This window comes from Hippocampus guttulatus, chromosome 4 (genome assembly GCF_054856545.1).
Source record: "Hippocampus guttulatus isolate MCC_2025c chromosome 4, RoL_Hgut_1.0, whole genome shotgun sequence".
NCBI lineage: Eukaryota > Metazoa > Chordata > Actinopteri > Syngnathiformes > Syngnathidae > Hippocampus > Hippocampus guttulatus.
In genome coordinates, this window is record NC_141264.1 from 19,721,882 (window position 1) to 20,221,945 (window position 500,064).

A 500,064-nucleotide genomic window follows, 5' to 3' on the forward strand; every position below is an offset into this window, starting at 1 on the left:
CTTATAGTTGGGAAAATACGGGAATAGCTTTGTGTTCAACTAAATAGCAAACGTGTCCTGTAAATTGAATTGAGATCGTTAATTCAGTGTATTGTGGATACATTTTGTGGCATTTTTGCTTTGTGGCGTGCTGTGATATTTTTCTAATGTTCTTTGACATTCCTATGCCCTAGTTGTTGCTACGCTCTCTTGCAGTTGACGTATCAACACGCAAAACTGGTCCAAAGAATCACTGCATTCATGCAGGCATGGGTCTGTGTAAACATAAGAACACACACCCTTGTCAAGTACCATAACACGGACTTGTACCAACACCTGCAATGTCACATGGTGAGTAACACGAGTCCTGCTGACATCTCAGCTGTGTGGCCTTTTTCACTCGCTGTATGACGGTAAGCTTTCCAGATGCTAGAGAGAAAAAGGGAACCTGTACAAGTAATTCACCAAGTGTTTTGGATATGACAACCTACTCTAAATTAAAAGGAAGTCATAAATTCACAATGCGTAGATACTGTTGTGATTTATTTGGAACAACACCGGTACTTATACATCACAAGCGATTATGTCATCACTATGTGGAACCTCAAAATTCAAACGCAGCCTGCATTTTACAAATACATGTATTTCAAAAGTCATATCGCCATCATGTGTGATGTCACAGGAGCAGTCATCATTTCCTGTCAGATGACTTTTTTTTTGTGACACAGCTTTAAAAAAAAAGGAGGGGGCAATCTTCAATATACACCGGAAGTGATGGGAGTAAGCAGACTGCCGTTGAAAGCATTTGGGCTCCAGTGGAGTGTGCAGCGTTACATAAGTATTTCACTGGCACTGCCACGCCAGCCGGAGATGATGCGCTTTTGAGCTATGGGGTTGAGTGAGCATTATGCAGATGAAGAGACTGTAGAGATCAGAGATATTGTCACAGGGTAGCTAGACAACTCGGGCAACTGTTGAGAGCCACAAGCTGAAGGGGGACTCTGAGAGACAGTTGACATTGGCCCATATCAGGGACAAAATAATGGCGCTGCTTTTAAAGCGCCCCCCCCCAACACCACGACCACCACCCCTAAATTGTGGCAGTGAACATTACACCCCCCCCCCCCCCCCTCCCAAAAAAAGAGGCAGTGTGCTTGCTGTAGGCTGTGTTAATACCATTATTAAATGAATCGGTACCTGTTGTGAGCACTGCCTTGTTAGAGAACACCAAGTTGTGGAAAAACTACTTGGCCAAACATGATATCAGCATTTCCATTCATGACATGCAGGTATGTCACATACACTCAATTAAAATAAGACTTGGATTCTCATATGCCCAAAAATGTTTTCTATAAGACACCTGCAATGGAACAAACTTTCAGCATTTGGACATTTATGAGAGTTATTCATGCTTTGAAAGCAGACAGAACCTTCCTAATTGGATGGTTGACAGCTCTGAACTCGACCTCTTGGCAGCTTGGTAAAACGAGCATCGTGCTGATTTGAAGGCGCACGCGAGGAACGTTTAATGGTTGAACTCAGCTTTCTTTCCTGAAGCAAAGACTTCGTGTCAAAGGGTGTCGAAACGTTAGGTGCAATATCACACTGTGGTTACGTGGTTGTGTATCAGTCGCTTGGCCCGAACACACGACTGGCAAACAAAAGAGTCATCATGTCGCCTCTTTGTTTACCCACATCTGAACACCGTGGCCAGAGGACTTGGGATCCTGTTGTCACGTCTGTTACACCTGGTACAATTTCATATGGAAGGCTATTTTAGGTAGGACGCTCAGTTTCAACAAAATCCTGAAGCTGTGCTAAGAGGTTTTTTTTTTGTAAGCATAGTCACTGTACTTCTAATCTGACAATGAGTCTAGATCAGGGGTGTCAAATTCCATTTTTTTCACTTTGTAGTTAGGGTTTCCTCTGGGGGGTTGTTTTAACTCTGAACCCCAAATTGCCTCATATTTTATAAACGGCAAATTGATGATGAACTAGTTTTGTAATCAGAGGCCATTACTGTTCAAGTTTGACCTTATTTTTAAAAGAGGGATTGGTAACAAAAATGCTTGCGATATCTGAATGCTTTTAAAAGCGAAGACTATTTGCACTTTTGGTATTTTAGCGAGAAACAAAATTGCTTTGGCGGGCCACATCGAATTATCTGGCCCCCGGGCCTTGAATTTGACACCTATGGCCTAGATCGTATTTAGTATCGGTCATTGAAATGGACGAGACAAGTCACACACATTTACATTTTTTAAAATTCAAACTAAAGGTAGGAAAATAAGTAGTTTTTATTTCATAAGTTGTTGTTCCTCAGAAATTTGGAAATATCTGCGACTTTGACCCAATACCTCACATATTCATTTTTAATTGCGTCGCAAGATCAAAAACCAGCTGACACCTGATTTTCGACCATACCAAATAACATGGTGACGTAGTTTAATCTGTTCTGCAACAACAGTTGCATGCAAGTTTTTTCCTCTCAGGAACAAGGAAAACTCCTTTCAGTGTTTCATGAAACACCACCTCAGTGGAAAGCTGTCTTATGTCACCCAAATATTTTTTTTTCACCAACTTCAATGTTTTCAAATATAAACAATTTGTATCCAAATGAGTACAACTGTAAATCAGATTAAACTACGTTTTGCATACGAGGAATGAAAAGAATAAAACGTTGTTTTATTTTTTATTTTTTGCTTGCAGGATGTACTAACAGCTGGTGTTGGATGGGATGTAGCACTAGCACTTGAATTACTCACACAAGAGCAGTCTGGATCAATGTATCAGTCAAATAAAAGCATCCCGCACATGAAAGGCAGGATCGCCATGGTTTCCCCCCCTGAAGCTGGGCCTTGTTGCCATGGGATTGGGATGAAGGGGAAACAGACAGACGGACTCCTGATGAGATATTATTAGCCTCCATGTTGACATGACGTAAAGGCTGATCGTGGGTACCTCGTGAACTGAGAAAAAACAACAAAAAAAAACAGATCAGGGTTGCAAGAGTTCAAGCGTCACAACTCTGTTTAACAAGCGTGATTAAATGAGAGGAGGTCCGGTTCCACCTGTGTGCGGTTGCTTTGTCGCAAACAGATCACACCTGGACTCATTTCATTGCAGCGCCTAAGGGGAATGAGTGGGTGGCGCTCTGCAAGGCAGGTGTACGAATAATAATATAATTGCCATCAATGTCCGAGAGATAAGAGGAAGTTCCAGTAAATGTTTACATTAAAATCCGTCACCTGACATGAAAATAGCGGTGTTGACAGTTCTGCAACGATGCACCGAGATCTCCATATTTCTATTGTTGAAAGTGGACGACACTAGCTTTTAGCAGACCTATGCCAAGAAGGTGATTCACCCCGGGGGTGTGGGGGCGGGGGGTCATTGATTCTTTCAAATTTCCCAAATGAGTCACTGATGCTGTAGTGGTTCATCTGCTTGACTTCCTTCCAGTCGCTGTGGGATCAGTTGCCAATTAGTGTCGGTTTGCGGATGCGAACGACAATGGTTGCCTGTCTCGACCTGCTGTTGACTAGAATCTAGTTCAGGGTCTCGTCTGGCTTTTGCTCAAAGTCAGCTGGGATAGGCTCCAGTTCCCAGCTGCCACGAATGCGATAAAAGTTGTCTGGAAAATAGATCCTTGAATTGAATTCCTCGGTCTGTTATTCAGCTTTGTTGTTGGTGGCATTTTTGTTTTGCTTTGTGGGGGAGACAGCGCGCCCTGGGGACTCCTGTTGACACTCACATTGAGTCGTCATCAAATTGTTTAGTCATACCTCAAACATTTATAAGATTAGGTTATATTATTAATTATCATTTTATGTTTGAGCATCATATTATTTCATTTTAAGATTACCTAATTTGCATTCTGTCGTTTAATAATTGCTTAGACGTGTTTTTATGTTGATAGCTTCTGATTGGCTGGTGAAGTAAGGGAAAGCAGGAAGTGATTTTAGTTGCCGAGAGTCTGTTCTCGATCGTACTGCGGTGCGGACGTTTGGAAATAAAGCTGCGTTCAAACGGAATCCATCTCACCTTTTGCCGTTTCGTAAAGTAGAGCCAGCCATCCATTCGAAAACAACGAACCCCTCAACTTAAACATTTATTTACTCCTTTAGCTCCAGAGAGAGTTTGAATCCTGTTCACAGTTTCACTGATACTGACATTCTAAGACAGATTGCTGATTTAAATGTCTCAGTCACGCATAGTTTCATCTCCAGAGACATGTCCTCAACCTGACTTGTGACGCACTCCTAATATTGTACCGTGTGCTTATTTACATTACTTGTACTAATCGCCAAAGCTGAGCATGTTTGCCAAATGGATGGGGGGAAGCCATAAAAAGTGATCTCATGGTCCTGAAACAACTCCGAGCAGACACCGGTGACATCATGGAATATTGTGTTGTCTCATAATTAGGTCAAAAGCGGAGCGCTTGACGGAGACGTTTCGATAAATTTGCTTCGGTGGTATTGATCAGGTATTGCACGTGCAGTGAATGTCACCAGGTAACAATGGTGTCCCAATGCATCCTGGTAATGGCAACTCATTGTTCTCAAGCCTTTATCAATACCCCCTCCCCTCTAATGTCAAACAGCTCGCCTTGAGAACAAAAGATTCAACTGATTTAATCGGTTCCCACGTGTTTACGCCGACGTTCGAAGTGACGTTTTCAGAAAACCTGGTAAAACACAAGCCCCCGATAAGAGAGCCGGTGTGAGCGCAGTGTTTGCATTGGAAAGTGGATTTGAGATCGTTCCAGAGGAGCCAAATTTGTTGATCTCAGCATGAAAACATTATCACACTGCTTTCGAGCAACCAGAGAGGTTTGGCGCAAGTCTGACATTTCAAAATACGTTTACAAAAATTTCAAAATGTAATTATTGTTTTTCTTTCCAGCTAATTGCTTTGTAAATATGCATTGGAGATGGCAAAGGCATCCGGGTAACTGAAGGTAACCAAGCAACTGTTTTCAGATACTCAAGATTAACCCAGTGCACTTCCCCTTTCGCGCATTTACATTTATGACGCACAGATGTTTCCTGCAGATAATAGATTATCACGTCTCATGATCTGCTTTAAGTGCCACACGTTGCCCTTTTGATGGACACTATTTAGACGAAGATGTTTATGTCTGAACATTGCATATATATATATATGCTGTATTTTTGTAAACACCGCCATGATTATCAATTTTACAATTTATTATTGGTTGTCTTTTATGATTTCACGACTTGAGTTTTGTTATATCTGCCCCAAGGAGTGGCAATAACGCCTTTGTAAATCACTGGGGTCACCATTTGATCAATTTCAGATTTTTTATTTCTTTCTTTTTTAACAAACCGATAGGTCAGTCCACACATCTGGGTGTTATTTTAACAAACTGTCGACCAATCGAAAGAATTGAAATTCACTTGCCCTCTTTGACGACGCAAGTTAATGGTGGAACAAACATACCGTTTTTTGGGGGGGAAGGGGGGGGGGGTCTCCTAAAAAGTGATGATGTTGGAGGTATGAAGATTCCTGTATGCCAGGACTCTGTTACAATTGTGTCTGGGGTTTTTTTTGTGGTCTAAAAAACAAAGTTGAGTCGAGTGTCTCCAAGTTGAAGCCATTCAAGTCTACTTACACACGGAATGCACTGCTAAAGTGCAAATGGCTGAATAAATCTGATATGGATCCTTTGATCGCTTGACACTTACTTGGTAAGAACTTTTTCAGTTGATAGCAAGCTGTGAGCTAGTGATTCCAAAGTAGCTGTGGCCGACGGGCTGAAACCAATGTGCCCAATTCTTTCGGAGTGTAAATCAGTCGAAATCCCACAGATGGTATAAGTGGTGGAGCAGCAAGGTGAATCGCAAGTAATTTACGTTTATTTACGAGTATTTCGGAGCTGAGTGTTGTCCTACAGCACAGGTGTCAAAGTCAAGGCCCGGGGCCCGCCACATCATTTTATGTGGCCCACGAAAGAAAATCATGCGTGTTAACTTGCATGATCCTTGCGAAAATCTGTACTGAAATGTGAAATGTGTAATAAATGACGTTGAGATTTTGCAATCATTTTGTTACCCTATTTATGACAAACAACAAACCAATAGCTGTTTTTAAGACACGTCACAAGGAAGCAGAGACAGCTCCGATGAAGGCTAAAGTGACAGCCGAAACTGTCAGCCAGGTAAGAGTTGAAGAGAAACTTCACCAAAAAAGACCGTTGTCTGGGAAAAAAAAAGGAACTTTAAACCTAATTTAACAAGCAAATAGTTGAGTGATTTCAAAACTAGTCATCCATCAATTGGTTGTGTACAAGTTATGCGAAGAGATGATATATTCGGTTTCACTGTCGTAACGGCCCACCGAGGGAAAACGTAACTCCAAAGTGGATCGGGACAAAAATGAGTTTGACACCCCTGTCCTTCAGGATCCGCCTCCACAGAGGACCCCGAAAACACATCCTGCGCAAAGAGCTCTTGACGACAAATTCACGCCGTCGGCTTGTATGGTCCGTATTTCCTTTTCCTTGTTAGTTACTTGCTTCTGCTCTCTATTGCAATAACACAAAAGGTGATTTATCGGGCCGTGCACCTCAGAAAGACAAGCCCTTAATTTCCATCATAATGGCTGAGGCCGGATTGTGGCTCTTTGCGGCTGCATGAATGAGCGGTTCAGACTAGAAAGTGGATCATGACGAGTTATGTCTGTCCTTTTCACAAGTGCATAATCCGAAGTATCAAATCCGCAATGAAGTATTTCAGAATCAGAATCATCTTTATTGGCCAAGTATGTAGAACACACAAGGAATTTGTCTCCGGTATAACACGCTGCATTAGTATCATCATCATTTGCATGACAAAGTGTCATATTGTTTTTTTTACGACAGATTAAGTAGCAACAGCTATTTACGTACAATAATCACATTATGCTGTTTCATTACCGTGAGGTGTCAGTTCTCTATCACAGCATTTCCGAGCCTTGCGGGGAAACCTATTAAACATTAACCAGCAGCTACGGTGGCAGCTTCCAAGCCTGCACTTTATTGCCGCAAGCTGCAGGATATGTTTGAAGAGTACGTTGGGCTCTGCGGCCCTGCTCAGTTGTTTAAACATCCAGTACCATGCGCACGTACACATTCAATTTCTCTGAACATAGCAATCTTGAATAAAATCAAAGTGGTTGTATTCCTTATAACATCAGGGACAATGTTTCTTAATAATAGCAATGACCATAGTTCGTCCAATCTAAGATAAAATACAGTTTGTATCTGTTCTATCTGTGTTGAGTCTAATTGAAGTGTCTGGCAACTTTTTGCAACTTCTCATATTTGGGCTACTCGGTTGTTTTCGCAGTAATTGGACATTAGAACAGACCCTTGTTTGTTTACTGTGTTCAAAACTAAATGCATAAGCAATAGGGGGAAAAAACATACAAAGGTTTCTGCTTTCTAGTGATATTTTCAATCAGAGGAAAAGGTCGGGTTGAAAACAACAGGCTTGGGGAGAAACATGAGACTATTGTTTTCTCACACCTGGTGCGGCAGCCATTTTAGCACTTCTAAACATGAAAGCGGGCATTCGGTTATGTTTTGAGCATTACTTTAAGGACATTTAGCGTTGCCTTTTTTTTATTATTAGTTCCTGATGTTTGACTTGTTGAATCAAAACTCTAACATCTATTATTTGCAGTGTTTACATAATCAATGACATGTTCAAGAAATGACACAGAATTGAATGTCAAGCAATTGAGGGTTCCCATAATTTATTCATTAGGGGAAAAAAATCATCTCAAGTTAACCCCCCCCCCCCAAAAAAATGCAGAGAAATAATTTAATACCTGAATAACAAATGTGAGTGACCTAATGGTTGAAGGTGACAAGGGTCCTAAGAGGCAAATCACAGCTACCCAGCGGATAGTCTCTTTTAAGGGTGGACATTTTATTGACCACTTTGAAGCGAAGAGAACGCACGCCGAGGTCTTCCTCTGAAATGCCATCGAAAAAGAAATCTTCGTTGAAGATGGGATTGCGGCTCTTTCGGATGACAGTGCTGCGTTGCTTCTGAACTTTCCCCGGAGCCAGTGAGATGCTGACACTGCAGTTAATGATCTTGGAGTCGACGGACAGAGGGTACAGGCCGTCGGCGCTGATTAGTCGTACCTTCAGTCTTTGGTTGTCTGGGCAGTGCTCCCCTGAGAGTCTCAGGCTGCCGTCCTTCCCTATCGGCACCGTTTTTTCTTTCATCACCCGCTCCCGATGCAGGGTCAAATCCATGGGGAAGATAGTCGGGGGTGCCAGACGACAGCAGCCGGGGAGGCCCTCACCTAAGCCTTCCGATGCCCTCCTCATCACGTTGGGACTGTTGTCAGTCGAGCTGCCTTCATCTGTGGACAGCGAATTATTCCTGGACACCATGGCCTTCCTTATGTTCCGCGATAGCAGCAGTTCATGGCTCAGTGCCTTGAAGAGGGACGACTTGGCGGGGCATCTGGTCAGAAGCGGCGAACTGAAGGGAGACGACTCGGTAGAGGACGTCGTGTCGCTGTCCGGAACTCCCTGCCAGTTGAGATTGTGTCCTCTCGGGGAGAGTCGGGAGGACAGACTGTTGAGGCTGAAGGAGGAAGGAGAGGATAAAGGGGGCGAGGTGACTTTGGAACAGGTGGCGGATCGGCTCCTGGGCAGCAGCAGAGGAGAGGAACCCGGATCGGAGTGGAAGAGGGACTCCTTCCTCCTGGTGTGTGGGCTCTCCAGCAAGGTGCAAAAGCCGTAGCAGGTCTGAGCTTTGGCCATATGGGGGAGGGACAAGGCAGCCTGGCTTTGAGGATCTGCGTTTGTTGTCTCCTCATCACTACAGCCATCGTAGGGGCCCTCATCCACGCTCTCCACCTGGATTATGTGCGGGTTAAGGGCCTCATGGTGCACCACCTCCACCTCAACCTTCTCACAGTGGCTTGCTTTGGCGACACGAACCGCTCGGCTGTGGTCCGTGTTTTTTAGCTCCTGCAGGGACGACGGGATGGTAGGCGGGATGCAGAACTCCGGTATGTTGTCAGGGGTGATGACATTAGGGAACAGGGACATTTTTTTGTGTTTGTCCGATTTGTCCCCAAACATGATGTCGCTGATCTTGAAGCTGAATTCAGTTGATGGCATAGGCTGGGCGGAGCTCTCCAGCGAAACGCGGATCTTCTCCACTACCCACATAGATTTGTTGTTTCTTCAAAGTCACCACAACTGAAAGAATACAATTGTTAGCATACGTCTAGAAAAATAAATATATCCAGCATAAAAAAAAAAAACTTGGCGGAAGTATTGCCTTACCTTGTATTATTACGATACAGATTTCCTTGGGCAAATTTGATCAAAAGCTCCAGATAAAAGGTCAGTGTGAAATCTGAGAGTCTCTTTCAGGCAGCAGACGGCGGGTTTGACCATCTGGGTCTGTTTGAGGGAGGCAGACAGGTTAAATCAAGCAAGAAACCAACGAATGTAAAACACACCCCCTGCTCTCTCACTGGATCCTCCCTCTGTCCTCGGCCCCCAGTTGCCCGGGAAACATCCGAAAGCTCAACAAAGCTCCAAAATGTTACGATCGGCCATTGTGGGTATAAGGCCATGACTTGATGAATACCTATGATTATTTCTAAAATATATTTGAAGTGATAAAACTCTGAGGAGTACAAACTGGCATTTGGATGACCTTCTGATTTGAAGAGTCAATATTAACTTTGGAAGCACCTAGTGGGGAGTTTTGTTCATCTTTCAATAGCACAAATTATATTCACACGCAAAACAATGACATGATATTCCACTAGATCATAGGTGTCAAACTCAGGTCCTGGAGGGCCGCTGTCCTGCATGTTTTCCAAGTCTCCCTGTTCCAACACACCTGATTCAAATGATCAGATCATCAGCAAGCTCTGCGCAAGCCTGATATTGAACATGTTAATTTGAATCAGGTGTGTTGCAACAGGGAGACTTGGAAAACATGCAGGGCAGCGGCCCTCCAGGACCTGAGTTTGCCACCTATGCACTAGATCATTGTATCCACTTTTTCGCTCAATTTTGTTTGGTAGTGTAAAATACTATTTTTTTTTCTCATGTAAAATATTCGACTTGGGTCACTAACGGTTGGGAAACACTGCTTATTCTGTACCAAAAAATCAGTTGCCAATGCTTGCCCTCTTGTGGTGGGACAGATAATGGTTGTCTCTAAAGATGAATCTGACAGTGGACTGTCGGTATTCCTAATACAGTGCTAATACTATACACCAGGCATGTCCAGCTCGGGTCCTGGAGGGCCACTGTCCTGCCTGTTTTCCATCTCTCTGCAACACACCTGATTCAGATGATCAGCTCATCAGCCAGCTCTGAAGCAGCATTAGAACGATCCTGATGATTTGAATCAGGTGTGTTGCTCCTGGGAAAGCTTGAAAACAGGCAGGACAGCGGCCCTTGAGGACCGACTTTGGGCACCGATGCTATACACACTCTCCAGAAAAAAAGCTTGAAACTGATTTAGAACTAACGAAATGATATTAGAAAAGTAAATATTGTCTATCTCAGGTGATAATTGGACCAACAACTGTTCTCGGCAAAGACCAATTTTCAAGCGGATGAAGTTGGTTGTTATACTAAATAATACCAAGAACGTGCACTGAAGGACAAATTACTACAAACGTTTTCCAAGTTACTGAATCATATATTGCAATAAAAATGTAAACTCTTAAAGGGGAAGTTAATGTTCTTCCCAATAATATGTTCTTGCCAGCCCCACGAGCCTAAATACGGCATTCTGATTATTATTATTTTGACCAATCACGGCCACCTGTTTTCTGAAGATGAGCCGTGATTGATTGATTGTTACCCGACCGCCGGGCAACTTGGTGTCGTTAAAATATCCACCTCCAGAGATGGATAGAAACGGGTGAATTTTGCTGTTTAACTCATATTCCACAAATGTAAGCTGTTATTTTAAACAACGTTTATGGGTTGAATTACTACTTAAAATATGATAAGAATCCAATTAAAATCAATTATTGCTATTTTTCTGTGCTCAAATGAAATGTTAATGATGCTGGGAAAAAAACGCTGTGACAGTTCAGACTAGACTCCGGCAGGGGGAAGTATGCAACCTTTTTAGTGTGACACTGTCCACCCACTGCGATGCTAAACTGAGAGGAAGGATGTTTTTTGACATCCACATACATCAAATATATTCGATTGGTTTCCCCGAATTAAATCTGTAAACCGCACGAGTATAGTATGTTTTTGAATTTTTCATTTGATTCAATTAAAAATATATATACTGTATGTGTTGGTATGACACCTTCTACTTCCTGCACGGAGTCACATCTTATCTGTGGATCGCCACAGTTTTGGCAGGTGCATTTTTCACATCGAGTCAATTGTGTCCGGGTATGCGCGTGCGTCACGTGACACAACTTGACTATATTTCCATCATAGAAATCTTGCCGTGTGCCCCATCACAGTGATGATCCGTCTTTTTAAAAACGACACGCAAATATACGCGCTCCTCTTCCCCATCTCTGCATGTGTAGATGGACGAGGAGGGGCTTGACGATGAGGAGCAGGCAGGCGTGTGTGTGTCCCTGTGTGAGTCTGTGTGAACGCGTGTGAGCGCGCACGCGTGTCTGCGTTGTGTGTGTGATGTGATGTGTGTGTGTGTCGCCTCGCCGTGAGCTCGCTTGCTTCCAACGAGACGCGGACCGACAGCAGGTAGGAACTCACCTTCACTCTTTTCCGTGGAAGGTTCGGGGGAGTCCGGTGCTTTTTGTCCGGTAACATTTGGACTGGAAACATGTCATCCTCCTCTTCGCCCGCGGACGACCTCTCCCCCGTGCTTAGCGGGATTTGAATGGCTCACTTCACCGCTTGTTTCTCGCTTTGGATCTAAGGTTAGAATCTCAAAGCCTCTCGAGTGGGTTTCTTCGCCGAATTGAAGGACTGGCCGCTTTTGACACCGACTGCTCAGTTGAATATATGAGTGACCTACTTGTTTTCTCGTCGCATTTGCAAGTGGAGTCAGTCCTCGCATTGGTAGAGGCAAAACGGTGCTTGCAGCCCCCTCAGCTCAGCATCCTCGCTGCCCTGCACAAGAAATGTGTCATGGTTTACTAACTTGGACTTGACCTGGATGTTGTGTGGATCGCAGCTGACATTTTGGGCAGTGTACGGCTGTGGTTGTAGTCGTGTGTACTGATATCACGAGTGATTCCAGGTTTCTTGGGTCAAGTTTGAAAGGTGGACAGAACGTTTGCTTCACAGTTCCTAGAAGGGGCGGGGGAGGGGGGGGGGGTCGCCAGCTTCCTTCCAACGTGCATGTTAGACTCATTAAGGACTATGCATCAGGAGTGTCAAACTTGTCTTTTGTCTCCGGCCACATTGTATATTATATATATTGTAATGGCTTCTCTCAGTGGGCTGTTATGACAGTGAAATCATATAATTGGCAGATACAAAACAAATTGGATTGGATAGTTTGGAACAACATGTTGAGCTAGTAGTTCGCACATCCACTTTACAGTGCTGAGGTTGGGGGTTCGGCTTTGCTGGGCGGAGCTTTGCATGTTCTCCCAATACTTTGAGGTCCCCCCCCCCCCCCCCGAGTAACCATACGCCAAAAACTGCCCATGGGCATTATTAGGTAAATAGAAGATTAAAAATTGTCCTCAGGTGTGATGTGAATGGTAAAGGTTGTTTGTCTATATTTGCCCTGTGACTGACTGGCGACCAGTCCAAGGGGTACTGTGTCTGCCACCTGAAATTCAGTTTAAATATACGCTCGAGCATGCCATCATCCCTAATGAGAATAAACCGCATCGAAAATGGCCTCGTTACAACATCCAAAGAATAATAGTTTGTACACCTGTTCGATTTATTTTGAAAGGGGGTTTCGTCGTTAAAAGAAAAAAAAGTTGTGCAGTATCTCAGTATCACTAAAACTGAAAACTATTTTCAATTTTGCAGCAGAGTTCATCAGGACCACGAAGTAGCCGCACATGGTTAACATTTGCGGGCCACTTAAACTGATATGGCAGGCCTAATTTGGCCCCCAGGCCTGAGTTTGACACATCTGCTCTGCAAAATCCACAAATGTGAATGCTCGTCTATACAATATGTGCCCTGCGATTGTCCATCAGTCCACCTAAAGTCAGCTGAGAAAGATGCATCTCAGCACCAATTCTAATGAGGCCTAGCCATGTGGAATAGACCTGTCACTGTTGAACATTTTTAAAATCAATTATTTGAATCATGTAATCCAAAAACAAATTTCCCCCAAGATAATTTCCGAATTATAATTACCGTATATTAGCATTTAAAAACACAAGACTCAATGCTTGAAGTTGACTGAAGGACAATGTTGCCCGGGGAGATGACTGCTTGTGCCTGGGAGGAGACTCTCTTCACATTAAAGCTTATTATATCTGACCTTGTCATCCCAATATTTCAACTTACTGTCAAGTATATCTGATAAAGAGAAACCAAAGTGTAGTTGTGGAGTTTAGTTTGGAGGCCTATGCTTTGGGGTGTTTGGATTTGAAGCTACGACTGCATTCTTGTTTTATGGAACTGATGCATAGGGCTGATTTGCGATGCCAACCTCCACTGGCCATGCATCTTCCTGTCATGACATTCATTTGGCTGCTGAAAAATGTTGCCCCCCCCCCCCCCCCACCCACTCTCTCTCTGCTGTGACATCATCTCCTGGATATCCAGGGTCAATTCAAGGATACTCGGACTGCGGGAGAGAGAAAAGTCAAATCTGGCACGTTTCCCCCCCTCAAGTGATGCAACCAAGGAAACTCAACGCTGTCTCAGCAGGATGCAGACAGCTGCGATTCGGATAGCTTTAAGGCTCCGGATCTCGGGTGGGAGGGCGATTTGCGAAAAGGCTCTGCCTCGGTGATACCGTATGTCTGCTGAATGGAAGCGACCACACCATGTAGGACTCGGACTAATGTGGGAGCTCCACAATAGCGTGGTTAAGAAATGTAGCAAAACATGCAGCCTCTATTTAGACCATTCGTTGCTAAAAAGCGTTTTAATTGTGCTGTAACTTGATGAAAGCGCTAATATGCCATCCATCTGTGATCATTATTTTGCTCGAACCTCTCCCTGGAGATGTAACATTCGGTATCATGGCACAATGTGTAATGCTCTAATATTTTGCCTCGTGTAGCCAACTACAGTAGGTAGCTGGCTATTCGAAACAGCCCCCGCTATGAAGTCATGCAGTTTCTTCACCCCCAAAACACTTCAAACTAAAACCACACCATCTTGTTATACTTTGTGTCCGTGTCAATCAAAACTAAGCATTGTCATCTTTGTAAGGGGCAGATTTGTTTTTTTATTAACATCTCTGGTAATGCATCCCGGATTGTGCAGCTGTATCAAATAAAGTGGCTGGTGAGGAGAGAGACACACTACCATCCCCACATATTTCCAACTGAAAAAGTAGAGAATCCAGTTACTGAAGATACACGTCCACGAGCTGCAACTCTACCTAGAGAGACCGACATTTGCATTTGTCTGTAATTTGCTGAATAGAAAATGCGACCCAAAAATATTACCGAGATTGAACTCTGCTGGAAAGCTTTTTCCGAAGCCTATTTACTATAATTGAAATGAGCGGCATTGTCAGCGGGATTAATGTATACCTGTCCCGACTATAAATAACAGATGTGCTTTGAGTGCACGCAACGTATGTTTGCTTTTATGCCAGAGCAAAGGCGTACTATCTGCACAACTAAATCAAATTTTATTGAAATCATAAAGCATGGAAAATCAGTGCTGCACCGAGCACGGGTCGGCATGCAATGTTCAGTCAGTGAGGAGGTTGAGGGTTGAAGCTCAGGACAAGGCAATTCATTTGCAATAATTATATAAGTAGTTGTTTGTGACTGTGGTCATCGCCAGTAACATTTTGTTGGGTGTTGATTAACTTCATGTGCAGCATGTTGTTAGAGTGAGCACAGGGGTGGGCAATTATTTTCCCGGGGGGGCCAAATGAGAAGCAGAAAATATTGTGGAGGGCCGGGCCGAAAGTTAGAAATAGAAATAGAAAATAAAGAAGATAGCACAATGTCTTTGTATGCCAGTAATAATGTAACATTCTCCTCCACCATCACACTCAGCACCGGTTCTCCTCAAGGATGTGTACTGAGCCCCCTGTTGTTCACCTCTACACATTTGACTGCTCTCCGACTCTTATTAGCGGTCCAGTTTGCGGAAAGTTTTTAACATGATAACAATCAAACCATTCTAGGAAATGTTCATTTACTCGAGCCACAAGCAATTCACTCTGAGCATGGAAATGGCCAGAATCGGACTGAGTAAGAATCGCTTCCTTGTTTTTCCAAGTCTCGTAGATTTGAGTCTTTCCGACTCCAGGCGTCTCCTGAATGTTTCGTACTTTGTTACCCGCTTCGTTTAATCAGATACATATCACTTTCCCTTCCATGGTCATTACTCTCTGCCTCTTTCTTCGTCTTCCCCTCCCTCCCTGTGCTCTGCAACTTGAAGTAACTGCACCACCTGGTGTTGAAATACCTGTCATTACAAGTCCAAACAAAATGAATGCAATCAAACCTTAATTGTGCACCAATCTTCGGCGAGCCGGATTAAAAAGACCAACGGGCCGGATCCGGCCCGCGGGCCGTAGTTTGCCCACCCCTGGGTTAGCGCGACTCTTTCACAGTTAACAGGTTCACTGTGTGAATCTCAGCTGAGGCACTCCTATGTGCAGTTTTTGTGTTCACATCGCGCTTGAGGGTTTCTTTTTTTTTTTTCTCGAGGTACTCAAGCTTCCTCCCAATTTCCCAAAATATACTGTACATGTTAGGTTTATTGAGGCCTATAAATCGCCCACAGGTGACTGGGAATGTTGACCATATTTTCCCTGTCAACTGGCTACAAGCCAAATTCAGCTCGTTCAATTTCAGTTCACCTGTGGACCAAATGAGAAGAAGTTGTCTCAAAAATGTCTGGATCTAGTTCATACTTGTTTTGCTCTCAACTTAATTCCATAGAATTTCATACGAAAAAGTAGTGCAATCGAGATAACTGTAATATAGTGCGGGCGGCACGGCGGCCGACTGCTTAGCACGTTTGCCTCACGGTGTAGTGTTCCATTTCGGCTCTGACCTTCCTGTGTGGAATTTGCATGTTCTTTCAATGCCTGCGTGGGTTTTTTCGGGGTATTCCGGTTTCCTCCCACATTCCAAAAACATTAATGACAGGTTGATTGGACACTCCATGTTGTCCCTAGGTGTGATTGTGAGCGTGAATGGTTGCGTGCGCTACGATTGGCTGGCGACCATTTCGGGGTGTAACCCGCCGACTGCCCGAAGACAGCTGGGATAAGCACGCCCGCGACCCTTGTGAGGATAAGCGGATTAGAAAATGGATGATTGGGTGGGTAATATAGAACATACAATTTTTGTATTGAATTGCTGTGAGAAAAGGCAAGGTGACGTTATTCTGCTCCAGTCATTAGGAAGTGAGATTCCTCTCAACTGTCGCTCTGTCATCATGAACACATTCCTGGTTGGAATTCCTCCTGATATTCAGCTGGAGGGTGGGAAGTGATTTTTTTTTTTTTTTAAGCAGTCACCGGAGAATGTGATTGTTGAACCATATTTAATGCATGAGTGTGTAGGAGGTGGCAACTCAAACACAGCCCGTGCTGCGGACGTGACCCCGCCTCTATGTTTACGGCTGAAATAGAGCTATCCTGTAGCGTTTTCTCACTGCTGCCTCTGTGATCACTTCAGGGCCTGGCCCTCTTCCAGAGCTTTCTCTACACAACACCGGTTAGATGTATAGACGCGGGCTTGCCACTCTCTCTTCCCCGTTGCTCCATCAATCGGAATTCATGATTTCCTGTGTATTTCCCAGCAGATGGATGTTGCAGCCAGTCAATGTGTGTGTGTGTGTGTGTGTGTGTGTGTGTGTGTGTGTGTGTGTGTGTGTGTGTGTGTGTGTGTGTGTGTGTGTGTGTGTGTGTGTGTGTGTGTGTGTGTTTGTGGCGGGGGCGGAGGGATTTATTGCACATGGGCCACTTTGTTTTTTTATTAGCAACCTCTCCCTACGTTCAGATTTAAAATGTGGTTGTAATTGAAAATGTTAGATTGTGCTAAAAATAAAGCATATTAGATTTTTATTTTATTATTATGTTTTTAATCAAATGTTGAAAAAAAAAGCAAAATAATCATTGCTGTCAATGTCGGGTTTTTTTCTTTTCTTCAAAGCACACTTCTCTACAGGCACAACAATCCACCATCCTTTCATATTCCAATCCATACACAAGGTCAACAATAAAATGTGAAAAGACAGACCCCCCCCAAAAAAATGTGTCAATGATATCTGATATTTACCGCACGTCGTTCTGAAAGGATGCTGCAGTGTTAGCATTGCATTAGCAAGAAGTAGGTCAGTAGATGCAAGCACGGTGCGGTTCAGGTCAGCGGCACTTGCCTAGCCTGTGGCGCTTCTCGTTAGCAGGTCAGATGGCACGCCAGTGTGAGTACCAGACGACAGGTTTTCTATTGCACCGTCCTGGACTGGGGCCGTGGGCCCAAAGTAGGTTAGCAGCCCGCACATGACTGAGGGTTCCCCCAGCGCCAGATGTCGGCTTAGATAAATAGCAATCTACTTTTTTTTTTTTTCACGCTAGGATGCTCTTAGCTATAAATCTTTGCATAAATATTTGTGCTCTTAACTAAGCGGGAGGATAACTTCATTAAGTTGATTGCATCGTCGACTATAATTTAGCAAAGGGAGTTGATACATGATGTGAGGTTGTGTACTTTTGAATATGAGCACATCCTGAAGGATGACGGTGACATGGGTGCGTAGCGATTTGTTCTGAAGAATGTGCTGAATTAAAAAAAAAATGGAGGAAGACGCTTTTAATGTATTAGATTTGTTGAACGAGATTCATGCGGAGGATGCATTTTGGAGGATGCGTTATACTGAAGACTGACGACACGAGTCTGCACCTTCACTTTGAAGCCAAGTGATTATCAGCATTACAGATCATGCGATGTCTTCCCGAAGATCATGTGATAGCCTGAGGAGGAGGGAGCCCGTGCAGGGTGGCGGAACCAAAACCTCTTTTGTCTCCGACATGTTTGCGTCCTCTACATGGAATGATTATGAATAAGGAGGATGTCAGCTGCGTCATTTACACTTGGGGATGTAATGTATGCCTTTCCGTTCAAGTCAATACTTTCTCATTGCGTTTTTCTCTTTCAGCTGAAACTGCCACTCCGGGTCTTGTTAGTCACACCATCCATTGAACATTTAATCACCTGGTGGTTTTTTTTTCTTTCCAATAAAATGTGAATAATGTCCGTAGTAATGCTCAAAAGCTTCCATTCTTCTTGGTTACTCTCTAAAGTAGACAGAGGGTAATGTCCAATTATTTCTGAATGAAGAAGAAGTGTAATTCCAGATAACAGTATTTCCAGAAAGTATGTTCTGGCAAAGGCTTCGATGGGGCTTGCCCCTTTCATTAGCATGTCAAATGCGCCGCAGGCTTCATGGCGTCTCTGAGGAATACCCCAAGTGTCACAGGTTGGTGACAAGGGCACCAGTGATCGATAGTGATTGATCCACATCCGCGATACGTCACTGCCAAATATAGGTAACCACGGGGGACGTGCTCGCACAGAAAACCACTTCAAACGAACTTTTTTTTTTCCTTCAAATATGAGCGATTTTTTTAATTGGGGGTTGGGCGGTGCTGTATGTCCCTTTTCAAACAAGCTAGAAAAATGTCTAACCATACAATGTTTGGTTGAAATGTGATATTTTCACAAGAAATACAAAGCACCTCCCGCTTGCCTCATTATGGTTTGTTCCAACCGTTCCCACCTCTCCAAGTGGAGGCTCAACATGTTATCTGCACGGAGCCATGCGCTGCCTTCCAGTGGTATAAAGTTATGGCCTAAGTACCTGGCTGGAACCAGGACATGTGGAAAAACGTCTGCCAGTAAATTCTGGCGCCCTCTTATCCTTCTCATTCCTCATTTTTGCTGCATGTTGTCACAATTTACATTTACATATGATGTTTGTTAGGAAGGCTTGAGCTGACATTTTCTTCAGCTCGGAAATGTTTGTTTTTTTCTTTGAAAGCGATACGTCTCGTCTTAATCGCCGCTGACAGTCAAGATATCGGGTGTTGTTTGACTTGCGGCTTACAGAAATGTTGCGAGCGTTCGTAGGTGACACACCTGATGTCATCAGCACTGTAATTATGTCTCGACACTTGTTTGTTACCAACAATCTAGCATGATGAAGGTCGGTTGGTTCATTGTGTGTTGGTGTTTTTAATGTTTCGGATTAACACTTCTTTACTCAGTGCGTGGACCTGGAATTTGTTCTAACCTCTTTTTGACAAATATTCCAAGAGCACCAGGGTCGACATCCCATTGGCTAAAAGGGACTGCTGCCATAAGTGTTTGTGTGGTGATAGATAAGTGTCTATGCAGCGTCCTCGTCATTCGCCCCTCGGGCCAAGAGGCGTTTCGATACTTTTACGTAAATGTGAATCATCCAGAAAAAGTGTTCACCAGTCGGGCGATCGCTCACAATGCTGATGTTTGCCTTGGACATTTTCGATGGATTGTAAAAACCCGACAACAGCAAACGTCCTTGGCTCAGTTCTTTGCAAAACGCCAGGCAAAAACTATTTCTGGCGGGCTTGGAACAAATTAGGGCATTTACATGGAAAACACGTCTCTACTTACAACATTTTCGACTTAAGAAATTTCTTCCAGAACCAATTAATTTCATAAGTAGAGGTGCCGCTGTATTCCATTGTACATTCCTCTAGAATTGCCATTAATGAGCTCAACAGGATGTTAAGTCACTACTACAGATTGCCAATGTAGATTTGAGGGTTAACATGCTGCTTTTTATCAAGACGCAAAGGTCAGTTGCGGTGTGACAGAGATGGAGGGCGGGGATGAAGGAAACCCAATGATATTGTCATTGAATGGCACAGTCCGCCACGTCTTGAGAAAAATGACAGGCTCATATTTTGACGTCAAAGTCAATCCAGGGTCTGTTTGGCTTTTCATGCGGCAGCCGGAAGGGAAGGTGGAGGTTTCATGAGCGTCACTGGAATCCCTGCTGTCTTCAACTGGGATGTCACGCAGGCTGAGTGCTGCTGACTGAGAGAGAGAACGCTCTGTAGTGTCGCCGCTGAGATGCTCGCGCGATAACTGTGGACGGCGCTGACACTTTCTCTCCCAAATGATTCTTTTTGTTTTTTGTCCCGCGGAATGCTCTAATGTATGGTGATTGTGTTACTTTATTTTAGCCTTGTATATGCAGCTCGTCAGCCATGCCTTGACCTTATTCAGGGTCAAGTGACAACTTTACCCTCAGTCGATCAGAATCTTGAGTTCCATTTATTACTGTGGTTCTGGAGATGGAAGTACCGGTAGTCGTGCCGGGTGGCTATATGTGTGGTGTTAGCGTGCAATCTACTCTTGACCACCGTGCCTTAGAGCACCTCTCACTGCAAAATTCTGGCCTGACCTCCATCAGAGTTGATTTGTGGTCTGAGTTGTTCCTGCTATTATTCACCCTCCCCGTCTGCGCAATTCTGCATCGATATCCTGATTATTTTCTGTATGAGTTAAAACCAGCACTGTAACTCTTCACTGTTAAGCTCAAGCTGTCCCTTATCGAATACCGCGATGCCTCCTGAGCAATGTCCACCGTGTTGGCGATGTAACTTTGTGATGGTCTGTTGAAGAGAATGTAGTCTCAGGAGCAATTTTTCCCTTTTAAGGTTTCCATTTTAGTATTCATAATACTAATCAATGAGTAGATTACAAAACTGGTGATGAGGATGACATGCTAGGTCACACCATTACCGGTGACTCAACCAGTCCGGATGCTGGTGGGCACGAGTATAAACGTATCCGTGGTGTCAGAAGTTGTTTCTAAAAGAAACGGTCATACTTTGCTACCCAAGAGACCAACTTGTTTAATTTAAGGGCATTACATTGGTGAGCCTCAGTGTCCCAATGTCAGGAGTTGGAAATGTGACAGCCGAAAATTATTCTTCCGCTCCGCCCTGTTTCGGGGAATCGCTTTCTCATTTCCATCTAATACTCAAATGCTGCTAGTTTTATTTCCTGTACCACAATCGCACTTACCGAAAAGCTGTCACGCCGTTTATGTATTTTGTACTATTCCCTTACCCCGTTGTGGTATTAACGTGATATGATCCGCCAGATCTTTCAACACTAACTACCGGGAAGGGCTACGGTGACCATATACGAGAGGATTTCTGCATTCCGCTACGGCTTGTTCACATACAAGCTACCATCTGTTCATCTTCCAACATGAATCTGACCTTGTAAATGAGGTGACCTTCTCTTCAGATATCATGTCGTGTCTCTTGGTTGAGCGCAGCATCCATTCTAAGCGCTTACCGGAGTAAAAAGGTCACCTGGTTTCATTGAACAAATGTAGACGTCTGGGGTTTTTTTTTTTGGACCAGGCGTGACTGAAATCACATCGTGGTGTTTTATCCTGTCACAATTGTTTTTACTCAGTAGCTGAACAAGAGCTAAGTAGGAATGTTTTTGTTCGATTATCTCGCGAGCATGTTAGACCCCAGAAGTCAAGCAGATGGTTGGACAACCTCGGCCCGTCGGCGGTACATCTTGCATGCATATCAGAATGCATTAGCTTAGCGTCTAAAGAGATGCCTCTGCCAAGGTTCATCTTTTTTTTCTTTTTTTTTTTAACGCATGTAATTCCACTCCACCAGTCAGCGCGCTTTCAGATGCATGTAACGCGTCGCGGAAAAGATGCGAAAGATTACAGCATATAGACCAAAAATAGACATCATTGTTCCCCCCCTTCCATTACGTGCTCTGATTTCTTCCCCTCGGCTATTCTTTGGCGATCGAGTTTGGCACTGCTGAGAAACGTGTGGAACAGTAAAGAGATTAAAAAAAAAAAAAAAGAAAGTATTTCAGCCAAGCAGTCGGGAAATGTACAGTATACAAGGTTGAAGTATTTCATCTTGATCTCTGGGATGTTTGCTGGCTGTCAGTGAGACATCAACACAAAGCGCCCGTTGTTCTTATGATACATCGCCTTTTCAATGCCGCGGAACAGGATTCTGTGGAAGATGATACATTATGCTGCAGGCGCCCTAAATGGATTGTCTATCGGCAGTACATGTGTGTGTACGCTACATGGACACAAGTATTGGGACACAAAGGCATTATTACTGCTGCCGGAAGGGAAAATAGACGAATGTGTGGTATTTCATTTCTGATTGGAAGCGTAGAAATGTTTATTTTATCAAGACGTGTGTCAAAAAACTAAAACAAACGCAGTGTCAGTTGGATTCATATGTGGTTTCGTAGCGGGAGGCTTTTCTGCATGGGACTGGAGCAACTGTGATTTTGTCCGTGGAATGGACACACCAAAGGTCACTCCCGGAGTTTTCCAAGGACTCTGTTGTATCTGGTATATTGTCAGATTCTCCGAGCACCTCGAGGCACATCCTCACACTTGCGGGGAGTAAGATGAAAATAGTCAGCTTGCATCACAGCAACTTAAGCTCTGCTCCCGCGTCCTCATGCGAGATATTGAAATAAACTTGACTTGTCATTGGTGGGCGGCCCTGTGATCCAGTGGTTAGCACGTCAACCTCACAGTGCAGAGGTACCGGGTTCAATTCCGGCTCCTGTATCCTTGTGTAGAGTTTGCACGTTCTCACCGGGCCTTCTTGGGTTTTCTCCTGGTACTCCGGTTTCCTCCCACATTCCAAAAACATGCATGGCAGGCTGATTGAACACTCTAAATTGTCCCGAAGTGTGAGTGTGAGCGCGGATGGTTGTTCGTCTCTGTGTGCCCTGCGATTGGCTGGCAGCTGGTTCAGGGTGTCACCCGCCTCCTGCCCGTTGACAGATGGGATAGGCACTGCTCCCCCCCCCCCCCCCCTGCGACCCTTGTGAAGATAAAGCGGATAGGAAAATGGATGTAGTTGGTGGAGGTGAGGAACGTGGTGTTATTTTTGTGGCCATATTGAATCTAGTTCTGTAATATTTGTGTGTCTGCTGTCAACGGGCATTCATCAAAGTAATCCTTTTTTTTTTTTCTGTCAATGCTAAGCTATTGAACGCTAGAGCTGTTGGATGCTATTTTGCAGCCTGGCCACTTGAGGCAGATAGCTGCCCCACCCCAAGTCTGGTTATGCTCAAGTTTGTCTTTTGTTTGCAAATGGGGAGTTTTTCTTCCCACTCCTGCCAAGCGCCTTCTCATGGGGAATTTGTTGTGTCTTTGAACCGCTGCTAAGCACTGTATTTGAAATCCATTATGCTATATATACATACAGATATATATTCCTGCCTGTCAAGGTTATTTCGTTTTCTTTTTTCTTCTGCTCAAAGTGATGCAGCTTCAGAATGTTGAACATAAAGTACTCTCTGCCGTTGCAGGGTCTGTCACATCCTGACAGCTGTTTGCTGCTCCCTGGCTTTGTCCGGGGTCAGATGTCTTTTAAAACAGCCCCTCGCTTTCAGTTTGAAGTGGCTGATTATACATTTCCACCGACGTGATGTGTTGTGTTTATTTCTGCCTGGTTCGTGATCCGGTATCAAATGCTGTGCTGTCACATTAGGGATTAATGACATTATTATTGGATGACTCGCATAATTTCTGGCATGTATGAGCTCAGATAAGAGCTGATATGGAGAAGCATGCACTATATTCATTACTGTTTATTTCTTGGTGCCGAGCCATTGTCATGAAAAATGGAGTGTATCTCAAGAGAGAGGGGCCACCGCGAAGGTAAGCTTGGGAAGTGAAACGGATGCCTCATCTGCTGCAAAATAAAACATTTTGATTGAGTGAATCAGATACCTTTGAGGGCAAAGTGCTGCAAAAGCAAAAAATAAATAAAAATAAAAATCAAGCACATTTATTTTCGTAGCACAATCCACTAGCATTCGGCTCCTCTCCCTTGATGGTACCTTGCATTGATGTGAGAGGCACACAAGCAGCCCACCAGGTGCATTTTTTGGGGCGGGGGGGGGGGGGTGGATGTGCTTTTCACAGTCATTTTTTATCATGTGTCACACTGCATATGAATGTGTTTTGATTCTTGGGACAACCAATCATGGTGGAAATATGAGTAACATAATGAAAAAGGCCATCATTTTATATAATAGACCGATTGTGGTGTACTGCACTCGTTGAAATTATTAATTTCAGACACTTTGCACAATTATATGATTCTGTTGCCGTTTGGAAAAGGCACGCATGGAGTTTGGTGTAGAAATAGGGCCAACCTTTCAACACTGGCTGGTTGTACTTTAAGAGCAATGAACAAAATATATGGTTCCAAAAAAATAAAAGGAACACTTGGAGTTAGATTGTGCTGTTCCCTGTATTTCTTTGAGCCGCTTAGTAAATCAAATTAGTCTTTTTAGGGTTCCTGTTACATGGCAGACAACAAGGCATGCTAAAGGCACTCTAAAGATACCATACCAACTGCCTTTTAAGTTGGACATAAAAAAAAAAACCCAACATATATAATATAGCATAAAAATCCTCTCGCCTTGCCCTGTGGCCTTTCTCTGTGTGACATGCAGAATAGAAATTATATTTTTTTGAGATGGAGGCATAGCTAGCTAGCCAACTGTACTTTGCAATTGCACCAGTTAACTTCTGGTATGAAAGGAGTTGTAATAATGACAGGGCGGTATGAACAAAGTCCATCCTGGTACAATTTTAGGGAATCCCCCAAAAATCAGGAATACCGAAGTGGTGAAAAACACTAGAATGCTGTATCACCATAAATGAGTATTACATAGCGTTCAGTCTTGGCACGTTCTCAGCAATTATCTTCAAACTTGTCTATTGTGTTAAGATACAATTCTCAGAAGTCACTTGACAGGGTCTTTACACTACATTCTACAGATATTCTCTCGGATACTCCCAGAAGAGTGAAAGCTGTTCTGGCCGCAAAGGGGAACAACATTTCATTTCTTCCATTTTCACTTCCTGTATGTTTAATGTCCAGATGTCCCCGTATAGAATACATTACATGCCAAGAATGCTCAAATATCACAAGCTGGTCTTCCCACGCTGTATAAGTAATGCACTTTACGCTGACACATTTGTGACTCATTTATGTTGTTTCAAATGTGACCAGAGACCATGAAAAGTTTAAACCAAAGATCGCAATGCGCTGTGACGAAAGACAAGAAAGTAGCATGGTTATCCAAAAAGGGATTTGCAGGGCCATATTTAGGTTCTGTTCATTTTGGCCTGCATTTATTGGGGGGTGCCTGCTCTGTGTTGCCTACCTGCAATCAAAGTTGACCAAAAAACCTCAAATGACACACATCTATCAATCCTGTGTAAAATATGCATTCCTCAAGGGAGGGGGGGAAAAACCGCTGAGGGTGGCCTGCAATGTTAAGGTGACCTGCATGACAATTTGCGGAGACAGCAATCTTCACACATTCGCTTTGAATTTGGCCTTCCTGCACACACTGCTCATGCGCCCACCGTTGCTGGCTTTTAAATTCCCCCAAATTGTCTTTTTGTGAACAAGTCTATCGCTAACTGAAACCAACAGCGCTAATGATTTATGCCAGCAACTAATGTGCCAATACAAGGCCTGCACAACCTGCATGTCTCAACGATATAGATATTGTCTGCTCTCTCTGGAGATGAACCACGTAGGACTAATAGAATTGCGCATCTGTCTCCCGTCCCCAGAGAGTGCAGAACTAATCGTTTAGAATCACGTTTTTTCGGCAAGCACAAGAGTATGTCGATGTGTCACTTGTATCCAACTTGCATTTGATCTAAAAAGGTATGTAACTCATTTCATTTATTCATGCGGGCATTTTGATACATTACCATAATGTGCCAGAATAAAGTCTGCATTTATGTCTGATGTCATGCATTTGTGATAAAGGGTCTCCGATAGGAAGGTGTTGCTTTATGATTCAGTTTCAAAATGAATGATGCTAAAAATCCTGCAAAGATTGTTTAATTTGTCTAATGAACAGGTGGGGGGGGGGCTTATTTTTCTGGTATTATATTGGAACACGTTACAGGCACATTATTTGGAATAATGGCCATTTACTTGACAACTACTGCTTAATGTCATTGCTCCCAGATGGCGCTCAGTCTGAAGAGGAGCATGGTGAAACCCTCAATTCATGAAATCAAACACGTTTTATGTAATTGTTCCGTCTCCTATACAAAATTCATCAACATATTCATTATGTATCACGAGACCGTGGAGGAGCATACTAATAGCACAAACCAATCAGCACAGTGAACGGCGAGTATAAATGAAAGCATCTCGGTTAGGATTGATTTTCTTTTCCTGACAATTTTGACTAGAGGCTATTTTGGGTTCTCATTCCCATCTTCCTGATCCATGCCATCCATATCATAGTGATCAGTTAAAAGCGTTCAAAGCTTCTGACGCTAATGCAACACATGTCAATCCACAGTAGATGACAGATCACAGCAGCAATATGAAACGTTTCACCGTCATCATCGGCCAATATGAACCACCTTTCTTTCTCTGTGCTACTTCCAGCGTTGGGCTTTCATAAATCCGCTTTACGGCGACGTCTGTTGTGCCCATGCCATGCTATGAAATAACACCTAGCGAGGACACACAACAATGATTTCATTTTCTGGCACTCGCTCTTGCGCTGTTCCCCGGGTGGGCGGATCTTGATTACATGATGATGCCATAAAAAGGAGAGATTAAAAGAAACTGCAGAGCCGCAGCTGTGTAGCCAGTCTCACCGTTAGATCGAAGTTTAAGCTGAGGGGGGCTGCGGGTCAATGCTGCTGTTTTTATTGCTTCTTGAAGATGTTTGGATGGTGTATCTTTTTGTCTTGTTAACGCGAACCGCATGTCGACACTGGCAGGTTGCTTGCTTGCTACAGGCAGTACTCCTGTCAGATGATCCCAGCCTTGTCAGAGACCTGCAGAGCTGCACTGATGTAATTGATGGCTTGTCCGGTTATTGTAGAACTCAGCAGAGTTGTTTTAATGATCATTTTTGGAGTGCATCCTCGCATGGGTGTGAGCACGTATTTACAGTGCTGTACTAAACCTTCAGTGTTTTTAATTTTTCTGCTAATTTCCCATTCGTTGCAAAATCAATGAGAAAATGACTTGCATGTTTTTTGTTTTTTAAATTTCGCTTAGCCGCACGACGCCACACACTTCCCTTCGAGGTACAGGAAGATGATTACCGTATTTTCCACCCTATAAGGCGCACCTAGAAGCATTCACTTTTCTCAAAACCCTACGGTGCGTCTTATAATCCGATGCGCCTTATACACTGATCAATATTCTGATTTCCTGGACGTAGTATTTTAAATGTTCTGTCAAGCGCTTTGTTAAAGCTGTTGCGGTTGTGACGGCTCTATATAAATAAAGCTGTATTGTATTCCCTTGAGCGTAGCTCCATCTAGTGGATGCATAAAGCAACTCCAGCCACCATTGTGGCTTCTTTTTTATGCACCTTATAATGTGGTGCGCCCTACATATGAAAACAATTTTAAAATAGCCCATTCATTGAAGGTGAGCCTTATGCTCCGAAGCGCCTTATGCTGTGAAAAATACGGTATGCTTAGGTACTGAGAACCGGGAAGCTTGTTGCACCTCATTCAACATGGCTTGTTTCACATCTCTGTGGCTTACTGCAGGCAGGCGAACAACACTGTAGTTGCGCTTCATTAATCCTGTCAAGCGTGAAACAGACAGATGCATTAAATGGGCCACTAAAAACAATTGGGTCGTTATAAAGGTCTTGTGTCTCATTTTACTGGGACAGTACTGGGTTAAATCATAGGAAAATGGTTGGAGGTCTTTATCGTTGCACATTGCCCGATGCTCCCATGTCATCGAGCTCCACGATCGATCCAACCTTTGAGCATGGTCCAAAGTAGTGGGTGCAAGTGAAAAAGCGGCGTCTCCCCCTCCCCCTTTACCGCAACAAGAGTGACCTTGAGTCGGCCCTCCTCGCTTGACTTCTTCATGTGGAGCTGTTTGAGAGTGAATCTCTCTAAGAGGTTTTTTGCTTGAATTATAATTGTCATCATCATAGTCAATGGTTTATCATTGCTACACGTTTGATTAAATTCCATTGCCTCGGGTAAAAATAATCGACACTGTCAGGTATCCATTTTCTGAAGGATTAAGGTTAGATTTCGTTTATATTGTTTTGGCAGCGATGAACCATAAAATGTGTGAAAAAATATATATATACAGTATATATATATATATATATATATATATATATATATATATATATATATATACACACCGGTATATAGTATAAAATTAATTCACTGAATATTTCCACTAAAATGCATTGGATTGTCCAGATTAATACAGATGCATTTTTTTAGACGTTAAGTGTAAAAGATGTCTGGAAAAAAATAAATAAACTTTGCGGTTTATATTCATTGATTTGTAATGCCAAAACAACAAAAAGGTCTTCATAAAAATATGATGGTGAGATGCGCTTTCAGCTGTGAGTGAGTGAGTGAATGCATAATATTTGTGTACTATGCGTCCACCACCAGTTGATAAGCTCATTACAGTAATCAGGTTCAAGAGAGTGGAACTGAGGATCATTTTGCCTATGGGCTTGTTTCCTCTTGACTTCCCCTTTGAGATGGAGAACCTCTCAACTGAGCGGCTAAGGCCCGGCTGTCCGATACGGCTGCACCTAATGATCAACTAACACCACCTTTTGTTTGTATGAAACCCACGATGGGGGGAGGGGGGGCTGTACCTGCAACCATGCTCTTGTTTTCCAGCTTGCAGCGTTAAAATCATTCGAAAATGTTTTTCATCTCCTCAGTTGTACTTTAGGGGTCAGTTTGCAATTTGAGAAAGAAAAAAATATATACTTTTGGTCATTTTTGTTTGAATTGTCAGTATAAGTTGATAGTAGTACATTCGTAAAATGATCTGTGGGGGGGGGGGGGGGGGGGAAATCAGCCATAGCTGGTCTCTTCTTGTACTTCTAAATACTTTTTACGGAAAATACACCCATGGAAAAACAACCAATCCATAAGAGAAGGCGTGACTGACAGGGTATCAATCATCCTTGTGTCATCGTGGGCACTCTGACAGCTGTCACACCTCTAACGTTGGATTTGAGGAGCTTTGCAGAAAGTATTCCGGAATATCCAAAATTTGTACAGATCCACGAGACAAAACAAGGGTGATCATCAGGGAAATAATTGTCATGAAATGACAACAATTGTACCCGACAGTTAAATTTATCATCTCGTTTTGTTTACTAATTGACCGTACACATCAAAAATAAAACTTCAAATTGATAGCATGTAGCGTAATAGTTAGGCTCCGTTATGAAGAAATCATGCTACCAGCGTAGCAGCTATAGCTACGTCATTTTGTTTACAGTGAATGTTACGTTTGTGGCAGATGTCGAACGCACGTCGGCAAGGGTTGTGGCTTTGGTCAGAGACTCAGACGGGGCGAGAGGTTAGTGGAGTGAAGCTGCGTTCAAATCTCACTCGCAGTTGGACCTGACAGTGACTCTTCATGTCGTAAGGCAACTCAGGATCTCATTCGATTGCGCAGGTGTACCTAATCCAGTGTCCAGTGGGCATATGTCACTACTGCTACTATCTTCCATCATCAATGAGAGAACCATGACGGAACTCCAGAACATCATCGATTAGCTGCTCTGTTTCCCTATATTCTTTGCGACAAAAGCCACCTGATGTGGGAATTATCCAAAACCCGAGTTGCTATGGCAACCCATTGACATGGAAAGGAACACAGTGCACGGGAGTTCTTCGCTAAACATGGCAGCATCCCTTAGATGCTTCCACTCTGTATGATATGGCTCATCCAGCCCGGCTGAATAATGCCTTCTCAAGCTTTGCTTGGTCGTCATGCATAATTTAACATAGACTGTCCGGCTCCTGTCAGTTGACCCCCGTTGAACTATACACACTATACTGTTTGCTGGATGCTGGTGGATGTGGGTGGATCTTTAGTTGAGCAGATGTTCATGAGCTAGACGAAAGCCAGAGTGTTTTTTTTCTTTCTTTTTTTTTTTTTTTGTGTGTGTAGCAATCAGGAAAACTTGGGCGGTGGGGAAATTAGTTTGGAGGGTGAGGAAAGAAGCAAAGAATGATGTCAGAAAATGTTGAGAAATGATCATCACTGTCACTTTTGTTCACAATTTTACAAGCTGCATTTTTGTTTTGTTCTTATGTTCGGCCATCTGCTGCACCATGTGCAGGGCATGTTCCATGACCTCATTGAATTAATAGCATTCAAAGGTCTAAATGCATAATGTTTGTTGGTTCCAAAATTGAGGCCCAAACAAATCTGAGTCTTTTTAACCGAGCACTTCTTGTGACTAACTTTTTTTGTCAGTGTACAGTCATTCTTTGAGGGCACGTTGTGAACCTCTGAGGTCAAACATAATCCATTCCAGGACGCTGCTTGATCAATTTCTTCACAGCTGGAGGCACATTTCCCCAAAGCCTTTTCCACTCATAGAAGTGTTAAAAAACACTGTGTAGTAAAACATGTGACGTACGTGTAGCATTGAGTGAAGTGGAGAGGGAAGCTTGCTGAAGGTTTGGTGAATTCATGCAGTCACACTTTCACTTTTTAGTGAAAATTTAATTGGATTGTACATTCATGTTAAATGAAAAATGATGAAATGAAACACGACGAAAAGCTTAAATCCAAATGTGCCTAAAAGTTAAATATAACTGAACTGTGCAAAAAAAAAAAAAAATGGCTGTGTAAATAATTTTTTTTCCATACAATTAAAAAAAGCGACCTGAATATAATAGACAGTGTGAACATTGATTATTTGCGTACGACTGGAGGATGTCCGCATACCACTAGTGGTCCTTGTACGACATTTTGAGACTCACTGGGACGTCATGCATAACATGCGCATCGAACTCATGCATGCCAAACATTTTGCATGACAAATTAGTCCATTATGAATTGTGACTTGAGGGGCATTTCATTTTTCCTCTGAGTTTCTTCTGTCTATTCTTTCTTTCTTCAGCCAGTGTGAACAACTTTAGTGTCTTTCGTTATCACTGGGAGATATGTACAAAGCTGCAAAGAGATACTCGTGATGCTGTAAGGCACCCTCAAGCTCATTGATGTGGTTTTACTTTGCACTGTGTGATTTTTTTTTTTTAAGTTTTTTTGCCTTATTTGGTTTGAAACATTATCATCATGAGAAGAAACCGGTTTTGGTCAAAGTCCATGAAAGTGCTGATGCTTATGTTCAGTCAATGTGTACACGTTAATGGAAAAAAAAAATCACAAAATGCTAATTAATTTTTTTCCGGCAGACCCTTCAAAAGCTGTCAAACCGAAGTGACGCTTTCACAGAAAGGTATTTTCATTTTTCCAACACGCACTATCAAAGTGGATCAAAATCAGCCCCCTCACATACTTTTCTCTGTTCGGCATATCTCTGTACTTTTGACAGGATGGCTGAGAGGCCCTCTGCATGAATTCAGGATTGCGCACAGCACACAGATAAAGAGAACCCGAACCACCGTCAAGGTCTCTCACTGACTCTTAAAAGCTGGCACTTGCTGAAATATATGAACAAGTGCTATGCGGAGAGCGTGCTCTCCATTCACGTGGTCCCGTGAAGCAGTCGGTGCTGCTGTCCTGCCTTATATGTCCAGGAAAAGGTGGGCACAGCGGCAGCCATAGCAACCGAGGGCCGAGCCACTGATCTGGAAACAATGGGCCGAAAACATGGCCTCTCATTGAACCTCCTAGCGTAGAGCTAAGTGGTTTCAATCACATAAGATGGCAGATTTGATCACATTTGTGTTTGTTTTTAATGCTCCACTCAGTTCACAGAGAATGTAAGTAAAGTACAACAATGATATTCATCACAAAAAAAGGCAAGACTGCAAGACAAACAAATGCTGGTACACCGAAACCAATGCACTTTTGCTGACTTTGCGACTTGGTTTGTGAAAACGTAAATTTAAAAAAAGCAAGTGCGTTTCACTTCAGCATACGGGCGGCTATAAATTGCTGATAGAGCCCCTCGGTGTATCGCAACCCTCCAGCCTGTGTCACTTTCCATTGCTCAGCGAGCAAGTGATTGTAGTTAAAGTGTAGTGAGGGGTAAAAGAAAGAACGTAAGGTGGGGGGGCTCATTGCCCGGGCGGTCCGACGAGAGATTGGAGTCACCTGATTTATAGGTCGCGACTCTTGAGGCAGAATGTTCCGTTTGTGGGAGCCTGAAATGCACATGAGAGCTCAGACATCTAATAACGATGGTTGGTCTCTTTTGAAGAGTAGGGTCAGCGAATTGGTTTGTGCTTGGAGACTGGTGATTGTGATACACCTCGTGAATGCACATATTCCTGCATTGATGTCTGTGGCGTTGTTTGCATGCGCACTTTTTTGCAAGCTTTTTTTTCCATTCAGATCTGTTCTTAAAATCAGTTGAGGCGAATAATTGTCCACACATTGTTTAGCTTTTTATGATTACCGTAAAATCCTCTGCACAATACCACTCAACCCAAAAATAAATAAACAATCCCAAATTAGACAAGGCTGCATACTTAACAGTAAGTTGTATGGCACAGGTGTCAAACTCAAGGCCCGGGGGCCAGATCTGGCCCCCCATGTCATTTTATGTGGCCCGCGAAAGCACATCAAAGATGTCAACATTCACGATGCTTCCTAAAATCGCTACCCAAATTTCAAATTCTCATTTGTAATAAATAAGAGTGATACTGTAAGCATTTTCTTGTTACCAACCCCCCCCCCCCCCCCATTACAGTCACTTAAACAATAGGTGAATAAACCGTTATTCTTGACTTCTTTATATGGTTTCAGTCAAAATGGCCCGCCAAGGGAAGCAAACTTAAATCTGTCCTGCGACAAAAATGAGTTTTACACCCCTGTTGTACGGCGAGTGATCCTTTAAAGCAAGAAAGACTGACAGAAAGAATCTGAAGAATCTATTTGGAAATCATATTTTAAGACTATGTAGAACAAATTTACACAGCCGCGCAAGAATATATTGTCACACGGCACAAGAAGGCACGCTCAGTAAACAGCACTTTTTTGATTTGATTGTTTCATCGTCAGGGCCTGGAAGTCTTTTCATAGAAAGATTTGTTGATACACCTTCCAAAAAGTTCCCATACGAACACTCTGCAAACATGGCAGGCACATTGCAACGCATTATTTTGCCACAAAAACACTCCATTTTTGCCCTGATGTAAAGCCGTAGCTGCTATGCAGACAACCTTTCCACATTTCCATTCCCGTAATTGGAGTTGATTCTTTTTTTTATTCATAAAATCCCTCTAAATTCTGTGAACAGGCTGAAAATTGTTACCGAGCAAGAGTGACTGGGTCACTGAATTCATTAGCATCATGTTTTAACAATCCTCTCTTGAAAGGCCTTAATCTTCCCATGCTCTGTCTCTTGCATTTTAATTATTGCAAATATGTATTGCTGGCATTTTTGCGCATCGCCCGGAAATTGCTTTTGTCTCACATCCAGCTTGAGTAACATGGCAGTAAAGTGTTTTTTTAATTAGATTTTACAGAGAAGCGTTTGGTTAATATACATTCCCTCTTACATATTTGCTTTGGGAAATCCGACATTATTGTGCTTGAAAGTGCATCTGGTATTTATTGAGCACATTATTATGCATATACAATTTTCTTTTGCATATACAGGTACATCTTTATTTAATGCTCACATCAACCTCTGAAAATATTCGAATGATCGCCCAAGTATTTGGGATTTTAGGGTGTTTTCTTCTTCATAGAGGCGATCACTACAAAACGTAAGTCACTTCACGAGAGAAATGCGTCACCCGTAAAATACAAAACACACGACACGTCTTGCCATATTACACGATGCCGCACACGAAAAAATGTGCAGGACTCTCGCATGCAAATATTGACATATTCAACGCGTATAAGCCTGTGTACCAAACCTTATTTTCAGTCACGCCGTGTCTCGTGCAGATAAGTCTGGACATCCAGCAAACAAAAATGACATCACTGTTTCTTTATATTTTTAATGTGTAAGTGATAAGCAACTATTCGTATTTGACAACACAAAAATAGCTACTATGATAAAATAATAATAATAATAATAATTATTATTATTATTATATATGAAAACACAGCCGACTTTCTTAACCGGCAGGACTGATTATTCATGAAGTGGGTGTCCGTAGGTAATTTATGTTCTCTGACTGTCCACTAGTTGGCAGTGTTTTTTATAAAAATACTGTTGAGATGGAAAAAGGATGTCCTGTTCATAGCCTGTTAAGATAATACAGTGTATGGCTACACTCTGGCCTTGTTATTTTTCCTCCGGACACCACATACTTAAGCCGGTTCAGGACGATTAAAGGAACGGACAAAAAACCCACTTCCGTCCTTGCTCAGTGCGTCCTTTTTAAAAAAAAAACGTCATCCTCAGTCCTCCGTCCCACAAATGGGGCGTCCAGCCGTCACATTCCGTCCCAGGGATGGAATACCCACCTCTGTTGATACTACTTGTATTCCCGTACTGATGGTAGAATTAATAACACGTAACAACACGAAAATGAACATGCTCATTCCCAGCATGTTTCTTCTCAAAATTGTACTGGATTTGGATGCAGAATCAGGAGCACTCCTCAAATAATTTGGGGCAGCCATCCTTGAGTTCCTACCTGCCCTCCCAATTTGTGTAGTTCAAGATTTGTAGTGTTGGGGAGTGGTTTTGGATCACCGCTGACAGCGTTCGAGAGGCGGAAGCGAGGCGGAGCGAGCGTTCATCCTCAAGGAGCAATCTCTATCTCCAGCAATTTGGAAGCACATTTGTCAAAATCACAGAATTAGAGCTGGTACATACAGAACCATTGCGTGTCTCGTAAAACAGCTGGACAGCTTTAATAATAGCAATCACTTTGTTGTGTGTGCCTTTTATTACCGGATTTGATATCTATCTTGCTCTAAGACATTAGGACTACAATCAATACAAATGATTTTATCGGCTGTTCCATATTAGTCATCGACACAAGAGAGAAACAGTCACATTCATTGTGCCGGTTGCGTTGTGAATCCTTTTGAGGGTGTGCTGCTTAGGGGATGCTCCACTTTATTGGATATTTTTAGTGTAAGACGAGCTGCACTCTCCTTCCCCATGACAAGGGCGACATTCATAATTTCTGACCGTGTCTTCACCCTTTAAATTGAATTACGGTCGAGTGTGGAGCCCAGGAGCAAAGCGGTATGCAGTCATAGCACCAACAACACTTTGTAAATGTTGTTGTTAAAAGATGTCCTTTTTTAATGTCGAATTATTTTCGGTGTACTGTCTGATTACACAACGGAAGATGAAACGCACCATTATGGGGCACTAGTTGTTCAGATTTTTAAAAACTTAATTTTTTCCATGGGAAATGATCCATTCCAGGATCACATTGTCCCCATTCTAAACTTTATATTTAGAAATATATATTCCTCACTGCCAAGTAACAATTTTAAGACAACAAAACGCTATTTTAGTAGACATAGCATCTCCACTGTGGCGCAAATGCCAGCAGATTCAGATTTTTTTTTTTTTTTTTTTTTTAAATGAGCCCAAGACCAATTTGGCAGACCAGTCTCCGCCAAGCATGGCGGACCAGCGCAGCTGTAGGAGTAGAGGATCGAAACCTTATGCTTGCTCAGATCACATCTCACACTCACGCAGTGTTCGACAGCTAGTCGAACGCAATGTATTTTATTCATGTGTGAACATTGTCCATCAAACCCTCCGAATCATTGTATTATATTTTTAAAATCATTCCACCGGGTGGCGCGTTTGGGTTCACACGAATGATCAAAGTTGGGGGGTAGTGCCTCCCTCACGGCGCGGATGTGCTTCCACCAAAAATCGAATGCATGACTAGTGCGCCACATTTAAAGTGAATGGAAGGAGATTGGCCATGATCGAAGTCAGCTGTGACCACTCCCACAGTGGCGCAGCCCTCCTCTTTCTCACAACTGCCGGCCTGCGTTCATCTGCGAACTTACAGTGTCTAACCCGCCCCTGCGTCGAGTTGACGCTGCGCAGGATTTACACCCTTCACAGAGCAAGATCCGTTTGTCTTAACATGAATTACTTAGGGCATACTGTTGTGTTGCAGGTGCATCATATCTGACTTAACCCTTTCGTGCACCCTGTAACCTGATAACATGGTAAACTGTCCACTGTATTAACCGCTGTCCCTGAAAGGGTTCATATCATTCGACGACTTGTCCAGGATCGCAGAGGGACGATGTTTCAAAACACAAAAAATGCTGGAGACCAAAGACGTGTATGTGTGTTTTCTACCCGACTGAATTGCATGTGTCGTCTGCACACATGACCCCTGAAAAGCTCAGCCTTGATGTACATAAACATAACGTAATTCATAATGCATAGTGAAGGATGTCTTCCTGGTGGTAGGATGGTATACTGTAGTCGGTCGGATGTAATGCGGTAATCACAAGACAATGTCATTGTCATCGTTATTCTCAAAGTCAAATAATAAATGTTGAGTAATAATCATTTATAGATATTATAAATGCCATACAGCTCGCAAAGATGACATTTTCTTCTGCTTGATGAACTGACATGATGCTCTTCGGGAAGCGGAGGTCTGACAGAGGTTCAAACACGGAAGTCAGGGGTGTTCAACGTTTGAGGTTCGGCTGTGTGTCTTAAAAAAAAAAAACCTTTATGAGCTTGTCGCTAATGCCAGTTTAAATTCTTATTCTTAGCGCCGTCCAGTCGTGACTTTTGCCTACTAGAGCGAGAGCTCAATCATTTGCATAATGGATGATTAGGGATGGAAACATCCTCTTAATATTGTTTAACTCCACAATAAAGGTTTCCAAAAAAAAAAAGCTTTTGATGGATTGCAGTGTTGGAGCTCATGATTTGCCCGTGTAATCAATAAGACCATTTTTAAAAGCACAACCTGGTCTAACCTCATGGCCAGATCTGTTTCCTATAGGAACCAAACACTCCAGATTCATTTCAATTCGAGGGGAAGAACACCGACACAATCTCCACAAAGATAAATCTGCAAGCACTTGCTGCACTGCGTTGATCGCAGCAAAAAAAAAAAAAAACAACAGTGATAATAATCCACTGTAATAATCGTATACGCTGCCGCATGCAAGTGTTTTCACTTTTTCATCAGTGTGCCACCATAAACTCCTCCCCCGACGTTATTAATGGGGTAAAGACAAGATGACAGAATAATGTCTCTGCGAGCTCATGTGCTATTTATATAGATTAAAGTTGGAGCTGTTAAATACGTGACCAATGATTTTCTATTTATTTGCCACAAATCAAGCATGCCTCATGCTCGTAATTAAGATATATTATTAACGGGAGCTGATTAAAACACAAAAGTGTTGCATACAATTATGGGACACTTTCTAAAGTGCTTTAAAAAAAAAACTCGTTAAGTCGGTCATGAAACTTCGGATCAAAATAACACACCTGACCTTGACAGAACAAACTATTCTCTGCGTCCACCAAAACCTGAACCGTACATATAGCAAGCAAACCTTTTCATGCAGCCGTGTGACTCACCACCTGAGTGCCTTTTCCTGTAAAGACATCTCGGCCTCGGGGGAGGCACAGTGGGCGTGCAGGAAGCTGGCCTTGCCTTCAATCGGAAAGGGGATAAAAGGCCGTTGTTGGACCTTCAGTCAGGGTGTTGAAAAGACTCGAAAGGAAGGCTTGGAGCAGTTTAACCTTATTGACATATTGGCAGTGTTCTAGATGCTATTCTATCATTCTGGACAAACTTTGAGGTTGGGATGGAATTCAGTCATTTGATGCCGGTGACATACAGCATAACACAACATAAAGGACGTAAAGCTGAAACTTACGAGCCTGTTGAATGATTATGAGCGGTTCGGAGAACGGACGGACGGATGGATGTTTTTGCACTTGTACCGCACTGCTTGTGAAAATTGCGCTTGAATCAATGTCAGTCATGCTTGTAAGCGATCCCACCAGGGCCGCTTTTATACTCTCTGTAATCACTGCTTGGAGTGCATCAGGAAAACATTTTATTCATTCATGCATCATGCACAAAGATGCTTGTTTACTATTCGATCAATACTGTGATCTCTGGGTAACCTTGAAAACCACGTAACACTGTGGGGGTGGGATAGCAGAAAAGAATTCATAGACGCGCAACATTTGGTGGATTTGCAACAAAATCGAACAGACATGCTCTTGCCCCCTCACACATTTAGAAATATTTTATTGTGTTGCAATGCTCATTGTCCAAAGTGCTAAATCACTATGTTCACTTAAACCACTGGTGTCAAAGTCAAGGCCCGGGGGCCAGATCTGGCCCGCCACATCATTTTATATGGCCCGCAAAAGCAAATCAAGCATGTCAAGTTCCATGATGCTCGCTGAAGTCTGAACCAAAATTTCAAATTGTCATATGTAATACACAAAAACAGTTATTATTCTTGACTTCTGATTTTAAAACTAGTTAGTCATCAATTTGTTGTGCGCTGCACATGTATTATGTGGAGGTGATTAAACATTTGTATGGTTTCCCATAATTCATAACGGCCCTCCAAGGCAAACCGTAACTACAATGTGGCCCGCGACAAAAATGAGTTTGACACCCCTGACTTAAACAGTAAATAATACAAATATGCTGTGTGTGTGTGTGTGTGTGTGTGTGTGTGTGTGTGTGCGTGTGTGTGTATTTCTTTTTTTTAAAGGACAACCGGATTTATGTGAATCCTTGCATCCTTGTCATTTGATCGGTGTTCACACAAATATTTCTGGCATGCACTCAAGATGTATGATTGCTCAAGTCTTCACACATCTAACGCCTCTGACATGCCAATCAAAACCTCCTATTATCTTTGATTTTCTTATGTAGCCGTTCCATCTCATTAAATGGTGTATAATTCATTGGCAAGCTCCTATCACAGCGGAGAGGTGCAGTATGTCTTCAAACTCGCAATAACCAGTAATAATCAAATCTAATGCTGAAGCATAACTTCTTGATGATTGTAATTAATTGTGCGGATGGATTGAAATTGGAGGGATAATCCCGCACTGTGCTTATTCTCTGTCCAGTGCACTCCTATTTATTTGGTTACAGCAATAATGTTCAAAGCTCACAAAGCAACGTCAATCAAAGGACACGCTTTTCGTACAATCTAAATAACTATGCAGGCTTTCTGTATCATACCATATGATGTAAGACAGCCATTGTCTCATGTTTGCCATCCAAATGCGCAGCTCGTGCTCTGATTTGTCGTCCGCTTCGAAGCGTTCGGATTCCCGATACAAAAATCTAACAAGCCCTGGATAGAGACCGAGTATGACCAAGACGAAGTGGTTTCAGTGTTCTGTCGAGCCACTTCCTTGTCTGTAGGGTGATTAACTGGTGGTGTAATCAGGCACCACACGACTACTGATAGTGCAGTCATTAGAGCTTTTCTCTCTCCAGATGGCTTCTGTGCTTCCTGGTCCTCAGCAAGGTGATCTCTGCTATTTTTGGAGACATTAACGCAACAGCATTTGGAAAACTGATTTGCAAAAAAAAAAATGGTTTCAACTTCTCCTGAAGCCACAAATATCTCCACTCATTTGTCTGTCCTTGCAGCCTGAAAATGGGTGTCATCATTGAGGTTTTGATGACACCATTATCGCGTCTGACTGAAGATGTCTTAAGTCTTTTCACTTACGCCGGCCTGTGTGAATAGATTTTGTCGGCCCTATGCGAGTCTGTACCTTTACGGATGAAATATTGTTGTCGTGTGAATGTTTGCAGACTTGCTTTGTTTAATTAACTGTTTAATTTTCATAAACCTTTTTTTTTTGCATGTTATTTAAAGGGTGGCCCGGTGGGACAGTGGTTAGCATGTTGACCTCACAGTGCAGAGGTTTCGACTCCAGCTCTGGCGTCCCTGTGTGGAGTTTGCATGTTCTCCCCGGGCCTGCGTGGGTTTTCTCCGGGTAATCCAGTTTCCTCCCACATTCCAAAAATATGCATGGCAGGCTGATTGAACACTCTAAATTGTCCCTAGGTGTGAGTGTGAGCGCGGATGGTTATTCGTCTCTGTTTGCCCAGCGATTGGCTGGCAATCGGTTCAGGGTGTCCCCCACCGACTGACAGCTGGGATAGGCTCCAGCACCCCCACACAACCCTTGTGAGGATAAAGCGATTCAGAAAATGGATGGATGGATTTTATGTAAAATCTTACTCAATAATTAAAATTTGACATTTCCTTCATCTTGCTCAAACCGGATTTTAGCCTGACGGGCAAAGAGTTTGCGCACTGCAATACAAAGATTGATTGTAATTGATCAATATAAGTGAACCAAAAGAATGTCACAGCGGCGATACACCAGCCACGGCGCCTCACAGACAAACTGAAACACCGTTGCAGCCTTTGAAGAGTGGAAAAAAAAAACATTCAGGGCTGACCGGCACAGTCACAAGGCTCCCAGTGACGGAATGCAGATGTAGATAGACAAATCATTTGATCTGCTGGGTAGAGAGCAATGGTATGCGAACGGCACGCAAGAAGAAAAGAGAGACTAATCCTCTGGTGGCACTGGCTCTTATACCTGACCTGGGTCACCAAAGGATCACTGATGACATTGTTGGTATGCGTATGCAAGAGTCATTGGCAGTCAGCAGGGAAGATGTAGAACTTTTTTGTTTCTTGACAAAGCAAGAACATGTCGATTTCATCAAATTGTTCCTGGTGACAGGGCCACCATCGGTGAACTTCCAGTAGCTTGACACTGAATCCTGTGTGAGGTTCATCAAAGCCTGCGGTCTGAATGTGAATGTGAATGGTTATTGCTCAATATGTGCCCTGCAGATTGGACCTAACCTCCTTCCCACAGTCAGACGGGATTGGATTCAGCCTACCCTGAAAACAATCAGCCAAAGAAAATTGATGGATGCAAATTGCCACCCAGGCTTGAACATGTACTTTGCTACATTACAGTGTTTACAGCAGGATGCTGGTGAAAAATGTTCTCCCACTTCTGTATGCTGAGGGATTCTAATTATCCACCAAGGTTGCATCGTGTGATTTGTGCCGTGCTCGCTCTTTTGAAGTGACGGATGATGCCGAGAGTATCATCTACAAATGCCCCATGGAGCCGTAAACTTAAACGGATACCATCACAAAATAACCTTGCTTATGAGTAGACAGGCCTCATAAACATTTGTCCATATGCAGTCTGTTTGGCCATAAAGAGAATTTGTGTGTTTTTGTGTGAGACTGAATGCAAGCCTGAGTGCTCGCCCATGTTGTGTTTTCATTCTGCTGCTTCTCTGGTGGAGTATCTGCGGAAGCACTGCGTGCGACAAAAACTCTGTGGGACTTCTGAGCAATCCTGTGCAAAGGAAATCTCATGCAGTGCTATTACCTCCTCTTTCTTTGTGGTTGGCTATCCCTACTTTGAAATCAGAAAAACTAATAAAAAAAAAAGTAGGGTTGTCGGAGAGGAACTATGACAGAGGCTCAGGCAGCCTCGTTCACAACTTCATCATGACGGAAAATGGACTTTCCAGATTTTCTACTCTGACTCAGCAAGGTTCCTTGATGATGTGTGTACAAAAAAGTGTCTGAGAACATGTCAGATTCATTTTTTTTCTCCTTCCACCTGAAGAATGAATCAACATTTAATATTTTTCACGAAACAAATACCCACACTATTTAGCTGTTGACTTCCCGTCAAACAACAGTAAAAAGAAAACGCACAGGAGCACAACCAAAAGTTAGTACCACAACTTCCCAAGTGATCCAAAAATAATAAATCCAGAATGAATCATCGTTTCACTTCAGTGGCAAAACAATCTTCCCTATAGTTTCCATATGGCTGCTAGGGAGTCATAGCTAAACTTCACAACAACTATATTCCGCTCCGTCATTTTATAAATTAAGGCTGTAAAGTGTTTGGGATCAGGATAAGTACCTGTATAGTAAAAATAACAAGTGTTATAGTGCATGAAAGTAGACGCTTGCGGTAAAGATGGGCAAGGAGAAAAAGCTCTTTCTGCTCCTTTTTTTGCCCATATAAGTCTCGGAAGCCCCTGAGCCGCTTGACCTGTGTTGCTGAATGTGACAAAACAACCCACTAATTTGTCTCACCGCGCAGACTTGCTCGTGGGGTAGTGAGCAGGCTGCAGCAGCAAATAATGATGTGGTGGTGGTGGAGGAGGAATGCCATTTTCATTGTTTTCGCTTCGCTTATTCTTGTATATATTATAGAGGTTTTATCTGTATGTTACTTACCTTGTTTGGGGGCGGAGGGGGAGTGCATCTAGGTACACAACAAATTCAATTTCCCAGCTAAAAATGACTACAGGGCCATAACTGAAATAATGAGATTCTTTGCCTTGTGGTATTTTGTATTGTGACTCTGTTTCATATGTTCAAATATGCATGCCATGTCATTCAGGGGCTCAAACGCCCATCAATTTCATCCGGGCGCACAAAACAAAACAAATACTGGTGTTTAGAGAGCATAATAAATTGATTAGCTAAGCCCCTCTCACTAGCTGATTTTACTATGTGTTTAGCTTGCATGGTTGGACCGTAATTCTTCTCTACGGGGAACGCACATCGACGGATAAGTAGGCCTGAAGGCTCTATTGTAAAAGTTAAGTGCGTTACGACATTAAGTTTTTCCCTTTGAGTTCCTCAACAAAAATTTCCAGCCCGTTAGCATAAATTCCGTGGCTAGCATCAAGCTAATGTTCTTCGTCAAATTCTCAATGACTTATTGTGACAATATGCGAGGTTGAAGTGGTTGCCGTATCATGCGGAATCGTTTTCCACTCTGTGTTTTAGGTGTGTAGGCGAGTGAGGCCATTTTACCCCCCAAGATGGTGGCCTTGTCACTAAAGATCTGCGTGCGCCAATGCAATGTGGTCAAGACGATGCAATTTGAGCCATCCACGCCTGTGTACGACGCCTGCAGGATCATCCGGGAACGTGTCCCAGAAGCTCAGTCCGGACAAGGTTCACGGACAATTGAGTTCATCCAAATTTAATGATGAATGTTTATTTTTATCATCATTTACATTCACGCTTCCCCTTTTGTGCTGTGCTCCAGCCTCCGATTATGGTCTTTTCCTGTCTGACGATGATCCCAGGAAAGGAATATGGCTGGAATCTGGAAGAACCCTGGATTACTACATGCTACGAAACGGAGTAAGATTAAGTAGTACAGCGTGAGGTGGAGAACTGTCAGTGTTCACGTATCTGTTAATGTGATTACATTGTTACAGCGCGGCATGCGCGGTATTCCTCTGCTGAGAACCATTTCCTCTTCTGCCTTGCAGGATATTTTGGAGTACAAGAAGAAACAAAGACCGCAGAAGATCAAAATGCTTGACGGCGCAGTGAAGACCATCATGGTGGACGACTCCAAAACGGTCGGGGAGCTTCTTGTTACCATATGCAGTCGAATAGGTGAGTGATCATCCTCTCCCACCGCAGCTGATAAGAATATTTTTTGCCCATCGTCCAAGACTTAAATTATTCATGATCTATTTTATTTTTAGTCCGATGCATAGCAGTTAGCACATACGGAGTGTTTTATCATGTGGTGTTCAGTCTATACTTGGACAGCAGCATTTGTTAAGTAATAAAAGTGTTGTCGCTACAATGGAAAAAGTTCTTATCGCCTCTTGTTTGGAAAATAGGTACCATTTATCACATGGAGAAGATGAAGCATTCCTCCAATGGCCCAGGCTCCTCTCAAAACTAATTTTCTTTCCCCTCTCTTGTCACTTTTAATTACAGTTCACAGAGGACCGTGAATCTGGCAAATAGCAACATTGGAAAGTGTCTGTTTTGAGTTCAGTGTCTTTGCATTAGCTTGTTGTGTACAAAACTATCGAGCCCTACACGACATGGGAAGAAAAACAATTGAATTGTGGCCATGATCGAGATGTAGCGAGTGCATATTCTCTTGTATGCAAGTCAGAAAATCTGTCGGTGTGCGCATTTTCCTAAGGACTTAAGCGGCTGTTGTGTTTTGCGCTCCCGAGGCTCCACTCAAGTCTAGCGCCACTCAAAGGCAAAACATCATATTGCGCGTTTTGCGTCATTTCCCAACTGCCGACAGCGAGCGATGACTGTCACCATCCGACTCGGCTGATTCGTGTTCACTTGCAGACGGGCTGGAGTCGAGAACGGCTGTCCCATATTTGCTCACCGACCGCCCAAAGGCTGTACATGAGCCACTACTCCATTTCAATCGCGGCCAAACATCAACATTATATCTTACTAATTGGTGAAAAAAAAAAAAAGGACATTTGACAACAAGTCGACTAGTCTGTACAATCCCTAGTATGCAATGTCCTTGAGATTGTACTGCTGGTAAAGCAACCTGGCTCGCAGTCTTGGCAATGCTGATTCCTTTCAGCACCACACCGCAATGTCTTTATAGCTCGTCCGCAGTCCAAAACAAATTTAAATCATATCATCCCTGTCTATCATGTAGCTGTAACCCTATCCCAGGGGTGGGCAAACCTTTTGGCTCGGGGGCCGTATTGACTTTTAAAATTTGACAGAAGGGCCAGGTCAGCACGAGCTATGGTACATTAAAAAAAAAAAGGCATTTGTTGACAGTCCATATCAAGCATCAACAGAACAAAAGCATGAAAGTACTGTATTAATATACTTTTTTAAATGACAACAGTGTTGTTGATTACCTATTTTAGCTTGTGCATTGCTGCAGATGGGTTGTGATCAGACCAGTAGAAGTAGAGCGATACAGAGGTCCTAGGTGGTCGAAAAGCCCCCCCCAACCCCTTGTGTTCTGCAACTTCAAGTCAATGCGCCACCTGGCGGTGAAATGCCTGTCAATACTAGTCCAATTGAAATGAATGCAATCATTCACATCGAACCTTAATTGTGGACCAACCTTCGGCGGGCCGGATTAAAAAGACCAATGGGCCGGATTCGGCCCGCGGGCCGTAGTTTGCCCACCTCTGCCCTAGCCTCTACCTTAACGTTGCTTGTAAAGCTGCACTCAATTTGTTTACCCACCTCTCCCATATTTAAAGAACACAACAACAACAAAAACCCCAGAGAAATTGGAAAAAGAACAAGATTGAGAATTTGTTCCATCCGCAACACAAGCTTCTGAAGGCATCTCCTCCCCTGAGAATCCTCCTGACTTGCTTCCTGCTTTCAGGAATCACCAACTATGAGGAGTACTCACTCATTCAGGAGGTGCCGGAGGACAAGAAGGAGGACGGGATGGGAACACTGAAAAAAGACAGAACGCTTTTACTGCGAGACGAGAGGAAGATGGAGAAGCTCAAAGCCAAACTGCATACAGATGATGACTGTAAGTTTTGGCCATCAATAGCATCCTATTCAATGCGATTATTGCACGACACCGGCCACTATGTTGTCATCATTATTGGAATTGTATGGGAGTCAATTTCTATCCCTCAAATTATTTTGAATACTTCCTGAGTGAAAAAAAAAATGAACTTTTGGGTTAAGGATCCAAAAATCTTCAACGGTACCACCACAGTGAAGACAATTCATTGTACACTTAATATTTGCCCCCCTCCCCGTACCTTATTTTCATTTCCCAAGACAACGGCAATTACAAAACATGCAACACACGACAAAATGAATAACAAGACACTTGTTTTTCATTCCCTCAGAAAGAAAACAACCCTGTTAGCACCCGGAAAAATATTTTGACGTTCTCACTATTAATCAAGAGGATGATCCTTCTAAGATAGCGTGTCTCCGCCTGGTTAATTTCACCCTCGGCATACTTCCCTAAGAGCACGTTGGTTAAGTGTGCAACTACTTATTTGAGTGTGTGGTCCGACACAATGTGTATCGATTGCTCAGTGAACTGGCTGGACCACAGCAGGACCTTCAGAGAGCAGGGGGTGGAGGAAAGCGAGACGCTGCTACTCAGGCGCAAGTTCTTCTATTCGGATCAGAATGTGGACTCGCGGGACCCCGTCCAGCTCAACCTGCTTTATGTCCAGGTAGGAGTGGAACATACCGAAGCACTTGTATTTATCACAACATGGTTCGAGCTCCGCAGATGTTTACAGACTGAACTTGATAGGCACCGCGCTGGGCATTAAGCCCCACCGCGTAACTCCAGTCAAAGAGAAACTATACCATTTATAGCCCATGTGGTTTAATAACAACATGCCATGAGAGAGGACAGTTTAACCCAGCAGCACATTAACGGTGAAATAGACAGTTAGGAGTACCACATGGGCAGATGAGAAAATAAAGTTGCCAGACAGTGTGATGGACTGTTTAATATATCTTGTGGGGAAGATGTACTGTTATTTGTGGATGCCTGAGAAGATAATCTTGGAGGATGAAGTTAAGCTTCCTAAGTTAGTCTACTCCTTTTTTGTATTTCTTTTTCTATTCTTCTAGAAGTGCGGGTCGACCTAACTGCTTATAAATAGCGGGCGCCCTGCAGTCACTGAAGGGTTCCCTGAGGGCTGTTAGCTACTCATCAGTGTTTGCGCTCTGCTCACATCACCACACTCCCATTAGCTTCTCCTCTCCGGGGAGAGTATCCCACTGACACAAAGCATCAGACACTCATGCATGGAACAAATAGTTGCAACGCACAATTTTAAAGGACTAGAAAAAAAGCTTCTGCTTGAAAGTAAAGTGAAAGTACAGCCTGTAGTTGTGAATAGCGTTGTTTTCCTGTCTTTTTTTATTTTTATTTTGTTGCTCCACAGCTTTCCTTGCTTTTGTGCAAATGTCATCAATACAACAGCAGTCAATGAAAGTTTACCAATAAAAGCAAAAGAAGCTAAGCCACTCAATCTATTGTATGAAACGTCTGAGGTTGAACACAATCTGACACGGCAAGCTGGCTGAAAAAGAAATTGCTCTCTGCGACTTTAATTTTGGCGGTTGGAAAATACTTTTGGTGCTTTGACACAGACAGCATTCTAGCAAAGGTCAGCCCTTTTAAACTAAAAATAAAATGTTTTACGTACTTAAAAGTGGAAGTTTCAAATCCAAACGGAATTCGTTCGCTGCCATAAACACGATAAGGGACCGGGGATTTTGGATGCTTGTCGAGCTCTGATTTTTCGAGTTGCACCTGAATATAAGTCGCAGGACAAGCCAAACTATGAAAAAGTGATTGATAGTCCGAAACATATGGCCATCCTTTGCTAATTTGAGATCGTCAAAACATGCTAACATTGACACGTTCCACTTTACAAATTTCACAAATAAATAAACACTGTCTTGACTTTTAGCTACAATGTAGCCTACGCAACATGCAATAATATAAGCACGTATGCTAGCGCTAACATAAGATGAGATGTGTACTGGCTCTTCACTGCTATTTTATGCTCCGGTAACAGGTAATCAAGTGATGTCATAGCAAAGACAGAGATGCAATTTACTACTTCCAAGTCTCTGTCATGACAATTATTGAGCCTTCACTTAAACTGGCTAAATGTCCACGTCAACATCATTAGCATGATTGTGAAACTAAAGGGAAGAAAACCAAAGGCATTACTTCATATATATTTATTCAGCTAGCTTGCCTGCTGTTCGCATCTCTCTTTCTCATGTTTTTGTCTCAATATTTTTCTTACCCTCCGCTTCCTTCCCTATCACTTCATGTGTCCACTCCCTCTCTATCTCCCACACATTCTGGCATAATCACACATATCCCCACTCTGGCACACACACACACACACACACACTACTGCGCTGTGTCGATCATGCTGCTAACGCAGAGTCATATTTCCTCTCACAACAACAACCCCGCCTCCTGCCCCTGCCTCATAGTTGCCCTTCTCCATTTATCTCTGCCTCATTGTCTACATCACACTCTGATTGTTACACACTCTGGCAGATTGCGTTGGCTCTTCACATCGGAGAGGCTGTAATTCCACGTAGTGTTAAAATGCCAGAAAGACCCAGAAGAGAGATCATTATCCAAGTGTAACTAACCAACCCCAGGCTTCCATGACTGTGATTCTTTTCTTTGCTGCACCTTTTTTTTTACACAATTTCCAAGCAATCACTCCCTCTGTTTTCTCCCCTTGACATCAAGATTCCAAATTTGGGTTGGTGTGGGTTTTTTTTATTTGTTTGTTTGTTTTTTTGCCTCGTCATTGTGATGACTCAATGATTAGGTAAGATGTTTTGTTCTGTCCCATGTCAGCACACATCGGACACATCGCCAGCGTAGGCCTCATCCCTCCTCCTACTCAACCACTCCCTCTCTGTCACGTGTTTGCGTTGAGAACAGAATAAGCCACCATGGGAATAACTTCACCCAATAGTACTACACTGCAGCTTCCACTCTATTGCCTAATTTTAGCCAATTCCCAAAGCAGACTGGTAGTGACAAGATCTTTTATTAGAAAAGCTGGGCCAGATGAGGAATTACTGCTGGAATTTGTCAGCTAACAATAACTTCTTTTTCCACAGTTCATCATTTAATGTTCCAAACGTGTGTTAAGGGCTACTTGTAGAAAAGAACATCTTTCTTTCGATGTTACTATTTGTTTTTCCTTTCACTGTGGCACCGGTACTGTTTTGTATCGTTATCATTGTCCTGTAATGCTTGAGGAGAGTTTAACAAGGAATGAAATAATAGCTAAACAAATCCTTTTTTTTTTCACTTGTATAGAAATATATAGGCATATTGATACAGTATATAGGCAGGGCAAGTTTATGTGGAGAGTAAAATTTGTACACAAGGTGCTTTACTGCTAGATAGAAAAACATAAAAAGGAATTTCAAACTATTGTATATGCACTTCAAAATCTAAATATTGAAGTCTTTTACATGCTTATTTCCTGCATTAGCAAGTATGCTTAGTGAGCACCGCTGTCAGTTGCTTCGGGTATCCCTGTTTAAGCATTTCTATATTTGTCCACCACCGTGCTGGGCCACAGAGGGCCGGGTGACCTCAGGCTGTTTTGCGTCACAGTTTGTGACGTCTCGTGCTACATACGCTTCTTTTTGTGAAGCTCGGGTCAAAAGCCATACAACCAGAGCTGTCTATCACTTTCCACATCTGCCAAGAGAGAATTCTGATCCGGTTTGGAATACAGTATCTTCATCAGTCACATAATTCAATTTAGTATTCAGTCTGCCACTGTTACCCCTTCAGATACAAGTGAAAACGAGCAGTGTCTAGTGACTGAATTCACCTGACAACAAAGTAACCGTTTGACATTGTGAACTCATCTTAAAAAAAGAAGCTTCAAGCAATTGAATGCTGTTCCCAGTTAATGTTTACTGTCAAACTAAACGCAATACAAAATAAATTACATGTTGTGTATTTACAATAACCACATAATGTTGCCATTAGCATGCTAGCTTAATGCTAGCATTTAAAGGGAAGCATCAGCAATGGGCGAATGAATAGTATCTATATGGTGCGTTGTAACGCTTCAAAGCAAATATTTGGAACACAAAAAATGCCATAACATGTTTGTTTTTTTGTTGAAATAGCACATCTACAAAGAGTTAAATGTTAACTTGGTATAATTTCTTCCCCTTCTAATGAAATCCAATACAATACTCTGTCATAGTGGATTACCACTGACATTTTCCTAAATAGTTGTAGCTGATTAAGGTGCTCAAAATAACACTTTTTGATATGATCAAATGTACTGTAGTTCTACACTTTAGTACGACAACCACAATTGATTTTGATTTTCCTGAGTGTTCGATTTTGCATAGTTGACGATGCAACACCTGAACAATGTGGAAAAAGAATCGAATTGCACTTTTCCCTCAATATTGCGATTGCGACTTATCATGTAATTATTTTTACCAAATATGATTTTTAGAATCGTTAACTTATTCAGCACTTTGACTTTTAACCATTCACGACCGCAACGTTGCGAAATTCAACCAAACAAATGTGGTGTCAAAATAAATCAGTAAATCATAAATCGGATTACAACAATAATGCAAACGAACTGGACTGCACCTCTTAAGCATTGCACTTATCTAGACACGATATTAAAAAAAACCCAATAAATTACACGTGTATATTTAAAAGAAAAGACTAAAGACCAACCGAATCGAGGCATAGGTTTTGTTTTTTGCCCAAATTGTAGCCTTTGCGATGTGTATTTGAATTTGATTAATTGTCCAGCCCTATTAATGCAAACATTAAACCGTGTCTTCCCCTTGTTTTCACTGTCACACACACACACACACACACACACACACACACACAACATTGCACTGGCGAGCACGTCGCAGATGATGGCATGCGTGAGGGCTAATTTTCGAACATCCCAGTCTACAAGAGCTTATGCGCTCCACTGTGCACCGCACTGGGGAAAGGACTCATGAGCACAAGTGCAGGAGATTGTTGTCCTCATTACAGTCGTGTAAGCCGCCAACTAATTGTTCACTTAAGTAATGAGACATAAGAACGAGTCAAGCCGGAGCTCTGTGCGCATACAGTCGGCTTGCCGATACTAAAAGCACTGATGGGGCCTCTTTCTCACTATCTGCAATGCTCTCATCTTCTGAAGCATTAATTTTGCAGCACTAAACTAGAAAGCAAGAGAGAAAGCTTGCTTGCCTCTGGAGAGAAAATCCAACATACACACTCACACAAAACCCTTTCAAGGATGTCAACAAAAGCTTCGCCCTTTCTAGCCGCCTTTATTGTCATGTTGACAGCCTGGCTAAACAGACACCGGAATTTTGAAATGCACCTTTTTGCCTAATGGAAAAACACAGCTGTAAAATGGATTCGGTTTCATTAATGGTCATTGCGCAATGCAGTGAAGGGAGGATGCTGTGAAAGCCTGATGTGTGTGTAATTTCGTGTCGACATGTTCAGTATGTAATGTGCCGTGATAAGCAGATGAAACCAAATCATCTGACTTTAGTGCCAGGAGGACATTCAAGACATACTGTTTGATCAAGTGCACATTGCGCATTTGGAATCCAATCTTTTGCCTTTGTGGCGGTATGCTCTTTACTACTTTTCCTTCCTTTTCCTCGTTTCTCCTCCAGGCCAGGGATGACATATTGAATGGATCCCACCCCGTCTCCTTTGACAAAGCCTGTGAGTTTGCAGGGATCCAGGCTCAGATCCAGTTTGGACCCCACGTGGAGCACAAACACAAGCCTGGATTTCTCGAGTAAGCGTTTGCACTCAGATGCATTAACTCCAATGATTACAATGGTTCTGTACGCTAGTACTACTTTTAAATATTCACTTTCCAGCTGTGCATGTAAGATGATGTTTTCCATCACGTATGTTATTTCCCCTCCTGGAAAACTCCAGGGGGGTGTCAGCTGTTACAACTGTTTTCGGCTCTCGAGGCAGTAGAGCAAGAATGACCTCATATGTTGAGCTATGCTCAGAGAGAGAGGAATGCCTGTCGGTCACCAACAGCAAACATGTGAAAATGTCATTTCTCTCCATAGCCTGAAGGAATTCTTGCCGAAAGAATACATCAAGCAAAGAGGGTCAGAGAAAAAAGTATTCCAAGTACGTATACGCTACATTGTTTAGTGGTCGTATCGTCAGTATTGGACAACGGTTAAAATAGAGTTGTTATATGTTGACAGTGTGTTTGAACCGCAAACAACAAATGCTAGTCAGCAGTACATTTTAATCAGAGATGACTTTTGATGTCCCTCAACGTATTTTTGTCGCTGATTTGAAAAATGCCTTTTTTTCTATCACATCAGGTTTTTGAGATATTTTCATTTTTGCTTTTTAAGTTTGACGTATAAAAGTTTGCAGTGCGGATTTGACAGTGTTTTAATTAAACTTAAAAAAAGGCCACCTGTTGCTGAACCTAACCCTCAAACCATAGATATTACTAAATATATTACTGTACCACATATTACTTGATTATTATTATTATTAGTTAGTTTTATTATTATTGTGGTTACTGCTGTTGTGGGGGGGGTTGTATTGTTTTGGGGGGGTTTTCTAATGAAAAACTGATGTGCTAGAGAAAAGCAAAGACAGATTCGGAGTCACCGAAAAAAAAAAAAAAAAGATCCACAAAAGTTTACTTGAATCTCTGATTTGAATTTTTTTTTTGAATTATTTGGATGCTGGAGAATGTTTTTTTAATCTTCTGTGCGCAGGATCATAAAAACTGTGGAGAGATGACAGAGATAGAAGCAAAAGTGAAATATGTAAAACTGGCCAGATCATTGCAAACATATGGAGTGTCCTTTTTCCTGGTGAAGGTAAGGACCAAATGCTGTACACTAAGCCCATAAAGCACACAGTGTAACATACGGATACTTTTTTGTTTGTTTGTTTGAATGTAGATTAAAAAGTCATGTACTGCAATTGCAATTGGTACATAAATGACCGAATGGTTTCACTTGGAAATATTGTCTTTCACGGGGTGTTTTGAGAGTCACTCTGCACTTGAATATTTATGAGATATTATTCAGTATTATTTAATGTACCTCCTGCAGTCTATACTGAAACAAGTCCGTTCATAAAAATTGAACGTTTTTCAAGATCTCACTGTCTGTAGGACCATGAAGGTGTCTTTGAGTTGGGATTGAATGAGCGAGTCACGGGGGGAGGGGCTAGTGCAAGCAGGAAAAGTCCCTGTAACAGGAGGCCATTTGGTGAAATTATTGACAGCTGAGGACTTACGACTTTTTATCAGATAGCTAGGGTAGACTAGCATAATAGTATTTTACATCTGACATATTAATGTCATTTTTAGTCAACTCTTTCCACAGGCTTGAGACACTGTCGCTAGTTTTCTGCGTAACCCCGCCACCCGTTCCCATCAGCAAAGCATCCATGTTGTTAATGCCAAAACCCGTGATTGCCCATTAATCATCTTGGAGCTCTAATCAATGCGGAATGGTAAAGTATTCGACTAGTCAGTTCAACCCCAAGAAGCCAGGCACCAAGATGTAATGTATGGCTCTTTGGTCACTCCACAAAGTAAGCCGGAATGGACACCAAATCACCCGTCAAGGACAAGCGTTCTATAAAGTGGATGAATGAAAGCAAAACTATCTTCCTTGCACTTTTGCCCTGAGCAAGATGTCACGAAGTGGTATTTATTATCGAAAATGTCATCAAGTGTATATTTCATGTGGGGAAAAAACTGTGTCGACCCTCATCCGAAACATTACAGGCTTATTAAAACTAATTACAAGCTTAATGAGCTGTGCATTAGTCCGTACTCTGATCGTCTGGTGACGGTAGCAGTTCTGTTATTTTGTGGTTTGTGGCAGTGTTGCGTGAGACCATAATCAAGTTGCACCCGCGGGTATCATAAAAACTCGCTGCCCTCGGCCTCTTTCATGAACTTTGAGGGAAGTAGCAATATTGGATTGCAGCTCGTCGTAATGGACGTTAAATTGCACTTTTGGCCCCGTAGTTGAAGCACATCACAAGGTTCAGATTTGCTTTGCCTATACGTAAGGGCGCGCGCGTCGAAATGCACAAGCGCTTTTCTGTGTTCGATGAGGAAACATAGTGATGGAGGATTCGAAGCGCTGCTAAATAATTCAGAGCAACTGCACTCTGCTGCTGTTGCGAACAGAGGCTCAAGCACACACCTGGGTTTGTTGACATGGCGGCTGAGAGTTTATTTAATCTTCCATTTATCTTCTGTCAGTCTTTAATCACCACAGGCTTTTGTTTGGCAGGTGCTCTTTGGCCGTAAACATCCCGGATGTGAAAATAGTGTGCACAAGCGGTGTGTGTGTTTGTGAGTGTCAGCGCAAAATGAAATCCCCCTATATTGGGATTTCCTGCACGCGCATGTTTGAAAACCTTGACCAAAGTTCCCCATTTTGTAATAACTGCCCACTTAAGGAAAGAAAGAAATCGGACTTCCTGCGTCAATAGAAAATTGACATCGAAACTCATGTAAATTGAATTAGGGATGTCATAATGAATTGAAAAGAATGTGGGAGGAAACTGGAGTACCCAGAGAAAACCCACGCAGGCCCGGGGAGAACATGCACACTCCATACAGGAAGGCCGGAGCTGGAATCGAACCCGGCACCTCTGCACTGTGAGGTCGACGCACTACAGTCAATTATGTCGTACATTTATTTATTTTCATGTTTAGTTCTGGTACTAACAAAACAAAAGCAACAAAACACAGATAAGATAAAAATGTAGTGAAGCAGTCACAATAATTATGATTATTTATTTTTTTGGTAAAGTTACAAAAATTTACTGTTTGTAACAAAGACAAAATGCAGGTGTTAAAATGAGTCATTTTGTTTATAAAAAAAAAATATTAAAAATCAATTGGAATCGAAATCAGGAACTGAAAATCGGAAAATCACATTGAATCAGGGCTTGAGTGAATGAAATGCTTTGAACAAACCTGTTTATGATAATATCATGGACACTGAGTTTCTGGGTTTTGTTGAGTCATTGACCTTGAGGTTTTCCCATGAAGTACCTTTTTGCTTTTCTCACAACTCTTTTTTTTTTTTTTTTTTTTTTTTTTAAAGAGTCCAATAAAAATTGATTACCCTGACCTTTCTCAAAACTGCCTCTATCACAGCACGCTAATTATCTCTGCCGAGCGCGATATTTGTCTTTAATGACTGGTTCTGCCGATTTCGTTCATTATCTTAGTTTTGTTGTTTGTTTTTTTGGAGGGGGGGGGGTGGGGGTTCTCGAATGAATGGCTGGTATTATGCCACATTGATCCCATTGATCTCTTTGGGGTGAATTCGGAAAGTAGATGCAATATGAATAAATAATCTTTCTTGCTAACAATTACCAAACAAAAAAAAAAACAACAACTCTATACCTGTCATGCATCCAATTTGACAGAATTGGCTGTGCGTATGCTGTGCCAGCAGCTGTATTGCCAAACCACGTTTCATTTGTGCCTGAGCCAGACTTAGCGATTGACAATGATTTTAATTAACACTCTTCGCACATGCTTAACGCCTTACGGTTTTATTTGACTCACTTGCAAATTCAGTGTGTTTGCAACAGTGTCATTTTACAAAGTGGACAGTTGTTGTCATTTAAAACAAAGGTAACAATTTCATTTGTGGTGCTCGTTTTGGTTAAAAGCTGAGTGTTAAGTCACATTGGAGGATTCCTACTAGGCTATATTGCCGACTACATTTTTTTTTTTAACCCTTCCAAGGACAATGGTTACTACAGTGGACAGTTTATCATATTATCAGGCTACAAAGTGCATGAAAGGGTTAATGGTGAATCTTTGCATTTTTGTTTTCTTGCAACTCCTGCAAAAAATAAAAAAATTAACGTCTGGATGAAACCTCCCTCTTTTGGCTGTTGAGATCCAAAATGAGAGCCATTTACTCAAACGTTAAAGCCTTGAAGGAGGTCTGCAGTGGATGTCTATTGCCCTCGCGAAGTAGGCTCCAATATAATGAATTTCCAGTGGGCAGGGGAGTCAGTGGAGCTGCTCAGGCAGAGTGCCGGCTGAAGCACAACGCTGCAGCGCTGACGGTGACTAAAGCCTGTGGAGACCCTGCTCGATAAAGCAGCAGTTAAATAAGACTGAAATCTGCTGGGTCAGTTCACAGCTGCCCTCCCGATCCGTCGAGGGGGGGGGCTCAGAACACTACCGGCGCAGCATGTGCATTAACATGGCGTCCACGTCTCAAATGAATCATCTTGTGGAGGTGTTTAGCACCGGCATGAATATGATGTGATGGGGTTTTTTTTCCCTATCCGACAGGAAAAAATGAAGGGTAAAAATAAATTGGTCCCACGCCTGCTGGGGATAACCAAAGAGTCTGTGATGCGAGTAGATGAGAAGACGAAAGATGTGGTGCAGGAGTGGCCGCTGACGACGGTCAAAAGATGGGCCGCCTCCCCTAAGAGCTTCACCCTGGTAATGTTGGACTCTCAACATCTCATCTGCGGCACAAACTCATGTTCCCGTTTTCTAATCCCGTGCGCCTAATCTACATTCCATGCTCAGATTTGCGTGAGATGTGAATGAATCTCAAATTCAACCTTTCCGATCATTTACAGCAGATTGAGCTTTCATTAAATTGTTCAGACAACATCTACTGGCTGGCTATTTCATCAAAAAGAACAATTGAAGCCTTGGGAGGATTGTGCAGACTTTCGATGTATTATTTATCCCCCCCCCAAAAAAAATTTTTTTTTCTTTTTGTTTTATCAGATAGCATATTTGAAAAAGTTGCTCCTTGAAAGAGATGTCGAGATGTGCCAACCATCGCACATCCAGAAGAGGGAGACTCGTATTATACCGTGTTTTTGCACTTTTTAGGCAGCAATTTTTAGATTCAGCGCTTCTTATTTTTAATCAACTCTACAGCGGAAACCCGCATATTTGACATTGACGGATTTGCATATTCCCAGATTTTTGTCAATTATTTTTTTCAGATTTTTTTGTTATTTTAAAGCTTGTTTTTTGTCTTCCTCCACATCTTCCCCCCTGTTTTTTTGTGCAAAATGCATGAAATGTGAATGAATCTGCATCTTTTTTGTTTTTCTAAGCTTTTTAGTGGGTGTGGATTACATCAGTATTTTTGCTACCCCCCCCCCCCCCCCCCAAGTCCTATATCACATACATCAAAGCCTGCTTGATTTTCCTTTGGTTTAGAGCTGGATTAATGAAGGCTTTTATGTATCTATTATTTATCTGCGAGCCTGCTTCAAGGGTGGCGTTATATGGAATGCGCAAGAAATATTTGGTCGACATTCAAATGTTCCGATTCAATCACCATTTGACTGGCCTGGAATCTCTGTTTTGCCTGAAAGGATTTTGGTGAGTACCAGGAGAGTTATTACTCTGTCCAGACTACAGAGGGAGAACAAATATCCCAACTCATTGCCGGATATATTGACATCATTCTGAAAAAGGCAAGCCCAAAATCGACTGGTGTTTTAATCCATAGGACCTGCTTTGACTTTACATTTTGCTCAACATCATTTTCCGCGTCCTCCTTCGCTCACAGAAGCAGAGTAAGGATCGCTTCGGCCTTGAGGGAGATGAGGAGGCCACCATGTTGGAGGAATCTGTTTCCCCTAAGAAGTAAGAGACATTTCTCTTTCACTGATTTTTGTTGTCTCTGTATGACTGGCATCTGTTTCCAGCATTGCTACACGATGTGGACAAAATTATTCGGATAGTCGATGAAAATGGAGTCACGAATAAATATGGAGTCGCGTCCCACATTATCCACCCTGTGAGATTTGTCAGTTCCTCCACAAAAATATTTTGAAGGTCTTCCCAAACTATTTCCACAAATTTAGAAGAGTATTTTATTCTGGAGGGCTTGAGTGTCTCAATACTTTTGTCTTGATCGAGTATGGCTGTAGTATTTCTTTGTTTTATTTCTTTGTAGTATTTGAGTGCTGTCGACGAAAATCCCAACATCCCCGCAAAGTAACTGCACGAGCCGCCGTTCTTATTTTTCATCACAAGAAAAACGTCACCGTTTGGAGCTTACGATATCACAAAGGTTAAGACATCATGTCTTGGAAATAGATTTATGCAGTCATTTTCATTTCCCAGCTGGTTGCTGCTTCTCCCAGTTTTCCCATGTGCCCTGCTGACTGATGGAAACTAATGCAATGCTTGTTTTGTGCTCGATCACACCCTTCATCAAAACACACACGCGCGCACACACACACACACACACACTCTGGAAATTTGTATTCACCAGGGTTCTCCGGTACAATTGGACATCGTGCCCCTGCTGCGTTCGGGCCAGTTGACTCGGATGTTCTCACTCCCAAACAAATTGCTGTTTCTCTCTCCCCCCCACCCCCCCAAAAAAAATTTATACAACAGTCATAGAACGTTGTTCTTTTTTTTTTTTTTGTGCTAAAATAATTTATCTGAATATGCTTACTCGCCATGGCAACAGTACATTTGTGTAAGCATTGTTTTAATTACAGATGAAGTGTTTACAAGAAGGGCTTTCAGCCCGCGTTTCAGTTGTTGCCCTCCGACAAGACGCCATTTATGTGACGGCTTGTTTGATGACATTACATTCCGCGTTTGCCAAAACAATGACTCCATCGAGCAAGCATGACTGAAAACTAACACCGGTTGGAGCGCAACAATTTGACACTCGCTTTATATGCAGTTATTGTCATTGTTGAATATATTCGCAGGGTATCGCAACCTTTCAAAAACTAAGGGTTACTTGGTGCTGCAAATTCCATTTTACCCCTTTCATGCACCCTGTAACCTGATAACACGATAATCGGTCCACTGTAGTTGCTGCTGTCCCTGAAAGGGTTAATGCCCAAAAACTGCTCAATTGATCAGAATGCCGAATGTTTATTCACTGCAGCCATGATGTAGTGTCTGTATTTATTATGTTCACCACTTACTGCCGCTCTCTCATCTCTCTCCTCTTGTCTCAAGGTCCACAATTTTACAGCAACAGTTCAACCGGGTGGGTCGGGTGGAGCATGGCTCAGTAGCCCTACCAGGTATAATTCGCTCAGGGTCCGCTAGCAACTCTGACACTTTCAATGTAGGCACCATGCCCTCTGCCCAACAACAAATCACCACTGGACAGATGCACAGAGGACATATGCCACCGCTGGTGAGTCCATAATTATTTACCATTAAGGTCATTAAGTGCCTCAGATAAATGCCGCTGGGCACATTAGTGTCATCGGGTGTGCCGCAGGAAATGATATATCCAGTACCACTAATTTGGTCCAAAGAAGACCCATTTCCTCCAAACAGTGTATCTTTTTCAATTATTAAGCCCGTCCAACAGTATGTGGCGATCAGCAGTATCAGAAGCAGCACAAGCAAGATCCCGTAATGAAAGAGCAGAATCTACTGACTTTGTAGTGCCACGCAAAACAATTCAATGCTTTTCCACTAGATGCCCGAAGCTAAATAATGAACCTGTGTATCCATTTTGTCACATTTTTGCCTGATGTTTTTTAATGTAATCACATGCCTTTGCCCAGTATAGGTTGGGAAAGTAGCGCGTTTTCTTATGTTATTTCTGATTCTGTGCTTTTTGTCAGTACAATTTTCATTCAAAGAAAAAAAAATCTGTGGAAAAAAACGGAGGATTCATCTTTGTTTTGTGCATTATAAACGAAAACAAAAATGTGAACCTTTTTTTTTTTTTGCTTCCATTCTCTTGCGATGAACTGGCAAACAACAAAATCAAAGACTTTTTCTATGGGAACAAAAGACCCATTTCTCTCACAGTGTTCGCCAATCTGTCTATACCACCGTTGTGAAATATCAAGATGCTGGTTGCATTACTGACAGCATGGTTATTGCACAGGTGTGCCTTAGGCTGCCCGCCATAAAAGGACACTTTAAGGTGCGCCACAGATTTTGACGCAGGTTTTGATGGGATGCGCAATCGGCGCGCGTGCTTGCTGCAGCAATGGCCACCATTGAGTGTTCATGTTTTCTTTCTTCAACTATGTGAGCAATATTTAAAAGACATACTGTACTGTCCACCTTTTGTGCACACAGAAAAAGTCGAAGGAAAATGGACGCCAAGTAAAAGTGTTCTTCATTGTTGATGTTACTGTCCTCATATTGAGCTTTCTTCACAAAACATCTCTTTTCCTGGTTGTCAGAATCTAGCCCAGCAGGCCCTGATGGGGACAATCAACAGCAGCATGAATGCCGTGCAGCAGGCCCAGGCTGACCTGGGACATGTCGATAATCTGCCTCCTCTTGGCCATGACCTGGTGTGTCCTCTCCTCATACTCAACATGCTCACGGGCCACAAAAGAAGGACCACCTGTGTATTGTGATGAGATGCCATAGAAGAGCTGTAGCAAAAAAATCTGCCTTTAGAAATAATAATAATGCCCGGGTTTTGTTTAAAAAAAAAAAAAGCTGAATTGTTGATACCACCCTTTTATGAGATGTATTACCAGTCGGGCGTAATGAAGGGTCCACTCAGTACATTTTCTATGAAAAATGCTTTGCCCCTGATTGCGCAATATCCCATCATGTCCTCAAACTCACTCTGTTTCACTTTTTTCCCCCCCCTCCTCTTAATGCATTCTGATATTAACCACAAATGTTCAGTCGCATGCCAGCATTTATACGGGATCAGGGTCTCCTAATGTGTCTAAAGCGCCCTTTCCTTTTGTTCCACTAAAAGGCATCCAGAGTGTGGGTTCAGAATAAAGTGGATGAATCCAAACATGAAATCCACTCTCAGGTTGACGCCATCACTGCTGGAACGGCATCTGTGGTCAATCTCACTGCAGGTAAAAAGTCCAGAAGAATATAGAAAATGCAAGAATGAGGTATCCATGCACACAAATTTACACACACTTATGGCGAGTTAAACTGAAAAAGTATTGTGTAGTTACTCGTACGGCATTTGATCATTGTGATAGTCGTCTTGTTTTTATGAATTGCAAATTATTGCGAAAAATTAAAACAAAAAAAAAAACATTTTATGCTGCATAATAAATAACTCATATGGGCCAGTGGATACACTGTCATCATTGTTGTTGTCCACTAATTGGTCCTGATGTGAATCATTGCTATCCTATTTGCAGCTGTAGTTGATGTAAAACTTCATAGCCCCGGAAGATGTGGATTTTGAAAGGGAGCTCTCCAGTCATCACGTTGTTTGTTAGGTTTTGGGAAATGATCTTGAAAGATATTAGCCTGCCTCCTCAAGTTGTGCAATCAGTCAGTTGTATTTGTGAGATAAAAATTGATTTGTTGTTTTTTATTTATTTTTAATAGAGCTAAATCTTGAAAAGAAAGGAGAGGGGGAAAAAACAAGATTTGGCCAAAAGGCATCTTTAGGATTTTTAAAACTGGCAAAGCAAAAAAAAAAAAACAGAGCCAACAATAATTCTATTGAAGTTTCAGTGACGACGGGCCCAAATTTTCCTCTAAACAAGGAAGCATTTCTGATTTCTCTTCATAGAAACAGTGAATTTTATTGCTCTAAAGATCAGGCAATGCGTCTCATTGCTCCTTGTGTTGCTTGGCACCATTCCAGCCTTTTTTTGCTGGGTCTTAATCTTACCTCACCATCTGTTTGGTGACACTTCCTCCACCATCCACATGGAAGATTTGCTCCTTCGCAGGCATTGTCTCCCTCAATTTACTGATCTCAATAGAAACGTCACCGACTGCTCCAATTGTAGCTCTAATAAGTGGCGCGATGGTACAACATATGACATATGCTCTGCACAATGTACCGGTCTGACATTGAACCACAGTGGTGGCGCGCTTCCCTCCACAGGTGAGCCCACGGAAACTGACTACACGGCGGTTGGTTGCGCCATCACTACTATCTCCTCCAACCTGACTGAAATGTCGAAGGGCGTCAAGCTGCTCGCCGCCTTAATGGACGATGAGATCGGCAGCGGACACAAGCTCATGGGTGCCGCCAGGATGCTGGCGGGAGCGGTGTCGGATCTGCTCAGAGCCGTTGAGCCTGCGGCCGCTGAGGTGTGCCGCCCTTTTGTTATTGTAGTGACTTGCACGGGCGGCGTTTAACTTGACCTTTTCTTGAGCGACTGTAAATTCGGTGATTTGTTTCGAATACAGGTTTGAAGGTAATTGCTAGCTGAGAAGTAAAGTATGCGGTACTCAATTGTAGACATGCAGCGTTAAACTGTTTTGTCACCATTTCAGTTTTGTTTGTTTTTTTGGAGCGTTGCACTTGAGGTCCACCATGAATCGCCCTGCACCCAGTCGATAAGAACTTCAGCTATTTAGTGCATATCAGCGTTAAATGGTGCTATTTCAGTGTGAAGTTAGCTCGCTAGCTATGCCGACATCCCGAAAATGCATCTTTGGATGGTCCGTTTGCATAGCCTCTTTAGAGTGCCTCGTGGTCGCAATGAGTGCACGCACATCCTGCAGAGAAAGGTGGAAAGGAGGAAAAAAAAATTAAAAAGACATGACAGCCAGTAAAGTGTTTGCAAGACATCGGCTTGATTTTTCATGATTTTAAAGTTTTGTTTGATTTACTATTTTCACGTGTTTTCACTTTACAGGGACTTTGACATTACTTCTGAAATTGACTTAATGATTTGAAACCTGAAAATTGTGCTCGATCACGTCTGGAAGCATTCGTGTGTGTAGGCCAAGTGGGCCGTACTGAATGTGGTGATGTCATCTCCCCCACAGTCCAGGCAGACTGTGCTGACTGCAGCAGGAAGTATCGGACAAGCCAGCGGGGACCTGCTCCGTCACATGGGGGAAGGGGAGACTGATGAGAAGTTCCAGGTTGGACCCCACCCTCTCCTTGTTCCTATGACAATGCTGGCCAAACATGAAGACCTCACCTCATTATGTCAATGCACGATTATATCATTGGTCCGCGCTTTATTCTTAGATGATTACTTCATGTAGTTTTGCGTCATGGAGAGTTTTCAGCAATAACCCAAACATTTCAACACATATTCAGTAAGATAAATAGGATCCAGTAGTGCCCTGAAAGGTTTTTTTTTTTTTTTTTTTAACACTGTCCTATATAAGGACATTGGTTGTTGCTTTGCAGGACACCCTGATGAATTTGGCCAAGGCAGTGGCCAATGCAGCTGCCATGTTGGTTCTGAAGGCCAAGAATGTGGCCCAGGTGGCCGAGGACACCATATTGCAGAACCGCGTGATTGCGGCCGCAACTCAGTGTGCCCTTTCCACCTCACAGCTGGTAGCCTGCACCAAGGTAATGATGTGAAAGTAGTTGGGTTGCGTAGCCAAGTCGGTAGAGGACATCCTTTTCAAATGAAAAAACCTTGTGAATGGTACACGCTCATGCATAAGAGAATGGCTTTACGCACAGAACTCCACCAAAGTCAAACAAGCCGATTTTGGATCGGAACTAACGTCATCGTCACCAGTCATCATTCCAAATTTTATTGGCGTCATTATATTCTTAGAAATTAACAGATGAAAATCTTAAAATATAATACTGGATGAGAAGCATTTTTTTTTGTTTGTTTTTTGTTTTGTTTTTTAATGGGTTCCCCTTTTCACATGCACAACCCAAAAAATGCACAACCTGAAAGTAATTTACGTTCTCACGAACAAAGTGATCCTATTAAACACACAAAAGAAAAAAAACAAAACGGCTGTGGTCTTAATTTGTAATTCCAGATTTTGAAAAAGATGTTATTGTCATATTACAATTCCATCTTTATTTATTTCGCACCAGCTGCAGCTGTAACAAAACCGCATTCTCAGATTCTTGTGACTTCTTGCAGGTGGTGAGTCCAACCATCAGCTCCCCCGTATGTCAGGAGCAGCTTGTGGAAGCCGGGAAGCTGGTGGACCGCTCCGTGGAGACGTGCGTCAAAGCTTGCCGCTCAGCCAGCGACGATGGCGACCTGCTGAAGCAGGTCGGCGCAGCGGCCGGCGTGGTGAGCCAGGCCCTCAGCGACCTTCTGCAGCACGTCCGCCACTACGCCAGCTGCGGCGAGCCCATCGGACGCTACGACCAGGCCACTGACACCATCATGAACGTCACCGAAAATATTTTTACTTCAATGGGCGATGCCGGTGAGTATCCAAAAGTGAGGCTACGGCAGGAGGCGGGGATTCATTTGTTGAAATTGGGATTCAACTGCAGCATAGGTGTCAACGCATAAAAAGGAATCATTTCCGAGACACCCAATTTTCTGGGGTTCAGTACCAAACTTTTCATTTAAAAAAAAAATAAAATAAATAAAACTACTGTGCACTCAACCTTCAAGAACAAAGCTTATATTTATTTATTTATTTAGCAAAGACATTTTGCCGGCAACAAATCAACAGTGATTTATACCCACCAAGCAATCTGTATTCTCCAAGGCTGTACATGTAGGCTGTAAAACATCCCGGCGTCTCGTCTCTCGAAGGAGTGACGGGTGAGTGATTTCCGACTGGACGTGGGTGTTTGGGAAACATAGCTTTTTATAGCACATGTGTGGGGAGACGCGTGCATGCTCACTCTGGCCACAACTCCAGTTTCATATGCGATTTAATGAGATCAGCATAAAGCTGTGCACTCGTTGTCAAATAAAGGTGCTCATTTCCATATACTGGAGTAGAATAAGCCTTATTATTGGTGGGGTGATCGGTGCTGGAAAATAATGCGGGATCATACTCGCAGGCGTTTGTTGGAGCAAATCGGTATCCATTAGTGTAAAAATGACAGCTTTATGTAAAAATGGAAGAAGAAAAAAAGATTCAGGAGAGAAATTGTGAAGTCGGAGGTCATTGACGTTGAGCGAGAGGATCCTTAACTTGAAGTCAGGGTTCTTCCACACAAATGTATCCAAGCATGCATTTATGGCACTTGCTTTGTGCCGTTGAGCACAGTCTTGCTGGAACAGACGAAGAAAATTGTCCAAAATCCCGTCATACGATAAAGAATGAATACCGATTTTATTTTGATTGACTTCCACTATTATCCTACAGTGACTTGGTACAAATGTGACTTTTTTCCTTTCTTGTGCTAATAGGTGAGATGGTGCGCCAGGCCCGAGTTCTAGCGCAAGCCACCTCTGACTTGGTCAATGCCATGCGATCTGACGCCGAGGCAGAAGTGGATGTTGACAACTCCAAGAAGCTATTAGCCGCAGCTAAACTGCTGGCTGACGCTACAGCTAGAATGGTGGAGGCAGCTAAGGTACAAATGTTTTTTTCTTTTTTTTTTTTCTTACTATTGGTTGATGATTCGATGTTCATCCCTTTTACATGTTTCGAATTTCATTTCCAAATATAACTACCGAATGAAAACACGGCTCACATTATCAGCTTAATCTAATGGAAAACAATACCCTTTTTCTCTCTAATGATGTTATGGCCCATAATGCCATATTGAATTCACTGTTAAATATGAGCTAAATGAAGTTGCTGTATTGCCTTCATTTGCATATTTTTGGCATAGCTGCGTATACACCGCCTGCCATTATATTTCCCCCATTTAAAAGGGTGCAGAATCCATGGCTCCCAAGTAAGCTCCCGGCCCTGTTGAGCAGGATATTATCATAGTGAGACACCCCGGCAGGAGAAATGCTGCTTATGGATCATTTTTAACGAGTGCATTAATTGCCACATCCCTGCTGTTATGATTGAGGATAGGAAATCATTGGCCTTCAATCAGAAAGCAACCTCGTACGGTAGCATCTTTTGTAACGCTGTGATAACCGTGTTTATTTTTATTGACAAGATCTGATTCAAGCTGTCATAGTGAGCCAAAATGTGTGTGTGTGTGTGTGTGTGTGTGTGTGTGTGTGTGTGTGTGTGTGTGTGTGTGTGTGTGTGTGTGTGTGTGTGTGTGTGTGTGTGTGTGTGCGCCCTCAGGGGGCGGCTGCTTACCCGGAGAATGAAGACCAGCAGCAGAGGCTCCGAGAAGCAGCTGAGGGTTTGCGTGTCGCCACTAATGCCGCCGCTCAAAATGCAATAAAGAAAAAGCTAGTCAGCAGGCTGGAGGTGAGTCAAACGAGTCAGCATGTTTGCATCTCCTTGTTTGCCTGTCTTCCCCACTACATGCTCCATCCTTGCAATAGAAACATTCCAGTCTCAAAAAGACGCAAGCTCAAAAATCTCAACCCAACATTTACAGCCAAGAATTTATTTTACGGTTGTCAAAACCCGCGTTGAGCCATCAGATCACCCCTAATGAGTTCTCCCACTTCTGCTCCAGCGATCAGGCGTCATACATCACAGTGCTAATGGTCACTTTGAGTCAGCATGAAGAAAGTGCCATGTATATGTTTCAGCTGTGTGTGTGTGTGTTTGTGTTTAAATGTTATACCGTGAATAAATTAAGCCTGCTTGCCTCCAAATCACCTCAGAGTGGGATGTCATATTCTGTCATCACTTCAAAGCTGGTGACAACTAATTAATGTCAACTAAGAAGCAGTTATAAGAACAGGGAAACTGCAGCATAAAAGCAGTGCTCATTATATTGTGAAACAAAACGCTTGACAGCACGCACTTATTTCAATTCCATTCGGTGTGTTTTTTTTTTTTTTTTAAGCCTGTTCTCGTGAGTATTCAGTAAGATTTCAGATGAAAATCTAACCACCCAGTATTTGTCGAAAATGGATCTCTGTCATGTCTGGGAGATTTCCTACTAAATTCTTGGGAGACTGCGTCGCTTCGTTAGATACGGCAGCTTCGGCTTACGTGACAGCACGGTGTGAAGCCCTTTACGGGGCACTTTTTCCTGTTAACATTCATTTTCTATTAACTCAAGTAATCTTTGTGTCACTTGTGCAGGTAGCTGCTAAGCAGGCGGCGGCGGCTGCTACTCAAACAATTGCAGCTGCGCAAAATGCCGCGGCTTCCAACAAAAATACGGTCTCACACCAACAGCTTGTACACAGCTGCAAGGTATGAACGTCACCCTTCTTTTTGTTCGGTAAAAATCTCATCGTCATTCTGATGCCTAAACCCAACCCATGTTTGTTTGTTTGTTTTTTAATTGCCGTAGAACACACAATATAGGCATGCTTTGGTTACTTCCGCCGTTTTACTTCTGATGCTGTGAATTTGTATAATTCCTGTTTTATTGTGTTTTTAATCTGGTAAAGTATTTTTAGATTTTGACTTCATTCCTGTAAATCGTGGGGTGTTGTTTTTTTCCCATAACATGACAACTTTGCCACAAATATTTTTCCCTCTCGAAATATTATGACTCCGTTTTTGTGTAATTTGAAGTTCGTCTCATGAAATATGGACTTGATTCTTGGAAAACGTCATCTTTTTCCGTGTAATGTTTCAACTTCAGGAATACAGTGTCTGTGTTGTAGGGTGACCCAAAAAGATGCGTACCCATGAAAATTTCAATTGTGAGTTTGATTAAAAAGCTATTTATTTCAAATTACAACCACACATTATTCAGTTTATGGAAGACCATTCACCAGAGTTTCAGCTATTTCTGTCAATTTTTAGTCAATTTATGGCTTTCCCAAGATGTGTTCCAAATGTCCACCATTCCGTTGCAAGCAAACCTGTACTCGTCTGACAAAGTTGTCAATCACTTTTACACACTCCTCTTTCGGGATGGCTCTTATTTTTGCTGTGATGGCAGTTTTCAGTTCCTCAATTGTTTGTGGATTTCCCTGGTATATACATTTATTATCGAAAAAAAAATATGGGTACGCATCTTTTTGGGTCACCCTTATATTTAGGCCTACTAAGTTGCTGTATTTCAATGTTGGTCATTATAGTGATACTTGGAGACCTAATTGTGTTTTGTTTTTGTTGTTGTTTTTTTTGGGGGGGGGGGGCTTGGTGTAAGAGAAATTTTAGCTTTGCTTTAGCTAACAATCATGCATCGTGTGCTCATGCAGGCAGTAGCAGATAGCATTCCTCAATTGGTGCAAGGCATGAGAAGCAGCCAAGCCCAACCCGAGGAGCTTGGAGCCCAGCTTGCCCTCATCATGGCTAGCCAGAGTTTCTTACAGGTCTGATTTTCCCCTTTGCATAATAACATCATGAAAAGTCACTCTTTAGATGCTTACAGTAATGATGTGTGATTGATGTGTCCTGCTCTGCTTCAGCCTGGAAGTAAAATGGTGGTGTCCGTGAAGTCGGCCGTTCCGACGGTGGCTGACCAAGCTGCGGCTATGCAACTGGGTCAGTGTGCAAAGAATCTGGCAACCTGCTTAGCAGAGCTCAGAACAGCCACCCAGAAGGTATCTATCCCCCGACACAGGTTTAAAAAGTCGCCTGACTGATGCAAGCATTACGTTGGCTTATTGTTCTCAAGCACCACTTCAATGTGCTCAGTTTGTTGACCTCATCCAGTGCTAATAGGCTCAACTTTTTCCTGCATGATGGCATCCTATCTGGTTGGGCTAACTAACAGCTAAATCTGGGTTGTTGTTTTTTAAAGGCCCATGAAGCGTGCGGTCCACTGGAGATCGACTCAGCCCTCAAAACGGTTCAGACACTCAAATGTGAGCTGCAGGATGCCAAGATGTCCGTTATTGACAGCCAACTCAAACCACTCCCCGGGGAATCGGTGAGCCCACTGAAGTCGTATTGTAAAGATACAAAGTGTTGAAACCACGCAGTGGGGTCATCCCAGTTTAATTGAGATGATTTTTGCGCGGCCTGCTGTTCTGTTCGCAAAGTTGGAGAAGTGTGCACAGGATTTGGGAAGCACATCGAAGGCTGTGGGCTCTTCCATGGCCCAACTGCTGACTTGTGCTGCTCAAGGCAATGAACATTATACAGGTAAGAGAGGTGTATTCGAGTCTCATTTAAAAATAATCACTCTGTCTAAATGTCAAAATGCCAAAAGAGAGGATTATACCGCTTTTCTTTTTTTCACTTAGCTCGAATGATGTGGCGACTGCTTTGCCTTTTTTTTCCAGGGCCAACGGGGCGCTCGGAGGAGGCATGAGGTCCTCATATGAATGTTTTTCCTATAACAATGAATGCTCACAGGCACCTCATCATGCTGTGGCCCGGGGTGCTTCTGGCTACTCATTAATCTTATTTTCACTAGACTTAACATTCAATCAGTAAATGGCTCCTCTTGGCTGGTTCAAGCAATTTGGTGCAATTTTCTGCTAATCTTTTAGTACGTATAAAACATTAGGAGCATCTCCCATGTGAGACCATGTTGATAATAACGGTTGATTTATTTGGACAAAGAGAGCATTTTATTATGTTCTGTTTGTGGCGTTGCAAACCCCCAATGTGCAGAATGCCGCGATTTGGGGAATTAATAGCAAAACACCAGCCTCCGTGTGTCTTGCTTAAAGCCTATCAACCATAAAAACTATTGCTCATCAAAAACAATGCATGTCATTATAAATGAAGGATGTATTTAAATCAAATATGCCTGATCTGAGTGAATAATGTATTCTAGTTTGGAGCGTAACAGAACAATCAATGCAAACAAAGATTATTAATTGAGCACCGGATTCGGAGTCACACTCAGAATTCAGTAGACAGACAGATCCGGATTCTGTGAGTTTCATAACGTGGATAAATGGTGTTTACGCCTGCCACATGCCTGTATGGATGACAAATGGTCTCCAGAGTGAGCTTCTGTATTTTATTTCTTTTAGCTACTGTGCCAGTAGCACATCCGTTTTGGCTAGTCAATGTGTCTTTTACTTCCAGGTGTCATTATCGCAAAATGTTCAAATGTCCTGCCGCAAATTCTTGAACAGACATTGCTGCGATTCCCTCACGCACCTGTTTTGTTTACAGGTGTGGCTGCCAGAGAAACGGCGCAGGCATTAAGGACGTTGGCACAAGCGGCCAGAGGTGTCGCAGCCAGCACTAAAGAGCCTCAGGCCGCAGCTGCAATGCTAGACTCCGCCCATTGCGTCATGGAGGGCTCATCCATGCTAATCCATGAGGCCCACCAGGCCCTGGTACATCCGGGAGATGCGGAAAGTCAGCAGCGACTTGCACAGGTACAAAACCGCGTAGGGTGATATGACATACTTGTCTCTCGGTTTCAACAAGTCATTGAATATAAAACCAATGCTAGGCAGAGGTTATCAAAAGTGCACTTTACATCCTAAGCAGCTTTCTGACCATATATATTTATGGTAACATGCATTCATGAGAATACAATGATATACAGCGGAAATAGAAAAATACCTCGGTTTGCATATGGATATCTGTAAATTTGTCCAAAAGTTGTCAATTTGTCGCTTTAATTTGATAATTCCAGGAAGCAATTGTATTCATCATTTCCTAGCCAAATAAATGTACAGTGCTACTTCTACTTATGAAATTAATTGGCACTGGAAGAAATTTCTTTCCTAGAAAATTTTGTATGTAGAGACTCGTTTTCCATCTAAATGGCCCCCAAAATTCAGACATAAATGTTTTCTAAAGCCTAAAAATGCTTCAAAATATGTAACAAATACATGTTACAATTAGATTGTAGCACAATAAATGAGAGTTGTGCATAATATAAAAAAAAAACTGAGTAAAAAACACAAATGATGGTCATTTATTTTTTTAACTGCATCCTCATTGTTTTTTTGCCCTCTTTAGTCCATGTTCTCTCTCAGAAGTGGTTTGCCTGGCGTTTTGTAAAGAACTGACGCAAGGACGTTTGCTTTTGTCGGCTTTTAACAATCCTTCGAAAGTGTCCAAGGCAAACATCAGCATAGTGAGCGAACACTTTTTCTGGGTGACTCACATTTACGTAAAACTATCGGAACACTTCATGACCCGAGGGGCGAATGACCAGGACGCTGCATAAACACATTCTATCAACACACATTGACTCATGTGGTAGAGGTTGCTCTCAGCCAATGGGGATGCCAGGATGATGCTCGGGAATAGCCTGTGGCAGAGCAACTATAAGTATGTTGCGTTCAGGAAACTCGAAGCTGCGAGGAGAAAGTGCATGTTCGAGAAGTAGACGATGGCACGGAAGGATTGAGAGTCAAATTGTCACAAGTGGCATTTTAATCTGTGGCTATGACAAAGCATGTCTGGGTGATAGACATTTATTGTTTTCTTGCGAAGGGCCGTTAACTCATTCAGTACCAGCCAGTTCTGGACCAAGTCTGAAAAGACGTTTAAAAACGTCTTTGGGAGTGAATGAGTTAATGTCCTCTTTCACTCAGTTTGAAACAGATGAAGTCTAAACTCTGACAGATTTTAGTTTTAGGGTCAATTTGGGTGTCATACGCATAACGTTAACTGCGGAGGATAGATCTTTACTGCAACGACGGTCCTGGAAGCGTATCTAAAGTGACTTGTATTCACTTAAGCACCAATTTCATACTTTTAATATTAAACATGCCTCAACGGTCTTCGATCCCAGTCTCAATCAAATTCAAATGTCATAGAACCATTCCAATAAGTCAGTCGCAATCTCCTCTCAACCGTGAGCATTTCTCCTTGCCACAGCAAATCATTCTAACGCCCATGTGTCGCTATTTTCATTCCGCGTCACCTGCCTCGTGTTTTTCAGGACCGCTAGAGTAAAACATTGCCCTGCGGCCCTCCAGGGAATAAACACCGCTGGTATTTGTCTGCGACGGCTGCATAGATTAATGACGCAGATTACTTTCGGCCGTGAGCCCAGTTTGCATCTGAGATGTTTCACAGCATTTCTCTGGGACACTGCATTATGTGGCGCATTGTTTAGAATGACTTACGATAGTCCGGTCACGGTTGATTGTTCCGTATTTTCAGGTGGCCAAAGCTGTGTCGCACTCGCTGAATAATTGCGTGAACTGCCTGCCGGGCCAGAAGGATGTTGACATGGCTCTCAGGAGCATCGGAGAAGCCAGCAAGAAGTTGCTGGTAGAAATTGTGAGGCCTGCTCCGATTTTCTTGAATTTCTGTTCATGTTTAAAGGGTCCGACCTCCTTATTGAACCGTGATCGCATTTAATTTACTATTTTATCCAATAATGGCATCTCCACGATGGCCTTTTCGATGTGTCTTTGAAGCTTCCCCCCTGCAGTAAGACGTTGCAGGAAGCTCAGACGGATCTGAACCATACAGCGGCTGAGCTCAACCACTCGGCAGGCGAGGTCGTTCACTCCTCCCGTGGAACGAGCAGCCAGCTGGCTGCCGCTTCCGGGAAGTTCAGCCAAGACTTTGATGAGTTCCTGGATGCTGGTGTCGAGATGGCAGGACACACCCAAGTAGGTTTCGTCATCGTACAACGCCACTGAACAGTCGAGTGAGGATGTTGTTGTCATCGCATTTTACACGCAAAGACTGCAAATCCCAGATGTCCAAAAATCCGAAATGTCAAAGCCGAATTTGTCCTATCTTGGTCACTTTATTACCTACTTTTTTTTCCCCCTCCATGATTCGATCAATCAAATTTACTTCAGCACGTTGCTTTGGCCAAGAGCCAACTATAATGAGATCTTGTGATGTTCATGTTCTGGTTATTTTGTTCATTAGTGTGGGAATATCTTCAGGGATCTGAGCTGATGTAGCGTGATACTCAAGCTTTAATAAGCCTTGGCTGGGAAACGGCTGGTGGGGGGGGGGGGGGGGGTCCAATATGTGTTTGTTGCTGTAGCTCACTAGTTGATACCATGTCTCAAATTTGACAAGACATACTGTATAATACAGTTTTGGACCAATCTCCAAAAATGACATCTCTCTTTTTGCTGGCTTTGCAGAGCAGGGATGATCAGATCCAAGTTATTGGTAATCTGAAGAACATCTCAATGGCATCCAGTAAGCTTCTGCTGGCCGCCAAGTCTCTGTCTGTCGATCCCAATGCAGCCAACGCAAAGAATCTTCTTGCAGTCGCAGCACGGTGAGCTATTTGCTGCATGTTTCATTTTATTGTGTACTATGCAATTGAATCTAACGGAATGACAGGGCGCAATTCTACTCCACTGCAAGTAGGAATGATGATAATAATGTTCGGGTATCCTTGTAAGAATCCTTGTATACATTTTCTGGTACAACTCTTGAATACGATCTTATAAAGGTTGTGCAGGTATATCCTACATCCCAAACGTCATTTAAACTTAAAGCTTTTCTTTTTTTTTTTTTTAAATATGACCTTGTCCATTCAGCGTTTCTTCAGGGAGTCGTCTTCCTCCTTGTGGAGAGAAGCCAGGCAGCTGCTCCCGATGGGCTTTGGGCCTGAGTGACTTTTCTCTGTCTAATTAGGAAGATGGAAGCCTTGGCTGGAAGCGGTCTGCGCTCAGCAAGGCTGAACCACAAACCCGAGACAATTCTGTCACTCCTGCACATGCCCGTGCGCCGTTGCGCAATGCGCTGTTGGCCTCTTGCAGTGAATAGCATGAATAACGCTGCCGAAGGCGCGTGTGAGTGACTGAAATGAAAAGGTGGCCTATGTGTTTCAGCGCGGTGACGGAGAGTATCAACCAGCTGATCACGCTCTGCACACAGCAGGCCGCAGGACAAAGGGAGTGCGACAACGCCTTGAGGGAATTGGAGGTAGCCGTCCTTCCATACCATTACGCCGTATGCCAACCTTGACTTTAAATGGATTGCTCGCATGACTTTCAGCACCAATTCTGTTACGTCACCAGAATCATTCGTTGCGGACGAACATTAAAGTCAGCATTACGCTCGTTTCAATTACACAAGTCAATGAGAACGATAATAAAGCGGCACATTAAAAAGTCTTCAATACCAAGAAGTCCTTTGTGGCAATAAGGTCCTTTTACAATGTTTTTGTGTGGGTGGCTGTGTGTATAGGCTGTGAGGGGACTCCTGGATAATCCCAGTGAGCCCATCAATGAACTGTCCTATTTTGACTGCATCGAGAGTGTCATGGAAAATTCAAAGGTAAAATCCCTTCAAAGTATATTTCTGTTACCGTACGAACCAGCCTGAGGGTAAGGTGACTGAGCAGACCGACAAAGACCCGATATTTTAAAAACCTCTGTGTTTCGACATGCCTTAGATCCTCGGAGAGTCGATGGCAGGCATCTCGCAGCATTGTAAGACATGTGACGTGGTGGCTTTTGGGGAGTGTGTCGGTGTGGCATCCAAGGCCCTCTGTGGGCTGACAGAGGCTGCAGGACAGGTGAGATGAAACACTTTACTCATCTTAAATTAATAACCAAGTTGGAAATGTCTATCCATGAAACACACATTAAAAAACGGAGGAGAAAGCCATTCCTAATTGTGAATGAAATGCTTTCTAGTGTACATTGGAAGGATCAGGGCAACATTTGAACCCATTCCAGCTGGACCTTAGTATCCTACCCTTCTTTGAGATACCCAAAAAGTACATTTATTTTGTTCTTCTGCTTAACTGCTCCGCGGAAATCTTGTATTCAACTTCTGTGTTATGTTTATAGGGTTTGTTTATTCTCAATAGAGCAGTACAGCAAACCCCTCGCTATTTACCAGGGCTAGAGATCAAACCCTGCCTTCAATAATTAACACCCCCATAAAAGGTGTTTGGAATCGCATATAGATTCCACAAACTGGCAACAAACATCTTAAAACTCATTCACTCCCAAAGACGTTTTTAAACGTCTTTTCAGACTTGGTCTAGAATTGGCTGGTACTGAATGGGTTAAAAAGGAGTGGATCATAAAGCATCAACAGCACACCTCTAGCATATACACAATCATAAACAACTGCCTTCAAAGGTTATTATTCAACTCGGACAAACCATCTTCACAAGAGGTTCCTCGACAGTATTAGCTAGCAAACTAGCTTAAATGACACGGTAGCACAAACCAACCTGAGATTAAACAAGTATGCTTCGGAGCATGCTGCACGAATGGCACAAAATCGTTCAACTCACCTCTGAGCATTGGCATACAATTGTAAATGCTCACTGTAACACAGAGTCGTCAACGTGGGCTATTAGTTACTGCATTGGTAGAGAAGTAATAACGCTTGGTTTGCTGTCTGATGCTTCACTGTGACAAAATGAGTGCAAAAGTCTTCTCGCGAGCGTATATTTTGCTCTAACTTGTCCATATTTCTGTTCTAGGCCTCTTATCTTGTAGGTGTGTCTGATCCCAATAGTCAGTCAGGCTATGAGGGCCTGGTAGACCCCATCCAGTTTGCACGCGCCCACCAAGCCATACAGATGGCTTGTCAGAGCTTAGTGGACCCAAATAGTAGTCCCTCACAGGTTGGAAATTCCAAACTTTAGACCAGGGTTGGGCAAATTCTTGTCGGCGGGATCCAGCCTGTCGAGCATTGCATGATAAACTGTCCGGTCCTCGTGGCCAAAGAGCACAAAAATTTGCCCAGCCCTGATTTTGACACTGATTCAAAAAAATGTGTTCCAATTGTAAATAACGCTGGCCGGTGTCCATTGGCTCGGCAGGTGTTGTCTGCGGCAACGATTGTAGCGAAGCACACGTCGGCTTTGTGCAATGCCTGCCGCCTCGCTTCGTCAAAGACCTCCAACCCCGTCGCTCGGCGACAGTTTGTGCAGTCAGCCAAAGAGGTGGCCAACACCACCGCCAACCTGGTCAAGACCATCAAGGTCAACTCCCCAACTGATCAAAACGTTGAGTGTCCCATTTGTTACCAAATCTCTTTCATCACGTGAGGAGTTCTTTGCATGGGAGTCAATCCATACAGCCATTACCTGTGGAATAACTGTCCCGGGTTCATATGGAATGTCTTGTTTTTAGGCTTTAGATGGCGATTTTTCCGAGGACAACAGAAACAAATGTCGAGTTGCCACCGCTCCACTCCTTGAAGCTGTCGAAAACCTGTCTACCTTTGCCAACAACCCTGACTTTGCGAGTATCCCAGCTCAAATCAGCAACGAGGTAACCGTTAATCGAAAAATGCCTGCAACTAAATGACATCGTGCCGAGGATGTCACAGCGAGTCGTGAAACAAGACAGAAAGATTTGTGCTGTAAATTTGCTGGGAATTTGAGTTGATTTTCTCCTTTCCTTTACTCCTGTGAAACCGATCACAAGGATACATTTTTATGTTTTCAATCAGAGCGGAAAAGTCCACGCAGCGTCCTCTAAAAGCTTTATGGCTGTAATCTGTTGGAGGGCCGTGTTTAACGGCACTCACGCCCTTACCGCTGCTCTAATCTTCACCTTGTTAATCTAATTGTCGGGGGAGGTTTTGCCCCGGATCATAAAGACTGAAGGTGTTTTTCCCTGTGTTTCCGTAAAGCTGTCCTTCTAATCTCATCCTTGAGTTCGATTGCTCACCTGATCTTCCCGCCGCCGTAGAAGGAATATTAACGTCGCTGTCGTTCCAATCGAGCTCGATTCTCGCCGTTAGCCTTGTACCGGAGTTTTTATTTCACCTGCTCCAATGTCGGCTTTTCCTCCAGGGTTCAGTCGCCCAGGAGCCGATTGTTCGTTCAGCCCGCTCCATGCTTGATAGCTCCACTTACCTCTTAGAAACGGCCCGCTCGTTGGTCCTCAACCCCAAGGATCCCCCCACTTGGTCGATCCTCGCTGGTCACTCGAGAACGGTTTCCGACTCGATCAAGAGCCTCATCACTTCCATCAGGTTGGTTTGCGCCCATTTTTTGGGGGGGATACAATGCATTTACGATTAAAAGGCAATTTGCACTGTTAGTTTAGAGCTGCGAGGAAATCAAAGCATTTAATCAATAGTGGAGTCCAGTTTAGTTTGATCAGTTTTCTATCCTTGGATTCTGCATGCACAGTATCTGAATGACTGGAGTCAATGCTTTGGGATTCTTTACGCTAATATTACAACAGTGTGGGGAATTTCACTTCAAATATAAATTAACTGCGTTGATTGACTGTGATGGTGCAGCCACGAACCAGTCATCTTATGAGAGCAGACGGCTGGGCTCCTCTGTTGCCAGGCAACCACGCCGATGACAGGACTCCGAAAAGGCAGTGCGAAGCGCCCTTCACTTTGTGGTCTTCACACTTCACTTGTCTCACGGTTTAAACAAAAAGAGTTTAAAATAACCACAGCGTGTGCTGCTTTGGATTTTTTTTTTAAATCACAGTCAACTAACCAGTTCCTTCTGTACATATAAAGTTCTTTTGAAAAAAGAGAAAGGGGGGAAAAAAAAGTCAAATGCCTTTAGATGCTATTTGCACTGAAATGAAACAAGAATGCCTGTTTTTTTTTTGTTTGTTTGTTTTCTAAACTTACAACCCCCCACTAGGGACAAGGCACCAGGACAGAAAGAGTGTGATTACTCTATAGATAGCATCAATAAATGTATCCGCGACATTGAGCAAGCATCCCTGGCTGCAGTCGGGCAGACCCTGCCCTGCAGAGATGATATCTCCATGGAGGTAAGCAGCCCATCAGCCCTTGTCTTGTCCGAGAGAAAGCGCTTAATGGGATCTGTAGGCTCTCTGTTGTGATTTATACGATAATTCGTTCTGTCTTTGTAACTCGCTAGGCACTGCAGGAACAGCTGACTTCAACCGTACAGGAGATTGGGCATCTGATTGATCCCGTCTCCACAGCCGCCCGGGGTGAAGCTGCCCAGCTGGGACACAAGGTGCCGGCTCTGATAATATATCCCTCTTTATCCCTTCTGGATTTAGATAAATAAGAGCTCCATCTTGTTCAACAATCCTTTTCCCGCATGACTCTCCTAACCTTATTTCACTTAGGTGACTCAGCTGGCTAGCTACTTTGATCCACTTATTGTGGCATCAGTCGGCCTGGCCTCCAAACTGCACGACCATCAGCAACAAATGACCATCCTGGACCAGACTAAGACCCTGTCAGAGTCTGCCCTGCAGATGCTTTACGCTGCCAAGGAAGGTGGCGGCAATCCAAAGGTACAACACGAATATCGAGCATTACAATATCAAGGTCAGCATCGATGTCATCCTTATTCGAATTGAACCACCAAGCACTACGAGTCAGATAATACCAGATTTCATGATGTCAGAGCTTTTAGAGCAGGAGGTGGTCTCAAAGTAGGCAGAGGTAGCCGCTTCCAAGTTTCATGTGAAGAAGTCCCCGATGCGTTTGCCGTGCTGCATCAAATGCCCTTGAGCAGTCTGCTCTGGGGATGAAGACAACGAAGATCCTCTTAATCCATGAATGTCCTTTCTGCCTAATGTGCAGCTGTAAGTCAGTTGCTGAGTTGTTTCAAAGTTTTCTCTCAAGGTAGGGCGGCTCTTACTCCCGGCTCTAATGATGCAGACAATATGCACTTAACAGTAATTGGACGAGTCTGTCTTTGGTGTGTGAAAGATCCTTTATGCAGGATCGAAGTAGTGAAAGCAGAGATGTGTCACTGTTATGTATCATTTTTATCATTACCTAATGGAGAACTTGAGTCTATTAGAGAAGCAGTGTATTCCCTTATATTGTTATTAGAGCAGCCCCAAAGGCCTTTTTGTTTTCCATCGGACTGGTTCCACCCTACATGGTCGCTTTTTCATTCCACTTTTTCAAGGCCATCAGGTGAAAAATGAACCCATTCCTCAGAACCTCCTCCGACCTGGTTCTAGAAAAGCAGGCCCACGTGACGCCACAATCATCAGATTGGCCGACAGATCGAGGCGTTTCTTGAAGGATACCACAAGGAACTCCACTGCGCACTTCCATTGCCTGGTTTTAAGCGAAAGAAAGACAATTGGCCGCCAAACAATCCAGTACAAAAATATGGCATATACAGTACACATATTGTGTTTACAACAACACTAAACCATATTTACCATTTTATATGTACCTGTGGATAAAATCAGTGAAGCTTGGTCAAAAATTTGTGCCCTGTCTGTCAAGATATCCACTTTCCTTTTTAGTGCTGCCACGCACTGCGCAATGTTAGTTAAGGAACACACAGTTTGCTACTGAAAGAGTACATGGTCTACAAAAATGGGGATATATTGAAAGGTGGGACTTGATTTGATCGAATTGAATAGACCATTGACGCAAGACCGTTAACCTGGCAACATGCAATGAAAATTTTTACCATAAGCTTCACTTATTTCATCCGCAGGTTCATATCAGATTGTAAATATGGTATTGTTGCAAATCACAAAAAAAGTGTACCGTATATAGTGTAATTTTATGTTTTGGTGGCGGGCGGCTGTGTCCTTCCAGCTTGAATCCGGAAACAGATTTTTTTTTTTCATCTGGGTGAAATGTGATGTGCATTTGATAGGCTGTTTTGGAACCTGTAATGGAAAGGTGCCGAAAAAGTGTCCTCTAGCTCATTAGAGCTAATGTTTGGTTTTAATCATCCCCAGGCGTCCCACACCCACGATGCAATCTCCGAAGCAGCCCAGCTGATGAAAGAGGCCGTGGATGACATCATGGTGACTTTGAATGAGGCGGCCAGCGAGGGGGGCATGGTTGGGGGCATGGTGGAGTCCATTGCCGAGGCCATGGGCAGGGTGAGAAGTGGATTTCGCCTGCGCCCTTATTCCCAAACTCATTTGTCCGAGTCATTTCACAGCCGGTGTTCTCCAAATGTGTCCTTGTGTTTGACTCTCATTGAATCGCTTTTGACACCGGCTCCTGAATATTTGCTCAGGATAATACTTAGGCTGCGAACACCCATGTTCTCTTATCACTCTGTATTCATCATAGTCTGCATTTTTTTTTTTTTTTTTGGGGTATGATACCGACATTACCCTGATATGAAAAGCTTGTCCAACAAACTTGTTGAAAACCTTTTAGAATAGACATTGTGTGATTTGCCTTCATGAAACTTATGACGTGCTTGATCTTTATAGCTGGATGAAGGAACACCCCCTGAACCCGAAGGCTCCTTTGTGGACTACCAGACAACGATGGTGAAGTTCTCCAAGGCCATTGCCATCACGGCACAGGAGATGGTGAGTGCTTTTTGATTGTGTAGCTTCACAGACGTTCATTAGCTAATGGGGCTGCCTTCATCCCGCTCTGACTAGATGACTAAATCAGTGACCTGCCCCGAAGAGCTCGGCGGCCTTGCCTCTCAGGCGACTGTGGACTATGGGCAGCTTGCACACCAAGGACGCCTCGCTGCAGCCACAGCAGAGCACGAAGAGGTCAGAGGGCATTGTACCTCTCCACAGAACGATACAGCGATCTTATAAGAGTTTGCTCCAAAATATCACTTTTGAGTCACGGCTGTTTGGACCCAAAATGCTTTCAGATACGCATGCCGATTAAGGCAGATGTTTGCTCTGTGATCGACTCTCCATCTTTGAGATCAAAGTCGAAGCTGCTCCTCCCACATCCGTCACTCAGAGCACCCCCACAATCGTTTCTTTAAAGTTTCCTCTGGTTTGCAGGAAAGCCATGTGTGGAAACATCACGCTAATAAGCTCACAGCTCTTATCAGTAACTTGTACATAACAGGCTGCTGCGAACCCTGCTGGTTACCATAGCGACACATTGCCTTGACAAGTCTAAAAGCCTATAGTGACGCTTACAAAAGAGCACCCACCCACCCATGTAGCTCAGCCTAGAAACGAAATGGTAGGGCCAGCTTTCTTGAAAGAGTGTTTGATTTCCTTTCCCATCTGCTGGGTAAAAGAAAGTTCAGCACCTGATTGAATGGGAGCCAATGACTGGTTCTACTTTCAGGTTGGTTTCCAGATCAGAACACGCGTCCAGGAGCTCGGTCACGGCTGTATCTACCTGGTCCAGAAAGCTGGAGCCTTGCAGCTCAGCCCCACAGACAGCTTCTCCAAAAGGGAACTCATCGAGTGTGCACGTGCAGTCACCGAGAAGGTACCACCACACGCTGGTCTAGTGGCTACGTTCGTCACATTGGTACTCTTTTACTGTTTGAGTTGATCGCACGATGAATAAAGGAGGTTTAAAAATGTTGTACCGCTCCTCCAGCTAAGATAGTGTGAAGCATGTCAGACTTTGAGAAGATTTGGAAAAGACCCTTGGAAAACTCACACCTTAATTAAAGACAAATTATAGAGCTCTAAGACACGGCCTAGTTTCCCACTCAGATTTTTTTAGGGTTGAATTTTTCAGGGTCACATTAACAAGACTACAACTAGATACTGGAAGCATTCCCGTATCTTTTTAGTCCCGGACTGTGAAAATCGGTAGCTGTAAACCCAGTTTAAGATTAATTGTAGACCACTGCAAATATCACTAATAGTCCATTGAAGGCATTTTTGACAAGGTCCCTCAAAACTGAAATTATTTTGAGTCTGATACATCTCTTTTATTGGTGGCCCTTTTTTTTCTCTGGTTTTTCTGGATCTGCCGAAAAAAGGAAAGCTTCCCCCCTCGGCTGATGTTATATGTCTCAGAATTTAATGAAAGTCAATCTGGTAGTTAATGCACATGATTTACTTTGTTATTGCGGTGATAGATGATGCTTCATGTGAAACTGTCTGCTCTTTATATCATCTGACAAGTAATAAAGTTGGCCTTAATCTTGGAAAAGGTTAGCAGAATATAAATGTGATATGTTATTTGGGGTGATAATAAAGGATTTTACCGCAGCGAAAATGCAGGTTATGAAAGCAAAGTTATTCTGAATCTGCTACGCACTGAATAGTAATTATATTGTGTCCCTGTTATGACCCTGGCAATGACAAGCTATGCCAGTCACACATTGCTAAGTCTATTCCACTGGAAGACTGTGATTTCATTCAACGCACTTACCCTACTTGATTAATTTGAGGTTTCACACTTGCTGATTTGAGTCTTGTGCCTCGTTCAAAGATTCCTCTCGAGGCTCTCGGGTCAGACCTACGCTAGTTGTGGTATCTGGCTCATCAACCTGCTTTGATTGTATTGGGCTCTGATTTCAAGCATGCTTAACCTTGCATCCAGTTCAACCCGGAACACTATTTATTCTTCAGCATTTGCTAAATTGTTCAAACCGATTAGAAGCTCGATCGGTCATCACATAAAGCTCAAACCACTTCTAATTGCAGACTTGGCGCGGTTCAAGGAGTACCTCATTGCAGATGTGGCGGCCCGCCAAGCAACTGTACGCTCATCAGTTGCAGTACACTTGCACAATAATGAGATTCAATAAACCAGCGAAAAGTTGTGTCTCTCCGCTTTGAGCTTTGACTGTTAGCGTCGGAGAGGTGTTCAATTAAAACCCATCCTCCCCCCAAAAAGTCATTTTATTGGGGGCATTAATATCAGTCTCTCATTACTGATATTACCGAATGGATGTTCCCCTTTGCCAGTTCTAAAATTTTCAAAGCTCACGTTGTTCACAAAATAAAACGTCTTACAGCATTTGTGTCAAACTCATTTTAGTCGCAGGACAATGTGCAGTTACGTCTTCCCTCGGAAGGCCGTTATGACAGTGAAACCACAAATGAATAGTTTACTAGTTCTGAAATCAGTCAAGTCGATTAAAATAGTTTGATCAATTATTGTTCAAGTAAACAGCCTAACGTAATTATTGCAAAATCTCAACCTTATTTGTTACACATGACAATTTAGTATTTCAGTACAGATTTTAGCAATTTGACACACATGATTTGCTTTCGCGGGCCACGTAAAATGACCTGGCGGGCCGGATCCGGCCCCCGGGCCTTGAGTTTGACACCTGTTATACAGAATAGATAACTATACTATAAATCAGGTTGAGCTTATTTTCAAGAGATGCATATGTCACACCTCGATTGATGGATTGGCCGATGGAGATAGCGTGACAGATGGATGGAGGCACATTTTCTTCTGCCGCAGCCTTAGCGTCGGACTGGACGAAACCGTGGAAGTGTAATAATGACTGTCGAATGAAATGTTCTCTTGATTGTTCTGCAGCTATGCGATGCTTTTTGTGTCGCAGGTGTCTTTGGTACTGTCAGCGCTGCAGGCGGGCAACAAAGGCACTCAGGCATGCATCACAGCAGCAAGTGCCGTTTCGGGCATCATCGCTGACCTAGACACGACCATCATGTTCGCCTCGGCGGGAACACTGAACCCTGAGAATGAGGAGTCCTTTGCTGACCACAGGTGTCTGTGACCTTAGCGCATATTCATCATAGCAATAAGGACACACAGTCCATTTAAAAAATAAAAAGTGGATTCAAACAACGAGATTGCATCCGCGGTTGTTTTCTCAGTAAATGCCGGTCTTCTATTTTGTGAGTGACTCACTCAGGAGAAGCGGAGCGCCCAAAGAAAAGAGACAACTGACCACAAATCTCACCTTTATTTCAAAGAGCCTATTCCTGAATGTAACGACTGTGCTGACAGAAACACAACGCACCTCTTCTCCCAGGGAAAGCATTTTGAAGACAGCCAAGGCCCTGGTGGAGGACACCAAGCTCCTGGTGGCCGGAGCCGCATCCAGCCAAGAGAAGTTGGCCCAGGCTGCCCAGTCCTCAGCTAAGACCATCACCCAGCTCACCGAGGTGGTCAAACTGGGAGCGACGAGCATGGGCTCTGAGGACCCCGAGACACAGGTAACCCGTAAAGCATGTAAATTTGCTTCATTTGATGTCATTGCACAAATATGTACTGTTCGGTTCTGCTCCCAAATGTAATGCTTTTGGCAAGGAGACACAGTAATCTAGCAAACCTGGTTTTAAAAAAAAAATGAGAGAGAGAGAGAGAAATACAGTCAGATTCACCCCAAGACAGATGAGCAATACAAGCGTAGGCAAAGAAAAAAAACCAGGCACACTCAACCAGAGACAGAGGAATGACCCAAGGGCAGACAAGCAAAGATGAGACATAAGTAAGGGACACAAGATCTGGCAGGGACGTAAGGGGTAGGCTCATGTAACGAGAAAAACTCATTCAAAGATCGACTAAAACACAAAGACACAGTTGGGAGACAAGGGCAGCAAAGGAGCTGATACCTGTGATAAGGAAAACAGATAACTGATATACCTTGTTCAAAGCACTAAATAGTCGCATAATTTTCTTTCCGAAAAATAAATAAGACAAACTGCAAGAGACAACGGATAATCCTGGTTTGAAGGAACTGATTGGGGTCACACTCATCAAGAAACCAAGACAGGGGTTGTTAACCCTTTCAGGGACAGCGGTTACTACAGTGGACATCTTACCATGTTATCAAGGTTACAAGGTGCATGAAAGGGTTAAGAAGCTGATTGACGGCAAACAGACAATGGACCAACCTGATTAAAATAACGAAATACGATCAGACAAACCAAGAAGAGGGGCAAAGCAAGAGTCTGCCAGGAGTCCCAATAGGCCATTAACGTACAACTTCATCTCCCCCCCACTCAGTTTAGGGGATGATAAATGCTACATGAGGAAATCCTGTCCCCAGGCTAGCGCTGATGAGCCTGAGCTCACCGCGTTGTGGTTTATTGATCCCAGCTTCATCTCCTCAGGTGGTTCTGATCAACGCGGTGCGCGACGTGGCCAAGGCACTGGCCGAACTCATCAGCGCCACCAAGTGTGCCGCGGGCAAGGCTGCCGACGACCCGTCCATGTATCAGCTGAAAGGCGCCGCCAAGGTAAAAAAAAAAGGTGCAGGCCCGTAGAGCGCGTGGCTGCCGTATCTGTTGTTCCTCTTCATGCAATTCAACAGTTAAAGTCGTCTTTCAGTACTCTCACAATTGCGATCAGTGCATTGAACAACCCAGGCAAGAAACTTCCTCAATGTAACTTTAACTGCTGCATATGGTTTCTCGTCCTTTTTTTTTTTTTTTTCATTTAAATGGAATGAGGGCCACCCAGGATTTTTGGTACCGTTGACAGATTCTTACAGCATATGGTGACCCCAAACACGGGACCCTCTGAAAGTCCTGCTGTGCATTTATTTGCTCGCATTACTATCCTTGTAAGGCTCCTGTTGCGGAATGCACCAAAAGCCTTGTGCAAAATGTGCCAGCATGAGGAAAAAAAAATGTCTTTCAAATTGGGTATCATTGAATTAATAGTATTATGAATGTTTACTGAATTATGTTGCCTTTTTTCTGTCTTTATCAGCTGTGCAATTACAGCATAACCAAATAAGCACCTTCAACTCGCAAAAAAACAAACCAAAAACCAATTTTAAAAAAACATAGACCAATTATTTTGCGAGCACTTGTTTTTATATGTGACTGCTGTTTTGTATTTAAGGAGAAAGAGCGCCACCTCCTGGTTTGACTGCCTCATCCGCTTGACTGGCTTTATTTGGCAGGTCATGGTCACCAACGTGACGTCTCTTCTGAAAACGGTGAAGGCAGTGGAGGATGAAGCCACTCGCGGGACGAGGGCACTGGAGGCCACCATTGAGTTCATCAAGCAGGAGCTGACAGTAAGACTGCCTGACAGGCCGGAACTCTTCTTTGATGGTGATGAAACCAAGCCTCGCACTCAAGCGGGTCAGGGATATTTGGTGTCTATTGCTCGGAACCAAACGACTCCACTCCTCTTCTTATCCGGCTCTGTTTCTCACAGCCATTGTGGGACTTTTACGAATCTTATGATGGGCTAAAGGTCCCATTGATGAGTATTTTATATCACCCCAAATTTTTATTGTACTGTCAACGGCCTCAGAGTGAGCTTATCACTTTCATGTCTATCCTCCGTGTGTGCGTTTTGGTTTTCTGGAGTTTCACACAAGATCATTTCTGATGTGTCTCCATCGCAGGTGTTCCTGTCGAAGGACGTCCCGGACAAGTCCACCACACCTGAGGAGTTTATACGCATGACAAAGGGCATCACCATGGCGACGGCCAAAGCCGTGGCAGCGGGCAACTCTGCTCAGCAAGAGGATGTGATCGCCATGGCCAACCTGAGCCGCAAATCTGTTTCTGATATGTTGACAGCCTGCAAGGTTGTAAACCAAATGAGACCTTTTATACACACACACACACACACACACACACTATTATCCATCCATCCATCCATTTTCCGAACCGCTTGATCCTCACTAGGGTCGCGGGGGGTGCTGGAGCCTATCCCAGCCATCTCCGGGCAGTAGGCGGGGGACACCCTGAATCAGTTGCCAGCCAATCGCAGGGCACACAGAGACGAACAACCATCCACGCCCACACTCACACCTAGGGACAATTTAGAGCGTCCAATCAGCCTGACATGCATGTTTTTGGAATGTGGGAGGAAACCGGAGCACCCGGAGAAAACCCACGCAGGCCCGGGGAGAATATGCAAACTCCACACAGGGAGGCCGGAGCTGGAATCGAACCCGGTACCTCTGCACTGTGAAGCCGACGTGCTAACCACTGGCATACCGGGCCACCCCACACACTATTACTAACAATGATATCCTAAAAAGTGCTGTAAAATATGACTGCTGATTTTTTAAAAATGTGTCCACATTTTCCACTTGATATTTTGAGCCGAGCGACATCCCACTGGGAGCCATTTATTTTGGTCTCCTTGAAATTCCCAGAATCCTTTATTCTCTCGCTCTCGCTCTCTCTCTCTCTCGACTCAGAAAGCGGCACACCACCCAGAAGTGAGCGAGGAGGTGAAAAGCAAGGCCCTGCAGTACGGCTCCGAATGCACCACTGGATATGTCCACCTTTTGGAACAAGTCCTACAGGTTGGAATGAGACTGTCACATTTGAAATTTGTATGTACTTGCTGCTTTAGATGACAGGTGGCCGTTGTGCTGCGTTCGGTGGCGCGCATTTCGCAGATCAGGCCAAACATGGCATTTGTGGAAATTGAGTTCGGCAGCAAAATCCACTCGTGTTGATCCATCTCGGGGGCGGACAATTGACCACGTGCTGTCGGTTGACATCACAGTTGCTAAGGGCTTAGGTAACGGCCAATTACGGCTCACCTGTTTTCTGCGTTGAGCCGGAATTGGTCGTCACCTGGCCCTGAGGCAATGTGAAGTTATTTTCAGTTGAGAGCAAGTGGCAAACGTGCCCCCTCCCCCCCACTCCCTCGACCTCCAATTTGGGGGGGTGGATTTTGCCAGCAATTTTGCCAGCATTTCTGCTTTTTTGTTCACCTCTTCAGCGAGCTCACATATTTTGCCGTTTACATGTACAATGGAAAAAAGTGCAACGTTTTGGCGTTGGAAAGCAGAAGTCTCAAAAGCACCTTGTGGTGTTATTGACTCGTGTGCTTCATGAATATATTTAAATGAATGTAGTAATAATGATAACCCGTTTTTAGATTGTTTGTGTTTCTGTTCTTGTGCACCGTGTGTTCAGGTGTTGCAGAGGCCCACATCGGAGCAAAAGCATCAACTGGCCGTCCATTCGAAGCAGGTGGCGGCATGTGTGACGGAGCTCATCCAGACAGCCGAGGCCATGAAAGGTGAGGCCACCTGCCGCATACGTGCTGTATGCTTGCACACTCCCACAATTGTGGCCTTTCATATTCCAGCTGTTTTGTCTCCACTCCCGAGATGTTGACTCCTGTATGACAGTGAGACATTATCAACACCGCGAGGCAAATCTGCTCAAAGATCCCCATTATGAATTCAATTTCATAAACAGGATTGCAGAGATGTAAGCGATTAAGTTGAAGGAGCGCTAAATCCTCCGCGCCTGAATAATATCGCTGAATGTCACAAAACGTGAGAGATGCACCGCAATCCGTCTGAGTTGGGTCACTACAATCACATTAGAATCTTGAGATTGGACCAAACATTGGTTGCGCTGCAAAATTTCCTCCAAATTAAGCTCATCTGTGGTTATGACACAAATATGTTGGCTGCGCCGCCGCGTCTTGACAGCAGTAATAGATTGTGTCTGAATGAGAATTAGATTTCCAGCCTGTACAGCGAGACGCGCTGGGGCTATCGACTTGTATCTTTCTAACATCCCATGTGCTCTCTTTCCCTCACCCCTCTTCTTCCCTCATGCCGCCTCAGATGGAGGTAAGTGCGCCATGGTGTGTTTTGTTTCCCCGGATCAGCTTTCATAGAGTCTGAAGGGGGTCGAGGAGTAGAGACGGCTGGAAAGGTGTGGGGGGGTGGGGGTGCGCAGGGCAGGGCAGCTTTCCCCTGAGCTCAACGTAATCTTGGAAAACATGTTCCCATCTGCCTTAGCAAGCTGTTCCCAAAGTGCTGTGTTTTATTGACCTCTGCAAAAAAAAAAAATGGCCCATCATAAAATGAATCTCTTACCGTATTTTCCGCACTATAGGGTGCACCAAAAAGTCTTCCATTTTCTTAAAAGCTCACCGAGCGCCTTCAAATCCGGTGCGTCTTGTGTATGGTCATTACGGTAATACATCGACTCCAAGATGGCTCCTTCCTAGAGAGATGCTTCCAATGTTATAATTTGCTGTTGGTTCGGTGAACTGTGTCGCTGCTTTATTAAATACGTTTTTGTTGCAGCTCCGAAAAAAGGAGCGCTGTGGTGTTAATTTTTTAAAACGCACACTTTATGTATGGTTTTCACAGTCTCAACGAACTCAGTTACATCTGTCAGTCTCCAGCCTTTTCTTCTTCCTTCGACTCGAGAGGCGTTTATGACCACCTCGGAAAAATGTAAATTAATGATTCCTTAAAAAAAAAAGGATTTATTTATTTTTTTACCTGTTTATGTTAATTGGACGCTACTTCGCGGATTTTTGTTTATCGCGGGTGGTTTTGGTCCCCATTAACCGCGATAAACGAGGGATTACTGTAATCGTTAATTTACGTTTTTTGGAGGCGGTCGTGAACGCTGCTCGAGTCAAATGAATGGTTGTGGCTCCCTCTAGTGGATGCATTGTAGATTGCGCCTTATAATGCGGTGCGTTTAATATATGAAAAAAATTACAAAATAGACAATTCATTGAAGGTGCGCCTCATAATCCAGTGCGTCTTTTCGTGCGGAAAATACGGTACTTTGGTTTCTCTTATTTTACTTTGAGGCACCGCGGCAAGCGCGCAAAGTCGAGCATCAGTTGTGGTGTGTGGCGAACCAAAAAAAGGGTTCTCAGCGGAAGCTGTACTTTTGCCAGTCAAAGAAAAACATGTGCCGGTGCCTTTCAGGATCAGAGTGTGTAGACCCCGAGGACCCCACTGTCATCGCAGAGAGCGAGCTCCTCGGAGCAGCGGCGTCCATTGAAGCCGCGGCCAAGAAACTCGAGCAGCTGAAGCCCAGAGCCAAGCCCAAGGTAGATGCGCCCTTCTCGGCCCTTTCCACCCACGCACCCTGGCGCGCACACACGGCTTTTTTTGCGAGTAATCGTCAGGGAGCCGCGTTGCCCCATCGTAGGAAAAGGTGACACACGTCTTCTCTTTTCCGTGCCGCTATCTGGCTATCGCTGCAGATGACTGTTTCTTTGTTCCGGCGCGCACAGCTGGTCCTCTGTAAACTTTCTTGGACTTTTGGGTATTTTGAGCTCCGTTGCCAGGAGACATAATTACCCCGCGGGGTCCTCGAGCTTAAGTTGAACTTGCTTTAAAAGGGTGCGATGGACTGTCGTGACCCTTTTTTTTTTTTTCTCGCTAAAGAGAGGGCCTCGGTCTGATGAAACGTATTTCTTTTTTCCTTTATTACAGTGTTTCTCATTTAAAATACTTAAACTGTGTGTTCTCCACTCCGATGCTGTGGTATTGCAGACTTTACTGGTTGGGGAAATAGATGGGAGGTGATTAAATCCTGTTGTTTGCTTGTGACGCTCAACATCATGATTGTGGATTTTGTTTTGGGGTGGGGGGTTGGGGGGGGGATAGTTTAATCCCTCTTACATCTCCCCTTTGTGTTTTCCTGCTTCCCTTTACCTCTTCCAGTGCACTCAGTAATTGTCAGATCAACCTCCCGTCTGTGTCATGCGAAGGATCGCATATTTAGGTCAGCGCACTTTTAATAAAAAACGTAATGCTCCGTCTCATACTCTAATGCCATGAGGGCATTTATTACCAGGTCTCTGCTTTTTGTGTGTGTGTGTGTATGTTTTTTTTTCTATAAAAAGCAGATTAGTGAGAAGGCTTTTCCCCTCTTGTAGATGTCAGTGCCTCCCTCTAGTGATCTCTTTTGATGCATGCAAAGAAAATTGAGCAAGGGAAATACCGCTAGTGGTTTCCCCCAATTTAATCCCCGACTACTGATTGTCCTTTCAAATCAAGATCATGTTTTAATTGAATTTGAATCCTTCTAATTGACGTGTGTGTTAGTTCTAACCCAATGCTTCTGTGCAGAGGCAGAACTAATCAACCGGCAACTCCTGTGTCATTTCAAGAGCAAACGACGCCATAAAATCGCGCCCCAATTTCATTGCAGTGTCGCTTTCATCAAACCTTTTTAATCCTCTTTACTCCCACTCCTCATCCATCGTCATATAGCGAGGATGGGGGTGGACGGGGGGAGGATTGGTTCTCCCACCCCGGCATGCATGTCTCCTTACCTCCCGAGCCCCTCTCAGAGCCTTTGTAAACCTGGAGGAATTCTCTGCAGGGCTCTGTCTGATATGTTTGATATATTAGGTTGTTATTCAGTCCAACTATGTATCAAACATATTCCTACAGTGTCCCGCCATGTCTCCTGCCACCTGTGCCTTTTGTGTTTCCGGAGCGTTCAAGGTGCACAATCATGTGACCTTTCCTTGACTGTTACTGAACTGCTCGTGGTTAGTTCAGGTCCTGTGCGGTCCTTCAAAGTCATATTCACTTTTGTGTTTTAAGGGAAAATATTTTCGATATGGCTTTCGATGCTAGTAAGGACAATGAGGTTCAGGCTTAGATGACATCTTTTTAGAATTTGGGGGCTTTTAAATAAAAGAATCAGTACAAAATAATGAATATGCAGCTGTACAACACATTGGTGTCCCCTCTGGGTCAATACACAAATATATTTTCAAATCGAGACTTAATGAGGCTTTGGATAGCTCTTTGGACTCCGTATTGGGGAGATAAAGCACGACATAAGTGCACTCCATTTACTATTTTGATCTCATTGCAATTTTCATTTGTTGCCCTGTGTGGTGTTTTTGGGAAGTAGTTGTACAATGAGGTATCTTTGTCTGAATTTATTCTCTTCTTTAACCTCCAGCAGGCTGACGAGACGCTGGATTTCGAGGAGCAGATTCTTGAAGCAGCCAAGTCCATTGCGGCAGCGACTAGCGCTCTTGTCAAGTCTGCATCAGCAGCCCAGAGAGAGCTGGTGGCACAGGGCAAGGTCAGTCAAACGTCACCCAAGAAGCTTCAAAGTCTCTGATGTTGATGTTGTGTGGGGGCACACTGGTGTATTGTTTACACCAGTGTTTCCAAAACTTTATAAAGCTAAAAGCCACAGATTGAGGCGGTCTAGAGCAGTGGTCTCCGACCCCCCGGGCCGGTCCGTGGGTCATTTGGTACCGCGCCGCACAGAATCGAGCACTTGCATTACTTCTGTTTTATTTATTTTGGAATCTCAAATATGATGAATTGTATTTTTCATGCACTTTGTATTTGCAGTGTATCTTATTTTGAAGGCACATTTAAACATTACCATAGTGACCAGAGAGCGTTGCGGTCAGATAGGACGTTCCTCGTGTCATGATTTGTGTTTATTATCATGTTACGAAAATATCACAGTTTTCATGCAGCTCATATCATATTATTTTGTTGTATTCATCCGTCACACCTTAAAGGCCGCTCCCTGAAAATATTGTCTGACATTAAACCGGTCCGTGGGGCAAAAAAGATTGGGGACCGCTGGTTTAAAGGACTAGCCGTTAATCAGTGTAATACTGTTTGTCGCTTGTTCGAGATGAAAAAAGATCTTATTTGTGATGAGCGCCGATGCGGATTTGGAACTGGGACTCGCGGCTTGGAGTTTGAAGCGGATTACGTGGGACAGGAGAAGTGAACTCATCTCTTTTCGTCAATGGACGCTACAGCTTCGTGTTTGCTTTCAAAACTTAGCTTGTAGCAGACGTGTGCAGAGTTTCAGCATGACGTCTCTGATCCACTGGTGAAAGGACACTTTGATCCTCTCCTCTTTCATCTAGAACTGCTTCAGACAACAAAGTGTATGCAGAAAGGTGGTGAAGATTGCACGACTGTCTGTGTCCTATGTGTTGTGTTGTGTTATTTTTGTTATTTTGACTTCAAAATGGCGCCGCGAGAGTGGCTGCCTTTCCAGCAGCTCCTATATTTTGTTGTTCTACTTCTTCCTTTCATGACTTTGCTGCTGTGAATTGGGAATTTCTCCATTGCGAGACTAATAAAGGTTTTCTTATTCTTATTCGTAAATTAGTCATTTTTGGACAAAATAAGTCAAATTGGATAATATTGCAGTGTTTGGGCATCACTGATTTACCCTCAATCTCAGGTTGGATCCATTTTAGCCAATGCAGTGGACGACGGCCAGTGGTCGCAAGGACTCATATCGGCTGTGAGTGCTGTTGTCTTACTGTCAGTCATACAGAACCGAACGCGGAACCTATCGTGTATGAGCTTTATGCATGTCACTTGCGTTAGGCCCGCATGGTTGCCGCGGCCACCAGTAACCTGTGCGAGGCGGCCAACGCGTCCGTGCAGGGCCACGCCAGCGAGGAGAAGCTCATCTGTTCAGCCAAGCAGGTGGCGGCCTCCACAGCTCAGCTGCTGGTGGCCTGCAAAGTGAAGGCGGACCAGGATTCCGAGGCCATGAAGAGACTACAGGTAGGACAATGCTGCGACAAAGATTGGAGCCACTGAAAGGGTGTGCATACTAATTCTGGCACGTGTTCTTTTCTTCTTCCTGAAGGCTGCTGGCAACGCAGTGAAGCGTGCCTCAGACAACCTGGTGAGGGCGGCCCAGAAAGCAGCCTTTGACAAAACAGAGGATGACAGCGTGGTAGTGAAGACCAAATTTGTTGGAGGCATTGCTCAGGTACTCCAATATATACAAATGCTTGTCAAGGTTATTGCAGTTAGTGGAAATTTAAAAAATGAGCAAAGCAATATTTGGAAAAACATTTTTGTCGACGAACTTAAATAAAAAGTGAAATAATTTCCCAAAAAAAAGAAAACTAATTGAAACTATATCTTATGTTTATAAAACTGACTTAAAATATGTGAAATTATGTATATATTTTGGTATATCTGTGCAGAAGGAAGGTCTGACAGTTGTTTGATAACTTTTAGTATATTTTAGTACACAATATTGAGTTACTCTTTTTATCTTGCACTCATCAAATGCTCCATATATTTAAAAATAATAATAATAATGCTAAAACTAATAAAAACGAAACTAAAAGGAAGCATTTCCAAAAAAAAAAAAAAAAGTAACAAACATCCTCCAAAAACTAATTAAAACTAACTGAATTTGAAAAACTGAAATCAAAACAAATAAGAACTAATTATGAAAACTCAGAAACACTGACGCTTATGTTGTGGTGCTTTTGACTTTGACCCAAGTGCAGCCTTTTCTTACAAGAATGCAGCGGTGCGAGACACAAGTTCCAGATTACTTCTTGTTTTATGAAAATAATGAGCATTTTGCCGCTTGAGATCTATCCTTCTCAATTCCATGAAATTTATAAACGGGTTTCTCATTTTACGACGGTACGAACAGATGAGGTTTGGAGGTTACGAACTGGGCAGAATAAACTCGGTTATTTTCTACAATGTTGAAGTACGTCGTCATGGGGCACAAGAGGGAACACTGAGTTCCCACTGTGTTTACTGCTTTTCATTTGTTTTATCAGGGTTCCCGCAAATCCACAAAAAAAGTCTTCAAAGAATACATTAATATCAAAGGAAGGCCTTAATTGGCATTAAAATGTCTCAAACTATCTTTCAAGAGTGTTAAAAAAAATGTTAGTATGATTGTATGAGCATTTTATGATTGTCCAAATTGTCACATCTCAAAATGAATTAACATTATTAAAAAAAAAAAAATTATCATCGGCTAAGATTGCGCGATCACTATCACCGGAAGCAACCGAACATGATGGCGTAGAAGGGGTTTGTCATGCCAATATTTGCCATATTTGTTAGGGTAGCATAGAGTGATAGAATAGAGCGCGGTTTGACAATATATTAAAGGGTTACGTCACCGTTATGAATGGAACTCTGTTCTTAGCACGTCATGCTAAATGTTAGCAAAATGTTGCGAAGCGCTCAGTTGGTGCATATGCGATTGGCTGGCAGCTAGTCCCAAGATGTCCACCGCCTACAACCCCAAAGTCAACTGGCAAATGTGAAATGGTCATGTCCATTTTGTCGACCTCTTGTTTGATCGGGATATTGTGAAATGTCGAAAATGGATCAATGGGAGCTAGCCGTCCACACCGCAGCAGTGTCAGTTGTTTGCCGTCGGTCTCAGATCATTGCGGCTCAGGAGGAGATGCTGAGGAAGGAGCGTGAGCTGGAAGAAGCCCGGAAGAAGCTGGCTCAGATCCGACAGCAGCAGTACAAGTTCTTGCCCACCGAGCTGAGGGAGGACCAGGGTTGATGTCATGCCTGGATTGGACGCTCTCACGCCGGCGCCGCTGGCTCTCCTCTCATGTAACCGAGGATTATACAGCACTTGAAACAGGCCCGTTTGGTAAGACGACCAAGTGCCTGTGCTTCGTCGTGTATTTTGTGTGTACGTGTGTGCGGGCGTGTGTCAGTGACAGTCGCTGGCGTTTCCATAATATAATGTTGACGTTTGAGACCGCACGATGAAGCCGTGTACGAAACCTTTTTTTTTTTCCCCCTGCGTCGTTCATGTTAAAATAATGACGTGAAGAAAGTTCTAAATCTTATCATTGTTACCAAATGTTTTATAGTCAGCGAGCAGATGATCGTGGCAGATTCCAGTTAAAGGTCCATCGCTACTTTTACTCTATTTCAAAGGATCAAAACAGAGGCAGGAAGGGGATGATGTCACCACCGGCTTGCATGCACCATCAAATCTCGACATATCAATGAAGCTACTAACCAATAGAGTAGTCGAGCACTTATTCCATGTGATCTAAAAATGAATTTTTTTTTCCAAAACGCGATAAATGCCACATTAAAAAAGAAAAAAAGGATTTTGCCGTGCCGTTCTGTTGTGTACAGGCTCTATTGTCATTTGTTCAGACTGAGCCAATGAATTGTTTCGACAGGATAAATTCATGATTGTAATTGTATTTTTGTTGTTGTTGTTGTTGTTTGTTTTTCCCAGCATAATCCAAATGGATTTATAGCGTTTTGGAAAGAAATCCTTTCAATTAGAGGCTTTGCGGCTGCCATCAAAAGTAAAAGAATAAAAAGTATATTTATTCTTGAATGATACTTTTTAAAAATATATAGTTTTTCTTACAGAGTGGACCAGAAAGTTGTGTCTTGTGACCAAAATGATCTGCCTGCTTCTCACCTCACTCCAGCTTTGAAAAACACAAACTCACAGAGCAGTGCAACAATCTTGCTGGCATTTTTTATCTTTTTTTTTTTTTTTCTCATATTTTTTGCACTGATAACGATACATTAAGTGTTGTGGTGGAACTCAGAATGTCAAATTTCGGTCAACTTTTTTCAGATTTAATGATGGACATAACTATGGTAAAAGCTTTTTTTCATAAAACGTATTTTGAAGTAAGATTATCATACAAGTGTAAAAATAAGTGAAACAACAACAAAGTGTAAATATGCCACTCAAGATAGGTGTTCCTCTCCATTTCGACTTCAGAAGTTCCATTGCACTTATTATAAAATACGTTCAAACTATCAGCAAGATTTGCAAGGCACAAGTCATTTTAAAGTATTGATTAGCAATATGTTCTCATGAGTAATTTATTAAGTAGGGATTATGATAATAAGATAATATTATACTGTATTGAAAATGGACTGTTTTCTAATGAGGAAAAAAAAAACAGAGCAATACGAGCATTACGTAAGACCAGTTGCATGCACAAACTCATGCGGCAACATGCTCCCCCAAAAAATGAAATGGCAAATCCCCGTATGCTGAAAGATGGGCAATTTGTTGCGCTTTGTCATGAAAACTCTATTTTGCCTTCTTCTAAGTCCATTTCACTTTCCCAACATTTCATTTGAGAAAACAAATCAGATTCAAATGAGCTGTAATTATGGCGGCTCTTGCTCAGTCCCGTGCAGTACTTTGTCTAAACCGTTTTGCAAGAACAAGCTTTTATTTCTGAGTCACTGGCATGTACACGCAACGAGCTTTTAAATACTTGAATGATGATGATATGTTGTGTTTCACTTGGGAAAATGTTATCTTTGGACGTACACCACTCACAAAAAGTTCAGGATAATTGTCTTTTGAATTTATTGCAACTGCCAAATTCTTGCTTGTTAAGTTTCATTGCTGTCCGGCATCGGCTATTCTGCGGTAGTTTCAGCAAAGCTGCCGAATGCCAAGGAAACAAGGAAGCACGAGGCTGTTTTGGCTACTGCAATTGAGTGACAGCTCGTCTGTCAGACCTTCTGTCTCTGATTGGTTGTTTTTCCTAGGGCGCCACAGTTTAAGAATCAAATTAGCGATAAAAGATGTTTTTTCTTTCCCTTCCTCAAATAATTTTTGAGATGTTCTACTATTCCTGGCAATTTTTACAAATATGACCAAAAGTGAAGATTCCTTGTTTTAATTTTTGCCGCGGGCCACATTTTCCTTGGAGGGCCGAAGTCGAGAATAATGGTTCATTCAACGATTGTTTAAGTTACTGTAATGAGGGATTTGGTAACAACAAAATGCTTCCAATATCTCTTATTTATTATATATGAGGAGTCGAGAGTTTAGCAATCATGGTAGAAGTTGACATGTCTGATTTGCTTTCGCGGGCCACACAAAATGATGTGGCGGCCCAGATCTGGCCCCCGGGTCTTGAGTTTGACACCCGTGTTTTAATTGCAACATTCCCCTTTATTTTGACATTCTCTAAATTGTTGTAATGCACATGTTCGATGTTTCAATACTTTTTGCACAACAGGTTTGATCCATGAATGGACCAGTAAATTTCCTGGTGCGGTTAGAATGAATATTGAAGCAGTCTTCTTAATTGTGCTGTTTACATTTTGACATCATGAGACCAAAAACAAAAAAAAATTGATCAGCAGTACCTCGCCATTGCACGTCTGTTGTCAAAGGGAAGTGGCCTCTGAGCTTCACCTGTCACAGCAGGTTGCAACAGACCTTCAGAGACTGGAAGAGTCACAGAAAAGCATAGAAGTGGACATCCTTGGAAATGTTCATGGTTCCAACACTAATTTTGCCATTCAGGTCATTCGAGAACAGCAAGTTGCGCAAAAAGAACAAAACATTGAACATCTGGACATTTGAAAATATAGATCCGATTCACTTAGGTTCCAACTTGTAAAGTACACATCAGGGTTATCCCGAAATTTCATCCCGCAACTTTTTGTGAGTGGTGTGCATCTTAATCATAGATTGTAGGCCTATTTGTCATGTCAAATATTTACATTTATAATAATTGCCGTCACAGTTTCATAAGGGCACATTGCATCAATATGTATCCTCAATGGTTCATGTACACCGGCGAGCTGATGATGAAGGTCTTGCACTGTTACGGGGACTGACAGCACGTTTACGTAGGATCGATTTAGCCTATCGGATGCACTGAAATGGCTTGAGAAAGCTTCCATTGTTGCGAATCTAAGACATTCCTTCACCCGCTGAAAAAGGTCAGAAACGAAAGCCGTGGTTCAGGAGCCCGGTTGGGTCAGTCTTGGATGTCGGGAATTTGCCAGCAGGTTACCTCCTGCGTTGTGTCTTAGTGCCTTACTCGAGTATGTGGTGCAAGCAGTTGAAGAGGCGTCCTGGTTGGAGCTTGAGCCTTGAGAACATTTTTTTTGCCAATCCCCATCAAGGCCTGAGCCGCAACATGAGGAGTCCTTTTGCCATACGATCCAATGCCTTGGCTGCCGGGCCTGTACCTGCCTATATTGCTATCGTGGATACCTTTCGGGGATTTAGAAACTTTGATGGAATACTAACGGCATTCCTTCAGCATGTTTGTGTTTGAAGTTATGAGAAGTTGTTTAAGAAAAAAAATGGGCTGTTCTTGTTCCCTTCTCTTGTCATCTAACTATGTTAAAATGTCTGTTTTTACCAGTTAAGAATTACCCTGCCATGCAGTGCTGAGCAAAGGTCCGAGGCCGACATTAGCTTTGTTGTTTTAATGACCGTTGTCATTGCATTCGTTTGGGTGCAGCAAAAAAAAGCAAAAACACCAGACTACATGATTGCTTTTTTGGGGGTGTTTTTTGTTTGTTTTTTTTTGCAGAAGGTAAGCATGGACCAATCACAAAGTTTGAGATGAAAACTTCTTTTTTTGTGCGTGTCTGGCTGTATTTTTGGGGGGGGGGGGGCATCTCCACTCTTAAAACTGCTGGGTTCAAAATAACCCAAATTGGGTGAAATAGCGAACCCAGCACTGGGTCCAAAAGGGACCGAGCCAATGCTGGGTTATTTCTACCCTGGGTTATTAAATTGAGGGTTTTCAAACTCAACACTGCAACCCACTGAGCCATCCAACCACGAATAATAACCCAAACGGGTAAAAGTAACACAACGCGCTCAAAATTCACAGCTACCCAGCAAGTGAGTTAGAAAAACATCCCAACATTTTTTGTTTTGGTTTTGTGTATATAAAAAAGGATAGTCTGCTCCAATAACAAATCTAATGACGGGCCAGTATTTTTGCCCAGCACTGTGTATTTATTGTCTGAATGATTTGTGCAAATATTCAAGCAAACGGGAGGGAAGTTGACTGTGTTACGAATAGGTGTTGTGCAAAACCGCGTGTAGTTTGATGACTTGATGCTCTATGTATGATATTTATCTGGTCACAAAGGTATTTTTTGTATTCATCACAAAATAAAAAAAAAGCAAGCAGATCTACTATTTTTTTTATTTTTGTTTTTGTTTTTTTGCCATTGGTCTCACTATTTTACATTCTTTCCAGCAGGTGTCAGCATTGTCCCGTAAAATTGCGCTTGGAGAAATCCTTCCAGTGGAAGGATTTCTGAATCAGACCAAATATAGCAATGGTGGAGTTCTGTTTTTCCCTCCCTCTTCTTTGTCTACAGCTCAGAATTTAAATCACGCATTCATTCTTATATTAATGATCAAAACAGTGAAGATCTCTCGATGTTACAACCACACCAATTAAAAGATGCTTCGATTAATAACATCAAGCATTTTTTGTTGACATTCCACCCACTGCTTGGTTTGCAACAATAAGTCACGTGGGAGGGAAGGCGACACGGCTTGTAAAGGATGTTAAGTGGTGTCCCATCGTGTATCGTGAAATCCCCGTCAACACCATATTTGGTTCTTTACACTCATCGAAGGCCAAGCAGCAAGAAAAGAGATGCGAGTGATGGCGCGTATGATTAGTACTCCCCTCTCTCGGTGGGGTCTTTTTCTGATTAGACTCTGGCTTTTTTTTTTTTTTTAGCTGCTGTCATAACGTTCAATTGAGCTATGGACTCATTTAAAATCAATTTTAAAAGATAACAACAAAAAGTTACAATGTTCCTGAAGTGGGAAATTTCAAAACCCAGCCCACATTTTGCCTTGAAAATGACAATTGCATTCCCACCGCCATCATGTATGACGTCACAAGACCTCAGCATAAACCAAAATAGAAGAATGGATCAAGTCAGGGGTATCCAAAGTTTTTCCTCAGATGGCTGCATACAGAAAATGTACAAAAAATCTTCAAGTTTAATTTATAAACAGGCTAAAAATCAATCAAACAGGCAATTATATCTTGTTTATATTATTTTGAAAAGCTGCTGTGACGCAGCTTTCTGCTGAAGATGATAAAGCAAGTGATTTGTTTTTCGTGGTTTTGGGGTGGCCGATGGCTTTGTGTCCCACTTGAGTTAGACCCTCCGCTGCACCAAGCGGCAGCTGAATCGAATCTCCACCTTGAGAATCAAAACAAGAGCCATCTGAAGTACACCGGCCATCTTTAAAGAATTTACTCGCGGCTCATTAATGTGATATGCTCACAAATCACACCTTGAGTGGAGGAAAACATTTTTGCTTCAAAAAACAAATTGTATTTATTCACCACTCTTTAAAAAAGAGAAATAATTGTGAATACTGGAGTTTAAGTGTACCATTGCATATCTTGAAAAAGTTCTAAAACCTATCAAATCTGTTTGTTTTTTTGTACTACCTTTTTTTTTTTGACACCCACTTCTCAGGCTGCCGCATTACGAGCCGTGTCAAATGTCATTTTTAGTGTATGTTGCAGATCGCTGAAAAATGGACGGCAGGCTGCAATTGCTCCCCGGGCGCTGTGAGTATCTAATCCAAAATTAAATCTGTGCATGTGTTTGGATTTTTCTTTGGCATTTTTGCAACTATTCAAAAAGAAGGACCACCCTCAAAAGCAGAAGAAGCTGAAAAAGCAATTATCCACCTGATGTACATGAAGTGCGGGTCATGCATGACTTGGTCATCACTCATGAGTTGGTGTTTTTTTTTTGTTGTTGTTTTGTTTTTTTAACGATCATGTGACAATTATTAAAATGTTAAAAAGTAGGATAGCAGCCTTCATGAAAGTGACCGCTACTTCCTGCGTACTGCTTCATGCCACTAGTTTTGAGCCACACTTCTGAAATAAGTTTGCTCCGATAGACAAACAACTATTCACATTCACGATTCGAAATTTCAAATGTTCAATCAACCTAACGTGTTTTTGGAACCGTAAGCCAGACGTGTAAACCGCTAGCCGCCGTGCTGCCTACTTTTCACTTTTAATCCTACAAAATTCTTGTGTGAAGATCCCTGTCCTGCGCGCAAGCCAAGGAATTTTCCCCGCTGACAAGTAGAACTGTTTGGCTTTCGGTCCATTTTGTTCAGGAAGTAGTTACCACCCCCCCCCCCCCCCCCCCGTCACCCCCTCCTCTCCCCTGAACATACTGCACACAGAAAAGCCACACAAACTGTTTGGAAACACTTACATGTCCCAGATAAGACCATTTTGTGCTTGCCAGTTCCAAGTAGATGAAGTATTTGTGTACACTACGGCAGGGGCACAATGTTTGGAATTGTAAATGAAGGAAGCTTGTTGTGACTTTCAGAGCGTGAGGTCATCGTGGCATTCGCCGAAGCAACACTCTCCAAGGTAAACCCAATATTCATCAGCTGACAAGAGCGTCTTATTGCTCGGGTCTGGAGCGCATGACTATTTTAGGTCATCGGCAATGCCTTGGTCACATACTGTGCCGTAGCTCCTCCGTTTTATCGAGTGGAGTAAAAGGCCGGCGGAAAAGGGGCTTTGATTTAGGATGTTGCTGGAATGTGACTTAAAGTGCTGCAGCCACTCCACCGTTCTCTATCAAGGATATCATTTGGAGGTTCATATCGCAGGAAGTCTTTGCAACATTCCTGGGCCAGCTTCGTGCCGAATTTGCCCAGGTTCTTCCAGAGACGGAGTGGGCGACACATCCGTGTGGAGGAATTGGTGGCGGTCCGTGTTCTGCTCCAGCATGTACGCAAGGGGCTTCCTTAGCCAACATGTAAGCAAGAATGCCACAGTATTTCTCCGTCAGCAAGGCTATATCGGGACAGAGCTGAGACTTAAACCTCCCCCAGCTAAATTTGGACAAGTAACAGCGGGAATATCTATTAAACGATATCATTTCGCACCCACTTATCCCATACGTTAGTTCTTAACGGGATTCCTTGTGATTTCTTTGATTTTCTTTCTATCCTGTTTCTCATGGATCTGTGCTGAAAGGCGCTTCGTGGACCAGAGGAACCGTTGTGCCGATTGCAAATGATCTGTAGCCTCCCCCCCCCCCCCCCTCCTGGGATTTAAATCACAGCACAGTGAAATGCAACACTCGGTCCAGCTGAAGCTTCTTAAGGCTTAATTTGGAAACTTTGCTTTAGGCTCATTAGATGACTGTCAGTCTGTGGCCTCCACGCCCCTTTTAGAGCTGAACAAATAGTCGGCCCATGCGCGAGTGCTGAGGAGGAAGGAGGTGCACGGTATCCTCAAGAGAGGACACTGTGTGGGCGTAGCGGTGTGTCTTCACTAAGCTGTTAGGTCCCCAGGAAATGGCCTTTCATCCCTCACGGAGGCAACATACACTCTTAACCGTGAGCAAAAATACTGCGGAATCACTGTATTAAAATTACAGCTCTAAAATGACCTTTTCTTGTTTTTTTTGTTTTGTTTTTTTGGGTAAATAATTCCCTATTAAACACAATGTATTTTATTTTTACACAAAATATAAAATGCAACTGCTTTTGGACCAGACCCGTGGCCAACTCATGTTGTCCTTGGGGCTAACTTGTACCCTCTGGCACCATGTTTTTTTTTTGTTTGTTTCTTTTTAGGACAATGCACATCAACAAATCAAAAAAAGTCAGTCATGTTTACGGCGTCTCTTTTCGTCTTGCTCCCTCACTTCTCCTTTGTGCGTATAATTCAATCCTCCATGCTCTGCTGGCAGAGAAGGAGAAAAAGTTCATTAGAAGCAATTAACTTCAAAGCCGAAGCTTTTTTTACTCAACCCTGCAAATAGCTAATCATATTGTGTCCTGCTTAGAAGTCCCCTCAAAAATGAAAAGAAGAGCTCATTACCGGTGACAGCCATTATTAGCGGTTATTGAAAACGTGACTTTTTAAAACCGCTGGAAACCAGCAGACTGGACAATGGCCCATGTCCTGTTAAAAGTAATCCAAATTGGTTGAAGCACTGTAGCTAACCCAGTACTAGGTCCACAAAGGACTGATTCTGTGTTCTTTGTACCCAGTACAGTGGGTTGAGGATTTGACCCAGCACATTGGGTCAAAGATTACCCACAGTGATGCGTTAATGCTGCACAGTGACAAAAACACCTTCAAATCAGAGTAAAATGGTTTCACGTCATCATTTCTCAACGTTCTTTTCAACCCTTTTGTTTCGTCTTCTACTCAAGGAACCCCACCCCTCTCCCTCTTCCATTTGCTGTTTTATTTCCTCTCTGACTAACAGCACATTGTCTGGCCCTGACTTTTGTTCTTTTTCTTTTGATCAAACGTGACTGCAGACAGGCTTCGCTGTAAGAATGCAGGTGGAGCGGAGACGTGGGCATTCCTCAGTGTGGCCAAACCACCGTGGCCCACTCGCTGTTGAAAAAAAAAAAAACCCACAGTGGAATGTCTCCATCGCCGCTGTTTCCCACACATGTTAAGGGTGTGCTTCACACCAAGTGATAGTCATTTTTGTGGTCACGTCTACTTCCTTTTAGAAGTTCAAGCAAAGCTCGCTGACTAAAAATGAACTTTGTGGATGTTTTTATGAGGATCTCTTATCACTCTTAAGTGGGTCGGAAACAAACAGATGTTTGACATCCAAACGGATTTTTCAAGCGTGAGAGCCTAGGAAGAAATATCTCCAAAACGGAGACAAGGAGAAGTGCAGCATCCTCCACAAGTGCACGTCAAGACATTTTACAGCCTTCTGGAATGGAAAGAGCATAGCTTGTCTTTTGAAGCGCACAAAGGGTCCTTACAAGTCTCCTCCCGACTCTGCTGCCTGGTCTGCTTTATTCACGGCGAGAGAAAGAAACGCAGCCCATATTTGGACACGTATACGAAAGAGTCTCCCTCGGCGCGCAAACACGGAAACGTCTCGGCCCGTGACACCAGAAGTAAATGATTGAAGGCAAATATTTAAGGGGAACTGTCAACAAGATGCTGCGCTCTTGTGAGATACAACACCAGTGTGCGCGTGCAGTAATAATAAGACTGGGGGAGGCGGTCGCTAAGTGAAAAAAAAACGAGTGTTTGGGACAGTAAGCAGCAGTCAGGGTTGACAAAGCCTAAATTGCAATATTTGTCAAGCCTGGAAACGTTTTGTTTGGGGGGGGGGGTTGTTTTTTGTTGGTTTGTTTTTGCGGAGGAGTTTCACGCACCAATGACTTCAGTTAAGGAGCAACTTTCTAATTTTGGTGATTTTTTATTTTTGCAGGGGGTTGTTTTTTTTTGGGGGGGTGGGGGGGTTGCAGTTACCTGAAGCAGTTTTATTAAACGATAAGAAATTGCCTGTATTACTGCTACAAGTCCATGAAGATGTTTAATTTATTTACCCAATCAGATTGCAGCATCTCTGTGTTGCCATGCCTACCTAATCTGCTTTCTGAATCAATAGTTTTGGATGATGTACAGTATTTGTACTACATTAGCAGAGGTATATACGTACAATATGTGAAATGTGTGAAAATTTTCCACCTCTCTCTCTCGACCATCGCTACATACAAAAAACAAAATAGATATTTTTCGAACCCCCTCTGTCAGGTCTACAGTTTAATTTTCTACTGGGATTCCTGAGTGCTGTATGAGTTCAAAATAATAATGAAAGTTCCCATTCAATAAGAGCCCCCCCCCCCCCACCTCCCCTGATTCCTCTTCGCCATCCAGTACTCTCGGTCAAAGCCGAGTGAGCAGCATCAGATATGGCCGACATTCCTGCTTCTCGGTGTGTCACATCTGTTGGGGAGGAACACAAACAAACAGTGTGGGCGGAGTCCCCCCTCTCGAGAGGCCACAAATATTTCACCATCATAACCTCTCGCCGCATTTGGTGTCTGCAGCACTGGCAACCTTCACTTTGGATCTTGTTACTGCCATGCTCAGCCTTTTTTTTTTTTTTTTTTTGGTCTTGTTTTGCTTTTCCTCTGTCCACTCTATCTTGTAATTAAAAAAAAAGCAGTGTAGTACTGCAACACATTTGACCACTATTCTCATTCAAATTATCACGTTCGCAGAGCAGAAAAAAAACAATGCTTTAAGGGAATCATGTCTTGCTAGTTGCCCTGGATTTGTATGGTTCCAGCTAAAGAATATTGAACTTTTTTTGGTAAGTTTTTTCTAATTGGATCTCAAATAATCACCTAATGCTCCACTTGAAAAATATGCACCACTCCCCAAATAAACACCTCCAAAACGTGCGGTTACTGCCACTACCTCGGATCACAGATGCTGCTGTTTGCTAACCAGAACAACGGCACAAAAGAATTAACACTACCTTGCTCAAAATCCACAAATACCCCGCAAGTGGGTTTGGAAAACAACTCTGTATTTTTTTTAGGGTGTATATAAATAAAATAAAACACGTGACTCTAACGAGGACAAGCGCTACAGAAAACTGATGAATAGATGGTTAATTATACAATTAAAAGGCCTTACCCCCAAATAAAAGTCTGATTTATACCACACACTTGGTCCCCTATGCAGTTGATTAACTAAAACACATTTTATTTTTTATATGTACCTTTTCGACCCCTGGAAAAAGTGTCAGTTACTTTGAGTCATTACCACAAAACGGTATTAGCATGAATTGTACCATAAGGTTCAGTCACGAACTCAGAAGGCGGCCATATGTCTTCCCCTTCGTGAGCCTTTAAAATGTCTTGGCAGGATCCTTCAAATCGAGCATGCCCATAAAATCAAAACTGGACCCCTTGTTCTGTATTCTTGGCACGCCAGAAAGTCCTCCGAACAATGTAAGGGATGACAGATCGTCTCATTTCACGGCATTTCACTTGTACCGTGCTAAAAAACTTGGCAGATGTTCACCGTCTTCAACGGAACACCTGCGGAGGAAGAATCTGACCTTCTGAGCAAAGGAATTTAACTCCTAAAATGCCCCAAACTGCAAACTTGAGCAAAAAGTTGAACTGAATTGAATGAGAGTAGCACCGTGCAAGAATAATGACATCAAAGACTGCCCCCCCCCCCAGAAAAAAAAAATCCTCCTACTGTATTTTTATCCGGCACTGACATTGAACTGTATTCTCTTTGAGTTACACCTTTAATGACAGATTCATTCTTCACTATGCGGTATTGTGTGTCATAGCCTTGTCGGAACACTCCAGCAGGTCGCAGTTTCCCTCACTTACAGCCAAGTACAGCTCCCAATCTATTTAAATGGATCATCACTTTGATTAAACCACACCGCAGCCCTGACCCAGCAAGGTTTGAATTACATCTTGCAACTATGACACACACTCTGATTATGCGCCGCCTAATGGTTATGACCCTGCATGGCGCTATCTAATTCCAGAGTATCTGTACATATATTTATATATCTGGAGCAGGTCTGCACAAATCATCAGATGGCATCGAAAGGCGAGATTGCCAAAAGACTTCAGTATTCCTTCAAAGCCCGGCCTCAGGTCCACTTCGTTGGATATTATCATGTTGATATTGTCATGCAACTTCTTCAGGAAGAACCGGATTCTTTCTGTGCAAGCGTGGTTTGAAGATATCTGGGCCACATAGCGTTCACTCACTGACTCAGTTGTATAAAAAAGTAAATAGATAAATAAATTGGGTCCTTTTGCTCAAAACAATCCAAAACATTGGGTTGTTTTTTTCAACCCAACCCAAAAAGTTGAGTCAAATCCATTTTCTGACCCAACTGTTTTTTGCGTATGATTGGGTGAGCGTGAGTGTGAATTGTTGTTTCTCTATCTATTCCCCCGAGCACAGATGTCGCAACTGGGCAAGTAACCCCAAAAAATTGGCCAGGCTGCTGACATTGTTGACAATGACAAAGCACTGCTTGAGACACTACGACCATCTGGAATCCCGCCCGCAAATGGCTAGTCCCGATTGCCAGCAACTTGTTGGCTAGTGGCGAGCCCAGATGAATAGCAGCTTTCAGTCGTTTTCGATCATGAGATCAGTGTTTGTTTGCCCGCCATGTTGGAGGTCAGGATTGGGAGGATAAGCAAGGTTTGAGAGAGAAAGACAAGTAGAGCCACGTGTTCGTTCATTTTTTAATCTCCTTAGATGTGCTAAGATGAGGGCCAAAAAAGTGGCTAGATGCAGTGGCAAAGACAAACAAGACACCATGACAAAATGGCCGTCATAAGCAACTGCGATTCCTACAAAATTCATCCACCTCTCATCGAGTAAGTGTACGCAAGGACAAACGCTAATAAAAACGAGACTTTTTCACTTCAGGGGGCTTACCATAGTAAAAAAAAAACGTATTGACTTCACCTCACCTTTTATGGTGTTAGTCAGCGGCCATTGTGGTTGTCAGAGAATCCTACATTTTACTCAATAAGTACTGAAACTAATCCATGTGTCGCGACTCCAATATGGTAGGTGCGGGCTTATCCAGAGAGATTTTCATTGATGTCACATACATCTATTGATCCATAATAATGGCACAACTGAAACCCGCTACTGCATTGACTCATTGGTATTCAGAAATGTCCCTTATTGGGTCCCCCATGAGCCAGTTTGATGAGATACATCTAGCGGTTAGTGGGAATCTGAATTTGTTACATGGGAAGAGTTGTGATGCAGTCTTGAGTCCCACAAAGCATCACAAAAGCTAACTGTGCATTATTAGCTAATACTAGCTAAACAACAGAGCAGCTAATAAACACAACTTCATTTGTAGGGGATAATATACCAATGAAATATTCTTTTTCAAGAACAAATTATACAAAGTAGGAACCTTTTAGCGGTGATTGACGTCCACCTGAACGAATGACGCAGCAACAGTCTCTTAAATCGCTGCTAATGACGGTACTGTCCAACCGAGTGGACTTGTACAGAGACAAGACAACATAATGTTTCAATGTGACTAAAACAAATATGTCTTCTCTCTCTTTTGTTTCCCATTGCAGACATATTTGACACGAAGTGTACACGCTGTCACTTTTACGGCCTTGTTTATGACCGTCGCCATTGCTTGAAATACGTGATCTAACATTGTGTGAAAGTGAAGACGAGGTGAATATGCACTGGGCTCGTTCACAAGCACCTGTCAAAACGCAGCTGTTGCCTCTCTTAAACAACTGATTCAAACTATGGAGACGATCTGGATACGGATCAGGGGCTTCCGCATGCCGGATGGGTCCAGAACATGCAACAGTTGTCTGGTGGTAAGTGGCTGTTGTTCACCGCCAGTGATATTGTAACAACGTGCTTGTTGCAAGGGAATCGAACATTACTACTAAAAGGATTTCATACTCGTAATGTTTTCTTTCCCACATTTTGACCATTTATTCAATATCAGCTTCAGGACGTTGTACTAGGATGCTCTTTTTCTTTACCTGCAACATGTCAACGATAGTGCACAGTTTTGCTTCAATCATAACATATTTGATCCTCTCTTGCGTCTTAGTCATTGTAGTGCACTGTAAAAAAAAAATAAAAATTGGGGCAAACTCAAAATATCAAGGCAAAAAAACGTCAATAACAATAAAATTGGCTTGACTGCATTTCAAAACAAAGAATCTGAATCAGAATCATCTTTATTGGCTAAGTATGTAGAACACACAAGGAATTTGTCTCCGGTATAAGAAATGAGTTTACAGAACGTTTTTCGGTTTTATTGAACACCGGCTTAAAGATATGAGCAAAAACAACTTGCTTGCTTTGTTGTGCTAACGTTGCTGCCAATATATACTGTATATATATATATATATATATATATATATTTTTTTTTTTTTTTACAGTGTGGTTCGCAGAAATGTCATACTGAAGTTGAAGGCAGTAGTGGGAAAAACGTTACTGGAAGGACAGTGGTTCTGCTAGTTCCCACAAGCGAGGAGAAAGAGAGTTTCAGTTTGTGAAACTTTACAGTGAAGACATGCTCGAAAGTCTTTCAATATCAATCTGTATCAAATCAGTCAGTACTATCACAATAGTAAGCACACTGTTGAGTTTATTTAAAAAAAGAATCCCAAAGTTTCATAAAGCTTTTGTAATTGATAGTGCAGGTCAACCTAATGAAGTGTCCCTTCCTGCGCTTTGTTTGAAACACGGTCGCATTTGACAAACAGAGAGATGTGGGACTTCTGTCATCAAAAACAAAGCCCGTTGAGCCTTGCCGCTATTTTTACTGTGTTAACATGTCAGTGGTTAAATAACATAATGGATCTTATTTGCATTCCCAAAATGCCACCAATAATCCGGCTCGCCGTGACAAAACCTTCCCCTGAGTGCGCCAAGTACCGTTTGAGATCATAACGATTACATGACAAATCCTGAGGGGAAGAGAGCTTTTAGGCATGTACTGTAATAGAGTATCCGCAGTACTGCATCACATAAAAGTTTTTTGTCTAATAGACACTGTCTAGACAAAAGTTTCCATACAGACAACGGTTACATAACGATGAAAATTCATTGAGTTGTTTTGGAAGTCTCATCTTTTTAACATCTAATTCCATTTCGTTACTGTGACATCATACTCATTTGTTTGAGGGTGGAGTAAGCAACATTACCTTAAGGTTATCCGATAGGTGCGCCTATAAAAGCCCTGATTGGTCGCGATCCAACATGAGAAGAAAAAGAGATCACGTTGACAAGCGCTGCCAATCACCATGAAAGAAATGCCTCACTCTTCGAACAAGATGGCGTGCAGATTATCAAGATGGCTTGCTATGATTGATGTCAGTCAACTAAAATTCTCACTGGCACAGATGAGCCTTGGAAGTCTTCCCATCATTTACTTCTTTCTGGATGCTTCTTTGAATTCTACAAGTCGTCATTTGCCAGGCGTGGCGACAATAATGTTTAAAACCCACCGAAGCCCCGAACAAGACGGGAATTATTTTAAGAGACATATCTAATCGCATTGGACCTTGGACATTCGGCACCCAGGCTTGGATGAATATTACAGACCAAGGCAGGTGCATGAAAGCGAAGGAGATCCTAAAAATATCCCAAGTATCTTTGTAAAGATTATGGAAGACGCTAGTGTGCCCTTGATCCACAGCCGTCTTGGACTGGGGGCTTGCTTTTTAATAAGCCACTTCATATTATAACGTGAGAGATACAATATTTGTAAACATTTATAATACATGAGCATCCATTCGAATGAGAACCCAAACAAGAGTTATCAGAAAAATTACACTTTTGAGATTATAATTCTCCGTTTTATTATGATTCTTAATCTACTTCTCAGAGGTTTGGTTTAGTTTATTAAATAAAATATAATCGTAATAGTTCATTAATTAAGTTAAAATTGAAATAAGAAAATCTAGTAACAAAACAAACATGAATTATTCAGACATCCCAATTACCGGTAATATGCCTGAAACGGACTATTCAAAAAAATGTTTGAACTTACTACACTGCATCTTATTGACAGGTCTTTCTAATCATTTGGTTACCTCATTAAATTTCATAACACAAGGTTCTTCCGAACCTTTTCATCTCAAACAATACATGTGACACAAACGTAAATACAAAATATATTTTGCATTGCCACAACATTGACATTTAAATTAATAATAAGAATGCAACTGAAGGGTATTGATTAAAACTAACAGAAAGTCAGTCAGCAATAAACCAATATTGGAACATTTCTTTTTTGACATTTTTGACACAGTACAAACTGATCCTAAACCCGGGGCAAAATATTGGAAAAGAGTCTTTGTGAGGACAGCCTGATGGATTGGATTTGAGTGATCTGAACATCTGAAGCTGATCCTCATTTTGCGTACTGAAGTTGAAGTAAATTTAACGTAACGTATTCTTAGAAAACATTGGTGGCAGCTGGAAGCCTTGGTCGCTACACTGTTGACTTTAAACTCAGGAATTCAATAGGGGGAGTGGGAGGGGGGCTCAAGTCCTGGTCTGGATGGACGGCAGACTCATGGAAAATGGGTAGGTTGCATCAGGAAGAGCATCTGGTGTAAGAAATGTGCCACGCATTTTATTATGCAAGTTCCTCGCTGTGGCACATCCTGACAGGTGAAAGTTGCTTCGACTTGGAAAATGCTGGTAATAAAATTAGGATCGTGTTTTCAGCACAGCTATGCTGAAAACCTGGTAACCCGCTTTTAGTTAGCTTTTGCTCATCAGTACTGTATTGGTAGTTTTTACCCATTGGTGGCTCTCCATCCATCCATCCATTTTCCGATCTGCCTATCCTCACAAGGGTCGCGGGGGGTGGTGGAGCATATCCCAGCCGTCTTCGAGCAGTAGGCGGGGGCCACCCTGAACCAGTTGCCAGCCAATCGCAGGGCACACAGAGACAAACAACCATCCACGCTCACACCTAGGGAACATTTAGAGTGTTCAATCAGCCTGCCATGCATGTTTTTGGAATGTGGGAGGAAACCGGAATACCCGGAGAAAACCCACGCAGGCCCGGGGAGAACATGCAAACTCCACACAGGCAGGCCGGAGCTGGAATTGAACCCGGTACCTCTGTACTGTGAGGTCGACGCGCTAACCACTGGCCCACCGGGTCGCCCGTCGTGAGGATAATGCATTAAAAATATTTTTGCCAACCACCAAAAGGAAGAAGTAGAAGTCGAAATAGTCAGGGCCATGAAAATGTGACGTAACAATAGTTTAGCATGTAGCATCTGCCACAATCCAATGCAGTTGGATGAATTTTCAAAATCGTTCAGCCATACGGTGGAATCAGAAACACAAAAGAACAAAAGGTCAGTTTTGGGTGAACCATCGAAAAAGAATCGCATGAATACAGCACATTTAGTTACCACTCAGGGTGGATAGAACCTTCATCTTTATCCTCCATGCACATAAAGTGGCTTCTTTTACATTATCATGAGGAAGCCTTGTTCCCCTCATGCCATATAAAGACGTATAAAAGTCAAATGTTTAGGAGAAGACGAATCAGCGAGTAGACCCTCACAAGACGTTTAGGCGACCTCACACGCCTCCTCCCACCCCCAAAAAAAGTATTGGATGTCTCAAGGAATCTGCAGTCCCCCCCACCCCACCCTCCCCACCCCTGCTACTTCTAAGTACATATTTGTGAGGGCACAGGGAGGCAGAGCCTGCACTCCAGCTCCACGTTCACTGAGGCACACACGGCCCCGGCTCCTGCTCTTGCCTCCTGCTAACTTTTCCACTTTTTCCTTTAACGGAGCCTTTCCCACTTGGCAATAAGCAGCCATGGACGCCATCAAGAAGAAGATGCAGATGCTCAAGCTCGACAAGGAGAATGCCTTGGACAGAGCTGAGCAGGCCGAGTCAGACAAGAAGGCAGCGGAGGACAGAAGCAAGCAGGTTGGCCCACGTTTAGTTCTTCATCACATCACAGATAGATAGATAGATAGATAGATGCATGATGTAGGCAGATGCTGTTGATAGATATGCATGAATATGTTGCTGTCCATGTTTAACTGGCTTGTCTTTGATACACATGTGTAGTTAGAGGATGAAATGAGAGAGTTGGAAAAGAAAATGCGTATTACTGAGGACGAGCGAGATAAAGTGTTTGAGGAGTTCCAAACCGCTGAGGAGAAGCTGCTGAGCGCCGAGGAGGTCGCCACCAAGGTATCCACTCCTCACCTGCGCTGACTTCCTTAACCTTGCTCTTTTCCTTTCTCCTGTCCTGTCCTCTCCTGTTTCTCTGTGCGTCTTTTGTAAATGTGTTTATGTGTGCCACTCCCTGGTCACCACTCCTCCCCGCCCACAACAAAAAAAACGGGCCTTAGCTTGACGATGACTTGCTAGGTCTGCAGAAGAAGCTGAAGGGAACTGAGGATGAGCTGGACAAGTACTCTGAGGCTCTTAAAGATGCCCAGGAGAAACTTGAGCTGGCCGACAAGAAAGCTACAGATGTAAGTAAAGACGAGGGATCCAACAGGGCACTGTCACACGTCCCCTTCACGTTTTCAACTTCCTCTTATCACTGCACCTTCATTGTCATTTTACTCTCCTGTTGGGATGTGAAATTCTTCTACAGCCCAAACGTGTACGTCTATGTTCATACACTCTCAAATGTCTTAAAAAATATTGAGTATGCACTAATGTACTGTAGATGAACGCCTTGTGTCGGACAGTATATATTCTCCATGCAGGTTTCCCATATTTCCTTTTTTCTTTCATAACGTAACTTCACAAGAGTAACTTTGAGTTAAAAGGAACCAAATTCCTATTTTGGACTTTCAGCTGAAAAAAACTTGAGAAGCCCTGCTCTATATTTTGCTACATGCTCATTCATTTGCAAGCCAGCCCAAAGAAAGTCACACCTCAGTGTATGCGACATCCACACCACATCTATTTTCAATATGGACACATGATAGCAGTCGTATTACATTTTGCACAGTAATCCTCGTCGTTTTGTATGTCACTGCCTGCTGAGGGATTTTTTTTTTCCGAAGTGAAAATCAAGTCAGTCTTCCCACGAGTGCAGGGAGCCAGTAGAGTGGATATATATAGCCAACTTCTTTATATGGTCAACATTGAGCTGCAGGCTGCTTGCTTCGCAAAGGAGGGGAAACACAGTTCCTCACGATGTGCCAGCAGCACAATTTGGCCAAATATAGCTGGAGGTTGAAAAGATGGAGATCTAAAGAAATCGCATCTTTGTGGATATTCAGTATACATTGTATGTGGTGATTGTTGTACAAACACCGCATTGCAGCCATGTACTTCGAGGCAGTTGATTTGAGTTTTTTGTACATACAAGGAGGAAAACCTGTTAATAATCATTTTGATACGGTGAGGGCAAGCGACTGGCCGGCCCGTAGTAGTGAAAATCCATATATATTTAATTTTAACCACGATAAACCACGAATAAAAATTTTCCACAAAAATGGAGGTTGGCTCCAAACAAAAAAAGTATTTTTTAAAATATTTTGAAAACAAAATCCACGAAAAGGGTGCCAAACCGCAAATATGTGGAGTCCGCTATACTCCCAAAAAATGATACAATGTCTTGTCATATTTACCAGTTCAGTACAATTGTATTTTTTTAGATCTGAATTTAATTTATTGTAATCTATAAATTCTGCCACACTGAGAAAAAAAACGCATTTTTATTATATTTGTCGATTTACTGAAAAAAGGTAGTGTTACTTTAATATCTGTTTTGTTTTATTTTGGGGTTTTTTTGTCCAGAGTGACAAGTTTTAGGTATTGTAATAAAAAGAGGAACATTAATAATAGGCTACTTCTCTTAGGTTTTCCTTATGATCTGTGTTTTTTTGGTCAATTATTTTGAGGCTCGTTCAGGACACCCATATGCCATCGTATTGTATTATTCACAGTTTACCAATAGAGGGCGGTAAAAGACTGTCGTCTTGAGTTTGATTTGTGTTCGTGAAGAGCGTGTACGTCATTAAAATCTCATTCTTGTCTTATCAATTTTAATTTCTCATTTGGTTGCTTTTATGGACCTTGTAACATTATGTTATCTAGCTGTTAATGTGTTTCAGAATTAGAACAATTTAGCACTTTTTGCAGGATAATCCGCACTGTCTCGTGGGATGCGTGTCGTCACTACAATGACGCAACGTCATCTGGTAAATTTGCGAGAGTGACAGATTTGTTATTGATTAGATACCAAGAACGATGATACTGGGCCAATATCGCCTTCATATATATATATATATATACATATATATATATATATATATATACACACGCGCGTGTGTGTGTGTGTGTGTGTGAGAGAGAGTTAGAGAGCAAGAGGCTGAGACTGAGACTCAAGTATCAACATCATGATACAGTTAATGGTCAGTATCGATTCTAACAACTATATCGGCATTTGGTTGATATCGATATTTGGATCGATCTACCGCCTCAATTGCTGCTGGGCAGTCAGCCAGCCAGTACTCGAGCTGGCGCTTTGCCTTGCCTTGAGAGAATCACGGAGAATGGCAGGATCGGTGGAGGCTGTCAAACGAAAGATTCGATCTTTGCAAGAGCAGGCGGGCTTCGCGGACGACAGAGCCGAAAGATTACATCGCGAATTGCACGAGCAGCGCCAAGCCAGGGAGGAAGTAAGACATTAACGTGCCTCCGTTCGTGAGCTTGTCGTCTATGTGGGCCGCTCGGCTCAGCTCCTCGGGGACTCTGCGCCATGCGGGATGCTGCGCGTCTATCACGCAACTTCACCTGCTACTTTTTGAATTAGCTGCCCAACTTGTGGCCGTGAATGCCGATGAGGAAACGTCGCGCTTTAACCACACGGCGTGCTTTCTGAATGTATGAATTGAGAATTTGCTGCAAGCAGGAAGCTCGTGGCATAAAACACACTACAGGTGACAGATGCCGTTTGACTTGCCCAAATATGGTCAACGCACAGCAACTGATTATTTTTTTTTCCCACCTTGAATTTCAAGGAGAGCAAATCCCTTGGGCGGTCAAGGGGCTTAAACAGTCTGAGGACAGGCCAGGCTCAGTCTAATATAGCTTTATCTCCTTTGTCAGTTGACTTGTTCCCAGCTTAGCTGCTTACTGTGTAGTAATGCGACTTCCTTGTTCTGCCAGCTACCAACTTGAGAATCCAACTCAAAGAAAGGAGGCCAAAGCCAAACTGCCACATCAGTTCATGTGGCCTGCTATACTAAATGTTTTCTTTGTGTGTGTCTGTTTGTGTGTGTGTCTGTGTCGAAAATATGGACTCAAAGTATTAGTTTCTGTAGTTGAACTACTCTCTTGAACCACGGGTTAACAAGTATTTACTTTCACCAAATCCCATTTTAACATAAAATGGACTATACTGTAGTTATAGACTTAAATAAACTATTTTCTAAACACTTTATCATGACCCCTAAATTCAAGATCAATTTGTTGTTGAGATATACTGTAGTAATGTTCTTTGTTTTGTGGAAAATGTTTAAAAATCTGTGAAATAGCATATTGTAAGGTGACCTTTGTAGTTATCCTCAAAAGAACTGCTCACCTACACTTGACTTTTACAGTGAGCCATTTCTTGGCCCTTGAGAATGTAGAAAAGTAAGTCTTATGTGCTGCGAGGGATGTACGGTATGCGTTGCGAAATGATGACTTCATTAGTCCAAAAATTTATGTTCCTTTCATACAGTGCAGTGATTTATCTTTGCACATCTGTCTATGCCAATAATATATAGTGACAACAATGTAATATTCCTGTACTAGATGGCAGAAGATTAACCTGTGTAGCCACCTACTGCCATTCATACAGCAGAATAGCAGCTTTGTGTTTAATTTAACAGGCCCAAATTTCATACCAATGAAGATAATCTTGTCTCATTATTTCAGGAGATACATCCATTAAAACTGCTGGGCTGAAAATAACCCAATATGGATTAATTTAGCAGTTTTAAGGTCGTATACTTTTTGTGACGTTTTCATTGCAAATGCTACCTTACAGATGGTGCAAAAAAAAAATGACACTGGAAATATGACGTTAAATAGGGTATATTGGTGTACATTGTGAGCTGGACATCTTGGATGAGTGCAAGCGGCATGTCAAAAAAGCAGAACAAGTAAGCTCTCGAAGGAAGCCTTCCCCCAACGGGTTGCACAAACAACTGGCCAGCTAGAAACTGCTTGAATAAGCAATCGTTCCAATAGTACTTTGAGCTGACGTGTAAATCTTGCGTGGAATGTAATGTTAAAAAAACAAAAACTGACTTATGTCTTCTGTTCTTAGGCTGAGAGCGATGTGGCCTCCCTCAACAGACGCATCCAGCTGGTTGAGGAGGAGTTGGACCGTGCTCAGGAGCGTCTGGCCACTGCTCTGACCAAGCTGGAGGATGCCGAGAAGGCCGCTGATGAGAGCGAGAGGTGCGTTCACGTCCAGGTTCCGCCGCCCGGCATCTTTCCTGCGTGCCGCTACGTCTCCTCACCCGCTCTATCCGTGTCCCTCACAGAGGCATGAAGGTCGTTGAGAACAGGGCCATGAAGGATGAGGAGAAGATGGAGATTCAGGAGATCCAGCTCAAGGAGGCCAAGCACATTGCTGAGGAGGCTGACCGCAAATACGAGGAGGCGAGTTTGTTTTTTCTTTTTTTTTTTCTTTCCAAACCTTTCCAAAAATGAATGCCAAATCACAATGCAATGATGAGAAGTGAACCGTCATTTTGAAGCCAGTTTCGTTTTAAAGCCTACTTGTAAATGTATATTTTGGACCGTGCGCGCTGCTGTTGCTTTTGTAACACTTTGCTGTGCTCGCACCTACAGGTGGCTCGTAAGCTGGTCATCATTGAGAGTGACCTGGAGCGTACAGAGGAGCGTGCCGAGCTCTCAGAAAGGTAACGTTCACAAAATTCAGAACATGTCACTCACCCTCACCGGGCACCGCCCTAGTAGCTGTTCACCTTATATGCGCAAAATAAAGTATAGTTGTGTAAATACACGCCCGGGCTGTTGGAACATGACGCCTTGTGTTCTTACTGTATGTGCCGATCATTTGCATTTGCTCCCTCCGTCTTGAATGGCTGCTGCTTGCAAACGATCGCCACTCACAGTCACCGGCGAAGGCTGGACGATGAGCTAAGAGTTGCGGAGCAAAGCATGAAATCACTAAACTCCTCAGTCAGACAGGTACTATGAGCCAAGACTAACACACGTGTACTTTTTTTATTTTTTATTTTTTGCATGACACTCCTGATGCAATCATTCAGCGAAGAGAACAAAGCCTCTGCTTTTGCTTGCTGTGCTCACGCTCCTCCTTTTCAAGCTCTTTGACATTTTTCATGGACAGTTCAACCCATTCTTTAAAGTGACCACATTTGAAGTGGAAGTGACGTGCGTATCTTCTCACAACGACAGAGTGGCAAAACAAGTTGTGTGATGAGTTTTTGTAGGGTTTTGTCACGTGAACTCAGAATCTGGTCACTTGAACCATTTCATGCTTAACTGGGGAATCTTTTTCATGATTCTGAAGCTGCGTTTTCCACCAAGCAGAGCAAGACTGTCTAATACCGTTTGTCACAAATTGAGAAGGAAGCTGAAGCAACAGGTGGCGCTGGACAAGTCATCAAATTCGAATTGAAATGTAATAGAATGCGATTTTCAAATTGCTAAGGACGAAAAAAAAACCCCACTTAATTTTGGTGAATTGGTAGGCTTCTTTATAATACACACACACACATATGGGGGGAGGGTGCAATTCGATTCTTTTTCAAAATGGTTCAGCTCTCCCTCTTGACACCTTCATCATGTGGTTTGCAAAGGAAGTGGGCGGAGTGAAACAAAGTGAAGTATGCCGAGTGATCGACCAAGAATTTTCCCCTCTTTGTGACAGTGCAAACAAAAAAAAAATCCAACACCAATACTTGCCCTGTGTCTGAACTGCTTGGTGAAAGTATTGCTTAACATTGCAGGGACTGCGCCAGAGAACAGTTACCATTGATGCTATGAAGCAACTGACCAAATCACCTCCACATTCCGTCTCTCTTTACTTGTCTCGGGGTTCCCTTCTGATTTAATCTGTGTTGATCTTGTTTCCTCTCTCTCCCCCGTTCTGCCCTTTTGTTTCTTTCCTTCCACCTCTTTCACGTCTGGTTCTCTCCGTCGTTGTCATCGCTTCCTCCCTTTCTGTCCCCTCTCTTTACACTTGTGTCAAACAAAACCAGCAAATGCTCTGAGCTGGAGGAAGAGTTGAAAACTGTGACCAACAACCTGAAGTCACTGGAGGCCCAGGCTGACAAGGTAGGCAGCCCGAACGGGCCGACTGCATGCTGACAAATCCCCTGCCGCACTCCTCGATGGGGAACCAGAAGAGCTTGGGAACCTGATGTTTGTCTCCTCTCAGTATGCTTTCTGTAGTCCTGTGCGACATTGGAAGACTTCATTAAAATAATTATCCTGATAAAAAAAAATTATTAAAATCATGAAATAAGAGATGCAAGTAAAATATCGAGATACATTTTTGAGCTGACAAGGGGGCGCCGACGTGCTGGAGCCTAGCCCAGCCATCTTCGGGCAGTAGGCGAGGTCCACCCTGAACTGGTTGCCAGCCAATCGCAGTGCACACATAGACAAACACCCATTCACACCTACAGACAATTTAGAATGTTCCATTAACCTGCCATGCATGTTTTTGGAAACTGGAGTACCCGGAGGAAACTCACGCAAGCACGCAGAGAATATGCAAACTCCACACATGAAGGCCAGAGTCGGAATCGAACCCTGCACCTCTGCACTGTGAGGCCGACGTGCTAAACAGTTGCCCATCGTGCCGCCCAATAATAATTATAATTTATTTTGGAATATATTTTAGGGAAGCACGAGTACCAATATCAGGTGTCGGTATCGGACTGATACAGGCCTTATTTGAAGGTATCAGTAACTCGTGGAGGCTGCTAATATCAGCCACTGATACTTAAGGCAAAGAAAATAAATAAATCTGACATCAAGTAAGTACTCCTCAGCACTAGGTGTGTCAGAAAGAAAGGTCTTTGTTCACAATTTCTTACTCATTGTGTTCAATCAAATTTCATATCTCAATAGGACTACAGGTATCGCACGATGTATCGGTAATTACTCAGATTCAATCAGTGTACTGGTTTTGCTCTGGAAAAAAAAAGTGGAATCAAAGATCCCTGATATTGTATATTTCGTAATATTTATGAATCAAGGATTCATGGTACTATCTGTATTGCGCACGCTTTTACAGGTCAAACTTAAAAATAAGAATATCTAAAAGAAAAAGAATAAACTGCTGTGTTAAGAATAAAATTCAAGACACTTTTAAAATCTGTGTCAAAAGTACGTGAAGGGACATATCAAGCCATCTCTGATGAAAATTTGGTGTTGACTAGCGTTATTGGAGAGCTTCACAGTTTGTGTGACTTCTCTTATTTGTGAATTGCAGTACTCGCAGAAGGAGGACAAATACGAGGAGGAGATCAAGGTCCTCACCGACAAGCTGAAGGAGGCGAGTTTCACAGCGCATCAAGAACACGCGGCGCCGTTGTCGTAGCGCGCTCACATCCACGTTTCTTTTTGCACAGGCCGAGACCCGCGCTGAGTTCGCTGAGAGATCAGTAGCCAAGCTTGAGAAGACCATTGATGACCTGGAGGGTATGTTTGAATTTAACATCTCCACATTTGATTCATTTGCAATCCAGTCGTGGGTTTTTTTTATTGTTTGTTTGTTTCTTTGTTCCGCTCCGGATATATTGTCTTGGGCCGCTATGTAAGTAGGGCCTGATTTCTGCTGGTTTCACAATGGAGACAACAGCATAGCTGCATTCACAAGAACGTTAGAGAGATTACATTTTGTTTTGTTGTAACCATCATTTGGCTAAATGTTTTTGATTGATGACAGGGAAATAATCATTCGTCATTTTTAGGGCTACAACGAACAATGAATCTGTCAAATATTTTGTCGGTGAATCGGATAAACAGAAAAGAATTGCCATCCCTTTATACAAGCGTAGGACATGATTTCAAATTGACAGTGCACAAATACAAATTGATTATTGATTCAGTGACAGGTTGGTAAGTAACATGTCAGAAAATGGGTAAAAATGTTGTTCATTGTTTTCCAAAGTTAATGCCGATGTTTGCAAATGCTTTATTTTGATTCGACACAAAGACAATTGGTCTACTTTCAGGAAGGATGACAGACAACTGATATTGACTGTTGAGAGGCTGAGTCCAAGCTTTTAAACGTCTCACAAACGAGTAATCGATTATCAAAATAATTTTGAATTCATTTGATAATCGAGTAATTGTTGCACCTCTAGTAATCTAAGGTATCTCTTTTACATCGCTACAAATGTCTTTTAGGTGAAAAAAAAAAAGAACAACAAACGCAGGAAAATAAAGTAGTCCAATGCAGCACTTAAGAAAACAAGAAAATGCGACCGAACATGCTCAGGGTGACAGTTGTTCCCACACCCAAACCCGCACCACAATACATTTATAGCACATCACATTGAAGTCCTCAGTGAGTCAAATTACAGAAACCAAGCAGGAAAAAGACGTCGGATTGACAAAAAGTCACAAGTCAACATTTTCTGTGTGCATACCGCAGAGGACTTTGCACTCACTTGTGCTGCCCTTTCATTCCTGTCATTCTTTGGTGTAACTTTTGTTTTCCTCTTTCCTCCCTGTCTCTGTTGCCGTTTCTCCACTTTGAATGGTCTTCGCCGCCTTTTCTTGTCACCTTTGCCCCCTACTCCCGTCACTGCACCTTACCCTGCGCCCATGGCCCACCAATAGATGAGTTGTATTCCCAGAAACTGAAGTACAAGGCCATCAGCGAGGAGCTGGACCACGCCCTCAATGACATGACTTCCATGTAAATGTTGCACCTGCCGTGCCTCTTGCATTTGTCGCTTATTACCAGCGGCTGTAGGGCGGGGCAATTAACCGAAAACGAAGCGTGATTTTGATGTGGGCTGCTGACAATCATAAAAACATTAGAACTGAAGAAAAACGATTCGCGTGCAGAATAGCCTGGCTTGTTTACAAGTTTCTGCGTTGTGAAAGCACCCGAATGCGCTGCGTGGCGAATGTTATTCTGCCCTCTTCGAGCCCAATTTAGGTTGTTTATTAACACCCGAGTTAGTGTTTTCTCTACAACTAAACACACAGGGAAAAAAATTACACACATTGTATATTTAACTACAAGACATACTTTGTTTTCAAAACATCGCCAGTGCTAATGTTTGCACTCAATGTAAAAATCCTATTGAAAGTCTCTAATAGAAAATTGGCATCGATTTCCGGGAGCAATATGCTCTAAAATAACTAATATTTACACGCTAACGCTATTGTGACACATACAGACAAGTAATATTACAATACTCATAAGCACACATTCTTTTTAATGTGTAAACAAAACAAGCAACTTTCTTCTACAACAGTATTTATATCCTAATGTGTGTATGCCATGTATGAAAGGGACCACACTGCCCCTTAGAGGCCAAAGCGCACATAGCAGGAACAGACAGTATTTATTTTTGTTTTTTATTAGTTATTTAATATATTTTACTTTGCTACCAATTTATTTTTTAGTTGTTCTTTCAACTTATATTTAAAGTTGAGTTTTTGTAGCTGAATGCATACCAAGTTTCGAAGTCGAAGAATATAATCTTTTTTTTTTCTAATCGTGATTTCACTATCAACTAAATAATCACGATTGTTATTTTTCTCCGTAATCGCCCTGCCCGATTTCCACACGTTGTAGGAGGTGTCATTATCATGCACATTGTTTTACTTGGCGGGGGTCTTACACAATGTCTTTCATGGGGGGGGGCATTCTCTTGCCACTCCCATTGCGCTCCTCTTTCACTGAGTTGCGTGATGGTTGTATTCGTAAGATTGGAGTGTGCAAAGAGGACTGGAGTAAGATAATGCATGTCACGTGAAGCAGCATGGACTGATTTTAATTCATTTCTACTTGTCGGGCCATTTTGGCATCCTGAGACATGCATGCAAATCAATGGAGGGATTCAATCACTGTAGCCATGAGCCTTTCCTCTTTTGATTGATCATCAACTAATATGTCCGGCTTTGCTCCCATTAAATCCCCCTGCCCCTTATTTGCTCTTTTTTTTTCTCCCATTTCGATGAGCTCTGTGGCATGACTCGTGTTGATGTGGTACGTCTGAGCCGAGTCCCCCCCCCCCCCCCCCCCGCCTTCATTCACTGTACTTCTTCTCTCCCCCCCTCACAGATAAATTGTTTACATCTCATCCAAGACGCCTCCTTCCGGCGGAGTGGCATCTATCTGGTCTCTCCAGCCTTCCCTCCATTTTCCTTTCTCTCTCCACATGTGCTATCCCCGTCCTCATGTTTGTTCTCTCCTCCTCATGTCAAAGTCCATCCCATCTCTTGTACAGAATCCTAAAATCGTTCTGCATTGTGTAAAAAGAATAAATCTCATCACTTCCATGTACACTGTATCTCTTTTCTCTGTCCCTTTTCCCTATTTATTTCCAGTCAAACTTAGGAGCCTCTGTCCTCTGTCTTTATTTTTCTTTCACCGCCTCGGATATCCTTTTCCTTGCTTTCATTGTTTTAGCCGTGCAGAAGGTGGCACCCGAGAACTTGAATAAAAGCTAAAGCCTATATAGCTTCTCCAGTAGCAGTCGAGACGTTTCGGCATCAAGTATTGTGACGAGGAACCTTGGGTGTTTTCAGGACATGAGGAGTGGGATTAGATTGTGATCAGGAAGACTCTGGTTAAGTTGCGAGATAATTGAGAACATCAAGTTGGATGAATCAGACTGAGAAGCTTTGTGCACATCTCTGTTGCAATATTATGACATGGGCATTGTACGTTGCGCAGCATTTCAATAAATGTACAGTCTAAGGGCTCTGAGTGTTTTGATGAATTGCCATAAATTACGGCAGGAAGTGGATGTGAGCGGTGCAACGGTAGAGCCTATAAAATCTCAAAATAAACAGATGACAGTTATTCTCCACTCGAACAATCTAATATTAAAAAGATCAAGTTATGGTTGCATGAGAAATAAGTTGAATTATTTCTACCAGTACATGGTGTTGAAAAAACACTGCAAATAGAAGAAAAGAGAACATTCATAGTCAACAAAACCCACATTCACTTTATAAAAGACCCAATTTGGAGTGAAAGTGAATCTTTATCTGTTGTCTGCCTTTGAGCTCAGAATGTGACAGAAACAACGCCAGAAAATTATATATATATATTTTTGGTTGTTTTTTTTGCACAACTTGAAGGGATTCTGGTATGGATGTATTGAAATGTATTTGAGGTTTCTTCTAGTTTTTTTGGGGGGGGGTCAAGTTTAAAAAATAAATACAAAAAATAATTTTTGGAATGTTTTATTGACACTTTCTTGTGTCCTTCCCGACTAAAAGAAAACCATCCGCAAAATACAAATTAACTCAAGATTCCATCATCTTGTTGATGATTCTGGGCATAAATGTAAATATATTTCAATGAATCCTGTTCATGCGCATCATGATCGAGGTGTTTTCATCATCCGGGCTACCTTTTCTTGCAAACGGTTTGGCTGCCAGCAGACTAAGCACTTGTAATGTTTTTCTCCTCCTTCGCCTGTTTTGACCTGATGTCTGACTAAAATGATCTATCAGAGTAGCTGCCATGTTACTAATAAACTAGCTGTGGCCTTGAGAAGGAAATATATTTGTATATGAATGAAAATTCTGCAATTTTTTTTTGCCAGTGTGCCTTTATCAGTCTGAATAACAATGTTGACACTGTGCATGGTTTTCCCCAAAACCCTCGTGAGTTTTTGTTGTTGTTGTTGTTGTTGTTTTTGAATGCTATGAAAAACGGGTTAAACGTGTTACAAGCTTGATTATTAACATAGTCCAACCGGCTGACAGTCATAATCACTTGTGTGTGACTAATACTTGCATTTTTAACTTTCCAATAGAAAAACTTGCCCATGCCAAAGAGGAGAATCTCGACATGCACCAGATGTTGGACCAGACTTTAATGGAACTGAATAATTTGTGAAAGCACAGTCTAACCCTGACATGCACTGCAGTTTGGCTTTTTTGTACTTGCACCTTTGCTACCCAATCAACCTGTACCTTGTCCATGGTGCAGCGCAACCAGCCAGATGCTATTTTTCTTGCACCAACCTGCCTTCAGTGGAACTCAACCAAGGAGCTAAGGGAAGTAAAACGTAACCATTCCTTCCGATAAATCTAAAGTCGGAAGCATATTTGTTTTTGCAAACCAGTTTTTATACTGTAACAATCCTTGGGTGGAATTACAGGTGACTGTGGTTACATAGATATTTTTATTTTTACATCTGTCGATAGTTACATTCTATTCCACCTTAGGTTTTGCACATACCAAAGGACAAAGTGGAGAAATTTAGCACTTCACCTCACAATAATGCCTTTTTCTTTTTTTGCATTCTTCACGAAAGACTGTCAACGCACTCCTCTTGTGAAACTTCAGTATATAAACTGGTGCTATTTTATTCATATTTAGGCTGTATTCGTTTGTAACAGCCACAGTCCTAAATTTGTTCATTTTGTCTGTGTGGTTTCAGACATCTGGTTGTGCATTGTTTTAGCATTTTTAAAGTTGATGTTTCAAATGTTTATCGTATTTGAAATGATTCAATTCTAAAATAAATTAAAGCACGTGTTCAAAGTTTTGTGATTATCTCATATTTATTTCAACACAACTACACCACTGTATTTTAATTTTTGGGAGGCGGTGGGTTCTCTCCCAGGCCAAAAGAAGGACTTGATCGATAAAGAGAGGGGCAGAGAAAATAATTACAAAATATATTTCATAATATAAAATAAAATGCTGTGGGGCTGAACCGGAGCTAATCCGATTTCTGATGGGTCCCTCGACCTGGTACAGCACTTCTTGGTCAATATTGTGGTACTTTGTCAGCTGAGTAATTTTGTGGTCGACTGCCCCTTACATACAGTACTTGCGTTTTGTTTATTATTTTGGTCGTAGTCTGGAGTGGTTTTGAATCATCTTTGCAAACCTGGATTGAATGTTTACTTATCTGGCTTTCATTTGAATCATGATTTGCACTCCAGTCAATTGTTACGCCTGTGATGAAATGTTTGAGGGTCGTGCAGTGGTGACCTACATTTGTATGGCCGAGTCGGTCGCTCGATGTTTTCAGAATCGGTATTCAATTCATCAGGTCTGTCTCGCCGTGACAAACCTAATGGGAGTTTTCCAACCTACGTCCCATCGAAGCCAAGTGTTTTGACCAAGAAAAAGACCCTTTATTCCTTTAAAATGTACCACTTGTTGGTGCCACGTAGTTTATGTGTCAATTCAATACTTTTGCCCACGCGTGTGTCCGCTCTGCGGATCGCACAAGCCGCTACGCGAGCTAGGCCGCGCAGCCTGCCAAATGTTTTTAACCAAAGACGATGCTACGTGAGCGGCGCCACCCCAACCTTGTCACAAAACTTTACAAGGTTTTCCTTGGTGTGGGTCAGCGGGATCGGTGTGGGTCTTGCCGTGGTCTTTGGACTGAAATATCACGCGAGGGAAAACAACGGTTTGTGTGACAATACCGCGACGGAATCACCGAATCGTCGATACGAGGCTGCAATCAAATCGAGCCGAATCTTGGTGGAGCGGATCCAGGTAGGCGCCCAGGTGTGCAGACAGGAATGTGGACGTGATCAGGTTCCACCAGTCTGGCTCTGCTGCAGCAGCTATGTCGATTTATCTGGGTCTTCTCTTGTCAGACTGAGTTCGGAGCTCCCGGCGTGGTGGTGGGGGTGTCGGTAGATGGAGTTACTGTCTGGTGTGAAGGTTCGTGCATGTCTCACGAAGGGGTCCGTTTAAAACGACTAATATACAAAAAAGGGAAACTTTCATTCTCTCAAAAGCCTCTATCGCTCACCAATAAGGGTCAGAACCTGAATAGGGTGGCCGATTGTCTCTCTGTTAATTCGTATTGTTGTAAACTGCAAGAGATAAAATAAAATAAAAAGTTGTTGTATCATTTTTTTTAAATTAATCATCCGATGAATCAGTTATCAGAATTTTATTCTGCCAAATATGAGAATCGGCCTCAAAAATCCATATCTGTCGGGCCTTCTGTTTTGTTCAACATTTTACTGTGTCTAAGATAGTTATTCATTGACACTTTCAAATGATCAATGGATTTCAGGGATCGGTTATGCCGATTTGGAGAATCGTGTTCCGTGTGGTCCGGAAACTGTGATGAGAATTGCCAGCATCAGTAAGTCCTTAACCTCTGCAGTTTCTGCGCGCCTCCGTGAGGAAGGGAAACTTGATCTCGATGCGCCCGTCCAGAAATATGTACCAGAGTTTCCACAAAAACAGTTTGATGGTCAGAATGTAAGTAACCTCAACTTAACGCAGATCCATTTTTCATCTTCTGCAATCCGACCCACAAGGACATGATCTTCTTTTTAATCTATTTTTAGGTCACGATAACACCTCGCATGATTCTCTCACACCTCAGTGGTATACGGCATTATGAGAAGGATGCTACTAAAGTGAGGGAGGACATGGAGAAAGCCAAGCGACGTTTGAAGTCAGTGATGGAGAAAATGGAGGATAAGAACTTGTGTGAAAATAAAGGTGAGCCCACTAAAGAGCAGAGCGCCCAATCCAAAGAGGCTTTGTGGGGAAAGCAGAAAAAAGATCTTGACCACGAAGAATACTATTTGACGGACAATTTTGAAAGTGTCACTCAGGCGTTGGATCTCTTTAAGGACGACCCGCTCATTTTTAAACCAGGTAAAACACATGCAGCGCTTGCTCAATTGCGTCATGAGGAAGCGGTTATAGGTTTGGTAATTTAATTAACACTTCACTCCACTTCCTCTTCCTGCAGGCACAACATTCTTGTACTCCACCCACGCCTACACCCTCCTCAGTGCTATCATCGAGCAGGCTGCTGGTCAGCGCTTCCTGGATGTCATGGCCAACCTCTTCCGGGAACTTGGAATGTTCAGTACTGTGCCAGATAAAAACGAACCCGTCATTTACCATCGCTCCAGGTAATCAAATTCCAGGGCGCACTTTATCAGGGTGGGTAGCTTAAAATGGTGGAGGGGGCCAAAAAATGTTCTGTCAGCCACAAGAGGGTGCCGGTGACTGGCGTCGTTGACCCGTATCGGCATCCATGGGGAGTACTCAGTACCTTGAAATAAGGCCCGAGTGGTATCATTACTCACTCATGCCTGCATTTAAACTTCTATTCATGTGTAACAAAACTCTCCCACTTGGTTCTTGAAAGTCTGTTTTGATTGCGCGTGCTGAAGAATGCTTTTCCTCCACAGATATTACCGTCTGAACAAGCGAGGTCAGGTGACCAACTGCCCGTACGTGGACAACTCGTACAAGTGGGCAGGCGGCGGCTTCCTTTCCACAGTGGGGGACCTGCTGCTGTTCGGTAATGTTTTGCTCTACAGCTACCAGATGGCCCACGTTAAGGACACGGAAGGGTTGCTGCCTGGCTTCCTCAAACCCCAAACCGCTGTGGAACTCTGGACGCCGACGGACAAAACGGAGGTCAACTGGGACAGAGACGTATGGTACGGCCAAGGCTGGCAGGTGGTGGAGAAAGAGCAGAAATGTGGGCAGTGCAGGAAGCGCAGGCACTACGTTTCGCACACAGGGAACGCTGTGGGGGCCAGCAGTGTCCTGTTGGTGTTGCCCAGTGAGGAGATCGGCCACAAGACCCTCCCGCAGGGAGTGGTGGTCAGCATTCTCACCAACATGCATTCTGTGAGACTCAACAGCACAGCCCTGAAAATTGCACACGAGTTTGACGAAGCCAAAAGCGCGTAAAATGTTTCCAGAAAATGTGACTGCTTTAAATATTTATATAGCTTTAAGAGTTTTCTGTTGTTTACCGATGTATATTTGTATGAAAATTTGAAAAACATTCCTTGCACTAGACTGTGATACCCCGCAGTTTTTAATACGATGATGTGACAAGCAGAAGTCAAAGTAATCATGATTTCAGGCCTCATAGAACAAATATTTCTGAATGTTCAATGAAAAGCAACCATTATCAAAATGGATTCGTTCCTGAATTATTTTTAATGAACTTGTTTTGGCCAAGGATTTTTTGAATAGCCTTTCCCTAATCAGTGCGAATGACCATTTCACATTTGATGAACTTTTATTATTCTGACTTATGATCAAAGAGCTCAAAGACACACCGCCAATAATGCAGTACAACCACAAAAATGGACCCCAACCAGTTTTTTTAATGCTCTTTAGAAAGTGATTGAACTGAAGCGGTTGTTGCCTTCTTCTATTTCAGCATATAATTATGCGCGTTGAGGTCGTCTTTTTGGTATTATGTGGCTTGGACCAATGGACAGTGTTTTATAATATTGTTTCAAGTGGAAAGTTTTGAGGAAACATGAAAAATGTTTCGAATTCTCTCCACGAGATGGTGATCACCTCTAAAAATGGCAGCATCGATGGAAGGGATGTATTCCGTTAATACCACAAAAAAAAGTGTTATGTAGAAGGGAAACTGTTAGTTGTGTTTTGCTTTTCTGGGGGGTTCTCTCCCAGGCCAAAAGAGGGTGTTGAGTGACGATGTATGCCACTGACACTATTGCTTAATGTTTGGTACTATTTTGTGTGGAAGGATACCATGTTATGGGGTGTATATAAATAAAGGGGGTGGAGCTTCCCTGCAGTTCGCTTCTGGCAGTGACGGTGCACTGAGGCACGTCGGGTGTTCAGCGACTCAGTGGTAGCGACCACACAGAAAAATAAGAAACGTCTCCGGTCTTGTGCCTCGAACCGAGTGTAGTCGCCAGCAATGATGCCTACACATGACCAGCGAGAGACTTCCGCAGCATTAGGTTCAACAGAGGGACTTGATCGATACAGAGAGGGGCAGAGAAAATAATTTAAAAATATATTTTATAATATAAAATGAAATGCTGTGCGACTTCCGCAGCAGTAGGTTCAACAGGTTATGGGCCCAGGTGGGTTCCAGGCACAGCGGCGCTCCATGGGAGAGGATTACCGTCGCGATTTGACGGAGATGAGGCCCGCTATCACTTCTGGGAGGCAAGGTTCCTACCATACTTGAAAACCATCGGGCTAAAATATGCTATCCTCGGGTGTGACGTAGCTGCGGGATCCAGCGAACAGGCCGCAACAGAAACCGAGTGGAAAAACGAACTGGCATATGCTGAACTGTGCGGCTGCTTGGATGATAAAACATTGACATTTATCCTGTATGAAGCACCAGAAGATGGTAAGAAAAGTCTGGAAATATTGAGACGCCATTTTGAGTCCGAAGAAAAGCCGCGAATTGTCGGGCTGTACACTGAGCTAACCAAGATGCTAATGGGTAACGGCGAGGAGCTAGCGGACTATCTAGCACGTGTCGAGAAGCTAGTGGCTGCGCTACAAAGAGCTAAGGAGAGCCTAAGCGATGCACTATTGGTGGCTATGGTGTTGAAAGGACTCACGGATGAATACAACCAATTTTCTGTGCATGCGACTCAAACGAGGGAAGTGTTAACCTTTGCTGAATTCAAGACTAGGCTGAGAAGTTTTGAATGCACCCTCCGCGACCGAAGCAGGCCCAGACCAGATGAAGTAATGACCGCCAAGTCATTCAAGCCGAAGCCCAAAGAAAAAGACAAGAAATACATCTTCAATGGAGAATGCCTTATTTGCGAGAAAGTGGGGCATAAAGCAAGAGACAGCATGAGTAAGGATAAGAAACCACACAAGCGAACGACAAATGCTGATAAGAACAATAAAGTGGCTGCAGTTATGGACGATGCGGAAAAAGTTTTCCGTGGCAGAGACCAAGCCAAATCTTCGAGGGAAGTAGAGGAAACATTATTGCTCCAGGTGAGTGAATGGCGACCCAAGGGAGCGCAGCAATATGGACTACTCGTGGACAATGGTGCTTCTGCCCACATAATCACCGACGAGACCGCATTCATCCGATTTGATGAGAGTTTCCGGCCTGAAGATCACATCATGCAGCTGGCTGATGGAAGACAGATCACCGGAAGTGCCGAGAAGAAGGGGGACGCGCAAATCAAGCTGGCCGACAGCAGTGGACAAGTAGTGAGTGTCAAGCTCACAAATGCTCTCCTCATCCCAGGATACCCGCAGAATATCCTTTCAGTGGAGGCAGCAACTTCGAAAGGAGTGAGGTTCAACTTTGAGAAAAATAACAACAAAATGATTCTTTCAGTTGGGACAATATGCAAGATGAATGTAAAGGACCGAATGTACTATCATGACATTGTCACAGAAAATTCTGCATGCAGTGAAGACTCCTGCAATGCATCTTTAGACATGAAAACATGGCATGAGATAATGGGCCATTGTAACTATGGTGATATTGCTAAGCTTGAAGAAAACATGCCATGAGATAATGGGCCATTGTAACTATGGTGATATTGCTAAGCTTGAAGCTGTAGTAGAAGGTATGAAAATCAGTGACAAAACTAGACCTAACCAGTGTGAAACCTGTATTCAAGGGAAATTCACCCAGAATAGAAACAGGAAAAGTGATGTGAGAGCTAAAGAGCCATTAGGGCTGGTACATACAGATCTAGGTGGGCCTATTGACCCAGAGTCATTCGACGGGTACAAATATGCCATCACTTTTACTGATGACTTTTCTGGAGCTGTTTTTGTATACTTTCTCAGGAACAAAAACATGGCAGTTGAAGCTACAAAGCCGTTCTTGGCGGACACAGCACCATATGGTAAAGTCAAGCGAATGAGATCGGATAATGGGACAGAGTTTGTTTCAAAAGAGTATCAATCTCTACTTCGAGATAATGTGCTAAAACATGAGAGATCAGCGCCCTACTCCCCACATCAAAATGGGACAGCAGAGAGGAACTGGCGCACATTGTTTTAGATGGTCAGGTGTATGCTGATAGAATCAGGCTTACCCAAAGAGCTATAGCCATATGCAGCCAGAACAGCAGCAGTTATACGGAACAGGTGTTACTGCGAAAGAACAGCGGAGACTCCTTATTTCCTTTTCACAGGAAAAAGGCCAGATTTGTCAAAAATGAAAAAGTTTGGTTCAGAATGCATGGTCTATGAGCAAAACAGGAAAAGGCTAGATCCAAAGGGCAAAGAGGGGATCTTTGTTGGTTTTGACCGTCATTCACCTGCTTATTTGATCTATTTTCCAGAGAAAACCAAGGTTCAGAAACACAGACGGGTCCACTTCATCACAAAGACCGTGACTGAGAGTGAGACGCAGACTGAGAAGACTCAACTGGAGGACCACTATGTAGAGTGGGTAACTATGCCGAAAGCAAGTCAGTCACAGACAGAATATGTAGGAAAAGACTGACACAGAACCAGAACTTAAACCTGACTGCGACACGGACCCAACCAATGGTACTGAGACTCCTCGTACTTCTGGTAGAGAAAGGAAGACACCAAAATATTTAGAGGATTATGAATGTGTAGTAAAAGGCAATGAGATCACAATTGATTACTGCTATAGAGCAACAGTGGGATTGCCACAAACATTCTACGAGGCAATGGCATCGCCAAAGTCAGAAAAGTGGAGAAAGGCTATGATAGATGAGATGACTTCTTTTAAAGAGAGCGACACTTTCACCCTTGTGCCATTACCGGAGGGTAGACAGACAGTGGGGGGAAGGTGGGTGTATGCTTTAAAGGAGGATGACAAAAGCAATGAAACATATAAAGCGAGATATGTAGCCAAAGGGTACAGTCAGAGAGAAGGACTTGACTTCTGAGACATTTTCGCCGACCGCTAATCTGACATCACTGCGACTACTGATGCAGCTTGCTGCACAGTAAGACTTGCTCTTAAACCAAATGGACGTGAAGGCAGCATACTTACATGCACCTATTGACTGCGAACTATATATGGATCAACCTGAAGGTATTTGTGTGAAACAAAAGGATGGTGTACAACTTGTGTGTAAGTTAAACAAATCCAAATATGGCCTCAAACAGTCTGGGAGAAATTGGAACATGATGCTTCATGAGTTTTTACTTGCGAACGAGTTTGTACAGAGTCAAGCAGACCACTGTATCTACACCAAAATGTCTGACAAAGAAAAAGTAATTTTGTTTGTGTGGGTCGATGATATCGTGGCTGCCAGCAATGAGAAGTGTTTATGCGAGATCAAAGAGAAACTCGGGAGTAAGTTTAGGATGAAAGACCTCGGATGCCACACTCATTTCATTGGGATTGATTTCAAGCAAAATGTGGTCTCAATCACATTAAACCAATCCAGATATATTGAGAAAATATTGAAAAAGTTTGGCATGTCTGAATGCAAAGCAAGAGCCACTCCAAGTGAAATTAAATGTGACCTGGCTCCAGAAGGGGACAAAACCGATCGGAGCCACTCCAAGTGAAATCAAATGTGACCTGGCTCCAGAAGGGGACAAAACCGATCAGAGGAAATACAGAGCAATGCTGGGTAGCCTCATATACATCATGACCTACACTAGGCGTGATATGAGCTGGATTGTGAGTAGACTATCTCAGTATATGTCTGATCCAAGAGAAAAGCACTTGACAGCATTAAAACATGTGTACAGGTACTTAAAAGGAACTAAGAACCAGGTACTATGTTACAAAAAGTGACACACAATTAGAGTTGGTAGGTTACTCCGATGCCGACTGGGCAAACGATAAAGAGGCCAGAAAGAGCACCACAGGCTATTGCTTTAGTCTGACACAAGGGGGTGCTGTTGTCTCATGGAAGACAAAGAAACAACAGACAGTTGCACTTTCAACTTGTGAGGGTGAATATGTTGCACTGGCGGCTACTATTCAGGAAGCACGATATCTTACACAAGTTTTGAAAGACTTCCATCCAGGATTTGAACAATCCACGGAGATATTCAAGGACAATTGGGGAACGATACGCCTTGCGAAGAACCCAGTGTATCGCCAAAGAAGCAAGCATGTGGACATTAAATACCATTTCATCAGGTCCAATGTTTTGCTGAAAAGAATTGTTTTGATGTATTGTCCAACAGATATGGTAGCAGATGTGTTTACTAAATCTGCTACAAGGGCAAAAATTGAAAAGTTTAGACCCTATATGTTTGGTAACTAATGCAGTGTTAGTGTATGTGGCACCATCGAGTGGGGGTGTTGAGTGACGATGTATGCCACTGGCACTGTTGCTTAATGTTTGGTACTATTTTGTGTGGAAGGATACCATGTTATGGGGTGTATATAAATAAATGGGGTGGAGCTTCCCTGCAGTTCGCTTCTGGCAGTGACGGTGCACTGGGGCACGTCGGGTCTTCAGCGACTCGGTGGTAGCGACCACACAGAAAAATAAGAAACGTCTCCAGTCTTGTGCCTCGAACAGAGTGTAGTCACCAGCAATGATGCCTACACATGACCAGCGAGAGACTTCCGCAGCATTAGGTTCAACAGAGGGACTTGATCGATACAGAGAGGGGCAGAGAAAATAATTTAAAAATATATTTTATAATATAAAATGAAATGCTGTGGGGCTGAACCGGACCTAATCAGATTTCTGATGGGTCCCCCGACCTGGTACAGCACTTCTTGGTCAATGTTGTGGTACTTTGTCAGCTGAGTCATTTTGTGGTGGACTGCCCCTTACATACAGTACTTGCGTTTTGTTTATTATTTTGGTCGTAGTCTGGAGTGGTTTTGAATCATCTTTGCAAACCTGGATTGAATGTTTACTTATCTGGCTTTCATTTGAATCATGATTTGCACTCCAGTCAATTGTTACGCCTGTGATGAAATGTTTGAGGGTCGTGCAGTGGTGACCTACATTTGTATGGCCGAGTCGGTCGCTCGATGTTTTCAGAATCGGTATTCAATTCATCAGGTCTGTCTCGCCGTGACAAACCTAATGGGAGTTTTCCAACCTACGCCTCATCGAAGCCAAGTGTCTTGACCACGAAAAATACGCTTTATTCCTTTAAAATGTACCACTTATTGGTGCCACGTAGTTTATGTTTCAATTCAATACTTTTGCCCACGAGTGTGTCCGCTCTGCGGATCGCACAAGCTGCTACACGAGCTCGGCGGTGCAGCCTGACAAATGTTTTTAACCAAAGGCGATGCTACGTGGGCGGCGCCACCCCAACCTTGTCACAAAACTTTACAAGGTTTTCCTTGGTGCGGGTCAACCGGATCGGTGTGGGTCTTGCCGTGGTCTTTGGACTGAAATATCACGTGAGGGAAAACAACGGTTTGTGTGACAATACCGCGACGGAATCACCGAATCGTCGATACGAGGCTGCAATCAAATCGAGCCGAATCCTGGTGGAGCGGATCCAGGTAGGCGCCCAGGTGTGCAGACAGGAATGTGGATGTGATCAGGTTCCACCAGTCTGGCTCTGCTGCGGCAGCTATGTCGATTTATGTGGGTCTTCTCTTGTCAGACTGAGTTCGGAGCTCCCGGCGTGGTGGTGGGTGTGTCGGTCGATGGAGCTACTGTCTGGTGTGAAGGTTCGTGCATGACTCACGAAGGAGTCCGTTTAAAACAACTAATATACAAAAAAGGAAACTTTCACTCTCAAAAGCCTCTATCGCTCACCACATAAGGGTCAGAACCTGAATAGGGTGGCCGATTGTCTCTCGAAATTGATTCTCTGTAATTCATATTGTTGTAAACTGCAAGAGATCAAATAAAATAATTTAAAATTTATTAAAATGTGTTATTTGTTGTTTTTTAAAATTAATCATCCGGTGAATCAGTTATCAGAATTTTATTCTGCCAAATATGAGAATCGGCCTCAAAAATCCATATCTGTCGGGCCTTCTGTTTTGTGCAACATTTTACTGTATCTAAAATAGTTATTCATTGACACTTTCAAATGATCAATGGATTTCAGGGATCGGTTATGCCGATTTGGAGAATCGTGTTCCGTGTGGCCCGGAAACTGTGATGAGAATTGCCAGCATCAGTAAGTCCTTAACGTCTGCAGTTTCTGCGCGCCTCCGTGAGGAAGGGAAACTTGATCTCGATGCGCCCGTCCAGAAATATGTACCAGAGTTTCCACAAAAACAGTTTGATGGTCAGAATGTAAGTAACCTCAACTTAACGCAGATCCATTTTTCATCTTCTGCAATCCGACCCACAAGGACATGATCTTCTTTTTAGGTCACGATAACACCTCGCATGATTCTCTCACACCTCAGTGGTATACGGCATTATGAGAAGGATGCTACTAAAGTGAGGGAGGACCTGGAGAAAGACAAGCGACGTTTGAAGTCAGTGACGGAGAAAATGGAGAATAAGAACTTGTGTGAAAATAAAGGTGAGCCCACTAAAGAGCACAGCGCCCAATCCAAAGAGGCTTCGTGGGGAAAGCAGAATAAAGATCTTGACCACGAAGAATACTATTTGACGGACAATTTTGAAAGTGTCACTCAGGCGTTGGATCTCTTTAAGGACGACCCGCTCATTTTTAAACCAGGTAAAACACATGCAGCGCTTGCTCAATTGCGTCATGAAGCGGTTATAGGTTTGGTAATCTAATTAACACTTCACTCCACTTCCTCTTCCTGCAGGCACAACATTGTCGTACTCCACCCACGCCTACACCCTCCTCAGTGCTATCATCGAGCAGGCTGCTGGTCAGCGCTTCCTGGATGTCATGGCCAACCTCTTCTGGGAACTTGGAATGTTCAGTACTGTGCCAGATAAAAACGAACCCGTCATTTACCATCGCTCCAGGTAATCAAATTCCAGGGTGCACTTTATCAGGGTGGGTAGCTTAAAATGGTGGAGGGGGCCAAAAAATGTTCTGTCAGCCACAAGAGGGTGCCGGTGACTGGCGTCGTTGACCCGTATCGGCATCCATGGGGAGTACTCAGTACCTTGAAATAAGGCCCGAGTGGTATCATTACTCACTCATGCCTGCATTTAAAACCCTCATAGTCGACCGTTTACGTTAAATGCAATATTTCTTTGAAGTGTCATAGCACAGTACTGCTTTTATTGTCCATAAAGGGCAAAAAATCCCAAGGAATTTATATAAACTATATATGTATGGGTAGCACAGATGACGCTGAACATTTTGAGTGATTGAAAATAAAAAAACACATGCTGGAATAATGCAACATACACAATTTTCAAAAATTGTAAAACGCGTAGGTTCGGTTTAGTTTTTTTCGAAGGGCATAAGGGTTTTAAACTTCTATTCATGTGTAACAAAACTCTCCCACTTGGTTCTTGAAAGTCTGTTTTGATTGCGCGTGCTGAAGAATGCTTTTCCTCCACAGATATTACCGTCTGAACAAGCGAGGTCAGGTGACCAACTGCCCGTACGTGGACAACTCGTACAAGTGGGCAGGCGGCGGCTTCCTTTCCACAGTGGGGGACCTGCTGCTGTTCGGTAATGTTTTGCTCTACAGCTACCAGATGGCCCACGTTAAGGACACGGAAGGGTTGCTGCCTGGCTTCCTCAAACCCCAAACCGCTGTGGAATTCTGGACGCCGACGGACAAAACGGAGGTCAACTGGGACAGAGACGTATGGTACGGCCAAGGCTGGCAGGTGGTGGAGAAAGAGCAAAAATGTGGGCAGTGCAGGAAGCGCAGGCACTACGTTTCGCACACAGGGAACGCTGTGGGGGCCAGCAGTGTCCTGTTGGTGTTGCCCAGTGAGGAGATCGGCCACAAGACCCTCCCGCAGGGAGTGGTGGTCAGCATTCTCACCAACATGCATTCTGTGAGACTCAACAGCACAGCCCTGAAAATTGCACACGAGTTTGACGAAGCCAAAAGTGCGTAAAATGTTTCCAGAAAATGTGACTGCTTTAAATTTTTATATATAGCTTTAAGAGTTGGCTGTTGTTTACCGATGTATATTTGTATGAAAATTTGAAAAAAAATTCCTTGCACTAGACTGTGATACCCCGCAGTTTTTAATACGAGGATGTGACAAGCAGAAGTCAAATAATCATGATTTCAGGCCTCATAGAACAAATATTTCAGATTCGTTCCTGAATTATTTTTAATGAACTTGTTTTGGCCAAAGATTTTTCGATTAGCCCTTCCCTAATGAGTGCGAATGACCTTTTCACATTTGATGAACTTTTATTATTTTGACTCATGATCAAAGAGCTCAAAGACACACTGCCAATAATGCAGTCCAACCACAAAAATGGAGCCCAACCAGTTTTTTAATGCTCTTTGGAAAGTGATTGAACTGAAGCAGTCGTTGCCTTCTTCTATTAAAGCATATAATTATGCATGTTGAGGTCATCTTTTTGGTATTATGTGGGTTGGACCAATGGAGTGTTTTATAATGTTTCAAGTGGAAAGTTTTGAGGAAACATGAAAAATGTTTTGAATTCTCTCCCCTAGATGGTGCTCACCTCTAAAAATGGCAGCATCGATGGAAAGGATGTATTCCGTTAATACCACAAAAAACTGTGTTACGTAGGAGGGAAACTGTTAGTTGTGTTTTGCTTTGGCGATTTTCAGCGTGTATTTAATTGCCGTTTTGACATTTTTATTGTATCAATTAACCTTCTGTCACAGTGGTGCAACTTTGAGTGTCACAAATGGAATTTGAAAGGTGTGCTTTGGTTTGGCTCACTCCCCCCTCCCCCCAAAAAAAATCACACCATAGTCATATTATTTCACATTGCTTGTATTTACAGAATCACAGCCATTTAACCATCAACTGAAACTAAATTTGTTGCCATTCAGCGTCACACATGCAGCACGTTGAAAATATACCGAGTATGTTTTCTACAGTGCTTTTTGTCAAAGCCCATAGATTGAAATGTGATATATTTGTAGTCCAGTGAAAACCCCAAAAATCGCTTTGACATTTCAAAACTCGACCATCATTTTTAGGAAAAAAATCTGCTTCCAAAGTCACACCAAAATCCATCCGTGGTCATGCGTGACGGCGTGTTAAGACGTAGTAGCATCTCATCCACGTGTGTTCTATTTATGCTTTTGTGTATTATTGTTTGGGTGGGTGGGAGGGGGGAGCTGTCACAGTGGGAAATAAAAATGTGGATGGGAAAGCAGTACATCCACCTCTAGCTACTCGAAACAATATGGCAAATTCAACAATAAAATAATAGAACGGAATCTGTTGTATATAAGAAAACTGCATTAGTCTTCATGAGAACACACTCGCCATCAAACACCATTGACAGCAGTTAACCACTTTTTACACAATTATGAGAGTTAATGCTGATTTAAGTATTTGAATTTGATGTATTTTTTTTTCTCACCATTTCTTGGGGACCACACGAGTGTCAATCTAAACCAATTGGAGCATCTCAGAACTGATCGAGTTTGTCTATAAAGGATCCACTATAGAGCCAACCCATTATATCGAGCGAGACAGCCACAGATTTGTTTGCATTATTGTTAACTTACTGACTTATGTTTACACCACACTTGTTTGGCAGACATTTGTGAAGTTGTTGCTGTGAATGCTTAAGAGACTGCAAGTCAGTGTTTAGTCAGTTAACAACTCTAACTGAAGTCGATAAAGCAACTGGCTTTGAAAATAATTCCTGGTTCATTTGCATTTATTTTATCTTATAAGCCTAACCTATGGGACCATAAATCTGATATTGTTTATTGTCATGCAAATGAGTTTGTAAAAGAATCTAATTTTTTTTTTTAATTGTCCAGCTCCAGTCTGCACAATAACTGGCATTCAAAAATATCTCACCTCTTTGGGTGTTGCGAGAACACATCAACGTTCACTCGTCATACTCTTGGTTTGACTTTCCAATACTCTATGTGACTCTGTTTCCTCTGTTGCTTGGCTTTCAGCATCCTGGGCACAAGTTACATCAAGAGTTTAGAACATGCTCTTTATAATGCTCTTTTGAAAAGCTTTCCTCCATTATTTGTGTACTTACTTATATGTAAAGTAGACAATCACAGCAAAGACCACTAAGATGAGGAGTGCGACAAGGACCAGTGCTACAATTAAACCCGCCTGCTCCTTTTCGGAGGCTCCAATGAGCAGTTGGAACTGCTCGCATCGACTTCCCTTGTAGTAGTCGTTGCACCTAAATGTAACATAGAATCTCTCAGTACGGCAGTCCAATCATGCTAATTCATTAACATTGCGCGTGAGTGCACGACTTACACGCAGGAAATTGTTTCCATCGAGGCAAGTTTGTAGCACGTGCCTCCGTTCATACAATAGGCAGCATCCTGCCCGTCACATGGCACTCCATGTTCTGTATGTACAAATCAAACATTGATCAAATGGTTGCTTGCTCAAAGGGGAATGTTTCAAAATCAAGTTTTATTTTTACCCGCCATCATCCGGAAGGTGGATCTTATTTTCTTTTTGCTTTTTTTTTCTGTTACCTAGATAGAGAGTTAAAAGTGCTGGTGAATTAAAGGTGAAAACGGATTAATAGGAGGCTGACAATTGATCTCTGTGGAACCCCTTCCGAAAAGCTTCAACTACTTAAGCTGCATCCGATGTGATAGTTGCCTTACAAAACAAAAACATCTCACTGTTTCTTTAATAAGGTTCAATTATTTGCTCGCACAAAGAAAGGGCAGCGCTTATATGACTTGGGAAAAAAAACAACAACAGTAGTTAAGGAATATCTAACAGTTGTCCTTACCTGCTTGTGAAATCCCAACTTTTGGTCGCTACCGTGACTTCCCAATGTGACACAGAGTACTGTGTTGCTTTCGCCTAGACCTTTAAGGACAAACGTCATGTGGGCGTGCTCCTGCCACCGAAAATATGTTGCAAATGCAGTTTGTCCACATTGCCTCTGAAAATGCGATACCAGCTCGCTATAGCCCATTTGTCAGTTTGTCTGTGAGGTCAGTAATGTAATCGCAGTAGCCTGTGGCCATCACTGTGATGGATGATGATGATGATGGTCCACGCGCGATCACATGTTCTCATACCACCTGAAAGGAGTCTCTCCGTCACAGGCCTTGGATGGGTGAGGCAACATTTGCGCTTGTCTGCGTGGTGAGATTCGAATGAATGGTTGGCATGTCGAGAAGGCATGAATGGAATCGCGGGAACTCGAGGCAAGGCGCTGCGGACTGCCTCCTTCAAAGACGCGATACGTGTCTCAGGACCGTTAGTTGACTCATCAGCTGGCAAGTTTTCTTCATTGTTTCGCAGATTTCTTAATGGCAAAGTGTCGTGCTGCAGGCTTGGCAGAGGGCCCCGTTCTGATAACATAGTTGTATGAAATGCAGCTCTGCGTCTTCTATAATTTAACAGTTATGTGCCAACTACAAATGGTGTCACTGGGTTGTGGTTTAGTTTCACTCGAAAAGCAGGGGCGGGAGAGATTTTCCATCATAGTATCGCATGAAATTCTTTTGATGACAGTGCAATCGTGTCCATTTTTATAACTTTCTATTTTTGTGTTCATGGATAACATTGGTTTATTTATTTTTAACCCTTTTAGGGGCAGCGGTTACTACAGTGGACAGCTTATCATGTTGTCAGGTTACAGGGTGCATGAATAAGGAATGGGGTTAAGGAATGTGTAGTTTTACAACAGTGTTTAAAATCTCAACTTGGGTCTAAATTGTACATCTTCTCAATTTTGAAAAAGCCATGCCACTTTTATTTTTTTATTCGAGTCACTGATGATGTAGTGATGCATTCTCCTGACTTATGTGCGGGGAGCGTGGGCTCGGTTCCCACTCAGTGACAATGTGGGTGTGAATGGTTGTTCGTCTCTCTGTATGTCCCCTGCGAATGACTGGCGACCATTTCAGGGTGTACTCTGCCTTCAACCCAAAGTCAGCTGGGATAGTGTCCAACAACTCCCTGCAACCCTGTTCAGGATAAGCAGTGTTGAAAATGGATGGATGGACTTTATTTTTCTATAAGTCATTAGGCCAGTGACCATCTTAACCTATTATTGAAAACCCGATCAATTTGTGGCTTGTGGTACATATACAGTATCATAAATAATGGATGCCCACTGGGATGCATTGTGGTTGCTTACAACCATACATTTCTAATTAGATACACAGATTCCTGACGTAAAAGGTATGTGACTTTTGGTAGTATCCAAGGTTTAAAACTGATGTAGTAAAACTGTTAAGTGAATTCAGAGATTTGTTTTGAAATACTGTACATTACACATGTTTGAAAACGTGCAAAGAGTGAGAACTGTGGAGCACACATTTGTGGACCTATAGCGTTAAACCTACACCAACCAACGTTAAGCCTACATCCTAAAAATCCATCTTCCCATTGGCTAGTCCACTGGTGTGGCCGCTTTAGAGCGCCTCATTGACAGCTGTGAGTGCATGTACATCACAGAAAAAAAAGTGTGAGTTTTTTTTTTGAGTTCTTGATAGCTTAGCGACTTGCGTGATCACTGGTGTTTTGCACTTTAGAAAGCAGCATAGACGTGGAAAAGCCCCAGCGACGACCCAATGGGATATACTGTATGCCAGCCACTGGCGGCTTTATATTCTTGCATTTCCAACAAGTAGTCATATGTAGGCATAAGAAAGATCCTAGACAAAGTAGCATCCTTTTTTTTCCAGGTCATAGAAGTGGTGCTTGATCGACAGTTGAGCGAGGTGTGGTTTTAGGGCCCTCATTGGATATGCTCACAGTGTTGAGAGCAGAGAGAAGTGCTTGATTTTTAAAAAAAAATCATTTAAAATTTTCTATATTTAATGATTTTTGATCATTTAAATTTGGCAGAGGGTGTGGTGTGTCAAATTTAGAATTTTATTTTGTCTTTATATGAAAATTAGTCATACTGTACCATCTATAGTACTTTCTTCATGTTCTGCATATTGCAGAAATGTATCAAAAGTATTACGTTTTACAGTATTATGAAGAAGGATGAGGCCACCAATAGATTTGGTGTTTTAGCAATGCTATCCTGATCATTACATATAACTATGCTACCAATGGAGCACAGACTTCCACCAAGGCTGAACTATTAACACAAGTGAAAACAATGCGTCGAGCTTTGTATTTTTGTATTTGGCTTTGTTTGTTTGTTTGTAGGCTACTTCCTGCTAAGCAGAGGATGAAAAAAGACAGGGTGCCATTATGATTTCGATAGACAGATACTCTGTTCATCCGGAGGGAAATTACACATTGGTCTGTTGTTTAAACAGTGGTTCTGTCCTATTTCCTTTTTTTTGGGGGGGGGGCATATTGTTGTGAAATATTGCAGACATCTCCCATGCTGAATATTCAACATTTTGGGATAATTAATCCGGATTGAGCTAAAGCAAAAAAAAAAAAAGGCACGAAGAAAATCAGATGTTTTTTTCCACCCTTTTTTTCGCCATTTTCCCGCTTTGGCGCGTGTGTTGTTATCGCGAGGAAGCTGAAGGAAGTGAAAAGAAGCAAGAGTGTTTTGGGTCCACCCCCCCCCCCCCCACCCCCCCTCGACGTCGACGCTTCATCAGAGCTGTAAGTAAAATGTCTACTGTGGCTTCTAAACGCGAACGCGGTTCATTCGTATGTTTTTCTAATTGATTTAATATATATATTATGACAATTATTGTGTTTGTTTGATTATTTATTTTACACTTGTGCTTCTTGTATTGTCCTCATCGACGTCGTCGCCCGCTGGACTTCAGCTTTTGGACAGCTCCCGGTTGTGAGCCTCTTCGTCCACATGGAGCCCCCGGTGTGATCGCGGGGAGGGGGGCGTGGAAGACCCCCCCCCCCCAAAAAAAACAAAAAAACCTTCGCGAGCCACCCTCCCACGATGGGACCGTGTCCCCGGACTCGGTGACGGCACCGCCTGCTCCCGAAGCATGGTGCCCTCGCGCCGAAGGAGGAGGTCTGTTTGTCGCGCTGTGTCCCCGGAACGGCGACGCTGGTTCTCGGCGGATTTGTCAGCCCACTCAATCAAGCCGAGATCCGAGCTCCTCTCATTGTGATCTTCATCATCGGCGAGGAGGGAGATGTGCCCGTCGTCACTGCGAGGGCAAATGAGTCACGACCATACTTTCCACTATGTAGAGCAAAGCAACGCAGGAGGTTAGTGTGCATTCGTTTGCTTCTTTTTTTCTACCTTTCTTGTGTTGGTTGAATCGGGAAGAAGAAGAAGAATCCCACCGAGGGGCCTCCGAGCACAATTTATGTCGGCCTCGCTTGACATGATTGCAAATGCATCTTGATGAGCTTGTGCAGAAATAGACCGAGGCTCGTTGGCTGGAAACGAGATGGTGAATACATTGCAGCCTTTTAGACAGCCATCACCATGATGGAGCACTTCGAGGAATGAATGGAAATCACAGATGAAAGTGGTGAAAGTTGTTGTGTGTTTTTAATCATATTCCCACCAAGGCCATAGTGAATCACCTTGAGGATGAATTGCAAGCACATACGTCTCAGAGTCAGAATAGAATGGAGCAGTGCAACAAAATTAGGCATTTCTCATCTCCAGGGTAGAATGACGTCAAAAATGCAACCCATCGATATAACTTAAATATAATGTTCAAATATAACTTAGCTGTGTTTAAAAATCTTCAAGCTATATCATGGCAACACGGCGTCAAGTGGTTCGCGCGTCTGCTCCAAAGTTTTGCGTTTTGGGGTTGGAACCTTAGCTCCAGCGCTTCCGATGTGGAGTTTACATGTTCTCACTGTGCTTGCATGGTTTTCCTTCCGGTACTTCCTCCCACATTTCAAAACATCCATCTTGGGTTTAATTGAGAGCTCTAAATTGTCCATCGGTAAAAATGGAAGTGTAAATATTTGTTTTTCAACTGTATAGCTAATTTGCTCCAAGTTAGCTGGGATAGGCGCCAAGAAGTCACTTTCAACACGTTTTGCATGCCTTTAAAAACTGCTGCGTTAAAAATAACCCCAGAAATTTTAAGCCTCGCTATTTCTCTATATTTCCTAGATTTTTTTTCTTTTTCTTTGGGGAAACAATGCTTCTTGATCATCATTCATACTTTCGGACAGCCTGTTTATTTCCCTCGGAAATAATGCCCCATTTGTAGGAAACATGCATTTGTGGGATGTGCAGTACAACTGATGTAAAAAATGTGCCAAATCTTGCTGAGCATCTTATTCTTGAGTTGCTGTTGACTCTTGTATGGTGAATTGTAGCCTGATTAGTAAGAAGGGAACGGGAGGGGAAAAAAAAGCCATTGGCAGTTTTACAAATTCTTTCAACAAACTGTTGCTGGCATATGGAAGCACCATAAAGCGACGGCAGCTTGGCACTTACAAATCATTGTAAGTTAACCGACACGGTCGTATTGGTTATTCGAGCACAAAACTTACACCCAAGTTAAGAAATGTTGAGTCAGGTTGCGGTCAGAACTGGTGGCGGGCAACTTCATTCTTTTCCCTCCCATATTCGGGAGGTAACATGAACATTTATTGCGTTCCAACACCGACATTATCAAGTAAACAAACATGACTGCTTTTGTACTGTCGTCTTAACACAAATGTACGAAGATAATTAGATCTATCCATTTACTCGAGATGTTATCGAAGCCTACGCCAGCTGACTTTTGGAAAGTTGTGTGCTACTATAACCAGAGAACTGGTTACCAGATAATTGCTGCACATACATTGAATAGACCAGGAGTCACCAACAAGTGACAGATGTGATTTAAAAATGAACAGTAACAAAACAATAGATGCGCCTCAATGGTGAATGGTGTCTTTTTTTTTTCTTTTTGTGAACATGGGAGTAAGTCATAGGACCTGGACAAAACCCACTCCGGCACGGCGCTATTTTAAAGCCAAACCTATTACAGGAGGATGCCCCGGTATAGCTATCATAATCCATGAAATGTAAAAAAGAAAAATCTGTGTAATTGGCAAGGTGCTCCATGTCAACACCACAGCAATGATGCATCGACCTCCTCCTCTGATCCAGTTTGCAACGTGCGCGATTTTCCAGACTCTTCCATTCAAAGCGGCTTGTCACTTAACTGACTTCAATGGCCTTCTGTCCCACAGCATAAGGAGCTAGCTAGCATCCTTTGGTACTTGCTATGCGAGAGATGCGGTGTTCCTCAGCCCCACAGATTCACAGAGCGGAGCGTATATTAAGGGAGATTTAAAATCCATTACAGTTTAGTGCTCCCTGGGAAAATAGTTAAACAGAGCAAAGGCAAGAGGTGAGAAGAAGCTGCCGCCACCAAGAAGCAAATGCAAAGTGTAAGATCCAAAACTTTGGCGACCAGGCGTCTGTGTGTAACTTTATTTTGGTCGTTTGACGTGGCTGTTTGCAAATACAGTAAATATTCCCATCCCCGGAATCTATGAAAAGGAATATCCTTCACCCGTAATAAAAACCTATGCATTCACATTTTGACTATGATATTACGTGTTACCGGAACATTGCGTAAGCGGAAATTCCACTACCCGTAACCCGGATGGCCGCGGGAGCTTAAATACACGCAATGCCCACCCGATGCGACGGAAAAGACACAACGCTGAGACAAGTTTTCAGTTCGCGTTTTTCGATCATCAGATTCTAAACGACGACATCTAAGTGAGTTTTTATTGCCGTGCGTTTTACTGTAATTGCGAACGATTTTAACTTCATTCACTTACGTTGTGTAGATCATGGCATCGAAACGTAGAAGAACTGTAATGACTGGAGCGGAGCGAGTGAAATGCATCCGTTTGAGCGAGGCTGGACACAAAGTTAAAAACATCCAGCAGACACTTGGAGGCGCAAAGACGCAAATCTACGAAACTTTAAAAAACAAGGCATCGATTCAACTCCTGATGACAAGCCACCATCCAGCAAGGAAGCAATGCAAATGGCAACAAAAATCCTTCAGTATGCACAAGAATTACCAGACATCGGTGATCAACGGGACAGTTCCTTGCAACTAGCAAGAAAACTGTATGACACGCAGGCAAACATTGTCATAAACCAAAGAATGCATCCAACAAAACAATCCAAAATACACCTTTTTTTCCCCAAGACAGAAAAAAAATAAACATTAAAATACTGTACGTATTTTACTGTTTTGATTTTTTTTTTGATACACCTGTATTGCAGTTTTTGTTATATAAACAGTTTTTGGACAGTATATTTTTGTATTTTATTGATTGTGTTGTTACACATTTTGTCAACATACTTGCAGGTTCATAAAGGACATGTACCATGCTCATTTCCCAAATGAGGAATTGATGTTATCAGGACAAATTGGACAGCGCAAACACGAGTCCGTACTCGAGAATATTTACTGTATAGTACGATATTTAGTGTTTCATATGCTATTCATCTTATACATAATGTTCATTGTTTTCTGTCTTTTCCAAAGGTGTGAATGGAGTCGAGCCGGGTTACTGTTGCTGTGGCTATCGTTTTACACCTGCCCTGATTTAGTGTGAACGTCCCTCGGAAACCTTTCAACATGAGCAACCACCAGTAAGTACCCCCTGACGCATCTCCTTTTCCGAGAGGCCGTGAAATCCCGAATCGCTATTGATGAACACGCCACCTCGTTGCAAAGGGCACCTCCATCTTGGTGGGTTACGATTAGCTCAATGGGACCCGCATATTCTCCCGCGAGGGTCCGTGAACAAGGGGGAGTTGGGCCTCATCTCCACTTGAACATATCCGTCATCTCCCGTCTGCTGGCGCTTCTTAGCATTCGTAAGGGACGCTCACTTGTCATCTTCTCTTATTAATAATTACTCCATGTGTGTGTGGTCCCGCAGACAAGCCCTGCATTCTGATGACAGCCGTGCTTAGAGAAGGTAGAAGGGAGGGGAAGGGAGGAAGAGGCGGTGAAGAGTGGAACGGAGTTGAGGGGTGGGGTGGGGGGGTGGGGGAGGGGGTTCAATCCAAAATGGGTTCAGTCAGCTGTGTTCTCCGGTTAAAGGCGCAGGGCGCTTCGAACGGTTGGCAGCGCAACGTCAGTACCGTGGCCAATCATCCTTAAGTAGATAATAGCGGGATGGTGATGACTGGTTATGAGTGCGATTCAGGCAAGCCCACGGCCAGTCAGTGAGGCGACAGATGGGAAACTCTTAATGCTGACAAAGGTTTTGAGGGAGTTTTGTTTTTTTATTAAACTCTGATTCCCTTTGACAGGATGCCCCTCGCACTGTAGCACCCCTGTTGTGGCAGGAAAGGTTTTATTTAGGTTTTTTTTTTTTTTTTTAATGGCAGTTAGGTCAAGAAATATTTGGATAATTTCAGGGTGTTTTCAGCCTTTTGTTTTCCTTTTATTCATCTAATGTCAATTGACATCACTCGTATGTCGAATTCACCTATCCCTTACTTATAACAATGTATTGTAAAATAAAGCATTTTTATAAGATGTGATTGGAGCACTGATTCAAGTGCTTTCACCAATAATGCAACGGTGGACCAGTTCCGCACGCACTTCTTGAAATAGAGAATGCGCTCGAATGACCATTAATTATGTCTGGAAACAGATAAAATATTAACAGGCAACTCTATATTTCTGCAAATCCATGTTTACATTTTCAAATGATCACTAACACAGCATTCCAAGGAAATCACAATGGTATTTTCACCACGGCCATGTTTCTATTCTTTTATGATCAACAAAATGTTAGAATTCAAACGCCTTGCGATACTAATACCTCTCGAACGGAGCCATTCAAAACTATGCATTTTTGTTATTAAGGGTTGCAAAGTCTGACATTGTGATACAACCCATACAGTGGCTCCCGTTATTCGTTTTGTCCAAGCAAAGTGATTTAAATATTGAAACCGATAATTAAAATGTACTTTACGCGTCCATGTCCAGATTAGTTATCCATCGTCGCACAGCTGCTGTTGACCCGTTTTCGGGGTAAAAGCAATTTTTAAATATATTTTTTAAATACACGACAATGCCATTCATTGTTCCTTGGTTAACAATAAATCATCCAGGGAGTACAGGTCAGGGCAACAATGCTGTGATTGTGGAAATAACGTAATTGGTGTCAGGAGCTTGCGTCTGAGGGAAGTGTGGCCTGTCGCCGTGTCATTGATTTGCCGCATTTGTCTTGGTTTGCTGATGATATCAAGACAGCGGATTGCTGCGCTTCAAGCAGCAGCCAAATGTCTGGATACAAACTTATTGGGCAAAGTGGCGGACTTCCAGACAGCTGGCTGGAAATCCGGCGACACTTAGCACTCAGTAACAATGACACTCACGCTTTATTCGAATCGAAAGTGAAAAGCAAAAGTTAGAACAAGAGCACTCGCAGGGCGCAGACGTCTGCCAAGGCGCAACCATTTGTCACGTGTTGAAATCAGAAAGCGGGCGACTTCAATAGAGGATCTTAATGGGCATTTTTTTTTAAAAAACTGAATTTTCCCTTTGTCTCGATAAGAACGAAAAACATGAAATGCCACATTAAACTTGTTTTGACAATAGAGCTTCGGAGGCTATACATGTAGATTATTGAAATTTTGTTTTTTTTATTTTAATTTTTATGATATGAACCAAGATTTCATTTTAACACCTATAGGAACACGGCAATGATTCCGAGGGTTTGATGCACAGTGATGTCATATTTCTAAATGAAATTTGATGACATCCACCACACATATCAGCAGAGCCCAAGAATCTGCCCGTCTGCGCCTGGATCAAATCCACCAAAATTGCATTACAACAGCTGCGCCACAACTTAGACCTGGTTTCACCTGGTCTAAAGTCTAATCTACGTTTTGTCACCGAATTATCAGGTGCGCCCGGAGCATATAATAGACAACGCCCTTGGTTGGCACTGTCCGCCAAATTCCCAAACATGCTAAACTAAACGTGCCCCGGAACATAAATGAAGATACGCCAGTTTTTACGCCGAGCGCATGTGCTGGGAGCTAATCACGGGCAGTACTATACAACTACACTCGAAAGACAAATGAAGTTTCACTTCTCTCTAAAACACGATGGGAAAACGAATAAAACGAACGTACACATACTAAATTGTTTATGCAGCTTTTTGGATTCTGTCCGTGTTGTGCTTACTGTTATCGCAGACAGTTTGCGGAATATCCTCGCCTGCGCCGTTAAAGAGAAGCCAAGTGTTGAGATGTGAAGTTGTGTCTCCCCATGCAGGATGGCAAGCAGCCACTCTGCTGGGCGCTGGTCATAATGGCTCCTGGCCCGCTCTCTGATTGGCCGGAAATGTGGTTTTGATGCACTAAACAGTTTGTCTGTCATGACTTATTAGTGTCCTGGTTGTCGTTGGCTTGTGGTGCCAAGTACATGCAAGATACCATTTGTGTTATTGAACTGTCCAGACTTTTTTTATAGCCGGGTTGCAACAACATGTGTTCCAAAGTCAAACCATTTGTGGGACTATGTAGCCCAAGTCAAAGTAACCTTTCAAAGGAGTCCATGAAAGCGCTTTTAATCAAGAATCAGGTCAAGCAAAGAGGAAAAAAGCAATTTTTCTTTCTAGGCCTGCTTACATTAACATTTAACAGGAGCTTGGTTCTGCTCATACAGCCTCAACTCAAAACAAAAAGTGTACAATCCGCCGAGGCCGCTGTCTTTGTCTTGTAATCAATGCCTTTGCCCTGCTGTTGATCACTGGTTATTCACATCTCCACATAGGATACACTGGGAAAACCGCCAAACCACGTGAGACCCCTGTCGTAGGGTAACTTCTCCTTGTTCCCCATTGGCTTGCCTTGTTCCATCGCAGCCCGCCCTCTTTATTTAAATTTCAAGACCTTTTTTGGCAGATAAAATGACAGCTGACCTTCCAAAGAACATGCGGCGTGCCATTGAATGTCATGTGAAGAAACAAGATCTATGAGCAAGAAAGCCTTATATTGCATCTTATGGCACAAAAGGACAATTATGTGTATGATATAGGTTGAAATCGGGTCGTAATTAGAAAATGATGCTATTTGGATGTTGTAGGGCATGTCACTTTTGACCTTTGTTTACAATCAGTGAACGGACGTACACTTCACGACAGTCTACTGGACAGAAAATGTAGACAAAACAAAAAGAAATTTCGCTTCAGTCAATCATCTTTAAAAAAAAAATCCAATTTTGGCGTTGTAATGATTGGAAGTCGATGAGTAGAAATATCTGAAGCATGTATAGCTTCAGTAAACAACAAACATGCCCTCCATCACGGGTTGCGGGTTCGCCGTCTCGCTATTTCACAGATTTTTTTTTTTGTCCGTTTATAACACAATTTTGTTCTACCCTTCTGTTTATTTTGGGGTGTAATTCCACTCTTAATCACTAAATGCTGTAAATTTGAAAGAAGATTGAAGTTTTGACTGAAGAATGTTAAATCCTCTGTAATCCTACTTTTTACACCGACGGCTGTAGATCCGCTTCATAATAATAATAATAATAATAATAATAATGCATTTTATTTTAAAGCGCCTTTCATGCCACCCAAGGACACTGTACAGACAATAAAAAAATACAATGTAAAAATTAGTAAACGAGATATATAAAAACAGGACATAAAATCATAAAAACATAGGAAATGGAAGAGCTATGTGTTGTAGGCAATCCTGAACAGGTGTGTTTTTAGACGGGACTTGAAAGTGGAAAGAGGTGTGCAGTTTTGGAGGTCCGGAGGTAGGTTGTTCCAAAGCTTTGGAGCAGCGTGACTGAAGGCTCTGGCTCCCATGGTGCTCAGTCGGGCAGGGGGCACTGACAGGCGGAGGGAGGACGAGGATCTGAGGGAGCGAGAGGGGATATGTACCTGGAGAAGGTCGGATAGGTAAGGAGGGGCCAGGTTGTGGATGGCCATATATGTATATAGAAGCAGTTTGTAATTGATGCGATGTTGAACAGGGAGCCAGTGGAGCTGTTGGAGAACGGGGGTGATGTGCTGCTGGGAAGATGTTTTTGTGATGATGCGAGCAGAGGCGTTTTGAACCAGCTGGATTTTATGGAGGGACTTTTGAGGTAGGCCGAAGAGGAGAGCGTTGCAGTAATCAAGGCGGGATGTGACAAGACTGTGGACAAGAATAGCAGTGGTGCGGGGGGTGAGGGAAGGGCGAAGTCTGGTAATATGTATATCTTTGGGCATGTTTATTGATGTATATTGTGAGATAGATTTGTTAGTTTGGAAAAAAGAATTGCTACACAGTAACACTGCACAATAAATTTGGTTTTATCCATTGCTCTTGCCCTCTTTCAATATACCAGTTTCTATTTGCAATCTGTTTATTTTAAAAGTGTGTGTAAAGAGGTAACAAATAAGTACTGTAAATGCTATGAATATTTAGATACTTCTATATCATGAATTTCACTTATTGCAGGGGTGTTCTGGATCGTTTCTGTATTTAATTTAAAAAAAAAAGATAAATATTGAGTAGCATATAAATAATAATGAAGGTTCAGTTTCCCAGCACACTGAAAGTAAGAAATGTCTCAGCATGTTTGGATTTTTCTTCATCAGAATCAGACATCATTTTAGCCAACGCATTCTACTTTGCCAACACCCAAATCTAGCGGTGTGGTTTTCGTCGTAAAACTAGGCTTCCTCCATTAATGAGAACCCGATGAGTGAAATCGCACGTAACTGTCCAGAACGTTCTACTAGCCACGCTTCTATACGACCCCCTTTACAGCTCCGTACTGACTTTGTGACAGGGAGTCTAACGTTGCTCTTGTTGTGTGTACTCAGCGCCCCTCCTCAAGCTGCATCCTCCGAGCTGGAGGTGATCTCCCAGCAGGTGGAGGAGGAAAACCAGTGTGTGGCCCCAGTTCAGCTGGTTAGCTTCAACTACAGAGACTTGCCTCTGGCCGCCCTGGATGTCTCTCTGGCTGGTTCTCAGCTCATCTCCAACCCGGACGAAGAGGACAACCGAGAGGGGTATGTGTCTGAAAGTATCTCTCACATGTTTTGATGCACTGCAGTCAGCAAATTTTTTGATTTCGTATGATCGAGCACTTTTTGTCATTGTTGTTGCTTTGCCGAACCTAACCGCCAAAAAATGGTTGCATTAAATAGACCTGCGCTGCAAATACACTCATTGTCTCTTACCGAAAGACATCGGAAAAATTGGGGGGGAAAAGCGGAAGCTATATTTACACCCCAGTGTAAATAGGTGCATTCAAAGGTCCAATCGTCTTCAACCATTGACAATTCTCGACTGGTTACAATTCAAAAAGCCTCCAAACAAAAAAATATGCGGGAAAGTCATAGCTCACAGCTCGATAGATGGTTCACACTTTGATTTGATTTGATTTTTTCCCACTGTCGGATCAGAGATCACACAGGAGCGGTAAATGAACAAGATTAATCATTATAATCAGATCCCGCTCTCACTAATTTGGACGCTCAAAAGCCCCGAATGTAATCACAAAATGACTGATGTTCCCACCCCAATTCTGAAAATTCTCGTCATATTATTGTCACATTTCACATTGGACTCCTATAAGTCCTGAATCTGCATGAATTGATGATTGCCATGATATCAGATATTCTTTTGCTTTTGCTTGCTGATTTGCTGGTTTCATTTCCGCACAGTATTTATTTATTTTTATTCTCAATGTCGATATGTGTCAGAAAACAGAGCGAGTTGTTAGTGCCACATATTAGCTGGGCCCTTTGGATCGACCTTTTCTGTCCTTGACATCAGGTTCGTGTTTTCCGATCACAATTATCTCCGTGCTGTTGGCTCGGTCCACGACACGCTTTTCCTGGGGCGTTCCCTTTGAGCAAGTGTCCATTGCGCTCCTGTCAGGAAGCGTGACTAACACGCTTTTGGCATCTTTGGTTTAAAAAGAAAAAAAAATCGCCATTTCACCACGGAAACCTTGTTGTGTGGGCAGAGAATGTCCATTTTGGTCTGGGATGGTCCAATCGGATGCTGGCAGCTCTTTGAGCTGGGACAGATGGATCTTGACCCGCTCCAACATATTTAATTCTTGCCCTGTAAAATGACTGAATCCTGCAAATAGTAACCACCCTACTGCGAAATCTGGTTGGCCTTTACAGGAGGAGAGATTTAGCTCTACAGAGTAGTAAACTGTCCACGGGTTGCATATAAGACACTTTATTGGCTTCTCTGTAACAATCATGTTGATTAAGATGTGAGCTGCACTATATTATGATTTGCCTGTTCAGATTTTTGCATTTGCTACGTGACGAGAAGACCGTGCAGATTTATTTATTTATTTTGCTGAAGAAGTGATTTATAAATTTATGACCAAGGTTTCAAAACGTTTTTGGCCATTAATTTGAACAGGGGGTGTAGACTTTTTATATCCACTGTATGCTGAGGTGCCAGTCAAAAAAAGACGCACAGTATATTTGCTGAGAGTTCAAGTGGATGACGCCTTGAGCAATTGTGCCACGGCATCAAGTTGAGGAAACTATTTTCACTGCACCTCCACTCACAATTTACGAATGAATGCAAATTTCTGTCCAACCTTTTCTGCCTTCTCTAACCTCCGTGGCACCCCCTGCATATGGTCAGTCAGTATTTTTAGTGTTCGAAACTCGGCGTGCCTCCCGGTTGTGCAGAGGAGAACCCTCGTCTTTGCTTAAGAATTTCCTGTGAGTGTTTTTAGATTGGCATTTCTGGTGACTAGGTCAATGTCAAACCTGTCCTTGCTGCGTTGCGCACCTTCACATGCACAGCGCGTGGAAAAAAGAAGAGGGTCACCGCTTGTGGCAGCCTTAGTGACGACTGCATTGCATCATAGGAATGACGCAGGCGCTTTCTTCACACAATGCGAGTATGCAATCATGCTTAGAGTTACAGGAGGTGCTCGGGTTTCCGTGACGAATTGGTTTCTGCTCTCATTTACATGCCAGACATGCTTTGGCACTTTGTAATATCAATTTTTTTTTTGGGGGGGGGGCATCTGATTGGCTCCTTTGGTTACAATTAATCCTCTGTGACGTTTAGAGGCAAATTCTTCGAAACGAAACCCCTCACATGTTGCCTACGTGTCTCACAATTTGGGGGCTTCGCTTGGATATTTGATGTTTGCGTTTGTATGCGGCTGCGCTCGCAAAGGAGCGGAGGAGCATACAGAAGCCCATTTAGTCTTGCGCGGCAGCTTCGCGAGCGCTCTTCATCAGGAGACGTGGGCGATGATGTGGGAGGTGGATGTTCTTGCGGACCACATGGGGCACAGGCAGTACTTGTAGATTCTGTGCGCCGGTGAGCTGGATGCGATTATTAATAGAATTTGGCTGCAGCGTCTCCTCTTCTCTTCAAGATGGGATTTCACACCGCACTCAAATCATTATTGTCTTGATTAATGTGAAGCGAGGCCGCATAATCTTCACACCCTGATAGTGACGACTTAGCGCTGCCTTAATAGGGGTTACAACCAATGTATTTTAAATTAGTTGCAGGTAGCACAGCATTTGGAAAGTGTACATATGCGCAGTGGTTATAAAGTTTACACACCCTTGTTCAGATGCCAGATTTTTGCAACGACGGCGTTGCGAGTGTTGGGGGGGAAAGTGGCCTTCTTTCCTCCGCGTGTTCGTTGAATTTCGGACGGTGAGGATGTTGGTTATCCAAATACAGGCTGGAGACGATGAACGGTACTTGCAAAGGTTTTACTTTTCTTTCCTGCAGTTTACGAATCGATTCGGGCTCCTGAGAGTTTCAGATTTCGTCAGGAAGCCCAGAAAAAATACAGTCATGAGAATATATACAGACAATATGATAATGAGAGGCGGGGAGTTACGCCTCAATGCAAATCCCGGAAACAAAGAAAGGTCGATGCAATTCGATCTTGGCATGGTGGGAAAGTCCAGACCTCTTCCGCTGTGCCTAAATCTTGAGATAAGAGTCCCTCCCCGGGGGAAGTTGACGGCCTTCAGGGACTCTCCCGAAATGGGGGTCAAGGGGCACCAAAGGTGATTGTAATCACAGTAAGAAGGAAATACCGCATTCTACATTCTTTGTTTCAAGTGTTTAAACAGAACCAACAAGAGAGAGGGGCTAAAAAAAATCACCGTAAGAAATAGATTCCTTAACGAGAGCAAGATAAATGATTTCAAAACTTTTTCCACCTTTATTGTTATCTATAACTCATATACTTCCGTGGGGGGGGGGTAATTTTTTTTTTTGGAGAAGGAAATGAAAAAAATGTGGTTGCATAAGTGTACACACCTTGTTATAACTGAGATTTGGCTGTGGTCAGAACGAACCAAACACATACAAACTCATATTTAAACGGTAGTCAGCACACACGAGTCACCATTTCAATTTGCTCTGACGGACGCCCATATCAGATGTTCCAGTAGGCTGTTTTTCCTTTCAAGCAGACGCATAAGGTTTTGCGCTAATACTGAGGAGTATTTGGAACAGTTCATAATTCGCTCCACCTTCACTGAGGTCCCAGTTCCAAGTGACGAAAAGCATCCCCAAAGTGTGATGCGGCCACCAACATGCTGAAGTGTACCTCTGTTTCGTTTGTTTGTTTGTTTGATTGTTTGTGGAGATGAGCAGTGTTGTGTTTGCACAAAGCATAGCTTTGCAAAGCAAATTTTCAACCTTGGTTTCTTCAGACTATGACAAAATCGGCCAAACACGTGAGCAAATGTGTTGTTACACAAAAAGATAATATCACAATTTTAAAAGTGGCTCGACTCAGCCATACTTCTTTGATTTGCCTCTCGAGGAAAAGATCAGCAGTCATTCTCCGGACTGGTTGTCGTGTCCTCCAGACTTGGTGGGGCTTCCGACTTCTGTCCATGTAAGGTCTATTTAAGCTTGTCCCTGTGCGGCTGTCCAGCCACAGCCGCTGCTTGTCCTGAGTCTTCGTCCACATCATAGCCGGCTGCCCACAGCAGCAGCAGCAGCAGCATATGCCGTTGATCTCCAGGGGTCACACTGAGAGGTGTGAGGCACACAGCAATGACAGATGGTTCATATGGGTCAAACTGCCACTTGGGCTGGAGGAGAGAGAGCGACGGTAGACGGGTAAAATGGAAGGATGTAGGATCGGAGCAAAAGAGCCTTCATCTGTTTTTTTTTGGTTGTTTTTTTAAATTCACATCGCTACCAGCAGCTCCATTTGATGAATGTTGGACACTGATATGGGATTAGGGGAAAAAAAAAACAGAAATAAAACGCTGGCAGCAATTGGGAGTCGCGGTTCACACGGCCGCCTCACTTATCTTGTCTCCGGCCTTCCAGCCGTAAGTTTACATGTTCTCCCAGTAGCTTTTCTCTTTAGGTACTGTAGCTTCCTCCTACATTCTAAAAAAACATGTTCTGTTCATTGAATTATCTAAATTGTCCATTGGTATGAATGTGAGTACGAGTGGTTGTCATCATGTGCTCTGCAATTTTTTTGGTGAGCATTTCACGGTTGCCCAAGGTTAGTCATTCGCCATAATTAAAATAATCCATTAATCCATTTTCCGATCCGCTTCCCCTCACAAGGGTCCCAGGGGGTGCTGGAGCCTATCCCAGCTGTCTTCGGGCAGTAGGCGGGGGACACCCTGAACCGGTTGCCAGCCAATCACAGGGCACACAGAGACGAACAACCACCCGCACTCACACTCACACCTCGGGAAAATTTTGAGTGTTCCATTGACCTACCATGCATGTTTTTGGAATGTGGGAGTACCCGGAGAAAACCCACGCAGGCCCGAGGAGATCATGCAAACGCCACACAGGGAGGTTGGAGCCGAAATCGAACTCACGACCTCTGCACTGTGATGTCGATGTTGTAATTAGGAGGGCTCGGTGGTTGAGTGGTTAGCGCACTCAACCACCGAGCCCTCCTAATTACAATAATAGTATATAATTTTTTTAAAAAGCATAAACTTGGCCAGTTAATGTTTTTTCCACACGAAATCCCTCTGAATTGTCATGAGATAATTTCAACATAACAAAGTACACTGACATTGATTTTGGCCACGGCCGAATAATTCAAAACACTCGTTTCATTCCAGTCCTGTAGGTGGCAGTATTACTCATTTGAAGTAATTAAATGGCAAGTCTTTTTCCTCCGCACGCTCTATTTGTATCAAATGGAATGTTTTTACTAGGTCCACACACTACCTTGCTACAAAATGTCCTCAACCAACAAACCACCATCGAAACATCCTCTCACTTTAAATTTCGTCAACGCTTTGCTAATGGTGATGTTCACGGAGATTGCGCAACAGTAGTGTTCAAACCAAACAGCAGTGTGAATCATGGCGGCCGTTTTTTTTTTTTTTTTTTTTGCCCCAAGCACAATGACATGCAGTACAGTAAATATTCCCATCCCCGGAATTCTATGAAAAGGAATATCCTTCACCCGTAATAAAAACCTACGCATTAACATTTTGACTACGATATTACGTGTTACTGGAACTTGCGTAACCGGAAATTCCACTACCCGTAACCCGGATGGAGGCATAATGCCGCGGGAGCTTAAATACACGCAACGTCCACCCGATGCGACGGAAAAGACAATGCTGAGACAAGTTTTAACTTCGCGTTTTTCGATCATCAGATTCTAATCGGCGACGTGTAAGTGAGTTTTTATTGCCGTGCGTTTTACTGTAATTGTGAATGATTTTAACTTTATTCACTTACGTCCTGTAGAACGCGGCACTAGCTTAAAAGCAGCACCCACTCGACACGACCGAAGAAATGTGTTCGCTTCGCCGTTTTCATTCATCAGATTCAAAACGAAGACGTGTAAGTGACTTTTTATTGGCGTGCGTTTTACTGTAATTGCGAAAGATTTTAACTTTATTCACTTACGTCGTGTAGATCATAGTGTAAGCTTCCTCAACTTACAATAGCATCGAAACGTAGAAGAACTAATGACTGGAGCGGAGCGAGTGAAATGCATCCGTTTGAGCGAGGTTGGACACAAAGTTAAAAACATCCAGCAGACACTTGCAGGCGCAAAGACGCAAATCTACGAAACTTTAAAAAACAAGGCATCGATTCAACTCCTGATGACAAGCCACCATCCAGCAAGGAAGCAATGCAAATGGCAACAAAAATCCTTCAGTATGCACAAGAATTACCAGACATCGGTGATCAACGGGACAGTTCCTTGCAACTAGCAAGAAAACTGTATGACACGCAGGCAAACATTGTCATAAACCAAAGAATGCATCCAACAAAACAATCCAAAATACACATTTTTTTCCCCAAGACAGAAAAAAATAAACAGTATACAGTATTTTACTGTATTCAAAAAAAAATCACAACAGTAAAATACGTACAGTAAAAAAGAACCACAACAGTAAAATACTGTACGTATTTTACTGTTGTGGTTCTTTTTTTGGATACACCTGTATTGCAGTTTTTGTTATATAAACAGTTTTTGGACAGTATATTTTTGTATTTTATTGATTGTGTTGTTACACGTGCATTTTGTCAACATACTTGCAGGTTCATAAAGGACATGCACCATGCTCATTTCCCAAATGAGGAATTGATGTTATCAGGACAAATTGGACAGCGCAAACACAAGTCCGTACTAGAGAATATTTACTGCACCTGCTGCAATGACTCCCACACCCCCGCCCTCGTCCCCGCCCCCCACCCCCAACCAGCAACTATCACAAACACTCAAGGGAACAGTCCTCTACATCAAGCTGTCCCTCCCGCTTGGCCCCATGTGCGGCACAATAGACGACATTTGAGAGTGCCGGGTTCGAGGGTTTGTTAATATTCACAGACATGCAAAGTGCGAGATTGCTTTTTAGGCTGAGAGCGAGGAACGATGGAGTGTCCCCGCGAAAACCTATTTATCAAGGACAGCTTGTCTGCTGCTGCTACACACATGGAGCCCCGATCCATCTTCATTTGCTCAGAATCTGCGGCCCATTTCTCTGGCAAAGATCACTGTTTTGTGTCCCCACTGCCATGTCGGTCCTCAGTGGAGGATGCACGATCCGATGGCATGAATAATTGAATTGCTGTTCCACCAACTACAACACATGGACAATCCAACAAGAGCCTTTTTTTTCTTTTTTGAAACAAAATTTTTTAATTGAAGATGCATGTAAACTTTCTAGATGATCTTGAATTCTGAATCTTCGCTGATTCAGAATATCGCCTCAATTCTTGTCTCTGGCACCTCAGGGTTTCATAATAATGATAACAATAATATAATAACAATAAAATATAACATATTTAGTAATATCTGTGAATGAAGGGTTAGGTTCAGCAACAGGTGCATTTTTTCTTTTATCATCATCATATCTTTAAAGTTACAACACATGGTAAAATCCAAGGGCGCTCCGGTGGTGAGCGCATCAACCTCACAGTGCAGAGGTTCAATTCCATTGTGTCAGCTTTTATTGGTCGAAAATATCTCCAAAATTTAATATGCTAGAAAAAGGGTTTTGAAAAGCAGCAACAAAAATACATGAAGGGACACATACACCTTCTCTGATTAAAATTTACTGTTGATCGGTTTATTCAGTGGGGAGTTCTGTGGCCCACCTTCTTCCAATTTCACCTACTGGGCCCAAATATTATTAACTACAAATAATGTATCTTTGTTTTTCTGTTCATGCCAGTGACGTATATTGACAAACAGAACAAGAGAATGCTCTTCTCCTAGATGGCAAAAGGCACTTTCCTCCAGAGGTCAACGACACGGTGCTCAAAAGGGCACCAGCTATCTCCCAAGGATCACATGAGTAGCCTGCGGGCTTGTACCAAATATAGCTAGCTAGCTAGTGAAGGGACATTGTGATTTCCCTGCAACTGCTGACTACGCTTTATAGTCCATGTTACAGCTAAGCCTTTCATGTGCATATTATACAGGAAGGTATACAAATTAATTTCCTCAAATGTCACTGTATTAGCATATCGAGGTCCCATGCCTGTGTTATGTCGATACAAAGCCTCTCAGAGAAAGAGGAAGGTGGATTTTGTCCTCTAACCTCTGCTGCTCTTGCCTGGAAGCTCACAGTTGGGGTCTATCCCCCAGCCCCCCCACCTCCTAAACCAGCTGAGTTCAGCAGATTGCTGAGTCAGGAGAAGCTCTCACCGCAGGGGGTGTGGGGCTCCACCGTTACAGTATAGAGGAACAAGTTATCAAATCATCAACAAAGTGCTCAAATGCTTATTTCAAACATGTAAGCAAAACAGAAAAACAGAGAGAGTAAGTTTAAAATAAAAAACAAAAGCAAAGCAGAGACAGTTTCACATGCTCCAAACGGGGTAGGAGGACATATTTTCGTTATGGCAACAAATCTAGCACAAAACGTCTAAAGTCTAATTGTGCATGGGTGCAGTTAAATTTTTTCTCTTGGTATTTTGCTCGACTGCACAGGTAGAATTGGGCGCAATGATGAGCTTATGACGTTGTGGATGGAAGTAGTTTTTTCCTGGACAATCCGAGCGGCATCCCTCATTTGCATGAAAATCGAATGGTTTGGCTTGTGAGTCCAAGTCCAAATCTTGACACGTTCACCCTTTTTAGGTCGCTAATTAGTGCAATAATCCATATGTTAACTGTACTTTGCACGTGCTCATGAATAAGTAACTAAGTGTTGGCCATGCAGAAAACTGTCGCTCGTTTGCTCGCCGCCTTTCGGTGATATTCATCACCGAATCCAGAAGAAGATAAAAAAAATGATGTGGGGAAAATCTAATTGTCTGTGCCCCAGCGTGCCGCGCTCTTTTGCTGACCTAAGTGGCTCTGTTGTAAATCTGCAATCAAGACATTAATCAAGAGTTCCGATCGATCATTTAGATTCCTGCCAGATCCGCGCAACTTTCACGGGCGCCCGATGTTTTTTATTTTTTTTTGAGGGGGGGGGCTTCTTTTCAAAGGAGGAGTTTTGTGTGTGTGTGTGTTAACAATCGATAGCTTCAGTGAGTTGATAGAGTGGTCCACACTTATTACCCTACAGAGCAAGCACACTTTAAGGTAATCTCACTGACCACATGCCCCCACCCCATTGTGATTGATTGAAAGAATGACGTGAGTGAAAGGTAGCCATCTCAAGCGCCACCCCATCACTCCACCTGATGTCTTTCTTCCATCTGGACATTCTCACACAGCCGACACGCCATCACGTCCATCTCAGCCCGCTATTGATCGCCTTCATGATCTAATCCCCTCGCTTTGCCCTCCTGTCAGCTCACCTTCCATTCCCCCCCCCCCATCCCCCTGCCCGTTAATGTCTTCATGAAGCAGCGGCAGCAACCTTTCCTCTTTCGCTTCAAGCAATATCCCCGCGCGCGTACGCGAGATGCACACGCGTCAGCGTTCCTTGGAGCTGCCGCACATTTGATCCGAACCTGACGTGACCCCGACAGCCATTGAAGAGATTCCCCCCCCCCCCCCACCCCCGCTCCCGCTTACTTTTACCACTGAAACGGCCTCACTTACTCTTAAATACTTCAGGTCCTCAGGTTTGAAGCGATTTCCCTAAAATTAAGTTTCGTGCTGGGAGTGATCGGTCATTGCCATGTTCTGTGCCTTCAGACGGGGTTCTTGAGAGCTTTATTAAATAAATACTTTTCTTGCCTGGCTTGAGTGAGAATGTTGGGATGAATTATTGTTCCTCTTCCAGGGAGTGTGAGTTACATCGCACACCATTTCATCTTGCTCCTTCCATCTCTTCACTAATGCTCCACAAATGTCTCTTGGAGACTTACATTTTGTTTTTAGCTGTGCTCCTCCACAGCATGCCAAAATTGTATACTGATCCTTGATTTAAAAAAAACCCAAACACATTCTGCTGGACTCAAATGTTGCTGGAACCCCCGCCACTACTTTTGGCTTTGTACCTAGAAGCAAGTGGTGGGCTGCTTTTTTTTAGGTTTTGTCCTACTATGTTAGATCACATCTTTCATCATTTTTTTTATCTTCTTCTGGATTGGGACACATGTCTCATATTTTCATTTGTTTCGCCAATTATTGACGATATGTTGTCATGACCGAAAGAACAAGATCCAGGATACAAGCGGTCGAAATGAATTTCCTCTGTAGGGCTCTCCCTTTGAAATACAAAGTGAGAAGCTCGGTAATCTGGTTGGCTGCTGGTCGGAGCCAGATGAGGTGTCGCGGGCATTAGGTTAGGATGCCTCACTGGTGAGGTGTTCCGGGCATGTCCCACCTGCAGAAGGCCCCAGGGACGAGTCAGGATGGAGAGACTCCGCCTCCCAGCTGGCTTGGGAACACTTTCGGAAGAGCTGGATGAAGTGGCTGGGGAGACAAAAGTCTGGGCTTCCCTTCCAAATCTGCTACCCCCCTGATTTGATAAGTGGAAGGCGGACAATATCGAAATATGTTCTTTCCAAGAATGTCTTATATGTAACACTACTCGTCAAAACACAGTAGTCTGATTAGTATCGTATTTGTGGAATAAGAATTAAGTTCATCCGTCCATTTTCAACCATCTCAGGGGGCCGCCATTTTGGCCAATACCTCGGGCTCGCATCACATGACAAAACCGAGACGGTGGCAATGCTATCCCGAGGGAACTTTGAAATCAGATCAGTTGACTGGCAGAAGGCGGTATGGATGGAAAAACCTGTTTAATTCTTTTATCCCCAAATGCAAATAAGTAATCAGAACACCGTACTGAAAGTAATTGAGGCATATATCATATTTTTTTGCGTTTAGTTGCCCTTTAAAAGCTTCACAGTGAAAGTTGTTTTGGGATCCACTTCTATTTCCATTGATTTTATGCCTCGGCGGAGCAGAGACTGCAGATTTTTACAAATTATATTTATCATGTACTATTGTCAAGCGTGAATGACAAATATGCTTATATCTTATATTTTATATTGCATTCTGTACTGTGTACAGTTCATTTTTAAATGTATTTTGTGCATGCAAATACTTCATGTTTTTCTACTTTCTTCCCTCCAAATTTTGCTGCTGAAAATTGCGAATTTCTCCATTGTGAGACAAATAAAGGTTTTCTTATCTTATCTGATATAATCAACTGCAAACTCACCCTTTAACCCCTCTCTGTAATATTTTAGACTTCAGCCACAGTCTAATATTACTGACTTTTAACCAAAAGAGAGCTTTTCAAGTGTAATAAAGGGAGGGTGCCCACAAGCTCGAAGGGATGACAATGACATGAGATGAGAAGGCCAAAATGGATGGCACATTTATGTCAGCATCATTTATTGCATTTTTAACACCAGCTGATAGAAAAACAAAGTCACGTACGCTGAATGATTTGTGTTTGTTGACCTTTCTCGTTTTATCGATGGGATCTCGCCTGTCAGAAAATAACATGGGGCCCATCACTTCCACATCTCATATTTCCCCTTTTCAGGTCCAATTGGCTGAAGCCGTGCTGCGGGGGCCGGGCGGCGCTGTGGCAAGTGTGCCTGGCATCGGCCGGCTTCAATTGCGTCCTGGTGGCCTGCGTGGTTCTGGTGGTGCTGCTGCTCACTCTGGAGCTGCTCGTCGACACAAAGCTGCTGCAGTGTGAGTAAACAGATGCGAATTTAGGAGTCCAGCTGTTCCTTTTAATTGACGAGCGTCAGCGCTTGTCTGCACCTGCAAACGCTGTGTAGCATGTCGCGGCTGTTGCGAATGTGCAATGAACAAGCTGCTGGCTTTTCTGCCAAGTCATCATTGTCATGATTTAAGTCAGTAATTACATCGTTTGTCATTTATGGAGTGGCCACGGAACTACAGCCGCAGCACCGAAGCATAAAAAACGTTTTTTTTTTTTTTCATCTCTGCAGTGGTGCCCTGAGATGATGCCTTCAATCGTTTTTTTCTATTTAAATAAATATAAATCCCATTCATACGCCTAAAATTAAATATATTGTAGCATGTTTTTAATGAGCAAAATAGCACTCCATACTATTAGTCTTCTTAAAACTGATTATAATTTACTTAAATTTAAAGAATAAATTTTTCGGATCATGATTAAATCACTGCGACTCCTGCTACTTGGCTACCAGGGAGCAGTATGTAATGCAGTCATGAAAACACAAACTAAGAAGACTTAAGGGTGTGATGTAGTGAACTGCTGTTCTAGGAGCTGTTCTTCACAGAGGATAAAGAATATATCCCTTCGAGTATTGTGTTATTGTCTCTCTTCATGTATTGCTTCACTGTTGGCGTTTAAGTATCCATTGCTTATAGAATTATTACATCGCAACTGTTCTTTTATGTTCATTTTGACAGTACATTTCAACTGGGGATGGCATCAAACAGGTTGAAGTCTCTTTTTTGAAAAATTGTGGACTAATTTCAAACTGCAGTTTTTCGTGAAGAACGCTGTGTTGAGTTCACTGCCACAATACAGCGCACGCACCGTAGCTCCGATTTTTGCTAGCAAGCCAAAGCAAAATGATTTCGTTATATTTTGATTTTTGTTGAACGTATGTTAAATAAAAATGAAATTTCGACATTAAAATCACTGAAATGTTTCGTCAAACTTAAAAATATAAATCGTCTCTCAAAATTTTCCAGAGCATGTTGACATGGAAATTTGAAAATGACCCAATTTTTTTTTTAAAGTAACTGTGAAGTACGTACGAAAGATAATATATGATTATTTCCTGGAAAACGTACAGAAAGACCAAAGAAAGTCATGTCTTATGTCTTATTCATTTATACATTTCTCCTATCTTTTAACTTTTAATGAGATGAGTGGTCCCAGAATGTTCAACATGATCCCAGGCGGGAAAGACTCCCTGTGATGTAATTCCGTGCAATCTACTTACAACACACACGTGTTGAAACAGCGGCAAACTGCTTTTATTTTGTTTGCCATATCTTAATAATTTATACCATACTTTTTTTTTTAATAAAATGTTAAAAGCACAATTCAGTATTTGATTCAAAATGGGCTCAATATTCAAGAGGTACTGTATATACAAACCCCTGCAGCGATGCACTGGAAATGCAGCATTCTCACAATTATCATAAAAGTCATTCAAAGACACTGAGTGGAAGGCTGCTCGGCTTTACATTTTTATATGCCATGTATTATTTATTTTTCTATTTATATGGAGTTTAGATGTGTTCTGTGCTTATGAAGGGTAGTCCACATGTTTACATATCATTGTACATATCAAGTACATTCTTTTTTTTTAATTGTTCAGTTTAGATACTCATTTCCTTTATGGAGTATCTCGCAATTTTCTTGATGATATTCACGTACTACCAAAGGGGAAAACAAGCCTCCAATTTGAATAAAAAGTGAAGCAAAATTCAAAGTGGCACCTTTTGGGGGGATTTTCTTTTTCTTCAAATGTATCAAAAATTGGGAGCCCGAACTTCAAAACTTACTGTCCACGAAATCACCATACTTCCCAAACAAAAACAAAATACCATTCACTTTTAGATTGGGTGAAACATTACCTCAGTGTGCATTTGTTTTAACATTAAGTCACACTAAATTCTCGTAAGGACGGTCTGACTATCTATTGCTTGTACACTAGTTTATCTTCTCTGTCTTCTGACCAGAGGCAACTGATCGATCATGGTCTTGGCAAGCTAACTGTCGCTTTAGCATTCCACTGTTGATACACTTTGCCAAGCGGTGTGACCCGCGGAAAGCCGATGTCACCTTCATCCACGTCATCTGTCCTGGTCAAGACATGCTCGTCCATCATGAGCGCAAGGTTACGGGGCATGTGACCAATGTGAATGTGTTTAATGCCAGCCGCTATACGTTTTATTAGCCCAATAAATACACAGGCGGATACACATGCGTGCGCTTTGCTCCTGCAGGAACGTTCGTTGGTGTCACATAAACGAGTCAACCGACCCAATCGTGTTTCTCTTTCCCTGCAGTTAACAACGCATCCCAGTTCGCTGGCGTCATCCACTGGGTCAGCCTGGCTATCCTGTCTGTGTTCTTCACCGAAGTGAGTCTCCATCAGAGCTACGGTCAGCTAAGCTCTTGCAGATGGAAAGGAGAAATTAGATTACTTTGTATTTAGCCTGAGAGCAATCAATAATAATTTAAAATGTGAGTGGGAGTCACAGAGTAACCACACAATGTTTTGCATTGCAAAAAATGTGGAAGATGCACAGTTTTCAAAATGTAACCATGTGTATATAAACATTTAATATTTTATATATAACATGAATGCATCAGTTATAAATTCATTAACATAATATTTTATGCATTGATGAACATTTACTGTGCAATACAAGAGAAAATTTGACATTATTATTAATAAAAACATAATATACACCAATAAAAAAAACATAGCACAGACCAATATTTCTATTTAAAAAACAATATCTGTACTGTGGCTATAAGGATTAACAAATCAGCCCATTTGAAAGGGGGTCATATCGACTTTTTTTTTGCAGATTTTTTTAAAATTCACATTACAAGATAAGGCAACGATAATGACATTCCAACAAAGATTTTTAAAAATCTGCCTTTTTTTTTTTTTTTGCACATTTTTCTCGTTGTTGTAAAATTAAACAAATACTAAAGGACCACATATTGTAAAACAGTCAAATGTTCTGCCTTTAATTAATGTCTTCGTTGTAAGCATTGAAGGGCCCAAAAAGAGATGCTATTTGATCATTCTGTATATTTTCTTAATTAATCAGTTATCGGATATTGAATATCAGAATCATCATCAGCCTAAAAACAAAAAAAAACAAAAACATATCAATCTCCACTTATGAATCTTATGAAATGGTATTCGGCCCACACTGGAAAGAAAAAAAATATATGGCAAAACGTTTTTTTTTAATATAAAAATGATCAAATTCAAGTCATATTATCTATTAAGATTGTGAACGTTTGGTTTTGTTTTGTTTTAAACGAGAAAAAAAAACCAGACACTTTTAATCAACACTCAAACTGAGAACCTCAGAACTGCAAGGCAGATCCTGTAACCGCCTGCCAACCATGCTGCCTAATGCCAGCATATGCAATACAAATGCATGCCGCATAATCAAGCGTAGTTGTTCTTGTGGCTCCAAATAAGCGCAGGTGTTCAAGTATTGATCACTGCTTCCTTTACAGCCTTAGTTGTTTTTCTTCCTCAGACTTGACGAGACCAGTGCTAACATTTCAATTCATTAGCAGGTTAGCCGCAAGGAATGAACCCGTGTGCACAGCAGCAGTAAATGCCACTACCTCTGTCTTTTATTGGGAGTTACGACCCAGAATGCGCTGCTTCCAGCATCCGCTGTACCGCATTGGTTTAGTTAGGCTCTCCTTATTTTCTCACATCTTTGCAACAGTGTCACCTTCTCTCCGTCTCCATCCTCAGACCGTTTTCAGGATTGTGGTGCTGGGGATATGGGATTACATTGAGAATAAAGTGGAGGTAAGCTCCCGTGGGTGCTATTAGTCCCGCCTCAGGGCCTCCCTTCACTGCAGTGTCATTGCCTCAATGTCACTGCTCAGCGAGTCTTTCTTTGTCGCCTCAGGTGTTCGACGGAGCTGTCATCGTCCTTTCGCTGGCCCCTATGGTGGCCTCCACCGTGGCCAACGGGCCCAGCAGCCCCTGGGACGCCATCGGCCTCATCATCACGCTGCGCATCTGGAGGGTAAAAAGGGTAATTGACGGTAAGGATGACGCTATGCGTGCAATGGTTTGTCGACTTGTCCTCTGTAGAAGAGTTGCAGGGTGGGGAGTAGAAAAAGATCCAAGGGGGGTCGAGCATTTGTGAGCCGGCATCCCAAAATGAGTCAGAAGTTGCACAGGTAAATTCCGAGATACGAAGTCGTCGATGGTTCAGTGAGTCAAACTTCTAACCTCTTTAATTGAAGAATTTTCATCAAATAGAAAAAAAAAACCTCAAGTTCATGACCCCAAAATACTGGCCTCTGATTGGTCTATTGCCATTCATTTGAGTAGCATAATGATCACTGAACATAAGATGCACCAATGCGCTGTCGCAGCCTGGCTAGCTAGCCCCTGTCATTGGAAAGCTGGAATCATTCTATTTTTGATTCTGCCAAAACTCTATTTCTGAAATATGGGTCTCTGTGACTCATTGTGCTCTACCAGGTGTGTGTGTGTGTGTGTGTCCCCTTTCGAGCTTGTTGCCTCAATTGTCTCATTCGTCGTTATTTTATTTATTTAACATGACTTATGGTATTACGCTGTCCTAATTAATGTGTTTTTGTTCCACTGAGGCTGTTGCTAAGGGCAAACTGTTAAACCAATTATGGAAAGCAGAACACACCATTTGTTGGAAGTCATTGTTGGTTTTAACAGCCTTGCTCCCCCTTGTGGTTTTTCCAATTAGCCGCACGATGTGCGGAGTCGACGTGGCAGGTGAGCGCCAGTCACCAAAAACGCTTTCAATTCGTTGAGCACTGGGGTGGCCAGACGTTGATGCTGAATGGCCAAATTTGATTTTCAAAATCGGTCAGATAGGCTAGGTCAATTTTATATGAGGTAATATTAATAAGAGTAAGGATACGTTGAAATGTGTTTAAAAAATGCAGTGTTTTAATTCATTTCCATTTTTCTATAATAATTTTGATTAAAACTCATTGAGCAATTGTTGACTTTATTAAAATAAATAAAAATGATAAATTTATGTGATCTCAGTTGTATTTATATTCAAAACAAAAATGATTTGTATGGATGCCATGTTTAATATAATTAATTACCAATAGGTTGTCCGGTTGGAATTTCACCATTAACCAAAGACAGCCTAGTACTCCCCCCCCCCCCCCCCCCAGTAAAATAATGACCGAAACCAATGAATGAGGTGTGTTTCTGATCCTTCCCGTCGCAGCCTACGTGCTGCAAGTGAAGGTGGAGATGGAGCTGGAGATCCAGCAGTACGAGAAGGCCAAGGCGGTGAGAGAGGAGCAGCTCGACCGCCTCACTCAGATCTGCCAGGAGCAGGCGGTAAGTGCAATCGGCGAGTGCAGTTGCACTTGTAATTACACTTTGTCACCAGCAGAGGGCAATAACGCACTATAAAAGAAACGTGGTGACCTAACCCCTATAAACTCCTCTCATAAAAAAAAATTGTCCCATTTTTTTCACCAATTCAAAGCATTAAAACTTTGATCTGTTCATCTTATTCGCATTATATTTTGTAATTCAAGATGAAACCAAATATCTTGACGTTTTCTCTCACATTGTCCAACCGATTCAAACTGTTCCAACTTTAAACTGTTCAGACAACATTCCATATCATTCAACAATGTTCAATACCGTTCCATATCAATTCCATTGTAATCCGTGATTCCAAAGCATTCCACATCATTCACTTTGAGAATTTTTCATTCGGCATTTCAGCTTTCACATGCAGTTTCAAAAGAAATTGTCGGGTAAATAAATAAAATCATATTTTTGTTTCAATTAATAGTGTATGATGAGGAAATTAATACAAATCTGATTCGTATGGATTTTTTTTTCTGTTTTATGATCAGCATCCATCTATTTTCAATTCCACTTTTTCGTCATTAGGATCACGGGTGAGCTGGAGCTTATCCCAGCTGCAGCTGAGAACAAGACATGTAATGAATGGATGGATGGCATTTTATTATATTTTTGAAATCTCTTTTTTTATGTAAGTCCAGTTTTACTGTAACCATACTATGAGCTTTGATGATAGCTCCAAATGAAATCACTGAGTTGTCATCCTCCACCATTTCGATGTGTGCTTTGTCCAATACAAAGTGCCCACTTCTTCTGTCTGCGCAAAGAAAGGATATCAATCTCCCCCTTTTCTGTCCCTCTCTCCCTTCAGTTTGAAATCCGGCAGCTGAGGGCCCACCTGGCCCAGCAGGACCTGGATCTGGTGGCGGAGCGGGAAGCAGCCATGCAGATCCACCATATGTGGGGTAAAACGAACAGCAGTTTCCATGAAGTGGACGGACTGGCCCCTGAGGTCTCCGATCATCACAGGCCAGCCAAAGTCAGAGAGACTGGAGGGCCCCCAGGTAACCGTCTGGAATAGGCGCCTCTTTTGTACCGGCAGGTTATCAGATAGCTTGAGTGCACAAGGCAGCGTTCACTTGATGTTTTCAGTGCTAAGTTGTGGCCTCGGTGCCTTGAGACCTGCTGGACAAATGATTGTTGATACACAGACAAGTGAACCTGAAACTGGAGGTTGTTCACGTGGAACTAGAAGAAATCTCTCACACACCGATAGTATCGATGATTAGAATACTAGAATACTGTACAACCTTTGAGGTCATCATGCATTATCATAAAACCGTTAGTCAAGGCAATATTTGGGATAACATTTTAATATTCTTAACTGTCGGATAAGGTGTAAGAGCCTCTCATCTTTTTGGTTTTTGTTTTTTCATGAGAAAATGACACAGTTATGATGAGCACACTTGGATTTATCCTGGTTCAAGTATCACATTTCTTTTATTTCTTTTTTTTTTGCCCTCAAATGGCACAATTGGGATGTGCATGTAGGGAAAAAAAACATGGATTCGCTTCAGATTGAAATCGAACCTTTTCCAAATGTGGATGAAAATTCAATTCCGTCGATTTGCCAATGTGAGTACAGCATCGACGCGGAGATCAGATCTGTCCCATCCTTGCAATCCCGATGTCTCTAAAAACACCCATTTTTGAGGTAAACTCTATGTCACATTTAATATTTATATTATTTACATTGAATAATTGTTACATTTTGTGTCGTTAAAATCCCACTGAAAATTTGACAATCATTGTGGCGAAACCACTGAGTGTTACTAAAAGCCAAACAAATAGAGCTGTAGCAGCAAAACACATTAATAGGCCATTCTAATCTGCTCATTTTATGACAGGTTGGCATCACAAACTGGCACATACTGTTGCTTTCCTCTCACATAAATATTCCAGTGGCACGCCGAGATGGACCGTCAAGCTCAATAGTGACGGGTCATAATTTAGGAGGAGTTAAGGGGTGCAGCTTCTGTCCGGGGCCCTCACACACAGAGAGAGCCTTTTGCTTTATCAAAGTTATAAATCATAGCAATACATCTGGGATATGTGCTTTGCTTTACTGCACTCAGTCCTTGTGCACTCGTGTGTTATTGATCGTATGGAGATGACCTCTCTACACGTATGACACGATGCACTTTTGACACCGCAGAGATATGAGAAGCTTCTCAAGACACTCATGACCAGTGGCTGCTAAAAATTTGAGACAAACACCAAGACAAACATGCATTTATATTTTTATATCTATTATCAGCATATATATACTTATATATATATATATATATATGTGTGTGTGTGTGTTGATAAATAAAATAAATATATATAATTGAGAAGTGGGTGGAAAACAATTGAGAAAAATATATTTTAGAATATTGCAAAAAATATTGCAACATTTTCAGGAAAAGTGAAATAGTACTCAATCTTTGCAAAAATATGTCAGAAAAAATGGCGAGAACAGCTGAACTTTAGTTACCATTTATCAAAGACATTTGAAGTGGTTATTCCTATTTCATTAGTTTGAATGTGATTGGTTTGTTCTGAACACCGCCATATGCCCAGTTCTAAGAGGGTGTGCATACTTATACCATCACATTATCGCAGGTGTTTATCTTTACTTCCCTTCTTGAAAATATATTTTTTTAAATTTCATTTTAGTGAAAGAAGTTTTTAAAATATTGATCTTGCATTTTTTTTGACAGTGTGCAGACTTTTTTTGTACTTATCTATCATTATTATTATATCACATCCACAAGGGCCTACACAGAAAATATTCTACAATGATAGAAATATAACGTTGTGCAATAAATTGAAATACTGCTCCGTATTGCATATAACAAGAAATGAGAAAATAGTTTTTGTTTTGAGAGTTATCTAGAAAGATCCACTGAATTCTGAGGCGTCACTTCTATCTTCCGCTGTCTTTAGATCACCACGGCCAAGACGACATGAACAACTACATCAGTCAATATTATAGCGAGCCGAGCAGCGGTAAGCATCCATGACATCCCGTTAACTTCACCGTCTATCTGTCCGTATCGGTCATTGTGGCGTCTCTTGTAGACATGGGCGTCCCCGACCCGGCCGCATGCGTCATCACCACAGCGGCCATCGACGTCCATCTCCCCAACAACCCCAGCCATTTCCCTCCGTCTCTGGTGAGCTCCGACGCCCTGTCCGACAGCCTCTCCGACGGCCGACTGCGGCGTGCCAACAGCTCGGCCAGCGACGCCTCGACCACGACGACGTCGCGCATCAGCAGCCGCTCCACCGTGCGCGAGGCCTCCACGTCCACTGACTACAGCGACCAGCGCTGCTACCCGCCTCCCTACACCAGCCCCCTGGCGCTGGCCCCTCAGCCCAGGGGGAGTCCCAGCGCTGTGGTGCAGGAGCTGCTCTCCTCTTTGTCCGAGGACTCCTGTCTGAGCCAAAAGGGTCTGGACCCCGTCAACCTCAAACCGCCCAGCCCCACCGGTTCTTCCAAAAACAGCCCCGAGCTGGAGAACAGGGTGAACATCTATAACAAGAGGAACCAGGAAAGCCGGCTCGGCTCGCACGCCAAAGAACTCATCCAGCTGCAGGGAACTGAAGCTTTCCTGGAGGAGAAGTACAGGATGATGGAGCCAGTCGATGCACCCGTCCATCATCTATCCGGGACATAAGATGGTGGAAGAGAGCAGGAACATGGACCTAAATCAATCCAGTCCATCGTCTGTCTGGGACAGGACGTGGTGGGGAGAGAACAGGAACAAGATCTTCACTTGATGCTCCAAGCCACCGTCTGTCAGTGACATGAGATGGTGTACAAGAACGTGAACCTCAACAGACTCTTGAATCCATCATCTGGCTGAGACATAAGGTGGTGGCAGGAACCTTCATAGATGCTGCTGCCAATAATCTGTCTGGGATGTAACATGGTAGCATAGAGCAGGAACAGGAACCCCAAAAGATGTTTGAATTCATAATCTCAATGAGACATAAGACAGAGCTAGAACAGGAACCTCGATTGATATCCTAAGCCATCATCTCTCCGAGACATAACATACTGGCACAGAGCAGGAACAGGGTCCCCAAAAGATGTGCAAAAACATTATCTCTCTGAGAAATAAGATGGTAGGAGGGAGCAGGAACAGGAATCTCAAAAGATGTTCGAATTCATCATCTGTGTGAGACATAACACAGAGCCGGAACAGGAGCCTGGACTGATATCTCAAGCTGTTTTCCGTCTAAGACATAAATTGGCCAAAGAGAGGACCAAACAGGAACCTCAAAAGATTCTTTGGTGGTGGAATACAGCAGGAACAGAAACCCTTAGAGATGCTGCTGTCAATAATCTGTCTGGGACATAACATGGTAGCAGGAACAGGAACCTCAAAAGACCTTTGAATTCATCATCTATCTGTGACATAAGACGGAGCCAGAACAGGAACCTCAATTGATATCCCAAGCCATCATCTATCCAAGACATAACATAGTGGCACAGAGCAGTAACATGATATTCAAAAGATGCCTGTCTGAGAATTAAGATGGTACAAGAGAGCAGGAACAGGAGCCTCAAAAGATGTTTCAGTTCATCATCTGTCTGTGGCACAAGACGGAGCCGGAGCAGGAACCTTGATTGATATCCCAAACCGTCATCTGCATGAGACATAAGTTGGTCAAATAGAGTTGGAACGGGAACCCCAAAAGAGGCTTGAATCCATCATCTGTATGAGACATACAGTGGTGGAAAAGAGCCCTAATAAGAACCTTAATAGATATTGCTGCCAATCATGTTTGCCAAATAACATGGTAGAAGAGAGCAAGATCAGGAACCTCAAATAATGCTCAAATGCACCCAATCCAAAACATATAGTGGCACAGTGCAGGAATGGGAAGCTGCATAGATGCTCCAAAACATCTTTTGTCTGAGACTGTGTTGGTGGAAGAGGGCAGGAACATGAACCATAACGATAATAAAAAAAATAATAATAATGATAAAGAAAATAAGATGCTCCAAATCATCATGTCTGAGACAAAAGGTGATGTAAATGAACTGGAATATTAATAGGTAACTCCAAAACATAATCTCTCAGAAACATAAGAGAAGAAGCTGAACGCATGAACAGGCAGATCAATCAATGCCCCAAACCATTCTCTGTTTGAGACATTACATGATGGAGTGGAGCAGGAACAGGAACCTCAATTGATGCTCCAGTCTGGGACCTAACATAGTGTATGAGAGCAGGAACAGGAACCTAAGTCAGTGTTCCTGTCGGTTATCAGTCAAGGATATAGGGTGGTGGAAGAGCACAGGAACAGGCATGTGACTAGATAACCCATCCATCATGTGATGGACAAAGCGCAAGTTTCACTTGCATTTGTGTGCACGCATGAACATGCTGGAGGGTCACGTTTCAGGAAATGACTCTCACAGACACTTTTATGATCATTTGCAAGAAACTTGAGCAGCAACAGGACACCTTCCTCATGCTCAACGGACTTGGAGCCCTTGCAAGCATGTCAGCTTTTTTTAAACAGTTTGATGAAATTACTGCAGGCTACAAGTGGAATCAGTGTTGAGATAAAGTTGTTTCTAATCTTTGTCTTTCTACTTTAGCTATGTTTGTAACTGAAATTCCATTAATGGAGTTTTAAAAAAACGTTTTTTGCAATCGAGCCAAGTTCAGCTTGGGCAGTGCTGAAATTTTAATATGTGCATTGATGACATCAAAGTCAAGGTGATTATATGACTGGCTTTTAATGCTTACGAAGGTGTGTAAATATTTGCAAACAGGAGGAATTATGTGTGTCTATTACAAATTGCTCATCGCATGAACCTTCTACAAAATCGCACATCAACTTTATTGTACTGGCAACAGACGTTTTCTATCTCGGTCATCCCGTTCGACCAATAAAGGGAAAAAGAACACCCGAGTGAGTGGTCAATTGTCGCCTTTAATACATCCCAAAATGACAACTCCTGTAGCTCAGCAGGAATACTTCCCAGACACAGCGGACACTATCCCATTAAGTGGAATTGCAGCTATCGGAGGGACAAAAAAAATCTGCAAAGTACTGTTTCAATTGTTGACATTCAAAATGTGTGTATGTATAAAAATGGTGTCACTGATCTAAAGATATTCCCAGCAGGCCAAGGTGCATCCTGTACTCTTTCTTGGTGGTCAAGACGGCAGCTGCTACATGATAGTTTTCGGACGCTCGTTTCATCCTCACTTGCTCAACGCTTCGGTCATCTCAGGAACAGCCTGGGGAGGAAACGGGAGGTCAGATTTGACTAAAATAATCATTGTCATCCCAACAAACGGTGATGACGGGCAACCTAAAAGGGCTAAGCCCTAACCGATTAATCAGACGACTGATATTAGCTCTTTCAAAATGGTCGAAAATCACATAACAATATAGGACAAAGAGAAATGAGATTGGATTATTTTTGCCGGATTTTTGTTGATGTTGTAAAGTCCAACTAATACTCAAGGACAAAGTCAAGTTAAACAGTCAAATGTTCTTGTTGAAAGGGTTACGGGATAAAAAATAAGTTGTTCTTCATTTTTATATTTATTAGTACACCGCAGATTAATCAATTAACGGACTTTTATTCTGCCTAATATCGGAACCAGACTAATAGGTCAGGCCCTAAGAATTCAAATTGTTCCTCAGCGACTTCAGGACAGAGTTCATCCTGGGTATCAATTGTCCTTTTGGGGGGGAAACGAGCGGAGAGGCCATCCATTTTAATCAGCTATCTGATCGGTAAGCGGTAAACTGATCTCATGCCGCAGGTCACAAGTCCACTGCCACTCACAATTATGACTAATCACATCCACGGGGACTTTGTCGAGACGCCGGCACACTTTACGTGACACCTGCGGCGTGCGTGGTACACCTCCCAGTCAGCAAAGGCATCTGGCCCGGATTCGGCATGAAGCTGGCACAGCTGGCCTTAAGTCGGCACTGGCATAACGCATGTGGGCCGAACACAGCCCAGGAGTGGCAAAGGAGGCACTGGCTTGACTCTGGCAAACCAGATGAGGGCCAGTTGTGGAGTGAAGTATTTGGGCCAGAAATCAATTTACAACTCCGGCCCGTATATGGCCAGCCAGTTTTGAGCCACTCTTAAATGCAGTTTCAGATTTATTTTTTCAACACACAGCCTTGTTTTACAATTGCACACCGATGCGGAATTCCATTCATCACACACACACACACACACACACACAGTAAATCAGGCCCGCAGGATAATTTAAAAATGAAAAAATGCATAAAAGACAGAATGAATATTTTTAATAAGGTGCAATTCATTGAGTATCCGCTAGGGGACACTGTTTTGACAAGAGAAGAAGACAACAGCAGCCTCAGTCCGTCAGTGAGACAGACCCATGTCAGCAGACGCTATCAATAGCACTCTCACATTTACACATTTAATAGCACTCTCCTTAGTTTGTAAGGTGTAGGCAGGGATGACATTTAGATTTTATATGCACGTGTAAATGGTTTAAAACTTCCTTTCTTTATAAATCTTGTTTAATCATAAAGTGCATTAATTACTATATTTTTCAATACCAATTACTTGTTAAAGTTTGTACAATCAATGGGATCAGTTGCAATGCATATATGTGAATGATAAAAGTAAATTGCACATTTGTTGAAAGAAATGTAAGGTGCTTCATGAAATGTTTTGTAAAAGATACGTTCATTAAATTTCAACATTTTCCAAATGTTCTTGTGCTTCTTTATGCCTAAGCAAAGGAAAGACATATTGTCTTGGTTGTTTATAGCAAAGTATGGTATTATTTTAATGGTCCGGCCCACTTGACATCTACCGAGGCCGTATGTGGCCCACCATGTGAAATGAGTTTGACACCAGTGATGTTTTAGTAAGGCGTTTTTAGCTGAAAAAAACAACCATGTACAGAAAGGCGTTTTTAGCCGAAAAAAACGACCATGTATATATAGTAAAGCGTTTTTAGCCCAAAAAAAAAAAAGACAGTATAGTAAGGCGTTTTTGGCCCGAAAAAAACGACATTGTATAGTAAGGCGTTTTTGGCCCGAAAAAAACGACATAGTATATATAGTAAGGCGTTTTCGGCCCGAAAAAAACGACATAGTATATATAGTAAGGCGTTTTTGAGCCGAAAAAAACGACATAGTATAGTAATAATAATAATAATAATAATAATAATAGATTTTATTTATAAGCGCCCGAAAGTCAGAAAGAAACAAGGGAGGGAGAGGGGGAGAAAAAAACCCACGCTCGAACTACCCTCATTTGAGGATAATTTGAGTGAGGCAAAAAACTCCTGCACAAGCATATGTAAGGCGTTTTTGAGCCGAAAAAAAAGACATATATATAGTAAGGCGTTTTTGAGCTGAAAAAAACGACATAGTATAGTAAGGCGTTTTTGAGCCGAAAAAAACGACATAGTATAGTAAGGCGTTTTTGAGCCGAAAAAAACGACAGTATATATATAGTCAGGCGTTTTTGGCCCGAAAAAAACGACATATTTTGAGCCGAAATAAATGACATAGTATAAAACGCCTTCCTATACATGGTCGTTTTTTTCGGCTAAAAACGCCTTACTATACATGGTTGTTTTTTTCGGCTAGAAACGCTTTTCTATACATGGTCGTTTTTTTTCGGCTAGAAACGCCTTACTATTATGGTTGTTTTTTTTGGCTAAAAACGCCTTACTATACATGGTAGTTTTTTTCGGCTAGAAACACCTTTCTATACATGGTCGTTTTTTTCAGCTAAAAATTTTGTCCAAAAACGCCTTATGATACATGGTCGTTTTTTTCGGCTAAAAACGCCTTACTATACATGGTCGTTTTTTTCGGCTAGAAACACCTTTCTATACATGGTCGTTTTTTTCAGCTAAAAATTTTGTCCAAAAACGCCTTACTATACATGGTAGATTTTTTTTTCCGGCTAAAAACGCCTTCCTATACATGGTCGTTTTTTTCGGCTAGAAACGCCTTACTATACATGGTCGTTTTTTTCGGCTAAAAATTTCGTCCAAAAAAGCCTTATACATGGTCGTTTTTTTCGGCTAAAAACGCCTTCCTATACATGGTCGTTTTTTTCGGTTAAAAGCGCCTTACTATACGTGGTCCTTTTTTTTCGGCTCAAAACGGCTTACTATACATGGTCCTTTTTTTTCGGCTAAAAACACCTTACTATTCATGGTCGTTTTTTTCGTTGAAAAACGCCTTACTATACATGGTCGTTTTTTTTTTGGGCTAAAAACACCTTACTCTACATGGTCGTTTTTTTTCCATCTAAAAACGGCTCATCGTTCACTTCAAAGAGGCTCTTTGTACCGGCTCGTTCGCAACCGACACATCACTTGTGAAAATGTAGGTGATTGAACAGTCAGAGGTGCTGCCAAAAAGAACCCTCTCTGCACTGAAATACAATGATATTAATTTTGATTCCGTTTGCTGCAATACAAACCGGATACTTCATACTTGAACATAAAGTTAATTTAAAACTAGTACCTCAATTCAAAAACAAAATCTGAGGTTGAAAAAAACGTCGTTTTGTATTTGTAAGACTGAATATGAAAATAAACAGAATTTAATTTACAATGAGGATCAAATACAGTTTCAAAGAAAAAAAAGTATATCGTTTCAAATTCAGATTGCACAATTCAGATTCAGTTATTCAATATGATTCAGAGTAAAATATACAAATCCATCCATTAATCCGAGCCACTGACCTTTAATTCACGTAATTCAAATTCAGTATAAACTATTTAAAAGTTATTCACGTTTAGTTTTTGGTGGCAAATATTCCGCCCCACAGCGTCACACCTAGTTTAGTTTTGGTTGTAAAGTGTCCTAGAGTGTCTTGAAAGACGCATATAAATGAAATGTATTATTATTATTATTATAAGAAATTCCAGGGTTTATTTTTACTGACCATTCATTGTTCATGACATGTACAAATGTTTGTTTTCCTAACACACTGTCCATTCTTGTTTTCTTACAGTTCTTACAGCCGCTGTGAGACCTAACAGCCTAACATCTTGGGCCCCAGACCAGGAAATTGATGTCACAATCAAAAGATGGCTACATCTGGCTCCTGATCGGGGTGGTGACAGGAAGGAGAGCAACAATTTGATGGACAGAAAAATACCGTTCAAGAGTAAACTGCATTCCAATTTGGACTTTGTGTTCACTGTTAAATAAAGAAAAGTGCATTTTTCCAGTGCATGTGGAGTTATATGTGAGGTTCACAAATTATGACAATAAAAATATTTTTATAACAGTCGTTTTTGAGACTTTTTTAAAAAAATGTGGGTCAAATATGGCTCATGAAAGATGTGGCTTAGTTGAGGTTGAATTCAGGCTGATATCAGGAACCTGTTCTGGCCCAGCGTCGGGTCGGAGTAGGGCCAGATATGGTTTTACAATGCGGCTCAGATCTGGGCCATATGCGGCCCACATCATGGATGCCAGACGTGGGCCACTGCAGGACCTTCACTCATTGAGGTATGTGGGCCGAGTGTACTGCCGTGTCTGCCCCAGAGCTGGGCCAGACCAATTTTGCTGACTGGGCTTGAAGGTACATTGAACAATCTGCTTGTTGTAACTGTCGTAGAACTGTCATACAAAACTAACCAGCATTTTTGTTTAGGTACACCTTTTGAGAAAGCACCTTCATCAATTCGACAAATTAATAATCCAACACTGGCACGCTTCCATTGGCAGGGAAAACTGTTTGCCGGCCACTGCCATTTTGCTACAATTGTTCATTTGATGTATATATTTTTTAAGATGCAACTTTTTCCACACCGTGTACATGCAATCTCACCTTGAAGAGATCGGCAACCAGGCCGTAGTCTGACACCTGGAAAATGGGAGCCTCTGGATCCTTGTTGATGGCCACAATAGTCTTCAAAAGCATTCAAACAAAACAAGGCCTCCTGAGTCTTGAAAGAGCGCATCCGTAATTTCCATTTGACAATTTCGGAAATGTACCTTGCTGTCTTTCATTCCAGCCAAGTGTTGAATCGCTCCAGAGATGCCCACGGCGATGTACAGCTCCTGTGGACACCAACGGAAACATGCTTTGTCAACAGGAAGTGGCGCACGGCGGCGGCTCACCTGCCACCTCATGAGCTTTGTCTCAGGTTCATGAAATTTTTCAGTGCACATTCTAGATCGCAGCCCACTCTCGGAGAGGCTCGATATTCATGTCTTTTTTTTTTTTTTTTTTTGGTAACCAGCTGGTCTTAACATTTGCAAAAATGAATTAGGTCTGTTTGGTGGTCTAAGAATCAGGCCAGACCTCACGACTCTCAACCTAAGTGGATGAATTGACCCTCGAAGAACCCTAACTGTGCCATTAGCCGAACTTGCCAGGACTTAATGTGTGGATAATCATCACCAAGAACCTGACCCAAGCGTCGAATGGATAATTAACCTTTCACAGAAGGACAGCGATGGCGCTAACAGCTTGCAAGTACAGTGGAACCTCATCGTCCATTTTCCAGAGCATACATTTGCAGTCAACTGACATGAGTCCTACTATACAAAACTTTTAGTGTATGACAATATTTTCTTTCCACCTCTTGCTACTCCTTTCACGACTTATGTTGCCCAAAAAAAGGCAACACGGTACCCAGAGATTTAATCATTTGCTTGTTGCCAAACGGTGCTCTTCGAAACTTTCTTTCAAAAGCTTCCGTTTTATGCATCTTCAAAGGGATATTTTTCATAACTGTACCACCCCGCGGGCCTTCAAATTCAAAGGTTCCACTCTCACATCCACGTAGGAGCAACTTACCGGTGCTACAATCTTGCCTGTTTGTCCAACTTGCATATCATTAGGAACATACCCAGCATCCACTGCAGCTCGAGAAGCACCAACTAAGGAAAAAAAAAAATTGTACACATTATTCAAAAGGAGTGACAATGACAGAATAACATTTGCGTTGGAGCAACATCTAACCTGCTGCGTTCATTTTGTCCGCGAGGTCATAGAGCAGTTTAAAGTTTTCTCCACTCTTCAAGCCTCTCCCTGGAAAAATACGATAAATTTGAATTAATTAACTTGATGAGAAGTGAAATTCAATGAGAGTTGTCTACACTTTTACATCAAAATAGTCTGGTTTGTTGTGAGTCCTGCTGCTGCAAAAAAAAAAAAAAAAAAAACAAGTCCCACCTCCTGACACGACAACCTTTGCACTGGTCAACTCAGGACGATCACTCTTCGTCAGATTCTGTTCCAGCCATTCGGAAATCCCCACGGCGGAAGCGGCAGCCACTGCAGTTCAAATGAAAACCGCATCTCACACGCTATACACGACAACCAATGGCCACAACATTAGGTACACCTGTAATCCAGTCCAACAATTGAACAACGCCGAAGATTTTTTTTTTTTACCATTTTCCGTTGCAGCACTTCCTCCCTCTGCGGGCACCGCCTCAAACGACGTCCCTCTTATGGTGAACACCTTCACGGGTTCGGTACACTTTACCGTGCTAAGAGCATTTCCTGGTTACATCGCATACGGACAGCGTCGGTGATCGGAAAATATCAAGAGTACATTTTGAACTATGGTGTTTACGAAATTAGGTTTTCGTTATGCAGTCAAAAAATAGGAATAGTTTACCAGCATAGATGGCTCTGACAAATGTATCCGGGGACTTGATCTCAATAATATCGGAGATTGGAGCCACATCCAATTTTGCAGCCACTCTTGGCAGCAGGTTCTGCACAAACAACAAAATGACAAAGAATTATAGGAGGAGGGGAATTTTCACGTCTCACTAAAATTGTAATTTGCTTATTCACACACACACACACACACGCACACACACACACACACACACACACACACTGTCATATAGACATCCATACAACGCAGGTTGTCCAAGTGTTACCTTTCCAAAGGCAGATGCACCGGCACATATATGGGTGAAGTTGAACTGCTTTTGTGTCGCCAAGACGAGTGGCGTGAGCTCCTCTGGAGAAGACCAAGTGTGAGTAAATTTCATCAAATAAATGACAACACTGGCAATGTCCTGTACCTGGCAGAGCTCCTTTACAAGAGTCGTTCTGAACCACCAAAACTTTCTTCACACCTTGGACTTTACTGATTTCCTCCACAACCTGAAAAAAACCCAACATTGTGTGTTCAGACACCATTTTAAAAGTCGACTGTGGAGTGGGGCATTTTGTGTGTGTGCGTGCGTGCGTGTGTTTTAAGCAGCCAGGGTATGAGTGAGATGTTTTTTTTTCACACCTTTGCACAGTTTGTTCCTGCCACAAGACAAGCCACCTCCCCACCAAGTTTACTCGCAGCACTTATTGCGTTCAGTGTAATCGGCGTCAACTTGTCATTGTTATGTTCCGCAACCACCAAAGTGCTCTGAAACCTTTGCAGCACGGCAGCCTGTTGGACAAAACAAAATGTCAGTATGACATCCAACTTAAATAGGTATGCTAAAACTGACCATTATTATTTTTGTAAAGGCAGAAAATTTGACGCAGCTCTTGTACCGTGCATGTGTACCTAATGTTGCCTCTTGTCATGCAAACGTAATGATTTGATTTAACATAAAATGAAATTTTATGTTGCGTATGAACAAGCAATCCGGTGGTCTGTAGTTGTGAAACGGCACAAAGTTGTTCATTCACCTTAAGATAACGCCAGCCTCATATGGACGGGGCCAGACATTACTAATCGAAAAGAGAGCATCCATGCAAATTGCTTACACAACGGTCACAATTAAGAGCAACGGTGTATCCTATATTTCCTCTTTATAATACGTAATTTTGCAGCTCATTGTATAATACATGTTAAATATTTCCATGTCAATGACAAAAGTCTATTTTCGACTCGTCTGTTTGCCAACACAGATGTTTCATAACCACCGTTCAACAATGCTAACACTTAGCATTAACAAAGACCACCCTAATCGAATCATAATCAAACATTATAAAAGCTTATCCGACTTATGTTTTGTCCGTCAAGCGCATGTATGTGTTTGAACCGATTGTGGACGGCGACTTTTGACGAAGAAATGCGCCTGCCTGGCCAGCAGCTGCAGCAGGAAAACAGGTGAGATCGCGAGCGTTTCGAATTTATCTCAAATAGAGGGACAACAATTCAGTAATATTCTTAGCCAGTTAATAGCTGTCAAGCTCTTACCAAGCGTGTCACGTTCGTTGTACAAAAAACTCTGTTCATCGTGAACTGCGGTCGGGTCAGGTCCTCATGCACTGCCGCACTGACACATACGGTGAAGACTCTGTGCCAAAGGTCAGCCAACGTCATTGGCGTACTTCTCGCGAGATTAAACGAAGGACGAGAGGTTGCGTCGCACCGCCGCATGAAGTCTCGATAGATAGATAGATAGATAGATAGATAGATAGATAGATAGATAGATAGATAGATAGATAGATAGATAGATAGATAGATAGATAGATAGATTAACTTGTGACGCATATGGAATAATCACACCTAAACACTTGTTTCAATAATACAGTAATTAGAACAACTGCGATTGGCTGTCAACCGATTCAGGGTGTCCCCCGCCTACTGCCCGAAGACAGCGAGGATAGGCCCCAGCACCCCCCGCGACCCTACTGAGGATAAAACGGTTCGGAAAAGATGAGTGAATGAATGAATTGAATAATTAGAACAAACAAAAATAACGAGAATATTTTGGGAAGGTTTTAACTAAATGTATAGCTAACCAACCAACTGTTTTTATTTAAAAAAAAAATTAAATATACAACTGTTACATTAAGTTCAGCCACTATGGTATTTTTAGCAACAAAATTAAATTATAAAATTGTTCCATTAAGTTCAGGGACTATTGTATTTTTTAGCAACACAAAATTTAGTGGAATTTTATTTTTGTGTGTATGTGTTTATTGAAAATAACTTGGGTATGATTTACACACATTAAAATTAACTACTTTTTAATACATCAGCCTTCATTAATATCCACTACTTGCCACAACACGTGCACGACACAAGAGCTTTCTTTAAAATGTTGCCTTTAGAATACATGACGCAAAGCAGATTTCTATGAATAAATTAAAGTTAAATTTCAAAAGAAATGATAGCACCAAAATGTCTTCACTCTGCTTTTTTTGTTTGTTTTGTGGGACTAAATTGGTAACACTTTCCATCCAGTAGAGGGCTCTGTAGAATGCAATTCAATACACTGAGTAACAAAACAACTCAGATTTTAGTTGTTGTTTGTTTGTTTTGACAGGTATAAATATAATAAAACAAAATATAATGAAATACCAAATGAAAAATGACATAAAAATATTAATTAGCAACAGTCCTAAAAACTAATACAAATCCACGTTTTCTAAATTTTTTTCACTTCTTCAGATGAGTAAAAGCTCAAAATAGCAATAAATAAATAAATAAATAAATAAATCATAATAAGTTAATGGAATGAAAAACAGTAACAATCATTTTGAGCCAAACTAAATATCGACACATGTAATAAGAACATGCATCTGTCAGCTCTGGAATTCCTTAAAAAAAAAAACTCCAAGTCGTTACCCCATCATGTCTGACAAGGTTAAAAAAAAAAGTGCTTCCAGGAGGGTAGCATTTTCATGCTGGCCCCCTTCTGTGTGTACGCACAGGTCCCATGTCTGCGACGTCACAGGTTGGGGGAGCTTTGTTTTGTGCCCTCCTCTCTTGCGGCCAACACAAGTTGAAGGATCCAGCCAGGGGACGGGACGCTCTCTTCCTCCCGTATGGTGGACATCCTGTTCGATGCCTCTTTCTTGGATGATATGGGGGATCTTTCCAAAAGTAAGACTTGCAGTCTTGTCTTTTTGGTCATGCGGACTGATTTTTTTTTCTTGTTCTTGAAGAAGCGTCTCAAAATCTGCAACTGTAAATGAATCAGAAATTGTTACGATTTGCACGAGGTGATTTCGTTTTTTAACCATGATGAGTCATTTAATTAATTCTGGAGACGTTCCTCAAAAGTGATGAAACTGAGATGATGCTGTGTGGCTCATGAATGGATGCATATTATCTCAATCCACGTGTCACCTCCGTGCAGAGAAATCAGGAATTGCAATGTGCGTGGGCTGCGGGAGCCCGATACAAGACCAGTACATCATGAGGGTGTCCCCGGACCTGGAGTGGCATGCAGCCTGCCTCAAGTGCGCGGAGTGCAGCCAGTACCTGGACGAGAGCTGCACTTGCTTCGTCCGAGAAGGAAAGACTTATTGTAAAAGAGATTATGTCAGGTAAGGATTTGATCTTCTTCTTCTTTTCTTTATGCACCTGTAAGCTCGATGCGTGTTTGGCTGCTTCCAAAAATAAAAACTTGACTGATATAGGTGACGTCATTTTTAGGTTATTTGGGATCAAATGTGCAAAATGCAAGACGGGCTTCTGCAGCAGTGACTTGGTGATGAGAGCCCGGCAAAGTGTGTATCACATGGAGTGTTTCCGGTGCTCCGTGTGCAGTCGACACCTCCTGCCCGGGGACGAGTTTTCGGTGCGGGACGGCGAGCTACTGTGTCGAGCCGACCATGCACTGTTGCTGGATAGAACCTCCGCCGATAGCCCGCTGAGCCCCGGGAACATTCACTCCAGACCCCTGCACATCTCTGGTATTATTATTATTATTATTATTATTATTATATTCGTTAACATGCACAACACTGCAGCTTTACATGTCGGTTGGTAAAATTATAAAACGTAACTTGCTTGAAAAAGGTCACCATTTAATTTTGATAGTTCGATATCATATTTTTCCCCGTGTGTCGCCTGCTTTTTGTTGATAGAATTTTTCTTCCTTCAGACCCAGTCTCCGTTCGGCACCCACCTCATCACCGGAACCACGGCCACAAGCAGTCCGAGAAGACCACCCGGGTCCGGACGGTGCTGAACGAGAAGCAGCTGCACACGTTGCGGACTTGCTACAACGCCAACCCGAGGCCTGACGCCCTGATGAAGGAGCAGCTGGTGGAGATGACCGGCCTAAGCCCCAGAGTGATCCGGGTCTGGTTCCAGAACAAACGCTGCAAAGACAAGAAGAAGTCCATTCTGATGAAGCAGCTGCAGCAGCAGCAACACTGCGACAAAACGGTCAGTTTGCCGCCTTTAATTTTAGTTGAAATGAATGCGGTTTGGAATTAAAATTTTGCGCTGCCTATCGAAAAAAAATGTCATCGTCAAAAGATGGCCCGTGCAACAACGTTTCATATGGAAATGTATATTTTTTATCTGACTTTGACCAACCAGATGCAACCTTAAATGTGCATCGCCAACCAAAAGGTGAACAGTATGTATGGGGCATTACTAAAACTAAATAACATTAAAAATGCACACCTATTAAAAATATATATAAGTCATTACATTTCATTATCAGAGCATACTTTGAGCCTGCTTATTTTGCCTGCATAAAAAAATAATATTTATTTTTACATCACAATAACAATGTCATTTCTTTTGGTACATATGTTAAATATCCAATATTGATGTCGCAGTATTCAACACTGATGTCACATTATCACGGTTTCCCAATATAGTGCAGCCCTCGCGCGTATTGATTTCAGCTTGAAACAAGAACGAGCATCTAAATGAATCAATATTAATTCTTTAGTTCAGGAAAACAACGTGATGAATAATATTTGAAATGGATTAAATGAGTAAAAAGAATTGCCTTTTCATCGATAAAAAGTCTCATTTTTCCCTTATATATTTGTGTTTGTTCTTTTTCACAATTTAGTGTGAGTGTGCTGTACCATTTGAATTTCTCCTCTGGGTATCTATACTGCATTTTCTTATACATATTATTTTATTTACTGTACTGTATATGAGCACATTACAGTATGTCACTAAAATATGCTGTCCAGTTAAATATAATTTTAACTATCCTAACGTCGACGCAAAAATGACATTCGATTTTTTTTTATTACTATAAATGGGCTATAAATGGTATATTTTAGGAGCTTCTTCACGGACTTGTGAACGTACATTATTGCATGTAGAACCTGCAGGGCCTGACAGGAACGCCGCTGGTGGCAGGCAGTCCCATCCGCCACGATAGCACCGTGCAGGGAAACTCCGTGGAGGTGCAAACCTACCAACCACCATGGAAGAGCCTCAGTGACTTCGCCCTGCAGAGCGACCTGGACCAGCCCACCTTCCAACAACTGGTGAGAAACACAACGGGGAGAGCACACCACGTGCACGCACGGAGACACTTTATTAGGTACCCCGATGCCATCCAGGACAGAGCGGTTTGACAGCGTCATAGAGGTAATAATTAACCAGAGAGTTATACTGAGCTTTTTGCGGGGGGGGGGAACCAACATTTGATAACCTCCTGCAAACTACAGCGATATGCATATCGTCAATTGCGCGCATTTGAATAAAAATTGAGCAGCATGTTAATAAGATTTTATCCAATGCACGAAGTCACTAAGAAAATAGGAGAAACAGCCTATAGTGCTTTTGTACATCACTACAAACTACAACCAAAATAATGAAGAAATTGTTGTGTAAATGCCTTTTTTTTTGCCATTTTCAATAAGGATTTCTATAATCTTGTGTCATTCGCATGTGTCCAATATAACCAAAATAATAAAAACAGCGCCTTAAGCATTAAAGTCACTGCATACCATGACGATAGAGACTTAGCAGTCACGACAACGTTATTTGTATAATTATATACAAAATAATGACAATAATAATAATAATAAAGAGGGCTGGACCTGAATATACGATTATTCATGATGTAAATCAGGCTATGCATAGATACATAGATAGGCTCGTGCAACTTAAATTAAAAAAATTTTTTTAGTTATGCCTTAAAATAACTGTCTAAAACTACTGCAAAATATCAAGAGCACCGATATTTATTTGAATGTTTATTTATTCTGAAAATAAGCACACCTTGATGTAGTCTATGACTTTATGATATTTTCCCTGTTATTATTCGTTAGCTAATCAAAGTGAATAATCTTCAGCTTGATATTTTAAAAGGGAAAAACTAATACAACGACCTGTTGTTTCAGATGTCTTTTTCCGAGTCGGGCTCGTTGGGGAACTCTTCGGCCAGTGACGTCACCTCACTGTCGTCTCAGCTTCCGGATACGCCGAACAGCATGGTACCGAGTCCGGTGGACACGTGAGGAGCTCGGTCACGGGACGCCAAAACACAATTAAAGACTTCATCGAGAACAAAACAATCATAAGATGCTGCTGCTGGATTTACTCGAGAAGATACTCAACCATCCCTACTTTTTGGGGGTGCTCAAGGGCATTACGGAAGCGGATACGCCTTGTGGGACTCGAACGTGTGGACAAACATTAATCAGAGTATCTCAGAGGAAGCCAGTATACAACAAGGTGTGGATGTGCACGGCGTCGCTCTGTTATCTGCGCGGTGAAATAAGTTATTATTATTTATTGTTATTACGACATAGCCAATCTTACCAATAAAACGATGGTCCAAGTCATTGTTTATTTGCATGTTAATTTGTCTATTCAGCTTGGAGAATACTTCAAATAACGAGTAATAGCCTAAATGCAATTTACAGTATATGGCATTTGTCAAATTAGACGGACTAACTGCTTCAGTGCTATACAAGAAGACACCCCTCCCCCCCAAAAAAACCCTCAAAGTAATGAAATCGTAAAAAATATTTTATGGAGGCCTCGGAACAAGTTAGTTATCAAATACAAAAGTATTGGTGAAAATAAGTAAAAACTAAATAGGTAAAAAAAGGATTCCATTTTTATTCTTACATAAATTAGGATTTTAAAAAAATCACCTTATGTTTAAAAAAATCACCTTATGTCCTTGAAATTCTTTTGTCTTGATTCCAAATGGCGACAGTCCAGACAGACGACAGTCTTATCTGTATCTGGCATCACCTGCCAAGGGTCCACTAACAGGGGCCGCAACATACGGGGTCGATGGGGGTGGGGGTGTGGAGTGCTAGTTTAAGAAGAGGTGGGGGGTACTCCACACCGCTCGAGGACGTATCTTGGCGTGTCCAGAGTTTATTTTCCTTCCAGTAGGAATGCCGCACGGCAAATAGCCGCTGGACAAGAGGGAGCAAGCGGGTCAAGCCGGGCTTGACACAAGACACCTTCACAATTTGTTTGGGAGGATCCGCTTTATCAGTGCCAGGAAACGGACACTCATTGAGGGGTCGGCGCACGTAACGATCAGCTTGTAGTGAACGGGGATGCAACTTGTAAAAGAAAGGCTTAAGGACATGATTGTAAACACATTAAATGGGGAAATCAATTTCCCCCAAGTATTATTTCCAATTTAATGAGTTAGATTTTCCAACTTGTAAATTTGGGTCTTACCTCACAAGTGGAGAAGTGAAGCAAGGAAACAACTGCAGTTGTATCCAAATTGTCATTTTCTGTGCAAAATACCATCTGCAGCTGTAATTGAACTGTAAATGATCTACAAAAGCAAATTTTAATTAGAGATGGATGTTCCCCAAACATAATTTTGATGCTGATAAAAAAAACCCGCTAATTTTCTTTCCTCTATAACACAACAGGTTTAAGATATTTTTAACACTTGTTTTCTCGGTTCCCCTTTGAAATATATTGCTATATTGCATGCGTTATTGTTACAATATTATTTTGAGCCTGGTGTGGTAGAGAGAAAAACGAGGGCAGATTTGAAATTGGGGTGTCACATAAATAAATCTAGATAAGTTTACTTTCATAATTGATGACAAATTGTAAAACAGTGTTCATTTAACTCAAACCACAATGTTTTGACAGACTGATCAAATTTATGGTGAGCAAAACAAACAACGGCAATTGAGCAAAATGAACTTTTATTACATACATGAATAGAAACTATAAGGATACATTATAATTTTTAACCTGTGCGTTGACAGTAATCTACGATTAAATTAGCGTTTTGCCTTCTTAAGGAAGAAACCGAAAAAGGTGCCAGTCAGAAAAAAACATTGTGAACACGTTTGGAAGTAGTGGATGTCATGACTGGCATAAGATGAGTACAAAATAGGACAAATGTAATAAATAAATAAATGTACGTTCCCAGAACAGAAACAAACTTTTGTTGCTCTTAAACAAACAAGCTATTTGGTGCAAATTCCTCATCCACACCAGTCTGCTTTCGCAGCAGGTGCAGCAACACAGAACAAGGCTTTCACTTTTTTTTTCTTAACATTTGAAAGGTTTTTTGTCAGATCAGCTTCAGGTCAGAGAGTCGATGGTGCTTTTCTTTAAGGTGGCAGTCTGTCACTCGTCCTGCTTTTTGAGGAAAAACTGCAGCGCCGAGTCCCACTGGTCTCGAGGGAAGCGGTTGGGCAACTCGCAGTAATCCAACTGCTCAAGTGATGCTGCATGTGGGAGACACACACACAAATAATGTACCGGAGTGGGTGAGACACTGTTCACAAGCGAACCCTCCCGGGGGTCCTCGCTTTACGATGGCAACGACATAACGAGGATCAAGGCGGTACGGTGTGCTTCGTTTCCGTCGTGCTTAGCTTTTTCATTGATTGTTTCACGTTTGTGACACTGAAGTATTTTTCATATCAACTGTAATTATGACTCCAATAGCGGGTTCGCCATTCCATCAGAAAAGAACTGTCGAATGAAGTCAAAAGTGTTGCCTGTGTGACACTTACCATTCGGCTTTGTTTTACTGTCGTATTGTTTCTCATTTGAAGAACAATCCTGTAGGTTAATGCAGAAGTCAACATTAGCAATGATTTGTGCAATTTACAAGAATCTACTTTTTTCAAGTTGAATTCACAGTGGCGCATGAAGCGAAATACGGACAAATATATCAGGACAGACTTCATCACTTAATTAATCACAGAGTCTTGCCTTAAATCTTTTTTGATCTGAATGAAGACAGGCAACAGATGTATAATTCCAACATTATGAAGACAATTTGGTCAATAATTTGTCAAAAATTGCAGATCAATGTGTGGACTGATCCATATGATGGGAGTAGTGCTGAACAATTTAAAAAAAAAAAAACGAAAAACAATGAACTGCAACACATTTTTTTCAGTCAATATTGTGATTATGATGTAAAATACGATTATATTTAAGGTTGTCATCCCACATATTTTTTGACAAACAACAAATTAATCTGTATTACAATAAACAATAGCAGATTATTATACTGGACATAAAAAAAAATCGATCCAGTTTGGACAAAGGTGTTTTCTACGCGATAGTGATGATTTACACGAGACCTATAAATAATTTATGGTGTCCAATTACACCCAATCTCTGTTGCCGAAAAGTGCGGGCGCAATCAGGAAATGGGACAATCAAACAATGCCACAAGCTTTTCAAAATCTCCTCCATTCTTATTTGCACCAGTTCTCTGTAGGCGTTTGCCTCTCCATTGACAACCACACCATGTTTTTGTGGTTCAATAAAAGTGATGCAATATAGCGCACGTGAAGCCTCAAAACCTGATTCAAGGTCACACTTTCCCGTTGCAGCGCGGAGTAGATATGCGGCGACGCGTTGCCTACTGTAATCTGTTGAGCGATAGTCAAATTCAGCTGCGTTTGGTTCTACCACGAGCTAATCACCAGGTGTCCCAAGACTTTTGTCTGCATAGTAAGTAGAACGCGACAATGAGACGGCATGCATTGTGGCTTTGTCTGAAAGCAATAACAATAGCTTGTCTCCTGGTGAATGGCGGGGCAAACCGTCGTCCAAACAGCGGTGCTTGGCCGAGTGTTGGCAGAGGAAGATAAAGGAGACAAGGTGTTTACTGGGAATCCAAGCAGCAGCGGCAGCCGAAATCCACTGGCCGAGGAAGCCATTCGTCTTGGTGAAAAGCGCCTCTTTGTTACACATTGACCAGAGCTTTTAAATCAAGCACTGGCGTGGAGCACCTCCTTAAAACGGCTGAGGGACGTTTTTTTTTTTTTTTTTGATGGCACTTGAGGTTACTTGCAGCAAGTCATCAAATCTTTCCCAAAAATTGCGAGTTTTACCTGAATGAAAGTGGCGAGCAGGACGCAGCTCATCTCTTGCTGCAGGATGACCTTGTTGGGCCCGTTGTTGTAGCACGCCGAAATGAGCGAGGGGAAGAGCACGCGGATGAGGCGAGGGTGGCTGAAATATTGGAACGGCAGCTGGCACAGTTTCTGCAGCACGCTGGGCTGGCGGCCAGACTGCACGATCACCTGCAACACACGCGCGGGGGGGGGGGGGGGGGGGTGGAGGAAGTAAACAAGTACAAAAGCTCTCCAAGTGAATTTGTCAGGTATCTCTACTTTGAGTATTTATTTTTTTCTGACGACTTTATACTCTTGCTCCCAATATGAAAACCAATATTTTTATTAATGACCTAAATAGGCAGAGGTATGGTCAACTGCGATGAACATGTTGATTGCATTCTCAGAAAAAAACCCGAGCAGAATTTACAAGTTGAGTCCCCCATATTCTCACTTTTTCCGTTCTTTCGTAAATCAGCAGTAGGTGGGTTGGTTTCACCCAAGAGACCAGTTTCTGACTAAAAAAGGTTTCTCGTGAGAAAATACTAAATTACTTGATGGTGAGCGACACTGACTCAATTCATGGCTTGAGTTGAACAGCAGTTTTTTTTCTTTTTTTTGCATGTGCTTCGCTATTCACTCCATGAACATTTCTCACGACTGCGACACTCAAACTGCACATATGCACACTCTGAGGTGCCCAAACTTCCAACGTGTTGGCATTTCTCTTACTCCGAATCAAAGTGACGGTCTGAGATTCAGCCACCAATCTTTATCTTGAGCTCTGTACCACGCCGTGCTGTTTTGATAGCATAAAAGCCCGAGCCTACTGAAATGGATTATCATGACATTAACTATAGAAATAAAACCAACATGAGAACTGTAGCCCAAATTTGAACTTGTTTTGCCTTTTTTTTGTTTCTTAACTGCATCTTTGAACGCCCCAGCCATCTGCCCGTTTAAAAAATCCAATGTGGGCCTTGAGCACAAAAGCTTGCCCAGCCCTGATCTAAATAAATGCTTTTAGTGTCCGTTTTAAAAGAATGTTCCTGATTTTACAAGATGCTATTTGGGGGGGAGGAGGGGGGTGGAGGAACGTACGCACAGACGACTGCGGGGTGGCTGGGTAGAGGTTGATGGTGGAGGTCAGGCAGGGTAAAAAACCCAGACTGACAGAACACAATGCAGTGGCATTAGTACAGGTGGGGGGGATTTGAGGCGCAACATCCGGTCACCGTGTCATAAATTCACTCTGATTTACAAGACTGGAAAAAAATACGCTGCTCCTTTGATAGTGCGTGGCCAGTTTGAGCAGAAGCATAAACAAAGTGCTAATTCATCACATTTATCGGCTCATGGTGAAGCGTCTCAGGGCTTGCCCTCTGCGGACACATTCAAAGAGACAAAGAACAGTCTTTTCCTTATCGCCGCTTGTTTACAGAAGCAGCGGCAGGACGCGTCAATACCCCAAAAGGTGTCATAACAAGTGTCCTGTCTGATATGAGGAGCGCGTCACAGTTGACGGTGCCCATTGTAAATTTGGGAAGTTCGGTTTATGTCATAAGGTACGGACGGTTCCATCCAGAACGATTTGGCCAAGGGCAGTGTGTTTAGGAATTCATGTGAAATAAAAATGTAGACTTTTAGCTTCAATTTAAAAAAAATTAAATTACCATAGAGTAGGTCATATTTTAAAGGCTTGATTTTTGCAAAAATGGCTGCAGAAATGTAGGATATTGTAGATGGAATCCAAGTCTGCCTGGTTTGGTGTGTACAGGGCTAAAGAATGGACACGAGGAGTGCGGTGAATTATGAAAAGGTTCAATCCCAACTTCTCTAATTCAATAAAACGTTTTCACCAAGGAATGTACGACCCACTGGTCAAATTCATCCACTAATGGGGGGGGGAAAAAGCTTTCGGGTGTGTTCAGAAGCAGTGCCGCATATTTTTAGTGTGTGTATTTTTGCTGTATTTGTGATACTTTTCACTCAATCCGAAATTGCAAGCTGGAACGCTGCCCAAAGACAAATTGGCAACATTAGAGGGAGCTCAGCTCCACGGCCAAGCGCGAGGCCCATGCTCAAAGCAGGGCAAAGTGAAACGGAAACTTGAAAGGTGAATGACCCCGCCGGGGACATAGAAACTGACTAAAAATGTGTGTCAAGTTGCATCCAATTTTGGAGTTCGAACCGCCATCCTGCATCGGGCTTTAGCTTTGTGGTCTTCTCCAAATATCACAGTTGTGGGTTCAATCCTCAGTCCCCCCCGTGACTGTTTGAATATGCTTGGCAAAGACACCGAACACTCCTGATGATGCATCAGCAATAAGTAAGTACATCAGGTGATCACGTTTACAGCCACTGCATTTGAGAAAACCGAAGGTAGAAAAGTATCCGTACGATCATCAAGGCCTCAGCTCAAATCAAATCAGTGGAAATAAAGGATTGAAAATGCCTAGCTTGACGCTACTAACAAGGAATTTAAGAGAAACATAATATTGTTGGTCCAATAGAATTACTGTGCACGTCACTGTTAATGTTCTGCCACAATTATAAAGAAAATAAAAAAACAAATAAGAAATGTTGATCAAGAAGGTGCCGTAGTTAGCAGCTGTCTGCGAGAAAACGCTACGCTTTTTTTTTTTTTTTTGCGTTTTGGTCTTATTTTTGTGATATGGTGTTTGGTTGTCCTTCATTTGGACTGTTTTCAGCATTTTGGCCACGACGTTTGTCCAAGGAGAAAAAAATTGTGTTTGATGCTTTCGCCGTGTCGGCAGCACGCGTGTACCAGCACTGATTTTGATGGGGAGGAATGTCGGTGCTATTCGGGTGTCGCCGCTGGATAGTCTCCGGGGCACTTGTTTTTTTGGTGCCTGTAATGGGCAGCCTTTTTTTTTTTACAGCCCCGTTTTGTATAGCGCAGACGTCGGCGCTGTAGGACCGTCCGCGTTGGTGTGGCTAGCTGGATGGCTGCTGGAGCTGAGGATGTAGAGAGGAACGTCAGTGTGGAGCACGGATCAAAGGTAGGGTTATTTTGGTTTTAGATTTTAGGGTTCCTAAAATCTTTTCACACTTGTGTGACAAGAATGTGAATAAGGGAAAAGCGCAAATAGACATCCATTCACCTTCACATTATGTCTTGATAATTTGTAACTAATATTAAAACTGAACGTTTTATAGTTTTCTTAACAGTGGTGAACTCGTTTTACACTTGAATGACAGTTGAGAGGGTTTGAAGTTATGAGGGTGACAGTTTTATTTCCGAGGGGAATCCACTGTGAATCAGATACAGTACTAAACTTTGAGGTTCCTTTTCCCATCTGACTCCGAGTAGCCGCAGAGTGAAGCCTGACATTATCTGGCACAGGTGAAAACGCTGACTGTGGGGAAACACCCCCCCCCCCCCCGCCCCAAACTAAACGGCTTTGCTGCTCTGAGACCTGGCATTTTTAAAACAGCGTTGCTTTTTATGACGCTTCCATGACATAACTTCCTCACTGTCCACAATGACAACAAAGAGTGTGTAAAGTTAACGTTCTGGAACGCACACAGACTTCTTGGGGGAAGAAGTGTGGAAGTGGAAACTAAGTTAAACATGTACACTGCAACTGCAATCACCATCTGCCAAATAAATTCTATGAACAGCGTCAATCAAAATTTAAAACGTCTATCAAACTATTGCGCTTTCATTGTTGATATACTTGACTTTGTGCCCTGTCGTGTGGATGCATCAATGAGCGGCCATGTCTATGTTACATGCGCACGGTCTCTGGAATCTGATGAGCAGTTTGTGAAATCCAAAAAAAAAAAAAAAAAAAAAAAAAAAAAAAAAAAAGAAAATCTTTATCTATCTTCATGTGTCTGGACAGCCTCCTATCAACTCCACAGGAACAAGAGCCGTATATGTAATGCGTAGCAGAATACTGATAAGATGACAGAGCAGCGCCACAAAAAAAAACAAAAAAAAACCAACAATAACAAACAAAGCCAAGTTGGCCAAATAACTGTTTACGACCGTTTATCCAGACACGCGTCAGCTCCTATGTAAACTACCTTTAGATAAAGAGAATTCCAGCAATGCAGACATTGACATAGACACTCCAACTTGACTTTAGGGTTAATTGTCAGGTGTCTGGAAGAAAAGAAAAAAAAGCCCACTGAGCCATGTGTTTACTCAATAAAACGAATACTATCTTGGAGGACGCTGCCATCCCATTCCAGATCACCCCGACGATAATCCCACTGTGGAATGATGCTGATGACAGTCTTTGAGTTCAGACAAACCTAACATCCGCTCTCCAAAAGATTTTCAGGGGTACAAATGTCCTCAGCCTGAGTAAGATGGTTGGATCTGCATTTAGCCTTGAAGATGAGTGTAAAAATCACAGACTGGGTGAACAATCAGGCACTTCCCTGCCAGTCGGTAGAGAGAGAGTGTCTGTCTGCGTCTGAATGCCTCTTGTTTACTTTGCCGGGTGATAGAGTAACATTCCCTGTCGCTGGCTCCCTACGGTCTGGGCGAGTTGCATTTACCCCGCGGGCAGCGAGGGTTTGCTCGTCTCGGCAGTAATGTGCCGCTGAAGGGAGCATTTCAACATCAGGTTAGCGGGAATCGCAGGCCTAAAGATCATGCTCAGGCCTGGAGGGCAGAGGAAACGCCCTCTGAGGGAACGGGGACAAGAGGGATGACCCCACGGATGAAGCTCAGCTCGAGATGTGTGTGTGGGATACTGGGCAAAAAGAAGATCTGCAGCTCATGAGATTCTTGCTCATATTCGCAGACTTTTGGAAACGTGGGGAAAGAGAAAATCAGCAAGATAAACATCTAATGTCATCTCATTCATAAATCCTTTAATGCTACCTGAAATGAACTATGTGTGCGTGTGTGGTCATTTTTCCACATGCGCCGGTAAACAAACAAAAAAGGTTTTCTTAAGATTTACACACAAAGCAAGCAACCTGGTATCAAGTGGTTTAACATGTCAACAGCTTCCAATGACAGTTCCGCCAGTTCAAAGATTCCGCAGCTCATCATCGTGAAAGAGTCACAAATGAATCACGATAGGAGATTACGTGTGCATATTTCTACACGGGACAAGAGGAAGTACAGTTTTAATCGTCAGCAATTGTATAATATTTTTGGCTCCGCCTTGATCCGTAAGCTTTCCATAGACCTGCCTTGCAGACAATGCAACATATGGCGACATGGCTCAGTGGCCCCTATGAGCAAGCCTACATATGTTTGCGCCCGCAATGGCTTTTTTTGTCTGACAAAGTGAATTATTCATGCCCCTTGAGCAAAGGGGTGGGGGTTGGGGGTGCATCAGGACGTATGCTTCAAAGTTCTGCTTTTTATGAGCGGCTTCATTTCTAGAGCACACATATAAACAAAAGCCGGTGCGCCGACATTGAATAAGTAGCGACGGCGACCGCACGGGTCTCAGCTTTTGTGCTGTGCCAGTGCTTGCATTAGCCGGAGAAAAGCTCAGCCTCAAGCTGCCCTCAATATTCTCCTAGACGTCATCCATCTCGGTGCGGAACTCAATGGACGTGTTCCCACAACGGGAACACTGGAAATGCTCATCCCCGTTTGCGAGCCGGGTGGGAAATTGGGAACTAAACGACCTAAAGTCCAAAGATTCAAATAAGTTATTCGTTCTCATAAGCTTTTCACAGAGATCATACATTAACCATATTACTGTATACCAAATTAGAAACATGCATTTTTCTTTAGCGAAGAGGGTCAGGCATGGCTGCGTAGGTTAACGACTTTATGTGCGCACAGAGACAAATAACCTGTCAGTCACATTATTTAATCATAGCCCCTCATTCGACGATTGAATATGAAATGCAAATTGGCTCTCAGATTCCGTACATTACAATAATTAAAAGGGATAAGATCACAGGAAACCCTGAGTCTTGTACAGTGTTGGGGGATTGCTTTAATTCCAAGTGAAAGATCTGGCTAATTAGAATCAGTAATCATCCTATAAATTGCTAGCAGGACATCAATGAAGTGTCAGAGGTTAGAGGCTGCTGTCTGCGAGAGTCAGATTTAACGCAATCAGAGGGCAGCCAAGTGTAGCTGATCAGGAGGCGGGTAGACGGGCCATGCATGACAGCCAATTACACAGCAGCCAGATCTGCCCGTGCACATCGCTGTCTCGTAAGTGGATTGAAAGCGGAGTTGTGTATGCTGTCTGGGCCACTACAGGAGTGAGTGGGATGGATGGGTTCTCTCGGTGGGGCAGCAGGCAACACGCATGCTACAGGTAAGGTGTTTGCATTGAAATGAGTCTGAAAACAGGTGCTTTTGGTAACAGGTAAAATATATCTACTTGCTTGAGGAATACTACATAATCAGTCATCTAATTATAGCCAAGCAATGAGCCAGTTAATCTAACCTACTTATTGTATCATGTTGCATTTCTGAAAAAAAAAAAGAAAATGCTTTAAGGCAAATAAAAATCTCCTAGTTACATATATTTTACAATTTGTTGTCTTCTAATATCAGACAGTAACATCTTTCAAGTGAATGATTGAAAGTAAATTACCGGTAGCCACCACTTACAAAGCACACAAATACGTTCAGTAAAAATTTCCATGGTCATTTGTCTTATTAAAGCGTCTATCTTCAATTAATTTCAACAAGTTGCTCAAAAATGTATTTTTTTTCCAATTATTGTATACTTAATATGTACAACACTAACCACTATATTGTAGTCACTTGCACAATACCAGATCCAATACAAGACAAATATTTATATATGGACTTGGAAGCCAAATGAGCAAATAATTAGGAACGGCTCTCTGCGGGATATAGCGCAATAGTGCAGCTCTGCACACTAACACCCAAAATAATAAACTCAATCAAACCAAATTTGTACGGGCGGAATTTTTGGTGGAGCTGGTCTTGGATCTCATTGGTTGTGCAGGTGGTCATAATTGTGTTGTTGGGAGGTAAATGCAGATATATGTTCTAGAGCTCATTTACCTGGTTGTCCGGGTGATTGACAGTAAAGTATCCGACACAGATGATGACTTCGTGGAGCAGCTCTTCGGCCGAATGCTGGGTACAGTACCACAACAACGAGCTGACGATGTGGCGGAACGCGAGCGACAAGCCCTCGGCTCCTAGAACAGTCTGGGACATGGCAAGCAGTGTTAGTGAGCGACACACTCACTTGAACATGAATTGCCTGCGACAAAGATTACAAAGCTCTCAAAGAAATAAAGCAAAGTAATAAAATATTTTATATGGGTTGCTCGTGGGAACGCGCTTGGTAGAAAGAGTGCAAGCAAGCCCATGTGCCATAAAACATCGCAAAACCAACAGCGGAATGAGATGAGAGGAGCGGTTGGCTGACAGTATTTATCAAACATGTCAGTGTGACGGAGCACCAAAAGATCATCACAACTCCACTCAAGAGTTTGAGCACTGCAAAGTCCATACACAGTATACCTTTGACGCTAAACACTGAAGGCTTCACACCGATGCTTGCTTCATGAAAAAAAAAGATCAAATGTGGTGTACAAATGACAGTAGGCAAGTTTTATATTTGAAGATCAGGTGCATCTGCCAACGCCTCTGTACATGTCAAACCGATTTGTCTTGGTCACATGATGATACATCAGTAAAATAAAAATAAATAAGGCCCTAAAAATGAGCTAGAGGTCCTAGTTAAGATGCGGGTTTCTTGTTACAGGTGACTCTCACGCACCAACCCGCTCTGCCTAATATGCTTTGACAACCTTGCAAATATGCCAATAAAGCCTTCAAAACCGCACAAAAAAGCACTTGATATCTTGCCTCCATTTCCAACACCTGATCTTTGTGAAGCAGGATTTTACGGAAAGATGGCGAAAAAAATACTCAGTAGCCTGGACATAAGTACTGTAATACACTTGAGTGTCATTGTCACTAAATGCCCGAAGATGGGACCAAATCATTAAAGAGAAACAGGCCAGGGCTTTAACTTGACAATAAACTACATTTGGCGTTATGCGTGCTGTTTTGTTAAAATGTGTCTATTTTTCTTTCAAAACTGGTCTGTTAAAAAATTGCTTTCTGTGACACAATAATACAGGTAAGCTGAGGATCCCCGAGTTAAAAAGACTCCGTTCAAGTACAATACCAGCCTTCTCTGCACAATGATGCTGTCGCCTTCTCCTCCTGTGGCTGTGTAGTGTACGGCCCTGCTTACAGTGCTAATCCACTTGTGCTACTCCCAACCGATGACACACCGGGATCTAATCAATCCTGACAACAGTCCCCAGGTCAGAGGTCATCCGTGTTTATGTCCACAAGTCGCTTTCGTCCCGAGGAGAGAAACTCCACTTCTAACAGACATCAAGACGGGAGACAGCGTCAATCGTATCAAATTTAAAGATTTATTTGATCAGGGAAGGATAAATATTTGTGGTTGTCTATTTCTGTGGTTAAACGCATGGAGATTGTTTTTCATGATTATTGAGTTAGGTGAGGGCATGACGCTTTCTTCAACTCCAGAATTTTATAGAATCTAAGCACAATACACAAAAATTAAGCAACAGTTTCCTTTTTTGATAGCAATGACACGCGCAACGAATAGTTTCTTTGTTAATGGCAAACTCTACCATCATTGTGGATACCTGGAAGGGCGAGAGGTCAAGCAGGGCAAAACTGTTGAGGAAGCGGATGCCTTGCAAAGCCACCTGGATAACCCCTGGGCTGTACGGTTCCTGACTCTGAGAGGAGGACTCCGGCGAGAAGCTGTGCAGCAGGATGGAATAGAGCGTGTGCACCACTCCCACTAGGTCTGTCGATTGCAGCAGGGCCGTTAGCCCAGTTGGGTCCTGACGTTTGTTGTCAAATATAGTGGACCCACTGAGGAGGAGGAGACGGGAAATACTTGGTCGATAACAGAAAGCAAGACTAATGAAGATAGACTAATTAAGATCAAACTGGATCTCCCGGGTCACCCCCATTTACAGCTCGTTGAAAGGACAAAACCTAATGCGCATATGGCTACAGTATCAAAATAACAGCACATACTGAGCTGCCCAACTTGGTGATAAGTTTTCAATCAAATGCATGCCACCCCTATTTTCAGAGCCATGTACCTTTTTTTTTTTTTGCAGGTTACAAACTACAGGATGGACCAAGAAGAACCACAGACTGCAAGGCTCAACCCATTTTCTTTTATTTGCGGAGCAGGTTTGCAACTCACTGACTGACTTCCTTTGAGGAGCAACTTCATAATTATGAGAAGCATTTTTTAGGTTATTTTCACACAGACACATCAGTGAAGCACTATTTATTTATTTATAAATAAAACAAAATGCCTACAAATTAGGCGGCACTTTCTGACCACCTCAAGTTATTACTGCAAAAAGGTCTCTACGGCAGCCGCCATGATCTGCAGTCATGCACAGTGGAGGGTGTGTGACCTCTGGCAAGAACCCACAGTGCGTGCTGATACTTGATGTTAGCCAACAGACCCTGTGTGAAATATGCTGCTACGCTAGAACACGGCCTCCGAATGCCATTATAATCCCCAGACACAGCAAATGGCATGGGCCAAATATTCTAAATGGCCACTGAACATTCTCTTACATGACGCAGTGGTGGCACAGCCAAGCCTGTTGGATTCTATAATGGTGAATCAATGAGGTACATTGGGAAAGCAGGATTTATTTTTTTTCTCCCTGAAGCGAGTACCCATGACATTGCAGCACAGCAAAAAAAAAAAGTAATTAAAACAAATATATAAAATATAGTTAAAAGCTACGTATCTATTTCTCTAAGCTTTGTTAAACTTGGGTGCCACAGCATATGTTTTCTACGCTCTCAATCACGTCTCGATAGGAACTACTGTTTGTGTTCTACTATCTTGTGGGAAAAAAAATGACTGATGTACTTTTAATCTTCTCACACCTGTTAACGACATGAACATTCTGTTCCTTGTCACTGAGGCGAGGCAGTCATGGAAAAAATCTTAAGTTAATAATGCTATTTGATATCAATATTTGGCATCACAAAATGCATTAAGTTAATTCCCGGTAACATCAAAGCTCACCCCGGCTCCTGTGGACAATGTTGCTTTCAAGAGAAGAACTTTGGCGCTGACGTGCATTGGTGTGACTGTATGCTTAGCCTCTGTCAGCAGCACCACTGAACCTCTCTTTAGGGGAGGTCACCGTAGCACATGTGGGTGGGCTCCCCCCAAGCTGCAAGCTAAGGTTTATGGTGAGTGACAGAGAGCTGGGTCAAGTAGATGCCTATCTCTATCGGCAGTAACGACAGCTTAGTTAGCTGGCTGGAGGAAACGATCCGCCGGCTGATTACAGAGGAACCAACCGTCTTTGTTTTAGGAACCACGGGAGTCATTCTTAAGTGACCAAGAATTGAGAAGACACTCGACTCTTGGTCATTGGAAATGAAATGTGATGTGTCTGCCAGAGATACGGACATGCTTACCGTCCAGTTACGACAAAGCACAGCTTACACATGCTGTACAACAAAGCTGAGGCTTGCTGGAGGAAAGCAGACATCTTGGGGTGCTCATCCACAGGGCTTTGGATGGATAAAAAGCACCCATACAGCTTGTCAATCAAACCCATGTTAACCACATAGCTGCAAGAAACACAACAAGAGAAAAGACATGCACGGGTTAGGGGACATTGTTCCTAAATGTTCACTCAAATGGAGCAAGGATGACTTCATTGTCCCACAAAATAAACCCCGAACCTTAATTCCGGAAAACAAACGCTTCTTGTTGTGCATACTTCCACATCTCCGCAGTGGAAAGCTAACACCTCACTTCAACCCTCCACCCACTGCCATGACTGTGATATCTGCAATTTGTCTTTGCCAATGGCAGGTCTCATGCTCATGTTTCCCTGTGGTCTTTCAGCCACAAATCACTCCTAATAGTGTCATTAGAGGGCTGTAAGCCTTCCAGGATTTGGGTCTCTGTATACTTACCTGGGGTCTTCTTCTTGCAGTCCCAGTATGCCTAAATATTTGTGCTCAGTTCGAGTACTGTCACTCGCCATCACAGCCTTTGACTCTTTGCGTAGTTGTGACTCCGGCGCTAAATTGCACGAATGGATTAATTCAATCCATAACGTTTACAGACTTTTTGGGCAATTCTATTCCAATTCTGTGAAATCGGATTGGGGAATTACTTGGTTGGATGAATTTGGTGTGAAGAACCTGCTTGTATAATTGCGCGGTGACTCGACACTTCCGTCCGTGAAGTGTATCTCGATGACTTGTCAGTCACAATTGGGGGGCCCCTTAAAACAGGTGACAATGCCGATCTTCCATTGCAGCCCATTCGACACTTGAACCCGTTCCAATTGTTTTGACTTCTTCTTCTTTCACAGACCGACTGTGGCTGAAAGGATCCATCCTCACGTTGACTGCTTTGTTCAACGTCTTCGTAATGTTTGACAAGCTGCTTGGTGGTCGCACTTGCCACTTGGCGCCACATCATATGAGCCCGAACTGAAAACATTCGAGGCTATGACAAAGGTCTAAAAGCACTGAAACGAAAACTGAGAATGTTGTAATAAGCAGAAACGAAATTGTGAGCCGCTTTCCATTTGATATATGGCGCGGTATAATGAGATTGTCAAGGAGAAAGCTAAAAATGTTTTGATCTTTTGTCCTTTCTCACTTGAGTAATACATTACAGAAGGCAGTTGAGGTAAATCCTCTGCTCATACTTGGGATTAACTGAGACGACGCCATTTTTCTCAAGCCCTCCCCTGTCTCCAGGGTTACGACTAGGTCAGTGGATGAGAGTGGTGGTTCCTTGCAGCTGCTCCAACACGATGAATCACGGCTTGTGGGAGGGATGGTGGAAAGGACGCAGTCTTCCAATGGCTTCTTCATGGGGCCAGGGCCTGCCTTTCCTCATAGCCCGCATTTCTCCATCCCAGGCTGCCTCCTACAGTCCAGATCCACATGGTGAGCTCCGACGCCAGGTTCAAGGGGACCTTTCAAAGCCCTGCAAGTGCTCTTTGTTTATGCTACTTTGTGCCCACCCCTTTCGAAATTGATCCTACTTGAAATGTGTTACTCAGTGTGTGCATGGAGTATAAATTGGAAAAATGCCAGAATACACGTTCATTCTCACACTGCTCCCATTCTGACAAGACACCATTTGGGGGTTTTTCTCCCCAAGAGGACTCACATTTTGTCAGCAAATACATCACAAGGCATGCTACGGAAGATCCAGAGATTGACCAAGTCTTACACCCAGTTAAGAGAATATAGAGCCACAAAAATGTACTACTAAATAAATATGAAGAAGGGAAATACCTGATTAGGTCTTGCGTGCGAGTATTGAAAGACTCTGTGGCGCTGTTCTTGACCTTGGCATCTGGCGAAGAAATCAACGTGTTTTCCGTTTTTCCTGACTCTGAGGTCAGCGGAGACAGGCACCCCAAGACGGTCGCAGTGGTCTGCAATAGGCCGGTGGTAAAACCCTCAAACAATTGTTTGTTAACACTGCGGCCAAAGATGGACTTATCCTCATCCGGAACATAAAGCTGCAAAACAAAAACAAAGAGATCACACCGAGGCCAACATGTAAAAGATACAAATATTGCTAAATGTGAAAAACAAAACATGAAATATAAAATTTTAGACACATTTTAATGAGCTGGAGTGTAGCCCTCATCCACTGCTGCAGAGAAATTTAAGTACAGAATACTCAATTTTGTTGACAAAATACCTTTTTTCCAATACATTGATGGCAATTTAAACTATATTAGGACATGTTATATTGCACCATAAGCTTTTCTCACCATTGTAGGTTTCCATAATTGTCTAGAAAGTTAGGTTTTACACAGCAATGTGTAACGCTAAAACCTCTGACTGGCTCTAATGGCTGGGCTGAATGCTGCCAGTGTAGGGACGAATGCCGACATTCACAAAAAATCTCATTTAAGAGGAGATTTACTCATAACATAGCAAGTCAAACCCTGTGACGTACTCAGTCGTGTGCAACTTGCATACCAGGACACAAGACGCATACGAAGCACAGGGAAAGTGTTAAACAACATCCAATGCAAATAATGTGTCAGAACGCAAACAATTTGCTCGGTCAGGAAAAAATATGTCAGTTGTAACCCTACTAGACATGTCAGTCAGTGCAGCAACTGCTGCGATGTGTTTTATATAAACCGAAGCACAGATGTCAGCCTCTCTCTCTGTGCCCTAAGGAAATATGACTGCTTTGAATTGGAACTCAGAACAGAAGTAAGAAACCCCAAAAGAGTTCATGCATGTATGACAAACGAGTGCCTGCAACTTGTCCCGTCTGTGTTGCGAGTATGGCTCAGTTAGCTGGCACCAGGAGATGTTTGCCGAGCGATGAAGTTGACTTCTTACAGGGTGATGAAAGAAAAAGACCTGACGAATTACAAAGCCGCCTGACTGACTGTGCACGCAAATACTCTTTGTGAAGAGGCTCTCCCATGTTTTTTTTTCCTTTTTAAATACTGAAGGGTTCCACTGAACAGTCAAAATATGGCACTGGATCTTAAATGAAACATGCATGGGTTATTACACATTAAGCACTAATAAGAGCTTCATATACTGAAAATGGATTTCCATCCTAAAAAAGTTGTCAAGGGTACTGAAATAATAACCCGAACACAGATTTTACGAGGAATCTCACGGGACACAATCAAACAAAAGCATCACAAAAAAGGAAGAGTATCGAAAAAAAAAAATCTAATTTCAATGTACCTGTACTCACAAATGAAGCACTGCACTGACATACCGTTAGCTGGTGAAGCAGTAAGTCCATGAGGAGAGCGATCTTGTTGCTGAACAGCACATAGGAGCAGTTGAGGGGACAGCCGGAGCATGTCGAAAAGTAGGTATTCACAGCAACACAAAGGGACCTAACACAGAAAGGCAAGGGCAATCATGAATACATCATCATAGATTGAGGAAAGCAAAATACAGGGGCACCACGACTTAATCGTTTAATTCGTTGCGTGACTATGAAATTCATAATTGCTCACTTCCAAATCAACTCTCCCCATTGAAATGAATGGAAATGCCATTAATCCGTTCCAAAAACACCCAAAAGTTTATTTGTAACTTCAACTGAAGATACATTCACACTGAACTTATTTACTCATCATAAGAGTAAAATTTGTATTCAAAGGTGTATCTCAGTGGCAATGCGAGAGAAGGCTCCCCACACAAGACTTCCCCAAGGCAGCAGAACACAATCTCAGTCCCATCTCGGGTGAGATTTTGCGGTATTCCCACTGAAGAGATAAAGCTGTTCTGAGCAGTTCCTTGCGAGCCCCAGGCAGCTTCCAGCGATAAGCCTGTCAGCTTGCTTCTGTATTATGTGTGCTTAAAACGAACTCCAAAGAAGACTGATGCCTCAGATAACTGCCTAATCCTTCTGCGGTGACAACATCACCCCCACTCCATTTGATCAGTTAATATTTCCTGACAACTGTCTATTTTAGCGATTGGCAACATGGCGTGTCCGATCTCCATAGTGGGAAAAGGTAATCTGTCTCTCTAGTGCTCAAAAAGCAGGCCATGGTAATTTCAGTTGGTAAACATTTTCTACCAAAGCCTTCACATCTGCTGCTCGTTTTCAGTCAAGCCATGCTGGCATAAGGCAAGGAAAATATATTAGGTTGAGCGAGACCCGAGTCACAGAGTAACTTTGTTAGAATTCTCAAGCAGCAGCCAGCCATCTTGTGCTTTTCATAACATGTTAACACATTTATCTAAACTAAGATGCAGCACAGTGGCAAACATTAAGTCTGATGACAACATGCATGATGGTGCAGGAAGTAACAAAAATAATAGAACAAAGGTGTGAGCGGCCATCTGCCAACATGACATTCTTCTCATTTGACAGTGGTAAGATGATCATCTTGGCTTGATGGGGGAAAAAATGTATATGTCAGTTTGAATGAAATCATAAAATGACATGCTGCACACATCTTACAAAATCCAAACTGTGGCAGCCATGGGCATGAGTCAACTAAGGGGCTTGACGTCACCATGATGAGAACAAAGATTTTTTTTACTTGTCGAGTAGCCTCATATGACATAGAAGGAACATCACAGAAGTCTGAATTTAAAATATTTCTTTCTGCCAAAAAGCTATCAACACAGCAACAAGTTCAGTGTGTTCCATGATAGCGCCAGTAACAAGTGTACTATAGGCATGTTGTGTGTGCTTCTTTCCAAATGGCGTAGTAAAAAGTACATCCTATAAAGTAGACCTAGTAAGTAGCAAAAAGATCATTAGATTTATTATTTTCATGAATGGTAAACAAGAGGACATTTTAAAAATGTAATTTGATTAACTGTATGTCTATTTCCCCGCTCCTTGACTTTAACAAAATTGATTCTGTTCTCCAGATGCCAATCTAGACCTTTGGCATTAACAAGCCACTCCCCCACCTGCTAATGTAATGAGCATGCAATTGCTTTGTAACGCAGCTAATCGGGCTTATCTTTGGTCATCTCCGAACAAATGGGGAGTCTATCAAAGACATGTTTGTCTTACGCCCTTACACCAGCTTGTACAATGAAGCGTCGTCGCGATCTGTCTTTGGTTTCCTCCCACCTAATTGAGCTTGATGAGGCAGACACCCGATAGGCCGCCCTCTATCCCAATTCGTGATGGCTCCAGTCAAGAGATTTTGAGAAACAATTTGGTAAAGTGCTGAACCATCTTGTCTCATGTTTCTCAAAGGCGTGGTTGCTGACCATTGGAGGCAACATTCCTTAAGTCGCACCTCCACGCTGGTTCTGATTGTTTCTTTCCATGTTCCCAAAAGTGACGAGAGCAATTCTGTTAATCCGCTGAGACCAGATAATGATGGCAATTGCGCTATAAAATTACAATTCTGACTAAATCAGGAGATTTCAGAGAATAACCAATAAGCGATAATTTGCACATTGACGGCCAAATTAACCTCACAAAACAGGGATTAACATTTTACCTGTGAAGCTTTGTGGGGCAAATCCTTAGAGAAATGTGGATGAGAGGTGGAGGGATGACACACACCTGATCAACTTCAACCCCGATCTGTAGCAGCCTGGGTGGCCTCTGGGCTTTCGCATGATAGGGTTAAGGTGCGGGGAGGTTGAGGTTTTTTTCTCTCGCAATTTCTGTTCGCGTATCGCTTCAATAAGAAGACGAGAACAACTAAGAGTTTAAACCAATTTAATAATTGACATGAATTAAAAAGTAGACACTAATGAAACTTATGTCGTTGGCATGTAATTTAGGTTTTTGTAGTTTCAACATCAAAAAGATATTTCAATGCCATTTATGAAAAACAGCAAATATGCAAAAAGGCTCTTTTTGTCACTGCCTCGATTTATCTACTCTGGGATCTGTGCTCACAGATCCCAGTCTCACATTTCTCACTCTCTATACGCTTCTTATGTGAGCAGTCAAGCTTGGCTAAAGTAAACCGGCAGAAATCTGACCAACTTCGAGATCGGGTTGAGTCACCACCTCTTCAACAGGGCAAATTTGTGTTCAGGGGAAGAAAACGAATCCTAAGCCAAAATAGAAAAGGTGAGGAGGAAATCCAGCTCCTTGTGCTGTCAAACAATCCCTTCATTCACTGCTATCTAAATGACATTTAATTTGATTCTGCTGCTGATCACTCTGATACCCTGAGTGCTTCCAGGACATCGACTCTGGTTGTTGCCCAAAGCTGGCCGGGTTAGGGGGCGGTGGGGTGATCTGATGAGCCGTAACGCAGCGTCACAGACACACTCAAACAAATGGTGGAAAACATCCTGAAATAAAGCCAACGGCAGCAGGTCTAATTTCACAGGATCCACTACGTCATATGAGACAAGAGGTGCAAATACAAATTGGGTTAACACGCATGTCTATGGACTCCTAAACCCTTTGATGCAGATAGATCCCCTGATCAAGTTACCATCATAACAATATCTGTCTATTTAAGTGTAAGTTGTATTAATCACGTATTAGATACATTTACAATGAGATCAATGATCAATGAAAGACTTAGGAAGTATTATTATTCAAGACTGCACTGTTGTGCACTGAGAAATGAGTCCAATCTCCTTTTTTGTGTATGTTAAATCTCAAACTTTTAACTCGATGCCCCAGCAGTCAACACCGGGTTACACCAGGACATAAGTGAAAGTTTGCAGAGGAATTAGCTCATTAATGTAATGCTAACAGGATGGAACATCCCTGGGGAGAAATATGGCCAGTGCATCCCCGCAGTTGCCATCCTTTTGGGGTTGTAAAATTGCTCTCTGCTCATCTGGCAAGGGGAGGCGATCAATATGGTAGCATCACTTGTAAACCGATAGCGCAACACACACTCTGGGGCTTGTGTCTACATGGTGGTCCATTATGACGTGTGGCCAATCAGATGAAGGTCAGTGACAAGTAGACAGCTGACTATATCTATTCGTCAGTTATCAGCAGTATTGGTAAAAACTAAATATTGTTACGCTGACATTGCAATACAACACAAAATTACCATTCCACCTTACTGGTATATTTATTATACATTACAAGAGGTAGTCATGAGCCAGTAGTCTTGTGACATTGCCACAGAACGTTATCCTGTTATATCGTCTTTGTTGTGGCCAAAGGGGCATTGTACTTTTTATTAACATTTATCTAAGGTACAGATAAACCACATTTGAAATATAGCCAGTGAAACATGAAAATTGACCAATGACCAATTTTGAAAGCTATTGGCCCTTGGATGAGGGGAGCTGTATGACTGCCTATCATACTTACTGCTATCAGATTTCTTTATTTTGGCAGAAGTTCTGCTATTAAGAACTCAAAGAAGACGGTAGACTTTTCGATACAATGTTACGGGTTAGTAAAGAGAGAGTCAAACCATGGTTAACTGAATTAAACACAGAAATCATCTGTCTAGGATTCCCCCTGATTAGGATTTTTGAGTAGAACCGCCGCCCAAAAATCAATAGACAAGTGAGGCCCTTAAAAGCCTTATAAATAAAAGAATTCCTCCATTAGCAGGGATTCGGAGACCACTAAATGCTAATAAATGGAAGAGGAAGGCCATTCTGCTCCATTACTGAGTTCCACTAGAAAGAAGGGCTGCCGGTGTCTCTAACATTATCTACCGGAAGGCCTGGCAAACGCCAGAGCTTCAACTCAAACATACGCTGACCTCTAAATGGCAAACAGGACAGGTTGCCAGACTGATTGGTGAAATGGAACCGCTTTCAAATTTCTGTGAACACATTGTTACTCATTGATGCATTTTAAGTATATTTATTGAGAAGCGACCATGAACCACTGATTTGTTGCGATAAACTCACTAAATTACAGCAATGAGGACAAACGAATAAGAAAACATTGTGTGACATCACCGAGGTCAGCCAAAAGATACAAGCCACAAAGTGAAACTGTAACTAAATGGTTTCTCTGCATAAACCAGTCAAAGTATTAAATGAAAAGTGGTCAGGAGGGATGAAAGAGAACCACAAATTGCAAAGTAACGCTAAGGTGATGTCATTATCAATATTTCAAACATTGCTACGCATAGTGTTTTGGAGCATGGTTGAAGGATTTAACTTTCAGGCAAAACAGCCTTTTTTTCTGACAACTGAAGTCACCTACCTGCGAATTGAGCAAGCGGAAAACAAGTGGTGTAAAATACACTAATAAATTGTGTGCAACTGAAAATTGCATTATCCAAGCACAATTTAAATGTGGTACTAACTTGTAAGGAATACGGGGAAGGGCGGTGGGTGAAGAGGCAGCAGTGACGACTTGCAGGATTTGCTCCAAAGCTGATAAGCCGCCGCCCATTTGGAAGGCTATTTGGTCTGCGGTGTTCTGAAGGAGGAAAAAGTAAAGAGACAACAAGAGAGAGAAAAACAAAAAGGTACAATTAGGAGAGTGAAGCACAGACTGGACGGGCATGGTTACATGGCTCTCATGAGGGCAGGAGCCTCTTTGTTCGAAAGGGGCGAGGCATTGAAATTCCAAACAAAGTATAGCCCGTTTGAGCTCAAACAAATAGATTGACCCACCTGCAATCAAGTTTCAATAGAGGGCAAATGGCACTGTTGGGAACATGCTTTGATTAAGACTAGGGTGGTCTCAACAAAGTGTGCCGAGTCAAAAAAAACAAGGGAAAACTGGCAGTTTCTGCAAATCAGGAGTTGGCCGTTTGAAAAGTATAAGGCGGTACATGACAATGAATAGCCTTAGTTGCGAGGACACACACACACACCATTGCAAAAGCCCTCTGTCTTGCCAATAGTTGAAAAACCTTTGATGCAATATACCGTTTAGTAAGTCAACAGAGTATAAAATATTGCTCACAGTAACGCGCATCATACTGCGAAGTACACCTTGAATGAAGTGATATGATGGGGACGTACCAATTACGAAACAAATATGAATTGAACGTCCAAAAGATGAATATCGTCACCCTCTGAAAAATAATGGCCTGAATCAAATTTGATTAAAAAAATTATTCAGGATACTGGCCACCGCTCCTAAAATCGGTTACATCCTTAGTTCAACAGATCATTCTATTCTACCCCTGGAATGAAAGTATACATTTCATCACCTAGAGTGATATTTTAGGAGGTTGAGGATATGCCCAAGAAATGTGCTGCGTAGTTTTTGTCTAATTTTCCTGCCAAACATCAGCTTTCGTCTTTGCACTCAGTGGAAGTACAGCACAATCTCAAGCATTGGTTCTCCGCTTGGTGAAAGAAAAATAATTCCAGACACCTGTGTCCACAATTGTAGACTTTTGACCTTAGGTTAACACCGCAATGTTTTTTTTTTGTGTACCGACTTCAATGTGAAGATGAATTTGACGATTGTTGTTAATATTGTTGATTATTGAACGGTGGCTGGAAGGTTGGGTAAAACCAAGGTGATCACACCATCGACTGTATTTGTGTCTAGGTTGATCGAGAGGAAATAGCTGTAGGGCTTTGCTGCTCAAGGACCTACTTTGCACGACTTCAGTGGACCGCGTTACATTGAAGGTCACCCCTCCTCCTAATGAGGTTACGGGCTCCTTAGTGCTATGACAGCGCTAATATCCAGCCACTTCGCAGCGCTTTTGTTCACGAGATGGTAAGTTGCCAACAAGCCTGAACACATTACAGAGCCAAGCGCTTTGCTAAATTACAGATAAGATCTTCATCTGTCACTCGTGCCAACCGAGGAGGCCAAATGCTCCTTGATTCCGGTGTTGCGCACAAACTATTTTTCCGGTTTTGACACAAAAGCTTGGACAAGCATGCCAAAGACTCTTATGCTTGAACATAACGAGAAATGTCCTAAAGACGGTTTGGGCTAGGTTTCCATTTCGAAATAACTCAAGAGGACGAGCTAGAATGTCCTACCCCAAATGCATTGGGTTTCAGACACAGAGTTTAGTCCTTCTCTTCACTTTCCTCTCAACACGCCAACCAAAAAGCTCCCAATGTGTGGCAGCTCTTTCATTGGAGCTGATTAAAAAGTACAGAATGGGCTAAATGGGACCTGCCAAGTCCTGGCTGGCTCCAGTAAAAAAAACAGACAGACAACGAGCTCGGCTTAGTATCTTCTGATGACAGATATATATCTGTTGTGGAAATGGGACGAAATTGGCTGGAAAGGATTAAGTTCAAACGACATAATGTATGCACTCTCAAAGTAGCCAGATTTTTCTCTCCTTTCCTGTACATCCGCTTGTAGTTAGCATTTGAATTAAAGAATGACATTTTAATTAACATTGCTTTCGATGTCTGTAAGTGAATGTTGCTGCCGTCCATTCCACGGTTAGCATTTGCATTGTTACCAATTCACTCAACACCTAGTTCAGTAACACACGACGACAGGTGGACCAGCAAGAATATGATATGAATTCATTATGCACTAAACAGAGGAAATAACTGGTTTACAATTTAACTATTGAACACATTCCTACATCTTGCACCTATTTATTTATTTTTTATTGGGCTGATAATCTTTAAAAATACAGTTCATGATCCCTTCCATTTATTTGGATCAATTTTAACCCCCAAATCAATATTAACAATAGGGGAGGAGAAGCTAATTTATCTTTCTTTAACAGAACGGCCACCAAAGGCCAACCATTAAGACGCAAGTTAGAAGGATGGCTTCTGAATAATACAAGAAGGAGAATCTTATTCAATTACTGTCCAGGGTCAACTATTGTTACCCCAGCTGATGAGAAGGCAGCAGCAGCTGCTAATTCCTGCACCCATGTGGACAGACCAGCCAGATTGCACTTTGTAGTCTCCTCCCACCAGACAGTTTAATTACATGGAGAGAAGGGAATAGCCTCGCCAGTCCAGCTTGACCAACAGATGGACAAGCAAGTAGTCAGGTTGATACAACACTGAAAATCTCACATTCACTCTTTTGCATGAAAACATGGGATTTTCATCATGAAACCCGACAAGAAGCTCAAACAAAAAACTCTCGAGCCCAGCTGGTGGCAAACCGTAAGAGGAAGTAAACATTTGGGCATTTAGTATAAACTTGAGTGTGTCTGTTTTGGTGTAAGATTTACATTTGTGAGTAAATCGAGGTGATATCGTCATTATTTCAGCATTCATACATTTTGTTTTTGACATTTTGGTCTGGTGCTGTTCCATGAGATTTTTCAAATGTAAAAGCGGTCTCTTGACTCATGATGGTTGGGAAACACTGGGCGAAACAACATGATATAGGTCTGGGAAGCTGAGGGTCAACCACACAAGTCAAATGCTCATCCGTGCAAAAAAAAAGATGACGCAAATAGACTGTCAGTCTTTACGACCGAGAAGCAATAACAGAATGTTTTTGTCCCTTCAGATGTTTCAAAAGCACCTAACAAAATACAATTTGGTATTTGTCAATTTAAATGATAAATAAATGTAGTTAAAAAAAAAACATGCTTTGCAGAGCATGTGAATGCACAACTTGTTTTCTGAATGTATAATTTCCTAATGAAGATGAACATGTAAAGAAATGTACTCACTTCTGCTGTCAATGACCGTGAGCCCTGTGCGTCTCTGACCTTAAGAAAACACACTTTCAAAGTTCAAACTACTCCCTATTCGGCACAAGCAGGCTCTGACAGCTGGCATTGAAAACGCAAATAAAGCGCACACTTTTAGGTACTCACAGGTCTGTGTTATTGACATTTTCTTACGTGCTGCATATTTTCGGACAAGCTATAATTGAAAACACTAATAAACACTTTGGGCAGTTTGTAACGATAATAATGAGTGTGTGCGGAAAAAAAAGGAGCAGAAAATTGGAAAAATTCGCTTCTCAATCACGTGGAGTATAGCTAGAATTAGCTTTGACACAAAATAAACCATTAGAGCCCACAGAGGGAGAAACAAGACGGGGTCAGAGAGAGACGGCATAACCTCACGGGCGGTGTTAGTGTGTGTGTGTGTGTGTGTGTGTCAAGGGGTGGGGCCAAAACAGCCGTGCAGGAGGGGAGTGTCGGGTGCTGTCTACAGAATTAGCAGAGAAAGTGGAGACTGAATCAGATATGAGGCAGAAAAACAAATCCGTAGGTGAGTCAGTGACATGAGAGATGCTTGTTAGGTCAAATAATCTAAACGGCACCGACTTGAAGAGGCCAGACAGCCATGCTGACGGAGACTCTATTTATTTGACTTTGTCCAGGGATTAGAGAGCAAAGTGTTCCCCCGACTGCCTCATTTGCCAATCATGCTTCCCCACGGCTCTACATTTTGTGAGATGGTGGAGCCAAGCGTGACCATTTGAGTTTTTAAACCGAGGTGAACGACAAGGCCCTTGATTTGCCTCTTTGACACCAACAGCAGCGCTGGTGAGGGGCGCACATCTTCAGTGGCCCACTGACCTCTGGCCTCATGTTAAGTGGGCGGAGCGGAGTTCCTCATTGCCGTGACAGCCTGTGAGCTACAACACAGCTGACTCCTCCTCTCTCCTTAGAGGAGGCTGTGCCAGCCAGTACTTCTTTCGAAGCATCCCTGGGGAAATACGATAATGGCATCTCCGGCTCACCCAGTTGTCACTGATGGGACTCCATAATCTTTCTATTCTGACGCCCACAGACACGCAGTGGGATGGTATAATGGCGCAAACCACAAGTTGGCAGGAAATTTATGCCTCATCACAGGAAGTGGGCTGTATATTTTCCTCATCATAAACTTGGTGGCAGGTGTTTTAATGCCTTCCCTCTGCTCAAGTTAATGTTTTTTTTTAACATTAAAAAAAAGTATGAAAAGGTTTCAAATAAACTCTAGCTGGAAACACAAGTTATATGTAACTGTATTGAATATAGCCATTCACTTAGCTTTATTGGATACTACTGGAACAGATTTATAGTCATGATCAATTGCCATAGGTCATAGCTTTTTGGGACATGTTCACACTTACATTAGATAAGATGCTTCATCGACTTCAAATTTTGGCACAGCCATGGCATTTAAAGCAAGGTTAGCGTCATTTTCAATAACCGGTAAACACTTCAGCACTCCTTCAGGGTTACAGCAGGATGAAAAGCTAAACGTTTTAAAAAGCGGCAGCAAAGTGAATTCAAAACAGACTGTGCTTTGAATCATTTTATTAAAACGGCAAACTGCACAGTTTCAATAGGGCGGATATTGATATCAGTAACATTATTTATGTAGTAAATGAAGGTATTGCTGCCCTAGCTACAAACTGTGTTGTGGAAATGCAAGGCTCTTTATTTACCTGATCTAAAAGTGTGAACCTGAACTTCGTTCTGGAAATATAACAAATTTACCAAATTACCCCTCACAATCATTGTACTTCCATCCACTAGAATACTGAAAGCCCTGTGAAAATATGCAAAACATTGTAATGGTCTGCAATAATGGATTTTGAGTTGAGTAATACGCTGTGTGGATGAACTATATGCGTAAATGTCTGGCAGGGATAATATATATATATTTTTTAATTCAACTGGCCATTGTCTAAACCAGTGGCGTCTGAGTGGTACAAACCACAGACATAGGGACAATGCTAACTCTCGTGCCAGGAAGCACCTCTATTGGTACCATGTGTACAATCAAAACATAGTTAACATGGTCTTCATTAGTCAATAACCAAAGGCAAGTGGCTTCAGAGTAAGTGATACTTGGGAGGGTGAGACAGAGGGAGCTGAAGCCAAACACAACTAATGACCGAGGAGACATGCAGAGTGTCTGGCATGACCTGCGCTCAGCTGCAGACGGCTCAGCCGACAGCCGAGCCCTCCAAAAAAAATCGGGACCACTGCTCAGAGCCAGCACAGGGACGGGATAAAGTTAAGTCAAACTGGATATTGATAGAGTATGACCGAATTCATTGAAAACCACGGGGGGACAAGAAGCTAATTTGTTTAAATCAATCAAGCCGTTTAAGCTACCTGTTTCTCCAAGATGCGAGAAATCTCTCCCAAAGTTCGATCCAGACCGGACACTTTATTGTTGGCCCACTGGCCACTATCTTGGCCCTGCAGTTGCTTCAAAAGGTCCTTCACCAGGCGTTGTAACCTGAAAATATAGTGGACAAAGGCAAACATCGGGGCACTAGTTTAATACATGTTGCAGTCATCAATTGAAGATTGAGTCATTAATTAATTTGACCTACAGCTACACTGCAAATTATCACAATAAATTATGGGCTTCTGCGAATGAAGTGAAATTTTTTTCCCCACCTGCAGTTTCAATAAAAGTCATCGGAAAGCAAACGGCGGCAAACAACAGACATTTATTGGACATTTTGGTTTCCACAAAAGGAGGTTTTGCACAACTGTCAAATCAAGTAGAAATAAAGACCTTTTTCCAAAAACTAGCAATTTGGAAAAATGCGATTCACTTTGCGCATAGTGACCTCCTCCTGAGACTAAAGTGAACAACTCTTTTTCAATTGCCAAAATAATCAGCCGTACAAAACAGGAAGTTTCCTAATTTTTGAGTAAAGACAAACATTTAAGATTTAAGAAGAAAAAAAAAAGATTGTACTTACTTGGCTTTGTACGGGGAGTCAGGAACTTGCGTCTTTGCCTCAAACGACGTCTCGTATTGCTTTGCTCTGGAGGGGTACAAGTGAAGAAAAAGTTTTTCAATCCGAGGGGAAAAGTGTTTAGCCTTCCAGTAAAGCAGGCTGCGGAGGAAAGTGTGAAAGGAAATAAAATGTTCGAGCCGAGTCTGTTTATTTGGCCTGTCAGCAGAGCGGCTCAGACACTACTGCTGATCTCAAAGCAGAAGCATTTTGCTAGCAGAGACTAAAATCATGATTAAATCATAATGTTAATTCCCCCTCTCACAGAAATCGAAAGACTCAAATTCCTTCTTTTCAGAAAAAGTAGGTCACGTAGGTGACAATCATTCAGTGTGTTGAAAGTGCGACCAGAAAGTCATGGCCATCAGGGTAGTACTGCCCTACTAGAATCCATGCCCAACTATATGGCTTTGCCTTGCAACTGCATCAAGCTTGAACAGGCATGATAAGGAACTACTGAATAGAACGCCTCAGGGTTCGTCATTGTCACAGATGACAGGCAGACGGGTGGCCGCACCTGAATGGATCTGAAGCAGCAAAAAGTACGGTAAGAAAGAAAAGAGAAATTTATCACAGCTGAACCATTTATCATTTTTGGATCGAAATTGTCAATTTCATGATTGTCAAAATATTTTTACTCCACACTTCAGTAGCTTACCTGCTCAGATCAATTCATATTTTATACAGGAGTGTCTTTGGAAGAACAATTCTGAGCTCCTCTCACAGCCACGCACTTCTAACACACACCGAGCACTCGGTTTGCACTGACCAAACCATAAGCGAAGAATTACAGACAGTACATTGTAAAAGCAGGCTCCTTGCAACATAGAAAAAAATGATGATGTAACATTCAGACAAAATGACCATGTTTTCCTTCCTAACACGCTTATCATTATCATAAAGTTGAGCTGGTTAGACATAGATTGGAAAAAGAGACATTTTTTAATGTCGTCTTAAAACCATTTACACCCAATGATGAAGCAGCCAACCTTTATGTTTTAAGAGGGTTCTGCACTTTTTTTTTTAATTGCCTTTGGGGGGCCTGCTGCCTTTGAGTGCAAGTCCCAACAGGGCTGGCGAGGGAGTGACAGAGAACAGATACGGATCATGTCACTTTCTCAACACCAGAGAGCCTCAACAAAGCCAAGAACAGCAGTATTGAGACTGAGGCACCAGGCCAGAAAGGCATGAATGTTACAGCCTATGGTGTTAAAGCACTCTTTTAAAAGCACGGATGATGATGAAACAGGACAACATTGATGAAGAAAACGTTACAGTTGATGCTTTACATATTAAAACTGTACGTGACTTTATAAACATGCCATTTTACCCACACAATCGACAAATTATTTTCTCCTCACACAATGACATATATACAGTGGTCCACCTTCATCGCACAAGTTACATTTTTTTAATACCCCTCTAACACATTTAAACTTTTTGCGCACAAAAATGATAATACTGATGCTGACACTAACACTATCCCTTGCCTCTAAAACTTAACAATTGTGGACACCAAAAGTTAAAACCAAAAAAATATCATAGTCTGTTTCACTCCTTGTTCTGATAGCCAGTTAAATTAAGTCAGCCCAGGTCCATGTTCTACTGTATAGCAACGGTGCCTCCAATTTGTTTATTAGTATTGATTTTTTTGATTTTTTTATTTCATTTTTTAAAAAATCAATAGCTAAAAGGAAGCCAAATAGGCAAGGCTAATACATGCTTCAACATGCGTACTGGACAGACAGAGATGCGGCCAATGGCAGGGCAGCAATTTGTTGGAAAGCTCTTTGCAGGTGGAAGGCCAGACCCAAGAGACCGATTTGCAGTTTTGCCGTGCAATCATCGAAAGTGCCCATAAATTAAAGTCATTAGTGTTACCTTGTGGACAGTCAGGATGCACATAACGTGCTTTTTTTAATTTAATTTTTTTTTAATCACCGCCAACTCCTGCAACACTTTGGTCCTGTGTCTCAGAGATGATAAGTGATGAACTCACTGAAAAAGATACCGACCTGGAGTTCATCCTGGCACGGAGCTTCTTCGCCTTCTTGCGGGCCTTTTGCCTCTCCTCGTTATCCTTCGCACTCTCAGAGGAAACGGAGCTGTCAGTCATGATGTCCACAATGTATTTCTTCAAGGAAAGATGCTCCTAAAACACACACACACAAGTGGAACATTATTCTATGTCTAAACAAGTAGTATTTTTTTTTTCATCAAACAACTCATATATTGTCAACTAAAACAAATTATCAGTTGTCTTTGTTTTCCTTTCAGTTTGCATCAAAGAAATTTGAAGTTAGGTAAACAAGACAGCCAACAAGGGTTTGAGTCGTGAAAATGATCCCATTAAACATATGAATGTAAAAACGACTGTATCCAATAATTACGGCAATACAAATCCAGCCCCCACCCATGGACATGCTTTTAGGCGAGAGGAGTCGCTTAAACCATTTTTGTACTTCCATCAAGAGATGGTAATTATGTTGTTATCCATCACACCAGAGGAGAGGCTGCACACATAAAAGGGCTTCCATTGAGACGTCAAAACTAAACCTCTGTGTGGGCTGCTATGGCCTTTGGTGACAAGTGCTGGTCCACCTGCAAGCTGAATGGAGGGTTTCACTACAGTGGAACGTAATACAGTTATCACAGTCAGTCAAAAGGTGTGGGTAAAGTTCATTAATCATTGCTTCTGAAAGATGACTAAATATGAAGTAGATTGTTTGGATCAGCCTATGGGAGTAATTGTAAAGTCACATTCAATGTATCAAGTGTTATATTTTAAATATTGTGATGAGACAGTCTCTTGTGGAACTCCTGTTCTGGGCGAATTTATTGATCCACATTGATACAGCTTCAAAATTCCAGAGCTCAAATCATGTCATCCCATTTTGCATTCCTTGTTTCACAAAGTGATTAATCGACATTCAATTTCACACAACTCGATGATGTTCAACCCTAGTCAGAAAGTGTAAAGACAAAACAAGATTCACCCAACTCTAATCCAGATTGCGAATTTGGTTAAATTAACTTTGATGTAGAACATCCACTTAAGTATCGGTTACGCCTAATCAGGATGAAGGTTATTAAAAAAAAAAAAGCTGAATGAATAAATTTAAATTTAATTTCCTCTAGAATTAGAATTAGTTTTGGATTTGAGGAAACCAAATGTTAATTCCCCAGTCAAACTCATTGTCTAGATTTTCAGTTGGCAAGTGTTAAAGCCTACCCCCCACCCCGTTTCTTCATACAGGTCAGTCATGACCCATAACCATAGATGTCATCTCACTTGCACTCAGTAATCTCTCTGAGAGGCTATCTCATGAGCTTGCCACTCACCTAATGGAACCGTTTCAATAATGCAACCAAAACATTTGTCCAAAATACATCATGCCGGTAATATAAAAAGGTAAAGTGAAATGTTATACTGCCACATAAGGAAAATGTTGACAAGCAGCTGTAGATGCTTTAGCAAATACAGATACAGTTATTACAAAAAGGGCTAGGATCAACTCAGTAGCTCGTAGAATGTTTGAGGCACTTAAATATGGTGGTGACAGACAGGTGTCTGCCACTGAACCATTGTCAGAAAGCAGCAAATACACTGGCCTGAGGGCTGCGGTGCCGCACAATGTCGCGTATTGCCTCTGGTGGGAGAAACATGACCCGCCTCTAAACATCCCTCTTTCTCTGGCATAGAGTTATCACAGATCTAAAAGGCAGCCCTCACAAATACATATTCTATGGGATATGTTCACCCAGTGCCTCTTTTGTCACTCACAAAAGGCCCAAGCGGGCAGCTTTCCATTTGGCGTTGAGCAAACAGCTGAATTTCATGTCAGTGACTAGACGATAAGTGATACGACAATGGATGGTGTTACAGTCTTCGGTGGTTCGCATGACATTTTTTGGGATCAAACTACCTCCTTTGGATGACATTTCAGCAAGGACATGTCATGAATACAAATCTGACACCCATGTTTGAACTGAAACGTTTTCCTTTCTGTAGAAAAGGCAATTTCAACACTGGAAAGGTGTCGAGTGTCAGATTTCAAAACAGCATGGGGAGTGAGAGGGGGACTTCAGCTGGCACTCTCGATATTTCAGCAAGGTTCTCAATTTAGGGGGCCATCGAAAGAGCGCTGAGCAGACCTCCTGGACTATTCGGGTCCTATGGGAGATCACTTCTTTGCAGCCTTGCTGTCCCTCTGTTGGACAAGCCTGCCAAGAGTCAGTAGTGTATAAAGGTGATCAATAAATATGGCATCTGACTAAAGCAATGTGCCTTTGGAAGCACATTAAACTAGGGCTGGGGAGAAGAGAAAAAAATGGGCTACAGGCCTACATTAAACCAAGGTATCACATTAAACCATCCAGGTAATGATTGATAAGACTGATTCATGATTCACTTCTTTTTTCCATAATGGCTTGCTGCTAATCCTTATATTCTCACTTTAATTCATGAGCCTCAGCAGGGGGAAAAAAAGACTAAATATAAAGACACAATTCCTTGCCACCAGCCTGTGCGGGAAAACCACTTGGCAACCTCTGCTCAGAGGAGCCGTCCTCATTTTAATTAAAAATATTTCATTACAGAGAGAGTTATGGAGTCACAGTCTTCAAAATAGCTAGCGATGGAATGATTGAAATAGTGGAGACCAAAATTAGGTTTGAAATAAATAATCTGAGGAGCCGCTGAAGAGTTCTCTAAACAAAGTCTTCAGCAATTCAGCTTAATTAGCTTTCACATATCGGGAGAGAAAAGAAATGCAAATCAAAAATGCCATCTGTCAGTCGTCAATCAGACACACAACCCAAAATATCCAATTTGGATATCCCATTCATATATATCACCTGGCCATTTGTCACTTTTCAAATTTCTATTTTCAGCAATGTGGGAATTCAAGGATGACGTACACTTGATGACATATTTGGTTTTTTCCTTCAGTTTTTACTATTTACATTTTTCCATTTTATTTATCCGTTATTGTTATTATAACTATTCATTCTATTTAATGCTCCTAAAAGATAACCTATGTTAGCTCTACAATTGGCAAATTTGTCAATTTAAATTTGCTGACGCACCTTCTCTTTTTGCTCCAGCTTGCGGAGTGAAAGTCCAGTGTTTATATTTGTGCACTTGCTTGGCCATAAACCCACTTCCTCGCTTATTGAACTGTCAAACAGAACAAACTGACTTGCGATAAGATGGAAAATACCCGAGAGGAAGAACGGTGACCATATCAATTATTCTCACAAGAGAGCGCGGAAGAAAAGCTTTGAATGAAAGAGCTAGTGGGGCCAAAGGTGCTGCGTATAGCACCAACAGTTGTCAGCCTCACAATGAGCGGCCCTGAAAAACCAATCTCATATTGCAGCCTGAGAGGCTGACTTGCATTGATGAGCTGCCTTCCCATGGAAAGCGCTCAATTGTGACCCCCCCAACCCCCAAAAAACAAAACAAAACAAAACAATGTGATGAGGTGATGTCACGCCTCCACTGGAGCACTGAACCCTGACTGCGTACATTTCAAGGCCCATTTGCAATCGCACAAAGTGAGGGGTTGTTGAATAAACAATAATAACAGTGCTATAAAAGACAGTCATCAGTTTCTTTGTCCTCTGATGCAACCCGAGAGGCATTATGTAGTAGAATAAACGTGCGTGTCATCGACAAGGTGATCCGCACCACTTCCTCGTCGGAGAGCTCCCGTCCCTGGATGCTGCTACTGTCTCGCACGGCCTGTTGGTGCCTCTTGCCCTTGGTGTGGCTGAACAGGTGCACCTCTGAGGAGATCTGCAAACACAAGCACAGTGGTCAGAGGTCACTACCGGCACAATTGAAACGGAGGCAGGAAGGGGTCATCAGAGTCCCACGGGACACTGGTGAAATGATACACCTCTTGGTTGTTTTTGTGCCAGTAGGACATGACCTACCCCTGCTGAACCTCTCAGGTAAAAACCAGAGCAATGTACTTAGGTTTGTTCCACAAGTCAACTGATGTATACCACGGCTAAAGGATGTCAGTTACATTTGTATGCATTTTACCATTAATTTAATATATGCAGTAAGTAAACGTGCAATTACAATTGTTTTTACAATGCAATTTCCGCGTCTTATAATGTCTTGCATTTCCAAAAGAGATTTTCGGGAGTGAAGGGTTGGTAATACGACACTTACAATTAGTCCAAACCATTATTCTTGAATTATTTTTGTTTGTTTGCTTTAAATGGAAAACCTAGAACGTGTGTGCCATGCATGGATTTATAATATTCAACGGAGTATGAGTAATGAGCAAGTGTGTAAATAATAACATCTCGTGGAAATTTCAGTCAAAATGTAAAATATCTCACCTTCTTTTAATACTGGCAAATTACGGACTAACTGCAAAAATAGTGTAGGCTTGACACTGTGGAGACTTTTCACCACGGACGAGGAAATGGTTGATGATTCTTTGCGTCACAGGTCATTAAATAAAGTGCTTCTTCCTGTGGACCTCTTCCTGATCCCTTGTGTCAGATGTTACACCAAGGTCATTAGTCAGTTCAACAAAATTCACTGAGCGGTTGATGCTCGTTTCACGTCAGGGTGCGCCACCTTTGTTTCCATGCGAACCAGGTTTTCACAAATAACTGCCTGTATGAAACGACATTGATTTCAGTCTACTTTGAGATTTTCTTTTGTAACTATTCCATTTACATTTTGGCAGTGTTAAAAACTTGGGCTGCAAGCAGTCCTTTTGTAATTACTTTATTTGACACAAGGGGGAGATAAAAGTTCTACTTTTCTACTCTATATATGTTTAACCTACTGAAAATAAAGCAGGGGGCTCCCTCACTATTTGGAGTTTCTTATATGTCCATATGGAATACCCTAACGAGCACATGAGAGTCTCCCACTTAACGAGATGTACGTACCACAACAGCGCAGAGTGAGCACTGTTTCTTGCGCTCGTATGGCGTTAGTTTGGGGGCGTAGTCCGTGTTCGCGTGTCGGCCGCTGCTGAGCTCAGCCGCCTTCTCCTTCCTCTGCTCCATTTGCTCCATATGCCTACGGCTGCTCTCGTCATGCTGTGGAAAAGCAAACAGAAAGCAAGGGGTCAGCTGGGAAATGGGGGGGCTTGCATGGTGTCTATTAGAGAGGCAAGGTGAGCCCTGTCTAAACTTACCTTCATTTGAATTTTCTTCTGCAGCTCTTCCATGGCCTCCTGTTGAGCTGCACTAAGAGCGGCCAGACGCTCCTCTCGGTCTCTTCAGACAATATAGAAAACAAGTACAGGTACATAAAGAAGTGAATATAGGGCTTGGCAATAAATTAGCATTTATTTTAGCCAGGGTAGACTGTCCATTTTAAAAATATCGTTAGTGGTGTAGTTGAGAGACAGACAACTTAGCAATGTCGGCCACATTGCTAAGTTGTTGCTGTATTTAGCAACTTTTACAAACCCACTTGTGACTAATGAGTTCATCCAGAAAGAAAGAAAAAGACAAAATGAGCGTATACGCTTTCCCATTCAATTGCTTTCGATGACATATGCCTGTTGTACAACTTTACATGAGAAAAGATCATTAAGAGTGTCAGCAACAGCGAGCTGTAGTTTTATATTTTATGGTGTTAAATTGTTGAATATTGAAAATTGGGTTTACATACAATACGTTTTGATAAAAGATATATTCTAGTATTTTTATTAATATTTTCTGTGGAAGTTAATGCTGAGAAATGAATTTCATGGAGGAAAAAAATATGTCAGCTTGTTTGCAATCAGAAGAAATCTAAAAATTCCCAGAAGGGGGAGAAACAAAACTACAAACTTGTTTTGAGTAATGTCATTACTATTGCTATTTCTATAATGACAACACTGAGAAACTACGAACCTAGCTCTCTCCCGTGCCGCATCCTCTCTTGCTTTTTCTTTTTCCTGCCGCTGCTGTTCAATACGAGCCTCCTGCTCCTTGCGCCGCATCAACAGCTCCTCCACGCGTGCCTGCCGCTCAGCTTCGAGGGCTCGTTTACGTTCCTACCAAAGAAGAAAAAGCAGGATGTGAACAAGGATTAAAGACATGTAGACTAACTATGCGAATGTTTGCAGCCGCACCTGCACAGCTTCATCTCTGGCCTGCTTTTCCTCCTGCCTCCTCTGCCTATCCTCCTGGAGCTCATTAAGGCGTTGCTCATATTCATTTAATTTCGCCAGGGCATCGTGTCTCTTGTTCTGGGCTTCAAGAGTATTGATGAATGCTATTTCATTTACCTGAATGGACAATGAGTGGTCAAACATACAATTACCATTTCATAAGATACGGCTCCAAAGCAACATTTCGAAATATGGATTCAGTTATTGTTAACTTGTCCCACTTACCTTGGCCTCTTCCTCTTGAGCCTTCTTCACAATGGCCTGGAGTTGCAGCTCTCGTTTTAACTCTGCATGCAGCAGCTTTTCCTCCATCATCTTCCTCCGTTGTTCCAACAACTCTTCCTTCCATTTCCTCACCTCCTTTTCCTGTAGAAATCAAAAATGGAGAGCCACGTGTGGCAAAAATAACACCGATAGCTTCTCAATCACTGGAGATTAATCCCAAAATTCTATCCACATTCAAGAATTGTACGTCTGTCTTTAGACTCAATTGCCAGGGCAATTTGATAAAATCGTAAAACCGCTTACACCGAGAGCCTTTAGGAAGGATTTTCATTACTCAACATGCATTCACTCACCCTTTCCAAAAGCTTCTGCAGTTTGAGCGTCTTTTCCTCTCGCAATTTGTCTCGCAGCTGCTGAGCCTTCAGCTGTTTCTCTTCATGTTTCTTCTTTGACTCTGCAATAGTCCTGTCCGAAATATGATCATAAATCATTCATGTTTTAGTTAACATAGCTTGACAATGGCTTGAGAGTCAGATAAGTCCTGTGGTATGTTGAGGGTCTTTGGGTGGTAGCCTAACAGTTACACGGTCAGACACAATAAATTGGCCTTTTGACACTGTCTGCTGAGTTAAATCCGTTTTGTATGCAATTAAGTTGATTTAAAATATAGATATATATATCACCTTTTGCGTGATGGCGAGGACAATTTTTCATGCATGTGGATCCCGTGTCCAGGAGGTCGAGCCGGCTCTTCCTCCACCATGTCGCCCCATGAGGTATTCTGACGCCAGGCCTCCCTCGCTTCAAATGATGAGTAAAGAAAATATTTGTGGTGTAATACATTTTCAACCAATTTACAGCTGAGCTGACACATTGAAATCCATACCATCATAGTCTGCCAACATTTCACTCCACTCCATATTGGGCCCACACCCTGCATTAGCCATGCCAGCCTGAAAGGGCGTGAAAGAAAGCAAGAAAACAGTTCAGAGGAACTAAGTATGCTTTTTAGGGATTGAAATATGCCAATTTGTCTAACCGGGAAGTCATTTTCGTTGTCGGTCTCAAGATCATTGTTCTCTGCTTGAATCTCTCTGGTCAGCTGCTCTTCTTCTGCGATGGCACTGGCAATCGCTTCTTCATTAGCCTTCTCTAGTCGATCGGCAAGCTCTTCTTTCTTAGCCAAGACCTCTGCCATGGACTGAGGCTGGACACATGGTGCAGGTGTCACCATACACAGTATGGCAGATATAATAGAATTTGACAATTAAAAATACTTGCTACCGGGCTAAATTTATCTATTGGTAGGGGATTCGTAACAAAGAAAGCCCACATCAATCTCATCACATTTTGAATCATGGGGTGGTCACAAAAATCACAAGTGAGGAAGCATTCCACTGTCATGCAGAGCACATTTACCGTGAGGATGAAGAGATGGTGGAATCGGCAAATGACTTGGCTTTTATATGGGGTCAAGCAAATGGGCATTAAAAAGTGGGTCTGAATATGAAGCAAATATGAACGTGGCCGCCCCAAGAACAGAAATTGATCATTAAAATGGGTAGTCCACCTTAAATGAGAACCACTGTGAATTGATGGTAATGGTTAATAACAACACTGAAATTTGTGTTGAATTTAGTGTTAAGTGCAGTACCAACCTTTTACATGTTTGTTAAACTTTGCGTACATTTGACCAGATCCACAGAACAAATATTTTTGGTGAACAGACCACTCGCTACAAAACAAAACAAAAACATCTATTCACAGCTATTCTTCAGTGAATGGTGCTAACACAACATTACACACAGCTATGTAGTCTTGCCGACACATTTGGTCAGGGGACTGCTTCAGATCGACTTTGTTTAGGCGGTGAAACACCCATGAGAGCTTCGTGGACTCCCCTCGTACCAAACCCAGGCCCACCCCTCCCTCTGCTCCTCCATCTCTCAGCACTCACAGTGGAAAGCTCTGTGGGGTCCAGCACACTCTCCAGTTTCACCGCATCCATGGGAGTCTCAGCCTGTTGTGGAGCAGATGTGGCCATGCCCTGCAACGCGCCCCCCTCAGCCACACTGTCCCCCAAGGCCAAGGGTCCGCCGAGCCCATCCGTCTGAGGTCGCTCTAAGGATGCAGAGTGGGCGAGGGCAGGGGGTGGGACTGATATGGTCATGTCTGCTGGTGGGGCTGCAGCTGAACACAAGGTGGGCTCTGGGGCTTGGGAAGGGGTGATATCAGCTATAGGGGGAGGCGCGTCGTCGCGGGGAGCGTCGACACCCGAGTGCCCCGAGTCTTGTGCATTCTCTGCTGGGGGCTGCGCCGACAGTCACAAACAGACATACACAGGCAGATGCAAGCTCCATTAAAAACATGCATTTCACCAGAGCAGTAACAAAAACACAAATCATGCAGGGAATCTTGCTACTGACATGCCCTCAACACCCAATTCTGATCCAAATTTGTAGATGGATAAGAATTGGATTTTAAAACCAAATGATGAATAAGCGACTCCTGTGTTAATTGTGAATTTCTCGGGTGGGTGAAAGCAGCTTTAAAGCCACTGAAAGCAATCTATTGAAAGCTATGCGTTTCTGAACATCGTGAGCCCAAGACAAAAATAATGTGATTGGTGAAACACTCTCATATTTATATTCTCATTGTGAATAATCGATATCGTTCTATGAAGGCGAAGCATGTCTTGAAGTAGTGGACCAAAGTACCTCCACAGTATCCCTACTGACTGGATGTTTATCCTTCTCTGGGGGATCCTGGAATGTCGGAACTTTCTTCTCTGAGTCCACCTGGGTTGCGTCCACATGAGTGGGGCACTGGGGACAGACGGGATGCTCTTCTTGTGGCGGTATAAGTGACCGGTTCTTGGTGCTGTCCTGCTTTGGGGCGACGTGAGTGGCCAATACCGGACTGACCTTGGCAATCATGGTGGCAGAGCGAGGCTTGGCCGCACGACCTCGTTGGACAGTTTCCCAGCCTTCAGAATCTTTTTTACCTAAAAACAAAACAGTTCATTGTTTTGTCCCATTTTCATGCTTCGTTCCGGGTTTGTGCAGTGAAAAGATGTCTTACTTGGCTTTTCGACGGAAGAAGTCATCAGCTGAGTAGAACTTGGAGCAGACTGCGTACATTTCACTCTGTCTGCCCAACTGGGGCCCGTAAGAGACAGCCGGGCTGCGGCCAGTGCGGGTGGAGGTCCACTGGATAAGACATACACAATATACAACAAATTAATAACAAACTAAAAGCCATGTACACATTTTGCCCCTACAGCAAATATACATACTGCTTTACTAATAATACCAATCTGAGTGTTAAAGCTGAGTATAATTGTCTTTGTAAAATTAATATTGGTGCATATTAATTTTTTGTTTGTGTAGATGGAAGAATGATGGGAGTGTGTTGTTAACACAAATATTTCAAAGTAAAGGTCCAGTAATGTGGGCGCTACTTTTTGGCAACGCACAGTGAAACAAAGAGATAAAAGATTTACCCAAAATTTAGGGCCCGACGTGCACCCGGGGAGGAAACCATTCTGTCTGCAGAGGCATTAGGCACCACGTGACGTCCTGGTGACATCTTACGTAATTCCCAGGCCAAAGATGTGGGCCTGTACATTAAAAGCAGTGGTAGTGAGACAACACAAATAAATATTTAAAAAGCTATTCAGGTACAGTATAAACTTTGACAACTGAAGATTTATATGTCCAAGTGGATACAGACAAAGCAATGGTTTCTGTGATAAAGAGAAAATAAACTTGTGGATCTTTTTGAAATGGAGCCAGGGCCATTGATCCTTTGTTGGTGCCTGAAAGCCAATGAGCAGACAACAGCACTTTGTGGTCACAGTTCGACCTTGAAAAGGGAGGCTGGGGGGGTGGCAGTAAACAAACAGGAAATGAATGAGGGCAAAAGACAAAAGAGATCACCTGTTCTGGGCATCGGTTTTCTCTAGCTTCTCCTGGAGCTGAATCCAGTCGATGAGGGCTTTGAAATCCCGCACGTAGTTGTCCAACATCATCAACACTTCCTGAGAAAAAAAGAAATGCAAAATAACAGCAAAAGGTGAAAAAAAAATACAAGTAATAGGCCTGATAATCAGTTAATTGCTCAGTCAGTAATTGATTGATTGTGCGCTATTAACCTTGAAGTTAAAAAAAAAAATGCACTAACTGGTGACAACAACCAGATAAATCGGCTGATGATGGATACAGATAGTGGCTTGATAGACAGGTAGATATTCCTCTTAATACAGCAATGACATGGAAACAGGAGTTGAGAACATTCACATCGCGGATATGCTAGTCCATTAAAATATAGTCATAATTTTTTTTTTAAATTACAAGGACAGTTGAAACCTGAACAGAGGAAAGCTCAGCATGTGCGCAAAACACTTTGAGGCAAAACAGAGCAGGTACATTGTTGATAGGGAATCCCTCTTATCCGCACTTGTTTTTTGTTTGTTTTTTAGATGTCCCAGAGGTGTTGGGCTGTTGGGAGCTACCGCCCACCATGGCCACAACCAACCCTCCGCAAGCTCTAATGAAAGCAGACAACTGATGGATGGAGATCGTGAAGGGAGTGGTAATTGAGAGTAAAGCTTCACAGTGCTTTTAGTTAATAGACGAGTCAGGCCAGTGAAAGATGCATCCAGCGTCCAGCAGCAGCTCCGATGATTGGAGCTGGTTAACAAAGACCGTCTCTATTGCTCGCCGCTCATTTGGTAAAGACGGCCGAGCCGGTCCTCTGACGGACAAAGTCCACAGCGAATGGAGGTATCGTAAAGTGGCTTTTAGCATGTTAACAGGTACACTTACCCACTAAATACAACCCTCACATAACATTTCACGACGAATGACAACATGTTTAACCTCCGAGAGGCCTTGCCATTAGGCCGGTCAGTAAAAGCCAGTGGACCATATAAAGACACACAAAACAAATGGATCATTTTGATTTTTGGGGGGCTTCATTTAGAGAATGAATTTGGAAAAATATACACTAACTGGCACAACATTAAGAGGTGCTACTGCATAATCAAATTAATTTCTGCAAGCTGTATCGAAATGTTTACATTTATTAAAATAATAAGTGCCAGTTTTATTGACACTGCAAACAAAGTATTAAGTACTACACTTGTAGTCCATGTCATAACATGACACACACACACTTTTTTATCACTTGGCCAAATATCTCAAAAAACTGTTGTAGATGTCATTATAGATTGCATAAATGTAAATAATAAATTGCCTGGTAGGTAAACGTAACAAACAATGTCTGAATGTAAAATTTTACCATCCAAATTGAAAGATCTGAAACTATGTAAACTGTGATGTGTAATCTTGACTGCGTTGTGTAGTACTGTCCAGAAAAAAACATTTCCGGGGAACAAAAAGAACAAATAACTGTGAGTTACTCTAATTCAGCACAAATGCATCACTCTCTAGGTTCAGACAACTATTTCAATCAGTGTAATTTGAGCAGCAATAATACAATCTCTGTCCAAGATGAAGGCTGTTTTTATGGCTTAGGTGCTATTAGAAAGGGTTTGTTGAGCTGTTTGTGTGAGAACAGCCCACAACTCCACTGGGGGATTGTAGGTGGGGGGCTGTCAGAGCACTCTCATTCAGGATGACTCCATCATCTATCAATTTCCACTGAGCCCAAACTGGGTGGGATGGGGGTTATGAACAGCACCCAGTTCCAGAGCCATTACAAAGCATTAGTGTGTTGTGAGATGAGCGGAGTTTGAAGGGGAAAAAAAAAACAAAAAAAAAAAAACGCGATATAGTGATCACACCACATGGATCAAGGCTACAGTCCTGACCACGGACAATTACCAGAACCATGCTCGGCATAATGCAAGCTAGCAGATGATTTAATACAACACAAGAAGCGCTAATCAACTATTCAAAATGTAGCACAAAAACAAAACTCACAAAATCCGCTCCAAAGTCAGGTTCAACATACAGTATAGCAATACTCAACAGTCAAGAGAATAACAATATTTTCAGGAAGTAAGATGCCCAAGAAACACAAAGTCTGTCATCAATATTCTGAGCAGGCTGCCAAGGGCGAGCCCTGTGATAATTCTCTCAGCAGCGTGGGCCTCTGACAAAAAGCAGAACTCAAGAAGAATGTGGCCTCTATTTAGATGCCAATGCTTCCCTCTAGTGTTCATATCAACAGGGGGGGGGGGGGGGGAACACGACCCCACAGCCACGAAATGTAAATTTCAGTTTATGAAGTTCTGTTGCGTAGTATTAGTTTTTTCAAATGTGCTGACCTTGCATTCTACAACGCTTTGATCGGACTCGCACGTGACGTAGATCTCATCCACTGCACGTCGCAAGTTGTCAAACAGAAAGGCCCAGTAGCGTGCTCGTAGGTCCACTTTGCGAGGCTGCCGGGCTTTTGTAGGGCTTTTCTCTGCCCCCTTTTCCAACAAGGTGCCAGCTATGCTTTTACTCTCCACACCAGTATTCTGAAATCAAACAACAGCAACACATCCCCAGTTATAAGAGTGGCATTCGTTTCATTTGTTTACTTTTAAAAAAAAAATTATATCAATGTTGGAAAACGTTTTAAATAATTTATCTTGGACTTTTTACTAAATAGCATTTAAAAAAGCATGTGAACAGGAGTGTGTAGTGAACGTTTTTTTTTTTATCCAACTTTATGTAAAATGCTTATTAGGGGTGCGTTGAAGAGTTCAAAGAACAAAGTGTAAAAAGTAATTAAATGTGTATCTGGTGCCCTCTGGTGGAGATAGATCCAAAACTCACCGGTTTCTTATTCCTTTGCTGCCCAGAATGAGTCCTTTGGGCTCTTGAGCTGCCAGTGGTGTGACTTTTGGACTTTGCTGCACGGAGAAAATGGAAAGCATCCTTATAAAACGACTGATCCAATTAGAAATGTATCCCAACGGACAGTGTGTGCCATCAAGCATAACAAATGAAAGACCATTTACAAGTATACAGCAGAATATCAGAGACGGAAAATGCATGACATTGGTCCTCCCGGAGTTCACAATGTTCACATTTTGCCCTCCGGGAAACTGTCACCATTGTGAAACTTATACACTTTTCAAGTACAATTTTAGTATTCATAGCAGTCAGCAGCAAAGTGTCAGTCAAGTCTTGTGGGATGTCGTGCATGGCTGTTTTGAATTCAACGTTTTATATGGCTTAAGAGGATTATTTTTTCTAAAAGCCATCTTTTTTTTAACTTAAGACGATCCATTGTACAATCGTGCTTCCTGACAGTTCCACCAATCTTTAAACTTTTCAAAAAATGTCACAATTCTTTGACTTGGAGATAGCACAAACATATTCTACTGTGCTAACTAAAAGTCACTCATTTTGTGGCTAGAGAGGAGAGTAATTATTTCCATCATGGTCAGATGCAATAAACGGGAAGAAAACAACAAACTGATAGAACTGCACTGAAGGAGTGTGGGAGGGGCGTGAGTGGGAAAACAGAGTGAACAGAGTGGCTCCTTGTGTGAATAATTTCGGGAAAAAAGCGTTAAGGTAGCCTCTTAATGCAGAAACATAAATTTGGCTTGCAAAGCACTGACCTTCCTCTTCTTTACTCTCCAGTGGGACACTCCACGCAATCAGGTTCCGAGCAGCGCGACCTTCTTCGGCGACGATCTTTCGTACTTTATCATGACTGTTGGAGCGCTGGAAAGATGCCTGCAAGAGGATACAGAACGTCAATATTTCACCTCATACAGGATCAGGTGGAAAGCAGTCGGACTGACGATAAGGAGAGTTTCACTCCAATATACATGTCACGTACAATGGTGCCTTGAGCTACGAGTGACCCAATTTATGAATTTCTCAAGATACAAGCGCAATTTTTTGTTTTGATTGTCGAGCATATAAATATGAGAGACTTGAAGTTGACGGAGGTGGACTCGACTGACATCCCAACAAGCTGCGGTTTAGCACATGGAAAGCAATTAAAAAAGAAAAACAAAGAGGCTTCAATGTGGGGGTTTTTTGTCACTCCTAGTTGAGCTTTACTATCAAACATAAATATACACTTTTTGCACAAGACTTACAAGCCTTTTCATCACATTTGCAAGACGTTGACTTTCAAGTCGCGACGCATCGCACCCTTCGAGCCGTTATCCCCAAAATGCTGAAGGAAGAAGCATCTTAAGAAAACCACCACTCTCTCTCAGATAAAACCATCCACTTTTCTGCACTTGTGTGCAAGAAAGTCACATATAGTGTCTTGCACCCATTCACCTGCTGTGACATTTTTTATTGGATGCATTCTTTGCTCCAGTATAGTTCTATAGATCTTGTGTTGGCTCTCACTAGTCTATTTGAATGAAGCGGCTGGTGTGTGTTGCTTCGAGTTTGGCAGTGTGACGTAAGGGTGTTGTTGCTATGGTTACCCATTTCGTACAGTGCTAAAACGTGGTGTGATTTAGTGTGAACGTCTGCAAAAGGGCACGTTGCAGACTTGAAAATATCCAGCTTTAAAGGCAACAAAGAATTATTCTGGAACTGGACGCAATCAGCAATGGGATGCACATATTTGACTTCATGCCATAGAGCTGTGCAATATATTGCACTGTGACAATGATGCAACATATCGGTGAGCGCTAGCCTGGAGTCAAATGAGCCACGAAGCGAGCGCATTAAGCAGAAATAAGTCTGTGACAAGAAACAGCTCGAGGATGGAACCAATGCGCTTTGCGGCCAATGTGCAGCATGGCTGACCTACACATTGAGTATGCATCAGTGAGCGTGGATGCTCAAACCACAGCAAAATAAAAAGTCCCACATAACATTGTTGTCCTTTGCACCACAAGACCGGCTGTGAAATAAAATCTGGCAGTGAATTCTCTCTGGCGTTTTAAAGTGTTGAAAGGAGAGAACAAATGCGCTTTGCACTTTCTATCAAGTCAACAATATGATAAAAACAACTCAACGTGCTCAGTTGTTAAAGAGACTGCATGATTCTGATATTCATGTCTTTAGTCTTTCATTCATTGGAGTCTCGTTCCATATAATGGCCTCGACTTCCTCAGCTTTAATTAATAACTGTTGTTTGGTTTGTTTATTGAACATAAAACATATACAGTAATAATTTGACAGAAAATAAGGTAAATAAAATAGTAAAAAAGTAAGAAATCAGTCTTCATTCAACACAGTTATTATGTTCAAGGGAATAGGAAGAAGTAAAAAAACGTATCTAGTCCTACCCCGTTATGTGTTTATATCTAATAAATCATTTTTATATCAATCAGAAAAGAAAGAAAGTAAGAAGAAAGAAGTCTCATACTTTACCCTTAACCGTGATATTTTTACCGTGAAGCAAGGAAAGTTGAAAACGACCATCGGGTGCATTTTTTTTCGTTCTGCCTTTGTTCAACCTGAAACATTGTCTTACTAATTAGTCACAGAACAACCCATTGGCTCAAATGTACATTTGTGGTTATTCTTGTCATCAGAAAGAAAAGATGTCCATTCCAAAGCAACACAACAATAAATTGTCGATGGCTTTCAAAAGCAAAATTCTGCAGAAGAATCGCTTCAAGAGTTATTCATCAGGTAGAATAGCTTGTGTGGGTGTCACATTATGCAGTGCTAACGTGCACAGTGCATTTGTCCTGATACTATTTAATGTTCCCTGGGGAGATACCCAGCTGACCTACTTTTGGTGCGCAAAAATTCTTCATGGCAAGTGGTCTGTGCTTTATTCTTCTTAGCAATAAGAACACAGAAATTAGATGACGCTCTGAGCCTTGAACACAAATACAGGAGAATCCCTTGCCCGCTCGCTGCTAATAGACAACACAACGCTATAAGCCACCTAATTAGCAGAGCATCGCCGGTCTCCTGAACTAAACTGGAAAAGGGCGCAGACTTCTTCGCTGTGCACCGGAAACAAGAACCACTTTCCAAGCCGGTGGTGTGAGGAGCAAGTGTAAGGTTTCCCTTTCGGTCCCGGCAAGCAAAAAAACAGGAGCGAGCCCCGTAGGAGGAAAGCAAAACATGAAATACATACAGAATAGAAGAGGAGTGCAGAAGCCGCTTCTTGGTCCTCGTCCAGCCCTGACATGCTGTTGCTGCCCACTTCAGGCGCCCTCATCCCCCTCACCAGCAGCGCCACTTGTGCTACAGGCCAAGACCATCTGACAGGGGGACGAAAATAGACTCCCGGTGCTCGCCCCACAACGTCATTGCAACTTGCCCCGATAGTTCAACTTGTCTCTGAGAAGACTGGGGAGTTAGGCCCAAACTGGCTGCTGCTGTCCATCAGCTCGGCACTGCGTGCCGCTTGTTACATTTGCAGCTTCTGTGCTCCACTTGGGAGCCCCCCACCCCACACACTCTCTCTTCCTCGCACTCTCCTCCTGCCGCCACTCTGCGCAGTCATGCACACAGCCCCCTCCCACCCCCAACCTGTGCTGCTCGTGATGAGAGTGTAGCTGCAGGCGAGGGGACAGCGTGTGAGTGTAACCATGCATTCATATTAGCAACATAAAAGTGATGCCCACAATCTGATTGGATGATAAGTCATAGTCTTATGGGGGATTAAAAAAAGTGCAAGCCTTCATGGTTTAACTGCATGCAAAATGCTACTTTAGGATCGGCTATTTTTGCATCTTAAATATTTATATTTTAAGGGCTGTGTCAGAGGTGGTTAGAACAGCCACGAGGTCCTAAATATCAGCACAGACCCTCCTGTGTTTAATTAATCGAATACAAAACAACATTGCAGTGTAGTAGAATTTATATCAACTGGTAAAGGCTACAATTTGTTAAAGAAAAAAAAGCTTCATTTTGATTGGTAGGCTTTATTTTTAATAGGTGTAATTCATGTATTTTATAGTGTCTAGTTTAGTGCTGAAGAAGTGCAGTTTGCATGTTGACATATCACTGTTTTGGTTTACGTAAAAAGTTCAAGAGATAAAGCCACTGATTTTTTGGAGGGGGGTCAAAACTCGAAATCACACGGCCACCCCCCCCCCCCCCCCCACACACACACATGGGGCGGTCGATATTTTTTCCGTGGCTTCTCTTATGAACAAATTATCCAACGCCCCCCAAAAAATGATTGTAATTAATTGCAGGTGCTGACAATCACAGAGCATATTAGGTGTGGGAAAGGAATTACAACAGCCTCACACACAAGCCCAGCACTGCCCAAAGTACAAGGCCACATTTTGTCCTCCCACAGACTCTGCTTGGCCCTCAGAGAGACCATGAAGTCAAAGTAAAATGTAAAATATGTTGTGCTTTTATTTGGAAAATTATGCTTTTATTTTATGTGAACACATGGAGATCAGTACAAGTGAGGTCGTGAGAGCTGCCACTGGTGTCTGCAGTGTTGCCAATTTAGCAATGTTTTTCCGACATTTAGCGACTGTTCTGGGGGGAAAAAACGTACACAATTTTTTCGTTTGGGCAGGACAAAATTTCGAGACATTGTGTGCGTGTGTGTGCATAGCTAGACATCTATGTAGCTATCTCGATAGACAGATTTTGTCAATAGTTTACCTTAAAGAAAACAAACTATTACTCTTCCTTAACGTGAAAAGATTTAAGGTGTGGACATTAAATGTGTTGCCTCTGACACTAATTTGCATTTACATTTTGTTTTGATGCTGTACCTATTGTGAACCGAACCAGAGCTTAATCCCGTTTTAACACTAGTAGTATCATGACTGTATCATTGTAAACCAGTTTAGACATGCAAATCGTCCACTCACTGTACACCATCACTCATTTAGATTGAGCAACACGAGGAGTTTGTTGTAACTAGTCACCATTCAGTGTACGTTAGCATCGTTCCTATTAGTCATTTCCACAGCACAGACACATGTGACTGCTAACCATGGTGTCAAAAAAGATCACAGGAGAACTGGTAGCCACACCCACTTGAAGGTAAGGGCATCCCAAAATGCGTTTTATCGCGGCTGCTAGCTAGCAGCAGCTTTAATCCAGCTATGCGCCAAACAAAGACGTCGGAGGCGACCACTAGGTCCTCAATTTCAACAGAAAATGAACGAAATTAGATTCCGGTTACCTTGAGCGCATTAATGGATGCGTTTTTATTTTTGCCTCCTCCATGTGACGACCCCGAGCTGTTGCTCCCAGACCTTTCCCTCCCGTCACCTCCGTGGCCGACTCTCAGTCCCAGACGGTGCTGCCCCGCGCCGCGCCGTCGTCCGTCGTGGCGACCGTCTTTGTTCATCGAGTCGCGCTATGTCCAACGCTTGGTCGGTGATAAATTTGAAACCAGTCGTTGAAATTCGTCCAGTTGTTAGAATGGATGGAAAACCATGTTACATGACAGCGAGTTTAAGATACCAAGAAACGGAAGTCAGTTGACATTGCGAAGTTTTGGATAGACGGCATGCGGTCCAATCACATTACTCGAACGTGAGAGCGACATGTTTGATATCCAATCGAGTGCAGAATAATTCGGGTCACAAGCGGGACTTGTTTATGAGGGGCGGGACTGCACGTCTCTACCATGGCAACCATAAAGATTGAGCGGGCATTTCGCTGAACGTGAGAAAATTAATTTACTTTCAAAATAAAGGTAATATCATGGTGCGGCGTTCTGGATACAATAGGAAATCGGCATTTACGTTATTAGAAGACACAGAATTCCATTAATTCGGGACACCATTTCAGAATGACTTCCTCCAAAAAGCTGTCATGTCGAGTGAAATAAATTGTGAAAAATAGATTTACTCGAGTGTCATCAATTCTCTCATACTTACGATTATCTCCATTCTTGCTCAAGTTTTTTTAATACCGCTGTAGCCTCGACAATGCTGTCCCAATGGAAGTGTTTCTAAGTGAGTTATGTTTTGTCTCATGCGGTTAATAAACACGAGACCGCAAGCGAATTACAAGTGATAAATATCTTGCAAGACTTGAAACGTACGTTTGTGACCACAACTACGACGTCTACGCGTGTTTGAGCGACGTTTTACCCTGGGTCATTTTTTCAAACAAATATACGACCATTTTTTTCCCGGCAATGATAAAAAAAGTCTTGTTATGCTTTGAAAAAGCACTAAACCTTTTTGTTAATGTGCAGTAACTACATAGAAAAGCAAACGTTTTACTGTGAAACGCCTAACCGGAAATGCGTCTGGCTCAGGCCCACTCTAAGCTAACTCCGGCAACATTTTTGACAACTTTTCACGGTAACTGCAAATATTCACTCGACAAAGTCTACGTTACACAATTCGACTAGTTTGTCGTTATTTCGCATTACGGATACGTTCTGATATTTTGGCTCAGGTTCTGCCGTTCTGTCTGTTTGCACGTCGTTTTGCGTATTGTCACTCATCATCTACACTCGAACTCAGGTTAAAGCAGGGTACTGAGTCCACATCTAGCAAAGTTTAACATCTTAAACGATTTTTAAGTGCGAGACACTACAACGGCAAGTGAGTGTTTACAAGAGTGTGTGTGTTTGTGTGTAGTATACTGGCGAATTCCAGGTGAACTCATCTTACACTGCGCAACGATCTGAGGTAGTACCGAAACTGAACTGTGAGAGGCAGCATGGTACCACATGGCGTCCAGAAATACAAAGTAGAACGTGTATGAATATAACAAATGGCAGAAGCGCGGCTAAATGTTAGAATATCTGGTAATAACTAAATCCTACAAGTGGGTGAGCTTTAGAAACGCTGCCATTTGAGGGAATGGGATTAAAGTGCTATCTCACCGCTTAAGCAATCGGAAATGCTGTACAATTGTAGTGGCAAACCAAGCAGTGAAGTGGTGAAAGGAAACGATCGACTGACTAAATGAAGTGCCTCCCATCACTTTAACGTAGTTTGTTGGCCACAAGATGGTGCCAAACCAATAGTTTTACACAGGGCATTAGTATGAGGATACATTTTAAAATAGTCATTAGGCAAATTACTTTCGTGAATGTGCAGGGTGACACTGTAGATTAATTGATAAAACATCAGAATTAAACCAAATTTTTAATAAATGATCGATGAGTATCCTAATATTGACTTGTGACAATCCGACCGATTTCTGTATCTCCCCAGAGATGGCGCCCTCTACCGTGACGGCAGTCGTATTGCTTGCCCTTCAGTTTGTGTTGGTATTAAGCTCTCACAAACATGAAGACCATTTAGGACACCAGCTACATTCCGAGCATGACATGAATGTCCTGCTACGGGAGAAGGTTTTTAAACACCATTCCTGTATTTTCTTTTTATCTTGATCACCTTGTGACTTTCAGCTCTTATGTGATGCCTTTGTAGGACCCTGAGGAGTTAAAGAAACTCAATCCAGAAGAGCAGAGAAAGATGATGTTGGAAATTGTAACGAAGATTGACAGAAATGCTGACAAACACCTAAGTGCAGGTAACATTGTGTGGACTGTAACACCTGGAAAAGAAGCAAAGGTGACTAAGTAATTGATAGCCGTTTCTTCATAGAGGAGATTGCTCTATGGATTCAGCATGTGTATCGAAAATATGCCCTGGAAGACGCAGAGGAGCGCTTTGTTGAATTTGACACAGACAAAGACGGTGTAGTATCATGGGAGGAGTACAACATGGCCGCTCATGACCAGCTGTTTAATTTTGATGAAAGCACCATCCTGGATGATCCTGAGGAAGAGTCGCTGCGACATGTACGTGCACCGACATCCTTATGGCAGTGTGAAAAATTAAAACACTGAAAAGTCATCTTATCCTCCTGTCAGCTCCACCTGAAGGAGAGGAGGCGCTTCAATTTCGCCGACCTGGACGGTACACCCGGCCTCAATGTAACAGAGTTCTTGGCCTTCACTCACCCGTCTGAAATGGACCACATGGCTGTAAGATCAAAGTAGAGCTTTTTCTACCTTGTGCTTACGTGAATGTTTCCTGTCAAACGGGGGGTTTTTTTTGGTGGGGGGGGGTGCAGGGGGAGGTTGTTTGAATAAATTTAGAATGTTTTTAAAACAGTGTCTGAATCTAATTACAAAGTTTTAAAATAGAAAATGGGTGGACAGGCAATGTTCTCCGCATTTTAGATTCTCCCATTCATCTTACGACAGGATTTTGCAATTGAGGATGTGCTGAGTGACTATGACTTGGATCAAGACGGACTAATCAGTCTAAAGGAATTTATCGGTGAAGTTCGACGTGAAGGTTAGTACATTTTGATTTTAAAAAAAAAACTTCAATTATACTACTGTTCACTTCTACAATAGCTTCCCGGGGTAATGTAAAATGTGGTTCCCTTTAACACGCTCTCAAATTGGAACTGTAATTGGGTTGAATGCTGAAAAATCTAACTGATTTAATTAGTACACATCGACATGAACTTTTGGCGCCCCTTTGAAAATCCTGTCAATTTTTCTTCCTGTCTTTTAAAGAGGATGCCCCTTCGCAGTGGGAGGTTGAAGAGACCGTGCGCTTCAAGGACTTGTACGATCAAGACAAGGACGGCAAGTTAAATCGAGAGGAGCAACTGCGCTGGATTGCGCCCAACGGCTACGGCGCTGCTCAGGAAGAGGTAAGACTTGACTTGAACGGGAAGTTTTGTATTGCCTCCATTTGCTTGATGGCAGTGTTCATTTCTCATACTCCTCACCATCAGGCTCTTCACCTCATTAAAGAGATGGACCAGGATGGAGACGGGCAGATCTCAGAGGCCGAAGTCTTGCAAAACCAAGATATTTTCATGAACAGTGAAGTGACGGACTATGGCAGACATTTGCACTTGTCACATGATGAATTATAACTTTAAAAATCAGCATTTTGTCATTTGACCCCAATTTCAATCCGAATTTGTATTTACTTCAAGCAGCACAAGACTGCTGAGGAACTTTCTAAACTAGCAACACGCTGACCGGCTCATTGGTTATCGCAGGCGTGTTGAAAAGCGAAGTGGCAGTCTACTTGTGTTTGCTGCTCGCTGACACTCTTCCTCTTTTCACACAAACGAGCGGCGGTGCCCAGCGACAGCTCGTTTCCTGGACCGTTTCACTCGTGTCGAGCAGCCGCCTGTCAAACCCGCTGGTGTTCACTTCAGAGGCACATTAAAAGGGTGAAAAGTATCTCCAGAGGGGGAACCACTCAGCATGGAGTTAGAGTTTAAGGATGCCTTTTGGGTGAGCATGTTCCATGATTTAGATTATTTTTTAAATTTTGTTGTTTTGGGTTTGAGGCTCAGGTTGACTGTGGAGCTAGTTGGTCACGCTTTTATATTAAGTGTAATGATAGCCATACAAGACGCAGTGAAAAGAGAATTCCAATACCTGCTATTCAAAACTGATGTAATCCGGTCATGAATGTTAGTTCTCTTTATTATGCAGCTCTGTTTATGGCATGTTCAAAGGAATTGTTATATTCTTTTTTACATTTTACATTACATTCTTGGAAGTACCTATGAGAGGCGAGCTAAAGACTTGGTTCAATGTTGTATTCTTTGTTAAGGCTACATCATTTGAAAGAAAAAACATTTTCCGGGTTTAAAAATGAAAAATGTTACTAAGCTACCGATGTAAACATTGGTTTCTGTCTTGCCCATGAGATGAATAATAAAATACATACAACATAATTTGGGTTAATGTAAATGTTTCTTGGGGGAATGCCTTCTGTTGGTGAATTGAAGCTATTCACTAACATGGTGATTAAGTTGTCAAAAATGGAGAAAACTCAAGTTGTAATCACATCTTGCTACAGCAAAACTTAAAACTGGAGATGTGAAAGTGAATGTAAGGGCCATTTCAATGAATCAGCACCATTTGCGTCCCCATTAAATAAACTGTATATTATGCGTGGTAAATTTACTGCGAAATAAATGTTCTATCAAGCAAAGTGTCCTACACGTTGATCCAATTATATATTTCATAAATGTAATAGACTTACAGAAATGGGGGGGGGGGGGGGGTGCATGAGCAAACTGAAAGCGGACGCCTAATGCGGTCTATGGTCTTCCAGGGAGGCAACTTTATTAGTCACGCTGGCTACGAGGCCATCATCCAGAGACTAAACGACGGTCGGCGTACGTGCAAAGACATTGAGGATCTGTTCAAAATGAGGTGGGCCGAGGCTGTCGACTGGTGGCGTGCGCAAGGCGATGAACGTGATGTGATGTCAGCTTGACTCCGCATTGTGGTCGTCGTGTCTGTCACAGGGCGTCTGCCGAGGAGAAATATGGCAAAGAACTCGTCGCCATCTCGCGGAAGGTTGGAGGTTTCTATGAAATCTGGTGGGTGATGGGCGTGGGCATGAACTGCAGAAAATGTGTTAAAACATTGATGTCACGTCCTCTAAGCATGCGTTTGTTTCCACAGCACTCTGAGAACGTCTATTGATGAAATGAAAACACGTAAGAAGAACATATTAGTTGTATGTTCTTTTTTACACATCCATAATTCAAGCCTTGTTTGCTTTTGTTTCCCCCCCCCTTGCAGAAATGGAAATGATAGGCAACTTGCACATGCAGCTGTCTGGCCTTTTAAAGGAGGAGGCGAAAAGGATCGAGCAGTTCCGAGAGAAGCAGAAAGATCAGAGAAAAAAGGTCCTTTTGGGCCATGGGGGGAGGCATAAAAATGTGTTTTTTCTATTTTATAGTTGACATTTGGTTGTCCTTCCTCCTCAGGTTGAACTCGTCATGGAGAAAGTCCAGAAGGGCAAAGTGTCCTTCTACAAGAAAACAATAGATGTAAGGTCAACTTGTCCTGTGAAAAATCAACTTAAGTTTTAATGCGGTAAAAGTACCGTAAGTCAGTGCAGATCACCCGACATGAAGGCAACACTGATGTGATGGGGAACAATATTGGTTAGTGGAAAGGCTATTTGACTGGTTTGCAAGTATAAGGCTGGCTTGGCTGTATCTGACAAAGAACGAAGGGTGGTCAGTTATACCACGTTGTTTTTTTCCCCGTTTTGTTTCATGATTAGTTGGCAGGAACTGTCAGATGCACAGGGCACTGTTAGCAGGCATGTTGCCATAGTGAAACAGTGATGGGTTGTCTTGCCACAATGCCCATCTCACTAAGCTTTTGTGATGCCAGTCCTGGAACATTTCTGATACACTTTGTATTGTTTGGAGTAGGTAGCGGTTGTACGGTTGTTTGGTCGTATTTTGAGCCAACCGTACGGTTGGTTAAGTCGTACACTTATCTTGCTATTGTTTCACGTGTCTCTATGTCCGTCCCAGTCCGCAAGACACTACGAGCAACGCTGCAAGGAGGCGGATGAGGTCGAGCAAACGGCGGAAAAGATGAGCAACACCTCCACAGCCACACCGAAACAGATCGACAAGGTAACAATGCGTTTGTCAGTCATAGAGTTACACGATGAATGTTATTTGTGTCATTAGATGTTCTTCAAATTCGTTCATACCCGAAAATGACCCGTGTTGATTTTTTTTTTGTCAGCTGAGCAACAAATCCAAACAATGCAGGGAAGCTGCAGAGGAGGCGGGTAAGGAGTTTGTGTGCTGCAACTACTTCCCTTTTATTGAGGATGTCACAACTATCTATTCAAATTCGATGCCATTGTGACATAGAATAACCAACATTCCGTGAAGCCATTATGACAAATGCAAATTCAGAGTTTTACATCTGTGTGCTTAATCTTCTAATAAATCGCCCCCCACCCCCCACCCCAATAGAGAGGCAGTACAAATCCAACATCGAGCAGCTGGACCAGCTCCGTCAAGAGTGGGAATTAACACATAGCAACACGTGTGAGGTAACTCATGACACATAACACGGTCTCAGTCCATTCCCAAGAGAGGAATGTACACCCGGTTATAAAGAGCACAACCTTAAACCTAGAGCGGTAATACCCGTTGCTTGTTTTCTCAATGAGGATGTGCAACACTTCCTATGATAAGACAATAAAGCGAGTCACCACTCTGGAAACTTCCTATGTTGGCACAAAATGTTCTTTAAATGTAAGGTTAATTCGAGGCTAAACATTTATCATACAATCCATCAGAGATTTTCACTTGGTGCTCCAGCAAGGTCCCAAAAGGCCACATTGGTCATTTTGATTGGACTTGAATCACCCAAAGTTCCTACACTCAGTGTTGTAAAAAGTTAATTTCCCAATCTTGTCGTCTTTCAGATGTTTCAGCAGCAGGAAGCGGAGCGCCTGAAGGCCCTGAGGAACGGGTTGTGGGTGCATTGTAACCACTTGTCCATGCAATGCGTGAAAGCCGACGAAGTGAGCCGTCACACATCCAAAGTATTCCGTCTTCAGCTCATGTTTGAAAACGGAATGCTATTTAGAATGTCTTCTGCTTACAGTGCTATGAAGGCGTGAGGAAGATTCTGGAAAAGTGTGACATTATCGCTGACATGAACTGCTTTGTGGGGATTAAAGGCACCGGCTCCAACCGTCCCGGTAGGCAGCCCTCTGGATTTGAATATGACACGGGAGAATATTTTCATGTTATCTCTGACACGCACTCATTGTGTGGATCAGGATATCGTTCAGTTACTCTTTCCCTCCTCTACAGCTCCCATTGAATACCAAAATTACTACGAAAGGGATGGCACAGAGGTCCGAAATGGAAGCACAGGACTTGTAGGCGGAGTCATGAAAAAGTCGGAACAACAAATTTGGATACGAAATCACGCAGCCGAAAACAACTGTTAAGATTGTACTGTTCTCATTTGTAGGTTTTCAAATCTCCTCCAAGGGAACTCTTTGGCAGGCTCCAGTATGAGCATTCACAAAGATCCTGGTGCAGACAGTACAGGTAAGGCAGGCGCTGAATGAAATATGCGCCAACAAGAAACTGGAATCATGTATTTGAATTGTTAATCTTGAATAATTGCTTTCAAAACGCAAGTTGAACTCCATAAATTTAGTGTGTGTTGTTTAATTTGAATCATTGCATCGAAAAACTGAATCTCAATTGTACAATTTCAATTTAAACTTAAGAGGGCCTGCAAGTACAAAATTATTATTATTTTTTTTACAAACCACGCGGACACCTGTTGTACTCACACCTGTGAGTAATGTGTTGATAAATAACCCCTGTTCTAAGCTAGCACGCTCGCGCACATCTAGCCTCATTTGTTCCGAGAAAAACCCGCAATTGACCATATGCAGTAGCAGGAATCTCGTGAAGAAATCCAAAATCATGGCAAAGAAGGCAGACAGAATTTCGGAAACTGACAGAGTGACAGTCATCCACGAACTGAATACATGTACATGTATTGTAAATATTACTCTTTGGAGCAATTATTGCAGATCCCCTGTAGTAAGTATGACTCGAGTTACGCCCCTTTTTTAATCCCCTTAACTAACGCCCTGTCCGGATTGAACTTCATTCCGTGGGCACGACTGACATCTCTGCGTAGAAGCAACGATTTTAAAATCCAAGATAAAGTGAGACCGCAAAAATGAACAGCAGAAATATGGTGCGCGACAACTACCGGCATTTTGTGCTCTGAAGGACATTTCCTACTTCTCTGCTTGCAATGACTTAATTTCTACCCACGGTCTTAGAAGGATAAAGGCGCACTTTTCCTGAATAGGCTGCACATTTACTCCTTTTAATTGACTCGACTAACTCCACAGGGGACTATGAAGACGTCTATACCGCCATCCCAAAGATTCACAGCTCCCACCAGGGTGAGCAGTACAAGGCAGTGTATGAGTATGTGGCCCAGGTCTGTTCTTTGCTCTACTTTCACTGATTTGTTCCACTGAATGTGGAAAAGGTCACTGCTGAAGGTGGTTTATTTTCCTTTAGAGAGACGACGAGCTCTCCATGTTTGTTGGGGATGCCGTGCTCGTCATGAATCAAGGTGAAGACGGCTGGTGGATGGTGCAGCGCTATGGCCAAACAGGGCTGGTTCCAGGCTCTTACCTTGCCAAAGAATGAGTTGAGACAATGGAACTTGGACTTGTCAGTAATTATTTGTGAATAATGTCGTTTTTATTTCTCACATGTATTAAAGTCTTAAATAATACCATATTCATAGTGTATTTAATTTAGCAGGGCCTTCCTAATGAGAGGTGTCCTGACCCGTCTTGTAAAAATACCAGCTGCCCTTCTGTAAAAGCCAACAGCATCAGCTGTTGCACTCGTGTCTGGAGTTTCTGAAACCATAATGCCATAACCCAAGTCACTACACTCCTTTACAATTTAATTACAATCTTAGGAATCAGTCGCTACAAACTGGAAAAAAATATATAATCCAAAACTATGGCCATTCCATGCTGTTGGGCACTGCCATTGGTGGTCGGCAGGGACAAAATAGAACTACAATCCGGAGAAAGCGAAAAGGATAAATATGCGTTACATATGGAAAACTGGGTAACTTACATATGGAGATGAGGATTGTAAAACGGAGACGTTACTATTACTTAGTGTTCATGCTGAAATTCACTGCAACGTTTCACAATATGGTCTAGCGGTCTTTTACACATAGTGCAAATTAAAGAGGAAATCACCCTGTGCACATCTTCCATTCAGTACAGTTTGGTTTGCGTCTAAAAGTGTAATCATACATTCTCAGCTACCATTGGAAGAAGTTGGACAGCTATGCGGGGAAAGAAAAAATGTGGTAATGGATTCACCAATGCGTCTGAGCAGGTGATACTTAAGCGTAGGTGCCTCCTGTGATGAGGAGCTGGTAGGCGGGATCGCTTCTTCTGCGACACAGCACGACGCATGCCGACAACATCCCCAGAATCTGGTAGGGACGGAAAAGAGGAAACTGTGTTTCTCTTGCATTTGTTGCACATCTCATCATCATGACACTTTCACTGGACATTTCATTAAGTAATTCTACACTATATGATGCAAATACAAAATCTGCAGATGGTATGTTTTGTGTCCTCGTTGAAAGAATGTGCGCATAATTATGTCATTTAACACAAAACTAAAATCAGCCAAATATATTAGCTGTCTGTATGTGTTCATACTCAAATAAATTGACATTCATTTCAACAATTGGAAACGACAATACTGGTCCACGGCTGAAATTTTGCCTTATAAGATGTGCACTCATTTGTGAACACATCCTTGAGGTAACAATTGAGGTCCTTTAACTCAGTTATCTATTTCAAGGAAAACAATCACAACTAGTGGGTCAGTGAATAACAATACTCAAAGGCATATACTCATCCTAATTTGTAAAATACATGTTCTATAAATGAACAATTGCAACTTTCTGCTACATTTACCTACAAAAGGGCACTCCGGGCATGAATAGCACCACACTGCCACGGTACACAAAGCTGAAACGGTCTATTTGTTTTTTTACTGCTATTTAAATATACTATTAGTTTACGTTGTTAACAATCATTTTCTGGTTCTTCTTTTAAGGAAATTTAAAGTACAGTTTTGGTCGTTGTATAAATATTACACTTGGAAATCAATGCATAATCATGGATAATAATTGTAAAATAAATATCAATTGAAGTAATCATATCATCCCACGTGCCCCCTAAAAAAATTCCCCTGCCCTACTAGTTTAGAACCCAATAACGTACAACTGCTACAGTAGACAAACCCAATGTCATCTGATGTGATACAATGACATACCTGGATGACAGCAAAAATCAGCGCAGTCCAAATGATGTACATCATAATCTCTTTTAACTTCTTCACAACGAGCGCCTCACAGCCCTTGACACAAAAAATACACAGGGAAAGATCCAGATGGAGAGATTAATTCAGCACTCAAACAAATCTGAGCCCCCCCGTTTACTTCTTGGTAGAGTTCTTCAGGACGAGTGAGGGACCCTGTGCAGAGTCCGCCGACTTTTGAGTTGCAACAGCTGATAGGCACGCTGTTGTTCTTGGATGCGTCAAACCAACGTGTATACTGCCAGTCCGAGTAATTGCGGATGCCGCAGCACTGGAGCTGCAAAATCAAATTTGGTTGCTGAGTAAGAGTGACCGCATGTTCCCATCCTTTTGTTGTGCGTCCTCACCTGTCTCTGAAGGTAGTCAATGGCACGGCTCTGTGCATTGCTGTTGGTGCCGTTGTACTCGTTATATACTTCATGGATGGAACTATTCACGTCGTCTTCAACCTGGCAATGGTAACGACATGAGACATTCAAAATTCAATCACATTCAAACGCCGGTTTGCGCAGACAGAAGAAAACAGCGACTTGTGTACAGCATTCTCACCTTTGCTCTGTAAATATATCCCAGAACCACAACGGCTACTTCAGTCATAAAAACCAACAGCAGAATGATGACAAACTGTAAAGAAACGATCAGCAATTAATTAAAACTGAAACTACATGTTGTCTTTTGCATTCAAAACTTGATCGTGTCATTCTTTATGTGCTTAGCTGTTTTGCTCATACTTGTGCTTGCGATAATCTTGTTCGGTTGTTAATATATATAATCCTTTTTAATTTTCATAGCAGTGCTTTCGTATACCAGTGGGTACTGACCGTCATGAGTCCACAGTGGCTCTCTCTCACGGTGGCGCAGCATCCGATGAGGCCAATGATGAAGAGGAGCGCTCCAGCCGCGATGATGACGACGGCCGGGATTAGCGTGTACACGTCTTCGAAAAAGTGGTCGTAGTCATCGTATGTGATGAACACGTATGCGCCGGCGTAGCAGAGAATGCCGGCGGCCGCCTGTCGGTGAGGAACACAAAAAATATTCCTTTTATCATCAGTTTGAGAATTTACCTCCAGGTGATTTAGTAGACTATATTAAAATTGATGAACAACACTGTTAATGGTCTTATCTTCATGTAGTGTGTGTGACACACAAACAGTCTCTTTAAGATTTGGGGGGAGGGGGGGGGCTTATGTATACAGTATCATGCCGTATACCAATGAACATATGACTCGGCATTATCATCATGTAAAAGCTCACATCCTTTTGGGTTTACAGAGTAAATATTGACACCATAAATAATATCCTTCTGTACAGGATTCCGGCTCCATAAAATGACAAATTACAAACAACTTCCTAGTTCATGTTCTGCATGTCATCGTTTTGAATTACAACAGGAGTATAACATTGAAATGGCCATACTTACAGTTACTGCTTTTTATATACAGTATTCATATTTGTGACTTAGTTAGGCATTCATTCACAAGTGATTATGATTATCCTTATGCATTAGCATATACATTATAGACTACGGCACCATGATAATTATGTATATTTCAACCCTAACCTACATTCATGTTATATTGAGCCAGAGACGGCGTTACACTGACGTTAGAGGATGCAAAAGCCCCTTCAGGAATCAGTGAAGCCCCTCCAACAGTTAACTCTTTTTAATGTATTTATTTTTAATGTATTCAAGTTTTTTCTCCGCTTGCGTGTTTGTGTCACACATGTACACTATAATTATTAATTTCACTATTAATAAAATTATGGTGTGATTCGACGAAACATTGCCGATATGTGTTCGTTTGTTTTTATTAATTATGCATCAGAAACAAATGCACTTTTTTGAACCTTCTCAGGTGAAATGATGAAATCAATTATTTTCTCAGCCAACCACACCCCCGATTTAAAGGTAGTGTGTCATATGTTTTCTTGGTTCTTTTGGGTGTACACCAATGTATTTAATCGTTAGAAAAAATCCGAAAACACAATCCCGGTTTGCTTCAAGATTGACTGCTAACCGAGAAGTTAAACTCTTGTCAATCTAAGAGGTTCTTGGTTACACAAAGGCCGCCTGCAGAGAATACAAAGCTGCTATCCTAAGAGCTAAACTCGCCACAAAGTTCCGACACAAACAATATTTAGTAGCTAGCTAGCCGGCTAGCGCGCTAAACGCTACCCCATGACGCACGACCAACTCGCAACAACAACACAATAAATCCACAAACTTACCCAAAATATGAGGTTCAGAAAGACCAACACGGTCTTTGAGGAAGTGATACCACACTGGCCCATGGCCAACGCTGGAATTTACGCTTGTGCTTGGTTTTAAGACGTTATTTTGAACAAAGACATACAGTAACCCCTTTCACTCCATTGGCTCGACTGTGAAGGAATATTGGCGTCGTAGCGCCACCACACAGTGCAGCCGAAATCCAAAAAGATAGGGATTTGCTGACATCTAGCGGCAGTATAAGCTATGGGGTGGTGATGCACTTACCGTGGCGACGTAATGCGAAAACGCACGTAAATCGGAACGCACTGTGGTCACGAACCAGGAGTGGGGACATTAAAGTTGGCAAAAATGTTACCCAAGTTAAGCCTACTTGTAACTTTATACAACTCCAAATAAAACTACAAAGTATTCGTCTAAATAATTGAGTATTCGGTGAAATAAAAACAAAAATACTCACATTCAATCGAAATGGTAACTTCCGTTATTGTTATTTTTAAAACAAAGCGACCCAGTACACGCCGGAAAGACAATATCTCTCGTCGAGCCAGAGAACGCCTTGGGATCCCTCCGGAAGAGTTGGAAGACGTGGTTGGGGTTAGGGAAGCTTTCTCTCCTGAAACTGCTAGGGATAAACTGTGAAAAAATGATTGGTGGATTGCGGAAAATCAGCAATATATATGTAACTACAAAATAACGAATTAAATCTTGATAAAAGAACACAAATTAACTTAATATAGCTTTTTTGTTTGTGAAACCTTTCTTTTTAAGATTTGAAACAAATGCATATTTTTTGTGTATTGAAGGCTGCCGTAGGTTATCTGACGTCATAGTGACGACCTGTTACGAACAGGAGTGCAAACACAAAGCTATCGTGCGTTTATTCAAATTGTATTCAGTTTTAGAACTGACAACTTCGGCCCTTTACTTGACAACCAGCAAGAAGAAAATGGTAAATTGGTTGTGGCTTAAACTCTTTTACATATTAAACATGAAACAAATGAAGACAAATGGGTTATAATGAATGTGCTGTCCTCTTGTATCTTTTGTGACAGTTAACACACCCAAACCGTAGAGGGCGATAAACCGTATTCCTCGCGACAAAAAGTGGTCAAATGACATACCGAAGAAAACATGTATGACGTCATCACGCGGCACACTCTGACGTCGCTTGTCGCACTCAAACCCGACACTGGTAAGAATCACAGACGTTTAGAGAATAGTTTTGTCATTGATACGCTATACTCTTACGAATACACTGACAAAACCTTAAGGTGATATTGTCTCGCTGGAACGATTAAATTACTTCCGGGTAAGTAATAAACAGCCAGGCTCTGACTGCTAGCAAAGTTTTCATTGCTAGTTCATCACTCTTATATTTGATCAAATGACTTTAAATAACGCCCCCCAAAAAGGGATTTATTGACACACAAGGACACCTGTTATCACAACCAAGATTCTACCACATGCTGAACTGTAGAGGTGTGAGTAAATTATTTACAGACATTTTAACTTGATTGTCGCACTTAGCTCTGGTTTCTTCTAATCCTAAATCTATATTTACGGCCATAAAGCACGCAAGTCGGTGGTCTGACAATTATCTCGATGTTGTTTTAATTCAGGTGTGATAACAATGGAGAATGGTGATGGAAGGGAGACATGTGAGCCAAATGTGGTCCCTAAAACACAGCAGCTCTGTCGCTTCTTCTCTCAGGGAAGACGTTGTTACTTTGGGGCCAAGTGTAAATATTTACACACAAGGGGGGATTCAAGATATGTTCAGAAAGAAGCAATCACGACTCTGAGCCAGGCCGACGTCACGTCCCTCGCCACTGTGGGCCTGGAAGGTGATGGTGACGTCCTCACCGCTAAGCCCAAGGCGTCCTCAGGAGCAGGACGCCGTGCCTGCCGCTACTTTTTGTCTGGGCACTGCACGATGGAGGACAGGTGTCGCTTCTGGCATCCATCGCAGTTCCCCAAAATGGGGGAGCATGCAAAATCAACATATCAGATAGGCTTCATGCAAAGGAGAGCCCCTGCGCCTCGGCCTAACGTCCTCCAGGAGGTCAAACTGTGCGAGCTGACTAAGGAAGTTGGCGCACAGCTACGGGAGACCGAGATCAAGCAGCTGAAGAGGCGTTTTCCCAAAGATCGTCTTATAATTCAAGAGCGAAGCGATGGCCAGGTTACATATTACAGGGCCACTGTGGAAGCCACTGATCCAGACTGGGTAAATATTGACTTTTCTCCTCCTGTGACCTTACGAGGAATGAGGACAAGCGCAATATAAAGTGGTGGATTATTCTTTATTCGTGTCTTGACAGTAGCGTGCACTACTCCTCTACAACCAGCAGAGGAACTGCTGATTCACTCTAAACTAATTTGTATTTGGTAAATTGGTTGTGGTTTGTATTTGACTTCTCCTGTCTCCGCTTATCCATTTTTATGCTCTTTGCAGCCTTTTGATTTGAAAGAAATTGACATCATGTTGAGCTTTCCAGACACTTATCCACAAGAGGTAAAGATTGCAACTCTAATACTACTCAGCGACGATATGATGACATTGTCATCATGAATAACCATGACCGTTTTCATTCCCTTTAGATTTTCACCCTTGATATCCCATTGGATCAAGAGCTGCCTCTCGTGATGGGAAGGTATCAAAAGCAGCCTGTCAATTCCAGTCATATTTCAATGTTTTTGATTGATTGAAAGTTATGTTGTGCCTTTGTAGGCACGTGCAGCAAGCATCGCTGGAGTGGCTCCAGGCAAAGCACGCCACCAATCAACTACTCGGAAAAGTGGAGCTGCTCTTCAGACCCTTTCTCCGCTGGCTTGATCGCAGTTTGGAGAAGCTTTTTACGGAGGGAGCCCGGCAGGTGTGTTGTTGTACAAGTACCGTGGAAACTTGAAAATAGATGCTTAAAATATGCTTCACTTGAAGTTATTTTCCATGATTGTTACTGCTCCATGCCCATCGATCCATCTCAGCAATTTGAAAATTCTCAAAATAAATAATACCGGTACATTAAAAAAGAGGGTAAAATCCTTATTGGCCGTAACACTTTTACCTCAAGTTGCTATGTTTGCTATATTTTAGCACACCAACTGTTAGCACTTCTTCTCATTAGAGGTACAGTAGTACATGAATAAGGGGCCAGTTGGTCTCAGCGCTTTTGCCACTCAGGTTGCTATCATGCTACATGTTAGCATTTGAGCAGTTTTCATAAGAGAGCTCACTTGAATATTGGGCAAGATGTACAAGCCTTTATAAGCTAACGTAACACTTTCCTGACTCGTATTGCTATTGTGCTATATTAATTTATGGCATTGCTCAGCCAGACACTTTAATGTGTAAGTTCCATTATTGATTCTCCAGCCCAAGAAAAAGACATTTTTTTAAATTAATCTTTTGGATAGCGTATGCACTTAAAGTTCGACTTTTTTCCCCCGAAAAGATTGCCTTTTGTATTGATGTTGCTTTTTTTTTAATTGCAGTTGAAAAAGGACCTTGATTTAAAAAAAGCCGGGCTGCAGTTCATTCCCTACCAGGATCTGCAGGCAACTGTGTGTGAAAAATCAGACAACAATCACCCATCAGACACCGACGCTGCGAACGAGGGAGCACAGGCCGGCGACGTCGCGAGAAAGTCCGAAGGTGACATGGCCGGAGGGGAAGGCTCAGGTTGTGATGAAGAGCGGTGGGATGATGAGGACAAAGATGCCACTCATCTGGTAGAAAACATTAAGATCAGCGATGTCCGCCGAGGCACAGAAGTGAGGCTGCTCAGCCTGACGCTGGGAGAGAACACGGCCACCGTAGTAGGCCTCAGCATCACCGTTTGTCTTCAGTGCAACAGGTATTTGTGAAGTTGTCATTCTTAGATGACTAAACAATCTGATGAGATCTGCCACAAGAGCTGTATTCATATCAACTAAGAGAATAGACCTCTACCAAGTTTTAAGAATTTGTTCCAACTACGTCTGCCGGTCGTGTGCAGGTGTAAAGTGACGGCAGACCTGACGCTGAACGGGAAGACGGCCTGTGTAGCTCAGTGCGAGAAGTGTAGTGCGAGAATCAGCGCAGCGTTCAGACCCTCCATGCTGCACCACTACAGTGACGTGTTGGGGTACCTGGACCTCCAAAACGCTGTTCCCACTGACTTGGTGCTTCAAGACTGCCACCTCACTGTGGGCTGCCTCAGCTGCTCCCAAGAGAGCTTTGTCCAGGTACACACTAACCCAACAGCAATGTCATCCATCACATTGCCAAAAATCTTCGATTAATCATATCTTTTCAACATGTTTTTATTAGGACCTTTGCTATGGTCAAATAAAGGAGGTTAATTGTGAAAACTGCCATGGCAAGCTAAGTCTGTTGGCTGAGAGTGCCAGATTCCAATATATTCAGCCACACAGCAACAAAACAGGTGAAAGCTCGCCTACATTCTCCCCCAGCAGATTAGCCGAGGTTTAAAATCTTATGCTGTCATAACAAAACAACTACAGTCTGACTATTGTGTAGCCACACAGGGTGAAAAGCCGCAATTTACTCACAGTGGTACAACTGGACAGATCATGTCTTCCACCATGTTGTATTGAAAGCAATTGCCGCTGACGGCTGTTTTATGTCACACCAGATGCTGGTGTTATACTTCTAGTAATGACCTTAATACAGATTTTGTGCCAAAGAGCACTAAAGCTAATCCGTTAAACTAAATGGTTTCTGTTTCAGCTCTCATTATAACCTTGATTTTTATTTTTTTTATACCTCATTTTAATCATACTGGAATTTCAGCCAGAAATCAAATATCCCCAATTGTTGGTTAGCAGTATATACCAGTATTTGTTTCGTCCTTACTCTACCACTTCCTCTCTTCTTTACACTTATTTTTTTTAACCAGTTGTGTTGGTTTTGCATGTATCTGATAATAGTTAAATTGACCCCGAGTTACTCATTTTCAGTATTTTATATCGTGGTTTAGAACTACACTGCGACAAACTAACAGACATCTTGTTTTGTTTTTGTATGTGCAGGTCTCAATGCTTCGACTGTTAATTTGAAGACTGTAAGAGATCCGGCTGTTCAAAAGGGCAAACCACTACCAGAAAAAGGAGCATGCAAGCATTACAAGCAGAGCCATCGCTGGCTCAGGTATCATTTTCACTCTTTCTGAGGTCGTTTTAGATATGTGTTCATGTGTTCTCTCTCTCTGTGTGGTGTCAAGGTTTCCGTGTTGCGGCCGAGCTTACCCTTGCGACGTGTGCCACGACGAAGACCAGGACCATCCTATGGAGCTCGCCAACAGGATGATCTGTGGCTACTGCGCCAAAGAGCAGGTGAGCTCGGGTTGATGATATCAGAACACCACCCAAAACTGTCTCCTGAGTGCATTTGTTGTTGCAGCCTTACAGCAACGGGAAGCCGTGCGTCAGCTGTGGCAACATGATGACCAGAGGTGCTCACACCAGCCACTGGGAGGGAGGACTTGGCTGCAGGAGCAAAATTAAAATGTCAAGGTGTTTTTAAATCACATTTTTCTGATTCAGTCAACAGTAGACTCATTTGTCTTTTTCTTGACAGAAACGATCGGCAAAAGTACGCCAACACCAACAAGACCATTTCGAAGAAGGCCAGTGAAAAGAAGTAGCTTGATTTGTTACTTTGTGAACAAGCAAAACAAAAAATAAATTCAATGAGTTTCTAATTTATAAGGTGAGAAGCTCGGTCATCCGGGAGGGGCTCAGAGTAGAGCCGCTTCTCCTCCACATCGAGAGGAGCCAGATGAGGTGGCTCGGTCATCTAATTAGGATGCCTCCTGGACGAGTTTCTAATTTCCTCCAATAAATCATGTTGTAATGATGACTCGGTGTGACAGTGATCAACTGTGTTTTGTCATCTTTTCTGAACTTTAATAACTTGTTTCAGACGATTTCAGTGGGTCATCTCAATCTTTTAACGTGGAGTTACATTTTTCACATTTTCCCCTTAAAGAATTGACATAAAATGCTATATAAAATATATTTATTTTATTCAATAGGTTTGTGATAGAACAAATCTAATTCGCTACATCAAAAAACAACCTATAAAATACAAATGTAAAAATGTTACATATTTTGCAGCCCATCAGCGAGTTGTGCTATTGAATAGTTAATCTTTTTGGCTTGAGTGTGTTGACACTAAAGCCCTGTGAGCCAAACTCCACACTCAAAAGCATTTTCCAGGCGTGTGCGTCCAGAAACGGCAGCAGTGCGTCAATATGTTGAACATCAGCGAGCTGCTTCTGTGTCCTCTCACCTATAACCGTTCCGATCATCTCCTCCAGCCTCTCTGGAACCATCTGCTTGTTCACCACCGGCATCTCATCTCGTCTCCTCTATTCCCGGTCCTGCTCGCTTTTTCCAGCTTCGTCATTTTTAGCACACCTTTTGCAGTTATGGACCTGCTGGGAGAAAGAGTGCCTTTGTTTCACAAGTTCAAGATCCAGCCAGGAAAGCGTCCCACGCTCAGAATGATGGCGAGGAGTTTCCGGATGAGTCTTTTTAATCACGTTTTCTTTGTCCTGCCGAGTGTGGTGATCAGCATGTTCATCTTACCTCTGCCAGTGTTGCCTCAGGAAGCTCCGACGCTCCGCGAAGTTTTTGTGGACGGCTTGGCACTTCTTCTCCTCTTTGACACCCAGTACTACATATGGCACGTTGTACACCACAAACACGTGCAGTTGTACCACTACATCCACGCCATTCACCATGAATATTCCGCTCCCTTCTCCTGGTCCACCGAGCAGCTCAGCATCCCAGAACTGATGACGGTAGGACTCTGGAGCAACCAGGACCCCATTCTGCTTAAGTGTCACCCTCTCACCACTTGGTGCATCACGGTGCTTAGTATCTGGATGTCTGTGGAGGATCACATTGGCTATGACCTACCATGGGGCCTCAATCGCCTCGTGCCCTTCGGTTTGTTGGGAGGAGCGCCTGCTCATGACATGCACCATCAGAGACCAAACAGAAATTACGCTCCCTTTTTTAGCCACTGGGACAGAATTTTTGGGACTGCTGTCACACTCAGGAAAAAACGATGACATGGTAATATGTTGCGTTGTACAGTATAAGCATTTGTGGGTTTTACTGCACATATACAGTGTGTATAATTAAATAGAATGCAGTGAATTTTAATCGGTGCATTATGATTATTACATTGCAGCAATTTCTGGTGGGTGCAATTTGGTTACCAGGTGGCAGTATAATAGTTACGCAGACAATGTAGCATTCCACTCGACTACTGCTAGTGACTCAATAATATTAGTCATCTTTTTGGGGAGGATAAAGAATGCTTGTGAGTATTATTATATCGCAGCATTTGTGGCCTAAACTAATGACACATAATGTAGATGCTATTCATTTGCCCTTCTCCAGCGTTTTACATTACATGTTAACATTAATTTAGCGACCTTTAAGACAAGGTTAAGAGGTTGCTTTAAAATACACATGCAATTTTCTTTTTTTGTGTATGGTTTGACAGTAAACTTTGATATCAGTAGCATTCAACAGCTCGAAACCTTTTTTAAGCGTGTTCATTATACCAAACAGCTCCCCAAAGCAAAAAAAGTGCCGGATGACGGCTACTAACTTGAAAAACACAGAAGTCGGTACACTCGTAACACAAGGCACCACTGTAATGTGTTCCTCTGTCTAGTGCTCATTAACAGAAACTCCACAAGATGGCGTCAAAACACTGTCTAATCGAAACGTAGCGGTAGTTCTCTAACATACAATGCTTATTATTATCAGTCTATAATGAATGATCAAAGAATTAGAAAACTTGCACAATTATGCACCTTTTTGTATGTCAAATACTCTATTCCAATCATTACAAATTAGACTGTTTGAATCACACTGAAGTCATCGCTCTTAGCCTCTGCTTGCTGAATGTGCATTTATAACAAACGTAAGCAGTCATCGTTGTATGTTGTTTGCTGACTCACGCTTCATTCCAGTGGGGAGGGCGGGGGCATTCCGGTCATTAACAACATGTGAGCATGCAACCTCTTTTTCCTCATGATCTTACATAAGTCCAAATCTTTACAAGCGAATAAATCATTCATATTATCCTAACAATGGGTGGGGGGAAAAAAACGTAGGCTTTAGAAGGTTGCGTATGGGTCAAGCACACCGTTGGAAAGAATTAAGGACATTGTGTTCGTGCTGAAGGGTGCTTTCGTTGGACCAAATGTTCATGACTAACTTGTGGAATTCAGTGAAAGAACACAAAGCAGCAAATCAAAACAAAAAGGTCCTCGTAAATAATGCTGATTCAACGTTTCCAATTTAAAAACACTTCTATTTTAATTGGTGACATGTATCCATCAAAGGAGACTCTTATTTAAATACTGTACAAACATGTTGGAAATCTGACCCGTGTTCTCTGTCGGGTGCATCTTGCTGTAGCTGATGAACTGGCGCCGGAATTTACGCAGCTCGGCCATGTTGACGGTTCTGGTCAGCTCGATGTTTAACATCTGGTTAAGGACTTGCAGATTGAGGAATGACATCGCCGATTGAAAAGTCTCAGTCAAAATCAGCCACGAAGCACATCAAGTCATTCAATATACGAAAGGCCTCGGTTTTAAATCAAACATTGTTGTGCAGAAGCAAATGTAATCGCGACATTTTGTGTTTTCTAGCTGCCAATTAAAACCAATAAATTGTAATTTGCTCGATACACGGCTCAACTTGTTATTTGTGCAGAGAGCTTTAGCTGCGATCCTTCAATCGATTTCCTAATCAATCACGGAGCCTTCAGACAAGCCAGCTAATTGCCAACACCGTATCTACCACGGGAGGCGGGGCTTGATGTGTCAGCAAAATGCTATTAGGTGAAGAAGTTTTTATGTGGCCTACCTGCACACAAACTATAGAGCTCCTGACATGTTTATGTGAGTTGTTTAGAAAAAGGATATTTTCTCTGTCGCTCCTGGAACTGAAACACTGTCTCCAGGAACACTTGTCTTCTGTGCATTGAAAATGGCCTAAAAAAGGGAGGAAAATACATTCGTTGGCGATGACACTACAAATTAAGTGAGTAACAAAAAATATTCTTCAGTGGCAGTAATTGGTTGGATTCCTGATGAAAAATATGAATGTCCCCAGCTGTAAACGTTCGCAAATGGCGACAATTGGGCCAAATTTGAGTATTTCACCGCCCCTCCGTGATCAAAGTCAGCAACGTTTTCTCCGGTGGCTATGAAAAATTACCCTGAGCGATTACCCTATGGTGTGAGGTGTGTCAATCGTAACCTTTGCACAACAATCCACTCAGAAGATGATCAGAAATGTTGTACCTGTTCAGTGTTTACGATCACAAGTCCTTACGTGTGTGGTCACCCCCAATTTAGACCGTCACATGGATTCTAAGAGCAGAAAATCTAAAACATACCATTAACACATCCTGTGTGGTCTTGTCTAACTCGTACAGGAAGTTTGCAGATGAGAGTGGTTGCTGCAGAGACACAGACAATGTTAATGCGCTTACATCAATTGAAAAAATAGTATCGTACAAGTCAACAAACCCAATTCCAATGAAGTTGGGAAGTTGGTTTAAATCCACTCATCTCAACTCTATTTATAGAGCACTTTAAAACAACCATCCCTGTTTGTAAAGTGCTGTAAATAAAAAGAATGCAATACTTGGATAGCAACATGTTTCTCCAAAACCTGTATGTTGTACCTTTCAGCATTGATGGTGCCTTCAAAGATGTGTCAGTTACCCATGCCATTTGGAATTAGAATTGTTAAATAACAATTAAAAAAAATAAAGGTCTCATTCACAAAACATCTTTCCTTTTTTTCCTTCTTATTCTTAAAGTGTGCCTTACACTTTGAGTGGACTGGTTGGGTGGTGGTGCTTTCCTTTTGAAGAGCGCATCAGTGATGGCTTCAAATGGTAGCGCGTCATCTTGGAGGATGTTGAAAAGTGGACTGTCCCAGCGATTTCTGGAGTCTGGCGCTTCAAACCGCAGAATTAATGCATCCAAGCTGCAGATAACAGGACAAATGTGAATATATTTGTAATGCTTCTACTTGAGATGTGTGTATGTTGTTTTTGCAAATTTGTTTACATGTCCTGTGTGTACTGCTCCTCTGCATCTCTGCTGATGTTCCACGCTGAGCTCACTTCATCTGACGTTAAACAATACACCTTAAAAGAATAATTTTTACATCATCTTGCACTGTTCTTTGATTTCCAAATTGGCATCGTGTAAATGTACTTACCAGGCAATGTGGTGTCTGTGCATGTTTAATGAGACAAAAAAGCTCATACCGGTAGCCTGCAATGTATTAAGGTGGAAAGGTTTTCATAGTTAAGGTCACTAATGTGTAGGGTCGGGAAATTTATAGTTTTTATGAACTGATTCAAGTTCATTTGTCTTTTTTTTTTGTTGCCATTTTAAGGCCATTATCGTCCAGGCGTGTTATTGTATTGACTACATTACCTTTAATGTAGTTTAAGGAATCGAAAATAACAATGTCATCCTTGTTGACTTTCCTGAACAATAACAGCACATATATTAAAAAGGCCAGAGACAATGAAACAAAAAAAATTAAGTCTATCTCCAGAGCACCCACCTCTCCACGTCAGCTTTCAGTGCAGCTCGAACCTGTTTTTCCTTTTGAGAATCTGCAACACACAACCACGCTTATTTTGTGCAAACAAATGACTTTGTATTAGATTTTAAATACACTTCCACGAATGTCTATTCTCTCTCCCTTTAAGACAAACAAGACATAAATGTTACATACAAAGCTAGAATAATAATAACACTAACCACAAATATAATAATTAATAATAACCGTCATCATCATAAAAATAAATTGTTTGTTTTGGTGCAATGGAAAACACATTTCATGTTCAACAAGATATGTAATTCTAGTAATTTTATTGCCCTATTTAATTACATGAGATGATCCAAATGACTGCATTTTTTTAAACTTACACGATTAAAAATATTTTTCGATAACTTATTTTAAGTGTCATCAGTGAACATCAGTAGGGTTTGTTTGTTTGTTTGTATTTTTTTGGGGGGGGCGCATTTCGGCATCTAATGAAGTAATGAAGTGGCTGTCGAGGACGCACCGTGAATTCATTCAAAATAGCATCAATTCACTAGTTTCCCTGGCTATAGAAACAGCACCATGCGGTGTGGCGAATACAAAGACCTCACATCATTTTCCACAAACATTTATTTACACAACGGCTATATTATATTACATCTACTTGTAAAACATGATTCTTGTGGCCGATGATTGTTAGAGCGGCTAGCTTAACACTTGCCTGCATACACGGCGTTCTTCTCAGCGGCCAGGGGTGAGTCTCCCACAATGTGAACCTTTCTGTCAGTGTTTTGTTCGAAATAACCTTTTAATTCCTCCGCTCTCCGCGTTTTACCACTGCACGGATAACCACACATAACTATTAAAGGCATGACTTGGGATTTTGTAGTTGAGATAGCCACACTAAGCAGTGTTGTGGAGTGTCATATTTCAACTATGACCCGGATGTGATAACTAACTAAAACCTTTTTGATTCGACCGTTAGAGGGTGCTAACGAAAAATCTGGATAAAATAAATAACTACTGTATAAAGCACTCAAAATAAATATTTGAAATAATTACTGTGGTGAATAAAGCGAATATATTACTTATCAAATTGAATTAAATGGTGAAATGAAATTCTACGGAACCTATTTATTTCATTAAAGATACGTACTACTCACATCATCATATTCAATACAATTACTTTGGCGTAAAACTTAAATCAGTAACGAACAATATTATAGTGTCGAATTTATTACACCCACTCAGTCATATTTTAAAAAATATTTAAAGTTTGTACAAAAGCACAGTTAAAAGAAACATGAACTTCTTAAAATAATGAATTAAATTGAATTACACTGTGCACTATAATATAAATTAATTGTCCATCCATCCATCCATCAATTTTCTGAGCCGGTTATCCTCACGAGGGTCGCGGGACGTGGCGGAGCCTATCCCAGCTGTCTTTGGGCAGTAGGCGGGGAACACTCACACTCACACCTTGAGACAATTAGTGCTGCATTAACCTCCCATGCATGTTTTTGGAATGTGTGAGGAAACCGGAGTACAGTACCCGGATAAAACCCACGCAGGCCGGGCGATTTGCCTTTGAGTCTTAAGTTGTTATTAAAATAAAAGGTCTTTGCATCTGCCCCCAGGCTGGAGACAAGCAGTTATAGTGGGAAAGGATGGTTTTAATATAGGATGGCCAGTACAAAAGCTGCATCAAATATTCCATGTTTCCTATAATGGTCAAATAGTGCTCATGACAATTGCATTTTCATTCTTAGTGAGCCATCAAAAAAAGTCATGACATGAATATAATTACGTAAATGCACCAATTCTTTATTCGGGGTGAACATAACAGTAAGGCACATGGGCCACTGCATGCTGAATAGATGTCATAGCTTAAGCAAGGCTCTTATGGCTGGTATACAAGTCGTCACTGTACAGGGTATCCAATGTATTAAAAAAAAATAAATCCTTCAATGGGCACAAAAGGACAAATCATGCATGTCAGACTGAGCAGCCACATGCTGACTTTAAGGATGCAGAAAGTAGAAAATTAAGAACTCATGTAGCACTTACATAACAAGTCAATATGACTTAACAGGACCAATATGGTTCCCAAAATCAATTTATAAAATTTTATATTGTGGGATAATACAGATTCTGCATTGCACTGAGATTAACTGTGACTCCTCTGCACATTGAACAATCACTGCCATTTACCATGGAGGTAGTTACTGTCACACTTCCAACACAAAACAGTCACAGCAAAGGCATCCCTCACTTGCCTCCTTTCAGATTTTTGCTAGTCACAATAAGCTAGGTCTAATCTTGACACACGTACCTTGATTTTTGACATTACAGAATTGACATGCCTCCAAAAGACATTTTACGGTAGTTTGAGGTATTTTTAGTACTGCTAAACCTCACATTCAACAACTTTCTCTGCTTCCCCTTTCCAACCTTTCACAAAAAACAACAAATAAAAGCATATAATGCTCACATAGTGAAACATCGTTCTTATTCCGCAACCCAACTTCTGCAAGGCTTTAGCATCAGTCTATGGTCATTAGTACTGCTTTTAAATGAATAGTGCATTTTGAGTGCCCGGAATGCCATTCAGAAGACATTTGGTGGCATTAATACTAAGATTTAAGCAATTAAATTGCAGTCCATTACAAAAGTGACAAAAAAAAAGCACAAGCTTATCTCTCCATGATGTTATTGGTTTGTACCAAAACTATAATCCCAGTTTCGTAACTCCCTTATCATGGTGGATGAAATATTCATTAAAAAAAATACATTTAAAAAAAGAGATAGCTTTAGCGGTAATATGAGTGCCACAGGCAGGCAGGCACATTGCATAATAGCCAGCATACAAAGGTCAATAAAAAAAATCTATGAAACCAGGTTTATCAGTTTGCCATCTATAACTGTGTGTGTGAAAAAATACTGTTTTCTTTAAACCTTTGTTTTAATGTGCTGCAGTGGCTCTGTAAAAAGCATGACCATGTGGAGCATCAAGCAGTGTGTGGTAGTTCCAGACGGAAAGCAGCTTGAGAGAGAGATGTATGGACATTGACGTCACTGTCCTGATGTCTGGGTGAGATTTGAATGAGAGACCTGGTCTGTCTGCGATGGCTCCTCTTTGGAACAACTGTCCGTCACCGCCTCTCTCTCTGCAAGATTTCTAACCTTGTGAACGATGACCTGGTGTCTGCTGAGGGACAGCGGCGATGTGAAGCACAGGCCGCAGTGAAGGCACTGGGGAGTGTTTTGGGTGCTTTTATGCGTTGCAATGTGCTCCTGAAAGCGGATGTTGTCGTCCGTGATGAATCCGCACTTGGAGCAGCGGAACTGCATTTTTAGACGCTTGGCTGAAGGAGCCTGTTGGGAAATTGCCACGTCCCGACTCTCCTCCTTGCCTGCGGTGGGCGGTCCAGAATCCTGCGCTCAAAAAAAGGTCTCGATATGATGACCAGTGATATTCACACTAACAGTTATTGTGAAAGAAATATTGTCACCTTGCCCAAAACGTTTTTGCATTCCTGCATGTAGGTTTTTGGCATTTGGCCAAGGTCAGGATTTTTGATTCCATGCATCAGACTGATGTGGTTCTTCATCATCACACTGCTGGTAAATGTCGTCTTTCTGTCTGTGCAATACCTTAACACAGTCCATTTAGATGGTTAGCCTCTACAGGATCAAATATAACAGACGCTCCTGGCAAAGAAAGTCCTTCTAAAGTCATACTAATTTAGGGAAAAAGAAGCCTGAAATGTTTTTCCCCTTTTTGTGTTGATAAAATTGTCCTAAAATACAAACAAATCAACCATTGTCCGGGAATACGCTTTGGTGGTCCCATTGTCCTAGAACAATTTGGTCATCTTTACACTGATCTTACCAACAAATGTAAACTTTCTTCTTGCCATCGTGGTCACCGCGAATGTGTCTTCTTAGGCTCGTCGTGGAGTTGAACGACTGCTCGCACTGCCGGCAGGGGTAGCGCTTTAATGACTGAGGACAGGAAACATTGAGTAACATTAATATGTCGCACGTGAACAATTAATTTGTTTGGACTGCTTGTACTACTGTGGCTGATGAAGAAATCCATTAAATGACTTCATTTGTTGTGGACAATCAGACACTGTATCTGTTTTAGTTAATTTGAGTTAATATTAACTAGTGCCAATACTGTAAATGTGACGTGTTCGGCCAATAAGATTAGATAATGCTTTTACAGCGCTCTAACGGGGAAATTATGCTCACTATTTACTTTTACACCTCATAAAAGCAAAAAATAAATAAATAAAAACACACGGTCAATTGTTGAAACTTTTTATAACCACACAAGCAAGGCCATAGATCATCAACATGTACTGTATCCCAATTTTCTTACATTAAAGCGAATCCAAAATGACACAATGTTCCCCTTTTTTAATTATATTTTTTTAAATGTTGTTTTGTTTTGTTTTTTGCACAGTAAAAGCTAGTCAGAATTTAGAGTTGTGCTACAACAAGCCAGACAGCACTGAGGTCAAACGCATGAGATGGAGCGTAATAATATGCGGGCAAGAAGAGGCAGAGAAGGCCCCCAGTAATAGTGGTTTTTCCCACAGACCAGATAAATGATAAGCCTGTGAGTATTTTTGTTTTCCTGCTTAAGTGTGTGGTTCATAGCTGTGGTAACACCTGTGCTAATTTCAATTAGCTTGCTATGGCATTCCACATCATATCACATCAGCATTAAGCTACTGAAAATTTATATAAGAAATTATATGGCTTGGTTGGACATTTTGGAGTTCAAATTTACAATGTTTAATTCTCTTGATTTGTCAGTTTTACAGAAAACTTCAACTGGGAGTGACAAATAAACAGCTTGAAGCAAGCGCACACCGGGCTTCTTCTTCGGAGAACTACGCGAGCAAGAGTGAGAAGAGGCGCTAAGGAATGCTTAAAGTGTGTCTTAATGAATATAAATGTCATAATAATAATGTATCGGATTTATATGGTGCTTTTCTGCAACACACTCAAAGCACTTCACAATGGATACATTAGCCATGCGCACGCACATTCACACTCTGGTGGCTGTAATCTATGTATGTAGCCACGGGCTACCCGGGGGGCAGACTGATAGAATGTGTTTTAAGTTTGTGAGGGGGTTAATATTATTTCAATGTTTTTTTTTTCTCTGTATTGCAGCTTTTCACCTGGAACATGTCAACTGTATACCGAAAATAACATTTTCGTTCTCATGTATTCTCATCCACAAATGTGGAAGCTCATCGAGCCACGATATCTTGTGGGGAAATTTCATTGACTCTATTATTCAATGAAATGTCATCAAAGCTGAGGAGGAAGATACAATTTTGTGTGTATGTGTGCTGAGAAAAAAAAAGTGTGCATACAAAAAGCAAATGAATGTAAAATAGTTCCTCACCTTTCCATGCTTGGACTTTAGGTGGGAAAGGTAGAGGTCTCGCTCAGGGAAACACTGGAGACATTCACCACACGTCCAGCCGGACGACCTCACTCGAGGGTTGCTGTCCTTCTCCGCCTTTTTTCGGGGAGCCTCCGTGCGTTTTACCAGGGCATTGATGGGACTGGCCTCCGGGTGCAAACCACTATTGTTAGTTTGTGTACTGTTCACCTCTGTCTCTGGTCTCACCTCTCCTCCATGTACACTCTGTGGAAATAGAAAATACAAACACATGGCATATCGTCACATAACATGAAACTTAAGTGTAATGAAGTTGTAATTAAGTTATGATTTCAAAAACGGTAAGTAGTTCAGGGATTGTGAATGCAACATCCAAAATGTACTCATTTGACTTCAACTGCAGAAACGATGACTATTTTAGTTTTGTTTCATCATTTTTCAAGGCTTCAAATGTCCACCCGCATTCCATTCCAAAAAGCATTCCTCCCAGGCATATTTCACACTCACATTGACAGCAACCTGGGTGAAACAATCGAGGTTTACCTTGAAATGCTGCATCAACGGCTGCTTTTGAGAAAAGACAGAGTTGCATTCTGGACACTTAAACACACAACACAGACGCTTGTTGGCGTCCTGATGAAAATGCTGAAAGAGTAACCACTTTTTCTGGAAAATGTCACCACATGAGCATTTGAAGGTGAACCTGTGAAACCAAACAAATCTTTAGTTCAGAGCAACTGGACAAGGACACAAAAGTGATGTGGCCACGAGGGTGAAACTTACTGAGGAGGGATTTTGCTAGCACTATGTTTTTTCTTTAAATGAGCTTCATAGCTGACTGAAGTTTTGAAGGCCACGGGGCAAGCGGAGCATTTGTGGAGAACCTGGCAGTGTTTCTCCTCAATGTGTGACTTTTGCCCTAGAAGGGTCTTGAAAACCACTTCGCAGTGAAGACATCTGCAGGGAAAGAACATCATGGTGAAAATGAGGTCAGGGTGGAGCCAGCAGCTCCAAATAGCACTTGATTTTGGTCCAAAACGTTTTCAAAAGAAACCTCCTATTTCTAGAATGGCCCGGATCCAAATCAAGTCAGCTCACGCTAACTTACTTGTACCAGGCTTTGCGTGCATAGTGGAGACAGTTTTCCCTGACGTGCTTCTGAATGTCGGCAGAATGACCCACGGCGCCACACTCGGGGCAGCAATAAGGGGGCTTGAGTGCATGAATACGCAGGTGGGCTTTCAAGCTGCACCTGTTGGGTAGCAACATGGAGCAAAGCTTGCAAATCTGTTGGGAAGAGATGACGGGGGGCATATGAAAAATTTAGTGTACAGATGGGTCCAGTAAAGATACATTTCATTTGAAAACGGGCTAACGCGAACAGGCAGTAAATGAAGAAACAAATGAATCTGAGCATAAATGAGTGGAGGCTCTTCATTGAATGAAAAGCAAATACACAGAGCGGTTTTACGGCGGTAATAACACATACTATTTTGAGGTTACAAACACCACACAATTCATTACTTTGCCTGGGGCTAAAGAAAATGGCAGAGGAAAACACGCCCTTAAAGCGGCACTTAGTGTTTTTCTTGTTTTTTTTTAATGTGGCCTGGAATGGTTTTTTTTTCCTTCATAATCATGACTTTTTCGTAATCATGACTGGACTACTGTGTTAACATGGGTTAACCATGGATTACGGCACATTCGGACTTGTGTACAAATTCAGGTTCTGTCTCCAGTGTAGGAACGAAACGCCGTCATATAGCTAGTTTGTAAGTTTACGGTAATTCGGGAGAATTTTTTTCGATACTTCGGCATGGCCATACTGTTGTAATCTAATTCGACTGACTAATCATTACACCACACTTGTTTGGTAGAACTGTGTGAAATTGTCATAGTCAATGTGAAAAAGATTCACAGTTTAGTAAGTTAACAACTCTAAGTAGAGCTTAACTTTTCATAGCTGATCATGCTGTCTTCTTTTCACCTCAGTCGAGATGAGACAAAACCAAGAGCACCTCTCCACTTTGCCTCAATTATGTCAAGACACCATTATTCAACAATACTTCCCACACAATCGACAAAATTAATGATCAGTAAATCGAATCCATCCCAGCTAAATAAACAAACAATCCCTGTCTGAAAATGTACTTAATTTGTTGATCCTCAATCAATTACATGGGATTCATTAGCCTTAACTGATCATATTGCAAAAAGAGTCTACCCACCAATCCTTTCTGATCGTCTGAAAGAGACTGATAATGGCCAGTGAGTGCTCGGTGGTCTAACATTTGCTTGTTGCACTCCAAGCACCACAATCTGTGGTGGGTGACGTCGTCTGGATAGAGAGGCATGACTGGCTGAGTTTTAAGTGAGCGAGATGGTGTGGCGTGAGAGTCCGTTTTGAGTGGCTCTGTACCGAGAGGCACGAACATGTTCGCCTCGGCGATGGGTTTCATGTGGAGCTGCGTGCACTGCATCACCGCTCCGTTTTTCTTGTGCTCCCTGGCGTGCGCTAGCAGGGCACACTTGTTGAAGAACACCATGGTCTTGGCGCAGTGCGTGCATCCCACCTCGATGTGGACGCTCCTCCGGCTGTAATGGAACGCAAGGCTTCGCTCTACCCCGAACGAGTCCCCGCACTCGAGACAGCGGTAGCCTTGCGCCGGGAGGCGGATGTCGCTGTCGGGTGGGGGATTCAGGTCAGGCACGTATGTCGGCACGGGGTTGGCGTTGTTCAGAAGACGGTTGAGGGTGCTGGCTGCTGTGTTAGGGACAGATGTTTGTGGCCAAGTTTTGATCTGATGCACCAATGGGACCGTGCTGCACACAGTTGAGGAAAGCGTGTGATGGCTGGATTGATGCGAGGCGGAGCGGGTGGTCACCGAGGCGGCGACGCTGTGAGGGACGAGGTTCAAACTGGCAAGGTGTGCTGCTTTGGGTAGGAAGCCAGAGCTTCTTGTATGTCCTTTATTAGAAGATATTCTCTTTGGCCTATGTGCCCGAGGTGCAGCTGATCTTCGGACGGGTAAATTCTGGAACACTGTTGGAGTCCTGGGGGTTTCTTCTGATTTGCTGTGCAAGACTTTTGGGGAATACGCTCCATCCTCACTCAACAAACTCTGGGATGGCGAAGACTCGTAGGCTGAGTGGACGTCGTCCGTTTCGGAATCAGGCAGCACGCTGGTAACGGTGCGCTTCATCTGCCCAGTGGTGGTTTTGATGGTCTTTATCCGGACTTTGGGTATGACAGGGGGCGAGCATCCGGCCTTGCCGCTGCTGTCACTACAGATGCTCACTGGGCTGTCGGGTGGCTTCATGAGTCGCTTCACCGCTTCCAGCGGGCTCATGGGACTACGAGGGGATATGGGCACCTTGGGGCTGTATTTCATGCAGTCGCTGTTCATTGCTTGAGACTCCCTGGGACTCCTTGTTTGCTCGCTGGGTTCCTTTCTAGCATTGAGAGCAACTAGGGCCTCAAGGCCAGATGGTACTTTAGAAGCGTAAAGCTTGATTTGTGAAAACGAGTCAGGGCCATCCACAGAGGTTCCCAAATTGCAGGTAGTCTCACTTAAGGTCTTGTTACTGCATAGACGAGGAAGGCCACTGTGTGCTCTTGTCATTTTATTACTGACACTGGTGTCAGGTGGCTCCTCGTTTCTTCTCCCGGACGACTCATTGTCCTCCCGAAGCTCATTGAAAATACTAAGTTCTGTCTTTTGTGGCTTGTCTGCTACTGAGGGTTCCATCAAATTGGATTCTTCGGGGAAACATGATCTCTCTTGCTTGGAATGCACATTTTGTCTCCTTATCAAACTGTCTTCATGCTCAGGACTGGAAATAGGACTTGAGTGAACGTGTGATTGGGAAAAAAGCGGCGTTGCATCGGGTTTGTGTTGAATAGGTGCCTTTCCAAGAAATTCACTTGAAAATTCCCCATTCAGAGCAGAGATAAAAGACTTACTGAATACATTGTTTGCCGTCTCGCCAGATCTCTGTCCATTAAATCCATTTGGCAAAGCTGATTCTGAGTGGAGCCCATTTCCAAAACCGTCCAATGGCTCCTGGTGATGCGTATTTTTTACAATCACACTCACAGCAGGAATATCCACAACAGGGATTGCTTGATTACTCAGCAAACTGTCATTGGCGGATACTCCCGAGTGTTTTAGATGCCCCTCATCATTCCCCTCCTGGATGGGCTCTTTGGCATCCAACCCTGTGGCATCTGGGATGTCAAAGGCAGCCAGAAGATCATCAAAATCCGGGGTTTTCATGTCGCCCATGTCTGCACAGACTCATAAACCTGCACAGGACACAAAATGATTGCAATGAATCCTGCACACCGACTAAAGTGACGCACAGCATGTCAAAGTTTAACTGCCGTTAACTGGGAGATTTCTTTTTAAATTCGAGTAACATTAACTTCCTATCTCGCTAACAAGCTAAACTGAACGATTACTTAACTCCTGTGTACTCCGTGGCCACATAAATATATTGACATTGTATACAGTCCACTCCTTCCAAATTGTTGGTAGTTACTACACTGGAAGAATGTCAATATGAATTCCACGTTCAATGTTTGGACGTTATCAGTTAGCCGAAAAGCTAACCTAGCCGCATCGCTACAATACGGGGGGTAACAAACGGGTTAGCACGAGCTCGCCGCGTACACACATCGAGCGACCGATGAGCCAGCTTACCATTTGACCCGGCTATCCGAAATAATTCCATAAACTACTGGAACGCCCTGTTGTAGTCTTGCATTTGGACTACGTTAGCCAACGTGTGCTACGTTTTGCGAAGCTAAGTAGCTAGCCTAGCAACAACTAGCACTTCTTTTTTCCCTAAGGTTGTCTTTTTCCCAGAGGTTGGTCTCGCAGGCGAGAGGCGGCGACATAGCTCGCGCTCAATATTGGAGTACGTATTTCCTTCATGACCAACATTAAAATAAAGTAGCGGTGAGCACTCAAGGTTCAACAACATCGAGAAAGAGGCTTTATACCTCAAACGTATACTCAGTATTAATTTGGCCAGCAACATTTCCCTAAAGAAGTACTGAAAAGATTAAACTAAAATTGGATCAGATTTATTAGTTCATGAATAAAAGTAAGACAAATTAACATGTTACATCAACACATTCCCTTAATAAAAGATTAAAAATAGTTTTTAAACATTAGATGCAATTGTGTTGGACTAAAAATGTAAACACAACTGACCTGTACACCAGGATATGATTCTTTTGCTTATTACCAGGGCTGAACTGGCTCTCTGGCGTACATGGGCATATGCCTCCTGGGCTGGCGTCATTTGGTGCCAATGCAGCGCTAGCCATCCATCCATTATCTGAACTGCTTTATCCTCATGAGAGTTGCGGGGCTTGCTGGATTCTATCCCAGCTGTCTTCAGGCAGTAGGCGAGGTACACCCTGAACTGGTTGCCAGCCAGTCGCAGAGCACATATAGACAAACAAGCATTCACAGTCACAGTCACACCTTTGGGCAATTTAGAGTACGGTAATCAATTAACCTACCGTGCATGTTCTTGGTATGTAGGAGGAAACCGGAGTGCCCGGAGAAAACCCACACAGTGACAGGGAGAACATGTAAAATGATAATAAATAAAGAGTTCCACTTTTTAATTGAACATCCAATATAAATTCCATGACATTTTCATTTATTGAGATTTACCTGAACACGAATGAATGTGAATGAGTGTCTCATGCTAATTAATGTAATTGTTTTTAGTATGTAGAATCATTTTCAATTCCATTGCTAAAACACTAACTGAGACGCAGTGTATAAAAAGTCAACAAATTCAGAATAAAAACACATCCCCATAGTAAACAGATCACTTGTTGATTTTTTTTTCTTCAAATACTGCACTTGAAAGTATGGATGGGGTGTCACGGTGACCTGGTGGTTAGCACATTGGCCTCACAGTTCTGAGGTTTAGAATGTTTTCTCTAACATTGAAAAAAATGCACATCGCGTTCATTTAATAAATTGTCCCTTGGTGTCAATGTTAATCTACCCATACCATGTGATTTTGGACGGCGACCAGTCCGGTATGTACTCTTGCCCAAACTCCAGCACATCGGCGACTCTGGTGAGGATAAACGTTAAAAAAAAAACGGGGTTATTGAAAAATCTGTATTACTGTATTTGATGCAAAATATTTAGCGGTAATTGGGTCAACAAATTGTACTTCAAATGGAAACCAAGTCAAAAACGTTCTTTGCAATAATATGCTCTACGTGCGCCACTTAATGTCAGTCCTGTATTCTGATCATTTTGGGGTTGGTGGAATAAGAATAGAGCAGATAAATCCACTCGTTCTCACCCAATGCCTCCCGTTCTCAAGGCGGTTGACGTTTTATACAGCAGCGCCTCCTGCTGTTGACTGAAATTATTTCCTGACTTTGTCACGTGATGTTTGCAATGTAAGCACAATCGACCACAATTTCAGCCTAAATCAAAGAAAATGTTTGACTTCAAATACACCAACCATTCTAAGGTCAAGGTTAGACTTAGACTTATCAAAGTATGTGGTGAGCATTTAGACCAGGGACGGGCAACTTAAATGATGAGGGGGAGCAATATTCTTCATCAGCGCTACTGGGGGGGCATTATTTCCACATTTCCTTCCTAACAAGATAGATGTATGACAAAAATGGCATTTTAAATATGGTCAATAAACTTGACGGCCCTTGGTGTATATGTAATTGAGCCCCCTAGAAATCCACTGGAAAGGTGCTGATAAACCTCCAATATTCATTTTGCACACAGCTGTAAACAGTTGTAGGTTTTGATGGTTAGCAAATCCTTCCATTCATCCATTTTCTAATCTGCTAATCCTCACAAGTGTCGCGGCCATGCTGGACACGATCCCAGCTGTCTTCTGGCACTAGATGGGTACACTCTGAACTGGTTGCCAGCCAAAAGCAGGGCACACATAGACAAACATTTGCGCTCACACCCACACCTAGGGACAATTTTACATCTTCCATTACCCGGAGAAAACCCACGCAGGCACGGGGAGACCATGCAAACTCCACACAGGAAGGCTGGAGCCAGAATCTAACCTGGCACCTCTGCACTGTCACGCATCGTGCCACCGGTTAACAAATTGTGATTGCATGACAATGTTATTTTTATACATACAATGCCCTACTTACAGCCATATTGTGAACCATGACTGTACAGTATATCGTCACAGTGATAATTTTCATTGAATTCTTCTGGACCATGGACTAGCACCGTTTTACAAGAGGCCCTATGTTGTTTTGGCTGCTACAAGATGACATTTGCAGGAAGGAGATGACCAAAGTTCAGTCATTAAAAGCAGTCATGTTTCATCCCTGGAGGAAATATCAGTCCAGACTGCACTCTTTTACATCTAATGGAGGAGATTAATGAGGTTGATATCTGATTAGACAGGTCAATGTCCTCATTATACTATAAACACTTGGAAGACATTTAATCTCCCAACACAAGTGAGGGAATTTTCCCTCTCTTGCCAATTGTACTTTTCATGCCCCCCCACTCCCGTTTTATTTTGTCATGTTACAAGATTATTTATTTCCCATGTCAGAGAGTATTGGTTTATTCTTAAAATCAAATATATGTACACCCCACTGTCGTATTGCGTGTGAAGGTATTTTATTTTAGAAATCAAGAAAAATATGTACACAATATAATTGCAAAAATAATTACTATCATCCTGTAATGAAGCTGAAAAACATAAAACCATTGACTAAATGTTTAAAAAAAAACAAAAGTATATTTTTTATGCTTGACGCTATTTTTACTCTTTTACTTTTTTTATGGAGACATTTGTCCTGTCAAAATGAATGCATAATATTTCCGCAGAACATAAACTAGACTTTGGGAGCTTTATTTAGTTTTTTGAACCTTACTGCAGGTTTATTTCCGATTAACCCTCCTGTTATGTTGCAGGTGAAATTGATTTGTTTTGATAATCAATGAGAATATTTGAAAATGTCAAACATAAACATCAAATTATCACCATCATCACATTCCTGTAGATTCTCATTCTTTATTTGCAACAGCCTTAATGTTTGTGTGTGTGTGTGTGTGTGTGTGTGTGTGTGTGTGTGTGTTTCTGCATTTCATCTTTTAATCATACTATATATCTTTAATCATGGCGGCACGGCGGTCGGATTGTTAGCACGTCCACCTCACGTTGCAGAGGTTCATGGTTCAATTCTGGCTCCAGCCTTCCTGTGTGGAGGTTGCATGTTCTCCTCGCACCTGCGTGGGTTTTCTCTGGGTACTCTGGTTTCCTCCCACATTCCCAAAACATGCATGGTAGGTTCATGGAAGACTCTAAATTGTCTCTCGGTGTGATCGTGAGTGCGAATGGTTGTTTGTGTGCCCTATGATTGGCTGGCAACCAACACCAAGCTTGTTTCATGACGTTTGTGTTATACACTACACTGTACGTATTGTGTTAAACGTATGTTTCACTGATGCGCAATTTTGATATATTCACTTGTTGTGACATAGTTGTTGCTTTGAACTCACTCAAAGGTCTTTGACTGTGTTTATATCCAGGTTCGAGGAAAGTAATGAATATGAGTTCCATCACAGCTAGCTGTTTATGGCCTCATCCACGCCTTTGTTCTGTGCCTCAAGGGTTGGGAGTAGTTTGTGCGTCTCTCAGTTAATGATAAGATATTTCACAGTGGGTAGGCTATATTTCCCCGCAGTGTATTGGATAGCGCAGCATTTGGCAACCAAGTTGAGGAGCACACACAATGAGTAAGCCATTAGCTTTTGCTTTTTCTTCCACCTGTTTGTTTCACACTCATCTCTTGGCCTTTTCTTTATCCACATTTTGAAGTGACCCTATTTTTTATTTATTTTATTATTATTATTATTTTTTGGAGCAAGGTTTCATCACACGATGGGCTTGCGAATGCAACTTGGTTTGTCGTCCTGATTGTTCATGCTTGCACCAAACGGAAGGTTGCTTGTGTTTTGCAGAGGACAAAAACCAATTTGAACTCAAGAATGGAAGCTTGGCTAATGAAAACGGAAACGTGGCCATTGGAAATGGAGTGTACAACCGTGCGTTTGAAATTGAGGTATGTGATATTGTTCGTTTTTGAGGGGAAGTAACAACATGTTTCATTGTCATTGAACAAAACGTACTCAGCAGGACATCACAGTCGATGAGAGCAACACCAAAGAGCAAACGGAGCGGTCTAGAGAGGGACTGGGATCATATCTAAGGTTTGTCCGTTTCATTTCGGTGCACCACAGTGTGCCTATGTTTTGATCTCCTTTGTCCCACACGTCACAAACACTCCAGTACACTGAAAAAAATAATGGTGTGCTGCATCTACTCATTTTTATTTCGTCAGGTGGTTGCACAAAATAACATCTGAATCCATATATACTTTTTAAGTATACGACACATCAACTTAAAATTGTATGAAGATGATTTTATGATGTGCAAATGCTTGCCGAAATAAAATTGGGTAAATTCAACCATTTTTTTTCAGTGTATAATCTGTTTGAATACACTTTGATACACTACTCAAAACAAGTTAATGATGTTCACCTTTTGTCTGAAATTTCAGGATGAACCTTAAATACACAATCGCATTTACAGGTGAATGTCATTTGATCTCCTCTAAACCTTTGAATGTTAACTATTTCAGTTCACTGAAAATATTTTGGAGTGGCGTTTTTCATGCTGAAATTCCAAGTCCTTTTTACTTGCATAGTATTAGTAAAAAAAGTCAGATAAGTAGATCGGTTTTATTAAGTCAATGTCCCTCCCATTTTTTTTCCAGTGTACCTTTTGCATAACTTTCTGTTTGCTAATCAGGAGCTGACACAAAAGGCTTTATCAAGTACCATCTTTTCCGCACTAAAAGGCGCTAAAAGCCTTCCATTTTCTGAAAAGCTCACAGTGCGCCTTAAAATCCGATGCGCCTTGTGTATGGTGTATTACGGTAATATGTCGACCCCAAAATGGCTCCTTGCTAGAGACATGCTTACAACGCTGAGTTTAAACTTAACGATCAGTTACGCAGTTGAACACGGAAATAGAGCAGCGGCAAGAGAGTTCAATGTTAACAAGCCAATGTTATAACTTGCTGTTGGTCAAGTGAACTGTGTCGCTGCTTTATTAAGTAAGTTTTACTGACATCTGATCGTCGCTATATAAATCAGGATGTAGTGTAGTGTAGTGTTCCGTTGGCATTTCCTTGAGTGTAGCTTCATCTAGTGGATGCATTGTAGATTGCGTCTTATAATGCGGTGCATCTAATATATGAAAAAAATGACCAACTAGGCCATTCATTGAAGGTGCGCCTCATAATCGAGTGCGCCTTTTAGTGTGGAAAATACGGTAAATACTCTTTTTCAGTGTACCGGTACTTTTTGCACAACTTGCTGTTCTCGAACAAGGAAACCCGCTTCCTTTTTGTGACTCTCTTAGTCTCTATGTAGCTCTGTTACAACTTGCTGATGACACTATGTGACCCTCGAAGCCTCAGGTGTCAAACTCCGGTCCTTGAGAGCCACTATCCTGCATGTATTGGACGTTTCCCTCCCCCAACACACCTGATTCAAATGATCACCTTATCAGCAAGCTCTGCAGTGCCCTGATAACAATCCCGATCCCTCACGAGCCGGAGTTTGACACCTGTGCTCTATACACAGTCGCACAAGAAATCGCACATATCGTAGAAAAACGCAGTTCAGCTTTGTCCTGAAATTTCACACTAAAACAGAAAATCCCAAACTTTTTATGAGTAGTGCATGTGTGCCTAAAATGCAATTGCCTGTATTAAATAATAAGAAACTCATTCAAGAAAGTGGTCAATGAACGCGCAACGCAGTCTTAATCTGTTTTCTTCTGTTCTTTAGCCAAATAGTCAAGCCGATTCACGCCGCCGAGGATTACTTGAAAAATCACTCCAAAGTCTTCAAGTACGTTTTGCTGGGCATACTCGGAGCAGGTACTGTAACAAACGTTGGTTCTCAAAACTTTTACACCAACACCTCGAATCAGTGACCTAAAGTGAGTTCTCACCAGTTCATCATGAAACTCCAATGTCTGAGGGTTTTTTTTTTTTTTGTCTCATAGGTTATTTGGCATACTTCATTGCAGCCTGTGTTTTGGATTTTGAGCGGGCCACTGCCCTGGTCGTCCTCACCAGTTTGATTTTTGTGTCCAAGTCCTATGACCTTATCAAGAAGTACAAGGGAAAGAGCATCAGTCAGTGTTTTCGACCCGTAGGACGTCTTTTCAAATCCAACTTAAGATGGCTCAAATGGTGAGTGGATGTTGTGATCGCTGGGCTGCCCTCACAATGGGCTCCGATTGACGAAACGTTGTGTATTTCAGGGTCTTCATCGTGATTGTAGTGGTCCTGCTGGCACTGTGGCTCGTGCTAGACACGAGCCAGCGTCCCGAGCAGCTTATTTCCTTCGGGGGTGTGTGCATGTTCATCCTGCTTACGTACCTCTGCTCGGCCCATAGGACAACAGTGAGTTTTTATTTCTGTATTGATTATATTGATAATTACCATGGCGACCATTTTGAAATGTGCCTTATCTCTATACTTATCTCTCATGTGTTTTGCTGAGACTTTGGATATCGCTCGGTGTTGTGCATGCATCATCCCGAGGGTTTCGCAGAGTTGCTTCCAACGGCGTTTTATGGCGGCTTCCTGACAGATAGCGCGACACCACCTTTGTGATCAAGAAGTGTGATGTTGTCTCTTCACTTTTAGGTGTCTTGGAGGCCTGTGTTTTGGGGCCTCGGGTTGCAGTTCTGCATCGGACTTTTTGTCATCAGAACCGAGCCTGGACTCATTGCTTTCCAGTGGCTCGGACGACAAGTGCAGGTGCATCAAGTTTTGCACGCTTTCATTGACTGTCAGAATGTGGTACACAGGCTTCCTCGCATGGTATAGAGCACTGTCCAGGTACAATTTAGTTATATTTAGCTTTTTGAATAAAATATAGGCGGCCCGTGGTTCAGTGGATAGCGCGTCGACCTCACAGTACAGAGGCTGTGGGTTCGGTTCCGGCTCTGACCTTCCTATGTGGAGTTTGCATGTACTCTCCTGCGTGGGTTTTATGAGCACGGTTGGTTGTTCGTCTCTGTGTGCCCTGTGATTGGCTGGCAACCGGTTCAGGCTGTCCCCTGCCTACTGCTGGGATAGGCTTCAGCACCCCCTGCGACCTTAGTGAGGTTAAAGCGGTTCAGAAAATGAATGAATGAATAAAATATACCTTTTAAGGTTGAGACCAAAGATGGTGCAGCAACAATGTAGACAGACAATGCAATACTCACAGCCATATATATTTTTTATCCTTGATGAAAAATGACAAACATTACTTCAGTTTACTGATTGCCAGTGCTTGAGTGTTTCTCTCCATGACTGCATATTATTGATGCTAGGTAGGCAAGTCATGCAGAGCAGAAGGGGCCCAGATAATGTCCGGTTTGCTGAAAATATAGTTCAGACTTTTCAAAGTACCAATCCTCACAACTTTATATTTAGGAAGTGATGTGGTAAGACAATAATATTTGATAAACAGCATTCCTCCATGATGGGTTCAACTCCCTGTTATTTAACCAGTACAGGCCTGATCCTATACATGTCACAAGCTTGTTTAACAGTCTGAATCATGTGTTAATCTCTAAGGCTGCTTTATAATGCAGTTCAACCTTATGTTTGGGTCATGTGAGGGTTCTCATGCGGATGTTCTGATAATAATTTGTTTTAGGGCTGAGTTACGCTCACTATCTTTACTGAGTTGCTGTAATGCGTCCTGTGAGTCAGAACTGGAAATGATCAATCATGGGGTTCAAACACCACTGGTGATTACCATCATAAAATGTTTGTTTTGTACATTTTAGATTTTCCTGGACTATACCAAAGCAGGATCTTCATTTGTTTTCGGAGATTTGGTCAACGGGATCTTTGCCTTCCAAGTCAGTGGCCCTACGAATGATGTGCAATTTCATGACTTGTACACATGGACAAGATCGCATGCATGCAGCTGATAATAGGCGATATTAACATGTGTATCCACCGCCGTCTTCCTCAGGCAATGCCTATCGTTGTGTTCTTCAGCAGTATAATGTCGGTGCTTTACTATCTGGGGTTAATGCAGTGGCTCATCCTGAAGGTAAACATTTACGTGCTATCTCACAGGCCAGAAAGGGCTACATGACGAATCACTGACGCAGGACTTCGAACCACATGATGTTTTTTTTGTTTTGTTTTGTTTTTTTTGCCCACACAGATCTCATGGATTATGCAGATAACAATGGGAACCTCTCCCACAGAAACTTTGAGTGTAGCAGGCAATATTTTTATTGGCCAGGTAATTTTCTTAAGAACTAGCATGTTCTGTGATTTTACAGCATTACATTTTTTTAACAGTTATTCACCAGCTTGTTCTTTACTTTTTTTTGTGTGCATCAGACAGAGGCGCCACTGCTGATTCGGCCCTATTTAAAAGACATGACGAAATCTGAGATCCATGCTGTTATGACTGGAGGATTTGCCACAATTGCAGGCAGCGTTATGGGAGCATTCATCTCATTCGGGGTAAAAAGACACACCATTTTTAAAAATGCAAATAATGTGTGCCTTATTTTAGCCATGTTAAATTCAATAAAAGTGAAAAGATGAAAAACAGTTTGATGCTATTTCCGCATTTTTGTCCTTGTCTTGGTCTTTGCACACATTTTCGGCGTTCATGGATAATGTATTTCGAAAAAAAATATCAGAATTTCCACTTCACTTTGTCGTAAATTTACATTGGTCAGCACAAATGCTTCTGGAGGCCCAAATGGGCAGATTTGATGGAAATGGCAACACTCATAGACTGAAATCTAATTGGACAAATATATCAAAAAAGCCAAAGCAAAAAAGCAGCTGTTTAAATGAACTCTTAATGATTTTATGTTGCAGATCGATGCATCCTCCTTAATATCAGCCTCGGTCATGGCTGCTCCCTGTGCACTTGCCTTCTCCAAGCTGTCCTTCCCAGAGACGGAGGAGAGCCCCTTTAAACCAGAGGAGACTGTCAAAGTGGCTTGTGGGTGCGTATCCATCATGTGGTTCGGTGCTGTTTGCCTGTTGATTTGTGCGCCTTCACATTGCTCAATGCTCTAGAGAGGAACGGAACATTCTGGAGGCAGCCAGCAGCGGAGCGTCAGCCTCCATCGCTTTGGTTGCCAACATCGCAGCGAATATCATCGCCTTCCTTGCCATTCTTGCCTTTATCAACGAGGCTCTGAGCTGGCTTGGAGGCATGGTGGGATACCCCGAAGTCACCTTTCAGGTATGCCACTGTAAAATGGAGAAACGCCGATCCACCGCCCGCTACTGAAGTGGTATGTCAAAATCTTGCCTCTGTTCCAGTTACTGTGCTCGTACGTTTTCATGCCGCTGGCCTTCATGATGGGAGTGCCGTTTGAGGAGAGTTTTACCGTCGCCGAGCTGATTGGCATCAAACTGTTCCTCAATGAATTTGTGGCCTATGAGAAATTATCCACACTGAAGAGCAACAGACTCAACGGAGTAGATGCAGTAATTGGCGGGGAAAGACAGTGGATTTCAGTGAGTACACGTGGCAGTTCTCCACACATACAAGCGTGCACACACACGTTGAAGGAAAAGAATGTCATTATATTAAAAAAGACTTCCGTTTGACATAGATTAGGTACCACTTATCTCAAGGCTCCAATGTAGGTCTCAAAAACCAATTGCTCTGGACTGAACTATCACGAGATAATGGTTTGAACAACAGTTGTTTGTTTTCTTTTGGGTGTACTGTATTTCCATTATGGGTGTGCATCTCTTCAATAAAAGATAATTTGATATGTATTGTGATACAGGGCGTGCGATACGATATGCACTATATAAACCTATCTAGCTAGCTAGCTACCTTGCTAGCTATCTGGCTAGCTACATTGCTTGCTAGCCCCCCCCCCCGCGCCTAATTTTCAGTGTCTGTTCTTTTTATACAAATGTCTTATTCTTTCAGGTCCGATCCGAAATCATCTCCACCTATGCTCTCTGTGGCTTTGCCAATTTCAGCTCCCTTGGCGTCATGATTGGTGGCCTAGGTGATTATATCCCATTGTCTTTTTTTTTTTTTTTAATCATTCACCAACATCCTGTCACAGTACTGATGTTTGACACAGAGCATTTTCTCTTATCAAAGCCTCTATATGCCCATCTAGAAGAACCGATGTCTCGGTTCTGGTGTTGCGATCCTTGATCACAGCCACGTGCGTCTCGCTTGTCAATGCTTGCATCGCGGGTAGGTTGCGCTTACATTTCGGCTTCTTTAGAAATCATCCTCGTGCGCTTTGCTCTTACCTTTTTCCCCTCCCTTCAGGGATCCTATTCGTTCCCCCGTTCGACTGTGTGAAGTTGTTCAGTGAATCTGATTTCAACGGCACAGACGTAAACGTGCAGACCTGCTGCATGGACCTCTTTGGAAGGTAGGCCTTGACTTTAGATCGAAAGAATATACAGTTAAGGCCCAAATGATGCGGCCATTCTTTTTTTTTTTGCCAAAGTGAATTCTTTTTTTGGTGAATTGCCTTTTAGTTGGAAATGACATAAACGTTGGTTTTGTTGTACAAGAATGAAATTTTTAATGTTTTGAAATGTACTCATTTCATGACAATCATGAAGAAATCAATCTATAACATTCCTGAGAAGTAAATGAATATCTGGATATGCTGGTGGCCAGTGCAGTGGGCCTAGTGGTTAGCACGTACGCCTCACTGTTTTGAGTTTCTGGGTTTAAATCTCATTTCAATTGTGCATTTGTGGGAATATAAGTGTGAATGTTTGTCAACTGTTTGTGTGGCCTACGATTGACCAAACATGATGCTGTCCGTTGATTGGTTGGATTGTTCGTCCATCATAAAAAATATAAATATATATCCGTAAATATGTGCCAGTGTGTGTAGTGAATCTATAGGATATATATAAGTTTCACTTCTTGAATTGAAAAAGTGAAATATTTTTTAAAATTCTATGATGCACCAATTTATTATGATTATCTATGTTGTGTATCTTGTTTATGTCTGGTCATGACGACTATAATCAAGTACTTCAATTCAAAATACTAAGATGTACCCTTAGATGACAGACCCTGCAATTAATTGTGGTAAGGTGTCTATTCGGATGACCATGTACTGACTTGTCATGTAACTTTTTTTCCAGTGCTGTCAACAATGGGAGCATCTCATTCGAGGGCTCATGGAGCACGGTTAAAAATGCCACCGTGTATCTGGCCAAATGCTGTCAGTGCTGCGGTGTCACTCAGGAGGCACTTTGTTTGTAACGGAAGACTTTTTGTATATCCTTGTATTGTAGTTAGGTTCCATCGGTTGCCACGTCTGTACAAATTTAAAAGCTGCTGGGAAAAGAAAATATTTTGCAAAGTTTACCTTCTGGAATTCAATTTGAGACTTTAATCAACATGACTGAGTCTTTTTAGGCACTTAACACTTTTTTCAGCTCTCTTGTTTTTACATACAGTACATATAGTGGATGTAAAAAGTCTACACAGTCCAAATTCAAATTCCGGGTTTTTGTGATGTTACAAAATGAAGCAAGATTGTCCATCATCCCAAAAAGGTATGTTTGGCACAAACACAACACTGCTCATCACTAAAAGAACACCAAAGTGGGGCCTGAGGCAAGGTGGAGGGAATGATGAACAATTTGAAGTAATTTGTGAGAGCACAAAACCCTCAGGCTTCCGTTAGAAAGGAAAAATAAGGGGTCAAGAAAAGCCTACAAGGGCAACCGAAGTTTATTTGGTGTTACTCAGAGGCACTTGAAATGGTGGCAGTTGTGTGCTGACTCCCATTTAACATGAATTTGAATGTGCTTGGTTAATTCTGAACAGAGACACGTCGCAGTAAGAACAGGGTGTGCACACTTGTGCAACCACGTCTCAGTTTTTTAGTTTTACTCCCCCTTCAAAAAAAAAGGGAGTTGTATGTTTCAAGTGCACATTATTTCTTTAATTAATTCAAAAAAAATCGGTGTAGACTTTTTGACATTCACTTAACATCTTTATATATATATATATATATATATATATATATATATATGCACTACCATTGACGTACATTCATACGAGAAAATCAAACAACTACAGTGATGAAGATTTAGATTTTTTTTTCCCCAAGTGTATTGCATACATACTGTAGTATGTTTTAAGATAGATATACAGTATTAACTGTCATGTATTATATTGTAAATGAATTAAGAAGTTCAATTTTATAGCTTGTTGAATGTTAAAAGAAAAATACCTCAGGTAACGTTCACGCATCAGCTGTTGGATGAATGTAAATAGCCCAAAATCCAATTCATACATTTTTAATGGCTTATGTATAGGGATGCACAGCATTGAAAAAAAACAATAATGACCCCTGTGTACTGAAATATGAATCTTACTCAAAAACAAATGTTTTAGATTTTTATTAAAAATAGAAAATATATTAATTTGACATGGTGTGACAGTTTATAAACATTTGTACTGTCTCGCTTTCACTCGCTCCGATACACGTTAGAGCCAATTGCATGTTGTCCTTTTGTCACCACACTCTGAAGTACTGTAAATGTTTCACGTCCATCTGATGCTTATCCACTTGTTTTTTTTCTTCCCATGAAAATGAAAAAGTGACTTTTTTTTTTTTAAGCCAACTGCTGACTCCTGTTGATCATTCCATTGCACACATTCCTGATGCATCCATGCCAGTTCTGTTTGGAATTTTAATTAACTGAAACAAGATATATGGCAGTGTTGAAGCATTTAAGATGTCCTTCATCTTAAAAGAAAAAAAAAGTACAAAATATTCAAACTGAGTAAGTTGTCCTTGAGCTTCACATAAAGAGTGAAATCCTGAATGTGCTCTTTTTGCTACTTTGCCCAATGTGTCCATGGGTCGGCTGCAGATAACAGCGTGGAGCTGAATCAGCAGCTTTCGGGTTCCAGCTGCCTATGTGCTGTTCTGCGTAGCAATGAGCTGCACCGTAACATGGTTAAAATGACGGAACTCATAACGTAAATGTGATTGTTGCCTTAAGCAAGCAAACAGCAGAAACAGAAATCACGGAACATAACTTATTATTTCTGTGCACACAAATCCACTCACTTGGCACAACATTAGATATACCTGCACCTGAGAATTACAATCACTGATTTGTTTTATCCACTGTGTGTGTGTGTGTGTGTGCATATATGCAGGTGTGCCTAATGAAGTGTCTATTGTATGACTTCATGAAGCTGAATGGAACAGCGCAAGCTCAGATTTGCAGTGTATTTTATTTGCAAGTTGTGCTAAAAATAAAAAGGATGCCCCTGCGCACAGACTTTGCGACACAGATGAACATGCGTGGTGTGCAACTTTCGTCGCCAAACGTGAACGTTTAAAACAAAAAGGTCCCCCCCCCCCCCCCCCTTCGTATGTATTGGAACACCTCTTCAAGAAATTGTCATTTCTGCCACGACAAGTACTGCTGAGAGTCAGACTCTGAGGCACATGTTTGTCATAATTCAGGAGTGTAATGTCAACTCTAACGAGGCCCCGTGCGGAAGAGTTCAGCATATATCAGTTCTGCACGATTTTAAATTGTAGTCACATTTGTAGTGGGGAGACGTCCCATGATTCTTCATGGTTTTATTTTTGATAACAGGAAACTCCTATTAAACTGGAGAGAAACATCTAAAACACTCCTACCTTATTTCAAGAGGGTCAGTAGTTTCGGCAACCTTGAGTTTGCCATTTGAATCGTTGTCCTCAGTCTCTTGGGCTTTCCTCGTCACCTTTGGGCTCACGTTAGATTTCCGTGCCATCTGAGGGCTGTGTCCTTTACAATGCGGCTGTGGGCTGCCTGTTTTGCGGTTGAACAAAGGGCTCCTGGAGCCCTTCACCTTGGTGGTCTGCTGCTGGTCCTGAGTCTTGAGCGGGCGCAGGCCGAGAAGTCCGCAGTAGTAGTTGCAGAGGTGGACTGTCGGGAACTGCTCAAAGACTTCAGGAGAGCTGCAGTCTGTCAGGCCTTGGTAGCTGAAACACAGTGATGGGGGGGCTTTAATTGCAGCCATCTTAATAGCAAGCAACCCAAAACATCAGTGCGTATTAGGTGTAACACAAACCCTTTTGTCATGGTCACCACTCTAACATTCGTAATCTTCATTTCAACACCTGCAAAAAAAAAACCAGAACTAATACGGTAATACATTTATACGTTAAAACAAAACAAATGAACCTAGTGGGGGTTTTTTTGTACCTTCCATGCGGGTGATGAGTAAATTGCCGTGCGTCCATTGGTGAATCCAGTGCTGGAAGGTGCTGCATTTCTGTTCTATCTCAGAGGCACTTTGCGCAATTAGGCGGCCTTTTGCATCCGTCACACAATACTTAAGGAAGACCTCCCCCAGGTCAACTTCCACTGTAGCGTACGGCACAGAGTTGGCAGGTCGATACATCAGGTACCGAGGGATTACTCTGTGGACGGAAAAGACAAAGCATACTTACAAGGACTTAGTAGCAAAGCCTTTGTGGGCTAATTTTGTGACTTACTCGAGTGAAGATCCAAAGTTTTCGATAACTCTTGCTTCGGCTGCAAATATTTTACAATATTCTCGGATCATGTTCTGAATTTTGCATTCCTGGCAAAAGAGGTCAAGTAAAAAAAAAAAAAGCAACGTGAGGTCCATTACAGGCAATTTCACCTCAAAACATTTCCTTCCACTCACTTGCTTTGTCATTTCCAGATTTCTTTCAATCAGGTTGTTATCCTGCTTGGTCCCGTAGGCGATGGGGTTTGGAACCTTGATGATGCAAGTGCTCCCAGACTCATAGACAGGATTTAGGCCATAGATGACTTTCACTCTGCTGGCTTTATGGCTGCAACCTTCACCGATGTGCGCCGTCTCCGTCATGATGCGGCCAAAGTACTTGTCGCCCCAGTTACCGGAATTGGCGAGGCCCTTGGTGAACAGCAGCGGTGTCATCTCTATCTCCTCCCCAACTAGAGAAAATATTACAAAGTGGAACTCGTGAAGAAGAAGAGCCAGTGAGCAAGGCCAGAGTCTAGATTCGAACCCCAAACGTCAGAACGGTGGGGTCCATCATGCATGCTGACTGCAATTCCACCATTATTTTCTAGCCTGAGGGTCTTGGGTTGCTGGAGCATATCTGAGCTGACTTCGTCTTGGACTGGTCAATGACTCATCACTTTCCTATCGTTGAATCACATTCACTTTTTAATAAAATTCTAAAATTAAGAACCACCGACTGAAAAAAATATGTACTATGATTCCCATTAATTTTCATATTACCAGTACGGTATATTATTTCTATGCAAACATTGAAATCTCATATCTTGGATTTTTTTTTAAATATCAAACCTGATGTATGAAATATTCATAAAATTGAATTATCAAAATGCGTATCAACCTCACCCAAAATTCAAGTCTTTACTTATTTAGTTATGAATAAATACAATTTAATACATACTGTACAGCACTATGGTGTTGTGGGTGGGCCTCGCGTCATAAGCTTTGCTTTTAATTTTTAACCTATACACACGTCTTAGTTTTTATTTGTATTTTTTTAAATCTCCCAGTCTATGATGGCTGAAACAAAATGTCTTCTTAACACTTTTCAATACACATAACGGAGGGAGTATATCAAACACAGCTAAACTATTTTGGCATAAATAGCATCGAACAGATCAGGTTAAAGAAAGAAAGAAAGAAAGTTACCTTCCAAATCATCTCTGAGAAGTATGTCGGACAGAACTGTAAAAAGAAAATCGAATATTACAGAAAAAGTAGTTATTTAATTGAATAGATTCATCGTAATAATAGTAACGTGGATGTTGTAACTTACTGTCTACGCTGAGGAGGAAGTCTGTGGTGTCAGTGCCGTACTCGTTCTGGATGCTGCAGCCGTACACGCCGCAATCTTGGCTTGCGGCCAGAACTATGGCAAGTGCCACTTGAGTCTCATCCCCAGCACTTGAAGACAATGTACACAAACATAAGCAACAGCCCACAGAAAGAGTCTGTGACCCGATATAGGGCACAAGGTGTCGCTATAACACAGAGGACCGTTGCATGTGGCAACACACTGCTAATACAGCGAGCAAAAGTGCATATATATATATATATATATATATAGATTTTTAATGCCCCCCGGAGATGGGAAAAATATTGTGTCGTATTACAGTTCATGCGTCTAGCCAGTTTCCGTGTCACAGCTGTGAGGTTGACAGTCACATGAGCTGTAAGTCTGTGCGCTGAGAATCTGAGACAGACAGAAGGCCACCGGGTTCTCTTCGAGTAAATAAATTCTCATCCTAATCCTCATAGAATCATTTGTTTTATATCAGTACGGCTTTATGGACAGTCATGCTGTCCGTATATCCCCCGAACAATAGCACAGAGATGCCATTCGGCCCACAACTTGGCAACGGAGATCTGTATTTGAGCTGGCGATGACGTCCCATCTACCTTCTCTTGACCTCCAGTATTTCCTCTTCATCCCTGAACCATTTAATGGTGGAGTCGGAGAGCACGTTGAAAAACTGGCACCACAGCTTTAGGTGTCCGGAGGCATCTGGGAAAGGCTCCCCTCTGATCTTACGGATGACCTGTGGAGCTGTTGGCACATGGCCGCAAACATAAATATACACCCTCTTGAATGCTGTTTCTAGGATTCTGTTGGACTGATGCCAGCCTTTACAACTACAGATCCAATTTTACTCAACTCACATCAGCACAATGCAGTGTTTCCTATCCATCTGGCTTTTATAGCGCTTTTACTCTTTAGGGTAGCAGATAATCAATCCATCCATCCATTATCTAATCCGTGTATCCTCATAAGGGTCCCGGGCATGCTGGAGCCTATCCCAGCTCTCTTCAGGCAGTAGGTAGGGTCCACGCTGAACTGGTTGCGAGCCAATCATTCGCAGAACAATCAGAACAATCATTCGCGCTCACAATCACACCTAGGGACAATTTTGAGTGCCTCATTAACCTGCACAGCATGTTTTTGGAATGTGGGAGGAAACCGGAGTACCCGGAGAAAACCCACATAGGCACGCGGAGAACATGCAAACTACACACAGCTAGGCCGGATCCGGAATCAAATGCTGCACCTCTGCACTGTGAGGCGGACATGCTGATCAGTCGTCCACCGTGCCACCAGTAACAGATAAAATGGAGTTTATTCCATCTGACTTTGGGCTGAGATTCAAACCCTCGACCTCTTGACTGCAAGGCCGGCTTGCTAATCATCCGATTAAGTACCATACATCACCTTCCACCAATAAAAAAAAGTTGGGTTTTCTGTGCAATCACAAGAGTAAGAGTCTACAGAAACTACTGAAATACAGGGTTATAGACAACTCTAATATAACATTGTTTCCAATAATAAGGTCAAATGAAACTGTTAACTGACTTGAAAGGATTTTGAAACTGTGGGGGAAAAAAGTCATGCTTTGTCATAATCGGCCTTCATGTAAAAACATCAAGTCTAATTTCAAAGAAAAAACTGAATTTGAACAAGAATGAAAAATGAATGAATATTAAAGTCCCTCTAAAGTGAAACTAAATATGAGGGAAAAATGAATGAATATTAAAGTCCCTCTAAAGTGAAACTAAATATGAGGCCTAAATTCAACATATTGAGAAGAGCGATGTTAACCATGTCAAATTTGAATAAGTGAAAAAAAACCCCGGTTGATCTAACCTGATTTATCACAAAATCGTGATAAATCAAGTCTTTGTCTCCACTCTCAAACAATGTGGGCATAGCCGAATGCAGTGAAACCACGCCCCGCCAACTGTAAATCAAATAGCAGTACTATGACTTGAAAGATGGATGTTACGTCATCGCTTATCTTCCTCACGTCTACACATCCCTACATGTTTGCGCTGCAAAAACATATCGTCTTGAAGCCTCCGGTGGCTGCACTATACTGTATCTCACGAGACACACCACAAGAATAGGCGCAGTGGCGGTTCTGGGGGGGGGCCAACGGGGGCCAGTGCCCCTGTAGCACCGATTCTGGCCCCCCCTGTGGCCCCCCCTCCGAGCGCAGATTACGCAGTCGTGCCGAGTCGCCGACGCGAAAGGTGGAACCAAAGCGCGTGATTTAACATTCTAGTCGGACCCTTTAGTGCGCTGCGCCATTTAAAAATGAGCGGGAAAATGAGAAGCAGTCCGCAGAGAAGGAAATTACCACGACACGAGTGCTATTTGCGTGTGTGTGTGCGTGTGTGCGCGTGTGCGTACGTGCGTGTCTGTGTGTGTGTGAATGCGCGTGTGCATGTGTGTGTGTAACTTTTTTCTGTCTCCCTTTTTATTTTAATTTTTATTTAACAGGATCAATATATAAGACATTGCCTTTTAAAATTTGGATAATTATATGCATGTAAAACATCAGCTTCAGTGTATTTGCAATTTTTGTCCCCGGCAGGCTGGTACCATATCATCCCCTGGCTTGAATATTCTCAACAGACGTATTGTTACGCTTGCAGACATTTTAGCCCTCCTAATAATAATAATAATAATAATACATTTTATTTATAAGCGCCTTTCAAGACACCCAAGTCTGAAGAAATAAAAAGTCAAATAAGATTTCGAATCTGTCTTTTTAGCCCTGGGTTGAATGTGCCCCCCCATCAAAACCCCTGGCCCCAGCCCGGCCCCCTCAGTGAAATTGATCCAGAACCGCCCCTGAATAGGCGCTATCCCTAACCCAGGTTAACAGGTGTCAAACTCAAGGCCCAGGGGCCAGATCTGGCCTGTGACATCATTTTATGTGGCCCGCAAAACCAAATCATAGATGGTAACTTTCATGATGCTTCCTAAAATCTCTACCAAAATTTCAAATTCTCATTTGTAATACATAAGAGTGATGTTGTAAGCATTTTCTTGTTACCAAACCCCTCATTACAGTAACTTAAACAATAGATGAATAAACCGTTCTTCTTGACTTCTTTATATGGTTGGGAAAAGTGGTTAAGATTGCACGACTGTCCATGTTTTGTTATGTGTTGTGTTTATTATTTTACTCTATGTTAACCGTTTTGTAAAGCGCTTTGTTACAGCTGCAGTTGTTGTGAAAGCGCTATAAAAATCAGTATGTATTGTGTTGTATTGTATTCAGTCATAACGGCCCTCAATGTGAAACTGTCACTAAAATCTGGCCCGTGACAAAAACGAGTTTGACACGCCTGCCCTAAACTATCTTGCAATCTAACAGGCTTGGGCTTAGCAATAAAAACAAAGTATCTTGCAATTTCTCTGAATAAACACTGATGCAAACGAAGGTGCTCAAGTTCTTACATAGTGGGATGGGTAAGAATCATGCTCGATGCCCTTTTAGCCATGACCAAAATATTCGGAAAACTGAAATAATGCAAAACAGTTTGATGCTTTATCGTCATAATTGAGTTCGACAGTACATATAGAACTTGTTTGTCTTAGCACGTGTTTTTTTATTGTTATCTTGAAAGACGTATAAGGTATTTACAAACAAATCTCAGAATTGAACACAAGGTCGTACCTTTCAGTGGGTCCAACTTCTTTTCAGCAACTTTCTCCTCTTTAACACCTTTGGCTGGCTCCTCCTTGGGCGGCTCCTCCACCATTTTGGGTACCTCCAGCGTGGCCTTCCTGCGATTCATCAGCGGCGAGCGCCTCTCCATTGGAGGGGTGTTTTGTCCCACGGGGGCTTGGAGCAATGCTGCTCTGCGAGCCTGGCTCGGGGACATGTAAGGGGACTCCTTCTTGTTTTGAGCTTCCAGCGCAACAGCAGCTGTGTCCGTATCGTCTTTAGGTTTAGGGATGAAGATTTTGCGGCGGGCTCCCGAGGCCAACTCCTCGGGTGTAGCGGAGCGTATAAGTGAAAGACTGTCCCTTCGTTTCAGCCTGGGGCTGCTTTCACAGGAAAGCGATGACGTCGGCGTAGAGGATGTCGGGGTTGATCCTCCACTCATGTCTTCATCTGGCTTGTCATTCTGGCGCTCAGCCACTGTGATCACAGGGACCATCATCCCAGCGTCACTCTCTAGTTCTGCGGCTGCCCTGGTCATATATTTACGGATGCTGCCGGGGCTCAGTGATGGGTGAGTGGGGGGTTTGTGTGTGAGTCTCTCAACAGGGGCTCTGCTTCTGAGGAGGTCTTCAACAGTTACAGAAGTGTCAATCTTGGCCTGTTTTAAGGGTTTTGCATTCAGTATTTCAAGGGAAATATCATCCTCCGTGGCTTTGCTGAATGAAGGCCCGACATCGTTCCTCCTTTGTAGCACGGTTTCATTTGGCATAGAAGATAAGCTCTCAGTTAAACTTTGTTCTGACATGTCTTGAGATTTTTCAGACATAGCTGTCATGGTGCTACCCGTTCCAAGCTGTCTTACGCTCTGTGTGACCACCAAAGGTTCAGATATTAGTGGTACCACAAACAAAGGCACAGTCGACATTTGTGAGGGCTGCGGAGAATCCAGAACATACGTCTTTAGGAAGCTATGATCCTCTTTGTCATCGCTGCAGGAAACATTTATTTGGGGAATTGTTGCGTAATCTACCTGCTGACTAGCTTTCATACTTGCCTGCTCCTGTGCAATTATTTCTGTCTTGTCATCGAACTGCCCAGGGTCCTTTGCTTCATGTGAGGGTGATCGCTTATCGTCTCGATGCAGATCTTTCTGCTTGGGTAACAAGCCTGAGGAATCAACAAGATCCCGGGCTATGACTTGCGGTTTTAAATGTTTTTCTAAAATACTTGGCTCTGATTCGATCTTCTTGAGTGCTAAGATAGTTAGCGGCAGAGTAAACTTTTTGGGTTGAGGTTGTATCACATCAATCTTTGGGAGAGCAATGTGTTCATGTGTGCTTTTATCAGACACAGGTTCTTTGACTTCTGCTGTGTCGTCAGAGGACAATGATAGTGGAACTTTTTCTGAGGGACGCTGCTGTTTCACAGTGCAGTCTTGATGCGCCATGTTTGAAGCATCTTCCAAAAGACTTATTTCAACTTCCTTCTGATCTTTCTTGTCTGTAGAAATCTTGTCTGACTTCTTCTCGAACTCATCTCCTACTGCCGGTGGTTTCTTTTCTGTCACCATTTCCGAAACTTGGTTGTTAGTTTCAATAGGTTGTACAGTCACCTGCTTTTGTTCTTTTAGATTATTCAGATTTTCTTCTAGAGCTGTGAGTCGAGCGTCAGGGACTCCTTCCTGTCTTTCACCTCTCATCTTGCGGCTTGTAAAAACGAATTCTGAACTCTGTCGTGGTCTCTGTTCTGGGTCTTCTTTGCTTTCATCTGAGAAGGAAGGCGTGCATCCAGACCACATTTTTAGGTCAGCCATCTCGGGGGCCGCAGCAGGTACAAATTCAACATTCATTTCCTGAGTCACCGAAACCTTTTCAGCCTCCTCTTTTGCGTGATCGCTTTGTGAACCAAATGCTTTTATACCCGAGACGAGGGTCTGATTGGCTGTTTTGATTTCCCTCATGCTGGCTGCCTCTTCCAGCAAAGGCGCCGTAAATACCTTGGGTATGTTTATATCGGGAAGGGGTAGCTCTTTTAATTTCTCATCAGTTTCCGCATGTACTTTATTGGACGGGGAGTTCATCTCTTTGTCAGGTTTACCCACTTTCGGTGAAGGCTGAGTGATGATAGCCACCTTGAGTCTGTTTATATCGGGACGGGGTTGTTCCTTTACTTTCTCTTCAGTTTCCACACATAATTTCTTGGACGGGTAGTTCGTATCTTTCTCAGGTTTACCGTCTTCTAGCAAAGCCGGTGGTGAATCAGCCACCTTGGTTCGATTAATATTGGGTCGGGGTACCTTCTTTAATTTCTCTTCAGTTTCCACACATACTCTATTGTCGGGGTAGTTCACCTCCTTGTCAGGTTTACCCATTTTCAGTGAAGGCTGAGTCATGATAGCCACCTTGGGTCTGTTTTTATCGGGACTGGGTTGCTCCTTTAATTTCTCCTCAGTTTTCACACATAATTTCTTGGGAAAGTGGTTGGCATCATTGTCTGGTTCACCCTTTTCTAGCAAGGGTGCTGGTGATACAGCCACCTCGGTTCTGTTAATATTGGGTCGGGGTAGCTTCTTTAATTTCTCTTCGGTTTCCACAAATATTTTCTCAGGGGGGTAATTGACCTCTTTGTCAGGTTTACCCTTTTCCAATGAAGGGGGTGTTAATACAGTCACCTCGGGTTTGTTTAGAGAGGGATGAGGCAACTCTTTTAACGTCACGTTATTTGCCACACATACTTTCTTCGACGGTTTGTTCACCTCTTTGTCAGGTGTACTGCCTTTAGCCATTTTTTCAACACCTGCCTCTCCCCCTTGTAAAGCTTCAGTGGGTGTCACGCAAAGGCGACTAGTTGCCGTAGCTGAGATAACACTGGGAGGAGGAGCTTGGTCATCTGCGAATAGGCTGGATGGGGAAAGGAAACTTTGGCTGAAAGGCATATCTTCTTTTGTTTTGTCTACAGCAAGGTGACGAGACTCTTGTTGTGAGAGAACCATATCCGCACTTGAGACCAGCTCTGGATGTTTCTCTTCAGCCTAATGGGAATCAAATAAAGCCATGTTAGTGCCTTTCAAGTATCAAGTAAAGTATCAAGCACAACTTTATTGTCAAATGTGGTGTATGTGTAACATATAGCACAGATGCAATTTCCTCCCTCTTAAACAGACAACAAGAGGAGCCGCTGCGGGTGCCCACACCGCCATCAAAAAAACCAAAAAAATGTCCACAGCTGTGCTTACTTTTCCCAATAAATCCCATAAAATGTACAGACTTTTTTGCATTCATGCATAAATATAATTAAAGTATATATGTTTTCTGGAATACTATACATAACCGTGAAACTTCATGTGCAAAGACCCAAGGTTTACGTGTGTTTTATAGCCACTGAGTCATGTTGCACCATAAACAGAGTGACAGACTATGTTAGTGTTATTTGCGAGGCATGGCAGAACACCAAAACAGTAAAGGAATTAGGTGGTAGACAAAACATAGTAAAAATAAAACAGATCAAATAAAATCAAATGTTTGATAACTTATTGGTCTCTTAATCTTGTGTCAGATAAACGGTGACCGTGTTTACACAGGCAAGGGACCAAGGAAATGTTTTGATTTTTGAACGATCTACCCCTGGATTACAGATTAGCAGAAGAAGAGGAAGTAGATTGTCATATTCAATTTTACATTATATGGCTATAGTTGAGGAAGATGAACATCATTTTCATACTGAAAAGAGCATGGGAGTTTAAAAGAACTGAAGCTGCTTGAACTGCTTGTGTCAGCTCTTACGATATTTTGAACTAAGACAAGGGGGATTCCTGAATGTTTTGGGCTCGTATGTGCTGCTTACACACACACACACACACACACACACACACACACACACACACACACACACACACACACACACACACACACGGACACTTAAAAAAAGCTAGCTAGGTAAAAACTAACCATGGAAAGTAATATGTTACTTGATTACAAAAATGTAAAAACAAATGTTAAATCAACCCTAATATTGAGGAAGTTTTTCAGTAAAAAATAAATTAAATAAAAACGTGCACACTTAAACTGCGTATTTGGGGATTTCCCCTCACTGCTTTTGCGTGCATTTCACATCCTTCGAATGTATACACGAGGCTTGAGAAGCTTCGTGTAGCTTTGTGAAAATGTATTCAGAAAAAAAGGAAGCCGTCACTTTCGATGGAAGGGAACTGGTGTATTATTGAGTCTAAAAATGAAGCTTTGGCTCTGGAAACAGTGTGTAAACACAGTGTTTGATTGTGTCACGTTCATGTGAGGAAACAGTCGCTCAACGCTGAGGTTTTCTATTACGGCGTCACCACAGTAAACATACAATTGTAGTTCCACATTACTGACAACAGATCGCCTTTCCAGTGGGTCCACTTTGAACCTGATGACTTTGGTTCCTCTTCCCACGCGTCACATGCCAAAAGCTCTCAGTGAAGTCACAATACACCACTGCCCACATCAGCACACAAACTCGCTCAATTCAATCGACAAATCAACAATTCGGCCCCTTTTAATTTGTATATGAATTCTTCTTTTTATTAAAACAAATGGTCTGAAGCAGCTACACGCAGTTTTTCTTTTGCTGAAGTTTCGATAATCAAGAACTGACTCTTTTTCGACTGCTGACGCAAGCAGACAACACTATTTAGCAACTAAAAACCTAGCGTTGTGTGGGGAATAGTTCAATGATTTTGCGACGACGGTTGACGTACGACTGCACTTTTTTTTCATCACCATCGCGTTAACACAAAAAAACCAAAAAACGTTTTACTTTTTTTTTTTTATGTAGGTTTCGAACAACCTTATCGAAGAGAGTCATAATTAGGCAATGGCCTTTAACATGCAAGCTCATAGATCAGCCATTTTGAAAACGGCAGCCAAATATCAGTTGCTGTGTTAGTTGCAATTATAGAGCACGCGGATCATAAATCCATTTTTATGGCGCATGCAAACCAATTCTACGTGCTTGCCACTGATAAGAGAATCATTGTCTTCCTGTTGTCTACATGAGCGTTTATTTATAGTTATTGGGGACGCTTCAGGGGAGAGGGGGATGGGGGGTGCTGGTTGCAAGGAATTTGCAAAATGTGTTACAAGACCCTCCTCCTTCTCATGCCCAGACCGGCAACAAAAGTCACCCGACTAACCCTCAGACAGATCGTACAAAGCCTCGACATAACGTGAGAGCCGTTGCCATTCAGGTTTCAGCAAGTCCTCTGACGCACTTCTGTCTCACTCGCCACAGCCAAACACTGGAGATATTGCCTGGCCTATCTTACAGTGATCCGTGAAGATACACAACACCCCCCACCCCCACTTATAGCATAAATCTACTTTTATGGTTCCTCATTTCTTCGACACTTGTTTGACTTGCGTCTGTTTGGTGATGCCAGTGCGACAAAAGCGGTTTCCACTCTGCAGGCTGAGTCATTGCATCAACTCTTAGTATACTGGAGTCTGACTGCCACACCTCAGCCATGGAACAAATCTACCTGAATTCTTGAGTGTGCTTTGCAGAAGTTTTTTTTTTTTTTTTTTTAAATCACCAGCCGTAGCTCCAAATCCAATTTCATAGTAAACATCGCGAAGGATTTAACCTTTCCTGTGCTGGAGTGCATTCACTATCTTGTCAAGCGAATGCAATCTAAATATAACTCACAAGTCAAGTGACAGCCAGCTGCTTTTCAAGACCACGGTACATACCTCAGTAAGAACCTGAAGACCGGACAATTGCGTTTGTTGGACCGCACTGCTGATCCTTTCACCCGCTGATACCTCCATGTTCTCCACCAGAACCCCGGTCTCCTGGTTTCTTTGCCCACTAGGCTCTTTTGGGCTCCCAGGGGTTAATTCACTCATCGGTGACTTTACAGCTTCAACTTTTACTTTAGGTTCTTGTGGCATCGAGAGTTTCTTTGACGCAGACTGTTGGTTTACATCCACGCACTTTGGAGGCTCTTTTGGCTTATCAGTCTCCATCGGTACAACTTGGTCCGAGTGAACTTTGTCCATCTCTGCCCGATGCTTCTTGTATAGTCGATATGATGGCGGCGTTTGTGATGCCGTAGATTTAGGCTGCATGGACTTGGGAAGGTGGTCATGTTCTTTATCTTTGTGTTCAATGGATTCATGAGAGTCCTTCTTCCCCTTCCCAAAGAGAAAATCTTTGACTGTGTGCAACATGGACGAGAAGGATGACTGAATGGTATGATGGTCGTGATCCTTAAGAGATTTTCTGTGATGTTTAGGGTGCTCTGCCAAATGGGACACTTCTTGGAACCTTTCCTTTTCTTTCTCCCTTTCGATCACTAAATATTTTTCTTTTATGGTCTCGTTGTCTTGTGCCGTTTCACGTTTTTCCCTCTCGACTTGTAACTTTTCAAGCCTTCCTTCATTTTCTACACTTGCATTGTCAATACATACATCCATCCTCTGTGGTTTTTCCAGTTGAGATGAGTTCTCGCTCTCTTCCGCAGTCTGTGACTGCAGAGCCTCCGATAAAAATTGGGCTAAACCCATTCCGCCGTCATAACAGTTTTCACCTCCATTTTCGATCACATGGCCTCTGTTGCTGCTGCTGTTTGTGGTGGTGTTAACGCCGGCATCGACACCATTGGCGATCTTTGGTTTCTTTTTGGCCACGAGTTCCTCAGGGGCCGGTATGTTCTTTTCCAGACTATTGTCCAAAGGTATTGCAGAGGCTGTTCCTTTGACGTCAAAGCTAACGCCATTGGCTCCTGCAGCGGAGCGCAGTTGCTCCACAACTTCACGCTCATTAGCTGCTTGGACTGGCACCGCTCCTGGAACTGGACGTTTCCTCGGAGGTGGCTCCGGACTAACATGTGGTTCCTCTGTCTGAATATTGTCCCTGACCCCCTTCTTGTTCTGTTCTTCCAAGTCTTTCCGCTTCTTCTCAGCTTTTTGCTTCAGCTTGGTGAAGAATCTCTGGTGGATCTTGAACTCACTCATGGTGCCCACTTCCAATACCCCCGAGCAGGAGACAATGCCTTTGCTATTGCTCGCCGAGACCTGATAGATAGCCGCATCATCCAATGTGCAACTGGAAAGAGAAACACCTATTAAATACAATGAATCAAAACCTGTATTTCCTGTCATTGAAAACGTGATATTTCACATTTGATGGCTGTGCCTCACATACTTGTAAATTTGGAGGGTGTGTGTTTTCCCATTTTTGTGGATCTCATACTTTGGAAGTCCACAATAACGGTCCATTTCCATATCATCCTTATACCATTTCAGTTCCGGAGCAGGATAGCCTATAAGAAATAAGTGAGACTAAGCCTTTCAAAAATGCGTGGATGGATGTACACTGCTATATAAACGCTCCAATTGTACCTTGTACAAATGTAATTTTTGTTGTTCTGCATTATACTTACAGCCACTCTTACATTATAAACATGATGTATTTTACTCACGGTAAAATGACATATAAAGGTTTAAAATAGGACGCACCTGATACGACACAGGTGAACTTGACGTTACAGTTTTCCGACACAGCTTTTGATTTTAAGGTGGTCTCAAAGGATGGTTGTACATCCTCGGTAAGCTGAGCCATGACAGCACACAAGGTACTCCTGCAAGGAAACACAAATTTTAAACAGTGATACGTTTTCACTTGTGTAACATTTCAGAGGCCTCCTCACACTGGTGTAGTACATTCCATTTTCTTTGAAGGAAAGTTGTTAATGGACATTACTGGTAGGGGAAAAGAGTAAAGAGTTCGACACAGAGACTTCTGGGACACCAAGGAAAACAGGAATGGCAAATGCAACGTTAAAACTGATGTTGGTAACTGAAACCGAATGCAAGACTGGACAAAACTGGACACTTACATCAGCTGTTAAGAGGTGTGTAGGTTTCATTCTTGGGGAACACCAGATGGTGTGGTTAAGATGTTAGTTTGGAGGAATGTTTGAAAAGTATGTATTACCTCGTTGGCCTGTAGTGAGAATACCTTGAATAGCTATTTAGAGAGGAGGCAAATGCAGGGTTGTTAATGAATAACTCAAGAGGTCTGTAATGAACCCATTTATATGAAGTAGGCTGTCTATGTCTCTCCTCTTCAAAAAAAAAAAAAAAAAAGCACATTGACATTTTTGTTTTTCGGATGGTTTTTGTCTTTATTTTGTGGACATTTTCTTGGAGGGCCTTTGTATAAGCTCTATAGGCAGCTGTTTTGTCTTTACCACCATGCACTATGAAATGTCTTTTTAAACAAAATATGCAATGTGTGGATTAAAAAATTGTACCTGTTTTCTGGCCTAACATTTGAGAGGTAATTATTGCGGGTTTCTGTGCGGCCATTTAAAGAGGTGCTGTCCTCTTCACTGAAGCTGCTGGTTCTCCCGTTGGCAGAAAAAGAACGACTCATTGGCCTCCTGGAAGTCATTATGCACTGGAGTAATTCACCAAAAATGTGAAATACACTATTATTTTACCAACCCTTCCCCAAAAATGTAACCAAAAAACAAAACAAAATCCTGAGTCACGTCCTGAGGTGGTCAGACTTCTTTGCCTTGGATCGTAGCTGAATTTTATTAATCATAGAAATGCCCCTAAAAAATCAGAAAAGAAGACAATTAAATTAGTGGAGCACAGCCATATAAATGAATTACAGTACATGAATGATTATTCATACACTGCTCAGCGTACACTTCAGAGTCCATGCTTGTCCTCTGACAAGGCAAAGTACTTGCATTGGAGGGAGTTATAAATAGTTTGCGCTATCAATTTGTAATCAACCACAAGCACAAAACAACTTCTCTTAAAATGTACAGTATATACTCTGTTCCTTCTTTCGGGCCCATACACATACAAAAACATTTTCCAACTTACCATTGAAATGTTGTATGTGCTTCTTTGGAGTCCGTGCCTGTGAAGAAATCCTCTGGAACTGTCTATCAGAGGGGCGCATGTGCTGCCAGCAAGGCCCTATTTTTAGCGGGCCCACAAATAGGCGTAAGAGCACATCTGATTTTCCAAAACTACACTTCAGATTTAACAGTGACGTTTTAGGTCATCACCAGGTAACAATTATTGTTTGAAGATGCTGTGTTATCTAAATGAGTTGTGAAAGACTGTCTGGTCTGATGCAGACACTGTTGCAAGACTGCATGTGAACATTCAAAACATGTTTGTTGGATAAAAGGCTCATGGATGGATGCAGCCGATGATGTTTTTTCTACCCATGTGCTTTGCTCAAGAGCTCATTGTGTTGCAACACATGATAAAAACATATACAGCAATGCAGTTCGAATTTCATATCCCTGGAGCAAACAACAAAAACTCTCCTAATGTAAGCAGACCTTGAATTTTAGGCACAACTTAATGAAGAAGCTTTGGGTGATGTTTAACTGTTATTTTTTAACACTGAACATCATAGAAAAGTTACATTAGGGTACTGGGAGGCTGCACTTTAATCAATTTTACAAACTGGTATCATTATTTTTTTAATCTCTCTGTCAACAAACGACGAATTTACCCGAAACGAGCCACACGTAACTTTACAGCTTTACGACTCTTTCTCTTGGGTGTTTGAAGAGCACCTGGAAATAATATGACGGGGATTGGTTATTACCGTCATACCACCAAAAAATGTGGCTCCTCGTGCTTTTTCCCGCTGAAGCATTTTTAAACGTTGGCTCGTTTTACTCTTGACATGTATTTATAATTCTTAAATAATGGTGGTTTAAGCTTAAAACAAACGTTTAACATCAACCAATCACAACAGTGTCTTTATTTTTGACTCATTGCGTTTGTATATCAGGCTTTACGGTAGAGTATTGTTCCGGGAAAGAGGGGAGGGTTTATTTGCAAAGATTTAAGTTATGAAGGCGTGATAAGAGAAACAGTCTCTGGGAGCTACCGGAGCATCGCTGATGGCAGGTATGCACCCAATCACCTTTATCTTTGCTACTGTTTAAAAAAAAGAAAAGAAAAAAAAGAAAAAATAATTTTAAAAAAAAATTCTAAACAGCTCGTCGTTTACGCTAAAACATCTAAAGAGCACTGATAGCATCTAAAGAGCACTTGTTTTCTTTCTTCAACATGTGTTATTCAGTCATCGATTGCATAGAAACACGACGCGTTTTTAAACAAACAACTTTCATTACAGTAAATGGACAACATCGCCGATGAAAAGAAGGAAATGCACGAATGAGTGGTTCCATCCCCGTCATATGATGTTCGGAGGTGTGTTGCTGCTCTCTAATCGACGCCGACTGTCATTTGCGCTCGCTCAATTCATCGTGAAGATGAACGAAAGCGAGTCTCTTGTCTTATTTCAGACATTGTCATCGAGCGCCAGCCCGTCTCTGTGTGTGTGCCTGTGAACTTCAAGGTGACCCTGAGTGTCGGTGCTGTGGCTGCAGGCATCCTCAACTACCAGTGGTTCATTTGGGGTGATGATGGCGATACCTACGAGGTATGTGGGAGACACCCGAGTAGCCCGTCACAAGTCTTTCTCTACTCACCCGAACACCATCAGATTCACTGGTTGACATTCACAACCTACATTTTAAACCCATCTGAAGTTGAAATTGTTTTAACGTGTTGAAAAACGGTCAACAAGCAAAACACACCTGTAGCGATCTGTGCATCTCTACTGAGTGCTGTGTTGTCCACTCCAAATGATCTTCGTGATGCAGTTGCTTACTGTGTAAATATTTTAAGTGTATACAGGTACATTTCTCTGCCTCCTGTTGTTTTGGTATGATTTATAGCAAACAGCACCATAAAAGGTGGAAAACACAATGATGTGTAATTGTCCACCTTCTCAGGTCGAATCAGAGCTCTAACAGACAAAGAAAGGTGTGAGGTTTGACACTCGTGACTAATATCTCCTGCCATGCGTTGCTGTCTGACAACTACTGGGTGCCCGAAAAAAATCTGACCTCATTTTGTTGTCTATTACTAGAGGTATTCTCGCTCAAATGACCGCAAATTTGAACGAGATGTATAAAAATGTCTTCCTTTACTTTAGGGTGAAAGAAAAATATTAATTACCACTCTTGTTCTTCTGTTGCATCAAACATTCTGGTGAAATTAAATCAGGGTCATTGTAAAATCGGTTATAAAATCAATTTCTGTTCAAGTAAGTTGTTTATATTTGAATAAATAAAGCGTTTGTTTGAACATAATTTAGGATACCTTACATTTTTGCTGTGTTCTGTGTCAAACGCAAAGGACAGGCCAATAATAAACACCACGTCTTCTGTTACGGCTTGAATATGGCAGTTTTGGTGTCTCTTTGACTCAGAACATTGCATCATTCCATGGTTAGGAAAATCTGTCAAATCGTATCACATCCTGATTGTCAGTGTATCGGAATTCGCTTTGCATATACGTCAGTCCATGAAAATCCCCATTTTCAATATCTTAATGGATTTGTCTTTCCCCTTTAAAGGTATACGGTGGAACTCAGGCGGATCTGATCATCGATGCCAATAAAACTCACTGCTATGTGTGCCGGGTGCACGATAACTTTTGTAATTGGGTGTTCAGTGAGTGGGCGAAAGTGAAGGTGCTAGACATCGATGCAGCAGGTAAGAATGGCCACGTTGCATAACTGATCCACAGCATCAATACGAATTTCTGGTGGGTGTTTCATTCATACTCTTGCGGGTTTCATTCTTCCCCCAACAATCTCAGGTTTGCCGCTGCAGTGGCAGGGTGAGCCCCACATTGCTATCAACCCCAAACCTCAGACAGTCCAACTGGGTGAGAAAATTACGCTGCGCTGCGCTGCCTTTGGCAACCCTGCTCCGCGCTACCAATGGTACAGAAATGGACACCTGCTGTTAAAAAACACTACTGACACGCTGCAGGTAAGGAAGGATGTTTGGCAAGTGCTAATATTAGTTGTTTACACTATGTCACGCAACCATGTTATTCATTACGAAAGGTCAGTTAATATAATGTTTGATGTGCGGTGGAGTATAATCTCACGTGCCAACCAATGAATGAGCGATTGTGCTACTTGTAGATTGAACATGCTGAGGCCAAGCATAAAGGATCATACTTGTGCTCAGTTTCTAACGTGCTGGAAGAAATATGGAGCGAACCCGCCCAAGTTGACGTTGGTAAGTCACAGACGAAACTTATCGCCCCCAGAAAAGACAAATTTTCCTGTACTTTTCGCTGAAACTTCCTTGGTTATCTTAAAAAAAAAAAAAGACATTTCACATCTCGCTGAACTAAAACTCAGCATTTTGGTTTCCTTTATGTTGAAGGTACTTTCCCCATTTCTACGGAGTAAAAGGGAAGTTTTTAGACTCCAAATGTTTTTTTTTCATCTGAGCACAACAGCGGCGATGTAAAGTGAAACTACGAGTACTGTTTCTCCCTTTTGCTGTTTGTTGCGGTCTGCAGTGTGCATCACAAATAGATTGCAACACCTTATGCAATCCTTTTTGACCAAATCATTCACTGTTGGTGGAAATAAAATAATGACTCAGGTTTTCTGTTGTTTCCATCTAGTTGAAAATGATCAACTTCCTCTCGCAGAAACCAAAGGTACATTCTTTTTTAGGCCATTTCATTTTCAACCCATTCTATTGTTATTTCTATAGTGGAAACAACTGATGCTTTTTTTTATTTTTACAATACAGAAACACAAATGTATTTTGCTCATCTGTTTCAGCCGTCGACAAAGTTGCCTTACTTATCGGCAACTTGAATTACGCCTATCATCCTGGCTTGATGGCGCCAGTGATGGATGTACACGAGCTCGCCAACCTCCTGCAGCAGCTGAAATTCCGAGTAATTTCCTTGCTGGATCTCACCAGGGTGGAGATGCTGGCTGCGCTGGACACCTTTTTTGAACTCCTCAACAGAGGAGTTTATGGTAAGTGCAGCTGTGGACACCTGCCTTTTCGCCGTTGGCTTTTTGGCAAATTCAATTCAACTCAACTCGACGCGACTGTATTTAAAGAACACTTTAAAAACGACCACCGCTGTATAAAAAGTGCTGTACATGGAGCAAAATAATTCCCACAACAAAAAAACAATACGTTTAATAACGAAGAGATTAGAAAGCACACAAACAGTCAAACTAAAAATCAAGTGTCATGTTGAGTCAATAGCCAAGGAATAAAAATTTGTTTTAAGACGAGTTTTAAAGTTGGGCAGCGAGGGGGCTTGCCTAACTTTGAGCGGAAGGTCATTCCAAAGGGAGCGACCGGCAACGGAAAAGGCTCAATCCCCTCTGAGCCTCTGCTTAGGTCTATACAATAAAAAGCTGTACTGTAATCTGAAACCTAACATGTCATGGTTGATACGTCTCTTCATATGATTAAGTTTTACTCACAGGAACAAGTACTGGCTTTTTATGGTGTTGCGTATCATTCTCATATCAGTTTCACAACATTACATTGTATGTATGTCTCTTTATATTAATCATATGTTCACACGCTGGAATTGAGCAATGGATATTTCATCACCCTTGACAGGCCTTTTCTACTACGCGGGCCATGGGTACGAGTGTGTTGGGAGAAATTATTTGGTGCCTGTGGATGCTCCACAACCGTACCGAGCTGAAAACTGTGTGTGTGTGCAACGGATCATGCTGCAAATGCAGGAACGACACACTGCGCTGAATGTTGTCCTACTGGACACCTGCCGCAAATGGTAACATTAAGTAGATGGATTTCTCTTTTTGTTTAAGAGAATGGGTGTTGTTGTTGTTGTTTTTTATGGGATCAGGTTGGGGCTAAATTGATGACAAAAAAATGTGAAACCATCAAATTACTACTAGCTGTATATTGTGATCATTTCTGGATTACTATATGTATTTTTCAGTTCTCTGTACAGTTTCTCTGAATGTGTATTTGTTTCAAGAGTTACATGGTGGACTGTAGGATTCCCCCACCCATCTGATCTAAATGTTCTTCTTTTCTTGAAGGTATAACAATCAGCGCATCCCATCAGTCATCATGTCACAGAGGCTTAAGGGAAATACTGTGTATGGCTATGGCACGTATGTCCATTTCCAAATTGAAATATTTGCTTCCACGATCAGCTCATTATGCTATTATTATAATTGGCCTAAGTGGTTTTGGACATTAAAAGCATTACAGCATATTTTATGAATACATCCATCCAGGTGTGAAGATGCTGAGGCTTTTGAAGTCCAGGATGGAGGCAAAAGTACAGGAATCTTTACCAAATACTTGAACAAGCACATCCTTCAGGCAGAAAAAGTCACGCATGTCTTAGAGAAGGTGTCTGAGGGTGAGTATCTCAAAGAAAGCATCGAAAAGGCTTTGAAAAAGAATTTTCATAGCCACAAGTTTGGTTGGTGCAGGGTAAATAGATCTAAAAGAGAACACTTATGAGCTTCCTGGAGAGTTGGTTGGACCACAGGCAGATTTTAGAATCACCAGCGTCTCATTTTTGCGCTCTTTCTGGCGAGACCTGTGATTGGAGCAGTTTTATCAATGGTTCATGGAGAGGGTGCTTTTCTGTCTGTTTCATCTGCCGCTGGTGACATAATTTTTGAAGATACTTTTAACATGCGACCTCATTCTCTGGAAATTCACACTGTCTGCTTGAGAACCGCAAGAAACTTGAGCGCCGCAAAGCACAAGACAGCTGCTCGGCCTTTTGGACGCTCCCATGGCTCCCCTTTTGCTCCCGCTCATGAGTGCACTTGCAAATCAGCTGTGACTGGACAGGGCACCCGACTGAGAGCACACTGTGCTTAATGTCTGGGTTTTTAAATATTTCGCCACAACTTTTTTGAAAATACTTAAAATCAAAATGTGCGAGTATAAATTCGAGAATACTTCCGGTAATATTTATTTGATTTGTGCTCATCTTGGCAATGCGACTTATATTAAGCCTTTCATGCACCCTGTAACCTGATAACCTGAGAACATGATAAGCTGTCCACTGTAGTAACCGCTGTCCTTGAAAGGATTAATGAGATGCATGTATAGGTCTATGATTTTATTAAATCTGTGACGTTTTTGTTTTTTTTATTCCGAGCAGGCAAAAAAAAAAAAAAGTTGTAAGTGTGTAAGACTATTGAAGAAAGTTGCATTCCTTTCATAAAATAATTCTTTCCCCTTGGTAAATGTCCGCATTTAGGAGATTCTTCTTTAAATAATTGTATGGAATTACTACCAGCTTGACTTTTATTATAGTAATTGACAGAGGTGGTGCATGAATATGTACTTGACTTGCTCCTCGTCTTGCTTTCATGTGTTATTTTATTCCTTCCTCATTTCTCTCCAGTCAGCTGTTGTATATTTCTCCTTCGGGTTATGAATCCACTCCAGTCACCTCGGCAAAATCCCCTAAGTTCCTCAAAGTCAACCATGTGCATCCCATAAAGATTTTCTAAACCTCACTCCCAGCTATGGGGTCACCAAGGCTGTTACGTGCTCGAGTAGATTACTGGAGCTATTGTGATTAATGTTTGAGTATTGTGTTAAATTCCAACTTGCACTGTACCGAGCTAATTGACGGAAAGCCAATGCTAACAATTGACTTCTAAGAGGAACACTGCATTGAGCAAGTGAGCCCTACTTGAATGCAGACTTTATTTTGTTAACCCCATTTTTACTCTTCATGGCAACTGAGATTGACCTAGATTCAAATGAGTTTTAGTCAGGCTTCAATGTACTTTAATGCATTGTATACCAATTTTCAGATACGGTGATGATTTATGAAAAACATTTGGGTTGAAAAAAAATTTGAACACACTGACCCTGTTTTACCACTCTCTACACTAGATTTAGGTCGAGATCCTCTGGTCACAGGCAAGCAAGTCGTGGAAATCAAGCACACCCTAAAGGAACCTCGGTCGCTTGCCGATCTCGTTCATACAGCCGGCCACACAAGGGAGCTACATTTCAGAGATTTTTGCTGGCGGCAAGCAAATGGTGCGTTCACATTAAAAAAAAAAAAAAATCAAAATAGTTTTATCATCCCTGCTTCAAATTCACCTTGAGTCAGAATGAAAACTTTGTTGCTCACGCCTCCTACACAAAAGCATGTGATATCCTATTTAAAAACATCCGAAAAGTACTTCCTTATAAAGAAGCAACATTGTGAATTGGTTCCCCTCTGTTTGGTATTCATGTCTATTATGTGAATGAAAGCGGTGTGTGACATCTCATAAGTTCCTCAAATATACCTGACCTTCAGAGTAATTTTAGTATCAGAGGCTTGTCGTGTGTAAAATAATCTGATGACAGTTGGATTTAAGAATGTCTTAATTAGGGGATTTAAATGCTGTTTTATTCAAATTATTTTATGTCCCTTTGTTTTCAGAGCTACCAGGGAAGAATCGGCTGACGTTCCTTTGTGACGTAGAAGTGGAGCTCAGCTTCTCAGCTTTGTTCTCAAATGTCATGGTGGTTTTTGGAGTTATAAAGACCACAGGCCCCAAAACAGACAACTGCACCATCACGCTGAGTAGCATACCTGTAAATATTGTTTCTGCCTAATCGTGCACGATGAATCAATCTAACAAACCATCCCAAAAACCACAATGACAAAGTTACTTTCAGATAAAAGCTTACACATGATATACACTGTAAGTAAAACAAATAAACAAAAAAACAACAGAAATAAGATTCGACCAAAAAGACCACATTTTTATCACCATGATAAATTCCACGTTGCTCATCATTGGTACTGTCAAGTTTCCATTCGAAAACAGAAAAATGACAACTCAGCCCACGTTTCACAAGTATGAGGAAGTCATACCCATATATAGACATCCAGCTTCCGTCTCACAAAACCAAAGCAGGAAGGAGTTATTTCACTTTGCAACTCAGTGTGAGAAATGTTTTGATAGGCTATACTGACATCTAGTGGCTGATTATAATATTTCACAAAATGTGCTGCTGACAAATTACCGTACTTGACCCTATGCTTTCAGCCAATGGAAGAACTTTACTCTGGGCCTGGAAGGTTTGAGGAGATGGATTCGATTCTATTCGACGAAGGTGCTAACCCAGACTGTACTTTGCGAGTGTGTGGACTTCAGAAGCTTAAGGTATGTGTATACTGATGACTGTGTCGCTGGGTGGGGCGCGGGGGCTCAAAACAGATAATAATTTAGTCGTTTGCTTGCCCTTTTGTAAGGAATCGCTGGTCATCAGGATGGATTTACACTATACGCACATGGAGAGCAGGATACGTTTTAAAGAGAGCAAACAGGTGAACATCGGAAAACCTTTGGTGGCCTCCTGTAAATTGTACAAGACAATTCAAACCACACCACATAGGATACCAGACGCTGCTTCCGCCCAGAATATAGGCAGAATTTTACGCCCCAAGCAGACTCAAGCTGGTCCACATCAGCCCTTTACCCGGAAGGCCGAGTGTGGCGCTCAAGTGGCGCCCTTTACGTGTAACGAACCTGAGGAGAATGATGAGAATGAGCTACAAGACTAGTTAGACTTCTTCATATTTAACCTTTGTACCGGAATGTATGACTTTATGCGATTCATGATTATGAATGAATGCAGTTTTGTCATAAGTAATTAGCTTCCAATCATCCAACACTGAAAAACATCAACCTAAAGTAGCCTATACTCTTGCAAAATATAATTTAATCTGAAAGTTTGTATCGTTCATTAACTAATTGTCGTTGACATTTTTTTTACAAGTGGCAAAATGGCCAGCCACAGATACGTGTCTAATAAAGACAATTATTTATCCAACAAATTCTCTGCATTTCATTTTAAGCCAAAAGTGTGTTTGAGTTCTCCCTGGAATATCAGAGCAAGGCTTGTGCTGCGCTCAAATAGATAAACAGAGTTTAAATAATGGCACTTGTTGAAATACATGTTTTGTTATTCCGACGATTAGTAAAATGTCACGTCAAATAATTTACACACATTAGTATAGTTCTTAAGTTTGACCCTTACCGACCTAAATGGTTCGCATAGCAATATGTTACAACGGATGAATGTAAACGATTGTGACAACGTGCATGGCATTCAGACAAATCCTGGTTTTATATATAGTATTGTACTATATAAAGAGCAGCTGAAAACTCGTCACTCAGTCCCGGTTAGCTCGCCGTGATCGTATAGTGGTTAGTACTCTGCGTTGTGGCCGCAGCAACCCCGGTTCGAATCCGGGTCACGGCAGGCGGGAGATAACTTTTGTATTTGAGTCCTTTAATTATTTTTCTACTTTATTTGCTCGAGAGTAATGTTATTGACTCATACCTTATTGCTGACGTGTCCGTTTTGTGAAATCAATGGGTTTATATGATGCAGTAACGACATCTCTCCTGCAGGGAGCAGTGTAATTTAAAAAATATAACCAATTTCATGAGTCGACGTGTAAATAAAATATTTTAAAATATATGTCGAACTTCAATTCAAACTGTCATGTTTGAACACAAATCATTAGCATTAATCATCCATCTGAATATTAAATTTGATCTTTTATGCAGCTCGGATCGATAGCACGAAAAAAGAGCACACTTATGAAAATCTTCTCTAGAATGGGAAGTGAGTGTGACAAAATGTGATCATTAAAGTGCGTGAGCGTGTGCGTGTCCGTTTGTGTGTGTGTGTGTGCGCGCGTGTGTGTGTGTGTGGGGGGGGGGGCTCTCGGGTTGCTTCACTTTGACGTCAGATTTCATTCGGGCCCGCCCGCCAGCTCAAGTGGAAGTGGTGAATGTGAATGGAGAGGTGGTGGGGGAATCCGACATCAGACACACAGCAGAGTGGACCGTCACTGCATGTGGATGGATCCAAGCATCCTGGGATTGTTCCTACTTTATCACCGCAAGACGTAGTGGAACACAACGGCAACCTGACGGAACCGCGATGGTGCACTGCTTGGCGACTCGACGCGCGGCTGCGGGCCGTTTAGGGGACCCGAAAATGTGGTCGTTGTGACGTTGACTTGAACGCCGCTTTTTTTTTGCTGACTTTATTGTTCCCGGTCGAGACGCACAGCGAAGATGTTGAGTCGATTCGTGAGTGGCAGCGTCAGGAATCTCGAACGTGAATACAGCTGCACCGTCCGGCTGCTGGACGACTCGGAATATACGTGCACCATTCAGGTGAGTCACCTGTCGGGCCATTGTACGATTGTGGTGCAGCTGACAGGCATTCAGTCGAAGGGGCTGCCTCGCATGCGTCCTCTGTTGCTCTCTGGCGAGAAGCTGACCCCAAATGTGCTCTCGGTTTGGGTATTTCAGACAACCTAGCGCTAATTTAGGGTGATGCATTTACCCCTTGTGACCCACTATTGTCAAAACACATCAGCTACAGGCCAGATTTGCTGTCAGTGCTCTGAGATGGTGTAGGTCTAGGAAAAAAGATCATATTTGGAGCTGTACAATGGCTTGTCACAGGGACAGTAGCTGGTTTTCTACCCCACTAGATTTAAACAGCCTGAACCTCTTTGACAGATTTTCTGAACCTATCAATTTGCTTTATGGCATATGGTGGCGTAGGCTATTATAATGCCAGTCATGGCAATTACCCTTTTGCACCCGTAAAAATCCCTTATGGGGTGCATTACTGTAGGATATACCCCGAGGGACTCCTGTCGATTTATTCCTGACAGTGCAGTAACCTCCGTTTGCACATATTTGACACTTGACTCTGAGGCAGTTTGTCAGTCTCATGATATTCGTTATGGGATATCTTTTGGAGGCTTTTATAATGGTACTACCAGCAATCCCATTTTGCAGCACAAAATGAGGCTAGTATGCCAGTGGCTGGTTTACCTGGGTGGTACCTTTAAAGCTCGGGAACATGCTTGTAGCTTTATGATACAGTTCAGCTTGAAATAATTACAATAAATTAATCGTGATTTTGAAACTCTCAATAGGAGGCATTTACCGCATCCCATAAACATCATTGTACTTTTCGATGTGCATTGTTTTATGCCTTAAACGTACTGCTTTTGAAATCTTTCCATTTGATATGACACATATACATTACATGTACTGTTTTGAAGTTGTAAAATGGCCTATACTATGTACATTGTTGCAGACTGTACCTTGTTATCATATTGTTGGCTTTGTTCATGACAATAACGGCAAAGGCAATTGAGAACAATTTATGAGTGAATTTTTCTGTGTGAGGGAAGAAGTTGAGTGTCGAGTGAAGAAGATACGTATAGCTTTTTGGACCAATATAATGCCCAGTGGGGTACATTAATGTAGAATGTACCCTGAGAGTCTCTTACTGTGGACCTAATTCTGACAGTGCAGTAACCATGTACCTCTGTACACTTGATTCTAGATTTTTTTTTGGGGGGGGGGGGGGGGACTATTACACTGGAGTCCAATTATTAGCCAAGCAGGATTTTTATCTCTCTGATAACCATATCATACCATCAACACCTTTAGATCTACTAATGTTTGTCATAGGACTGGTGCTCTTAAGTGTCCGTACGTCTTGGAAATATGCCTGGCTATTCTGGTCATAGAAAAGGTACCATCATGGCACTGTAGTGTAGATTCAATTTCCCCCTGAAAAGAGATGAATATAGACTCCTAATGTATCTCTATTTCTGACTTCATCCAGCTCGGCAGATGGAACGTCCATGGTATGCTGCCTTTTATCTTGTGGCAATTCATTGACGGATCGCTGCTAGTCTGAAATAATTTATAGTATGTCACCGCTGATTCCTACGTTGGACAGGATCTTTAATAATGCATCCGAGATATCCCTTCCATTAGATAGCACGCTCCTCAGTGTGGTGGACGGTCGACAGCAATCCAAGTAAAACACCTGTAAGGAGATAAAAAGGGCTGCTGGGAACTTCTTTTCGTAGCCACTGTCCATCCAACTGCAAGCTTTTGATGACGTTCCACTTTTTTGTTCACGCTCGTAAGCAGGTGAAAAAGAACCCGTCACATCAATTACAAAACCATTTCTTCCTCTTGGTGGATGCTACAGTTAAGGATTAAAAGAGGTGTAAAAAGACATCCCTGGAGACTTTGCTGACTAGACACATTAAAGCCTTGCCAAGGCAACATTAACCTGCTTTGTAGAACAATGAAACATTCATAAGACCTTCCAGATTCTTCGTCCTTTGATTTCCATTGTCATCAACAGGCTTACACTGCTCTTTTTATCCCATGAGAAGGTGTGAAACCGATACGGTAAGATGGTGACTGGGCACTCCGAGAAGTGCCAGAGACGGACAGCGAGGCCAGCAGGTGCTCTGTTTGCAGCACAGTCGCGTGGTCAGGCCGGCTGACGTCAACACGCGTGGAAAAAAAGGAGGGGAGTGGACCGAAAGAGGAGAAAGCTCTTGATGGGGCTCTTGAAGTCTATCTGCAAAAGTGACCAAGGTTTACCATGTTGTCCCCCCCCCCCGTTCTGGTCCTGTTTACCAAGTGATGAAGGAAAAATGTCAAGTTCAAAAAAATGTTTTCACGTCATCTAACAGTTAATGTTATTTTAAGATATAGGCTAAACATTACATAATGTCACCGGCAATTGTCAGTGAAGTCTTCATGCAAAATTAAGCATGACATGGCTGAAAACTCGCACTAATGCTAAGTCCGGTGCATTTACATTGTTTATTTTTGTGTTGATTATTGTGCACTGTCCTAATCCAGCTCCATAGGAAATTGCTATGCAGTCAATGTGTGGGAAAAATAATGTGTTCATTGTTTTCAATTATTTCAGTAATATGGAATTTGTAGATTTTTTAATTTTTCATATCTTGAGACATTGAGGTAACATGGAGTGCACTATATTGCCACCAGCAGCCCCTATATTTTGTTGTTCTACTTCTTCCTTTCATAACTTTGCTGCTGTGAATTGGGAATATCTCCATTGCGAGACTAATAAAGGTTTTCTTATCTTATCTTATAACCAGTAGCTTGCTCTTGAGTCGATCTCAATCTACTTTCTGGCCTGAAAAAGTGTCATGCCATCAGCTCAGACCAACATCCATGCAGGCCCCTTTCCCCCACCCGCGCCCCATTAAAACAGGCATAATGTACTTTATATTTGGAGATAACTCAATGCTAAAAAAAAATACAATTAACCTGTACATTTCTTGTTGATGTTCACTGCAACCGTTGTGAACCTCTCAACCAAACACATCCCAAATTATCCAATTCGCCTGACTGCCTGTCAACATCATTTAGGAAATCGAGACTGGAGAGTGTAAAATAAAAGGCATTAATTAGGTCACGATCCCTCTCTTTTGAAATGTTCGCATGTTCACAGGCTGCTGCAATGTGACGATTTTTGTTACAGCATACAGCATCGTATTCAGATGCACGCTCTCACTGATCTGATGCCCCACATTCGGAGTTATTCCTGCCTTTGATCCCCATTCATCTCCGCCCCGCGAACTGGTAGCACCTTGTAAACATAACCATCTTCCACGGAAAAGAAAAGCGCACGACGCACCAAATGAAGGTGTTGTTTAAAAAGAAGCTGATATTGTGCAGGAATTCAATTCGGTTTCAATGAATGATGGCTCTCTTGTGTGTTTAGACACGGGCAAAAATGAGATCTCATCATTCCAGGAGCCCTTCAGTTGCAGCTGTCATCTGGATGCCGGTTTGATGAATGAGCCCGAAACATTCTTTTGCCCTTAGGCCTCTAACACTGTGATTTTAACCCAGCGTTACAGCAAGGGGTCAGGCTGAGACTTTGTTTTTTTGTCAGGCCAGAAACGACATTTAGATGCTCTATGCAAAATGCAGAGATTTGGGTGTTTCGTTACCTCCAATATTAAAGTGTGGTGCTGACTGCTTCTTTGTAAGTAAACCCAAGTTTGCCATTAATTGTCCTTTAAAAATGACGTCTCACAGTTGGTATCCAAAGATAAGGCTCAGTGAGGTTTTACCGATGCTCTTAAACCGGGAGTCGGCAACACGCGGCTCCAGAGCCCTGGAGCTTTATAAAAAAATGTTTGAAAATGGAAAAAGATTTTGATAGTAGGCTAATATAGCTCAAATAAATATAGATACATGTTGCAGCTCCGAAAAAGGAGAGCTGTAGTGTTGTTTTTTTTAAACGTACACTTTATTTATGCTTTTAACAGTCTCGACAAACACAGACGCGTCTGCGTCCGACTCCGTGCCTTCTCTCTTCTCATTCGACTCGAGAGGCATTTAAAGACAGCCTCAGAAAAACAGACATTAATGATCACTTCACTGACACTAAGAAAAGCGAAAATAATGCACCAAAACAAAAACCCAAGCAAAGAAATTACGAAATAAATTCTATGGGGGTGTTTGTGAACACACAACAAAGGAATGAATAACATAAACAATTCTGAGACAGTCCAGTCCCCTACATACATACAGCATGTGTTTCCTTCATTGTAAGTTTTATAGAAGGCTTTTATTTTTTTGCGGCTCCAGACATATTTTTGTTTTGTTTTTTTTGTCCTATATGGATGTGTCCCTCTTTCAACATTTTGGGTTGCCGACCCCTGTCTTAAACTGTCTGTGCCCGCACAAGAACGATTCAAACCCTCTTCTGAAATCGGTGTGGGTCGAAGGTTCACAAAGAGAGTGGAAAAGACGGTCGCCACAGACACAGGAGAAAAATCTTTGCTTATCCCTGAGTGGATTGGTTGACTTTGGAGAAGCCTTTTTAAGGAAAGACTCGGTTTTATTTAAGCTGTTTTACTGGCATTTTTACTCGTTCTCACTTCCTCCCATTTGAGAATTTTTCTCTAGTCATTCAAAATGTAAACGCGTGATGACAAAAGACTATGCAGCTTTTAGGCTTAATAAGAAAGCCACAGTTGTCTATTTTTTTGGGGGGGGGGGGGTGGGCGATTCTGATTAATTGCAGATTTAATGAATGGCTCTCTGCTGTGTTCTGGCCCACTCTAATCAAATGTTAATTATAGTTTTCGCACAGTGAAGCCTGTGATTTTCCCCTGCTTTTCCTAATATGTTTTATTCAAGTCAACCACAAATGTATGCTCGTTGGCAGTGTTATTTAAACACAAGCTGAATATTACTAATACGAAAATGAAATGCTTGAGCGGGTCTATCTACCTTTTCACTGCTGCAGTGATGGACAATGAATTTACAGCATAAAATCGCTCGAATTATCCAAAAGTCTCCTCCGCTGTCATCTTGGAGCCTCTTTGGTGAAGTGCTGCAGGATTGGTGCTGGCGTGGAATGAGAAGTGCTTTACTTTGAAGTGCGGTGCCAGCATCTCAACAGTTGCTACGGTGACTCCAGAGTTACCCAAACTCAATGTAAGATTGCTCACTGGGCAGGATTGCCCTCCAAGAGTCCTGACAAATAGCTTCTCATTGCTGAGTCTCACAGCAAGTCGCACAATTTTTCCGATTGAAATCAATTACTTTGGGAATAATATGAGTCCAACAGAGTCCAACCTGTCAACCCCATTAAACCTTTATTTAACATATACCAGTCGTGATTGAAATTACATTTAAGATTATTAATTGTCATACAAGTACAAGCAGAATATAGACCTGTAAAAAAAATACTTGAAACACTCAACGTAAAGGGGTTTTAAATGTACTGTATTGTATTGAAACAAATGGATTCAAATGAATATTTCTGCTCATTTGATCAGTGAATATTTGTCCATTATTGATTTATTGTTTTACCTCTGGAAAAAAAAACAACATTTTCATCAATGAAATAAAATGAAAACGAGAGGACCAAACTAAATGTTGTTCATAAAACTAATTGAAAGTAACTACAATTACAGTACAGTGAAAATATCATGCTCGTATTCACCATCATTTCTGGATGCCAAAATGCATCTCGTTAAAACATCAAAATTTAGCCAGAAAAATAATTTGTACGTTCATTAGCCGCTTCAGATTTATAGCCGCTGGACTTTACGTTATCACATGGGATATTTGTAAAGAAACAAATACTTTCATTTACCTTAGACACCGTAGATGCTTGGAATGCCAAGGATGGTGTGAAAATAAATAGTTCTTGTTTGACTTAACTCATTTCTGCTGACAACGTATTTAGGTTAAAAGTCATAGTCAAAACATCTCCCCACTCTCATTGGGTCCCGTGACATGATTGCCTGGTTTGTAAAGAACGTGTTGGGTCAGCTGCTACGCTGTTGCTATGCTTCATGGCATGAATGAGTAAAATGTGTGACAGCGGTGAATGTTTCATGAGAAGCAACCTCGGGAGAACGTAATTTGCATTTAGCGGCATCGCGATTGGCTGAACCTGTGGCACATGGTTAGGTTGCAATTAAGGATTACATCACTGTTGCGTCTAGCCGTGCTTGGCCGAGAAGCTCTGACACGCAGCCCACGCCGGTCTTTTTTGTTTTTTGACAGTTTGCTACAATGTGTGGGATCAGCCGCTGGCAAGTTGCCTGTCTTTTTGATAAACGCCAGCTTTTTGCAGGATTTCAAAGTCTCTCAAACAGCTTCAACCTGTGAAAGGAATACGTTAGGAATATTAAACTGACCCCCAATTTGTATGATTAAAAATTCAAATCAATCTTTTAAATGTCAATTGTGAATTTCAAACAACCCCATGTCCTTCTCTCCCTCATACAATGGGAAACTCCGCAGTCACGTGGGCTAGCAATTAGCTTCTGTGTGGTAGTTACCCTTTTAACAATGATATCTGAGCACAAACAGTGCTGCAACACATGTAAGCGGCTAATGTAACAATACTCGCGGGCATATAGTCTAACCTCTGCAAAGAGTGACTACTATGACTGCCGTACAGAAAATCTGAGAGAGCAGTTGGGTCTCAAGTACAGTACTGTACATCCATATGTCTGTTTTATAATGTTCCCTTAAATTGTTGAAATCTTTTGAATTATATTTAATTATGTGAAGTATATTATAATAGAGTGCTGTTTAGTCATTTGAAACACATTACAAAAATTACAAGTATTGCGTACAATTTTGGTGGGTTTTTGGGAGGCTGGATCCGATTAGTGACAATTCCATTCATTTCTATGGGGAAGGATGATTTGAGATATGATTGCTTTGAGTCCAAGCATTGCCAAGGAGCAAATTTAACTCGTATTTTAAAGCACCACTGGACAAGCAATTATTTAAAAGTCTATTTTCTTTAATATGTCTCCTTGGAGACATTCCGGTTTCTGTCTCTCATGTGATCAGCACCATTGTAGCGAGAATAAGTGGTCTTCTGCCATTCCTTAGTGTCTCTTTTAGAGTGGAGAACAGGGACACTGCCTGTCAGTCTGCTGAGTCCTCCATTGTGTTGTGTTGTTTGTAACAGAAATGGGCCTTGTTTTATGTTCCTGCCTGCAAGCCTGAATTCTAAACCTCCCAAACAGAGTAATGTCTCTGTGGTAGCTATTCTGCTAATGAGGGTCTTGATCCTTATCCTCTCCCGGGCCATGGCAAACAACAAATAGAGCAGACTTGACAGAAGATGCAGCGCACTTTCGCTAGTCATTTGGAAAAGTAGAATGAGACTTTATTCATGAATGTAAAGGTTGGAGTCTGCAGTCGAGATGTTCAGTCAGTAGGGTAAGCTAGGGCAAACGTCAACAGTGACCTGAGGGAGTTTGAGGTTTAATTTGGGATGAAACAAAACTATTTTGATCGAATTTGTGTTGAATGTTCTACATTCCTGTTTCAAAGTTTTACAAGCAAATGATGCCTGGAAGAATTGAGACAAAGTGGTGGCTTAGCTCAATTTCCCACACCTGATGTCACCAAATTAGTTGAGACTGAATAAACAGCTGTCATATTGTCTTTTAGGAAAATACTTGAGTCATTCAGAAGTTCAGCCCTTCAACTTTAATGGAAGCCTCCTCTCGTTTGCCTCTGAAAGGAGGCATCACCCACAAGGGTGTATTTTTACAAACCCTGCCCACCCCCACCCCAATGCCTCTTTTGTCCTCCTGTTATTTCATCCTGTCATCCCGACCTCATCTGCGCCACGGGTTACCTCCATCACACTTAGCCTGGATCATCCTGTTGTTCTGCCTCACTGCAGGGTGTTTAGAGCTAATGATTCCAGCCCCTCCTTCTCTCGCGGCCCTCTTTTCTTTCATCTGTAACCCGTTGTCTCCTCTGTATGCTCCATGGGCTCTTCCTCCCGTTGTGTTTTCAAGTATGACCTCTCCCTGTTCACAGACACCGATGAGTTGGTGTACCATCCTTCAATAATCAGATACTTGGCCTTGGACAATTGCTAATAGAGACTAAATGTGATCATGCTAACCCTGTATCGATGAAACATGATTGCCATCTGTGTTGACAATCCTCCCGGAGTATATCCTATTTCATGATCCGGTTTTACAAGCAGACTATCGGAAAGACACACAACTGTAACTTTCACCATCATAACAATGGTAATATACCGGAAATACTGTTATCTGCAACATTACAGTCACATTAACCACACTCCTTTGTATGTACTATGCAGTCGTTAAACAGAATCTAATCTCGAGCAGCATTCATAAACAATGATTAAAAAAAAATTTTTTTTTTTGCATGTTACATTAGTTATACCTAACAGAGGTAGTTACAAAGTTAGCTAAAATACATATTTTTAACTGATACACAATGTATTGATCAGGTTTGTTTATCTATACATTTAAGTATTTGTTCATTTCGTCGATGTACTGTAGTTTGCTGTGGTGTAAAATGTCATACCGAGAGCTGTTTCTAATATTTAGCAAAAAACTCAATGTTTCTTTTGCAAAGGGATATTTTAAGACAGTTTATGTTGTACATGTTTGAGCATGTACAGTATTTTGTATCAGGGGTAGAAATGGTACAGTAAATTATTGCTATTTATTACTTATTATATTTATTCTACAAATATATTGCTAATGCTTTATTTTACATTGCACTTATATTGAACTGAAACATTTATTTTGTGCAATGAAACACTTTACCCCCTCCCCCCCCTCCAATTTTGCTGCTGTAGACTGCAAATTTCCCCAGTGTGGGACAAATAAAGGCTATCTTATCTTATCTTATCTTATCTTAAATACAGTTGGAATATTTGAAATATTGAAATATTTTGCAGAAAATTATTCGGTAGCCAATATAGAATATCCATGTAACTGAAGAACAGTCTAGTCTTGTTTCACATGAAGCAAGTAAAATAAAGTAAGTGAATAGAAAATAAAATTTGGGTGTAGGAAAAATGACTGCGATTGGCTGGCAACCGGTTCAGGGTGTCCCCCGCCTACTGCAGGAAGATGGCTGGGATAGGCTCCAGCACCCCCCGCGAGCCTAGTGAGGATTAAGAGAAAAGAAAAAAGAAAAATGATTTGCCAAAGTTAAAAAAAAAAAAAATGAATACAAAGAATGGATGACAACTGATTTTATTTATTATCTGAAATGCGATCTACAGTATTTAGCGCAGGGGTGTCAAACTTGTTTTTGTCGCAGGTCACTTTGTAGTTACGGTTTCCCTTGGAGGGCCATTATGAATTTTGGGAAACCATATAAATGTTTAATTGCGTCTACATATTACATACACAGCGCACAACAAATTGATCAAGAACTAGTTTTACAATGAAAAGTCAAGAATAATGACTGTTATTGTAGATTACATATGACAATTTGAAATTTTGGTTCAGACTTTAGCAAGCATCATGGAACTTGACATGATTGATTTGCTTCTGCGGGCCACATAAAATGGTGTGGCGGGGCAGATCTGGCCCCCGGGCCTTGACTTTGACACCTGTGATTTAGCCCAATCCTGCTATTTTATCACCCTACTACCAAATTAAACAGGTGTCCACATTCAGAACTCTCCATTACATTGGATCAATATCAATCCCTTTCGAGTACATGCTACATCCCGTGAACCCAACAGGCAGAGTTTAATCCTCATTTATGTGGCATTCATCAGTACAAGTTGGCACATTTTCAGCATTGTATTCAAAGTGGATGACGGTACGGAGGTCATATAGAGGGAAAAAGAAAGCCCTTTCACACTCACGCAGATGAAATGTGCAAATACAATACACAATCCTCTTACCTTGGTTGCACCCGGGCGCCTGTAAAAAAAGAGACACACTGAGAATAGACATTGTGCTAATTCTCAGTGGAGCTCACTCATGCTTTTTCCATCTTTTTTTTCTCCATGCTGTGAAGATAGTCCAAAGATGCAGTTTCACTCAGGTGTTGCTGAGGCTCACTGGGAGCGTAGTGGAGGAGATATCTGGCTGACTTACTTTGTGCGGATCATTATTTCTATGCCCGTGTGTGTGTATGAGGTATCGGAGCCATCAGTCAATGCTTTGTTCCCAATCTACAATCAAATGAAAGCGTGGCTCTGCTCTTTTTGTTCCATGTGTTTCTGGGCTTGCAGAACATTGGCCGTGAGTCACGCACACACGCGGTTTCCTTTTCCTTTGTGCATGCGTGAGTTTGTGTGTGTCAGCGCAGCCGTCAGAAGAGATGAATGTCAGTGAGGAGCAAATAGATGGACACCCAGGTAAAGCAGAGGTAGCCAGGCACCACAGGTTTGACTGCACAAAAGCTGTCCTTAGTCTCACTAAAGGATGTTGTGTTTTCTGTTTGCGGTGGATTTTCCAAAGCTGAGGGCTCTAAGAGTTGTAGAATTTTGGAGTTTCACTAAAACGTAATGGAAAAATTTGCCTGATAAACCAAACCAAACTTTAGTTCAAACCATCACCGCCCGTGACATCACACGAGGTGTCCCCAAATCCTGACACTTCAGGATGAACTTTTGAATAATTCATTTCAATACCAATGGATGGTTAATATATTGGTTGCTATTGATTACCATGTTAAAGATTATCTAAACATACAGTATATGGGTCATTTTCAAATGATTTGATCAATAATCTTTTTTTTCCTTCTCATTCTTCAGTTTTACTGAATATGAGTATTCGGATTCTTGGCCTTTACTATGAATGCATTTTTGAAAATAGGACTGTTGCTGTTTCAGTATGAGAGACATTGACACAAAGAAAACCAAGGCAGCATAAATGTTTTTTTGCTAATACCGTTTATCTAGATATCTCCTGTTTCCTAGGCTTTCCTGTTAAATATTTGCATTTTACGAGCTGCCTCATCTGCCGTTCCCCGCACGCAGCGCTCCAATTCCAGTGTGTTCCATAATGCCTGTAAATGTACCAGGGGACTATTTCCAGCTCTCTCGGTGAGAAATCACACAAGAAAGCGTAGCATGTAAACGCTGAACAAGTGCGTTGGTGTTTGGCGGCAAATGGGTTTCCAGGCCAAACGTCGACATGGGCTTAGAGTTCAGCAGCTGGGCATATTATTATCAATGTGCATGCACGAGCCTCCCCGGAGCGTCTTCGATACAACCTGCTCTGTGTTATGCAAACGAAAAAAACCCAGTTTTTTTTTTTAATCAATCATAATTCTGTCTTGAGCGAAGCAAAAAAAACAAACAAAAAAACAAAAGGACATTCTTGGTTCTTTTTTCTGGAGTAATTTGTGTTTTTGTTTTTAATATATATTTGGTGTATGTTGTTTATAGCTTGCCCATGGCAGTGAAAAAATATTACCCACTGACCTCTGGTAATGAGATTCGCTTTTGTTTCAGTTGAGCACGCGCGCGCGCGCGCACACACACACACACACACACATGCATACAGAGGTGGACCATATGGCAGTGGGATTGCAATCCAGAGGGGATTGTTTTAAGCAGTGATGATTCCTTCTCACTAAATTGTGTTCATTGAGCTGGCAAGTTGGCCCCATTTTTTTTTTGTTTTTTTTTTGCTCCCAGCTATGAGACAGGTGTCGCTGCCTTTTGCCATGTCCATCAACTAAATCGTTTGGAAGGGAAGCCTGACTGTTTGATTGCTTGCCCCTGGCCTCTCTGGCTACCAACAGAGTAATAAAGGAGGAAGGCATTCATCTTTTTTGCCATATTGAATATATTGCATCATCTGCTTCGCGGGAGCACGCTGGTGGAGTGGTTAGCGCATCCGCCTCACAGTTCTGAGGTTAGTGATTCAAATTTGAGGTCCGGCCTTCCTGTAGAATTTTCATATTATCACCTGTTCTTTTGTGGATTTTCTCCAGCTACTCCAACTTCCTCCCGCATCCCAAAAATGCACATGTCAGGGTTATTTAAATATTCTGTCTGCATTGTCTCAAGTTGTGAACGTGAGTGTTTGTCCATATGTGCCCTGCAATTGGCTGGCGACCAATCGTGGGTGTACTGTACCCGAGATAGGCTCCAGCTCACCAGTGACCCCCACGAGGATAAACGCCATCGATAACGCAAGGATGCTGTGAGCCACCGTGCCAACCATAAGTTGTCACATTTTGAGCTTTCCTTTCCCTAATACTGTACCCCAGTTCCCAAATTAACTGTTATCATCATGGAAACCAGTAGGGATCCTGTGGATAACGTGCTGGGATGCTGATGACGCATCCCAGGTTTGGTTTTTGGTGACCAAAGCTATTTTTAATCCTTGTCGTTCCTCAAGGCCAGTACAGGAAATAATCACACTCGAAGAGCGAATAGCCCTAAACACTTCAGCCCACAGGCTGCCTCGAGCGCAATGCAACTAATGAATCATGAAGACATTCTCCGGCTACTATTAGCATACATACAGCATACACTAGCATTTCTTTTTCAACCCCCAAATGATGGGGGCCATGCTAGATATTGTGAAGTACACTTTCTGTTACTTTGCTCTAATTATATCTGCACCTCAACCAGTCTGTTTCTAAATCCTGCAGGTTAATAAATAATAGATTAGTGACTAGATGAATTATGTAGTCGTGAGTGAGGGTTGTGGATGTTGGATCATCAGACACAACGTCTTGACTCTGCAGTTCCACAATGCACTACCAGTTACATTCATAAATTTAAATGTGGACCACTTCTCTGAGCCTGCAGGAAGATGTGATGTCTTTGTTATTTCACTTCTTTCTCAACTCTTATTCCTCCCAAAATGTAGTGCGCACGAATCCTGCCAAAGCTGTGCCCTTCTTGAATGACGCATAATAGCTACTCAGCTGTCAGGTCGTGTTCGCTCCTTGAGAAGCTAGCCGGAGTTGTCAGTCAGTACTGTGGCGACCACTTCATTCATTGCAAACAGAACCTTGATTTGATTTGCACCAGCTCTCTTGCCTCTGAGTCAGAGCACAAAAGAAGACAGAGGTTGTCCAAGCATGTGGAAAAATCATCATTCACTGAAGTTGGTTTATTTTATTTTATTTTTACAGGTGTAGTCTGTTTCTGTACCTGTGTCTAAAAAGCGAAGCGTGGATAGTCCCTGTCACCAATTTTATGAAAGTTTTATGAATTGCTCACAAGCTACTTTGTCAGCATGCCTGGATGCATGATCCTTCAATAACTTCATTTGATATTTCCACCAAACAGTAAAACCAGGAGAAAAGGGAATTTAGCATTGAAAGACCTTTCACTCACCTTTTGAACAGGAAAACAAAAATCACTGGGAAAACCCCCCCAAACAAACACCAGAAAAACTGGTGAATTTGTGAGGAGTGAACTGTGAATAGGCGAGTGAATTCTCTCCACTGCAAATTAGCCTTCAAGTCTGTTGTCATTTAGACACGCAGATGGCACAGTTTTTATCAATTTTGTCTGTGCAAAAGGCTCCTTCATTCATTGCTTTCTAACAGAGCTTATTACCAACCTTACTCACTGCCTGCTACTGAATTAAACAGTCCTTCATTTTGTATTGTGACAGGTTATATCATACGTATTGCATCCAATATCTAGCTACATGTTAAAATGAGTGAATCTTGTAGAGACCTGCACAAATGACAGACGGAAGGAAACGGAGGTCAATTGTATGTGGCTGTGGAAATAACGGAGGTTTTGTCAAAACCGAGCTGGAGGTGTTCAAGGTCAGTTGTTAAGCTATTGGCGTCGAGTCATTGTGATGGGGATGCATTGCGGGAAAGAAGGCAACCGCCAGTGCAGTATTATCCAAGCAATGTGTCAACAGTGGAACAGACTGATGACTTCTTGTTCAAAAGGTGAGTGAAAGGTCTTTCAATGTTAAATTCCGTATTCTCCTGGTTTTACTGTATGGTGGAAATATCAAATGAAGTTATTGAAGGATCATGCATCCAGACGTGCAGCCAAAGTAGCTTGTGAGCGATTCACAAAACTTTCAGAAAATTGGTGACAGGGACTATACACGCTTCGCTTTTTAGACACGGGTACATATAACATTTGAAACGGTTAAGTACTATTGTAAAAAACAAAATACACTCACACAGCAAGCAGCGCCTCTGCTGGCCGCTGCACTTTATTTTGCATCGTTTGCTTCAACTACATAATTAGTCACCAATAAATTTCACACAAGTGACCGAAATTCTGCAAGAGCATATATTATGGAAAATGATTCCTGTATTCTTAATGACTCGTACACCATCATATGGGTCTTTTTATTTTTTTGTATTTGTGTCTGTATGCCGCATACACAAAGTGTAGCGTACCAACTGCTTGAAACTGAAACTGAAAAAAACCCTCAGGATTTAACAAAAGGATGAATTTTATGACCATCCAATCTGTATAAAGAGTGGTTAGACGCACCCGAGAAAGCTTTTATGGTGCTTGGTGTCTCCCCCATCCGCCATCAATCTGCATCTGATATGTCATGTTTAGATCAAAACCCACTCCAGAGGTTTATTTTGCTGACCCTGTTCTGACACCCAGTAGTGGATTATTTCTCTCAATCAAGATGTTTTATGTAACCAACTGAGAGGATTATAGAGGGAGAAAAAAAATTCCGCTTTTTGAATTTAGTCCAATGCAGCATAAAGATGTGGCCTTACTGTCTGTCATATGGGTTGGGGGGGGGGGGGGGGGGATACTCCTTCCGCTGTGAAATGTGCTTTCATGTTTTGGAGCCATCTGTGGGCATTTATTCTTGAAAAGAAAAAAAAATACATCCATAAAGTAAGAAAAGTAGACAACTGGGATTTTTTTTCTGAAATGATGGAGGTAGATTCTGACACCTTGATTACAACTTGATCAGGCTCTTGTCAGACCTGAGTGGGAGCTTGAGAAAAATGACATTTCCACGTCACTGGACGACAACGTTCTTTAGTCTTCTCTCTCCATGGCAACCACTCATTTCGTCATCGCTCCCCGGGTGTGCCGTTCATCTCTCGCTCACCTCAAACCATCTTACTGTACACATAGCAGGAAATGGGTGTTATTTTTCTGAATTGACCTCCCTGATGTGTTTTTATGAGTGTACTCCGCATTCTGGATGCAAGTAACGGCTGCAAAAAGAAATCACAGCGAGGGACAATGCTCCAATGAGCAGCCCAGCATGCGGATGAGAATTTGCTTATTGTGGTACAGTAATTAGTTCCTGAAGGCTGCAGCATTAGCACATTGTGCTAATCCAACTCCTCTATTCCAGAAGCTCCGAGCGAGGAGAGTAGGATCAAATCCCAGTGGAGCAGATGGATGACGTGATCCGAGGGGTGCTGAAAGGGGGGCCCACTGTCATTAAAAAGACTGATTACACGCTGGTAATGAGATCAGCATTCGGGCTGGAGGCGACGGCTTTTACAGTTTTACCTCAGAGTTTAATTCTAAACGGGCTTTATCTGCTGGGTCCCGGTCAAGGTTACGGCCTTCACAATCCGGTGACATTGCCTTTTTTGTAAATGAAATAGTGCCCTTCCTTTCCATTTGCAGGCCACCCAACTTTACTTTCAAGAGTTAATCTTTTGTAATTGGCAACTTGATTTCATGTTTTCTCTCTTTCTTTAAGCCGTGAAGACGTTTTGCCGAGCATGCTCCCGTCGCCCGTCATGAATACAAGTTTTGAAAGTGAAGGGACGTCTGTGCCTTCATCCCACAACAGGGATTACAGAGATATGGCCGGAATATATTAATTAGGGAAAGTCTCTTCTGGTGGGATTAAACCCGATTTAGTTTCTGTGTTGACAAAAACAACTTGGCCGTTTCCTGCTGAAGCTTCTTATGCTTCGGGATGAATTGCAACAAGCACTGTTGGGGGGCAGATATGCTGACCCGAAGTGTCATTCACTTATCCGCGTGGGTCTTAATGACCTTCAATGTTGAAGTCCACCAAAAATCAAAAAGGTGCACTCGCTGTTTAATATTGTGGAATTGTCAATGTGCAAAAGAGCATCTTGCCCAGTCTTGCATATGAATCTTGCTTGGATTTATTGTGGACAGAGATTGGACAGGGTAGATGGCGATCGCCTGCAGCTGGATGACATCACTGCTTCCAGACCCGCATGGCTGGTTTGACGTTGGACAGACTAAAAGGGAAAGAAGGCCCACAGCAAAAGACGCCGCCTCTCACGCCACCCCGGTCCCAATTCCACCAAACCACATGCCACCCTCCGCTTCCAAGCTATGCCACTCTGGCTTCCCCCTCGGGCAAACAAAGACCCCTTTCAGACCCCGTCCCCACTGTGATCATGCGGAGCCGAAGCAATCTGTTCCTCTTGGCTGCTTGCTGTGAAGTGACCCAGCCTTTTCTCTTGCCACAGTTTGCTGCTTTATGCAACGTCCAAGCGGCCGGCTTTTTGAACTTCATGACAGGTGACGATGCCCATCTTGAAAAGGGAGAGGAGGCTGATGAGCACCAAACTGTTGTTTCCCTTTGATTTTTTGATTACCTTTTTATGGCCTTGAAGACAACTCTGTATTCTGCAGCCACAGCAGAATGATGTTTAAAAATAATGCACAATGTTATTTTGTTGGCTTTTGCCCTGAAATGATGCTTTCTGAGTTGCATTTCCTCCCGACTACATTTTGTGATGGACAAAACCATTTGGATCAGCACTCACCTGCATTCCGTCAGTGCCGCAGGGGTGATATCTCCTCCTTGCTTAGTCTGTCCGCATGCTTCCATTTTGTTTTACCTGCGACGTCAATCCGCTGGCCTCATTCAGTCACTTTGCAGCAGTCATGGTAGTCAAGAAGTCAAAAAAAGCCTCTGATGCCTCAAGACATTTGAAAACTTACCAGTTAAATCTTGCTGGTATCGGAGATTCCCACTCCTCTATAATTACAATTCGATGAAATAGTTAATTTTTAATTATTATATTGTAATAATATGGTAATTCACTATCCATTGACTGCCAACAAGCACAAACGTCCAGACCGCAGATGAAATTCGCATGCGCAAAGCCACCGCTGCTTAATTCAACAATACAGTGGTACCTCTACTTATGAAATTAATTGGTTCTGGTTCAGAGACGCGTTTTCCATGTAAATGCTCTAATCCGTTCCAAGCCCCCCAAAATTCAGACATAAATGTTTTATAAAGCATAAAAATGCATCAAAATATGTAAACAAACACAGTTTACAATTAGATTATAAATCAGAGTTGTGTACAGCGTAAAAAATAAAGAATACAAATGATATTCATTTAACTTTTAACTATGTCCTTATCATTTTTTCCCTCCTAAATTCATGTTCTCTTGAGCCCTTGATTACTCCCTTCAGTTTGTGAAAGCGGACAAAAATCCAACAGAGCCAGGACGAATGATTCGGGAGATTGCTCCAGCACGGTGGAGGTCATCTAAGACAGGTTGCCACTTCTCGCGCACTGAATGAAGCAAACGCTGCAGGATCTTTTTATGTGGAGAAGATTAGTATTTGTTTTATTTCCCGCAAGTTCATGCCAGGGACAATTTTTGGTTATTTCCTATTCATTTGCTGTAGATTTAAAATCAAGAAGCGTTCACCTTTTGTCAGATTATTTACTGTCTTTCACCGCCCTCCGTAGAACTCATTAGCCAAGTAATTGTTCGTTTGTCAGGCCGCAAAACCTCAGAAGCCATTAGTTGTTAATAAGCATTCTGCCAAGTATCGATGCAGCGTCAAAACGTTTTCAAGCTGTGGTGTTGGACTATCATGTCCCTTGACCATTTCAATTAGACCACACATTTTACTTTGTGCACATCCATAATGTGACAAAATCTCATTTTAGGCAGTTAATTGGAGCAATAATTGTCACATGTGATGATAATAATGAGCCTTAAGCATTTTTTTTATGGTCAGGGACAACCATGATTGAAGCAGATAGAGTTGCTGTAATCACCTTGCAAAATCGTTACTGCTTCACTACGCACTATACTGTACAATTCTGTCTTAAGCATTTTTTCCCCTATTTGAAGTCTTATGTAAGCTGTGTGGGAGACCACCGAGGATGAATTTCAGCCTGCATTACCTCACAAGGGCCCGGGTGCTATCTTTACATTGTGCTATCATACTGGGCAAGAAGTCTCCTTCACATTCAAAGAGCCAGTCAGCCCTGAAAAGTAAGAAAGGCTTTGTATGGAGTGCTGCTCATGGTTACCGCTGTTGCTATGAGACTGTCGGAAATGCTTTTGAAGAACAGTCCTGTTCGGAAAAAACATAAATGTTTTTCACACTGTACACCTGGTTAGTGAGGCGCTGTCATGCCTTGAAAATGCATTTGCTCTGTACCCAGCATGCTTTCAAATGCATAAACAGTTGCTTGGTTCAGTGTCATGTGGTTGTCTAAGCAGCTTAAGAAGAGTAACGTTTTTCATACTGCATGAAAACAACCCAACGAAAACATTCTGTTTGTACCTTGGAGTGTTTCAGTGTTGAAAACGATCAGGGGGTTGCACACACGCATACACAAAGAAACGTTAAACGTTAAAATGATGTCAGAATCATCCATCCATCCATTTTCGAATGCGCTTATCCTCACAAGGGTCGCTGGGGGGTGCTGGAGCCTATCCCAGCTATCTTTGGGCAGTAGGCGGGGGACACCCTGAACAGGTCAATCGCAAGGCACACATAGACGAATGACCATTCGCACTCACAGTCACACCTAGGGACAATTTAGAGTTTCCTATTAACCTGTCATGCATGTTTTTTGGAATGTGGGATGAAAACAAAAAAAAAATAAAAATCTTAACCAAAACAGAATCATGACGGTACCCCTCCATCAGAGGATGGATCCCAGATATCAAGGACGGATGGTGGCCGCAGGTTGTGCACCGCCGGAACAGGAAAGTTATGAGATAAGGCCACTGTTCCAATAGGCTCCTATGCGATCGGATTCTTCTGTTGTGGAATGCATGAAGTATTGAACCCAAAAAGCAGGGAAGCGGGGTGGACTGAAATACTGTCTATTAACAAAAACACTTTCAGCGGTACACAGGAAAAAAATGAAATCAAAACACTAGCAAAGTCCTGAAAAGCCCCCAAAACTCAAAGTAACAACAAAACACACCACTATGACATACAAAACAATGTGACAGCAACAGAAACCAACCAAAAAAAAACATTCCAGTAAAAATAACGTCACAGCGACGCAACGATCTGACCAAGACTGACAGAACCAAGTAGAAGTAAACTGACGAGCCAACAAGGAACATCTGGACAAGACACAAATGGGTTGAGGGAGCTAACATTTAACTTTGCGAGCTCCTTGTGTCGGCAAGCCAATCAACAACATGTCCCCCTCAGGGCAAAAGGGCTAAGCTGCGAGGGGCTTATACTGAAAAGTTCTATTTTTTTGCTCCACTTTTTTGTGGATTCATCCTAAGAGGCTTAATTTATTTGAACCATGCAATCAGATCGGGCTCAAAATACCAGCTCATATTAGAGTGTGGAAACTAATTAAGCTCCATTCTCCCTCCCTGGTTAACCTCGGACAAAGTTTCTCTTAACTGTTGGAGATTTGGTACGTCACAAATCCCGTGAAGCACACTCGGCAGTGAGTGGTACGTACAGAACAGCCACTTGTATTGACAGTGAAGCTAATGCCAATTTGCTATTCCTAAATTCACCCTTCATTTATGAACGCAGCCTGTAATCAGCAGCTCCGTATTTACATTATCCATTTTAAAATTTGAATAGCCGATTAATCAATTAATTTTGACAGCTGTAATCTCAATTGAGAGTCTAAACGGAGCTACATGGGACTTGAGCACAAAAACAGCTAATAGGTGAATCCCCCTCCCCAAAAACTGCGAATAGACATCAGTCCGTCACTCACAATCTGCATATTAAAGTCATATACAATTTGTCATTTTGTGTCAAAGGATTTTAAAAAGCAGCTCTCATGTATGTATGAATCCATCCATCCATCTTCCGAACCGCTTAATCCTCACTAGGGTCGCGGGGGGTGCTGGAGCCTATCCCAGCCGTCTTCGGGCAGTAGGCGGGGGACACCCTGAACCGGTTGCCAGCCAATCGCAGGGCACACACAGACGAACAACCATGCGCACACACACTCACACCTAGGGACAATTCATTCATTCATCTTCCGTACCGCTTGATCCTCACGAGGGTCGCGGCGGGTGCTGGAGCCTATCCCAGCTGTCTCCGGGCAGTAGGCGGGGGACACCCTGAATCGGTTGCCAGCCAATCGCAGGGCACCTAGGGACAATTAAGTGTGTTCAATCAGCCTGCCATGCATGTTTTTGGAATGTGGGAGGAAACCGGAGCACCCGGAGAAAACCCACGCAGGCCCGGGGAGAACATGCAAACTCCACACAGGGAGGCCGGAGCTGGAATCGAACCCGGCACCTCAGCACTGTGAAGTATGTATGAATGTATTCACTCAAAACAGTCCTCTAAATTGTACTTTCATTTCGTGGCCATCGTCTCATTTTAGTCCTCATTAACGCAGCAATCAGAGAGACCCTTTCAAGTCATGTGAACAGTGTCAAAGGATTAGCCGGTAAGGGTCTTGTTCCTTGGTACTCCGTAAGTGACGCCGCAGTAAATCTCTCAAATAAGCTGTCGCGCCAAATCCGCAGCCGACAACTCAACAGTTCTCATCACTCCTTCCCGCCTCACCGTTTCGGTGGCCAAATGCAGCACAGTCAGCGGACGCCCGCACGTGTGCCGAAACATGACAGTCGGCCGCCGCCGCGCAGAGGCTAGCTCGGCTTTGTGGGATGCTGAAGAGCTCCGCGGCGTTCCCCAGCGGGTGACTCGAGTGTGTGACCAATAAGATCATTTGCTCATTCTGGTGCCGCCACTTGGCGTTAATTGGTGTCTTGCTTTAGTTTCGAAGGTAATTTCACCTTTGTTAAGACCTGGCGACCAATGACTTCTTGGAGTGCGTATAGAAGCGCACGTTACCCACGACGCAGACCTCACAGGTCTAAATGTGCACACTTCAAAGCTGGCCAGAACATAAAAGCTTCTGTTTACCAACTCAAAGCCTCAGCTGGAGGTTTGTTGATTGAAACGCCCCTCCCCCCTCATCCCCCCATCCTACCATGTCCTCCTCGCATTCTGTGAAAACTTTTATTTTCTTTTGCATTCGCTGAGGTGATTACGTCTCTCTTGGGCCTCCATTGAAGCCTCGACACGCTGCAGCAGTGGTGGGCCTTTCCTTGTCCATGTGCACAGCATCCAGCCTCTGGGGCTAAACCGTTTGCTGCATTTTCATGCTTGGTTACACCATTGGGAAAGTCATCCTTCCTGTGACAGTAGAAAGTGTGAATTGATACCATTGGGGGTGCCTCTCTCTACATAAGGTGTGTAAACGGAATTGTCATTTAGGTCAGCATTTCTCAACCTTTATTGGACCAAGACACGTTTTACTTCAATCTAATGATGATCTTGCCTCCATCTCCTCACAAATGTAGCTACTCAATATGATATGTGGCCCTGTTGAATTGAACGCAAAGCTAAAATACTCGCAGGAAGCCATGACATTCTGTGCCTGCGGCCATTTTGTGGAAGAGCATTTAATTGCTCTCCCTGTCATATTTATACATATATATAATGATTATATATTGTAAATAAATCCATTTTGGACCAATGTGGCACACCTGATGAGCTGTCATCATCTGTCTGTCATCATTTGTATACAAGTAATGGAACAATCGGCCATTAGATGACATGTACAAAATTACAGAGTTGTACCCAAAGTGATGTCGCCTTTCAATTTTCTCTGCTCTGCTTTACTTGGTTCTACTCAGTTGCCGCACTTGGTTCCAAACACCAAAATAAAATTAAAATCAAGAGGAGATTACTGCAGGGGTCCGTTTCCTTGCTGCTTTTAAAGTAGACACCGTGGGGTTCAATTGCGCAAGATCCAAAGCTGTGGCAGAGGAAGGTTGAATGCTAACATGAGAATGTGTGTTTATTTTTTTTACAATTTCTAACTGTGTATCTTAAATAGTTCAATGGTGTAGCGATGATGAATCTGCTCCACCAATGAGTGGTTAACGTCACCCATATAAAATAATTCCTCGTTTATCGCGGTTAATGGGGACCAAAACCACCCGCGATAAACGAAAATTCGCGAAGTAGCGACCAATAAACATATACAGGAAAAAAAATTAAAAAATTAAGTCCGCAAACAGTCCGCGAGAAGCTGAAAAACAACGAGTCACATAGAGCAACATATACAGTACTGTACTTCATGTATATGGGAAAAAAAATATACAGTATATATATATAAATATATATTATTAATTTTTTTAATGAATATGTTAGAAAAAATCCACGATGCACTGAAGCCGCGATAATCGAACCACAAAATAGCGAGGGATCACTTTCCTGTACAAATGCCCGCCCCCCCCCAGCCGAACGTAGATTACGCAGTAGCGCCGAATCGCCGACGCCAAAGGTGGAACTAAAGTGCGGGGCTTAACATTCTAGTCGTACCCTTTAGTGCACTGTACCACTGAAAAAAGACGAGCGAGAAAATGAGAAGGAGCCCGCAGAGAAGCAGTCCCAGCATTACCACGACGACGAGTGATATTATATTGTCAGACCACAACACAAAACCAAGGAAGCGCGCAACAGTAGCGTTGCTTAAGTGTAATTCCTCTACACTGTTAAAAATTTAAAGTTAAAAATTCAAGGACATGACATCCTATTTCTACATGAGAAAAAAAACAAAATGAAGGACAGCCAGGGTGGTTCCACATGGCGGAGTCGCACGAAAACAAAAGTGTGTCTGTCAAGTAAACAGTCTTCCATCTGGAAGCGACTTCATCAGCGGGGTGGATTAAACCGCAGCCACCGACTGCAGAAAAGCTTCAACAAAGCCGAAAAGATCTCGACTCCGTCTCCTCACTTGGTTGCCTCGACTTTTCGGGAGCGCTCTTATCTCGCGTGTCCTGCTGGCAAATATTTGCAATTTCCTTACATTGCTTCTTCAGCGGCATTCCCTCACAATAGGAGGTTTAACGTCTCTAAATCCATCCGTCAATCTGCTGCACCGCTTCCCGTGTGCTGCTAATGCATTTTGAGCTTGTGTATCACACTCTGAGGATGCGTAGCCTTTGCTGAGTTGTTAAATCAATAGCGTTCTGAAGCGCTTAATTATGCAAATAGAGGAGGCGCCTTTGACTGCAGTTCAATCTTTCGAAGGCTGAGCTAGTAGGGTTCTTTTCTAGGCAAAAATACACGTCATGACTTGGGATCCGTTCATCCTGATCTCCTTTCCTCTTGTCTGCGGCAAAGGAAGTACATCTTATCCATCTCAGACAAGGTGAAGTGCTCAGATGACATGGATTGGTAGTTTTTGCCAGCAAGCTCTAGTTCAGTGGTTCTTAACCTGTGTTCGATCGAACCCTAGGGGTTCGGTGAATCGGACTTAGGGGTTCGATGGAGCCTCTGCCATGGAGGTTAAGACACACCCGACTCAACATGTCAATTAGTTATGACACGCCCGCTTGGCCATCACTGGCTGGTTCGTTTTGTGCAGTTAAAAAAAAAAAAAAAGTATACTTGAAATTTTATTTGTTTTTTTCTGGTTTTCATAAATGTGTTTTCTTATGTCTTGAATATGTAAAAAAAAAATCATATTTTTATTTTTCCACTAATGAAGGGTTCGGTGAATGTGCATACGAACCTGTTGGGTTCGGAACCTCTAACAAGGTTAAGAACCACTGCTCTAGTTTAGTAAAAATTTTGGGGGGGGGGAATAGGACAGTTAGTTGGGAGGAGAGTCGGTTCATGTTGATGGAGTAAAAAAAAAAAAAAAGAGTGGGTTGTGTCAGGAAGGGCATCCAGTGTGTTGCAAACAAATGACCTGGTTACTTAGTCGGTTTCCTTGTTGGTTTGTTACTTCGTGAGTTGGTTGGTTGGTTGATAAGTTTGTTTGTCTATCACTCATTTGGTTGATCAGTCAGTCATTGAGTTTGTCAGATACTTCCAGTCGTTGATTTGTTACTTCAGCTGGTTGTTGAACAAAAGGTGAGCCGGTTCGTCAGACACTTGGTTGGTTAGCGGGTCCATTAGTCATCTAGTCAGTTATTTGGTTTGCCAGATTGGTAGTTGTTTGGTTAGTTATTCTTTTCAACAATTAGTCAGATGGTTTGTTGTTGCAAAGGTTAAAAGAAGCAATGATACAAAGTAGGTCATCATTCGGAAGATATTGTATTGTACTGTAACTGCTCAAAATGACAGCGTCTCCTTGTCGTTCCCATTAAGTGTATGTAATGATCTTAGCTCATTCAGTACCAGCCAATTCTAGACCAAGTCTGAAAAGACGTTTAAAAACGTCTTTGGGAGTGAATGAGTTAAACGCGTGCTGGGCTTGTGTAAGGGGCTTTCAGCCACAAACACCTGCCATGAAATCCAATTGTACACTGCTCGTGGCTAAATAACAGATAAAGCCCAGATATGAGTCAATGAGTCTTTGGCAGTATGCCCGATGCGATGCGTCATGCCCGTTGGCGCGACCAAACCGTTATGATACGACTGCACGCCATTTTTGTCCAACTGCAGAACCTCCGATTGTGTCGGTTCCGAAAGTCTGAGTCAGTGAGACTGAGTGACACCGGGTTGTCATCGCCCACCCGCCGATGTTTTTTTTTTCAACTGGGATAGACAGAAGTAGCGCATCACAGCTGTTATTTGTGCAAATAGCAAATAAATAAATACAAATGAAGCATTGTTTATATGCTAATCCAAAGCTTGACACCCGATTGTTCGGCTCATTTGTTTTGGGGGTTATTTGTCACACTTTTTAGCAAGAAAGCTTAACTGGTGCGAACGGGAGGCAACAATTCTGGCGACGCTTATCCAAAGATGTGAAGAAACAGATGTTGGAACACCGATGCTGTTGTCTTGGCTTTCATTACTTGAAATACAAGTCTGAAAAGTTTGTACACAAACTTCCCCGCAATATGTCGCTCTGATAAATGACTTGTTTGAGCCGGGCAGAAACATCCATCGCTGGTGGGCGGAGAATTAATGACTTCACTGGGATTTGGGATTTTTGTCAAGCCTGCCCAAAGCTTCGGATGCAGGCTCAAGTACTATTTCTAGTACTGCCATTTCTCATCTCAGCATTAATCCAACTATTGCATCCTTGCAATATGGTCAGCATATGCAAATGAACCACCGCCCGCTCCATTTTGCCTGCGCTCGGCATTTCCCGTCAACGACAGCTGACTTTGGTCTACAAAGATATCGCCTGTGAATACTTACAGGCCTTCTCTATATTAGCAACATGTTTTCAAATCAACGTGATAATGTAGTGCGTAGCAAGCACTGCAATAACCTGCCGGATGCACAAATATTCCAGACTGTGATTCCCAACGTTTATTGCGCCGTGGCACCTATTTTACATTTGAAAATTAATCTCACGGCATACCATCATACAAGAATGTAACAAAAAGTGGGTTTCTTAATATGGCGGAAGATCATTTTTTTCTTTGTTCTGAATGTCACTAAAAGTCGCCCGCATGGAAAGTAAACAAAGACACATTATTTGTTGTGAATATAAGTCACTGTTGGACTCATGAATAGAAATTGGATAATTTCCCACGATACACCAGATGAACTCTCACAACATACTGGGAGGGAATTACTGGTCCAGAAGCCCACTAAAGTGAGGTCGCCATGGCAATGCCAGAGCTGCTATTCTCCTTATGATTATCCCATCCAAATGGCTTTCGCTTCACTTGAATCCTTCCGATAATAAATGTCAGATGCCAGTATTAAAACCTGTCTTACATTCAGAGGCTTTAGGTGCAATGACTATTCATATGCGTCCCCAGACCCCCTTTTGCAGTTCTCTTGATTCCTCACGCTTCTGGGGCCAAATCCTTGCCCATTCCCATCATGCTTTGATGGCCCACTTTTTTTATTGCTGCAGATTGCTCCGAACTGCTCTTCCAGTTCACAGCGTGCTCCATCTCTCATTCGAACCGCTCGACACTGTGCTTTTGCGATGACGCAGAAAGGTTATCCCACTTCAGTCGGAAATATAATTTGTAAAAGGCTGATGACATCTTTGTTCATTTCCCCTCAAGCATCCTGGTTTTGATGATTTGATATCGTCTGAGTGACACATTTCATGGACCATATCTCCTCCTTTCTGCTCGGTGCCGCGTTTACGTTAATAACCCCAATCAACAGCTGCCAACGAGCCGCTACAATGACGGCGAATGTCACACCATATGCTAATCCATCCGTTCTGCAACTCGGGGAGCTTTGAGACGGTTTTTTTCCAGGGGTGTAATTTTACGTATCATTTTTGCTCTCGCTGTTGATGTTTCTGTGGTCGCGGAAAATCAGAAGCTGTATCTCTGATGAGAATTGCGTATTCGTACGCCCACACTGACGCGCAGATTCCTGAGAGGTGTTTACCCCTCCACCTATCATCCTCCGCTAATGGCTTTGATAATTGCGGACTGGCTCAATGAGAGAGGACATGATTTAGAATTATATATGGAGACAAGTGTCATACATTTCTACATAGTGTCAAACATGATCTTACTCAAGGAGATTTGCACACTCGCTGTTCAATTTGTGGCTGTTTAGCAGTAATACTGTCCTCAAATGCATCACTGGTGGTGAGCTGGTTTTATGCAGACGTTGCGGGTTTGATTCATGGCTGCTGCCAAGCCCAGATAAAAATGCCATCAGGAATGGACATCAGAATATTCTGAACAAATCATGCAAATGACTCATTTTGAAGATGCTAAAATCTGAAAATCACAACAGCGACTGAAGTATGCTAAAATGTTGTTGATTTGGGGCTGGGCGGCTGATTTTGCTTCATAAATGACAAGACCTATCCATAAATGAATTTTATTCATATTTGTTGAACGACATTATCGTCACTTACGAAGGTAATGTTATATTCCGGTGTGTGAAATGGCAGGTCGTCCTGTCCGGCACAGGCAGCAGGGTCGCAACATGAACTCCATGGAGCTATGTCACTCGATGACTCAGTGGCTCGAATGCATTAAGTGCTCTCTTCTGGGGACATAAGAAAGTCCTTTGCTTATGAAACCAAAGAAATCACCACATGCCTACAGGTTGAAGACGCACACGCACACACACACTCACACATAGTTAATGGCATTGATGGTTTCCACTCCTGCGTGTGAGACTATCTTTTATTAATAGCCTTGGCTCTTGTGCGGACATGGAGACCATTTTACTGATTAATCCGAAAGGAAAGTGCCCATTTGACATGTGGTGCTGTCTTGGATGGAAAAGAGCCACTGTTCACTCTTCAGGTACATTAGGAAATATGTTTCCATTCCTTTTGTGCTTATTTTAGACAAGTTAAGCCTTATGGTTGCATTCGCTTACCAAGGACACTGGGACTCAATCACTTACAGTGTGTACGCACAAATTTGTCATTCACCAATATGTTTGTACGTAGCTTGAAAGAGCGTTTCGCCAGCAGTGCCATTGAGGAACGTGAAATAGGGAGCATTAACGGTGATGGCACAACAGTTTCGAGAAGGAAGATATTTATGACCCATTCCTGACTTTATTCCAAGTGTTACACCTGTTAGCATGATTTGAATGTAGCCTCACTTCACCTGTCCCCCATTATTACTCTTCAGGGCTATTTTAGCGTATAACTGACAATAAAAACTCTTTTGGACTTTTTACTTTTGTACTCGGATACATTTCAGAGTTGACTAATGTAGCTTCTTATACTTAAGTTCAGAGTGTGACTATTTTTGCCTCCTCCTAACTCAAAGGCCAGTTGATTTGATACACCTGCTCGCGCTTGCAAAAACATTTTCTTTCTTTGTGACCTTGCTTTCTAACGGGCTGGTGGAGGACTAAAGGCAGCTGTCCTTGGCATGGGGCAGAGGCTGAGTCGGGTGGGGCGGGGGGGGGGGGGGGGCAGTGCACCGGGGAGCAACGGGGAGGTGGGTCGGGGGTTCTGGAGTGAACGGTGTTGAATACTAACAAACGTCTTGAACAAAAGGCCAGATGTCCTTTCCATTCTGAACTGCTTCTTAATTGTTGAAGGCGTTCTCGCCTGATCTCTATCACAATGAGAGGGAAAAACAGACAATAATAGATCATAAAAGAACCCCTAATATTATGTTTATTTTCTGGCCGTCGTATTTAATGAGCACAGAGAGTGAGAAGCTCATATGCAGAGGACAAATGCCATCGTTGGGCTTATTGGTATTCTCTTGGGGTCTAAAATCTCCTTAGTGGTTATAACATGCACCGATAGCAGAGTGAAGGACGCAGAACTAATTTGGTATTAGCCGAAAAAGCTGTCAGGGTGACAACACTAAATAGGACAATTCAGACATGTCAGAGTCCGTTTTATGGCGCGTGACCTGAAGAACCGTTCCTCAATTCATGTTGCTGGTGTCATTTTGCGATTAAACTGGAAAACACTGGGCTAATATTTTACTTCAGAGACAGACTTTAGCTTTCATATATCTCGTATCTCTCTCGATATTGGCTCGATATTAATCTACTCACCTGCCTCACAATACGAATAAAAATAAAACTATCCCATTGAGCGTAAAACTGGATCATCACACCATCTTTGTGTTTGATTAGGGAATAAGGGTTTGATGGTTTTGTTATATCATGAGGCGTTTATTTGAGGTGAGATGTTTGGACATGAATTGAAGTGTGCCATCTATTTGATCAGAAGCCTCTACTTGAGCAAGTACTGGAATTGTATAAGAATAGAGAAACAATTTTTAAAAGTGTCATACATACAGGTCTGGTGAATTATTGAGCCAGAGGTTTTTACTACACTTTTGAGCCTAAGTCATTGGGTACACATGTACATGTAGCTGGTGTGTTTGATGCTTAGTTGCTTCCCAGTGAAAGAAACATTACCAAAGTACAATTTGAATTATAGGAAGGCTGTTTCCCAATCACTCCATAGTGACTCTGAAAATGAAAAAAAAAAATCAAATACGTTGGTTTAATTTGCACTGTAATTTTTATTTTTTTTTATTTTTTGCGTCGTCTTTGGAAGTGGCGGGTCTTTTTTTCTTTTTTGGTTGCTTTTCCCGAAGGAAGCCAATGAGTCATTTTTTTGCAGCTGCAAAACTCCTCTTGTATTTTGACACAGTTCTTGTTATCTACTACCAGTGAGGAGTGCGCTTGTGAGTGACACCTGGACTGCATTCGCAGGGCCATTGGGCCGGCAGGAGGAGAGTGACGGGAATGAGTTTCCTGTCCAAACTTGACCTCAGCCTGACTTAAACTGACGTACTATGACCTGCTGCCAACGCAATCTTCTTTCCAAAGAGACATCAATAAATACAGTAGATACTATGTAGCAATGAAGAAATGCCGAAGGAAATATTTACGGTATATTTATTGGTAATGTTTTCCAAGTTTGACACAACCGTTGCAGCCTTAACTGACCAAAATGTGCACAGGCTTCTTGTTCTTTCTGTAAAAGGCTAATAAAACACCGGTGGTCGCCTTTAGTTGATCTCAGCAGTGTCTCATAACACATGTGACTCTATTTCTGTAATATGTCATTCAAGGTATTTTGTACTGTATCCCCATTTATGTTACAATACATTCCTGGACTGCGTTTCAAAGCTTTTTGTCGCAAAATAGTTTGAGGAAATGTTGCTAGGAGTGATGCGCCTGCTTGTAATCGCCCTTCTTAATGGTCTTATGTAAATCATCTTTACAGCCCTCCTGGCTGTACACGATTAAAAGTGACGAATTACCGCTTCTCTTTGTGAAGGTTAACGCTAAGTGTGTCACGGGCCACTTTCAATAGTATCGTTTCTGTCTCAGCAAAATGAGTTCCGGTCTGATTCCAAGAGCTCTAGGGTGAGCTAAGTGAACTACAGTGTTTCGCACGAGGATGAGATTTGTTTTGCAAAGTGCTATACAGGGTGCGCTATACATTTCTATGAGGATTAGCGAATCCCACAGCAGAATCTCTGCATAGTTAATGCATCAACTCTTTGAGCTTCCAGCACCAGAGACACCTCCGATGGTTCTAATACTGCATGAAGTCAGTCACTCTCTGGCATGGCTTAGTTTCACATTTCAATATAAAGACATCTGGGATTACTGGACTCCATTTCCTAAAGCTAAACTGAACGACCTCGCGACAATTTCTACCGCTTGTGTCATTTTCGACTAAATCTCAATATTGCATTTGTGTGTCTTGCTTTTGTGCACTGCAGTCACGCTGGTAGGCACAAGTGAATTAGAGGAGCAGCACTAATAGTCAGCGGCGATAAATATGTGGTAACTGCACCTGAGAAGAAGAGTGTACTATGTGGGTGGGATTGGCTAACATGTACTGTATATACGCATATATACCGTATTTTCTGCACTATAAGGCGCATCTAAAAACATTCCATTTTCTCAAAAGCCGACGGTGCTGCTTATAATCCGATGCGTCTTCTATATGGATCAATATGTTCCTTGTATTGTATTCCCTTTAGCACAACCTTATAATGCGGTGCACCCTATATTTGGAAACACTTTTAAAATAGGTCATTCATTAAAGGTACGCCTTACACTCCGAAGCGCCTTATACTGTGGAAAATACGGTACTCTAATATCGACTGATTAAATCAGCTGGCCGATTCATCGGTTCAGATGTTAGTACAGATCAGATCCATCAGGAATCACATGTAAACGCTCCTCGTTCTTCTTTTCATGGCTTTGTTTGCCATTGAACTTTTTCCATCTTTTCCACAGCGAGATGCAAAAGGCCAGTATCTGTTTGACCTCATCTGCCACCACCTCAACTTGCTGGAGAAAGATTATTTCGGCATCCGATATGTGGACCCCGACAAGCAGCGGGTAAGCAGCTGAAGCGTCACTTGTAAATTCCCTTGTGAGCTAACGGTGCGTAGCAGAGTACAAATGCTACAATTGAGCATTGAGCACATGGCTGCCCGGTGGGCCATGTCACTAAGTCAGGATAGCGGCAGACTTGATTCAATTGCAGAAATCAACTCTTGCTTATAATATCAACAACAACAAAAACATGGCTTGGAAAACCTTGATGTTTTATTTCGGTGAAGAAGTGTGACCCCTTCATGAAGTCAGCAATGACCCGTCAGCTTTTCTTCATCCAGCCCACTAACAAATAATTACTTAGAATGTCTTTGTTGCTCACGTTAATTGAACTGTTTGTCTGTGATTGGCTACCAACCGGTCCCCAATGTACCCCACCTCTCGGCCAAAGTCAGCTGGGATCGAATACAGCTCATCCGCGACCTTAATGAATTCAAGCCCTGTAGAAAATGGATGGCTGAAACCTGGCGCAGTCATCTTGGGTTACACCTGGGCCATCAGGGAATAAAAAGTTCCACTGCTGGTAGATCCTGCTTAATGACCCTCAACCTGACCAGATAAAGTCATACAACAAAATCGTAATGCAGCCCTCGCAGATTCAATCTTCATGCTCCCCCGAAAATGAAATCCTTTCGCCCTCCATTAGCCGCACTGGTATGTGTTTTTTCTGAAGTCTACTGTTGTACCGCAGATGCTTTTACAATTTGATTTCACACAACCTTTAAGTCTTTTCCTCACAATAATATCTCTCAACCACATTTTTCCTGGGATAAAATGGTGATTTTTGCAGTGGAACCTCCAAGGTCAAGCGCGATTTGTTCCAGCCTGCTGTCAACCTACAATTTGCTTGATTCACAAAAAAACAAACACATAAAATATTATAATTATATAACCACATAATTGAAACAAAATCAGTCCATGTTCTAGTTGTCTAAACACCTATTATTCAGGTTGCTTCTTCCTTTCGATAAAGTGTTGTAGAAAGCCAAAGACAAAGCAAAACGCATGCAGAGTTAATCCGTTTGAGGCACGGTGAAATGAAAGCTTGTGTGGTATAATGACGTCTTGCTCGTTTGTTCCAACATTTAGTGTGACGAAAGAGCAATCTATCCTCCATAGTGGTGGGGTTACGGGCTGGATCCTAATGCTGTTTACCAGCCAATCACAGGGCACATAATAGACAAAGGCCCAGAGCTGAGATCCGAAACTTGAGCCTCAGAACTGTGAGGGGGGGGGGGGGGGGGTTCATACAACTTGAATTGGTTTGCGGGCAATCACAAGGCACATGTCAACAAGTAAATGTCCCGATGCACATCCAGAACTTTGGACGAGTCTCAATAAACCACACATGCTTGTTTTTGAAATGTGGTAGCAAGCCAAAAGTACTCTGCAGTGTGTCGGTAAATATTTCTGAAGCAGATGTCCGCCCCGTGACCCTTCTGAGGATAAAGCGAATCAGAAAATGGATGGATGGATGTGCACTCAATAGGAAGACCGCGGTATTGTTGCTCTGTACCCATATGCAAATCACATGCTTGACTTTAATTTAAATATACATTGGATGAGATGTAGTCAAAGAACATCAGAGCGAGGACTCGTGTCATTGTTTGCTTTAATTACGATGGGATGTTCCAGGACACGTTTAGTGCGGCTTGGCGGCAACTCTCCATTCATGAAGTATTCACATGCATGCTGGCAGTCAACACGAATGTTGTTTTTGTCGCTGTTAGCACTGATGGACGATGAAGAACTGGTATCGACTCAAATGACTCGGGCCAGGACGGATTATCCAGTCAGCCCGTATCATCAGCCGATATCGCTCTTTTAAAATCGGATGACATCTTTGACGATTTTTGTCGTTGTTGTCGAATTACACATTAACATATTCCAATTCAAGACAAAGATTTTGACATTCAAACATTCCTCCAATCTCAAAAATAAAATCTGACTAATTTTGCAGGTTAACAAATACTAAATGATTCGTTACTGTGATTTTACGCTGCCAAATATTGGAATCGGCACTGGCCTAAAAAAAAAAAAGGAAAATGCTTTTCGTTGAAATTTCACAATGACCCCTAAAATGCCTGCATGCAAATGTGCTTTGAATTTTGTCACCAACCCACCAAATCTGCTCTGCTTCCAACGCAGCACTGGTTGGAGTTAACAAGGCCGATTGCGAAGCAAATGAAATGTAAGTACAGCTCATTTTTTGTCATCCATGAAAACTGTGACAACCAACATCGGAATGAAAGTACGGCGTGTTTACGCTCCCATGACAAAGTGGCGAGCTGATTTGCCAACAGAAAATTTAAAAGCGATTAGTCACTCTCAGAGGAAAAGTTCAACACGCTGGTGAATGGGCTGATGATTTAACGTTAAATTTTGTATCGACACAATCAATTCGCTGGGGCGGTTGCTTGGCAACTGGCCCAAAAGTACCTCTTGACTTGCATACGTAAGGGGGGGAAAAATTGAATCAAATTTGACCTTTTCAAATACTAAACAGTAAATTCACAGTTTTGTTTGGAAGTGACGTGTTTTAGATGTGATGTTGATTTATTTGAATATTGCTGATTGTTTGATGTGGGTCAATTTCTCTTGATTTCAATTTTTAGTCCTACTGTACTTTGTCGTGTTTCTTCTAGCTCAGCCTCCATTCACCATGTGTCTGCGTGTCAAGTTCTACCCTCCTGATCCAGCTGCTCTAAAGGAGGAAATCACTCGGTAAAACCTCCTTTTTTCACCGCTCCTACTTGACCCAAGAATATACGCTAAATATTAATGATCTTAAGTTGGAAGAACATTGGAGAAAAGTTTTCAGAATTCCAAATCTTATTTTAATGTTTGAAACAATTTGGATTGTTCAATTAAATGATCTACGATTGAGGGTACAGTGGTCGACTTCTTAGCACGTCCGCCGCACAATGCAGAGGTGCAGGGTTCGATTCTGGAGGATTCTGTGGAGTTTGAATGTTCTTCCCGTGCCTGCGTGGGTTTTGTCCGGGTACTCCGGTTTCCTGGCAAAATTCCAAAAACATGCCTGGCAGGCTGATTGAAAATTCAAAATTGACCCTAGGTGTGATTGTGAGCACGGATGGTAGATCGTCTCTGTGTGCCCTGTGATTGGCTGGCGACGAGTTCAGGGTGTCCTTCGCCTACTGCCCGAAGACAGCTGGGACAGGCTCCAGCACCCCCCGCGACTATTGTGAGGATAAAGCGGATCTGATACAAAATCTGCACTGAGAAAAAAAAAATGTGTTGTATTTATTCCATTTTATCACACCAATTGGTTGGACACAAAAAAAAAATTATGTGGCTCTTGTGAGATTATTTAAGTACATGTATCATCTACTGAAAAAAAATCCGTGCACACTTAATATAAAATATACATTGAGTAAATTCAACACACCACTTTTTTTCTTTAGACAAAAATAACAAAAAAAAAAGATCAGTTTCTAATTGCAACTTCTACACCATTACAAAAACAATAATAAACCAACACTAGTTCCGTTTTCCCAACTTAAAACAGCCATCCTGGCTAGTTATTCAGTGTGCATGCTCCCACATATCTAAATGTGTCTTTCGACGTAACAAATAGTAATCATGGCCTTCAATGATTAAAAAAGACTGAGTGCTTTTCCAATCTGAGACTTTCTAATGAATATTACACTGTTTGCCAAAGGACTTGTTAAGCAGGAGGGATGCAAAAAGCTTTTTCTGGTAACTGTGAATGAAACATGGCAGAACAACACTTGCTTTCCATCACGTTTGTATTTTTCAAAAGCAAATTCTTCAACCAAACCGCTTCCAGAAAGGTCATTTTGATGCATTTCAAAGAGCAAGTGCTCATTATATGACGTTTCCTGTTTCCCGTTCTGATCCTTTTGTCTCTACTGTTCGATTTTATAGCCAGACCTGGACACATGTCCAGAATGTTGTGTCCAGTGATGATGCAGCAATTCTGGAGCTCTCCTTTAATATCATCCGCATCCTCCTCAGACGCCCCACTGAGCTTCGTGGTGTCTTTTCGTTGCAGATATCTCGTCTTCCTGCAAATCAAAAGGGACCTTTACCACGGCCGCCTCCTGTGCAAAACCTCGGACGCCGCATTGCTGGCTGCCTACATCCTTCAAGGTAATGGAAGGTAACATATGGACCTGCTGCCATGTCTAACTCTGCATTAACTTGGCTGGAGAGCTCAGCAGGCTGACAAATGCATGCCTGTTGTAGAAAAAGGCGAGACAGGCCAACTGAAAATGTCCAACTAAATGTGTGAGCCTCTCGGCATGTATTTTTTCCAAACTTCACTTAACCAGCAGCAAGTTATAACATTGACTCGTTAACATTGAACTCTCTTGCCGCTGCTGTTGTGAAAGCGCTATATAAATCAGCATGTATTGTATTGTATTGTATTGAACTCTGCGCTGTCAGCATGTCTCGAGCAAGGAGCCATTTTGGGGTCGAAATCTTACCGAAATAACCATACATACACAAGGCGCATCGGATTTTTAGGCGCGCTGTGAGCTTTTAAGAAAATGGAAGGCTTTTAGGTGCGCCTGTTAGTGCGGAAAATACAGGAATGTAATTTGGGCACTTTAACCCTTCCACGCACCCAGAAACCGGATAACATCATAAGCTGTCCACTGTAGTAACCGCTGTCCCTTGTGAAGAAAATAAAAAAGCTGTTGTTACTGACCATTATTTGGTGGCCAGGATGCATTGTGGCAATTTTCTTTTTTTTTTTTTTTTTGGGCATAATGTCGTTACTCAATATACTATATTATGTTACCCCGTAGTTTCCTGACTACTTGAGTGACGGTGAATTGGCACAAAATCAATCATGGCTGACAGCATCTCTACATCTCTCGTCTCTAATGGAGATGAATAGGTGGAAGTGCTTTGAAGTGATGTTTGCCATCAAGTCGTAGTGAACAGTGTGACTACAACTTAAAACTGACCAGGTGTGTTCGGGAAACATACAAACATTTAATAGTCTTGCCCATCTCTAACCTAGACAGTAGTCTTACACAGTGCCCCCCCCCCTCACCCCCAGCAATAGGTGGTCAGAGGACCCTTAAAAGTAAAAATGTAGCACATTTTTATGACAAACCCAAAATAGACTGAGTGGTTATCTGGTCTCCTATCATCCTTTAGCCAAAGACACGCATGGTGAAATGTGGAGATCGTATCTTAAAAAAAGCACGGTGCTGGAGGGTTAGGGGAGGGGCTCATGCATTAAAGATGTTGCTGCCTGGTCAGGTTCCTCCTCGCACTGGAGAATTCAGTATCAGGGTCATGCGAATGTAGACTCAAGTTAATAAGTGCGTAACCTTCACATAACCTTTTTGTGTTCCTTCCCCCAGCTGAGATCGGGAATTACGACCCCGGGAAGCACCCCGAAGGTTACAGCTCAAAATTCCAGTTCTTCCCCAAACACTCGGAGAAACTGGAGCGGCGGATCGCCGACATACACAAGACAGAACTGATGTAAGATGAAATTTAAAAAAAATAAATACTCGACAAGGGGTTGGCAAACTGCTGTACGGTGGCAGTGAACACACCTCAGCTCACGTCATAATGAGCAGCAGTTTGGCAGAGTGTCAACAATTCTTCAAAAGAAGGCATCGAGAAGTTTACTGTCAAACTAAACGTAAAACTAAGATAATTACACTTTGTCTAATTAAAACATACCTTCACCATTAAAATGTGCTGACTAAATGCTAACACATAAAGGAAATAGCCAAAAATGGGCTACTAAATAGAAGCTATGTGTAAAGAAAAAATTGGGTTTGACATCCCCTTTGATGAACCAATTTTAGGGGGAAAATGGTATGACAGAACTTTTTGATCATGTCAATGCTGGGTGGGCCACCTTCAAGAATGGGCATGCTTCCTGCTCAGATACAAGCCTGAATAAATGCCACACGCTTGCCCTGACATTGTCGTTGCCTGCTTAAGAGGCCTCATGATGATAATGATGATGATGATGATGATGAAGATGATAATTGTCTGTGCAATAAAAAGCACTCAAGGTCCACAATCCACTCAGAGGCTACACTTTACACTGTCACTTAATTATGCCACTTAATCATTTTTTTTCTCTTCTCCTTAAAGTTACATCAGTTTAGCAGATTTTAATCAAGTACAACCTACGCACGTTTTCAAATTTGGTAAATTCAAATGACATTTTCCTTTTCAGTGCACTTTTCCTCCTCTGTTTTTCAGGAAAGTCCATTGAGAACACATTGACTGAAAGGGAAATGATGAACTGTTTTGAATGGAATATGGTGAAACACAATAGTGCTGGTTCTGTGCCAGTCATGATGGCGTAGAGCTGTTTGAGGCTCTGCTGCCCACTAGTGGCAAATATTTTCTTCACTAGTGCCGAATCACTTTGCTGGTAAATATCACACTTGCCAATGAAGGCTAAAATAATAAAACTTTTTTTTTTAATTGTTAAACATTTGTCACTTTGGATCCCGTATGGCTAATCTTCCTGATATCGACCACATCAACCCAAAACCCCCCCAAAACAAAACTGTGTAATATGAAATCTTCCACAATTCACTTGTGCCTCTTTGCAAGTAGTTTAAAATGCAACAAGTAGAAAGAATATAAAACTTTAAAAAAAAATCTTTTTGTTTTTGTTTGATAAATGTCCCATGTTTTTTGTTATGTTCCCCAGTCCTGATGTTTAGTGTGTTGTCATTCCCTCTCAGTGGACAGACACCTGAAACATCAGAGCGAAATTTCCTGCAGAAGGCCCAGATGCTGGAGACATACGGTGTTGATCCGCATCCGTGCAAGGTGGGCTGCTGCATGCGGATCGGAAGCAACGACACCAACAACAACAACAACAGCACGTCGTGAGCTGCACTCTATAGTACAATTTTTTGGACGTGTCCTCATTTGACTTTTGTCTCTTCCAGGACGTGTCGGGAAACCCGGCTTTCCTTGCCTTCACGCCCTTTGGTTTTGTGGTCTTGCAGGGAAACAAGAGAGTGCATTTCCTCAACTGGTGAGTAAAATGATGCAGGTTGGCTTAGAACCACACTGCATATCCACATGGGCTCGTCATGTCTTAGATACACGAGAGAGACCAAATATTAAAATCAGCTCTTTAGTGTGACATGGTGCTATTTGTAACATTTGTACAACCACAACAATGAAAGTTATATGATCTTAAAATTTGAGTGCACACCTACATTTAGATTGGGACCAAATTAACCGTTTAGACTTTTGTATTAATGGTACATGACAAAACAAATGACTCTTTAATTGTCAGTTGTATATTATATTGTATTTTGTACTAATCCTACCTCCATTGCGGCTTCCGAATTGATAGTCCTGCTATTTAGTGGATTATTTTTTTTCTTTTGGTTTTCGACTTCATTTTGGGGTGCAATTGCACTGTCAACCGCTAGATGGTAGGCAAACTATTTTGTGTGTGACGCTGTGAATTTGAACGAAGAAGAATGAAAACAGGAAGTGTTTCAGGCTGAACACTTTTGTTTGTTTGTTTGTTTTTTAAATGAAAATGTGAAATCCTTTTTAATACTCGTTCTTACACCGCCAGAAAGCAACGGCAGTAGCTTCATTTGGTAATGTACGTCTTTGGGTATGATTCCTGATGTACATTGTGAGATGATGAGTCTGCTAAAATTAATCTAAAAATATATATTATTGTCAATTAACTCATTCACTCCCAAAGACGTTTTTAAACGTCTTTTCAGACTTGGTCCAGAATTGGCTGGTACTGAATGAGTTAAGAGGGATCGGAACGCTCTTACGCTGTACAATAATTTCATGTTATCCATTGCTGTTGCTCTCTCGCGATATTATATGCGTTTGAATGTGTTTCGCATTTTATGTTTAAAAAGTGTGTTGAAAGTCCTTCAAAGAATATGTGCCGTAAATGCTATAAAAACATGCCAAAGTGGTATTTAAATAAAGTGTTTCAATATCGAGGACTTCACTCACATGGGGTTGTCTGGAATGTAACCCCGCCATGGAAGGACGATTACTGTATTATTATTCGTAGAAGTTGCAGCAGTAGTAGCAGTATTAGGGTAGCACTAGTAGTATGTATAATTTATTCATGGCGCAGCTGTTTGTACGCTATGCACTCTTCCATCTGCCACTACCTGTGAAACGAGGTGGTGCGCAGATGGCTAATTAATCACACTTGCTCTATTCAGAAAGAGTAAAAATTGGACTTCTTTGAGGCTTTACTCGGAAATATGTGTTTGGTGCTCACGTTTCCTACCCTCTTATTCACCATCCGCCTTCAGGGAGTACAACCAGCCATTTGTTTTTGTCCACTCTGTGGCTGTTTATGTGATCTTCAAGTACTTTTCATGAATATTTAATGAGCCCGTTTCTCTGCACTTTCCTTTCCGGACAGGAACGAGGTGACCAAGCTCAAGTTTGAGGGCAAGACGTTCCACGTTTATGCAAACCACAAGGAGGTGAGAGCGCGACTTGCTGGCATGCATGTTGTCCATCGTGTGCTCCCCCCCTACCCCCCATCCCAGTGTTTTTAATTATCCTGCACGCCGTCCTCTATTTTCAACGTGCAGGAAACAAAGATCACCCTGACATATTTTGCGCCCACACCGGAGGCATGCAAGCATCTTTGGAAGTGCGGCGTGGAGAACCAAGCTTTCTACAAGTGAGTTGAACAGTTCGACGCCTCCGCGTGACCTTTGGATCATCGACGCCGTTCTGTTCAAGGAAGTCGGCGGGGTTTCGAGGTTATGAGGCTCGATCACACGTTATTTTCTCCAAGGCAAAAGTGGGCATTAAAAATAAATGTCTCACTTACCACGACTATAAACATATTGAATAGTGTATGGAGACGTGCAAGGGACTCGTATGCATATCACACATGCGGCGGTTGAATAATTCACTTGTGCTTTCTGTCTTTCCCGGCGTTCACGCAGTACTGATTACTGACATCAGTGTTGCCAAAGCCGGTACAGATTCAGGGCATGCGGTGGAAGCTCTAAGGTCAAATGTAATCAAGCCAAAGAAAATACTGGCCAGTGGTCGATCACAGATTTAGCAGTTAAAATCAAGTCTTTCAGAGAAAATTCGAAAGAAATGTGCAGTGAACACTTGATACTGTAAGTACCGTACACTCATTTAAACCTTTTGAGGGACAGCGGTTACGAGAGTGGCCAGCTTATCGTGTTATCGGGTTAAAGGGTGCATGAAAGGGTGAAACACGATTCTCGATAGATTACCATTTGAAGTGTTCAATGATTAAATGGCCATAATGGCTCCTTGTTTGTCATACAGAAAACTGTGTAAAATTGATTTGAGTCTTTTTCTGTGGTCAACAACGTTGTTGTTTTTGTTTTGTTTTTTAGATAATAGTCACTACAAAAGCCGAAAAAGTCGCGAACTTCACAACACTGACTTTAATTTTGTAAACTACCTTCTGTTTGCAATCAAGTCGTTGGAACAATAAGTACACGTACGCAACGATGCGTTTTGGAAAAAATCAATTTTAGAAAATGAGTTTGAGCAATAGGCTTCAATAATTGAGAAAATCAATGAATCAGCTAGCCCTAATTGTAAGATTAAAAAAAACAATTATGTCTGCTAAACTTGAATATAAAATGCAAATGCTATCCATTACTCATACTTTTCTGTGCTAGCACAGCAAATGATATGACCTTGCAATGTTGAGTTTCTGCTCTTCTGCTCTTGTGAATTCTGTATCAACAAACTTGATTTTTATCCCTGCTTTCTTCTTATTAAAGTTGAAATGTCCCTTTTGTTTTTGTTTTTTGTCCTTTTCAGGCTTGAGAAGTCAAGTCAGGTCCGCACAGTGTCCAGCAGCAATTTGTTCTTCAAGGGCAGCCGCTTCCGTTACAGGTAATGTCCGCCTCGCCTACTCGAAGACGTAATGACCAAATGACAGGATGGGGAGGGCGGCACCGGTGAAAAAAAGATTTCCTCAGAGGACGTGACCTTTTCCTGGCCTTCTTTTCTGCCACGTCAGTCTGTTTTAGCCACAGAGGATAAACCGTCACAAGAGGCAAGCAAGCCAAATTAATGGAACAGATTACAGCAGGCAAACTCACGGTGCATTTGCTTTAATCCTGCTGTTTACCGGCGAATTGACACAAATTGAAAGCCAAACTATCATTATTCGTTTCTTCTTGAAGAAATTCAGATTTAGGATAATTTCCCGTCATGAATGAAATTTAGACTCAGCTACTTGGAGTTTTAGAATATATCGAGTATCTCCAGTGATCATCCACACATGGCCCGGAGGAAATGTAAACTATTAAACCAGCAATGGACAGATGTCCCAATACATTTGTCTATACAATGTATCGAACCTCACATGGTCTGTGTGCTTTACGACAGCGGGCGCGTGGCAAAAGAGGTGATGGAGCACAGTGCCAAAATCAAACGAGAACCTCCGGAAATACACAGGTACACTGTGAAGAACTGCTGGGAGGTCCTGAAATATATATATTTTTTTGCTTTATCACACGATCTGTAGCAAGCACACACATAGTAAGTAGGCTACTGTCTATTACTTTTCTCGCAGCGCTGTGATGCTTGTGTGTGTGTCTGTGCAGAGCTGGCCTGGTTCCCAGCCGGAGCTGTCCATCCATCACCCACGGGCCTCGGCTCACCAGCGTACCGCGCACACGGCGGAGAGCTGTACACATCTCTATCATGGAGGGTAAGCCCGTAATCGGGACACTTGAGTGTGTCTGAGCTGATTGAAAAGCTTCCGCCATCATATGGGTTCATCGAGAAAGAAATAATACTGGATAGGAAGGTGGAGGTATTGTCATTTGCGAGGTTGTCAGCCTGCTGTTTTGGCCTTTCTCGTTTTTCTTCTTCTGTGGTGACCGGTGTTAGTCTTCAAAATCGTTCATCCCACTAATATGATGAACTAAAGTGAAAAGAACAGTCAGTAGTCCCTCCCTGTATCTTGCAACGGAGTCACACGCAGGACTCTTGAGTATATTTTGCTGTGGTGTCAGAAGAGCTGACCGTATGGCTGGCAGTGGTATTAATACCTCAACTGAAAATAGCCCCGGGGCCCGCTACTCCATGTTTGTCACTGGACGGGGGTGGGGCCAAGTCAGGCGGGCCCGTGTGAAGCGCTTCACACGCTCGTCCGCAAATAATACACAGCGACTCCGTGGCCTGGATTCCGGGACAGTGACCATCGGGACTAACGGTACTTTTAAGAACAGGACAGTCTCCCTCGCGCCGTAGCCATGGTGAAGTGTCTGATCCGCATCACCACCCGGGTGAACGTCCACTTGCGCATGATCAACCACTGCTACCGCGACGTCCGCGTTCGCGTGCTGAGCCTGGGGCCCCGAATGCTGGGCAAGGCCCTGGGGGTCCTGCCCCTGTACCCCGCTCTGGGCGAGGTGCCGGGGTCAGCCGGCGGCATGATGCCTGGCACGTCGCCGCCCTGCCTTCAGTCCAGCAACCATCCAGGTAAACTCTTCAGGGAGAGGCACTGCATGGCTCACTCGAGCGAGAGTCGAGCGTAAACATAGAAGATATTTTTATAGCGCATTGTTTGCATACATTTTGTCGGTGGCAGCAAAGTGACCTACTGTAGCAATTGGTTAGCATGCCTCACAGTTCTGAGGTTCTAAGTTTGTATACAATGATCCATTTTACTGGGTACGTCCCCCAAGCGTCAAGGCAATAACGTGTTGTTTTAATTGCTTTGTTTGCAGGATTACACAAAAACTAACAATTTAGATGAAATGTGATGGCCAAGGAAGAACACATTTGCATTTTTCTTGCTGTTGCACAGTTCCTGTGTCCCAGTATGCAAATGTGAAGGTCTCATTTGTTTTTTTTTTTTGTTTTTTTTTTTTAACTCTTCCTTGTATTGTATCCTAAAGTAGCCTTTTGGATACAATACAACACCACCACAATACAGCACTTTTTTCCCCCACATTTTAGGAGGAATACATTTTCTCTGTTTTGCCATTTCAATCATCATCATTTTTTCATTATGATATAAAATGTTACAGTTCTACAGTGTCATTGTTTTAAGTGTTTTTTATTGCTTCCTGGAAATTTGGCTCAAAGTAAATTTTTTCTCTTGGGTGCATTTGTCTTGACAAATTTATTTTGATTGCCCAATTTTTGATTGTTGTTGTTGTCCAAAACAGGATGAGTCTTTGTTGAGGCCTCATTCCAGATCATGACATCATTACATTTGAAGACATATGGTTTTCATTTAGGGTGGCCCGGTGGGCAAGTGGTTCGTGCATCGACCTCACAGTATTGGGTTCGATCCCAGGGGCGGCCTTCCTGTGTGGAATTTGCATGTTTTCCCCGTGCCTGCGTGGGTTTTCTCTGGGTACTCCGGTTTCCTCCCACATTCCCAAAACATGCATGGCAGGCTGATTGAACACTCCAAATTGTCCCGAGGTGTGAATGTGAGTGCAGATGGTTGTTCGTCTCTGTGTGTGCCCTGCGATTGGCTGGCAACCGGTTCAGGGTGTCCCCCGCCTACTGCCCGAAGACAGCCGGGATAGGCTCCAGCACCCCCGCGACCCTAGTGAGGATAAAGCAGTTCGGAAAATGAATGACTGAATGAATAAATCTGAATTTTGCTTCACAGCAAATATTATCACCTGCATATACAGTCCAAGTAATATTTCTGTCTACATCTCACCTGTCTCCCTTTATCTCTTTAAACCAGGCCTGGAGTCGCTCCGTGACAGCGCCCACTCCACCCCGGTGCGTTCGGTGTCCCACGGTGAGGCGTTCATCCCGCGTTCGCGCAGCCAGGCCACGGAGGCCGGCGAAGGGACGGCGGTGATCTCGGACGAAGCGTACAGCCCCTCCGACAGCGTCCTGCCAACGCCGGTGGCCGAGCACGGCGTGGAGCTGCCGGTCGCCTTGCGGCAAATTAACGGGGCGCCCTGCAGCATCGAGGAGGAAAAGGAGTCGGAGGCAGGGACCCCCACGCGAGGGGTCGGGGGGGACTTTGGACAAGAGGGCGCCGCGGGGGCCCTCAGCGAGGTGGAACAGGTGAATAAGTTTGTGTTGAGTGTCCTGCGTTTGCTCCTTGTCACCATCGGACTCCTCTTTGTCTTGCTCCTCCTCCTCATCATCCTCACTGAGTCCGACCTCGACGTGGCGTTCTTACGCGACATCCGCCGGACTCCCGAATTCGAGCAGTTCCATTACGAATACTTTTGTCCCCTCAGGCGGTGGTTTGCCTGCAAGCTCCGCTGGGTGGGCGGGTTGCTCGTTAGCAAGTGAGGCGCTCGCGTTGGTAAACAGGCCTCTTGGTGGGGGGCCGAGGAGACGCCATGGAAGTGGCACCCATGGGATTCGTCCTCCTCTTGCAGCCATGCTGGTCGGACCGACCTTGTGACCCCGGGACAACTTCTCTCTCTCCCCCTCTCACACTTTTGAGTTTTTACATCTCGCCCACCTCACTTTCGCTTTTGTTCTCCTTTTTTATGAAAACCAATTATCTTTTCCTTCCTTTTTTTTTTTTTTTTTTTGCATAAAAATCTGAGAATTTTAAGGAGTATGCGCATTACTTTGAGGTGTTATTTATTGACTTTAAAGGTATTTGCATCAGACGATACGGAAGGGGCACTGCAAGAAGATGGGTGAAACAGAAGTGAGTTAGCGGGGTATACAGTACATATATTTAACATGTTAACTGATTTTTAAAATGTGAGCGACTTTAAACATGAAGGGGGTAAAATGTGTTCTTACTGCTCGCTTTGGCGCAGCTTGTGGCATCGTGGTGCCAAGGAACCTTATTGAAATGGAGCTTCATTTAGGCATTCAGTAAGCCTGTCTTATGGAAAAGTAGTGCGATGCCACTGTTTTGATGCCAATGAACTAAGTTGGAATATGAAGCGGAGGTTCATTTAGGCATTCCATATGCCTGTCTAATAGAAAAGTAGTGCTATACCACTGTTTTGATGCCAATGAACTAAGTTGGAATGGGAAGATGAGCTTTATTTCGGAATTCCACAGGACTATCTTCTAATAGAAAAGTACCGTATTTTCACGACCATTCGGCGCACCGTATGGTTGGGCGCAGTCTCATTAATGGGTGCTATTTCTGTATTTTACACATAGACAAAACGCACTGTATTATTGGGCGCAATTTTAAAGTGGTAAAACATACACCAGCTTAAACATACGGCATTCATGCGCGCAAGCTAAAAACACGTTAGCTTGAAGCATACGGTAGCATGCCAAGACATACAGATACAAGCTAAAAACACGTTTTTAAAAAGGCAACGGAAGCAAAACTGAGTTCCGTTGTATTTTATTTAGCCATTGTACAATGTACTCACATTTTTCGATCAATCATCACCCAGAAATCCATCAAAGTCCTCATCCTCTGTATCAGAATTGAACAATTGTGCAAGTACCGGTAATCCATCAAAAACGCAGTGTTCCCTCTCGTTGTCAGTCACTCTCATTACCATGTGGCTCCACAGAAATGATGCCGGCTTTGCCAAAAACTCGAACAACAGTGCAAGCAGACACGTTCGTCCAAGCAGCCACAATCTATTCGCAAATTGTGGCGTAACTCGCCCGGCGCTGCCTCTTACTCTTTGTAAAGTTGTGTTTGCCATCGATCATTCATTGTTCCCATGCCGTTCGCAACTTTACTTTGAACGCCCGGTTAATGCCGATGTCCAGCGGTTGGAGTTCTTTAGTCAAGCCTCCGGGAATAACGGCAAGCTCAGAGTTCATTTGCTTGACTTCACCGCTGCTGTGAGATGGGCATGCATGCCAAAAGCATAACCGATGGCTTGAAGTTTGAACTGAGCTTCGTAGGCATGTCTCTTTGTAGAATTTATTTTCGGGGGTTCTTAGAAACCAAAACTGAAGTTGTTTTGCAACAATGAACATAGCCACACTCTATACAGGTCCAATTACACGCCCACCCTTCACTCATTGGCGGACTTCTTCCCCGCATGCCTGTCACTCACGTCTGCCTTTTCTCTCTCTCTCTCTCTCTCTCTCTCCATATATGTATATATACACGCCCACCCTTCACTGATTGGCCGACTTCTTTGCCGCATGCCTGTCCACAGTCACTTCCGCCTTTTCTCTATATAAACAGCGTGTCGGCTGTCAGTCAGGTTTTGGAACTCAGCGCATACACAAGACGCTCTGCATCATAAGGCGTCCTGTCCATTTTGGAGAAAATTTAAGACTTTTAATGGCGCCTTATAGTCGTGAAAATACGGTAGTACTTTTCCACCATCTTTTTCTATAGCCAATTTGAGAGTAGGGGCACGGGGGGATTTTCATCTGACATATCCAACACGCCACACACATGACTATGTCTTCAACAGCTATCGCAAAACTCCTCTAAACCAGATGTCTGTTGTATTACTGATTTGCTATTGATGCCAAAAAATGTTGGCAAAGCAACGAAAATTCAACTCACTTCCACATAGTTCCTTGTCACCAAATGGTGCCCAAGCTTTCCATGTAAGTGAATTTTTCAGCAAATAATGCAGCATAAGTTTAAAAAAAACAAAACCAACAATTGCAGTTATGTGGTTTAATACCATTGGTGAATGTGTGACGAATTGATTACTTGGGAAGCGTGCTGATGTAAACGTTCGAACGTATTGCGATATCTTTCGAACGTGCTGCATAGTCGTTCGAACGAGTTGGTAAAGTCATTGAAACGTATTGGTAAAATCATTTGGACATATTTGGTGAAGTCATTCAACAGATTGGTGAAACGTGAGCTAAATGCAAAAAACATATTTCCCAGCAGGATCGCTCCAATACATTAGGATTTATTATCATAATAGTGAATCGGTCTTTGGATCGCAAAGGAAGGTAAACACTCAAATTTGACTCCATTGTTGTATGGGTGTACCCTGCTGGAATGGAATGGACAGGGACACTAAAATATAGTATAAGAGGTTGAACGTAAAGCCATTGAAGGTTGACGTGAATGAGAAGAAGAAAAGGAGACTTTAATAGACAAATACTTTATCTCTTTTTTAGTATTGTATAAGGCTTTGGTGACCTCGTCGTGTTAAGCGGAATGAGTAGCTAATAGCCTAGCTATACAGTACAAACGTAGATGTGCAATGCTTATCAAGTACCGGTACTTCTTGAATGTGTTTCTTGGTTCCGCTCATTCATTTTCATGACCTTGAGATTCAATGAATTTCAATTATTTCTTACGATGAAGATTTATTTTGAATTAAAGATCAACCTTTCGGTTTATGTATCATATTGCTCGTAGAAGATCAGATGATGTACTTTTTTTTTTGTACAAAACGAGTTTGTTTCCTAATATATTGACAGCTCCGATGTATATTTTAACAGGACTCAAATGTTATTTTGTTATTGAAGATGAAAATGATACTTTTTGTAGCGGCGTGAGTCTCAAGCGAGGACGGGAGCATTGACGGAGAAACAAATGTCAGCCGTCAGTCTTTGTGTACAATACAAAAACACGTGTGATGCCAAAATACATTTCCACCTTTCATACATACTTCTCACATCAGATGTTGAAAAAAAAATTGAATAAAATAATTGACAGATGACAAAAAATTATGACTACAGCCATGTTACTGATTAAGTGCATTTGATTTTGCAGTTGATCAATGTAAAAGGTGCATTTAATATACATTGTCGACATTTTATACATTGTATTGATGACTGCTTTTTGAACATATGAGGCAAATATGAATTCATGAATGGGGTCAAATCACGAGACTGTACATTGTGCAATGTTTAAGGAGAGTCTTTAACGTCATCAGGTGCACAACCCAAATAACCGGGATTACAAGAAACAAATTCAGCGGAACCCCCAAGGTCGACAACCTTCCAATCTCCGATTTGTTTGCATTTCACAACACTTTCCCAAGAGGAATAAAGATCTGTTCCATTAAAAAAAACATTATCAGAACATTAGCAACTGCCTTGCAAGTGTAAAAAGATAATTATTTACAAATAAAATTTAAATTAAATGTTGCATAAGCAATCCCCGACCCCCACCCCAAAATCCCTGTGTGGTATCTGTCTGAGTGTTTGAAAAGGATGGAAAGAGATTGACATGATATCTTTTTGTTTTGCAATGGTTGTTGAAGTTGGGGAAGGAATTCACTTTAAATGGAAGCAATGTCCTTTCATCATGCAGCTTTTGCACATTTGCCGTTCAAAGGCTGCTTCGGTCAACCGGAATGCCGACAATAAGAACGAACACGTCCATGAGAAGTGCACATACTGTAGTTGCGTTAGCGTCATGTAGCGTCTTGAAACAAGAAAAGAAAAATATAGGATAACATAGAAAAGCACCATTCAAGAAGCAATAATTAAGAAATGATTTAAAAAAACAACATTGTCATAAAATTTGTGTTTTAAAAAAATGTGATCAGTGACCCCGGTTCTAATTGTATTTTCCTCATTGACCTCTTGTGTTGACGTTTTTGTTTTTTATGGTAAATGTTGAGTTGATTGTTTCTCGTCATGCTGCTTGGAGGAAATGTAACATTTTGTCCATTTTGTTTGCATTGAACAGTCTTAACGGCCCGACCCGACGGTTTAGTGGGGAAAGACGCGGGACAAGATGAAAGTTTTATCACGTTTACTTTTTTCCCCCATTGGAGATACATTGGCTTCAATTTCTTCTAAATATAGTCTCAATTCAAATATCACAGAAAATGTTCACTGGTTCACTATTTCATTTTAAAAAGAAAAACATATATATTATGTGGACCAATTACTACAGAGTGAAATATCCTTTTTTGAGTTGATGAATTTCACTTTTTGAATTGAACAACTGGCGGCCCGGTAGTCCAGTGGTTAGCACGTCGGCTTCACAGTGCGGAGGTACCGGGTTCGATTCCAGCTCCGGCCTCCCTGTGTGGAGTTTGCATGTTCTCCCCGGGCCTGCGTGGGTTTTCTCCGGGTGCTCCGGTTTCCTCCCACATTCCAAAACCATGCATGTCAGGCTGATTGGACGCTCTAAATTGTCCCTAGGTGTGAGTGTGGGCGTGGATGGTTGTTCGTCTCTGTGTGCCCTGCGATTGGCTGGCAACTGATTCAGGGTGTCCCCCGCCTACTGCCCGGAGATGGCTGGGATAGGCTCCAGCACCCCCCGCGACCCTAGTGAGGATCAAGCGGTTCGGAAAATGGATGGATGGATGGATGAATTGAACAACTGATCATTTTTTAATTACAATTTATGGAGATGCACCTTCGACCACATTTTATTTTATTTCACTTTTTGCTGGACAACAGATGATGTCGTGGAAACACTTTCAAAGTAAACGTGAAGGCGCCTCCAGACTTTGAGTTGCCTCCCCAGTGGAATTCAACAGAGACACTGTTTGATTTTGTTTTTTCTAAAAGTTTCACTGGCTCTGACATTCTTTTGGTTTACATCATGTGACATCAGTACATGTGAGCTGTTCGTGTGAATCCCTCCTTCAGATGCTGCACATTCAGAAAAAGCTGGTGAGCCGCATGTACGTCGTCTGTTTTCTCATGAAGGTGAAACACGTTATACACTAGTTGTATATATTGCAACATCCGTGTGCCAAATCCAGTTGTCGACCTGTTCTGAAGTCATGTTTTTACCTTAGCTAACCTGATGTACAAGTCAGTAGAAATCTTGTTTCTCTCCTTTTAAACTGGTGCCATGAAATGGAAATATTCTGACTTGAAATAAAACATGAATTTTAAAACATTGCGCAATTCACTCATCTATCTCTCCTCCTTTAATTTATGTATTTATTTTTAAGATTAAAGGGGTGGTACTATGAAAGGAATAAATTCCGCTAACCTCCCAGTCAGCAAAATTGGTCTGGCCCAGCTCTGGGGCAGACACGGCACGTACACTCGGCCCACATACCTCAATGAATGACGGTCCTGCAGTGGCCCACATCTGGCATCCATGACTGTTATAAAAATATGTTTATTGTCATAATTTGTGAACCTCACATAAAACTCCACAGACACTGGAAAAATGCACTTTTCTTTATTTAACAGTGAACACAAAGTCCAAATTGGAATGTAGCTTACTCTTGAACGGTATTTTTCTGTCCATCAAATTGTTGCGCTCTCCGTGTCCTCTTTTCTTTTCATGCTCTCCTTCCTGTCACCATCCCGATCAGGAGCCAGATGTAGCCATCTTTTGATTGTGACATAAATTTGTAGCCGAAAAAAACGACCATGTATAGTAAGGCGTTTTTAGCCGAAAAAACCCCCGACCATGTATAGTAAGGCGTTTTTAGCCGAACCCCCCACTGACCATGTATAGTAAGGCGTTTTTAGACGAAAAAAAAAGACCATGTATAGTAAGGCGTTTTTAGACGAAAAAAAATGACCATGTATAGTAAGGCGTTTTTAGCTGAAAAAAACGATCATGTATAGTGAGGCCTTTTTGGATGAAATTTTTAGCCGAAAAAAAACGACCATGTATAGTAAGGCGTTTTTGGACGAAATTTTTTGCCGAAAAAAACGACCATGTATAGTAAGGCGTTTTTAGCCAAAAAAAAACGACCATTTAAAGTAAGGCGTTTTTGACCAAAAAAAACTACCATGTATAGTAAGGCGTTTTCAGCCGAAAAAAACGACCATGTATAGGCGTTTTTAGCCGAAAAAAACAACTATGTATAGTGATGCGTTTTTGACCGAAAAAAACGACCATGTAAGGCATTTTTAGCCCAAAAAATGACCATGTACAGTAAGGCGTTTTTAGCTGAAAAAAAACGACCATGTATAGTAAGGCGTTCTTAGCCGAAAAGAACGACCATGTATTATTGTAAGGCGTTTTTAGCCGAAAAACCCCCCCCTATCATGTATTGTAAGGCGTTTTTGGACGAAATTTTTTAGCTGAAAAAAAAAAAAGACCGTGTATAGTAAGGCGTTTTTAGCCGAAAAAAACCGACCATGTATAGTAAGGTGTTTTTGGCCGACAAAAACGGCCATGTATAGTAAGGCGTTCTTAGCCGAAAAAAAACGACCATATATATAGTAAGGTGATTTTAGCCCAAACAATCGACCATGTACTGTATAGTAAGGCATTTTGCGCCGAAAAAACACACACCATGTGTATGTAGTAAGGCGTTTTCAGCTTGAAAAAAAAAAGACTTAAATAAGCCTTACTTATCATGGTGGTCAATGAAAGAAGGGATATAGTCGCAACCTCTGGGGATTGAACACCCAACCACTAGTTTGGGACATGGTTTCTCTACCCCTGAGCCACACCACCACATGACTTCTAGTGTGTTTTGTGTTTTCTTCAATAAAGCTTCACATGGTGGTTAAAGATGACCTTGCTGCAAACACTGGGAACCGAACACTCAACCTCTGGTGTGGACCTGCATCACTCTACCACTGAGCCAAAGTGCCACACAGAGCAGTAGAGTTGTGTTTTTTTATTAATCATGGCCTTTGTTTTTCGGCTAAAAACGCCTTACTATATTTGGTCTTTTTTTTCGTCCAAAAACGCCTTACTATCTATATTCATGGTCGCTTTTTTCGTCCAAAAATGCCTTACTATACATGGTCGTTTTTTTCGGCTAAAAACGCCTTACTATAGATGGTCGTTTTTTTCAGCTAAAAACGCCTTACATGGTCGTTTTTTCCAACTAAAAATTTCGTCCAAAAATGCCTTACTATATGTGGTCGTTTTTTTCGGCTAAAAACGCTTCACTATACATGGTCATTTTTTTCGGCTAAAAACGCCTTACTAGACATGGTCGTTTTTTTCGGCTAAAAACGCCTTACTATATACATGGTCGTTTTTTTTCGTCCAAAAATGCCTTACTATACATGGTCGTTTTTTTCGGCTAAAAATGCCTTACTATCATTGTCGTTTTATTTTCGGCTAAAAACGCCTTACTATAGATGGTCGTTTTTTTCAGCTAAAAACGCCTTACTATACATGGTCGTTTTTTCCAACTAAAAATTTCGTCCAAAAATGCCTTACTATACGTGGTCGTTTTTTTCGGCTAAAAACGCCTTACTATATACATGGTCGTTTTTTTCGGCTAGAAACGCCTTACTATGCATGGTAGTTTTTTTTCGGTCAAAAACGCCTTACTATACATGGTAGTTTTTTTCGGCTAAAAACACCTTACTATATATACATGGTCGTTTTATTCGGTCAAAAACGCCTTACTATACATGGTCGTTTTTTTCGGCTAAAAACGCCTTACTATACTTGGTCATTTTTTCCGGCTAAAAATTTCGTCCAAAAACGCCTTAGTATACATGGTCGTTTTTTTTCGTCTAAAAACACCTTACTATTCATGGTCCTTTTTTCGGCTAAAAACACCTTACTATACATGGTCGTTTTTTTCAGTCAAAAACGCCTTACTGTACACGGTCATTTTTTTCCGGCTAAAAACGCCCTTCTATACATGGTCGTTTTTTCCGGCTAAAAATTTCGTCCAAAAACGCCTTACTATACATGGTCGTTTTTTTCGGCTAAAAACGCCTTACTATACATGGTCGGTTTTTTTCGGTCAAAAACGCCTTACGATACATGGTCGTTTTTTTTCGGGTAAAAACGCCTTACTATACATGGTCGTTTTTTTACATTTAATCTACATGAATAAAGCAGTGCTAGGTTTTTTTCATGATCTTTAATATATATTTACAGGGGCAATAAGGATGAGTAAGAAAAAATAGAATCCCAACAATGTACACTTTGAACATCATATATTACAAACAGTGTAGTGTAAATGCAACGGCGCTAGATGTGAGAAAAGGACGGCTTGAGAAAAGGTCGCTGGTTCTGTGGCGTGGGCATCGCCATGAAACCCGGCGTCCTTCCTGACGACGAGTCACCTGTCGCACCTCTGGACCCTCGGCCAGCAGACTGAGAACCACCTCTGGCTCCCCCTCTGAAAGCCCAGGGTTTATTGCTGCCTCGGCTGATGGAGAAACAAACAATTGAAGGTAATGAAGTTTATTTGGAACCGATGAGAAGTTACACAACGCACCCTCGAGAGTTGGAACCCGCGCCTGCGTAGCCTATTCTCTTTTTGTTGTATTTGAAGAAAGGCATTTTCTTCCTCTTCTGCCCATGCGCGCTCTGGCTTCGGAAGTAAGCAGAGGAGTCGTCGCCGTCACCGTCCTCGTCGTCGACACCCGAGCGGCCTCGAGTTGTGTCAATCCAGCTGTCTTCACCACCACCCTCGGCCTGCTCCACTGGGAATGACACGCATAAAATTGTTGTTTCCCCAAACTTTGGGCCGAGGCACAGAAGAAAAGCTCACGCCCAAAAACCAAATCAAAGTGTCATAAAGAGGTATGCAGTGTTCTCCCACTATATTACAGAAATTTTTGGTGGAATCTATTTATCTGGCATGGAAGTTTCTCCTACATACTGATTTCTGTCTTTTATTTTTTAAACAGCAGACTGTGCGAATGGAGAGCCCGAGTTTCAATGCACCTTTCAGCTGTTTCTTAAATCCGAGAACCGCGAAGGAAAAAAACAAACAAACAAGTACCGCACTCATGCAGGAGCTTATGTTGCCCACAGATCGCGTCCAGACACTCACATCACATGTCAACCCGCCAAGGTACTACAGCTGAACAATTTTGAAAAATACTGTAATTTAATTTGCAATTTTTTTTTCCCACGGTCGTCTTCCCATGCGTTTTTTTAAACAAACAATAACAATAAATTCATCTCCATTACAATAAACGAATAATAGATTTATGAGACAGAAATGTTTTGATCTTATTAGGTAAGCTCAACTCATTTGATGTTAGAACATCTCAATGTTCTGTTTGTCACTGGCATAGATATTTTAGATTTCAGGAACAATGAAGTGAAATTGTCCGATTTCCCAACAGACCAGTCAGGAATGACTCGCAGCAAAGCCACATCGCGGAGAACAAGCGCCGGGAGTCTTTTACCTGGATTCTCCCACTGGGAATATTTCTGAAGGACCTGGATCACCTCCCCGCCGTACTTCTCCAATTTGTCCTCGGTCACACCGTCAATTTGCAGCAGGATTTCTGGGTTGGAGGACAGCCTCTCTGCGGATGATGTTCAGGAAATTACAATTGGTAAATACTATGAAATAAATACTATTTCATAGGAAATTTAAAAAAAAATAGAAAAGAAAACCTAAGTAAATGGGATTGAATGCGTGAAGCCTGAAAAGACATAAATATGTCTTTGGGGTGAATGAGTGAATAGATTCTTTTTTTTTTTAAATTAAAATCAGAGCTCTGGTAAATAAAACGGCATTTTCCACAAGTTGGTGCATTATAACATTATCATATCATGTTAAAAATAAATAATCTTCTGTGTTACATCTTTTTAGGAAGTCACAGTGTGCCATCATTGGTTTGCTACTGTTAAAAAAAGACCCATAGGCTCCTCATGTCGTTCTTAGGGCTAACTAGTACCCGCTGGCACAATGTTTGTTTTGTTTTTTGTTTTTTAAAGGACAATGCACATGAATCGACACAGCAAAAAAGCATTGCTCTCTAATTATCCTCTCTCATTCCTGTGCGCGTAACTGCTCACTCTTCCGCTCTATGCTCAGCCAAGAAGGAGGGGGAAAAAAGCCGCTGGCCTCGCAGCATTAACTTGAAAAAGGTGGCTCATTTAGCAATCTCTAAGGGTAAGTTGTAGATGGCTGCTTTTGAATCCCTTTTATCTCCTGGTGGGGTATAATTACTAATATCATAAATATGTTCAAATAATGTCCGTTTTTCGCAATTAAATCCAAAACCCCATACGTGACTGCATCTTAATATTACCCGATAACTTTTTCAAAGTGGCAGTGGAGAAGATGTTGTAATAGTGAATCCCGAAGGTTTTCCCCAGTTGTTTGCAGAGCTCCACCAGCTCCTTGAGGCACTCCTGCACCTTGTGGTCCCTCTGAGAGACATTCTTGGCCACCGCTTTGTTCTTCCTGAAACTGGAAGCACTTTCCGTGTCATAGAAGTTGACCTGTAATGAGACCGCGTCGTCAGATTTTGTCTTTGCGCGTAATACGGCATGTTTGTCGGATCCCGCCAAGCAGGACACGTGACCTGCATGTGTCCAGAAAGGAGGTTGAGAGCTTTTGGTCCTGCGGAGATATAAGACACAGCTTGGCCGCCGTTGGTGATGTAAAGGTCCTCCATGAGGATGTTGTCCAGGACCAGTTTCTTGAACAGGCGGTCTGCATTGTGCCTGGAATAAGATCCTCCCATCCCAAACATGCCTGTCTGGAGCTTGGCAGCTTTGGATCCTGAGAGACAAATTCCCCCCTCGGGCATTATTGTCTAGTGCAACAAAATGCACCCGGCAGACATGTTGGTGAGGTAGTAGTACGTCGTACCGACAAAGATGTCCACCAGCATGTTGAGTGTCAGGCGGATCTGTTTAGCAGTCCGGCCGAACTTGGCGCCAACCTTCTCACAGTTCTCCTGCACGAAGCTCACAATGTTCTTCACCTCGTCAGTGACATTCCTCATTTTGTATTCCTGTGTATTTTTAATACAGACAAGCAAACGCCAAGCAGTTATGCAACACAGATTTTCTAACATTTAAAAAGAAATGATCGATAGCCTGTTTTTGTTGTTTTTTTCTTGGCCGATACGGATTATTAGTGGTCAATGGCGCTGATCACGATATTTGGTGCAGATCGTTTTCAGGGGAAGGGAAAATGTTGGAGTCAAAACTTTTTAAACAATATGAACTTTTAACTTTAAACTCTGTCAAATGGTGAGGGAGCTCCAAGTGTCAGCAGCATGTCTGAACAAGTTCAAGAGGAAGATGAAAAATACAATATATATTTATGTTTTAAAATGAACATCCGGGGCGGCCCGGTAGTCCAGTGGTTAGCACGTCGACTTCACAGTGCAGAGGTACCGGGTTCAATTCCAGCTCCGGCCTCCCTGTGTGGAGTTTGCATGTTCTCCCCGGGCCTGCGTGGGTTTTCTCCGGGTACTCCGGTTTCCTCCCACATTCCAAAAACATGCATGGAAGGCTGATTGATCACTCTAAATTGTCCCGAGGTGTGAGTGAGGGCGTGCATGGTTGTTCGTCTCTGTGTGCCCTGCGATTGGCTGGCTACCAATTCGGGGTGTCCCCCGCCTGCTGCCTGAAGACAGCTGGGATAGGCTCCAGCACCCCCGCGACCCTAATGAGGATGGAGCGGTTTGGGAGATGAATGAATGAATGAATGAAAAAAATGAACATCCATCCATCCATTTTCTGATCCGCTTATCCTCACTGGAGCCTATCCCAGCTGTCTTTGGGCAGTAGGCGGGGGACACCCTGAACCAGTTGCCAGCCAATCGCAGGGCACACAGAAATGAAAAACCATCCGCGCTCACACTCACACCAAGGGACAATTTAGTGTGTTCAATCAACCTGCCATGCATGTTTTTGGAATGTGGGAGGAAACCGGAATACCCGGAGAAAACCCACGCAGGCCCGGGGAGAACATGCAAACTCCACACAGGGAGGCCGGAGCTGGAATTGAACCAGGTACCTCTGCACTGTGAGGTCGACGTGCTAACCACTGGTCCACCGGGTTGCGCTTTAACATGAACAGCCCTAGTTAATAATATCATACAAATAACCGCATGGTCTTACATTTGGCCTGCTACAGTTGTCACAGGCGACGTCTGGGTTTTCCTTACAGAAGCCCCTGTTGAACGACATCTCCCCAAAGTAGGCAAGCAGCTGAATCCTCCTGCAGTCCATCATGTTCTCGCAGAACTGCACCATGCTCTGCAGGTTATTGAAGTGAGTGGCCTTGGTGTGTCTGTCACCCTCTCGGTCCACTGTCATGGGGAAAAAAGGTGCAACGGCAGTTTCAGAACGGGGAACAACTTGGTCTCAAGTCAAAACAATTCATGTTGTTGACATCACGTACTGTTGATGATCCTCTTGATGCGATGCACGTCGGCGTAGGTGTAGAAGAGAATGCAGTGAGAGATCTCCCCGTCCCTGCCGGCCCTCCCCGACTCTTGGTAGTAGCCCTCTACGGATTTAGGCAGACTGGCGTGGATCACGTAGCGCACGTCAGGCTTGTCGATGCCCATGCCGAAAGCAATGGTGGCACAAATGACCTGGCGGGGGAGGATGCGCGTTGGTGACACTGTAAGGAAACGGGCTCTGTGATGACGTCGGTGAGCGACAAGCAAGCTCACCTGGCAGCCATCTTGATTGATCCACTTGGACTGCACGTACTCTCTGTCGCCGTCGCTCAGACCGGCGTGATAGGACAGCGCCAACAAGCCGGCTCGCTGTAGGCTTTCAGCCATGATGTCACAGTCGTTCCGGGACAGACAGTACACGATGCCGGAATCACCTGCAAGATAGACGACAAGGTTACAACAAAACCAGTGAGGTTGCAGGAGTAGCACAGTCAGGACAGACAGTGAACCAGCACTACCTTGCAGTTCATATTTCACGCCCTGGTATCCCAATTTGTTTGCAATCATTATTTTATGGCAGCGGTAGGGAACTTCAGTTCCTCGAGAGCCATATCCTGCCTGTTTTAGGTCCCTCCCTACTCCAACACACCTGATTCAAACGATCAGTTCCTCAGCAAGCTCTGTCGGGGCCTGAACAACTGAATCAGGTGTGTTGAAGTAGGGAAGGACCTAAAACAGGCAGGATATGGCTCTCGAGGAACTGGAGTTCCCTACCCGTTTTATGGATTTTCACAGTACACAGTCACGTTAAATGTATCGTCAAATATTCTGTTGATGTGTGTTGCTGCTCTGTGTGTGTCAAAGTAGCACTTTAAGGATTTATTCTCTTTGCCAATTCCCTTGGCCTGTCATTTTGTATTGATTGCGTTAAGCTCGTCTACTTTTGCTGTACAAAATCAAATGGCTTGGTTGAACATTTTGGTGCACGTGGACGTGGAATTTTCGTTCTTTTTCATCCCTACTGAGCGCCAGCGCTTACAGCACTGAGTGACTGGACACTCTGGGATTCATAGAACGGTTGTTACAGTGAAAAATAAACAGCTTAGCATTTCTTGCCTCTTATCTGGCCAACTGCACAAGTGAGTCTTTTTATTCCCCGTTTACTCAAAGTCACATTGTATGATAGCCTCCCATGGTGAAAGAGTGAGATCCAAAAATATGTTTTTGATATGAGCTCCGTATATTGAGCCTTTTCATTGGCTGCAGGTGGATCGGTAACATATCCGGTGCGATAAACACAACTTGCCTGGACTTGTCAATTACTTACGTGGGTAGTGCTTCTTGATCCAAGTGACGCAGTCCTCGTCGACCTTTTTGGGTTTCTTGGGAAGCACGGCGTATTTAAGATTTGCTCGGTTAAAGCTCATGGTGAAGCTGGAAACGCAAAACAAGAGGAATGAGACACCAAAAGCACAACTCAAAAGTGTCAAGTCAGAAAAACACTTACACCTGAGGGCGCGTCATACTGAGCTGGTGCAAGACATCCGTCTGCACGCGCGGGGTTGCCGTGGCAGTCAGGGCCATCATGGGCACTTTCGGGAACTTCTGACGCAATTCGCTCAGCCTCTTGTAGTCCGGACGGAAGTCATGTCCCCACTGCAACATTGACCGTCGCTTGGTTAATGAGACAGCTGGCGGGGGGTCAGTTTGGTGTGTTTGAGAGGAACTACGCACATGACTGACGCAGTGAGCCTCATCGATGACAAAGCGAGCCAGGAGCCCTCGCTCATATAGATTCTGAAGGGCTGAGATCAGCCTGTTGCTGGCGCCGACCTTGACGACGGAGAAGGAACACGTGTCAAGTCAAAGCGGCCAACACACTTGACAGAGCTTCAACAAAAGTACTGTGCTAGTCCATCCACTTTTTAAAAAATATTGTAGGATGGTTTCTTTCAGTCGTTCAGTTCAAAAAGTGGATCTCACCTACCCAGATTTATTAAAAGCAGAAAATACTTTTCAGAAGGCCAATTCCTAACTCATTACTGAACCCAAAATATATATTTTTTATTTTTGTATTGAAAAATATATTTACATTTTTTGAGACGGTGAATTCTGGATTTTCATTTGTTGTAAGATAGACGGTAAGCATTGAAATTATAAATCGATATGATTTGAGTCCATGTCAATGGAATTTAAATAATTGACAGTACAAGCTTCGCTTTTAGAACTGAACTGAGTTCAATTATATTCTAATTTAGTGAGTTGCAGCTGTACATAAAAGCATCACCTTCTCAGGTGTGACGTAGAGGAGTTTAATGATGGGCTCCTTCCTGCAGAGCTGCATGTAGATCCTCCCTGCTTCACTGTCACTTTTATCACCAGAAAGGCTTGTCGCTGGGATCTAAAACAGCAACGAGAACAACAGCGCTCAGTAGATCGCAGATGCCAGTGAAAGACGGCTCCCAAAAAAAGAAAAAAAATAATCCTCCAAAACGCAAAATTCAACAAGCTAAGCTCACTAAGCGTTGCATTTAAAATCTTGTTATGATCGCACCATCCACAACTTTGTCTTTACAACCACTTTTCATGTGAACGTCGAAGTAACCAATGTACGCAGTAATAACATGGCCAACAGGTAAACATACATCCAAAGAAGTGAGCTTCTGGACTTGATCCACAATGAGAGATTTGAGTGGCGAGATGACCACAGTGACTCCCGGTGACAGACAGGCAGGAAGCTGGTAGCACAGACTTTTACCGCCACCTGCAAGCACACGTCACCGTTAGGGGTGGCCATCTGACGGCGATCCACATATATCGGCATCGTCCTAATACCGCGAGGTGCAAACCTGTGGGCATGAGCACAAACTCGTCCTCTCCGAGGATGGCGGCATTAATGGCTTCGAGCTGATTGAACCGGAACTGATGGAGACCGAAGCGCTTGTGGAAGATCTTCATCATTTCCTGCGAGTGGGAGAAGTTGAAACCTCGGAAACGGTCGTGTGCCGGGTTTCGGAACGTGGGTTCTGCAATGGATTGAATTTAGAAAAAAACGTTGTCGACTTTACCAAAACAACAATTTTACAACTTTCTCGGTGACTCACCAGCAGAAAAAATCTTTGCAGGGTTGAGCGGAGGCGCGGGCATCGCAGGTTTCTTCTCCCATAAAGACTTGCTCGGCCCACCTTCTTTCACGGCCGTTGGGGCAGCGATGGGCGTCTTCAGCGGCGCCACCGAACGTGGCGGTTCATCGAAGTAGTCGGGCATGTCAGAGTCGTTCAAGTCATCAATGTCAAAGTTATCGATGAAAAAGTCATCAAGGTCAACGATGTCCGCGGCCGTGACATTTGGAGTGGATTGAATCTGCGCTGAAGTCTCCGTCTTCTTCTTTGGCAAGAAGGAATGATCTTGGCAGTCCAAATCTATGACGGTCTTCTCGACACCGGAGTTATTGTGAGGTGTGTTGGAGATGCCGTGGCTTGACGGAGAATTACAGTTGCTCTCAATTTCCACAGCTGATTTCCAGCCATCGTTGCAGCTTGATGCATTTTCTTTAATGAGGCTGTCAGATTGATCGGAGTCACAGTCCACAGAGATGACGGAGGATCTCCTGAGCTGAGCAGTCTTCTTTGAAACAGCGGGTAAAAAGCTATTGGAGAAATCGGAGCAAGATTTGTCTTTCAAGCTGGGTTCAGAAAGCACAGTGCTGTCAGGCTGCTGAGTCCTCAGCAAGGCGGCACCGCCGGTAATGAGAATCCTCTTCCTGGAAGGGGAGAAGGAGGCGCAGTAGTGTAGTCACGCAGTGATGGAACGTCATCAAGAAAAGTGGAATCGCACCCACCTTTGAGCCCTCTTGAGCAGAAGCTCATTTCCACATGACAGAGCGATGAGTTCGTGTTCAGGGATGGTATCCACCAGAGCACAAATACACTCCATGATGCTGTAGAGTTCGTCATCTGTGAGAGGGGAAAAAATGCATAAGGGAATTTTACACGAGGAAAAACAAAGAACGATGCCAAACGATGTCAGACAACGAGACACGCTCACTTTTCTTGTCTGTTGAATGCTCATCGGAGGCTTGACGAGGTGTCACGTTTAAGCTAGTGGAGTGCACATTATTGTCCTTGTTTTCAGAATAACATGGCTTGGATCTGTTCAAAAGAAAAACAAATCAATCACGACATATTGATGGCACCATCGGAAGGGTGTAACGAGAATGTTGGTGAAACATACTGGTGTTAAAAGGCAAATTGCATTAGCATATAATGAAAACAATCTAAAATTGTTGGTCAGGATTATGAACAATAATCACAATTCCCACTGACAATTATGAAAGTTTAGGAATAGAACTCAGTACATTTTGCAGGTGCACCTAATGTTGACAGCAACACAAACTCCATCATGAAAACTCTCTCCAACGTGAAGTCAAAAAACAACTTGGGGGAGGGGAAAAAAAACCGCTCACATGGACTCCACAGGAGATTTGCTGTAAAAGCTCTCTGGAGATGGCGGTATGTAATCGAGGTCATCTTCAGGCTCCAAGGTGACATCCAGTTTAATAGACTCTGGAGTGACACATTCTTTATCATCATCTAATTGGGGACAAAAGAGAAGCCACGTGATCTCCATTTGTTGCCATTTGTAATGCACAAATGAAAAAAAATGGAACTGCAGGAAAAAGTGTGTTACCTGTCATGGGCACATCATCATTGTCCTCTTCGCTTTCACTAACAACAGACTTCAGATAAGGCTGCTGGCGTCTTCTTGCTGTGTTTATTGGAGAATCTTCTGGTTCCCTCTCTGCTGGTTGTTGGACTTCAGTCTGATCTGACGTTGCTTGAATTTCATCTGTTTTTAGACGACACTGCCCGCCTATGGATTCTGTTTTCCTTTCAGCTGTGACTGGCCTGCTATCAGTCTTGTTTATGTCTTCATTCAAGGAGGTATTCTTTGCCTTGGTTGGAGTTTCAAAGTCATCCAAATCATCCCAGTTATCAAGCTGGATTCCAAGTGATTCATCCAAATTTACGGGAGTGCTGACGTTGTTACTCATTCCCGGTCTGTCAAATTTGGGTGCGGATAGACACACTTTGCCAGAAGACGCCAATGACGACAAGCTGATGTCAGATTTGTCTTTGGAACTTACAGAGAAGAAGTTGCTGATTTTGGACTTTTGAGCAGTCTCGGGCTTGTTTGAAAACATCACAACAGGCTGAGTCACCAAATTGGTCTTAGGGACATTGACATTCCTGCTTGCCAAAACATTTGGGCTCGTTACCTTGCTCAGGGTTTCCACCAGGTTTGTACCTGACGGCAACTTCTTTTTAAAAGAAAATGGCCTGAAATATCAACAGGAGAGAAATTAACATTTTGTATTTTAGCTAGACTTTGGTGTAAAATTTCAATAGACTTCAATTTCAATTCACTGTTGAATTCAAACCTATCACAGATTACTGTGGAATCACAGGACATATATAGATAAACAACCATTAACACTCACATGACAATTCGGGGTGTTCAATGAACCTAACATGCATGTTTTGGGAATGAGATAGAAACATGGAGAAAAAAAAAGTACATGCCAAATTAGCATTCTTGCGTGACGATTTGAATTGATTGAAAATGTCAAACACACAGAACCAATTAGAGTTTATGGCGTTATTATTGCATTAACAAACGATTAATACAATGACACAAGCTGTGACAATCGCTACAGGAAACACTGCTTGAATGCACACACCTATGCAGACATTAGCAAAGAGCACAGCAGTGTGCACAACATACTATAAGCATATATTGACGAGGATGCCTTCTAATTATCATCAAAAGAAAAAGTGACACGATATTCATTCCCTCTGACGTCGGAGTTTATGATCAGGTTTGCACACCGACAATTATTATTAATGCTAGAGGCTAAATCGTGCGATAAGCAAGTGACACACTCGGGGACAAATTCTTCCACTTACCCCGATTTAGGTTTTGCCAAAGACATCTTGCTTTGGGCGCCGGTGCTGTGTCTCGCCAGCTGCTCCTTCAAATTATTCTGAGGAAGATTGGACATTGTTGCAAAAGAGCTGGGCTAGCGGCTAGCTAGCTATCAAGCCAACTTAGTCCGCGCTAACTTCGCCGTTCGTACGGAACTCTGTCACAGTGCCGAACATGACAAATGGACACATGGTCACGCCGAGAGAGACCGTGTCGTACTGTGACAACTTACATTTAGAAAATAGAAGCGAGTTGAGTTCCCTGAATTTGTCAGAGCCGCAAAATGAAAGCAAATGAAGTCAGACAACGTTGATGAGGCCATCAACGCGGCTACCCCATTGGTCGAGATGTTACACCGCTGAGGATTGTGGGATACGTTGTTTATAAGACGTTACCAGCCCCTGCCACGATCAATCGCATTCGGGCTTTACAGGTGTGCCTTCATAAGGAAATATATTTTATTTTAATTCAGCCATATTTTTGTGGTTTTAGTCTATTCTGAAGTAGAAATGTATTACATAATGATTTTCTATCAATATAGAGCAGTACAATACAGAGTTGTACTGCAGCACTGTCCAGTACAACTCAACCTCAATAATAAACAAATACAGTACTGTACATTCATACTGTCACATGAATGCCTCTCTGAACTAGTCAATCGAAAATCAGCATCATTATCTTTGTAAAAGCATTAAAAATAGATGTACCATATACTTGAATGCTGTGTTTAATTGGCCTGTTTTATTTAATTACAGATGTATGGGTCATTAATTCCAGAATTGGGGGACCATTTAGTAAATGTTCTTGTCCTTTGACCAAATATTAAAAAACGAAGAGAAAAGAATGCTAGTTCTTAAAATACCACATACGTCTGCAGTATCCCCTAAAATGCATTTTCCTCTTGTAATGACCAAATCGAATCTCAAATATAACAGTAAAACTGTATTTTAATTTTTTTATTTATTATTTATTGTTTCGTTGCCCTTTTGTAACTCTGCGAACATTGAATAAACATAATATTTTCAATAGTTATTATTATTCATGGAACATGTGTCCCACAGACGAGGAAAGCGGCGACTCATATGAGACGCTGGACTTGTAAGGAAATTTAAAAAAACGTTTCCCAAAAGAATGGATAGGGCAAAGGCATATCCCCTCTTCTATTTTTCTAATTTTTATAAAATAGTTAGCCATGATTGAATGTCTCTCGCCACCTCATGCAGCCCTGGTATGCATATGAAAAGAATAAGACAATTCTTTATTTTAAAATTTCTTTGCTCATTCACATAAATATATTTGTCTCTTGGTCAGCAGTAACAGCTAGCTAAAAAGCCACCTTCTACTCCTGAGGGAAAGAAAACAATCGCCCTGATTTGCAACTCTGTTACCTGTTACTGTGATTACAGAAACAGATGTTGTAAACACCAAATAAATCATGTATGAAAAATTGTACCATTGATCTAAGCTGAGCGAATCAAGCCTTTTATCGTTTATTACCTATTGTTGATGAATATATGGCAGAAAAATATGAAAAAATAAGGATTGTTTTTCAATCATTTTGAAGCCAAAATGTCCTCCAATTCTGGAATGACCCATATGTAACAAAAAATAAGACCTAACCTAAAACCCTCACTTATCCCTAATGACCAGTTGACCGTACAATGCACAAACATTTGTTTCTAGTATCACGATTGTCTTCCTGAAACTCTGTTTGATTTTTATGTTTAACAATGGTGATGATGATTATTATTAAAGAGATGAAGCCCCAAATAAATCCAAAACCGTGTACTTTAAAATCGCGTGGATGATCTACAAAAACACTTGAGACAAAATGCCCCTGAGACAAAATGGATTTATTAGCAAGAAGTAACTTGGAAACATAATTGTTTGTTAAAATCATCAAGGTCTTTGATTTTATATAGATGTATTTTTATATTTATTTAATTTTCTTACAAAAACGGGGAATATTTCTTTTAGGTGTGGAAACATGAGGGGTTGAAAGATAATTTTCATACCACTGGGTATTGCTAACAGCAAAAATGTTTATTTGTTCATATACCTTATAAGAGTATCGTATATGCATGTATAAGTGTGTCTACAGTATAAGTACATCGTATTATTTTGTCTGTGTTGCATGCCTGCCACGTGAGCTTCAAAAGTGTTCTGTACATACATAGTAAAAATACATACAAATATTCAAAGAATAAGCACTACAATACTATAATTCCTGCTAACAGAAATGGTTATAGACAGGATTGCAGTATAAATGCAAAACACTTTTTGATTCCTACTCTAAAGTCATGGTTTCGAGACCACACTGTTGTAGTATTTTTGTATTGAAGCTTGCTATTTGTGTGTGTGTGTGTGTGTATATGTATACACACACACACACACAGACACACGCTCACACACACATGAAAGGATCACCCCGTTCTACATTGAGGGATATGCAGGGCTAGGATGTACAAAATGTACAGCACGTGTCAGAGAAGTGAATCAACAACAAGGTACAAAATACTTTCTCATGTTTATATAAAGAGCAGGTCACTCTCGTAGACTACTACAAAAATAGTGTTTGAATGCTGCAGGCAGAGGTCATTCACTTATGTTTTTATCATATTGTTAATAAACAGCAATGTATATAACAGAGTGATATACTGTCACGTTCCACAACCACTGGAACAGCAAGATGGACAGATTGTCTTTTAATTACAGAGGAGCAACAACCGTTTTACTCGACACAAGTATCGCTGAACACGTGTTTTTTTTTGAAAAGTACTGAAAAAAAACAATATTTAAAAAAAATCATTTTTAATTTAAACAATCATAGTATACTGAACTGGTGTACTCTATACAATAAACAACAAAACCTGTCTTGTATGAGCGATGACGTTATTTTGCACATTCAGGACAGGAGACCAAGAATCAGAATTTATACAAACAAACAAAGTTGGTAGCGATCTGAAAATATTGATGAGCATCACTTTCCAATACTTTTGCTATTTATCTGCAGTTCCTGGCACAGACCCAACCATGATCTATAGAATTTAATATAGTATTAGAAATGAGCAACTCAACATGGTTATTAGTCAACAAGGTAACAGTCTGTCATCACGCCCTTTCTTCACCACCAAATTACAATTTTGTATGTGACCAAACCAGGCACTATAGCTTCTCTTTCTTTCATGTATCATTGTGATTTTTGTCCCGGATGCTGTCGGTATAAAAATAGTCTATGGTGCAAAACATTTGGGAACATTTGTTGCAGAGCAGAAATGAAGAGACGAACCTCTTTCAGTTTTGGTTTAGGAAGCATAGAGTTGGTTGGCTTACCACCGAATGTGGTTCCCACGTCTTCCTTTGCGTGCACACAATCTCTCGTGTTCTCAGTGCTCTTTTACCTGATTTGATGCGCTTTTTACAATGCTACATTGGTCCTGGACAAACTAATACTGTACTTAGCGATACAACTGAAGTGAAGATAGCTGGCAAGTGTCAAAGGTTACACAAAAGCAAAATAATGTCATTGGTCACGTTGATTTGAAGGTGACTAACCAAGGCAACCTCTGTTATTATGCTTCCAAAAAAAAAAAAAAAAAGAACAAAAGATTCAACATATCTTCTGTCATCAAACAACCTTAAACATCTACTGTACAGAAGAGCAACTATCTTGTACAACAAGGCAAAAGTGGATGTGTACGTGAACTGATGTGTCATATTAACAAAGAAGAGAACATAGCCCATTCGCCCCCATCAGTTGGACACTTTTGGCTCAATTCTGAGGGACGCTTCGTACATGCTTTCTTCATCCAGAACGCAGCTTCCGTCTAGTAGGTACTGGGCTACCTGTAGCGCAGACCAAAAGTGGACGAATTCAAAGACCATAAAAAAGCAACAGAAGAATCGTTCTATGCAATATGTTCTGAGTCACTGTGCACAGTACAGTGCACTGAGATCATTTGACAAGAAAGTGGCAAGAGACTTTTAAATGGATCAAAGAGATATGAATCATCTTTCTCCTCATTTGAAAGCGTCATAATCTGAACATTGTCAGCAATTATACATTTAAAGCACCGTAAACATTTTGAGAACGTCAATAAATCTCGGACAGGGCACTTTTTGCCAGGTTCCGCCTCCCATAAATTTCATTTCCGTTAGGTAATTCCCCTAACGATGACTTGACAGCAACTTGTCAAACCTTTGGTTGAAGATCAAGCTTGTATGCCGTTTGCTGAAACTGTCGAATTTCTCGGATGATGTGAGAAATCTGAAAATGTGTAGAACCAAAATGTGAATTAGTTAACACAAAAGCTAACGCAGAAAGCAAGTGGAGACATGCACGGCAACTTTGGCATCACACCATCCTCATCTTTGAAAAGTTGACCAAATTGTCTTCGGTGTAGTTAGGCGTTCCCTCCTCGATGAAGGCCAGGTCTGTGAGGTACATGCCCAGATAGGGCACACACGGGGGGTCACAGCTGGACAGGGGGGCAGAAAAACATCATCCCTTTGTGATGCCACTTTTTAGAGACTAAAAAAAAAAGAAAAAAAAAAGTGGGCAATCGAAAAAGCCTGACTCACTTCTTCAGAGCCTCTCTCAGGTTTTTGAACCTCCCCTCCGAAGATACCAACTTCTGCAGCTTGTCAATCAGTGCTTTTGTCTGCGAGAGCATCGGCTTTGCCATTTAACCAAAACACACACGGTCGAGTATATCGTGTTGTTACGCACCTGCTTGGACACTTTGAGCCAGGTCTTTTTGAGACGGAAGACAGAACTTCGGTTGAGCGAGGAGGTGATCTCAAGCACGGCGTTGTAATTATGGAGACAGCGGCAAATGTCCGCCACGGCCACCCATTTCTCAATGACCGCCACTCGCGTGACCACGTCGTCTGAGCGCAGGATCTCCGTGGCGATAAGGTTGCTTATCTGGCGGAAGAGAGGACCCGAAAAGAATGGCTAACCGTGTTACGTTGCGGTTTGTCTAGACTGCAGATTTGCGCTGTGGAACGTATCTACGTTTACATGCCTGTGAATATTCTCAGTCATCCAGGTCATTGGATCAATAGGAATCGATCGATCAAAAAGTGGTAGACACAACAACGTTGTCATTGCGCGTGAATAAAGGCTATCTGAGCAACTCTGAGTGATTTTTGTTTCGACAAGTGGGGGCACACAGAACCTATCTCCCGCATCATGTACAATTCCGTCCTTTCCTCACTTCGAAAGATGACCGTACTTCACTGTATTCTCAAAACTGATATGTGGCATACATCGTTAAAGTGCTTCGTGGTCCTCATAATATAGGGCGTCTTCTCATTCTTGTCATTCTTCATCCATCCTTGACCAAAAAATTCCCTATCAAGAAAAGGAACACTTTTAGGACACTTTGTTTTTTTTCGCCCCTTTCACACAAAATGAAGTAAGAAAAGGCAGTTCCACTCACTCATACGGGATGACCTTGAAGACCAGATGATCCAACAGGGTGAGCTGCTCTGCAACCTCCAAGGCTGAGTGGCTCTCGAAAGGGTCAGCCTTCCCTGAACCCACCTGAAAGGAGAAAAGCACTCATGACAGTGGTTGTTGGAGTCCAAGCTGAAGCCCCTTGTCTTCTATTGTCCCAACAAAATGCTAAGGCCAAGGAGATTTATCACTGGGATGACATCAAGTAACACCCATAACATTCAAAAATACAGAAAAGTGCAATTGGAGAAGAATCCTCAAGATCCCGCTTGGTGGGGGTCGGGGTGTTTTATTAACCTGACTCACCAGTTGTGTCACGTCCTCAAGAGCAATTTGATTGTCACCGTGATCATCCTGAGTCAGAGTTCTGACGGCGGAAAAAAAAAAATGACAGAAGTTAAAATCGTCAACGATGGCGAGTGGGGCTTCTGGAGGAAATTTCAGCATGGGAATGCAATGACACACCTGATGATATTGGCGGCTGCTTTTCTCTCTTGAGTGAGGAGCTCAGGATCATGCATCACTTCCTCTAGGAAGGCGATAACCTTTGTTTTCAACTCATTGTTACTCTCAAAGTCCTGGAAGGACAAAGATGGTAACAAACACAATGAAAGGATTAAGATGTACCTTTATTATTTAAGGAACATTTATATGTTGTTGTTTTTTTAATTTGCAACAGCATGGATCATAAATACCAGCGGTCCCAAAATTAGAATCAGCAGCCTTAAAGAGTCCTGGGTCAGTTTTTATCTATAGTTGTGAATAGTGAGAGTAAAATGTATTGATAAAATAGGAAGAGCTTTTTAATTGCTTTTTTTTTTTGGGCAACAAATTATTGTTTGTTAGGTTAGTTATCAAGAGTTATTTTGTATCGCGTTGATATTTTGCCAGTAATCGTAGAATATCCTTTTTTTAAACGTTTTGGAACCATGAGATGAAAATATTTGGGAAATCCTGACTTACATGATTATATTTTAACGTATGCACCAGTGGGTGCCTCGAATTGTGACTGTTGTTGTTAAGATTGGAGCCAAGCATAACAGGACCGCGGCTGTACAATGGATTGATGTTGTTCGAAAACACGAACCTCTCCGGGACTGGATTCTGGCTCTAAAGTGAGCCCCATTCGACCTCGTGTATTGAAGCTTTAAAACTTGTATTTACCGGCGAGTGTTTGGACACCCAGTGTCTGAGAACATTCAGAACCCTGTTGGTCGCCGCTCGTCTGATCACAAACTCTTTGTCGCCATTCCTTTGATCTGTTGGGAAGCCTGTACGGAACATTTGAACAGACAAGCAACAAGTATTCCTTTATGTGAGAATCTGCGAGCTTACTTTCTTCAGGGTATTTCGACCGTGGTCTGTGTATCGTGCACAAACGACCAATCTAGCAGCTGACTCTAAACACCGCCAGATACAATATGATGTTCTTGGAACGGATGGGGAAAGGGCACCTGTGCTGGCCAGTGACATCCTTCGATATTTTTCCTTGGTGGGGGTGCCCTCGTTGGCTCCGGCGGTAGCAATGGCAAAGGCGGAAGCAGCAGACAGCGCACTTCGGTTGCTGTCCAACTCCCGACAAGAGGACATCACCATCCCGTTGTTGTAGGAGAACAGAGAGAATTCTGAAATGGGATTTAAAACGCTTCAGTGTCAAAGTGTCAATGCTCCAGTTACAGTATGTGCTGGACTTTGACAGCACCGTATTCAAAACGGCGTTATAAGCAGGTCCACGTGTTCATCAAAAACGAGGCAGAGATTCGATTCCAAAAAGGTCCAGTCTATTTGATATTATTGTAAAAGTCATTGTTGCATTGCGCCCAGTTTTAAAAAAGAAATAAAAACGGAACAACTAAAGTTTCTTTCCGATTCAACGGCGGTGTGAATATGACTGCGAAAGGTTGATACAGTCTGTCCCTATGCCCTCTGATTGTCTGCTGACCAGTCCAGGGTTCGGCCCTGCCTTTCACTCAAAGGCGGCTTCCCGTGACCCTGAACAAGATAAACGCTACAGAAACTTGTCGGATTGAAGGTATCTATGTTCCGGCTGCAGAATGGACTGCCGGTTCTTCCTAAAGTCTCCACTATGGGGCTCCACAGACCGACCCAACCGTCCTTCAGCCTCTCCTGTACAGCAGGCTTTGGTATTCAAGATGGTCGCAGCTAAATATAGCCGCCAAATATCAGCAGAACAGAGGAATCAACAGATTCTGCACTCTGCTATTTCAATCCCGAGAACATAGACACATCACAAGAGGCGAGAAATCCTTCATCGTGAGTGGCACACGCTTCCGCCATTGCACTTGATTCCAGGGAGGGTTTTTGCTTTTAAAGGCATTTTTTTCCCTCCCCCCTGCAATGTGGTGGTGAGATTTAGGAGGCTGCAGTGAAACAGCCTCATTATCCGTGGGTGGGAAGGGAAAACACGCTCTCGATGTAGTTGCTATGACACAAGTTTCCCTGACACCTACTCAAGCCAACACTGGCTTCCCCTGCATGTTCCTAACTGTCGACTTGTTACTTAAGCTTTCGACACAGTGCCACGTCTCCTTTGTGCTTGCTTTCGCGCAAAGACGATTAATCAAATTCGGTTAAACTACTCCATCCCAAACAGCAAACCGTACGCGGCTCCTTGGGTTCTATTTATATCCCGAAAGCTCGATGTTGCTGAGGATGGGTTGGGGTGGGGGTACATGCGTTTGCATAACACACTGTCTTGTCATAATGACGCCAGAGCACTCTTTGGAACAAAATGTACCTGAGGAGTTTTTGCATTTGATGTTTTTTGGCGTGGTTGGCGACTTTGTGGGCGAGGCCTCCGGTTCGGCGTCATCGCTCTGGTTTTGATCATTGTCACTTTCTTCCCGCACGGAGAGATCTGCGCCACAGCGTGACAATAAAGTCAGGAAAAAAAAGTGAAGTTAAGGGAGAGTTTCATGGTGGTTTGGTTCAAAGGCAGTTGCGGGCCGTGCATTCGCTACCTCAAACTTCAATGCGGATTTACTTAATCCACCTCTTCATATCGCCACTATCGTGTTGCAATTGGAAAAAGTGTCAATATCAGAGGCGATTGCTCTAAGACTGCAAGGGAAGCTCAGCTTCCCGTAAAATGTCAAAAAAGAAGTGATCAAATACCGTATATGGGTGTACATACAATTGTGTGTATATGTCATTGACTAAATGTGCGCTACAATGCGCTCAACTTTTATTCTGAATCATCTTCTTATTTACTGGTTACGACGCGACTCTCTTCTCATTCATTCCCGCAGCTTCACTGTGCTTTAAACTGTGTGGACGCTGAGCGTCTACAGCGCGGACGCTGGGCATCGAGCGAGTTCAGGGTAGGTTGTCCCAATGCATTGAAACGAAACGAGTCATTGGGTAAATGCTGGTTTTGTCCCGCCCACCGGACGCTCGGCGTCTCTGGGAGTCTATGGACAGTGGGCGTGTATCGGCCGGCCCGGACGCTCAGCTTCTCTGCATGATGATTGGATGATCTGTCTGAGGCTGAATCTCTTTTTGATTGACAGCAAAATGAGCCAATCACCGATATTTTGTTGTCGGCATCCGTGGGAGCATCCAATTCTCATTCTGTTCTGAGTTGAACTGGAGACTTCTTCCAATCATCTTAGCGACACACTCTTTGTTGAAAACGACTAGCGACGAATTAATCTTTTATTTCCCGTGGGTTTTATTGTAATTGTTGTAGTTGTAAGACACTAGTTAAGTCCCTGGAAAAGACGCCTTGTTGGATGACAGGGTCACAGATAATTTTCTTGAAAAGGAACGGAGAGTAGAATTCATGTAAAAATAAACGGACACGTTTTATGATGTAGGCCAAAATTGAGCTTCCCCTCCTTGACAGACCAGAATCCGCCACTGGTCAATATGTATACAAAAATGTCATATAACAGCACACAACTGTGCTACGTGCTGTACATCGTCTGAAGCCGTTCAGGATCAATACTTACAATATCTAATACGACCAAAACACGAAACCTTTAAACAAAGTACATCTTCCTCACCGGAGACAAGGATTATTAAAAGGAATTAATGTGTGCATCTTGCTCCAGATGTGTTTTGCCTGTCAAACTCGGCTTGCTCTGCCCAACCAATCAGACGGATGATTGTGGCCCTGTGAGGCAAATTTAAAATGGGATTGTGATGAAAAAGTCTAATTTGCGATACAGTTTAAATTACATTGACAGGCACGATTGATTTCGATTAACATGGCAACCCAGATTTGGACAAATCAGTCTCACATCCACATTGTCGTACTGGAACCTTTACAATTCAGAAAAACGCCATAACATGAGGTGAATGGCAATAAATTGATATAGTTCACAAACAAATATTAGAATTTTGTTTGAAAATGTCGGCCAGTGATTCTGATAACGTTTGTGGCGACCCTCGTCGCCCGCCACCGCTCAAAGGAGGCCTACTTACCTTGTTTGCACACTGAGGTCTCCTCCACCTTGTCTTTCTTGTCCTCTCCCTCATCGGGTATTTTGCTGGTAATCGGGCTGGACACGTACAGTTTGTTGATATCCAAGGTGGTCTTGCTGAATGGGGACATGGAGGAGTACATGCTTGCATAGCCATTGGAGGAGCAGCTCAGGGCAGCCAGGTCGAGAGCTTTGCCCCCGGTGATGATGGGGATGTTGAGGGAGAGCTTGCGCCGTCGGTTCGGAGAAGAGTTCTTCGCAATGGCCAAGGGAGGAGGGGAGGAGAATTTCCTGCTGGCCCTTGGGGAGCTTGGCGGCTCTCCGTACAGGAGTTTGTTATTCTGACTGCTTGCAAAGAACAACTCCAGGGACCTGCATCACAGCCGCACATATGCATTTTATTGAAATTCAGCACTGAGGAACATGTCTGAGGAGCTTTGCTAAATACACATACACCCCCCCCCCCACCCCACCTAAATTATATATGCAAACCCAGTCTATTTGCGTCCGTGTCAATTCAGAGCAACATACAGTGCAGGCTGCAGTGTTGCGGGGGGGGGGGGGGGGGGGGGGAAGAAAAAAAAACTCCCACTCTCTGCCACCCTCCTGGCGACCTCATGGGTTCCCATAAATAGCACAGCGAATGATAGCGCGCATGGCCGCCGCTGACACAAGCAGTTGAGTGTAGGTGTCTTACAGTGACATGACAAGTGCCGTGGGGCGGGCGATGCTGCAGGGCGTAGGCAAGGGGGAGCTGCAGCTGACTATGACCCCCGTAGCGGTGGGGGGGGGGGGGGGGGGGGGGGTCTGCCTCTGGCCTGCGTAGAGTGGACTTAGCCCTATCGCAACGCTCCATCAATATTTCACACCACGGAGCTTTTTGCGATCAGGAGAGATGGGAAGGGAGCAGAGGGTGGGGTCCTGCAGCAGTGAGTTTGGTTGCCATAGCGCGACGGAGACCAGTTGAGGCACTTCCAGACATCCGAGAGAGCGGGCCCAATTATTGTCTTTGACCACGTAAAACACACACATATTTGCACACGCTCTGCCGTCTCAGAGTGTTTGTTTTGCTTGATAGACTCTACCTTATACCTTCGAATGATGGGCACATACGTTTGTTCCTTCATATTAAGCCTGGGCCAATAAATTGGCCGTCTGATTTAATCAGATGATATGAGCTCTTTTCAAAAGAATCTATGGATGTATTAGCCGTGATTTGTTTTCCGTTTTCAAATTAACACATTGCGAGCTCAGACAAAGATAATGACATTCCAATATCCCCCAAATGAAAAAAACCCATCTTATTACATCTTGTACAGTTAAACAATTCCTAAAGGAAGGCTCCAGATGAAATTTAATATTAATTTTAATTTCATATTCACTCCACTTTTTTTCTCTGTATTACTGATAAATGAGATTAATTATGCAGCAGAAGTTTTTCAGCAACAAAAAATATGAAAATATAGTTTTTGTTAGTTTTTTTTAAAGCAAATTTCCTGGTCACACTGGTGTAAGTGGGTGAAAATTTACTTGCACTGTCTTAAATTATAGGAGCAAAATGCCACCATTTAGGGATAGTGTTGAGCCCTGTAAGGTCGTGGAAAACAGTCTGCCTGTAATACGTCTTTATTGTTTTCAACGTTAAGGGACCAGAATTATCAGGCATTCTTTCTGGCAAACATCTGACTCGGAATCAGCCCAAAAAATAAAAAAATCGCAACTAGTTCTTTTCCCAAAGTAATTCATTCACCACACCAAAAATGAACAGGAGGTGAGTTTGCAACCGCAATGTGCAGTAGTCGCCCGTTCTTCATCAGCAGACAACTTGCCTCGCTTCTTCCACTTCTTCTTTTACTTCTTCTTGTTTGTAATTTATGTTTTTCCTTGCTATGTGTGGGATAGCTCACATTTTAGAATTTGCTTGAAATATTCATGAATTTTATTAAGAGATGGATTCTTTCCCATCCAATTTGGAGAAAAAAAAGCTTCTCAGTCATTTCGGGGTCCTGCAAAGATCCTTCATTCTAACATGAGAGTCAGGTGAAGCTTCGTGTTTCTTCTTTTCTACACTTGACACTTTTTTTTATTACTAATATTTCCTCTTGGAAAAAGTATGATCGTTTACCCGAGAGTCCAATTATTTCTCCCATGGGGCACATAACACCCACTCCACTGCAATTGCTGATTAGATCTAGAACGATGTCAAACATTATGAATATGATTCAACAGAGCTCTCAGTAATCGAACGAGTTTAAGTTGCGTGACTCACCGAGCGGGGATCGCGCTGATGGGCTTCTTGTAGATGGTGATGAGTTTATCCAGCACCACATCAGCAGTGGTGAACACGCGATAGGAGTGCAGGAACGTGTTGAGGAAGTCGATGGAGAGGAAGCGCAGGTCGGTCAGCCTCTCCAGCAGGCGTTCCACACTGGCATAGCGGATCTGCAGCACCTTGCACGAGTTCATCATCTTGCTGAAGCGGATGTCCACGTCGTCGCAGTACAGACTTGAGTCGGACCTGTGTGCCAAGAAGACAATATGGACGTGATTTTATAGGAAAATAATTATTCTCCAGAAATCCGGGAGGAAAGGAAAGAAAATGAAATGAAACCCCACAAAAGCATCACAAACGTAACTTAGAACGTGATAAGCTATGACAGAGGGACAAACCTGTATTGTCAACTGAATGTTACATTTTAAATATTCTTTGACTGATTGTTACGTATGTGTGTTTATAACAATAACTGAGATTTCAGTCTGGGTTTTGGGGGTCGGCATTAAGGTTGGAGTAAGGGTTAAAAATTTCATTTTGATCTTTAATTATTGATAAATGTGAATTTTAAAAAATAGGTAGACAGCGTAAAATGCCATGTGGATTGCAAGCTTGTTAATTGGTAAATACCATCACAACGAATTGTGAATTTAAAAAATAATAGAAAAATATACATTTTACAAAACCAATCAAATGAAATAAAACACAAATAAAATCAAACTAAATAAACTTGATTGGCTGGCAACTAGTCCAAGGTGTATCCGCCTCTCGTCCAAAGTCAAACCTGGACTACACTCCAGCTCACACGTGACCCTAGTGAACGCCACCCCATTATAATATTGTAGGGGTGTCAAACTCATTTTTGTTGCGGGCCACTTTTGAGTTACGCCTTCCCTCAGAGGGCCATTATGGGTAACAAAATTATTGTAAAAATCTCAACATCATTTATTACACATCACGATTTGACATTTCGGTACTTTTTTTTTTTTTTTTTAGCAAGGATCATGCAAGTTGACACATGATTTTCTTTCAGGGGTGGGGGGGTCACATAAAATGATGTGGTGGTTTCACACCTGTGCTATACACAGTATTGGAGATGGAAACTGTTTGTTTATGGCATTCGAACGGCTTACTTGATCATCTGTGGGACGGTGACTTTGGAGTTGTCCTCAAAAGCGTTCATCATGAGGCCATTGCAGCGGATGTTGTCAATGCACTGTGAGACACACAGGGCGGTGCAGTCAACAAAGAAGGCAAGGCCACACAAGAACGTTACAAGAAAAAAAAATAGCTGTATATGTTAAATAAATTAATTCATATCTGAATAAAGATACAAAGTGATGCGTGGGAACGTGCCTGGCTGATGTCACTTGTCCATGCAGACTTCTCCTGCCTGGAAGAAGCCACCAAGATGACTGTAAACGATTGACTGTCCTTTGGCTCCACCACAATCTTGAAGTCCAAGTGCTCCATGTCCTGGCCACCTTTGTCTGATTTGGCTGGGGGGGGGGGCATGAAAATACTCTATAAAGTCATTCAACAGAAAAAGCCCCCTTGCATTTTGCTCGGGAATAGAATATGAATGAATCATAATTTTATGTGATGAAAAAAACACACACATAATTTAGGTTGTATCATCATTATAAAACAAAAATCTGCTTTTTAGCCATTTAAAAAAATGATGGAATAGATAGGTAATTTTTTTCATGAGGTTATATACAGCTATATTATGACATTCCTGCAAGGTGCAATGTGAACAATATACTCACACTCATCATCAGTCCCCTCAGGATCTTCCATAAGAGTGCAGTCTATAAGGGAGACAACACCATTCTGCAAACACACAATGATGCGCATTTAGTATCTTTCTTCATGCCAGCCTCAGTATACAAAGAGAGAGGGAGAGGGACAGGGAGAGAGAGAGAGAGAGAAAGAGATTTATGTAGCAGCATTAGCTGGAGCCTATCCAAGCCAATGAGAAGAAATATATTCTTTAATTACATTTTTATAATTGACTGCATTAAAAAAAACACTGTGTACTGTACGATATACATTTTGCTTGGGGCTCCAAGTGTTTACAGTATTGGCCACAAAAGATACTGTCCTCATAGACCCGCACAACGTTATCCAATACAATTGCTGGAAGTAAAATGGAGAAAAAAAAGACAAATTGTGTTAGTAAAAACTTAGCATTATGTTTCTAAAGATGGAATTTTAGATCCAGCTTGTAGATTGTGTTTCCTTAGATTGTGCAGATGTAATGAAGTGGCTGATGAATGTGTGAATTTACGGGATTCATCATAAAAACCTTTTGGCCTCATTTTACTCCCACAAACATCGAAAATCTTTTATGTTGAACAATGTGAAATAATACGACATTTCCACTCCATTGCCCAAATCAAAGTGCTATCAAGCGTCTGCGCCTTCAAACATGAACAACGAGCCTCGGTGAGCACGTGACAGGGCCGCTCGTGTCTCTCCAGAGGTCACGGGCGCCGATAAAAGCCACACCGTTGCGCAACTCTCGTCCCTTCCCTCTGATGTCCCGTAATCCGCTCAATTCAAGCTCAAGGGCCAGTTGGAGATACTGAGAGAAGCTTGGTCAGCAGCTCGGGCCCACCTTAGTGAGATGAAGCTTTCCCCCGGACCCTCTGGTACAGATGATTAGATGCTTGGAGAAGAGAAAGCACTGCCTCTCCCCTTCCTTCTTTAAAGACAGAGAGCCCAGGCGCCCACGGGTGATCTTGCCCTTCTCGCTCAATGGCACCTGGATGAGAGAGCCTGAGAGTGCAATAGAGACGCAAAAAGAAACAGGAGATACATATGGTGTATATAAATATGAAGTAGTATGGAGTGGGATGCTAAAAGGTCCAACAAATGTCGCCATTTTGATTAGATTTCAATTTTTTATGCATACTTGTCATCATCGTAAAAAAGATTTTAATACAATTTTAACAAGTGTAAAAATGAAAAGAAAATGTCACTACAATATTAATATATTAAAACAATAAAACATTCCTCAAAGGGCGAATGTCAGCGGTTAATGACACAGCCTAAGATTTATCGTCTCTTAAGTGTGCTTTTAACATTCCCAGGTGTGAAAAAACAACTTCACGACAATAAAACGATTGGACACTTTGAAAACAAGTAACAATGTGGACAAATTCTGCAAGCGAGCATTAGCATCTGATAACATTAGCTGCAGTTGCCAATAGCTTCAAATTCTTAAACATGCATGTCTTTTCGCACTGCACTTGCTTGCTTTTCTTGGTGTTCGCCACATGGCAGGGCGAAAAGATGGTAGTGTAAGCTTGTCCATATTTGGAGGTGCTTGTATTTTTTTTCTCCCTTTTTGGGACATCTGATATTTAACAGATTCATTATGAGTTCACTTGGGTTGTCCTACCTAATTAAAAATCGTCGACATTGAGGTGCACATTATTTCCACCTCATGAAACGAGTTTGTTGGGACTGTTACCTTGTCTTACAAACGTCTGGCTGGTGTCCAGGAGGATCTCGCAGCCCTCCACGATCATGCGCTCAATGGCCAGGTTCTTCCGGATGTTCTCTGTCTCACTCACTTCGTCATGCATGATTCTGGGGAAAAAAACAAAACAACAAAAGAAAAAGTTGTTTTCAACTTGTATTGCATCGAATCATATTCTAAAATATGTATGTATATAAAATGGTGGAAAGTGTCTACGGGTAAGTTTTTATCTATTCACTCAGAAAAAAAGTTTGATGTTGGACCATAGAGCGGGCTTCCTACATGTCTATCTTAATAAGTCAAAATATTGTGGTTACTTATGGTCTTTTAATTTATTTTCATACTTCAATTCAAAAGGTGAAACTCTACTCATATGTTACAGCGACTCACTACACACAATCATCATTAATATTATTATTTTTAAAAATGTTTTGTAACAGCTAACGAAAACCTCAAATTCAGCACATCCAGATGTTAGGGATATTGTATGAAAAAGTAAAAAAAGAAATTAGATTGGTAGAGCTTCATTATTTATGTGTTTCAGAGATGCTTCATTCTTTGAATTGAGCTACGGTTAACCTTATCCTATTCACGCTTATTTTTTATAGCACTGTAACATGCCACAAGATGGCACAAAAGCCCTGGCTAATAAGAAAGTAATATCTGGTATCAAGGAAGTACGTTGAAGTATTTCATTTTGACTCAAGTGTCGAGGAGGAGCTATGTTTAGCCTGGGTTGTTAGCGGAAGTTACGCTGTCTTGGCTGCATGAACAATGAACGGTACTTTTCGGTGGATTTTTTTTTTCTTCTGGAATACTCTGTCAACCATTTAATAATAAGGCTAATCTTATATGATGTGAAATGTGATTTAAGTGTTTTGCGATCACAGTTTTGCTGTTATATAGTGCTTTGATGAAATCATTATTGCTGGCATTTATAAATATTTTTGAGGAGCTATTGGCCTCAGGGCTCCATCCACATCTCCTGCAGATAGAGGAAGTTTACTGGACTGGAATCAACGAGCTTTTCTACGATATTCAAACTAATTGAGATTCATCTGTATTTCATTTATATATTTTTAATGGTCTCTGTGAGAAATGAAGTAGTTGTAAATAAGATAAGATAAGATATCCTTTATTTGTCCCACACTGGGGAAATTTACAGCCTCCAGCAGCAAGAATGTGGGTAGAAAGAAGAAAGAAGAAAAAACAAACAAACACCGTTCAATTAAGTGCAATATAAATACAAAATTGATAAATCGCAGTGCTATATACAATTGTTTGTTGTAAAGCATGCCAGGTCAACTTTCAACATCTGCTCAAGTAATTAAATACAGCATGGTCCCAATTACCATAAAGGGCTTGTTGAAATATTTTCATCAATATTTGCGTCAATAAAAGTTCATTTTTTTAAATTGAGGAAGTGTGTCCTCTAAAAAGTGTCACCATTCTTCTCTTTTATTTTACCTCGAGAGCTCTTCCAGCTTAGATTTGGCGTAGTCCAGGCTGTTCCTCTCTATGTGTTCATGGGGCGTGTGGGCAAGAAGTTCATGAAGCGTAAGGATGTAGCGAGGAATCTGCACACAACAAGCACAGATATTACAGCTAACGTGCAGAACACACAGATGCAAACGTGCGCACACACTAATGAGAGGCGGATCAGCAAAAATTTATTCTCAACGCAGCACACCCGGCAGCACTGGACCCAGCAGAGTGGACTGTCGGGAAAGTACATATCGTGAGGAGCTATTATTGAAGCCTGAGCTCCAAAAACAACAGCTTTTTATAGGCACGAACGACACCACGGGGGCACTGCGAGCCAAAACAGACAGTGTGCCACTGTTTAGGGTGGTGAGCATGTGTGCCACAACAAAGCGGCCTGTCTTAAATCTGTTTGGCTGATTGGGTAACACAAATCAAAATAACAACAAAAATAAATCGTTAATGATATCCCTCCATTCATTCAGATTCTTTGCTGCTGACTAATAATGTGAGGATTATATTTATCCCCACTGGGATCATGATCTGAGATTGGCTGGCAACCAGTTCAGGGTGTCCCCCCGCCTCCTGCCCGAAGGCAGTTGGGATAGGCACCAGCACACCCGCAAACCCTTGTGAGGATGAGGGGATTAGAAAATGAATGGATGGATGGATGGATGGATCAATATAATGGATGGAATAATGATAGGGATGGATAATAAATTGCACTTTTGCCTTTATCATGTGACTAAAATTAGCAGTACGTTTTTTTTTCTCACTTTTCTCCAGATGCTTTGCTTGCACTGAAGTCTTTCCCCCACTGGTGGCACAACTCACACTTGCTGCCACTCTAGCCCATTAGTGTTGTCTTAAAGAGTGAATTCCCCATTATGCATCCAAATATATATATATATATATATATATATATATATATATATATAAATATATATATATGTATGTGTGTGTGTGTATATACAATATATATACTGTATATGGTTACATGAATGAAGGGAGATACACTCCCCGGCTACCACAGAATACATGATTGTACAGTAAGAGTAATCCAATACTAAAATTGACTTTTTTGTTTTTTAATCAGATCACATTAGTGACTTAATGCAGTGGCCTACAGGGAGATTATGTGAAGTTAAAATCACTAAACCTAAACGAATGCTTCAATTACATTTTGGTGATATTCATGCTAGACTAGATGATATCTAAAAATGACATGACATTCCTGATTTGAAAAAATTATCATTTCAGTGCTCACCTGGAACATGGGGTAGGTGAGAAAAGTCTCCAGAGTTCTCTCCTCACAGTCGGGCTTGGCCTCGTACTGCTTCAGCAGCTTGTCAAAGTCTCGGTTCTGCTTGCAATGGGCCAGGATCTGGAGGCTGTACTGGTGATTCCTCACAAACTCCTGGTAGATGTTCAGCATAGGCAGTAGGATGTCGAACAGGTCGGCTGGCCAGGTAGTTTGGGTTAGTACTCGTCACACATTATCTCGATATCATCATGTTAAAATGAAATCTTCTGCTTACCCAGCACCAACGTAGGCCAGCTGGCTATTCTGGCTTTTAACCCCTGGTAGAAGATTTGATGTAGAAACATGATAGTTTCACTGAAAAAAAAAAAAAAAAAGATACAGGAAAAATTAGATCAAATCAGATTCTCATCACACCAGCAATTTTCGTCAGTTTTCCAACATCCTGTGAAGTTGTACTGCGGAGCTGATTGAGACGGGCTGCTTGTGAGCATCAATGTGCTCCGATGAGCGTGTGGGTGGATTTCCATTAGGCCAATGAGGGGTGCATGCAGATTAGCGTGCAAGATGAGTGTCCAATGTTTTTCTGAAGGGATAGGAAGAGCTAAATATTTGATAGGATTCAGGATAAAAAGAATACTTACTTCTAGGAATACTTACTTCTAGGAATGGCATATCATTTGGGGGGTTTAATTCATAATAATAACAATAATAATAATAATAATAATAATAATTATTATTATTATGAATTAATAATAACAATAATAATAATACTAATTATTATTATTATTATATTATATAATTATAATTATTATTATTATGAATTAAAAATTATTGTTATAATTTTTATATTATTATTATAAGAATTAATAATGATAATAATAATTATTATTATTAGCATTAGCATGAATTCAATACTGATTTTTGCTATTCGCAGGTCAGCCCAGTCCCCATTGTCTGCAGATAGTAAACCGAAAAAAACAGGGAAAAAAATCTAAAACCAAATCATACAAAAACCAGGGCATAAGAAAACCGACGGTGCACTGAATTATTGTTTAAGCAGTTAAAACCTGTTGAGGAATATACTGCTGACGTCATCGTGGGTGATGGGCGGCTTCTTGGAGCTGGCGGCCATGCGGAGCGGCCTCAGGAAGTTGTTGACCAGGATGTGGAGCTGCTGCACGTATTCGGCCTCCGAGTCCAACATGCTGAAGACCACCTGATTCCTCTTCCTCATGCTCTCAGCGTGCGGCGAGCGGATGTAATCCTGGATGATGGTCTTCCACTTCCTCCTGCAGATCCAGCCGCGCAGGAAGCTCTGGACCTGCAGCCGCAGAAAAAGGTCATTTTTCATTTTAAATGACACCCCCCTCCAACTCCGCCCCAAAAAGGAGCAAAAAAAGAGCTTTACCTTTTTGATTTTCTTGATTTCAGAGTCATCCTCAGTCGGGGCTGCTGTAGGACTGGCCTGAATCTTTATGTTGTCTTTTAGCAGACCTGCAATCTGTCAAGGGCAAAGCCCAATCGTATAAAGTTACATATTTCTCATTTACGATAGTTTCAACACAATGGGGAGGAATAATTATCACATCGGGAAACTGAGCCATAACTTTGGTCAACCAACTTGCAGCGTGGCTTCCATCTTTATTCACATTGATCATTTAAATGCAATGTTTAGATAATAAAGTGAAAATACTTTGCGACTGTATTCAAGGGTTAAGATGGCACAAAAACCTGAACCAATATAAGCTAGATTTCTTTTTTCCGTTATGTGCTCTGTGAAAGTTAATTTAAGAGATGTTTCTTGGTATTGTGCAAAGTTATCGATACTAGTCTGCCAGGTTTTTGTGCGAAGAAAATAAGAACACAACTCCTCTATCACATATTATTCACCATTCATGCATCTGATCACCTGCACGACTCAACTGCTTTCATCGTTTTGAGAGAAGTAAAAACAAACAACTGAAATAATGCACACCCACCTAAACATGTGGGAAAATGAGTTATGGTTCCACCAAACCAAAGTCATTGAGCTATAATTGCAAAAGATGTTCATCCATCCATTCTCTAATATGCGTATCTTCACAAGGGTCGCGGGGGTTGCTGGAGCCTATCCCAGCCGTCTTCGGGCAGTGGGCGGGTTGCACCCTGAACCGGTTGCCGGCCAATCGCAGGGCACACAAGAGACGAACAACCATTCACGTTCACAATTACAACTAGGGATAATTTAAAGTGTTCCAATTAACCTGCCATGCATGTTTTTGGAATGTGGGAGGAAACCGGAGTACCCGGAGAAAACGCACGCAGGCATGGGGAGGACATGCAAATTCCACATGGGAAGATCAGCACAGTGAGGCGGATGTGCCAACCAGTCGTTCACCATGCCGCCCTTAAGATACATTGGAGAAATGGATTCTATGTATGGCAACTCAAGTTCACAAACCCGTGACTTTAGTCTCTCGGCCAGCAGGGACCTGCAAAATATATTGTTTGGCACAAATACAACAATGCTCATCACCAAAATGAACATCATACCGACAGTGAAAGTATCAAGAAAAGCCTACGAGGACAGCAGAAAACTATTTTAATCCAGTTAATCCAAGTGATCAGCTCCACTACTATTGTTGTCTGCTAACCTCTAATTTGAAATCATTCATCTCAGTCTCATTTTACAGTATATGTCACAAAAACCTCCCAATTTGAAAAAAGGGTTTGTGTGTCGATGTTTTCTAGCCGCTGTGAGTACATTTCATAGTTGATTGTTTTTTTGTTTTTTTTTAAACTTTTAATTAAGTAAAGGACTTGAAAAAGTACTTCTACTTCTATTCAAGTTTCTTTTACACAAGTGTATGTATTTCTATGGACAGAGTGTGAGTACTTTGGCCACCTCTGTTTAAATGCATTTTGTTCCAAGTGGTAAAAATACAGACTGGAGCTGCTGTGAAGTGTTTGATGCTAAGTGTCTCCATTTATTTTGTAGCCCAGCAAAGGGGAGCTAATTGCCATTGCATTTCATTGACGAGATGCAATATAAAACAGTGTTCATGCATATTCCCTTCTCCTAATTCCATTTCACAGGCGTCACATTAACACATGAAAGCAAAATGACTATTTGATGCGAAGAATGGGGAAGGCAGCCCGGTTGGAGGTTTTGTTGTTGAGAGGACATGCAAAGTGAGGAGCTGAGCACAGCGCCCCGGCCGACATGCACCGACCGGCCTGTATGTCTCACACTGGATGGCAAATTCAACCATCAGCATAATCCAATGTATTTTTTTTTCGATTATTAATCACTGAATTGATTTTTCATGTGCTGGCAAGAGCAGAGAGAAATTGGAAGGAGAAGCAATGCACTACATGAAGCATTGGTAATATTGTATGCCAATTTAGAAGTAATCCAACACGTCTTCTACTTAACTGGCCAACTGAGATTGCTTCAAATTGAAAGAACCAGCAAAGCCAGAACTTCTCCCAAAATGGGAAGTTAAGCTGACAAATCATCTGCAAGTGGAGATCTTGCAGTTTAGTTGTCAGTGTCAGGCAGTGACCCCAGCAAGTATATTTCTGTTTCCGTCATGTGAGAATGACTCACTCAGTTGTACTGCTCTCCGACCCCCCTGATTTTGATGCAAATAAGGGATGGAGCTAGGACTGGACGGGAAATTCTACTTACATCCCACGATGGCGCACAAATGCTTCATTATGCCCAATTCTACCTGTGCAAAGTCTAGCAAAATACCAAAAGATAATCTCATGCCCACACGTAGACTGCGCTTTGCCCTAGACTTGCCGTCGACACAAAAAACAGCCCTGGAAGTAAAGAAATGAGTTGACTTTTACCTCCGACTTGAGCCTCTCAATCTCGATTTCCCCATCTTCTATCTGTTGTCGAAGTTGCTTAGCAACCGTTTTCTCCGTCTCCACAATTTGAAGCAGATGAAGATACTTCTGCATGAGGGTCTCATGCTCAGTGGCCAAGTTTCTGTAACTGTCAGATGCACGTACACACACACACACACACACACACACACACACACACACACACACACACACGCACACACGTGCACGCACACACGTGCACGCAAACACACACAGGCAGAAGGAACGTACAGTCACTCTAGCAATGGCTGTCACATCCAGAGTGTTGCAGATCAAATCAAAGCAATCAGGATTTCTTGTGAACAAAGCACTTTCCTCCATCTCTTTCCCTATGTAACCATGGCAATGCTACCCCCCTATAAACTGAACACATCAGTCAAATATTCGTTACCCTCTGCTGAGAACTTCTAATTGTACATTTCACTAACGTGCTTTTTTTTTTTTTTGGTTACTTTTTCTTTACCTGGCGTGTGATATGGCAGCCACCCATTCATCGCAGTCCTTCACATCTTCTGTGCGTAATTCCAGCGCTTTTTGGTTTTCATGAGTGAAGCTGACAGTGAAATAATACTGCAATAAAAAGAGCAGAGGGGATGGCTGGTTAAAAGCCTGACAGTGCTGTTTTTGAACCCAAATGTATGTGTATATGCAGATGGATAAATCAATCCTGTTCCAAATGAACAAAATCAACTTAAAATCAACCTACAGCTGCTGTTTTCTGTAGGTGTAAAAAAGGAGGATTAATGATGATTTCACAGCCATCAATGTAATGTAACACTCGGCTGAGCTTGAAATACTTTTCATTTTTCCGGCTTCTTCTTCCAAATTTACAGTGAAAACATCTAGTGACCAACAGTGGACTTACACAAAAATAAACAAGAGGGAGAAAAAAAAAGAGATGATATAATTTGGGAGTTATCGAAATTGTACCAAAAAGAAAAAAGAAAAAAAATCTGTAAAATAGCAGGACCAGGAACACAAAACCTCCACTGTATACTGTTGATGGCAATTTATTTTGAAATCAGTGGCCAAGTTTCTGTTACTGTCAGATGCACGTACACACACACGCACATACACACACACACACACACACACACACACACACACACACACACACACACATCCTATTTGAAATCATAAAAAAAAAGGGTTTATGTTAGAGTAAGGGTTACAGTTATGGTTAGGGTTGGGGGTTAGGGGTTAGGGCTCAGGTTAGGGGTTAAGGTTAGGGTTAGGGTTAGTTTGTTAGGGTTAGAGTTAGGGCTAGGGTTAAGGTTGAGGTTAGTGGTTATGGTTTAGGGTTAGGGTCAGAGTTGGGATTCGGGGTTAGGGTTAGGGGTTAGGGGTTAGTGTTGGGGTTGGTTTGGGGTTAAGGGTTAGGGTTCAGAATTAGGGTAGGGTTAGGGGTTAGGGTTAAGGGTTCGGGTTTGTATTACATTTAGGGGTTAGGGTTAGGATTTGGGTTCAGGGTCAGGGCAGGGGTTGGCAACTCAGAATCTTGAAAGACCCATTTCGGACCAAAAAAACCCAAACCAAGAACAAACAAACAAAAAAAAAACGAAAACAGTGCAATGTCTGGAGCTGCAAACAATGAAAAGCCTTCCATACGCCTTTTAATGAAGTCAACATATGCTGTATTTATCTACATTAGCTATATTAGCCTGCTAGAAATACACAATGAGCCTTTATGAATACATTTCTTTTTTTTCTCTGCAGTGCATCCTTAGAGCATGGATGCCCAACATTTTTTGACCGAAGATCTACTTTTCAATCAAACAACCTTCCACGATCGACCCGTTCGAGCCCACGCGCGCATAACCACGCACTTACACATGCATGCCATAGTGAGCAACAGCCACAACGGTCCCTTCGACGAACGAAACTGAAAAATGAAGTGCACACATGAGTTTGTGAAAATCATTGCCTACCTTCGTCGAGACCTGACGAGGAGGCATGGGACGCACTTTTGCAGCATGATAACTATCCCAGCACATGTGTACCATTTGAAAATGCTTCTATCTGCCCTTCAGATTCCCATTCTTTGCTATTACCCTCGGTGAATTGTACATGAAACGTCATTTTTTTACAAGAGCCACCTGCCTGGCATCAGATGACTACGTATGGCCCATTCCAACCATAAGCGCGATATTGGGTCATCAGGTAAATTGATCACCTGTGTCATGTTTTCATTGATTGTACCTTCTGAAAATGGCATCATCAAACTGGTGACATTTCGTATTTGGCAATCCACCATGCATATGCGTTATAGAGCTGGGGTCATTTTTTTGGGACAGAGATTTGCGCGGGGATGAAATGAGACTACTTTCAAATCTTACTAGCAGCTTCAAGACAACATACTAGAAAATGTGCATTTGAAAAAAAAAAGCAGAGAAAAATGCAATACCGGTCAAATTCTGTCATCCTGAGGAATGGATTTAGCAAGAATCATGAAGCAGACGCACTTAACTTGATTTAGTGCGGCACAAAAAAGGATGTGGCGGGTCAGATCTGGTCGTCAGGCCTTTTGTTTGCTGCCTGTGCTGTAGCTGAAGCTCCCCGAGTACCGGCTTGAATAAAGATGCTTATGTCTTTGCATTTGCTTTGGTGCTCTGGCTGCCGCACGCGTTACGGAGCAGATTTAGAAGCAACACGGCAGCCCGGGGAAGCCACATCTTCTTCATCATCGCCCACCCGTGTAATGGATGGATAGAGCTCAGAGAGGGAAGCCTCCCCCAGCTCCATTCCTGGGATGTCTCTTAGTTCCCAGGAGGAAATGCCATAAGACATGGAGGCTGGAACCACGGCCAATTATGTAACCGTACGATACCTGTTTCCTAGCAACTCGGCTCGACGTGAACGGTCGGGCTGTTTTTTGCGTTTTGTGGTGTCACTCGAATTTTGAGGAGCGGGACTTGCTTTCTCGCGCTGCAGCAGCAACTAATTGGAAACGGTTGATGATCTGCCAATTGAGCTGTTTTCGACGTACGAGTTCTTCAATCTCCATGAAACGACGTCATCTTTTTTTCCAACTGGAGGGACGCTCCTCTGTTTACTCTTTGAAAACCTTCCGAAGCTTTCCATCGCTAGCCGTGTTTCTGACAGAGTCGCGTGAATGTGGCATCTATTCTAACCTTTGGCCCGCACAGTTTCAACAGGCGCCTATCAATCTGCAACTGATCATTATTTATGGCTGACTGCTCCTCCATCTTGACTTTCATTAGGTATTCATCCTAGTGTCAAAGAGGATCTATTTCTGGCAGAGAGTCACGCATGTTGCTGTACTTTTCCTCCCCACTGCTGGTCCGTCTTCCAAAGTGTCTGGCGAGAGGCAATGCCAAACACGCTGTCTGCTACTTGATTCCCATTTATGGTTGAGTTCATATGGCTTTAAAATCATTACAGGTCCTCAAGAGTCGGGGATGTGTGAAAGGAGATGATTTTGAAAGCAAAGGCTTTGGGCCTCTAGTTGAATGCTAGTGGTCATTTTGGGCCACACTACGTTTATGGTTGCCCTCGGAGTGCCAGTGATAGCTGTGAAACCATAGAAATGTGTCATCACCTCATAATATAATGGCATACCCACCCTTGCGTTGGAGTGTTTACATTTTATTGACCCACCGATTGATGGAAAACTTTGATTCGTTTCGTTTGTTTATTGAACATAAAACATATAAAGTAATAATTTGACAGAAAGTAAGGTAAGTCAAATAGTAAAAAGGAAAGAGAATCAGTCATCATTCAACACAATTATTATGTTCAAGGGAGTAGTAAAAAACGTAACTAGTCCTACCCCGTGTTATGTGTTTATGTATAAATAGATCATTTTTATATCAATCAGAAAAGAAAGAAAGAAGAAAGAAGTCTCCATTAAGGCTCATGCTTTACCCTTAACCGTGATATTTTTACAACTTTTGGTTTGTATCGGGATTTTATACATACACACCCTGGCACTCTTGTGTCAATTTTCTCTATTGCAGTACCTATCTATTGATCAACGTAATTCAGATTTATTATTATCTTTAATTAATGTTTAGAATTTATCACCTTAACTCTGATTGATGTAGGTTGTTTGTACTATTTTTAAAAAAAATTGTTTTGGAACTCAGCAAGCGATTTACTCATTTTCAGGTCTGTTTCGAAATTATTCCACAGATTGACACCTTTGACAGATACACTTCTTTGCTTGATGTTTGTTCTTGTTTTGAGTTTTTTGAATAAGTTGGTACCTCTTAATTCATAGCATAAAACGAAGAGAAATGGACAGATATTAACAATCATTGGCATTTTGATTTTGAAAGGGGTTTGGCAACAAATATGAAATGATCTGGAATTGATGGCGGAGAAAAAAGGGCCAAGTAGGAACTCTAAATTGTGCGAGTGTGGGCGTGGATGGTTGTTCGTCTCCGTGTGCCCTGTGATTGGCTGGTACTCAGTTCAGGGTGTGCCCCGCCTACTGCCCGAAGACGGCTGGGATAGGCTCCAGCACCCCGTGAGGATAAAACGGATCGGAAAATGGATGGATGGATGATCATATTCAATACAAGAATCATCTTCAAAATTCTACTTTTACAAATTATCCATTTCAACAGGTATTTGATTTGTTTTCACTGTAAAACTCTACTGCATCATGGTGGGAGTTGTTTCTAACAACCACAACCTCAACTGCAATTAACATAATGTGAAATTGATAGCTGCTAAAGCAGTCGATTGTTATCTTTGGAAGGCAGCTCCCGTTAGATTGTGTAGGCGTACCTAATGAGGTGTCTAGTGAGCAGAGGTGGCAAGAGCAGCCAAAAATTTTACACAGATAAGAGTACAGTTACTTTATATGTGACCCCCAAAGGTTAAAAGCAGCACACCAAAGAATTACTTGAGTCGGATTACTTGAGAACGATTCAAGTACACTGCAGATTGCTTTTCCCCACTGCTTCTTTTGAAAGCACACAACCCTTTCTCCAGTGAGGCTCAGAGATCTCCAACAGGTCTGATTGGATCAGAGGACCACTCACCTCCTCTACAGTTGTAGTTCACAGAAATTATGTTTCCCAAACGCAGACCGAGACAGCCTCTCAACAATAACATCCCAGTGGTGACCAGCGCCTAAGCCTTATTTATGATGTCCCTCTGAGGGCCTAATAAATAGGGAACAGCCTGTCGTATATTTCTCAGATTTTAACAGGAGTGCTTGTAGGCTGAAATGTGGACATTTTTAAGGTGGCATAAACCACAGCACATGGCAACAAGTTCTTTTTTTTTTCTTTTTTTTTTGTGGAATGTAAGGTATAGATTTCTGTCGCTTCGTTTCTATCCACACTGTAAAAAAGTTGTTGAATTTATTCATACATAATATCACTAAATGTATAGTCTACTTAAAAAAAATTGATCTGGCTTCAGATGATTTTATTTCACATGATGAAATAAAATTGTGTGTATTGAACACACCACTTTTTTTTTCAGCATAGTCTGCCTGGATCTGTGATTGGCGAAATGGAGAATAAAATCTCTCAAAGTAATTTAAAAAATAAGCTCAGCAAGCCTTAATCAATTGCACAAAAATACAAATAGCGAATAGGATGCACAGCTCAATGTAACAGACTAAAAGTAGCATTTCTTCTTCACAAAAACACTCAAGAAAAACGATGAGGATGTTGCATTAAAATGAGTTAAACAAGCACAGCTTAGCCAAAAAGTTGCTCAAGTAAATTTAACACTAAATATAGCACATTACCCACTTCTGCGAGTGAGTCTTCTTGCAGTCAGTCTTACGTCAATCTCAAGCAATAAACATCATCTATTGTCGTGTCAATGCATCGACATTAATATTCATATTATATGTACATTCCTATTTATATCACTACATACACTATGACTCATAATGATATTTTCACTTTGACATATGGATGATTATATATGCCCCTGGCATAAGATGTGTACTATTCTTCAAAGAAAATATGACTGCTCCAGCAAAACATATTGCTTTTCATTTTAATGGCACTTAACTTGAAAGTACAAAATATTTCTGAATATAAGAAGCATTTAACAAAAAAAACAAGTATATTTTTGTACTATGCATCTATTTCTTGTTGCACGGGTGAACAATTTTCCGCAGCTCCTTTTGCCGTTTGCTGCCTGCCATTGTTATGCAACAGTAACAAAGTTTTATTTTATTCTAGCTCCCCATCTACCCCCTCCCCCCCCCCCACCCAAAATGTAGCTGGATCACTTTGCGCTGTGTGATCAAGTTCTGTTGTGTTCTGTGAGCCGCCTGAGAAGTGCGGCTATCAAATTGGACCCATCAATCAAATACTGATTACAGCACCGACGTGTGACAAGTCAACTTGAGCCTTCCAGTTGATCGCAGCCCTTCCCGCCGTGTCGTTCTTTAGGATGCAAAATAAGCGTCACCATAGAAACCCTGGGCTTCAATGCCTATTCCGCTGGAATAAATCATGTAGGCTCTATGGAGTAGAAGATAAGTGGATGAAAAATGTAAGAAAACAAGAGCGGGTGATTTTGCTTGTTTATATTGTATGTCTTCATAATGTTTATTGCAAAATTGATATTCGTGAGATGTGCTGCATTGTGCTGGATCAGCACCAGACAGATGTTCTCAGCAAGAGCCAGAACTCACTTTGGATCTCAGCCTCATCCTGCCGTTGACGTCAATGTTCACAACACGTTTATTCACAGGCCAGGCGGATCGTTTTCATATTTATCGTTCTAATTTTGCAATGAGATGACATCAATGCATCCACCCGGCCTTGTTAATTTGTAAAGTCAAAGCATGTGTGCTCCACAATGTTAAGTGATGCCTGCTGGGTTAGTTAAAACACAAATGCATACACCATCATATCATCATATCATCTCATCGTTGTACATTTGGGGCGCTTTTGTGCTGCTCTTTGTTTGTGTTGGTTTTCATGATCCATTTTATTGAAAGGAAATCTATTCAGGGCTCTTAAATCAGAGTTGACTGATCAGTGGAACCCCTGCTGTGTCTTTTTTTTTGTCTCCAATAAACATTTTCACCACACGATGACACTGTTTCAACCACAACTTTTTTTTTAAACCCCGAAAATATAACACTTTTTTAATCGAAAAAAAAGTGAACGAACAATGCAAAAACCATCACACGACACATTCACACATTTTTCATCTGCATTACCAAACACTGTACAATATATTATATGTATTTTTTTAATGGATTAACCGCTGCTTTGCTGCATGCACAAAAAAAAAAACCCAGAACACTGCAGCAGGCATTGGCATGAGGTGATAATATTGTTACCTCATCATTAATGCTATGCATGGATTACATAACGCGCAAGACGGCAACCTGCAACCTCGTGCTGCCGCCCCCCCACCCCACCCCCGAGCTATATTGAGGTCATCTTGTATCTCACAAGACAAAAACACGTGAATGCGTTAAATGAAAAGGAAAACACATGCTTAAAGATACCAATCAGCCTTTAAAACAACGCAAGCGCGCGCGCGCGTGTGTGTGTGTGCATGTGCCAGTGTTTGCGCGCACACCTGCTTTTCCAAACACTCCTTGGCAGAGAGCGAAGGTTTGGGCGAAGGCGCTCTGTCGCATATGCATCCCTCCAACAGGTACAATCCCGAGGGACGAGAGCTGGACTCGTTCTCGAAATAAAAGAGCATGTTTTGCAAAAGCGCGAACCACTTGGTGTGCCATTTGGTGTTGTCCGAGCTCTTCTTGCTCAAGCACCCGCGTCTTGTTCCGTCCTTCTTCGCCAAAAGCCCCAGGTAGGTGACATGCCCGTCATTCAGCCGTATTCCCTTCTGCATTTTTGGTGGAGAGGCTGACTTCAGCGTGCGCGCTTACACCGTCCTTACATCATCTCTCCAATAGCCCCGCGAAGGGAAAAAGAGGGTAGCCGCAAAGATAAGACTTTTAAGTGAAAAAGCAAGAGCTGCATTGTGAAAAGGACCCCTCGCTGGTCCACATTGTCCGCGGGTGACAGAGAGAAAAGATGATGAGGAAGGGGGAATGAAAGCGGGAGGTTGTGCGCTCTCCCCCCATGGAAAGAAAGAAAGAGGAGAAAAAAAAATCTCCAGAAAGCAGCAGGCTGGCTGGCTGGCTGGCTGGCTGCTGAGCGAGGCAGAGCTGGCTCAGGTCACATGACGCATGCTTGGGGAAGCAGATTTCAGCACCTCGGAAAGGGACCACACCACAACATGCTGCACCAAGTCCTCCCACCACTCATCCCCCGCCCCCACCCTCCCCACCACCCAACCTCCCCCAAAAGACACATTTGTTGTACTTCTGTCAGAGAATTAGATCCAATCGGTGCAATTATTCGACCGGACTGACTTTTTGGAAACCACTTTTGCGCTACTAAATCTCCAGAAGAATACAGTATGTTGCTTATACAGGTGTGCTTTGATAGTGTTTCCAAATACGAGCCATCATCCGGCAGTTTTTTTGTTTGTTTTTTAATTGCGAGCAAAAATTTGAGATGCAGGAGCATAGCCATGCGTTGATTCATGCTGTCAGAGTTGCTCCATCACACCAATTAAACAAGATGCACTGGTCACCCCCAAGTATTACCGTTAAACATGTTAAGCTGCCCCCCCCCTCCTCCCCTCACGTGAATGGAAAGAAAGCAGTGTTTTCTACTATTTGAAGTTAACTTAAAGAAGAATCAAACCTGTAAAAGCAACAGAGTTTCCTTTTTGAGGTGGGCAAAGCACATTTGCTGCATTGTGGAGCTAAAACTGTCCAAAGTGTAAATCAGGCTGCAGTCGATAGCAGATGCAGTTAGAACGGGATCAAAGAAGTGAAACTGCCATCCGATGTTAACTCTGTCGTATCTGAGGATATCAATCTGGAAATATTGATTGTATCAGTCTGATACTTCTCAGAACCATTGCAAATATAGATCGGGAGAAACGCAATAGGCCAAATGGAACTATAGAAATCATACATTAGTGATGATGGAAACTCCTTCTGTCTTTTTTATTTTTTTTTTTAGGGAGGGGGGTGTGAAGAGAATTTGTCCTCATTTGGGTTGTGGGTGAGAGGCAGGGTACACCTTGGACTGGTCGCCAGTCTTTTACAGGGCACATATACTGTCGAGCAACAACGATTCACATTTAGATTACAGAATTTGACCAGTGCATGTGAAAATATGTGTGAAACAGCGAACCCAGTGCTGGGTCCAAAAGGGACCGAACCGATGCTGGGATATTTATATCCAGTGCATTGAGTTGAGCATTTGACCCAGCACGGTCAAAGGTTTGATCCAACAAGCGGTATACATAGTAAATATCGTTTCCCCAAATTTTACACCGAAAACAATTAGGAGCGAGATATACTCGAAAAAACGATGGAATGTGCCGCGTTAGCACAATGACATCACGTAGGATGGAAAATATATATATTTTTTGGGCTGAGTAGTAGCTCCATGATTTAAAAAAAACATGAACAAGCAAAACAGTCGATCTGCCTCCCTCATCATCCAATTTGTTTAAAAGGCACAGTCTCTAATCTGCTGCCATCAGTCCTTGGGCGACTTCTTATAGAGATTTATTTATTACCACATCCCCATTGTTATCCTTTCTGTCTCCAATCTATTTCACCATAAATCCACCCTCCCTCCTCCGCCCCCTGCAAGTTCTGCTGAGTCTTTGCTGATAAGTCTGTTTTTTTTCATTTAGTTAGTAGCTCCCTGTGCTTTAAAATCAGACGTGTCAAGACGATGCCGGCAATCAGTGAAGAAAATGACTGAATTGTCTTCAGTGTTAGTTTACGAATAAGCGAGTGTGTGTTTCCAAGGAGAGAATAGGTGAAGCTGACAACAACGAAAACTTGACTTTGTAATAGGATTCAGTTAGCATGCTAACTGTTTTCGGTCTAATAAATCCTTTATACATTTAGTGAAAGGCTTTTATATGAGTTGATATTTTACTTTGACAGGGTGGAAACGTAAGGCTTGACAATAACTTTACATTGACTACACACATATGATAAAAACTAAGTACTGTAACTTCAGATTTCCATTCCTTGAAGATGTCTGAAACTGGGACTATCGATGCTAACGCTAACAGGGCCAGTATGTTTTGCATTGTTCCGTTAGCATTAAGCTAAGTGGACTTTCCTAGGGTAAGACTACACAGTATGTGGTTTATTTTAAAATATGACGTAATTCTCTTAATTTTATGTTAACTTTGAGAGTAAATTCAACTGGGACTGGCATTAAACAGTGTGAAGCCTCTTTTATGACGAATAGTTGACTATTTTCCATTCCTAATTGCAAAATTAGCTGAAATTAGTTCAAGTTTAAAAATCCACACCGAACTGAAGAAAATTGAAATCTTTGTTGACATTATTGGGAACATTTTTTCATGCAGAAATTAGATTGTTCATTGCTTCAGCTCCACATGCTGCCTTTCAAATGGGACGTTCAAGATATGTGGCCAGATATGTGGAACATGGCTAGGGGGGGGTGGGGGGGGGGATTCCACGCCAAAACAGTCAGGCATCACTGTCAGTCTTGTTGGACACAGTGTGATCTGTCCCTGCATGTGTGCATGTGTGTGTATATAAGCCAGCGGGAATGTCTTTCTGTCACAGTTGTGTGTGTGTGTGTGTGTGTGTGTGTGCGTGCGCGCGCACGCGTGTGTGTCATCTGGTGTTTTCCGCTGCTGTCACAGAGGATGCTGCCTGCCGTGGTGTCCTTCCCATCGTCGCCCATGAGAAGGCTGAGGTCCTAATTACATGATCCAGCACGCTTCTAATTCGCCATACCCTTCTCAAATGACATTTACTAATTACTCCTTCCTTCCTTTTTTTTAGAAACACACGACTTGGCTTTATATGTGCGGGGCTCCCTCATGCCCGTTGCCGTGTAGAGACAAAATAAGTTGTGGCAGTCACAGCCTAGTGGAAGAGCAAACCTAAACAGGCATCTTAAATCCTTTTAAAGCATGATGCCATGTTTAACAATCTGGATTAGTTTTACTTCAGAGGAACGGAGTGATGTGCATGCGTGCGTGTGTGTGTGTGTGTGTGCTTGTGTGCGTGTGTGTGCGCGTGCATGTGAGTGGTTGGGTTGGGTCGGGAGCGGCTCTGCAATGCAGTAGAGTTGGGACAAAAAGCAGAGTTGAAGAAAATCAAAGTGTGCTTGATTCAAGTTGGCATCTGCCAATGTTTCATTGGCCTCTTGGCAGTTCTAATGAAGACAGTAGCCAGGCAGTATGTGATGTCATCGAAGAATCCAAGCAATACAACATTTTCTACATGGCAAACCTATACATTGAGGTTTTTTTGCTTTTACACGCTAACCCACTGCGTCAACATGGCGGCGTATGACATCACAGGAAAAGGATCCATCTTTGTTTTTTTCCTGTCATCAGCAGCAACTGCATTGTTACACATCGGTGAGGATGTTACATAAGCAACATTGCGACTGCCACTACGTTTAACACGTGACCTGGTGGATCATGATGCGCTGTTCCTTTCATTCTCCACAATTTTCTCTTTGCACCGTGAGACAAATCGCTTTCCTGAAAAATAGCTGTACAGTCTGCACCCGCTATTCACGGGGGATAGCGAATAGCGAAGAATCTTTGTATAATAGATGGCCATTAAATTGCATTGTGGGAAAAATAAATGTATTCAAACATGATTTTCTTTTGAAAAGAACTCTGAATTTTTCGACATGTAACGACGATAAATTTTTAAAAAAAATCCCCCCCAAAATTCGAAAGTATTTTTTAAAATATGTCAACCGTGGAAAACTTGCTAATTGAAATAAGACACGGCTCACGTCCAGACGCAGCGACTCGACAAAATCAAAGCCTGGACAGAAAAAAAAAAAAAAAGAAGTCTTTGTAAGTGACTATAATGTTCTGTCATTGTCTGAATCCACATCACATGACTCAGGGATGTCGTGGGGCTAACCAGCATCTCCATTGTCGCTACGTTTAATTATACAATCGGCCTGCGATTTCTTATGTCTACGTTGGGCTTTTTGTAATTGCAACAGTGTAATTATTAAACGACCTCTCCATATTGCAAGGGCTCTACATACATTATCCCTTCCCTATTGGTCAATTTGATCAAGTTAATTGTATATCATAGTGACAACATGCCAAGGTGAAAAATGTCTTTGAAATGTGTTCCAAGCATTCAGGAACGTGTTCCTCATGACAAACGGGGGTTCACTATATGCCTCCTGTTTTTTTGTCATCTGACGTTTGCATGCTGCGATATTCTTCGATCACGCTCCCGATGTGTCAAGTAGATGTGAAGGCGTGGCACTTGAACAAACCAACGGTGCACTTGGGGACTCTCTGGCCCCTTAAGTCTTCCTCTAGTGTGCAGCTGACACAAAATTCATGGATATTCATTCTGAACTAATGAGAGCAACTGCAGGGAAGAGTGTTTGGTGTTGTGTTGTGGTCAGAATAATCACACAGGGGGGGTACAGTGGCCTGGCAGGACCTGATGGTCTGAGTTACAGTACAAACTAGTTTGGAGTTTGTAAATAAGGAACAGGGGTTTGCCGTGTCATCTCCGATATGGCAGGCAGACATGCTCGTACTGCTGCTCCCTCTCAACGCAGCCTCATTCTCCGCTGTCAAGACTGTTTAGCCCACCTGTCAATCACAGCTCACAAGGTTTTGGGGGGTGGTGGTGGGGGGCGGCGGGTAGTGGACACACCAGACATGACGTTCTGACTGTACTGTGACTGTACTGCCGCGCCGATCTGATCCAAAATGCTTAATTTTGACTGAACAATTTAGTTTGATTGGTAAGACAGTTTTTCACGCTTGTGGTTCAATTCAGTTTGGTCACAGAATCATGATTATAAAGGTGGCACAGTCCAACTTGGGACTGTTTTTCTTTTTTTATTATATTTATGGCATAGATTTTTTTTTTCATGAAAATACAATGTTGCCTTCAGATTGTGCCATTAATCCATTCCCGTCCCTTCAACAACAAAAAACATCCAAATTCTATTTGTGTGTGTGTTTTTTCCACATGAAAAATTGCACTCAACAGTACTGTATTGTACAAATGAAGGTTTCGAGTTCAGGTTACTACTACTACTATACTACTACTACTAGGACCTCCATCGTAAACCAAGTACCGGAGTACGTGTCGATGCAACTTCTCTGCCTGTACAGCTGCAGTTCCAAAGTGCATGTCGAGCCAAACTGTAAAGGGAGCTACGATACTCACATCTCTGCAATGTTATATTGTAGACAAATGCACCCACGTGTTGGTTGTATAACAGTGCCGAGATGTTCCAGCTTCCCCAGAGACCGCCGAGTTTTAGTCACATGCAGGCGGGATGTCTGGCTTGGTGCACATGCAGAGTTCATGGCTGGATGGGTGAGTATTCACCAACAAGAGGGAATTGCCACCTTTTTTTAAGTAAGGCACTCACTGCAGGCACACAGGACAGCACACAAGCGGGGCACATAACCTGCCAGGTGGGGCATTTTGAAAAGAATATCCATCATCTCATAAAAGTGCCAATCAATGCTATTTCTTTGCTGTTAACAAAAGCCACCTATTTGGTCCGGAAATGTTCAGCTTTTCGCTGTATATGGGTTTTTTTTCTATGTCATATGAAACACTGTGTACTGTTTGAGTACGCTATTCTGGGAGCAGGACATGAATAATAGAGCGCCGGGGCCAACAATGTGTGTTACATTCCCTTTCTGCTGACCTGAGTGTGCCAAGGAGACGTAGAGACACGTGGAGGAGTGTCTGCGATGGGCCCATCTTGGAGCGCTGCCGATCCAGGTCGAGCCGGACCGAGCCAGGCTGTGGCAAGATCCCAGCTCTTGGCTGCGGCCCAAACCATTGTGATGTGTGCTCTCGCCATCTCGCCAGGTTGGAGCGCGTGCAGCCACAGCAGGTCTGTAATTGAATGTAACACTCAGTGGCGCCTCCAAAAAGGAAACAAAAGAACAAGTGCATGATTGAGGATGAGTGTGTGCAGTGGAACAACAGAAAAAAAGCCACCATTATGCACAATAAGTGCCTAAATATATGTCTATATTTAGATAGATAGATTGAAATGGCAATACAGAGGCTTGAAATCTGATGGGACGCAAACAAATTAAATAAACATCGACATCCACACACATGTAGCAGGAGCAAAGAGAAATGCGAAAAATAGATTGCTGGGTTTCATGGAACAATTTCCTGGACCTTGATGTCTTTCTTTCGTCTATCCACCTCTGTCATAGTTTTATCATTTAGCAACACCATACTAAGTTTTCACATACAAATATGCATCAGATATTATTTTGCATTTTAATAAGTATTTGATATGCAATATGCAATGTACTGCACTGTACGATGGGTGCGCATTTTTGCACAAGGTTGTTATTATTTTCTACTTAAATTAGGATATGTAGGATATTTGAAAATGGGACAATGTACAAATATAATCTCGAAAGATGTAAAAGCATTTTAACATACTACTTTCACTCACGGACGTAGCACGACTATGTGGATGCATGTGGCGCATGCAGCGGACCTACCTGCCTGTATGTTATTGTTTTAAATGTTTAGATCTCATCTCACCTTCAACACTCCATCTCAGTAACAGACGTTTTGCTTCATCCAATATCTTATCCTACCCCTTATTAATCTTAGTTCATTAGAGGGTGAAAAGTTGTGCCTTTGGCCTGAGGTTCAGGGTTGTGCGAGTCCAGGTGGAGCAGGCCGGCTGTGACTGTCACAAAGTGAAAGGAAGATCTGCATGCCTCACAGGGAAAACTCCTCCTGTGATTAAACATTACCAGCTGTCCTTTGCTGAGCTTTGTCAACTTTTCAACTCGTGAGTTTGGGGTCAGCTTCACCTTGAAAGTAAAATGCCTGATACTGTTGACTTTACAGTTTCGATCTCCGAGAGTTTTAGTGTTGGCCCCATTCCTTTAAATGATGCGGCCAACAGTGGGTGTGGATGCAAACCCATCATCGCTCCTTAAAAAGATACATACAGTACAGTTAGTTACCTATACACGATACACAGAAGAACATTTGTACTATGTTTAGATGTACTGTGTTGCCATTTGCCCCCAAAAAAGTATTTGACCAAGCATTTGACATCCAACAACAATATATTTTATTGGACTTAATAGTTCCCATGCATACAGTGTTACTAGTGGTGGAATTTGTTGTGTTGTAATAGAGGTGCACACGTATGATCCCTCTTTTGAAAATGAATTCCTGAGTCAGTGTTTCAAATTACTTAATGAGAATTATGTTTTTTTGCACAGGAAGGACAAAAAAAGCTTTCCTAAAAGCGCCCTGTTAGGGGAAAAATAAATAGTTGAATGACTCAAAAATGGGTGAGTATGTATGAGTAAATAGCTTCAAAATCGCTCCAATCTCAAACAGCGTATCCACTGAAACCACAAGCCAATCTATTGTCAACCGTAACAAGGAATTACCATTTCTTTGACCAAGAAAAATGCGCCTCCATCTAGCATCTTTCTGATGCCTACTATAACTGCTGTACATGTTTGAACCGTAGATCTGCTGAAAGTATCCGGTGGATGGAATATACCACTGGCATTTTCCTCGCTGTAAATATGAGGCCATACCAGCATACTATTCCAAGAGAAGATGCACTTCGCGGGTGAAGACATAGCTAGCTAACTAGCATGTTGCCACTACTAGCTAGCTATAGCTACAGATATTCGATAATCTCAAATTCTTACACAATGGAGGTGCGATGACTTCAAAGCGCGCAACAGCGCCGTACATGTGACGCAACAGCGTTCTGGCCGCCCCCAAAAACATAAATTGGAAAAATCTACTTGTATAATGGAGATTTTTTGGTATTGTGTATATTCAGCATCTAGATGATTCAGTCGTTTTTCACAGAATTTGACATCTTTGCAAATGTTTTCAGCAACCTTTAAAAATACAGTATATAATTTAGAAGCAAATCTGTCAATTCATTTTACAGGGTTTTGAAAAGCACCGTTGTACTTCCAAATCTTGTGTCCTCTCTCTACTGTACAATGCACATAGGAGACAAACACTGGCCTGAAAGTAGGCCAATTACCAGTCACTCTGAATAAAGACACAAATGCAATGTGGCAGAAGCCAAGAAGAGCAGCGAAGGCAGGGTGTCTTCTATCAGCTAACATGAACTCAGAGGGGACACGTAAACAAGCCCCCCTCTATTACATAACTGCCGTCTTCCTACTGGAAGCATCGCTTATTTTGTGGACCCTCCCATTTTCTGTCAACTTAACTCAGCTTTTCGACCTGGAATTTTTTTCCCTTTTTTTTTTTTCATCCGTAGGGCTCCGTACATCCGAAATATTTGGCGCACCCGTCTAGTTTTATTATCAAATTAAACTCCATTAAGCGCCTTCAGCTGGTCCAGAATGCCGCTGCTCGCCTTTTGACTGGTACTCGTAAGAGGGAGCACATAACTCCTACTCTGGCATCCCTTCACTGGCTCCCCATTCATTTTAGAGTTATTTTCAAGATCCTCTTATTTGTTTTCAAATCTCTGAATAATCTCGCGCCACCTTACCTCTCTGAGCTCATCCGCCCCTACACACCTGCCCGGCGCCTCAGGTCTGTGGACCAGACTTTATTAGAAGTACCAAGAACTAAACTGAGGCTCAGAGGGGATCGAGCCTTTTCTGTTGCTGGTCCCTCTCTCTGGAATGACCTCCCACTGAACATTCGGCAAGCCTCCTCGCTGCCCATCTTCAAAACCCTCCTCAAAACTCACTTGTATTCTTTGGCATTCGACTCAGCATGACTTAGATTTGTTCTTGGTTTTACCGTTTGGTGCTTTCTACCGCCTTTATTACCGATTTGTCTTACTGTTTATTGTGCATGTTAAATTGCTCCATGTACAGCACTTTGTATGCAGCGATGGCTGTTTGAAAGTGCTCTATAAATACTGTTGACTTGACTTGACAAATTAAGTTCACCCACAAAACTTGCCAATGGTTTGCAAGTGATCATTTTAGTGAGTACATCGCCGCCAAATTAAGGTGACTGTCGACCTGGCGTTATTGTTCATGGTGTTCGGCAGCAACGTGAGATGCTTGCGCCATGTGCACTGCATTCATGTAGAAATCAAACAGTGGAGTGGAGGGACGCACTGCAGGAAGTATCACCAACAAGGGCTCCCCCACTACTCAGTCAATGTCTAGATAAAATGGGAGCATGACAGATGCCGCCTGTACAAGGCGGGTTAGTGATGTCAGATTAAGATCCATACGCTGACCTTTTCTATGGGCTGCCTTCTTGCTCGGGCAGGCCCGATCATCAAGATCATCAATTGGGACTAATGAGCCTTAACCGTCCTATCTTGGCAGAGGGCTATCACTCACCAGGGCCACGTTGGGTGGTAGCATTGTTGGCGGGTCCTTTCAATAAAACGGCATTCTGTCAATAACATATCCAGAATCATCATCCTGGCTTTTTTTTTTTTTGTCTTGAGCTTTCAGTCTGCAGTTTTATGACAGTCGTTTTCTGACATTCACTGTTGGAGTCAGCAAAATTGACCAAATGACTTACCTGTTTGGACTTTTTTATATAACATCAGGCGTACAAAGGGGCAGGGACCCCCGGCACACATCATTTTGCATTTCTCAAGGGACATAAAACCATTGGAAGTGGCATTCATCTTGGACGGATGAGCACTAAGTGCATCAGATGACGGATGTGTATTAACAGTGAATGGCAAAATCTTCCATCTACACCCCCACACCCCATCAAGGATCGTTTTTGAATGGGCATCAGCTGCGTGTGCTCACTTCTGGGCAACAACGGTTCTTTGCATGCCACTGACATGCCTACAAGCATTTCCTATACAGTAAAGCATCCTCCATTGCCGGTTCCAGGTTCCTGGGCCTGCTATTTGGGATTCTTATTATTTTTGTACAGTTACAATTCAACGGTATTTATTTTGTGGCGGTACAAGATTGTTTTACTGTAAATTTGCCTCTTTTACAGAAGAGATTAGAGATGATTGAATTTCTCAATCCTCTATCATCCTGCATTTTATGGCTACAGAAAACTTTTTATTTATAATCTACCCACCTTTGGGCATGATTATTGATGAGTAAAGTTTACTAGTTTGGAAAAAAAGGCTTATTTTTCTGCAAGCACATCTATCAGTAAGTACAGTATTTTTGTCTCAATATATTGTTTTTGAATGTTTGTACTATTTTAAAGTGCGTTTAAAAATCTTAAAGTAAGTGCCATAAATGCTTGAAAAACACGCCGATAGGGAATGTTTAGATAGGATATTTCTATTAACGTGAATTTTACCCTCGTGATGGAGGGGAGTTTACTGTAGTTGTTATCCTTATTGGGGTTGAACCTGAAATAATGCGAGCTGACTTTGAATGACAGGTGAGGTAAACCCTGGACTGGTCACCTGAACCTAACAGACATGTTTTTATGAGTGTGGAAGGAAGCGGGGGGAGGGGGGGGGGCCTCAAGAAAGCAGTCGGAGAACATGCAAACTTCACTCGGGCGGACTTGTACTTGACCGGAACTGGATGATGCAAAACTTGACAATTATTGAAGTAATTTGCTCTGTTTAAACCTCGGGTTCCCCCCCACCCCTCCTTCCTGTTTTTCTTTGTGCTTCGCCGGCTTTAAAACCGCAGAAAATGAAGTAAATGGCGGGGGGGGGGGGGGGAATAAGTCCCATTGCTCTTTCGCTGCAGTTGGTAATCTTTTGTCTTTTCTCTCTGAATGCAATTATGAGCACATTCAGAGCCTTGGGTGAATATATATTTATGCATCATGTTACAAATGTGCAGGCTCACCAAAGCTTGCAAAGAGTGATTCAGCCATGAACTGTGAAAATGTCAGCCTCTATTAATAACACTTCTGCACAGAGCCTGCTACATCTTAACATGTGCAGTTTGTACTGTATATTTAGATGATGGTGAAGATTATAGCAAGCTATTTGTGTTGCGCAGTGCACTTTTGTGGTCCTCAGAATAAGGCTGCAGCCCACGGTTTAATAAGCCTCCCTCAGTCTGCCTCGGTTAGACTCAAAGGGCGAGTAGCAGCCGCCTGCAGTGCGCAACAACAGCTCCAAATCTGATCCACTTGGACAAGTCAATGCGAGGGTGTAATGCTTGTGCAAAAATATGGACCCCTCCATTTCCATTCGGGATGTCTGTGCATTCTACCTTTGATATATAGCATGATTATATGCATTGATTTATCACTGGTTATTTATACAGTACATCGTCATCATGCTTGTTGAAAATTTCGAGAATAAATCAACAACATATATGAAACATGAAATGCAGACCAGAATACGGACATACTTGCTGATATGTTGACAATTCAGTGGTTTAAATAAAGTTGGGTGGTATGATTTTCGAGACTCTTTTGAGGGATATTTAAATAAAATTGACTAGACTTGGCAATGTCTTAATTATTGTAGTTGTAGTTTGCATTCAGTTTTGGCAAAGAAGCAATTGGAATGTGCCCCTTTCGTGAGCTAAATAAGATCAACAAATTATTAGAAACACCCCTTAGCAACTTGCACACCACAATAAATTACAGCTGAAGAAAACTGTTGAAAAAATAGCAGATCGCGGGTGGCAATGATCATGATTAATCCATAATTATTGAACAAATGACAAATTATTTTTTGATTGTTACTAGCCAATCGCAGGGCAATTCATCTGCATTACTAGTAGACCAGAGGCCACCACCGTGGCTCCCGTGGGTGCCAAGTAGACCTCAAGGACCATTTGAGTTCCAAAAATACCTCACCAGCGATGGGGCATTGTGGTCATGTACAGAAACGTTGTACAAGTCATTATTTGAAAACATGAACTGGCAGAGAAGAAAAAAGTGTTGCCTATCGATATTGATCTATTTCCTAATTATTGTGAGAAATCATTAACATGATCAGTGTCTTAACATAAATGTAAATCCCGAGAGATTATGAACTCCACCGAAGGTATACAGACAACAAATTATGGCAGGCCTTTCTGCTCGCAATGAATAACATACTGTATCCAGCCAGTCTGCTACAGTGGATTCCTTGAAATAACTAACCCATCTCAGTTCACTGCATGTCTGCTGGCACGATTTGGACTCATGCAGATATTTATTTGCACACCCTGCATGAGGCTTAGTTACATTTGCACAGTTCAGAAGGTCCTCGGTTGTCGCCTTCGGACAGACCCCCCAAGCAGAATGTAAAAATACGATGTACGTAAAGACAATAAGCGCCTATTAGTGAGAGGGCGATCTGGGTAATAGAGAAAGAGGGCATATATGGAGGGAGACTTCAAACAGAAGCTCAATGTTTCAACCTCTGGGCTGTTTGCGAGCATGTCTGCGACGGAAGCGCGCTCACATGTGCTCCCACATGCATACTGAGCCCATGTAGCATACAGTCGAGCATTAAGAGCCAGAGAGGGAAGCACAGTTGACTTCCTCTGTCGTTACTCACACCTGCAGTAGGATGCAATCTCCATAGCAACAGGACTTGGCAACAGTGTGCAGTTGATATTTGAGGTTGTGATCTTTAATACCCCCCTTTTCCCTCCCTTTTTTTTTTTTTTTTTTACCGCAGTCTTTGACAGAAATGTGTGTTTCTTGTCTTAACAATAACGTGGGTTTCTGTTCACATGATTTGAATCTACAATCGCAATTACACTGATCAAATGAGCAGTAATCAAGAGGTCTGGAAGAGAAAAACTGTTGAGACCTTGAGCTCCATTTAAAAAAAAATCTATTTGAAACCGACAAACACATCCTCTCACATTGTGTGTGCTCTGTTAAATCAAGTGTGACTTTTGGGGTATGTTCGCCCGCAGGGCTTTCATTATATTTAGCTCTGGAAACAACAAAGAGACCCCCGGAAAATTATCACTTTCTCTGATTTTGTTATTTATATGGACAGTGATGCGAGTAACCTGACTCATGAGTTTTTAAAAATACGAGCCATTGTTCAGACAATTTTTTCATATGACGTACATGCACAAATTTGAGACACAGGGTGTTTTTATTATTGCTATTTATGTGTCATGTTGAAGCATCAGATGGGAAAAAAAGAATCTTACTTGTGAATGTCTTTTCCACTGAACTGGCAGTGAAATCTATTCTGATTCTGGTATGGTGGCAGTGAGTGAGTTTACTTCACAACATGCAGCAGCTTAGCATAGTAATCAAATATTTAAAAAAACATCCAGTTGTTTATTGTTCTTTGCATTATTGTTGAGTATTTGCATCTAGACAACTTTGCCTATGGTTCTGCTAGCTTAATGCTAACACCTAATGGGAAATAGCTAACGACAGCTATTTTTGCCCCTATTTTCCTCCCTTCCAACAAAGAATATCAAACACCCGATTTTTTTATGTCTCATAAATTGTCCTATGAGATTATTCTTAAATTGAAGAGTGTTAAGAGTAGATTTGTCCTGATATTAGTGGCTTAAACGGGTCAGGGATGACAATCGCAAATATTGTCTGAAATTGATTTAATACAACAGGACATTTGTTTGAATTGAAATCTTGTTATGTATTTTATTTAAGGTAGTGTGGCTTGGGGAATTTCCCCCAAACTGAATAGCGTTGACATGAACACTCATCAGTGTTAATCTAAACACTCATAAGTGTCATTATTACTGCACTGTCAACACTATTTAACACTTTGCTGAATCTTATTTTAACACTGGGTAGTATGGAATCATATACACACAATCATATAGAAGTGTTGAATTAACATCAGAAGATTTGAGGTCTCGATGGACTTCAGATGACCTACTGGAGATTAGACAATGGATTGGTGTACAGTATGTGTTTCTTTTCACAAAACCAGAACTGTGTTCTTTACAACGATTCTAAAGTGTATTCATAAATACCTTAAAATAGTTCTAGGACCTTTTTTTTTCTTCTTTACAGCGACCTTGGATTTCTGCTGGTGTCCGTTTCCTCCATCTTTCTTAAATATTCACCTGGCAGCCTGTGTTTGCGTTTTGGAGAAATGCAGCCTCATCAGGTGCTAATAATGAGGCCCGTGGATATAAATCCCACAGTTGAGAATGGGTGGCTTGACTACGCCATCTAGGGGCATGCACGTCAACGTGATAATTGTTCAGAAAAACAGATAAAATAATACAGTACTCTTCTTAAGTCTGTGTTTGTATCTTCCTTGTCATTGTTAAACCATTAAATTTTATCACAGACATATTTTATACAGTAGTAATTGGCCTCTAAACTGGTGTCTCACAGCATAGATGCAACCCATTTGTGAAAACGACACTATTGAGTTAATTAGGCCGGCCTAAGGGAAATCCCTTCTTTTTTTCAGATTTCTTAAATGTTTTCAATCCGAATAGAGTGTTACAACCAAACCAGTGTAACCCTGTTACTCACATTATCAGAATTTTTTTTCATTTTGCAAAGCAGCTAACACGGCTAGCAAATAAGTATTAATGATTTTCAGTCCCTAAATATTTGTAATAAACTTGCACTGAACAGCAAAATATATGATGACAAATAAAATATCTCATGAAAAGTGTAAATTTTAAGACGCTTTATTTCCCGTTTCTTGATAATACAACAAATATTAAAAAGAAACCCTCTTTTTACGCTGGTGCGTAAAATAAATGGAATGACGCGTCTTTTTTTTAACAGTACACAACAGTTTGCTTCTCTTGAACATAAACCCATAGCGTCTTGTCTCCTCTGATTGGTCAGAATGGATCACCTGACTGCAACGCACCACTAACAACAGCAGCCGCTGGCGTGCAAACTCAAACTGTATTATTTCTCAATACGTTTCCTCTTGAATGGTTTTCCTCGTCAAAGCGACGTTGTGGCGGCTCGCTATCCGCATCCGCAAGTGAAACCCCTCGGTCCGTGCCGCTGCGTCATTAACATGTTTACGCCGGTGCGGGATGAAAGCTCCAATCAGATCAATAAGTTCGAGAAACTGTCGTGGAGGCCCTCAAGTCGAGATTCAGGTGTGTTAACGATACACAATTGCCGCAAAGCACCAAGCGGGAACTGGCACGCCTTCTATTATGATTATTATTATTATTATTGTTGTTGTTGTTATTACCTGTTTGAAGTAACATAATGATCGTCTCAGTGTATGGAACATGCACTCAAGCTAAAGCTAGTTACGTTTGCTTGTACAGTGAAGCTAACCAAATACTGTAGTCGCTCTATTGTTGCCATCTCCAAACTGATCGATAAAATATTGCTTCATTTGTACATGAGAAGCGGTGTGTATCAATCGGGGGACGCATTACACTACTCAACACAAATTTGGGATATATTGTGATTCCGGTGAAATACCAGGACGAACCTTAAATGCACTACAACCTTAACGTGTGAACTTAATTTGACCTTGTCTAAACACTTGAATGCATGTGTCCAGCTGTTCAATATTTCGGTAGTTTTGCACTACTTCCTGTTCTCTAACAAGGACATTGACCTGAGCAATAATACTCAAGACAGGGGTTTTATTTCTAAGGGTGTTCTATCTCTTTTTATTTTAGCTCTGAATTTGATGATTCACATATTGACCAACTCAAAATGTGTACTGGCCCTTCTCAGATATGTGTTTTTAGGGTCATCCTGAAATGTCACCCCGAAGCCGAATACCCTTAACCTTTCTCGAGTAGACTTTAGAAAAACCTTTATACACACTCACATTCACACCTGTGGACAATTTTGAGTCTTCAGTTGACATTATGTGTATGCGTTTGGAATGTTGTCTGGAAGCCAGAGTATGTGGAGAAAGCACACATTCATGGAGCACCGTGTCCTGTTGATAAGCATGCCAGCCTCACCATGAGCATTACAATCTCTGCTCCGGTTTCCTGTGTGGCGATTTCATATTCCTTGTCTCTGACTCTGGCCTCCTCCCACATGACAAAACCATGCACTTTGATTCATCGAAGACTCTGAATTGCCCATCGGCGCAAATGTGGGTGTCGGAAAGTGAAATAGACTTGCAGTGATGCTCATTAGATGGGGGTGTACTTAATGTTGTGGAATTCACTTGAGTTTTCCATAAGTCAAGCGGTTTGAGTATTTATTCGATATCCTTGATCTCCAGTTTAAGGTCAAAGTACTAGTATGCACTTTGTGCTCAATGAGTCATGTTGTAGTGATGTGTCGTTCGCGAACGAGCCGGCTCTTTGAAGTAAACGATGGGAGCCGGCTCCTCATCGGGAGCCGGTCCGAATAGGAGCCGACTTTTTTTTTCTCCTGTTTTTTTTCCCCTCCTTCGGTTAAAGCCGCATGTGATTGGTCAAGATCCGTGGTAGAAGAGGAAGGGGAGGGTTTTACACACACACGCACACGCTGCAGTTTAGAGAAGGGGGAGGGGTTAGAGAAGAGACACACAGCAGCACACTGAGCAGCACGCAAACAAAACAAACGAGGAGACGAGAGTTAGCGAAAAAAACAACACGGTGGAAAGTGGAAAGGTGAGAAAATGGATAGGAAACGCAGTGAAATTTGGACTCATTTCAATTTAATTGATAGTTCAAAGGCAGCTTGTAGACTGTGCAAGGTTAAAATATCCCATCGATCAGGCTCCACAAATAACCTGCACAGGCACATCAGAAAAGTCCACCCATCAGTACAATTTGAAGAGAAAAGACAAGCAAGGGAACCAGCTATTATTGAAGGTGCTAGTGTGTCTGCAACTGTTGCTGCTGCTGCAATGTCACAACTGCCTAGATGTACAACCCAGAGCTCTATGAGCCACTTTATGCAAAAAGCTATAAACCAGCAAAACAGAACAGAATTGATGAGGAACTGGGTAAAATGATTGCAAGTGATTTTCAGCCATTTTGTGTTGGCTGTGTGTTGTCGCAACATCTGTCCCCTCAGAGAGAATATTCTCCAAAACAGGGCAAATATTAACAGAGAGGAGAAACAGGATCAACCCCTCAAAGCTGAGGCACTTGTTTTTTCTTCATGCCAATCTTCGCGAAAGACAAGTTAAAACTTTTACCTGGGTGCTGCTTTCTTCTTTTTGTTTTACAAAAGAATCGATCGGCAAATTGGTGCCGTTGTTAAATCCAGCTTCTTTCACCTTAGACAGCTGGCCAAAATAAAACCTCTCCTCTCACATGAACACTTTGAGATGGTAATTCATGCCTTTGTCACATCCGGGCTCGATTACTGCAATGCCCTTTACTTTGGAGTCAGCCAGTCCTCCATTAAGCGCCTTCAGCTGGTCCAGAATGCCGCCGCTCGCCTCTTGACTGGTACTCGTAAGAGGGAGCACATAACTCCTACTCTGGCATCCCTTCACTGGCTCCCCATTCATTTTAGAGTTATTTTCAAGATCCTCTTATTTGTTTTCAAATCTCTGAATAATCTCGCGCCACCTTACCTCTCTGAGCTCATCCGCCCCTACACACCTGCCCGGCGCCTCAGGTCTGTGGACCAGACTTTATTAGAAGTACCAAGAACTAAACTGAGGCTCAGAGGGGATCGAGCCTTTTCTGTTGCTGGTCCCTCTCTCTGGAATGACCTCCCACTAAACATTCGGCAAGCCTCCTCGCTGCCCATCTTCAAAACCCTCCTCAAAACTCACTTGTATTCTTTGGCATTCGACTCAGCATGACTTAGATTTGTTCTTGGTTTTACTGTTTGGTGCTTTCTACCGCCTTTATTACCGATTTGTCTTACTGTTTATTGTGCATGTTAAATTGCTCCATGTACAGCACTTTGTATGCAGCGATGGCTGTTTGAAAGTGCTCTATAAATACTGTTGACTTGACTTGACTTGACTTGACTTACAAATTTTAACTTATAATTTGTTGTGTGGTATTCAAAGCTTACTTATGTTGTTTTACTGTAAATAGTTAAAAGCTTATAAATATACACATTCAGAGATTGGAACTTTTTGTTGACCTTGTTTTGATATGGGTCTTTGTACTTTGTTTTTATTTTTGTAGCACTCCATGTTGAGTATGTTCAGAAGAATATACATAAAGCCATATAAATAATAAATATTTGATATACTGTCTATTTTTTGCATTAGTAATTCATTTTACGCATAATATTACGTTATTTTTGGTAGTAAATTAATTTAAGCAACAAAAAAACTGAGGAGCCATTTGGGGGCCGAAAGAGCCGGCTCTTTTTAGGGAGCCGAGCCAAAAGAGCCGGCTCTCTAAAAGGAGCCGGAATTCCCATCACTACCATGTTGCTAGTGAGGAAAAAATGTGCCGGAGTTGTAGTAATCACAGCCTCAGCACCATCAATAACAGGCCCAGGTACAGTCATACTACTAGTTTGCTGAATTGTCTCACTAGTGAGGATGAGGCATACTGATACTGTACAATCAATATATCAAATAAAAGCTCAAACGGCTTGCCATAGCTAATTGTGATTATTTGTGCCTAAATTAAGTAGCCGTCTTCGAATGCGCAGGCTTCAAGATGCGGGCACGCTGGCTCCAGGCTCGACGACTCTTATCCCCCGCATTCCCCAACCTGCGCATCCCCAACAGATTTCTGAGAGAAGGTAAAGCGTCATAGTGTGTCGGCACGCTCCAGTCACGAGGCACATCCTCATTTGCATTATGAACGTTCATAGGACCCTGGGTGCCTTCGGCCCGTAGCGGACACCGCTGCGTCGCAGACAGCACTCACCTGTATGTGTTTGGCGGCTACAACCCAGACTTCGAGGAGGCGGGTGGCGCAGAAAATGAAGACTTTCCACTCTTCAGGGAGTTGTGGAGGTTTCATTTTGCAACCGCCACCTGGCACCGGGTTCAAACTGAGGGTTACATTCCCACAGAGCTCGCTTCCATGTCAGGTCAGGGCTGTTACCAGCCAATTCTAGACCCCTTTTTTTTCCTTTTTTTCTTTTTTACCCTAAGTCTTGGAAAAATTGGGGGGGAAAAGTATCTGGGGTTTAACGTGTGGAGTGTGAAAAGACATATAGATATGTCTTTGGGAGTGAATGAGTGCAATGAACTGCATGGCAGATACTGCGAGATGGGCAAATGTTTTCATTACACTGCATTGGGCACAATTGAATTATACAAGAGCTGAAGCAAAAAAGTTGTAAAAGGGGTCCTCGGTTTCGCACATTTATCTATTTCTTTTTACAATGGCCATTCCGGCAACGGCCTTGTGCAGTTAGCTAGCAAGCTTTGCCTACAAGCCGAAAAATGCATCTTCCCTGGATGCAGCGACTTAAAGAACTTCCAGTTGTGGATAATTCCCAAGTGTCATGTCTTATGCATTATTTTGCTCCCGTAGTTAGGTTGAAACTGTACACACAACTAACTCCAAGTGAGGCCGTGCCATATTGGACAACGCCGCATTCATTCAAGAAGTCCGTTTTGCCTACGACATGGCTCGTGGCTAGCATATAGTCCTCACGGCATGGAAAAGCCTCGCGATGACTCTGTGGGATATATATTCCAGTTACCGGAGACTTAAAGCGGGTATATTTTCTTGGCTTAAACATATATAGATGTGTAGGCAGATGAGTTGAGTGGCGGTGTTTTCAGCGCATGCCAATTTTTCTTGACAATGTTAGGAGCGGTGTTCATTTACGAATGTGTTTATTTTTGTAGTAAAAGCAGATCTGTCTTTTGAAACAAGCCAACGATTTGACTTTTCGTCGACAGCATGCCTAAGTCATGGCAGGGTGTGCCATTCACCTCAAAAAATTCAATTGCTTCATTCATAACCATTTCACCAGTTTCCAAGCAGCTCAAGGATTAAAACCAAAAACCTCTGAACGCAAGCCACACCACAGGCTCAAAGATCGCCCTGAGACATCTAACAATAACCTCGCTAGAATCGGATCTTAAACTCGGCCTGATTTTTATCGCTACATTTGTACCCCGCTTTAGCTGTCTTTCATGGGAACAACCTGCTGGTGTTTGGCGGCACCGGCATTCCGTTTGGTGAAAACAATGGAAATGACGTCCACGTTTGCAACGTTAAATACAAACAATGGAACCTGCTGGGCTGCAGAGGAACGAAGCCGAACAAGATCTACGGCCAGGTAACTCCAGCGCACTGGTGTCATCACGGGACTTTGTTTAGTAGACGGCCCGCAAACAAGCAGCATTGCCACTTTGCAGGCGATGGTCATCATTAATGGCTGCCTGTACGTTTTTGGAGGGACGACGGGCTACCTTTACAGCACTGACCTGCACAGGCTGGACCTGACAACCAAAGAGTGGAGCCACCTCAAGCCCAACAACGTCCCCTCAGATCTACCGGAGGAGAGGTGAGACGAGCGCACCTATGAGTTGATTTGAAAAATGTGACATCATCACCATTCTGTGTGATGTCAGGTATCGACATGAGCTAGCTCATGATGGACGAAGAATATACATTCTAGGAGGCGGGACTTCCTGGTCATCGTATCGCCTGGACAAGGTAAGGATATAAAGTGGTGCCTTGACTTTGGAGTAAATATATTTTTTACATCTTAAAACCTGGAGCTAAAAATCCCTATTTGGAAATGTCAATTTGCAACTTTTGCTAGATTCACGCATATAACCTGGAGACAAATTACTGGGAGGAAATAGTCACCAAACCCCATGAAAAACTAGGTAGGTACCTTCATGCTTTGAATCTATTTTTTTTTCTTTCCAAAAGTCATCGTATCATTGCCATTGCTTAATTTGATCTTGCTGACAGGATATCCCGCTGCCCGTCGCTGTCACAGCTGTGTGCAGGTCCAAAATGGTGAGTTCTCCTCTATGGCTCAAGTGTCGCATCGCTGTCTTCTGCCTCCTCCTATCCTATTCTTTTACATTGTTATTTCTCTACCTACATCTACATACCTTCTGCTTCTTTTTTTTTTACCACCAACTTGTTGTCCTCCCTTCCAGAGGTGTTTATATGCGGCGGCTACGACGGTCAGCTGATCATGGCTGACCTTTGGAAGCTCCACCTTGGCACCTTTCAGTGGACCAAGCTGCCTGCCGTCATGCCGGAGCCCGCCTACTTCCACTGCGCTGCTGTCACGCCAGTGAGTCATATTAGTACTTCAAGAATAAGAACAAAAACTTGATACCGGTCTAATATATGCGTCGTCGTCGAGTACCTTCCTCTTCTTGTTCTCCATTATGTGATGCAAGTAAAGAGCTCTGCTGCGAACTACCTCAGGCTTCGGAGGAGGCTAATTTACAGCAATAGTGGCTGTTAAATAACCTTTCCCAGCCCACCTGTGCATCCTTTAAGTAACCTTGTGGCTTCTTTAACGTTGCCAACGACTCTGTTTTGTTTTGTTTGTTTTTTTGTTTTTTTAACGCACATAGACACAGCAAAATTGTAAAAATAATAATAAGGTAAATTGGTTATGTTTTGCGCTGGTTGCCAGTCGGGCTTGCATCTTATCCACTGATGAGTGGGATCAGGACCTTGTTTATGTGACCAGGAGGACTTTTGAGAGGTACCTCACAGGCGATATGTTGCCACCTGCATTTTCAGATGCGTTGGCTGGAAGCTGCTATGTTTTTAACTGATTACATTTTTCCCCATGTTAAGTGGGTAACCTTGTTTTTAATCAGAGTGTTTAAGTCACATGTTCTGTTTAAACCAGAACTGTGTCTTAATTCTGCTGGTTGTTATCATCGCTTTTCATTCATGGTTTTCAGAATCGATGTGAGCTGTGATTCCACACCAGGACTGAGGCGGGCGCTGTGCAACTCACAAACTGTCTAGTTTTTTGTTTTCTTCTTTTCTTTTACAAATGTGTGGATGCATCCTGGTAGATGCTCATTACTATCCAGGAGGTGGGCTTTGTGTTAATCGTTGAGTATGATCTGAGATGGACCTCATACTGCAGTACACTGACAAAGTGGTTCAACCCGACCCCACCGATGACTTTCCTGATCTAAACAATTAAACCTGATTTCAGATTCAGGGAACAACAAAATGAGCTGAAGTGGGGGGGTTTTTCGATAAATTCAAATTAAAAAAAAAAAAATCTTTCCTCAGGCTGGCTGCATGTACGTCCATGGCGGTGTGGTGAACATGTCCGGGAATCGTCGTACGGCCTCATTGTACAAGGTGTGGCTGGTGGTGCCCAGCCTGCTGGAGCTGGCCTGGGAAAAGCTACTGAAGATGGCGCCTCATTTAGCTCAGATGCCCACATTGCAGCTGCTCAGCCTGGGACTTCCACACACCCTCATCCAGCGGCTCAAGTAAGTCGTTTTCTGACCTAGGAACCGCTCCATGATTGGACAGAGGCATGCGTTGCCTGGGGAACCGCCGTTTAAAAAACGAAATCAACAAAACGACTGACTGGGGTTCTGAAGATTGCCTTCTGGTTTTCAGTCTGATCCATTTCCTTTAGCATTTGGTAAATGTGTCTTATTTTATACATCTGTGTTGGGATAAAGTTGTCTGTTCCAACTGTTGGAGCAATTTTTTTTTAATCTGGTCAAGTACCAGTATGTGATTTTATGGCCTCCAAGTTTGATTTGCATTTTCAAGAGATAAACACTGGTGTCTCAATTTTGGTGTCAAACTGTTCCACTCGATTTTATCTTGTTCATATTTTTGTGTTGAAGCAAAATGCAAGAGTTTGGAATTGTCTGACAAAAGTAGGCAGTTTATTTTTGGAGGGTAACGTGCAACTGTGATTATTCTAATAGATTTTTTTTTATGGCATCACTGTGACTTTCTTAGTGCCTCCTCAGTTTTTATTTTTACTTTTCATGTCTTTCTTTTTTCCCCCTCCATCTGGTGCCTTTTGAATGCTCAAATTCCTCTTTATGATCAACAGTGCTGGTTGCGTGCAGGTTACACTTCTAAGCTAAGTTATTTAAAAATCACTGTGCTGTTGTTGACTCAGTGTTGTGTATGCTTGTTTTTTTTTAATTTAATTTTTTTAACTAAATGTTGCTGTGTAATATAGAACACACTCCTTTTTTTAACTGGTCAAAAGGTACAGTTTGAAAAGCACATTTTAAAAAACCTCTGAACACATTCAGCATGGTAATACAATTTTATTTTTCACATTGTCACTTTCCTACATTTGTTAATATAAAGCCAGTCTGCTTCAGTGTTCAAAGCAGGCCTTGCTCATGTCGGAGATGTTTCCAGTTGTGATGTTCGTGATCTCTCCTGCATGTCGGCATGCCACTGCACTATACATAAATGTCGACTCAAATGAAGGGATGATGTACATTGTTCTAATTTCTGTTGTGCAATAAAAGTCGGGCTGACCATGTTTTTCCAAACGGCGATGTTGTATTGCCACATTTTCACACAATCGTTTTATATAGTAACATTTTAAAATATCACATGCTATTATGACACACAAGAGTTTAAAACAAATGTGCGCATTTTTCAAATACTTCACTTTTACAAAGAAATACTATTTAAAATCAAGACAAAACATTTGACTCGCTTCCAGGCACAAAGGATCGTGGACAACTCATTTCAGTCGTTCAATTGAAAAAGTTCAACTCTACATTATTTCAAGTCAATACGCAGAGAGTAAAATAATGATTGGATTTTTAATCATACACGACTATCATTTTCTAATCTGAGACAAGCGTGGTATTCACCATAATCACCAAAGAGCACAATGATGACTTGTCACCCTTTAAATAGGCCAACTGAAACAAAACATGACTGTAAATTGTTTCCCTTGAGCTTGTTTTGCCTTGGCACAAAGACACACACGCACACACTCACACATCTATCGAAGAGAGAGATCCAGCCACCGCTGTTTTTTGGGCCAGCCACTGCTGTTTTTGGGGTCCTTTTTAGCCAAAGAATTCCTCGAAGTGGCACACGTGTCTTCACAGATTGAGATAAAGCAGGTTGCTTTATTGAACTCCTCTTCACAAGGTGTTGAATACAGAGTGAGCCCGACCTTGGTTACAGGTCACACTGTTGATGCAGCACAAGTACAGCTTGAATAATTATGAATATGATCTACAGTGCCTAATTTGTAAAAGTAAATCGCAAATTTAAAAAAAAAACACGATATTCCAAGTAAGCAATGAACATGCCCCCCCCCACCCTCCCCACCGTTCTGCTTTGCGTCAGTGTCATCGAAACCTTGAACGGCTTGGTGCTGACTGGCGCAAGATAAACATTTAACTCTGTATTTGCTCTCTGTATTGTGTTCCAAATAAATATTTGGTGTCAAACAATTTGAGGTCACAAAGGCTTTTTGAAAAGTTTGAGTGACCCGAATGTCAAGCTGTCCTTTCACCACAGGAGATGCACAACAATTTCTATTCCTGGCCTTGTAAGGCAGCCAAGAGAAAATCAGAAGTTTAAACAGACTTTGCAGGGAAAAGAGCCTTTGCTTTTCTTTTCTTTTTTTTTTTTAAATCAAGAGAGGTGGTGCTTAAAAGACTGGTTGACTGGTTCAAATATAAATAAGGTGGTACACATAGAGTATATGGCGCATTTGGGATTTCTCCGGATCAAACTTCAGTGAAGCCATGATCAAATGCTGGAGTGCTACCTCATTTGTGGCGCTAGCATTGCTATTGTGCTACACTGGGACAAAGGTCGACGCTTGGACGCCGCCTTCTGGATTTCTACCGAATCTTCCAGATCCGACCTACGTTCGCCCTTATGACCCGCAACACCCGCCTAATCCAAATCCATATCCGAGGCCTTCTTTGCCCAAACCACCTGCACACAACAAGCCTCTTCACTCCGGATCACCTCATCTCCTTGACCATGTCTCTCCACCTTACGCACCTGTTGGGTCAAATTTTCCTTTTGCGACACCAAATGTCCATCCATGGCCGTTTCTCCCACTTCCTTCATCGCAAAATCCTCCAGCACCACAAAAGCCGCCTTCTGGAGACCCACGCAATCCGCTCGGGTCAGGCCCGTACGTCTTCTTAAAACCCCGGTATGAGCCCCTGCCACCGAATCCAAAGCCGCCTTCATGGACATATCCTTCATCGTCCCAAGACTCTGGAGAGAAGCCTTCAGACCAATTAGGGCAACCTCCTTGGTTTAGTCCTCCTAACCCTGTCCCATACAAGCCAACAGTTCATCCTTCTGGAGACCCACACAATCCGCTCGGGTCAGGCCCGTACGTCTTCTTAAAACCCCCATATGAGCCACTGCCACCGAATCCAAAGCCGCCATCGTGGGCATATTCTTCATCGTCCCAAGATCCTGGAGAGAAGCCTTCAGACCAATTAGGGCAACCTCCTTGGTTTAATCCTCCTAACCCCATCCCATACAATCCAACAGTTCCTGTTTATTCACCATTCAACCCTCCAGTGCCAGAGCCCCCAAACGTCGAACCACCAAACGATCAGATGAGAAGACCCTTGCTTTACTACGATTACCTGCAGTATTTTCCGAATCCTTCACTGCCAAGAGTTCCCGTGGTCCCAAGTTATCATGTATCCAGTGGTCCTTTAATACCTCACAATCCAAACCGCAATTCTCCACCCGAGCCGCCGGAAAAGAAACCTTCATTATCTAGACCCAGTTTTCCTTCATCCCCACCAATAAATAGGGGCCCGAAATATCAAGATTCAAAACAAAAAAACGCATTACCTCGGGGATATTCTGATCAGGATTATTTCAGGGATCCTCAGTTACAGCAACCTGGGAAACAGACACCGGTCCCTTACGATCCCAGAGTGAAAGACCCTAATTTACAGGACTGTGACGTGACAGGAGTCCAAAGGATCCGATGTGGAAGTCTGGATATTTCTGCCGCTGAATGTGAAGCCATTAGCTGCTGCCACGATGGTCGAAATTGCTACTTTGGCAAAAGTGGTGCGTAATCAAACTTTTTTTTTCTCCAATAATATTGTGATCAGTACATATTTCTAGGACTTATTTCATTTTCAGTCCGGTTCAAAACAGTTTACTTATTTGTGGTATTTCCCAACTAGCTTAAGTGAAAAAAAAAGTCCTGCTGTGCTTCTGAACGCCCCCCCCAAAAAAAAAAAATCAATACAAATGGTGAACATGGTTTACTTTATCATTTGCCATTTTGAACATATTGACTTGATTGTTTTTGAACAACAATATGTCTCACTAAGGTAGTGTTCTTGTTGTTCTTCTAGTGACTGTCCAGTGCACCAAAGATGCTCAGTTCATTTTGGTGGTGGCCAGAGATGCCACCCTACCCAATATAGACATCAACACTATTTCACTGTTGGCGGATGGTCCTGGCTGCACACAGATTGACTCCAATTCTGCTTTTTCCATCTACCAGTTTCCTGTGTCTGCCTGCGGTTCAGTCATTACGGTTAGACCCTTACTTCATTTTTCAAAACACACAACAACAAGACAAGGCATGATTATATTCTTCTTTCTCACAACGTCTCTTGCAGGAGGATGCTGGTAAAATCATCTATGAGAATAGAATGACCTCCTCATATGAAATTTCAGTGGGGCCTCTGGGTGCCATAACCAGGGACAGCAGCTATGAGTACGGGATTATCTTTCACTGCGTATTTTTTTAAACAGATATTTGGCTTAGGGGTGATATTCCAGGATAAACCTGTGATGCACTATAAATTTTACCATTTAATTTGAGAGCGGCCCGGTGGTCCGGTGGTTAGCGCGTCGACCTTACTGTGCAGAGGTACCGGGTTCAATTCCAGCTCCGGCCTCCCTGTGTGGAGTTTGCATGCCCGACTACTGCCCGAAGACGGCTGGCATATGCTCCAGCACCCCCTGCTACCTTGTGAGGATAAAGCGGTTCGGAAAATGGATGGATGGATGAGCTTAATTTGACCATCTCTCAACTTTGGTACACACGTTGCCGGGTGGATTATATGTTTGAGTTTTTTGTTTTTTTTGCACAACTTGCTGTTCTCTAACAAGGAGCACTTTCTCGACCCATGATTCAACCATTTCATTTAGCCGTTCAAATAGGCTTCGAAAAGGATGTGTCAAAAAAAATTAAGAAAAATGTTTTGTTGTTGAGCTCATTGTTAGACAAAACCATGAAGTTAACCCGGGGGTCGGCAAACTGCGGCTCTGGAGCCAAGCATGCGGCTCTTTAGCGCCACCCTAGTGGCTCCCTGTAGCTTTTTCAAAAATGTTTGAAAATGGGAAAAGATGGGGGAGGGAAATATATATTTTTGTTTCAATATGGTTTCTATAGGAGGACAAACAGGTCACAAGCATTCTTAAAGTTTTCCAACACTGTCAGAAAGTGTAGAATAAATATTCAATTTCAACATTTCTGTCAACAAGGATTTGCATCATAGCCTGCGACACACGTTTCTAGTAGCAGGACGGGATGCCAGGCAGGTGGCAGCTGTTAAAAAAAAAAAAGGCGTTTCATGGACAAATCACCGAGGGTACTGGCAAAGAATGGGAATGTGTAGGGCTGAGAAAAGCATTTTTAAACGGTACACGTGAGCTAAGATAGTTAATATGCTGCAAAAATGCGTCCCATGCCTCCTTCATCTTTGGAGCAATTATGCTGTTGCTCATTATGGCATACGTGTGTAGGTGTGCGCATGCGTTCGTGCGGTAACGGGTCGATCTCGAGAGGCTGGTAGATCGAAAAGTAGATCTTTTCGCTCAAAAAAGGTTGGGCACCCCTGCTCTCCAGGGAGGTAAAAAACATATAATCATGTAAGCTCATTGTGTATTTGTAGCCCACTTAGTCATTTTGATAGTAGGCTAATTTAGCCAATAGAGATCCATACAGCATGTGTTGCCTTCATTATAAGGCTTTTACTTTTTTGCGGCTCCAGTTGTTTTTTTTGGTCCAGTATGGCTCTTTCAACATTTTGGGTTGCCGACTCCTGGGTTAACCCATAAAGGTGGTGCCGTTAATATGTTCATTCTGGAGTCACACGAAAGCCCACCTATCCCTAATTTTTTGTAAGTAGTGTACATGCAACACTGTCAACGTGGAACACAGCCTTTCTCTTTTTCAGGTTACTCTTCCAGTGTAGATACACAGCGACGTCAGTTGAGACTCTGATAGCGGAAATGCTCCCATACCAGCGTCCTCGTTTCTCAGTTTCTGCTCTGGGCCCCATCAATGTGCAGCTGAGGTTGGGTAATGGATTATGCCTGATAAAGGGTTGTAACGAAGGTATGTGTACACACTCCTGGTACCCTGCTTTGTTTGGAGACGGAATATCATTCGTGTGTCTCACTCATAGCGGAAGTGGCCTTCAACTCTTTCTATACGAACGACGACTTCCCTGTGAGCAAAGTCTTGAGGGACAATGTGTACGTGGAGGTCAAACTTATGGACAGGACTGATCCCAACCTTGTCCTCACTCTTGGTCGCTGTTGGACCACCACCAGTGCCAATCCTCACAGCATGCCACAGTGGGACCTTCTGATCAACGGGTAACAGCAAACCCTATTTTCGGGCTCCTGCCCATGCTGTAGCTATGTTTATATTGTCAGCCGGTCCGCTCACTGTGCTGATGAACTATTGAATTCCATTGTTTATTTCTAACGCAAGGTTCATCAAAGATCCGCTGTCAAAATTAAGAAGAGGAATCAAATCTAGCAAGCTCGTGAAAAATCCATCCTTGAGAACAATACAGAATCTTAGAACAGTGTCTAATAAATAAGGGTGCAAAATAATGTAAAAATCACATTGACCAGATCATGATGCAAGAGGGTTCCAGTTGGCCTGTAAGACTCCTTAAATACAGGGATAAAAATCATAAAGTTCAGCAAGTCAAAGCTTTTTCGAAAAAAATCTCATATGTAGCTTTCTTTAAAAAAATGCCAATATATGAGGGAAAAATAGTCAATATCACCATAAGGTGCCTTTGAGACTCCCAAATTTCACCCAAAAGATAATAATAATAATTGAGCTTTATGTCGCTGGTGTGTGGATTAAATCTCCTGTATCCCAATTTGGTGAATTTCATATTTTTTTAAACAAATCTATACTATTGGTGAGTGAGTGTGTGTGTGTGTTATTTTTACAAATTATTGACCAAACTAAAGTGTTGAAAATGGCTTGTCTCTTTGACAATGCAATGTTAATGGGTGAACAAACCAGCGATGATTTTAGAGGTACTAAAAGTCTGCCCGACGTCAACAACTATTCTTAGGTAAACATTATGCGGTTAGAAATGCATATTGGTCCATTTCATACACTTTTTGTTCCCCATTTGTAACATAAATTAACTGTATGCAGACTGTAGATATAAACAGCAAAACGTGAGCTTGCTAACGGGGTGGACAGGTTTGGCTAATGTTAGCATCGAATGAGCACATGGCGGATTTCACTTAACAGCATAATACAATGAGCAAACTGACAGTGGACTGTTTAATAAACATCTTTAAAATTTCTGAAAGGTTTTCACGACAATTGATAGTTCACAAAGTTGACAACATCCACATAAAATGAAAATTACAAACCATAAATGTAAATATTTATTCTGCAACTAGCCCATGTTTCCGCCGCAACTGAAGATAAGACAAAATGTTGATAGTAAGGTCTGTGAAAATGACTAAATGAACTAACTTGTTGATAATGTAACCACATCAAAATGTTTTGATTTAGTATCGTTTCACTACTGATGACACGTATGATAGCTAGCATAGCAGTGTGCGGAACATACCAAAATCAGAGTGGAAATAATGGCATGAAATGAAGGAAATATTGTCATTGTGCTGGTCTGTATGCAAATATTTGGCCTCAAATAATTAGACCTCACTTTCATTATTCCGATACATTTTCACAATCCCTGAGTGATCCTAAAAGCACTTTATAGTGCTCGTGACCAACTCTACAGTTGTGTGGAAAAAGCTGAACTATCAGGTCATGAGAGAAAAGTGATTCCAGTTCCCTACAATTCAAACTAAATACGGTAAAATCATTGCACGTTCCCAAAAATGAAACTCATACGGTGCTACGTTGGATAAACTCTCCGATGTTAACAAATATTTGTTGCTCCAGGTGTCCAAACCTTGATGATCGCTACACAGCTATCCGGGTCCCCGTTCATCCCGGCCCCGGTGTGGACTTCCCGAGTCACCACAGGCGCTTTATTTTCAAAATGCTTACCTTCGTAGAAATCAACACACTACAGCCCCAGAGTGAACATGTAAAACACGATCCACATAGAAAATTGTTTGCAGCAACCTGTCTTCATGATTGTCCTAATACACTTTTTTCTTCCTCCGCCAGCTATACATTCACTGTAGCACATCTCTGTGCAACGCAGCTTTTGGTCCTTCCTGTGAGCCCATATGCTCCAGGAGAAGTAAGGAATCTGCTTACAATACGCTATGTGAAGGATATAGTGTCAAATCTGTGATTGTCGATCATATTTGGATGTGTGTTTGTTTGCGCAGAGAGAGATGTGAAGTCTGTGGCCGAGACGAACGAGCAAACGAGGATCGTGGTCTCTGCTGGACCGCTGGTCATGATCAAATCCTGAACAGCAAATGGAAGAGATCACATTTGACCGGAACCTTTGAAACCATTTGGAACCTGAACACTGTTAAGTGATTAGTGGCGTGGAAGATGAACAGCCGTGCGTAAAATGGTAATGGCTGCAAAAAAAAGGGGGGGGGGGGGGGAGAACTGACTGATGACTCTCCAAGAAACTGTCTTGAAATTTGTATTCAGTATGACAGCATGATTTTTATTTCGATATCGAACGTCAATGACAGAACATCGACACTTTGGAAAGCAATATTCACACAATATTCGAAACAATATCATTTGAAGTCACTAAACAAAGCCTCTTTCATGTCATTACTTTCACATTATGCCAGCGGTTATCTTCAAACGTTTTCCATTATCATAATAGCGCCACACGGGGCTAGAAAAAAAAAAAGAGTTTGGAAATGTACAGCTCATGAAAGACAAAGATAAAAAGAAAGAAAGAAGACTCGTGATGGTTCCACTATTTGGTACAAATATCCAGTGTTTCCCAATCTTTTTAGAACCAAGGCGCCCATTTTACATTCGAAAAGTATTACTCCTAAAAAAACAAAAAAACGTCACAAAATAAGCTCCTGAAAATAATGCTGAACTTGTCTTAATAGACTCACAAATTTTCTTACTTAGTGGAAAACTGAGTATGTTTAATTGAACAAACATGAAGCTGATCTCCTCGTAGCCATGATTTATTCTATCATTGCGACGGAAGCACGTTTAATTGGTCTGCCTGTCACTGGCATAGAAAGATGGACCAAGATATTTTGGTCATGTGTTAATTAATAACTTAATGACAACTTCAAGTGAAATTGGATCATTTTGGTCGGGAATCATTTAAAATCAAATGTAATTTCATAACCACCAATAAAACATTTGTGTTAAAAAGTGACTTTGTTGTTGAATATTTTCCACAGTGCATACACACATGAAAAAAAGAAAAAAAAGGCCACAGGATCCGATTGGGTACAACACACACACGCCACTCACTCCGACGTTCGAGTGGGATGGGGGGCACTCTTGTGTCAGAGTTCTGACCTGAGTGTTGAAAAACTTACTTGGAAAAAAATATAAACCACACGTAGTCTCATTAATCCTTTCATGCACCCTGTAACCCGATAACATGATAAGCTGTCCAGTGTAATAACCGCTGACCCCGAAAGAGTTAAAATACACATTTGAATGGCATTATATACTTTGAAGTCAAGATGGCGCCCGAGGAGGCAGCCGTCAGCAAGTGCTCTCATGAGCCTTGCTTTTTTTTGTTGTTTTTGTGTTTGTTTTGTCACTTTGTGTTTGTTGTTACGTCTAGTGGACCTGATGTGGACTTTTTTCTGCATTTTTTGGCCACGACATTCATCAAGGAGGAGACTCTGTGCTTGGTGGTTGCGCCTTCTCGGCAGCATGGGTATACCAGCGCTGTTTTTGACTGGGAGGAATGTCGGTGCCATTTGACTGTCGTTGCTGGACAGTCCCGGGGCGCTTGTGTTTTGCGCCTGTAATGGGCAGCATTTTTCACAGCCCCGCTTTGTTCAGCGGAGAGATCGGTGCTGTTGAATGGTCTGTGGCTGGATGGATGTAAGTCTTGAGGAGCCGACGATGAAAAGAAAGGAGCGTTAGCGCGGAGCGTCGATGCGGATTGGGAGCTCGGAGTGGCGGCTTGGAGTTTGAAGCGGATTACGTGGGACAGGAGAAGTGAACTAATCTCTTTTCGTCAATGGACGCTACAGCTTCGTGTTTGCTTTCAAAACTTAGCTTGTAGCAGACGTGTGCACATTTCCAGCATGACGTCTCTGATCCACTGGAGAATGGACACTTTGATCCTCTCCTCTTTCATCTAGAACTGCTTCAGACAACAAAGTGTATGCAGAAAAGTGGTGAAGATTGCACGACTGTCTGTGTCCTATGTGTTGTGTTGTATTATTTTTGTTATTTTGACTTCAAAATGGCGCCGCGAGAGTGGCTGCCTTTCCAGCAGCTCCTATATTTTGTTGTTCTACTTCTTCCTTTCATAACTTTGCTGCTGTGAATTGGGAATTTCTCCATTGCGAGACTAATAAAGGTTTTCTTATCTTATCTTATCTTATAAACATACGGTATTTGAATGCTAAAACTCAGTCAGCCTGCACGCATGTGCCTTTAAGAGGCGGGGTCCGATGAGGTGGCATGTGATTGTTCAATAAAGTGCTAAATGCACACTGGTGACTTGAGTTCTCCTTTTCCACAAGTCAGGTCTTTACACTAAGAACACTGTAAAAACCCATCGGTAGGGGAACGCTATACATTAATACAGACCTGAACACAAACAGACACATAGTGCAGCATCGATCACATATACTTCCATCTGCGTATTCGGAAGTACAAAAAATGTAAAGCACGTCCATCCACTTCCATGATTTTTTGGGGCGATCAACATTCAGCCGGGATCGGTTTGGCCTCGCCCATGACCGTTATAAGGACAAGCAATGTTGAAGATGGATGGCTGAAATTTAGGAACAACAATTATTGTGCCTTGGTTTTGCGTGCGGGCACTCAGGGATGAATGTAGAACATTGGCTCTCTCTCAATGTGATCGTGCCAGTTTGTTAGAAATCCATCCATTCATCCATTTTCTGATCCACTTATCCTTACAAGGGTCACGGAGGGTGCTGGAGTCTATCCCAGCTGTCTTTGGGCAGTAGGCGGGGGACACCCAGAACCGGTTGCCAGTCAATCGCAGGGCACACAGAGACAAACAACCGTCCGCGCTCACAATCACACCTAGGGACAATTTAGAGTGTTCAATCAACCTGCCAGGCATGTTTTTGGAATGTGTGGAGGAAACCGGACTACGCGGAGAAAACCCATGCAGGCCCGGGGAGAACATGCAAACTCCACACAGGGAGGCCGGAGCTGGAATTGAACCTCTGCATTGTGAGGTTGACACGCTTATCACTGGACCACTGGGCCGCCCTCGTAAGAAATCGTAGCCTTGTCAACCGTGGTCGTGCTCCCAACTAGTGTGCCGGAAATCAGAGATCTGATGTGCTTTGGGAAATCCAGATTGGTTCTTAGGATGGATGGATTGTTCAAAAATGATTTTTTTCCTACAAATAATGTACCGTCGTTTTTTAGTAACAAGGCAAAAATTTAAACGCTCTACCACTAGATGGCAGAAGGGCACAATTATTATTTTACTGTATGTGTACACTTTTGTTTGGCGGTAAGCCATGACAGTTGGCAAACGCAAGACATATATTTATCTAAAAGAGTACAGTTTCGACTATGATTCCACAATGTTGTGCTGCAGTTAGTTTATCAATTCCCTAAAATTAGGGGAAATATCTCACATGACCTCTTCCTGAAATCTTGTGAGTACAAACTGCTGACATACAGAATGCATATTGCACATTTGTTCCCGCACTCACCCTATCAGATGTCTCCTTTCCTTCCACTGGGGTTCGATGGTCACAGTGAAGCCAACATGTCGCGGTGACCAGCTGGTCAGTGTCCATGGTCACCCTGCGAGGAGAACACTCGTACTCTGGCAAGGCCTTTGGCTAACTATCTGCCTGATAAGTTTTATAGCAGATCGAGAAGGGTTCATTTTTTTTCAATATTTGTATTTGCAACCGATTCTTTGTTATGAGTCCTATTTTTTTTTTACACTCATTATCGGTATCTAGGTTTTACACTTGTTGTCAAGCCTCGATGAAAAGAAAGTTGTCAATTTAACAAAAGGTCAGATAGTTTAATTATTAACGGATTCACTATTTATTTAGGTCAGATAAGATTAAGAATTAAAAGTTTGAAATTGTATAAAGTTGCTCACAGTCAACAGTAGCTCCGTCTGCAGCGACGAGGGCTTTTGGAGTTACGAACCATGGATTTTAGTCCCACTGCAGACAGAAACGTTAAAAAATGGTAATAGCTTGAATAATAGCCATAAATTAAACCAATTAACTTTCACTTGTTTTACCATCTGAATATTTATGGATGATTAGCAGGCAACTTATTATACATTGTTTTTATTTTGTATTATACTCATATGTACACTCACTTGCATCATACTCATAGTCCCTTCCCACACACTGACGTATATAGCCTACATTGCGTTGCACCCCACACGGTGAAGTGGTGGTGGTCTGATGACAGCTTGCCTTGATAACTGGTCCAAGCTGAAGATCGATATCTGTTACGCTAGCCACCCATAAAATAAACTGCTGGCAACCAGCGCTGTTCGCAAAGACCTTTGCCAAGGTTTTTGTGACATAAATATTGCTCATCACGAAATGTCACCATGCCACTCATCACTGTGCACCTGGCCTTGAGAAGCTTCCAAAAAGCTCCTAAACGGACCCAGCTAAAATAAATAAATAAATAAATAAACTGGGGCCAGGGGGGAACCCCCACCAAATAAAAAGGGTTACATAATAAATCCCTTAAGCCTTTGAGTGGCCATTGACAAAAAACAGCCTCAATGTGAGGAGGTGTGGTTGTTAAACCACCGGTTGTAGTCACATATAAATTCATCAGCTCACATATGAGGGCGCACTTGGGGACTGTCCAGGTCTAACCAGTGTGAAACCATGGCAAACCGCTGGGGCGTTATCTTCTTAGGGGTATTTGTGCTGCTGGTGTGCTTCAGAAGGACCGAGCTAACACCTCAGCACTGGCAATCTTCAAAAAACCCACCTCCTCAGAGCAACCTTCCACCTCAGAATCCAACAGGTCTGAATCCCTTGTTTCCTCCCGACGGCCCATTTGCAACCGAACCTTTGGATCCTTCACATCTGTGGTTATCTGGTCATCCTGGACTGAATCCAATTAAAGATCCTGGAGGGCAGAACAATGTTAAAAATCCGATGGGCCAGAATCCTGTTAAACACCTTGGAGGGCAGCATCCTATCAAGTATCCCGGAGGGCAGACTCCTGTAAATAATCGTGCTGTTTGGCATGCCCCTCAAGGGCAGAATCCTCCAAATCCTGGAATGCAGTATCCTGGTCAAAATCCTGGAGTGCAGTATCCTGGTCAAAATCCTGGAGGGAAGTATCCTGTTCAAAATCCCAGAATGCAGTATCCTCAAAATCCCGGAGGACAGAATCCTCCAAATCCCGGAATGCAGTATCCTCAAAATCCCGGAGGAGAGAATCCTGTTAAAAATCCCGGAGGACAGAATCCTCCAAATCCCGGAATGCAGTATCCTCAAAATCCCGGAGGAGAGAATCCTGTTAAAAATCCCGGAGGACAGTATCCTCAAAATCCTGAAGGACAGAATCCTGTTAAAAATCCCGGAGGGCAGTATCCTCAAACTCCCGGAATGCAGTATCCTAAAAATCCCGGGGGACAGAATCCTGTTAAAAATCCGGGAGTGCAGAATCCTCAAAATCCTGGAGGACAGAATCCTGTTAAAAATCCCGGAGGGCACTATCCTCAAAATCCCGGAATGCAGTATCCTCAAAATCCCGGAGGACAGAATCCTCAAAATCCTGGAGTGCAGAATCCTCAGAATCCCGGAGGACAGAATCCTCAAAATCCCGGAGGACAAAATCCTGGTCAAAATCCCGGAATGCAGTATCCTCAAAATCCTGGAGGAAAGAATCCTCAAAATCCCGGAGGACAGAATCCTCAAAATCCCGGAGGACAGAATCCTGTCAAAAATCCCGGAGGGCAGTATCCTCAAAATCCCGGAATGCAGTATCCTCAAAATCCCGGAGGACAGAATCCTCAAAATCCCGGAGTGCAGAATCCTCAGAATCCCGGAGGACAGAATCCTCAAAATCCCGGAGGACAGAATCCTCAAAATCCCGGAGGACAAAATCCTGTTAAAAATCCCGGAGGGCAGTATCCTGGTCAAAATCCCGGAATGCAGTATCCTGGTCAAAATCCCGGAATGCAGTATCCTCAAAATCCTGGAGGACAGAATCCTCAAAATCCCGGAGGACAGAATCCTGCCAAAAATCCCGGAGGGCAGAATCCTGCCAAAAATCCCGGAGGGCAGTATCCTCAAAATCCCGGAATGCAGTATCCTCAAAATCCCGGAGGACAGAATCCCCAAAATGCCGGAGGACAGAATCCTGTCAAAAATCCTGGAGGGCAGTATCCTCCAAATTCCGGAATGCAGTATCCTCAAAATCCCGGAGGACAGAATCCTCAAAATCCCGGAATGCAGTATCCTCAAAATCCCGGAGGACAGAATCCTGTCAAAAATCCTGGAGGGCAGTATCCTCCAAATCCCGGAATGCAGTATCCTCAAAATCCCGGAGGACAGAATCCTCAAAATCCCGGAGTGCAGAATCCTCAAAATTCCGCAGGACAAAATCCTGTAAAAAATCCCACAGGACAGAATCCTGTTGAAAATTCTCCAGGACAGAATCCTGTTAAAGTTCCTGGAGGGCAGAATCCTGTTAAAATTCCTGATTGGGGTGTTCAACACGGCAATCCTCCCCTAAATCATTTTCCTGATGCTTTTGTTTATGATCATTCTACCAAACATACGACGAACCCTGACACCCAATACCCCACGACTCCTTTCAATAGGTGTGATGTGTATACAACTGCTCGAGTCCCGTGTGGAAGAGATGATATCTCTGCGGAGGCTTGTGAAGCTCTTCAGTGCTGCTATAATGGAGGCATGTGCTACTTTGGGAAGACGGGTGAGTTGTTGAGGACCGAACAATCTCCTTTGCTTTTTTCCTTCTGTAGAGTCAGGACAAGAGGATTTTGTCATGCATCACATTTGTCTTTTGTGCTCTTGTAGTGACTGTCCAGTGCACCAAAGATGCTCAGTTTATCGTAGTGGTGGCCAGAGATGCCACCTTACCCTCCATCGACCTGGAAACCTTTTCACTATTGGGAGATGGTCCTGGCTGCATGACTGTTGACTCGAATTCCGTTTTTGCCATCTACCAGTTTCCTGTGACCACCTGTGGAACTGTTGTTACGGTTAGATCAAAAAATTTTCAAGCCACAAAAATGAATACTCGAGTCCCAAATCATCTCGAAACGTCTCTTGCAGGAGGAGCCTGGTATGATAATCTATGAGAATAGGATGACCTCCTCGTATGAAGTGGCCATGGGACCTCTGGGTGCTATAACCCGAGACAGCAGCTACGAGTAAGGGATTACGTACAATGTTATGAGCAATACTGTCAAATCAAAGGCGCCGTAACGATCAACCTGATGCGATTGTTCTCTTTTCAGTTTACTCTTCCAGTGTCGGTACAGGGGCACTTCAGTTGAAACTATTGTTGCAGAAATTTTCCAACCGCACGAGCATCCTGCAGCAGTGTTTGCTCGGGGTCCCATCAGTGTGCAGCTGAGGTTGGGTAATGGGCGATGCCTCACGAAGGGTTGTGACGAAGGTATGTCCATGCACTCCTGGCATTGTTTGGAGACAGAAAATAATTACGGTGTACATACTCACAGAGGAAGTGGCCTACAACTCTTACTATGTGGCCGCGGACTATCCTGTGACCAGAATCTTGAGGGATCCCGTGTATGTGGAGGTTCAACTCATGGATAGGAGTGACGCCAACCTTGTCCTTAATCTCGGCCGCTGTTGGACCACCACGAGTGAAAATCCTCACAGTCTGCCTCAGTGGGACATTCTTATTGACGGGTAAAAACAAACGATTTTCATAATGTTTGAGAAAACCTGTCATCATGACCTGAACTGTTCCTTCCCCAGATGTCCAAACAGGGATGATCGCTACACGTCCTCTTTGGTTCCAGTTGGTCCAAACTCTGGTCTGAACTTCCCAAGACATTACAGGCGTTTCAGTTTCCAAATGTTTACCTTCGTGGATCCCAACTCACTAGAACCACAAAAAGAGCAGGTAACCCGTGTTTAGTGGCCGGCGTACAGCCTACAAAACATCCGAACTCCGCGGTCCTATATTTGAAACAAAATCTCTTCTAACACAGTGAATGACATGTTATTTTGAGCTGCGCCGGAAACAGTTACCATTGAATAGCACATATAAAATATGCACTGCTCTCCTTGTCCAGGTGTATATTCACTGCAGTACATCTATCTGCAACGCTGGAGCTGGCTTCTCTTGTGAGCCGAATTGCTTAAGCCGGAGAAGTAAGGAACACAGTAAAAAAAACGAAACCAAAAAACTATATACATTGTAGATGTCAGGCTAACCATTCTTGTGTTTGTACAGGGAGAGACGCCAAAGATGCGGTCAAGAAGATGGCTGAGCCAAGGATTGTGGCCTCTTCTGGACCTCTGCAGATGATTAGCCGGGCAGTGTAAACGGAGCAGTTGCAAAGTTTTGACATTTCATTGAAACAACATATTGGTGACTTTACGTATGATATCTCGAAAGTCTGCTACAAGGCATATGCGTCAAATCTAAAATGCAATGAGAATAAAATGGATTCCTCAAATGCCTGTAAGCAAAACATATTAAAAAAAGTGCTTTTATGTACAATGAATGCTTATATTTTGTGTCCTACAATACTTTATGCACTGTAAATAATATAGCAGAATGAACAATTGTAATTGATCTGAACTGACTGTATATCATTTTGAAATCCCAAAACCACGTTGCTCTCAGCAAGTCAAATTGAATTGACATGAAACACTAGAACATCTAGCATTTTTTATGCTATCAAAAATAAAATGCTGCCTTTTCTACCCCAATGCTGCCTTTTCTACCCCAATTGTCACTGTGCAAGTTATCCAGACTATCTGTATCAAAGAAAAAATAAAAGCTTGCAAAAGTGTCGTCTGCATTTCATACGCACACACAAGTCCATCCAATCCTTCATAATTTATTGGAGTAATGTTTACTTTTCCATTTCTTGATTCAAATGTAGTCAGAGGATTTTTTGCCAACATGATAGTTAACATTTGAACAACAAATCCCCCCAAAAATGTGTTTATGTCTTGTGCGGAACATGAACAATGACCTCGAAAGCAAAATGGAGGAGCAGGCACATTTAAGTTCAGGGTTGGTTTAAGTTTTGAGACTTACATAACTGACAAAAATGACATGACTCACATGCCCAACTGTTCCATGTTTCGGTGCATTTTACACAACTTGCTGTGCACCAACACGTCCGTGCCTTTCTGTGACTCTTCCTGTCTCTCCGATGCTAACACTGTGATTTGCCGATTTGAATCATGAATTGACCAATAAATGTCTGAGCTGAATTAGAATTAAACAAATGAAACAATCCCCCTTCATTTTGCTTTTTTGACATCACAAGTCCGAGATGATATCAAACAATTGAGCAACACGACATCATCATTACAAAGTTTCAAACAAGATGTTCTCGCAGGGAAAGAGGCCACTGAGTATCACCGTGTCATCGGCAGGCTGGTCCAGAGAAACCGAAAGAGTCACAGAAAGGCATGAAGTGGAAAACCTTGTCGACGTTTTGGTCTGACACAAACGTGTTGTGAATTGTCCCATTGTGGTCCGTGTTCGAGAGACAGCAAGTTGTGCAAAACGTACTCAAAAATTAAAAGGTTGGATACGTGGGCAGGGGGACATTGAAGCTTAGAGGTCAAATGAAGTTCATCGGTCGAGAAAATGATAGCTAGATGAATGTAAATAAAGGATGTCGAGCATTTGAGTCAAGCTTGCACGACTAAATTGAAATAAAAACATGGAACAAAAAAAAACTGATCCTCAATTATTGATTTGCATTCGTGGCTGATTGTCTCGCTGGTGATTTTCAAGTGCATTTAGGATTTGTCTTGTGCAGCCCGCAGTTGAAAACGGTCCTAGGGATTGCGATCAAAATGAGACATGGACATTTTATTGGACCACTTGTCTACCAGGCGAAAAGAAAAGGCTTCATTCCACAACAAAGTACGGTACAGTCTCTTGGAGTTTATAAACACGCCGTTATACTGAACAGAAAGTGAATACAAAAAACAAAGAACAACACATTCACATTGATTGCTTGAGTCCCATATTGCTCATCGCCTTGCTGCCTCGACCTGGCGATATCTGATGCCAACTCTCAGTGTGATCAACATCCCGGGCGGTGTGCTATCGCTCTCCTCTCGCCGTCAGTCGGATTTGTCCTTCTTTTTGCCTCCTCCGATCGGAACTCTGCTGACCACGGCCGAGCCGACCGCCGTCACGCCGCCGGCGACGGCGCACACTCCTCCTTTGACAAGGCCCACTCCGGCCGCGGGCACGGCGGCCACGGAGCTGACGGCCGTCTTGGTGAGATCCAGGCTTTTTCCTCCCACCCAGGTCACGCCGCCCACGGTAGCTTCCACAGCCCCTTTGGTGACGCCATACAAGCCCCCCGCCAACCTGCCCAGCATGCCCGTCTGGGTTGGAGGGTGCTCTTTGAGGGTGTCTGCTGGATAAATGTGATATGTGAATGATACGCAGTGGTGGACAGTCAAGGGCCAGCAAGGTCCTAAAGGCTATCAGAACCTCTGACCAACATTTACAACCCCACAATTTGTTCGATTAATTTATTACCAACAGATGATAGGGTTTTTCATTCACAGATTTTTTTTTCTTGGCTGCACTGCTTCCAGTAGTGGATGTGGGTGTTAGATCACTCCATCAATTTTCTAATCCGCTTCTCCTCACGAGGGTCGCCGGCGTGCCGGAGCCTATCCCAACTGTCTTAGGCAGTAGGCGGGGTACTCCCTGAACTGGTTGCCAGCCAATCACAGGACACACGTAGACAAACAACTATTCACGCTCGCAACCACACCTACGGAGAATTTAGAGTGTTTCATCAGCCTGCTATGCATGTTTTTGGAATGTGGGAGGAAACCGGTGTACCCGCAGGAAACCCACGCATTCACAGGGAGAACTTGCAAACCCCACACAGGAAGGCCGGATCTGGAATCGAACTCTGTACCTCTGCACTGTGAGGCCAATGTGCTAACCAGTTGTCGACTGTGTCGCCCGGGTGTTAGCTTTTTTAAATTTATTTTTGGAGAATCAGATTTTGGCCTATATGTGCAGCCATGCCAATCGAAACTGCCCAGGGCCTAAATAATCAGTAATGCTGGCCGATGTTACAATGGCTGTGTTCGGAAACACTCCCGAGCCACTAAATAGTGCCCGAATTAGTGAATTCACTCCAATTTTTGCTTAACTTTCAGTTGCACAAGAATAAAAAGTGGGAAATTGATGCAATTTTCTTCTCTTGACCATGAAAATATTCAAATGATATATATTAGTTTAACATTTTTTAATCACGTGCAACTGATGTACACGTCAGAATTAAATGGAAGTGTGGCGTTGCCATGAAAGAGTAAAAATATTTTGACTGGCAAATACATTCAAACCAACTTGAGAGTACGTTCGAATGTACTTGCAAACAGGTCCGAGCAAACTTGGAGGCTAAATGGTACGTTTGTAGCATTTTCCTGTAATGCCATGAGGTATTGACTGGCGTTTTGGTATTGGTGCGATGACTGATAAATACTAAAACCAATACCAAAACGTTTAAAAATGAAGTAATTCAACAATGTTAATTCTTATCCTTATCGTTTTATTATCTCTGCAGTGCATGATTTACATTTGGCATTCTTCGCATGATGCCACAGGCTATTGACTTTTGCATGTGCATCCCCCACGGCGTTATGTGGGGGGGGGGGGACTTAAATCTTTTCGAATCACACCAATACATTCAAAAATTAATTAAGTAAACATTGTTTATTTTTGATTTTATGGTTTTATGTCTGCAGTGCATGATTTAAGTTCAACGTTTTTTTTTCTGGTAGTCTGGATGCCACAATTTCACGTGTGGGCCTGGCACATTAAAAAAAAAAAGAAATCAGTTGAAATGTTAAATATTGTGTGTGTGAGACATACAAATACATAGTCTTCATTCACTGACCTGAATCTATTGGCTCATCATTAAGGTTAGCAGGTGTACCCTCAAGCACCTGCTCTGCCTGACTCATCTCTGTGGGGGAAGAAATAATGGAGATAATTACAAAGATATCAATTAAAATAAATGCGCACCAACAGTATTATCAAGGAGAAAACCGTCGCAACAATAGAGCAGAGTGGTGGTTTTTGAGCAGACGTGTGCTTATTACGAGACTATGGACAGAAAATTAAAATAATATTCCCATGGGATTTAGGGGTATCTTTCATTATGTTTAATTGGTTTGATTATGGATCGGTCAGTGGAAAATGTCTCCAAAAATGTCAGGTGTGCATAAGTTGAACTTCGATGAGTATTTAGTATTTTTGCCCTCATAAATTGGGCAATTCGGCGCACTGGTAGAATGACCATGGCACACCAGTAAACAATTGTCCTACTGCCATTTCTAGTGCCAACTAGAACGCAATTCTACTTAACAAGGAAGCCACTATGCTAGTAGTTTTAAAGAGAATTTTGGTCGCTACAGTTTTGCCTCACATGTAACATGTACTTGTCCTACTAGAATGAGAAAGTTGTCCAGAAATGCCAAACCGAGGTAGAAAAAAATCTTGCAAGCGTAACATGGGACGTCAAATGGACATTTAGGATTTGGAAAATCAAACGGTTCAATACTGCGAAGGTAAAAAAAAAAGAAGAGTTTGTTCTGGGGTGTGCTGCTGTTCCACAAACAAGGCAGACCTGTTCACTGCAAATACAAAGACAACTTGCACAGCAGGACCTGTAACCTGCCACGAGGTGTGAGCTATTTGAAGTAATAACATCGCAAAGCACGACACGCCGTAACTTGTTGACATATGTACGGACGCGACGTGGCAGTATGGAGCGAGGATTTAAAAACGATTATTTGACAGCATCGCACGCTAGCAAAGCGGCTATAGCCCACGAGAGCTTAAGTTTGGTTAACTACAGCAACGTCAAGTGAAACACAACCACTTGCAATGTCTGCACTCGTGTTTACAAAGAATTTAATTTGATTTGTAGAATATTATGGAGCTGAATGAATTGCATGGTTTTATTTGCCTTCTTTCGAATATTCTAGGTTACGCAGCCAGACACGTCACTTCGCTCCTGGTGAAGAACAGCACCCCCACCAAATCGAGGAAAACGGATATCGTGTTTTGATTTATCAGTATTATTATTTATTTTCGTGTAATGCACCAATAATAAATGCATATCGTGTAGGTTTTAGCGCGTTTTTACACAAACTCGTACGGTTTTAGGAACAGCGGCTGTTATGGCTGACATCTTGCAACAAACTCCAGTAAGTTGACACAATATGGCAACTTACCTTCTATTTTTTGCACCCTTTGACACAAAGAATCGACTCCCAAAATTGTGTTAAAATAATAAATAATGTGTGAATTTGTACGGTTAGCGACTGATAGACTGACCCGACTCAATCGGTTGTTTTTTTTCTCGGAGGATGAGAAAAAGCTCCACCCCCTTGCATTTAGTGTGATTGTTTTCTCTCTCGCTTCTTTTTCGTTACATTTTGGTTCGAGTGAAAGTTCTGTAAAAGAACTTGAACATTATTAAAAAATGTCTCACTACTTTTTAAAATAAGGATATTTGGTACATATACAGGAGACAAATTGTTCACTGTTTATGAGAGAGTTTATAAAGAGAAAAAATATACAAACGGAAATCACTCATTCGAGGTTGAAACAGAATCACACATGTAATTGATCAGGATTTTTTATTCTGTTTTGTGCTTTGCACATTGATATTTCAGCACAAAAAAGACATTACAAAACAAAACATGGAAAACGGAAACCCTATACCACGTGACACGAGCCCCCGTTTTTTTCCCGCCAGTGTTTGGAATGGCTTCGTGAGTGTCCGGAAGCGGCCGCCGAGATGATACTTACGTGCTTTTACGACACGGTTTGGACCTTGTTAATTTAGTCCCCCGTTTTTTCCTCACCTAAACAAATTATTCTACGCCATCGCAACACCCCCGTCTGTTGGACTCTCGGAAGTTCTGCTCGCTGGAGACAAAAGGTATTTAAAATCGTTTTAAATGTATGTTTCTGTCACCAGAACAGTAAGCTTCACCTTGCTGCAACTAAGCACTCTTTGTCATGCACGTGTTTCTTGTTAATATACGATTCAAACGGTCCGTTGAGCAGTTTCATATGCTGTTAAAGGGGGCAATTTATTTGTTATTGTTTAGGAAATGAGTAAACAACAAGAAGTACTTTGTGTACCACGTGCAATTACGTCCTGATTACAGCAGGTGGCACTCTAACCCTTCGAATGCCTTTATTGCTCAGAAAATTATACGAATGGTCCCCGCCCGGTTTACGATGAATTTCATTCGGAAGGCTGCGGCGTAACCCGAATTTGTACGCCAGGAACGCGTTGGAGGAGTCCTTGATCAACAGAAACAACTCGGAGTAAGAAAAATGTTCTAAGGAATCAACATAACACAAATTAAAAATCCTAAATACGGTGATTACTATGATGCTTGTTTTTACGCTGCATCATATTTATTTTGGAGATTGGACTGAATAGAATAAATATTTAAATGACTTTACAAACTGGGATAAAAGTGCATGCAGATACAACGAGAAAAAAATATCTTCTTACAGTAAGTCTTGGAAATCAGACATTTTAAAAATCTCAAACTTTGGTAAACACACTGGTAAAAAAAATTAAAAAAGATTAAATATGAGTGGTGTTTTTTTACTTTTGTAAAATATTTCTTTTTAAGGTATTTGAAACTTAATGTGTGCCTTTGTTTTATTATTTAATGTTAAATATTCGGTATAGCGCTTTGTTACAGCTGCATTTGTTCTGAAAGCGGGATATAAATCAAGTATTGTATTAAAAATGGTTGAAACTAAGAACAAATAACCAAACATTTCTTATTTATTATCTGTATTTCAGAGCCCCTTTTTCAATCGAGGGCCACTTCATCATGTGTGCATGCTAAAAACTATTCAACACACTGTATTGTCAACATATGCTAAATTACATTTATTTCAAGAAAAAAAATTCTCAGTTTAGGGTTACCGGGATTAAAGTTTAAAAAACAAATAATTTTGTAATTGTGTGATATCTTGTAGTGCAGTGTAATATCAAGCATAACACTTTTATTACATTTTAATTCACAAACAGTGTGTCATTTTTCAACAAGTTTTAAATTAAGGCCATTCTGAGGTTCACGTGTCAGCATTTTGCAGTGTGACAAAAGAGACAGCATCTGAAGATCTGCAGGAGTGAGCTTTCTGCTGTTGTATTTACCGGACCATCTTGAATGCAAAATGGGGAAAAAAAAGCTAACAGAGAAAATAGCCAGTTGGCTTGTTGTCCCATTTCTACCTATTGAAGGCCTCAGTCGTATGGAGCTGGAAGTGGAGCTAGTAGGAGCGTCCTCAGCGGGGTAACGGGGGGACAACAGTCATTAGTCGTCGTCCTTCCCCAGTGTGACACCAGCCAATATGCTAACACAAATTAGCATGCGCGGCTTTGTGTCAGTGGAGGGCCACACAAAGGCACTACACACGCTGATGTGTCATTAGCGAGCAGGTGGGGAGGCAAAACATTGAGCTGTTGCCTCTCTGATCAAGTGATGAAGAGGTTTCCACGGCGACCAAGCTGTCTGTTGCCATCGCTTGTTTTGTGGCGGGGGGACTAAAATGAGTGCATGGGTTAAACGCTAAGGACAAGCAGCGCCCAAATGAATGGGAACTGTACCAAAGACGATGATATGACAAACTATACGGTATTTATTCATTTTCTGTAATTACATAATTTCACATATGTCACCAAATAATTTGTTTTATGATACATAATGTCTACGATTGGCTAGGGTGTAGCCTATCGCTCGGCTGAAATCAGCTTGGATAGGCGCACCAACGGCCCAAATGTGTTTAAGCAATTTAGAAAGTGGGTGGATGGATATACTGTATAATATTTTACGGCCTCTGTAGCCGCTTTAGTTCTGGAATGCTGCAACTTGGCACACTTTCCTTTACAATCGAACATAAACGTCAGCCTTACAGATGCCACGGCTGGGCTGCGTGCTAGTAGCAGATGTCACGGAAAAGGTTGGCCAGCTGATCATTTTTTCCCAGTCTTATATGAGGTGCAGCATTTACTTATTTATTCAGACAACACGTCTGTCAGTCAAATTTGAAGAAATATAGATTGCAAATTCACCCGACTGGACAAATGTAGTTGTCATAGCACTTGCGGACGTTTTTTTTTTTTTTTTAGATCAGTGATTCACAAGCAATGTTCCATGAGAGATCACCAGGTCAGATGTGCACTAAAATCATGTTAGTATGCAAATTACGGACTACAAGTTTAGTTCAACAGTCCCAGATGAGTAAGCAAATTATCAAGTACATTTCGATGATGTCATCATTGTAGTGGCTACTTTTGCGGCTTGTTTTAACATTTTGATGGGGCGTGAGATTTTTCGAATGTAAAATATATGCCTTGGCTCAATAGAGGTTGGGGAAACATTTGTTCTCCAGTCGACCTTTTGTGTGTTGCTGTTGTAACAACGGGCCGACAAATCACACTGTTGATGCAACGTTAGCAACGTGTGCTGGTTTTTTTACACTGACCTGATTTGCTCTTTGTTCGCGTTGGAGTCGGAGTCCCTCCCACTGAAATTGTAAAAGGATTATCTTCTTTTTTTTTTGAGAAGGGGGGGGTGGGGAGGGTGGTATAATGGTGAGCACTGGAGTGTGCCCACTGTTGTGCGGGGATCCTAATGAGATCACTGCAGCCCTCATGTGAGCAGCGACACCACTGGTGGTCCAGTGCTGCGGCACACTGGGGCCACAACGGGCCTTCGACTTCTCCACCGTGAAGAGCAAACTGTGTGAAAGGCTAAACAAGGGAGGGGTTGGATTAAAGGGGGGGGGGGAGGGTTCACTCAAATCCTTTTTAAAGGAGCTTTTGTCATTTATACAAGGATTCGTTCTTTCATTTAAGAACGATAAGAGCATTTTCGATCATGGTTTAGGCCTTCTCTCGCCAATGCGACTGATGTTTGACTTCCCGGACACCCGGTGAATGTGCTTGACTTGGGGCAAAAGCTTGAAGAGATTTTTTTTTTTTAAAGAAAAAAAAGCATGCTGTTCTCTCCTCCATTTTCACTTTATTAAGTAAGTGGGCAGCTGATTTATTGCCTGTACTCAGCGGCAGTGTCTGACAGAGGAAAGGCCACACAAAAGACAACCTTGGCATCCCGCTGATTTTAATAGTTCTTAAGGATGTGTTCCAAAAAAACCCAAAAACGATTGCCTTTTCAAATGAGTCCAAGAAGATTTTTGTTCCTTAACAGCAATGCACTCTGCATTTGGAAAAAAAAACAAAAACAAAAAACGCTGATGCAAACTTGCTTGAGCATTTATTTCATATCCGCCTTAAGGTCCAAGTACACTCTTTGTCCGCAATAGTATTAATTGCGCAAACTAGGTTGCGCGAGTAGAACAACCTTCTTACGAACACTTTTGTTTGTCTATTGCTCTATGACGTTTCTAACACTTGTCGAACAACTTCCAACTAGGTTACTGCTGAGGCAAAACCGCACCGGGTGACATCTGCACACTACTAATACTACCAGTGAAGCGCTGAGTACTCTCGTCGTACCAGTAGCACCGAATTGTTAAGTAACGCACAGTTTGGCCTCCCCCGCCTCATCCAGTGGTCTTAGTCGTACGATATGCCAAAGTTGTTGAACGACCGAGGACAAAGAATGTACAAGATAAATGCTCTTAGGACTTTCTATAATCGACTTGATTTGAGGATAGGCCTGTGAAGTATCCATTGAGGGGGGACTCCTGTACTCTTGTCGTGGCCTCCAGGGGGCGCTAAGGGGCCACTGGAGGGGAGAGGCAAAGGCCTTGTCTTCGGGGCAGTCGACTTTTCTGGTTTGTAGCTCCTTTTGTGTGCTCCTTCGCTGAGTCCTCTCAGTCCGGGCCGCAATAGCTTTGGAAACGAAGACCCGCCCCCCCCCCCCTTCCTCCCTGTGCGCCTCTGTTCTCTCTTTATTGAATCCCGCCTCTGTATCATTTATCTCTGCAGTCCCTGCTCATATAGGGAAGGTGGGGGGCATCTTTTTCTGTTCTCCAGCTGGGTTTGTTGACACATGGTCAATCTTTTTTTTTTTTTTTGGGTGGAAGAGTCCACCCCCTCAACCCCCCCCCCCCCCCCCCCGCCCCACAGCTAACCCCTCCGCTTTTCCCTGAACAGTAAAGATGCCACAGCTGTGGACTGTATTAGCTTCTCAGAAGTGAGGCTGTGGGTAAAGGTGGCGTCACGATGGAAAAGAGAGGGTGGCGTTTGCTAAATATATTGCAGCCATTAGCTTTTGTTCAACAGTTGGAGGTTTTAAAGCATGTCAGAGTGCTGAGGGAGACCACGGATGAAGGGTTGATTCCACGTTAACAGCTTTCTAAATATGGCCTGAGAGGACTGAGTGTGCCGAGAAAGGTCATCACGCATAAGATTGTTCATTCAAGCTCTGACTTTGTTGCGTTCACAGATTGATTGATGGCAAGTCATCAAGTTCACCACCGTGCTCATCCCACGCACAAGAAGCTGTAGATTTGTCTAGAATACAGTGCTGCCATGACTTAAGAGTTGAATTTATTTTGTGACAAAAATCGTAACCCAGTTCACAGTAAATCCATATTCCCCATTGAAATGAGTGGAAAGGCCAGTAATCTGTTCCGGCCAACCCAAAGTTTTAGAAATTGTTGCACCTTTTCTATTGAAGACGACCCCCTAGTGTATAAAAAAATGATAAGAGTTATGAAGCAATAGGCTGGTTTTATAAAGTGTAATTATTGTACGCTGGGAAAAGTCACTACAACAGGAGTGGTGCGCAGTATGTGTGCCTTTAAGGGGCGTGACCCAGTGAGCGACGTCAGCTACGTGGCCGCTTAGTCTTCTCACGAGCATCTGTAAGTGAGTTAGTGCTGATCGATTGAGAGAATATTTTTTCCTCAATATTTTGATTGCAATTTATGATGCCGTTATTTCTTCAAGGCCCTCTTCTCATGTACTTTTGATAAATCTGTTACAATGAGAGATGTGGCGATTAACGCATTAATTGAAATTTGATTACCAAACTAAAATTAAAATTCAATCATCTCTCAGAATAATTTCTTAGAAGAACCACTAGAACTGACCGAATTGATCCAAAAAATAGCCGCTTTGAATGAAACTGGCAGCTTTCCTCCTTTTCAGGCGCGAGTCGTGTCATTTTGTTCCATTACTTTCTCAAGGTTCCAGGATGAAAAAGTCCAAGCCTGATGAAGATAAAAGATCCCTGCGGCCTACGCTGATGCGAACAACACGCAGTTCCAGAAGCACAGAGTCTCCGGACTCTGGACTGGACAAGTACGGGAAACAGCGCAAGAAGCAGTCTGACTCGGCCCTGGCGCAGGACCTCCGTCAGATGAGCGTAAGTGGGCAGAGAGGCCCAACTTCAAGGTGGGAAACTGTTTGATTGCTTCAGAATCAGATTAGGACATTATCTGTTCAAACTCCCAATTGTGTTCTCTTGGCCTGCACAGTGATGAACAGCAGTTAGGTGAACATCAGAAAGCTCCCCCTGTCGTCAAATCCGGTTGCGGTCTTGCCTCCGTGGTCCGCCTGATCAAGCTGGGTCGCTGTAAGAACGTGGTGGTGGTGACCGGAGCTGGAATCAGCACCGCCAGCGGAATTCCCGACTTCAGGTTTGTGTTCCGGTCCATCCTTGGTGTCTTCATTTGAGTGCCTTCGCCCTTCAACTGGCTACTGTCTTCTGTCAGAACTCCCGGGACGGGCCTTTACGCCAACTTGGAAGCATACAACGTTCCCTACCCGGAAGCCATTTTCAACGTGGACTATTTCTCCAACGACCCGCAGCCTTTCTTTTCTCTTGCCAAGGCGCTTTATCCCGGCAGTCACAGACCCAACTACATCCACTACTTCATCCGCATGCTGCACCACAAAGGCCTGCTGCTCCGCATCTACACGCAGAATATCGACGGCCTGGAGAAACGTGAGTGACAAATACGGAAATACAGTTAACAGTACAATAAATTAGACAGCGGCGGTCAGGGCTTTTCTGGTTGTCGAGATGCATTTTCTATCGCGACGTGTTCAACACCATTTTTAGATTTGATCTCACTGGTCTTGTTTTGATTCTGAAGTCATGGTTGTCTGCTTAGTGTGTGGGATCCCGGATGACAAACTGGTCGAAGCTCATGGCAGTTTTGCCACCGCTTCCTGTCACTTGTGCTACACGCCGTACCCCGCAGAGGAAGCAAAGGTGTGTTTGAACCCCCGCAAACACATTTCAGTTGCACGCCTGCCCGCTTTTGACCTCGGCGTTTGTCTCCTAGCGTGCCATCATGAACGGGGACACCCCCACATGCACGTTCTGCGCCGCCACAGTCAAGCCTGACGTGGTCTTCTTCGGCGAGGACCTTCCTCAGAAGTACTTCCTCCACGCCAAAGACTTCCCCAAAGCCGACCTGCTCATCATCATGGGGACCTCGCTACAGGTGCTCAGCGGCCGTCCACGGAGCTTTCACTTTCCAGCGTTACTGAATTCTTCACAAATGCCGTTTCAGATCGAGCCTTTTGCCAGCCTGGTAAACACGGTGCGCTCCACGGTGCCACGTCTGCTCCTCAACCGGCACGCCGTGGGCCCGTTCCAGAGGGTCCCGCTGCGCAGAGGAGACCACATGGAACTGGGCGACCTCGAGAACACGGTGCGGAGGTTCGCTGAAATGCTAAGCTGGGACGACGACATCGTGGAGTTGATGAGGAGTCAGGAACAAGAGGTTGGCTCTCAAATAAAAACAATGACCTGGGTGTCCAATTTGTGATCGCAGCACATGATCCTCACGTAAATGCCACTTTAAAGATTGTCACTTTACTCCAGATTGTGATTTTTAGTTCTGAATGAGGAAAGGTGATTTGGTGGCTACTCAGTGCAGTGTTGTGTCCAAGGACCGGCAACCCGAGGCCAAGGCCAAGGACTTGACTCCGAGGCCAAGGCCAAGGACTTGAGAAATTTTCCGAGGCCATGGCCAAGGACCAAGGACTGATTTTGAAGCTGAGGCCAAGCCGAGGACATGTATAAAACAATGCTGTCATACCACTTGGCAGGTCTTCATGATTTGCAACACCCCTCCATCATAACCCCTTGCACTCCCTAACGCTTGAATGAAGTATTTTTACTCAAAGAGTAGAACAGTCAGGGTACGTGTTATTTATAGTGAGAAAAACAAAAATAAAAGCATATGATATACATTTATGAATTAATGTTTTAGTGCAGTAGTTTCTTAATATGAAGTAAATCAACACTCAACAGGCATGACGTGGCACGGAAGACAAGTTGAGAAATGACTTTGCATAGAAGTCAATCACTGAGTGCAGAAAAAGCGGTAATCTCTGCAGTGATAATTTTACAGTTTACCGGCAGCAAGTCCCAGGGACTCGCTGATCAGAAAAGTTTGAGTCCCATTATGCAGTGAGAGAGTCCCAAATTTCGAATTCTGAAATGGTCTACTTATTCGATTGCATATGATAATAACACAAACAACAACATATACATACAATTATAAACAAATGCTGCAAAAATTTAAATAATTCGGTAGCAGGCCTGAGGATTTCGGAAATTCATGGTAAACGTTTTTCGGTTCCGTCGGATTACCCAATGGGAAACCGTGGTAACTAATGTTGGGTCCTGTAAACGTTCATCATGGGAACCCATTTTTCTATTTTGACTGATATTCATAATCAAGAATTCTGACACTCAAAAGTATAATGTTTCAAGGGTAAATGTTTGAAAACGATGCATTAACAATGAACATTACATCAGTAGCGGTGTACTACAGGTTTATTCCAAAAAATAAATGGATCAAAAACGCCCTTTGGACGATTCATATGAAAAATCAGACTGGCATTCCCATTTCTTAAATGTCGTAATTAGTAGACCTTTGTGAGTTTTTTTTCACCGCCATCTCAAACTTTCATCCGCGCAATTCCTCAGTTTGGGGACTAAAATATCCCAGTCAGGAAAATTGGTCTGGCCCAGCTCTGGGGCAGACACGGCTCGTACACTCGGCCCACATACCTCAATGAATGACGGTCCTGCAGTGGCCCACGTCTGGCATCCATGATGTGGGCCGCATACGGAACTGTAAGAAAACAAGAATGGACAGTGTGTTAGGAAAACAAACATTTGTACATGTCATGAACAATGAATAGTCAGTAAAAATAACCCCTGAAATTTCTTATAAAAATAATACATTTCATTTATAAGCGTCTTTCAAGACACTCTAGGACACTTTACAACCAAAACTAAACTAGGTGTGACGCTCTGGGGCGGAATATTTGCCACCAAAAACTAAACGTGAATAACTTTTAAATAGTTTATACTGAATTTGAATTACGTGAATTGAAGGTCAGTGGCTCGGATAATGGATGGATTTGTATATTTTACTCTGAATCATATTGAATAACTGAATCTGAATTGTGCGATCTGAATTTGAAACGATATACTTTTTTTTCTTTGAAACTGTATTTGATCCTCACTGAAAATTAAATTGTTTATTTTCATATTCAGTCTTACAAATACAAAACGTTTTTTTCAACCTCAGATTTTGTTTTTGAATTGAGGTACTAGTTTTAAATTAACTTTATGGTCAAGTATCCGGTTTGTATTGCAGCAAACGGAATCAAAATTAATATCATTGTATTTCAGTGCAGAGAGGGTTCTTTTTGGCAGCACATCTGACTGTTCAATCACATACATTTTCACAAGTGATGTGTCGGTCGCGAACGAGCCGGCTCTTTGAAGTGAACGATGAGCCATTTTTAGACGAAAAAAACGACCATGAATAATAAGGTGTTTTAACGCCTGACTTTTATGGTTGGTTTTTTTTCGGCTAAAAATTTCGTCCAAAAACGCCTTACTATACATGGTCGTTTTTTTCGGCTAGAAACGCCTTACTATACATGGTCGTTTTTTTCGGCTAAAAATTTCGTCCAAAAACGCCTTCCTATACATGTTCGTTTTTTTCGGCTAAAAACGCCTGACTTTTATGGTTGTTTTTTTTTTTCGGCTAAAAATTTTGTCCAAAAACGCCTTACTATACAGGGTCGTTTTTTTTCGGCTAGAAACGCCTTACTATACATGGTCGTTTTTTTCGGCTAAAAATTTTGTCCAAAACCGCCTTACTATACATGGTAGGTTTTTTTTCCCGGCTAAAAACGCCTTCCTATACCTGGTCGTTTTTTTTTTTTTCGGCTAAAAGCGCCTTACTATACATGGTCGTTTTTTTCGGCTAAAAATTTCGTCCAAAAACGCCTTACTATACATGGTCATTTTTTTCGGTCAAAAACGCCTTACTATACATGGTGGTTTTTTTCCGACTAAAAACGCCTTACTAGACATGGTGGTTTTTTTACGGTCAAAAGCGCCTTACTATACATGGTCGTTTTTTTCGGCTAAAAGCGCCTTACTATACATGGTCATTTTTTTCGGCTAAAAATTTCTTTCAAAAACGCCTTACTATATATACATGGTCGTTTTTTTCATCTCAAAACGCCTTACTATATATACATGGTGGGGGTTTTTTCGGCTAAAAGCACCTTACTACACATGGTCGTTTTTTTCGGCTAAAAATTTCGTCCAAAAACGCCTTACTATACATGGTCATTTTTTTCGGTCAAAAACGCCTTACTATACATGGTGGTTTTTTTCCGGCTAAAAACGCCTTACTAGACATGGTGGTTTTTTTACGGTCAAAAGCGCCTTACTATACATGGTAGTTTTTTTCGGCTAAAATCTTTGTCCAAAAACGCCTTACTATACATGGTCGTTTTTTTTCGGTCAAAAACGCCTTACTATACAGGGTCGTTTTTTTCGGCTAGAAACGCCTTACATGGTCTTTTTTTTCGGCTAAAAATTTTGTCCAAAACCGCCTTACTATACATGGTAGGTTTTTTTTTCCCGGCTAAAAACGCCTTCCTATACCTGGTCGTTTTTTTTTTTTTTCGGCTAAAAGCGCCTTACTATACATGGTCGTTTTTTTCGGCTAAAAATTTCGTCCAAAAACGCCTTACTATACATGGTCATTTTTTTCGGTCAAAAACGCCTTACTATACATGGTGGTTTTTTTCCGACTAAAAACGCCTTACTAGACATGGTGGTTTTTTTACGGTCAAAAGCGCCTTACTATACATGGTCGTTTTTTTCGGCTAAAAGCGGCTTACTATACATGGTCATTTTTTTCGGCTAAAAATTTCTTTCAAAAACGCCTTACTATATATACATGGTCATTTTTTTCATCTCAAAACGCCTTACTATATATACATGGTGGGGGGGTTTTCGGCTAAAAGCGCCTTACTACACATGGTCGTTTTTTTCGGCTAAAAATTTCATCCAAAAACGCCTTACTATACATGGTCATTTTTTTCGGTCAAAAACGCCTTACTATACATGGTCGTTTTTTTCGGCTAAAATTTTCGTCCAAAAACGCCTTACTATACATGGTCGTTTTTTTTCGGTCAAAAACGCCTTACTATACATGGTCATTTTTTTCGGCTAAAATTTTCGTCCAAAAACGCCTTACTATACATGGTCGTTTTTTCGGCTAAAAACGCCTTACTATATATGGTAGTTTTTCTTCAGCTAAAAATTTTGTCCAAAAACGCCTTACTATACATGGTAGGTTTTTTCGGCCAAAAAATTTCGTCCAAAAATGCCTTACTATACATGGTCGTTTTTTTCGGTCAAAAACGCCTTACTATACATGATCGTTTTTTTCGGTCAAAAACGCCCTACTATACATGGTCGTTTTTTTCGGTCAAAAACGCCTTACTATACATGGTTATTTTTTTCGGCTAAAAACGCCTTATTATACGTGGTTGTTTTTTTCGGCTAAAAACGCCTTATTATACGTGGTCGTTTTTTTCGGCTAAAAACTCCTTTCTGTACATGGTTGTTTTTTTCGGCTAAAAACGCCTTACTATACATCACTGATGTCAAACTCATTTCACATGGTGGGCCAAATACGGCCTCGGTCGATGTCAAGTGGGCCAGACCATTAAAACCATACTTTGCTATAAACAACCAAAACAATGTCTTTCCTTTGTTTTGGTATAAAGAAGCACAAGAACATTTGGAAAATGTTGAAATTTAATGAACGTATCTTTTAGATAAGATAAGAAAACCTTTATTAGTCTCGCAATGGAGATATTCCAGATTCACAGCAGCAAAGTTATGAAAGGAACAAAACGTTTCATGAAGCACCTTACATTTCCTTCAACAAATGTGCAATTTACTTTTGTCATTCACATCAATGCATTGCAACTGATCCCACTGATTGTACAAACTTTAACAAGTAATTGGTCTTGAAAATATAGTAATGCACTTTATGATTAAACAAGATTTATAAAGAAAGGAAGTTTTAAACCATTTACACGTGCATATAAAATCTAAATGTAATCCCTGCCTACACCTTACAAACTAAGGAGAGTGCTATTAAATGTGTAAATGTGAGAGTGCTCTTGATAGCGTCTGCTGTCATGGGTCTGTCTCAGTGACGGACTGAGGCTGCTGTTGTCTTCTTCTCTGGTCAAAACCGTGTCCCATAGTGGATACTTAATGAATTACACCTTATTAAAATTATTAATTGTGTCTTTTATGCATTTTTTTCATTTTTAAATTATCCTGCGGGCCTGATTGTGTGTGTGTGTGTGTGATGAATGGAATTCCGCATCGGTGTGCAATTGTAAAACAAGGCTGTGTGTTGAAAAAATGCTGCTTTTTACACGTTGTACTGACTGTCAGTGACAGCCCCGCCCCTCTTAAAGCGCCAGACAAAGTTATCAACGTGGGTTTCCCTGGATGGATTTTGTTTGATTTCTTTGTGATTTTTGCGATCCTCTGGCCCACTTTATACCTGTGGACGAAGTATTAGGGGCTCTAATCCCTTGTTGTATCCAAGGACGGGCCAACCCAAGGCCAAGGACTTGACTCCGAGGCCAAGGCCGAGGACCAAGGACCGCCCTTCGGTCCTCGAGCCGGTCCTCGAGGCCAAGGACCGGCTCGAGGAACACATCACTGACTCAGTGCTGGGTTACCTCAAAATCCCGGAATTTTTTTTTAAAATTTAAGAAATCTGTGATGGAGCACTTTTACCAAAATTACGGTCAACATATACAGTATAAATAATGAACATTTCTTCATATATTGGTTCAAGTGTATTTTATAAATAAAAATTTGAATGTCAAATTCTGAAGCAAGGGAACAAACAACTGATGCGATCAAATCCTTCCTCTCAGCAGCACGTCCCGACGCTGGTCAGTGGCGGAAGCGCAAATGGCTGCAGCGGCGACGAGGAGTCAGACTCGGAGACAGACAGCAAGTGCTCGGCGTCGTCCTGCCCGAGCAACTGACAGCGGGAAATTTTTGACACTCGTCATGTTTGACTTTGACGCTTGCTTGCCTCCACGTATCACGTTTACACAAGTCTACTTCAAGCACGCGTGACAAAAATCTAGTCAACTGTTTAATACAATATAAACACAGTTTTAACCAATATTTAATAAAAGCCTGTTGAGTAATGAGCCCAAACTGACTTGTTTTTAATGTTTTTTTAATTAAATCCAGTTTTTCTTTCTTTGTTTCAGTGATATGTTCACTCGATAAAATAAAAATGGTGAAGTTTACATCATGGGAAAGTGTGCAATAAGACACATTCCCCCCAGGGGGTAAAAAAACAAACCAAATTGAGGGATATGGCATGCAATACGAATGAGTTGAAGTATGCAGGGAATTAGACCTGGCGTTCACCATCATCAAAGTCCACTGGATGAAAGGAATGTTTAGAACAGAGTACCGTTACGTCCCTTCAAAACAGTGCCGAACAAAACAGAAGTTACATGGGTAACTTTCGTTTTTGGCCTACTTTTCCCTAAATTGTGTTTAGAAATTACAGCAGGACCTTGACTTCAGAGTTTATCCTTTCCCTGATTGGGTGCTTAAATCCACTTTTTAAAATTTCAAAGCAATTCAATTCAATTCGCGATAAACAATTCCCATCGATCACAATGTAGCAGAAGGAAACTTTCAAATTGAAATAAATTTGAAAATTCATTTTCAAATCAATTGCCTGCAATTTCAGGTGCCAGGCCTCTTCAGTTGCTCGGCTTTATTATGTATGCATTCAGTGCTTCGGGAATCTACATATTTACAGATATTAGCGTTGGAGTGATAAATCCACAGATGATTTATGATTTACTCACTTCAAAAAATTGCAATTACATTTCAAAATCTTTCACACCTAAAACCTACATAACCTTGTTTTTCAACGCAATTACCGTGCATACTGTAGTATTTGTGTGTTGGATGTGTACCTTCAAGGCGCATGGCCAAGTGAGTATCGTCAGGAGCTGGACTGGTTGGCTGGGTCGCCTGCGTCGGGAGCATCGACGTGAGTTGTGGCCTACAACAGCTCCTTGCAATTGTTATTTTGGATTTGACAGTTTTTTTCCCCCCCAAACTTGTATAAACTACTGCTGGTTCTCTTTGGCCACATGCGACGCCATTCCATACCAGTGATTCACCACCCCCATGTAAGTCAAGATACCACTGTCTGGTAAATATTGAAATAAAAATTGTATTTTCTTTACAGTAACACAGAGCACGTAGGAGGTTAACTGATGTGCAACACGCTAATAAGCGCAAAGCCACGAGGCTCCCTTTGCGCTTCAAAAACTGTTCACAGCGACGCTGTCCAACTTATTAAATATACCTCGAACCCGAGCAGGTCTGTCCCACTCTCGCTATAGACCTCATGCGTTAATTTAGGCCTATGTGCGAATACGACAACTGGGGGGGAAAAAATATGGAGCAGGAAAAAGTACTACAAACAAACAGTACTGATGACGGAATGATTGATTGCCATTCAAACCGACTATTGTTTGAATAGGTCCTCAACTTAAGAATGAATAAACCAAACATATAAAGAAAGAAAAAGGTGCAACAGTAAGGTCTCTTTAGCGTCACGGGAGACTTCAGCAAAGTGCTCCTGAACCAAGACCCGCGCCATTTTAGCTGCGTTACACACTGTAGGGGCTGGATCCTTTGAGGCAGGAGTACTTTGTACTTCCTCCATGGGATGATTGGGAATGACAGGTCCAGTGGAACTTGAGTGACCATTTTAACACTTCACTTGTGTGCTTTCGCTGGAATTGAGTTGGCCTAATTTAATGGCGGTCGAGCACACTTGCAATTGCCGGTGAAAGCTTACGGTGTATTCGAAGCATATTGAGCTTTGACGTGAAATTTCCGAATGAGCCTAGAGTGCAATCCAACCTTTACTGGTGAACATTTTTTTTCTATCCTCTCTGTTCCATCGGGGTCTGCAATCATAAATATGTAACAATATTTACGATGGCAAATACCGGTACTTACACTTCTACTAATACAATAAAAATGACATCATCTCATCTGTAATGTCGCAGAAATAACCCGACATTTTGCACCCATATGAGTTCTGAACACGGACGATTTGTAATGTACTTGGCTCTTATTGGTCACGCATTGAATAAATTTATAGTAAGGGCGGCAACATACTTATACTAAAGAGGAATCCACCTTCCATGAGGTGGTCTGAAAGATCCAGCCCTTGAAGTGTGACACAGCTTTGTTTTTTGTGTGCGTGTGCTTTCTTTCACTGGGCTCCGCCCCCGCCCACTGCCTTGCCCACATCCGACCGTAATGCTCTAATCAGAGTCTGATCCGGCATCGTCTCCAGGTGGCGCATGCAGTGTTTCTTCCAGGGGTGCCAACGTCCCATCCGGCTTGACTCCCATGGGACGGATCAAACTCTGCCTGCGCACACAAACAAACATGGCTGACTCGTGAGTCGGTCTTCCAAATTGAACCTGCACTGTGACGCTTTATTTGAGCAGTTGTGAGAGGTAGCAAAAAAGTACTGCACTCCAGTAGATTTTCACTTAGATGTACTTTGGGTGTTTCTGTGTTTCTTTATCAGACTTTTTATATTTTATATATATTCTACTTGGTCGAAATAGGCTTGATTTGATGTTAAAAAAAAGATGTTCACAAAGAGAGATAAAGACGTTCGTGGTTGTGATTTTTTTTTTCCTTTTTTACATTTCAGAGTCTCCAACTCCCCCCTTGCACACTTGTCCATGTCACAGTCCAGACAACCCCCTCACCCGCTTGCCCACCACCCTCCTCCTCTCCTCTCCAGTGGCAGTTTAATTACAGGATCAGCACTGAGGCTAATCTCCTCAAAGGCACGACTGCCCCTTCATCCTAATCCAATTAGACCTCCTCTGTGTGTGTGGTGCTTGCGTCACTGCGTGCGTGCATGTCGCCACTCCCTCTAAAAACGATTCCACTCACAGTTGTCTATGAACAGACTTCACTTTTAGTTTTACACCCTGGAGCGTGGTCACCGACCAATCGCAAGCTTTTATTTTATAACCATTTTATAAAGCTGTCAAATGTGCTACCGCAGTTTCTTGACAAGCGGAGGCAATTGTTCTAAGACTGCAAGGGAAGCTCAGCTTCCCCTAAAATATCAAAAAGTAAGTGATCAAATATATGTGTGTACGTACAATTGTGTGGACATGTCATTGACTAAATATGCGCTACAACGCACTTAACGTTTGTTCCGAATCAGCTTCTTATTTACTTGTTACGACGCGACTCTCTTCTCATTCATTCCCGCAGCTTCCCTGTGCTTTAAACGGTGTGGACGCTGGGCGTCTCGAAAGTTCAGTGTAGGTTGCTCCAATGCATTGAAACGAGACGAGTCATTGGATAAATGCTGGTTTTGTCCCGCCCATTGGCCGCTCGGCCTCTCTGGGAGTCTCTGGCCAGTGGGCATTCATAGGCTGGCCCGGAAACTCAGCTTTTCTGCATGATGATTGGATGATCTGTCTGAGGCTGAATCTCTTTTTGATTGACAGCAAAATGAGCCAATCGCCGATCTTATGGTGAAGGCATCCTTTTAATTTTTTTGAAAAGGAACGGAGAGTAGAATTCACGTATAAATAAACGGACAGACCAGCATCCGCCACTGTTGACAAGGTATAAATAGTTTGCGGTGGCAATTTTGAAACAGGACAGGGCATTTATTCTGGGTGTAACGGTGCGCGTATTCTGATTCCGATTTTGGGATACAGAACATATGGTACAAGTGAGTCTAATCCCAATCCCGACATGTTTTTTTGGTCATGGTTTCAGTTCAGGACGTCAGTCGTCAACCGCTTTCAGCCACCTGGTGGTGGTGGTACCCTTGTGCGGAATCTTTATAAACATTATAAAAAGGTTGATTAGAAACCTCTTTTATAATGATAAAGTACAGTCGACAATTCGGTGATGTCACCGATTCCAAAAGTGAGGCCTAACGAGATGTTTACCCGTAGAACCGCGGAGCGTCATCTCCACCCCGCAATTGACGATGACGCCGAAATGCACAAAAGGCGTGCAGGTGGAGTATGTGCTAATTGGAGGAGCAGTTAAGCAGTTAGCGGAGGAGATTCTTTCAGGGGTTGATTCATCCCCTTAGAGTCGGTGTGTTCTGGAGGCGCAACACCCGCGATGAAAGAAAAGGGGAAGAAGTTCTCGGAAAGGAATTTTCCTCTTTTAAGGGGGCACACGTGCCTCATTACGCCATCAGCCCTTGTGACAACGGCCAGGCCGGCACGTTTGTTCAGCCTCTTCCACACAAGAATAAAGTCAGGACACTCACTTTGGTTATTAAAAACATGAATAGAAACCTGCGCGACAGGTCTGCTCCGTTAACCAATTAGGTGGGGCCTAATTAACGAGGCCCTAATAACGGCGTCCATGTCACTCCCGTGTGCTGCTCCCGACTAATTGACGCAGAGGAGATTCTTGCTCAGGCGACTCTGTTGGCCGGGGGAGACGAGACGGGCGTTTGGGATGCGAGCGCAGCAAAGGTCAGTGCTAATATACATCACGGTAGCTCGATGTTGCTTCTTGTTAAAATGTTAGAACGCTGAATAACCGCCTGTCAACATCTTTATGCGGCTAACACGTGCAGGGTGGTACAAAACAAAACAAAAACATGCCGTAAAACCTGCACTCTCTGCCAGCAGATTAAAGGACCTTGGTTAAGAGTATCATAGGCGTGTGGGTTTTGGATTGTTTTTAGGGGTTTTTTGTTTTGTTTTGTTTTTACTTGGGACGCTGAATGGACAGCTACGGCTTTGTGTTGTGACTGGACGAACACTTTTAACACTCCCTTGCTTTAGTTCTATGACTTATTAGCCTCGTAAGTTACGTGAGGAACTATTTAGGCTGCGTGTGAGCACCAAAGTTATTATAGTTAGTGAAGAGAAACTAACTAAAATTGGAAAAACATTTTCATCAACAAAATAATCTTTATAAAAAAACAAATAAATAAAATTAAAACATGCTAACTGACAAACTACATTTACAAAACTGAGTGAAACTGACCATGGCTTTTGTTTCCATTTTTGTCAATAAATTTCATACATAAGCTTTTGGCGTTGATTTTAAATGTATTTATTCCGGTTTTACAGCAGCTGTACTGTATTTTATTTGTGCATTGGTTTTCATCTGCTTATTCTTCTGAAAATGACATATTTCATTGAGGGGGTTTTTTTGTACTCCACAATTTACTCTGACTTTACCCCATATTTTAAAACCTAAAGCTACCTAATAAACTGAAAAGACAAATAAAAACTAGCTCACTGTAAAAGTGAATTAAAATGAAAATAAAACTTCAAATGAAAAATTCAAATTCATATAATTCCAAATGAAAAAATTAATTACAACCCCGGCAAGCCCCTGGCTCTGAATTGTTGGCCTACGGCAGCTCTGTACGAGTGTTCTCATTTTGAATTTGGCTCTTCTGTTCACTAAACAACTAAACATGGTTGCCGTGGTTACCTTGACAACTTGTCCAGCATGTTGACAAGCTTCTGGGCCTCGTACTCCTTCTGCTCCTCGGTCATTTCCTCCATGGGGTTCGGCATGGGCTCCTCCACATGACCAGTGATGGGGTTGATGCTGAGAATTGAACCGAAAATTGTAGATTATGCATGCACAAGCCACTTTATTAGGTACACCGAGCGGTATTGTTGAAGAAAACATTTGGTAGCGCGCAACATCGTAAAACACCGATCCCTGATCAAGAAGGTACACACTGTACATATCTCCTTCAAGTTAGCCACTGAACATTTCAAAGATTTGCATGCTATTTGAAATTCACTCAACCGTCGTGGGTGCCGTTGGGATGCACCAAAATGGCCGAGACCATAAGAACGTATCGGTGATGTACGGACTTTCATTGTACTGTTCATTTAAGTAAGTTAACTTAAAAATTCAGGAAGGGGTCGAATGCCGTTTCCCGCTCACCTACACATAAAGACAGACACTCACAAAGGTTTGGCAGTTTTGTACTCTTCAGTGTCAGAGTCTTCGTCCGGCGAGTACTCGGTCTCTCCCCTGCCCCCTCCCAGCAGCCCTCGTGCCATCAGGAGTCCCGCCGCGTTCCCGTAACCAGTGTACTTCAACAGGTTGTCCACTAAATAACACAAACGCATATGACATGTGGTGTGAATAGAGCGATTCCATTTGGATTCGTACAGTGAAGAAATGGAATTTCAAATTTCACGTTTGAAATATTAAACAGTTAGCAAGTCTCCCCTTCCAACTCATTTAGTTGCAGCCCCCCCCCACCAGTCTTACTGATTGACATGAAATTGCGTGTGTCTCTATAATGACGTGTTCCTGTCGAGGCTTTGGAAAATATTTTGGGGTAAAAAAAATAAATACAATCGCCCCCGACAACTTTCACCTTCACCAATTAAGAAGAAGCAAAAATAAAATCAAAAAAAGCCTCAAAGACTAGAGGCACAATATTGAACAGCAAAGACCGGAAGCTGGTTTACTCGAGAGACGGGCAACACATGGATGTTTCCGCCCATGGCCTGAAAAGCCCGCACTCGCCCTTCCTCCTTACCGCTCTCTTTACACAAAACAAAGAGAAACTCTGCGGCCGCCTGCTTGACAGCCATCTCCACGTGCGTCATCAGGCGCACCAGTTTGTTCCTAGTGGTGGTTCCCACCTCCGGCCTGATCTTCACGTCTGTGAGCGGAGGAAGCACCTACGCGGTGGACCAAAGAGATTTTTTTTTTTTTTTAAATGTCAAAAGAAGATATTTGATGATGGTGTTTGGGGGCTAGAGGGTTGCTGTACCTGAGCTTTGATATATCTGCGGATCTCTCTGTGGTGTCTGGACCCTTCGGTCAGCAGGCTGAGCACAGGAGTGAGACCCTCTTTGTAGTTGGAGCCCTGACACATACGCATCATCAACACTAAAAGAATCTCCATCAACATCTCGTGGTAGAAAAATAGAACTACGACTGTGGCACTTGTAAGTCAAGCTACCATTGTGTTTTATTCATTAGCAACCGTCACTTTTAAAAAAAATCATTCGATGTGCTGCTGGTGTATCCAACATCATGCACGGCTAACTTGTACCTTGTCGATCCGTTTCTCCATGAAGTCCAGTAAGACCTGGATGGCGTCCATGTTTTTGCCGCCATATTCCTCCAGGCCTCCCCGTATGGGGAGGTCGATTAACACGTCCAGGCAGGACACGGGCAGGTTGTTCAGCAGGTTGACGGCGTGGCTATGGGTTACAAAGAAAATACGGTCACGCTCCAGCAAAGACTTTTTTTTGGGGGGGGGGGGGGGGGGGCACGCAAGGTCACAGGTTTATCAACACCAAAAGGTCCTCTACGGTTGTTTGCGTTTCCCTGTTTGCAAACCATCAGTAAATTTGGCTATGTTAAAAATCAGGATGCGTGTACCCTGCTTAACTCTGTCTTTTTCTATTGGCAGCACCTGAGCTCCAAAGACATGAGCTTGTTATGCAGTTGCTTCCCCACGGGCAGCCGCTAAGCTCCGAAAGCCGAGATCAGCTGAGGGTTTATTCCATGGCATCACTTTGTAGAATATATTAGATCAGATAGAAAATGACTTAACCGCTGTCAGAAGCCATGACATACACAATCTTTTTTCTGTCTTCCAAGAAATCGTAGCAATTTATTCCCAACAGTCTATTGTCTTCATTTAGTCACGTTTCTCGAGGCTGCACGGCTTCCAGTACGTGACGACGTTGGATTTTTTTTTTCTTGTACGATCAGATTTCAGGCTCTATGTGACACCATATCAAAGTCAAATTCATCTGCCCAGGGGCCTTCAGAATTAGTAGTGCTGGCCGATGTAACTGAAACTATATTAACAATGCAACCATTTCTTTAACCGATCGGTTTCGTCCACACATGGCAAGAGTCGGTTTTGACCACACATTGCAAGAGTTTATGATGTCAGCAACTCTGATTGGCTGGTCGGAAGCAAAACATGTCAGTAGTGAGCTTGTGTGAGGTAATTTAATGAAATGGTTTTACATCTTTGTCATGTTTAAATTCACTAAAGTCAAGTCAACTTTATCGTCAAATATGCTCTAGCGTAGATTCTTCTCCTTTGACGAATGTCGTGGCCATAAAACGCTGAAAACAATCCACATCAGGTCCACACGACCTACCAACAAACAACACCATTTGACAAAACAAAACACAAAAACAAAAAAAGGCAAGGCTCTTGAAGAGCACTTGCTGACAGCTGCCTACTCGGGCAGGTGGATTAAGTACGGTCAGTCCCTACCGACGCACCAGGTACTGAAAAGCACAGCCCACCACTGGTATGACATCATCGTGGCTCAGTGTGCTGCGTGCCTACTTTAAGGTGCTACAGTGACGGCTCAGGTGTTGTGAGTCTTTCAATGTCTTGTGTGCACTGCCTATCAGCTAATTGCATGACGCCGACACGGACATCAAAGCAACAATGAATGAGAAGCTCAATTTCCCCACCTGTGTGCTTCTTCTGTTTTCTCCTCCGTCTCGGTCCTTAACATCAGCACATGGCGCAGGATGGCAGCAATGAGTCTGTACTGGTGCTCATCCTCCTTAAAAAAAAATAATAATAATAAATTTAAGTGTGCTGGTCAAACAATTATTTCATGAGCGCTAGCCCAAAGATGAATCTTGACCTGTGGCCATGAGATGTAGTAACCAAAAGACCACAATGCCGCCATCTTACTTTTAAAAATATATATATTATCCATTTACGCCGATTGTGACATTCACACTGATATTCGAGTAGATGAGCGATAGACCACGGCACGAGCTGACGTTCGTATATCGTAAAAGAACAAATGGACCACATTGGTGTTTGCCTGGCGACCAGTCCGCGGCGTATTAACCTCTCACGCAAAGTCAGCTGGGACAGACTGCAGCTGACCCGCGACCCAGGTACTCGCCTTAAGCCCTGACAGCTTGGTTTCTAAAATTGTCACCTGTTAAGGATCGCCTTGTAAAAATGTGTGATGCTTCTGAAGAAATCTTGTGGTCATATTCAATCAGGCCAAGCTTTTTGATGAACACGTTAAAACTGGAACGCGGTGCCGGATTTTTCCACCGCAAAAATATTTCGAAAGCAGTATGTTTTTAAGAGAAAAGTCTCCTCACGTGTTGACTCTTACAATTGTGTCCTCACACACCGTCATTCGGAATGGCAGTTTGGCTGAGCCCGTGGGATCTAAACAAAAGCCTAACAGCCGCATCTGCTATCTCCTGTTTATGTTACGATTTTACAGAACATTTGAACAGTCACTTCCAAGACTGGGCGGATACAGTAGCTTTTCATTGCCTCATTAGGTCACGACAGTCTGCTGATGGCCTTTTACGTAATGTCCTCGAACGATATATTCCAAACTAAAAGTGAGAGTGCTTTGGGTTGGAAACTAAGAGCTCCCTCTCAGTGATTATTTTTAAAAAGCAATAAAAACACATTTGTTTAGGCAGACATTCCAGTAAGACGGTGTTGATTTTTCATTTTGATTTGATGTAATTAACTTGGTGTTTTTCTGGTATTAATTGTAAAATGATTGACTTGAGTCTTCAAAGCCTTTCCGTGACTCTTCAACTCATTTTAGGTTTCGGAGGGGGAATATTTTAGGTTCATCCTGAAATTTCACCGGAAAGCTGAATATCGCTCACTTTTTTTGTGAGTTGTGTATTTTAACCACGTGAGGCATCTTGTGAGCACTGCATGTGAAAAATAATTGAGTGACCAATGAGGACAAGCACAATCGAAAATGGATGGATATGAGCCACACAACGCTCTCACCTTTGCACCAGCATTGCACACAGTGAGGTTGAATAGGGCTTTGAGAGCTTCCATCGCTCTCTCGTTGTCCTCTTTGGGCAGGGGCAGGGCCTGGGGGTCAGGCCGGGCAGCCTCGTAAGTGCCATCCCACCTCACGTCCAGGGTGTGCTCTAGCACCTCGGCCAGGAGCTTCACCACCTGCCTTTCCCTCCTCAGCTCCACCCGCAGATCCGAGCGCAGCGCCGACAGCAGGAAGAGGAGGCGCAGCGTGAACAGGCCCACCTCGTGGTGCCACGCGGCGGCCGTGTGCAGGCTGGCGCACAGACCGTGGGCCAGCTTCACGTCCACGCTCACCTGCTGAGCCGCCGCGCTGTTGTACACCACGTTGCACAGGCACTTCAGGGCCTCCACCACCACCACCCTCTCCTCCTCGGCCACCGGCGCGCTCGGCTGCGGGGGCTCCTGGCCGTCGCCCGCCGTCTCCCCGGTGCCCAATTGGGCCATCCTGGCCAGAGTCAGCATGCCGTCCCGGGTGGCGACTGGTGCCAGGACGCATTTGTCCCGGGAAAGGATGCGGAGGGTCTCCAGACAGGTCTTCTGACAGCTGGGCTGCACTTGCATCCCGAGCACTATCAGCACACTTTGGCACAGCTTCTGAAATTGCACCAGACTCATATTGGCAATGCGGGATTAGACCACAGGTGTTAATAATAATTCAACTGCAATTTTGTTCCCTCAATAATGCACTTGAAATTTAATATGCAATTATTTTTTTCAAGGTCCTCTTCCCATGTATTTTGGTTTTACAGGCTAGCCTCGTGCAAGCAAATGAAGACTAAGTCAACAACATAAAGGCCAATGAACCATGAAGTACAAAGAAATACTTAAATTAGAGCTAAATTACAAAAAACACTTGGAGGTGCAGTCTTTGATGTGCTCATTACAACAACTACATACAACTCTTACAAGTGTAGTGTAAACTTAAAATAGTAAATCAGATTACAACTATAATCCAAACAAATATGTGTTTTTAATCACTTCAAATTTTGATGTTTCATGAAAAAATATGTGAACATGGGCACTGAAATTCTTAAGCACTAAACTTATCTTGACACAATGTAAATAAAATAATCATAAAGAATAAAGCTAACTGATAGAAATGAAGCTGTTCATAGCAAACTCAATATAATAGCAAAATAGCAAACTCAGTGATTATTGTATTTCAATAAATTAATCTTAAAAAGGTTTGACAACCCATTAACAGTCTCCCAGGACGGTCAACTAATAATGGTTAGCTAGTCTGCTTAAGAGCCCTGTGGGGTTCCAATCTCGGCTCTGGATCTAGAGTTTGTATTGCCTGTGCTAGAGAGTGTTTTATGTGCCTTCCTCCCACATTCCAAAAACATGCATGACAGGTTAATTGTGGACGCGAACACTTATTTGTCTATAAAATGCCCTGACGACCTGTCCGTGGTGTAGCACCATTTCCCAAAGTCAGCTCAAGTTTTATTGAGGACTCTATAAGTCCAAGTCTGAAAATGAAAGCGCATAAATTCTTGTTGGTCTATATGTTGCCCTGCCACTGACTTGCAATCAGTCCATGGTGAATCCCCGCCTGTCTCCCCCAAGTCAGCTGGAATGAGCTCCAATTCACCGGCCACCCTTACATGGGCGAGCGCTCAAATGATGGATGCTACACAATGATGGTGTTTGCTTACACTGCGCAGTGTTTCCTCCTTCTGGTCAAAAGTGAAGGTGTGGCTGTTCTGAAAAAGAGAAAATCATTGTTAAGCAATTAACATACCAACAGTACAACAGAAGGGAACGCTGAAACCACTTTTAATGTAACTTAATGACTGCATAAACTGCCTAAGTACGTTGTTTATCATAACGACTGTGTGTACAGTATTTACACGAGGACGTACATTTTGGTAGCATCGGAACAAAATGGACATTAAAAATCACACGGCTCTACTTTTGTCTTTTGGAGGCTTATGGGGATAACTTGCTTACTTAGAAGCAATCCGCTTTATTAGCAAAGCTGCTAACTGACGCTCGAGCTACGTTTGTTTTTAGCGTACGTAAATAAAAATAATATGAGTGCAATTTACCTCTCGATTAAACTCCTTGAGAAGCTCCTCAATGTCCACCTCGTTAGCACTTTCGAGCTGCGACAACACATTTTCCAAATCCATGACGTCTGTCAGAGAAACACAACACGGCTTGCTTGTGTCGGTTTTAAACTGCTGGCTAGCTAGCTAGCTGTCTGGCTAGCTTGATGCGTTTAAGTGTTGGTTCGCCAGTACGGAAATTCCGCCACCGTTTTCGGTCTGGGCGGCTTTCGCGCTCTTCCGCGGTGTGAATACGCTCTTCCAGTTTGAATACGGTATTCCAATAGTTCGTCTAATTTACTTCAAATAATCATACGAAACTAAAATATTTCTTTTATATTTTTATTTGACATATGATAGTCGATTAAAATAATTAATTTACTTCATTTTACTGAATTTAATAACGTTCAAATAATCTATGCAATCGGAGGGAATTAAAAACATGAACCCGTACCACAATATTTATTTGTAAAATACTTAATTTATGAGATGAAAGCAAATTAGATACATACAATACTGTACATTGAAATTAATTGCAACAGATTACACCATCTTTACGTCATAGCCCAAATACAGTAATTGTTAATTTAATGTAACAATGTCAATAACATGCTTGCTCATTTTTTTTTAGTTTTATCATCATTTAATCATTCATTTTTCTAATTTTATTTATTTTGTCTACGTTTTTTTTGTTTTGTCTACGTTGTTTGATGTTACATTTAGCACTTTGCTGCAAGTGCTCAAAAAATAAAGTTGAATTGAGTTGTTTCGGAACGCGTTCAAATTTGACTTGGCATCTACGATATGAGGCAAATATACTGCAGGGGTCACCAACATGATGCCCATGGGCACCTGGTAGGCTCCACAGACCACATAAATAGCCCTTGAGTCTGCTGTAGAAATACCTCTCAGTCAAGGGACATTCTCTAGGAAGAAGTGATCATTTAAAATGTGAACACTGAGAGAGATTTGTAAAGATAGTGTTCTCATTGATAATTATTTCCTAATTATTGTCACAAATCATGAACATGCTCAATGTTTTGTTATGAATAAATATTATTAATTACTAATGAAAACGTATAATAATCTTGTAAAGGTAATTTGAGAAAATTTATTTTAGAAATCAAACTGGTAGCCCCTTCGCATTCAATCAGTGCCCAGAAACAGCTCAGATTTTCAAAAAGGTTGTTGATCCCTAATATACTGTATATTGTAATCTACAATTGTATGGTAAAATATAATATTGGCAATAATGCCAACAAAAACAAGACAAAAGCAAGTCAACAATTTTCCATAACAGAATCCTTTATGTGGCAACATTCTCCCTTTCAACTGCAATCCTTCGACATTCACCCCAGATGCGTTTCCAGTGCTTGCATTGAACAATGTTACTGTACATTTTAATAATTTCCCTTCTTCTGTTTTTGTCTTTTTATAAATACCCATAGGGTAATAGGTCCTCAGTAGTGTTTCAGTGCATTATAAAAACACACAACCCAAGGTTAATGAACTAATCATCTTACAAAACAGAACAACAGAGTACCATAGAAAGCAAAAGATACACCATGTTACATAGTTACAGAAAATACATAGCATATTATATATATATATATATATATATACATATATATATATATATATATATATATATATATATATATATATATATATATATAAAACACACACACACACACACAGTCACACATATACATACATACACAACATTTTGAGCCTCAGATGTGGATGGTAGGGCGTTGCTTTCTGTGATGTTTTGGGCTCTTTTCTTGGGAGAAGTTAAGGCAGTGCTTCTGCACATCGACTTCAGAGCTTTGCACCAACCCCTCAGATCATTTTAGGCATCGCGGCCGAACTGGCAGAGGCGTACATTCCTGAAAACAAAGGCACAGCTTGGCGGCAGCGTGGCATGATTCTGCTGCAGTTTTTTTTTTATTTAAATGAAGGTAATACTGTACAGTGTGGTGAAAAACTATTTGCCCCCTTTCTGATTTAAAAAAAAAGCATATTTATCATACAATCAAGCCAATTTTAATATCTCACAATGACAACTGGAGTTAATAGAAACTGCAGTTTTTCATTGATTATCATTAAATACAGAGGGGAAAAAATCTTAATGTGGCCCTATGTGAAAAAGAGAACAAAAACCTTGTTTGTAAGTGTTGCTGCCACGTGAGTTGACGTAGCAGTCGATTGAAGGTTAGCATGTATGCAAACACTGCAAGTGAGATTGAGAACAGACGCTAAGGAATAGTTTCAAAAGTCTTAAGATGTTAAAATGTGTTTAAAGCTAATGGGAGGGGGAAAAATTCTAAGAAATTCAACATCAAACCGGTAATATTTAGTTTTTGGCGATACTTCATCATGAGAAGGGCACATGAGCATCGGAGCTATCTTGGTGTGCTGCCCCACATGCACGTTAGTGAGCTGGGGGCATTTCTGTGGGCAGAAACGCCCAGGGGAGGAGTGGGGAAAAGTTTTGTGCGTGCGTGTGTGTGTGTGTGTGTGTGTGTGTGTGTGTGAGAAAGGTGAGGCTACATTCAAATCTTGCACAAAGCTTCAAGACTGTAAACACAACCTTTAAGTGTGATGAATAACCCCCCCCCCAAAAAAAACCCTTTGAACGCCGGAAGGGGGCAGATATTTTTTCATGAAACTGTACATGATTTCCCAGATTTCTAGGGATGGATGGACAAAGAAAAAGGGTTGGAAGTGTAGAAACGCCGCCGCACTAATCCCATACATGATTGACATTTTGTCCTGTCAGTGTCCTCACACCTTGACTGAACAATGGGTGTCCTTTACAGTTCAAAGTGTTCATGAAGGCTACTTGGCCCAGCCTGTGGCAGTGGCCTCTCCGTTGATGTAGGCGAAGCCGGGGAAATGCTGCGAGTGCTCGTACTCGGAGTTCCTGCGCGGGACCAGGGGTGAGTACACGTCCCCCGACGTGGCGTAGCGCGCCGAGTGCACAGGCGGGCTACCGTAGCAGCCGTTGACTGAGGACATATCCGGCCAGCGGGGGGTCACAGGCGCAGGGTGCAGTCGGGGAGTGCTACTCATCAGACACGGATCCATGCGGGACATCTGACCGTTGAATTGGTACTGTAGGGAAAAAGGACAAGACACGTTATAATGAAGGGCTGCTGTGATGTGTCCTGCCCAGTTGGTGCACGGCGCGAGCACATGAATATCATGCCCCCTATTTTTCTTCTTGTTTTGAAGTGATACAATGCCTTTTATCTTTATTAAACACGTTTACCCAAAAATTGTGGTGATTTTTTTGGGGGGGGGGGGTGAATGGGATTTGAATTCATTTCAATGGTGAAAATCGATTTGATGGACGACTAATATATTGAGGTACAACCTTGTCATCGTAGACTCAAAATAAACCTGAGAGTTAAAGTGCCACTTACTCTGCAACTATTATTTAATGTAAATGACAATAGAGTAGAAAAATATTTACAGTTCCTTTAAAAATAACAGCAATTTAGCAAAACACAGCATAGCCTATTCTAGCTTAGCCTAGCCTAAAATGGGGCAAAAAGAGCTCTCAGGTTGTAAAAATAAATAAATAGAATACACTCAGAAAACAGGCTTAGTTTCTTTAAAAATATATATTTCCTCAAACATAGTCTAGCCTACTTTAAAATAGGACAAAGCCACGCTCACTTCCTTTAAAAATAATAGGAACATAGCAAAGCATAACCTAGCTTGGCATCTCTTAGCTTAGCCTTAAAAAGGGAAAAAACGAAGCTCGGTTTCTTGTGCTCTAGATTGATCAGGATGATAAAAATGTAAAATGTCATTTTGATGATAATTTATGTCTAGCTTCTTTTTCAACGTGTGGCTTTAAAGTACAATTCAGTGGCTCTAAATGTCTTATTTTGGTCATTATAGTAAATCTTAAATCTTTCTTTCTTTGTTTATAATTTTATCTGTGGTTTTATTATTTGCTCTTGGTTGTAAAGTGTCCTTGAGTGTTGTGAAAGGCGCTTGCAAATGTAATGTATTATTATTATTATTATTACTTGTCTAAGAGAATATCACATTGAGCAAGTTTGTCAAATCAAACAGCATTTGAAAATTGGGCTTCTTCCTGCGTTGCCATAGCGACAGATGCCAAACAGCACAGACTGTGCAAGCTGTGGCTGACTACCATATTTCGGACATTAGACAAAGTCCAACCTCTCCCACGGGACAAAGCAGCTGCATTGTGCCCAATTTAAGCCCAAAAATGTCTTAATAAAGAGGAAGTACGTGTTCACGTTAACATATAAACACCACAGACAGTTCATTATGAGCGGTCGCCGCACGGAAAAAGACAGTCAGCGCGGGGGAGTCAAAGGGCAGAGCGGGGGGGGGGGGGCTCACAGCTGAAAAGAGAGCATTGAATAACAATATTTTAGTAATACACGCATGATGATGAAACACCGACAGCTGCTTCCGCTGTGCAGAGAGCAACATTGTGGGACTTTGAGGAAGGCCGTCTTGAAAAGTTAAAAAAAAAAAAAAGGAGCCCCCAACAACAGTTCTCGGGATCAACACGAAATCGGACGGGCATGTCTATCATGTGAGGACACATGTAAATTTTTGAAGGACCCATGCAATAAGTTAATTTTTTAAAAATTATTCTATCAACAAATTAATTGCCATTCAGTCTGAGCGTGAGACTGACCTGTGCGGATGAGCGGTGGTAGGCGGAGTAGTGGAGCGGTGCCGGGATGGTGGCTTCGTGGCTCAGCCCTGGGTACTGGCTCTGGATGGCGTGAGGATGCTGGTTGGCATAGCTGCCGTAGTTGTAGCTGCCCGTGTATCTGAAAACGCAGGGATGCATTTTCAACACGCTCATCGAGAAGTGTGAAAAGAGGATGGAGATTTTCTTCTATAATTGCCCAGCTCAACGACTGATACGATGTCGCTGCCATTTTTGCAGTGATGTTCGAATGTGTAGCGAGTATAACTATATCATCCCCTATTCAGCACCCTCAAAGTCCCAATGCAACTTGAAAAGCAGTGAAAAACCCATGAAGCACCTGAAAAGAAACATTTCCCATGAGGCATTGCACCTATGAAGAAATGAATTAACTCTCAGGGTTGGAGTGGGATTGGCTTATTTTATTTGCTCCATTTTATTTTTATTCCATTTAAGTGGCGCCATACATGAAGCTTACTTTTTGGCTCGTAAAAACAAAAGCACAAAGGGAAACCAACAACTTTTCAGTTAAAAAAACATAAACTGAGCCCCTGGTAAACAGGGTACCATTATGTAGTGATTGGATAGTAGGAAATGAGGGAATGATTTCAAACACAGCCTGAGATTATTACCCATGCTCCTCTCTGTGGGCGTAGACAGGCAGCCGATGGGCGGAGGAGGGCGGCGGTGGCGTCGAGCCGGCGGCGCTGCTGCTTCTCATGCAGGACAGCTGCTGGCCGGCGTCGGGTGCGCAACCTCCTGCCGTTGTCACTGTGTATGTAAGGGACCACGTATATGACTGAACGGCGCCTGCCAGACACATACACAGACGTGGCAAAAGTACTCACACTCTGAACTTAAGTAGAAGTACAGACACTTGCGTCGCAAAATTAAAGTAGAAATAATGTTTTAACTCCTGTACTTGAGTAACAGTAAAACACACAAAAAAAGCACAGACTCTGAAATGAACTTAAGTACAAAAGTAAAAAAGGAATTTGACTCGGATAACTTGGCACAATGGGGGGAAAAAAACGTTTGGCCTCTCTGACCTGTGCTGGAAGGGTACTCAGGTGACGTGTCGGCTGCGGGCGAGGATGATGACACGGCGACGGAATGGACGGAGCGGGCGGGCGAGTAGGCACCCGGGGATGGCGAGGAGGTGGCAGTTATTTCGGTCAGCGTGAACCCTTCGTCTTGCTCTGTGGGAGAGGGCATGAATATGGATGTTCACTCTCTTACTGTAATCTATTACACGCCTATTATAAGACAAAATCTCCAAAACCACATGGTTGTCCATTCCCACAAAGCGGCATTAGGGACTAAAAATATTCATATGAGGCATAAAGTGAGAGCATAAAAAAATATCAAGGGGTACATTACAAAGGAAAAAATAAGTACAGAAAATATTGAAAAAATATGAGTGGATGTAACATTAAAAGAAAAAAAATGGTCAAGAAAACTGAAAAAAAAAAGATCCATTTCCTGAATAAATCTACAAAGAAAAATGTGTGGGTGGTACATAATAGAAAGATATGAAAAGAAAAATAAATAATACAAGAATGGAAAAGAAATCAAATTTTAATATATGAGGAGAATATTAAAGAAAAATACAGAGGGAAATAATAAACAAAAATTATGACTGGCAAACAAAAAACAATTTTAATAATGAAAAATATTACATTAAAAATCAGTGGTTGCATAGTACAAAAAAAGAAAAATGAGGGGAGAACAACAGTACAATACACCCCAAAAAAACCTAGAAGTAAATGGAAAAGAAAAAAATCTGACTGGGGAAAAAGGCAAATATATATATATATATATTTTTTGAAAATCTGAAAAAAATTAAGCATGAGAGAAAATAGTCAGGAAAACATGTTCAATATTCGCAAAAAAATAGGAAAGGAAAAAAAAATTCCAGCACAAAAGCTTAAGGTAACAAAATCATTCCACAACCACGACGGCAACAGGCTGAGAGAATTAGTTATTATATAGTTACAATTATTTTAATAATAATAATTTCTTCTTTATACTTGTGATTCTGACTACCCCCCCCCCAAAAATGTGGCTCCAATACTCCTTCGTACGATCATGCATGGGTGGTGGTTCTTATCACTTTCAGGGTTGCATCGTCGTCCTTACCTGTGCCGCCTTCGCCTTTCATTGCCTTCATGAGGTCATTGGCCCTCTCCTGGCAGTGCAGCGACTCCAGCAGGTATAGGACGTAGTCGTCAAACATGAGATGGATCAGGTGGAAGGAGCCTGTGGGACAAGTGCACGTTGTTGCCACCACACCCACGACAACAATTTGCATATGCCCCCCGCACTATGACATCATAGGGAAAGTAACTCCTGGACTGAGTTCACAATCACTCCTAATGTAGACAGTGACCCATGCGGCATTTTGGCTATCGATATTTATATGTACTACATAATATCCCTACGGGATATAATGTTTTGGGGGGAGGAAATGATTTTGAACCCTGCCCTGATTTTTCCATAATCCGGGTCAGTGCCAGAAATAGGTCCTGCTGACCTCCGGGTGACGGTGGGTGGGTGAGCACCACAATGGTGTCATTGTGCATGCGTGACTGCATGATAAACACTTGCTGACGATTCAAAGGAGTCCGGGGCAATCCTGAGCTGTCATAAAATAGAAACACATTGGTAAACACATCGGGGGAGGCGGCGATCTGCGTGTGTGTGGTGGTTTGGGGGGTTGTCACGTTTGTTAATTAGCTGTTTGTGCACATAAAGCTGCTTTACGGAAACATGGCAGCCAGCTGTGTCTTTGATATTCAAATGTCCAGTCAAAGGACGGCCAGGGAAGGAGAGGTCACTTTCCTTATTCATTTTATGGCACCTCAATTACCCAGGCCACACCCACTTCACCTGCACACCAATTGGCTCGACATTTATCTGGCTACTATCCTCATTGCCAGTGGTGGAAATAATAACAGATAGCTGCACTTCCTTTGCTTTAAATATTTCACTATTAAAAATATATACAGTATTTCGCATAAAAAGGTAGCGGCGGCCCGGTGGACCAGTGGTTAGCACGTTGTTTGTGTATGCGGCAGCATTATTTATTTATTTGCTCGCTTCATCTGAAAACAGCCCTTTCTACTCCTGAAGTGCTCATTTGACTTTTACCTAAAATATTCGGGACTTTTACTGAAGCACTTAAGTACTGTGCTGCCTCGGCTAGTGGCTACGGAGCCAAAGGATCGGCAGCGGTAATGACAGCTCACCAAAGCTGGGGGCGCTGTGGAGCGTCATATCACGAATGACTCTGGTCCCAAAGCAGGACCACATCAACAGGAACTGTTGGGCCATCTTCTTCAGGCAGCCGGGCCTCTTCCCAGACACCTAGAAAGAGAGGGAGACCATTTCCATGAGAAAAGGTGGGGAGGCTGAGGATGCCGGGCATTAACCCCTCAGCCTGTGTTTGGGGGCTTAACCCTCCGGGACCAGAAAACATGTCAACAAGTCAACTATTTAATTTGCCCCCAGGGACACGCCTTCCTATTGAACCATTGTGTGGCCGGGGCGAGGCGTTGCCCGGGCGACCGCATTTTACAAGGCCATATCGGGCATATAATGGGCGCAAATGGGAAGCTTGTAGGCATCATTAACTGGGAGGATTGCTGTGTGAGTGAGGGACCAGCGAGCTCAGAGCTGCAGGTGTCTTTTTACAGGCCCAGAGGATTTGCAAAGACTTTATTTTTATTTTATTTTTTTCCATCACGTGTAGACGCAATGACGTTTATGAAGCTGAAGTTGGCGGGCCATGCGGTGAACGTTCGCAGTGGTGCTTCACAGTGAGAAAGTTCCACTTTTGTATCCGTTTTTTTTCTCCAAAAGTTGTCTAAGCCTGCTTAGACAAACAGAACATCATTTTTATCTGCTCTCTTGTGTGGTTGACAGGTGACCAGTCCTGTTTTACACGGCGCAATATTCCAGAGCTCAACTCACCTCAGTTCTATTCCATTCAAAAAAAAACACGACACATTGAACGCATCATTCGGAACGAGGTTCTCCACTTTTATTTTGCAGTCAAGAGAGAAATTACAGCAATTATTTCAATTTTTTGTCTTCAATATAATGCTATGAGCTTGGCACACCCAGTTTCGCCCTTTACTTTTTGCAGCAACTCTCAAGCTTCCCTCTTCTTGTTATCGAGTGATATTTTTGCATTCTTACATTTTTACCTTGATTTGACTGTACGGTGTCTTTAGAGATGGTTCGTGAAAACGAGATGCATTTGAGCTCAATTTCAAACTCCAGGCAAAGGCTGTGAATATCGGGTATGTGTGATTTGTTTTTTTTCTCTTTTCCAATTAATTTTCAGATATCTCATTGGTGACATTGGAATCATGGCGGTGTTGTGTGTAGAATTTGAAGGTAAAAATAACATTTATGAGTTTTGGAAAAAGTTGTCAAATAAGTACTGTAAATGTGAAAAATGTGAAACCCTTTGCATACTTTCCAGATGCACCATAAGTAAGGATGGGCTAAGCAATACAGTGTACATCACTGGGGGGGGTTATAGTCTAGGGAAGGTATGTGAAGTTCCTGGACTGGTGTTACAAAAGATGTGTTTCAAATCCAAACTACAAACAAAGTTTTAACCTTCTAAGTAATCCTCCTGGAGTCTAACGCACTTTCCCAGCATTTTCTGCCACGCCTTCATGCACTCCTGGAATGAATCTTCCGGAATCTCGTCACGACCATCGTGATATGGTCTTCAAATCTGATTCATTTGATGACTCTCTTAAGTATGGAAAAGAGGAAAAAAAAATCGAATTGAGGCAGGTTGGTCATGTAGGGAGGCTGCTCCAGCACGATGACGCTCTCCTCGGACAGGAACTGTCAGATGCACAGGCGTGATGTCATGGTGAAGCAGCCACAAGTCGTCCTGCCACAACTCTCACCTCTTCTCGTTCACTGAGTGAATCAAACGCCACAGGATCTTTTTGTAGACGTGCTGGTTGACCAGGTCCACATTAGAACGAAAATGTTTTAGTTTGTAGCTTGAGTTTGAAATATTGTCTTTTGTGACACCCGACCTGGAACACACCTCCTATTTACTATGTATTGCATGTGGGAATTAGTGAATCTCTCTCTCACACACACACATGCACACGCACTCGCACAAAATGGATAGCTGTGTTACCTTGATGACACAGCGATCCACCATGGAATCGAGCCACTCAATGTAGGCCTCAATGGGCGATTGCTCCTCCAAGAGGCGATCAAACTCCTGGTACACTGAGACAGAAGGACAGGTAGTGTTCTTTATGCACGGTTTGTTGTTTCTTATAAATTAATTTAGAATTCTTACAGGTGGCATCGGTGTCACAGTTTGCTCCATTTTATTTATTATGGATGGAGGTTAATCAGAGATGAAAGCAAACTTTTTTTGACACTTTTTTTTAATCGATATCAAATCTGCCCAATTATTTTTTCTAGCACATCACATTTCAATAACAATATGTCATCATATATTGATCATCATCAATGATCATCAATGATGATCATCATCATCATCATCATCATATTTAGTCAAATGTATGGATTACCGGTAAAGGTTAAGTTCAACAACAGGTGGAATTTTATTCTGAAACATCGTAGCTATAAATATCACCACACGGTAAAAGCCGTACTCTGCAAGCTTAAATAAACTTAGAAATAAAAAAATGGAAATCTCTAAAAAATCGGAGCTGCTCGAAAAAATGTGTAGACATTGTTTTTAATCAATATCAAAATTATGTTTGATTCAAATCTGCTGTTGATCAGTGTTCTCGACCGATTGAAGGTGTTGAAAATGGCTTGCACTGTACTTACAGTGGATGATGAGCTGCCGATGCTCCTCCTGCGAGTCCTCCATGGTGTACAGCGTCTGCTTGGTGATGCTGTTCAGGTCCACATTCCTCCAGTCCTCCAACATTTGGAAGGTGATGTCGGCGCTATTTATCACAGTGCGCGATGCCTGCGGATAGCCACACGGACACTATCGCTATCAGCACATATCGTTATCTGAGAGGCAGTGTTGTGTTTGCTCCAAAGGATTTTATTAAAAAAGGTTCTCAGGCACCAGTACGAACCTGACACAGATGGTTTAGGGACGTTTGCCGCTTGAGGATTTGCGAGAATCTCCTAGACACTGAATGGATAACAAGTGAATAAATAAAGGGGAGTTTGACATATTTCCTTTTAAAAATACATATACAAATACATATTCACTGGTGAGTTCAACCAAAACTAGATGTGGTAGAAACTCAGACATACTGTACCCATTGAGGGACTGACTGAGTAATGACAGTATTTCAAGAGATAGCAGCAAATGAAATGCCTTAACTTTGATTACGATAGATGTAACCTAAAGGCTAGCCCACTAGCTAACATTAATTGTCAATGAGCCTAGCCAAACATTGATCCAGGCAATCTCAAGGCACACAGAGTCGAACAACCATCCGCGCTCACACCTAGGGACAATTTAGAGTGTTCCATTAACCTGCCAGGCATGTTTTGGGGATTTGGGAGGAAACCAGAGTGCCTGGAGAAAACCCACGCAGACACGGACGGGGAGAACATGCAAACTCCACAAAGGGAGGCCGGAGCCAGAATTGAACCCTGCACCTCTGCACTGTGAGGTCGACGCACTATCCACTACACCACTGGGCCGCCCTACTATGAACAAACATTCGCCGTTGATCTATAACCATAACAATTGATAAGACACTTACACTCAAATTTGATATTCCTCAGGTTCTCCGGGAGGTCGTGAAGGGCGATTTTGAGCCACTCTTCCAATTGTTTGGCAAATTTCCGGATCACCTGTGTCAAACTGTGTCAAGGAAAGACAAAAAAGGGAATTTAATTCATGAAAAAAGCATCTCAGATTTTCTATGGATGAACTCTGCACAGAAGCTAGCGCCAGACACCGATGGGTAGCACGTCTGCAGAAATCGGACACTAATTACTGTTGGGGGGCAGCAATCACCGGATTTGGACAAATTTAAGTTAAACAACAGCTATAAAAAAGTTGATATGTTTAAATAGGTGTGACAATCGATAAAAAGTTGATTAATCAATTAATTTTGACACCACTGGTCAAACATTCTGTCTGCAATTCATGTATTTATCGTGTTATGAGGCCAAAAACAAAATTATTCTATTCATTATATATTGTTTTTTCGAATTAATCAACCATTTTAACGGTTAATTTCGGAATTGGCATCGGCCTCAAAAAAATGCATATTTGTCAGGCCCTAAAACTCCGTGGCGACCAGGCCAAGGTTTTGCCAGAAGTTCACCCGCGAGCTCAAGCGTCATTAAAAAAAAAAAAAAAAGTGTGGATGCTTTGGATGAGTTTGTGCAAGTGTACCTAATGTTATGTCCGGTGGGTGTAAACAGCAGCAGTCTCCAGCTCACCTGTCAGGCAACGCTTGGAGGACGGTGGGCATGAGTACCCCGGAGATGGCCTTGTAGAGGATGGAGTCGCACACTCCGACGATGTTGACTACGGTGGGCGAGCTGAGCACGGGTAGCATGTGGGGCGGCATGCCTTGCCAGAAGTGCAGCAGGAAGCTTTGGACCTGCACACACACACACAGACACACACGCACACACACGCACACACACAAAGTCATGTCCAATGTTGTTTTTGCAAGTGAAGCACTTTGATAAAAGCCTCACCTCGTCAAAGTTGGCCCGGATGACCGTGTCCAGTATCCTCTGGCAGTGTGTTCTGTACATCATGATGAAGGTTGACACCTGTGGGCGACAAGCGCAGTATTGATTGACCGAGGCGCAATGAAATGCGCCAGCAAAACAAGGCGATAAATCCCGCGCAAAGCATGGGAACAGTCAAATTGGCGTTACAGCACAGGAGCTATAAAGCAGGCTTTAGAGATCAGCAAAACAGTTCAAATCACCCCCCCCTCCCTCCCCCCGCATGTGTGTAAAAAGGCGGACAGCTAGTGCCAGGCCTTTGTCCATGCCGAGATCTTATTATCTCCTCCGAAAGATTAAGCGTTAGCAAGGAGCCAGCGTATAAATCCTTCGGGTCTTTCTCCAGGGCCCGAGACAGCGGCGGCGGCAGCGGGCGGGGGTCTCTTTCGCTAAGACCCATGCTATGTGCTTTTAAGGAAAAGTCCAGATTTTTGTGTGAAAGTACAAATACTCCTTTTGTCAAAGTAAAACAAAGTGCAGATTCTGAATTGTACTTGTGTGTCATATTAACTGTGTATAAATGAATTTTTGGTGTCGGTTATACACAGTACCTGTTTGGATAACTTGGCACGAAAGCAAAAGCATTGCAGCACACAAACAGTGTTACTATTGTTTTGCTATGTTGATGAAACGGCTGACAAAAAATTAGCTAATGATGAAAGTGAAAACAACAAACCTGTATCCATTTTTTTTCAGATTCCAATGTTTCCCCCACTTTATTATATTTCATTGTTCACATCCCTTCTATATTACATTTGAAAGGGACAGTGTGTAAAAATATGTTGATTTTTACACTGTTCATTATTTCATAAACCCCCGATTAATTTCCATAATATGCCCGCCCCCAAAAAAGGTCACTCCCACACTCACACGCAAAACTACAACATGCCCGTCTCTGCATGTACAGAGAAGGTGCAATATTTGCAGTATTTTTATGTATTTTATGATTGTCATTTTCTTTGTAATGGCATATATAAAATTGTTTTAATTGTATTTTTATAAATCTTTCAACAATACTTATTTTCTTTTTTGTTGTTGTTGTTGAACATTACAAAAAAGCAAGAGAGATGATTGATTGGATTGATGTATGTACACTTTCGATCTTGATAAAGCATTCTTTCAAGTGTTTGAAGTCTGGGGGAGGAAGACTAGATAAAAATTAAATAAAAAAAATCTGAAAAGTATGCCCTGCGATAAATGTGCTCTGGTTCGTATTCTGCCTTGCAAGTCCTCAAGTTCTCAGTCAATCAATCCATCAAAATCTCAACTGTGTTTGACTTCACCGCTCCTTTTACTTTTTTTTTTACTTTGTGACATAAGGCATGGAGGTTATAAAAAGCAACGGGCCATTTTTGACAAGTACGTAGAAAAAAGTATGGAAAACTCTTGAAATGGAGGCAGTAAATGTAAACGGTAGTCAGAAAAATAAATCGTAAAGATATGCCATTTTAAATACTAAGAACAGATACCTGAAAACCCTACTTAAGTAGAGTAACAAAGTATTTGTACTTGGTTATGTCCCACCATTGCTGACGAAGGGCTTTAAAAAAAAAAAAAAAAGAACAAATGGGTGTTTACCCGCTCCTCTGGCAAGCTGGCAGGCAAATGGAGGTCTTTGACATTTGGGAACTCTGGCAGCAGCGTCCCCAGCTTGGAGCGCGGTGAATACGCCACTGTCTGCTTGGTCACCTCCTTCTTGCCCGCCTCATTCACCCAGGCCGCGCCCTTCTTGGAGTACATCACGTCGTAGTACTGCGACGTCTCCTTCACTGCGATGCCGTAGTAGTGGTACCTACACCCAATTACATCACACTTACATACCTAGTTATCGACATACCTGAACATACGAGTTACGTACATGGGAGTTGTCAGGCTTGAATGGAACTTTAAATATGCACCATTTGGCACATATTACCAGAAGACTTTACCCTAAAGAACCGAACTATAGAATGCTTCTGATTGTTTTATCATAAATTACGTGTATATGTTAATATGTATGTACAGTAGATCTCTCTCTTTCTCTCTCTCTCTCTCTCTCTCTCTCTCTCTGTATATATATATACAGTATATATATATATATATATATATATATATATATATATATATATATATAGTAGAGGTGCAAAGATTAATCAACAATTAATCAATTATCATCTTTAAACAATAGTTTGTTTATCAATGAATTGTTTTGAGATCTCCAAAAAACAAGAACATCTGAGTAAATTAACTAAAAAAAAAATTTTAATGCGAAAAAAATGAAATGAAAAAATATTGAATACAAAAAAGAATAGGAAAATAAAAGACTTTCCAATTAATGAAAATAAAGTGAAAGAAATTAACCTAAAACAAATACATCTGTGCAAAAACAACAACAACAACAACAACAACAATAATGAAACATAAATAATTGGAACTAAAGATGACGCAAGACGAGAAGCAACTTACTTTGACTGCCCTCTCGTGCCGAGTCGTCTGGTGGTTAGTGCTGGAAACTGTTGTCTGATAATCTGTTTCACAACAAAACGATGCTGAGTGTGCACTTTTCCGAGCTGAGACATTAGCACATTTGACGGTGACAGAAACATTGTCTTTAGTTCTTATTGAGCAGCCATAAATGATAAGTTTCCCACTGCCCCCCCCCCCGTTTTTTTTTTTTTTTGTGGCCGTCTCCAAGGGTCGGGCCGCGGGTGGAGGAACTTTAGCAAACAGTGTCGCTCTCCATTGTGTGCCATGAAAACAGAGGCCAAGCTGTGAACTTTCTGTCAGGCCCCCCGCTTGATAAATGAGCAGACAGAGGAGGCGGTGCAGCACCCGCTCTCTCTACTCCTCTTCTCTCCCTCTTTTTTTTTTGTCCTGAATCAATGAAGCTTTCCTAAAGGACACCCCACACCGCTCCAGCCACTGATCTAACATTCCGCAACATCTCACCCTTCCAAATTTCCTTTAATTACACATTAATCCTGGCCCCTTCTCTTTTTCAATATCTTCCGACAGAAGCCGCTGAGGGGAAAAGCGGGGAGGGGAGGGTTGGCGTTTTTTTGGGGGCGGGGGGTCCAGCGCACGAGGGCCGGGTGGCTTTGTCAGGCTTGTGAGAACGGAGCAAAGTCGGTCATCTTGTCGGCGGGATTGGATTCTGCCGCTGGAGGCTTCACACTGAGGCCGAGTGGGGAAGCTTCGCCCGCCTCATTTAGTGCAAAAACTCATAAAGAGCCAAACTCTTTGGAGGGCAGGACGCGAGCTACATTTCGGGGAGCGTCAGGATAAATATGCAAAATCAAGAATTTTCTTTCCCACCACTATTAGGAGTAGGGCCCCACTGACACGGATTTTTTTAGGCCGATACCGATTCAAATATGGGGCAGGATCAAATTCTGATAACCGATTGAGTGGCCGATGTTTTAAAACATGCACGCACACACATCTTCAGATATATATATATTCAGGAGCTGGGTATTCATTTCCCAATGAATATCATTTAAATTTCTAATTGATTTTTTTCTCTCGAAAAGTTACCTTCCCGAAGCTGGCCGCGTTGACTGGCTGCGTGTCGTGCTTCTCGCTGAAGTCGAGGTAGTGCATGTAGAGGGCGCTTCTCGGGATGCACACGCCTTCAGCGATCTCGTAGTTCTCCTCCAGCCTGGAGCACACAACGAACGCATTCGGATGATATACAGTCAAAGTCAGCAAGACGCATACTGTACTCTACGAGTGCCGTAAAGACAACCTCTATCGTAGAATAGATGAAGAAATTAAGTCAAACTTCAGATAACACATAGTCACTAAAACGGGCTAGGTACAGGTACACTGTAAAAATAAATACATAAATAAAAAGTTGGGTGAACTCAAAATGTCAAGGCAACAAAGCTGCCATAAGTTGGGCAAACCAGCAAAAATATTTTACGTTGGCTCATGTAAAAATTGGCTTTCCTGCATTTCCAACATAAAATAAGCGTTTACAGAACTAATTGTCCGGCATATGGTCCCCCAAATTAAAAATAAGTAAAAACAACTCAGCAAAAAGGGACACCCCCCCAAAAAAAAGTTATTTCATTCACTTTGTCATATTTCAATTAAACAGCCAATTAATCAGTTATCAGAATTTCATTCTGCCAAATATCTGAATCAGGATCAGCTTTAAAAAAAATCATATATGTCAGGACAAGTAGTTCAGGAGGTTGGTTGTTTTTTCATCATCCTAATTGGAATGACTCAGAACTCCAAATTTTGTCTGTATGAAATGACGCAGAACTTTCGCGGTTGTTTTTACTGATGTTTCAAGAAGCAAAGAATAAACATGAAGAGTTACTGAACACTTCTCCTTTGTCGATTAAATCCATCACACTCCCCGATCTGGCATATTAAGATGCTGATTAGACATCTTGAATATTGCACAGGTGTACCTTTGGCTGGCCACAAAAAAAAGCCGCTCAAAAATGTGCCATTTGAAATGCTCACCGTGCCAGTCAGTATTTGGTCTGACGACTAATTGCCTTGTTTCAGTAAAGGAGAAGTGATCATGATCCCAGATTTAGACAAATTTGTGATCAATACGTGAAAAAAATCATAACATACCATTCAAGAGTGGCAGGTGTGGAATGCGGTTTGGAGGCCCGGTTATTTTCTTTTTCTTCGTCTGAAATGTGGATTAAAATGATGCTGCTCATCAATAACTGCACCCACAGTTTGATAACAAGTGTCAACTCTTGCTTGAAGTTGACGTGACATTGTTTACTGTGTGACTCACGCTCGTCGGTGGACATGTTGCCCAAGGACATGTGGCTGGAGTAACGCTTGCTCTCGCTCTCATTGAGGCATCGCTCGATCCAGCTCTCTGCAGACAGAAACAGGCACGCAGTTCAATATGACATGTGGACGGAAATCAATGCGCTTCATATATCTGGAACAGGGATATGCAAAATTTTCAAAGTACTGTTAAATGCTGGGGCAAAAAAATCTACAGGTAAACTTTGTGTTAGCAGTGACAAAGCAAAATGTTATTAGTATTAGCATGCTAGCATGTAACATTCTTAATGTCTTTATTTGTTTTTTTATGAAGTTGTGGTAACAACGTCGGTATTTTTTCTTCATTTTCATTTTTACAAATGGAAAGAGCCAATAGCTTGTAACTTTAAAGTAAAAAAAAAACCATACAAATATAAAGTGACAATTTTACACCAAACCTTTGAGAGAAATAAATTACATTTGTATATGTTTTGTATTTATCTCATTGAAAAATTAGAATGGGCATCAATTAAATAGACATATTTACTATTCACGGTCGGGTCAGTACCTATCCCCTGCGGATAGTGGGGGCCAACTGTATTTTCAATCAAAACAAACAAACAAACAAATAAATAACTGGGCTATCTTTTTAAGATTTGAAGTACTTCACGTCAAGTTTTGGCCATGTTTTTAATGGACAGTATTATAAGCCCGCAGTATATTGTGGTCCATTGCTTCTGCCCTTGCTAAATCATATACAACCCCTGGCAAAAATTATGGAATCATCAGTCTCAGAGGGTGTTCATTAAGTTGCTTAAATTTGCAGTAAAAAAAGCAGATCACAGATAGGACACACAACTAAAGTCCCATTCCCAAAACTAACACCTGCATCAGATAAGATCTGCTCATTAGCCTGGAGCTAAACGGTAGTGATCACACCGAGGAGAGCTGTTGCACCAAGTCGACTGACATGAATCATGCATCCAAAACAAGAGATGCTCAACTATCGAGCTGTGCACCTTTCGTGTCGTTTCAAGTGGTGCCACAGCATGCCAGGGAGCCCTGAGGCCTACTGGAAGAGATGCAACAGAATTACGAGAAGCAGAGAAGGTCCCCAACCAATCTCCGGTTACGTTCCATCGTTGGGCAACGATAGAGTGGATTTAAAAAAAATTTAAAAAATTGTCTACACAGCGCTGTTCAAATGCCAGGTTTATGGGATGTAAAAAAGGGAGCCCAAGACAAATCATGACAAAAGACTTCCACTATAATTGTGTGCTAAGTACAATTTAAGGAGTGTGCACACCTGTGTGTTCACTAAGTTGTTGACACTTAACCTTCCTAAAGGATACAGTTATTAAATTATTTATGCAGTTGGGTTGAGCAGGTTATAGGTCACATCAGGGTGGGAAAAAAATATATATAATAAAAAATCAGACATTTGAAGAGGAGTGTATACACTTTTGCATTTGCATTCTACAAGCCTGTGAATATTTTGTATGCTCTGAACGTGTTACTGCTGTGTGTGTGTGTGTGTGTGTGTGTGTGTGTGTGTGTGTGTGTGTGTGTGTGTGTGTGTGTGCTAAAGTAGCAGTTGTTAAAAGGTGTATTCTTCCCGTAACGTCTGTGCTAATTTCCATTTGCATTACATGACAGTATTAAGCTCGCCGATTTAGACTAAGTCACATGACTTGGTTGAACATTATCGAGCTCTGAAATACAATGTTTAATTCTCTTTTGTCTCATGTGTCAGTGTTACATGAAAATTCAACTGGGAGTGACAAATAAACCGATTGAAGCCGGCATATTTAAGATATCCTTTCTTTGTCCCATTGAAGAGCGGCGTGATCTAGAGCGAGAACAGGTGCTAAGGAATGTGTTAAAAAGTGTGTTTTAATAAGGTTAAGTATGTTTTGATACGTTTAGAAAAAAAGTCAGAAAACAAAGAGAGAGAAATCCATCAGTCGAGCCACTTGTATCTCAAGGCACAACTGTATTAGGAGCAAGCTGTTATCAACTAGTGAATAGTATTGCCGCAGCAGTAACGTGCAGCTGTTTTACTGCACGAAAAAACGCTGGGTTGTTTTCCTAACTCACTCGCTGTGTAGCTGTGGATTTTGAGCACATTGGCTTACTTTCACCCACGGGTCGGTTACTTATTCTGACCCGGGAGATTGGGTTGAAGATTGGATTTGGGTGGGTTGAAGAGCTGAAGCTGGTTGCCATCTTGGACAGTTTTGTTGTGTCCTGAAGTTGACGTAAATTGAATGTAACGTTCTTAGAAAAGGTTATTGGTGACTGAATGGCTCAATGGCTGGGTTGCATCAGGACCCCTTCCTGATGCAACCCAGCCATTGTAAAAACTGTGCCAAACATGATGTAAGCAACTTGCTTATTGGATTAAGATCATGACCCAACATGCTCAATCCAATGCATTGGGTATAAATAACCCAGCATTGACTCGATCCCTTTTGGACCCAGCACTGACTTAGCTACTCCATCCAATTTGGGTTACTTTTGACTTTTAAGAATTTAGTATGCGAAAAATGTTCTACGAGTGAGGAAAAAGTGTACCAGTAAATCAACCTTAATCCGGATATCAAACAAATGAAATATGTGCTCAAACATATTATCATTGAATTCGATGTGCTAGCATCGTGCTAAACGGCCCTTACGATGGCTATCAAGGATGTGGCGTAAACGCTCACATGGCTTGCCCGAGCCTCGGCTCTATTTGAGGGGCTTTTTCATCCACACAGCAGGAATCCAGCCAACATTGTCCACCCCCCCCCCCACCCCCAAAGACCCCATTACTCCCTCCCTCCCTTCCTTCCTTCCTCCCCCGAGAGAGGACGGCGCGGGAGCACCCTGGTTTAAAAGAACCTGCACACATTTAGTAAGGAGGCCATTGTGCCTGTTTTCATTTCCAGCTCAACTGTTGTATGTGTTTGTGTGTGTGGACTGCGTACGTGCTTACTCGGAGGCTCACTGTTGGAATTTCCAAAAACCAAGAAGTATTAAATTAGCCCAGAGAGACTTTGCTTGGTGTTTATCAGAAGAACATTAGCATTTTAATGAGAGTTGGCCCAAGGCATAGGCAAACTAAGCACCTGCTTAGTGCCCTGTGACTACAAGGGAATCCCCAAGAGCAATTAACGGTCAATAAAGCCTGTAGAAGTCATTTGTTATTTTTTCTTAATTTTATTTTTGAGTAGTAATGAGGAACATAAGTAAGACAAAACTCAAATGTTTGAATGAGGTAATACATTTTTACATTATGCTCTGTCTAGTGAACTTAAGATAAGCAATAAATCCCCTACAGGCTGCTCTTCAAAGCTAAAATTTGTTTTTTTTTTAACAAGACAAACAGCACTCTACAAGTACTGCACTTCAGATAAACATTAAAATAGACTGTAATAAAATGTAAAGATCCTTGACCACCACGAGCAGAATAATACGTGCACGCGAACAGGACATACATGGAGGGGACAGTCACAACTGCTCAGTAAGCTGCAGTAAGATTAGTCGTTTACTGCTCTTGTCCGTCTGCATATGCTGCTACTTTCACTAGCCTGTTCATGACGTTTGGCATTATGTATTAGCATTAAGCTAACATAGTTTTGTAAAACAAAGTTAAATGGTTTGGTCCAATACAGTGTGTGATTCTGTTGTATGTTCAGTTTTCCAATAAATTTCACTTGGGAGTCGCAACAAACCTTATTTTGCTTCGGGTAACTCAGTTGACTCATTATATCTGTATTTGCTTGACATTTCAGTGTTTATTTTAATGCTTTGGTTTTGTACATTTTAGGTTATTGTAAAAGAGTGTCTTGAGTAATTTTGTTGTTGTTGTACTACATTTTGTACATCGTCAGTTGCAGTTTTTTGATCCAAAAAAACAACACTCTTAAAGTAAAAGCATACTACTCTCTGGTTTAGTTTTGTTACTTTTAGTAGAGCTGATAATCATGATCATACTTCGTGTTTCATCACTTGGAACGTCGTGTAACTCCGCTGCACTAAATGTACAGTATAGTAGGTGTATGAATGATCAATAATCAATATTATCGACAGAAATAGAGGACCCAAAGAATCTAATTTTGCTCACGGCCACATGGAGGTACGGGCCATTTTAATGAGATACAAGTTTTGTAAGGATCCCCTTTTCTTCCACACGAACATTGATAGAATGTGACAAGCATAGCAGCCGTTGTTGGGACGCACCATTAGCAGGAGGGGTCGGGGGGTCACAGATATTAAAAAGTGTTTTGGGTGCATGGGGGACGGAGAATGTATTATGAAGGGAACACGCACGAGCATCCCAGCAGGGGACAAACATAACAAATGTCATTATTGTCATCGTCATTATTATTATCAGTGGTAGTAGTTGTACAACGAACCCCCCGTTTAGCCCTGGGGGATGTGTTCCAGACCCACCAACGATTGGTGAAAATCCGCAATATGGAGAGATGGGAAAAAAATCATTTTAATAGTAATAATCAATATAATAATAAATATTCCGCTTTTGAATGTATTCCTTAGCATCTGTTCTCACTCTCTCGCTGTCAAGAAATGGGAAACAATCCTATAACCCAGAAAGCGTCTCACGAGCACCGTTCTCCGAATAAGAGACAAAGCATACTTGCTTCAAGCTGTTTACTGTACATTTGACACATGTGCCGTAGAGGGGCGAAAGGTAATTAGCATAAATGTTACGGTAATTATAAACCTGTAAAAAAAGTGTTTTACTTGAACACATCAAGAGCAGCAACACACGCAGTCCAACGAGCAACAATTCTCACAGACATACTGTATATGTCCGTTCTTTGGGAACAACGATTATTGGAGCTTAGTTGGGGACCTTCTCTATCACTTCTTCTTGCCCTTAATTATGCTGCATGTCTTCCAGTCGACACAGTAGCACTGTGATACAGTAGCAATAGCAGTAAGGATTGACATAACATTAGGTACACCTGTAAAAATTAAATGAAAGGGTGGACAAAATTTGAACCCCATTCTCCATGCCTACCATCAACGGGGTTGCACACTGAGCCGTACTGCCACCACCAAAGACATCTTAAAACTATTCGTTAAATTTACCGCAACTTCAGCACGCAACTCCAAAATGACGACCAGCCTCAACTCTTTAGCCCGCCCAAATCCAAACTTCAACCCAATTTGCTGGGTCAAAAATAACCAATCGGCTCAAAATCAAGAGGCGCAGGTACACGCAGAAACTCAAGACATCCAATTACACATTTTGGCCCTTCCATCACTCCAGACCAACATCGCACTATTCTTTAGCACTCTATGTGCACCATCAAAATATGCTTTCTTCTCAATTTAGCCAAAATATTAGGTACACCACTGCACAATCAATTTGGAGCCAAAAGAAAAGCGATAATGCCAGTGACTGTAGACGACCACAATGTATTTCTCCAACCCCACTGTTTTTCAATGAAGCACATGCGCCACCAAAAAAAGTCCATTACTGCCATTTGGAACAAAACATTAGGCAGAGCCGCATGTTGTAATAACACGCATTTCATTTCGATATGCAGGGCCAAACCATTAGATACATCATCCAATAAATGTTATACGACAGCTAAACCATTCTAAAAATATGGTTTCCTCTCATTTTGATACAGTCGAAACATTCGATCCATAATCTAAGATTCAATACAAAAAGCTAGAATGGGCAATTAGGGCGTTATTTTTGGTTTTGGGGTATTTTTTTCCAACTTTGCCAGCAATTTCGAACTTTAAAAAATGTTGAGGGTTTTTTTCCTGTATCAAAACTCGCTAGTCTTAAAATAATAAAAATAACAAACTAGGCATAAGCCAAACCACAGCCAAAAAACTAGGCTTGATTAAAAAAAGTTCATTACTCAGTTTTTTTTCTTCATATTTCTTTGCAAAAAAAAAAATGTTACTCTTAAAGAAAAAAAATATTGAAAATAATTTCATTTAAAAAATAACAATAACTAGATCCAAGCAAGCCACAACGACAAAAAAAGACATTACAAAAAAATTAAAAAACATAAAAAATGTTAGAAAATCCCTCCTGAATTGAGTGGAAGGATTTTCCTACAAGAACGAATATAGTTAAAAAGAGAACACTTAATTTTTAAGAACAAACATTTAGATACAAAGCGGGCCAAAATATTAGGTACATGATCTAGAAAGATTCCATAAAAGCTACAATTCTGGTTGTAGACACACCACAACCAGCCGGGGCATCCTCCCAATCGTCTATGACTGTCAACCAAACAACAAGCATGATTCATTTGCTTTCTTCTCACTGATACAGCAAGTGGGCCACAATATTCAGGAGATTCAAAACAAATATCATTCACTCAGTATCAAGATAATAGAGCAATATTGTTTTTTATGGCTTTTTACAGTAACCGGGCAAGTCTAAATTTAAAGTTGCATCCGTTTAGTCTTGTGCCGCAACATCCCAGAAGAGATGAAGCCTTAGGGAAGAAGAGGCAGAGAAGGTCCCCACCTAAACTCCAGTCATAGTCGATATTCCCACAGAGCAGAGAGAATATATTGCCTGTGAATATTTTTGGATGCTCCGTTTCTGTTATCGCTCCGTGTGTGTTAAAGTAGCGGCGGCAGGCTGGATTTATAATTACCGTAACATCTATGCAAATTCCCTTTGCCTGCTTATGCCATTTGGCACTATGTTAGCATTAAGCACGCAGACCTTCGTTGCGTGCCAAACGTGGTTTGGTTCAACATTTTTGTGTTTACATATGCAATCTGTCATATTCTTCTGTTTGAAACACTGTTTAACATTAACTTTAACGGGCGTGAACAAATAAACGGCTTGAAGCAATCCCACTTGGGGTCTTATTTGGAGAACGGCGATAGAGTGGAACCTTAGGAATTTTTAAAAAAGTATTACATAAAGTGTAACGTGTTTTAATGAGGTTGTCTTTAAACGCTAAAACTATTCAAAAAAATATATAGACTCTCTCGATATCACAAATTTTCACCGAACACAAGTCAGTCTGGTATGTACTTCCCGCTCTCAATTGGGGGTTCACTCTAATGCGCAATTGTTGAGCGACGGTATCAGAGCTATTGATTTAACAGTGTATGGTTATTTAACAATTGTTCTATCATACAAGTCTCATTTTGACAATCATAAATGAGCAAAAGCTCTTAGCCACCCAAAAACAAGAATAAATAAAAAGTTGTCAGACAGGCGTCAATCAAAAATGAGCATTTGAGCATTGTTATCATTGTTTTGGAGCGCGGACCGGGATTGTGCAAGTTTGGTTTTCAATAGCCGTGCTAATATGCTAATTGATGTTACACAACTTGGATCTAACTCTTGTTTTTCCATCTGGGCAACAGCACAAACACAACCTCTGCGGGCCTCCAGCAGAAGATTGTGATCTTATTTTATTGTTCTAATTTGTTTAAATTTTTAAAAAAAAAGTGTGTATGTGTGTGTGGGGAGGAGGGGTGCATGGTGGGTAAGAAGAAAAAAAAAACACAAAACAAGCAAAAGCAGCTGAAGTGAAGCTAATTCTCCACACAGGCTTCATTTGTCTCGGGGAAAGATAAGTACGGGACGGAAATAATTGGATTAAAGTCGATCAACAAGTGGGACGGATGTTCACACATTTCTGAACACACACTGTGGACTAAGTGACCCGACACACACGGCCGGCGTGCACCTGCATGCTCAATCGCAAAAATGCCTTTCAGTGGAGGGAATGACACTGGCACTGTTCATTTTATTGCTTCATAAAGTGGGGAGGAAAACGAAAAAACAAGTTTTCACTGACTTGATACAACTTGGAACGTTTGCAAAAAGGTGACTGGACACTTTTGTCGCAGATGCTATTTTAATTCGAAATGGTTGAAGTAATATTTAAAAGGAACAGTTTCAATTTCCAAGGTCTAAATGTGACGAACTCTTAACTTTTTGCAAAATGAACGGTAAGATTTTTATTCAATTTGAAACTTTACTATGAAAAAAAGTGGCCCATCACTGGACTTTTGTTACTGGTGCTTCTACTTCATTCCCCACAATTTGAAACGTTACATATTTATTTATTTTAAGCCTTTTGCACTCCATTTCAAGGTTTCACTTTAAAACGGTGAATTCATCCTGAACTCTAATCACTGATACAGATTTTGTAAAAATTCATCCGATTTTGTCAAAACATCACTTCACTCACGCTTTTCTAAACTTCAACTTTAAAAAAGGACCTGACAGATTTTTCTGACTGTATTGTAATTTTTTTTAAAGATAGAATTTTTTTTATTTTAAGGAAAAGCTGCTGAATGACTAAAAACTGACCACACACCAATTTTTTTCTACACTTCATGACATTACTACATTTATTAAAGATGCAACATAAAAAGACATTTCTGTTATTCTATTCGTTCCCTCATTTAAACTTTAAATAAGTGACGCCTGCATCGGCAAATCTGAGCATACTTGTGATTGAATGACTCCACATTGTATTTCTCCTCTACAGTTTTATCACTGCTGTTCATTCTTTTTTTATCCTGAATTGAATGGGGGTTTTTTTAGCTATTGTGTCTTCTAATATAAATTTAAGAAAAAAATATATTTTGCAACAAATGACCCTTTTCTAAATGAGAAACACAAACACACAAAAACTAACCTTATGTAAGTTTAGTTAAGTAGCCAGCCACTTTTAAGAAACAATGCAAAATAAAATTTATTACAACTTACAACTGAAGTGAACTTATTTGGGTAAATTACCACACTCCCCCGTTCTGAAAAACTACACCTAAGTCAAAAAAACACCAAAAGAGAAAAGAACAACAATTAGAAAAAAGCTAGAATTTAGAAAAAAATACTTTAAAAATGAAAAATCACTCCTGAATTTCAATATTTTTAGCAATAATGTTCCTACAGATTCAAACTTCACAAAGATTGAAACATTTCGGCGAAAAGAGGACCTATTTTTAAAAAATAAAATAAGAAAAAAAACTAACTAGAAAATATAAAAAGTTACTCCTGAATTCACCCCCCAACCCTCATCAATGGTCAACCAACATCAATGAAGAATTTAGGTCGAACTAAAAAATTAAATTAAAAACGAAATTAAAAAAAAACCCCAACTATTTTAAAAACACTATTACAAAACAATTTAAGTTACTCCTTACTAGAAACTGTTCCTCGCATAACAAACCTTCCAAAATGGAAAAAGTTAGCAGAAAAAAACAGCTACAAAATAAACCATTTTAAAATACAATAAATTTTAGACATGTTTAATTCTTTAAAAAAATAACCAGAATTTATGTATTTGAAAAATGCTCCACAAAATTAAGTTCAGCTGAAAAGAACAGCAACTGTACACTTTCAAAAAAAAACAGAAAAAACAACAACAACTGGACACATGCCTAAATGGGAAAAAACTGCAATAAATAAATGGATGAATGAAGCTGAACTGAATTGCAAACTTTTGCTCCAACTTGCCAAAAAAACGAGGACACGATCTGAAAACAGCAAAAATCGGACACCCGACTTCCCTGTCTTTCAGGGCGCTTCCCATTGGGAACTTCCCCAAAACGCTTGACACGAGGCCCGAGGCGGCCCGGAGCCATCCCACTGACCTGTGGAATCCATGTCAGGCTCCTCCAGCAGCCCGCAGTGCATCCTCTTCCCATCCAGCACTCCTCCCGGTAGAAAACGGCTGCCACTTTCCTCTCTCCTCCTCCTCCTCCTCCACCTGCTCTCTATCCTCGCCCGGCTTGCCGTCTCCGCGACCACTGGCCGTCGGAGGGGAGATGCTGGTACTCTTAGTGGACGAGAGAGAGATAGAGAGCGAGCGAGTGTGGGTACGTGTGGGTGGGGAATGGTGGGGAACCGTAGTGGGTGGGTGGGTAGGGGGGGTGTTTTAGAGGGTCCTCCAGAAATCCAGCGGGGGCAAAGGCAGAGCCGTCAAAATGTTTGCTGATGTTTCATGGGAAAAGGGGCTGATTTTATAGGAGCCCTGATGGGGACATGTCATTGATAGGCTTGCGGGGCTGATGAATGGCCCCCGAGTCAGATGGGGATGTGGCAAGGCTCACTGGAAGTCTTTTGTGGGCCTCTTTTGAATAAGAAAAGCTCCCCTCCCAAGAAAAAAAAAAGAAAGGGGGCGAGGGGGGCGCTCCCCATCCTCCATGATGGCATTTCATACGCTTTCACACCACACACGGCTCTCACTTCCAAAGTATCCAAACGCGGTTGCTCAGCTCGGAATCATCATTTCTAACGCCTGGATTTGAAAACACACAAGGAAGTTTAGTTGCATGTAGTCACTCACCAGCTACGTACATTTTGCAATACTCGGTGGAGTATTTATTCAATATCCTTGATGCACAGCGTGAGGTCCATGTACGAGCACGCTCTTTGTCCTCACGAGTAGGACAATTCTGTGCACTAGTAAACAACAAGGGAGCATTTGTCTTTTCTACTTGTGGTGCCACTTTTGGCCTTCTAGTAAGTAAACTTCAAAATGGATATGGAAGAGAGCTGAACCATTTTGAAAAATAATAGAATGCAATTTTGTTTTTGTTTTTAATGTGCAAATTCTTTTTTTCAAGGCCGCCTTCCCATGTCTTTTTTTCTCAAGCACAGAACTTATCTAGACACTATAAATTTAGAAACATACAACCATGTAAGAGGAAAAAAAGCCTACTGACCAACCGAAATAAGCTTTTTCTTTTTTCCGCAAATCGCAGACTTTGTGCATTTTTTTCACAAAAATCAACTTCAATCAAATTTTAATATGATGGAGTTACTATGTTTGCATTCCATTCCAAATCCATCAAAAAAAATATCTGGCAGTATTAGACCATTGAAAGGTGAATGGTGATATTCCTGCTTAAAACAGTGGAACCCCATTATTCGTGGAGGATAGGAAGCGGGCTGGCCAGTAGCGAAAATCTGTGTATATTTGACGGCCATTAAAATGCATTAAAATAATAATAATAATAAAATAATAATACAAAAAAATTCAAGAGAAAATACTAATCGACCATTTTTCACGAAAAACAGGGGGTTGCTCCTAAAAACAACAGACAAGAATTAATTTCTTAATTGAAAAAAAAATTGTAAAAAAAAGGAGACCTTTTTATTATCTCCCTCACCCCCAAAAAACATCTATTCACCAAACTGTACATGCTTATGAACTCCTAATCCATTTTGACTGAACTTTTCTTCATTGTCTTTTTTTTTTTAACCTGCCATTTGAACTGTGCATGGAAATGAGGCAAAAAGCCATAAACTGGCATAGACCATCTAATTGAATGTTCTAAACCAAATCAAATGAACTAAACTCAAAATGTGCATTCGGGACATGTACACAAACGTACAGAGTCATTTAGGAGTATTACGTGTGCAATAGTGCAGTACTACTGATTTCCTGTCAGGGGGTTTATCACCTCAACCTTATTTTGGTGCGCCTGCGACAAGCGGGGGGGGGGGGGGGGGGCAGTCACAAAAGGAGGGGAGGCAAAGAGAAGAGAAAGTGAGTGAAAAAAAGGGGGACGGGGGGTAAAAGTGTAAAGCCCCAGGCTGGTCGGGGCTCTGATGGAGTGCCTGAGAGCTGGAGAAGGGAAAGCTGTGATTAGAATATGAATGGAACCACAGGAGAGGAGGAGGAGGAGGAGAAGAAGAAGAGGAGAAAGGAGGATTATGGCTGAATTACTCACCACAACGTAGAGAGGACATTTTCGCTGGACATTTTTTTTTCTTTTTTTGTACCCACAAGCCACCTGGGAAGTTGCGACACACACTCACACACAAGCAAAAAGACGTTCAAAGTGCACATTAAGGCAAAATACACAAAAGTCAGATAAGGAGGATGTCATTAATTGCGGCCAATTAACATGGACAGGTGCATCCTTCCTCATCACGTGCACGCTCACAAACGGGATGTGCACGCCTTTTGTCCCATTGCTAAAGTCCCCAATTGTGTGTGTGTGGCATTCAAGCTTTGATGGGAGGAAATCATACGTCCAAAAAGGGATTTTGTCGACTTGACATGAATGTCACTCAATACAAAGCAGGTTATGACATCATCACAGGAGCTTTTATCAGCTACAAGCAAAACAAACAAAGTCCTTTCATTCATGATTTCAACTCTGAAATCAAACTGGGGGACAAAGGGGATTTCATGTTATTATATTGGCTTTATCACAATGTTAATTACCAATGTTTTCGTGAGGGAAGGAGCTTCTACTAGACAGGTCAAAGCCCTATCAAAATGGATAAGTGGTGCCTTGCCGCCATATAAATACATTTTGAAAGGGTCATCGATTGTAGATTTCGACTATTTGCAGCAGGCCTTGGACCTGATCAGCTGCGAGTAGCAGAGGATTATTTCAACTATCACCAGATGAATGCATTTCAATTTACTCACAAACTGGCTGATTAAAGGGAAATCTGGACTTGTTTAGTTGAACA

General features: G+C 42.3%; 30 protein-coding genes, 1 long non-coding RNA gene and 1 other non-coding gene across 66 annotated transcripts; 18 read left to right on the plus strand and 14 right to left on the minus strand.

Moving 5' to 3' along the window:
* Positions 1-7,783: 7,783 nt before the first annotated feature.
* Positions 7,784-11,870, minus strand: c2cd4a (C2 calcium dependent domain containing 4A). Its single transcript, XM_086108392.1, has 3 exons — positions 11,729-11,870; positions 9,299-9,418; positions 7,784-9,211 (listed from the first exon to the last, which is right to left on the minus strand). The coding sequence occupies exon 3, from the start codon at positions 9,179-9,181 to the stop codon at positions 7,838-7,840; it is 1,344 nt and encodes a 447-aa protein (XP_085964518.1). The 5' UTR covers positions 9,182-9,211; positions 9,299-9,418; positions 11,729-11,870; the 3' UTR covers positions 7,784-7,837.
* tln2b (talin 2b) lies at positions 11,502-98,015 on the plus strand. Of its 3 annotated transcripts, none has more exons than XM_086108389.1 (57): positions 11,505-11,716; positions 42,933-43,103; positions 43,198-43,295; positions 43,427-43,556; positions 45,289-45,444; positions 45,969-46,111; positions 51,120-51,247; positions 51,537-51,600; positions 52,212-52,316; positions 55,790-55,945; positions 56,845-56,946; positions 57,042-57,118; positions 58,463-58,646; positions 59,659-59,772; positions 60,195-60,303; positions 61,302-61,510; positions 62,195-62,293; positions 62,568-62,735; positions 63,274-63,568; positions 64,513-64,679; positions 65,357-65,485; positions 66,278-66,391; positions 67,354-67,467; positions 67,564-67,698; positions 67,899-68,027; positions 68,140-68,242; positions 69,230-69,438; positions 71,186-71,305; positions 71,446-71,643; positions 72,136-72,275; positions 72,835-72,928; positions 73,193-73,282; positions 73,401-73,523; positions 74,448-74,591; positions 74,790-74,975; positions 75,103-75,243; positions 75,771-75,952; positions 76,590-76,722; positions 76,833-76,934; positions 77,050-77,220; positions 78,643-78,789; positions 79,132-79,233; positions 79,309-79,428; positions 79,970-80,116; positions 82,167-82,333; positions 82,602-82,785; positions 83,686-83,811; positions 84,483-84,599; positions 84,936-85,121; positions 85,743-85,850; positions 86,473-86,578; positions 88,248-88,372; positions 90,250-90,375; positions 91,513-91,575; positions 91,662-91,844; positions 91,930-92,055; positions 93,493-98,015. In XM_086108389.1, the coding sequence occupies exons 2-57, from the start codon at positions 42,968-42,970 to the stop codon at positions 93,619-93,621; spliced, it is 7,659 nt and encodes a 2,552-aa protein (XP_085964515.1). In that variant the 5' UTR covers positions 11,505-11,716; positions 42,933-42,967; the 3' UTR covers positions 93,622-98,015. The 3 variants fall into 3 exon arrangements, with proteins under 3 accessions (XP_085964517.1, XP_085964515.1, XP_085964516.1); XM_086108390.1 differs by lacking the exon at positions 11,505-11,716 and adding an exon at positions 11,753-11,895; XM_086108391.1 differs by lacking the exons at positions 88,248-88,372; positions 90,250-90,375; positions 91,513-91,575; ... (1 more) ...; positions 91,930-92,055; positions 93,493-98,015 and adding an exon at positions 87,138-88,230 and having other exon boundaries at positions 11,502-11,716.
* A 12,875-nt stretch (positions 98,016-110,890) lies between these two features.
* On the plus strand, positions 110,891-123,926 carry tpm1 (tropomyosin 1 (alpha)). 8 transcript variants are annotated; one of them, XM_086110189.1, is made up of 9 exons: positions 110,891-111,142; positions 111,574-111,699; positions 115,503-115,636; positions 115,723-115,840; positions 116,033-116,103; positions 117,430-117,505; positions 118,671-118,733; positions 118,810-118,879; positions 120,026-120,981. In XM_086110189.1, exons 1-9 carry the CDS (start codon positions 111,029-111,031, stop codon positions 120,106-120,108), a joined length of 855 nt encoding a protein of 284 aa, XP_085966315.1. In that variant the 5' UTR covers positions 110,891-111,028; the 3' UTR covers positions 120,109-120,981. The 8 variants fall into 8 exon arrangements, with proteins under 8 accessions (XP_085966315.1, XP_085966313.1, XP_085966314.1 ...); XM_086110187.1 differs by lacking the exon at positions 120,026-120,981 and adding an exon at positions 123,193-123,926 and having other exon boundaries at positions 110,893-111,142; XM_086110188.1 differs by lacking the exon at positions 111,574-111,699 and adding an exon at positions 111,287-111,412 and having other exon boundaries at positions 110,893-111,142.
* A 331-nt stretch (positions 123,927-124,257) lies between these two features.
* Positions 124,258-128,034, plus strand: lactb (lactamase, beta). 2 transcript variants are annotated; one of them, XM_086109938.1, is made up of 6 exons: positions 124,258-124,910; positions 125,003-125,069; positions 125,431-125,621; positions 125,711-126,026; positions 126,124-126,289; positions 126,572-128,034. In XM_086109938.1, exons 1-6 carry the CDS (start codon positions 124,413-124,415, stop codon positions 127,080-127,082), a joined length of 1,749 nt encoding a protein of 582 aa, XP_085966064.1. In that variant the 5' UTR covers positions 124,258-124,412; the 3' UTR covers positions 127,083-128,034. The 2 variants fall into 2 exon arrangements, with proteins under 2 accessions (XP_085966064.1, XP_085966065.1); XM_086109939.1 differs by having other exon boundaries at positions 124,259-124,898.
* Positions 128,035-130,401: 2,367 nt separating this feature from the next.
* On the plus strand, positions 130,402-136,493 carry LOC147206464 (serine beta-lactamase-like protein LACTB, mitochondrial). Its single transcript, XM_086108282.1, has 6 exons — positions 130,402-133,572; positions 133,677-133,743; positions 134,130-134,320; positions 134,399-134,714; positions 134,809-134,974; positions 135,523-136,493. The coding sequence occupies exons 1-6, from the start codon at positions 133,087-133,089 to the stop codon at positions 136,031-136,033; spliced, it is 1,737 nt and encodes a 578-aa protein (XP_085964408.1). The 5' UTR covers positions 130,402-133,086; the 3' UTR covers positions 136,034-136,493.
* On the minus strand, positions 135,856-138,942 carry nrg4 (neuregulin 4). 2 transcript variants are annotated; one of them, XM_086108285.1, is made up of 6 exons: positions 138,864-138,942; positions 138,543-138,597; positions 138,371-138,464; positions 138,138-138,290; positions 137,945-138,052; positions 135,856-135,991 (listed from the first exon to the last, which is right to left on the minus strand). In XM_086108285.1, exons 2-5 carry the CDS (start codon positions 138,550-138,552, stop codon positions 137,983-137,985), a joined length of 327 nt encoding a protein of 108 aa, XP_085964411.1. In that variant the 5' UTR covers positions 138,553-138,597; positions 138,864-138,942; the 3' UTR covers positions 135,856-135,991; positions 137,945-137,982. The 2 variants fall into 2 exon arrangements, with proteins under 2 accessions (XP_085964411.1, XP_085964410.1); XM_086108284.1 differs by lacking the exon at positions 135,856-135,991 and having other exon boundaries at positions 136,882-138,052; positions 138,864-138,941.
* Positions 138,943-139,062: 120 nt separating this feature from the next.
* tmem266 (transmembrane protein 266) lies at positions 139,063-174,571 on the plus strand. Of its 2 annotated transcripts, XM_086108281.1 has the most exons (12): positions 139,063-141,664; positions 141,835-142,240; positions 145,507-145,613; positions 150,818-151,006; positions 162,380-162,534; positions 164,863-164,936; positions 166,311-166,367; positions 166,471-166,609; positions 167,794-167,909; positions 168,760-168,952; positions 170,877-170,939; positions 171,012-174,571. In XM_086108281.1, the coding sequence occupies exons 3-12, from the start codon at positions 145,600-145,602 to the stop codon at positions 171,608-171,610; spliced, it is 1,599 nt and encodes a 532-aa protein (XP_085964407.1). In that variant the 5' UTR covers positions 139,063-141,664; positions 141,835-142,240; positions 145,507-145,599; the 3' UTR covers positions 171,611-174,571. The 2 variants fall into 2 exon arrangements, with proteins under 2 accessions (XP_085964407.1, XP_085964406.1); XM_086108280.1 differs by lacking the exons at positions 139,063-141,664; positions 141,835-142,240; positions 145,507-145,613 and adding exons at positions 148,733-149,905; positions 149,980-150,093.
* Positions 173,866-182,245, minus strand: etfa (electron transfer flavoprotein subunit alpha). Its single transcript, XM_086108283.1, has 12 exons — positions 182,111-182,245; positions 181,202-181,351; positions 180,987-181,068; positions 180,840-180,922; positions 180,569-180,668; positions 180,340-180,450; positions 180,118-180,219; positions 179,905-179,973; positions 179,740-179,822; positions 178,932-178,997; positions 178,765-178,845; positions 173,866-174,196 (listed from the first exon to the last, which is right to left on the minus strand). The coding sequence occupies exons 1-12, from the start codon at positions 182,234-182,236 to the stop codon at positions 174,161-174,163; spliced, it is 1,089 nt and encodes a 362-aa protein (XP_085964409.1). The 5' UTR covers positions 182,237-182,245; the 3' UTR covers positions 173,866-174,160.
* Positions 182,246-183,563: 1,318 nt separating this feature from the next.
* On the plus strand, positions 183,564-187,416 carry LOC147206468 (insulin gene enhancer protein isl-2a-like). The gene is made up of 6 exons (XM_086109222.1): positions 183,564-183,745; positions 184,002-184,191; positions 184,301-184,560; positions 184,752-185,038; positions 185,944-186,111; positions 186,973-187,416. Exons 1-6 carry the CDS (start codon positions 183,688-183,690, stop codon positions 187,087-187,089), a joined length of 1,080 nt encoding a protein of 359 aa, XP_085965348.1. The 5' UTR covers positions 183,564-183,687; the 3' UTR covers positions 187,090-187,416.
* Positions 187,417-188,749: 1,333 nt separating this feature from the next.
* Positions 188,750-236,705, minus strand: scaper (S-phase cyclin A-associated protein in the ER). 5 transcript variants are annotated; one of them, XM_086108199.1, is made up of 32 exons: positions 236,405-236,705; positions 231,930-232,047; positions 231,136-231,212; positions 230,637-230,834; positions 228,283-228,383; positions 227,847-227,963; positions 227,426-227,553; positions 227,269-227,348; positions 227,062-227,169; positions 226,302-226,655; positions 225,384-225,551; positions 225,231-225,297; positions 225,028-225,145; positions 224,698-224,809; positions 224,345-224,485; positions 224,081-224,236; positions 223,860-224,002; positions 223,154-223,235; positions 222,903-223,055; positions 221,674-221,781; positions 217,997-218,133; positions 215,946-216,011; positions 215,344-215,470; positions 209,674-209,789; positions 204,708-204,831; positions 203,240-203,469; positions 201,389-201,544; positions 199,561-199,795; positions 197,924-198,073; positions 190,927-191,118; positions 189,589-189,637; positions 188,750-189,297 (listed from the first exon to the last, which is right to left on the minus strand). In XM_086108199.1, exons 1-32 carry the CDS (start codon positions 236,570-236,572, stop codon positions 189,197-189,199), a joined length of 4,380 nt encoding a protein of 1,459 aa, XP_085964325.1. In that variant the 5' UTR covers positions 236,573-236,705; the 3' UTR covers positions 188,750-189,196. The 5 variants fall into 5 exon arrangements, with proteins under 5 accessions (XP_085964325.1, XP_085964322.1, XP_085964324.1 ...); XM_086108196.1 differs by having other exon boundaries at positions 227,062-227,348; XM_086108198.1 differs by lacking the exon at positions 236,405-236,705 and adding an exon at positions 234,380-234,659 and having other exon boundaries at positions 227,062-227,348.
* A 773-nt stretch (positions 236,706-237,478) lies between these two features.
* rcn2 (reticulocalbin 2) lies at positions 237,479-240,912 on the plus strand. Of its 2 annotated transcripts, none has more exons than XM_086108203.1 (8): positions 237,479-237,539; positions 238,404-238,543; positions 238,623-238,725; positions 238,800-238,996; positions 239,069-239,182; positions 239,405-239,498; positions 239,726-239,865; positions 239,950-240,912. In XM_086108203.1, exons 1-8 carry the CDS (start codon positions 237,479-237,481, stop codon positions 240,091-240,093), a joined length of 993 nt encoding a protein of 330 aa, XP_085964329.1. In that variant the 3' UTR covers positions 240,094-240,912. The 2 variants fall into 2 exon arrangements, with proteins under 2 accessions (XP_085964329.1, XP_085964330.1); XM_086108204.1 differs by lacking the exon at positions 237,479-237,539 and adding an exon at positions 237,551-237,785.
* On the plus strand, positions 240,315-245,293 carry pstpip1a (proline-serine-threonine phosphatase interacting protein 1a). The gene is made up of 15 exons (XM_086108202.1): positions 240,315-240,463; positions 241,296-241,396; positions 241,492-241,566; positions 241,652-241,686; positions 241,772-241,878; positions 241,960-242,022; positions 242,521-242,625; positions 242,741-242,786; positions 242,977-243,056; positions 243,435-243,533; positions 243,617-243,713; positions 243,829-243,916; positions 243,992-244,071; positions 244,899-244,990; positions 245,074-245,293. Exons 1-15 carry the CDS (start codon positions 240,434-240,436, stop codon positions 245,203-245,205), a joined length of 1,230 nt encoding a protein of 409 aa, XP_085964328.1. The 5' UTR covers positions 240,315-240,433; the 3' UTR covers positions 245,206-245,293.
* Positions 245,294-245,453: 160 nt separating this feature from the next.
* On the minus strand, positions 245,454-249,318 carry tspan3a (tetraspanin 3a). The gene is made up of 7 exons (XM_086108205.1): positions 249,151-249,318; positions 247,740-247,931; positions 247,468-247,542; positions 247,266-247,367; positions 247,040-247,195; positions 246,874-246,957; positions 245,454-246,019 (listed from the first exon to the last, which is right to left on the minus strand). The coding sequence occupies exons 1-7, from the start codon at positions 249,211-249,213 to the stop codon at positions 245,927-245,929; spliced, it is 765 nt and encodes a 254-aa protein (XP_085964331.1). The 5' UTR covers positions 249,214-249,318; the 3' UTR covers positions 245,454-245,926.
* A 966-nt stretch (positions 249,319-250,284) lies between these two features.
* LOC147206473 (uncharacterized) lies at positions 250,285-255,033 on the plus strand. Of its 2 annotated transcripts, none has more exons than XM_086109025.1 (12): positions 250,285-250,346; positions 250,774-251,381; positions 251,610-251,669; positions 251,756-251,808; positions 251,886-252,030; positions 252,650-253,011; positions 253,153-253,381; positions 253,467-253,581; positions 254,189-254,306; positions 254,380-254,491; positions 254,559-254,671; positions 254,736-255,033. In XM_086109025.1, the coding sequence occupies exons 1-12, from the start codon at positions 250,286-250,288 to the stop codon at positions 254,800-254,802; spliced, it is 2,043 nt and encodes a 680-aa protein (XP_085965151.1). In that variant the 5' UTR covers position 250,285; the 3' UTR covers positions 254,803-255,033. The 2 variants fall into 2 exon arrangements, with proteins under 2 accessions (XP_085965151.1, XP_085965152.1); XM_086109026.1 differs by lacking the exon at positions 250,285-250,346 and adding an exon at positions 250,363-250,633.
* kti12 (KTI12 chromatin associated homolog) lies at positions 251,439-260,701 on the minus strand. 3 transcript variants are annotated; one of them, XR_015100688.1, is made up of 12 exons: positions 260,487-260,701; positions 259,781-259,832; positions 259,648-259,700; positions 259,427-259,482; positions 259,273-259,352; positions 259,030-259,189; positions 258,591-258,653; positions 258,113-258,183; positions 257,571-257,662; positions 255,749-256,051; positions 255,450-255,594; positions 251,439-254,644 (listed from the first exon to the last, which is right to left on the minus strand). XR_015100688.1 is itself a non-coding variant. In XM_086109027.1 (9 exons), the coding sequence occupies exons 1-9, from the start codon at positions 260,635-260,637 to the stop codon at positions 257,521-257,523; spliced, it is 828 nt and encodes a 275-aa protein (XP_085965153.1). In that variant the 5' UTR covers positions 260,638-260,701; the 3' UTR covers positions 257,475-257,520. The 3 variants fall into 3 exon arrangements, 1 of the variants encoding a protein (XP_085965153.1); XR_015100687.1 differs by having other exon boundaries at positions 255,450-255,597; XM_086109027.1 differs by lacking the exons at positions 251,439-254,644; positions 255,450-255,594; positions 255,749-256,051 and having other exon boundaries at positions 257,475-257,662.
* ch25hl1.1 (cholesterol 25-hydroxylase like 1, tandem duplicate 1) lies at positions 255,382-257,874 on the plus strand. The gene has a single exon (XM_086109028.1). It carries the CDS (start codon positions 255,412-255,414, stop codon positions 256,234-256,236), a length of 825 nt encoding a protein of 274 aa, XP_085965154.1. The 5' UTR covers positions 255,382-255,411; the 3' UTR covers positions 256,237-257,874.
* An 867-nt stretch (positions 260,702-261,568) lies between the features above and the next one.
* znf592 (zinc finger protein 592) lies at positions 261,569-270,047 on the minus strand. The gene is made up of 9 exons (XM_086109832.1): positions 269,900-270,047; positions 267,425-269,502; positions 266,305-266,483; positions 265,980-266,153; positions 265,740-265,899; positions 265,197-265,442; positions 263,661-263,773; positions 263,281-263,422; positions 261,569-263,203 (listed from the first exon to the last, which is right to left on the minus strand). The coding sequence occupies exons 2-9, from the start codon at positions 269,480-269,482 to the stop codon at positions 262,841-262,843; spliced, it is 3,435 nt and encodes a 1,144-aa protein (XP_085965958.1). The 5' UTR covers positions 269,483-269,502; positions 269,900-270,047; the 3' UTR covers positions 261,569-262,840.
* A 3,817-nt stretch (positions 270,048-273,864) lies between these two features.
* slc28a1 (solute carrier family 28 member 1) lies at positions 273,865-283,140 on the plus strand. Of its 3 annotated transcripts, none has more exons than XM_086109623.1 (18): positions 273,865-273,979; positions 274,205-274,305; positions 274,377-274,453; positions 276,101-276,192; positions 276,321-276,510; positions 276,582-276,723; positions 276,970-277,083; positions 278,106-278,180; positions 278,297-278,377; positions 278,495-278,575; positions 278,677-278,802; positions 279,169-279,299; positions 279,373-279,541; positions 279,622-279,819; positions 280,247-280,328; positions 280,427-280,525; positions 280,604-280,709; positions 281,443-283,140. In XM_086109623.1, exons 1-18 carry the CDS (start codon positions 273,976-273,978, stop codon positions 281,561-281,563), a joined length of 1,989 nt encoding a protein of 662 aa, XP_085965749.1. In that variant the 5' UTR covers positions 273,865-273,975; the 3' UTR covers positions 281,564-283,140. The 3 variants fall into 3 exon arrangements, with proteins under 3 accessions (XP_085965749.1, XP_085965750.1, XP_085965751.1); XM_086109624.1 differs by having other exon boundaries at positions 274,380-274,453; XM_086109625.1 differs by lacking the exon at positions 281,443-283,140 and having other exon boundaries at positions 280,446-280,525; positions 280,604-280,707.
* Positions 283,141-283,707: 567 nt separating this feature from the next.
* On the minus strand, positions 283,708-298,397 carry alpk3a (alpha-kinase 3a). The gene is made up of 14 exons (XM_086109626.1): positions 298,103-298,397; positions 297,784-297,816; positions 297,306-297,427; positions 296,992-297,109; positions 295,536-296,892; positions 289,816-292,837; positions 286,754-286,901; positions 286,131-286,258; positions 286,004-286,039; positions 284,993-285,267; positions 284,817-284,905; positions 284,524-284,741; positions 284,390-284,438; positions 283,708-284,300 (listed from the first exon to the last, which is right to left on the minus strand). Exons 1-14 carry the CDS (start codon positions 298,240-298,242, stop codon positions 283,970-283,972), a joined length of 6,066 nt encoding a protein of 2,021 aa, XP_085965752.1. The 5' UTR covers positions 298,243-298,397; the 3' UTR covers positions 283,708-283,969.
* A 1,253-nt stretch (positions 298,398-299,650) lies between these two features.
* Positions 299,651-307,532, plus strand: malt3 (MALT paracaspase 3). 2 transcript variants are annotated; one of them, XM_086110156.1, is made up of 15 exons: positions 299,664-299,738; positions 299,968-300,044; positions 300,140-300,276; positions 301,258-301,396; positions 301,503-301,678; positions 301,837-301,933; positions 302,331-302,366; positions 302,494-302,697; positions 303,302-303,479; positions 303,754-303,828; positions 303,955-304,082; positions 305,588-305,737; positions 306,129-306,283; positions 306,742-306,858; positions 306,948-307,532. In XM_086110156.1, the coding sequence occupies exons 2-15, from the start codon at positions 299,987-299,989 to the stop codon at positions 307,257-307,259; spliced, it is 1,962 nt and encodes a 653-aa protein (XP_085966282.1). In that variant the 5' UTR covers positions 299,664-299,738; positions 299,968-299,986; the 3' UTR covers positions 307,260-307,532. The 2 variants fall into 2 exon arrangements, with proteins under 2 accessions (XP_085966281.1, XP_085966282.1); XM_086110155.1 differs by lacking the exon at positions 299,968-300,044 and having other exon boundaries at positions 299,651-299,738; positions 300,107-300,276.
* Positions 307,533-307,888: 356 nt separating this feature from the next.
* On the plus strand, positions 307,889-307,960 carry trnah-gug (transfer RNA histidin (anticodon GUG)). Its single transcript has one exon. It is a non-coding gene; the product is annotated as a tRNA-His (tRNA).
* Positions 307,961-308,479: 519 nt separating this feature from the next.
* Positions 308,480-358,457, plus strand: frmd5a (FERM domain containing 5a). 2 transcript variants are annotated; one of them, XM_086109674.1, is made up of 14 exons: positions 308,480-308,889; positions 339,638-339,742; positions 341,888-341,930; positions 342,385-342,463; positions 343,776-343,873; positions 345,103-345,226; positions 346,459-346,546; positions 346,669-346,757; positions 348,144-348,207; positions 348,319-348,410; positions 349,547-349,621; positions 350,120-350,188; positions 350,338-350,444; positions 352,449-358,457. In XM_086109674.1, the coding sequence occupies exons 1-14, from the start codon at positions 308,788-308,790 to the stop codon at positions 353,012-353,014; spliced, it is 1,701 nt and encodes a 566-aa protein (XP_085965800.1). In that variant the 5' UTR covers positions 308,480-308,787; the 3' UTR covers positions 353,015-358,457. The 2 variants fall into 2 exon arrangements, with proteins under 2 accessions (XP_085965800.1, XP_085965801.1); XM_086109675.1 differs by having other exon boundaries at positions 348,328-348,410.
* Positions 314,291-318,998, minus strand: LOC147206482 (uncharacterized). The gene is made up of 3 exons (XR_015100749.1): positions 318,764-318,998; positions 316,712-316,889; positions 314,291-315,210 (listed from the first exon to the last, which is right to left on the minus strand). It is a non-coding gene; the product is annotated as an uncharacterized LOC147206482 (long non-coding RNA).
* A 2,883-nt stretch (positions 358,458-361,340) lies between the features above and the next one.
* On the minus strand, positions 361,341-371,907 carry blm (BLM RecQ like helicase). 5 transcript variants are annotated; one of them, XM_086109717.1, is made up of 22 exons: positions 371,578-371,907; positions 370,890-370,950; positions 370,301-370,799; positions 370,077-370,203; positions 369,659-369,762; positions 369,453-369,567; positions 368,716-369,374; positions 368,461-368,637; positions 368,257-368,375; positions 367,899-368,012; positions 367,346-367,444; positions 367,119-367,267; positions 366,939-367,045; positions 365,885-366,045; positions 365,608-365,803; positions 365,325-365,515; positions 364,063-364,207; positions 363,773-363,972; positions 363,497-363,689; positions 362,642-362,764; positions 361,720-361,927; positions 361,341-361,650 (listed from the first exon to the last, which is right to left on the minus strand). In XM_086109717.1, exons 1-22 carry the CDS (start codon positions 371,670-371,672, stop codon positions 361,470-361,472), a joined length of 4,023 nt encoding a protein of 1,340 aa, XP_085965843.1. In that variant the 5' UTR covers positions 371,673-371,907; the 3' UTR covers positions 361,341-361,469. The 5 variants fall into 5 exon arrangements, with proteins under 5 accessions (XP_085965843.1, XP_085965841.1, XP_085965845.1 ...); XM_086109715.1 differs by having other exon boundaries at positions 370,301-370,950; positions 371,578-371,654; positions 371,829-371,906; XM_086109719.1 differs by lacking the exon at positions 371,578-371,907 and adding an exon at positions 371,112-371,137.
* A 1,521-nt stretch (positions 371,908-373,428) lies between these two features.
* LOC147206484 (ras-specific guanine nucleotide-releasing factor 1) lies at positions 373,429-402,068 on the minus strand. The gene is made up of 27 exons (XM_086109465.1): positions 401,417-402,068; positions 394,347-394,453; positions 393,845-393,992; positions 391,416-391,508; positions 391,075-391,328; positions 390,282-390,361; positions 390,011-390,204; positions 388,729-388,838; positions 387,253-387,371; positions 386,395-386,555; positions 385,544-385,607; positions 385,131-385,273; positions 384,908-384,990; positions 383,772-384,020; positions 381,504-381,874; positions 379,816-379,935; positions 378,512-378,682; positions 378,222-378,328; positions 377,523-377,635; positions 377,364-377,424; positions 377,041-377,144; positions 376,868-376,952; positions 376,326-376,523; positions 376,178-376,257; positions 375,957-376,074; positions 375,795-375,863; positions 373,429-375,442 (listed from the first exon to the last, which is right to left on the minus strand). The coding sequence occupies exons 1-27, from the start codon at positions 401,690-401,692 to the stop codon at positions 375,350-375,352; spliced, it is 3,771 nt and encodes a 1,256-aa protein (XP_085965591.1). The 5' UTR covers positions 401,693-402,068; the 3' UTR covers positions 373,429-375,349.
* Positions 402,069-416,616: 14,548 nt separating this feature from the next.
* Positions 416,617-425,088, plus strand: LOC147206485 (kelch domain-containing protein 10-like). 2 transcript variants are annotated; one of them, XM_086108761.1, is made up of 10 exons: positions 416,617-416,860; positions 420,282-420,392; positions 420,465-420,686; positions 421,738-421,892; positions 421,972-422,120; positions 422,188-422,272; positions 422,382-422,448; positions 422,537-422,584; positions 422,731-422,870; positions 423,842-425,088. In XM_086108761.1, the coding sequence occupies exons 1-10, from the start codon at positions 416,776-416,778 to the stop codon at positions 424,049-424,051; spliced, it is 1,272 nt and encodes a 423-aa protein (XP_085964887.1). In that variant the 5' UTR covers positions 416,617-416,775; the 3' UTR covers positions 424,052-425,088. The 2 variants fall into 2 exon arrangements, with proteins under 2 accessions (XP_085964887.1, XP_085964888.1); XM_086108762.1 differs by having other exon boundaries at positions 420,300-420,392.
* Positions 425,089-426,292: 1,204 nt separating this feature from the next.
* LOC147206486 (uncharacterized) lies at positions 426,293-432,338 on the plus strand. The gene is made up of 8 exons (XM_086108760.1): positions 426,293-427,618; positions 427,912-428,096; positions 428,182-428,279; positions 429,748-429,908; positions 429,979-430,171; positions 431,745-431,892; positions 431,976-432,051; positions 432,143-432,338. The coding sequence occupies exons 1-8, from the start codon at positions 426,310-426,312 to the stop codon at positions 432,226-432,228; spliced, it is 2,256 nt and encodes a 751-aa protein (XP_085964886.1). The 5' UTR covers positions 426,293-426,309; the 3' UTR covers positions 432,229-432,338.
* Positions 432,339-436,729: 4,391 nt separating this feature from the next.
* Positions 436,730-440,944, plus strand: LOC147206487 (uncharacterized). Its single transcript, XM_086108736.1, has 8 exons — positions 436,730-438,866; positions 438,971-439,155; positions 439,229-439,326; positions 439,414-439,574; positions 439,639-439,831; positions 439,901-440,048; positions 440,221-440,299; positions 440,382-440,944. The coding sequence occupies exons 1-8, from the start codon at positions 436,799-436,801 to the stop codon at positions 440,471-440,473; spliced, it is 3,024 nt and encodes a 1,007-aa protein (XP_085964862.1). The 5' UTR covers positions 436,730-436,798; the 3' UTR covers positions 440,474-440,944.
* A 34-nt stretch (positions 440,945-440,978) lies between these two features.
* On the minus strand, positions 440,979-445,530 carry tmem263 (transmembrane protein 263). Of its 2 annotated transcripts, none has more exons than XM_086108738.1 (3): positions 445,391-445,530; positions 444,049-444,117; positions 440,979-442,542 (listed from the first exon to the last, which is right to left on the minus strand). In XM_086108738.1, the coding sequence occupies exons 2-3, from the start codon at positions 444,113-444,115 to the stop codon at positions 442,244-442,246; spliced, it is 366 nt and encodes a 121-aa protein (XP_085964864.1). In that variant the 5' UTR covers positions 444,116-444,117; positions 445,391-445,530; the 3' UTR covers positions 440,979-442,243. The 2 variants fall into 2 exon arrangements, with proteins under 2 accessions (XP_085964864.1, XP_085964863.1); XM_086108737.1 differs by having other exon boundaries at positions 440,979-442,545.
* A 393-nt stretch (positions 445,531-445,923) lies between these two features.
* LOC147206489 (NAD-dependent protein deacetylase sirtuin-3) lies at positions 445,924-458,698 on the plus strand. Of its 2 annotated transcripts, none has more exons than XM_086108940.1 (8): positions 445,924-446,103; positions 451,353-451,560; positions 451,644-451,805; positions 451,881-452,113; positions 452,283-452,383; positions 452,457-452,618; positions 452,688-452,900; positions 458,416-458,698. In XM_086108940.1, exons 2-8 carry the CDS (start codon positions 451,361-451,363, stop codon positions 458,527-458,529), a joined length of 1,185 nt encoding a protein of 394 aa, XP_085965066.1. In that variant the 5' UTR covers positions 445,924-446,103; positions 451,353-451,360; the 3' UTR covers positions 458,530-458,698. The 2 variants fall into 2 exon arrangements, with proteins under 2 accessions (XP_085965066.1, XP_085965067.1); XM_086108941.1 differs by having other exon boundaries at positions 458,419-458,698.
* On the minus strand, positions 451,973-470,614 carry ric8b (RIC8 guanine nucleotide exchange factor B). Of its 3 annotated transcripts, XR_015100682.1 has the most exons (12): positions 470,450-470,614; positions 470,057-470,104; positions 468,360-468,992; positions 467,042-467,136; positions 465,648-465,798; positions 465,363-465,458; positions 465,126-465,270; positions 464,543-464,687; positions 464,051-464,170; positions 459,490-460,969; positions 454,199-454,262; positions 451,973-452,103 (listed from the first exon to the last, which is right to left on the minus strand). XR_015100682.1 is itself a non-coding variant. In XM_086108939.1 (10 exons), the coding sequence occupies exons 1-10, from the start codon at positions 470,531-470,533 to the stop codon at positions 460,861-460,863; spliced, it is 1,626 nt and encodes a 541-aa protein (XP_085965065.1). In that variant the 5' UTR covers positions 470,534-470,614; the 3' UTR covers positions 458,713-460,860. The 3 variants fall into 3 exon arrangements, 1 of the variants encoding a protein (XP_085965065.1); XR_015100681.1 differs by lacking the exons at positions 451,973-452,103; positions 454,199-454,262 and adding an exon at positions 457,383-458,525; XM_086108939.1 differs by lacking the exons at positions 451,973-452,103; positions 454,199-454,262 and having other exon boundaries at positions 458,713-460,969.
* A 282-nt stretch (positions 470,615-470,896) lies between these two features.
* rfx4 (regulatory factor X, 4) lies at positions 470,897-497,491 on the minus strand. 2 transcript variants are annotated; one of them, XM_086109974.1, is made up of 18 exons: positions 497,226-497,491; positions 487,636-487,722; positions 487,464-487,524; positions 486,405-486,528; positions 485,337-485,398; positions 484,470-484,683; positions 482,856-482,933; positions 482,592-482,755; positions 481,904-482,004; positions 481,262-481,320; positions 481,002-481,146; positions 480,331-480,425; positions 478,406-478,523; positions 477,297-477,416; positions 476,207-476,356; positions 475,790-475,928; positions 475,140-475,278; positions 470,897-473,566 (listed from the first exon to the last, which is right to left on the minus strand). In XM_086109974.1, exons 1-18 carry the CDS (start codon positions 497,266-497,268, stop codon positions 473,291-473,293), a joined length of 2,175 nt encoding a protein of 724 aa, XP_085966100.1. In that variant the 5' UTR covers positions 497,269-497,491; the 3' UTR covers positions 470,897-473,290. The 2 variants fall into 2 exon arrangements, with proteins under 2 accessions (XP_085966100.1, XP_085966099.1); XM_086109973.1 differs by having other exon boundaries at positions 475,790-475,967.
* Positions 497,492-500,064: the final 2,573 nt, after the last annotated feature.

Coding starts and splice junctions, on each gene's coding strand:
- ch25hl1.1 (XM_086109028.1), top strand. CDS start 255,412: ATGTTGAACATCAGCGAGCTGCTTCTGTGTCCTCTCACCTATAACCGT.
- LOC147206464 (XM_086108282.1), top strand. CDS start 133,087: ATGTTTTCAGAATCGGTATTCAATTCATCAGGTCTGTCTCGCCGTGAC. Junction 133,744..134,129: donor AGCTACTGTCTGGTGTGAAG/GTTCGTGCATGA, acceptor AATGGATTTCAG/GGATCGGTTATGCCGATTTG. Junction 134,321..134,398: donor AACAGTTTGATGGTCAGAAT/GTAAGTAACCTC, acceptor TCTTCTTTTTAG/GTCACGATAACACCTCGCAT.
- tspan3a (XM_086108205.1), bottom strand. CDS start 249,213: ATGGGCCAGTGTGGTATCACTTCCTCAAAGACCGTGTTGGTCTTTCTG. Junction 246,958..247,039: donor CTGAAGAACTCTACCAAGAA/GTAAACGGGGGG, acceptor TTTTGTGTCAAG/GGCTGTGAGGCGCTCGTTGT. Junction 246,020..246,873: donor TGATTTTTGCTGTCATCCAG/GTATGTCATTGT, acceptor CGTCCCTACCAG/ATTCTGGGGATGTTGTCGGC.
- alpk3a (XM_086109626.1), bottom strand. CDS start 298,242: ATGACTTCCAGGAGGCCAATGAGTCGTTCTTTTTCTGCCAACGGGAGA. Junction 285,268..286,003: donor TCTCAGAGATGATTTGGAAG/GTAACTTTCTTT, acceptor TATTTTCTCTAG/TTGGGGAGGAGATAGAGATG. Junction 284,906..284,992: donor ATCTGGAAATGACAAAGCAA/GTGAGTGGAAGG, acceptor CTCTTTTGCCAG/GAATGCAAAATTCAGAACAT.
- rfx4 (XM_086109973.1), bottom strand. CDS start 497,268: ATGCACTGCGGGCTGCTGGAGGAGCCTGACATGGATTCCACAG. Junction 475,968..476,206: donor TGAGTACCCTTCCAGCACAG/GTCAGAGAGGCC, acceptor TGTGTCTGGCAG/GCGCCGTTCAGTCATATACG. Junction 473,567..475,139: donor ACCACCGCTCATCCGCACAG/GTCAGTCTCACG, acceptor TTTTCCCTACAG/TACCAATTCAACGGTCAGAT.
- tln2b (XM_086108389.1), top strand. CDS start 42,968: ATGGTGGCCTTGTCACTAAAGATCTGCGTGCGCCAATGCAATGTGGTC. Junction 43,557..45,288: donor TACCATATGCAGTCGAATAG/GTGAGTGATCAT, acceptor TCCTGCTTTCAG/GAATCACCAACTATGAGGAG. Junction 73,283..73,400: donor GTGTCATGGAAAATTCAAAG/GTAAAATCCCTT, acceptor GACATGCCTTAG/ATCCTCGGAGAGTCGATGGC.
- LOC147206485 (XM_086108761.1), top strand. CDS start 416,776: ATGTTTACGCCGGTGCGGGATGAAAGCTCCAATCAGATCAATAAGTTC. Junction 416,861..420,281: donor GCCCTCAAGTCGAGATTCAG/GTGTGTTAACGA, acceptor TAAATTAAGTAG/CCGTCTTCGAATGCGCAGGC. Junction 420,687..421,737: donor AGAGCTCGCTTCCATGTCAG/GTCAGGGCTGTT, acceptor ACCCCGCTTTAG/CTGTCTTTCATGGGAACAAC.
- LOC147206487 (XM_086108736.1), top strand. CDS start 436,799: ATGGCAAACCGCTGGGGCGTTATCTTCTTAGGGGTATTTGTGCTGCTG. Junction 439,327..439,413: donor ACCCGAGACAGCAGCTACGA/GTAAGGGATTAC, acceptor TTCTCTTTTCAG/TTTACTCTTCCAGTGTCGGT. Junction 439,832..439,900: donor TGGGACATTCTTATTGACGG/GTAAAAACAAAC, acceptor TTCCTTCCCCAG/ATGTCCAAACAGGGATGATC.
- scaper (XM_086108196.1), bottom strand. CDS start 236,572: ATGAACAAAGACGGTCGCCACGACGGACGACGGCGCGGCGCGGGGCAG. Junction 224,486..224,697: donor TGCAGAAGCTTTTGGAAAGG/GTGAGTGAATGC, acceptor TGATTTCTACAG/GAAAAGGAGGTGAGGAAATG. Junction 224,003..224,080: donor CCAGAGATGAAGCTGTGCAG/GTGCGGCTGCAA, acceptor CTTCTTTGGTAG/GAACGTAAACGAGCCCTCGA.
- c2cd4a (XM_086108392.1), bottom strand. CDS start 9,181: ATGTGGGTAGTGGAGAAGATCCGCGTTTCGCTGGAGAGCTCCGCCCAG.
- etfa (XM_086108283.1), bottom strand. CDS start 182,236: ATGACGTTGGCTGACCTTTGGCACAGAGTCTTCACCGTATGTGTCAGT. Junction 180,220..180,339: donor AAGTGCTGCAACGGAAAATG/GTAAAAAAAAAA, acceptor TTTGAACTGCAG/TGGCTGCCGCTTCCGCCGTG. Junction 179,823..179,904: donor GGACAAAATGAACGCAGCAG/GTTAGATGTTGC, acceptor TTTTTTCCTTAG/TTGGTGCTTCTCGAGCTGCA.
- LOC147206489 (XM_086108940.1), top strand. CDS start 451,361: ATGAAAAAGTCCAAGCCTGATGAAGATAAAAGATCCCTGCGGCCTACG. Junction 451,561..451,643: donor CAGAGAGGCCCAACTTCAAG/GTGGGAAACTGT, acceptor TGGCCTGCACAG/TGATGAACAGCAGTTAGGTG. Junction 452,114..452,282: donor TATCGACGGCCTGGAGAAAC/GTGAGTGACAAA, acceptor TTGTCTGCTTAG/TGTGTGGGATCCCGGATGAC.
- nrg4 (XM_086108285.1), bottom strand. Junction 138,291..138,370: donor ATGGAAACAATTTCCTGCGT/GTAAGTCGTGCA, acceptor TGTTACATTTAG/GTGCAACGACTACTACAAGG. Junction 138,053..138,137: donor ATTGTCTACTTTACATATAA/GTAAGTACACAA, acceptor ACTTGTGCCCAG/GATGCTGAAAGCCAAGCAAC.
- znf592 (XM_086109832.1), bottom strand. CDS start 269,482: ATGGGCGACATGAAAACCCCGGATTTTGATGATCTTCTGGCTGCCTTT. Junction 266,154..266,304: donor GCACGCAAAGCCTGGTACAA/GTAAGTTAGCGT, acceptor CTTTCCCTGCAG/ATGTCTTCACTGCGAAGTGG. Junction 265,443..265,739: donor CGTTGATGCAGCATTTCAAG/GTAAACCTCGAT, acceptor CTATTTCCACAG/AGTGTACATGGAGGAGAGGT.
- tmem263 (XM_086108737.1), bottom strand. CDS start 444,115: ATGAGTCAGGCAGAGCAGGTGCTTGAGGGTACACCTGCTAACCTTAAT. Junction 442,546..444,048: donor TGATGAGCCAATAGATTCAG/GTCAGTGAATGA, acceptor ACATTTATCCAG/CAGACACCCTCAAAGAGCAC.
- frmd5a (XM_086109674.1), top strand. CDS start 308,788: ATGTTGAGTCGATTCGTGAGTGGCAGCGTCAGGAATCTCGAACGTGAA. Junction 308,890..339,637: donor AATATACGTGCACCATTCAG/GTGAGTCACCTG, acceptor TCTTTTCCACAG/CGAGATGCAAAAGGCCAGTA. Junction 348,208..348,318: donor TTTATGCAAACCACAAGGAG/GTGAGAGCGCGA, acceptor TTCAACGTGCAG/GAAACAAAGATCACCCTGAC.
- rcn2 (XM_086108203.1), top strand. CDS start 237,479: ATGCGTCTGGCTCAGGCCCACTCTAAGCTAACTCCGGCAACATTTTTG. Junction 238,726..238,799: donor TGACAAACACCTAAGTGCAG/GTAACATTGTGT, acceptor GTTTCTTCATAG/AGGAGATTGCTCTATGGATT. Junction 239,499..239,725: donor CGGTGAAGTTCGACGTGAAG/GTTAGTACATTT, acceptor TGTCTTTTAAAG/AGGATGCCCCTTCGCAGTGG.
- tmem266 (XM_086108280.1), top strand. CDS start 149,811: ATGGTGCTCAGTCGGGCAGGGGGCACTGACAGGCGGAGGGAGGACGAG. Junction 151,007..162,379: donor GAAGAGGACAACCGAGAGGG/GTATGTGTCTGA, acceptor TCCCCTTTTCAG/GTCCAATTGGCTGAAGCCGT. Junction 167,910..168,759: donor AGATCTGCCAGGAGCAGGCG/GTAAGTGCAATC, acceptor CTCTCCCTTCAG/TTTGAAATCCGGCAGCTGAG.
- LOC147206473 (XM_086109025.1), top strand. CDS start 250,286: ATGTATGACGTCATCACGCGGCACACTCTGACGTCGCTTGTCGCACTC. Junction 253,012..253,152: donor GTTTGTCTTCAGTGCAACAG/GTATTTGTGAAG, acceptor GGTCGTGTGCAG/GTGTAAAGTGACGGCAGACC. Junction 253,382..253,466: donor CCCAAGAGAGCTTTGTCCAG/GTACACACTAAC, acceptor TGTTTTTATTAG/GACCTTTGCTATGGTCAAAT.
- ric8b (XM_086108939.1), bottom strand. CDS start 470,533: ATGGATTTGGAAAATGTGTTGTCGCAGCTCGAAAGTGCTAACGAGGTG. Junction 465,799..467,041: donor AAAACAGAAGAAGCACACAG/GTGGGGAAATTG, acceptor TGTAACCCATAG/CCACGCCGTCAACCTGCTGA. Junction 464,688..465,125: donor TGTTTTGTGTAAAGAGAGCG/GTAAGGAGGAAG, acceptor TGTGTTATTTAG/TGGACAACCTGTTGAAGTAC.
- kti12 (XM_086109027.1), bottom strand. CDS start 260,637: ATGCCTTTAATAGTTATGTGTGGTTATCCGTGCAGTGGTAAAACGCGG. Junction 259,701..259,780: donor CTGAAAGCTGACGTGGAGAG/GTGGGTGCTCTG, acceptor GTTATTGTTCAG/GAAAGTCAACAAGGATGACA. Junction 257,663..258,112: donor CCAGGAGCGACAGAGAAAAT/ATCCTTTTTCTA, acceptor GATGTTAAACAT/CGAGCTGACCAGAACCGTCA.
- blm (XM_086109714.1), bottom strand. CDS start 371,672: ATGTCCAATCTTCCTCAGAATAATTTGAAGGAGCAGCTGGCGAGACAC. Junction 370,204..370,300: donor TGATGATGTGCCCATGACAG/GTAACACACTTT, acceptor GTCCCCAATTAG/ATGATGATAAAGAATGTGTC. Junction 363,690..363,772: donor TCCTTTCTGGACACATGCAG/GTCACGTGTCCT, acceptor GTCTCATTACAG/GTCAACTTCTATGACACGGA.
- slc28a1 (XM_086109623.1), top strand. Junction 274,454..276,100: donor GGACTGGGATCATATCTAAG/GTTTGTCCGTTT, acceptor TCTGTTCTTTAG/CCAAATAGTCAAGCCGATTC. Junction 276,193..276,320: donor GCTGGGCATACTCGGAGCAG/GTACTGTAACAA, acceptor TTTGTCTCATAG/GTTATTTGGCATACTTCATT.
- malt3 (XM_086110156.1), top strand. CDS start 299,987: ATGAAAAGAAGGAAATGCACGAATGAGTGGTTCCATCCCCGTCATATG. Junction 302,367..302,493: donor TCCTCTCGCAGAAACCAAAG/GTACATTCTTTT, acceptor CATCTGTTTCAG/CCGTCGACAAAGTTGCCTTA. Junction 306,859..306,947: donor GTGGACTTCAGAAGCTTAAG/GTATGTGTATAC, acceptor CCCTTTTGTAAG/GAATCGCTGGTCATCAGGAT.
- pstpip1a (XM_086108202.1), top strand. CDS start 240,434: ATGGAGTTAGAGTTTAAGGATGCCTTTTGG. Junction 242,023..242,520: donor TCTACAAGAAAACAATAGAT/GTAAGGTCAACT, acceptor TGTCCGTCCCAG/TCCGCAAGACACTACGAGCA. Junction 242,787..242,976: donor GGAAGCTGCAGAGGAGGCGG/GTAAGGAGTTTG, acceptor CCACCCCAATAG/AGAGGCAGTACAAATCCAAC.
- lactb (XM_086109938.1), top strand. CDS start 124,413: ATGTTTTCAGAATCGGTATTCAATTCATCAGGTCTGTCTCGCCGTGAC. Junction 125,622..125,710: donor AACAGTTTGATGGTCAGAAT/GTAAGTAACCTC, acceptor ATCTATTTTTAG/GTCACGATAACACCTCGCAT. Junction 126,027..126,123: donor CCCGCTCATTTTTAAACCAG/GTAAAACACATG, acceptor CTCTTCCTGCAG/GCACAACATTCTTGTACTCC.
- LOC147206468 (XM_086109222.1), top strand. CDS start 183,688: ATGGTGGACATCCTGTTCGATGCCTCTTTCTTGGATGATATGGGGGAT. Junction 183,746..184,001: donor TATGGGGGATCTTTCCAAAA/GTAAGACTTGCA, acceptor ACCTCCGTGCAG/AGAAATCAGGAATTGCAATG. Junction 184,561..184,751: donor CAGACCCCTGCACATCTCTG/GTATTATTATTA, acceptor TTCTTCCTTCAG/ACCCAGTCTCCGTTCGGCAC.
- LOC147206484 (XM_086109465.1), bottom strand. CDS start 401,692: ATGCAGAAGGGAATACGGCTGAATGACGGGCATGTCACCTACCTGGGG. Junction 378,329..378,511: donor GATGTCACTGGCCAGCACAG/GTGCCCTTTCCC, acceptor TGTTCCGTACAG/GCTTCCCAACAGATCAAAGG. Junction 376,258..376,325: donor GGCTCAAAGTGTCCAAGCAG/GTGCGTAACAAC, acceptor ATGCTCTCGCAG/ACAAAAGCACTGATTGACAA.
- tpm1 (XM_086110189.1), top strand. CDS start 111,029: ATGGACGCCATCAAGAAGAAGATGCAGATGCTCAAGCTCGACAAGGAG. Junction 115,841..116,032: donor CTGACCGCAAATACGAGGAG/GCGAGTTTGTTT, acceptor TCGCACCTACAG/GTGGCTCGTAAGCTGGTCAT. Junction 118,734..118,809: donor TCACCGACAAGCTGAAGGAG/GCGAGTTTCACA, acceptor CTTTTTGCACAG/GCCGAGACCCGCGCTGAGTT.
- LOC147206486 (XM_086108760.1), top strand. CDS start 426,310: ATGATCAAATGCTGGAGTGCTACCTCATTTGTGGCGCTAGCATTGCTA. Junction 428,280..429,747: donor ACCAGGGACAGCAGCTATGA/GTACGGGATTAT, acceptor TCTCTTTTTCAG/GTTACTCTTCCAGTGTAGAT. Junction 432,052..432,142: donor GCCCATATGCTCCAGGAGAA/GTAAGGAATCTG, acceptor TTGTTTGCGCAG/AGAGAGATGTGAAGTCTGTG.